A 539969-nucleotide genomic window follows, 5' to 3' on the forward strand; every position below is an offset into this window, starting at 1 on the left:
GCTTTGCTCAAATAGTACCAAATCCTTCACTGAACTGAAGAATAATGTTTTACAATGGTTGCATTCTAATGCAAGCTTTCCCTTTTCCCTGGTGTCCACTATATTAATGGTGAGTAGGGTGGCATGGGTGGGGATGCTACCTAAAGAATGTGAAGGGGACTGCATTGTCATTCATTTGAATTCCCCCTCACTTGCCAACCAGTTTTTGTTTAATTGTTGCAAGGTTGGCCCAGTCTATAGGGGTGTTTCTTCTTTGCATTAGCTTGCAGCCTTTTATCCTTGCCCTGGTCTTCTTTCTTCATTGGAGTGGCAGTGTGGCTTTAGAGAACATATCTCTTCCAGTGGTCAAGGATTTACACTGCTTTATCATAGAAGTGTTAGGGGGAGGGATCCTTCATCACTGGCTGAAATGGATTGACTTATAGGGCCGGAGAACCAGGGCCTTTTAGGTCCCCTGCCGAATTTCTGTCCCCCTGTCAAAGGATTAATGGCAGGCGACTATCTAAGCCAGAAGATCCAAGTTCTCTGGTGGAGAACCAACAAATCCCCCAAAGGCATCTAAATCAATTGGAAGTGGAAGGAATAAGTGGCCAAAATGTACCAGATGTACTCCCAATATGACACCCTTTCATTTCTGTGGGTCTGATTACTATTATAAGTTGGAACATAGCAGGTCTAGGGGCCAAGCTTACTAACCCAGCTTGGGGGGACTTTATACACCAATATAAAATCTGTATTTTCTAGGAAACCTGGGCCTTGGAGTCCAGGTATACATCTGGTTTTAAAAGCTTCTAGATCCCCGCTCATGGGGCAGCTTCTGGTAGGCCTTTGGGAGGCCTACTAATTTGGCTCAACAGTAATCCTAAGTACAGAGCAAGAGATATACATTTTGGCTTTGCTGATATTCAGGGACTAGTTCTTTCAAACAATAAAGAGATTCCACACCGGGTGATAAACATATATAACAGAAGTGTGGGAAAGTGCAGACAATCAGAAACTCTTTGTATGCTAGACAATTTGCTGGCAGCCTGTGTAAGGGCTTATTATGTTTTCATAGCAGGGGATTCTACACTACTTTCAAACCCTATTCAGTGGCCCAGGAACTTTGTAGGGAAGAGGACCAACAATGGGGGATTCTGCACCTGGCTATGCCTAACAGGTGCAGGTTGACTCAAGCTGTGTTACAGGTTGTTAACATCACGCTTTCGCACGGGCTGCGGGCATGCAACAGCTGTTCTCGTTCGGATGCCAATTAGCCCCAACATTTAGACGGGGGATGTATAGGAGTCGCATTGACTATCTGCTTTAAAATATCCGATTGTGGGCCACATGGTTGACATGGAGGTGATGGAGCATGAAGAGAGCGATCGCGACCCACTGCTACTCTCTTTCAGAAATCTGTTCCCTTGTTTAGATGGCTCTGGTTCTGGTGATCCTGGGCAACAACTTAAAGTGACCAACAACAAGCGTAACGCTCGGCGGGAAATGCTTAAAACCTCCTCCTCTACTATTGCCACTCTCTATAAACTGCTAGCCAACCATATGGAAAATATGCTTTCAATTTGCCCTGACTATGGGAAGATAGTAGAAGTATTTGAATCTTTACGATTCCCTCAAGGAGTTATATGTTAAAGAACTTGCAGACAAGACGACGTCCAAGCGAAGCAGTGGGTGGCATACCAAAACATGTAGGGAAGCTAAAAATGGGTTGCTAAAGGCACTAAAAAGTGGAGACAGATACTTAATAAGCCAAACCAGAGCAAGATACAGGTTGGAGCTAACTCAAGCTAGGAGGCAAGGGGCAGTGAAGCATTGGGAAAGGTTTTGGAAGCAGCTAGGTGCAATGATCAAAGACAGTTTTGCAAAATTGTTATATCATGATAGCAGGGTCCTCCAGTTCCCGATGGGGTCGTCAATTCAATCAGGTGAGCGGGTTTTACATTTCAGCTTACTTTACTCTGCCCTTGACAATTCTAGATCAGAAGTGTTTGTTAATGATTGTGGGGAGAGATCTACTACACTTGAGTTTACTTAAACTGAAACTTTGGCTGCTATTAATTCACTCAAGCAGGGCAAGGCCCTTGGCCTTACAAAGTAGTGGGTGACCTGTATAAGTCTAATCCGATATTTGGGCACCCTATATTAACATGGTTTGTAATGCAGCAGCAGCAGGTGCGCCAATTCCACCCACTTGGAAAGGGACTGAAATAGTTCCTCTTTTTAAAAAGGGCAACCCCAGTGATCCGGTAAATTATCGGCTGATTAGTCTGATTGATAATTTGCAAACGATTTTTTCTAAACAGATTTTAGACCGGCTGCTAGAATAGATTGAGGAAGGTGGGACCATATCAAGCCTTCAGGCAGGATGTAGACTTGCAGTAAGTGCCGTAGACCAGGTTTTTAGATTTTTAATAATTAAATGGAAGATTGTGGACATTGGTGGGGGGAACTATATGTTGCTTTTATTGACCTTCGAGTAGCTTTTGACCTAGTTCTGATGGGAAAGTTGTGGTGTACGCTGCAGAAGATGGGTTCCCCCCCCCTGAGCTTTTAAATGAAATTATTCGCTTACACAAAGACACTTTTGCACGAATTAGAAGCGGCAATAAAGTTGAATTGACAGATCCAGTCAAGGTTGAAGGGGGTGCAGCAGAGCTGCGTTTTAGCACCTACAATTTTTCTTTTATACATCAACAATTATATTGAGGACCTGAACGACTGTGTGAATGATTCCCCCAGTTTGACAGGTCAGGAAATACCGGGGTTGTTCTACGCAGATGATACCCTTATATCAGCAAAAACAAAGAACTTAGTTAATAATTTTTTCTTTAAAACAAAATTCAAAAGAAATGGAGCACACTGCCTACACTCCAGCAAAAAAGTCCAACCCCAATGCATCTTGGTAAATGCAGTCAAACTCGTAGTCCGTTCAGAAAGTAATGTCGTCTTTCACATCCGTAGGCACAGCAAGTGCTGTATATCACTGTACACATGTTTCTGGGTTTAGCCCATCATCAGCAGGGAGCAGCATGGTACAGGGGCTTGCTTGAAATGCCGCCAAATGTCTTCTCGGGTTTATGTACCACTCATGGCAGGTGCCTCCCAAGGCTCATCAGCCGTGGCTCAAGGGAGCTGTCTTAAAGACAAAATTACAAAGAAAAGGAGCACACTGCCTACACTCCAGCAACACAGTCCAACCCCAATGCATCATGGTAAATGCAGTCAAACTCGTAGTCCATTCAGAAAGTAATGTTGTCTTTCACCTCCGTAGGCACAGCAAGTGCTGTATATCACTGTACACATGTTTCTGGGTTTAGCCCATCATCAGCAGGGAGCAGCATGGTATAGGGGCTTGCTTGAAATGCCGCCAAATGTCTTCTCGGGTTTATGTACCACTCATGGCGCATATGTGCCTCCCAAGGCTAGTCAGCCGTGGCTCAAGGGAGCCGTCTTAAAGACAAAATTACAAAGAAAGGGAGCACACTGCCTACACTCCAGCAACAAAGTCCAACCCCAGTGCATCATGGTAAATGTAGTCGAACTCGTAGTCCGTTCAGAAAGTAATAAAGTCTTTCACCTCCGTATGCGCAGCAAGTGCTGTATATCCCTGTTCACATGTTTCTGGGATTAGCCCGTCATCAGCAGGGAGCAGCATGGTATAGGGGCCTGCTTGAAATGTCGCCAGATGTCTTCTCGGGTTTATGTACCACTCATGGCGCACAATTCCCTCTCCCTCCGGTGAACTACCCTTTAGACCTCCTTTTCTTTCTCACTTTCACACCTGCCTTTCCTTAGTCGCTTTGTGTAGTAGGCTATTGGCTTTTTTGACAAACTACAAACTAGAGGTTGAGCTTAGTCATCCTATGGTGTTCGGGGTAACAGAGGACTGACCCTGTTACAATATTAAAACCACCCTACAGAGCAGGATAAAAAATATCAACTAGGTGTGTTAGTGAGCGGTATGGCTGGCCACAGGACTCAAATGTCACATCAATGCATGTTTTCATGATGTAACACATCATTTCTACTGGCCAAGGTCCCATGCCTGAGACGTCCTTAACGGAACAGCTCTCCTGCTGTCTCATTCCTGGTGATATCATCTTTATCGTAAAGAAAACACCTATATCTTTTTGGGTCACAGAATGAAGGCTAGGGGAAAATGTTTATTTTGCAGTAAGTGGAGGTGAACCACACTGTGCATCCATGAAATTTAGCGGCTTGCCTGTAAAACCACAAAGATGTGCGAAATTCTAAGACAACAAGGAGCAGATCATATTCAGGAAGCATATATTTGAAAAATTAAGACTGTTATTTTATAACATCACCACGCGAGGCAATGTTTTGAAATAACCCTCTTACTATATATTTTAACTGATTACTTTTGAACTACACTGCTTAAAGCCTCCTCACAAAGGTCCCTGTGAAATGCATCCTAGATCGGGCAGCCTGTTTCATCAAAGGCCTGAAGAAGTTTGACCATATATAACCCCAACACTGAAGTGACTACTCTGGTTCCTACTCCTGCCCTATCATCTTCAAGATCCCCTGCCTCATGTTTTAAGCACCAAGAAACAGCACCACTGCATGTTTGCAACAAGTAAATCACCTCAGGTAGACAGTGTAACACGAGAAGCCAGGGCATCCTTAGTTTGGAAACAAAGAAATGCAAACAAAATCCACAAAGGAGGCACCGTAGATCTACCACAGGAACTGGAACATCAACAAATCGACATCAGAACTACATAAACAATTCTGCAACAATGCTCTGCCTTATTGTAAACAATCATAAATTATATTATAGGGTTTAGGCCTCTGTCATGTCTGCACTACATTGCTCTCTGGCTAGGTTTTGACTATAGCAGTCACACTACACACATATGTCTGAAAATGGGGTGCCACGTGCTGTCATAGAATATATTCAAAACCATTGCCAATACCAATAGGTCTGTTTTTTTAATTAGTCAAAGAGTTTGCTAATTTATAGTCAAATTTGAGTGTGCATGTGCTTGGTCTGTATAGATGGGCGCCTCACTCTATGCCCTTTTCCTAATAAAGATGCAAACCAATTGGATTTGCCGAAGTAGCTCCATAAAAAATGTTTTATATACTCAATTCTAGAGCAGGGGTCTCCAGTGAATAGCTCGTGAGCTACTAGTAGCTCTCAAGCTACCCATAAGTAGCTTTCCTGTATGTAGCCCAGCCTACAAAAACTGAAATGTTTATTCTTAAAACAAACATGTAAACTTGTCTGACGTGGTCGGTATTAAAATTCTAATAATATTCTTAGCTCTGGATGCTTTTCACCAACATAAGTAGCTTTTACTACAAAAGAGGTTGTAGACCCCTGTTCTAGAGACTCTGCTCTGTTTCCCACAACACTGACTAATTTAAAGTATCTCTATCACATTTTGAGGTAGAAAATTATGTAATTTGGGGGGAAGAAGAGGTGTTTCCTGTAAGAAAGAGTGACAATTCTCGATAGTGTGCATACAGCCCACTCCCCACCTTGTATACAAGATTCCTGCTCCCTGAAAACTTCCCTGCCAGTCCCGTTCCAGACAATGAGGTATCTTCAGTCTATGAGTGTGGTTGTACAGTGAACTCCACATCTTACAGAGAGGAAGAAATTCAGGCAAGGACTGGCCAAGAGTGGAGCAGAGTGGCATAGAGTGCATTGGCAATGAGTGATGTGGAGTGGCATAGAGTGGAGTGGAGTGGAGTAGAGTAGAATGGAGTGGCGCAGAGTGGGGTGGAATGGCATAAAGTTGTGTAGAGTGGCATGGAATTGCATAAAGTAGAGTGAAGTAGAGTAGAGTGGCATAGATTAGGGTGGAGTAGAGTGGTATAGAATGGAGTGAAGTGGCATCTCAGAGTACAGTAGAGTGGCATAGAGGAGGGATATTGGCGTGGAGTGGCATAGAGTTGTGTAAATTGGTGTGGAGTAGCATAAAGTGGCATGGAGTAGCATACAGTAGAGTACATTGGAGTGGCATAGAGTAAGGCAAAATAGAGTGGAGTGATGTAGAGTGGACTGGTGAGGGGTGCAGTGTCTTAGAGTAGCATGGTGTGGGGAGAGTGGCATGGAGTGGCTTAGAGTAGAGTGGTGCAGAGTGGCTTAGAGTGGAATTAAGTGGTGTAGTGTGGAATGGAGTGGTATAGAGTAGAATGCTGAAGAGTGAAGTGATGTAGAGTGGAGTTTCGTAAAGTGAAGCAAAGTGGTGTAGAGTTGAGTAGATTAGAATGGCATAGAGTGCCATGGAGTGACGTAGAGTGTAGTAGAGTGTATTGGCATAGAGTGGAGAGGAGCAGAGTGGCATCGAGTTGAGTAAAGTGACATAGACTAGTACAGTGCAGGTATAAGTAACTTAAACAAGGAACTAAACTTAAAATCAATGCAAAGGTATAAGGCATAAAGGAGATGAATGGCAAAGAATATAGACGTGCTGCAGCAAGCAGTATGACAGTATAAAAATGTTGTTAATGTGGCATTTATATATTAGAGAGTCTTAATCCAACTCACATAAAGGGTATTTTTATTTTAGTTGTAGGAGAAAAGCCAAAAGATGCAGGCGTGTATAAACAATATCCAAAAATGTATTTGAAAAGCGAGGCAATGGAGAATACAGCACAAGAACTGGAAACAGAAGGAGTGTGTTGAAATGTGTACCTTAAACTAAGCGCGATCAGTGGATGGACAGTCATTAGGTTGAATCAATCTGTGCTTAGGCCATGCTGCATAGAAAGAAAAGGAAGTGACACTCGGCACGTGCTGGCCAATTGGGAGGCAGCAAAGAAGAGTGACAATGAAGCCAATTAATGATAAGCAATGTGTGGGTTCCAAACCAGTATTGTAAACAATACCCCTCACAAGCAAAAGTGCATGCGCTGTTGCATGTGAGACCTAACATCACACACATATGCACACACACACACGCACACCCGGCCAGGAACTTCACTGCCAACACTGGTCATGTACAAAGTTAGCATTACAGCATAAAGACAAGATAGGAGTAATTTAGGTTTTGACGGGGTGGGAGTCCCAATGTAAATCAATGGGTATTATGCTCCAGCAAACCCTATGGTTTCCACATCCAATAAACCTGTGTGAGCTAGTGAAGCTTCTGCTAGGGCACAATCACTGGAAGGACCCTAATGGCTGCAGGTTTTACCTGCTTGGACTCACCATGTGGAACATGGTAGATTCAAGCTTGGAAAACCATTAAAATCGTCCCTGCATCCGCCCAGTTTGGGGCTTCATTCCTGCAAATACATGTCAATAAATATATTATCCATATTATATTATATATATCCTATATCAGTAGGAATAAAAAGGCAGGGGTAGGCGAGTAGCAGATGAGTAGTGTTTCCCATTCTCAGCTTGAAAGCTTGTGGTTGCTAAAGATCTCTTGAGCACACCTGTTAAATCTCTGCTGGTCTTACTGGGGCATATTCCAGTAAAGATCAGTAGCAGGGCAGATGGCCTTGTGAAGTGAGGAGGTTGTGTTGTGTTCGAGTCACGTTTCAGTGATGAGGAGAAGGTCTGGGTCGGAGATCAGGTTGTAGATGTTTAGATGCCTCTATTTCTTTTTCATTGATCTTGTATTGGTGAGTATGCAGATGAGACAATGGAAAGCAGCAGTTAGCGCAGGCGGTTAAAAGTGAAGGGCATTAGTGAGACTGGATGAGAGAGGAGTAGAGGAAAGAGATGACATTACAATATTTAGACACCGGTAGGTGGAACAGGGCTATGAGAGATTTAGGGGGTGTTATCCTTTTCATGTTGATACATCCCTTGGTCAGCACGTTTCCACTTCAATTAGGCTTAATTTTTTTGTTGCCCGCTTTTGCGGCCTGTGTGGTCTTGTATGTATGCATGCATTCATGTGGTATGTCTATAGTGTGAACCTACCAAGGTGTGAACCTAGAAAAAAGACAGGGGAGCATAGCTCATGACTATTTATGCAATGCTTTCAGTGCATGATGGCAGTTCATCACTAGGGGGGTTCTCTCTGTTTTACCCTTCATTCGATATACTGGTAGTTGGTTGGATAGGTTAATGTACTGGTTATTGTACAAATTCAGTAAGCTGGGATAGATGTGTTGTGCTAGCATATCTTTGTGCATTGATGGTTCCACCAGCAATTGTCATTACTATATTTAATATGTGTATAACAGCTACCTGTCCTTTGTTATCATGCACAGGGAATGACAGCGTATCATCCAACATGCATCTTTTCTGCATCCATCGCACATACCTGTACCTTTGCACTATGCAGTTGCTACATATGTTTTTATGTACAGTGTTTGCATAGCGTGGACCAAGACACAAGGGCATTAGAGTGTTTCACATAAAACTATGACATTATAGCAAAACGTGTCAGACACTGAAGGGAAATAAAATTAAAGATGCCACCAAAACAGCAGGCCCGGCTCCTCCGTATGGGCGGAGGAGCATCGGCCTTCACATGGCACCCCCCCACACACGCCAGCAGCAACCGCTACAAATCCTTTTACATGGAAGGGATAAACACTGTTTATTATCCTTTCCATGTAAAAGGGGTGGGGCATTGTGAGTGACGAGCTGAGCGGAGTGCACTGTGCACTCCCCTCAGAGTGCATGTTTGCGCTGTAGGCTCTCTCCAGCCCAGCAACATAGTTGCTGGGCTGGAGAGAGCCTGCACAAGCACCCAGTCTGCCTGGGAGCACCCTGGCTGGACGGTCCCCGCCTGTACTGGTGCTGCTCTAAGCAGCGTCAGGATTTGCGCAGGGCAGGCTAGGAGCTTGTGCCTGCAGCAGCAACGGGAGAGGAGTGGCGCAGGAGCAAAGCAGGTATGTGGTTTTTTAAAATTATTTTTAAATTAATTTTCTCCCGCACCCTCTGCCCCTCCTGCACTCCCCACCCAGCCACAACCATGCGAGCTGCTCCTGCAAAACAGGGCTCGTAGACTTCTTTGCCCTGCTGGAGGAGGGTCTCGCAGATCCCTGCTGGGCACTGCATAAGCACGCTTGTCTACCCACGGAGGGGGATTCCGAGTAAGGACACTTGAACTTGCTTACCACCCAGATGCATTTGCCTCTGCTGGAGGAGTGGATCTGTGACTGATACTGGGTTCTACAGAAGCTTTCCTCACTACCACCAGTGTAGGACACTGAAAAAGGGCACTTGGACTTCCTTCTCCAGAATGCATTTGCCCCTCGGAGGAGGCGCTCGTTGACTGCTGCTTGACACTACAAAAGCACATTCCAATATCTGAAGTGCAGAATGTGTGCGGGGTCCGCTAGGGTGAAGACCAGGCCAAGAGCAGGCCCGTCTGCACCCGTCAGAGCCTCAAGGAGGCTGTGCTGGCCCATCCCTCTAACCCCATGATTGTATGCCTAGACTAGCAAGGAAATTGATTGAGGCAGGGTAAGCAGAAATTGAGCACCAGCATCGATGGAAGAGCCGATAATGCCACTAATGCTAAGGCTAACTTTTTAAGCAATACAATGGGTGTCATTAATAAAGAAATCTGAGTTGTGGAGAACAGACTGGAGGTTACACAGCAATCTGTCACCAAGTTAAATGAGACTCTCAATGTGATGGGGGATAAAGGTACAGGAAGAAGGGCGGGAAGAAGGCCAGGGAAAATCCTTGTGTCTCTCTAGAACCACTGGCAATTACTGAGAGCCTACGTACAAGGTCACCCTCCTCCCACTGTCCAGAAAGAAAAAGAGGGATGTGCAAAAGAGCACCCACTCCATTCTTGAGCACACACTGAGAAAGAAAACCAGCAATAAAGGTGGGATCATCGGGTCTGGTAACCACATGCCCACCCTGTCATTTTGTAAAAGTACTTAACAACCAAGTACACGCTTCTATAACATTAGGGTCTAGTGAAAGACTGTCATTTTTTGATAAATAAGCTTAAGGAGCTGACAGCTATCGCTTCTGACTGTTAGTGGCTCTTAGAGAATTCAAGTGCCTCAGCCAGCCCTATCGATTGAATTCAACAACAGTGAAAAAAAAAAAGGTGGGCACAGTCTTCTGAGTGTTTCAATCCAGGAGGGGAATTGCCATCTGCAGAGGAGTGTTAGACCTGTCAGCTCTTGGCGGGGTTTACCTATCTCTTTGGCTTCTGACCTCCTGTTTTGATCCTGTGCTGAACTTCATTTTTGCTGGCCGTAGGACGCTTGGCACTTTACCACTGCTGTCCTGTGCTAAAGAGCAAACGCTATCCGTCTAAATTGTATTGGTAATTGGTTTATCCATGATTGGCATATTTGATTTATTAGTAAGTCCCTAGTACAATGTACAGTGTGTGGCCAGGGCCTGTAAATCAAACACTACTAGTGGGCCTGCAGTACTGATTGTGCTATCCACATGAGTAGCCCTGTAAACATGTCTCAGACCTGCCACTGCAGTGTCTGTGTGGGCAGTTTTAACTGCCAGTTTGACCAGGCAAGTGCACCCACTTGCCAGGCCCAAACCATCCCTTTTACTACATGTAAATCTCCCTTGAGTTAGGCTCAAGGCAGTCCCATGGGCAGGGTGCAGTGTATTTAAAAGGTGTGACATTTACTGGTGTGTTTTACATGTCCTGCTAAATTCGGTTTTCACTACTGCAAGGCCTACCTCTCCCATAGGTTAACAGGGGGATTTTCTTGAAATATCATTACAGTGTAATTTTTCATTGGGAGCAGACAGAAATTTGGAGTTTGGGGTCTCACAACTCACAGTTACAAGAACTCAAAATACACCTTTTGGTGAAGTTGTTTTTTAAATTGTGAGTTTTAAAATGCCACTTTTAGAAAGTGGGCATTTTCTTGCTTAACCATTCTGTGCCTCTGCCTGACCGTGGAATACATGTCTGGGTCAGGATGACAGTTGGGCTGTTTGAGAATTCACTCTAAATTGTCACACAAAGGGAGCTGAGGTATGTCCTGTATATCCTGATAGGTCTTCCTGGGCTAGAGTGGTGGCAGGACCGGACAGTTGCAGCTGAATGGGGCTGTACCTGTCCTTACACAAAGCAGTCTCCAACCCCCTGGAGAGTGTCTAGGGCCAGGGCAGGAAAGGCACCGTCTTGTGCGCTGCAAAGACTTTCCTTTGAAGCTTGCCTGTTTCAAAGGCAGAAATTAGTATAAGTATTGCGCCTCTGAGACCACAACTTCATAACACTTTTGGATAGAGGACATTCTGCCAGGGAGAAGAGTGGGATGCTATAGGAGGAACTACCACTCTGCTTGTTGCTTTGCTGTGCTGGCCTGCTGCCTCGTTAGTGAAAGGACTGGACCCTGCTTTCTATATCCTGCTTTCCAAGGTTCTCCAAGGGCTTGAACTGAGCTTGCCTCCTGTTAAGTCTCAGGGACATCAAAGACCTCATCTGCCAGTGCCTAGGCTCTTCTTCTGAGAGTCCTGACTTGCCAAGTGGTGCCAAATCTAATCCGTGGGCCCTTGAAAGTGGAAGCTGGTGACCTGAAGAAAAATCCACGCTCCGGTCTGTTGCAGCAGAAAAATTGATGCATCGTCTGTACCATGGCTGAAAAATCAACGCAGCGACTGTCTCACGGCTGCAGATTCGACACATCACCTGCTTCAGTGTGGATTAATCTGTGCCATGCATCTGGATTTTCCACTCATCACCACTGGACGTCATTTTCTTAATCAGCACTGCACCGCAGTAAGGATTTAATGCACCAAACCGGTGGGAAAAGAATCGAGGCATTGCCCATCTGGCGGGAAAAGAATCAACACATCTCTTGCTTTTCCGATGCGTCACCTCTTTGCTGCCCACATCGTCTTTGTTTTTGACGCATCCAAAGTGCTGTGTGTTATAAGGATACAACCACTGATTCTTCAGGATTAAGACTCTTTTAAACCTTAAAAAGTGAGATCTCTACTTGTGTATGTTGTATGTTTGTAATTTCAGTCTTGCTTAGCTCAGATAAATATTGGCTATCTTTCTAAACTGGTGTTGAGTGCTTTTGTGGTGTTTTCAGTGGGTTAGTGTGTGTGTGTGTGTGTGCAGTTACTATACACATTGCCTCTGAGATAAGCCTGACTGCTTGAGCCAAGCTACCAAGGGGGTGAACAGGGGTTATCATAGATGTGTAACTCCCTTGCCCTGACTAGAGTGAGTGTCCCTACTTGGACAGGGTGTAAACTGACTGCCACCTAGAGACCCCATTTCTAACAAGGAGTATAATTAATGTGGTAGTGGCCGAGGCGCCAGTCCCAGGGCCTGCAGAGGTGGGATGAAAGACTGTGATTAACTGTGGCATGATAAGAAAGACCCAGCCCCTTATTAGCAATTCGCCCAATCCCAATCTCCCTTCAAATCTACCCCATATGTACTGGTATTAGTGAATGTACCTCCCTTGGAGCATAACTACGGAGAAAACTGAGAAGATCTCAACAACAAAGCAAGACATTGGGTGGAGAAAAGAACAGAATCTATCAATATCCTTACCAACAAAGTAATTTAAGCATGAAGAGCCCAGTGGGTGGGCAGTGGCCCAAAAACATGCAGGGGTCACTGCATTAAAATAAATTGCAGGACTGAGGAAATGGTGAAGTGATTGCTACCCAGACTGAATGAAGATGGGTTTAGGCCATCACAGATGTCAGTTTCTCCCCTAGGCTTTTTCGACAATCCACTGGACCACCCACAAATGCTAAAGGATGAGGGATTTAGTACACCAATTGATGTTTAAGGTGAAAGCTTTTAACTTTGCAACAACAAACCGCTTCCTACTCCTTAATGCTTTAAATGGAGCACAATAACTGCAAGTGATACCCCTCAATAATGAGCCCATTCCTGAAACTTCATTGGGTCTTACTGAACAATCAATTAGTATAGAAACAATTAACAGTCTTGATTCCATCATAGGAGGGAACATTGGTTCACCAACCTACGGCCAGATCACCAACACGATTACGGAACATTGTTGCTTGGGAAGGGAAATAACATACAGTAAGGTCTGATCTACAAAGAAAATATCTATTTTAGATCTTTATTTAGCCTGCCACAGAGTACTCCTACGGTATAGCTATATTTTGATAGAGGACTCAAAAGAGTGGGAGACTTAGCGATGTTGAAACCCCTCCTACATGGGGTGAGACTGTGGTCTATCCCCGAGCTCTACCACTAAAGGCTGGGGGTGGCAGAGTTTTGAGCCACAGTAAAGCACATTTGCTCCCTTGGCTCAAGTATGCCAAGTTCCATCTTAACAAATTAGGCCTGAGTGGGTATTGGAGTAATCCCTCCACTACTGGAGCTAGCACTAAGGGTAGAGATAAAGCTGCATACTAGAACAAAAAATATTATAGAACATCACCGCAAAGCAAAACCTGGGGGATTGGTTGGGATGTTTTAGACATAAAACCTCCCAAAATAAAGTGTACCTTGATCAGATCCAACCACCTCATGCCCACACACTATACATAAAATTCAGGATGGGTATACTCTTAGTTGATAAATGGAAGTCTCACCAACCCATTTCAACAGCCTGTGAATTTTGAAAATATGCTAGTAAGGATGTACAACATGTTCTATTCTTCTGTTCAAAATATGCCAGGCCCAGGCAGCAATGGCTCAAACTGTTATGTAACTTGTTGGGGGTGAGACAGTACTGGGTGGCCTATTGCATCTTGAGATCTGATACAAGTCAGGTTGTGGTCTTTGGAATTAATCAATACCTATACACAGTATGGTTATTGTCGGAAAAAAGTGGGAGTGTTGTTTTAAAATGCACATGCACTTTTCCATGTGTTTGGTTCAGGTTTTCTTATATCATAGTGAATCAAGGGACATGATGGTCAATGTGGTTTGAAAACTGTGTAACTGTTTTTTTATCTAAATATAATTAAGGGTGGGGGAAGAGTTTTTTGTCTTGCTCGCCAACATTAACATGGCGAGTGAGAGAAATTACTAAGTTGGCGAGGTTTCTGAATGCGAGCGGTAGGTAGGCCATGCCCGCAGTGATGAGAAAGCTGCCGATCACGTTGAGGAAACTGCTGCTCGAGTAGAAAATCTACTCAAGTGGCAGAAAGAAGCTAGCACCCTCTGGCGCTTCGGATGATGATGTTCACACTGATTTTACAGCGCTGGATAAACTCCTGGCACTAAAAATCAGCGCAAAAAGCACAACGTACCCAAATTTCGTCACTCACAGAACTCCGCGTACCGTGGCGGGGTTTGTTCAGCACTTCGCGGAGTTTCGTGTAGCAGAACTCCGCGAACTCTACCCAGGCCTAAATATAATCACTGCTAAAGTTATGTTTTTAAAATTTCTTTTTAACACGTCCATTGTACTTTAGGCTGCAATTTTTTATACTTAGTACGGGGGCACTGTATTAGGTTTACCTTTGTAATCGACGAACATGTTTTAATCTATTTTACTTGATTTGTATTGTTTTGGATTTTACTTTCAATCTTCTTTTTTATGTTTTTATATAAGGTACTTTTAAGGTTCTTCTAACTGAAATAAAGTTGATTGAACTGAAAAAAAAAAATGGTATTTGTCACATGGTTGACAATGACCAATATGGATGGATTTTGTTGTCGGCCTCACTCACACAACTGATAACGGTTCATTCATGATTCCCAATACTGATATAAATATTATATTTTGGAACATAGTGTGATTGAAAAGCCAACTGCAAGATCCAGACTGGCTTAGATTCATAGATGAATATTCTATTGTTTGTTTGCAGGAAACTTGGGCAGTAGAGAACCTTCATATACCACCCCAGTGGTTGCTTCTTCCGCCAGCAGAGCCAGAGATGGCTGGTCCATTTTTGTCTCAACACTGTTTCCTGGGACTGTGGTTAATAAAAGGCTCAACTCATTTCACTGCTATGTATTAGCCTTCGAATGACAAAAGATTTCCCCTCATTTATTGTGAATCTTCGTAATAATCTATTCTGCTGCGAGTGAACTAAGGTAATGCAACCAGCACTAGTAAAGAGATAGAAAGCCTGGAAATGGAGAGAGCTTTGGAAAAGCTTATCGCATGGGAAGTGGATTTCACTGCTCATTTACTCCCGTTACCTGCAAAGGAAGTCGGTGGGTCTCTGGAATCTGAAGGTCCTGGTCAAACTTACTTTTCGCAACATACATATGTGTTTATGAAGAACAATTTTATATTTGCAAATTAAATCTGTGCTTATCCTGCTAAATATGAGTGCACTTTCACGTGGAGGGTTGCCCCCTGTAGTCTGCTATAGCTTTTATTTTGGTAACACAAATCATTTGCACCTTTCTATCAAACTTCATAAATCATGTAAAATGCATTAGTGACCATAACCCACTCAGTTTAGATCTCACTATTGATAAAGGGGGCATTATAGTTCTACCTTCAGATTACGTCAGAGACATCAAGGTTGTTAAATCAAATGGGCTGACTTTAAAATCGAACAAGGCCAACCTTGATGGTTTTCTAGCTAAGTTGATTGCTGAAAAGAATAGATAGTTGAGATTTGTCTAGACAGAGAGGCATCCGAATTCAGCATTATAAACAATTTATAGAATTCTCCAGCTGTATCAAGGATAAATTGATGAGAACGCAGTGGAGTGGTAAAGCACCACCAAAGGGATGGTTTGACAGTATTTGGACCAGGGAACATAGTCCTGATGGAGGCACTCAAGAGGCCCATCAGAGATAAAAACGAGGATCCAAAGAGTTACAACTTGATTTCATTGGTGGACTAACTTGTTAAGGTAACGGTTAGAATATTCTTGGCTAGGCTGGATACATGGGTTGAGCAACTTCATCTTCTCTCCAATATTCAATATGAGTTTCTCAAGGGAATTGGTATTGTCGAGCAATGTTTGAACCTTTAGTTATTCATTGGAAAATACACACAGGTGAGAAAGGGCACTTTGTACCTTGCCTCCATGGGCCTCTCAAGCAGGTTTGACTTTATAAATCATAGAAAGTTGTGACTCTTGATTTGGGACATGGGAATCTTGCCTTGCATCATCACTTTCCTTAGAAAAACATACACAGGTACAACGCTAAAGGTAAGATTTGCCATAGATGGGACCTGTGCATCTGAGTTCACATGTGTGTGGGTGGGGAGGATTAGGAAGGGATTTATCCTCACAACATTCTTATTTAGGGTCTACATAAACAACTTGGAAGGGGCGCTGGTTGATTGTCCATTGGCCTGTCCTACCCCTCCTTTGTGCTGATGATGCTGTTTTCACGGCTCATACCCCAGATGGCTTGCAATCATTGTTAAATACATTTGTGGTCTTCATGTCCGATTTGGACATCACGGTAAATAGGGGGAATGTTTTTATCATGATAAGTAGGCCAAGGCCAACCAAGTATAGACAATTCAAACAGTGGGGTAACAAACTCCCCTGCAGTTTGGGAGGGCCCTGAGTTCCAGTAGGCCCCCCTTAGCACAGTACTCTGGCCATTGGAGCTCCTACGTGAGTCCGGAGGGGGGTCCTCCATGAACTGTGCAGGCGGGCCCCCTCAAGTTTCGTTATCCCACTGAACTGAAGCGGAGAGGAGTAAGTATAACCGAGACCACCTCTTACACATATCTGGGAGTTTCACTTTATGTTTGAGGAGTATGGAAAGAACTACTTACGTTCAGAAAACACCAACTTGAGAAAGCCAAAGCATCCCTATTTTATTTTTCAGTAACATTGGGGATGAAGCATGTGAAGGAACTGTGTGTGCTTTACTGCTGGAAGTTAATCTCATTGCCAACTTATGGGACAGGAGTCTGGCGTTACACTAATATTAGGAACTTGGAGATAGTAGAAAATTAATGCCTGTGAAGAATGCTAGGAGGTCCATCATTGTGTGCTACTTGTGCCTGCCATAACGAATTAGGTCTAAGTGATCTGGCTGATTTAATCAGGATAAGACCACTTCTTTTATGGTACAGGCTATGGACACAGTACGAAACCTCATTCAACAAGCTATCACTGAAAGATTGCATGGCTTTGGATCAAGCGCTGCATATATTCTGGCTCAAGTACATCATACCACAATGCCAAAGGTTAAACAGGGAACAGTGTTCAATGATCCAGACTGTTTCTCTGATTTTAGTAAAACATAGTTTAAATCCATATTTTTAGAGATGTTTGAGGAAGAGAGCTTTAAAGATGAATCTTGTGAAGATAGTGTTATTTCACATTCTGACCTATTGGTCAGGGAATGTTTACAATGGCATTATGAAGCTTTGACCAATAACCCACAGAGATATGCCCTACCTACATTGAGGTGTAATATTGTTCACCGATAGGTCACGCTTGCAAAACAAAATGAATGGTCAGGAACACCAATACGCTGTCCATGCAATATGTTATCCAAACAAAGCACTTGCACGTTCCATTCTTCTGCAAGTTCTACGACAAGGAGAGAAGGATTTACATTAGGTCCCTTTTAAGAAAGTTGAATCTAAGGCAATTTAGAACATTAGTGCTGTCAATTCAGCCACTCTCTCGACCTTTATCTCGCAGGCCATGAAAGTTCGATTTGTAAACTGCTTTTATAAATATGTAATTAGAATGTTCTTAGCGAGGTCTTTATGATATTATTAACCTGTTATTGAATCGATTAGATCTGGATCGATCTATCTTCTTAACTAAATTGCAATTGTAAGTGTGCTACGATGGACCTCAAGAGCCAAACGATATGTTTATGTTTTCTAGATGTGTGCCTGAATGAAAAGCCGTGTAAAGTAAAAATGAATTTTTTTTAAAACCCATCAAAGTTGAGACAGAAAACATGGTTAGAGGAACCTTGAAAGAGGCAGCAGGGGTATGAGGAACAGCAAAGCAAGGTTAGACAATGAGGTGGATTGTAAACACATTCATAAGTTTTTTTTTCAAGGAGTGCAGGTTAATGATCAGTCCGAATTCTGTTTTTAGGGTGCTCCAGCTATATTGCCAACAATGAAAGACACGGTATTGAGGTTACTGAGAGTACAGGAGTTGGTGAGAAGGCATAGGAAATGCCCTTTAAACGAGCTTCAAGATGCCAAAATCAAGGTATTCGTGGGCATACGTGAGCCAGAAGACATATGTGCCGGGATGCAGGAAACAACCCGAAGAAAACAATACAACTATGAATTAAGGGACCGAATATCCAGATATATAGGGTTATTAAATTTTTAAAAATATATACCACAAAAATAACGAACATGAGAAATCAGGATAAAAAGGTTACACTTAGTTTCCAAAAGGCTTTAGGACTAGGGAATTTAGAATGAAAAGTATATAATAGTGGCCCCTGTAATATATGAATAAATAACAACTCTAAGAAATCCCTCCAGCTAATGTCCTATGTGGGTTGTTGCCCAGACAGGGGTAAATGTACTTTTACCCCATGGATCCATCAAGGATGGTTCTTTCAACTTGCATTCCTTTTAAGGTGTTGCTGGTTGCAAATGGCCTCGAAGAAGCCTCACAAGATCTCTATTAGTAGAATTTGGAAAATGAAGAGTTCTCAAAGAAAGATTATTTTCTAGCTGGACATGTTTATCGTATGCACTCAAAAAGAGCTCAATTTGGCCACATAACTCGGCGTTCCTCTTTAAACATTTCACAAAATAACGAAATTCAGTGCATTGTGTGTTGTAGCACTAATTCCGAAGAGGCCAACTTTGAAATTCTGTGTGTGAGTTGAACAAATATTTGAGACAATTAGGTTAGAGGTCTCTCTAAGACCTCTGTAGGTGAGCTGGCGAATATTTTCACACCCCAGAGTAGCGGTACCACCTCACCTACTAGGCTATGTCTCGGGAGGATTCCATGCACTTGACTTGGCTTACAGTGGACGTATTAGGTGCACAACTCCAGTAATGAGGCCGAATGGATCACAGTGTGCTGGATAATAGACCAGGAAACTAGCAGTCTGATCCTGCAAATTCCACATCCTTATTTTAAAAGTGCTACTCGTGGGAAGGGGTATGGCAACCCTGAGAAGTATTTTAGAAGTAATTCATAACGTGGCATTGTGGAAGAAAATCAGAAATGCTGGAGGTTGATTGTTAGACCATTGTGTTTTAAAAAGAGAACACCCAGAAAGTGTCGATTCCACACCAATGGCATTGTAGGTAAGGGGAGGGAAGTCTTATTAGTACTGGCTCCCTTCCCTGAGGTGATGAATATTTCATTATAGTGTCAGAACAAACAAGACCTACAAAGCCTTCTGGGAAGGTAGGCCTTAGTTGTGGCACGTGTCTTTAGATAAATGAGAAAGCCATTCCATTGGAGATGGCTCTCAGAATTAATGTATTTGGCAGATATCCATTTTAACAAAACTGCTCTGTCTTCCATACTTATTGGATTCGCTAACCATTCTCTAAGAGAACAAAGAGCCGACCCTTTTTAGGGGCGTCCGAGTTGGAAATGGGCACAGCTCAAAATAACCTAAGAAAAACCTTATAGGAACATAGAGAATAGCCGGAAAAAAACAATAGTAACTTGCGAACCGAGGTAGTCTACTTTAAAAGGGGTTACAAAAGGCAGCACTGGATTTAAGAGTTTTGTTATGATGTTAACAGGGAACTATTTGTTACACAGGTACCTAATTCATAGCATCATTTAAGCTAGCTCTGAACTCTTTTGATGACAGTCTCTAAGCATTATGCAGCCATCCACAGCAGACTGGCAATTCCTTCCACTTTCAGTCAGGAAAATTTGTGCACTTCGCTAGTTAGCAGGGTCTGTAGAAATAACTGACCATCGCCTTCAATGTGGTTCCTGGTTCAAAACCTCTTACTGGGCCCTTAAAGAAAACACATAGAATTCTGGTTGTTATTGTACAAATACCAGCATCCTTGCTGGTGTTACAATACCTCCTGTGCTAAGGATGTGACACCAGTGCCCTGAAAATGAAATTAGTCTACCCTTGTGGGGGTGGGGGGCTGAAGGTGCGTGGCCTATGTAATTAGGGGCCTGCCTTAACATGTAAACTAAATTTCTGTGATTACCATTGTATGCCACCCAACCAATATTTCGGTTCCTCTCTGAGCTTTCTGTTATTGCATCTTCATATATAACACAACAACTGACGTACCTAAAACCAGCCAAAACGTGGATGTTAGTGGTTTAAGTTAAATGAGTAACAACAATGATGTTCTTGTAAATAATTCATATTGAAAAGGTTTCAGTTCTGAAATAGAGACTGTGAATTAGACATTGCTGAAGCCAGTGGAAAGGGCAGTGGCCCTCAGTGTCTTAATCAATACCACTATATTCGCTCTCCGTTAGGCATCTACTCCCCTTTTCTACACCTCATACATTTCCTCCTCAGCGCTCTTTTCACAGTCTCCTGAATGCACTTCCTTGCAATCCTTCACATCACCACCCCGACACACAACACACCCACTCACCTGTTAGCATTGCATTTCCTTTTGCTTTGTCACTGTTTTGCCAACTGTATACCTTCTTCATACACAGTTGCACAGAATCACAATTGAAACTGAAATATGTGACCATTGCTCTGTGCGCTTTGCAGAAAGGCCAAGGATTGGTTGACCACATATTCCTAACGCTTGACCCACTGACAGGGAGCCTGAGAAATGGCCACTGTCCTGAGCCTCCGTTCCAGAGCTCTCCATCAATGCCCATTATAAATAAATGGAGGCAGCTCAGTTCAAAGTATGCACTGTACAAGAGTAATATGCTGCAAAAAAATAAAGAAACTCGACATCTTGTGAATAGCTAACTCTTTTGGGCATGCAGGATTAAGTAAAGAATGTCAAAAGTAAATCGGAAGTAAATCACTGATATGGTTTTCCTTAACGTTTTTTACTTTCATTGTTAGGAAATTGATGTGAATAAGAGCCTGATAGGGACCCGTTCTAGGTCTGTTTTTCTTTACTACTGTGCCAGAGACCCAAAGGATCCGGCCCACTTAAATCACTGTGGGCATAACTATGTTACTATGGGCCATATGTACAAACACATTTTCCCATAGAGACAGAATGGGTAAAACCCTTTGGTACATCTGGCCCAATATTTCTGATGGGTCTACCGGGTGTGCAGACTAAATACCTCAGTGTGTGATTTCAAATCCTTCCCACACATAACCAAAATAAAGACAACACCCCTTTGACCACCAATCCTACACGGTATAGCATGCAACCCATTTATGTAAGCACTGTAGCACCCCACTTAAGGATGGTAAGCACTATATACATTTTGCAAAACAATACATTTCTCCTAATGCCTACTTTGTTTGGCTTCTGCTGTAGATTGATAAGTCCTTACCAGGGGCTTCTGGGTGCAGCCCCCTCCCCCGCATCCTGTGAGGCTCTTGTGCAATTTTCAAATTAGCAGTGTTCATAAAACACAAGATTTGTGTTTCCATGAACACTGCCAGGGCACAGGTCAGTCCTCCTCGCCTCCTGTCCACTCTGGATGACAGGGGAGAGGGGTGCTGAGAAGGCTAAGGCATGATCCAGTTACAGTGTTGTTTCAAAATAAAATACTCTGTAGCTGGATGTCTAGATTGCGCATGTCTGGAGCGGAGCGGAGTTCAACCACAGATCCCTCACACAGGAGCAATCCATTTTATATAGCAGACATACTGTCTTAGACAGAAAAGTGTGTCTGCTAAAATATGGCTTTCACACATCTCAGTGCGTCCCTGAGGCCAGCGAGGAGCTACAAAGTGCAGCAGGGGCAGGATCCTCAGCACTGCCCCTCATTCCTATAAGGCTGCGCTTTCAGTCTTATCAAGAAGCTGGGGAGAGGGACTGAGGTTCGACTTTTCATTTTCAAACCTGACCTTGCTGCTCCGGCTGGCTTCTCACTGGGAATCATGACTTGCACCAGAATCCTGCTCTACTGCTGCCATGGGGTCTCTGAGTTGCCAGCTAATTGAACAAGGTGAGTAAAACAAAACTGTTATTTCTGCTTGTGTGTTTGTGAGAGATCGAGAGTAAATGGGATTGAGTGAACCTTTGTGTGAGTGTGTTTGAGAGTGTCATTGTGAGCGAAGGGGAGAATCTGAGTTCGAGTGAGTATGTGGGAGTGAATGAAGGAGCATGAGTGTGTTAGAATGAGTGATTGATTGGAGTTTGTGAGAGAGAGTGGAAGTGAGTCAGGAGTGTACCTATCTATGGTGCATTGTGTACAGTTGCACCATGCCCCTGAGTTAGTGGGTGTGTTTATGTTTGTTAGTAAATGAGATCCAGTGAGTAATAGGGAGTGGGAGGGAGTATGGAAGAGAATGAGCAAGCAAGAGTATGTAAATTAGAGTGAATGAGGGGAGAGAGACCAGGGCCCAGATTATCAAACCTTTCACATAACGCAGTTTAGTACGAAAGAGGAGGGAAGCACCATATCTACAAAGATATGGTACTATCCTGCTCTCTCCCTAGTCCTGGCCCACAATTAGTCTGCCAAGCACAAAGCACAATCATTTGCGCCATAGTGCAAAGGTATCTGCGTGAATCTACCACAGATTTTGACTAACTTTAAAACTTTTCCTATTCAATTGTGTGCTGTACACTGCAACATACATGCCAAGTATGAAAAGCTAGGAGAAATAAAAGCATTTCTCCTTATTAACGCTTGCTTTCAAGTATTGGATATTTTTTGGCACAAAGAGGTTTTGCAACAAAAGGCACGGGTGGTTGCGTTGGAACTTCCATGCACTACCCTCGGAACACCCCCTTGGATGAAGAGTAACACAAAGCAGCACTTTGCACTGCTTTGCGTTACTTTCAGGCAACTTTCCAGAACAAAACTTGAGTTGCTCTGGAAAATAAATTAAAAAACATTTTGTGCAAAGTGACACAAACCCAGCACAAAATGTTTGCTAATCTAGACCTAAATGTGAGAGAGAGTAACTATGTGTGCCAAATTTCGAAAAAATGGGTTGCACTTCTTGGCGGTATTACGCCCCCTCACTTTGAAAGATCACCAACCACCACCGAAGTAAACAAAACATGTTTTTTGTCACAATTTTTCCTTTGCATGTGCTTCAGCTCTGCCCTGCTCAATAGCCCAACCCTGCAGACATGCTACATGCACTTGCATAACATGACAGAACCAAGATGCAGAGCTTGCTAGCTTTCACTGCAGTTACTGGAAAGTAATTTTGTTACGTTTTGCATCTGCTGGAAATGTACTCTTCCCTGACGATATGGTGGATGTCACAAATTAGTATTCAGCGTTTTGCAAAAGGAAAACGCAGCTGAAAATTATTGCCCAACAATAATGTTACTGTAAAGAAGAGAACAGATTTCCTTATTGTGCCTGTAATAAAAATAATTTCTGTAACCAATATGAAGGGTTAAACTACGAAAATGTAATGTAATGTAAATACACGTTGAGAAACTACTGATGTATGTAACCGGTCGTAAACAGTATGATGCTCCAGATTACAATGTGGTGAGCAAGGAAACCATATACTTCTATTTGTGTATTTGCTAGAGCAGGCGTAACAAGATTATCTAACAGGATAGAGTTTCAAGGGTTGAAATATGCGTAAAACGGAGACATGCTTTCAAAATAATCCGCTCTTGCAGAAGCCACGAGCTCAGATAAGAGCGCGCGCTTTGTAGGCCTTCCAGGTCTTCAGGCTGTTGTTAGCTAGATTGTTTCATCTCTATGCCACTGGGACCCGGAAGCACGAGGGATGGGGCTGTCTTTCCACCGCTGGTGAACCCCGAAGCCACAGACACACAAAAATATGATTATTCAGTGATGGGATGTTCAAGTAACGAGATTTATCTTGTTACATGATTAGTCTGCTGGAAGATTAGAGAGTGGAATGCTAATGGATAAGGATAATAAATGCAGCATTACAGGTCACTTTCAGATCAAATGAGAGAGTAACAAGGGGGAGCATCTGTGGAGTGCATCTGCTTGAAACACGATGGTGTTCTGGAAAGAAATGAGGGAGAAGAAAAAAGGCTGCACTTTGAAAGAACAGCTGTAGGGAGTGGTGTGTTTTGCTTATGGAATAAATTGCTTAAGAAGATGACAACTCGTAATGCTAAATTATTTACCCTACCCTTTTAATGCATTGAATGTTACCACAGAAGTGCATCGCTGAAGTGTATTTGGTGTCCAACTTACATAGTCAGAGGCGTTTTAAAGCATAGGCAAAGTGGGCCCTGCCCCACGGCCCCAGCATTTCTGGGGGGCTCCCTGATAGAGCCAGTTGTGCTCTGCAGAGAGTCTTGCTCTGATGACCTTGAATAATTCTTCAACAAACTGTTTTAAGTACCGTTTTCCTTCCGTTTATTTTCAATTGGGGTAGTATGTGAATATCTACTACAGACATTGTGGAGAGAAATGTTGTGTTTATGTGTTTATGTTTCAAGCAACATCCACAGAAAAAGTTTCTTTTAGAGCAAAACAGGAACAGGACCTCATATAGGTGAAATGGGAGGGCATCACAGAGATTATTTGCAATAATATTAGCGAGCTGCTCCTTTTGTACAATATTGAAAACACAGGTCACTGTCCCTGAATATTAGATGCAAACACATTTAGAATTTAGACCGATGTGCCTCTGCACTGTCAGTGACCTGCCCAAAGAAGGCAGGAAAGTTTTGAAATTGGATCTTAATTTCAAATCTGTTCACAATAGGGGCCCAAAAATATGTTTGACCCAAGTCCCCCAAAATCCTTAAGATGTCCCTCTACATTGTAGTCAAAACCAATACAATCCATCCTTCTATTATTGTAATAGCCAATTATTTATGGTTAATTGCTTCCTCTTTAATTTGCTTCATCCAGTTTATGGTATGTCTTCCCTGCCATCAACTGGATGAATTTGGAAGACCGAAGTAGATATAATACTTGTATGTGATTGGCAAATACACAACACTTAATTAGTTGATAAAATACATAAGTGCAGGGGCCCAAAACTTTTCGTAGCACCCTGATGCCAGTGCTGAGGAATTCCAAGGCTGTCTAGTCTTTATTCCACTGCAAGCTTCTTTCTTCTATGCACTTCCTGTCTCTAGCTCCCAATTTCAGGTTCTTTTCTATCCCTGCTGTATTCCCAGCTTTCCCTTCCTCCTTCGCTATCTCTATTTCTCTCTTGATCTGAAGCCCTGAAAAGAGAGCACTGCTGACCACCACTGCTACTACTGGTACAAGATAAGCCACTGGGAACCCATAAAAACTGTACCTTTGCTGCATACTTTGCACATGTATGAGATGGCCGATGCTGGATCCTGGCTGTGCCATTGTGAAATGTCAGAACAGAGAATTGCAGATGCAATATTAGAATTGGGGAACAAGCTGAACCCTCATGTTGGAGGATGCCATAGTTTCCTGTGTAGCACTGCATAACTGAAATGGTTGATATATTTGCTAGATATGCTGCAATGACATTTCTCATAGTCTTGTGTGTGACACAGCAGGTCTTGAGGATTATGTGAGCTTGGAGGGCGAGCTAGTGTAGTTACTTCAAGGTTGAGGTGATGTGGTCAAAATTGTAAATGCCTTCGAAGAAATGAGCTGATGCATTTTAGTGCAGTTATTGTGATGTAAGGGAGCCTCTAGGGATGCTGGTTACACCCACTTAGAGAGGACCAGTCCGTGGACTTTTGTTTAGATACATGAAGAGAGGGTTTCACTTTCTTCAAATGGCAGAAGATTGTGGCCAGGCTGTGTTAGGTGAATGGGTAGGACTGCTGACAGTTTGGTAGGAGTTGAGAACTTTTCTGTGTTACAGAACAATCTTATTCGAGGAAGAATTGGTTAACTGAATTAAATATTCAGGCAACCCAAGATGCAGAGGTTTCTTAAGACTTATGGTGATGTCAGTGATGTATCAAAGAAGGCTAAGGCTGAATTGCTTTGGGCTTGTATACTAGCAGAATGAACGCAAGTAGGTAGGATAGGGTGAGCATTGGTTGAGTTGACATTTGCATTCTCCAGTCGCATGGGCTTGAAAACTTGTGACCGTGAAGCCCTTGAAGACAAATGTTCCATATTTGACAGTGTTCCTGGGGCAGGCACCAGTGAATATTACGTAGCTGATCTGGGAGGCAGGTGGAACCATTGTATTTTGTTATTCTCGAAATGTGTTAAAAAAAGGAGAGATAAATGATACAGTGTGAAAATGTATTTTGAGTTTAGTAGGGAAATCAGTAGATAGTCTGCAATTTTATTATTTCAAAGGAAAGTTTTGAAAAGTTCCACATATTTTCCATCTGAATAGTAAGCAAGTTTCTCTTTGCAATGTTTTCCCAGTCCTAGAAACATAATTACTCTGCAACTGAAGACATGCCAGCTAAAACCCTCCCTCAGAGTAGGATTCAAATTGTTGGTAAATTTGAGTCATGTTGCCATGCAGGTAAATGCATGCAGACGTTTCCTTCTCAGTTTTACAATTTTGTACACACCAAGCAATTGGTGAGGAGAAGAATAAGAATTTTATGTATACATTCTGAAGAACCATTTTCTTGACGTTGACCAGTGATATTTGCAACACAGAAAGAAATGCGGTGGGCAGTGCTACCCTGAACAAGAGCGCACGCTATCAATGTTCTCTGCACCTTTTCATACCTTGCATTGTCTTATTGATCTATGTGACTCACCTCACCAAATTTGGTTACTTGGCATGGCTTGAATTAAATCATCTTTGTGTCATAGTATTTTTATTCCAAGTGTTGTGTATTCATGCAGAATTATTTTTGAGGCATCTATTGTCCCTATTTTTGATCTGTCATCTTAGTTCACTCATGAACTTTTGTTCTGATATATATGACAGAATAATCATCCCTGTTTCTAGGCCAGTTAACAGACCATCAAACTTTCTGTAAATATAAAATATCATTAGAACTGTTAAACAATGCCAGGGTGCTATAATATATGCCAGGCACTTCCAAAATATATGTTAATGGTACTCAGGTATTTTAGAGTCCTACCAATAATGTCATCCTCAATGTACCAGTCTTTCAAAGGTGTTGCTCAAATACACCAGATATCTAGTTGGTATGTCAGCCTGTAACGGGAGATCATTTCTCTAATGCCCAAACAGGGCAGGGGCCCTTTAAGGACCAATGCCACTCACAACCTGCGTAACTTGCATTTCTGTCATGTTTTCTTTTGCTCGCAAATTTCCTCTCCACAATTTTTGCTTTTGGGTAACAATTTAATCAGCCCCAAGCTGCAGAACTGTAGTCCACCCTTTCCTCTACCAGAACTAAGTGGGGGTCAATGTGTACTGTGGATTTATTGTCCCTTCTTTGTAGAGAGGCTTCCAGGGTGACTGACATATTATGCACGGTCGTTTCTGGTTTATATCTTCATGAACATCAGTGTGCGTGCGTAAGGATGAGGCTAAAGGGCTTTGTAAATATTTATCATAATTTAAGAATAGCATTTGAAAGAGGGAGTGTTGTTACTGCCAAGAGAGGACAATTCCATGCCCCAATGCATCCGCTCTTCATTCTATTCAACAAGTCAGGTGGGAACTGAATCCCACCAGAGAAGGACCTCAAGCCATGAACAGGGACCGAGGATCCTGAAATCCCCGACTCCGTAGACTAAGAGGGCTTTTCAAGTCCTTTGGCATACACAATCCTCCGACGAGCAAAAAGCAGGACAAGTTGCGTTCCACAGTTCACACTAGCTCCCCCAGGGACTCGACACTCACCCCAAATGCAGGAAAATCCGACAGATATCGGGATGGCTGACCACCCAATGTGGCTCTTTGTAAGGGAGCACCGGCCGGCATTCAGCGGGTGGCAGGGAGAGAGAAGTCAGAGGGTCTCCGTCTTTTCTGTCTCTGCATGTTTACTGCGCTGCAGTAATTTCTTAATGTGAGGGATTTAGATAGTTTCCCTTTTGAAGTGTCATTTTTATTTGATATCCTTGTAACAGGATTATACATGAGGAAAAGCCGAGTGTCATTGTTCCTAATGCTGACATTTCTGCGCGGATATGCTCCAGTACAGTGGCGACGAATTGCTGCGTTGAACGGTCATTCTCAAGGTGAAAGCTAATGAAAAATAAGCCACGCAATCGTTCGCTCCAGTCATAACTGACCTATCAGGCCCTGTGAAATGTAAAAGCTGAAATGCTGCTGGAAATTTAATTTTAAAGCCTAATCCGTTACTTTGAGTCCCACGAAGCAGGCAAGAGATGCGATTTGAAAATAGACACGCTAAGTACTCCAGAGTCCAATGTAAACATTGCTTCACGAGCCGTGGACATAGTGCCCTGTACCGGGTATAGTGCACGTGGGAATTAATGTGACGTGGCGCCCACGCGCTTGAAGTGGCCTCTTATCAATTCTGCTCTGCGTACCTGCTGAAAGGGACGAAAGCTGCAAGGCGGCCGGACCCCTTTATTTACGAAAATGTGAACTGCGAAGCTACCGCATTGGATCCGCGCATAGCAGGTATATTTTCACAGCCACAGTACAATGTTTTTAGGATCCTTTGCACGAGCAAGTCGGCCGCATCCAATATTTTCTTACTAAATTACACTTTCATACATCTTTCATGACATATTTCTGGCACTTAATCTTTTGTTCCTATTCATAAAATGCGCCACAAATCCGAAGGTTCTATGATAAGCTTGTATTCTACCAAATAATACATATGTAAGTGAACAACAAGCAATGACCGGCTAAAAGATCAACCGATACAGTTAAAACATCAAATGTTATGAATGTGAGGGATAAGGTTATAGTTACGACACTCGCAGCGATGCTTGTTGTGGTCATGTCTCTGTTCCCATTTAAAGCATGTTCCTTGACAGCGTTAGTGGAATGCGTGCTCGTTGGGTGTATACAAAATCACAGGGCCTTCAAACGCAAAAGAGGTTTTTACAGTATGCAAATGCTCTTTTATGAATTGGAAAATTCTTTCAGACTCGTAAAAGGGCTTTTGTGACCCTTACCGAATCAGAAAGAGAAGGCGACGTGAAAAGTCGCCACCTCCTATTTACACGTTGGAAACATATATATCAATACCTCCTGACCTCTATCGGAGACGCAAATTATTGACCAATTACCTACCCCGAGCTACGGTGGTAACAGACCGGGGCGTAGTGAACCCTCCACTTAAGCAGCTTAAGTGGGGTGCTGCCTCTGGCCACACGGTCTGGTGAAAGGCACCATACTAACATACTAAAACTTAATACGTAACCAAGTGTTTTTAGGCCTTTTCTGCCAGCAGTTCTACAGACAAACTGCTCATAAATATTGTTAAGGAATACCATGACAGAGGAGTGTGGGAGATTGGCTGACAACATAAGTGCACAGCAAAGGAAACCGAGAATGAGACGTGATAATTATTAAACCAGATGTAATGAGTTTACTTTGAATAAAATACAGCCACTCCCTGCCCGTTCAGCTCACTCTTGAAGCTTTCCGCTTTCCCTCTTTGTGATGCTTTTCCATTTTCTCTTCCTCTGTGCATTTTACTCACAGTAAATGCCTGATGCTCAAAAATAAGTGCTGGTGCCCCCCACTGGAAACCACCATCTCTGATTAAGCACTGGAGGTATGATTGGCTGGCTGTTGGAATACTAGAAATGAAACAGAGGCCATTACTGTTTACTGTGAAAAATTGGAGGCGTTATGGAAAAGAAGTAAAAAAAAAAGCTGTATAAGGGGGTAGCAGAAAGGCATGTTGTAACCCCTAGATTTAGAGAGGAGTCTAAGGGATAACTACTGTGAAATAAAGAAATGCATATTCTTTTTCACTAATTTGTATGATCTTGCGGGATCATGAATAGTAGAAAGGGATAGATGAGTTCTGAATACACTCCATTAATAGGAATGCATATTGTGACCATTGGTTTTGAGGGGAATAGTTTAAGAGAGAAGTACTGTGATGAGTAGATGATTAATTCTTATTTTTAAAACAAGTTATGATCTTGTGGGATTATGAAAAGTAGAAAGGAGTAGGTGATTTTGAATACATTGTAGCATGCACACTTGCTACTGTAGGAAGGGGTCTTTCTAGAGATGGTGCTTGTCAGAGTGTACTATTTAGATCGATCAGCTTTGTAACAGTTGTGAGTAGAGTTTAGTCTCTTCCCACGCCCTATCATGCACACCCATTATTAGAACAATTGGTGTTAGGAGAGAGGACAGTCCCTGGACAGAGCATACTATGAACACCTGTTATCCAAGAGAGAGTCTCAGAGGAAAGGCCAGTCTCTCTCCAAACACCCATCTACGCACACCCGTCATCTGAGACAGAGCTGTGACAAAAGAGGCCAGTCCATGTACACAGCGTAATACACATACCGGTCTTCTGAGAGAGAAGTCCATGTACACAGTCTACTATGCACAGCCATCATCTGAGAGAGGTCTTACTGGAGAGGTTTGTTCTTTCTCCACACACCCTATTATGCACACCCGTCATCTGAGAAAGAGGTCTGGAAGGAGAGGCTTGTCCAATGTACACACTCTACTACATACACCTGTCATCTGAGAGAGATGACTTATTGGAGAGGCCGTCTCTCGACACACATTCTACTACACAAACCCATCATCTGAGAGAGAGGTCTGGAAGGAGAGGCTTGTCCAATGTACACACTCTACTACATACACCTGTCATCTGAGAGAGCTGACTTATTTGAGAGGCCGTCTCTCGCCACACATTCTACTACACAAACCCATCATCTGAGAGAGAGGTCTGGAAGGTGAGGGCAGTCCATGTACACCTTACTATGCACTCCTGTTATCTGAGAAAGAGGTCTGACAGAAGGGGCCAGTCCATGTACATGCCCTAATATGTACACCCATCAACAGAGAGAGGACTTAGTGGAGAGACATTCTCTCTCCACACATTCTACTACACAAACCAGTCATCTAAGAGAAAGCTCCGGAAGGTGATGGCATTCCATGTACACACCTTACTTCGCACTCCCGTTATCTGAGAAAGAGATGTGGAAAGAGAGGGCAGTCCATGCAGACACCCTACTACGCACACCTTTCATGTAAGAGAGAGGTCTGAGGTAAGAGACCAGTCTCTTCTCACACCCTACTATGCACCCCATCACCCAAGAGAGGGGTCTCAGTGGAGAGGCCAGTCCCCCCCATACACAGTCCTGCGTACACCGGTCATCTGAGACAGAGGTATGGGTGGAGAGGCCAGTCTCCCACCACCCCCTATTATACACACCTGTCATGTAAGAGTTAGGTCTCAGTGGAGAGGATTCTCTGTCAAACAAAGTACTATTTCCTTTCAATTTTGTTGCGATTCTGTGAAACTCTCGCAAGAGTGGCTCACAGGCTTCAGGGAGTTAAGCTTGCTGCATCAACCCATGCAATCTTGTGAGAGGCTTGTAAGACTTAAAGGAAAAATACTGAGCCTGCCACACGGTGTTTTACAATCCTACGATCATCACACAAGACTATATGGAAAATGACTGGGCCTGCCGCAAGCGTTTCTCAATCCCAATAGAGTCTTGTGAGATTATAGTGTGTGGGGAGGGGGTGAAGGGGAAAGGGGGGAGGGAGGCAGAGGGAAGTTATAAAAAATAAATAAATAAAAAGGCCAAGGCTCAACCAGTAGATACCATTTTTATTACATTGTTGAAGAAATGCTGTGATGTGATTGTGTGCAGAACAACAGATAGTTCTCATTGTTCTTGGTTATTTGGTGGACAAGAAAGCCTGTTGGAGTTGTGTTCAACAGAAGTGACTGAATTTGGAACTCAGAGACTGGTGTCTTCAGCTCCATATAAGAATCTGGCCTAAGTTCAGGTAATTAAAAATATATGTTATGAACTTTGGTGAGAAATGTTGTTCAGCATACTACTGTTGGTACACTTAATCTATACAAGGTTTAGTCATGGATGTCAAGTCACCAAAATGTTAGGGGTAGCTGAAAGTGACATCACACACCCTTTGACCTTACCTTTCACTCATACACACACGTTTACACATACACACATTCATACAATGTCTCTCGCATAAACACACTCTCACTGGCAAGCAAGCACACAACATGCATTTTAAAGCAATTTTTACTTACCTCAACTACTAGGGAAGGCTATTTTCTGGCTAATTGTACTCCATTCTTTATTACACTAATAGTGAATAAAGTAATATTATTCACTATTAGTGTAATAAAATAAATTACCAGACAAGGAGGTGAGTGGAGCACTACCCAAGCTGCCCCTGTGTTCCCGGCACTGATTTTGTCACCTCTGAGGCAAGCGGTTGCATTGGCAGTGCCAGGGGTCACAGAGGGCAAGCCAGGGGACGCGGTGACCCCTACATGGCGTCCATGGGTTTAGTGAGTCAAAAGTTGCTTGTGGAGGAGCATGTTTTTTAATATATGTGTTTTGAGAGGTTGAGTTTAGAATGTAGAGAGATATCACCAAGTATTGGACATTGTGTTAAAAATGAAATGTTCAATCTGTATGTAGTTGTAAGTAAAAGGGGTGGTGTTTCTAAACTCATAAAACAAAAAATCTGCAATCTGTTAATACATCTAGTGTTTTTTTATGAACCTTCTTGTACACATACTTTATTCCTATGAGATGTTTGATTGGAGATATTGCTATTTCTAGAGTAAACCACTGTGCTCACTTTTAGGAAAGGTGTAACTAGAGGAATGTGTTACTTTATAAACTGTTATGAAACCAAGTTATGGTTTAATTTTGAAAAATACACTGGTTGAGTGTGCTTAATTCTTCAAGAGAATGGAATATGAAGTTAGTGGTTATAACTATGTGATTGTTGGTGAAAAAGTTAAAATAAACTTTAGAGTATACAGTGATGTATCACTGTTATCAATTATTGATCAGTTTGTAACTTCACTTTTTGGTGTTTTTTTTAAAGAGGCAGATGGATAATAGAAGTTTTGAAAAAACAGACATATGTCAGAATATATGGAGGAGGACAACAAAACAATTGTTCACTGTGGAAGAAAGAGGGAACAGTAACTGTGTGGAAAGTCAGTAAAAAATTAATTGCACAACTGATGATTTTGTTACTGCCTATGTAACAATTGTACCCCTGGAGAAATATGTTCTGTGTAGCTCTACTTTGTTTTGATAACAAGATGATCTGCTTACTTAAATAACAAAGAAGTGCTTTGTTTAGAAAAGGAGGGTTGTTACCTGCTTGAGTAGGTGTTAATTCCTGAAATGGTGTAACACACTGGTTGTTTCTAATTTCCTACCTGAACACCTTTTTAAAAATATTATTTTATTTGAAGTGACTCTTTTGCTACCTAGCCTGCCAGAAAAAAAAGACTATTAAAACACATATTGTTTGGCAGGCTGGAGTGGCTGAAACAAAGGAAAGATGATCTACATACCTCCAAACCCATTAGGCATATGAAGCAAAAGGGGAGGAGGTGTTGGTGCCTGGCGATAAGAGGGAACAGAAAATGTAAAAGATTTATAAAGTTTGTTGTTTTGTTTTTTACAGTTGTTGTAGTGTATTGATGTCGTTATTTGTAATGCTGTTAAATAGGTTTTATTTTAATACAATGTTTAAAGTTACTACATATTTCTTTTATTAGCTTTTAAAGATTTCAATATTGCCACAGTTTTCCAATGTTGACTTAGTTACAGTTCCATCTTAAAGAACTGTGCTGGCCTGCTGCATATATCTGTATGTTTAAGGTACTATAGAGACACTAGTGCTTCTTCCCACTGCAGGATATAGATTTTTATACAAGTGATAGGTTTTGGAACAGAGGTGAATAAATGCTTATAGTGTACTATGCACTGCTGTCAGTTGCTGTAGAGGGCAGTTCTTTTGCACATCCTAGTATATATGCTTGTCACTCTGAAGAGAAGTCTCAACACAGAGATCTGTCTCTGTGTACACCTGATTATATATGCCTGTCCCCATAAGGGGACGTCTGAGAGATAAATCTTACTATTTAGAGTGGTTATGCTGTGGTCGGGTGTTTTTGAAGAGTCCAGTCCCTCATTATTCTCTATTTTACCATACTGTGGAAAGATGGGGGGTGGAGTGGTCACTTTTTTGTAAAGTGCGAGGAGATGGAAGTAAAAGTTGTAAGTTCTGTAATGAAGGAGATTGTACATGGTGTGATTTAAAAAATGTTTACGATCTCACGAGAGTCTCACAAGATAGCAGAAAAAAGGTATGGGGTGGTAGGAAAAATTGGTTATTGAGAAAGGTGTCAGTGCACATGCTTATGTGTTTCAATGCTCTACTATTAACACTGAAGGATGCAAACCTGTTGTCCATGAGAAATACACTAAATGTTCGAGCTGGCAAGACTTTCACAAGAGACAGAGAAATACACAGCTGAAGGCAGGTGTTTGCGTGCTCCCACACTTGCTGGAGGCTCGGGGGCGGGGTAAGTTCCTTAAGGGAGTCTAGGCCAATACCGTAGCGATGTTCCTGCCAGGCTGATCGGTGGGAACGTCTTAATATGAAGTTCGCACCGGTCAGCCCGGTGGGAACTTCGTAACACAGTGGGAGGGTAAGGTAGCCGGGTTGACAGCCGTCTCAATAATGAGCCCCTAAGTTCCCTACATACTATGGTATGTATATGTTATGCTCGGGAGAGCTCAGTGAAATCCATTCCCACACACTAATGAATATGGGTATCTCCCTGGGGAGAGGTGTTAGTGGGGAGGCTAGTACTTACCACACTTAGTAGGGAATAGTAAGGTGTTGCATGTGAGGTGAGTACCTTGTCCACCCTACTATGTATACTACTGAGCCAGGGAAGGTGTGAATTCTATTCTTTGAGATGTTTTTGTATGGTGTGTAGCTACCCAACCGTGGGGGGCGGGGGTCCCAGTTCTGATAGCAATCTGGAACACCTACGTGAACTTAGCATGAGCTAAATTTGGTGGATGTTCAACCTGTATCATGTGTAACAGCCATGATGATCTGCGTATCATCTGCGTATGACCTTAAGGCTAAACCATGTGCAGGCACTATCCCAGCCAGGGGGAGCACGTAAAGATTAAAAAGTGGGGGCTCAATCAGGAGCCCTGTGGAACCCCACAATTTACAGGGTGGATAGCTGAAAAAAGAGCATCTTTGCTCACCGGGAGACTCCCGTTTTCCAAAGCAGATTTCAGCCATTTGACATAATCCCTGGTGATTCCAACCTTCCTTCATCCTCTGGATGAGGGCAGTATGTGAGACGGTGTTAGAATAGAGAGGCAGTGTCTCTTTACACCCTATTCACTCTATTTACCTTAATGTAAGCTCTCAGTGGGGAGGTCAGTCTCTCCCCATAGTTTAGTAGTGGGAATTGTAAGAGATAAGTATTGTAATGGAGGAAAATGTAAATTCTTCTTGTAAAGTATTTTTATGATCTCGCAAAACTCACAGGATACTATTATGAAAAAAAAGGGCAGGGAAAATCTGGTGCATATAAATTATACCTATTACAACAGGATATGTTCAGTGAAAATGCAAATTCCAACACAAAAGTGTGCTCTCACGAGCGCAAACAAGTAAACTTTCCCGTTGAAGTAGACGTGGAGGACTGTGTGCCTGGTTCTTGCAAGAAGCTCGCAAGCTATGTATTTGAGCATCATGGCACTTGCGGGTGTATAGCGAGAGCCATCAAGAAGGAAAACAAAGGGGGAACATAGTACAAACACCATACAAAATGAAAGTATAGGGCAGCTATGAAAAGAGATTTTTCAAGTAACATTTTGAACAACTATTTTTTTTTGTGTTTTCTAACATTTTTTACTTTTTTAGTATTTGTTTTTTTTTAAAGGATAGAACAAAAACAAGAACCTGGGAGTAAAAAAAAAAAAAAAAACAATCTCCTTCTAAACAGAAAGGAGAAAAAATATAGAATTTAAAAAAAACTACAGCTTCTGTGGGCATTTATGATCCTGGACAAGCCTGTCCTGTGCAGCCCTGTTTGTCTCATAAGAATAAATAATCTGCTTGCATAAGCAGCAAAAAAAGGGCTTTGTTGAGATATCCAGGGTTGTCATCTGCTTTAGCTGTGCGTACCTGGACAGGCACAGTGTCACCAGGTTGAAAAGATGAGGATTCCCCTGATGAGATATCAAGTTCTGCAACACAGGCTAACTGAGCCTTAGCAGTGTTGAGAATGCATAGCTCTCAAATGTGGTCACATCCTAGTGGTACTCAGAGAATATTGCCTGTGTTGGCGGCCCCTACTGAACTCTTTTTTGCATATATCACAAATTACATATTTGGCAGATATTTTTTCCAACCTAGCCTCATCTGAAAAAATTGCCAGATGGGTGGCCGAGATGGCTAACTTGCAGGAACAGGAGTGGGGTTCTCATCTGAATCAAATTATGACATTCTGATAACCAAAATCAGCAAAGTCCGAGTGGTAGCCAAAACGTGTACTCATAGAAAACCCCAATAGGCAAATGATGCAATAAGGAAGAAACCTTCTTTGCTAAATAAAGACATCCATATGAATCAATCGAATCCTTCCTTGCGATGTCTTTCATCTCCCCGGTGCCTCGCAAGCACTTTCTCAATGTCTTGAATGCAACAATACATCAAATGTTTTTCTACTTTAAATAATACTTCTGATGTCTTTCTTACTTCAGAACTGCAACAATAAAGTGTTATGAACTTAATTCCAAATGTACGATCTAGCGAGCAGGTCATGAGAGCCAGACAGGAAGTACAGTTCCCTCGTAGTCAATGTAGGGGATTGTGTGTTCGACTAACGTGCTTGTCTCTTCAGAGCCTCAAGTTTGTAATCAAACTAATTAATACAATATACATACTGTACTGACTTTATTATTAAAGATTGGCATTCAATAACTGAACAGATGAAAAACACTCTGTACAACAGATTAGAACAAAATGTATAAATCTGCGATCTTGCAAGCTTCCCTACAGTGATCACACACCTTAAAAATAGATGTACATAGTGAAAACACAGTTTACAGTATAGGAAAAACTGGTCAGTGTCTTTTTAAAATATCATTTATGTAAAGATACATACAAAGGTTATGAAAACTATGCTGGGAATATTTCTGTATATGTGAGGTACATAATCTAAGAAGTTTAACTACTCCAACAATATTTTCGCTGAGAATGTTCGTGTATATGTATTTTTAAACATTTTTATTTAAAAAAAAAAAAACGAGAAATTCAGTGGAAAAAACCTAAAGGTTAAAGTAACATAATTAAGTATAATAAAAATGTGAGTTTTTGATAAAAAAAACTTAGAAGTTCACTGAAACAAAACAAAGGTTAAAGTAACCTTATAGGTGAATTTCTCAGTGAAATCACAGATCCAAGCTTCATTCTGCCACACCCAGAGATAAATGGGAAACCCTCATTCAGTATGGTGTTCATTCTGTATACAACTGTTCAGAGAAAGCCAAAATAGAAACTGCCAATTTCAAAACAAATTCCCTTCTATAGACAGCTTTTATCTGTACCAAACCCGTAACACAAACTGAATCAACATTAAGAAATTAACTTCATATCAGTGAAGAACTGAATACTGTAAACAATGTTTATGGAGAGAGTTCTCTTTTTACCACACTGCTTGCAAACAGTGGAACTCTCATGAGAAATACATCACAGAATATTGAAAAAAATCTACTTAGAACAGTGTACATTCTGTGCAACAGTTGTCAAAAACACTATTTGCTACAAATAACCATAATCTCAAAAGTGTTAAAGATCATACTACCTGCACCCTTCATATTGTGGTGAAAACTTTACAGATAGCCATTCTTTTGAAGCAAAACAATCATGTGTACATAATTTAGTACCTGGTGCACACACACACTTCCATGTTAAGTATAAATGAGTATGCGGACATGATTCTCTCTAATACCTAAAGGCTGCTTACAAACTTTAGTATCTACTGAGTAGAATCTTTCTCCTGTTAGAAACATTTTCTCCAGAACCAAAAGGTTGTGTTGGGCTTAATGAATATAAGTCAATTGTCACTCACGTACAAAGCTTTTCATGAATACAAACATTTATAAGGTGTTCAATACGTCTACATGGCTCTGGTGCATTAGGAGCACAATTACTTTTGGAAACACCCATTAGCTAAAACCTAAGCTGCACAAAACTACGCAGAATTAATATGGTAGTTACTTGCCACTATGTAAACTGTAAAACTAACTCACTCATTGCATGATGTCATCAGTGATGTCTTAAATGAGGTCATAGAACATGTCATAAGAGATCAAAAGCAGTGCACGGTGGGGGCACAAGTTATAATTAGTGTTGCTAACTATAACTGGTACATTTCTATGTTTTTTTTTTAGTTCAAAATATTAACATTGTTACTGAGAAGTTCACCTAACTATAACGTTACTTCAACGTTTTGTTTTTTCAGTGAAATATATATATATATATATATATATATATATATATATTCATTCACAGGGACGTAATAGTTAGACTCACATTACAAATGTACAAAACCATAGAAATTCAGTAGATATAGTTATTTCAAGTAAGTATAACTAATGCCCTAAGGTAACTATAACTCGTGCCCCCTCCATACACAGTTTTCTCAATAACGTTCCTGTCAATGTTGCAGTGATAATTTCAATGATGCCATAGAAGAGGTCACTACTGATGTAATATATGGGGTAGTTAGCAGTGCATGGAGAGGTCACAAGTTGTAGTTAGCTTAGGGCACGAGATATAGTTACTTGAAATAACTATCTATAAATGCTTACTTTCTATGGTTTTGTACATTTGAAATATGAGCCTAACTATAATGTCCCTGTAACCTTTTGTTTTTTAAGTGAAAATCTATGTTTTTTAAAAATTCTATTTCCTAACTATAACATTTCTACAAACTTTGTTTTTTTCAGTGAATTTCTAAGAATTTTTATTTTTTATAAACTTTTTTTAATTAGTTTTGTATCACAACATACAACCCAACGGGTCACGATTACACTCTGCGGACCTAAACTGCACTGGTCCACAGCATATAAAACAGGTATGCATTCGGGAACCATCATAGTAGTCAAAGACAAGGCACACAATATTCTTACAGTGAAGCGATGCCTACTGCACAATCTCCCTAGGTCCCCATCCACTTCCCCCATACTCTGTCATGCTTGGCTGGACAGCCCCTTGCTTCATAGACCAATTTCTCTTGCAGGGCTCACCAGTCTAACCCCGGCACCACTTTGCGATTGTCGGGGCAGTTTCTGCTTTCCAACTTGCTGCAATGTCTCTTTTAGCCACTAAACAGGCCATCCCCACAAGTGACCGTTCCGCTCTGTTGGACCCTACCCCCTCAAGAACTCCCAATATGATTGGTAACGGGGCGACTTCGACCTGTAAGACTCTAAAGATCTCTCTTACCACCGCCAGCCAGTAGGTTGCTATGTGGGGGCAAGTCCAAACCATATGGAAGAAGTCAGCACTAGGGCTTGCACAACAAGGACAGTTAGCCTGGGGCAGGAGGCCCGCTCTCTGCATCCTGTCAGGGGTGAGGTATGCTGTGTGGAGAAAGTAGGTCTGCACCACCAGGAGGCAGGAGGTCAAGGACAGTGTCAGTGGTGCCATCAAAGCTTCCCTCCAGCCCTCATCCTCTATCGGACCCACCCCCTCACTGTTCCCACTGCTCTTGGAGCTTGTCAAGCGCCTGTGCTGTATTAACAACTAATGTGCGATAAATACGAGACAACCCTCCTCTACCCAGGGTGCCCATCAGCGTCTTGGCCTCAACAGGGCTAAACTCAGGGAGAACAAGCCCTGCCTGAATGTGCGCTTGTAATGCATGTCTGAGTTGCAAATATTTATGAAACTGGGACCAAGTGAGCGAAAACTGCTGCTGAAGCTCCTGGAAGGATCGCATGTGGGAACCCACCCAGGCCTCACCCAGTAACGAAATATCTATGAGGTCCCATTTGTGGAACCCCTGAAGTGCCGAGACCTCTCCCAGCCACAGCGGAGACTGTTGAGTAAGGCGGTGGCACCACACATCACGCGTAGCCCCCCACCCTGTTAGCACCACCCTTGTCACCTCCGGGACTTTACGTGGCAGGGGGGGGGGCACCGTAAGGCATCCCAAACAGACCGGGAAAGCCCATCGTCAAGAGTTCCAACTAGTAAGCGGAATATGACCAACCCCCCCCAACCATTCATTAACAACCATAAGTTGCATCGCGAGGTGGTAAAGATAGAGGTTAAACATCCCCAGACGCCCTTCATATACATCACCCTGGCAGGTGCGAAAAGCCAGCCTAGATCGTGAGCTGTGCCATAGGAACTGTCGCGTGACCGCCACCCTCGACCTGAACCATCACCTGGGGATGTGGTAGGGGAAGTTCTGGAGCATATAAAGGAACTGGGGCAGCACCATCATTTTATACAGTGCTATCCGGCCCAGGATGCTGGAGGTCCTCCTTGACTCGAGTTAGTGGCACCACATTGAGAGACCATGCCAGCTCAGGTAGCAGCGCTATATGCACCCCCAGATACTGGAAACTATTACGACGGATAAGAATAGCACTTTGACAATCATAACAGTCCCTGGTGGGACTCAATGGAACCAAGAGAGATTTACTGGGGTTGATAATCAAAGCTGACGCCTCAGCAAACAGCCCCAGCAGCTGCATCACCCTAGGTTCACTGTTTGCCGGATTAGCCAAGAACAAGAGTATATCATCTGCGTATAACGCAATGCGGTCCTCCCTCCCGGTGGGCCAAGCCCAACCGTCAATTAGGGAGTCCTCCCTTATTAGCTTTGCGAGCATCTCTATCGCTAGTGCGAATAGAAGTGGGGAGAGGGGGCAGCCCTGGCGGGTACCACTGCGGATAGGAAACTGGTCCGACACTGCCCCATTCACGTGCACTCAGGCCGTGGGATTAGAGTAGAGGAGTCCCACCAGTGCCCGCAACCATGGATCAAAACAGGCACTCGCAAGCACCCCCTGAAGGTAGGACAAGTCCACTGTGTTGAACGCCTTTTCGAAATCCACGAGGAGCACCAATGGAGCGGTCAAAAGGGCTTGGTTGGCCAGTGCCACATGCAGTCACCTAATACAATGCCTGGTACTCCTAGCTGGCATAAAACCACACTGATCCTGGTGGATCAGTGCAGTCAACACTCTCCTAGCGGCCAAAACCGTGGACAGTATCTTGAACTCAGTATTCAGAAGCGAGAAGGGGCAGTACTCAGAGCAACACTCGAAGGAGGACTAGTCTTAGGAATCACCACTATGGTGGCCTGGTCTAGACCCGGGGGAAAACCCCCGGTCTTCTCAGCCTCCTCAAATATGGCAAGCAAATGGGGAGTGAGGATATCACGAAAGTTGGTGTAGAACTCCGCCGGGAAACCGTCGGGGCCCGGGGTCTTACCCGCCGCCAACTCCGATATAGCGGCCCCAATTTCCTCGAGTCCAAGGGGTTCATCGAGGTCCCATCTGTCTGCCACCGAGATCCTAGGAAAGGGCACCTCCTGCAGCAAAGGGGTCTCCCTCTCCACCTGGGGCCTAGGACGCTCCTCGTAGAGCCTCATGTAATAGGCGGCAAAACTCTGCGCTCTCTCGCATGGCGTCTGGGAAATGGCTCCCGAGCCGTCCACAACCTCTGGAACGACTCTGCCATCGGTCCAGTTGCAAGCCAGTGCAGAAGCTTGCCATTTTTGTCCCCTTACACTCAGGCCGCGGAGGCCCGCCACATATGCTTCGCTGTCTCGAGTGTGGCGTGCCTAATCTCTTCCCTAACCAAAGCGAGCTGCCTTGTGACAGCCATATGCGTGGCATCGGTGAGTTGGCCTCCAGACGCACTGCCTGGGCCTCAAGCGCCGACACTTTCTGGTTTCGCACACGCTCCCGCACACGGAGATGCTTGGCATGTCCCCTAAGAATGGCTCTGCAAGCAGCCCAGATTGTTCCCGGAGACGGCACCGATCCAAGATTGAAAGAAAAGTAGTCAGAGAGCCGGTTCCCAATGGCCTGGGCATACTCCCTATCCTGAAGATACCAGGCGTTGAGCCGCCACACCTGACTGCGTCGATATCATCCAGCTGAAGGAGTGGCGCATGGTCCGAGACACCATGGGAGAGCACCTCCACCCCAGTAACCCGGGGTACATCAAGGGCTGGCACAGGTCTATCCTGGCATGAGTGCGGTGCGCCGCCGACATAGAAGTGTCGCAATTGGGGGTGCCATACCCATCACACATCACAGAGCCCGAGACCCTCCACCCATCTAAGCAGCCCTGTGGACCTGGTAACTCGTCTCGAGGACAGAGTTATGGTGATATCCATCTCAGGGTTCATGACGGAGTTGAAGACCCCCCCCCAATATGGTTAGGCCTGGAGGAAGCCCTGCCACCACGTCCCTAAGGATCACGAGAAAACATTCTAGCACACCCGGAGGAGCATACACACTTAAGGATATTGATTGGGTGTCCCCCGAGAATTCCGGAGACCACCACATACCATCCCTGCGGATCCAACCAGGAGACAGCAACCACCATAGGTAAAGAACTGTGCAACAAGACGGCAACCCCCATAAAGCCCCTGGAGAAACCTGGGTGGTAGACCCTGTCGTATTCCCCCCCTTATGAGCATAGGGTACAGAGTACCAAGCAAGTGGGTCTCCTGGAATAAGACTATGGATGGAGCAAAGCGGTGGAGGGTACTAAAGGCCGCAGAGCGTTTAATTTTATCCAGGAGCCCATTTACGTTCCAGGAGAGGACCTGCTTGGCCAGCTCTGGCATGAGTGAAGAATCAGTAATAGTGTGTGCAGTGTCCCCATCTGACCTTCCCATCGTGACCAACTAGACCAACACAGGAGAGCATAACACAAACTCAACCGTAAAAAACTGCAGATGAACAATCCCATGAACCCTCCCAACTGTCCCCCCCCCATACTTCCACCCCAGAAGCATCTGTCACCCTTAACTGTGAAAACAGAATGTCAATAGTAGGTGTGGAGTGGTGGATCCCTCCATTGAGTCGGACTTCTGCAATGCGGCCCTCTGCTGCTCCACGCCCTGTGCCCAGACGGGAGCGTTCATCCGTGCCCTCCCAGCTGCGCAGGGTTCGCACAGGTCAGTCTCAAGAGAGCAAAGGAGATTGGCTAAGATGCTCCCCCTCTGCAGCCGGCGCCGGACTCTTCTCCTCTGGACCGTCTGGTGTACTCCCGCCCCCGGAATGAGTTGGGCTCAGCCACCATCTTCTGCCGACCTGCAGCGCAGAGCGCTCCTCTTTCTCCGGCGGGACCGGGTACACCTGCGCCCCCCCGGGCCACCCGATGCTCCTTGATAACCCAGTCCCACGCAGCCTCTGGTGTTTCAAAAAAGAAGGATTTCCCATCCAGAAGGACCTTGAGGAGCACGGGAAAGAGGAGCATGTAAGTCACTTGCATTGCCCGCAGCTTCTGCTTGACTCCCTCATACGAGCGGCGCCTGGCCTGCACCTCACAGGTATAGTCTGGGAATATTAGGATCTTGTGGTTATACCAGCGAATGTCCGGGTCTTGCCTCCCGAAGAATGACGTCCTGGTCTTTAAAGTTGAGGAACCTTGCACTCATCGGCCGCCGGGGGCCGTGGCCCCAAAGCCCTATGGGCGTGCTCTATAGCAAATCAGGGGGAGAGCTGCTGATTTGGGACCCACAATCTGATCCAGCGCTCCAGGAAATCGATCGTGTGGCTAGCCTCCGCTCCCTCCGGGAATCCCACAAAATGCAGGTTGTTATGCCTGGAATGGTTTTCAGCGTCTTCTGCCCTATGGTGGCGTTCACCTGTGCGAGCAACCTTGGCATTAAGTCCCGCTATTTCATCCTCCATCTGAGAGACCCGGTCCTCAACTTCTTTAATTTTACCCACTGCTGTCCGCAGATCCTGTTGCAACAGGCCCACATCCTCCCTTACTTCACCAACCTTGGTCTCAACTGTCAACTACGAAGATTGGATGGCCTGAAGGATCGTATTCACCCAATCTGCAGCGGACGTCTCCGGTCCCGGATCACCTGCCGCCCAACAGGCCGCATGCTTGGCGAATTGGTCAATGCGCTGCTGCGACGCTGACGGCTGCTTACTTGCTTTGTCCTTCCCCATGGTGGTTACTGGTCCGGGGCAACGCCGATGCCACCCGGGCCCCCTCCAACGATCCAGTCACCAAAAAGCAAGTAAGGACCCGCAACAGCCACCCTCCAGTCTCCCCAGGACCACTCTACGGCGGGCAAGCGAGGGGCCCGGTGGCAGGCAGCCCCATTCTCTGCAGAATCCTAGCCTACTCTTACCCCTTCCATGCTATAGCACTTCGACCGACTCCTGCCCATGTCCCACCACCAACCGGGTCTAACTGGCTGCCGACGGTCCTCCTTTTCAGGTGCCGTCTGTCTCGGTCCCTGTGCCCCTCTCGGGGCCTGTTGCCCCACCACAGGCTGCTCCGCTCCACGGAGGCCCGCAAACACCGGGCCCCGGTCTCTATACCTCAGGTTACCTCCGGGCCACTGACTACTGCACGCGGCCCAAACTCCGGGGGCACAGGGTTTAGGGGGTTCCAGTGCCCCCCAAGTCTGCCAGCACCCCTCTCTGGGTGATCCGGTCCCAGACAACCACAGCGTCACCGCCGGGTCCCACCAGCTGCTCTGCCTCCTGCCGCCAGGCAGGGCTCACCTTCACTGCCGGCAGGTGTGAGCCCCGCTGGGCCCCGGCCGCACCGCTGGTGGCTGCTCCCTCCATGCCCACGGCACTGGGTCGGCATCCCAGTTCTCAGGCGCCCCGCCAGAAGCATGACACACCACTCGCAGAGGCCGCCGCGGCCTCACCGGCGGCCCGCCCCGCTCGAGTGGGGCCCAGAGTAGGCTGCAGACGCCATCCTCATGCGGCGGAGCCCATCCCCAGCTCCGCCGCAAATTCAGGATGAGTCTGGGCCCCCACCCGCCGCACTAACTCCTTCACCTGCGGGGGCCCAAGCAAGGATGAAATGGGCACAGGATCAGCTGGGCTCTTCACGGCGGATGACGGAGGGGTCCGGAGCACTCCTAGAGTGCGACCACCATCTTGACCGAATTTCTAAGATTTTTTAAATGTCATTTTAATTAGGGGTTAGCCACAGACCCCAGAGGACACTTTTTAAAAACATTTCATGAAGATTCGGCAAACGGCGCCAACGATATAGCCAAGCAAAAAATGCTTTTTCTATTGAAACTAGGTCCTCTGAAACAGGGAATTCTGGGAAGTTCCAAGTTTAAGTGGGGAGCAGCACCTTTATATGGAGTACTCCTACAACACCACCACCAATTCTGAATCTGCTCATCTCAAACACTCTGCTAGATAAACAGACATTTGAGGTGTTTTCAGGTGAGAAGATTCAGATCGTCAGTGGTGGTGTAGGGTGCTCCAAATAAAGAAACTGCACTCCTTCTAAACTAATCAGAGTTCCCTACTTCCTCTTCCTTTTGAGCATAATTTATACAGCACTAAAAGCCTGAAAGGGTATTGTCTTGGCTTGACTTCCAGGATGGTTAGATTGTACCAATCCAAAGCTGTAATACTGTGCCTGGAGTGGTAATTTAATTGTTCAGCTCAGTGTGAATGGCATTTGCTAATCCAATGCTTAAAGGCTTTTCTGTAAGCAAGGCAAAGGGCTTTGTCACTCTCTAGCTCGGCGTAAATGGCCTTGTGCTAATCCAATGCTTAAAAACTGTGTTATAGATAGAGCTATTTCAAGTAACTATAACTTGTGCCCTAAGGTAACTATAACTTGTGCCCTTGCCATGCACTGCTACTTACAACAGATATTACATCACTCAAGACATCTTCTATGACATCATTGGTAATATCACTGTAGCATATCCAGTGAGATTATTGATGAGAAAATTGTGCATGGAGAGGGTGCGAGTTATAGCTACCTTAAGGCATGAGTTATAGTTACTTATAAGTAACTGTCTAAAACAGCTGAATTTCTATGGTTTTGTGCATGTAAATTCTGATCCGAACTACAATGCGCCCCTGTAAACTTTGGATTTTTTTAGTGAATTTATATATATATATATACTACCTGAGGAAGGCGGAAGCTGAAACGTTGTAGTAGAAATATATTTTTGTTCTTTAGTGAGATCATCTGTTTGAGTCACTTCTTTCTTGGATATTAAATTTTCTTGTGGCTCTTTCTATCCTTTGGGATCCAGATTTTTGCCCTGGCTGGCTGTTTTCTTGTGATCCTGCATCTTCCAGTATATATATATATATATATATATATATATATATATATATATATATATATATATATATATAGTACTCATCTATTCTAATGCTTAGCTGATACTCATCATAATGGTGGATCTACCTTTGGCACCTTTAATTGCTTGTATAGCTTCTCAAATTTACTGCGGACCATCTACTTCTTTGTATAGTGCTCTGTCACATCTGGTTTCTTACTCGCTATTGAAAACTGCCTAATAAAGGATTAAATAATGACAAAGCCAATTTGATCACCCAATTCAGTGCAGAAAATAGACAAAAAAATAATATTCTCAATCAACATTATTTTTTTTTTTAATACTGGACAATGACATTACGGAATGCTTGTATACAAAAATACTAATCACAGTCAAAAAGTTGACAGTAACTATTTTGAACCCAAGACATACCATATGCATTAAGCCTCACATAGATAAATCCATGACTGTTTTAGCTGTTGCATATTGTGCAAATTTGTATGCATAAAGCCAAGAAATGTTAGACAACAAAAAACAAGTATACACGTTTTATAACTTAACAATATGAACCACATATCTATAACTATATTTATATATATGTATATATATATATATATATATATATATATATATATATATGTAAACAGACATATCCTTGCTACCCAGTGGCGGTCGCTACCAGGTATTTATTTTTATGTCAGCATTCCCATAGGAGATGCATTTTTTGTGTTGCTAATAACTTTGGCAGCGTTTGATGAATCTCCACTAAACTTTCCAAAAAGGTGCTACATTTTGACTAGTGTGTCCATGGAAAGTTTTGGGGTGATCCGTCAAGAGGGGGATGACAAAAAAGGGGCCCCTAAATGCAAAACCCCTATGCATTTTCCATAAACCTCTTTAAGAAGTGCTTCCACAAATAATGATAAATGACATTTCACCAAATTTGGCAGGAAGCTAGATCTTTGTCCTCCAACTGTGCTTTTTATGATTTGGTGTAAATCCGTTCAGTAGTTTTTGAGAAATTAAGGTATAAAAATGTTTGTAGATCTGGGCTGTTTGGTTTGAGGGGCTCGTGAGATTAATTAAAAAAAAAAAGTAGAGCGCTCTGATTGGTCTATAGAGCTTTTTTGCCATTTAGGCCATCTCACACACCTGGGGGACTTTAACTCCTGAGGGAGCAAACGTTCTAATTGGCTGTCAGAAACATGAGAAAAATGTTGCTGGCAGCCATTACAGGACTCAAGGACTCAGCCCCCTGTCCTGAAGTGGTATAAAAAAAAACTTCCTGGGCCCTATGGAGGGCCCTATAGGGACACGTCCCACCCGAGGGCAACAAAAATAAGTCGTTTTTGGCGCAACCGTGCCTTTTTTTTTTTTTCAACTATATGGGGAGAGGGCATGAGCAAGGTTCCCTCCTCTCACCCATTTTGGGCCCCAGGGACCCAATCCCAGTGGCTCAAAGTATTTTTTTAAGAGGAGGGGGCCGTGCCACTCAAAAGGCCCTGGGGACCCCTTCCCCCAGCTCACATACTGTATCCCAAAGAACCTACTCCAGAGACACAGCAGTTTCTCTGCCTGCACCGGCATTGGCAAGCAAACTTGTGTTTGCTCCCCCACCTGGCAGAGCATTTTCGAAACTCTCGCAAAACAGGAGCCAACCCAAAGTCTGCTCCCAGCCACCACAATCTTTAAAATGCTCTTGCTGGCTGGGAGCAGACTTAACATTTGTATACCTACCCACATTGATGCGGGCAGGGAAACAGATTAACATATCGCTCCCACCCGCAGGGAGCAGCATAGATAGCTGCTCCCTGCAGGCAGGAGCAATGCCAGCTCCCACAGGATGGGGAGAGCCGAATGCCAGCTCCTGCAGGATGCTGGGAGCTGGCTGGGGCTTCAGGGGCTCCCTCTGTGGCCCTCAACATGTTGATTGCAGATGCCCCCAGGTGGGAACCGGAGCACCCACTATTTAAGATAGAGGCCTCTAGGGATAGAATCCCTGGGGCCCCTTCCCCTTAATTAACAGATTATGTCTCAGGGTATTGAGTCCCCAGAGCCACAAACAGCTTGGGAAGAGGGGATGCACAGCCCCCTCCTCCCCTTTGAAAAAAATATGGCCCTGGGATATGGGATCACCAGAGCCTAATGAGAATAGGGAGGAGGACCGCACAGCCACCCCTACCCTTTCAATGATGGACAGTGTGTTTTCTTTACAGTTGCACACTGAAAGCAATCTGAAATCCTTGATGGTGGTGAATGCATTGTTGATTTATTGGAGCGCAATCTCTTCTGCGGTGACTGTCCAAGACGAGCGGGTTCTTTTTGTCTCCTGGTCTGAGAGCAAAGTCCACTGTTTTCCCTTTTAATTGCTGATGAGTATGAAATGGCATCAAATTACCTACAAGCGCCGCCCTTTTGGCCTCACCCCTTCCACGTTAGTACTAAGCAACTGTGCTGCCTCTGGCTGGGTTAGCCACACAACCTAGGCAGACGCCAGGGCCTGTTGCCAACCCCCAGCTGTGCACAGCCAAGTGCAGTTGTGTAGCAGGGTTTAGCTTTAAGTATGGTAATAAAATATTACTTTACCTTAAAAAAAAAAAAAAAAAAAAAAAAAAAATGAAATTCACAGAAAAGTCCAAAGGTTAGAGTAACATTATAGATGGGTGTGAGAAAAATATGTTTAAAAAAAAAAATAATAAAAAAAAAATCTTAGAGATTCACTGAAAAAACAAAGGTTAAAGTATTGTTAAAGTTAGGTGAATATGTCAGTGACAGGATTAATGTTTCAAGTTATTGGCTATTGTACAGCATGAAACTCTTTATCATTGTTTTGCCCCATATGTCCTGTATTACTCTAGCAATCCCCTAGATATCTTTCATTTAAGTTTGGATGTTCTTCTGCATTGGGTTATATGTGTAGTACTCAAAATCTTACTTTTCCCATATCACATTATTGGCGATTTTTCCAAAACTGTACAACAAAAGATAAATACTATCATGATTTCTTAAGCATGTTCTTTCATTGTTCATTAAAAGTAAGAGTTGTAGAACCAATTTATTTTTATTGCATGGGCATTGTACTATGGGTACGCATACATATATTCACTGAAAAAAACAAAGTTTAAATTAATGTTATGTGAATATGTCAATGACAATATTAACATTTTGACCTAAAAAAACATAAATGCACCCCCACCATGCACTGCTTAAGAATGCAAATGTTACATCACTCATGACGATCCATGACATCATTCATAAAATCACTGTTTTTTTAGTCCAATCCAGAACCACACTTAAGATGAAGGAAATCTGGTAGATTGATAGACTTAAGACAATACAGTGGAACAAAACACTGAAAGAGTTTCATACTGTACAATAGCCAATAACCTGATTATCGTTAAACTAATCTCAATAAGACAGGAGCTCCTGAATAAAAACAACACACAGTGAATCACAATAATATTAGTGCGTGCTGGTAATTCAAATGAAGGTTATTTGATTTGTTGCTTCGTTGTTAACTCCACCCTCCTGTGTTGCAGCGGCCCCTCACCCATTGCAATAAAAAAAAGGCTCTTGCTCATTTTATTATTTTAGTTATTGATCCAACTGTGATTGGTAAATAAAAAGAAAATATGGCAGCATAATTTTGTAGGCAGGCACATGCAAGGTGGGGGCACCTATAATATGATGCGGGCGGCCACATCAAAGATTGTGGGGTCTTGTTTAGATTCATTAACATATCAGTCATTGTCCTTGGCAGGAAGTAACAAAGAAAATATTGATTTTAAAAATCTAGAGTGAGCAAGTTAAGAATGACACATACTGTGCACCAATTACAGCAAGAAAAAGAGGAAAGTACTCCCCCATCCCTCAATAAATTATGACAGCAACAGTGCAATCAAATTATAGGCGTAGAAATGATTCCCATATGTGCTACATTAATTTTGCTAAGATGGCCAAAGACATAAAAGGAATGTGCATTGATGTGGGATATATTCGCAAATATGGTGGGAGGAGGCTAGAACAAGCTTTCAGGTGGACCCAAGGCAAGCTCTTTAATAGAGCCAAATATGTCCTCACAAACACCTTCCGTAACAATACACTGACCACCTTGTTATAACTGCATGGTGAATTAGAGTCACAAAATTATGCCAGGCAGTACGGAAAAACCTTCCAAGAATGTTAGTGACAGTTAGTTCAAAATGAGAAGTGTAGCAAGGAAGAAATTATGGGTAGGGATTAAACAAGGCATTGCTCCTTATTAAAAAAAAAAAAAGAAGAAATATTGCCATATTTCATGAAAAACATGAAATATTGCCATCTTTTAACTAATACATGTTAATACTATGCGTAATACAAGTCACCCCAGAATATCATGGATGTACAGTAAAGGACCATTGGCTTACATACTGAATTACTTGATTGTGCCCAAGGGAACTGGGTATGTATATGTAGAATGTGGCTGGAGGCCACATTGCAGCTAAACAACCTAGAGAGGGGATTTGGATCCACCCACATGTTGGGATCCAGGCGTACACGTTTTGATTGGGCAGAAGTTGTGTACGTCCACAAAAAGGTGCGAGCCCTTCACACAGCTGTGATCATTTTGTTCATTTACCCAGATGCCTAAGCTTGAACTTTCAGGGATGGACTGGGCACACTGGAATGCTATTATGTGTCTTAGGTAACTTGTTTATCTTGTTTTTCTCTGGCAGCAGCACCGGTGGGATGAGGGCAGTCATTAATCTGAATGATGTTTTAGGTCTGGCTTGACAGTGCAATTGTCACCAGACATTTTAGCCTACACCACTATTATTCTACACTTCCTTGCGTCCATACAAATACATATCTATTTCCATGCTATTTCCTTATAATGCCTCACTACCATACAACATTCCTTTAGAGCCAGAACTATTGGCATTGCCAATGGCTTATTTAATTTAATATATTTTGTTAGGTTAACGCTGCTAAGAAATGTTAGCATAACGTGTTATTTGGATAACAAAGATAACCACAAAAAAAATGTCACTGGCACACAACCAAGAGAATGGGAAAACGATAAAAAGCAAATAGCTCCGTTATCTTCAGACCCCCGTGCAGGTTTTGGTGAACCAACAAAATGAGTCATGAACACTAAGTGGTCAGAGTGTACAACTTGTGACAGTGTCGTGTTGGCCCTTCCTCATTCATAAAGGACTGTGTTGATGAATAATGGATACAGTGGTCATGAAATAATAAGCGCCTCTTTTTTTATTTTATTTTGCAGTGCTGTTCAAAGCCCTTGAGATGCAGTGTCTGAAATAAACCCATTGCAAAACGAGTTAACGTAAAACCTGTTAACTGCTATCAAAGTGTGTTCAGCTGGCTATATGGAGGCAACAGTGATCTCATATTGAACAGCTACATTTAATAAATAAATATTTGCATGCCAGATGAAAATACAAATTTACAATCGAGAAAATACAAATAAAAACATTCATCATTGTTGCAAAGTTCACTGTAACGACGACACAAGGCATGAATAATTACTTAAAGTGACATTCAAAGTTCATCCTGTTTCAGTTCGAAACAAGTGCAAGAATCATAGAAAGTTCGCACCTGCGAACCAGAGAAGGCATCGAACCGAAGAAGCAAAATAGAAAACAAGTGAGTCCCAGACTCTGTTTCAAGAGATAGGCCCTTCTTCAGCATCATCATTACACAACCATAAAAACATAGTCACAGTAGGTTTACACCAGCGAAACATGCAGAAATACAATACAAACCACTCGGAAAAAAGACTGCACTGTCCCTGCTGTTTCCATGGTTAACAAAATCTCCGACAAAAACGGAGAAACAGTAGCGCATTCATGTGGCTGCCTTTGCAAATTGTGAACACCCAGCAGTAGTTGCACTGGATAGTCCAGCATGAATTAGTTCTTTACAATTTCAGCAGAATGGCTCTCTTTAAACAATATAAAATGTCTCAATTTTTTCTCTGTATACATGAATAGCTTTCAAAAATTAAGAATTCACCTGGCGGAACCAAATGAATTGCTATAAAACATTCCTTCATTTGCGGAATACTGCAGTTTTATTAAAAGAAAAAAAGAAGACAAAAACAAAAAACAAAAATCAAAATAAAATATCTTCATTTTTGATCAGCATTTCCACAACAAGTCTCTGGTAGCGAATGTCATTCAGGGATGCCATTGCATCCTGTTCTGGAGCTCGCATAAGTGTGGGCCCAAACACAATTCCGAGGTTTTCTGCATTCATGAGGTTATCCTTTTCATGAAGAATGACCCTAAGGAGACGAATAACAGGTACAGATTAACAGACTATAATACAGACTCAAGCATTTCATAAACTGCGCTCGGAAACATTACAATACATTATGGAAAGAAAAGATTCTACAATTGTGATCTGGAATAAGTAGATACCCACTCTTAGTAAGAAGCCTACAGACCATTCCAATTCGCACTAGAGCTAAATTCAGGAATTAGAGCCACAGGTGTACTGTTTAGCAATCGATTGGGCTTGACAGAAGTAGAATTTAGTAAAAATTGAGTTATGTCACTGATTAATGGAATGGAGAAAAATAATGTATTATATTAAAAGTGGTAGACTAAATTGAGAGTAAAGAGTAAGAAATGAGATTCATTGAGACCAGGGGCGTAGCTTGGCCAGTAAGATTAACTGGGTATGAGCTTCAGATTTTTTAAGAAATACGCCAGGCACAGCACATGAGGGGCTAAAGGGGCAGTGGAAAGGGAGACAAATATGGATTGGCAGAGGTAGCAAGTGAGAGAAAACACATTTTGTAAAATAATCAAAATTCTGAAGACTTTCAAAGCAGAGAGGGAGAGTGTGTGTGTGTTTTTTACCTGTGATGTAAAAATGTTGCGTTATGTAGATTTATATAGCGCCTGGCTACCCGAAGGACTCCCAGCGCTGAGAGCTTGGACACTTGTAGTCAGTATATGGAAAAGGAGAGGATTATGCTTTGAACAGCCAGATTTTCAGGGCCTTCCGGAAAGTTAATTTGTGGCTGTTCTGGTAAGGAGTTCCATAACTTTGCTCCCTGATAGGCCAGAGATCTTCCCCCCCCATCTGGCCTTTTTCACTCTAGGGGTCACCGCTAAAAATACTGTGGAGGACCTAAGCGACCTGCTCGGTAAGTAGAAGGAGGCCAGTGTCCTCAATAATGCCGGACCTCTATTGTGCAAAGCTCTATGAATATGGCAATGTGTCTTAAATTCTATCCGTTTGGCCACCAGCAGCCAGTGGAGGGAGGAAATTCCTGCTTTTACTGATTCACGTCTAGGTATATTTAGAGGCAGGCGGGCTGACGCATTTTGAATTACCTGCAACGTTTTGATCACATATCCAGGTGCTCCAATATACAGAGCATTTCCATAGTTCAGACGTGAACCAATCAAGGCCTGTATAATGATCCTTTTGGCTACTAAAGGTAGGATTGTAAAAACCTTCCTTAAAATTCCTGGTGAAATCGAAAAGACACCTCTCCACACCTGACTGAAAGGACCTGCACCCATATATGTTAGAAAATACATTTATTAGTGGGGGTTTAACACCACAAACACACCACCTCAAGCTACGCCCCTGATATAAACTCACATGTCAAGGTGCATGTGCTACCATTAAGTAAATTATTAGGGAGGGATAAAGCCCTCATTCTGGTAGCAGTTTTTTTTTTTTTGTGGGGAAATTCTCCAAGAAGTACATTTGAAAGACTTTTTACAGTAAAATAAGTTTAGCTCACTTTGATAACAAGTAAAATGGTAGGGGGTACGGAAGACAAAGCTAGAAGATGACATAACTGTATGATATTGGTTAGTGAGGAAATGGATGGAGATTAAAGGAACACACAAGAATGTCTGAAATGATAGTATCTGCGAACAATGGTTAGGAAAAAGCAGTGACACCCTGTGTAAATGCAGCTGCCACACTATGCTGCATGGGCGATTTGGAAACCAGCAGCACACGTTTTAAATCAATACATATGAATCTAGAACAGTAATTTGATAATCTGTTACATTGGTTTTGCTTACAGTTTTTAGAATATTTTCTCATTTTTAGGGTTGTTTAACCTTCTAATTGATATGTAAATATCATGAGAGGGACAGATTAGGATAAACTCCATGAGGAGGTGCCAAATACTCAACATCACTCTTGTGGGTCCACACATGCTACATTCATCCTCCTCCCTGATTTACCACCCCACATTTATCATTTCTTTGGTCACACTACACCATGTATTCTTTACAACACCTGGATCTCCTACACCACTACCGTTAGGTACCCTCTGTGTATGCGATCTTTATATTGCTTACCGTACCCAGTTTATATAAATGCACTCTGCGTTTAGTTCTTCAGTGTTTTTCATACAACTATTGTTTATTTATTGAACTAGTTTCACATCATTAATGGTACCTGGATCTTTTGTCACTTCTGTCTTCCAACGGACCTTGTTTATGTGTATTTTGTATTACCATTTGCTAATTGCACTGTTATTTGTACTTGTGATCCTAACTGGCGCCTGAACTATCTTGTTCACAATACCAAAAGTTGGTACACTGTACATCTATGCTCTTCTGGGCGAGTCTTGCAATCTTGATAAAAATGCTATTAAAATCATTTACAAAAAAAAGAGAGGGACAGATGAGGACAATTCAATGGTTTGGGGCCAAGTGTGTACAGATGGCAGTCATTCCTTGCCAATATATAATGGCAAGACAAGAGCTAATCCAGTCCTAAAATTAAAATCTGGATTAGAGTCAGAAAACCTACTGTTCCTTGCATGGATTATGGGGAAGCCAAAAGGGAATGAGAATTTTGTTTTGAGCTAATATGTAGCACTAGTCCCAGATGAGTGGATTCCATAAGTAGAACTAAAGAGTGGGAAGTATTTCCCAATTTCATTTTATGCAAGTGTAAACAATCTTTACTACTACTACCTACAATTAAATAGAGCCTGGCATCCTCAAATTAAACAGAGTATAGTTTCTGTTAAAGGCCCCAGTGTTTACAAATTATTGACCGTGAGTGAATCTGGATAAATGAATCGGTCTTTAAAGGTTTAAATTATGCAGTTGAATGTTGTTTAATTACTTTTTAAATTGTCTCTTTCTTGTTTCTCATTTTTTCAATCTAACATTCATGGCCCATTACATTCTGATGATCATTGCTTTTTTCCAGTTCCACTGGTGTTTTTACTATGCTAGTCGGTTAAACTCCCATATATGGGTGAATCAGTTTATCTATTTTATTTCACCCTACCTCCCACTAGAATTTAATTTCAGTGCCATTTGTGTGCCTACACATTGAGTACCACTGCATGTCTAGTATATGGCAAACCAAGGAACAACAAGTGTGATCTAGTTGTCTTTTTCCACAGTGGACATCAGAGTTCTCCTTCAGGCTTGATGGCTTCCAATGTGACACTTTGCTCAGAATCTCTAAATCACAAAGTTCACCTCATTCCACAAACAAGATTCTTTTTTGTATTTCTGAAGTTGTTTTCATCTTACCTGCTCATGCAATTCATTTATTTGTCTTGTCTATGTACCTCGTCTATGTGTGGATTCTAGATGCTGGTTCTCTGTCCACGAACACACTCTTGTTTCACTGTATTTAATCATGTCAGCCATGATAGTTTTGTTTTCTCATCTGGTCTTGTCCAGCGGTTTCTTATGATTTTGTGCTCCTCATTTTTAAACTGTATTTGTGTCTTTTGTTTTCCTTATCACCACTTTACTCCAGTAACAATTTGGTTATTTGCTGCAGCTTTGTAACAATGTGGTCATTTGCAGCAGCTTTGTAACAATGTGGTCATTTGCAGCAGCTTTGTAACAATGTGGTCATTTGCTTGTAGGTTTGTAACAATGTGGTCATTTGCTTGTAGGTTTGTAACAATGTGGTCATTTGCAACAGCTTTGAGATTTTGTGTTAAATTACTGAAGCTTTGTAACAAGCACCGTTGACAGTGGTCTAGTCAAGAATGTGGCCTACCTGCTTTATTCTTTCATTGCCACTGAGTTTAATCATCCAGATTGTCATGATTATTCCTTTTTGTGTTTGTGGACACTCTTTGGATGCTCTAGATGGGTTTTACTCTTATCTGCTCTGGATAGTGGTATACTTCTGGATTAATCAATCTGATTTATTGTTAAGAGATACTTTTGGTTGTCACTGACCTCTAATTTACTCAATTTATTTGTGTTTTCTCATTTCAAATATCGATTGAGTGTCAGTTTTCATTATTTGTTTTTATTTGAATTTCTTTTAGTTCTGTTGATTTTTGCTAAAAATCACATTCATTTGATTATTGCCCATGTAAAGATGTAAGTGCAGTTATTGTTTCTTTACCGCTTTAAGACTGAAACATACGTAGTTATGTGATATTTTATTATTGTCTCGATGTGATGTGAACAATGTGCTTTGGGTTGTAGTCCATACAGATATGAGGTATTTTTCTTCACTGCATTATTTCTACTGATGGTGGTCTTGCACACAAAAGGCTACAAAAGACTGAAACATTCACTTCTGATGATAAAAGTCCAGCATAAGTTTACTAATTGCTTGGTAGTGCCTGGATAGTCATGACACTTACATTCTTTGAAGACACTGTATGTTGTTAGTTACAGTATTTGGAATCTTGACCATTTATAAATTGCACTAAACCAAACTGTCCCTACTCCCGGACCTCTCTTCATTGACACCTCATTAATTCAATCACTTACATAAATAAAGTCAAACTGACAACAGGTAGTTCTTCTAGGGACCCTAGACTTGCACACAAGCAGTAATGTTACAAAAATTACCTTTGCATTGAATAGAGGTGCCGTCCTTTCCAGAAGGAAGAAGGTACTATTTTCTAATTCCTTCTCCAGATCTCACACTGTCTTGCTCATTGGATCAGAGTGTGGTATGCTACCACATCATCTAGTGCAGAGGGTGTGAATCATACTCTGAAGGTGCAAAGGCTGTCCAATAGTCATTTCTTTCTCAACTGCTGCTTCACCAGGACATTCGTTAATCATCTTGATCTGCCTTGGGAACAAACTGTGAAAGAGGGGTCCCTCTAAAGGTTTTATTGCTCTTGAACAGGCTTAGGATGAGGAGTATGTATTGAATCATAATCACCTCCTGGGCATAAGGGGCTTGATTTGGGGTGAATTACATAGGAACGACTACTTTTCTGAAGTAGCTTTTGTTTGGTGCTGTAAATTTTGGTATGCCAAATATTTCTGTTCTGTGGTAGGGTATCAAGGGCTTTTCTCCGCAGACAGCATTTTCAGCTCAATATCAGTGACGTTATTTTGGGATTACTTAGCATATTGGTCTTCGTGGGATTTACCTTCGGTGACCTTTTAAACATTTTGTGGTGTCAAAACTGTGAAATCCTTTGTGTGTGTGAATCCTGGGGCAAACCCGATAGGTTCTTCCCACTTTCTTTTTTTTTTATCATCTTTTGACCTGACTGCATATCTTTATTGGACATTATCTATTTTTTATATCTTTTGACCTGACTGCATATTTTTATTGGACATTATAGTCTAGTCCTGGGTATTTTGTCAGGGTTACAATACCATTGGAAACACATTTTATGGGTCCAGAACACAACTGGTAGTTCTGTTCATCTTTAGTGTCTGAAATCTGTTGTGCCTATGTTGAGTCAGCCTCTAAAATCTGAGGTTTCTTCAGCGTTGCCACAAGATATATCCTGCACCGCAACCCTACCATCAGATTGTCGTCGTTGAAATCTCAGCCACATGCGTGCTGGCATTAATCAACGTTTACAATAACATTCCGAAAGCGGAGGTGAAAATAGCCTCGACCTTATTAAAAATGTTGTCGAAGTTCTCAGGAATACGGAATACCAAGATTTGGTATTCCCATATTGGGGGGTGGGGGGTATTGAATACAGAGAAGATCACTGGGCACTAACACTTTACACACTCAATCCTTGGGGGCAATTGAATGAGCTTATATTTAGAACTAACCTTGCATTGTGCAACTAGATCTTCTGCCCATCTATCTCATTTGCAAACACATTCAGTGGTCAAGGAAAAAACTCTGTGATAGGCTACATAATGATCACAGACATGCCACAAGGGTTGGAAACTTTATCGCCCATACAACTGCATGCAGTGACCACTACCAACTGAGTATAGATTTGGACGTGGAATCAAGGGATTCCTTACCCCAAGTGCCACTTCCCAAATATTGCACAGTGGGTGACATGGACATTAATAGGCTTAACAGCTATACCTTGCGTTTGTGAAAGATTCCCAAAAAGTTCCTAAAAAGGCTGATCTGTGGTTGTAGGCGGGCTTTTGAAAATTGTTTAGACTGGGGTACTAATCCTGAGGATATCATTTAGAGTTTTCAAAAGATTGCTGGGGACATTAAGGAGGGACTGGTGATTACAGGCAGGGGCAGTGGCCATAACGGGATGATGGGATGGTTTGATGAATCTTGTACCAAGGCCCATAGCTTGCTGAAGCTAGCCCTACAGAAACGTCCACACTGTGTAAATGAAGTCAGGGTTGTCAGGAAAAACTATAAGTATGGTGTAATGCAGAGGAAATCAGTATTGAAAAAGAAATTATGGGACAAACTGCAAGAAGATAGCAATGGTAAGGATTCTGCAGCTTTCTAACGGGTAATTAATTTGCTCTATCTCCAGTCAGACACCGGACCATACCTTTGAATGGCTATTGGCGAGGGAGACTGGATGTCCCATTTCTCAACTATTTATTCTAATCCAACTGATAGGTTAAGCCGGACAGAAGATGAGACGCCCGACAGCGACTTTCTTTCTCCCGTTAACTTCTCAATCAAGCTTGCATTTACCATGGATGAGGTCATTACTGCCCTAAAAGCAAGTAAAGCCGGCAAGGCCCAAGGTCCAGATTTCATCCCTGTAGATCTGTTTTAAGCCAACACTGCCCTCTAGGGGCCACTGCTTACCCAAGTCCTGAATCCATGTTGTCAAGTTGGCTTATTGAGGTCTTGGGGGAATTAATGATTGTGCCAATTTTTAAAAAGGGGGCCAGACATAGCCCTACCTGTTACCGTCCTCTCTCTCTCTCCTAGACTCGGTACTGAAAGTGGCAGGTCCTGTTACCTTGAACAGATTGCAAGAATGGGCCCAGGAGACGAACGTGCTATCAGACTTTCAGTATGAGTTCTGGGAGGGAGTCGGGACCGTGGAGCAGGCCTGAACTTAAGCATGCTGAAATATTTCACCATCAAACAAGGGAGACTGTTCTTAGCCTTTGTTGATTTAACTGCTGCATTTGATTGCGTAATTCATAGTAAATTGTGGAATATTACGGGGAACATGGGGGTGGATCCACCAATTGTACATTTTTTTCAGGCAATCCTATTTTGAGTGCAACATGGTTTAATGGGCGAATGTACCCAACCATTTAGCATAGAGAGGGGAGTAAGGCAGGGTTGCGTTCGGACACCCTTCCTTTTCTCCTTATACATTAATAGTTTGGGTAATGTACTATCTGCTGACTGTAACAACCTGCCCCAGATAAGGTCCCATCCCATTCCTGCCTTACTGTATTCTGGTGACGCTGTTCTTATGGCACAAACTCCCTTCGCATTGCAACAGTTACTAAAGTGCTTTGTGTCCTAAATGGAGAAACTGGGCTTCTTAGTTAACAAAAGTAAAACATTTGTCATGAGGTGTGGAAAAGTGATACCACAAACACCCAGCCTCATGATAAAAGACACTAGAATTGACTACATCACATCATTCTCCTACCTGGGGATCATGTTAGATTAAAAAGGGACATGGCGGATGGCAACTAGAACTAGAGGGCTACGCTTTCAGAAAACTGTTACTGCCCTGCCCAATTTGCGTGCAAGGTTGGAAACAATCAATCAATCAATCAATCATAGTATTTATAAAGCGCGCTATGTACCCGTCAGGGTTTCGAGGCGCTGAGGGGGGGGGGGGAGCGCTGCTGGTTTAGCGGTCGAAGAGCCAGGTCTTGAGGAGCCTTCTGAATGCGAGGAGGTCCTGGGTCTGCCGAAGAGATGTGGGGAGAGAGTTCCAGGTCTTGGCGGCGAGGAAGGAGAAGGATCTGCCGCCGGATGTCTTGCGCTGGATTCGGGGTACGATGGCGAGGGCGAGGTTGGCGGATCGGAGTTGACGTGTTGGAGTGTAGAAGTTGAGTCTGGTGTTGAGGTAGGAGGGTCCGGTGTTGTGAAGTGCCTTGTGAGCGTGGGTCAGGAGTTTGAAGGTGATCCTCTTGTCTACCGGGAGCCAGTGGAGTTCCTTTAGGTGAGGGGAGATGTGACTTCGGCGGGGTATGTTGAGGATCAGTCGGGCGGAGGCATTTTGGATACGTTGGAGGCGTTTGATGTCTTTGGTTGGGATGCCTGTGTAGAGTGCGTTGCCGTAGTCAAGTCTGCTGCTGACGAGGGCCTGGGTCACCGTCTTTCTGGTTTCTGTTGGAATCCACTTGAAGATTCTGCGGAGCATTCGAAGGGTGTTGAAACAGGAGGAGGAGACGGCGCTGACCTGTTTGGACATGGTGAGGGCGGAGTCCAGGATGAAGCCGAGGTTTCTTGCGTGGCTGGCAGGGGTGGGTGGGGGTCCGAGGACGGAGGGCCACCATGAGTCGTTCCCCCCCTAGGGAGATACTAACAGTATACTAGAGCAAATGTACCTCAACAGCCCTGTAACCATGACTCCAAAAGCTTACAGAGAATGCCTTTTTGAAGTATCTTCTTTCGCTCCCAGAGAAGTCCATCACAGGTATGTAATTCCAAAATAGGGGTCCCGCTCATCTCAAACTCAGTGAAAATACAACCGATCCGACTATGGCACAAGATATGGACTTCCGAGTACACCATGCTGAACCAAGAGATTATAAGAGACTGTCTTAGGTCCTCCCATGCAGGAAGAGTACATAGGTAGTATATGTAAAAAAAATTATGAGTGATCTGGGGCATCAAGATTATTATTATAAACCAGACACTCTATGAGCTGTTATAAGAAAAACCCTGAAAAAAGAGTGTTTGTCATACTTAGAAGAACTAAGCCTATCTGCTGAAATGCTTAAGCCAAGTTTTGTTAAAAATCAGTTGATCCTAACCTCATTTGGCATGCAGCAATGAGCAGCATAGATTTGTTTTAACCAGGTTTAGGCTAGACCTCTTCCACCATTTGGTGTGCTTTCCAACCACAAATGATTGGCTGAGGCTTATCGCTAAATACCCATACGACAAGGTTACTGAGCAAGGTACTTTTCACACGGTTATATTCTGTACACTGTATTATTTACCAAGAAAGACATTTTTGCTGCCATTATTGAGATTTATGGACTCGTGCAAAGTCAACCTGCTTATTTGTTTTTACAGTCTCTACCAACCATACATATCTGTAATATGTCTACATTTTTATGGGCCATTTTTAGACACAGAAAATCAATACATTTTATCAGTGACTGAGAGGTAGATTTTATACTTTAGCTGTATGAGACCTGTAGTTTTCTTTTTAAATATTATTTTATTGTCTTTTATGTGTGCTTTTATGATTTAAAAAACAAAACACAAATAAAGCTAATTTATTTAATTTGATATCCTGTGACGGCAGATCTGAAAACTGCCCACCACTGAAACCCAGTTCTGACTCAAAGGTTTTTTTTTTATTTTGTTGCTGCAAGACGGGGACGTTGTGCTGTTGTGGCCCTGAACACCAAGAAGAAGACAACTTACAAATACCAATGGTGAGGCTGCAAGAAAAATCTAAAATGCCTCTGATCTATAAACATCATTGGGAACCCTGTAAGAGCACAGATAAGGAACACATTTGGGAGTTCTCAAATGCCTGCACCATCATCTGTTATGAGAGTTCAGAGCACTAGTGAAGATGAAAGCTTACAGTTCCATCCTGCCAAGCCATCTGATGATATTGCTGTTGTGCTCTTTTGCACTTTTTAAGAGTCATAACACTTTCAACAGCACATATGCTTCCAAGTCCAACAGCAAAAAAGACTCTTCTTCTGCGCAATGTCAATGAGAATCAAACCGGCTCTGCACCAACTGTTGACCCCACATCATCAGAAGGGAAAAAAAAACATGAGTTGCTTTTCTGGAATCAGCCACTAGATGCCATGGAGATGCAGATCTACAATAGGCTCACACTCCAATAGCCAAACTGTTAATCATTAAGCAGAATTTCTCTAACACACCCTCAACTGATTCCTAAGTACCAGAGACCAGAAATTGACTCATAAAAGGCCCCACAAAAGCAAATAACCACCTGTTCTGAAAACCTTTTACTAGATTAATGCATCTTCAGAGACTGGTGTGGAAACTTGTGAAGCCTGCAATGAAGCAAATCTAGTAAAAACCACAAAAAGACAAATTAAAGGCAACAGCAGATCCTTTTTACCCTCCAATGTGAGATATTTCGATGCTTTAAATGTCATGCAGAGCTGCTGAAGTAACCACTGCATACCATGTTTCTAACAGTGAGAGATGCCAGGAGTCTACTGGCACACCTATTGAAAGCAGTCATTAGCAGAATCCTCAAACCAAGGCGACAGTAAGAACAGAATGGCTCTGACTAGTCAATTGCCCTTATAAACAATGAGGTTAAAATCCTGGTCAGGTCCATAGCAAATTGTCTTACTATGCTGATCCACATACCTATTCACCTAGATCAAAGAGGATTTGTTTCCGCAGAGATCCACAAAACACAACATTCAGCGCTTGTTCAATGACTCAACTTTGGTGGCGAGGACTCACAATCCCCTGGCACTACTAGCCATAGATTTAGAAATGGCTCTCAGTAATGTGGATTGGGGTTTTATTTCTTATCCAATATTGGATGAATACCGGCCCATATTTTTTGACCCCAAGTGTGTCTGCTATATGGAGATCCCACAGCACAAGTGCAAGCAAACTGAGAATTATCTGACCCTTTTGCATCTTAACAAGGTACACATCATGGCTGCCCCTTATTGCCTGGCCAGAGCGACAGTACCGGTCTTTCTGTGTAGGGATGAGTGGATTGCCAGTTTCCAATAGTCCTCAGAATATAAGTATTGTATATTCATCTATACGGACAACCTGCTACTATATTTTCATTTTCATGACAAATCAGACCTAATGCTTGTACAGCGAGGTACAAATTTAGCACATATGGGGCCTCAAATTGGACTGATCAGAAACAGCTGTGTTTGCAGTCACAGAAGCACATGATGTTGAAGACTTGTTGAAGACTGGGTTCATCAGTTGTCCTTAGAGGTTGCAGCAGGAAAGTTCTGATAAATAGGGATGTTTGTCAAGAAGGAGAAAGCACACATATGGGAGGGCAATAGTATACCTTGGATACTTCATCTCCAAAAAGAGCTCCTAAATTAGGGCCCATTACCTTTGTCATGAATGGGAAGAGGGACACTTATTAAAAAAAAAAAAAAACAATAGTGGCATACCCCAAAATCCTATATAGCATTCAGAATTTTCTGAATAAGTCCTTTGCTGCTTGATATCTTCAAACAGCTGGCAACAATGAAGCAGACCATCCTAGGGAAAAACACAGGACTTGCGGAGTATTGAAAATCTACAATTGATGAAGGCTTTGCTATGCCATGTTTTACATTGTAATCCAGAGCGGCACATTTAATAAGAACAAATGATTCAATATTCAGCCCTAGTGATAACCTCGCATTCAGAAGTGAGATATAGGTGATGAGAGCTCAACGTCTTCATCTTCTCTATGAGGACACCCACCGATATCCCTTAAGCCACCAAAGGAACCTTGCAGGTTTAGAGAGAGCCTCACACCTAAGCATGCTGGAAAGGGAAATGAATGGGACATCCTCAAATATGGGTCGACAGGCAGATCCGCCAGTGGGGTGGGGCAAGGTTGGAATTTCAAAAGGCACTGTTTATCCACAAGTACATGAAATTCTTGAAATGAGTTAAAGAGGAGAGTGGCCTGTTACAGAATCAGTTCTCCTGACACCTTTAATTGAGACACACATGAAAACCATACAGCCAAAAATGTAGATTACCTTAATTCAACTCTCTAGTGAAAAAATGCATAACGTTAAAATGCCTTGCAAAAGGAGTCCCACAGCATACACATCCCAGAGTTTGTGTATACTGAGGATGAGTTGTGCTGGGCCCACCTTGGCCTTTTTCATAACTTTGGCAGAGGCTTAAATGCATAAAGGAGCCTGGAGAACTAAGCAAGGTAGAACGTGTCTCTGAAAGAGCTATGCAGTGGAAATTTCAGGGCGCAAAAGACACAAAACTTAGCGTTCTTAGCGGTGGTGAAAAGATCCACCCAAGGACTGCCACACAGGGAAAATCTACCTTGAACTACATTAGGGAGCAGTCTCCACTAATGATCAACTAGATGGCGTTTGTTGAGCTCCTCCGCCCTGATGTTGAGGGAGCCTGCAATGTGATAGTCCATCAGCAGAATCCACTGAAAGCGCAGCTGTCATCATAATTTCAGGATCTCCTGATACAACACAAATGAACCACTTAAGTAATATCTACGAAAGGGAGGGAGTAACCTTTCTCAACAACCACCAAGACCTACTACTCTGAGGTAACTGCATGGCAGATGGGTAAACAAAAACGAATCATGCCCCCCCTACTGGGCTGCCTAGGACCACTGAAGGGGTAAGCAGCAGTTGCGGCAGACCGCATAGATGAGGAGGACTGCTACCCTTACTGATGGCAACGGCCTCTACCACCATTTCGTCCACTAGAGGCAGGAAAAGGCTATGCAGGCTGCTGCAAAATGTATAAGGGTTGTAGGAAGTCACAGTGTAGTCACAGAATTTACAGTACTGCTGGTAAAATTGGCAGGCAGGAGACAATACGAATAAACAGCAAAAGTAGCACAGCTATCTTTGAAATGCTTCAAAGCAGAGCTTACTTTTTCACCCAGAGAGCCTTGGGCCATCAACTGGCATATCCATCAGGGACACTAGCACTTCTTCAGAAAACCCTGTGGCGCACATCTAGGCATGGTGACAGACCATGGCAGTGGCTCCCAATGCACAGTCAACATAGTCCACAGTGTTCAGACCAGCCTATAAAATGTATTTAGTCGAATCCTGTCCATTATGAACCGTCTGAGTGAATGAGTTACTAAACTCCTTTAACAGAGTAGGCAAGATCTTGTTTGCCACATCTCAAAGGGCATGTAAATACTGCTAAAAACGTCAAACAGCATTAAGGGCTCTCATAGCAAAACTGGACGAAGAGAAGAGCCTCTTTCCAGGGCATCAATGCACTTTGATTCCCTATCTGGCTGCCCAATGAGAAAAGTATGAGGGTTTTCTTTACTGGCAAAAGCCTGTACAACTCGGCTTTCTGCCACAGGACACTGCATCATAAAGGTCAGGTTCCCTGGAGCAGCCCTATGGCACTTAGAAACAGAATAGCTCACTGGCAACATAAGCAAGTCTTGGACCATGTCGCCATTAAAGCCTCTGTCAGGGCCTCATTTAAGAACAGCAATGATTCAAAGGCTGAAGGACTTTACCGGAAAGTTTCTGTGAGCAAATTTGCCTTATTCGCCACAGTAGGCAACTGCCATTTGAGCACCTCTGCATCTCTGTGAAACCTCATTGCAAAAGAGATGCTCTTCTCAAAAGGGGGCCCAACGAAGAGTCCAATTCAGCCTCAGAAAAAGAAACAAGGACACTACCATTTGTCCGGTTTAAATAGAGATCAGCATCAGTGTATAAATGGTCAGTTATTGTCTGCCTCCAACATCTCATCATAATCACCACGAGGAACATGCTGAAAGCCCTGTATGGTGTCAGAATATTTTCTATCAGTAGTCTACAGATATCTGCAATACTCGAGATGCATCAAAGCCATAATAGGAGAGAGAATTCCCAGACCAGGGGCTCCTCTGGAGCGGAGGCAGGCACTGAACTGACTGGAGCTGCCATAGCCCTAGGGAGACCAGAATCATCTGAAAAAGCGGCAGCATTGCCTCTTTGAAGGCTTGAGCCTGCTGCAGAGTCAAAGATGACCCAGGGAAACCAGGGCACATTGGCTCCAATTACACAATGGTTGAGAGTGTTGTCCTTGGAATGTTGACTGCACCACCTCTCTCTGAAGGTGGAGTGGCAGCGAGGGGTAAACTTCTGCTTAGAGATTTGTGCTTACAAAGAGTCTTGTCTTTCAACTTTGTCTTGGACTTACCATGGATGGTAACCTGGACTGTACCAAGACAGAATGGGAGCAAACTCAGACATGACTAAACTCAATTCCTGTATTTAGCAATATACAGCTTCACTTCAAGCTCCTTAGTAGCCAGTGGGTGAACGAGGGAGCACTTTGAGCCATGTTTGGCACATAAGCAAAAAAAGACAGATGTCATGCGGATCTTTGACAGATTTGTGCTTCTTGCAGGTGTGGCATGTTTTAAATTCTGTAGTCTTCCGAGGTGAGATTTTCCTTATCACACTGTCTTGTAGGAGGTTTGGAAATTGGTAAGCATTACTGAACAGTTCAGGAGTGGTTCTTCAGATCCTCATCGAAGGACACACAAAAAAAGGAACAGAGAATAGGGTGCATGGAGTGGCACTTACATATAGCTCTGCATTGTCCTTTCCGGGGGAGATGCAGAGCCACCTAACAGAGTGTAGTACACATTTTTCCAGATCGGCACCTGAAGGAATTCAAAATGTTTGGAAACTGTGGTTATAAATACTGAACAGAAAAACTGTTTTATAAAAAATTTTTTGCTAAAGACTAGTTGTGGAATAAGAATGTATCTAAAAGAACAGATCTAACTTCTTTCAGTAATGACACGGCCCAGGTTTGGATGTGGGCCAGGCACTGTCAAGTTCATCACAATTCTAATATGGTCACCTTCATCTTTACTTCATAATTGAGAGGCAGCAAAACTGTGATCAAAATCAGCACAGGAGCAGTGATACTTGTATCCGGAAGACTTGTTAGACCATGTTGCCTTGTAAGAATAAGTGAAGGAATTTGGGGACAGCAGTCTGCCACAACAGGATGAGTGGGTGGGTCACTGGCTGGCAGGGACTGATGGATGGGGTCTCTGACTGATGGAGTCTTTGGAATTTCATTTGAGTTGTCATGTGTCCCAGGGATTCCATAGGCCCTGAGGAAAATTATAATTTCTTTTGCTAATTCTTCCCTTGGTGTATGTGTAATCCTACAGCTGAGGACTTACTAAACTGATTCCTGAAGGCCAACTGTGAGCATGCGTGATAAGCAGGTTAATATCCCCGGTGTTCTCCGATTAATAGTGGTGTGGAAACAATCATGGGAGTGCAATCCAAGTAGCCTCCAACATACACTGTAGTTCGCTGTGCTTGCATGTAAGGCTGTGTGGTGAGCTCTTAGGGCTTATGGAAGCTACTACCACTGGCACATCCCTTTAGTGCCTGTGTTAGTTAGAACAGAGCATCCTCCTGCTATTTGCCTGGCCAGCAGGAGGTGCAGATGTCACAAAGGCTTTAGTGGAATTATGGCCCTTACCCTGCATCTAAATCAGTATGAAGCTTCATCCTGTTAAATCCTAAATCATGTACGTCAGGAGCAAACTGTTATCTGATCCATAAAATTTGTTGTCTTCATGGTTCAACGAGTTATTTTGCTGATAGAGTTTGTACTTTGGGGCAATCTATTCCTACATTTCACAACTGACAACATGTGAAAATATAATCCATTGTAACAAATACAGAAGCTTGCATAGTTAAAAAGATGTACTTAGTAGTTAACAAAGCATGTCACAAAGCTGTGTGGTAGATTTGTTTCAGTATTATCCTACAGGAATCTCAAGTGATTTTGAAAACTGGTCTCAACCACAACTTTTCATGTTAACAATGCAATCTTTTCTCTAACATCTACATTTTGAATAGCATATGCACGATAAACACTCAGTTACTGAGTTTTAAATGAGTTCTAAAAATTTTAGGACACTTTTCCCACTGCCGGTTTTGACCTAGTGCTATTTCTGGAGCTATGACTTTAACATAAAAAACAGACCTCAAGTTGATATACACAACTCAAAATGACACCATAATAGCCAATAACATAAGAAATGCAGTTATCAAATGCTTGTAAACCATTACAAATATTCGTGGTGGTAAGCAATTTTATTAAAGTTGTTTTCACTACCCTGTTTAAAAAAAAAATAGTACAGCACCTGTAAATGTTAAACAAAACTTGCCTTTTTAAATGGGCCATAAGGTATCGTAGAGATTCACAGTGTGCTGGTGGTAGTAACTTCAGTGCTTCATGCAAAGTTTCTAATTGTTCATCAGGATCCATGGTCTCTGAAACACAAGTTGTCATTTCATCATTAGCAGCATTTAGCTAAATACAACTCAGTAATCAACACAAGCATATAAGTACCCCGCCTTACACAAACTGGCATGTGGAATGCCCCTGTGCTATACAACAGGAGGCAAAAACTGCATAGGACACTTGCAGCTGATCAAAACAAGCATACTGGATGGTGGAACATGAAATAAGATGACAGTGTATATGAAGGAACAATCATTTATGAGGGAGGATGTAGGAAGCTGCCTGGTGTGTGGTGAGCACCTATGGTGTTATCACCTTTTACCAGGTATCCTTTATTAGTGAGGTGTAGTCAGTGTCTAGGAAGCCAGGGCTGTCTAGAGGTAGCTGTGGATGAGCAGCCAAGACTTATCTAGGAGACATGCAAAGCTTATGCAATACCGCTGTAGTCGCACAGCACTTACAAGAAAGAACCACAGAGTGTTACAAAAATAAAGGTACTTTATTATGGCAACCCAAATACCAAAATACTGTACAGGCAATACCCCAACTGGAGGTAAGTAAACACACTATTATGTACACATTAGGAGTCAGTGCTTGCATAAAAGCCAATAGAAAACAATCAAAACAATAGTAAGTACTGAAGGCCCTGGGGTGGACCAAATCATATACTAAGAAAGTGGAATGCGAACGTCGGGTCCACATCCAAAGAAGTGGAATCGGTAGAGGGGAGCTGGAGGAAATAAGGACACCACAAGATAAGTATCAGACTGCCACCCAGCAACCAGGAGAAAAGAGGTAAGTACCTGGTTCTCCCCAAAACCCACCAAAAGAACTTCAGAAGAGGATTTTGCAAGACCCAGACAAGACTGCAAGAAACCAATGGTGGATCCTGGTAGAAAAAGACCTGCAAAGGAAGGGGACCAAGTCCAGTTTATGTTTGAGTGACCGGTTGTGGCAGGAACCACTACCCACCTGTCTGTGGATGCAGGACCAGGTTGACAGTGAACAAAGACAGTCAGCAGTGCAGCACTGGAGTAGCTGAAGAGTTCCTGAAGTGATGTAGTTGATGCCCCACCCCGGAAGAAGGATTGCAGTCGGTCAGTGGTGTTCGAAAACCACCAACAAGCCTTGCAAAGGCAAATGTCGCTGAGGAAGAAATGCAGAGCTGCTGGGGACCAGCAAGGTCCAGGTGGACTCAACCCATAGAGGGCAGTCCCGGGTGACCCTCAGCAGGTAGGAGAGTCACAGGAAGAGGAGGCAGCCCCCACAGGCGACCCACAGGCAGCAAGCCCAGAAGTCGCGGTGAGGCCCACGCAGCACACGTAGAAAGGGGTCCCACGTCGCAGGAGAAGCACGCAGAGGACTTTGCTTCGCAGGGAGGAGTGCTGGGGGCTGGGGCTACACGGAGCCTCAAGATCCCTTGAACGAGATGCCAACAAGCCCTGGTAGCTGCAAGAGATGCGGTGCACAGGGATACTGTCCTGTGGGGAGAAGCAAGGGCTTACCGTCTCCCAACTTGGACAGCTGGTAGAGAGGAACAAGTGAACCACTCCAGACCACCACATGTGATGCAGGATCCACGCAGCTCTGCAGGACAGGAGTTCCACACAGCCGGTCATCGTTGCAGTTTGTGCCTGCGGATGCAGGGGAGTAATTCCTTCACGCCAAGGGAGATTCCTTCTTGTTTCTTGTGCAGACTGTAGACTCGTCGCCCTCAGAGGATTCATAGCACGGGAAATGTTGCAGTTGCTGGAAGAAGCCAGAGAAACAATGTTGCAGAGCAGAGTCGTCACTGTAGTTGCAGATTGTTGGTTCCTGTAGGGTCCAGTTGCAGTTCCAGTGGCCAGAAGGTGAAGTAAACGATGCATAGGAGTCCTGCTGGAATCTTGCACTTAGAATCTGAGGACCCACCCAAGAGGAGACCCTAAATAACCCGGGAAGGGGGACTGATCACATAGCAGGGTGACCACCTATCAGGAGGGGGCTGTGACGTCACCGGCCTGACCTGGCAACCTAGTTGTTCCCAGGGGCCTCTGCCCCCCTTGGATTCAAGATGGCAGAATTGAGTGGCCACCTGGAGGAGCGCTGGGCACCACCCCTGGGGTGGTGATGGACAGGGGAGTGGTTACTCCCCTTTCTATTGTCCATTTTCACACCAAAGCAGGGACCAGAGGTTCCTGGACTGGTGAAAACCGGTTTATGCAAGGAGGGTACCAAATGTGCCCTTCAAAGCATACCAGTGGCTTGGGGAGGCTACCCCTTCCAAGCCATGTAAAACCTATTTCCAAAGGGAAAGGGGTGTTTCCTCCCTTTCCCAAAGGAAATCCTTTGTTCTGCCTTCCTGGGCTTGAGCTTGTCAAGCAGCAGGATGGCAGAAACCTGTCTGTAGGATGACAGCAGCACGGTCTGTTGGGAAAACCCTGCAACTGGTAGGAGCAAAGCTGGGGTCCTCTAAGGAGCCCCCAGAGTGCATGGAATCATACAACCAATACTGGTAACAGTATTGGTTGTATGATTCTGACAAGTTTGATACCAAACATGCCCAGGAGTTACCATTATGTAGCTGGACACAGTGTCCAGTACACGGGTAAAATGGCTTCCTCGTACTTACGAGGTCCAGTGAAATGGTGCTGGAGTTCGTAGGTACCTGTGCTCTGGGCTAGGAGGGCCTACCATAGGGGTGACTTCCAGTGAACTGGTGCAGTGACCTGAAGTGAAAGGGTGCATGCACCTTTTCATTCAGGCTGCAATCGCAGGTCTGCAGACACATTTTACATGGGCTACCAGGGGTGGCATAATACATGCTGCAGCCCAAGGGAATCCCTGGTGCCCCAATGCCCTGGGTACCATATACTAGTGACTTAAATGGGGCACCAGTATGCCAAATGTGGGGTGTGTGAAGTCCCAAGCAACCACATTTAGAGGGAGAGAGTACAGTTACTGGGGTCCTGGTTAGCAGGTTCCCAGTGAACACAGTCAAAACACACTGGCAGGAGGCAAAAAGTGGGAGTAACCATGCCACAAAGAGGGTACTTTCGTACAGAAGAGCTAGCAAGTAAAGTTATTCGCTTAACACACATTTTGTTTCATCAGTTGAAGGAAAAGAGTGGTAACACTGAGTTATCTTATATTGCAGAATGTATACAGATTGCGATTGTCGAACGCATGATACATCAACAAGAAAGAAAATATACAAAACTAAAGATGAAATAATATATCATAAAAAAGAAAGAAAAAAGGTGATTCAATCCAAAGTATAGAAGGGAGGAGAGGAATTAGTCAATAGAGGTCAAAAGGATCTATGTATCCAATGACAAGGTATACTGCTAACCTACTATAGAGGGTTGAGTGCATGGATTTACTAAGATGTTTATATGGAAAATTTGATTAATTGTTCAATCTTGTACCAGAGCTTCCTGACATTGGTGCAGTAAAAAAAGCATGTGTTCTAGATCTCCTCCGTTGTGGTCACAGCTCCAACAGGACGAGGAGTCCACTAAGCATTGTTTAAGTAATTCTGTAGGTGTCCAATAGCATTTATGGAGAGCCCAGTATTTGCACTGGTATACCAGGGGTGATATCTTGTGTTTTGGGTATTGGGTCCATATAGAGCTCCAAACCTGCTCAAAGGGTGGACTGTCAGTGTGAGAAAAGAAATCCCTCATTTATCATTGAGGTCTTTAGATATTTTATCAGTTTCCTCCCGGTATTTTATAAATATTACTTGCTATGTGATTCTTCTTAAGAGATATTTCTTAAATAGGTAATGCAGGGCGTGTGATGTGAGATGTTCAATTTTCCTACATCCGTTTTAAGCCTAAGAAAGTTATACAAGTCAATATTCAGCAGAACGTACACTGGCTACCTCACTGCATAAGACATTAGGGAATTATCTTCTTAGTATAGGACTCTGATGATTCTTACGCCATGTTCAGTCCAGTTTTTCCAATAAATATTTTTCCTGTCCAGATGAATATTCCTGTTTAGCCAATGGGATTTAATATTTGAGCCATTTTGAAATATATGGTCTAGGACCTCGATACCTCTTATTGTGTCAAATATATTTAGCGAAAAGGGAACATTTAGATTTTATATAGTGAGTATGCTGATAAAAGACCACAGTTTTATTATACCTATTTCTATTTCCAACCATGGCAGGGTTGTAGGTAATTAAGAAGGGAACCACCAACTAGCTTGTCTCAGCAAAAAGGCCTTTTGGTAACTATAGAAGGTCGCAAATTTAGGCCTCATTTGGATTTATCTACATTTTAGTCGTTTGAATGGGATTCTGTCTTACTTATTTTTCCGAAGGTAGTCTGAGATTCATTTATCCATTACCTTGTGGAAGTTTGCGGAGAGGAAAAGTGGAACATGCTAGGGATAAAGTTAATCAGGGAGCATATCATTATTTTAACACACTTTGCTCTGCCCCACCATGTAATAAATTTAGATGATCATGACTCTAAAAGATTTTTGATTTTTGTAGTTCCGGATTTTTCAATGTGTAATTTTGGATCTGCAAGGCTTTGCTCAAATTCCATTCCCATGTATTTTAGCTGCTTCAATTGCAATCTGAGTCCAGGTGAACCAACAATTATTGGGTGACTTAAGTTATTTATTGGAAAAATGTCTGTTTTGTTGTGGTTGAAAGAGTAACCGGAGACTGCTGCGTATTTGTCAAATAGTTCCAGGATTTCTGGTATAGCTTGATCAGCTTCCTCTGTAAAAATTAGGATAACTTCTTCATATGCTGCCAGTTTTAGAGGGCCTGAGCCAAGAGGGATAGCCTTGACCATATCATTGATACATATGTTTTAAAGTAAGAGCTCAATAGCAAGTGGAAAAAGTAAACAAGGATAAAAGGATAGCCTTGCCTTGAGGTAAATTAAAGTTTTTTTAAGGGTCCCTATTAACTCCATTGTGTGCTGATGGATGAAAGAATAAGCCCATTACTATAATCTCAAATTCTGAGTCTAACGAGAATTTTCACTGCACGCAAGAAGGTACACAAGACCTTATCAAAGGTCTTCCCTGCATCTAGCACCATGGCCATCGTTGGGGTAAGTAACTTAGCCTTCTCTAAAACATGAGCAAATAGTGTAATACTGTCCAACACAAGACATCTTTTAATAAAACCCATTTGGGGTTTGTGAATGAGTTTGGGAAGAACCTTTTCTAAACGCATTTGCAAAATATTTGCATATGTTTTACAATGGATGTGCAGAAGTGATACTGGTCTATAATTTTTCAATAGATCCTTCCCTTCTTTTATGTATACCTGCATTAGTAGCTTCTGAGGCTGTGGCCTTTACCTCTCCAATTCGAAAAGTGGGTGAAACGTTCAGTCAGACAGAGGAGTAGTATTTCCTGGCAGATACTGTAAAATAATGCAGGAAAGCTGTCTGGGCCTGCAGCCTTCTCATTTAGAGAGATAGGAAGGCTGAGGTAATTTCCATGCTCCGAAACATTTGTTTAATTCAATAATCTCCTCCTTACTTGGTGTGTGTAGATTCATACAGGCCAGACAGTATTGTCACTCCTCGATATCTGATAGCTTTTGGAGTTGTAAAGGTCAGTGTAAAAAGACTGGAAGGTTCTTAGGGTATTTTTCCTGTCAAGGTGGACTTTACCCTGTTTGTGCCCAATAGCTGCAGTAGCAGACTTATTGTTCTTACATCTGAGGCAACTGATCAGTACTCTACCAACTTTATTATGTTTGTTAATGGATTTGGCTTTCAATACATTAACCCATTTATGGGCCCTTTTCCCGAGGGAGGAGTAATTTTTTAGTAGTTTAAGTTTGAGAATCAGTTATCTTTAATGCTTACCAATTCCGATTCTAGTTTCTTGATTTCCCGCTCTAGAGAGTTAAGTTTTTAAGTCAATATTTTGTTTTTATTGGACATTATACCTATCATAATTCCACATAGGGTGGCTTTCATCACATCCCAAAACATGATAATTGGGACTGAGTCAGAGTAGTTTTCCTCAAAGAAAATGATAAATTAAAGTCAGATTCGATTATTTTGCCTGGGGTGTCTTTACCAAATTCTTCATTCATTCACCAAATTTTTCCCTCGGATATAGGACAACTAAAATCCAGGTCAACCGATAAGCATGAATGGTCCAATATCACAATAAGTAAGGTTCTAGGACTCGAAGTTAAGGTGTTAAATTATCATTAGTTAAGAGGTAGAATATTCTTGACACTGAATTATGTGTGTAAGAATAGAAAGAGAACGCGCTACCCATGGGGTTATGTAGACACCAGGGGCCTCTGAGATTTGGAGTCAAGGGTGATGTTTAACTGTTCAGGTAATCTGTTGGAGCATATATATTAGCAATGTAAAAGTCAATACAATTTATATTTAGTTTGCTTATGGGCCATATGCCGTTAATATTGTGTATATTATCTGTGCAGAAAATCTCTACTTTTTTTGCGATTAGTGTTACAACACTATTCTTCTTAGTAGCTGGGGAGCATGAACCGTATCCAGTCCATGTATTATTCATACATTATGCATCATTCAAACCAATTCTTGCTTCCTGAAGGAGAATAATATCGCCTTTAAGTCCGTGGCAGTAGTCTAATATTTTTTCCTTTTAACCAGACATTTGAGGAACTCGGTATTAACGGATAACACTGTTATAGGATTAGTAGGCACACTGAATTAAATGTATGGATATGGATTTGTGAAACAATGCGGTCCGTTGACCTAATGTCCTCTTTAAGCATTGAACAGGAAAGTGAGAAGAGAGGGAAAAAATAGCAAAAGGAGCAACGGGAAATTCAAAGAAAATTAACTAATAAGAAAGCTCCAAAGTAATCAGCTATAATTTATAATTCAATCTGCGGATTATCTTCCCCAGTGGAAGGATTACAAGCCTTAAGCATTCTAACTTCCAACTGAGACATACCACATGGACTAGAAAACAAGGCTACCTTAATAAGTAGCATAAATATGTTTAAAGTGTAGGTGAACAGTAGAATACTGTATAAAGTGAGATCTAGGTAACAACTGAAGTAACTCAAAGAACGGAACAGTTCAGTACTTACATAAGGAAAATGTCACTTACCCAGTGTACATCTGTTCGTGGCATTAGTCGCTGCAGATTCACATGCTGTGCATAGTCCGCCGTCTGGTGTTGGGCTCGGAGTGTTACAAGTTGTTTTTCTTCAAAGAAGTCTTTTCGAGTCACGAGACCTAGGGACTCCTCCCACCTCGGTTCCATTGCGCATGGGCGTCGACTCCATTTTAGATTGTTTTCCCCGCAGAGGGTGAGGTAGGAGTTGTGTATGCTAGTAATAGTGCCCATGCAATGGAATGAATACGTATGTACCAAATGAAGGTTAAAGTAACATATATTTACAAATGTACAAATGTTGAAGATATACTTCCAAACGGCTACAGGCTCCCGGGAGGCGGGTGGGCGCATGTGAATCTGCAGCGACTAATGCCACGAACAGATGTACACTGGGTAAGTGACATTTTCCGTTCGGTGGCATGTGTAGCTGCAGATACACATGCTGTGCATAGACTAGTAAGCAGTTATCTCCCCAAAAGCGGTGGTTCAGCCTGTAGGAGTGGAAGTAGTTTGAAATAAAGTTCTTAGTACGGCTTGTCCTACTGTGGCTTGTTGTGCAGATAACACATCTACACAGTAGTGTTTAGTAAATGTATGAGGCGTAGACCATGTTGCTGCCTTACATATTTCGTTCATTGGAATATTTCCTAGAAAGGCCATAGTAGCACCTTTCTTTCTGGTTGAGTGTGCCTTTGGTGTAATAGGCAGCTCTCTCTTTGCTTTAAGATAGCAGGTTTGGATGCACCTAACTATCCATCTGGCAATACCTTGTTTTGAAATTGGATTTCCTGTATGAGGTTTTTGAAAGGCAATAAATAGTTGTTTTGTCTTTCTAATTACTTTTGTTCTGTCAATGTAGTACATTAGTGCTCTTTTGATGTCTAATGTATGTAGTGCTCTTTCAGCTATTGAATCTGGCTGTGGGAAGAACACTGGTAATTCTACTGTTTGATTTAAGTGGAATGGTGAGATAACCTTTGGTAAGAATTTTGGATTTGTTCTTAGAACTACTTTATTCTTGTGTATTTGAATAAATGGTTCTTGTATGGTAAACGCCTGTATTTCACTTACTCTTCTTAGAGATGTGATGGCAATGAGAAATGCAACTTTCCACGTTAAGTATTGCATTTCACAAGAAGGCATGGGTTCGAAAGGTGGACCCATGAGCCTTGTTAAGACAATGTTGAGGTTCCATGAAGGAACAGGTGGTGTTCTTGGTGGTATAATTCTCTTTAGGCCTTCCATAAACGCTTTAATGACAGGTATTCTAAACAGGGAAGTTGAATGAGTAATCTGCAGGTAAGCAGATATTGCGGCGAGATGTATTTTTATGGAAGAGAAAGCTAGTTTGGATTTTTGCAAATGTAGTAAATATCCTACTACATCTTTTGGAGACGCATGCAATGGATGAATTTGCTCATTATGGCAGTAATAAACAAATCTTTTCCATTTATTTGCATAGCAGTGTCTAGTGGAAGGTTTTCTAGCTTGTTTTATGACCTCCATACATTCTTGTGTGAGATCTAAGTGTCTAAATTCTAGGATTTCAGGAGCCAATTTGCTAGATTCAGCGATGCTGGGTTTGGATGCCTGATCTGTTGGTTGTGTTGTGTTAACAGATCTGGTCTGTTGGGTAGTTTGACATGAGGTACTACTGACAGGTCTAGCAGTGTTGTATACCAAGGTTGTCTTGCCCATGTTGGTGCTATTAGTACAAGTTTGAGTTTGTTTTGACTCAATCTGTTTACTAGATATGGAAGGAGAGGGAGAGGGGGAAAAGCGTACGCAAATATCCCTGACCAATTCATCCATAGAGCATTGCCTTGGGAGTACCTGTGTGGGTACCTGGATGCGAAGTTTTGGCATTTTGCGTTTTCTTTTGTTGCAAAGAGATCTATTTGAGGTGTTCCCCAAATTTGAAAGTAAGTGTTCAGTATTTGGGGGTGAATTTCCCATTCGTGGATTTGTTGGTGATCCCGAGAGAGATTGTCTGCTAGTTGGTTCTGGATCCCTGGAATAAATTGTGCTATTAGGCGAATATGGTTGTGAATTGCCCAATGCCATATTTTTTGTGTTAGGAGACACAACTGTGTCGAGTGTGTCCCCCCCTGTTTGTTTAAATAATACATTGTCGTCATGTTGTCTGTTTTGACAAGAATGTATTTGTGGGTTATCATGGGTTGGAATGCTTTCAACGCTAGAAATACTGCTAACAGTTCTAAGTGATTTATGTGAAACTTTCTTTGATGTATTTCCCATTGTCCTTGGATGCTGTGTTGATTGAGGTGTGCTCCCCACCCTGTCATGGAAGCATCCGTTGTTATAACGTATGTTGGCACTGGGTCTTGGAAAGGCCGCCCTTTGTTTAAATTTGTATTGTTCCACCATAGAAGCGAGATGTATGTTTGGCGGTCTACCAACACCAGATCTAGAAGTTGACCCTGTGCCTGTGACCACTGTGATGCTAGGCACTGTTGTAAGGGCCGCATGTGCAATCTTGCGTTTGGGACAATGGCTATGCATGAAGACATCATGCCTAGTAGTTTCAGTATTATTTTGACTTGTACTCTTTGTTTTGGATACAAGGTTTGTATTACATTGTGAAATGTTTGTACTCTTTGTGGACTTGGAGTAGCAATCCCTTTTGCTGTGTTGATTGTTGCTCCTAAGTATTGCTGTGTTTGACACGGCTGCAGGTGTGACTTTGCGTAGTTGATTGAGAAACCTAGGTTGTGTAGGGTTTCTATGACATATTTTGTGTGTTGTGAACACCGTTTTAGCGTATTGGTTTTGATTAACCAATCGTCTAGGTATGGGAACACATGTATTCGCTGCCTTCTGATATGTGCAGCTACTACTGCCAGGCATTTTGTAAAGACTCTTGGCGCAGTTGTTATTCCGAATGGCAACACTTTGAACTGGTAATGTATTCCTTTGAATACGAACCTTAGGTATTTCCTGTGCGAAGGATGTATCGGTATATGGAAATACGCATCTTTTAGATCTAATGTTGTCATGTAGTCTTGCTGTTTGAGCAGTGGGATTACGTCTTGTAATGTGACCATGTGAAAGTGGTCTGATTTGATGTAGGTGTTTAGTGTTCTGAGATCTAGTATTGGTCTTAGAGTTTTGTCTTTTTTTGGTATTAGAAAGTACAGTGAGTAAACTCCTGTGTTCTCTTGATGACGTGGTACCAGTTCTATTGTGTCCTTTTGCAGCAATGCCTGAACTTCTAGTCCTAGAAGGTCTATATGCTGTTTTGACATATTGTGTGTTTTCGGTGGGACGTTTGGAGGGAGTTGGAGAAATTCTATGCAATAACCATGTTGGATAATTGCTAAGACCCAAGTGTCTGTTGTTATTTCCTCCCAAGATTTGTAGAACTGGTTTAGTCTTCCCCCCACTGGTGTTGTGTGAAGGGGTTGTGTGACTTGTGAGTCACTGTTTATTTTGAGGGGTTTTGGGACCTTGAAATTTTCCCCGGTTTCTTGGGAATTGGCCCCCTCTGTATTGTCCCCGAAAACCTCCCCTTTGATATTGTCCCTGGTAGGTTGGTGGTCTTGTTTGTGAGGTGCTGGTTTCTGTGGGTTGACCTCGAAACCCTCCCCTAAAAGTTGTTTTACAAAATGTGCCAAATGTGCCTCTGCCCTGCGGGGAGTAGAGTGCGCCCATGGCTTTGGCTGTATCGGTGTCCTTTTTTAATTTTTCAATTGCAGTGTCGACCTCCGGCCCAAACAATTGCTGTTCATTAAACAGCATACTGAGCACAGCCTGTTGTATTTCGGGTTTGAACCCAGATGTGCGCAGCCATGCGTGCCTCCTTATGGTGACTGAAGTATTTATTGTCCTTGCAGCTGTATCCGCTGTATCCGCTGCATCCATGGAAGACCGTATCTGATTGTTCGAGATACTTTGTCCCTCTTCCACCACCTGTTGCGCTCGTTTCTGGAACTCTTTGGGGAGGTGTTCGATGAGATGTTGCATCTCATCCCAATGAGCCCTGTCGTATCTCGCCAGGAGTGCTTGCGAGTTGACGATGCGCCACTGATTTGCCGCATGTGCTGCAACCCTTTTTCCCGCTGCATCAAATTTGCGGCTCTCCTTGTCCGGAGGTGGTGCGTCGCCTGATGTATGCGAGTTGGCTCTTTTACGAGCTGCCCCCACAACTACTGAGTCTGGTGTCAGTTGTGATGTAAGAAAGACAGGGTCTGTGGGCGGAGCCTTGTATTTTTTCTCCACCCTTGGAGTTATGGCTCTGCTTTTAACTGGCTCTTGAAATATTTGTTTCGAGTGCCTTAGCATTCCTGGAAGCATGGGAAGGCTTTGATAATGGCTATGGGTGGAGGACAGGGTGTTAAAGAGGAAGTCATCCTCAATAGGCTCCGAATGTAGCAAGACATTATGGAATTCGGCTGCCCTAGCTACCACCTGTGCATATGATGTACTGTCCTCAGGTGGTGACTGTTTAGTTGGGTACGACTCTGGGCTATTGTCCGATACTGGAGCGTCGTAGAGGTCCCATGCATCCTGATCATCCTGGCTCATTGTGGTATGAGCTGGTGAGTGTGTTAATGGTGGAGTTTGTGCCGGTGATGCATGAGTTGATGGTGGTGGAGAGGGTGGTGGAGTTACCTTCTTTACCACCTTCGCTTGTGGTTGCTTGTCTCCTTGCCGGAAGTCAAGTTTCCTTTTCCTTTTGATTGGGGGAAGAGTGCCAATCTTCCCTGTATCCTTTTGAATAAAGATCCGCTTTTGCGTGTGATCTGGCTGAATTGTTTGTAATTCCTCCTCAAATCTGTGTTTTTTTAGTTGAGAGGACAGTCCCTGTTCCTCTGAGTAGGAACCAGTTTTCGGTTCGGTTGCCGGGCGTTTCGGCACCGAAACCGTATCCCTTGATTTTTTCGGCTCCGACAAGATCTTTTGTCTTTTTGGCGTCGTGCCCTCTCGGTGCCGACCAACTTCGGATCCGCTGTGTCGGTGCCAAATTTTTTCTGCGTCACCCTCTCGGTCCCGAGAGTGCTGCGTGCCTGTATCTCGACCGGAGTCGGATGACTTCGACAGCAGCTCGCCCTTTTTCGGTGCCGTTGGACGGTCACCTACTTTCCGGGTTAAGCCATGGCCTGTTGGCAGTGGCGTCCCCTGGGCTTTGTCAGTCTTTTCGTGTGATGTTTGTTTCGACGTCTTACTCACGGTTGGTTGTTCTTCGATGTCGAATTCTTCGGAATCCGACTCGTGGATGGAGAAAGATTCTTCTTACTCCTCCTCGAACCGTTGTTGTCCTGTCGGCGTGGACGCCATCTGCAACCTCCTGGCTCTTCGGTCTCTGAGCGTTTTCCTCGACCGAAACGCGCGACAGGCTTCGCACGTATCCTCCTTGTGCTCGGGGGACAGGCACAAGTTACAGACCAAATGTTGATCCGTATAAGGATACTTATTATGGCATTTAGGACAGAATCGGAACGGGGTCCGTTCCATCAGTCTCGATGTTGCACGCGGTCGGGCCGACCAGGCCCCGACGGATGATCGAAATTACCCCGAAGGGCTCCCGAAGCTCTTCAAGATTCGGTGTCGATTGGTTCTAACTACCCCGATACCGAACGAAACAATACCGACGAAGTTTCCGAGATTCTGACTAACTTTACGACCTGAAACACAGAGCGAAAAGGAACACGTCCGAACCCGACGGCGGAAAGAAAACAATCTAAGATGGAGTCGACGACCATGCGCAATGGAACCGAGGTGGGAGGAGTCCCTAGGTCTCGTGACTCGAAAAGACTTCTTCGAATAAAAACAACTTGTAACACTCTGAGCCCAACACCAGACGGCGGACTATGCACAGCATGTGTATCTGCAGCTACACATGCCACCGAACATATACTTTCCTCATCTGGATTTGCCACAATGTGTACAGGGATGGAGCTATTTAGCTGACAGTGTGATTATCAGTCCAGAGTCATTAACCATCCATATGGGAGAGCTGCAATGTCTTAATATAGTGATCCATAGATTCACTGAAAGTCATACTCTTACCATCGTGAAAAAACTTCATTTTTGAAGGGCCCACAAAGTTAAAGATATGTTATGTGATTTAAAGGTCGATCTCAATGACAGAATGCTTTTCTGTCTCATGATGGTGGCTTTAGCATAGGTTTGACATATTCGTTTTAGGCATCATTCAGTTTAATTGTTTTTTATTTTTGTCATACAGGTTTTGACTGCTTCAGAAAGTTAAACTGGAGTGGACAAAGGATCACTGATCCCAGCTATCATGGTTATGAGTTTCTCTAGAAGATTTGCTATGTGTTCGCTCCATATCAAAATCTTTGTCAAAGTTGGTCCCAAGGACACGCAGAATCCAAACTTGCAAGACGAAGTACAGCTATTATTGTTAGCTTCCGAGTTTTCTTGCAAGCCAATGATTCTAAGGTTTCCTTGCCTTTTTTGCCTTCTAATTATGTAATTTTACTATCTAGGATCACCACCTTCCAAGGTAGTATAGAAATTTTCTTTTCCTGAGCAGTTTGAAAGTCTTAACTTTTACTTATTCTAGATCCTGCTTCTTAAAGGCGATTAGCCAGGGCCTTGAAGGCGCTCCTGAGGCCTACCATACAATTTTGCAGTGAGTCAGTGTTCATTTTAGTACACTGCATGAAGTCATGTAGCAAATTTTAACACTGAAGGATTAATACCACATTAGTAGTGTGTCTTGCTTTTCTTTTATGGGTGAGTTGGGTAATGGCAGTTCCTGTTTAGTTTGGATGCCTCCTCTTTGGCATCGTTAATGTTCCTAGGATAACTCTCATTAGTATCAGCCATTCTGTGAGTAATGTTTCTGGAATTCAAAAACTCCATGAGTGCTGTTTGTGTGACAAAACAAACGATGCAAGAGAGAAATAACCAAGTGTGTAGTAAGTGATGCGTGAAAATTCAAAGTGACCATAATTAGCAAGGTTAGCTTTCCAGCTTCAGGTAGTGTGGTATTTTCTCACACTCTGTCTCTCGATCAGTAAGCTCTAGTGTTCAAGATCTCACATGGGCACAGACACCAGAACTACTATTCACTACCACACATTAAAGAGTCAGCAAGGGAACAATGGTCTGCATGGCGATCGACAAAATGTAGGTGTGAGAAACAATGTAGGTGTGAGAAACAATATCGGTGTTCATTAAGTAAAACTAGTGGTACGCTGTATCTTATATGCCGTATCCGGGATGTTCAACCCACATTCTTTTATCCTTTGTGCACAGGAGACGCCATTTTATTTATCCTCTTATTGCTATTGCAGGCTTACAATGCCAGTGACTAATAAGATAAGAGATAAAGGGGTATGGTGTCAAGTAAAACTAGTACCCATTTTATATAGGTTTCATCACATAAGATGTGCAGTGAGTTAGAATCCTACAAATAGTAACTCTGTAAAATGACCATAGCGGGTGAGCCTTTGAGCGTGTGCAGTACCTGGAAATCAGAATGGTGTGGAGGAGCTCGAGCATGGAATCGGAAGGGCATCAGCACCAATAACTTATCACTCGTATAAGCCTTTTGAGGCATGGGATGTAGCTTTGCTGATCAAGAGTAAAATCAGTCACGCTGATTAGAAAATGGTGGAGTTGTGCAACAGGGTTATAAGGAATACTCTGTCTAGACTCAGACAGTGCTCCAATTTACTGGGGTCCCTCTTTTGTGAGGAGGAACTCTGAAAACATGCTTTAAAGACTCAACAGCTGTGCCCCTCTGCCGGAGCTATGAAATCATTTGGCCATCTTAATGAGCACTAGCCATGCCCCATGTGACCGAAAATGTTTTAGGGAGGGACAGGTGAGGAAATTAAGTTACCCAAAACTCAGAATCTCCGTGGTAGGACAGCACAAGTGGGCATATTTAGCAAGTTCTCACGGCAAAGGGACTGCTCATGTTACCGATACCTTACAAGTTCAGATTGTAGAATAGTTAGAGCGAAAATATATGGTCAGCTCTCAGATAGCAGTATGCCTGCCATAAACATCTTGAACAATATAGATAATGAAATGTCTCCACATGGGTCCTGAACTAGTAACCATTGGAGAAAATGGGCTCTGGCGCCAAAGAGAGAGCTTTTCAAACGCAACATGTATAATCACTCAAATGCTTTAAAATAACCCCCAAATCCCTGCACCCCCCCATCCACCACCACACCAACATACATACTCTTTAGAAAAGAGCAGGAAGAGCTAGAGCTTGTCACAGTGTAAAACCCCAGTGACGATCTCACTGAAGCGACTATGCCTCCCCTTCCTACACTAATTCTCGCCATAAACATTGCATGCCAGCTACATCTTTCAGCCATATATCTGCACGGTTACTCAAGCCCCCCTAAAAAGATCCCATCTAGTTTATTCCCTTAACTTTTCATGTTAACCCACCATACCAAACCTCACACATGCACAGAAGATACATGGAGCATCTAACCGGTGCCTCTCTAGCTCAGCTCTCTCACTGCCTAGTGCACCCCTCCTCTCCTGCTCCATCCCCTCACTCATGGCTATACCTTTGCTTCCTGAGTAGCCTCCATCGGTGTCCTTATGCTCTATTGATTTAGTGTCCTTGTGCAGCACTTCACTGCTTTGTAACTTGTTTTGTGCTCTGTATGGCTCCTAAGTATTTTGGAAATGCAATCCTTTTCTCCGTGTATCAACCCACTGAACTAACGCACAGGGCCAGCCAGTGAACTACTGAGCACATATACCTCTTTATCAATTGTAATCTCTGCTCTTTTAACAGAGTAAGCAGAAAATAACTTCTGATCATTCTTCCCTTTTTACTGAAAACCAAAGAGGCAAATCATAATCAGAAAGCAAAAAACTTCTGCTAGAATACAGGATTGTGCCTTCTGTCGGGTCGCAATAATCCCTGGGGGGTTCCTGCCTGGAACAGCTACACAGGAGGACAAGACGCCTGGTCTTGGCACAGTGCGAGTTACCAAACAAGTCCAGGGAATGCGCAGCCAGTGAGTAGAGCATTACTATTCCTTTCTTTGTCTTTTTTTTTTTGTAAGTCAAAAAACATATGTTCATTTAGGCCATAGCCTTTAAAACACTAACACATAAAAAATTGCAGTATGCACAATTAAATACTGTACCATAAAATACAATAAAACATATCCTAACTAAATAAAACCCCAATGTACAAAACCCTGCTATTTAAAATAATTTTTTCCCTCAACCTGGTGAATAAATCACATTACTGTCTCTCAAAGATATACCAACAGAAATTTAAAAACCGACCCATCGCACGTCACATCTAAGAATCGCATGTCCACCAATAGGTCAATTGCTTGTCCCCTATTTCTAAAACCATTTTTTTTTAAAATAGGCTTTAGGTACTTCTCCAGATGGGGTAAAAACCACAAACAGTCGACCAGGATATGGGGAGAATTCATTTTCACATTAAGAACACATTGGCAGATTTTCTCTTCGTTTTGCAGAACCTCCTGATTCCAAGACATAAAAACTACGTTTATTCCACACCGAAACCTTAATAAACGTTGGCGCATCTGAATGTTTGGAATCTTTTCCAAATAGTGGAAAATGTCATCGATCCCCCTGGTATTTAGCAAATGTGAGACTTAACATTTATTACTCAGGTTCCTTTGTCTTATGGGACCACTGACTGGACAGACCCGAAGTGGGCACCGATGCAGCTTAGCAGGGTAGGTCTCGGAGCCAGGTCCACCCCAACGAAAACAATAACTTTATTTTCTACCGCTCAGTTTCCGGTCTATACTGCAGACTTTGCTGAGCCTTCTAGGCACAGGTAGCTTGACAGGACTTATGCTGGGCTCACTCACAGTGTGATTCATCATCCGAGCATGGCCTACTGTCTCTTGGAGGCCCAGCCCACGCTGCAAATCAGTATAGTATGTGTGCATCTGAGCCCTGAAGCTTCGGTGGTGTCAGTTAACAAATATATTAAACATACACAAAAAAACAGATGAGAATGTAAAGGGAAAACAGTCAGAGGAAGGCAATGGCAAACTGCCCCCCCCACTCTCCCTCGGCACCACAACTTTAGTAAAACCGCATAATTAGAACATATTCAGGTTCTAAAGGCAGGCAGTATGCTTACAAGAGCTTTGCACCATATCCTAGAAACAGAAGATTTTCTCCTCTGCTTTCACTTGACTTTACAATTATACCGCAGTTAGTGCTCAACAAAAGCAGTCTTTTAACAAGCCCAGAATAACTTTTAATAAAGCGTCTCTCAATTGTTTTAAATTCTGTCTCTCCCAATGATTCTGACTTCACGAGATTATAATATAGAAAAAAAGCATAAAACGAGCTTAAAAACGTCAAAAGCAATCTCAACTAAGGCCCTCTATCACCACTCAAAAGTACCACTATCAAAATAGGTCCCATACAAGCCACACACTAATTAATGCGTGCAATCAGAATTATGTTTAAGAAATTAGCATACTAGAATTTTTGTATGAAGAAACATCAAGCTTCTGCAAAACAAAGGCATTAGCATTCAACCCCAAAACACAATGATATGCACACACGCATATGGTTCATACTTACTTGCAGATTCTATAAATTTGGGGTAGGCATCATACGTAATGAGGGGAATTGGCAAATCCCTGAAGTACAGTTTAAGTGCACCTGTTATAATATTGATATCTTCATAAACATTCATTGAAATGTCAGCTTTTTCTCCGTCTAAAGTATAAAAAAAAGGTAATTAGCTCCTTAAAGAATACTTTTAAAATTACATATTCATAAGAACAACACATCTGCGTCTACATAGTGGCACCTGCCTCTAGGCTAGCAAAAGCAGATTGCAATTAAGGAAAGCTCAACCATCGAGGCATACAAATATTTGTAAATTAGTGTTATCACGTGTCCTGCATGCAGCCAGCTTTGTCAGCCACTTTATAATCTCCGACACACATAATCTATTAAATTTATCACTGATCTTTGACCAGGATACCATTATTTTTTAGGACCAGGAATTGAAAATAAAATGTGGCTTGGCTATTCGATGTAGCACAAAACGTGGCTCCTAACAGCAGATAAGGGCTTCACAGAGAACCTTTCCATTGCAGCAGAAGCACCTGAAACACAATGTTGTACAAAGGACAACACTAGTTGCGACATTCCGAAATATCATTTTCTTTTTTATTTATTTCTTTTGTCAAGGGGGTGGGCTGAGGCATTTAAAACATGATGTAATAAACCAGGATGTGGAAGGGAGAAGTTAACAACATACTTATAAAATCGTAAAACATAGCGCAATTTCCTACACTTTGAGACGCAGAAACATAATTAGATTTTTCCACAATCAGTGAGACCCAATATTTGCTGGATGAGGAATGCTAGTTTAGAACACTGGGCTTTGGAATGTAAAATCAGCAAGTTGATCACATCTCTACCATTAATCACAGTGAATGCGCGTCCCTGGGGTAGACTAGCAAGTAGTTTCAAATTATGACCCAGTATTTGTTATGATTTAGAATCGAAGTTAAATATTTTAAGTTAATAGCATTACAGAGCTGTCTATTTTGTAGACCAGTGCACTGGCTGTATAACAAAATGCTATGTGCATATTGCATATTTAGAGTTACACATCCAGAACGTTTAGTAAATCTATTCATGGCAGAAAAGGGCAGCAAAGGCAACTGTGTACATTTGTTTTGATGCAAACCTTTACCCACATCTCAGAGGAAAACAAGAAAGATTTGAAACACTAAAGCATTTCATTCCAATCGTTCTTCGATGAAAGCAAGATGACTTGTATTCAGTGCTAGAAAATATGAAAGTATTCAGGTTGGCCATAATGGGAGACAAGCTGTAAAAATATAGCTACCTGCCTTTTCCTGTGAATTTTTGTCAGTGTCCAATAAAACAAAGAAATTAGGTACTCTTTTGGCGACACAACTGCAGTGGAAAATTGCAGTTTCAACTATATGAACACAAAACAGTTACCTATTATTTCAAAAAAATCAGTCTGAGAGGTAGTTAACTGTCTACTTCAAGAAGGCATATTAGATCTTAAAAGCCTATTAGCCCATATGTCTCAACTACAAAGTTTAGCCTAATGCACTCATTAAACTCAGAGATATGGGATGGCACATTTGGTTCGAAGAACATCCTTGGCAGCCACAGGTGTCTACTTCAAAGTAAAGTGTGGGTACTAGTATCCAATTCATGCAAGTCAAAAGGACTGCAGCGATCACACTGGGCCTCCATGTAATGTGATCCGGCTAAACTCATCCTTTATGTCAAGTACAACATTTTCCCCTGGCGCTCTGAGCAAGAGAGTGAAGTTAAAAAAAACAAAAAAAAAACACTACATTCAGCCATAGCTTGGGCTAATTTATGTGAACACATCATTGTAACTGCTTCAGCCTAGACTTTATTGATCAATAAAAACTGCATGTGATCTGTGTGTATTTTGTAGGTCATGTCCGGGGTGGCCACCGTCATTGCATTTGCTTTCTAAATTCCTGTCTGGCTGGGTGCTGCTTTGAAGTTTTTGTTGCTGATACACATTTATAGCTTTTTGTCCTCAGTCGATAGCGTCCCTTGCCTGAGCACCTCCTATACTATCACAATTATTGCAGCAACCCCTGTGGATCCCCTCTTTCCCCAATTTCTGGTGATTAGACCCTCCATTCACAGTTACTCCCACTGCTAGTCACTGGTAGTCATTCCCTAATTCTGCGGCGTGTGGAGAAATTCCTGTGGATTCTTGCCCGTTTAGGCTTGTAAAGACCAAGAAGGGTTAGGGCTAGAACATTTAGCCTAGTCTGCCCTTCCTCAAGCCTTGCTTTAACAAAATCCCTACTACTCTCTCTCGTGATATCTATCCTATATGCATTCCTTCAAGATAATCCATGAGTAACACCCTCTCTTCTGGTTCCTTAATTTCATCCATACGGATGACTGTGCTATCACCATTTCTGGGTGGTCTCTAGAGACCCATATAAGTGTGGTATCTAGACTCCTGTGGCTATTTTTTTACTTGAATGTAGAATCATGGCATATACTACACATAATAAAAGAATGCCCATTCCTTGTGGTTACTGCCTGCGCACCTGGTGGGGAGGTGGACGCAGGTAGCACTTCCAAAAGCCCATACAGCATCCAATTTCTATGGGTTGTCTGCTCTTCAACTCATCGTTTGACACCAATAAGCGTATACCAAGGCCAGCTACTTATTTCCATGGGTTTCTCCTCTGCCACCCCGGGACGGACTTCTATGATTACACAGCAGAGCTGTTTGTGTAGCGCCCTGTCTTGTGTGTGGCTCCTCTGGCACCCTTGGGTGATTCCTTATACCAAATAGAATGGCTGGCTTGATACTGCCCATCTCCATGTGTTGCTCCTCTGTGGTCCAATCAAAGCATTTAATATGACTGGTAGTATAATGCCCAACCCTATGGACTGCTCCATGCCACGTCTGGGTGGGCTCTTCAGGCATATACTAAGACTGCTCATATAATAGTTGCTCCACAGTTGACACATCTGGGCATACACTATAGCTTTTTGAATCATGACCATTATTAAGGTTTGCTTCTCTCCCGTTCCTGGGTGGACTCCTCAAGCCATTTACAATGCTTGGATACATAATGCCCATTCCTACACTGTATTGTTCTGATGCTGTTGGCAAGATTGGACCCTAAAATGTAGAATCTTCCACCGTAGGACATTCCCTATCCTTATATTCAATATGACAAACTGTATTATACAGACCAATCCAAATCTGGTACATATCATGCATGCAAGAACGCAAATGTTTCTCATACTTTTCTCTTATGTTGATGTGCTGGGACAGCAACACATTTGCAGTTATATGGTTCAGCTATGTCCCACTTCTCAATGAGAGCAATCAAATCTGAGAAGTGTTCTAGAGATAGAATTAGAGCTTCAAACACTAACTTTCATTTTGTGGCCCACTAGTCTTGGTTACATTTCAGTGCAATAGTGACAGATCCATCAGGTGGAGTAGCCCAAGAACTGTTCAGTGAGCTCATTAAAATATACATTGTTAGGGTCAGCACAATCAGCCATCGTTTCATCGTCCGCTGTAGATTTATATTCATGGTTTAGGGGACTGCTATACCAAACTGGCAACATTTTCACCCAATTGCAAAAGTACAATATACTGATCAGCTATCACTTAGTGGACTTGACACTAAATGTAGACTTTGTGTGGGTATAATTGACTATCACTATAATGTGTGCATCAAGCAAACCCATGCACTTAGAAACCCTATTACAAATCTAAGTGAAGCAAGCAATAGTGCTTCATTATTTTGAGTATTGTAAGATTCACATAATTAAATGCTAGTATAATGGGGGCTGGGGTGAACACACTTGCTATAGAGGCATGCACCACAAGCAATCCACACATCTATTAGCTGTCTGCCTCCACTAATTAATTTTGTTTTTTTAAACCTATTTTATTGGCTTTTGCAAACTCAACCAACATTGTATGAACATCGGTATTAAAATCTTATATCATCTGTGTATTGATGTATGCATTTGCTGAACAATGCATTACTATTTGAACCCATCCCCTGTTCCCTCCCACCGTCGCACACCCTGGGCATCTCCGGTGGTTTATCATGGGCAATGGATGTAGCATTGTTGCCCATTGGGTCCCCTTCACGGAAATGCAGGAAAGAGAGAGTGAGGGGTACCTTTCCTTTAATGTTGTGTGAATAATCAGGAGTCCCCCTTGTCTTCATGGTGTATTGGGCAGGGACTTAGCTGGTGGGGTCCCAGGGTGCTTCAAGTCCTCCACCAGCGCCCCCCCATGCCCTGGTCATCTCCATAGGGCGCTGTCCTCGGCAGGCCTCACAGAGCAATGCCTTCCCTTCGTAGTCAGCTCATCATTCTATTTCCCGTCTCCAGGTAGTCAGTGTCGCCCACCTCGTGTTACAGTTACAAGTTATTTCTCTCTTAGCTATGAGCAGCCCCATGTCCTGGAACTTACTTGTGGTTTTTGTCTTAGTTGCGTGTGAGAAGCTGCTCAATAAACAATATACAGGGTCATAAGGGAATGTGTTTATCCATCACTCTCGCTAGGGTTTCTATAATGCCCGTCCAGAATGTGTTGAGGGCTTGGCAGGATCACATCATATGGAAGAATTCGGCTCCTACCTCTCCAAGGTGCGGGAACTTTGCATCCGTCATGTTGAAAAATCTATTAAGTCACCCTGGTTTTAGATGCTCTCTCTGAATTATGTAGAGGTTTATTAGTTTGAGTATGGCATTCCTAGAGATTTTAGGTACCCTTTCCATTAGTAATCTAGCTTTTATCGTCTATAAGAGTCTCTAAGTCCTCTTCCCACTTAGTTTAGTGATATGCCAGCGGGGTGTTGATATCCCCTTGTATTGCCTTTTTTAGGCAGGTGACCGCTGTATACGTCCAACTGCCCGTCGCTATATAAGCGCAACTTTTATGAAAACGGGGTTCTGACATTCCAAAACCCCAGTGTTTGCGCATGGCATTCGTTATTGCCCTGTGTAAATGGAAGTGCCTGGGGTGCAAGTAGAACTCAGCCTTGAATTCCTCAAAATGTAGAAGGATTCCTTCCCTGTAGAAGCACCCAATCGTGGTAATACCCCGCTCTTTCCATTACTCTAGGTCCCTCCAGTTCCCTCTGTGTGAGAGGACTTTTAATATGTCTATCAGCAGGTCAGGAGAGTACGGCATTCTTGTTCTCGTTTTTTGGAGGCATCTGTGCCAGCAATGCGCAATTACAGCAAATTCTGTAGATACCCTTCTGCTTGGCCCTTCAAAGTGGAGTAGCAACTTGAGTAAGGCGACTTTATCAGGAGTGCCCAGTCTCGCCTCTCCGATCGGTTGTTGCCGCTGAGCAATCCATTGCGTGAAATACTGCAGCTGAGCTACTATGTAGTAAGACTCAAAGTCTGGGACCGCCAAGCTCCTCCCTCCCCTGCCGATCTCTGTAATGTGGATAATGCCACACGTCGGCGGCCAGATCCCCATAAGAAAGCAGCAGTCATAGACTTAAGCTCCTGAAACAGTACTCATGGTATTTTGGTTGGTACAAGAGTAAAATAGTCGGGGCAAGGCAATCATTTTTAGTAATGCTACCCTGCCTATTACCAAGAAAGGGAGCATGCTCCAAAAATACATATTCTGATGTAGGGCCCCAATGGCTCACGTGATATTCACTTCCAGGAGATCAGCTGCAGTGCGATATATTCTAGCCCCTTTGCAGGTAACACAGGTATGCTCCCGTTGCAAGAACCCCATGTCTGGCGGGGGGTTCACTCCGGGGCAGGTAGGGAACAGGCTAAAAGTTTTCTAATTGAACCGTAATCTGGATATGGACCCAAACTGGTCAAATAGTGGCTTGGCGCTCATCAGATCCCTATGGGTGTCATGTAGGAATAAACGCAGGTCGTCTGTACAGAGTGCTGTGGTACACCCCTCACCGTCAGTTCCCAATAGTCTTGCCCTTTCCTGGCCCTGATCACCAAGGCTCTATCACTAGTACAAATAGTAGTGGTGATAGAGAGCAACCCTGTCTGGTGCCGCATTTGACCTTGTAGTCCTCTGAGATGTGTCTACCAGTTTTAACTCTAACCCTAGGGGCAGAGTAAAGTAGTTTAGTCTGATTCAGATGGAAGCCCGCAAGGACCTGATATAGATACCCCAATTCCAGGCTATTGAATGCTTTGTCGATAACTACCCCAAAAACTGCTGTTTGCGTGTCTGCCTCTGTGACAGACTCCATGATCATTAACAGTCGGCAGATGTTCAGTGCCATATTATGATCTGGCATAAATCCTGCCTGATCCTGGTGGATCAGTTTGAGCATATGCAGGAGCAGTCCGGCGGACAGTATTCTGCTGAGTATTTTATAATCTACATTCAGTACTGACAGTGGCTCATACGCACGCATGTCTTGGGGTGATCTCCCTGGTTTCAAAAGAGGGACTACAAGAACCTCTCTCATGTGGTATCTGGTAATATTCCGAAGGACTTAGCCTCCTTTTACAAGTCCACTAGTTTTGGCGCCAAGAGTTTGATGTATGTGGCATAGAATTCCACCAGGAAACTGTCTGTTCCTGGTGTTTTCCCAGTGCACAGTATTTGATTGATTCTCTTACTTCCTGCAACTTTATGTCACTCCCGAAGAGGTCTGCCTTTTCTGGGGTTATTGATGCAAGGGTCAATGGAGCATGGTAGTCTCCCCCTCGACAGCCATCATTCTGCTCTTATAGAGGGTCGAGTAATACTTGTAGAATTCCCAGTTAATGTCACCTTGCCTATGCACTATCATGCCTAGGTCAGTGTCCAACTCAACCATAGAGGCGCCTCATCTAGTGGAATTAGCCAACCACGACAGAAACCGTCCAGATTCATCATGCTCTGTATGGGCTTTGCTCATATAAGATCTACAATCAAAGCAGCGGAGTCGCTCAATGAGCTCCACCGCCTTCTCTTTCATTTCTAGGAGGGCCGTCTTGAGGTCAGGGGCCCGGTCTGTCTTGTTCAAGAAGCTGCAACTTGATTTCAGCAGTTGTAACATCATTTAGTAGGGTGCGTCTAATGCCCACCACCTCTGTGATGCGTTGCCCTCGCAGCACCACCTTCAATGTATCCCACTCCCTCCCCGTTGTGGTCACCATACTCTAATTTTCCTCAAAATTGAAATTAATACAGTGTTCGATCTGGTCCCTATATACCGGGTCTTCCAGTGCCTCTGGTTTCAATTTCCAGTTAGGGATTTGGGGAAGAGAGCCACCCCAGGACCAGATTATGGGTAAAAGAGTCCTAGAGAGGTAGTCTACATCGTGTATGTGGTTGTGTACATCCGGTGAACATAGAAAGGTATCCAATTGTACATGCAGGTCGTGTAGTGAGGAAAAGAAGGTATAGTACCTATCTCTAGGGTGGAGTGCCTGCCAAAAGTTGAGAGCGTTCCAGAGATAGGAGAGTCGCCCAACGGGGGATGAGAGCAGTTTACTTCAGGGGCTGCTTAACAGTTAAAGTCTCCCCCTATTACCACCTCACCCCACAATGTAGGGCATACAGTGGTTGTAGATCCGTCAGGAAACCCACTTGATCTGTTTGGAGCATAGACATTTATTAAAGTGATGTCTCTACCATTCAGGCAGCCCAGGCCTGCTACATAGCGATCATCAGGATCAATGAAATATATCTTGTGTGTTGAAATAGGAAGCCAGGGTGAATTGAGATCAAAATCCCTCTGGCAAATTCAGAGTAATACGTGTAATATACTTGTCCCCTCCACTGTCGGTGTAATGCAGCCCATTCTTTGGACACAATATGAGTTTCTTGCAGGAGTGCAATTTGCACTCTGCCTCCTAACAGGTAGGGAAAGACACTGTAGCGGGTGGACATTCCAAGATAATAGTTTGTATTTTGTGAATGCAACCATCGGGGTGTTGAGTATGTAATATTAAGTCGCCTCCTATGGGCGTGGAGAGAGAGAGGTCTACCCATACCACTTGTGAAGGATATGCAAGTCGTTCCCTGGTGCGTAAATACCCCTGTATAACCCAACATGTAACAAGTTAACTTCCCAACACCCGGATCCCAGGACAGGTAACAACACAGCCCCCTTCCAAACGATTAGTAAATTCAATGATTTAATGAGTAAGCCCATTGCTAAGCAAAAGGAGGAAGGTGCAGTCCTCAGCTCGTCCAGCTTCGTTGTCAGCTGGACCCCACCAATGCAACCCAAATCATTAAAGGAAATGAGCAGGAGCCAGTGTGACCCCTGGAATTCCAATCATCAATAGTGTAATGCCCAATCAAGTTTCTGTCATTCATATTAGATCGTCCTCTGATCGCAGGAGTTACTATGAGCAGTTCAGGATCAGCGTGTGTGCTTAGTCGAGAGCATATTGTTGTCTGACTTGGAGCTGCTTTTATTCGCTCTGGCTCATTCAGGCTCTGCTTAGGCTATGGGCTCATCCTGTCTGTTGCCACCCAGGCCTGCTGCACCCAGCTGGTCTCTGCCGCTGTTGCTGATCTTCTCCTTGCTCCCTTGTAACCCCTGTGCTGCCTTTACAGTTTCGGCTAGTGGGCATCCAGCCATCTATGTGCATTGGTCTGTGGCTGTTGTTTGAACCAAGTCCTCCTGAGGGGTGTGAAAAAATTGGGTCCCGGCTGGTGTCACTACTCTTAGGCATGCCAGGAAGAGCATAGCATACGATACTCCCATTTGGCGGAGTTGGCGTTTCGCAGCAAGGAAGGTGGCCCTCTGTTCTTGCACTTCCCTTGTAAAATCACCTTGAAAATATCCACTAGTACATTTCCTGTTTTATGGGCTTGCGCTAGTCTGGAGTCTCGGTCTTGATAATAAAACAATTTTGCCACTACTGGGGCCCCCCCCCCGAGTGGAGGGGGGGGGGGAAGGCTGAGCGGGAGGGCACTTTGAAGGTAAAAAGTGCCTCAGGCCAGAGCATCTCTGATCGACTTCTCTAGGTACGTAAGCATGTAATTTCTCTCTATTTTCTCAGGCAGCCCAATAATCTGTATGTTGCTCCATCTAACATTTTTCAGCATCTTCTGCTCATTGTTCAAGGATTTGGATTTTACTCTCCATGGTAGATAGTTTCACCTGAGCATACCGGAGTTCCGGGCAGTCTCAGATAATGTTTGCTCAATCACTGTGATGTGTTTTGGGAGATGGCAATGGTCATCTTTAAGTATTCCAAATTCAGCTCCTAATGTATCAATTTTGGTTCATAGGGCTTCCCTGGTTGTTGTTATCGCTTGAAGTATGTCCTGCACTGTGGGGCCTTTCATGTGGTTTGATCTCCCGGTCCCGGCTTTCAGCACCCGCAGATGAGCACCTGCTTTCTAATCGGGCAGGCATCTTCTCCGCTACTTGACCGCAGCCAATTATCGCCAAGTGCGGTCTTGGTCATTCTCCAGGCGTCTGCCCTATCACTGTCTTGGCTGTTGGCCTCCTCAAGTTCCACAAGCAACTTGCCGGCTCCTCCTCTTCATTTCAGGCCGTGAGGCGGTCTGTGGCTCACACATTCACCAACCACACCTTCCTGCTTGCGCTTCTTGCAGGCAGTTATGAGTAATTTCAGCCAGCATCTTGCTGGGGGGTCTCAGGGATGGCTGTATGGCACTCCTAAATCAGTATGCCCAGAATATTTTAGCAGATGTTGGCATGCCTCGGAAGAGCTACTGGTTACACTTCCAAGCTTCTAGTCATCTTGGCCACACACCCTGCCTCCAACAATTCATTATGATAGAAAACAATTTTTGACTATTTACTCCTGGGTGCTCAGTGGCCTTGACTATTTGATTTTTTTGGTCACGTGAAATAGAGCTATTTTCAGAATATAACCGCAATTCCAGATTTTAGTATTTTGCATAGCTAAACGCAATGGTAGCCAGCAGTACTGGTTACAATTCATCAAATATCAGTTGCATACTAAGTTGGCCTTGTATTTGCCACCATTGGAACTGATACTTTTGAGCCTTCAATCAAAAGGCTTTTGATGCCTGGACTCCAACAAATAGAAAGAAAGTGTATCCTATTTAAAAAAAAGCACAGCTGAAACTCACATTGCAATAACTCTAGACTAGCATAGTGAAGCATTAAACCCGGGTTGGAGATTTGGCGGATTGCTATTGGCACAATTAGGGTAGAGTGTCTCTTTACTTATCATAACTGTTCAGTGTGCAAATTATGAGTTGGTTGAGATCTTTGAATAGGTATGCATCTATTTTTAAATTAGTCACAACACATTCACTGAATGGAAACTCAAGATAAAGGGGTTCTTGATTACACTGTGCCTTAATCACCCATATTTCTTCAGTTTGTAGACCAAGATCTTAATCCAGTGGCGAAAAGCACCCAAACAGGTTACATGAATTGATCAGATCTTGTGCAGTTCTAACGTGACTCGTCATTTTTACGGATTACTCAGTCCTCATCATTGGAATGGTCCTAGTAGAGTTAATTTTAAAATGAAACTTAAATACCAGAATCAACAAGGTAAACTATGTTGTACATTCAAAACAATCACAAATGAAAAGCAAGTTTTGGAGAAAACATACCTCTATCAAAAGCCATTTTAACATCTTCAATAAGATCACTAAATCCCGAAACTCTGTAGAGACCTTCAGACTTGAGGCCTATTATAAAAATAATACATTTATCAGATTTCAAAACATAGTAGCATTTTCCTTTAATTTCATTGTTCCTTCAAGCACCCAGGACTGTTTATATTTTATAAATTCTTAAGAAACACAGGTCATTTTAAGGGGGCTACACTTTCTTCATACTGTTTTCAGTTATATGACTGTGCTCTGTGATAGTAATATAAAATGTAAGTACAAAGAACAAGTTACTTACCTTCGGTAACGCTTTTTCTGGTGGATGCACTAGCTACCTGTGGATTCCTCACCTAATGAATTCTCCCAATGCGCCAGCATTCAATGGAAATTTTCTTCCCAGCTCTGCACGTCGACGAGGACGGCACTATTGCCCGACTCCCACGAGACACCGCCTGACATCATCATAGCAATTAGAGGACCTCGCCGGCGTGCTGATGTCAGTTTTCACCATTTTTTACGTGCCTTTGAGGCGAACAGGTGATCATCTGACACCACATATTTTACATGACTACATCAATCAGATATAATACGCAATATTTAATAAAATAAAAACAGTAAAATATACAAATATAAATATCTATATATCACACATATATGTACATATATATACATATACATATACAATGAAATATACATTCACCCTAGGAAATCTTGGTATGACCAACCAGGTAATGGGGAGGCGGGCAGACCGTGAGGAATCCACAGGTAGCTAGTGTATCCACCAGAAAAGGCGTTACCGAAGGTAAGTAACTTGTTCTTCTGATGGATACAACTACATGTGGATTCCTCACCTAAAGAATAGAGTCCCAAAGCAGTACCGCACTCGTTGGCGGGTGCCTGAATGGTCACACCGAGAAATCCTGCAGCACGGACCGTGCAAAATGGCCATCCCTCCTAACCTTCGAGTCCAAGCAACAATGCTTTGCAAAAGTATGGAGGGAAGCCCAAGTTGCGGCCTTACAAATTTCATCCACAGGAACACCTCTAGCCAAGGACGAAGAGGCCGACTTAGCCCTGGTGGAATGGGCTCTAATTCCAGCAGGAGGAACCTTCTTTGCTAAGGAATAACATACTTTTTATTCAAAGAATGACCCACCTGGACAGTGTTCTTTTGTAGACAGCCTTGCCTTTCTTCTTCCCCACGTAGCCAATGAAGAGCTGATCGTCCACCCGGAACTCTCTCGTTCTCTCGATGTAGAAACTTAAAGCTCTCCTCTGGTCAAGCCGATGCAGTCTATCCTCCTCTTTTGATGGGTGGGGAGGAGGGTAGAAAGACAAGAGCGTTATAGATTGCCCCAAATGGAAGGGTGTAACAACCTTTGGTAGGAAAACCGCCCCGGTCCTCAGCACCACCTTGTCCGCATGAAAAGAAGTAAAAGGGGGTTTAGCGCTAAGCGCTTGAATTTCACTCACTTGCCTAGCCGACATGATGGCTATGAGGTTCAAACGGCGAACCCATCAGGAATGTAAGAACTAAATTCAAATCCCACTGAGGCATAATAAACGGAGTGGGAGGAAACCTATTGGTAAAACCCTTTAAGAACCTTATAACTTTAGGGGACTAAAATAAAAAGGGTTGATCGGGAAGGCACAGAAAGACCGACAGTGCCAACAGATAGCCTTTAACAGTTGCAACTGCACAACCCCTCTGCGCCGAGGACAACGCAAATAATAAAATGTCCGATAAATGGGCCCGTAAAGGAACAATTTGCTTCTCTCCACACCAAGCAATACATTTTGCCCATCTGCCAGCATAGATAGATTTGGTGGAGTGTCACCTGGCAGATAAAATAACGTCCACCATTTCTGGCGGGTGAGAAAAGGAACTCAGATTGCCCCGTTCAATCTCCAGGCATGAAGGTGCAGGTTCTGGAGGTGGGGGTGTAGAACCTGCCCCTGTGACTGTGAGAGGAGATCTGTCCTGCGAGGGAGACGAAGCAGAGGGCACAGTGAGAATTGGAGAAGGTCTGAGTACCACACCCTTCTTGGCCAATCCAGAGCTATTAAGATGACTTGGGCCCGGTCTTGGCGAATCTTCCTCAGAACTCGAGGAATCAAGGGTATGGGGGAAACGCATACAGCAACTGGCCGTACTAGGACATCTGAAACATGCCCCCAACGCTCCTTGCACCGGATACTGGAGGCTGCAGAATGACTGGCAGTGCGCGTTCCCCCGAGTGGCAAAGAGGTCTACCTGAGGAAATCCCCACATCCGGAAGATGTGAAGGACCAGGTCTGGATGGAGACGCCGCTCGTGATCGACCGAGAAGTGTCGGCTGAGACTGTCTGCACGTACGTTCGTTCATAACTCTGGCCAGATGGTTTGCTACTACGCAAATCTGATGATCCTGTGCCCAGGACCAGAGCCTCTCTGCAAAGAAGGTACGACCCCTACTCCTCCCTGCTTGTTGATGTACCACATCGAGGTAGTGTTGTCCGTCAGGACCTGAACCGACTGACCGCAAAGGGAAGGGAGGAAGGCCTTGAGAGCCAAACGTATCGCCCGCAATTCTAACAGATTGATATGAAACATCTGTTCCACAGGAGACCAATGACCTTTGACTTCCAGGTCCCCCAGATGAGCTCCCCACCCTAGAGTGGAGGCATCCGTTATAACCGTGACCACTGGTGGTGGTAGCGAAAACGACCTTTCTTGGGAAAGGTTGCCGTCTGCAGCCCACCATCGTAGTTCCGCTGCAGTGTCCCTGGAGATCTTTCTCGACGCCCCGCGATCCCCTCTGTGCTGAAACCACTGTCTGCGGAGGCACCACTGAAGAGCCCTCATGTGCCAGCAAGCATGAGTGACCAACATAATGCAAGAAGCAAAGAGACCGAGCAGACGAAGGACCTTGAGGACTGGAACAACCGCTCCACTTTGAAACATTGGAATCAACGCCTGAATGTCCTGAATCCGCTGAGGCGGAGGATAGGCCCGATTCAATGTTGTGTCCAGTACTGCCCCAATGAACAGGAGGCGTTGAGAGGGCTCCAGGTGAGATTTGGGCACGTTTACCGAAAACCCCAGATCGAACAACTAGGTTGTCATCTGCAGGTGATGCAGCATGAGCTCTGGAGACTTGGCTTTGATCAACCAATCGTCCAGGTAGGGGGATACAGATATTCCCTTCCTCCTGAGATTTGCTGCAACCACCGCCATCACCTTTGTGAAGACTCGAGGTGCTGAAGTAAGACCAAAAAGGAAGGACCGCATACTGGTTTTGTTGCGACCCTACCACAAACCGGAGATACTTCCTGTGCGACTTCAGAATAGGGATATGAAAGTAAGCATCCTGTAAGTCGACAGACACCATCCAATCTTCTTTGTTCAACGCCAGAAGCACCTGCGCTAGGGTCAGCATTTTGAATTTCTCCTGTTTGAGGAACCAATTCAAAACCCTCAGGTCCAGGACTGGCCTCAAACGACCATCCTTCTTGGGGATCAGGAAATATCTTGAATAACAACCCTGACCCCTTTCCTGCTCTGGAACCAACTCCACTGCACCTTTCGATAAAAGGACTAGAATTTCCTGCTGCAACAACAGGAGATGGTCTTCGGTGCAAAAGGATGGACGGGGAGGGATGGGAGGGAGAAACACCCGAAAAGGAAGGGCATAACCTTTCCCCACAATATTGAGGACCCAGGAGTCCGATGTGATCAACTCCCACATGCAGAGAAAATGAAACAGCCTTCCCCCTTAAGGAGAAGCATGGGATGCAATGGATGGAGGACTAAGGCTGCTTTACCTGTTGCACCCCACCGGAGGAAGAGGAAGAGGCAGGGTGCTGCTGGGTGGCTCCTCTCATTGTAACCCTACCCCATCCTCTATAGGACCTACAGGGAAGGCTAGACAGTTGTTGGCCTGCCGGTAGGAGTCTCCCCCGAAAGTAAGTTCCTCTTCCAAACCCCCTGAATATTCTAAAAGACCTGAACTGGGTGGTCATAGAAGCCTGCAGGCCTAGGGACTTGGCAGTAGCCCTGCTCTCCTTAAAGCGCTCTAAGGCAGAGTCAGCTTTGGGACCAAACAACTTGTCCCCATCAAATGGCAAGTCCAACAGGGTCATCTGTACATCTGTTGAAAATCCAGAAGACCTCAACCATGCATGTCTCCTGGTGACAACGGATGTGCCCATTGCTCTGGCCACCGAGTCTGACGTATCCAGCCCGACTGAATAACCTGAGTCGCTGCGGCTTGCGCATCAGACAGGAGACCCTGCATATCCTGAGGCAAATCAGGTAGCACAGCCTTGGCCGCGTCCATCAGGGCATGAATATACCTGCCCAAAACACAAGTGGCATTTGCAGACTTAAGGGTCATACTGCACGAAGAAAAACTTCTTGGCAGACTGCTCCATCCTTTTCGACTCCCTGTCCAATGGAGCCCCAGGGAAGGAACCAGGAGCCGAACGAGAGGAGCACGAGGCCTGAACCACCAGACTCTCCGGAGTCGGATGCCGAGAGAGGAATCTTGGGTCCCCAGGAGCCACTCTATATCTTCTCGCCACTGATCTGCTTACAGGAGTCGAAGATACAGGCTTCCTCCATACTTCCAGGATTGGTTCTGTAAGAGCCTCATTGAACGGAAGGAGTGGGTCCGCAGCAGCCAAAGCAGGATGCAAGACTTCCGTCAGAATGTTTGTCTTTACCTCAGCTGCCAGTAGCAGAAGGTCCAGAAAGTCTGCCGCCTTCCTTATCACCGTATGGAAGGAGGCAGCCTCCTCAGTAAACTCCCCAGGAGAGGCTAGATCCCACTCAGGGGAACTATTGAGACCACTCACAGAGTCCAAACCCTGAAAGTCCCCCAGGAGCTCAGCGATCTCTCCTTCCTCCAGGAGCTGCCTTCTATACTCTTGCTCCTCCAAAAGCCTCAGAGCCCTTCTTCTTGATCACAGCCTGGCCTCTATCCACGGCGTCGTCATAGAATTGGCCGACGTCGACGACCTCGGCTGATGCGGCCCAGGAGACGCACCCCGGTCTCCAGATTCATCCGACATCGGATCCATCGGCACCATGGATAACCAGGCTCTCTTCCCCGGCGTCGACTGGATTCGTGGCGAAGTCATCGGCGCCACCGGATCCACAGAAGCCACCGGCGTCGAAGGTCTCCTCGGCGACGCCAATGGCACCAGCGCCGGACCAGCACCTTCTGCTGGACAGAAGGGCAAGAACGGTGTCGACTTGTATGAAGCAGGAACACCCAATCCAAAAGCCAAGGGACCTGAGGGACCAGCAAGTGCACCGCCAGGGGCCATGGAGTTAAAGATATTAAACATAGCATTCAAGAATGCCACCGGATCCGCTCCTGGAGCCGGGAATGCTGGCTACTCCTGCGGCGTCGGCGCTGGATCAGGCACCTACGACTGCGCTGCAGGCAAAAAGCCAGGACTCTGGTGAGGCTCGACCACCTCAAATACCGACGGCGCTGGAGAAGCCTGAGGGCTCGCAGGCTGAGGAGTCACCGGACTGACATCCCACGTCGGACGACGCCGAATAGATGGTGACCTCGACCGGGATCGGTCTCACTCCGAACGGCGCCGGGAATCATGTTGATGCCAGGAATCATGTTGACGCCATCTCTTATGCGACCTCGAGGACTTATCAGAAGATGACCTCCGACGTCTATGCTTCTCTTTCTTTTTAGCCTTGGCCAAAAACAGCTTGGCCTCTCGCTCCTTGAGCGCCTTCGGGTTAATTTTTTGACACAAACCACACTCCTCCACATCGTGCTCGGAACTCAAACACCACAAGCAGTCATTATGTGGGTCCGACATACGACCCCCGCACTCTCTACAAGGCTTGAATCCTTATTTATGAGGTGGAGACATTTTAACAAAGTAACACCTTCGAGAAACAGTAGGTCCCCAAGAGCCAGGAGAAAAACCGTTATGCTTCGAAGGCACGGAAAAAAGGGAACTGACATCAGCACGCCGGCAAGGTCCTCTTATTTCCACGATAACGTCAGACGGAGTCGCGTGGGAGTCGGGCAATAGTGACGTCCTCGTTGACGTGCAGAGCTGGGAAGAAAATTTCTGTCGAATGCTGGCGCATTGTGAGAATTCATTAGGTGAGGAATCCACAGGTAGTTGTATCCATCAGAATAAAGAGCTATTTAAACAAGAAAAATAAAACAAATCACGTAAACAATGTTTTTGCATGCATCTGAATGCATACATACCAAATCAAGAACATGTTTTAATCATCAAAGACAAACTATCTACAGAATTATGGCTATTTTCTTTACATGCTCCCTCTCATAACTTTGTGGCCACATGGCCAGCCACGTGTAAGCAGAGGTAGCTGGCCATCCTTATTCTTCTTCTGGGAGTCTCCAGTATTTTCGCTGCTAGACCTCCCCACTTCAACGTTATGTGGGTCGCTGCCTGTATTGATTGCGGTATCTCCACCGTTGGGGGCCTCACCCAATACCGCGGCACCAAATGCGGTGGTGTGTGCAGCCACCAACTAAATTCCTTTGTCGGCATGTGATAGTAATCACTTTTACCCGCCACACGCTAGGCCGTTCTTGCCTCTCTCCTTGGGTGACAGCTACCCACTGCTGCTGTGCACGTTACTGTTGCTCTACTCCTTGAAGGGCCTATTCTTAGAATGTGGCCAATCGAGTCCCAGTACAGCAGGTTGCCAAGGGGGTTTTGGCTGCCCCTGTAGGGCCAAAATGGGTTTGTGGGGTCCTCTCAAACTGTGACTCTTGCCCTTGTCAGTCGCCGCCCAGGGTTGCATCCATGGGCGTTAATGCCATTAGATTATCACAGGAAAGGAATGGAGCTCACCTAGACTCGTCTACTCCATTCCCCAGGCTTACCATGCACCCACTTCAAATTTTAAATGTAGCTAATACTCCGCCACTGGCTGTATCTTGTTCACAGGTGGTTCTCATATGGCTTTGGATAGTGGGGTTGGGAACAGGATGAAGAGGGAAGGAGTGATGGCGGTAATGTTAAATCAGTACTGCTCACTTACTGAATATGCAGTCATCACAAACTCCTCTTTTTTTCCTGTATCAACAAGAAGACAAATCCCAACTATAAAAGTGGCTCTAGGAGCTTCTCCCACTGCTGTAGTCATCAAGGTCAGAGTCACCTCTGGCTGGCACATATGCCTTGTGGTTGCAATATGCTGGATTGCCACTTTCAACCACTTCTGCTCTGGTGACCCCATCAACATTTAAATTTACATTCAATGGCTAGTAAGACATGGCATTTGTTCCAGAAATCTCTTGCATGAAAATAGTCCTGCTAACTTCACAGATGCCGTATCTTCTTATCCCATTCAGGGACAGTACCTTACCCAAAAGGACCAGGGTAAATGTAGCAGGATCAGTGGACGGCATCAGGAGGACTGTATTCATAGGGATAAGCTGGACCACTGCAGCAGCCGCTCCCCACAGCACTATATATTCCTGTTTCCTCTTAGCTTCCTATCAGAAACTAGTAGCTGTGGCAATGAACAAGGTCAATGACACCATTCGAAAGTATTTTCCTTCTTAATCAAATTACCAGCAGAGCCTTCAATTCCGCACTAGACGGACATACCTTAAGAAGGAAAGAAGTGCTGACAGAATATGGCTCTAAAACAGTATATTCCTTACGGCTAGTACCAAATAGCATCTTTAGGAAGCAATCTTTAAAACCAATTTCCAAAAAATAATTGGGCAAAACTGAATTCTTCACTGTGGAAAAGGGAGTAAACTCCATGAGTTGGCAATGATAGTGTTGTATGCCTGAGAAACACTACTGGTAATTAAGGGTGCTTGGGCTAAAAGAAATGGATGTGCAAATCATTGGTTAAGTGTGTGTCAAGTGGCAAATGAGATGTTCTTTCTTTAAACATTTAAAAAACAACTTTATTTCCCTCTACCAATTTAATTACTGAATTGTGGACTTATATATGTGTTTAATTTAACATTTTGTTGTAGTGCAATGCATCCCAGACTCTACACTGAGTGTGTCAATGTGCTTTACAAGTAAAGCAACAATGGAGCGCATGAACCAGTGTAAGGAAATGCCTCCTTGGCATGGTTACCCCCTGACTTTTTGCCTTTGCTGATGCCAAGTTATGATTTGAAAGTGTGCTGAGGCCTGCTAACCAGGCCCCAGCACCAGTGTTCTATCCCTAACCTGTACTTTTGTTTCCACAATTGGCACACCCTGGCATCCAGGTAAGTCCCTCGTAACTGGTACCCCTGGTACCAAGGGCCCTGATGCCAGGGAAGGTCTCTAAGGGCTGCAGCATGTCTTATGCCACCATGGGGATCCCTCACTCAGCACAGACACACTGCTTGCCAGCTTGTGTGTGCTAGTGGGGATAAAATGACCAAGTCGACATGGCACTCCCCTCAGGGTGCCATGCCAACCCCACACTGCCTATAGGTATAGATAAGTCACCCCTCTAGCAGGCCTTACAGCCCTAAGGCAGGGTGCACTATACCATAAGTGAGGTCATAAGTGCATGAGCACTATGCCCCTACAGTGTCTAAGCAAAACCTTAGACATTGTAAGTGCAGGGTAGCCATAAGAGTATATGGTCTGGGAGTCTGTCATACACGAACTCCACAGCACCATAATGGCTACACTGAAAACTGTGAAGTTTGGTATCAAACTTCTCAGCACAATAAATGCACACTGATGCCAGTGTACATTTTATTGTAACATACACCCCAGAGGGCACCTTAGAGGTGCCCCCTGAAACCTTAACCGACTACCCGTGTAGGCTGACTAGTTTTAGCAGCCTGCCACACACCAGACATGGTGCTGGCCACATGGGGAGAGTGCCACTGTCACTCTGTGGCTAGTAACAAAGCCTGTACTGGGTGGAGGTGCCTCTCACCTCCCCCTGCAGGAACTGTAACACCTGGCGGTGAGCCTCAAAGGCTCACCCTCTTTGTTACAGCACCCCAGGGCACTCCAGCTAGTGGAGTTGCCCGCCCCCTCCGGCCACGGCCCCACTTTTGGCGGCAAGGCCGGAGGAGATACTGAGAAAAACAAGGAGTCACTGGCCAGTCAGGACAGCCCCTAAGGTGTCCTGAGCTGAGGTGACTCTGACTTTTAGAAATCCTCCATCTTGCAGATGGAGGATTCCCCCAATAGGGATAGGAATGTGCCCCCCTCCCCTCAGGGAGGAGGCACAAAGAGGGTGTAGCCACCCTCAGGGCTAGTAGCCATTGGCTACTAAACCCCCAGACCTAAACACACCCCTAAATTCAGTATTTAGGGGCTCCCCAGAACCTAGGAAACTAGATTCCTGCAACCTAAGAAGAAGAGGACTGCTGAACTGAAAAACCTGCAGAGAAGACGGAGACACCAACTGCTTTGGCCCCAGCTCGACCGGCCTGTTTCCCCACTTCTAAAGACACTGCTCCAGCGACGCGTTCCCTGGGTCCAGCAACCTCTGAAGCCTCAGAGGACTACCCTGCATCTAGAAGGACCAAGAACTCCAGAGGACAGCGGCTCTGTTCCCCAAAGACTGCAACTTTGCAACAAAGAAGCAACTTTTAAACCACACACGTTTCCCGCCGGAAGCGTGAGACTTTGCACTCTGCACCCGACGCCCCCGGCTCGACTTGTGGAGAACAAACACCACAGGGAGGACTCCCCGGCGACTACGAGACCGTGAGTAGCCAGAGTTGGCCACCCTGAGCCCCCACAGCGACGCCTGTCGAGGGAATCCCGAGGCTCCCCCTGACCGTGACTGCCTGCTTCTAAGACCCGACGCCTGGTAAAGACACTGCACCCGCAGCCCCAAGGACCTGAAGGATCCGACCTCCAGTGCAGGAGCGGCCCCCAGGTGGCCCTCTCCCTTGACCAGGTGGTGGCTACCCCGAGGACCCCCCCCCCCCCTTGCCTGCATCGCTGAAGAGACCCCTTGGTCTCCCATTGATTTCTATTGCGAACCCAACGCCTGTTGGCACACTGCACCCGGCCGCCCGTGCCGCTGAGGGTGTACTTTTTGTGATGACTTCTGTGTCCCCCCCCGGTGCCCTACAAAACCCCCCTGGTCTGCCCCCCGAAGACGCGGGTACTTACCTGCTGGCAGACTGGAACCGGGGCACCCCCTTCTCCATTGAAGCCTATGCGTTTTGGGCACCACTTTGACCTCTGCACCTGACCGGCCCTGAGCTGCTGGTGTGGTAACTTTGGGGTTGCTCTGAACCCCGTACGGTGGGCTACCTTGGACCCAAACGTGAACCCTGTAGGTGGTTTACTTACCTGCAAAAACTAACAAACACTTACCTCCCCCAGGAACTGTTGAAAATAGCACTGTGTCTAGTTTTAAAATAGCTATATGTCATTTATGTGAAAACTGTATATGCTATTTTGCTAATTCAAATTTCCTAAAGTTCCTACATGAAATACCTTTCATTTGAAGTATTACTTATAAATCTTGAACCTGTGGTTCTTAAAATAAACTAAGAAAATATATTTTTCTATACAAAAACCTATTGGCCTGGAATTGTCTCTGAGTGTGTGTTCCTCATTTATTGCCTGTGTGTGTACAACAAATGCTTAACACTACTCCTCTGATAAGCCTACTGCTCGACCACACTACCACAAAATAGAGCATTAGAATTATCTCTTTTTGCCACTATCTTACCTCTAAGGGGAACCCTTGGACTCTGTGCATACTATTCCTTACTTTGAAATAGTGCATACAGAGCCAACTTCCTAAACCAGCCTTACAAAGACACTGAAAAAACACTAAAACCATTAGATGATACCAAAAAAGCACAGTTGTCCAAAAGGGAGTGGAGTGGTAGAACAGATGGGTAAACCAGAATCGATAGATGGGAAGAATGTGGAAGAGTTGAACAGCACTTTATAGGAGCAGAAAAAGGATGAGAGGTTTGATAGTTATGAAGAGTGGACAGTAGGGAGTAGAACATAGAAGCAACAGACAAGACAGAATAGGTTAAAAATGAAAAGAAAGCAGATGGCGGGACAGGCAGGAGGACGGGTGACCATACAGAGAAGAGGGAAGTGAGAAATTGGGGAATAGCGCTATAGTAAGAAACGTGAGAAAGAAATTGTTCAGGAAAAAGGTGTGGAAGGAAGAGGATACATCAGGAGGAGGTTTGAGAACGTAGAAGATGGAAAATACATAGGGTAGCCCAATGGGGTTATTCTCCTTATCTCCAGGGATTCATTGCACCTTCTCTGTAATTTAGGTTTTTATTCAGTTGATGTTTACTTGCTACATTCAACTATGAAATAAGTGTTTCAATGTACAGAGCTCTAATGCCCCAAACCCATGCTAGCTCTACATAGCACCACAGAAAAACACAATAACCAAGTAAACTTAATCACCTTTAGTGTGCCTCACCTCTAGATTCAATCTCTCTTATACACATATCCACGACCATTGGTCGCTTGGTGTTGTGCGCTTTTACTAAGGTTGTGAGGTCACAACTATATACTTTCTTTACATGCTTCAGGTCAGGCTTACAGTCGTTAGGCACCATCTTGGAACACTGCTTGTGAACGTTTAAACCACAGTCTGGAAAGAAACAGAAAATTAATACATTAAAAGCTGGATCAAGACTGGGGCATACTTGCTTTCAGTCATGACAATATTTTCAACAACAAAAATATGGTGCAACAGATACAAAGAAGCCTAACAATGATGCCACCCGTTCTGCTTTAGCAATAAGTAAAGATGAGTAACATCAACAGAGAAGTGCCACTCTTTTGTTGCGGACTGTAAAATAAATCTTTCCAATTTTATGCAAACAATAAGCTACAAGCAAACCAGTGATATGAGCAAAAATTACACGTATATTACCTATTGGCAGTTGCCACTAGGTAGCTATAGTTAGGACCATGTTTTCATAGAAAAGCGCTTTTTGACTTGCCTGCATCCTTGGCACTGTTCACAAAATTTTCCAAAAGAAATGCCCTGCTGATTCTTGTTGGGCACGGGATGTTTTAGGGTGATCCATCAAGTGGGGGCCAAGAAAAACCAGGGGGGGCGATTGGGGGGAATCAAAAAGGTTGAGTTTCCCATGTTAACTCCCATAGGACCTTTAGACACGACAACAGCCTGAACCACTGGACGGAATTACACCAAATTTGGCAGAAAGCTAGCTTTCTGTACGCAGATTATGCTTTCCCTTATTTGGTGTAAATCTGTTCAGTCGTTTTTGAGAAATGTAAGGAAATCCAAATATATATATATATATATATATATATATATATATATATATATATATATATATATATATATATAGATAGATATATATATATATAGATATATATCTGGCTCCGAAGACTTCATGAAAAATGATGAGCTCATGCAGGGAAATGCACAGCTCTGATTGGAAGCCAACACTTCAAGCAGGAACTGTTAGCAGCCATCTTGGGACTCAGATTTAGCCAAGTGCCTCAAAAAAAAACAAAAAAATGAAAAATGTGGGAAAAAAAGAAATGGGCCAGGGTAGAGACACCCTGATCCCTTAGCTCTGGTGCTGGGGTTCAGAGGGACCCAACCAGGGCAAAAAAAGCATTTCTTTAAAAAAATGTGTTTGCTGCAAAGTCACAGCAATTTATTTTTTTTTAAATACAAAGCGTGGGCGTCTGTGCTTGTTTTTATTTTGAAATCCCCAGGTGGGCCAGGTACTGAGGGCAAAGTTAACAAAACATAAGGAGATGACACACAGCCCCCTCTCGTAGGCTTTCCACTGCCCCAGGGATTGCCACCTTTCTGGTGCTTATTTTGCATTAAAAGCGGGGGCGCGTGGTTCCCCCACAGCACCGGTGACCGCCTCCTCCTTGAGGCTTGATTGTATATTGTTGCGAATGCATGCCCCCCGCAGTCCAGGGACCGCCACCTCCCCAGGGCAAACATGAAAAAAAAGAAAGGGGGTCCGTTTCAGACCCCCGCAGCCCCGGGGACCGCCACCTCCCTGGAGCTAAATTCACATTTGGATGGGGGCCGTGCAGCCTCCCTCAAGGAGCCACAGATAGCCCTGGGGACTGTCATTCCCCCCCCCCCCCCCCAGGACACAGCTGTTTGCTTTTGCTTGGCGGGAGCTGATTGGGGAGCCGGCTAGGACTGCAGGGTCCTTGAGGCTCCCCCCACGGTCTTGTCACTCTCTCTCATCTGATAACGAGATGGGAAGGAGAGAGGGAGAGGGATAGAGAGGGAGAGGGATAGAGAGAGAGAGAGAGAGAGAGAGAGAGAGAGAGAGAGAGAAAGAGAGAGAGAGAGAGAGAGAGAGAGAGTTTGTTATTGCATGGTCTCTTCATGCAATTACTTTAAACAGTTAAACTAACAAGATGCTTGGTACGAGGGTCATAAGTAATTTTATATGCATCCCAGAACAGTGTCTCTTCTGGCCTACTGGTAAAGCTCTTGGGCAGCTACACAGTAGGTTAAAGGTTCAAGCCCAGGTGTTACATGGTAATGTCTCTGTTTATTTACTAGTGTTTTGAGTTTTGAACGTTCCGTGTGATGGGACATTTATGTCCTTTTGCATTCAAATTCTTTGGGTTGAATGTCAGTGTCTGGATTCTGCAAATAATGGAGTCTCCTGTGGCATATTGGTTAAAGTCTGAGACACCTATACCAAAGTCTGAAGGTTCCAGCCTAAGTGTGTCTCTGATCAGTCACTGCTTTAATGTCTTTTCAACTTCAAATATTTAAGGTTCATACTGAAAGGTAATCTCACTCTTTTCATTGACAAACACATTTTTCTTTTCAATTTGTACAGAAATATCACATTCTAAGTATATCATTCTTAAAAGCCTAAAAAAACTCTTCCTCTTTTTCAACCTCCTTCTCCCACACACACACCCATTCAGACCTTATGCATCCATCCACTCACAGAGCCACTCAGACCCTCAAGCACCCACTCACAGCTGCACTCAGACCCTCATTCACCCACTCACAGACCCACTGACCCACTCACAGACACTGAGGAACCCATTCACGGACCCATTCTGACTCACTGAAACACTACCAACACAGACTCACAGACCCACACTTACGCACCCATTCTCACACCCAGAGAGACAGGCCACAGCTAACTCCCATCGCACATGGACAAAGGCTGTGAATATCTATGATTTTTTAAAGTCTATTTCCTAACTATAACGTCCCTGAAACCTTTGCTTTTTTTCAGTGAATGTCTATGTTTATTTTAGATGTAAAGTAACTGTCATTACTATATGTTAATCCAACCACCACCCAGTCCCTGCGGCCAACCTCTTAACCACCCAACTCCGCAATGCGTACAGCCTTTGGCAGGAGTTGGCTGCAGGGCCTGTCTCTCTGGGTGTGAAAACAGGTGTAAGAGGGTGTCTCCGGGTGCTAAAGTGGGTGTAAGAGTGTCTGGATGTGAGAGTGGGTGTGACAGGGTCTATGTGGTTGTGAGAGTGTCTAGGTGACGAGAGTAGATATAAAAGGTTGTCTCTGGGTGTGACAGTGGGTGTGTCTCTGAACGAGTGTGTGTATCTGTGTGGTCTGTGAGTGCATGTGTAAGCATTTGAGTGGGTCTGTAAGTGGGTGTGTGAATATATGAGTGGGTCTCTGAGTGGGTGCATGAGTGTCTAAGTGGGTCTATGCGTGAGTCTGAGTGGGTCTGTGAGTACGTGCATTGGTCTGTGAGTATGTGCATGAGTCTCTGAGTGGGTCTGGGTGCATGAGTGTGTGTGGGTGTTTGTGAGTGTGGGTGTTTGTGAGTGTGGGTGTTCGTGAGTGGGTGGGTGGGAGGGAGGGTGGGTGTGCGAGTGTCTCTGTGAGTGGGTGTGTGAATGTCTGTGTGAGTATGTCTGTAGCTGTGTGAGGGACTCCGCCACAAAGGAACCTCACCTGCCCTTTTGTCCAAAAGAGTCTACAGCTTTGTATGAAATATCTACCCAAGTGGATTTTTTTCCGCCTCCTTCGGTAAATGTCCTGTATGTATTCCACGATACAGTTGTGTAATGGGGCACAAGGTAACGTCACCAGTGACCTTGTGTGCATTTTTGCAACATGATTTTTCTTGTTGCTTGTTTCGCTAGAATTCTGTGATAACATGATTTCTCCTATAGTAAGGCCAACAAGACTACAAAGAGGAAAATCTCCAACAAACCAGGGTCCTTCCTCTTATCTATATGAAGTAAGTGCTTCTTTGTTTTGTGGAGATGTCCTCATATTCCGACGCATCAAGAACACGCCATCAAAATTGGCGGTAAAGGCACTGGGGTGCCCTTTGGGAATCTGTCCATCATCCTGGCAAAAGATGTGTTAAGGGGGGGGCTTGGGGCAGGAGGGACCTGCGTACTTCTAAGGTAGATGGTCCGAGGGCCAAGTGTGCGCAGCTTCCAGGTGATTTGCACATTTGCATACTCTTAGCAATTAAAAGGGGGAACCATGTTATGTAGGGGATGGAGGGCCCCCCTCCCTGGGCTGTTCTCAGTCCCCAGGACCCCATCCCCCTGGGCCCGGCCATCTGACAGCTCTCGCCCACTGGAAGCATAGGTTTTGCTTGGACTTGACGGAAGATGCCAAAGCTCCCACCAAGTCAGAGCAAACAGCTGTGTCCCAAGCAATAGGCACCCCGGGACATAACAGGAGCCGGCCCTGGGGGGTGGTGTACCCCTTTGCCATTATTGGCTTCATGACGGGGGCAGTGCGGCCCCCCTCCAATATTTTAACTTAGCCCCGGGGAGGTGGTGGTCCCCAGGAGTCCACATCAGATCCCCTACATCATTTCATTTCAGCCCCAGAGAGATGGTGGTCACTGGGTGCAGGGTGAAGGGTGGAGGTGGGAGGTTGTGCGGACCCCTGCATATAATCAAAACAGCCCCAGGGAGATGGTGGTCCCCGGGGCACTCAGGAGAACCACCCCTATTATAATTAAGGCATTTTGCCCCAGGGAGGTGGTGGCTGTGCAGCCCCCAACATATTATTGAATTTAAGCCCCAAGGAGGTGGTGGTCCCCGGGCATAAATAAGCCCAGGAAGGGGCCCCCATCAGCCCCCCTCCTTTATTTTTTATATGTCCCCGGGAGCTGGCCGTCCCGGGGTATTTACTAAAACATGCAGAGGTGACCGTGCTTGTTTTTCTAAAAAGTTTGCCACAAATTTGCGATATCGTTGTGAATTTGTTGCGATTTTTTTTTTAAGTACTTTTTTGCCCTGGCGGAGTGACCTTACCCTGCCACTATTTTTTTTTTTTTTAACCTTTTTCTGGGACTCAGCTGAAGCAGTAAGTGCCAGCTGTAATTGGTGCACCCAATGTGATGAAAGGGGCAGCAGTATCTTTGCCATGCTTCTGATTGGTGTGCTAATATGGAAGTAATTTAAGGGTTACCAGGGGTCACAGATGAGACCTCTGCCTTGCGCCCCTGAAACTACAGGCACATCACTTGTGACCCCTTACCTCAGAAGTAGCAAAATCAATGTTAAGAATACAGGGGCAGCTGCGTCTTATGGTAGTCTGTGCTCCACCCGCCTGGTCTCCTGTCCACTTTTATAAGGCTAATAGAAACAATACTCTGTTATTCACAATGATTCTAATAAAAATGGATCACCAAGAGCTGGAAAGAGACTTCTGCTGGAAGCTGAGGCAAGTTACAAAAATGGGTTTAAATGTATGTGATGTGGAGGATGTGGGGCTAATTCTTAGGATAAGGCAATAAAACAGTGGGGTATGAGATGGCAGGCCACCGTGACAAAACACTGGCCCTGACATACTAGAGGTAATTTTTGACATAAGTGCACCCATGGTATATAGATGGAATAATTGCAACATTCTGATGCTGCTATATTGCATGTAGTTTTTGTGGTAATGGGGTCCTATTACAAAAATGCTAGCCCTGGGCCAATAGAGGTACTTTTTGACATATTGGGCTCCCATAGCCCATTCTGAAATCAATGGGGCAAAATCCTGGGAAGATTCAGATTTACTTGGCTTGGCACACCATGAAAGGACTTGAACATTTATTAAGTTCCCTTGTAAAGTCTTTTTAGATGAAAATGTTCGTTTTTAAATGCACTATCTGGCCTCATTTAAAAAAACAAATTCTCGTGGGAGAAACGACCGAAACCATCCTACAGGATGTCTGGTTCGCTGCAATTCAGGACAATTATTACACCTCATCACTGTCAAAGATCATGTTAGCATCCTAATATAAGTGGTGTCTAACATGGATATTTGCCTGTGTTGCATTATATTTACCATGCACTTACTATGGGACTTCAGGGAACCAACTTCCTCGGAATATTCTGTGTTAAAGGTCAAATGGTGTCAATTTGTGTGATGTAATTAAGGTCAAAAAGTGCATGATGGCACTTCAGCTACCCAGGTCATTTGGGTGAATAGACATCCATGCTTGCCGGGAGGCATCGAAGCTGGTGAGAAGGGCATTGCTCCCACTGATGTGAGACCAGGGCTTGGACAATCATTCTCAGTATCTTTCAGAGAGGCAGAGCTTTACTATCCAGAGTCTTTTTTGGTTGATCTTGAAAAGAGAGGTAGGTGTCAATACGGCAAAACTAAACGATTTGAGGTGAAGTGAGATATGAATCCGTCCAGTTTCATGTCAAACAGCCACGTCTGGATCTGAGCTTACCTGTTGCTATTCGACAGGAAGACGACATTGGTTTTGATAGGGTTCAGTTGAGATAGGCAACTGAGATGTCATTCGCCTACCTAAATCTATGTTTACATACTAACCAGAAAGCCTAAAAACTACAGCAAATAACAATGTACGGCTTGTAACACAAACACATTTTAATTCAAGAATCAGTGCTTTGCACATACAGGTAAAGCACGCACATGCCGGACATATGGTGTCAACTTCATGACTCCAACATGCAATGAATACAAGACGCCCAGACCTTTCGTCATGAGAAAATCAATAATACTGAACATGGGACTGACATATCACTTAAGGCATTTTCAGGGTGTACACAATATGAGAGCCAAACAACCTAAGATTAGAATGTTGCACATTTCAAATATACTGGTCAGCAGAGCATTGTCAAATATAGTGACAGCCCTTGTGAACTTCAGCCGGACAGAAGGTACGCATTAACTAAACGTATCCTTTATCATACTTGCACAGTCCCACAAATTCACCTCCAAATGATGCAACAGAAGAACACTGTGCTCATAGCCACGGACCAGCTTCCTGTTCCTAAAGGAGAGTAAATTAGAATCCAACACCAAAGAGAGATACTAACTGACTAGGCACACCTAGCAAAGGCACTGCACCTAGCCTTTCATTGCATACTGAGGCACCACCAACAGGGTCTGAGTTTTAGAATACAGAGTTCTGCCAGGCTAGTCGATCAACAGCTTTTATTCAACAAATGTGGACCAACTGATTCTACGTGTCTTGTGTGATGAAGGACCAAGTTCTACAAGTTCGCCCACAATGCAGTCCATGCCAGTGGCGGCTGGTGACCTTTAAAGGAGATGAGGCATAATCCTAGGCTTGAATTCCAATGAGCTTCTTCTTAAAGGGTTCTTGGTGCTGCCCCAGATTTACGTGACTTTCTAAATCTGGGGTAGCGTCAAAATCCATGGGTTTTGCGTGGGAACACCCACCACAATGCCCAGGGATCGACTCCTTGATGCAGAGTTATGCAACACAGCACTTTGTGCGGCCTTGTCTTACTCCATATTTATGAGACCATGCAAGTCTTACTCAGTCCCACTCATTCTTGAATTACTCACACACAGTAATTCTCAGTTACATTCACTGTTATTCTCCCTCACTCACATTACACATACTCGTCCTTACTGTCACACATTCTCACTGACTGCGACTCACTTCTTCACTGGCTCTCTCTCACTTCAAACACACGCACATAGTCACAGACATGCTCAAAGTGTGGGAATTTCACTAGCTCTGAACAGTATCTTGGATATCTGGCACAGGAACCTTCATGCGCCTGTGTCAGCCATCAAACAATGACACTAGCTGCCTCAGTTTGTTGCTGGACCCAAAGCGGGTCTGCTAAAGCAGGGAGTGGAATGGGTGGCAGGGGGTGTGGAGGGGGGCAGTAGGGGAGGGTGACGAGGCCCTGATGCAGAAGTTTAACTGCATACTTACTCCTTAGTCCACTAGTGCAATTGTTGTCCGCAGCTGCTAAGGAGCACTCTGTCATACTCAGCTCCATGTTTTTTTTTTTCAAAGTGAAATCAAATGCAGTACTAAGAACGTGTTACTGACAGGAGAGAAGCCCCCTGCACCCCTTCTACAGTCTGCCCCTCCGTGATGATCAACAAATTGTTACCACCCACTCCCTCCTTGTCCTCATCGCCCTGCCCCACCCCCAGCCATTGACGTGAATGGAGCTTTGCCACCTCCTCCCAGGGCCACTGTTTATGCACCCTAAAAGCAACGGGATCACTTGCTCTCTAATTCAGTAACTCCCTCTCCGATGATGTCACTGCTGTAGCTTTTGCCACCAAGTCAAAGGAAACCTTGCCAGGCTGGCACTTGCACAGTAGGACATCTGCAAAGTTCACTAGAGTTCACCCAGGAGATTCAGCACACTGTCTCGGAGCAGTAATTTCCTTTCAGCTGCCCTGTTTTTTTTTCCCCTGTTCTTGCCTGTCCCCAGAGGGTGGCAGGGCAACGCCCCTTGTGCCCAGGGACACCAGTCGACCCTGGTCCATGCACTTTGTGGCCCAGGTTATATCTTCTGCTTTCTCCTTTTGCTGTCTAGGGACATTGTTACTCTCTCAGTTTCCAGTCAATCCGAATGTCATTATAGCCATTTTCCATTCTCTGGGGTCTTATCCATAATTAGAAAGGACAGGATCAGGTGCTGTGCCGGGCAAAGCGTGAGTGCCATCTATCTACCTAAGACTGAATGTAATGAAAATGTCTGTTTGGAAAACCTAGTATAGTGTAGGCAGGGAAGCACAATATCCACACTTTGGCTATTTACCTATGTCATCTAGCACACCGCTCCAGTAGCGAGTCAGTTTGGGGCAGTGCCAGAGGAGATGTATCAATATTCCAGATCCTTCACTACCTTTACAGAACCTGTCAGATTTCTGAGGGAACCATTCACGTAAGCTAGCATGATTGTAAGACCACTGTGTTGCTATTTTCATCATGGTTTCCCTGCCTAGAGAAGAGTGTGCTGTGGTACATGTCCAATGGAACACATCATACCACTCTCGATCAGCAAGAATTGGCCCAGTTCCCTCTGACACCTAGTTTGATCTGAGGACTTAGTTCGAGGAGTGGGTGCAGACAGGAGAGCATAGATTTCAGAGAGTAGATGTTTGTCATTATTTTTCAAGGATTCATATCTTGAATGTCGTGTGTGGCCTACTTGTTGCAGCCTTTCTCGATCTACTGGATACAGAATGTTTGATCTGCAGGTAGCATAGACATGCCGTCTCGGAGAGGCTGTATTCTTTCTTTAATTGATTGAAGGAGATCAACCCCCTCTTAGTGGCACACGTCCCCTATGTGCCTAAAACCTGCCGTTTGCCATGGTTTGAACTGGGCAACAGTAAAGGCCGCAGGGAACTGTGGTTTTGAAATTACTGGTGTGAGTGGGGATGGAAATGTTGTTCGACCAAGTTTCTCAACAACACTACTCCTTACCAGCTAGTGCAGGTCAGGGTAAAAGCCCCAGCACCTGAGGCCCCTGTGCAGCCAGGGAACCTTACATATATGGATTCAGGCAATTAGGTGGTCTATGAAATATCAGTGCTTTGCAGTCATTCCTTTAGACCATTCTACCATATACCCGAGTTGGACCACTTAGTAATAATGTAAGAGGTTAAGAATGTGCAGTCCCCATTCCCGATTGTGTCTATGCAGTATGGCTTTTAGACAAGTGAAATTTGGATCATCCAAAATTTGCAGTACTTTATGCTGTCTATTTAATTGTAATCTGAGCTATTTTAAATGGGATTCTGATTTGATTGAATGATTGATTAAATATAGCTATCTTGACACTTGCATCTCATTTTCATACCAGACTGTATGTTTACAAAATACTGTACAAACTCTAATTGTCAAAGACTTAAGTGCATAATTTTGAGTTCAGGGTAAATACGGATTCTTGCATAAACATGATTTTGCGCAGAGATTGATGTTCTGAGTGTAGTGGAATAACCTTGATCCTGCATTTTTCTCCTGTAAAAGTTCTTAGGAAAAATGACACAGTAAAAAAAGGCAAAACATAGGATGTTGGTGCCAAAATAGCTTCTTCATGTTGTGCATCATTCTGAGGTAGGTAGCTCATACTCCAAGTTATCAGCATTTACAAGCTGTGGTAATTACCCCACACTATCCCCCCTCCTAGAAATAGGTACCAGAAGACAAATTATACTTTTGAATCTATTATACTTTGATGGCCTGTTGCCTAAAAACACTACTAAGCTAAAAGGTAGCACGAAGAAAAAAAAAAGAGTTTAGGGATAAAAAGGACATGAAAGTGAGTTTTAACCATGCCTCATAAGTGCAAGTCTAACCTGAAAGACTGGAGGGGATTCTCAGGGACATTATGCATCATACCCACATTATTGCCCACACCTGTGGCAAGAACAGTCTCCACCCCCACAATAAACGACCTGTGTTGAAGTCCGTGGCTCATAAAGAGAGAACACATCATTCAGGAATGTTGTTGTTATGCAGTCAAGGGCAAAAAGACCACCAGTACACCCCATCAAAATAAGAGGGAATGCTTAAAGAACAATGGCTGCATTTCACCAGGAGAGGGAAAATATAGCAATGTTTCTCTTGTTTTGCTCAAATAGCAAATAAAACATTTCAGATATATCTAACAGATACATTTACCATTTGATGCTTTTCTCCCCAAAATATATTCTATGGCAAGGTCCCACATTACTTCTTTATGCCAAGTGCCTCTATGCTTTCTCTTTCACCCTGTTTACTGGAACAGACTGACCTTTATTTTGGTAGAAGACCTTTGATCACATAAACAAACATATTAAAAAACCCTGTCAAGAGTTCTGCATTTACTGAATTGATCTACAAAGTTTAACGATTTCCTTACTTTTCGTTTATATTGTTAATACCAAGATGGGGAAAGGAGCAAATGAAACAACATACTTCTTTAAAGACTAGACAACCACGCCCTAGATACTAATTACCGCACTAGACCACCATCACACCCCACAACCTACAGGACCTTAACCTTCTTGGAACACCCCCTTCTGAGATGGAGAACGATACCCTACCCTAATGCCTACAGTCAGCCCATCAGACTGATTGATCCTCTCTCCGATAGTGACATTCACTCCCTCCTCCTCTTATATAACACTACAGACTCCGGTAGCAGAGCCAACTCAGACCAAATCCAAACTATTATTACAAACCCATATATAGAGCCAAGGCCCAACCACAGAGCCGCAACCAAGTCTAACCTTAAGCAAGGCTCATTACTCAGTCATCCTTTGTGGACACCAAACCTCACCTGAATTGCGTGCTACTGAATTGCAGATCGGCAGTAAAACATGCAGCGGATATCGCCGACCTCATCCTTGCACATGAGCTGGATATACTAATCCTGACCAAACATGGCTAAATGACCATCACACAACTACCCTTGACTTACTAGTTCCACTGAACCATGACATCATAAGATTACATAGACCCAGCAAACCTGGGGGTGGTATTGCTTGCATACACCGAAACAATCTCTCAGTGAAACTTTCTCATAACAGTGCCCTATCCTCATGCGAATACTTATGCATCAATATTCTGAATAACAGCCCACTGTGCTAACTGCACACGATCTACCACCCACCTGGAGACAACATCACATTCATAAAACTAACTATGGAAATCATCTCAACTAATGCAGGACAGCACCCACATTCATAAAACAAACTGTGGAAATAATCTCAACTAATGCAGGACAACACAGCACCCAGATCTTCCGTGGAGATTTCAACCTTCACTGGAATGACCCTAGTGACCCAGCAGTCAACAGCCTAAAATCCTTCCTAGCTGACATCGACTTGACCCAATTCTATGACAGTCTGACCCACAACTTGGGGGCGACCTTGGACTTTATCGATGCCAAGAAAAGTAACACCGTCTAACTAGAATCAATCATCTCATGTGATAGGACATTTCAGCACTGCATCACTTTCTTCATCTCTGAATCAGTGAGGTAAAAAATGGCTCAGCTAAAAAAAAAAAACTAAAAAAAACTGTGGAAAAGGAGCATGCAAAGTACAAACCTGAATGATCTGATATCCCTCAGCAATAACATTTTGCCACCTCCCTTGGTTATGGCGGATGTCCATGACTGCACAGACCACTACAATAATTCCATATTGAACATTCTAGACTTAATAGCACCCTTACAACTAAAAAGAATGTTTACCAAAGTATCCAAACCATGGTTCAATGGCAGCTTAAATGAAGAAAGACGGAAGCTCAGACTTGCTGAATGATCGTGGAGATTCTCACCGACCGTTGAACATCTTAAACACCTTTGATCTTTGAGGAGCATTTACAACAAACATATCAATCTTGGAAGCAAACTTCTTTAGAAACCAATTAGATAAAGCTAGAAATCGTCCCCAAAAAAAACACTGGTCAAGCTACAGTCCAATTGGCAACCAACCCTTCCCCTCCAGGTACCAATTCAGAGATAAACTGTGAGGATTTTGCCTCCTTATTCATGGAAAAGATAAGAAAGATTGAAAGTGACCTGCGGACAGCTAGGGAGCACCATCCATCTACACCTCATATTATTAGCATCTCCCTGCCCTGGATTGTTGAGCCTCCACGTCTCTCAGCTCACATCCCCAAAAACAATGCTTCATGGATTATATTCAAAACCTTTTGTTCAACACAACATTTTCAAAATCCTTACAGTACTTAAACCTTCAAACCACTTTAGCAACACCCTACCAGTGAATGTCTTCAGTGAGATCAAAATGTCCCTAATCCTTCTGTGGACCAAGATAGATAATGCCTCACTACTTCAAGGAGCGATAACTGACTGCCTTAAAGCTGTCAAGTTACCCTTACTTTAAAAAAAACACCGCGGATCATGAAGACCTTAACAATTTCTGCCCAGTCTCTAATATTATGACTCTGGCGAAGCTCCTTGAGAAATGTGTCCATGTACAACTATGCAACCATATTGAACAATTCAGCCTCTTACATCAGTTCCAATCTGGGTTCCGTCAGGACCACAGTACTGAATTGGCGCTCACACATATAGTTGATGATGCCCTGAAAATGTTGGAACAGAATGCCACCTGCCTTCTTATCCTCCTCGACCTCTCGTTGGCCTTTGATACGGTCAAAGCAGCCTCCTAGACCTACTTGAAGATAGGATGGGGCTATCGGGTCCATACTTAACTGGTTCACATCTTTTCTCCACAACAGATCTCACAGAACCAAGGTCTATATGTCCCTATCCAACCCTACACGGGTCACATTAGGGGTTCCACATGGGTCCTAGCTCTCACCCACTCTCTTTAACTAATTCATGGAACCTTTAACTGAACTGTTGAATTCATCGAACATCCACTATCACATGTACACAGATGACACCCAGCTGTCCCTGAAAATCTCTTCTCCCGAAGATATTATTAGGTCTTTCAACACAACCTTACAAAGCACCCAATACTGGCTGACCTGTAACCACCTCGAACTAAATGCTGTCAAAACAGAATTCCTCTTAATTGCCCCACCCAAACACTCACCAGGCATAGCAGAATGGATAGAACAACTAACAACTCTTAACTGCTTACCACGCATTATAGATTCATCCAGATCTCTGGGAATAACGCTCAACAAGAATCTGAACATGCAGGACCACATAAGCTCTGCTACCAATGGAGCGAACTTCCATGTGAACATCTTAAGAAAAATTAGACCTTTCCTACCCCATGATGATTTCAAGTCAGCTGTTCAAACCCTAGTGATTGCCAGCTTGTGCTATGGAAGTGCAACACTCTACCCAGATCTAAGCTGGCACCACTAAGGGCCTCTCATCTCTGCTGCCAGGCTCATCACAGGATCCAAAAGAAAGAATCACATGACTCTGGACCTGAAAGCTATTAAATGGCTCCCATATGAGGCAAGGATTCACTTAAAAAATGCATGCACGACCCATAAAGCCCTACACTTCAACAACCTGAGATATCTCGCACACAAACTGGACTATTAGTTGGCTGTAGAGCATCTAGAGGCACTAGCACACTACTGCTGAAACCACCAAAATTCCATAAAAATAAAACATATAACTAAACATTCTCAGGTATTGCACCAAGAATCTCGAACGCCCCCTGAATTCAGACTAAACCCCTCAACTGCCATTATACTGATGAACAGGTTTCTAACTTAGAACTCACAAGCTCTACACTCGAACACAATTGTCCCTTAGTCTGAATGCTTGCCTATCTTTCGCATTCTATGTTCTTATTTCTGTATTGTTGGCTTTTGTCTGTCTTGGACCCTGTGACGGTCTTGCATGTGACTTCCGTCCAAATGTATTTCATTCTTGATGTTATTGTTTATTCTATCTCTTTGAACTTTGCAAAGCGCTCCGATACCTGCAAGAGTCATGTTTATGAAATATAAAACTATATAAACAACTAAATACTGTACTCCTACTTAACATTTTTGGTTACAAATGATAAATCAGTCGAATTGTCATACAATCTATGCTCTGCTACACTTCTAAGCCTCCTGCGACTACCAACTCAACAGTATGATCATCTTAAATACATAAATATCTGTATTATTGATGTTAGGATCTTAACTAAATACCGTTTTTAAGTTTTTGAAGGTGCTACCCTACCATAGTACCAGATTACACATTAGTAGATTGTCAACCTGCCTATTTCAAACACTGTTAAGCATTCATGTGAAATATTTATTTTTAATAGTACTGTTGATAAAGTTAACAAATTGTTTTCTAATTCTGAATCGAAAACCAGCATTGAAACACCTAACACTATGCCCTCCTACTAACAAACCGTGTCTGCAAGAGTTAAATGGACTACTAGTCCGCCACTCGATAGTAATCTCTATATACTCGCTGAACGTTTAATGCTTTTGTACAACATTTATAAAGGAACCCCCTTGAGAACAGATGGCCTTAGCGTTGAAAAAGTGAGCATAGATGACTGTAAGCCCTGACCTTTAAATAAATGAGTCAAAAACCGAGCGCATCTCACTTCTTACCTTTTATAGCTAGGATGCATTTTGTTTCAGCTTCTAAAATGTTCCTGACTGCTTTCAAGTATAATTATTTTTCTGAGTACTCACTGCAATTGTTACAGCTGCCATTCAAGCTTCCACTGAAGCAGAGCTCGATGTACTGGAACAAGATGAGGTTTGTCTACCCACGAGTTACTGAGTCACTGATTATGAGTAATCTGTCAGGGGGTGAATTTAATGTTCTTGAATAATGTCTTTAAAGAAGGATGAACATGCGAAAGTACCACAGTTCCGGACTTCTTTTGATTAGGAATTATTTAGGAGCAGATAACAAGCCTGACAGGTTTTCGCAAAATAAAACGATAGATATTACCTTTTAAACTTATCGAATCCCAACTTCACAAGTCCTATGATTATAGCTTTCAATATTACCGGTTAAACCCGTACAATCTATGAAGTTTATACTTTAACCAGCACACACAGAAAGGAAGACAATGAAGTCCTGTGCGAAGAGACAATGCATTCCACAGTATCATATACTGAATTATTCATGAACGCCATATGGAACTAGGGAACCCGGTTCAAATGCCTGAACATCCTGAGATTCTGGGCAAAATCACTTAATTCCCCCCCCCCCCCGGCATAAAAAAATATAAAGAAAAGAAGCAATTTAATCGTAAAAAGCTCTAATACCCTAGGGCCAAATTTGTGTTATAAAGTAAATGTGCGTGAGTGTGTGTATGAGTGCGTGCGAGTGTGATCATTTAGTGATTTTACATATCTCCCAAGTAGAATCAATTCATACAGACGCCGATCATATTCAGCTTGGATGTTACATTCCAATTTCGTCTTTTAAGTATACCGTTTTGGGACACTCAAGAAAGAACCTTGCATCGAAATGTTTACCACTTTTCAGCATGCTTTTGGCGTCCATGCAAAGTCGCATAAAATAAAAGTGGGGACAAAGAAGTACTAAAAGGGCACCCGCTTTTAGATACAAGGGGCAACACCTTTGAGTACTGACCTGGAGTGTTTTTGCTGTAAACTGGAGACTTTTCTCTCTCTTCAAAAATGTGACTGAATTAACTGCATATTTCAATTACATCAACAATCACGTACGGACGCTAAAACTACCCCATAATTACATAAAATGTGCGTAACTATCTGATGTCCTTTAACATCAAAGTCCTCGAGAGAGATTAAAAAAAAAAGTTTAAATAAAAAAAACTCTCTACAAGTCACTTGAGAACAAGACAGCAATTGTGATCACTGCGCAAAGATGCGCATGATTTCCTGTTAGTCCACAGTTTCCAAACATTTTAATGGACTACACAAGGATTGTATGCCGTGATACTACAAATCCCCAAAGGTCTCCTTGTCAGATGGTACGTACCCCATGATTACGACTTTAGGTGGTAAGAAACATGTTTTTACACATTAAACAAGCGTTGCATTGTTTCAATAAAGCTAAAGAGAGAATTTGAAGCTTGCATTAACGGCATACAGGAGATATTAGTTCATTACTACTATAATTCTTGAAACCAACTCACTTGGAAGAGTCATGTTTGGGGAAATGCACATACCAAAGACACATCAGTGGGGGCTGTTCTGGGAGGAAATTCTCGAAGGTCAGGAGAATGCCGTATATAAATTAGAGGCAACAGGGGTCCCTGGGATCCATTAGGCTCGCAGGGAGAACTGTCGCCAGCAGGGTAACAAAAGCCAGGCCAATGCTTTGTCTATCGCCCTTGTCTGGCTGGGGTTGGAGCTACAACCGACTAGGGGTCGCTCGTCTGGTGCTCCTCTGCCGCTGAGAGCGGCTTGAAGCATGAAACACTTCTCAAAATGTTGTCTTCCTCTGGACTAGAAGGAGTGGGTGGAATGTGAACCTTTTAAAGCTTGTGTAGCTTCTGCTAAGGTTGGCAGTCTTGACTGCTCTTCCACTTCCTTCCTCCTTTATGGGGATATTTATTCAGCAGCAGGCCGTGTCCCTGCCTTTAAAACTAAACCAATAAAGAAGAAAATAATAAGAAAATGGTGCATGGCTACTGCTTATATCACCAATTACCATTTGTGGCCTTTTGGTATCTTTTTATTCATTTGATAACATCTCTGTCCGACACATGTCATCATTAGGGTAACAGGGCATTCTGTCATTACTTGCGTGCATGGGCACAAAGCAACCAGGCGACCCTGTGGATAAGCTGGGCATCTCCACCCATCACACCTCAAGGTACTGCGGCCTCATAACACAATGACAGCACCTCTGTGGACATCATGTATGTCATGAAAACGCTCCGCACATAGGCTCAAAATAAAGAAAATACCCGTCCAACCATACACAGTGTAGTATGCTATCCATGTGGGTATGCGCTTATGTGCCCCCACATAAGACAATACAAATGCTACAATACAATACCAGAACAGACTGGCACACTTAAGTGGCAAAGTCTGACAGCTGCATCACCTGACGCCCCTGCCACCCAGCTCTATCTGGTCAAAGTTAGAGGCGTGTAGGGTTACTAGTGGGAAGGGCTCAATGTACTGCAACTTCAAATGCTGATAATGGCAGTGTGTGGCCGACATCGTTGCAAAGTTGTGGGCCAACGGACGGGACCAAGTGCCCAGTAATCTGCAAGGTTAGCCTGAAACACTGCAACCAGCTTTATAGTGGTAGTGGGCAGTTTGATTTTTCATGGTTGGCAAAGCCTGGCATACTTTCATTTTCTAATGCTGATAAAGACAACCTACGGGTCACATCTTCGCAATGCGAAGGGTCAGGAGGATAGGACCAAATTCCTAGGATTCAGGAAGGCTTGCCTTAGAAACGAGAGAAGCCTTAATGTGGTAGGGGATAGTTAGATTTGTTCTGGCTGGCATGGTGTGACGTACTTTCATCTTCTTATGCCAATGAAAGCAGACCGCTGGCTATATTTTCACACTGCAAAGCACCAGCAGGACATGGCCAAGTGCAGAGGCATTAGCGAAGCTAGCCTGAGACATAGCAATCACCTTTAACATAGTAAGGAGTAGCTTAATTTTTCCCAACAACATGCCACTATGGCCCAAGACCAGAGTTCATAGATGAACAAGGCAGAAAAATGCCTCTGCTCTTCCAGGTTAGACCTAAGCTGCAGTATTCAGTAGAGTAGACTCAATCAACACACACACTGCTGGCTGGCGCTGGCATTCGGAGGGATTGATCTAGGAGTTGTCCAGGACAGAAAATGACACCTATTGGATGCTACTATTTTAGTCAAAAGGCCTCTGGCTAGAGGCGACAGCAAAGTGAGGGGAGTTAGAAGGAAGAGTGGCAAGGGGCCAGACAAAGGAGCTTGGGAGGGAAGTTAACTTATGGAGCCATATATAAAAGGCTTTTTCGTGAGGCTCGTAGGTCAGAGAAGAGCTGGACTAAGACTGAAGAAATTGAGAAGCACCAAATCTATGCCATGCTATTGTCCAGTTAAACAAATGGAAATGAGGTAAGCCTCCTTCCACCACATTACCGCTTTTTTTTATTTATTTTTTTAAAGCTAATAGGTCCTTCACTGATAATAAAGAAAGTAGACATTGTTCTGGGAGGAAATTTTAGGTCAGGAGGATGCCTCAAATAAACTAAACATACCAAGGGTCGATGAGCACCAAAAAAAGAATTGGGCCTGTAGGCCAGGGAAAGGCCAGCAAGGTACCATAAGGCAGACCAATTCACTCTTGTGCTGTAAGGCCAGCAACCTACCAACTGCTTGGTCTCTCAACTTTGCATGTGCAGGGTTCCAATACGGCTGGAGTCTGGGCCATGGCCTGACTGGGGTTCACCTGACTGTTGCATGTCGTCCTTTAAGAGCTTGAACCCCTGACCAAACTTTTTGACTCCTTCGGTCTAGCGTAGTATTTTTTTTTTTTAGAATCTGGGCCTTTAAACATTTTTGTAGTTTCTCACATTGCCAACCTTGATTGCTCTTCCACTTCCTCTATGAGGTACATTTATTCAGCAGAAGGCAGTGTGGCTGCCTTTAAAAAACAAATACATCAATTAAAAAAAATGTTGCATAACTACTGCTTATGTCACCAATCCTCATTCTTGCCCTTTTGGTACATTTTTACTCATTGGACAGCATCTGTGCCATATGGATTACTGGGCCTTCTCTGATTATTCCGGAGTTTTGGTGTACGGGCAAACAGAATCCAGCTGCCCTTGTCACTAAGCTAGATAGTCCTGATTCTAATTCTAATTTGCGCATCTATCTCTCACATACACTCTTCAAACCGCCAACCATTGTGTCCTATTTCACAATAACCGCACATCAGTGGTCACCACACATGAAACAAAAAAACACTTCCTAAATAGGCTCAAAACAAAAACAAAACCCTCCTGACCATACACCTTACACGGTTGTAGCTTTTTATCCGTTTGGTAAGTGCTTAAGTGCCCCACACAGACGTAGAAAAGCACTGTACAAATGCTACAGTTCAATAAATGTTTTATATTCTCCGCACAGGTAGAAAACATGCCTTCTCTGCATACTGGAGCTGGGTGGAATTTGTTAGATCAGCAATAGTTCCAGTTTAAAAAAAAAAATCAAAGTGGGTAAATGTTTGTTTGAACACCATTTTGAAAAAAAACAGAAAAGATTCTGCTTTTATAAAATAATTTGAAACTCCACTCAAGGCAAGGGTATCTAGTGTTCCTGAGATGTCCAACATTACATTCCAGCAAGAAACCACAAACACGCACCTTTATCTAACATACTGTCAAACAACTAAAATACGGAGGCAAGTTAATGGTTGTCTGGAGACCCAAACTCTGTAATACCTTAAACCAGCACTTAAGATCAGACTCCAGCCAGCTTCAGTACAGAAACCTCTTGAAGACTGAAGTTTTCAGTCTGTCATTTATATAACAATGTGCACCAATGAAAGTAGGGGTACCTAACATTTTTCTAAGTACCCTCCTCTCGCTATGCTTTTCTTTGGACTCTACGCTACAGCATTTTCTAGTAGCCACAAGGCAACAAATATTTGTTATCTCATAAAACTCCTAAATAAACAACCACATTGATTGTGGAATTCTCTGATATATTTCCTACACAAAATGATTAGTAGGAACAATACATCTAAAAGTAAATCTCTTGAATTGAGGCTTATGTGTATGCTGTATGTGCCAGACAAAAGATCACACTCCTCAGCCTTCCTAGGAATGCCCAGGCATGGTAAATTACAGTGCATTAGCCACTCATCATTAGTGTAATGTGTCCAGGTTTAAGCAAGTTCAGTAGGTCTCTCCTTCCAAAGCTCATCCCAAAATTGCGCTATAAAGGGAACATGTCATATTTTTTTTCTTCCACTGCCGTCCATAAACATGAATTCCGGGGTACCATTTAATTCTGAATTTCACCACTGCTAGAACTTACGCTTGAAAACTGAGCTAATTTAACCAATGGAGGACAACCACATAATATGTCGAGCAGGCACGTGTTCGGTGGGTGAAAAATATCACAAGCTATTTTTATCATGTTTATAACAAGACCTTGCAACATCTCTCAAAAGCAGTTGTAAGTCATCTTCATGAGCTACTTGTGCACATAAATATGCTTTTTAGGAGGCATGCCCACTTGAAAGACTCTGCCATTGTGGGAAGCTACGTTTTTGCCAGCTGGTGTGAACTCTGCTCCCATATGGTACTGTTCTTGACAAGATAATACTGTTCTAGCTGACAAACCCCTTTGCTGCCACGTCTCCTGTTTTTGCGGTGTCTCGCTCTTCTTCGATGAGATGCAGACACTGTAGCCCCACTGCATACCCTCAAAACCACCCCATGAAATCCATGCATGGTTTTCTGCTGAATTGACAGCTCTTAAAAGAAATCAACACCATTCCCACCCCTCAAACCGCAATTAAGAAAGCCTGCTCTGAATATTGATCTTACTGGCAGTAACCAAATCCAGTGCTTTGTTAACAAACCACAAGAACCGTTTAAAACTGTCCTGCACATTTCTGCAATTCCTCCTCCTGAATACTCTTTCCAATGCTTTCCATAACCTCTTTTGCACAGTTTAAAAACATTAACCCAGATCTGTTTATATTGCTTCTACAACAAATACTGTGCTCTTTAACCCATTCTCTGCCAGGCCTTTCCCCCAAACTGTGCCACGCCTTTTTTGGGGGGCTATTTGAGGTAGTTAGCGCTACGGCCCCCATAACTTTTTGTCCACATAAGCTAGCCAGGCCAAATTTGCTTAATTTTTTTTCAACATCCTGGGGATTATAAAAAGATACCCATAACGTGTGGGTTCCCCTGGAGGAGACCAAGATATTAGCCCAAACACAGCCAAAATGCATTTTTGGAAAAAAGTGCTGCAGAAGAAAGCATCTGCTTTTTTTCCCCTGCAAATGCTTCAACAAAGGGTTTGTGGTGCTAAAATCACCATCTTCCCATCTTTCAGGAACAAGCAGACTTGAGTCAGAAAACCACATTTTTTTCAACACAGTTTTGCGTTTTTACTGGGGCATAACCCATGTGTACTATTTTTGTGCTTTCAGCCTCCTTTCAGTTAGTGACAGAAATGGGTGTGAAACCAATGGTGGATCCCGGACAGCTAAAATTAGACAACATTCTGAATTCAGCAAGGGGTCATTTGTGTAGGTCCTTCAAGGTTTTCCTATAGAAAGTAACAGTTGAAAAAAAAATATTGAAAATGATTAGAAAAAATAGCCATTTCTGTCCACCTTTTCTTCTGCAACTTTTTCCAGCTATGGAAGATTTTTTAAAGCAATATACAGTTACGTCTGCTGGACCCTTCTGGTTGCAGGGATTTACATAACTTGTAGGTTCATCGAGAACCCAAGGTACCCAGAGCCAATAAAAGAGCTGCATCTTGCATTGGGTTTTCATTGTATACCAGGGTATACAGCAATTCATCTGGTAAAATATAAAGAGTGAAAAATAGGTATCAAGGAAACCTATGTATTTCCGAAACGAGCACAAGATACAGCGTTCAGAAGCAGTGGTTATTTGTACATCTTAGATTTCCAGAGTCCCCATACTAGCATGTGAATTACAGGGCATTCCTCAAAATGACTTCTTTCTTACACACTGTCTTACATTTAGAAGGCCAAAATGTAGAGTAAGAAAATTGGCAATAACACTTTTCCTTCTAATCTATTTTCCTCCAAGTCTCCCATTAAAAATGGTACCTCACTTGGGTGAGTAGGCCTAGTGTCTGTGACAGGAAACACCCCAAAATGCAATGTGGATACATCACATTTTCCTACTGAAAACTGACGCGTTTTTTGCAAAGTACCTAGCTGTGAATTTTGGGCTGTAGGTCAGCCAACATTTAGGGAAACCTACCAAACCGGTACATTTTTGAAAACTAGACACCTAGGGGAATCCAGGTAAGGGTAACTTGTGGGGCTCTTACCAGGGTCTGTCACCCAGAATCCTTTGCAAACCTCTAAATTTGGCTAAAAAACACTTTTTTCGACATTTTGGTGATGAAAAGCTCTGGAATCTGAGGGAAGCCACAAACTTCCTTCCACCCAGCATTCCCCCAAGTCGCCCGATAAAAATTATACCTCACTTGTGTGGGTAGGCCTAGTGCCTGCCACAGGGAAGGGCCCATAACACAACGTGGACACATCAAAATTATCTATTACAAACCTACCTGTTTTTGCAAGAGGGGCACCTGCGTTTTTGGTCCTAGGCTCGGCAGCCTTCTAGGGAAACCTACCAAACCCAGACATTTCTGAAAACTAGAAACCCGGGGGAGTCTAGAGAGGTGTGACTTGCGTGGATCTCCCAGCGTTTTCTTAACCCAGAATCCCTTGCAAACCTTAAATTTAGCTTAAAAAACAAAATTCAACACAATTCTGTGTGGGATCACCACACCGGCACAAATTTCCTACCACCCAGCGTTTCCCTCGGTCTCCTGATAAAAAAGATCCCTCACATGTGTAGGTGGGCCAAGTGCCTGTGACAGGGAAGGGCCAAAAACCTGTGGAAATTGAGGGGGATCCAAAGCAGGTCCAAAAGGGCAGCTTTATTTCAAACGTTTTTAGGCTGACTCTGCTTCGGGCACCCACACAAGTGGGGCAGAAGTTTTATCGGTACAGATGCGACAATGCTGGGTGGTAGGAAGTTTGTGGTTTCCTGCAGATTCCAGAAGGTTCCATCACAGATATTTAAGGAAAATGCATGACTTCAGGCAAAGTTGGAGGTTTGCAGGGCATTGTGGGTAAGAACATGGTATGGGGTGTATTGGAAGCACCCAGATGTTTAGTTTTCAGATGTGTCTGGGTCTGGTAGACTTTTCCAGGTGGCAGCATACCAAACTCCAAAAAATGCAGACGCTCACCATTACAAGTGGGACGATATTGGGAGTTAGCCAAGCTCTCTTGGCCCATATGTAAATTCAAAACCCAAAAAAGCCAAATGTACTCTTGCTTGCCATTGGGACGAGAAAGACTTTATCCCCATTTAATTGGGGTGGGGGCATGGTCATACCCTCACCCTCTTTAAAAAAAATAAAAAAAATAAAAAAAAAATGGTGTCTACTTGCTTGAGGTGTGCAGTTACTGCTGTGGAACACAGCAGTTTACTGTATCGTCTTTTAATGTCTTGTGAGGTAAAAAGGTTACAAAAACAACCAGGTTCAACACCTGTTCCTGAAGTTGTTCTGTAGACCTGGTATTCTGACTTGGCTCTCGCATCACGATAATCTAGCATGCCAGCAAAAGCACAGGCCTGTCCCAGACTATAGGACCTGCCCTGTACACACAAAGTATAGTGGAGAGATCATTACTTTCCCAGTCCTCTGTATAAGAAAAAGTGATGGTGGAAGAATACAGTGTTTTTTAGATTGATACTGTGATCAGACCTTTTCATATGTGTTACTGCGAGTGGGGTGTACAGGCCGCTGTTTTGTGTACACCCAGAACCATGACCTGGAACACTTTATACATGTGCACTGTCTGTTTAAGGATGTGTGCAGTAGTGAGGCTCTGAGCTTGAGTGAGCCTCAATATAGACAACAAGATAACAAGATCAATTTTGGATCTGGTTTGGCACAGCAGAAGATATAGTAGGAGGACAGCTTTCCCAGACTGTATATTCCTTGCATTCCTGTGGTTGAAGGGTGAAGAGTCAGACACTGAAGTGAAAGGGATGGAGACTGGGCTTCCCTTAGAAATTCCATTAGGACTTTTGTTAACAGGATATTGATTAGTTCTTCTTGAGCACTACCATATAGTAATGGTGAGGGGTGGGACTGCAGTTTCTGTTGTGCAAAGGGAGACAGGTTTGACCTTTTGTCTATCCCTGTTTATTGCTTTGGAGAGGCTGATAAGAGCCAGGCGTAGAAACTGTAACTTTATTGTGCGTGGGCTGTGGGTGTTCGAGTTTGAAACTTGCTGTGAGAAGCACCACTCTACACCCATGATGTGCCTGGAGTGCAGCCCAAGAAGGACAGTTGGAAGCAGTAACATCCCAAACTTATTCTGCAGTTGTAGGCAATGGATCCAGATCTCCTCTCTAGAAAAAATGGATAAAAATGGGACACATGACCACCCCACTTTGATTCAGTTCCAAGTCCTTCAAAAGCAAGAAAGGGACTGCTCTGCAGAGTATTCAAAGGGCAGCAATGTGAGCAGGACTTGTGTCTGCCTGGCAGTCTTCCAAAGGTAAGGGGATATCACCAAGTGTACATCTTCTGCTGACAGAGATGTGGCTCTGCTTAGCATCTAGCAGCAGTTCAGCTTGCCGTTGGAGGAAAGGAGTTAGCCTAGCCCTGCAGGAGGAGCAACTGTCCAGGAGGCAAAGCCCAGTCGGTCCTGGAGGAAACTGACAACTTGAGAGTTAAGCTGGGAGCAAATTGTGCTGCAGAGGGCACCCTTGGGCTCTCATGCAAGGTTCTTTAGAGGAACAACTGAGTTTTATGAATGTGTACGCCTGACTGGGAATACAACTGTTTGTGCCAGCCTAATCAGATGTGCAACTGCTTGCGTCAAACAGATCAGGGCTGAAACAGTTGTGGTGACTGCACTGGCCCAGGTGGGGACTATACCCACCGTTTGGGTGACCTTGACAAACGTGAACTTAGTGTGCATCTGACTTGTGGTGTAATTGACACCGCGCCTGAGCCATGATGGTGCCCTAAATGATGGGGGGAGAAGGCATCAAGGGTCACCAGGCTAAGATTAGCATGAGGGAATCAGAACCTGTAGAACCACACTTCCTCCCTGAGAGTCAAGTGTGGAAAGAGGCCCAGTTTAAAGAGGTGTAGTAGTAAGTTCCCGAGGACACCGCTGGCAAACAAACTTAACCACCATAGTTGGGGCCTATTTGCCCCCGTCCCTTGTGGACCCCAGAATAGGGTCTGACACTGCACAAACATTAGTGGCATACTTTAAATATCTCTGTTACTGCCGCCACTCATAAAAGCTGTTAATAGAACAGAAATCATTTCCATCTCAGTTATATGTATCGGTGCATCAACGGACATTATTGGCCAACATGTGCAATGTTTTTAGAATCATTGAAGAATGGAGCAACAAGAATGGCCTAAAACTGAATAGCTCAAAAAATGAACATCATGGTCCTTGGACTGAAAAAGTCAGTCAACATCCATCTCTCGCTATCATTTCTGAACTTTTTGATCTTCATGTCCAGCAGCCACTTTTTGAAGTATAGATGAGAATTCTCTACTTCATTTGTCCTTTATTCTGCCCTCTTCTATACAGCTCACTATTTATTTAAATACGTTCCTGTGTACCAGGTTGCATTATCAGTGCAATTCGAGAACCCATAATGAAGGCCGTAAAGTAACTGTAAACCTCCTAAAAGAACACAGCCATCTCACCTTTCCTACGAATCTTCACTTGACTTCCAGAAGAGCCAGAACCAATATTTGCCTTATAAATGATTGTCATGCAACTACTTTCGGGCTAGGATCACACCCCACACCAAAACCAAAGATCTCCAGACCTGCACCTTCTACCAATTACCACCACCACCAGATCTGTGTCCAGTGGAAACTGCTCCATTGCGCTGTTGGCACCCCAACTCTATAACCAGTTGATAAAGAGCCTACCACAGCTTGCTTAACCTCTGGAAAGTCGTGAAAACCTATTTTCATTCTGTATTCTAGATTACAAGGAACATATCAAATGGCAAAATATATTTTACATTTTGTAACCGAATAAATAAATACATAAATAAATATTGTAGTTTTCTCCCAAACGTTATTTACTCAGTGTATACAAAGACAGTTTGCCGCAAAATCCGACACACAGGGTTTTAATTCGATTTGTTTTAAAAAAGCAGCAAACGATCTATGTTTCACCATTGGAATATAAAAGCATGTGTTCTAGTCTGGCAGTTTCCTCTGAATTTTATTTTGAAAACCCTTATAAGATCATACAAAACTATTTATAATGTTATTTTATCTTGTTTATAATAAACGTCCGAGAATAGGTCCTTAAACAAATTTTGTATTTCATTAAAAACATCCGGCCTGGATTACTCGTTTCAATAACTTTGCCAAGACTCATTCTTTAAAGCAGAAACTAATATTAATGTTCATAAAATGGCTTATTCCTCCAGATCGTATCCACTCTCAGCAAGGCTCTAAGGGGGGTGGGTCACAAAACATTTCTGTGCACGGAAGTTCTACTTAAGTACACAAAAAACGTGCTCTGTAGGAATAAACTCCTCGCCCTAATTCACATTATTGAGATCTGCACATATTTACACCGAAAGATGGAACTTGCTATTTAGGAAAGCCTATACGCATGGTATGGAAGTTATTAGAGTTAGGGGTGGGGAAACCGGGTGTTCCAGATAGAGTGACTTTGTGTTAGTCTCTGGGAGGTAGTAAACGCCCACAGAGTCAAACCTGTGAATAACCACAAAAGATCTCAATGGTTTTTCACCCGAATTTCTGCATCTAACTTTGGTAACAAAACACTGAAGTAAAGCATATAGTAGTAGTGTAAAAACACTTAAGCACCTTATTTAATGAGGTTCCTAAAGCAAATTATTTTACAGCTTTCCAGAAGTAGAAAAAAATGGACAAAAAGTTATGTGCTAATGCAAATGCTTGCAAAACTTAAGTGAATATTCTGTAAAGGTATACATAGGACAGCATAGTAGAAGTATGCATGCAACTCTACATTTTGTTTTAATTCCTTGTGTACTCCTGGATATTTTTTACTACATCTCGGAAAAGCTGGAAACCTAAACGAAGCATGGGGGAAACCAATGACCCACAGATTTCAGACTTTTACATTCTTCTTTGTGACACGTCCCCACTGAGCCTACTGTATTTGAGACGTAATTTGGCAGGGTTCTCAAAATTTTAGTCTGTGAAAGAGGACAGATTCGAGACTGAGCAGCGTCACGGGACTTATTTGAAATGTAAAAATCAAAAGTTTGGCTCCCGATTCCTTTTATGATTTTTTGAATTGATGAGGCCTCCTCAATAAAATGACAAATAAGACATTTTGCTGCAAGGCAGCCAATACATGCTTCAGTGTCACACGAACAGTCTCACCAAAGGCATATCTTCACCACTCCTTTTACTGAGGCACAATCACAGTATCCATATGAGAAACAACAAATCCCTTACATAAATTGTTGAAAAAAGAATACCTTTTTAGAGACCTTGCTTCTATACTGCAAACAAATCATGCCTTGCGTTTCCATAGTCTTTTTCGGAAGAAGGATGACTGAGTTTCCCATCAGTGCCGAAAGCTTTATTCCACCATCCTTTAATAAAGATCACAGTCCTGGCGCCCGAGACTGCACTCAGTAGCTAAAGGTCAGAAGCTGTGTGACTCGCGGGACAGATATTTCACACTTCAGCACCTTCTGTACATTTGAGAATGGAATCCAGCCATTTCAAAACATATATTGTACAATAAACTGGGAAATGACTTTTTCTGAACCAGTTGGGCAAACTGATTAGTTTTTCATGTGGTGTAATCAAAAATGCATTATAGGAAAACGAGTTGACTGAACATCACGTAATAGGTTCTATGAACAATAAAGCTCTGAATTTGGGAATTACGTGCTGTCACAGCAACCTTTTTCTCGCGCTACCCCCTCTGTAATTAATTTGAAATTACCATTTAATATGTTTAAGATACAGCCGGGGTAATCGTCAGAAGAGACAGTGGTTTCGATTCATAGAACGTTCTTTAGTTGTATATGTAATTTACAATGGTAAAAGTTGTAAACTGTGGACATAATTAAACTGTCTTTAATTTTTCATTGTAAAGCAAATTATTTTTATTTGGAAAAACATTTGGTTACTCTCTCACAGCTGGACAACTTCTGGTGATATGTGAAAAGCTAACTTTCATTTATATTTCAGTCTGACGTTGTATGATGGCTAATGCTGGGTAAGGTATGGAGGATGGGCAACCACCTGATTGACATAACAATGAAGCATCCTTGCAAGCAGTGGTGGTTCGTCGATCTGGACAGGCAGAGTACTTGGTGTGGCACTAATTTACACCTTTGAATGGTGAAGATTGTAAACATGTGGAAGGGGTAATCAGTCGACAATGTGGTGATGTCCATAAGAAGAGTAAACCGGAACAATCCAAGCACAACCATAATGATAATACACCACTGATCACTCCATTATGACAGCAACTGTCGGAGCTAGGTCCTTCCAAAGCAATGGCAGTACAAGCTAGGAGCAAGAATTACTGACATTTGGTTCTCTTCATTGTGATTACTCTGGAAGGTAGCTATACTGTAGTGGAGAAAGCAGTAAGAAATGGCATCTTCTATATTGGCATGTACTGAGTACTTTGGTTTTCCTCGCCCCTCTTAAAGTTCCTCAACGGAGCTGATAAATGGTTTAAAACCAGATGAGATGTTTTGTTATGGGTTACTGGTTAACTATCAGTAATACTATGTTTACGAACAATAGACAATTGTTTTAAGATAAATAACATAGAAAATATAAGAAAAATGTAAGTGGTAAATTAAAGGATAGACCTTAGAATTGACTTTGGGTTTGGTGGATAATTATATGTTGGCTACGTAGCACGTTTCAGTCTCTGTAAATTACGAAGAAAAAACTCATTAAGAGGAACACCACCTTTACAAAAAAAAAAGATCTGGATTGTCATATGTTGTATTGCTACGCTATACTGTCTAACTGAAAATCTTCAAACTGTGCAGTCACAGATGACTTGGCAGGAAGCACTCTCCATCTTTGGGTTACAGTCAATAGCGGGGAGCCATTTCAACATTTCGCAATGAGCAAAAAAGTAAATTGTGCATTTGGATACATAGCCAGTGGCGGCCCGTCCTTTAGGGCGGAGGGGTCACGCCCCTCTACCTTTTGCCCCTCATCAAGAGGGTCTGTCAGGATGACACTCTTCATTTTCAGCTCAGACAGCCGGGAGTAAGCCATGCGCGATTTGCGCAGACTCCTGGCTGCCTGAGCTGAACTTTGCTGGGCCGAGGAGGTCACTGCTCCTTTGGGGGTGAGCTCCTCAGCTCAGCAAAGGTGCCTCTAGGCCCTCCCTTGGGTGATGAGGAAAGCGTCACTCATTGACACTCGCCCTGGCGCTTCAGGTTTAATCCCTGAAGCGCCCAGGGCGAGTGTCAATCAGTGACACTTCATCACAGAGTGGGGTGGGGTCAACAGTCTCACTGACCCCATCCCACTCTGTGACGAGGCTGGGACTGCTGCCTTCCCTCATTGGCTGACCTTAGGAAGGCAGCAGTCCCAACCCTCCTGGGACCTGGAGGCTGAAGGTAAGTGTGTGTGATGTTTTAAATTGAATGTTTGGTGCGCGCGTGCATGTTTGAGTGTTATGAGTGTTGTTAATGGATGTGCATGCATGCGTGTGTGAAAGAGTGAGTGTGTATGATGTTTTAAAATGAATGTTTGGTGCGTGCGTGCATGTTTCAATGGTATGAGTGTTAATGGATGTGCGTGCGTGTCTGTGTGTAAAGGAATGAGTGTGTGTGTGTGTGTGTGCTTCCCGCCCCCCCTTCCCTCCTAAAGCCACTGTACATAGCATTCAAAGAGACAAGCTCATCCTGCATTACAAAGCAAAGGTGTGAACATTAAATATGCCCAAGATCATTACCAAGAAAATGTTAAATAATTACTCTATGATGTCCCTACAACACCCGATGATGCAGTGCAGTATAGATTCGCACAATTGGGAATAATACTGGCGAGACTTCGCATAGCTATACATTGGGCTAGTCAGAACCCCATCCTCTGCCCCCCCAACTGTGTTTAAATGGCTCGCGGAATTGTTGGAGTTGGCAACAGCAGAAGAGTGTAGTCTTCCGCACTGACAACAGTGCAGAGCATGAACTCGAGTAAGGGGGAAGCATGCTGGACAGATTGGGTAATCAGGGAGGCGACTCAGGCACTGATGCGTCAGCCGCAGATAATGCTGCCCCCCGTGTTGTCAGGGAATGAGATTGGGCTGGAGGAACAGGCACCTACCCCATCCTCCCCCTTGCCCAGACTCTACTGCTCCCTCCACTTCAAGTGAATCCCCCTAGGCATTGTGGGTGGTTTCCCCCTGCACAATAACCCATCTAAGACACCGAAGTGAGTGTGTATGCTGGATGTTGCTCTGAACCTCTTGTTCCCTGACCTCCACCTGAGACCCCTCCCCTCACCCATTTTGTTTTAACTGATTTTTATATGTTGATACATGATACCATGCCACTGTACTGTTTTTGTTGTGTATTGTTTTAATGTGCATAAGTGTGTGTTGTGTATAATTGTAATGAAAACTGAATAAAAAGATTTTAAAAAGGAGTGACAGAGTATCAGGTGCAAGAAAGAGCCATGTCTTGAAGCTATTTTTTTTAAAGTTGGCCTCATTGTCTGTAAATAGAAGCACAATTGGAAGTTTATTCCAGCCTTTGGCTCCTAGGACCCTGAAAGATTTTCCACCCTGTGATTTACGTGTGAAATTAGAGAGTTTTAGGAAGTTATCATTAGAGGATCTTAACATCCTCTGAGCCCTATGGTGGGAAAATTGGTCAGTGAGGTATTTAGGGCCAGTAGAATAGAGTAAATTTATAAAACCAGGACAAAGATCTTAAATAGGACTCTTTTGTGGATTGGTAACCAATGCAATCTTCTAAGCGCTTCTGATGCAGAACTCTGTTTAGGGAGTTTGAGCACCAATCTGGCCATCGCATGCTGTACCATATGAAGTTTATGAAGCAGCGGCTTTGAACAACCAGCATAAAGGTGGTTGCAGTAGTCAAGTCAGGAAGTAATCAAAGCAAAGGCAAATATTTTCCACACAGTTAGAGTGAGGTATTCAAATATTTTTATGAGACTGAATCAGAGAGCACAACACACACATCAAAGTAAACCACGTCATATTAAAACACACACACACAGTAGCACATCAAACACACCATCACCCCCAGCTCTTACCACTATACCCGATCTGGGCAGAGACTCTCGCCACTGAGGAGTTCTGCCACCAGCAAATAGACACACATAACATTTTATATAGGTAAAGGTACTTCCTCAGTTCCTGGTCTTTGAAATGGTGTTGGTTGGAAGGCAACATCGCCAACCACAGAACACATTAATAGGCCAGAGGACCTAGACACCTCTCAATAGTGTGAACCCTCCACTGGAGACCCTGCAGTCTCAGACGAAAGACTCTCTGCTATTTGTGCCACATAGAAACATTTAGTAACAAAACACTTCCATAGGCAATCATTAAATATACTCAGTGTTGTTGGTGTCTTGTTTTAACCCTAATCCATCTAGGTTACTAGCTGGCCTGATTACAACTATAGAAGCTAATGCTGCAAAAGTGGTCAAGATAAGGATTTTCTGTCTGAGACATTGTAGGTTCATCTTCAACTTTCTTCACTGGAGCCCACGCGGTTTCAAAGGTTCGGGACAGCAGAAATGCAAAGCTTCCTTCATGTGTACCAAGGAGGCTCCCACATGTTTATAATTTAAAGAGTCTCTTGCTTCAAGCATATAACCAAGAATTGTGCAAACTTTAAAGGTTAGAGTTAACCCTTGCCCTTGGTGGTGCCCCAGCTGGGTTATACCAAGGGAACTCTTATGGTTCATCTCAAATGAATTCAGACCAAGCTACAACCACCGGGCATGGAATGCTGCTGCTCACTTTCTAATGAATCAATATCATTGGTTGGTCTTGGTAGCTTTAAACTCTCTGATAATCTATCTCTCAGACAACAGAATTTAAGTTTGTGTTTTCAGTCCATTCAGCCTTTAATGCAAACGGATGGTTGCTCTATGCTACCTGGTTTCAGTACTTTGCCTCATCTATACAAACGTATTTCTTTTTTTGTGTACCACGAAAAAGCCAACATGTATTTAAGTGCTTATAAAAGACCCACGTGGCAAATCAGCCATTATAATACGACATTTTATATTCATCTGGAAGGGTAACAGTTGTTCCACAGATCTTATTTCACCCACCAGCTCACCCCATAAACTATTTACTGGAATAGGAAAATAGCTACCTCCTCCTCTGCCGTTTTTTAGTCACTGGCGGGGATAGAAATTTGCAATCTTGTCATTAAGATACAGTGGAGAATTCTCAAATAAAGTTTTCTATGTCAGAATCAGGGTTTTGAATGTTACTTAAACTTAAACTGGAAGCCAATATTAACTTCATGAATGCTGGAAAAAATTGTTCACTTCATGGAATATTCAAAACAGCTATAGTGTTGGAGCTGTAGGTGACCTGCAATTAATGTTTGTTTCTTATATGCACATGCATAACACAAAGTAGACTCCTAAAGTCTTGAACTTGTCACTATGGTCTAATTTGTGCAGATCCTGTATTGGAGAAAAGGCATCTGTTTTAGTTGTTCCTTAAAAAAAAATCTGTGCCAATCAGCAGAATTCAGTGTGGTCCTCACTAAAGTTGAGCTAAGGCATTCGTCCACTGTTCAATTTTTAGGAATATTTAATCAATAGATTTTTAAACTGTTTCTTGACCGTTTATGAGATGGAAAATTTAAGGGATATTGTTATCACAGTTGAAGAATATTATTTTTCCATAAACTAATAAATGATGTAATGGTTGTACTTGACTGATAAAAATGGTAAAAGGGGAGACCACTCATCATCAACTGCTACAACCCTAGAAGTATGCAGATTCAGAAATGGAAAAAAATAGGCCTATTGCTCCGACACCCAGCCATCTTTCTTTGCCTAGTAGTGATAGAGACAAGTCTATTGAAGATTGCATTTCAGGCAAGCGACATAAAAATGCAGATTCATCTTTATTCTGGGTTTTCAAGTAGAAAGAGTTGGTGTCTATTGAAGCCACTTTAGTTTCCCTACATTGGTTAATGTTTGCATTGCCATTTTTTCATTATCCTGTGAAAGTTACAATAACCCTGCAGTTAAATTATTGCCGCCTTTTCTGGGGTCTCCATTAGGAAGTGGACAGTTGATACTGACCTATATCTTTTAGGGTCCTTTAGGTCACACAGGACTCTGATGTGCTCTGAAAGGTTGGTTGAAAGAGTGTGAAAAGAGGAAAATGCTTTCATATTTCCGTAAACGTATCTGGGGAGTTTGGGTTCTTCTAACATTGGGTAATATGTGATGTTGTGCTCCCTAAAGCCAGACAGGTTTTCACCTAGATGCGAGCTTACTTTTCTTGTATTTCTTGAATCATACAAAAGACCCCAATCACACAAACGCCAATATGAACAATAAGAGGCTGGGTTTATTGTAATAATTGAATTTACTCATGGTATGAGTAAATCAATATATGAAACAATAGGCAAAATGTTGATAGCCTGTCGTGCTACTATTAAGAGTTCAGCATTTTAAAGCCACTTAAAAAATTGTAGCTACTATTCGGATAACTAGACCTTGAATGAATACATCTACCACCATCAATACAGATTAGGGGCTTGATTTAGAGTTTTGCTGAGGGAGTTACTCCATTACAAATGTGACGGATAACCTGTCCACCGTGCTGCGATCCAATTATGGCTTCTGAAGATCGTAATATGGTGTATGGGATATCCAACATGTTTGTGACAGAGTAACCCTTCCACCAAACTCTAAATCAGGCCCAAGGACTCCGTTTTTTAAGGCTTCCTATATTTTATTCACTCAACTACAATTCTGGTAACATTCATTATCCTATGTCGTTCTCTTCAAACATATTGCTGTCAATATATTTCTGGTCAATATATTTCTGCTACAATTTAAACTCACTTTGACTTTTTAAATTTAGCAGTAGCTATTCAAGCTATCAATGTATATCAATGTACATATTCTGGATATCCACAGCACACAAAGATTTATCTTTATCTATATACAAACATGATGTGTTTCCGTCACAGGAACTAAACCACAGCAGTGTTAGGAGAAAAATGAGGATTTAGGTCTTTCAACACTGCTTTATTTTGAACAGCTCAGTAGTTCATTTGTCAATAAATAAATAACAATTAAGGCCAGGGCCCAAAATTCTGAACTGCACTTATATAGGACTGACAGTGCACACTTCCATGCTGCTTCACGTTGCAAGGGAAGGGAAGCGCTGGGGTGAATACAACAAATCTAATAGCTTAACGAATTATGTTGCTCCTCTACCCTTTCTGACATTTTGTTATTCCCTGAATCTTCAACTTTATTTAAAGCTTCAGTATTTAATGAATTTGCTGATACTTAAATGTGAAGAATCAAAATTCAATAAACTTTGCAAGACCCAGTATTACCCAATACTCACAGGGTTTGCAAATAAAACAAGATGATTTACTATTTGCAAACGTTCCTTAAAACTTCTATTGGCTTTGTTAATACATTTCATAACAGTTGGAATGGAAACAGTGCCAAGGAAAATCTTCACTCTGTTTGTACCATGTCTATTATTGTGAGAAATTCTTTCATAAAAAGGTGGAACATGTCCTTCTCCATTAAAGAACAAAGTGCATTTTTCAGAAAACAGCTCCAAAATGTGACCACCCTAAATCAGAAACTCCATATTTAACAAAGTCTTTGAAAACGTAACCAGGTTAAATTTAAAGGAATCGATGTTTTAACTAAAATTGTAATGTATTAATGGAGACCAGCACAACTAGATGAGTTGTCGTTGAGAGTATACCTAAGATCTAATAACTGCCAACAGTGGGTTTCAATGCATTTCTAGGAAGGCGAGGTTTGCAAACGTGCAGAAACCAGTTATCCCTTTTCTATATATGTAGAATAGTAAGTCTTGTAGTTCAATATAAAGAACGAAAAAAGCAGAACAAATATCTGAATAAAAGGAAAATAAGACGACTTTGGAAAATACTCACGCCTTATGTGCAGCAACATGAGAACCCAGTATATTGTCACAAATATAACAAAGTTATTTTGTATTAAACCTTTTTTCTCTGTCACAACACTACACTGACACTACAAATAAGGAATGGAGGCTGGAATCTGATATAGGTTAACTTCAGATGCGTTGCACATCAGAAGTAGGTCAACTTCTCATTTCTTTGTTTTTATTGCAGCGTCGCCATCTTGTAATGCAATCAAATATGACTTGATCAACTCAGGACTGTACCCCTTTTCTGCCTGCGTTCAGGTGTGGTGGGACTGCCATGCCCATCACGGTCAGCCATTTTGCTGGGTCACTTGATTTCACCAGTACAGTGCTGGCTGTGCAGCCAACAGGTGCACTACTACACGCACACTATACCATGGTCTGCCACTGCACAATCAACCAAATAGTCTTGTCACTTGTGCCGCTGTCATGAGTGCTGGGCACTGGCTGGAGGAAGCTGTGGCTGTGGTGCAAACCACCGGCAAGTTGCTAGAGGCTGGGGACTGGCAGGCTAATGGAGGCCATGGTCAGGAATGGCAGGCTGGCAGTGGCACTAACAAGCCAGATAGACCTCCCTGGACATTATTAATAGGGCAGGCATGAGAGAGACACTGCAACACTAGCGCCAGGCCTGAGCTGGGTATTATCCATCAAACCCCGACCAGGTCAACTCCAATCAGCCAATGAGAGGCGCCTGTTCAGATGTGTATGGACCAGCATCGTAGCAGACTGGACGAGCCTCTCAGTAACTCTCCTGACTTTGGACTGTGGAGTTACAGTAGTACTGCCAATTGATGAGAGGTGGATGGGGACTCAAGGCAATATCACAGGTGTATTGTGGCATATACCAGCTTGGGCTTCCAGGCTATGCAGAATAAGTACAAGCAACACCAGCACAAATTAAGCACTAGCAGGTAATTTTCAGCATGCTTGTTTCATCATGTTCTATGCGATGTCTGTGGTAAAAAAATGTGTTTCCTGAACTGTTTAGAAAACATTTTTTCTAATAACTATGACGTTCAAACAATCATGTAAACTTAAATAAGGTAATTTGGAAAACACATGCAATCAGAATGGTTTACAGGTACCTGCACATTTCACTCCCTGGGCAATCAAGCCCCACATGAAATTAGCACAGTACTCGCACCAGTGGGGACCTCTGAATGTGTGCACCTGTAAAAAAAAAAAACATAATTTTAAACATTAACACAAAGCACACAAGTCAATTAATGGTCCTGTTTTCAATAAATAACATATGTCATTTGAAATGTTAAAACATGTTCAAGAATATAAGCAGGTAAAATGGCAGTTTCTAAAATACTTAATGCCGGGCACAAAAATGTGTTTTTATTTTTCACCACATGAAGCAGAGTCTTAGCTCGAATAACTATTTAAGAATTGCTATTGTATGTTTGCAGTAAGCATGTGCACAAATCAGTCAACTTTTCCAGTGTACTAAACACTTAAAATTTATTTCACAGAAGTCCCTCAAAAAAAGGAAAAATATTGTACACAACTTAATCCCCCCTCGACAACACTGCTGTATTATCAGCGACAGCATCATTTCAGCTATATGTGAGGTTATTTTCAAATGACATCTTGACTGTGAGGAAATGACATTCCTCACAAGTTAGGGTTGATATCAGCGTAGAGCACCAAGATTACTACTAATTACGTGAAAATATTTCAAATTCAGGGAAATTGTTGGTTGTCTATTTTCAGGTGTCTTCGTGCATTATGAGCCGAGTGTGCTGGAAAATCCATTCTGATGAAAGTTCTTCCATTTCCAATCATTGCACAGGACACCGTGAGTAACAAGAATCAGAGGTCTTTAAACAATGACGCCATGGCTTCCAGGAAAAACAGGTGGCATATGTGAATCATGGGAACAACAGACCAGACAGAGAGTGTACATTTTTCATCCTTCTCGTCTTGTTTGTTATTTTACTTCAGTTATTTTTAAGCATTGCACAATTTACAGGAAGAGCTGCTCTGTCACTGCATACCAAAATATACCGTATAATTTATCTTAAAATGTGAAATGTAGTGCACTTCTCTCTCTCGATACATAGCTATGAACAGGCATACCTCCCACAGGCAAAATACAATACAGCATTAAAAGGGGTGCTTGATCTGTCCTGCTTTTGACATCATTACATTCCTTCCCTAAAAACAGGACGTGTTTACATTACTTCGCCAGAAGCTGAATCAACAGACTTCTTGTACGACCCCTGCCTTTTATAAAGCAGTGAAGAGCAGGATATGTTACATAACACCTATGCAGGGACCCCTTTCCAAAACTGAAGTGTTATCAAAGTACTCTTACCAGGGTCGTTCTAGGCCCCAGAATGATTAGGAGAAAGACTAACAAATTGATTAAGGCTGGATCATAAAGAAATACTTATGGATGAAATCAAAGGGGGTGGGGTCGGGGGGGTTGAAAGGAATGCAAAAAAGGAAGCAGTATGGGCTCCAAAGAGCTTGTGGCCCTATGTGCAGAGGTCATGCGGACTGCTATAAGATTGTCTGGTCTTGCATAGGCAGTCTGTTGTGAGATAAGGTAAAAGGGGTGGTGGACAGGTGCTGGGGGACGCATCTAAGTGTGTATAAGATGGGAGGGATGTTTTGGCAAGAAACCTCAGTCCCTTATGTTCACTGCGGGGACTCCTCTCGGCATTCTCAGTGTCCCTCGTTTGATTTTCTCACCCCTCTGGAATGGTCGCAAGATGGCTGAAAAGAAATCCCATGGGACAAGGTCTTGATAATTAAGCCAGGTGAGATGGAGAGGGGGTAACTACAAAAAAAAAAACCAAACCACAGGAGCTCTCATCCTTTAAAAGTACTTTGCCCATCATACAAAAAGCGTACCTTGCATCGGGTGCCAAAACAACGAAAAAGTACAAGAGGGGCCTGTTGCTTATGCTAAATGACACATAGGGGAACTGCTAAATAACTGCACCAAACAGCAGTGTCAACCCCAAAATAGTATTAGTAAACACGAGATACAGAATTTATGACCAAGAAGGCAAACATAAAAGGAAGAAGCTCTCCCCTTACCTGCCACTCTGAATAGGGCACTCGCTTCTGGGTCCAAAAATAAACCTACAAACGCCCCCAAAGTAGCTTCAGATATTATCAGAAGACGCTTTGAATTTTTAGTTTCCTTCAGTTTGCCATCTTTCTCTTTCTAACCCTCTAAGCTCTTTACAATCAGTTAAGTGTTCCCGGTATTATCATTATTATTCCTTTTCATGTGTCAATTATATCTGTGCTGTGTGAATAGCAATTACCTAAAGCTCTGAAGAAAACTGTAGTGAAATGTTAAAAGTAAAAGACAGCAACAAACTTGCCACATCGAATAAATAGAAGAACAACAAATACTGGTACTCATGAAAACCTAAATAATTATTAGAGGATCTAAAGATCATCAAATGACAGAATAAAAATAAACGGAGGTGTGCAGCAGATGCATGGGGTGCCAGCAATAGACGGAAAACCAAGTTGTGTTTCCTTTGACTCGACCCTTTTGGAACTGATACGAGAAGATTGAGGGTGATGAATAATGTGCAACACGGTTGCCAAGAATGGGGGACTTAACGGTGCTAGATGTATTCAAGGGTCTTTCAAGACCACTCTCAGGAATTACTTTTCACAACAACCCTATATCTAACACAGGACTTACCGAGTGGTGTTAAGACTGATTGAGGAACCATTGAAAACGTTGTGGCCTTGTCCCTAGCTGTTACAAATCAGTACAAAAAGAAGGGCAACTAAATGTCTGCCCTACTGATATCAAGAAAGCATTTGAAAGCAATGATATAGGCTTACTCTGGGCAAAATTAACTAAATTGTGAATCCTTAGTAAATTATTAAAACCAATTATTACCCTATATTTCAACAACTGGATAGACGTCAATGTAACAATTTGACATTTTCATTGCCTAACAAATATTTATCAACCATTGCCTTAAGCAAAGATGCATTTTAGCACCCCTTATATTCAATCTATGGCAGACAACAAAGAAGTGTTAAGTAATCATATAGTCTGATCCCCTAAATTGAATGGGCCCTGTGGCTTTAAATCAACAATACTGCACATTTAGACTACACCAGTGTCTGCCTACAATGTACACTGAACAAACTGAGTACATACTGCAAACGAACAAATCTGAGGTCAACAATGACAAAACCAAAGAACTGGAATTCTCTAGTCGCTGGAGTATTGGGCATACCTGAAAATTAGATGTAAGACATATCCAGAGTACTCAATCCTACAAGTATTGGGGATAGAGCTTAATGCAAATGGAACACCCCATCTGACAAATTATTCCAACAATACAACTAGGCATACTACTGGCTGTTCAGTGTTACAGGATGCTAGCATGAAATCACCATAGGAGTAGAACCTTCTAAAACAAATCGTGGTGAGAGGAAACCCATCTACTGTAAATCATTAAAAAAATAAACTAGGAATTGAGTATAACAGCAGATTGATAGTGCATAAAGTGTTATTAGAGGTGGTTCTAAATTGTTGCAGAAGTGACTAAGGAATAACATGTATTAAGGCCTCAAAAGAAGGAGAGAGGTGAAGTAGTACTTAAGATTTCACAGAAGTAGCTATGGGAAAGACCTATGCTAGTATCACCACAAAAGATTAGGAAGGACCATGAATAAAACAGATTATATGAATATGAGATTTTGCCCGGAGCAGGGTATAGCACTACATTAATCATCATTGGTAAAGTCTATAGGCATGGACTTGGCAAGCTGGTGCAATGATCAAATATATTTATATATTTTATTTCAAGCATATGCCGCAAAAATAAAGGAAAATACGATGCTGCCTGCACATATGGGCAATATGCTTTGTATACAAATTTGAAATGTAAAACTTGAACTGACCAATGGATGGAGAGGGTGACCCAAAGCCACTCAATGTATGCATGTATTTAATTATTTATCATTCTTTGTTGATTACATGAGGCTGGTGAGATACCAGATGTTAAAGAAAGGGGGGGTTCATGGAGATAGCTAGCAGAGGAAATGGATAAAGATTAACAGCAATGAGTAAAGCGAATAACCAACATGTGGGGGTACACACATCAATACTGTGGTCATAGAATTTAATTAGACTAGTGAAATGGGCACAAGACTACAAGTAAGCACAGCGTATGGGTGCAAAAAGCGTTGCTACTGAGATAATCAGTGGCAGTGTTAAGGTAAAGGCAGTGAATTAATAATTGTACCTTTGATACTAAGAAACCCTGGACCCAAAACAGGATACACAGAGGAAGTAACAGATAATCTGTACAGTGGAAGGACAGTGGGAGCTCAAGAAAAAGGGACAGATTGTAAAAGTGCTAATGAACTTATCTTAGCTGTCTTCCTTGAAGTAACTCACCCACGCTTCCCAAATGTTCCTTTATATAAGAGACTACCACTTTTTTTTTTTTTTTAATCACAACAAGGCCATTTCATCTGCATTTCTCTAATCCGTATCTTTATAAGAATCCACTGCACCCAATGAAAGAACATGGAAAGTTCACAGCTACCTCAGTTTCTGGCACACAATGTTTTTTGTTTGTATAAAACAATATTTGGAGTAAAGAGAACAAGTTAGCACTGTGGGTCGTCTTTAGTGGGTACCACTTGCTTTGTTCGTGAAAGATGAGGTGAGCCTGTGGTTTTGAAGCAGTTAAATGAGACAATCTAGTTTCTTCAATCTCAAAACTTCCTCGGAGTTTGATAAATGAGGTTAAGAAACTATGGTTACTTCCAAGTATTCGAGAGCAATGACTGATCTTCTCACAGCAGATGTGACTATGGGATGGCGTCAGTTTTAGATTTCCCTTTGCACAACTACCAAAGGGCTCCAAAATGTACCCAAAATAATAATAGAACGGAACACACTCCCCTTTAATGGGTGCGGGCTAAGTGTGTGTGTTTAAGAAAGATTTGGCAGCCGTTCAAAATAAACACCTCAGCCCCTCTCTGCTGACGGCTGTCAACTTTCAGTCTCAGAAGTTTGCAAACTTTGCGGAGTGTCACATTTGCTGATCCCGCAAAATCTGTAGGATACGCCCATATATTGGTGAAAAGCTGGGAATTAGATTGAACTCAAATGAAAATTCACTTTAAAAGTGCGGATGCCGCTGAGAGGAGACAGAGCTAGTATAGGACCTGACGAAAAATGTTACACAATAGAAACTCCGTGGGGAGAGCCTACATGTTACAGTGTGTAGGGGATGATTAAACGGCCCATTCCATGTGCATCCCGCACCAAGCAGAAATAATCACCAGTTCAATGACATTCACAAGAATACAAACTTTTCATCCATACCTATTTATCGGCAAAGAACACAATCGGACATACAATCTGTTTAATCTGCTAATCAATCTCTTAATACGGAACATTTCCTGTATTAATTACATTTCATTGGTGGCTACAATTTTAACAATTTCTATATTATGCCATGCTGTTCATTAAAACAAAAACACATAATACGTTATGTTTCCTTACCTTAAAATTATGGACCTTTTCATATTTGGGAATGTGCTCGTTTTCCTTCAGCGTCGCTCTTCTTACCAGGGACGTCAGCTGTGAATAAGCAAAGAGTTTCAGAGGTTGCCAGAATGTCACCGACGACTTTTGAGATTCAAGTTTCATTCGCAATGAAGACACCAACACATTCTTTCGATGAGCGCCTTGTTTTCGACTGGGAGCTGGAGACTTAGCCGCTTTATTAACTGTCCAGGACTCTATGGACGGCATTTTGAATTTCCAACGGAACAGTCACCCCCCCCCGCTAGTATCTGTTCTACACCTAAACCCCCCAAGAGAGCGAAATAAATAACGTTTGATGCCTTCCTAAGAGTCCAAACTGCTCAAGGTAGAGAAGAAAATACAGACCAAAGAAACCACTGGAAAGCACTTCATAAATAACCTCTGACGTTTCAATTAACGGACGATTCCTGCTTCCTCAGATTTCCAACACGCTCCATTACGTGCGTTCGGTTAAAAACCTAGGCAAATCTCAGACACGAAACAAAGTCTGAACATCCACCTCATGAAGAAACAAAAAGCAGCCAATTGTTAATTTTCCAAGAGAGACGCCTCCATTCAATATTGTGATGCTAATTTAGCCAGCAAGGATGCTCACACACTGCATATAATCTGGGTCTAAGTACATCTGCTCTCCCCGGCGCGAGGAAGCCGAGGGGGAGGGACTAAGGCAGTCACACTGCGTTACAGCAGCGACAACAGGGAGGAGGCCCAATCACGGGACGAGAAAATCCACTTCAGCAGCTCCTCGCTGTTACTGAGCTCTCTCCTTTCAGTCCACCCCCGGTCCTCCTACACGCAAGACTTTCTTGCAGTATCTGGGAAAAAACGGGGATGCTAATGAGCAATGAGTGCGTCAGGCATCTTTACAAAATGCTTTTGCCTGCCATGAAATACCCACACAGCTCGCAACAGATTTTCCTGTTTATGCATTGTAATGTAAACCGACAAAGTAGTTTGAGCGGGGTGGATAAGAAAACATCCCTGCTCACGAAGCGCAGCAAAATGGGATTTGACTGGCGGACTATCGTAAATGCCGACAAAGCAGAGGGCGCAAAACTATTACCGAAGAGCATCACCCGTGAAATAACAATATGCAAGTGTTAACGACTCTTTCGCCATCCAACTTCATTTCCAATGCAGTCGAACGCAGCCTGTCTACAAACACAACTACTGGCTTGTGCACATTTAGATGACCTTTGCAAAAATGATCTAGAGACATTAGTGCAGACTATGCGTATCTTAATGGACTGAGAAAATAGAAAACGAACTCAAACAATCATTTGTGTAGCGAATTAAAGCCATGTTCTTTAAAAAATGTTTTCATAACTATCAGTTTTATTAGCAATTTATGTGTATATCTTAAAATCATAGCACACCCGATGCTCTGCTATCGCCACTTCCACTTATTTCCTCATTTTTATGCGTTTAGCACAGAAACATTTTACATTGCTACAATGGCAGTACGCAGATCGGTGGGACAGCATATTTAGAGACACAAAAGTTAAAGTTAGGAATATTTGTAACCGTTATAGGGCTATGATTAGCAAAAAAACAACCAAGTATATAAGACAAAACAATTGATTAGGTAGCGAAATATCATGGCTATATACTAATACACAGAAGATCACAGAGGCCAGTCACTTCAATGCTATTTTGAAATCTTGCAGAGAGGGAAGGGGATTGTCTGGTATCAGGGAGTTTCAATGTAGAGTGGCCTGGAATGTAGAAGGACCAGAAATTAGAGGCAGGGCAATGAGGCTTGGGTGTAACTGGAAGGTCATCACTGGCGGAATTTACATTCTCTGTTGGTGTTTAAGGGAGAAAAAAATGTCAGAGTGATAGTTCTGTCCTCTACAATTTATTGCTTTGAATATTAGTATCAACAGGTTGCACGTGACCCTGTTCTTGGTGATGAGCCACCTGGCTTAGTGGTGGTATAAGATGCAGATATGCCTCAGTAGATTGTACAGAGTCCTGACAGAAAAGTTTAGGACCTTGTCTAATGGCGTAAATGAGTATTTCGGGAGGCCTAGCAGAAGACAACTGAAGTAATACAATCTACTGAATACTAATGCATTTTAAGTGTTTTGGCTACGTTGAATTGCACTTGTGAGATTATGTCAAGTTCAGTAACTGAAAGCACTAGATGTGTTGCTATAAATGCTTTCATTTTCACCAATGAGCTGGAGAGGCCACCAATGTTGTGGCTGAAAGAGTCTGGGATAAACTGGATAAAGCTCCTAAGAAATATGAATGCTGATGGGCAGAGGACACACAGGACTTTAGTTTAAAGCAGTTCAGCATGAGTGATCACGGTGTCACCCATTTCGGTTAACAGTAAGGCAGTCAGAGACATGTAACTGGAGGAAAGGTGTAAGAGTGGGAAAGTGGAACAAATGTCGTATTTTAAGTGTAATGGTGTTATCAGAAGCTATTAACCAAGGGGGGTGGTGTATGGTGAGAAAAATAGAGGATCAAAGACAGAACTCTGCGAGGGACACACTGGACATGTGTTGATGTCTTTATCACAAGTGACTGAAGAGGTATAAAGTGAACCCCTCTGCCAGTCCTGTTAAGTCCAGAGCTCCTACCTAAGATCGGAGAGCAGGATGACCAACAGTGTTGAGAAGAGCTACTACATCAAAGAGCATGATGTTGGAAGAAATTCGATTGTGATGAGCAGCAATTTAAGTTGTGTGAGAGCAGTTTATCTGGAGGTTAAAGAGGCATGAACGGCAGTGGGTAAGTAAATTCTTTGAGAAAAGATGGAGTATGAAAGTACTGGAGACTAATCTTTCCAGTGTCTGGAAGAAAAAGCAGAGTTTTGATGGTGGGCGGTGGGTAACAGGTGGAGGATGATCTGCAAAATGAAAAGGTCCTATGGGGCACATAATTAGTGGAACGAGTTTGGATGGAGATGTGCAAATATATGAACCAAGATCTGGGTGCTTTGTTTGATGTGGCAGTTTAACCGGACACGGCTGATTTAAGGAACATGATCATCGTGTGCAGATCAGGGGTGTGAAAGGATTACACGGTAGCAGATAATGGGCCACAAAGGGAGTGAATCAAAATGGAGCATCTACAAAAACATACCAATAGTGCACAGAGATAAACACTTGTTCATATGTAGGGTCAGCAATACAAAACAGATCACTTTCAATTTACTTTCTCACTTATGTTCATGTATTGCAAAGACTTGTATTTATTTACTTTTTACAAAAGGCCAATACATTCCCAATAGTAAAATCGTACCAAAGTGCTGTACAATGAAAATGCAGAACAGATAATCTAAAATCCCAGAGCAATACGAAATACACTTTTAAAATCAAGTGATAAAATTATATACAGACCCCAAGGAGCCCTGCACATCACAGATTGTCATAAACGCAGTAGCTAAACAATGAAAACATACCTGGCTCCATTGGCCACCACTTCATTGTGAAGCATAGGCTTTTTACAAGTTAAATATTTTTTTCTAAATATCCTACCTTAATACGATACACGCACACTTGACAACAGCATGCTACATACAATTTCAACGCAGTATGACTGAACAGAGCCTCCGGCAATGTACCACATTTTTCTTTACCCCTTGAGCTCTCACTGCACAAGATACTTCCTCGGGCAGACTACTATCTTTTACTGCTGATGCCCTCCTGCCTGCGTTAAGCTACTGCATCAAGGCAGGCAAACATGTCGCCAGCATGAGCGCTCAACATTTTATTCACGCAATCCACTGGGAAAGACCCGCTCTTGGTAGGCTTCGGATTAATTGCCATTTTGATAAATGTCGCCTCTGTTATTGCTGATAACGAGCATAAATTAATTTCCAATTACACGATTTTTGGTAGACTGCACTAGCTAACAGCAGACTGGTGTGCTCGAATTTTGGGAGTATGTTTGCAAGACAGTCACTAAACCCTGCATTCTTTTCATTTAGGATTGATCTAGCCCGCAATGTTTGGATCTAGTAGGGCGCCGCAGCCTCATTAGAATAACCGGGAGCCGTAGAAAGGAATGCAAGAGAGAAGCAAAGCGGTGGGCGAGAATTAGTGAGCAATATATAGGGCACGCATGCCGTTGAGAGGAAACAGGGAAAATACTTCATGGCGTCCAGTGAACGAGAAACCAAAGGGAAGAGGTGTCCGATGATGGCCCTCCACATCACGGATGACTGCCACTGTTTACAATTACAAGTGCAATCATGCATTCTGTAGGTAAGACTGACATCTCACGTCACTAGAAGTCCCACTTTTGAACAAGTAATAACTTTGCTATCCACATGAAATCTAGGGGAATCCCCGTTCATAACAAACGCCCTGAACATGCCATATTTGGTGCAGATCATAAAAACAGTACAAACGTTATATAGGGGTAGGAAAACGTATGGATTTTCAATTTAACATTGGTTTCACAATAGAAACTTCCGTCGCGCAAAATTTCAAAACAGCTAGATGAAACCATCAAATTTCAAAAGCTCTAAGCCCTTACAATATTTGGCGTTTTTCTTTTATTTGGAGAATTCTTATAGTCATGTCAATGATGCAAGCAAAAAAAGTGACTATAACGAATAATCCATAGCACAAAAAATATGAATACAGTGGATTCTCCTCCATCCGCCCACTACCCTCACAGAAAAGAAGCAGCTCAGCATGAAGGTACACACATGGCGATCCCTTCCAGGCCTGTAATAGGCTGAAGAGACGAATAAAGAAAAAAAATAGTTTTGTACTCTCAGTCCCCTTCCAGGCAGGCTCCATAGGCACACCACCCCATCAGGCTCCAGTGGGTACCAAAATGGAACTCTTCCCTGGCCTTGCAAAGGGTCTGGAGACGAGTAGTTAGTTGTTCAGGCCCCAATAAAGAAAATACACTGCCTTGTTCAAGGGCAAGGACATTACTTCAACACCTTCCCACCCTTATCTAAGAAATGGAGAGGAAAGTAATAAGTTACTTACCTTCGGTAACGCCTTACCTGGTAGAGAGACTAGCTAGCCACAGATTTCTTGCCTTAGAATTACCCCCAGGAGTCAGAATGGATCTGGAAAAACTTGGAGCAGTACCCGTGAATGCCAGTAGGTGGCATAATTCGGCTCCGCATGCGGTCTTTGGCTGCGCCGGAAATGATGTGTGCGATACCTATATAGTAGCCACCTCAGCACGCTGACGTCAGTTACTTTCACGACTTTCCATGCCAGGAACGAGGAGCCACAATAAGCAATGACCACTGGTGAGAAAAAACCTAAGGCCCTTGCAGGGCTATTCCCATACCGCAATTGTTTCGCAGCATGGGGAGGATGGGAGGGTCGGTAAAGAATCTGCTGCTAGACAGAGTATCTACCAGATAAAGCAATACCAAAGGTAAGTAACTTGTTGATGTGATAGAGACTTCTAGCCGCTGATTCCTTACCTTAGAATAGATACCCAAGCAACACCTCCCAGGAGATAAGACTGCGAAAACAATTAGACCACAAAGTTCTGCAGGACCAAATGGGCAAAGCGCCCGTCATGATGGACCTAACTATCCAGGCAGTGGCGCTTGGTGAATGTTTGCAGTGAAGCCCACGTTGCTGCCTGGCATCTGTCCAGGACACTGCACGCTAACAAATGGTTGCAGCTGTGACTCTGGTGGAGTGAGCTCACAAGCGCATGGGTATGGATGGGGAGGGGTGGGGAGGTGTGGTTTTGGTGGTGGGGGCTTATCCTCCTGTCAATTTTATGGCCACTAAGAAGGCAGTTTTTAAAGTCTAGAGCATAAGGGGACAACTGTGGGGAGGCTCGAATGGTGGACACATGAGAAAAGTGGGAACTAAATGGAAGTCCTACAGAGGCATTAAGAAGGGCAGGGGGTAAACGTATGTTGCAGGTCTTTAAGGAATCTAGCCACTGTGAGTGACTTAAAGAGAGTGCGTGCGGGACTCAGAAAGGGGATCAATGTTATAAGAGGCATACCATAACACAAACTTGTCACATTGGCTGGCATATACAGACTCAGTGGAGGGATGCCTGGCTACAACGATAACGTTCCACACATTGGGAAGAAGGTCAAAAGCTGTCAACTGTCACAGCTCAATCTCCACGCATAAAGGTGGAGAGTGCACAGGTTTGGGTGGAGAACTGTCCCCTGTTGCTGTGACTGGAGATACTTCCATAGATGCAGCCTGACTGGAGGACCGATGGTCATGCTTAACAGCTTGGGATACCAGACTCTTCATGCCTGATCTGAAGACACAAAGATGACTTGGGCATAGTCGTTCCTGATTTTATTGACAACTCTGGGCAGGAGTGGTATTGGCGGAAAGGTGTACAGGATGCCGGGTTACCTCTCGAGATGGAAATAGTCTCTGAGAGAGAGCTGCCTTGGAAACTCCAGTGTTCAAACCAGTGCCCTTAGCTCATTAGGCTTGCAGCAGCACTGTCATTTGCCACAAAGGTATAAGAACAGCCCTGGGTTGTTTTCAGCCCAAGTAACTGAGACTGATCCAGAGGCATTTATCTCACAGATGACAACCTCAACATACATCTGGCAGGGTAGATTGGATCATGTTAGGATTCACAGTCCAGGGCTACAAATTCAATTTCAGAAAAACAAAAATTGCTTTTTTGAGTGTTCAATTTCTGAGATACGAACTATCAGATGAAGGAAAGAGCCTGGCCCGCAATTTCTAAAAAAAAAAATGCGCTCAACTTTAACCTCCAAATACCATTAAGAAATTGCAGTCATTGCTGGGTTTCTTTAACTTTAGCAGAACATGCATAGCTGATTATGCACAGCGCATACAACCTTTATGATTTAATTCATCCAGATTTCTCAAGCAAGCAAACACTCAGTAATAGAACACTCAAGCATTCTCAGAGAACTTCAGCAAGACATGCTTGAAGCAAAACATTTATACAGGAGACAACAAAAGTAACTTGGTCATCAGAAGAAATGCTGGTGTCACTGGCTTTACCTATGTCACATTCAATGAAGGTGACCCAGTACCCATAGCTTACAAATCACATTTGTATTCCAATGCAGAACAACGTTTTGCACCAACAGAGAAAACACTGACTGCTGTACAGATGGCTGTCATCAAGGAGAGGCCTCTTGCCCAAGGGAAACGCATTATTGTTGTTACTCCAGTGCCAGCTCTCGACGTGGCCACCAAAGTCAGCGTTCCAAATGCAAAAGCATTACCATCCACGTTGGATTCAATGGGCAATCTACCCGACTGCCACTGATATCGATTACATATTTGACCCAAAACTTCAGACCAAGGAATTCCTCCAATATGAACAGGAGTACCCTGCACCCACTAATATATTACCATCAGACCAATACCGAACTATCATCTATACTGATGGTTCAGCACAACGAACTGTAGGTAGTAAACATCAATACTCAGCCGCCTGCATAGTTGTAAGCAGAGATGTGAGGGATGGTACATTCCACACTCAAAATACCTACACACAGCACTGCGCAGTAGGCAGAGTTTAAGGCTCTTGTCCTGGCACTGGGACGTACGGATCCTGACCAACCAACCCGGATTGTATGCAATTTGTATTTTTTGTCCTGTCCTCTAATGACTACCTGAATCACTGGAGCTAGAATGGCTTCAGAGATTCCAAAGGGAATACCATCAAACACAGAAACCTGTGGGGGAGGGTAGCTGACCTAAGGGACAGACTACCAAAAGCTCATGTAGTACATACATTGGGCCATCAATATACATTGTAGGAAACATGTTGGCTAATGAAGCTGCAAAATCTGCAGTTGCTACGGCTTCGGTTGCTGCAATAACTTGTTCTCAGATTAGATTGGATAATGAGACGCCGGCTGCTGTTGAAGCTTCAGCAGATGGCAAGCTTTTACCAAAAGCATTCCCTGCTAAATATTCCTATCATCTCAGTGCCCAGAATATTGCATTTGCAACCATTCCAAGGGTGAGAGATCATGTGATCCCCAACCAAGAACAGACAACAGATCACATAAATGCAGGGCATGAGGGTGTCGCTTCTGCTCACGCAGGTGTGACGGCTACAATATCACTATTACAAAAATACCTTTGGTGGCCAGGTCTTTACAAGCAGACCAAGCAATATGTCCTTTGTTATGACATTTGCCAGCTAATCAAAGGGTCCACCATTAAACGTCCACTGCAGATATCCCTCCTAATCTCAAACAAACCACTGCAATGTGTGTACCTGGACCATTATGGTCCTTTACAACTTGTGTATACAAATACATCTTAGTCGCTGTTGATTCCTGTGGGTACGGCAACAATGGTGGGCTGACGCTCACACTGTTATTAAAGACTTGCCGGTCATTATCAGCACAAATGGATCTGCAACATTCCATTCGGACCAGGGCCCTGCCTTTGCCTCTAGGGCATTCAGGGACACCATGGGAACGATGGGTGTCCAGCTCCATTATTCCTCTGCCTATCATCCAGAGGGAAACAGCGTGGTGGAGAGGTAGAATCGAGACCTAAAGCAGTCCTTAGCAGAGAAAGTTATAGGATCAGGCCCTAGTTGGCTTCATCATCTATACGGGGTCCAGAGAGCGTTGAATTTTCTACCCAGAAGGTCCTTGGGATGGTGCACCCCCTATGAGGTCCTCTTTGGGATACCTATGTATGTACCGGATATTGATGGTTCTGGTGCAGGGGTCGCAGACACCCCGTTTGTCATAAATGAATGAGTCAGTGTTTTACAGGAGCTACAGCAATTTCGTAATGAGAATTCATCCGCATGTGCCTCAACCTTGGGAATAAGAGATTTGCCAACATATCAACAGGCTGGATTCCTAAAGAGCACCGGTTCCTGTCCTGGGAATACACGGTACCAGAACTGTTTGATACCACTGCTGTCTGGTTCCAGAGAGAACAGATTTGTTTTCATTGACAACATCAAATTGCACCATGTGGCAGATCCTGCACAATAGACCCAGAGGTCCTTCGGGTAAGTACCTAGTCCCCTCTCACTTCCCTGAGCTAGAATACTACACTGTATTTGAAAGTGAAGATGTGCATATGAACACAGCAAACTACTGGGAAATGTTTTGCTATCACCATTATGGACATTCCTTTCTGCACCGAACCAGTGCTCCAAGATAAGTTTACAATTACACACAGTGGGACATTGTTCAACACCACCTGTGTGGAGTCCCAAAACATATGTAGATAAGTTTACATATTTTACAGGGCATGACACCAGCAATGCTGGGTCATACTATTTTAAATTACCGCCTTCCAAAATGAGAAAATTATTGCTAACCGACAAAATTGATCTACTCAGATTCCTTTGTTTGCCAGGTTGTTGTTAAAGGCTACGCACAATGGAAAAACACTGTAGAATTGAAAATGTAAGGTGAACAAAAGATTGGCAATTACAGAGTACGGAAGCTTTGTTTAGAGCATGTCATAATCCTTTACAAATGATATGTTTAAATGACATCGTCCAACAAACATCCTGTTTGGGGTTAGCAAAAAAAAAAGAATTAAACAGGCCCAATATCCCAGCACCAGCTAGATTTCACAATTGGCAACCATTTTCAAATCTCACTGTAGAACACTTAACTGCTTGGGTTCAGAATGATACCTTGTAGGAAGTTGGCTCTGTATATACTATCTCAAAGTAAGAGATAGTGTGCAGAGTCCAAGGGTTCCCCTTAGAGGTAAGATAGTGGCAAAATTAGATAATTCTAATGCTCGTCAGGTTTTGTATAGGAAACAATGGAGGGACCCAGGGGTCACTCTAGCGGTGCAGGCAGGGCGCAGTGGGGCTTCTTGGGCCAGCCACCACATGGGCTAGGTAGAGGGTCGCCTGGGGGTCACTCCTGCACTGAGGTTTGGTTCCTTCTGGTCCTGGGGGATGTGGGTGCAGTGCTTGTTACAGGCAGTCGCGGTCAGGGGGTGCCTCTGGATTCTCTCTGCAGGCGTTGCTTTGGGGGTCCAGGGGGTCGTCTTGGGCTACTCACGGGGTCGCAGTCGCCTGGGAGTCCTCCCTGTGGTGTTGGTTCTCTGGATCTCGAGCCGGGGGCTTCGGGTGCAGAGGGTGAAGTCTCACGCTTCCCGCGGGAAGAGTGAGGTCTTTGAAAGTTTCAGAAAAGTTGCAAGATTGTTGCTGTTTGTTGAGCAGAGCTGCTGCTCACGGGAGTTTCTTGGTCCTGGGGTTCAGGGCAGTCCTCTGAGGCTTCAGAGGTCGCTGGTCCCTGTTGGATGCGTTGCTGTTGTAGTTTTTCGAGTCAGGAGACAGGCCGGTAGGGCTGGGGGCAAAGCAGGTGTCTTCCATCGTCTCTGCAGGCTTGTAGGTCAGCAGTCCTTCTTCTTAGTTCAGGTTGCAGGAATCTGTTTTCCTGGGTTCTTGGGTGCTCCTAAATACTAAATTTAGGGGTGTCTTTAGGTCTGGGAGGGAAGTAGCCAATGGCTACTGTCTCGGAGGGTGGCTACACCCTCTTTGTTCTCCTCCCTGAGGGGAGGGAAGCACATCCCTAATCCTATTGGGGGAATCCTCCAAACCTAAGATGGTGGATAGGATTTCTAAAGGCAGGGGTCATCTCAGCTCAGGGCACCTTAGGGGCTGTCCTGACTGGTGGGTGACGACTCCTTGTTTTTCTAATTATCTGCTCCAGCCTTGCCACCAAAAGGGGGGGCAGTTGCCGGAGGGGAGGGCATCTCCACTAACTGGGATGCCCTGTGGTACTGTAACAAAGGGGGTAAGCCTTTGAGGCTCACCGCCAGCTGCTACTATTCCTGCAGGGGGAGGTGAGAAGCACCTCCACCCAGTACAGGCTTTGTTCCTGGCCACAGAGTGACAAAGGCACTCTCCCCATGTGGCCAGCAACATGTCTGGTGTGTGGCAGGCTGGCAAAAACTAGTCAGCCCACTCTGGAAGTCGGGTATGTTTTCAGGGGGCATCTCTAAGATGCCCTCTGGGTGCATTTTACAATCAATTCCACACTGGCATCAGTGTGCATTTATTGTGCTGAGAAGTTTGATAGCAAACTTCCCAGATTTCAGTATAGCCATTATGGAACTGTGGAGTTCGTGTTTGACAAACTCCCAGACCATATACTCTTATGGCTACCCTGCACTTACAATGTCCAAGGTTTTGCTTATACACTGTAGGGACATAGTGCTCATGCACATATGTCCTCACCTGTGGTATAGTGCACCCTGCCTTAGGGCTGCTAGAGGGGTGACTTATCTATGCCACAGGCAGTGTGAGGTTGGCATGGCACTCTGAGGGGAATGCCATGTCGACGTAGTCATTTTCTCCCCACCAGCACACACAAGCTGTGAGGCAGTGTGTGCATGTGCTGAGTGAGGGGTCCCCAGGGTGGCATAAGACATGCTGCAGCCCTTAGAGACCTTTGGTACCAGGGGTACCATTTACAAGGGACTTATCTGAGTTCCAGGGCTGTGTTAATTGTGGAAGCAAAGGTAAAGTTTAGGGAAAGAACACTGGTGCTGGGGCCTGGTTAGCAGGGCCCCAGCACACTTTCAATCATAACTGGCATCAGCAAAAGGCAAAAAGTCAGGGGGTAACCATGCCAAGGAGGCATTTCCTTACATACCTTTAATGCCTCGCTTGGTTTTTGCGTCCAGTGGACACAAATGAGTGCCAGGCACATTTTGTTAATTCCTCTTGAGGTTTCAGAGCAAGCTGGCCAGATCCTTGCTTTATCTAGGCTCAACACTCAGGTACCGCTACTACATATAGTGTGGGTAAACTGTGCCAACAATGGCTGCGTTCCTCTACTTTAAAATCAGTTATAGAACACCCTAGCCTTCTGTCGAGGAAGTCAATCTACATTATTTCCTTTTCGGACCTAAGAAGCCACGCTCAAAGCGTTTCCTATATGCCATATATAACAAGATCTGGAAACTATCCCAGATAGAAGCTGCTGTATGTTTAAGGCAGACTGATAAAGAAAACATGGAAAAGGCTTTAGCTGTTGTCGATAACGGCATGAACACTCTGTCCAGTAGAACTTATACTCTAAATAATATTGTGCTTTCTGCAATTGACATCCTTCAGAATGACATCCTTTTTTACAACATTAACAAAGCCAGCTGCTTTGTATAATGCAGTTCAGTTGGACACTGCAAGTTCTCAAAAGTGGCAGTGTACCGTGGAAACAGGTTAACGTTACTCACTTGTTTGCCACTTTTAATTTGACCAGTCAACAACAGATAATGGGCAAGAAAGAAGCAAGTTATATCATGCTTAACATAGAGAAAGTAAAAAAGTTGTCTTACACTGTAGCAGAAATTCCATTACAAGTATGGGTAAAACATGGAGTAATAAATCTGCCCATTTCCATCTTTCAATTCTCAGTTTGTAGTAGACCGGTTTGAGCGGCTAGGCGACAGCTACATACACAAGGTATGGAAGTTGACTTTTGATTCCAGGTGTCTAAATGGCGAAACATGTATTTCTTAGAGGAAGCAAATGTGAGACTACTGTTAGTCATTCTATGATTTGTAAGCAGGTGTCCTTGCACGGCTTGTGCAATGCGCAGGTTGGAAATTTGGCATGCTATCTGAAGGGTACTCCCGCCCTTCCTTTGATTCATCCAGTATTGCAGATACTTTCTAATGGATGTTATGTAGTTCTGAATGATCAAAGCTGCTGCGGAATGAAGCCAGGATTCGCTTATTCGATTTCAGTTACTCAAGTGGTAACTTGTTGCAGGCATGTTTTATTCCTCCCCACACAAGAGATAAAAGTGGCAGACCTGTGGCCCCACATTGTTACTTCTAATGTAAACTTTGACAAGCTCACCAGACTAAAGGCGCTATTGTTCCAAAAACATTTGGCCCTGACATTAGCCAGAGAGATATACGATCTCCAGGTAGCAAGACCATCAGCTGAGATACAATCCCTATTAAATACCAACTTCCCAAAGCATTTTGGAGAATGGGTCAGCAGAATATTCAATGCATTGAATACTGCAGGGATTGCACACTTTTTTAGGTCTGTCAGTTATGGATTTGTTAACACTTTACAGACCATGTTTGGAGTAATACCTGCTGCCATACGCTCACTGTTTATGAGTGTCCTTGGCAGATCCCTATAACTTTGGCATTTATTGGAGGAATTTTGCTGCTGCTATTTTTTATTCACAGTAGATGTTCTGTCTCAGCAAAGTAGAGTGATGGAGCTACAGCAAGCCCAGCTGCGTAGTGAACGCATGGTGCAGTATTTCGGAGCTTCCTTGCTTGGAAAGCTGGAGCTAGACTGGTCTTTGACATTCAGACCACTCTTGATGTGTGTCCAGCCAGTCTCCCATTGCATCTGGTGCCTCTTTGAATGTGCACCTAGTGTGCCTTGCCGTGCAGCCTGCACTTCCTGTGGGCATTGATCTGTTAATGTTCTCAATGAGGGTTCCTTCAAGGACATGCCCCTTGAGACTGCAGTTGATTTGCGAGGCATCCTATGTCCTACTGCTTGTGGATTTTCTGGCTCCAATGACATCTGGCACACAAAACAGTGCTACTTACACAGTTCATTCTGCGTCGGAAGCTTCTGCACACTTCTGCTCTGTGGGTCCTTCTGCCAATACTTTGATCAACATGTCATGTGCTGAAGTGGAATCCTACTTGGGCTCAGTCTCCCTTGATAACATTGGAGATTTCTTGCAGAAACATGACTATTGCTAAAATATGACCACTGGGTTTTTCTCAAAAGTAAAATGACACCAAATTACCTTTTAATTTGGCCTGTATGTTGGCCTGCTTGGCTTGTCAACTTGGACATTTATCTTTTTTAGGTATGTTTTTAGCTATGATTTTAGAGGTTTCTGTTTTACACTTTTATTAGAACATTTTTAGACATTAGGGCTTGGACTTAACACCCTTGTTCCAGCAATAGGGGAGAATGTTGTGAGTCCATTTAAGTTAGTTGCTTGGGCACAGTGAGAGCTTAGCCTCAGCTTGTGGCCTGTGCCCTTTTACCCAGTTATTATGCTCTGTTGTTTTTATTCATTTTATTTTCCTAAACTTTTAATGGTATTGTTTTAATTTCAAAAACAGCTATTTTGCGAAAGCATCATTATCAGTGCTATGGATGACATAATTTGCATCATGTTCTTTTCCTTGGAATCACAAAAACAAAATATTATTGTGTATTGTCGGCCCCAAGCCTGTGTAAACAGTCAGCGCTAAGGTACATAACCGCGTCAGGCTTCTGTGCATGAACATAAACATGCCCTTTCTAAAAACATCTTGTAGGACAAAGGCATTAGATGGGGGTTCCAGCCAGAATATCCATCTATGCTGTATGCCGGTTTTTCGGCTGACCTCAGCCTTTGTGTCTCCACAGATCCTGATCAGGAGACTGGCGGCCTAACCTTGTACCAAGGTAACGGGGTTAGGGTGTGCGCTTCTCATGGACACTGTATGGACAGATTTGGCTTACATCCCCATACTCTCGCTTAGGGGACAGAGATTAGGCTTTTTGGTAAGAATTTTATATTCATGTTATGACAAATCTGTTGGGGTTGTTTATATTCATATCTCGGATTTTCACAATCCTGATTTTGCTACTTGTTATCATGCTATTCATTGCAGCTCATGCATTTTATCGTAGATTGCAGTCTTTTCAAGAAATGTATTTCAAACTGTCCTGCATCTCTTTTCTTGCCTATGTGCGTCTAAGAGATTTGTCGGTGGAGAGAAAAGGCTAAGACTTGTTTCCACCATGATTTCCCTGATGGGTTTTCAGAGTCTGTGCAAGGCTGCCACAAATCACGTTTACCGGTTGGCTTTTGGTGAGGTACTGCTAGTGAGGGTTGAGCAGACAGCTGCCATCTTGTGTAGGAGTGACTAGCGCCCCAAAACCAGTAGTCTTGTTACTATGTAAGATTTCTTATGACCTGACATTGCGTGCTTTCGGAAGTGGCAAACAGATCCAACCATGGCTCTCCTCACTGCTGAAAGAGACCTCGCATGACCCCCTGGTAGAGACACCAATCGTGAATTGCTAGACATATGCTTTTGGGCTTGTCCGCTCTGGCGTTCAGAGAGCCCATCAGGTATTGAACCACCAGGGAAATGCCCTCATGCTCCAGCCATGTCCAGAGACGCAAGACCGCTTGACAAACCGCCAATGACCCCACCAGGCCCTGTTTGTTGCAATACCACATGGTGGTGGCATTGCCTGTGAGAACTTGCAACAGTCTTCCCTTGATTGAAGGAAAAAAGGTTTTAATGCCAAGAGAATTGCTCTGACTGATGTGGAGCTGGACTCTGCTGAAGAACAGAGGTCTCTGATCTCCACCTTTCCCAGATGGCCGACCCAGCCCAGGAGTGATGCATCTGTTACTACACTGAACTCCAGTTAGGGAAGGGAGAGGGGTCTACCACTGACTCAACTGCAGTTCATTAGCTGCCAATGCAGATCCTTTGCATTTCCTGCCAAGATCTGAACCATGCTAGAGAGATTTTCCTGATGCTGTGCCCACTGGGACTTCAGGTCCCTTTGCCGAGCCCACATATGCCATCTTGAAACTACTGCCTGGGGGCAAGCCCACCTTCAACAGCCAATCGTCAAGGTAGGAGAAGACTGGAATGCCAGACCTCCGCAGATGAGCTGCAACCACGACCATCACTTGCATGAACGCCCGGGGGCGCTGGTAGGATCAAAGTAGAGAAAGGCAAACTGAAACTGCTTGTGAGCCACTGTGAACCACAGGTTACGTATGTGGGTGGGCAGGACGGGAAGATGGAAATACGCATCCTGCAATTCCAACACTACCATCCATTCTCCAGGTTTGAGGGCAGACAGAACTTGGGCAAGCGTGAGCATTTTAAATTTTTCTTTCCTCAAGAAGAGGTTGAGAAGGTGCATATCTAAGAGAGGACAAAGTCCTTCGGCACCAGAAAATAGTGGGAGTAACAACTACAACCTACATCTGATGCAGGCACCTTCCCTATGGCTTCCTTGGCCAAGAGAGCCTGCACTTCTTGACAGAGCAAGGAGAGATGGTCCTTCTTCATCTGATTGTATGTGGGTGGCATGGATGGTGGACTAGTCACAAAGGGAAGGGAGTAGGGCCTCTGAAGGATCTAGAGAACCATGCAGTATGATATCACGTACCAACAATGGAGCAATATCCTGCCTCTCACTGGATAATCATGGTGGTGGGAGTGCAAACTAAAGAGGCCTGGAGGCAGCGACTGCCGGGGAAGTGGTGGACTGACTTGATCACTGACTGCCTGTCCCACGCTTTCTGTGGGACCCTCACTTCGCCCACAAAAAAGCAGGGAAGCATGTGGGCCGAGATGGCCTGGAGGGTAAAAGCAAGGTGGAGACCCCTTGCATGGCCACGAAAGGGCAGGTTAATGGGGGTTGGTGAGGGGTCGTGAGGGGTCTTAGACAAGCTTAAGGTCTTGGCCATAGCTCTGCTGTTCTTCACAGCGTGGTGGATGAACTGGTTTCCCCAGTACCAGTTTTGTCTGAGCAAGTTTAAACTGACTGGAGTGGCACCACATGAACCAACTCAACATGGGTGAATCAGTAATTCTCCGGAGGGTACAAGGCACAGGATTGGCTATTAACTCATTTGCTCATTGACTATACACATCTGGGATCTGAGGACGGTTTTGATCCTTTTCCGTTAACAGCCACTCATTTAAACATTGAGAAAAGTATTAGATCATACTTCTAAAACTACTTTCTACTCAGCTTTTTCTTCAGTTGCCGCTTAGGTCTTCATTGTTTATGACATCATTAATTGGCAAATATTTACAGTCCATATACATAAAGTGATATTAGAGAATATGAAAATGCAATATTCAAACTTGCCTCAGTAATTTCTTCCATAACTTGGACTACCTAGAGTAAAATGAGAAACAATTGTACAGTGCTTTTTATACTTACATAATTGCTACTGATGGTACAAGGTTTGACCCATTAAGGAAGAAAGCTGTTCTATACAATTGCCTTGGCACAGAGGGACAATGGATTTTTTATCATTTGCCTGCCATAGCACCACTTTTTTGGGATGCATTTACTGATGCAGTTCACAGGTTGGAGTCACACTTCAAGGACAACTTAAGCATATTAGTAAAAAGGTTTAGGTTCTTCAACCGATGAGAGCAACAATATGAATCATTTGAACAGTTTTTAGCAGAGTTGAGGATACTTGCTTCCACTTGTGAGTTTGATTGAATGTTGGAAGATTATTTACAAGATCAACTAGTAGTCAACTGCTATGACAGCAGAACTCAAGAAAAATGTTTGGTTGCAAAATCCCACTCTGGGGGAAACTTTGGACATTGCAAGAAGCATAGATAGATCAGTCATGTATTCTAAAGAATTGAGAGAATTCAAACATGTGAGTGAGACAGAGACCATTAATGCCATGGTGTCCAGACAGAAAAATCAAGTACATTTTTCAAACAGTGAAAAAACACTCTGGGAAAGGGAGTTTGAGTGTATCAGGAATGTTTTATAGGTGTGGCTCCAAAATTAATCTAGCAAATTCCTATACCTGTCCTGCTGTGGAAAAGACTTGTCAGAAGTGCATGAAGGTTGCCCATTTTGCAAGAACACAAAAGAATCCCTGAAAGGTGGTACTGGTAAATTATCAGAATTTGGACAGTACTGAAAGGAATGATAATTAAGAGTGATGGAGGGAACACGCTGGTTCCTTCCATCAAAATGGTTGAAACTGTAGGTATAACAGTTAATGCAGGAGGATCCAGTTTGTGTAGTGAAAATTGGTGATTTGGTGGTGGATATCACTGTGGATTCTGGTTCTCCCATTATCATCATAACAGATAAATACTTCAAGAAGGAATTGAACACAGTTACAATATTGCCTCCAGATATAAGAGCAGCAGCACTGGTGGATTTGAAATTGACATGATGGGTTATTTCTGGAGGAACGTGCAATATAAGGACAGACTAATTTGCACACAAATATATGTGGCAAAAGTGTTACATTGGAAGCATACACTATCAGTGCATAAATGAACACATTGACCTTTAACATCTCTATTCTTAAGAAAACAATGACATTTTAAAAAAAGTTTAAAAGAAACTAAAGATTAATACCCTGACACACTAAAAAGGCAGGAATTTGTCAAGTTGAGATACGTTCTCACTCATCTTTTACCTCTAACATAATCACTTAACCTGAAGTACTATCTATAACTCACTTCCAAAAAATATACATTTTCGAAAATAGGCCAAGTAGATCACAGGTTCAAAATGAGTCAGTCCTAGTTCTATTACTGGCATGAGATTGATAAAGTGAGGGCAGCTCATCTGAGAAATATTAACAGCTACCACAAATACCAATAATTAATTCAGTATTCTAGCAGTTTCAAACTTGGAAGCTGCAGATTACATATAGATTATTCTAAAAGATCCTTAACCATTCTTTTAAGTTGGCTAACAATACACAGTTGCATTCTTGCAATTAATTCCACTTTCTAAGTCTGTCTTGAAAGCAGCATTGCCAAAACACTGACTGTTGCTATTCTTTAAAATACACGTAGGATGGACTTTGGCTTCACCCAAAGGATTACCTCCCTAGCCCCACATGCTATATTGCCTGTTTAACATATCATTCAGCTTCCTGTGGACTGTATGCATTGCAATACATGAATACCTATTTTACATGTCAAAAGTGCTCAAAATCATCACACATTAAATTTATTTTCTCTAAGATATACTGTATACAGAAAGCATGATGATAATCTTTATTTGTGTGATTAATTAAAACCATTGCCTATGATGACCACTGTGTAGCAAGGTCTGAGGTTAGACTATAAAGTGCTTTCCTTTGTATCATTGACAAAAAAATAGGCATGCAATCAACACCTAATAAGGTGAGCCTCTGGCCGGAGTTTGTTGAGAAACGTTGGTACATGCCCGGCCAGCCGTTAGAAGCCCAGAGATTACCCTGGTTAATTATCCCCTCAGCCTTACAGCGCCGTGTGGCAGAGGAAGCCCTCCTGCATGCAGTTAGTTCTTTTAAATTCCAATTGCACATATTACAATTATTAAACAGCTCTAAGAATAAGCCCATTATGCAAAATGTCCCACTAAAATCTGCTTATGTCAGTCTCTTAGCTGCAGATAAAGTTATAGATGTCTACAGGGAGTGCAGAATTATTAGGCAAGTTGTATTTTTGAGGATTAATTTTATTATTGAACAACAACCATGTTCTCAATGAACCCAAAAAACTCATTAATAACAAAGCTGAATATTTTTGGAAGTAGTTTTTAGTTTGTTTTTAGTTTTAGCTATGTTAGGGGGATATCTGTGTGTGCAGGTGACTATTACTGTGCATAATTATTAGGCAACTTAACAAAAAAATATATATACCCATTTCAATTATTTATTACCACCAGTGAAACCAATATAACATCTCAACATTCACAAATATACATTTCTGACATTCAAAAACAAAACAAAAACAAATCAGTGACCAATATAGCCACCTTTCTTTGCAAGGACACTCAAAAGCCTGCCATCCATGGATTCTGTCAGTGTTTTGATCTGTTCACCATCAACATTGCGTGCAGCAGCAACCACAGCCTCCCAGACACTGTTCAGAGAGGTGTACTGTTTTCCCTCCTTGTAAATCTCACATTTGATGATGGACCACAGGTTCTCAATGGGGTTCAGATCAGGTGAACAAGGAGGCCATGTCATTAGATTTCCTTCTTGTATACCCTTTCTTGCCAGCCACGCTGTGGAGTACTTGGACGCGTGTGATGGAGCATTGTCCTGCATGAAAATCATGTTTTTCTTGAAGGATGCAGACTTCTTCCTGTACCACTGCTTGAAGAAGGTGTCTTCCAGGAACTGGCAGTAGGACTGGGAGTTGAGCTTGACTCCATCTTCAACCCGAAAAGGCCCCACAAGCTCATCTTTGATGATACCAGCCCAAACCAGTACTCCACCTCCACCTTGCTGGCGTCTGAGTCGGACTGGAGCTCTCTGCCCTTTACCAATCCAGCCACGGGCCCATCCATCTGGCCCATCAAGACTCACTCTCATTTCATCAGTCCATAAAACCTTAGAAAAATCAGTCTTGAGATATTTCTTGGCCCAGTCTTGACTTTTCAGCTTGTGTGTCTTGTTCAGTGGTGGTCGTCTTTCAGCCTTTCTTACCTTGGCCATGTCTCTGAGTATTGCACACCTTGTGCTTTTGGGCACTCCAGTGATGTTGCAGCTCTGAAATATGGCCAAACTGGTGGCAAGTGGCATCGTGGCAGCTGCACGCTTGACTTTTCTCAGTTCATGGGCAGTTATTTTGCGCCTTGGTTTTTCCACACGCTTCTTGCGACCCTGTTGACTATTTTGAATGAAACGCTTGATTGTTCGATGATCACGCTTCAGAAGCTTTGCAATTTTAAGAGTGCTGCATCCCTCTGCAAGATCTCTCACTGTTTTTGACTTTTCTGAGCCTGTCAAGTCCTTCTTTTGACCCATTTTGCCAAAGGAAAGGAAGTTGCCTAATAATTATGCACACCTGATATAGGGTGTTGATGTCATTAGACCACACCCCTTCTCATTACAGAGATGCACATCACCTAATATGCTTAATTGGTAGTAGGCTTTCGAGCCTATACAGCTTGGAGTAAGACAACATGCATAAAGAGGATGATGTGGTCAAAATACTCATTTGCCTAATAATTCTGCACTCCCTGTATAAGGACCTCGGAAGGCAGAGTGGTAATGTGGTTCTCAAAAATTGTTCAACATGTCAGAGGGCATGCGATCCGCAACTGACCAATGAAGCTACTTAGCACAAGTTTATAGGCTACTTTGCTACAGGCCAGCGTGGTGTTATTTGTTCTAGAGTTATCCCTGTTAAATATCCCCTCTATTTTGCAGCGCCAAGCGGCAGAGGGAGCCTTCCTACAGAGTTGTCAGTGTGTCTAGATTCCCGTTACACCCAGTTTGCCAATCAAGCGGGGGCTAGCCTCTTATGTGGTCTGATTGGCAGCAGATGATGTGCTCAATGACTGTGCTCTCTGTTCAAAGATAGTTCAAATTCGTACAAGTCGGCAGGCCAGTTGAATGTCATCGCCCACGAAACATGCTTTCACTGCCTGCCTGCATGTTCTTATCACTTTAGCATTAAAGAGTGGTTTTAGCAGCAGTTTCTGTTCTTGTCAGAGCTCTCCGCATATACATATTAAGTGCATTGCATCCTCTTGCCTCCCTGCACAGTCGACAGCTAGTGATCCCCTGAGTTCGCTTGAGGAGGCAGAACGGGGAGGATACCAAGCCGATTTCGGAGATATTTTTCCTTAAGTTTTTTTGTGAATGCTACACCTAAGTATGATTGTGGTGCGCTGCTGTGGTAGCTCTGCAGGGTAAAACATCCATGGGTTCTTCTTATAAGTTCTGCTCTCTCTTCCAGTAAAGAGAGTCTTTTGACAGTTTTGGTTACAAAGCTATTGTATGTTCTGTGGTGTCCAAGAGGCCATTGAATCCCAAGTGTTCTATTGATTCTTGAAAGTATGTTTTTGCTGCCCCTGTATCTTTTGTCAGCAGTTCTTTCCTAAGGCGAGCATTAAGAGTCCCTGGCTCAGCGCTCTTGATCTTATACCAGTTTTTTTTACAAAGGCGCCCCTGCGCGCTATTTGCTGTGACTGTACACCGAATTCTAATATTGTTTGAGCTGGCGAGGTGTAATTTGGTAGGCTACAAATCATCCTCAGGACCTTTGCTATTATCCCCTTCAGGGTGCTGTCATCCCTACCCCGCATACATTCGTTCCCATAGGTGATTGGCGGGATAGGGTTTGGCTGCATTACCTGAATGACCGGGTGAGGTTTGGTCCAGTAATTTTGTTCAGAAGGTTTTTTTTTTTTTTTTTAGAACTACTACCATGAACAATCCTCCTTTTTTTAAAGATTCTTTATGGGATATGAACATGCCGTTGTTGTCTACAATGATTCCCAGATATTTGTACTCATTGACTATTTCCATCCTTTGGCCTGCAAGGTGCTTGCAGTGCTTCCGGTTTGGCCTGCTTTGATTCATTTGAATGACTTGTTTTATCCAGGTTTATCTTCAGCCCGTTTTTTCCAGAATAGTCATGGGTTGTTTCCAACAGATACTGAAGACCAACCGGAGTTTGGCTAATGAGCACAAGGTCATTTGCGTATAATAAGTTTGAGACTAATGCCGCCCAACCTGGGTGCATGGGAGTTACATTTGTCTAGTTCAGTTGATAAATCTGCCATGAACAGAATCGGCGCTAGTACGAGATCTTAGGTCAGTCCCTTGGTGGTTGGGATCTTTTTTGTCAGGTAATCCTCTGCCCTAAATTTCACTTATACCCAGGTGTTTGTATGTAGCAGGATCAACTGCTTCAAGAGTCTGGACGGGATATTTGTTTTTGCCAGTTTGTCCCACAGTATCTCCCTGTCTATATGATCGAACACTGAGGCGTAGTTGATGAAGCAGAGGTATAGCAGGAGGTTGGCTGCCTTAGCGACGTCAATCAGTAGGAAGAGGGTCAGTATGTTTGTAGTGGTTCCCATGTTCTTGCTGAATCCGGTTTGATTGAGGAAAATTATTACATTTTATGTTACCCAGACCTTTAGCTCCTCTAAGATTATCCCAGCATAGTATTTGACATTGTTATCCATTAAGGCGACCAACCTGTAGTTTTTTGGCTCACTCATCTCCTTTCTTGAAAAATGGAGAGATGATTGACCACCTCCAGGATGCTGCAATTATTCCTGTTTTGAGGAGTTTCTCAAATACCGGTTTAAGTGCTTCAGCCCAGTAATCTGGGTCTAGTTTGAATAATACTGGAGAAATCCCGTTGGGTCCCGGTGCTCCATCCCTCCTGCACCATACTATCCAGCTCTTGATTTGATCTGCAGAGATTGTAATTTTCTTGGGTCAGTTTGGGACTGGAATGGCTCCTTCGTCTAAGCGACGTAGTTCCAATCTTCTGTACTTGTAGACAGAGGAGGATGCTTTAAAATGGGGCACAATATAATTGACCCAGGACTCTTCTGTCACATAAGAGCTTACTCCATGTACTGCAGGGTTAAGTACATTGTTTACTGTTTTCCACAACCTTGTGCTGTTATTGCTGTTTATATCGTGAAGCAGCTTGACCCAGAGCGTCTCTTCAGCTTCCCTCTTTACTTGCCATGTCATTTGTTTCTTGCTTGCTTTTACTTCCCTCAGCCTCTTTAGATTGTTGTTGTTTGGGCCACATAGGCGAAGCCTCCAAAGTGCTTTATTTATTGCTTTTTAAAGCTTCTGAATTTGTTTGTTTTGTATAATAAGAGGACAAGGGGTGGATGTAGTGTTTTCTGCTGCAGCGTTCTCGTTGTATTTTCTACCTCTTGAGGGCATTAGAGGTCTTCTAAACGATGAATTGTTTTCCCGCAATGATCTTATGAAGGTTTGTCAGCTGATTGGTACTTTTGACCCACCCGTTTGTTGTTCCTGCCAGAGTTGTTTTGCTGCGACCAGCAGTCGATCTGGGTGTCGGGTCTTGCACTTCACTCTTTTGTTATTTACCTAATAGTTGGAGCTAGGGTCTGCCACCGGGCAGTTTAAGATGATTCCTTGTATTCTTATTGTAGTTTCTTGTGGAATGTGGCCACTAAGGTCGTTTGTCCCAAATCCAAAATCTACGATTTTGCAGACCAGGGGAAGTTACAAAGGTGTAATCTATTGTACTGCTGACTGATGTGTATGGATAGGAAACAGCTGGGAGACAATCCCCTGGGAAGCGACCGTTTTGGGCACAAAGATTTAGATATTCAAGGTTTCTCTGCAGATTTTGCGCTAGCTTTGTTGATTTACCCCATTTTACATTTTCCTGGTGTGGGATGTTCCATATGAAGAATTTTTCATCCAGGAAAGGATGACCCTCCGTTGGGCCCAGCAGGTGCATATTCAAGTCTCCTGATAAGATGTCATGGTATACTCGAATGCCTAAGTAACGGATGGTGTGAGGTTCCCAGTGCAGTGGGTGGGTGCCTACTGTCAGGTGTTGTGGAGTATAGTTCACGCGGAATGGGAAGGCACACTTTTTGGGGCAGCTGACTACCAAAACCGAGGCCATTTGAAACTACGATATAATCTCGTGGGGCTGTTTACCCTGTTAACATTTTTCCTAAAACATTCAGATGTGTTCCAGCTGATAAACTCTTCACAATTCGAGCTTCTAGAAGGTTGGGTAAGCTAAGCAAAGATAATCAGGTAGGTGCGTGTTTGGCCCAACTAGTTTGCCCAGGCCTACTAACCAATAGTGGACGAGCAAATAAACAGTCTACAGAAAGTCGAGGTAGCTACTGTAAAAAGCAAAGCGGCATCTTTTCAGCCAATATTTCAGAATGAAAGATGCAGCTAGACATTTGAAAACATGCACCAGACCGCAGAAGACCCATTATGTCACCGTGAAGATGGTATCTTGACATTTGTCAAACCCAAGGACCAAGAAAAAACACCATGTAACTTTGCATGATAGAGAAGAAAATAGAAGAGATTATTTCAGTAGTTGCTCAAAGGTAGTAAACTGCATTATGAGAGTCTAAGAGGCAGTAAAACGTGTAAGTGTTACCTTGGGAAAGCTCAATTGCACGATTAATTCAAAGAGTACTAAAGACTTCAAGCATCTAAATGCATTGCGCACTTTTATTTTTTTTATAAGCTTTATGCCAGGGAGAATCCACCTAAAGTGAAAGAAACCGGGAAAGAACATACAAGGGCAGCGCTACTATCATAACCTCGCTATGGCAGGACCTCCATGGAATGCAATCTCCAGAGTAAGATGGCGCACAGACATCATATTCAACCGTGTGTTCGAGTCCCACGTCACACTTGAAACCGAGGCTAACTGCCACGAAAGTAACTAGAATGCGTGGGAAGGCTACAAGCCGTGTCACATATTACACAACTGCCAACATGCCTCGAGTGAGCTACTAGATTCCGAAAGGTTTGAAACCGAGTTGTCGGAGCCCCCTGGGTGTATCTCTTATTTACTTCTGTGGGCGATGTTAACGTCTCGGCTCAACAACTAATCCAAAGCAATAATTCTCCCTGAATAATACTCTTCTAATGGCCAAAAGGAAAAGATTATTGGAGCAATCCTCCAAGCAGGACACAGAAGTGACCTTATGTTCGCTCACTGTAATGCCTGAGAGGTCCAGCTGTGGATTTCAGTCCCATAAACCCACTAAGCAGAGATACACTTTAAATTAACATTTCTCATGAATAGCTTTCCATATTCCAATCTTACAGCTCCAGTAGGCATACTTAGGATTAAAGTAAATAGCACTAGCGTTGCAACAGCCTCAAATCCGGGCAGTGCCTCTTAGAAGATTAACCCGCTGCCTTACACTTGTCACAGCCGCTCACTAGAACCTTGGACACGATCTCTCCTTTGTCACATCTTAGTCTCAGCAGGTCTGCACTGGTGCTCCAAGGTACACTGATGATTTAAAACCCTAAATAACATAGCAAGCAGTACGAAAGCCACTGGGGAAAACAGTTTTGGCACGGAGAAAGCAAGCTAGGGGGTATTCAAGAATACTATAAAGCTGCCTTAGAAAGACGTTTCTCTCATTATCAGCAGGATAACTGGTCCTCATCGTTGTGGGCCCAGTCACTCCATGGCCCAACACGTGTTGACCCATTCCATTAGCAACTCTCCTGCATGTTACTTCAATGTTGTATGACTCACACAGAGAAATTACTGGACACCATAAACGATCTCTGTGTATTTGTAAAGCACAGATTCAGCTAGGGTAGCCTCATGGAATACAAAATACGGTTTACCCAATTCAATAGTATTCGTTTTTTTTATTGATCTCAGAAGTATGAAAAGAAGATGTGACCCACTGGGATTCACACCAATGGCCATGAAGGGAAAAACAGTATAAAACAATATAAAACAGTGGAGGCAAAAGTCTACTGAGCCATCACACTCAACATCAGATAGCTCCTCCTGTTCAGCAACAACTCACCCTAAACTTTCACTGCTGATAATTCACTTCTAAAATAGTTAGAAACAAACTCCACATCCTTGATAAACCTCCTCTCATTGGGCCTTCTTCCATACAGCAGCACATATTTATTTAATTACTTCAATCCCTGCAGAATTGATGCTCATTGAAAATTACAGACCCATCCTGTGTTTTCTTACCCTTCTTTCTGTGTAGGTGTGGAGTGGACAGTGCTGCACAGGGAGGAACATAGACCCTCAATCTGTTGACCACAAAAGCTGGGGCATGAGTCACAGTTCCACCTTATTTGCTTGGTCACATGGGTGATGGATGGCTTGAGCATTTCTGAGGGCCAGTGCTGTCGAAAAGATAGATCTTTAAGGACATAAACATTCCTTCCAAAAACATCTAAGAGGCTAAACTAGCCAACTGGCAAAAACACGAACAAGAGGACACCCCTGTAAGTCTATCACAGTATTAATGTCAATCAGTATGGTAGCGTGGAAGCTTGTTGAATGATGCCAGCAACAAAAGGACATGGTCATACAAGTTCATTACCTTGCATGAATGGTAAAAGCTTGGGTATGAACACAAACTAATGATGTGTCCAAGATGTTGGCTTCAAATGACCAACAGCATACAGTGCAGGACCATGCCTGGACAGTTTGAGTTAAGTCCACCTTGCTGATACTGGATTGCTGCAATCCAAAACAGTACAGATGTACATTGGGAAAGGAGCAACACAAGAGTCATGTGGTGCTCACTGCGATATTTGACTTTCAGAAGACTGCCTTTGAGGAACCTGAACATTTGTTGATGAATTTCTGATTCTTCCTCAGGACCACCTTAGAACAAAGCACTCTTCAACAGAGCGGCACAGGATTCACCTCTAGGTGCCGGAACACTGTGTGAGGGTTATGTTGGAGATAGTGGAACATGTTTGGACTGCTTCAAAACAACTGATGACCCACTGCCAGGACACTACAGGAACACTCTGGGGCAGGTGGTTTATTGTCAAGATGGGCCGGCCTCTGAGTAAGGATATCAGTGGGGTCAGCAGGTCTAATGTCGATGACCTGGCAGTTGCATTGGAGTGCCAAGCATGCTTGTTGATCTTACTGGTGTCTTACTGATGGTCTGACTCTAGTCTTGTCTTCTCCCTCTGTAGCTGGTGATGGTGATGCACTTTTGGGCAGAACTCTCAGGATGCTATTGTCACTAGTTAAGTCACCCTTGCATGACATAAATGTGTGCATTTGTTTCTAGGTAAAGGAAGGACAAGTTCTTTACAAGATACCCAGGTTGGCGAAGTCTTGGGTAAGATGTAACCACTGTAACTCTTCTTAAGTTTGGAAATGATAATTTGAACTCTAACTTCCTGGCTGATGATAGCTCATTCATGGATGTGTGGCAGTTCTTCTATGGTGCATCGGTTTTTATTGAATGTGAAGACAGCTATTACTTCGGGATGGCTATTGGAAGGCTAACAGTTCACTTGAAAGTGGCGTCAGGCAAGTGTGGGCGGAGGGCTACAGTCTCTCAAAATGTTCAGCATACACAACACATCAATGATTCTTCAGGTCTTTGATGCCATGGAATGTAAAGCAACCAGCAAAGAGTGTAATCTTGGGTTGGAGACATACATGGAGGTGGAAAGGCTTAACCTTTGTTTCCATATCAGGCCTCTGCCAAATGTTCTGTACTATCACTCCAGACTAAAACTACTTTGCAAGCAGCATTTCTTCAACTATGGTCGAGAGTGGGATTCTATTGTCATCTGCCTTGCAGATGTAGTGGCAACTAGCAAAAGGGTGCAATGGGTCCAGGCGTAGGAGGGTAAGCAGTGATACCAGTACACAGGTTGGCTGTGTGGTTCTGTGATGCACCATTAACCAGCGTTGTGAGAGTCCTTCAATGAGAAAGTGCTCATGTAGGATCAAGCCTGATCCGTGTTTCTTCTTTTTCCTGTGAAAAAGGATGCCTATGGTGTTCCAAATGTAGCAATCACCATCCTATGCCCTCTGGTACCAGGCCATAGCATGATTCTTTGTGTGTGTAATAGTGGATCTGTAGTTCGTCAGTCTGAACTGACATTCTCCTTCTCTTTTTTGCTAGTGGTCTGGCATAGTAGCTTCTTGCATTCATACCAACTGGCTGCTCGTGTAGCGTTGGAGATAAGGGAGGGCACTATGGGAGCAGGCATGGACCTCCTCATATTGGGGCTCTCATGTCTCTGTGCAATGTGGAAGTAGGAGACACCTGAGTTGTAGTGCACTAAGCTAGTGGGCATGGCTACTCGTCGCTGGAGCATGCCCTATGCATAAAGACTATTAGGAACCAGTGCATGCTAGACTTGGCAGTGTCTATGAGGGTCTGTTGTGTGAGCTAGGGCACTGAAGAAAAGCACCTGGCTGGTAAGAGCAAATCCTTTTTTTTGGCTTATGTGCATTCTATCCCTAGATTCACAACTGTGGGACCTTTCTGGTTGAAGCAGTTATACAGGAGGGTTCTAGGTAAGAAGGCTTTCTTTGGCTGGCTCTGCCCTCCATTTTTGCTGTAGAAAGCCTCAGATGCACTGCTAATGATATATTTTGTCTTTCATTGGGCAGTTTGGGAGGCTGCTCCCAATTCTCACCAGTATTTCTGTGCTTTAGCTGCGGGAGGTGGATCAGAGCAAGCTAGCAATTTCACTGTTGGTCATGTTGTGTATGATCTATAGAACCACAGCCTCTTGCTGGGCAGGAAAACTTAATTCTTTGCTTGGGATGGCCATCTGTAGTCAGGGCCATCCACTGCCGGTCAGCAGAGCTAAAGCCACCAGCAAGGTACTCATTTCCTTTTCCTCCCCTGTGGAGGAGCCAGATCCTTTTCGGGTCCTTACTTCAATGGAATGACCAGATTCTGTCTGACAGTAGCATCAAAGCTTCCTCTTGAAGGAGAATCACAATCTATGTGCAACAGATAATATTTTTTGGGAGGCCAAGTCTGTGTGATCTGTATTGTGAATTGGTGCAGTGCTGAGCATTTTTCTTCCACTCCTCGGGGCCCTGTGGTGGACATCTTTGCTGTTAGCCCAAGAGCTGGGGCAGAGGCTCTAGCACTTCACCCTCCTTTGACCAAGCATAAAGATGTCCTTTGGCAGCATGGCAGGGAAAGACACCTTTTGTCAGAGCCACTCTAGAGGTGCCTCAGGTAGGTGTTGTTATGGCGGGCCAACAAGTAGCTAAGGGCAAGACTGCAGCAGGAGGTGGTTTCATGTCAGCCCTGCTGCAGGAAGAATAGTGAAGAATGGCACAAAGGTCAGTGCAGGAAGAGCTGGGGCAAGGGATTCTTCTGCCTGGCTGCTCGGGTTGGACCGTTTACTGGCAGCAGGTAGACTCAATCCACGAGACCTTGGCATGACTTGGGTTACTGAGTAGCTTCATTTCCAGTAGGGTGTGTCTTACGGAAGAGCATAGCCAATGGCACCTCACCCTCCTTTTTCTACTGAAGATGTTAAGATATGCTGAGGTTGAAATAAGGTCCGAATATGTTGAGGATTTGTCTGCTTACCAGGACCGTGGGCTGATAAGATGTGCTATACCTCAATCTCTTTTACTCACCAACAAAGGAGGCGGACACAGCTTCATGGGCATTAGGCAGGCACAACTTAAGTAAAGCCCCATGGGGTTTAGTGAAACACTGTTGCAGCAAGAGACGAGCCTTCTCATGCCCAAGGGCCCAACTGTAAACAGGATTCAGATTTCCTCATTGCCACTGCTGCAAAGGCACAGCGAGGGCCTCCCTTCGTAAGGAAGGACAAAAGAGACATGTAGCCTGCTGGTTCCCTGGAGTAAGGGCAAAAGCGACTAAGCTCCTCTTTATTAGACCGGCCACTTAAACTGTGACACCAAAGGTGAATGTGCCTGGGCAAGAGTATGGGATGACCCTCAATGAGAGAGGGCTGTCCACATGGACTAACATTTGTTCCCACATTCATTAAATCACAAGCTCCCTTTCATCACCTGCCCTGCTTCTCCCTGCCTCACATCTTTTTAAACCATTCGCTTTCATATGCATTCTACAAAGCAACACATTTGAGTACACCAAACTTTCTAAGTAAGACCCCCCCCACCACAACTTGTTTTCACCTGTTGGGCATAAATCTATGTTGTTTAATCTCAGCAAATGAAAGAGAAATACAGTTTCAGAAGAATATCTTCATTATAAACTAAGGAAAAGTCAGATTTGGCATCAAAATGGATACTTTATTTTGTGGAACATAGTTAAGTGAAAAACACCGTTTATTTCCAATGACATCTCCCTTTAAGGAGATAAAAGTAGATTTCCCTGAGTAATGTTTGCATCATCTTGCAAGCTAACTCTTTCCGAGCCCTCATGTTAACTTTTGATCCTAGCCTAAATTCTATCTCTATCCAAGCTTTAAACTGGCCCTAACATTATTTCTACTATAGCCCTAACACTTTCCCTACTTTTTACTTTGCCCCGACCACAACACTACCTTTACTCTAATTGTGACTTACACTGCAACCTAACCGTAGGCCTAATCTCAACCATGAGACAAAAGCCCCCATTCTCCAGGAAACAGCTGCAGATATAGTTTAGGCAGGCTCATTGCCATTGTTGTGCTGGCATAGCGCATATCCTAAATTTATCCAGAATCTTGGTCTAACCTTTAACTGAATCTCTGCCTAGCCTCTAAACCTGATCATAACCCCAACTCTATTTTTTATTACATTTATTTCTTTTGTTTTCAACTAATATTTTTCCACTTCTTAACCACTTCTCGATCACTCGTATGTTCATCAATAGAGTTGCATATCTACTACTACCTTGCAAATTACAGGAACTGAAAAACATAATCAGGCACCTCAACTGATGGAGAAGAAAATTGGCCAAACTCGCGAATAGAATGATGAAAAGGATGCTGCACATGGTACAGAGAATTTGGTTGGAGAAAAATAAATGGGGAACTGTAAGTCCTTTGACCTAGCCACATAAGGAAAAAATACATTGAATCCTTAACGTGTATGGTAAACTTCATATGGTAAGTTAGAACTGAGCTGAGAAACACAAAAAATGTGTTGAAATAACTTGCATGGGAAAAACCCATGCTCAACCTGAAAGAAACGTCTACATCAGTACCTCCTACGCTACTAGTAAACAATACATAAACATAGGAAGAATAGTACAGAGAAAAAAAGACGAAATAGGTGAGGTTAATGGAAAGTACATAATCCAAAAACTCTATGTTGAAAAATAACAAAAGCATATCGTATGACAATGTGGAGGACACATTTGAAATAATATGCACAACAGACCTAAAAAACAAGCAGAAATACACAGCAGCCTACCCCCAAATCAGTAGGGAGCCATCTGTCACAAAAAAGAGATCATACCGTGCAAGGAGAAGTTAACTCAGTTCAAGGACTGTAAAGAAAAAGTTGAGACCACCCGTATCGAAATGAAAATGTTTAAAGGAAAAGTCTTCCTTTACTACATATGATACCAATATTTAAGGGCTTAAGGCAGAACCAAAACAAATGGAAAAGATTGTCAGAGAAAACAATAACCATTTCAAAGAAGTACCAGACACAACGAATATGACCATCTCAGTAAAGGAGATGGTTTCATACAAAGGGAAAATAATGTAGTCCTCCGACATTAACTTATAAAATTGATGGGAAAATACAGAGGCACTAAGATACCGATAACCCATTCATTTTGGCAGAACGCCTTCCTAAATTAAAAAATATACACTGAAGAACAATAAAATGTATTGAAAAATTACAAGTTAACGATAAAAAATGTTTTCAAGCTATGGTATTTATCCGGATATTTACCCTGCTGCTGCAGAAAAAAAGATGGGTAATGCAAAAAACACGTCCACCCATTAAAACAAGCTGGGTGAGAGTTTCAGCAACAATATCTTTCAGAACCTCAATGTAACTTTGAGGTCCAAAAACCACAATTCTCATGCAGAAAAGGTAAAGCCTAGTTCAAAGATATGGCTGTGTACTGGCCTACATATATCCTATTACTTCTTCTCCATGCCATTATTGCTTCTGTAGGCATAAAACAATGATACAAGTATTAGAGAAGTGTTTTGTGCTGAAAGCATTGCATGGTGAACACCACACACAAGAGGAGCTCTCTTAGCAAGGGGCTCTTTGGGGAAACTTTTTCCCCAAAATTGTCACAACTCTAGCTCTAGCACGAGGGACATTTCATGGGTATGTGTTTGAAGGTGGACCAACAGAAATAAGATCGGGTCAATGGGGAAAAAAAGAAAATGTTACACGGTCTTGAAAATGTATCCTATAAAGAGGTTCCTCTTTCACAAAGCGGGAACACTATGCTTCAGAGAAAAAGATAGCGTTAAAGAAAGATGTCAGTAAGTTTCCATCATGAATAGGGAAGAGTTTAACAATGACACATAAAAGGTCTGCATTGATGTACTGCCGCTTCTCTTCACTCCTAGGCTTCATGACTGAGATCGAGCACGGACTGTTGGAGGATTGGATACGGCAAGAGGGAGAGAACATGACTAACTTCCGTGCATTGAAAGAGCTTAGTGCTTGCCATAGAGCATAGCCTCATATGAGTAGGTCTGGTGGTATGTACATGCCGTTTTTCCTGCTTAACTGATATACTTTATTAATAAAAATAAAAAAACAATGGAAAAAAAGGCATGTTTCAAGAATTTTAAATATCACAGTACAGGCCTTCAAGAAACAGATCTCCAGATTTCCAAGAAACTTTCTCGACATTGGTTGGTACTGTCTGTTATTTCAATGCAGAGTATTAACATAGCAGGCACTGTCTACTAATTAGGAAAATGCTGGTATGTATATAAACAAACTTTTTGGTCATCTGTAGTTGATAGTGTCCTGTCTCAGAAATTGACACACTAATTGTTCCAAACTCGAACAACCCTCAATATTATCACACATTATTCCTGGAGTTAGATAAAATAACCTCTGCATTTATGATCTGCATTGTTTGAAATGGAGTGCTTTTATAGAACATAAATCAAACATAATTATAATCAAATTCATAAAAACCCAGAAGCAATGACACTGATCTAATTTCTACATTTAATTGACTGTGATAGACCATTATACCCATCAATACCAGGATACACTTTTCATGCACAATTGCACAAGCATCCACCTAGTTAGAATATTGTTATCTTTGCTCAGATGCAGAGAAAGATGATCCACACTTTAACCACATCAAAGGTGCCAAATTATTCTTAGATCATGGTATCTATAACCACTTCTATCAAAGTACGGCATGAAATCTCCTCAGTGGTTTGCAATAAATCCAAAAGCTTTATGTGCTGTTTTCTAACACAACAGCCATATTCAAATAAAAAATGGTGTAAAGCAGCATTTCCGCTGAGGCATGAAGAAAGAGAGACTGGTCTAAACAAGCACTGGCAAAGCCAATCAGTCTCTGCAATGCAAGAGCTACTGGCTTTGTCAATGTGTTTCAGCACTGTATGGCCATTGTAGGGCCATATGGTAAGTGTCCCCCAGGCAGATGGAGCACCCAAGTGCCTGCAGCTTTTGCGCTGATACTCCTTTGTGTAACCAGGGACATACATGAACAAGGCACCCCAAATTAAATTTACCACTTGATAGACAGCAAAACACAATATGAAATGTGTCAATTGCCTTTAACGAGTGCTGCCAAAATTATTCAGTAAAATCGCAATACTTATTGGGGCGTGGTCAAGATGGCGGCCATGACGGACGCTTGAAATCGCGCTCTGCTCCTGGCCCCCACAACTATCCTGACTGGCGCTTCCGCAGCACCAGCCGCGCACCGAGAAACGGTGGCGGAGGCAGTCTAGAGGTGCTGGAAGCGAGTGGGGCCACGTGTGGTGCTCGAGGCGGTGACTGAGCCCGCGGACCGTGCAAGGCCTTCCCCGGGAGCTGAGGCCTGCAAGTTGGACTGCGCGAACTTGGGCGTGGCGTGGCGATGAGCCGCGCCGCTCTACCAGCGGACCGTGCGGAGCGGCGCTGCAGGAGGATCGGCCCTGCGGAGTGAGGCTGCGACTGGCTGGGCGGTAGGTGGACCGCTGAACGCTTCCCTGCACGCGTGGCGAGGAAAGGAGGCTGCGCGTGATAGGAAGGGCACCCTGTGGGGCGCAAGGATCGCCATAAGCTTCACGAAGACGCTCCGCTTGTGGACCCAATCGCCCCCCCCCATTGTCCACCCACCTACCACTCGTCCCCTGGGCTTCGCCCTGTGGTACCTACTGTGAGCCTGCCAACGGAGGTATATCCTTGGGCTAATCTGAGCCCAGGAGGAGCGGCGACAGTGGCACACAAGGGAGTTGGGGACCATGGATGGAGAACATGCGCTGCAGGGGGGGGGGTTCGGAGGCAGCGGAGACGGGCACTGGGGTGGCACAGCTGCAGGAAGGCCTAGAACTGTCGCATTAAATGGGGCAGACTCCCCTCTGGCTATGAATAAGGAGAATTGAACATTGCACGGAGGCGAATCACAGGGTACTGCACAATGATGCTGATGCATTGAACAAGCCTGTGCCTGCTTGTTGCTTGCCTTTAGTGGTGACAATACATGGAACCGGTGTAGACTTAAAGCAGTTGGCACTCCGGTCCAAAGGGTGTTAAACGGTGTTGGAAGGAGGAACATACTGGGTGCAGATAGCCCACACTACAGGTCCAACACCTGTACAGGCAGAATGATGGGGAAATCCAAGACACCCAAGCCACAGGAACGATCTAGTCACACTACTCTTTCTGAGGCACCATCTGAGGTACTGAGTCTACGCTCTCTGGAGAGCACTCTGCAGTCACACTCGGGTCAATTTGAGAAGATCTTGCAGGCTATCATGGACACCAAATTGTCTCTCGAAAATAGAATAGACACGGTCTCTCAAGATCTTAACCTGCTCAGAGTGGACCACCGCAGTCTGGTGGAGAGGGTTCGAGTGACGGAAGCCACCCTAGGCGCTCTGAATCCTGTGGTATCAGACCATCAGAAGCAAATGCAGCAATTGGATGTGGAAGTGAAAGCCTTACAGAGACATGTGGAAGATGCTGAAAGTAGGTCTCAACGGAACAATGCTCGGCTCTTGGGAATTCCGGAGAGAGTGGGGGGGCACAGCACGGAACTGTTTCTAGAGCAATGGCTCATTAAAGAGGTGTTGAATGGTGTGGCGCCGAAGTTCTTCTCTGTGGAAAGGGCACACAGAATCCCGGATAAGCTGCCGGCTCCGAGACTACCACCCTGCCCGCTAATAGCACGTTTCCTCAATTTCAGAGATCCGGATGCAATTCTACAGCACTTCTGTAACAAAGGTCCGATACATCACGAAGGGGCCTCCATAACGGCCTACCCAGACTTCACGGCAGAGGTGCAACGCCAGCGCTACTCTTATGTTAAAATTAAACAGCGCCTTCGTGAACACAATCTCAAATATGCCCTGATGTTCCCCGCCAGGCTCCGGGTGATAGCTGAGGATCGCACGCACGTCTTTGCCACACCAGCCGACGCCTGGACGTGGATGCATGCCAAGGGTATAGCCCAATCAACGAAGGAAGAAGGAGGAAATGGAGAATGGCTATCCTCGCCGGTCTGCAGAAGACCCAAGAGGAGATCAAAGGCGCAACCCATGAAGACACAGGCAGCTGCTGAGAGAGCGAAGGTGCTGAGGGACATGACACTGCACACCCATAATTCCTTCGCCGTGCTACGCTCCGCCGTCTGGGGGCCGACGGATTCGGACTCTGGCAGATCCGATTCGACCATTACGGACATGCTGAAGGGACCGGATATTACACCCAGGACTGCAGATGAGTTATGATGCTTGAACAGTAACTACCACAACTGGCGGAGTTTGGCAATGGGATTTTGAAAGTCCTTGTGATGTCAGAAAATGAGCCTAGGATCATATTGACAAGAGACTCGAGGATACGAAAAACACTAGGCCGACCTTTTGGATGGAGTCTCTAACAACGTGATGGTTCTGCCCACAGGTACTGGCGGAGGCCTCTTTGTTGACCCACAGAAGGGAGAGGATCCTTATCGTGATGTGGCTGGGGCTATCGGAAGCGCCCTCACCAACATATTCTAATCTACAGTGGGGGCCTTGGAGACAGGCCTCCAGTGATAGCCACCACGTTCCCCCAGATGGTATCCAAATGGACACAGTATTTTTGCACTCAATGTATGTTTTATTTTTTATTATTGTTGGTGGTGCCTAGAGAAGTACATGCACGCCACTGTTGTTGTTGGGGATGGTGGGTGCTGATGGGGGGGGGTCGGGGATTTTGTTTAACATGTTTAAACGGGTCTCGGTGCAGGTTTCCACAATTACTTTATAAACACCTTTTCCAGGGTTACAGATCCATACCCCCGCTAGGAGTCAATCACGAGGAGAAGTGAACACACAAAAGGCTTACCAGGTTGTAGGCCCACACACACCACATACTATGCAGGAATATAGAATCATAACATGGAATGTGTGTGGAATGGCTGCGCTGGGTAAGAGGCATCGTATATACACTTATCTCAAGCGCCAGGGGGTACACTTTGCCATATTGCAGGAAACACACTTACTGAGTAGTGATCTGCAGGCTATACAGAAATGCTGGCAAGGACAGGTTTATGGCACATCTTTTTTGGCATATGCGAGAGGAGTACTTATGTGGATAGCGCCAGGAGTACCATACGTACTGCATACAAATAAGGTAGACGAAGGGGGCAGATACATAGTGTTGGAAGGGCAGCTTGATGGTAGACCATTAACTATAGTAGGGGTTTACGCCCCCAGTAGCACGCTCAGTGAAATCCTCCAAATACTGACACCTGCCTCATTAGCGGACCCTGGTGTCCCTGCCAACTGTGGTGGGGACTTTAACTGTGTTCCAGATGTACTGATGGACCGTTCGATATTACCCTTACAGCGAGCACGAAGCAGGCGCAACTCTAATCTGTTGGAGACTTGGGCAGATGACTTGGGAGTATATGATATGTGGCGCATGAATCACCCGACACATAGAGAGTACTCCTTCTACTCCGTGATACTCAAAATACACACTAGAATAGACCTGCTATGGGGAACCCCAAACGTGCTCCTTAATTAAAGAGTCGGAGTATCTAGAACGGACCTTGTCTTATCACTCCCCATTGCTGCTGACTGTGAAATGGGGCCGAAAGCGTTCCACAATACCCACCTGGCTTTTACAGAGAGGCGCTGCTAGACCATCCTTTCAGAGAGGAATTAAATACCTGTGTTAAGCAGTATTGGGATTTAAATAGTGGCTCCACTGATTCGAGGGCTACGGAATGGAATGCACATAAAGTTGTGGTGAGGGGACATTGTCTTTCGGACACTCGCTGCACGTTGAGTTTGTCACTCTGGAAAAGGATATGCGGGAGTTGGAAATAGCAGCCACACAAAATAGGGCATCGCCCGAATCCCTTCGCGATAAGCGAGTGTTATATGAGGAGGCGGATCAACGTCTCCGACGTCATGATTATAATTATCATCTTATGCGATTGCAAACGAAGAGTGACCGCTCGGGGAGACTGTTGGCATGGCTACTGTGAGAGGATCAGCAACACACCACGATTGGGACTATACATCTGAATGACGGAACTCTGGTCACCTCGCAGGAGGCAATTAACAATGCCTTCAAGAACTATTATATGACATTATACCGTGGGCAAGCGAGCTGCGATGCTAGGCAATTGGAGGCCTTCCTGGGTGAGGCCCCTTTTCCACAGTTATCGACAACAAAAATGGCAACGTTGGATGAACCCCTCCAAATAGAGGAAATAGGAGTAGCCATAACACAAATAGCCCACAATAAGACACCGGGGGTAGACGGTTTGCCAATAGAGTACTTTGCCACTTATGCACAACACCTGTCGCAGCAACTGTTGTCGGTGTTTGAGGAGGCGTGGGTCAGTGGGAAACTCCCAAGGTCACAGAGAGAGGCGCTGGTGGTGGTGCTCCCCAAACCCGGTCGTGATCCCACGGACGTGAGATCCTACAGGCCGTTATCTCTTCTTAACTTAGATTGCAAAATTTTGGGCAAGGTGTTGGCAAACAGACTTGACCCCGTAATACACACTCTGATACACGAAGATCAAAATGGTTTTATACCACAGCGCAATACGTTCTTGAATACCCGCAGACTATTGGGCATCATTGGAGATACTCCCACAGATGCATATGGTAATGTAGCAATGTCTTTGGATATAGAGAAGGCGTTTGACACACTAGGCTGGGACTTTTTGTTTGCCACCCTACACCGCATGGGGTTTGGCCATGGTTTTGTACGATGGGTGCAGACACTATATGCTGGCCCTACGGCTAGGGTTAAAGTGGGAGGAGTAATATCAGACAGCTATCCCATTGGTAGGGGACCAGACAGGGGTGCCCTCTATCACCTTTGTTGTTTGCCATTGCAATGGAGCTGCTTGCGGCTCGGTTGCGCGCACTGGCCGAGCAGTGGGGGATTTACTGGATGGGGATGCACCATATAATCTCCTTATATGCGGATGATGCGTTGATACCTGGAGAGGGGTGGGACCACATTGCCCGCGGTGATGTCTCTGCTAGACGAGTATGGAGAGATTTTGGGACTGAGATTTTGGGACTGAGAGTTAATTGGTCTAAGTCCAGCTTATTCCCTCTGGTTGACCTGCCTACAGAGGTAAGGGAGGAGCTTTCTGTGGGAAGGTTGAAGTGGTGTTTTGACACATTTAAATATTTGGGAGTGCAGATTTACCATAGACCTGACGACCTGAGAGATGGCAATTTGGGCATTGCACTATGCTCTATGAAGGGCTCGCTCCGGTTCTGGTGTTTGCTTCCCCTCTTCCCCATGGGAAGGGTGGCAATAGCAAATATGCTGGTGCTCCCGCGACTCCTTTATTACTTTGCTGCATTGCCCATAGTTCTGCCTAGAAGCTTCTTCCGCAAGCTGAACAGACTACTGCTAGGACTTATATGGGGAAACGGTAGATCCCGAGTGGCGCTTACTAATCTTCAGCGGCCGTTGCGCGAAGGGGGGTTGGGTGCCCCAAATTTTGAACATTACTATGCTGCAGCACAGCTACAATGGATGTTACACTGGATACGTAGACCTGAATCCTCAGAGGCAGCATGGATACACACACTGCTACAGAGCATCCCCGTGTACACCTGGCTAACAGACCGCACAGTGAAACATCTCCCACATTACACTTTCTGCTCTCTGATGATGGCCTATCAAAAATGATTACAAATTTGTATAAAGCTCTAATGGATATAGAAGGTAACAGACTTGAGGTAGCGAGACAGAGATGGAATATAGTTCTCCCCGCGCATTTGACCCCCAAGACATGGCTGGTGACCCTCCAGCAAGTGCAGCGAGTATCACGAAACCCTAGGTTTCGATATACCCAGTTTAATTTCGTGCACCAAACGTAACTGTCCCCATTCCGTATTCACTGCATGTACCCTACAGCTAGTCCGGCATTCCCCTGGTGTGGGTCACACACAGCTCACTTCTATCACATGGTGTGGGATTGTGGGCCCCTTCAGAAAGTTTGTCACAAGGTAGTGGCAGTAGTCACTGACATCACAAAGCATGTGTTCTGACTGGAACCGAGATCTTGTTTACTGGGGATTAGAACCAGAATTAAACAGGACACATATATTCATAGGTTTGCCGACCTGGCATTTATTATGTACAAACGATTGATTGCTATGAATTGGAAGGCACCAAGAGCACTGGAAATGCATAAATGGCGAGTGATGACATTGCGGTGGGCATGTGCGGAATTGCGAGTGTTACGAGTTTTGCGAGATGGAGGGCAGGCACACACAGGTTATGACGTTTGGGATACGCTTGTTGCACAGTTGGAAATCAAAAATGATGAATGCCCGCCATGAACAGGGAGGTATAGAAGTAATGTCCGTTGTAAAATGTTAACAAAGCTGTTTTTATCTAACTACTTGAGCCTCAGTTTGTAACCAGCAGTGAATCAGATCAAATAGATGGTACTGCCTGACTGCGGAGAGAACAGTATCCCACTGGACAAAAACAAAAAAAAATAGGGGGAATGATACCAGATGCACCTTGAGTATGCAGGGACAAAACAAAATATTGGGATGTACTGTATAACTACCTTTTGAATACATCGCTTGTTACTCCTTGATAGATATATCTGTGTTACACAATAGAAAACAAATGCTTTACTGGCCCTTGGATAATGGAATGCATGGACCCAGTTCTCAGTTCTTGATCTTTGACTTTTGAATTATGTAATTTGAATTTGTAACTGAATATATGTGTTTGAAATAATAAAACAGATATATAAAAAAAAAATCGTAATACTTATTTTGTTAGCCTCTGAAGAACAAATAGTACCATCTGCCTTAGTGTAATTCATATTTCTGACTTGCTTGTTACACAAACGTTCGTGCTGCAGGCATTCAACCCACTGAGCTAATCGACTCTCTAGTAGTATCTCGGCCAACAATCCTCAAAATGCAGAGATCTCTGCAATGGAGACCATGGAGGGTATTGCTGATGTACTGTGCTCTGTACTGTAAACCACAAAACGCTTACTATTCGGATGCACTCCAGCACCTATGGGTGCAGTTGTTGGCATGTGGTGCTTCACTGTGCCCATCCAGAGAACTGAAACAAGCCCTTCCCGCAGCCTGTTTTATTAGTAACCAGTAAGCCCGTTATGATGTGTGCCACTTTTTTGTAGCTATCTCAGAAGCGGGGAGAGGGGTGAGAATGAGGGAATGAAGGGCAGCTGAAACTAATCCATCACGTGACCTTGCAAAGGAAATGGAGACCATGAAGGGGATTGCTTACTTCCTTGCTCTCTCCCTGCGAATACTCTTCTTCATGATTACAGTGACAAACACACTGCTTAGCTGAAAAGCAAAGTGCATGAAAGGTTGCAAATATTCAGCATGCGCGCAGAGAATCCAATTCATAAATTGCCACGTTACATTAAGAAATATCATTTAGTTTGGTTATTCTTTACGTTTGACCAGCTCTCTGACTTTGGAGACGGTGTAAATCAATTATTTTTGGAAAGTTCAGTTTCTGCACACTTGTCGACGGGACTCCAAGTCAACAGCATGCTATAATTTTGAATAGTCTAATTAGGACGCTGCTGTTCTTTTAAAAGGGGATGGCTTCAAGACGACTCAAAATGCCTCACATGTTTTCGTGTTAAACCCAGAACGGACAGTGGTGCAATATTAGTGGTCGTCGTGCACTTGAAAGGTGGACTACCCGGCATAGACAAAGACACGGATATTCTAGCCACCACTTCATGTCTGATGTTGCCCTAGAATGTTACCGCATTTCGAGATGCGTGTTTTATTTGGATAAAAGAAAATGTGTGTGGTGTATAGTCACACTTTCGGAAGCAAGTTAAGTCTTATACAGAAAGTCATGGGTTTTGATTTCCAGCTCTAAGGATTTCAGTCTATTCCTAGGTAAATAAAAAGGCCTGCTACCTAATTTTATTGATAAGGGAATTACTCCAATTTTCATTTCTGTATCCTTTCCCTCGTGTTAGTTATATTACCATTTCACAAGTGCATCGACAGAGATGTTTATGTCTCACATTCTGTGCATGCGTTGCTACTCCATCCATCTTTACCTTGGCCTACTGGTGTAGCATACATTTCTGTTGGTAAAGTAACCTTGCAGCCTTTGTGGATTGAGCAAGTTTCACTGAGCTCTGCAGGTTTTGCTAAAGCTGAGTTTACCGCCATTAATCAAGAGGCTACATTCATTAAATTCTCACAAGTTCACGTTTTCTTAATTCTCTGGAGCAGAGGAGTAACAGCAGCAGCTTGCCCTACCCGGAAGGTTCCAACAAGGTCCATGTAGGATGAACTCTGATGCACGGCCAGGTGCTTGCTTCCCCATTTCAAATTTGTTGCACTCGGCACGAGCACACCCAGAAGCCCAGCTTGGTCCTTCTCACTCGGTCCCTCCCTTCCATAGCTCAATTACAACGCTGAAATGGCTGCACCGCTATTGGTTTGTTCCCCTAAGATGTACATGTGCTGTTGATTTAAACAAATGGAGAAAGGGGTGCAATTTTTCTTACACGGCACGTGGGCTATGACTCTGCTGGAAACGCATATCAAGTCACAAGACTTCACACTCAACATAAGTATTCTGCATAAACAGAAACATCAAAAATAAACAGGATGGTGAGGGGCTTGAAAATAACAAGAGGAAAGTGGGGAGCAAATGCATCCTGGGTCTGGCGTCTAAGAGTTGGGGCAGGGCACTGTCATACATTTCTTTTTAGCAGATCCTTGCAAAGAAAATCATGTAGTTTTTCTGGAGTTATCATAAGATTCACGCTGCACCAATTACGGGACTGAAAATACAATGCTCACATGGTCAAGAGATCATACTTTTCAAAATATTATATATAATGAGGAACAGTCGGGTTCGCCTACTATGCTATGACCTTCCAATATGATACAAAATGAGATACAATACATGAGCTGCTTTTCACCCAAAAATAACAGTAACTAATCATGTCGCGAGGGCCATCACAAACATGTTCTAAATCAAAAATATCATAGTTCTTTTATCTTGGCAGGGAGTTTAATCATTCTTGACTATAACTTTTGTGCTTGTTTCGTTTTTAACCATTATTAAACAAGCTGGCTGTATTGCAACGCTCGCTCTCAACATGTAATGGCTCTGTAGTCAAGAAACTGCAGACTGGTTTCACAAGAAAGTTGTGTGCACACACTATGTACTACGGGGCTGGCAGTGTTGATGGTACATGCACAGACATGCCCAGACTCTGCTTTCTACCCCCTCCTGCAGCCGGAGTAAACCTACTGTTGGTATTTGACCTGCTAAAGCTCTCCGAACATCGACTCCGCTGATTTCACTCTAGTTTGAGCAAAAAGCTCTACAGATCAAGCGGGGATTTTTCCTCCTTCTACGGGTTATTAGGTTACAACATTTTACTGGAAAACCAGAACCACTGCAGCAGGGGCTCAAGCAGGGGTGAGTGTCTGCAAAATACCAACTGTGCGCTGACAGCTCAGTAACAAGAAACGAGATAAGAGCATGATTTACTGGCTTGTTTACAGCAACAGAGCTCAGACGGAGTGAATACACTAGTGCTGCTGAGGAGGGCTCTTAAGGAAAGAAAAAAAAAAAGGTCCTAAAAAGGTCATAAAATGAAAGCAGCGGATGGGTAGTGTAACAGTCCCTGCTTTCGGGGAGTGGTAAGCCCAGGAAGAGGCATGACAAATGCATGCCATGGACAAATCGAGAGAAAGAATAGGAGAGTGACAATGGAGCCAGCAAATGGAAAGCCTATGGGCGGGCTGAAGTCCACAAAGTATATACAACAAGTCTCTTCGATATAGCGCATGCGCTGTCTAGCCACGACCTAAAAGAATCAAATATTTTAGCAATAGGAATGTATGTGCTAATACAAAACAAATTCTAACGTTTTTACGAACATTATTGAAAAATATAAACACTTTCCTCCTCCTCAAGTTACTATTCATGGAAAAATAAGTGAGGTTAATGATTAACACAAGTGAAAACCATCTATATTTGTTTACCGCATGACTGAAAGTAAAGCCACTAAAACAGATATTAGAAACCTTGTGTAATCCCTTCCTTTCTTAATGAGGAAAAACATGGGAGATGTAGATAGTGGACCATTAAATATACCAATGCGGTAATGTATCTGTGAAGAAAAAAAATACAGAAATCTAGCGATAAACATTATTATACTATCTTGAAACTGCTTGAAGCAGCAGAACTAAAAACACATCTGCAATTAAAAAACAATTGCAAATTACAATCATGGATCACTGCACACAAAACTGCACACAACAAAAAAATGTGGTTTAGTACTGGAAGCAAGCGTCATCACACATACTTTTAAAATCTCTGCCATGAATAGAAAAAACGGCATTGGCGAAACATAGTTTTAGTCTACAATGCTCAGTTTCACTTCAAAGAAAAAGTCAATTTAACATCTTAACCACTTTATCAAAACAATATGTTAAGCCATAAAGGTCAAAAGATCTTCTGCATGCTGCCAATGGTCCTGACAAGAATAATAATGATTTACATGCACAAAACAGGCGCATTAGGTTAGATTATTTTTTTTCGCGTTCCAGTGAAGGTTAGTTTTCAGCTAAATACACTAACCCTGCACGTAGACATTTGTTAAGGTAGAGCAATATCTAAACTATTCAGAAGTTATGAAGTTATAGAACAGCAACCAGTTTATTTTTGGTAGTTTGCAACAGGCCAAATGTAACCATAAAATACTTTATTATTTTAAATTTACTACATAAACACAGAACTTCATAGTAGCATATTCTATCAGTAAAAACTACCTTCAAAACGCTAAATAAAGTTACATTCTGTTAATGGAAAAGGAGTCATTGCTTTACAAAAGCCATCTCCTAATTTCATGCACAATGTTGATTTTCAAATGTGGGATTATGATATTCCTACCCCACCAACTCATGGTCAAAAAATGAATGGTGACAAGTTTAAGTAAGTATTGTGAAAGCCAATAAGTCTCACTCTCAGACCTATTGGCTTTTTAAATAGCTTTAGCCATGGTGCACTGCATCCCTTTTGCAGCGCAGCATGGCTAGTAAATAGGGAAAAAAGGCCTACACAATCAGCTGTTCCGTTTTGTAGGTGCAGACAAAGCATGCATACAACTACAAAATTGTGCAAGCTTTCTTTTTTTTTTACTTTGTTTGCTGAATTGGATTGGTAAACAAAAAAAGTAATGTGAGCGGGTGTGGGGAAGGAATGCAGCGGGAAGGATCATGGACAGGCAGGAAAGCAAGAGGAGGGTATGGAGACAGACACAGAGGCACAGGCGTAGCTTCAGGGGGTTGTCTGGGGTATTACACCCCCCTAATATTTGTATTTTCTGATTAACAAGCTGGTAAAGGTGCTGCCTGTTGGGAGAGGTGTATGTCTGATTTCACTTGGGGTTATTGCATGAACACACTGACAAAAACACACTCTCATCTCTGTTTTGAGAGTCCTCAAAATGCTGTTTTTTTGTTTTTTTGTTTACAAAATTTTGTGTTTCTCTCACTAAGTATTTCTACTAATACACATTCCTCTCCCTTACCACTGCCCATTAAGTCCCTTTCAGGTTCCTCACTTGTCGTATAATGTATTTTAACATTATGTGTCAGCGAGATTGTTGGGAAATCTGAAGCTCGCTCCCCCAATCTTATTGACCGGGCTATGCTCCTACACAGAGGGCAATTGGAAGTAACAAGAGTGTACAAATATGAAGGCAAACAGAGACAGCAATGTGGAGGAGAGTAAATGTGAACAAACAAGAGTGAGCGCAACATGGAGTTAAAGTGCACAGAAGAACAGCTCGACTGTCAAAGCTGTTTGACAGTGAAAGCATGACTTAGAGCAGCTAGAAGGACAATGTTGTGGGACATGACATTTTCAGAATGTTATAAAAAGAAACATGCTGGGAGAAGTGGGGAAACACAAAGGAGGGGGGGGGGGGAGTTCATTCTCATGGAGTGCTTTAAAAAAATAGAAAACAAAGTTCCAGTAAAGCAGATATATGTGGAAAGATAAAAATAGCAAATGAGAGAGATAGTAAACAGGTGAAGCTCCACAGGAGGGTAAAGACTTGATAGAGCTACTAAAACAAATAAAGTCAGTGAATAGAAAGTAAGAAAATAAAAGTAACAAAGCCAAAAAAAAAAAAACAAAAAAAAAAAAATTGAAAGCAATGGATGGAGTTGCTTTCAAGGTCAGCTATTGACATGTTCCCATTAAGCCTTTTGCAATCACACAGCTGCACTGTCCGACAGGCTGACGCCTAAACAGGCATGTTAGTATTTAAAAAAAAGTATTTTTAAACTGCACAGACCTAAAAAAATAAACATACAAATCATAAAAAGCTCATTCGGCATTAGAAGACAAGCTGTAATGGACAATACTGAAGTATACAAAGTAATGAAGAATACAGCGTGTATAATATGTTCTACTTTGAATCGACCTTCCAAATAACAAACTAAAAGAGGGCAGTATTTTCACTAGATCTTACCCTTTTCTCTAGGACCCCTTCCTCTCCTGGAACGTCTTTGCCGTCGTGTGCGTCTTTCAACACAGGCGTGTGTTTTTTGTGTGCTGGCTCGCGGTTTAAAGTTGTATAGCCTATATGTTCATAAATCGGATTTATCGTCATCTTGGCAATATATTCAGCAGCTTTGGTCTCAATATAGAGAGTAATCAATCCGTCAGTCACTAGATCATGAATAGATTCAAACCGCTTCTCCCCAACAAAGTGCTTGCCATCGTAGTACAGTCTGAAGTTTCTGGTCTGATTTCCAAATCTACATCAAGGAAAAGGGTGAACAAATGTTAAAGGAAAGGTACAATGTAGTGTACATCATCAAAAGCATGAATTACCCAATTCTGCAAAAAAAAAAAATATTTTTTGAGCATGTGCTAGAAGAGGAATACAGATGCCAACTCTAAAGAAGAAAAAAGCAGACTAATAAAGAGAGCTAGCCATCTAGCACCAGCCTCGTAGAAGCAATTTGGTTTATCCCTTTTAGTCACTTCAAAACCTCTGCGGCCACACATGAATAGCAACTAGACGCTCTTATTTTTATTTCTGCACTAGGTCCATTTACAGTTATGTGGCACTGATATGAAAGATCGCACAACAGATTTCAACATAAGTTAATCAATAGAAAGATTTGGTGGTTTTAGAACTCTGCACTAAAATTAATCCTACAGTACAGTAGAGTTAAGTTTCAGTGATACCAGAACGCAGGCAAAGTTTCCTTACTTATGGCTAGTGGCTAAATACCTTTTAGCTCTCTACAATTATTTATCTGTGCTAGGCTTGCTGAACCCTTAGCTTTTTTGCAAAATTGTGCAAAATTTAGAAACTGAGTCATCCAAATCAAATTCTGTCTTGAGCTGGGTTTAACATAATTTGGCTTAGCTGTTTCTTCAAAATAGGAGGCTTATGAACTTCAACTAAAATTTTAACTCTCAAATAAATGTAACACAAACCAGTCTATAATACTGTTATGACTGAACAAAATCGGGTGAGCCAGCAAAAAGTAACCAAAATCAATTAAGAAGTGAAAAAAGCCACTTTAAGAGAACAGGTCTGAGTGTGTCAAACTGATAAATAACCACAATCCCACCTCACTAATCTACACAACATGTTCTTCCATTTCCACTTAAAAATCCCACGAACCCCACAAACGAAATCAAAATTCAACATAACCAGCCTCAAATAGTCTCCACCTCCTCTCAAATCTGACTCCTTCTTATTCCCGCCCTTGACCCTGATCATATTTTGAAACCAATGTCATATTAGCCCAGCAGCACCACTAGTTGGATTCACCAAATCAGTAACGATATAGTTCTCACTATACATTGGAACATATTCCCTCCCTCTTGTAAACCAGGAAAATTTTAACTAGGCATTTTCCTGCCACGCCATACTCCCCATCAGCAAACAAATGAAAATGCCATGGCAGCCAACCCCACAATACCTCACCAAAACACTTAGAAACCGGATCCGCACTCCAAAAGATAATGGTTGCATACATGCCAACAATTAAGAGGAAAGTGGGAGATTTTAAAGAAGTAATTGGCAGACTGTATTTCTCCCATCGACTTCTATTGAGAACAGAATAAGGTCTATTGGCATGTACAGACCTGCCAACTCACATGGTGCCATGTGTGACACTATTTCAGCTCCTTTCGCATGGTCACCTGGTGAAGAGCCGAAGTCACACGGTGGCAGGCAAAGTGAGCGTGAAACCACTCCAGCTCTTTTTTGCAGCTGTAAGCAGCCAATGTCCATTAAGATGTATGAAAACACCATAGTACTGCCTCAGCGACCCTGTTCTTTTTTCTGGGGGGGGGAGGGGGGGGGCTGGTAGAGGGTTTAATCCCCTTTAGATAGCTCTCGGCACGAGGCCCTGTCCCCTCCTCATATAGTGAAATTAATTTCCAAGCTGGCAGGTCTGCATTTATGGGATTTGCAATTGCGCTGCTGCAGGATGAAATATCAGAAATGCAAATATAAGTTTTTTCTTTACCTGTCAGTAACACAGGGAAAGGGCTGTGGCAGGCATAGAGAGCGTGCAAAAGAAATGTGCAATGCCCTGCAGGAGTAGGTCACTGGCAGTGCCCGGGACCAGTCCCTGTCAGCTGAAACCGGCAGAGAAATTGATTTTTTGCAAAAAGGAAATGGGAAGCAGGAGACTAACCTTTAAATCAATAGTATCCTGTCTGAATCGGGAGAGATGGCATGTGTGTGGCCGTTACCCGTAAAAAGAAGGTGAATGCCATCAGACCTGCACAAACTCATCTTCCTGAGAAATTTTCGCAGGTTTAAGCTAATAACTTGTGCCACACAAAAAACTTGAATCTTGCCTATTTATCTTTCTCTGCACCTTATCTGTTGACCATGGTTTCCTCGCTCCCTACCAAACTCGCTTCGGCAGCAACTCCCTCCAAATAAAATGAGTACTGGACTACAGGGTCTTCAAAATGAAACAAATCAGCTTGTATGGGAAAATATATGACAAAAAAACAAGGTAATTCTCACCAAAGTTTGTAAACAAACAATGAGAGCAGCCTCGGCCAGACAACAGATGAACTAAAGTGGGTAGTAACTGACCCCACGTATATCCTGCTCTTGCCCCATCATTGTATTGAAGTACTCTGGCCCTTCAAATCTAGCATCCCTCTTAAATGGCTTGGTGTCCTCTTGCTTGAAAGCGATCCACTCCCTTCTCTGACGTTCAGACGGTTCTGGAACTCACTCTCACAACATGAATAAGAACAAATAATTGGAAAAAGAGTCTTTAAATTAAATAGACTCTCCTGTGTAAGAAATCTTTGCAGCAGCCAGACTTTTAATACCCAATGTTTCTAATGTGTGCCCTAGAAAACAGACTGTATCCACTTCTGACACAGCATCTATGTGCATCAAAATGATACGGGGGAAATTCAGCATAAAAAATCTCCAGAAACTTCAAAACCCCAACAAGTAACAGTTCTCATCATGAAACTCACCTCTAACCTGAAAAGACTACTGCCAAGTGGGTAAATGGAATAGAACATGACCCTGAACCGTCTTAGAAGCAATAGAACTACTCAGACTCATCAGGTCAGTTTTAGATTGTCGTAGCCATATAGACAGTCTACACTCTTCTTACGCTTCCTGGGCTTCCTGTCTCAACAACCCATTCCTACGACCTGTACTGAGCAACTTAGATATCCTTAAGGCCTCCCACAAACAGCAAAGCATACACACCCACAGAAAGAGTTGCACGAAAGCTAAGTAACCTCTCCACAAAGCACCCAACATGCCTTCATTAGTTTAGCTGTAACTGGACTTCTACTGCTCGTCATCATTTCTTTTTCTCTTGTCCAACCCCCTGTTCCCCATGCCAATGGCTCATATCTGAAGAACACTTTTCCATGAAAAGCAATGGCCCCCAGCTTGCCAGTAGTTGCTACAGCTGTCAGATTGCTCTCTATTCATCTTGAACCGAAGTCCCTCTCCTCTGAACGCCGCTAACCCATAAACCACACCAGGCCTACTTGTAACTTCTGATTTGAAGCTGCTGATACTTTGCAGCTAGTTCAAGAACACTTGTTAACCTCATTCCCACAACCCTGGCAGCGTTTTTGTCTTGGATACTTCTGCTCCCAGGGCCAGTGTATTCACTCCCTGCTACTGTGAATGAGACAAAATATCCACTGTGTTACTATCGATACCCAGTACGTCTTGCGGACAGCATAACATGAACATCCACAAAAGGTTTAGCAGTCTTTTTTCCCCTTAGCTTTTTGACCTTATACTAATGCAAACAGTGTTTCGTTATCAACAATAAATGTTGTTTTCCTATCATCCACATTCTTACCTCACAATGCCACTTCCATAACTAAGTGGGAAAAAAATAACAAAATATGTAATGCCTTTTCCTTGTTTTAGCCTTTCCATCCCAATAAGTCCAAAACGTCCTGCACCAGACATTCAAAAACATCTGAACCTGACATCTCATCCTTCAGAAACATCAGAATTCCATTTAAATGCTTATGAAATGGCACTCAGACCTTTCAATCAGTCCTCAGCCCAATGGTAAACCTCACTGTGTGATATATCAACAAAGCCCCAACAAAACCTAAACTTCTTCGGGAAGTTTTTCATGCCGTCACCACCCTTCAATCGAAATTCAAATGCCGAGTGGCACCTAAACTTTCCTCAGTGACAAGATTTTTTGCAATTTTGCCTCATCCAACAATGCTAACAACTTATCAACTTATATCTTCAGCTTCCATACCCAAATCCACCTAAAGAAAGGCAAAACAGAAGTAAGAAGATATCAGTCTTCCTGGGGATCAATAGAACTCCCAAAATTATTCAATAAAGCCTGAAAGCGTACCAGTGCCTATCAACAGAAACCCAAACCACTCTCTCCAGCCGAAAAGGAAATCCACTAAATACTGAGTAACCAGTATCACGAGAGCACCATTGCATTAAGGTACATAACATCTCACTGATAGCACACGAAGTTGCACAACCCATGGGCAATACTTTAGCAACACAAAGTAGCTTCTCATATTTATACAATGGGCCTAAAGCTCACCCTACTCGAACCTTCTCTTATTTATTTTCTTGTACAACTTGCTGCAGATTTTAGTCTTTATGCCCACCTCCACTCCTATAGCCTTGACATCCTAAGCTAAAACCCTCTGTAAATCCCCATTGAAAAATGTGTTTTCCTTCCCTCAGTGGACACGATCTAAGGGGACTGATTATCATGAAATTTCCTTTATAGTAATTAGTGCTAGCAAGCCATTAAAATCATAGACTCCTGAAAAGAGGAACTCCAGTCTTGGGCCTGCTTAATGAAGTGGGAAAAAGTTAAAGCGTGAGTGAGAGGAGAAAGGAGGGTCAGTACTGGTTTGTGGTGGGAAGTCTGCCCCCTAGACACTACAGTACTATTCTCCAAAACATTGTATGGATAACTCAAATAATCCTGAACTCCAGCCTTTTCTTGAGAAGGAGCCATGGATCTGCAAGAAGAACTCTAAGTAACGTGGTAGATAGCCAGAGCAAATGAATACTGTAGAAGCTGTAAACAGGTTTTTCAAAATATCTGAATGCTACTCTGGGGATTACAGTTATGAATGTGAGAGACCCTAAAAGCCAAATAAGTACATTTCCATACTGTTTTGTAGCGGAATAAAGGGATCGTTCTCGCTAGATGAAAATGTGATGGTTTCAGTGCTCATTCGCATTCAGTTTTAAGCATTTAAAACTCTCTTCACAGAAACTGTGCTTAAGCCACAGAGGGAACACCCGCCAAACCAATCAGCATGGAGTTGGGGCGTTAATGCCCCCTGCATGGTAAAGGGGCATGTACTACTGCCGCATGTGTATCTGAACTCCTGACTTTTCATTTTTGGCCAAGGATCAATCTAATCCAGTGCGTTAGCAGAGACATACTCCAATCCCCGACTAGGAGTGGTTCTGGACTTGTCCTTTGACAGAAGGAGCACACCAAGCATGCCCTCATTTGAGACAAGAGGACTACTGTCCTTGTCATGGGGCTTAGTTTACAAAGTGATGGTAGCAGGTAGCATGTTTAAGGATTACCAGTGTGACCAGATCTTTTATATTGTTCTCAGGAGTAGAGGCCTACTGGCCCACTTGTGCCATATGTTAGTCCATTTCCTTGCACTAACATTTTGAGTGTGTGCTTAGTGTGTGCAGCCTGGGTGGTATATGCATGGTGCGAGAGTGAGCCATAGTAATGGAGGTCAATGGGATTCATTTAGGAAGCCCGTAGCCTGGCCTGGCCTTGCAATGATGGAGGGTGTATTGTTTCTGTTTCTCTATTTGGAGGGAGGAGACCTAGACACTGAAGTGAGGGAAGTGGAGACCGTGCTTCTTTTGATATTCTATGAGGTCTTTTGGTTAGCAAGGAGCCACTGATAAAACACAGCCACTTGATGGACGGTAGGGGTGAGGGATGGGACAGCACACTATTGTAAATGCCGAGGATGCCTTTAGGTGAGGTCAAACCATTTGCCTTTCCCAAATTACTCCTTCAGTTTGTCTGATGATATCCAGGTTCAGAAACCCTACACCTCTTTGGGCCTCTTTTGTGGCTGCTTAGGGCTGTAGATGACCTAGCTGTGAGGAGCATCACTGTACTCAAAGGCTGTGTCTGGAAAACAGCCTGGATAGCACACTTGAAAGAAAAAACATCACAAACCGGTTCTACAGTTTGAGACAGTGGATTCACATCTCAGTCTGCTTGTTGTCTATAAAAGTGGGATAACAGCTACCCCAATTTGTTCCAATTCCAAGTCCTCTATAACCAACGACAGGCGTGCTTCACTGAGTACTTGTTGGGATGCTGTGCAGCCAAGGCCGGTGTCAAAGTGACAGCCAGTCTCCCAGATTTGAAGAAACGTCATCTGAAGTCTGGATCTCTTGTTTGAAAAGTTGAGTATTTGTCCTAAAGTTCCTAGAGGATAGCTTGTTTGCTGAGAGGAGGAGCCTGGCTACCCTGCAGGAGGAGAGGTTGTCCAGGAAGAGACGAGGTCCAATGCATCCCTGGCTTTGTGGGTGTCCAGAAGAAGCAGACTGCTAGATAGAGACCATGGAGGACGTGGATGTCAGTGGACCTCCCACGATTCTCTGAACAGTTCCAGAAGGGAGTCTATACCCGTGATTGAGCTGGCCCTGGTGCAGGCCACAACTGGCGACGTGCAGAAAACTGAAGGACTACATTTGTAAACGGTCCAGGCAGGACTGCAACACCTCAGGTCTGCTGATCTCTGGGCAATTGCAAAAACGTTGACGTTGAGAGGATGTTCTGCTGAATGGTGGCCCTATGACATGGTTGAAGGAACTCCACAAACATCTGTCTGTATGCTGCTGTTCTCGCAAATGTGCAAGCGCACCTTCTGAACACCGGGCGCCCTCAAAGGAAGCCCGAGAGTACTGGTTCGTCCCATGAAAGACTAAGAGACTTGGAAATGAGCAGACCTAAGTACTGGTGCTACCTGAACTTCACCTGTGCTATAGTCCTGCTACTCCTGTTTATCTAGAGAGGAGAAAGGGGCAAATCGAGAACGGTGCTGCAACTGACAATGAAGTACCCGGAGACACCAACTTGCTTTGATTACGGTAGTGTGTGCTTTAGAGTGCAACTGCGTGATTAAAGTACTTTCTTTCTTCTAAAAAAACAATGAGTTGGACATTCAGTTTATTGGGTTTGCTGACTGATCGTTGAGCTGCGAGCATCCCCACGCTACCTTCCTGCGAAACCTTGGCCTGTCCGCCCTCACTACCCTGACAATGAAGTACAGAAAGGGTCTTGCTTGGCCACATCTGAAGTCACAGTAGGACAGGGCCCATGACTTAAGAGGCAAACGACCTCAACCCTTATGACTGGGGCCCAGTAGCACCTGCTTGCTCTACGGCACCCCAAAGGGTGTTAGACATGACAAATGGACTTGTAGAAACATTGTTCAGAATTTCTGTATCATAGTCGTGTAAATCCAAGGAGTTGTGCTAGGTGTCCGTTGAAATCGTTGAAGATGGCTTAGATTTGCAAGAAAAAAAAACAAAGCTCTGGAGAACTGACCAGCATTAACTATAACAAAACACAACTGAAAAGAAACCATTTACATTCAACATTAAATGCTCATTACTTTATAACAGAGCGAAACACCGAAAACGGAGAGAGCAGGGTGAATAGCGTATGGGATTATTATTTTTGGGGAATCTTTGTACTGTATTTTGAATATACATCAAAGTACTATCACAACAGAGAACATAACTGCGAAGCTTGCAAATCGGGTGCGTATGGCAGTAGGGATTCATGAACATTCAAGAGGTAGGTACACAGTGGTCATACGGATCACCATCGTTCCCCGGGATCGCCCGGAACAGATGAGTATTTTTGAACGATTCACCCGTTTTTGGAACGATGCTTTGACTTCTAACTCAAAACAGGAACTTGAATGACAAAGAACTTTGTTTAAAAGTTAGACGCCCTGTGTAGGTGCAGGGCCGTACAGAAGAGATGATTAGAGAGGATAATAGTATTATGCGTTTCATAAACCCGCCGTTACTAGTACAATGCAGACACTGCAGTCCACCACGAATCAGCTCTGTGGAGTTCCTTCTGCCTCACGACCTTTTCCCGCCTCAAATGATGCTCTCATTTAAAGGCTGACAATAAGAAATGAGACAATCTGACTTGATCTTCTAGTATGTCAGGACGTGTCGCCTTAGCAAAACGGTGCGCAGCTCATAATGCAATGCCTTGACCGTACTCGTGGTTGGACCAGAAGTCAATTATTGAACTCGCCTGACATCTACATTGCTCAGGTGCACGATGTATCACGTCGCGCAAGAGTGCTGACCTTTAGAAAGACACTCGCGGCAAAGGGCACAATGAATCATTGACCTCCACAGCGAATGTGCCAGCGAAGCACCTGCAAGTCCACGTGCTCCAGGACACTGCTGGTTGCCCTCTGGCTACTATCTCGACAAATACACAATAAGGGACACAGAGCATCTTAACATCAAAAAACCAGAGGCAAGCTGCACTACAATGAAGACAAATAAAAAATATATAACTGGACAGTCAAAAAACGCAAGTTCGGACTAATTCAGGTAGATGGGACAACGCAGCAATGGGCAAGAGTGGCGTTGGGACATAAGGGTCTGCAAAAGCAAGCTTTGCCAAAACCAATAGGCTTGGCAACCATCAGATTGATGAAACATGGAAAAAAATATAAAAGATGAAAAATAAAGGAATGCCTGTAGGAAGCGGTCTCTCTATATAGCATACCAAAATGAGGTGCACTGTGCAAAGAGTCCAGGTATCCCCAGTCAGTGGACAGGGCTTGCTTTAACAATCCCAAGGTGCCGTATTTGTGGCAATGTGGTCGAGAAGCCCTAGGCTTATCAGAGGGGAGTGTTGGGCATTTGTTGCACTCACAAAGTCAATAAATGAGACACACACTCAAATAAGGAAATCTGACACCATTTTAGAAAAGTAACACAGATTTTTTAAAATACTATTTTAGACACCAAAAAGTACAAGGTACTTTTTGAGCTAGAAATGTTTAAAAGCTTAGAAAATACAGCTGTCAAATCAGAGACATGAGCCTAAAGCACTGTAATGTTATCCTATAGGAAGAACCATACACTGCCTAGGGCCACTTGCAAACGACTCTCAGGACTGTTCTTCTGGACTTAAGGTAAGTAGAGGCCAAGGTCCTAGAAAGCACCAACTGGTGGGGTTAACAAGCCCTGGTGTGTCTGGGTGCTGAGGTGCTTTCAGCGATGTAGCCTCAGACGCTACACATGAAAATCAATAGGGAAAACTACCTGTGAGAAAGAGTGTGTAAGAGGGATCTGGGGGAACCAGTCTGGCAGAACTCCCGGGGGGTGGGAGGGCTCACCTCGTGGGGATTCAGAACCACAGAGACACCGCCGATTTTCAGGAGCCCAAGCTAGGGAGCTTGGGTGCAGTGGTGTTTTGTCCGGGAGGGTCGATAAGTTAGGGGCTCTCACACATTTTGGTGTACTTGCAGGAGAGAGCAAAGAAACACAGCAAGACAATTTCTGGCGTGAAGGCCTCTCAAAGTCCCTCGACGTGCAGGTAAGTTTTGGCAGCTGTGGTGTTCCGGCTGAACACAAACAAGCTTTGGTGCTTGCAACAGGCAGTGGTATTCTGGGTATTGGTGTAGAGAGGCTCCACAGGATAAGTCAACAGAGCTGCACTCATAGACACTCTGGATCCTCTTACTGGTGAGTTGCTTCCTCGCTGGACCCCATGGTCAGCTAAACAGATAACTGGACAGTGGTAGTTGGTGCCTGCTGGCGCAGGGAAGTGGCTCTTCCACTCCAAGGGAGATGCTGGCTGGTTGGCAAAGTGCTGGCAGGCCCCCAAGGCTTTTGGAGGATGCACAGCTGCAGGATGAGTCGGGTCTTTGCAATTGTCAGGACAGGAGCAGGTAGGCAGGGTGTGGCACCAAGTCCACAGCTAGTACACAGTTCTTGTGCTGGTCCGCTCTTCTTTGTCCTTCATGCAGTTAGACAAAACTAAGTTTCTGGTGTTAGGGGGCCAGCTAAATACTGAATTTAGGGGCTTTTAGGGTAGTGTAGAGTAGTAGCCAATGGGCTACTTGCCCGTATATGACCACTTCCTGTGGGGAGTGGGCATAACCCTGTCCCAGTGTTACTAGTGCCACAAAAAAAGTTTGTGGAACCCTTCCTTTGTGGACACATCAGGCGGCCTACCTTAAAGGTATGATTAGTCTGGAAATGCAACACGCCTACTGCATAACTAATATCCTGCCTGTCCTGGTGCCAAATGGGTCTCAGGGCATGAGATGGCGTTGCCCAGGTCTGGGGGAAGCCAGGGTCACATATCAAATGGAGGCAGATGCTTTGAAGCCTCCAGCCCAGATATGCTGATTTACTAGCCATCCTGCTGGAGGGGGTGATAACTTCCTCTGGAGCAGGCATTGTTTCTGGCCTCAATGCGTGGGCTCTCACCTCCAGAAGGTCAGAAACTTGTCTGTGGTGGCAGGCTGGTTGATACCAGTCAGCCAGCACAGTAGAGGGTTAGTAGGTTTTCATGGGGAACCTCTAGGGAGCCCTCAGAGTGCATGTCATAATAAATCCAATACTGGTATCAGTATAGATTTATTAAGATGAGGTTTTTGATACCAAACACCATAGTTTTCAGTGAAGCCATTAAATAGCTGGGTAACTCGTAATGACCAGTGCCCAATACATATTTTAAGATGGCTTCCCTGTTCACTTGTGATATCTAGTAATAGAATTATACATTACCAGGGCATATCTGCTCAGGCAGCTATGCTGGCACATGTATTAGACTGCACCTTGACTCAGTGCTCATAATGCCTGCTCTAGGGGTGATTTACATATAAGACATGCAATGTATTTGGGTATTTGGGCGTGCAATGTCGTTTTTTCACAATGGTTTGCACCATTTCATGCATTCTTCGATGGCAGTCTGCATGTGTTTTAGTGTTAGTCCCTTAGAGGGATACAATACATGCTGCAGGCCATAGGGACCCTCTTCAGTAACCATGCCCTCAGTACTAGGGGTACTAATGACCAGCGATCTACAGGGGGGCTAAAGTCCATGCCAGTGGGTTATAACTATTTCGTTTTTAGGGGAAAGAAGACTGGCAGTGGAGCCTGGTTAGCAGGCGTCAGTGCACTGTCAGAGTCAAAAACCAACATCCGGTAATTCAAATAGGGGCAAAAGGGGGTGAGACAACCTGCAAAAAGTCAGGTTTCCTACAGTTACCCACAGTTCAGGCATGATACCCCCCCTGCACTAAAGTTCACTCTCTCAGCTGTGTACATGTGATAAGGCAAGATGCTGTCACTAACGGCACACACTAGTCAATGGATGAAGCGGGCTAATTCATTGCCCCATGAAGTATGCTGTGGTGGGCGGAGGTAATCATCCTTGAATAGAACGGAACAAGAAGACTAACAAAACACGTCTGTGATGCATTCATAGGTGCATGTATTGATTTAGTGTTTCTTTTGAAAAACATAATGCCAGTGAAACAGCTAAAGCTGCATCTCAGCCAGACCGAAAAAGGTGATTTTTTAGAACCCAGCATTGGTGACTAATGATCTGGTAAACACTTGTGGCTGTGTTAACAAAACAATGTTGTTAGTGTGGTTTTCTCATTTCCTCTGATGTCACAACACGTTTTCATACAATGACAACCTTCTTGGAATTTCTACCACAAGAGCAACGTACGCAGCATTTTTGTTTATTAAACAAAAAGAACGGAAGTTATTTTAAAAATATACTGTACAGATAGTGGAGACAGAAAACGGACTATAGGGAACAGCAGCAACGGGAGAGGGGTGGGAATGCGAGCTCATCACTGAAGGGAGGTTGGGCTTGCTTAGAAAGGTTTTGTACTATGACTTATGAAAAATCGAACTAAAACCACACAGGCCATCTCCCTCTATGCTTATGACACGAAGTGCTAGGCAAGAGATGTTACAGCTGACCTGGCGACAGTACGTCGACTCCTGAGTGAATTTACATAAGCCTTTGGGTTGAGGGGTTAATGAATCGATCTAAGTCATGTCTGTTTCCTTTGGACCACAAATTACCTCGAAACAGCAGAGACCTGAAACAAGGAGAATTAAATAGGGACCTGAACGATTTCGGATATTTGGGGGTTGGGGTGGAGGTTGAAAGGCATAAAACGAGGAGGGTGACTTACACCAAGGCAATCTAGGCTCTGCACTAAAATCACTAAGGTCACTAGTAGCATTCTGGAGGTCCTTATTACGGGTATAGAATATAGCAATAGCTAAGATGCTCATTTTACCATGCCTGATGTATTAATTTGTTTACCTACCTCTTAATACTTTAAATAAAATCAGATTGCCGGACGTACTGCTGGAGGACTTCATTTGGAGCTCTGGGCACGTGGGATGGCACTAAAGAAGATGGATCTACCGTCAGGACAGGGTGGACTTGGAGTTTCCGATTTTTTAGCTCTATTATTTAGATTCTCAATTACAGTGGGTGTCAGTGGCTGGCAGGACTCCACTTGTCAGAGACTGGGATCATGTCCTCAAAACTTCAGGACGACCTGTTAAATAAAATTGCTTTTCCTGTAACAGGCACACAAAGATTTCCCCACAAGGGAAAGGTTGCCTTGAGCTGCATGAGGAGAAGCTTAGGCCTTACAGGAAAGGTGATTCCCTATGCAACGACTATGCCCTTAATGGGTATTCCAACGCAGGCTGGGACCCTGCCCAAAAGTAGAGATCCTGTTAAGAAGTAGGGATTTCAAGGGTGGAAGACAAGTTCAAGGAGGGAAAAACTGACTATGTTCCGAACAGTAGTGGAGGAATGTGGGCTACACAGAGGGAAATTCATGATACACAGAAGTATAAGGGAAGCCACTAAATGCCACTGTAGATTAGCCCAGAAGCAAGCTGCCTATGCACGCAGTGATGCAAATCAGCCACACAATGGGAAATAGGTGCAGACAAGGGCATCGTCACCATCACTTAAAGATACGAGGGAAGATTCATTTGTCAAGGCATTCAATTATAAGGAATAAGAAAGGGTCTTCATGTATCTGCATAAGGTGTCCAGCAAAGGCAGGATTCAGTTTACATAACACAATATGCTGCATACGGCATACCTCAACCCTCTAAAGAATAGCAAGATTCACCCTGGGGCTTTCTTGCAATAACCTGCGCTCTTACAACTTGCAAGGTGGATTCAGCACATACTGTAGGACTGCCCTGGCATTATGACTTTCTGCTGGGAGGTGACAGCAGTCCTTGAACAAGACATATTTAACACGGATAAGGACGGTTTGAGATCTCCAGATGTGACCCTGCTCTTAGGCAAGAGAGTCACTATAAGGCTCGGAAAGCATCAAGATGCCCCATCCCTCCCCCCATCTAACTGACAAGATGGTTCAACGTCGTGAAGTACTGGGGAGAAGCAGGGACAGCTGCACAATGCAGAGAAGAAAAGACAGGCCTGAGGACATAAACAATCAGTCAATAGGGACCATATGAACTTAGACCTAAATAACAATGATGATGATGAAGTTGACAACAGGCCACCCCGAGTTGTCATGTCTGTATGACTTATGAACAAATGGTTCTCAGTATACACTGAACTACTAATTAGATGCTGTGGTAATAGTTTTGAGGTGCGCACACATCCCTGTACGATGGGAATGTCACAAGCTGCAGGAACAAGGGACTGATTTTACCCCTCACCTCTCAAGTGAAGGAACTGGTAACCCATTGGAGGTGGTCCCGGCGCGGTATGACTACGACAACGCATGTGTGACTGACATAAACCCCAAAGAAGTTGTGTACGACAGGAACGCTCGTCCTCCAGTGAGTAAAGGAATGTGAACTTTTGCAACCAATGAAACTATTCCTAAAATGTTTCAATCAAAAAACCAATAAGAAAGTAATGAACCTTAAAAATACACGGTACTTATGTAGCACGGTATCGTTTAATATGCTTAGAGGAGAGTTTGACAAAGAATTCCACAGCATAGCAAATCTGCGATACACAGACTGGGAAACTGAAAGTATAGAAGCGTACTCAGCTCTAGCACAAACTGCCTAACAGTGAATACACTCATAAAATAACAACCGATTCTCGCTCGTTGTACAATTTTAATTTGCTTTTCCGGTGGCTTACATGTAAATGGGTTTATCTTTGGACTTCTGCATGCCTATGGTGAGGTCGCTTGTTAGCTCCAGTTCTCGTCTCGATGAGGTATCCCGCTTTTGAGATTGTTGTGGGCACGGGGTTGTTTTTCCACTTAAGTGTAACCACGATTTTGTGTACTATGGTCTATCAGTACATGCGCCGCCGGGCGCTACATGGTAAATTCACCACAAGCCAGAATACTAGGCAAGGAAACACTCTCTAGGCCTGCATTCCTCAGCAATAACTGCCAATTGAGCATCTTTAAGTAGAAAAGATGCTGTGGGCCCATAAATCCGCGTATGGCCCGGCATCCTTTCTTCCCTACATACAGGCCTCTTCGCCACTGATTACTAGGCTTTGCAGAAGCGTAAGTTCATCGCACTCTAAAGTCTGCCCAGGCAGGAGACGATCTCTATTTCACTAGCTGAAGTTTGGTTCCAGCAAAAGGGTAGAGAACAAACCTGTCCCTAACATTTACACGGCCTACAAGATGCGGGCTGCGCTTTCATACTTAAGTCTAAGTGGCAATCTGATTTGTAAAAAGTCTGTTTTCTCCCATAAATGATTATCCTCATACTTCAGTGTGTAGTGGAACTCACTCAAGGACTGATCGACCGGTTTCAGGCACAGATACTACATCAGGATAGGTGAGTCTGGGAAAAAAAAAAAAAAAAAACACACAACAATGAATGGTTCGCTTAACGTCCCTGGAAGAATTCCTACATCTTGTTAAAGTAGCGAACTGGCATTATTTCCCATATCAGATATGGAGGCAAGATCCTATCACGGGCACCTCTATATAAAAAAAAGTTGGTAAATGAACTCTCAAAGGACCTAGTAGTCGCAAATAAGCATTCACCTGCTGTATGACCCCAGACAGGAGGCTTCCTTCCCAACCTGTGCCCTTTAGGGAAGCCGCTGTCACCAAGCACAGCACAGCTGTTGGGTCCGGCTGCGACTCTGACAGAACAATAATGGCTTACAACTTGTAACTAAAGAATCCCTGCAAAAAAACAGTACACCTCCCACTTTTTATGAGCTCTCTTTGTTACCAATGAAAATTCATGTACAACCTGAAAAGAAACGTGGTTTCACAATTTGGAATCTGTATTTTCAGAATTCAACATTCGATGGGGACCGAGAGGTAGCCGCATGCTTAGGAAAATCACACGAGAAATTATCTGTGCTGTAACATAAGGTGCACCACAGCAAAAGTTATTGCAGGAAGTAAGCATTTCGGAACGAAAAAATCAAGTTACCATGACTACGGTCGCGGCTCAGGAGGCCTGTAAAGGGCACAGTACACGCTCAACTTCAATTGTTCATTTTCACAGTTGTTCATGTTAATGTCATGGTAGAAGGGCTCCTGTTTACCTTTAAACTGTCGCCTATGACTGCCATATGGACGCCAGTATATTTCTCGAATGTACCTTCTATTTATATTTGTCGCAATGGATACAAACAACATATGTTGAAACCAAGAAGGAGTTTGTCAAAAACATGTGGACTGTATTGTCTGTGTGTTACATGCTCTTTTTCATAAAAATTACCAAAACAACTATGGACTTGAACTGAGACGTTTCACGCCCAAATAGTCCTTGATTTTCATGCTGTTCCTTTGCTCATCTGTGCATGGCCTTTGCGAGCTACTGATGAGCTCAGCAGTTCTCCACAACACAGCATAGCTCACACGGATCTCCAGTGTCATAGCAAGGGTGTCATGGGGCGTGGAACAGGTAAGGGAAATGAGCAAAATGTATCCTTAATTTGTGTGCTGAGTACTCAGAAGGTTTCAGGGCCCTGGCTCTACTGCACTTCTGCATTAATGACAAAAACAGAGAGTCAACCAAAGTAATACCAACAGCTACGGACGTACCTGGTCTACGCAAAAGATTGTAAGACTGGAACGACAAAGAACACTAAAATTCAGAGACAGTGCGAACCGTACCCCATGCACCACAGATTTGTTAAGTCTAGTTTCTTCTATGGAGTCTGATCGTGTGATTGCAGTTAAGAGCCACTTGCATTTTCAGGGAGCTTGATGACAGCAACGCACAGAAAACTCAAATTTTGGTACGCCAATAATTGGGGGCTCCTGCTTGGAGCAAGGCCTAGTGCTAAATGCCATGAGAAGCATCACATTCCCCAAAGGCTGTATCTGGAGAGTAGCCTAGAAATTAAATCTGAAACTGAATCAACCCAAACTGGTTCTAAAGCATGAGATCCACATCTGCTGTCTGGAAAAGGTGTATGAAGTGAAATCCAAACCACCTTATTTTGTTCCATCTCCAATTTGTTCTTGGCCAAGGAAGAAGTGTTCCCTAAAGTACTCAAAGAGCTGTTGTGCAACCAGAACTGGTGTCTGCCTGACAGCCAGTCACCCAGAGGGGATGGAATATACCGTTTAAATCAACACGTTTTGCTAGAGGAGCCAAGGGTTTGTGTAAAAGACTGCCAGACTGCTCAGAGAGGAAATGAGTGTCTGATGAAGAACGAGTAGATACACTCAAAGAGGAGAACCCAGGGTGCTCCTGGCATGAGGATCCCCAAAGGAACATGATACAAAAGGACGATCCAGGAGTTAAGCATGCTGGAAAGGGGTTTTCCCCGTCTCTGCACACTTCAGGAGTGAACTGTATCAGGCTGTAGCAGAGCGTACAGCCCCAAAGTTAATGCAGGCTCCAAACAGTGTTAATGCTCCTGCAAACAAGGAGCCTGCAGAGTCACCATCGCAGAAGAGATTGACCTGGTCAGGCTGCAACTGCCTCCAGTCATCACCACTAGAAACCCAGCCACGAGGCCTCTACTTCCAGCAATGAGTGCTGGGCTGCAGAGGCCGTGGAATGCTGTGCTGCCAAAAAGGGGTGCGCGCTGCCTCCCCACTCCCAGACCTGTGAACCTTGTCTAAAAGGAGGTCACGCCTTCCCCTGTGGAAGAAGAGCCAAACCATGCCCTCCCCCGCCTGGATCACCGCAAACAGAAGCAGGGATGCCATGGGGCACAGCCTGCACAGAGGGACAAGACACTAGGCATGTGGGCGAGCCCAACACTTACATCTGAAACTGTTTTGTAGAGAAACAGTAAGACAATAAACTGAGTTGCTCCTTGAAACAGTGAGAATTTTTTTTTTTTTTTAAGTCATCTGCCTAATCTCAAGGGGCACGGACGGTGGAAGCAAGAAACTCGTCCCTAGCTGGGGTGGAGACCATGACCAGGAAGGAAGAGGTGTGGTGTCAACTTTAAATAATGCACCAATTAAATTGTGTAGTATATAGTTCTGCTGTGAGATTAATTTATTTCCCCCAAAAAGACAATCCCTGGGCTGAATATCATATTAGTGTATCTGTTCTTTGATTGGGTTCTGAGCCGTGTCCCCCACACTACCACTTTGAGAAACCTGCGAATGCTCACCCTAGCTAAAGAGAGAGTAAAGAACAGAAAGGGATTCACTGAGCCCAGTTTGCAGACCCGAGTAGGACAGACTCCATAAAACCCGTGATAACTAAACTGAGCCACCACTTTTGGGGTCCAGAAGCCCCTGTCAGGTCTGTAACCCCCCCACCACTTCCTCCCCAGAACAAAGTCTGACAGACAGCGAGAGAGATCAATACAGGGAGAATCCTTGACACCGGGGACAGTAAAACACAGGAATGTAAGAGAAACATTTGGTGACTAGACAGATGGCATGAAAGAGAGAAATACCTTAGTGCACAATAATAAAGAGATAAGAGATAAAGACTGAGAGATATTGCAGTAGTAGAGAGTCAGAGGCCGGGTGACAAGAGAGGAAAGCAACAGACAGGCACAAGAGACAGGGGGTGGGAGGGCCTGAGGGTGACATACAGTCAGCAGCGGCTCCTCCGCAATGGTGGAGGAGCGTCGCCCTGCTGGTTCAGAGCCAGCAGCTGGAAAATAAAACTATATTTTACTATCATTTCATTTATCAGCTGCTGGCTGAGCCAGTCTGTGTATGGAGGGAAGGGGCTGCGGGTCATGGGAGGAACGGGGTAGTGGAGTGCACTTAACTGCGCATGTCTGTTTGGCCGACCGTTCTAGGCTGGTTGACATGCACAGTTAGGTTTCTCCAACCCGTCTGTATTTGACAGCTGGGTTGGAGAAATAGCACAGACTCCCTGTGCCTGGGTGAGCAGCAAACAAGCCCGCTCAGGCCAATCCTTGTGCTGCTCTCACGCTTGGTAATAGCATGAGAGCAGCATGGGGATTGCACAGGTAGGCTTTGATGCTGTCCCAGGGCCTGCTGGGACCAGTAAGCAGAAGAGCACAAGGCAGCTGATAGCACCAGGTGAATGTTTTGATTAACCCGCTTGTGCGCCCCCCCCCATTCTCCTGGCACTCCCTCCACCACTTTTAATTTATGTCGGACACCGCAGCATACAGTTTGAAATCTGATTTTAGTGTTATGTTAGTAAGAAAGCGAATTATTCATAGCTCACGTTTTTCCAAGCAGCCATGCTAATTCAAAATGAAAAGTATGTTCCCCATAAAATTAATTGCAAAGTCAAGAATGCAAACATTTCCTGAGCCAAACCAGTGATTATTGCTGGCTGGCGTGTTAGAGGCAACTGGTAACCAATAAACTATAGCACTTACTTTCTGCAGGCAGTCATGAAAATTTTTCACTAACTAAAGCTCTGAAACAAGAGAAGAGAGGGGTTCTCTGAGTTATCTACTTTCGTGTTATTTTCTGTAGTGTGAATCTTCTAGAGGGAGTGAGGAGAGAAATACGTTCAAATGAAATGCTTTTTCCCCCAAAGCGGTCTCTAGGCCTAACCTAAAAATGAGATATGAATCCCTTTAATAACTTACCTTTTTTCATAAAAAATGCTCTGGTAGCAGCCATCTCTGTACATACAAATGTACAAGTCACGCATCGCTTTCACTCTGGCAGAAATATACACTATTGTAGAAATTGCCCAAATCCACATTTACAGCATAATCCTCCTTTCAATCTTCATCTCTACACTCATATTCGGGAAAGAATGTATGCATTTACCCTTCAATTCAGTTCCTTCTGTGTCTTCTCGAGGAGGGACTGTAAGTCCCCACTTTTACCGCGGACTCTGCCTGGCCTGAATGATATAACCATCCAAAAATGTAAATACTCATTAAACCCCGTGTTCAGTCAGTGGGAATCCTAAAACACACAAATGTGCGACTCAGAAAATATTTTCTAGTTTCGCCATCTTTGCGCCCGAGTACAGAAAAGGTGTTGGTTACTGTAAGTTTCCCGAGGACCTCATTGGCTTCTTGAGGACCTCATGGCTTCTTCTAGGTCAAAGTGGGCGTGCTGAAGAAACGGCAACAGATGTTCAGCTGTGTAACGTTTTGAGCAGCTGCAAAAAGAAATCTTCGAGGACACTAAAAGTGGACAGGACTAGAAACCTTGCCTTCTCCTTCAAAACGTAAGCACAGAGCAATATGTAGTTAGGAAGGGATAAAGCAGAAACAATGAACATCCACGCCCTCTGACAAATGATCAGACATAATGTCAACTCATGAGGGGCATGGAACTGAAAGTTCTGGCACTAGTTCTATAGAGAGGATGAGCATTCTAGTACACAAAAACATGGCATTAACATGTCAAGGTCAAGTGTGACTTCGGTACCAAGCAACGCACCAGAGATACAGTCATTACTAGGAATGGAAAGAAAAATGTTTTGAAGGAAAGTAGTACCTCCTGACATTTGTGGTCGCAATCCAATGACACAGTGGTGCGTAAGGCGGCACAACACTTACACAATACTAGACACCTGAGAATGCAAAGCGGGAAGAATGAGCCGTCTTTTGAGGTTATATTTTGCGTACAAACATCCTAAAGTGAACGTCAGGATTCCCGCTCCACGCTACTACCTTGTTCTCCTCTGCCACTATCGCCCAGGTTCTTGGCAGCGCTGGGGATGAGTTGCTGGTGCCAGTGTTTCTTTCTTTCTTTACCCATCTGAGCTGCCACCATTACCTGCTGCAGAGTAGGTGAACTGAGGAACTTTCCGCTTCTGGGTGTGTCTGCATCCTCCCAAGGATGTGTGTGGTGCGTGTGTGTTTGCAGAGCATTCTAGAAATATGCATGTTTGCGGTGCATGCGCATGGCCTAGAAGGTAAGCATTTACCAGTTTGCTCATTTTGCCGTCCTGCGGAGGCATGGACTGGAGAACAATCGCAAACTGCTCAGTGTAAAACACTTTCATCCTATTATTTTTGATAAAAATGTTTATCTGAAATAAAGGGTCACAAGTTTTTTTTTTTTGGTATTGTTTCTTTGAGCTTTAAGACGTGGAAATTTTCGGTTTGCCTCTCTAAGATGGTCAACATTTTTTTGTGCCATCTGTTGATGTATTTTTTATCCCTGATTATGCGGTTGCAAGAGGTAAAAATTAAGGATCTGATGCATCACAACTTCATGTGGGTTCTTGTCTGATTGTAGCGCCCTCTAAATCCTCAACGTGTTTTCTTGTGTGTTTTATGATTGACATTTGCAAACAAACCCACCGTTTAAGGGATGTTTTTCCCCTCCACTGGGGAACCTTACTACTGGGGTTGTGCTTCTTCTGCTTCTATATAGTTCCTGTGTTAAGTGCTAATGCTAGAAGGTGGTGGAGACAAACTGCAGATCCTAGATCTGTGAAAATAAAAGGATGACCAGATCAAAAGCTTCCCCAAAATCAGAACTTGAAAATGAACCCCTTCTTAGAGCTTCAAGATGGCACAAAATAGGGCGAAGGGTAAGGACTATGTACTGGCATACTATCTACCATGCTGGCATTATGTGGGAAGACAAGACAAATACACAATAGGTAACATAAATAGCGTGGATAGGGCAGAGTCGCCCTTTCCCCCCAACGTTCTTGTCATGGGTCCTGGGGTGTTAGGATAATATGCAACACGGGAGGAGTGGGGGCACAAACCCTGTATTCACACATTCATCAAGGGTGATGTGTTGCGCCTGTAGCACCTACTTGGGCCCCATCAGCTCTCCAACGGCCCAGGGTCGAGCCCATCCTGGTTTGTAGGGACCAGGATGAGACCGCATGATGCAGCATGACATCAATGGCACCAGGATATAAAAAAGTATATTTATTTGTTTGTATTAGGGGTTTAAGTGTTACTAACCATCCAAATAATGGCCTCAGAGTTCTCCAAGAGTAATGTATTCTAATCAATCACTCCATTGTAAACGGACAATGTAATACAAGAGTCTCACTAATGCATTCACGAGATGTCCAAGCTGGGGCAAGAAGGTGTTTGCACCTCAGGAATCACGAGCAGGCTGATTTGAAACTGATTTACCTGACAATGTAAAGGTTTCTGATTTTTATAAAACACACAATCACTGAATACAGAACTCTCCATCATCTTCTTGATTTCAGAATTTTATGCGTATAAAATCACTACCAAAACAATCAATATGAAAGTCCTCTACACAAGAAAAAAAAACTGACTTACAATAAAAATGTATTTTAAAACTGCAGCATAAAATCTACAGATCAAAACTGACAAACACATTAATACCCCTGATACCATGTTTCAAAGAGTAATGCATACGTCCCTCTTTTTATAAATATTTCTTTTTAGGCATACAGAGAGATGGCTTGCAAAACTAAGATACTTATTTGTCTGAGAAGTGGACCTCAGAGAAACTAACTATTCCTTAATCCTTCAATAATGATCTGTACTAGTTGCAATGTTTACCACTGCTTATCTACTAGAGCCTGTTGAAAATTATTAAAGGTGCAAAAATATTTGCTTATGACAAAAATCAATTGCAGTATTAAATCATCATGTGCAAAGGATGCTCCAAGAAGGTTAGCAACAGTGTACTTAGGGCTAAACAAAAGTGCAGAATGAGAGAGAAACAAGCAAGCAGGCACTGTTACATTTCAATTTTATTTCAACAAGTTGGTATCTGCTTGCATTTAACCACCCATGACCATGTCCTTCAAGTCTCAAGAGAGCATAACGTTTCAACCTAAAACTAAAATGTTTCTGGCATTCATCAGCTCTAACATTTATACTACAGTGTTGCTCCCGGTCTAGGTAAAGAAACAGTAGATAATCCTGACATAATGAGCAAGGGCACGGCTGCTCAACAAACAAAAAATTCTGTATGTAATTATGGCTGGACACCAGAATCAACCCACCCACTTGAACACCGAGCCTGCAGCTGCATACAAGGGTTCTCAAATACAGAAGAGGTGAGTGTCAACTTTGTACCTACCTAATAAGGATTGTTATGACATTAGATATCAAGCTGGAATGTACTAACCAATGCTGTTTCTACCTCAACACCTCAAAGTCTGCTATTCTTACAGGAATGCTTTCTCAATTTGAACTGAGAAACTCTTGTTCCGTGCACACTGGTGGGCACACTATTGCTGCAGTATACAGATACATGATTCTGAACACAAAAAAACTAACATACTCTCTGACGACCTGTGAAATAGACCCAATAAACATCTCTTTCACGAGTTTCTGTCTCAAAATGTGAATCCATTGCGTTGGACATTATTCACTCAGAAAGTAAGCTTTGAAAACCTGATGCTGATATCTTTGTTTAAGTAAGTAGTAACTGGTCACTTTTTAGACCACTAAAGTTCATTTTTATACAGCACTTTTGCATTACTATTTTATTTTAGTTCTAGTATTTATTCATGACATAGCTCGAATTGGATTTGACCTGCAGGTAGGAACTGTGTGGCCAGTCTTCAGACTCATTTTCAGCCACTGGCTGGTGCATCTTTGTTATTTTGTAGATGTATGATAATCACTTTTTCCCTTATGGTCTTTGTTCGTGGCATAATTCCACTGACAAGAGAAAACAATGCTAACCCTTTCTTCTCAAAGGACATTTTCACTTTTTAGGCTTACTACATTGTTTTTTATGAGATCAATAAACATGGAGTAGATTAATGTGATGCCTATTGTCAGACTTTTAAACATATTTTAGAGATTTATCACTATCTTCAAGTATATTTTCCAGTTTACAGAACACTATACGTAGGAAGCACGCTCATGCCATTTTACTTGTTCATTCCACACTGAAAGGTATAAGCAGACAATGCATCTATGGCTAATCCTTACAGAGTAGGATTCCATTAGTATTGCTCTTCAAAAGCCTAAGTGGTTTCAATGCTGTCGATGAAATTTCATCTTCGTAGCACAGTCTCTGGATAACAAGTGCACCTTTATTTAGTTTCTTTTGAATAAAACCACAAGTCATTATGGGCATTGAAGGGCATGTACAAAATGAAAAAGGTAGACTGCGAACAGTTAGGCAATTGTAGTACCCTGGAATGAGAATTGCCAGGCTACACCCAATATGTGCAAAAATAGTTGATGTACCTACATTGATAGAGAAATGATGGACAATATTTACCAGCATTTTACTTAATTTCACACCATATTTTCATAAGATGTGGTATTGATTACGAAGTCATTTGGTCAGATATTAAAAGACTACCCTTGAACTCAAGCAATGTTTCCATTGTTGAATTATGGTTGCAGAAGGCTGGAAAAACATAACTTGGTAACATCCGCCACACCAAGTTTCTTTATAAATCCAAATGCTACTGAATAGTCAGAAAAAGTTAAAAAGCTCTGGCTTTTTAAAGTTTTTATTTTAAGCTGGATTGGAGGTGAAAGGCTGTGGAAATTAGATGTAGAAGAAATTTGTAAGCGCACTGGACTACAAACTACTGGATTACAACACTTTTGGTAATGACTGGAATATTAGGAGCTTAGTATAAAGCAACTAGTTTGGCAAGTTTGATAAGAACTTTAAAATATTACAGAAGTGCCTATTTTGCCCCTCGAAGAACCTTACAAAAGGTGAAATGTTGGGTCTACAAAACACTAAGGGGGTTATTACAACTTTGGAGGAGGTCTTAATCCGTACCAAAAGTGACGGGTATACCGCCAACCGTATTACGAGTTCCATAGGATATAATGGACTCGTAATATGGCTGGTGGTATATCCGTCACTTTACCGGACGGATATACCTCCTCCAAAGTTGTAATAACCCCCTAAGTCTGCTAGGCAGGTATTTTCCACCTCCCACTCTACAAATATCAGGTTGTGGTAATTCTTGTGAAAAAGAGTTTCTGTGAAGCATGCAAATACAAAAGAATGGTTGCCCAGATTGAAAAGCTGTACAGCAATTTTGTAGTTATTAGCAGGTGAGATTCTACTGAAATGTTCATGCATTTTCTCTAGATTTACAGACTCCACCAATTAAGGACACTTTTCAATTGCTATCTATGAGTTTCACAGGAAACAAAAAGCCCACATGTTTTAAGTGGGTGTTCAGAACCCTTGGCAGCGTGGAGATGAAGGCAACTGTCATTATTTATAAGCTTTTATCACGTACACTTGTAGTTTTTAGGTCTGAAATGTATGCATGTATAGAACTCTTGTTAACCAGACAAGTAGGTTGCAAATTTTAATCAGGCTTCAAAGTTTGCTCCAGTGAAGAATATATGAGTAGACATTGTGAGGTTCCATTAGGTCAAATGCTCCTCTAAATCCTCAAAATGTGTGTTCTGGATCAGACAGGATTACTGAATGGAACGGCCTGGGATTTCCCAAAGCTTAAATATGAATAACTGAAAATTCTTTAAAAACTCAAAGGGTCACAAAAAAATTCCTTGGTCAAACAGAAACAACATTTTTAAGGGTCTGATTTCTGCTGCTAAAAATCAAACGAAGAGAACACTCTCAGGTAGTTAGTGCCCAGAGGCAGAACTTCTATAGACATTTTCTGCATGTGTACTTTAAAAATGACAACATTAAGAAATAATTGATAATTGCATTTTAGTTTAAGTACTGTTGGGACTTTGGTTGCAGATCATGGATATTGTTTAGCGTTTTTCAGTACAGTGTTGGAACAAATAAATACATGTGGGCTTGCATTTCTTAGGATGTTTCGTGTTAAGGATAATTCTGGCTTTAGAAATTGGTAAGTATAGCCCTCCACTACTATCCAGGTAATAGGATGCAGATTGGAGTTTACTGTCAGGAAGTCTTACAAATGGACATGCCACCAGTTATAATTTGTTAATTTACACTGAATATGGAGCCCGTTTCCACACACAATTACAATTTAAAATCACTTATTGAATGGGCTCTGGTGCATAAAGAAGAACCTTGCTTTTAAATACAAATCTGCCTAAGATTTACTTTGGCTCTAAATAGTCTACACAAACCTACGTCAAATCTTAAAATCTTGTTAAAACTAGTTAGAGTAGTAACTTTGGAAATACTGAAGATCCAGGATGAAAATTTGGAATTCTGAATGCTAGAAGCAAACACAATGGTATTTTTGCTAATGCACATATAATTTGTAGAGAATAATACGCAATACATCATTTAAATTACTAAGCCATAAGCATGTTTGCTATAACGTACTGTACTACCAACCTTAAGGCCAAAGTGTAGGTTCCTGGTTGACGCTGGCTTTCACGAATGATATAACTTCCTTCTGCTACACTTAATAATTGGTCTGTTTCCTCTCTTGAAATCATTCCATAAAATCTAGACAAAAACGTTAACAGAGTTAAACTGGTAATCTTTAGGAAGCAGTACACCTCAAATTTATTTGCTAGTGTTTTCCATTATCAACGTCTGTAACATTTTTGAGCAGTGCATAAGAATTCAATTATTTGTAAACACATACGTATAAACACACTCTCATTAAAAATATCATTCTAAGAAAACGGGATTTTAAAGTTACCAATACATAAAAACTCTTATACACATTTAACTAGCCTCTTTGACTATGCCTTGTTATTATTCAACACATTAAGAAAAAGTGATCTAAGAGAAGGGAGGGTTTGTATGTAGTACGATAACACCAGAGCAAGAACAGTCAAACCCACTTGAATTTCCTCAATGTTATTTATTGTAATTATTTACATGGGGGAACATGCAGATCGTGAAAAAGATGTTTCATTGTGTGACAGACCGAAGATGAAATGCTTCAGAGGTAGTATGATGGACTATTACAGGAACAGAGGAGCCAGATTAAGTAGGGAGCGAAGAGGAAAGTAAAGCCACAACACATTCATTATAGGTTGGGTCAGTGAAAGCTTAAAATATAGTGATCAAGTTGCAAAACACAAAGTGCAGTGGCATCGAAACAAAAGAGGGAGAATAATTTCTCTGTAGAGCAAGGGGCTGATTATTGAGCCGTCATACTAGTTTCTGAACAGGACTTTCTTATATTTCATTATAGGTTGGGCCAGTGAAAGCTTAAAATATAGTTATAGTGATCAACTTGCAAAACACAAAGTACGGTGACACAGAAACAGAGGCAAACAATTCTCTGTAGAGTAAGGGAGCTGGTTATTTAGCCATCACATTCGTTTCTGAACAGGACTTTCTTGATAGTTTAAATTAAGAGGTCAAGACAGGAGGCTTCCTAAACTTAGGAAAAACTGTCCTTCAGAAGACCTATGTCAGCTTGGGGACATGTTACCAATTTTAATATTTTTGATACATCAGATAATGGTTCAAAAAAGATTCATGAATACAGCGCTCTCTGAGGGTGATACCAGGAGCTCCTGACTAGTAGGTAGCCTTGACTTGTTTTCCAAAAAGGCTGAAAAGCATAAAGTGCAAATCTGAAACAAGCAGCTTCTTGAAAATGTGAAGAGAAGGTAGGTAGCAGTTGTTGTCAAGGGGACCAATCTCATGGAACAAAAAGGTTTTTATTTATTTAGTTCCAATACTAAGGAGTCTATATCTTGTATACTTTCTCCAAGGTTTAATCCTTAAATTACCCGTTACAATTTTGATATGCAATTTACCATAGGAACCATAATAGTCCAAAATAAGAAATGTTGATGGAGGTGGCAACAAACGCTTGCACAGGAACCAGCAACAGAGATAGCTTTTATCAATATAGTCTTGTACGGCAAGGATGAAACCAATAGAGAGCTCACCAAGGTCCGCAAACATTTTTACTGCTATTCCTTTTTCATCAATAACAAGCAAACCCTCAGCTTTGTTAACATTTAGCTTCGAGACATGATCATGCACCAATTGATCAAACATTTTCAATTGATAGTGAAGATATAACTGAACTATAAGCAGGGTCACTGGAATTAGGCAATTGTGTGGCTACGACGATTTTCACGTAACTGCAGATTTATCGCATTTGCCACATAATCCATTATGTCCCGCATAATCTGCAGAGTTTAACAAAAAAAAATGTTTCTAGCTCAAACGGTTCTAAAGTTACGAAAAATGCAGCAACATATGTTGCCAGGCAGTAAAAGGCCCTTGGCGAAGCTGGAGTGGTCACCCTTTTGTTGCTTGTTGCTATATTTGGGTATTAAAAAGGTACTGATGATGTGCAAACAATGTCTACTGTTACCAAGTTTAAAAAATGAAGTAATACTATTACAAAATGTGCTGCATAATTTACTTTTTCTTTCTGCATAATTTACTACACCCTGCTGCATAATTTGCCAATCTCCCGCTGCATAATTTAAGGGTCTCTGGTTATAAGGCTGGAATTACTCAGATTAAACATGATTTCACTGTCATCGTCAAATATGAGGGCTGGAAAAAAAGAGACAAAAAATCTGATGAGTAAGGAGGTTATCTGCACCTTAAATGAGATGCCTAAAAATGTAAGGCCTCCCTTATTCCTTCTCACAGGTGTGGTTTTAGGATGCCATGGCCAAATATGTTTTATAGCACAAACAAAATCAGTCAAAGTTAGATCCGAGACATCAATGAAAGTCGCTGATAGATGTATCCAAACTAAAACATTTAATGACACTTTCTGTGTCTCAGCCAATTCTAAAGTTGTTTGAAAAATTATGAAGTTGAGAGCTACCCTCTGATAATTACTACCGTAACTGTGCTGTCACTGATTTCAACACAAGTTTATTAAAGATAAGGTACGAAGTGGTTGAGTAATTCAGAGTATTCTTTTCCTTCTTTTTTAGATTTGTAGACATTGCATTTATCTGGAAATAAAATGGAAACAAGTGAAATACTGGAGAGTTTTTGAATGATTGGGCTATAATATAGGCTATACGTTTGAGGTATCCTCCTTGGAAGCAACGTTTGGTGTGACCAAACCTCTTCGAGATGGTAGATGTGATAAAGTTACCTTCTTCAATGAACAATCAATAGCTGACTGAATTGATGGTGGTAGATTATGGAGAATGGTTATTTGATTCAACATGGACGTTTGGATATGGTTGGCAGTGTCAGAACGCATCTATTGAGCAAGTCTACCTTTAAAACTACCAGACTGAGTTATTACTAGAAATATTGACGTTGTCATGAACAAAGCTTTGGCAACCGGTGAGATACATAGTTCTCAAAACATTCTATGCATTTTTCGAAATATTAGATAAATGAGGCACAAATCTACTGGAATCGACAGTTTATACACTTACATTTGGTACCTGTACATTCTGAAGGCCATTAGGTGGTATTTAGAACAGCAGACCCTCTCACATCAACAGATGTTTTTTTCCTTTAAGAAGTTCAGGGATTAACAGACTATTGAAAGGATTGAGACATTTAAAAGATTGTCTGATCAGTCGATGATGATTTAAGAAAAATATTTGTTCAGATCATAATACAAGTAGTTCAAGTCTCCCATACCACGTAGACTGAAAATTAGGTAGGGAATATCTTGCCCACTGCTTTTCTTCTGCTCAGAGAAAGACACAGATGAGCATGCATTGATTATTCTTAGATGAGCATGCATTGATTATTCTTAGATGAGCATGCATGCATTGATTATTCTTAGATGAGCATGCATGCATTGATTATTCTTAGATGCGCATGCATGCATTGATTATTCTTAGATGCGCATGCATTGATTATTCTTAGATGCGCATGCATTGATTATTCTTAGATGAGCATGCATTGATTATTCTTAGATGCGCATGCATTGATTATTCTTAGATGCGCATGCATTGATTATTCTTAGATGCGCATGCATTGATTATTCTTAGATGCGCATGCATTGATTATTCTTAGATGAGCATGCATTGATTATTCTTAGATGAGCATGCATTGATTATTCTTAGATGAGCATGCATTGATTATTCTTAGATGTGCATGCATTGATTATTCTTTTTTAGATGGTGTGGCTCCAGCTGAGCAGCAGGGTTGCTGAAACAGTAAGGGCCTGTGATATCACGGTAACATGACTGGAGCATATACGGGAGTTAAGTGACAAGAAGAAAATTGCTGATAGTCTAGTCAGGTAAGAGTGGAAATGGGGTCTTGCAACCAATTAAAACCTCCTCTAGTTTGTCAAGCGATTTATTCCAGACAACCTAATATCGCATGAGCTGTACGTTTTGGTAATTTAAAAAAAGGTTGTTTCAAGAGTCAGTTCTATAGAACTGCATGCACGAAGGTCTTCCTCTGTGGTTGCCCACGTACCAGGTAGTTTCTCTCACAGTCCACCGCACCCCATTCACCAAAGTCGCCCCCAGATCTCTTATTTCCAACCCCACTTACATTGCTCTTTGCCCCTCCTAACTGTTAGATAGTCCTACTTCGTGGTCTCCCTTCCAACCCATTCCCACTGCATTGTGCTCCAGGCAGCAAACCACTCTGCGCCCCCCTGCTGTGGACCCTATCCTCCATGCCCTTTTTCCAGTTCGATTTTTGCTTGATGTGCCCCCTCCACTGACCCAATTGTTCCCCTGTTACCAACTTGGGCTGTGCTCTTCCCGCCCTAATGAACCTGATGTGCACACCCATCTTTAACCCCTCAGCATTCTGGTCTGCTATACCTCCGTGACTCCCCTGAACATTTGCCTAACATGCATGGTATCCGCTCCAGAAAGCTTACCATGCACTGATGGGCAGTTCTTGGTAGCCCTTGTCTGAGCTTTGAGACGGGTAAGAAGGCCCTCCTTTAGGCGAACTAGTTAGATTCTACAGATAGCAGCCAGAAGGCTTCTAACACAAGCGCGACAATAGCAGGGTGCCAGGGCAGCTGAACACTGCAGGATTCCGTGTTGCTTTACTAACCTTAAGGGGACAGAAAGCTCAGAACTCCAACACCCAGAAAAAAGCAAAATGGGGTCCATTCAGGCCCCATCACGACAATCTTTTCAGACTGCTGGACTCAAACCTCAGTTCAGCTGTGACAGAGTTTCCTGTCCTGAAAATAAGGCATTGCTGGACACAGCTTCACTGCCCAGAGAATGCCATGCAGGGCCCAGTGGCTCGTTGACTAAACATAAGGAGAACACTGGGGTAAGGCTGCTCTGGCAGAAAACTGTATCCCTGAGAGAACAGAGAGGAAGAAACGGTAGAGAGGTTGTAACTCTGTTGGAAGTTTTCATTCTTCTTTCTAGATTAACTTTCCATACAAAGGGACATTCACAATAATCTATGTGTGACCCCCACACAGAAAAAATCCTAATCCTGCATCCCATCAATTTTTCTGGAGTTCCCCTCCCATTCCCACCCTGAATCTGCATTTCATTATATTCGGCCCTTGCCAATAGTAAATGGGCGAGAACATGGATGGTCACTATGTTCTGCTAATAAAGAAAGTTTGCCAGTATGGCGGCGCGTATGTCGAAGTTCACAGAGAACTGCTAACAAAGTTTGCCAGTATGGTGGAATGTCGTTGTGACCAAAGCTCTAACCGTGGTAGACTTCAGGAACATCCTGAAATCTACCATGGGAGAAGATTTATTCACAAGGGAATTACGCCATACTGTTGAATTGTCTTTGTTAGCAAAACACATTTGCAAAGGCAAAATCCCAGCATTTCTGATTCTATGAATCACAAATGGGATTTTGTCCTTGTACACGATGTTTCCGCACACAAAAGCCACACGTGGGTTTGCAAAATGTTTGCAATTCAAAATCATAGTACTCAACAGTAATATAGACAAACACAGCAAAGCATGTGATTTAAACTATTATCTTTTATTTAAATAGAAAGAAAATAATATCCTGGCAGATGCTTTTGATGAAATACAAGCCCTAAAGAGTGGTCTTATTTAAATTCTAATCTTATTGCATTTCATCTGTCTCACATTATACTGCTGGCTTAGTCAGCTGAGATGTACTGCCAGCGTGAATGAACAGACAGCTGGTATGAGGGTATACTCCAGAAAAAGACAGTTTCTTACAGCATCATTTCCATAGTAAATGCCAGTATTGCTAGCTAAGTATGCTCTTTAAAATGCATGAGAACATTCCAGTTCTTAGGCTCCTTCCTCCTTGGCGAAGATAGTCCATAAAATCAGGGTTTTTTTTTTTGTTTTGTTTTTTACCGAAAAGCTTATGACCCAAGTAAGTACTTACTCTCTGCCGTAATACTTTGGTCTGTTTTCAACCTATTAAAAAGAGAATAAAGTAATTAAACACGAGGCATTAATACAGGAATCCACTTTGTTTAAAAAGAAAAAAAGAACAGAACAAAAGGTAAAGAGCACAATTGGAGAACGAGTGGTAAATAAATGTGAAATAAAATTTAATTGACAATGTTTTTTCTCACCCTACAGCTTAGCCGTACCATGATTGTATATTGAAGTTGACAATTTACACTTACAAAATATTACATCCACTACATCAAAAGGTAAGCATACATTTAGTGTTAAATCAGACATCTGTGTACCATGCAATGTAGTGATTTGGTCGATAAAGTGTAACCGTTTTTTGTCATGTTGTAGAAATATTTGGAGATTTAACACCTAAAAACAATTACGTCTTTAAGTCGAACTTTCACAAGAAAAAAAAGCTACACTGAAATGGAATGATTAAATTACAGAAAACGTAATACGGATGTACAAATAAAAAGAGTAGTTTAGGGGGTGACTGTCCGGTTTTAGGCGATAAATATTCGACACAGAGAACATAACCTTCTAGTACTCTATTTCTTCAAGCCATTCCTAGTGTTATAACAGCAGAACTTCCTAAAGTAAATTAGCTGAACAACAATTTAAAGATTATACATATTCGCGTTTAAAAGGCCCGTGATTATTCTGGATTGCAAACCCCCATCCCTATTTATCTCATTTCAAATGAAACTGTATAGACTTATTTTTCCAGAAGGTAGTGGCCCAAGGTTAATCTTGAAAATAACATTAATTAAAAATCACAAATTAAAATGCATTAAGCTGCAAAAGACCCAGAATGAGAATGAATAAAGACGATTAAAAATAAGGAGATCTCATGTTCGCAAATATGATTAGTATTAAAATTTCATCCCCTGAAGGCACTCTGCTAACAGCACTCAAGGTTAAGCAACTGTTTTATTACTCCCAGACCAAGATAAAATGTCTGTCTTGTAATGAAAAACATCGCTAAACCATTGTTTTTTTAAATCAATTCGGTGGAAATGCAGCAGGAAAGGCCACGCAGAAAAACATCATTGTTGCTATTATTTATAAAGCATTTGACAACGAGAGAAGCAAAAGACATTTGAGAATGAAAAACATTTTCAAGGCCAACACACACAGAGAAAATATCCTGTCGTTTTATAAGAATCCTTTGCACCTGTAAAAAAAAAAAAAAGAAAAAGAAAAAAAGGTCAAATCCCATCAAACAGGCCCTGTATACCTTGTCTCACAGATTCCGGTCTTTTTCTCCAGAACAGGACGAAAACTTCCATATCTTCCTTGACGAGGAAAACAAATCACAGAAATTTCAACTCAAAGCCTCCTGGGGTTAAATTGACGAAACTTAAAACAGAAAGGTCATCTTCTTCCGCCCCTCCGAAACACTATAAAGCCAAAGACTCCATTCACTGAAGATTAATCTTTCACCAGAAAAGAAAATGAACTCCGAGTTGCTAATGCGCAATACTAGACCTTCTAAAAAAAGAATGCAACTTCCCTTCAGTCCCCGGTTCTTTTCCTGCCAAATCGTTTAACTCTGCTCAAATTGAATCTGACCCTCTCCTTGCTACAATTAAAACAGTATAAAAAATATTATCAAGTTGGAAGCTTCTTTTTGAGCTCCAAGACATCCACTGCTTTATGGACCTTATGGCGGCAGCACTGTCTCTGCATTGGGTGGCAGGAATCCAATGAGTTTTGGAATGTGAGAAGAAGCCTGGCTACAGAGAGCCAGAAGGTTCCTCAGCCATAGGGAAAATGGAAGCTGTGGGATGGTGTGGTCACTGAAGTAGTTGTGGATATCCCCCAGGGGAATAGTCTGCAAGGGTTTGCTACTGTTGGCCCTACCTAGACCCGACTCCCCATCCGAAGAGGAAAGCCACGCGTCTATGGAAGAATGAACAGAGCAGATGAGGTGGAACAGCTGGGCTCATCAGTGGATACCCAGAAACGGAGACACTATGTGCGGCTGCTGCAACACCCAGGTGAGGACACGTTCTGCATGAACCTGAGGAACAACAGCGCCCATGAATGCCCATTACTAGCTGCTGCCTGAGCAGTGACGGAACTGGTGGAGTAAGTCCTGTGGTCCTGGTGGAGGCTGGACCAGAAGAACAGTTGATCTCAGAAGTGGCCGTGAAATGGATGGAGTGCCTTTGAAAGTGAGGGATTTGGCAGGAAGACATCTTTGTGTGTGGGCCTAGTTTTTGCTCTGAAAGTGTTGACTGTGATAGTTCCACCTGGTGCTGTCGTTTTTCCTGCAACTGTAGAGAAGCAGCTGACTGGGCAACCATGGTCTGATCCAGAACTCAAGAACTCTATACATCATTGATCCACTTCGTGCCAGAGTGGCTTTTGAAACTAGTCTTTGCATTGCGCAGGGCCACATTCCCTTGGTGTGAGGAGTTTCACCTTTGTGGGAGGTGATGTTTCAGGAGAGATGCAAACTAAATGATTGCAACACTTGGGTACATGCCTCAGGTGATGGGGGCCCGGAGAAAGCAAAGCTTTACCGTTTTACAACTGGGAAGCAGTTGTTTTTTGCTTGAATTGCTAAACTTGCTTGAGCTGCAGAAACTGTATTGAAAGAGGGAAGGAGGCGAAATATGGATGCCAAAAGGAGTGCCTTGGAGACAATGGAAGACTTGCTCTTTGGCCTAGCTGATTCTGAGATAGAGTTTGACCAGACTCTCTCTCAGGATCTCTCTCGCTCCAAACTACAGCTGGATCACGGGAATAACATCCCTAACTTAAAAAAAGACAAGCAAAGCTTGGTATTGTGAGTTTATGTTGCACAACATCTACATCAATTTATGTCAGACACGAGGTGAGTGGTGACAACATTCATTGTTTTACTGGATTATAATCACTAGAGAAGAAACGCAATGACTCAGAAAATAGATTCAAGAGAGGCATCAGGGTCAGAAATCTGAGAAGCAGATGATGACATTTGTGACTTTGTGGAGACTTAAGGAGTATCTCCTTAAGGACCCGGTATATAGGCAAAAACGTATAAGTCAAAAGTAGGAGTTCCTGGATATACATTAAGAAGATGTACCATCATTATCCACAAATTTGGAACACTGATGCACATTAATGGATTTAGATGCACTCCCCAACAGGGAGCGCAGAATGGTAACTGAGAAATAAATCTTTGGGAATCTAATGGAGCAGGATCAAGCTAATAACGAACACAATAGCGGGAAGAATAAGATAGAGTCATTCACCTATGAGACAATTAACTATCCTACAATCTAAGAATAAAGCATGCACTCAAGAGTCTCCAACAGAAACACTATAACAAATGAAATAGGGCTGACATGCTACTGGTCTTATGGCTGACAGTTCAGCACAACAGGGCATGCATATTAAAAATCAAAGCTAATGAGGGTCAATGTGTCAACGATGAGAGAAAAAGATCAGTAACTGTTGTACACTTCTATCAAAATCTTCACATTAAAGGATTAGAAGGTGGGAAGGGTAGTGCTGGGTTCCTTGGCTCTTGCCTCCACAGCCCCCTCCCCCACTTCACATGCTTGACAGATCCAGAGAATGGACTTTAACCATCTTATTGATATTACAGGTAAGGTACGAGAACTGTGAGGGAGCTAAGATTGGGAAAAACCTTAGCAATCTTTTGGCAGACCCCTTTGCTGAAGTCCCTAATATTTTCACAAGAGAATCAGGAATCTTGCCCACCATTACAGAAGTGGATGCCTCATTGATATAGGCAATGAGTAAGGGCTTCAAGAGCTGTAAGTTACAGAGGCAGACTGCTCTTCTTAAGGAGTATGCTAATATTTTTTACTCATGTATTGGCTGCTTAACGTGAGAAATACCTGTCAAGTCAGATCAATGTGGATCAATCTGATCAATCCAGGTTTGGAAAGAGATCCCAGTTATTATAGTATTATTGGATGTTGAGAAAGCATTTGTAGGAAATTACCATCTTTTGAATGATGTCCCTCCAATTTGTGCCCTACCTGTTTGCCTGTATTAAAAGTATGTGTGCTTTACTGCTGCTAAACAGGAATAAAGTGCCTGTGCTATCTCTTTAGACATGTTGAAATTGTCTTAACCAGACTGGCACAATCAAGTTTCCTATAAGGTCAAAGTACATGGTGCAGAAAATACACCCCTGGCATGGAAAGTTAAATGCCACCTGTAGACTGCAGCACCTATTGTGCTTTTCACTAGAATGGTAGTGAAAACATCTTTTGGCCTATCATGTAGAGCCTGGCAGGAGCAGCTTGAACATGCCACGGAGACCTGTCTAAATCGCAGTTTTGACGGGTAGGAAAAACACATTTCAAATAATAAATAAATCTCCCCTAAGCATGTCTTGCTGGTCTCAGGGTAGATGGCATAATATTGAAGAGTGGAAAATATGTCATTAGAAATAGTATATTCCCCAATGATGAGGCCAAAAACTACAAATACTGGTCAGGCTGAAACTGGCACATAGAAAAGTTCAAAGTATAGATTATACCTTTTAACCTGTAACTTTTAACCAACAAACTCCATTCAAAGACTTCTTTTTATATTTAAAATAAATCCAATGTAATGGTGAAGTTAGATGTTTATTAAATATAGTACGAACATAACTTTTAGAAAGTTACCTTTACTGTGCGAAAAGCTGCTGGAAGCTAATTTGCATTAGCTCCTCAGCCCCTGCCCAGCCTGTACTTGGCCTGAATGAGTTGTCAAAGAGGTGAGAAAACTGCACCCAGTGCACAGAGAGTGGCATGTGAGTGTTGAGGTGTTTTTCTTCTCCTGGCAGAAAGTCCAGTTGGGGTGGACCCATGAACTTAATTATCTTCAAAGCAGACTGCCCTGTCATAATTAAATGTCAGGTGACCCCATGTAAGGCTCCAACCTTTGTCTCACTAGTCAGTTTGGCACCAAACCCACAGAGAGCTACTCCAAGAACTGGTTTTCAGTGACAGAGGAGGGGCCTGCTTAGTACCTTGGCCACAGGTCTGGGTGATAACAAAATCTCTGCACAAGGGAGAAATCCAACATTTTGGATTTTGTGAATATTCTTTTCACTCAAGGAGCGGATGTGCCAACGTGACAGTACTTGTACTGTCAGGAGAACAGCTGAAGTGCACAGAGCAATCTACGTGCATGCACAACAATACCTTAGGAGTTCTCACTTAACTCAGTCAAGCTCGGTTTCAAATCATGGCAGCTACTAGCTTGGAAGTTCTTGCTCAATATCCTACACTGGACTTGAAGAATGATTTCTGAAAGGTCTTTCAGAATGGTAGTTTTTGTCTCCATTAGGGCTATTTCTTGACTGCGCCATTTGTCTCTGCATTTTGAATTCTGGTGTTCACAACAGTCTTTCACTGGGACCAATCCATTTGGTGTATATGACCCAGGCTGCATCACAGTCATCATCAAATCGCACCTAGGTCCTGGTCCACTGCTTCTGTTCACTATCATTTGCCCTGTTGCTATTTAAAACCTTAAAAATACATGTCTCTTATTACCATTATAGGATTTGTGTCATTTTGATGTAATTTTGTTTATTAGATGTTACTTTAGTTTTCTAATTAACTTTGCGATTTTTTATAGTTTGTCATTTTGGCTTTATTACTGTTATGGTAACGCATAGATATTTTTTACATTATCCTAAGTTAAGCCTGTCTGTTCTGTACCATAACTAGCAGGGGGGCTGGGTTCCGGTTATTTAGTGACCTTGAAGGTTCACCCTGACAGGAAGTGTTATTGTTTCTGGAGGTGGGCAGTCACCCACCCCAAGTGATAATCCACTCTCTTAAAGTTTTCAACAGAGTAAGTTGTAGCTTTGTTAGATTAGTGATGGGTACAATGTGATTGTCATTTTATTTTTGTAGTTGGGCCTTTGAAAACTACTAGGACTCAGTGGCAAGGATTTTGGTGAATGACAGCAGGTCTGTGCTCTGGTCCCCTGGCAAAGGCATGACCCCTATTCCAACTTCTATTCATGTTATCAGTAGAACTCTGATGGCTGTGAAAAGACCAACTCCTAAGATTTCAAGAATCTCGTTTTAGCTCACAGCACAAAATTACCTTATCACTTGTAGGAGAAGTGGAGAATTATGTGTCTGTCAAGGGCGAGGGATTAAATCATTAAATCAGTGTATGTTGAATTTTAAACTATTGGAGGCTGCTGCATGTTCCGATATGACACTGGGCATCGCCACACCCATAATCCAAAGGAGCAGCAATCAGGGTTATTGCTAAATTTGAACAATTTGTGACTATAAGACCTCATTTTGGGGGCGACCAGGGTAAACAGGAGATACTGGATCCCAACTATGTTGTTTGAGGTCATTTATCACTGGTGTTCCAGGGCCGTCCCACTAAGGCTCTGCAATCTGAGCCAAGTACAATCCTTTGCATATTAGACTAAGGTGAGCAGTTACAGGCTTCTCAGGGAGACACACTAAGAGAAAAAAGGGGATACCACCTGCCCTGAAAACTATAGGCTGATAGCCTTATTGGACTTAGATGGCAAGCATATGCAAGGGTTTTGCTTCAAGAGTTAGAAGAATGGATCTCAGCAAATAACATCATCCCATCATATCAAACAGGTTTTAGACCTAGCTCCTCTACATTAGACAATGTCCTGGCATTCTCATATCTTGGCCAACAAGCACTAAAACCAACATCTCCTCCACTCTTTGCATGTATCATTAATTATAGTGCAGCTTTCAATGGGGTGGTGCGGCACATCCTTTGGAAGAAATTAGCGCCCTGGGGGATTCCAAGGAAATTGCCAGCTTCAATAATAGCCCTATACTCTGACACTTGGGTGAGAATAAAAATCACAAAAACACGTGTGACCAGGAAGATCTTTACCAACAAAGGCCTAAAACAGGGCTGTGTTATCACCCCCACCTTCTTTAATTTATATACAGTTGATCTGGGCGCTGAGTTGCTATGAGGAAATACGTTCCTGCTGAGGCTGGGGCAATTGTTGCTCCCTATAATACAATACGTGGACGATATGGTCTTGCTCCCCCAAACCTGGACTGGGCTCAAAAGTGGTCTTGACATACTGCATGACTACAATGAAAGAAATTCCTTAAAAGCAAATGCAGAAAAAAACAAAAGTCCTGGTCTTCAGCCGTCAGACAAACAAATCTGCATAAAATATGGAAACTTGGACCTTTAAGCATAGAGATGGAAGATAAATATCACTACTTGGGGGTTTGGCTATCAAATACAGGGAGAACAACTCACCAGGCAGCGGCACTGACTTCCAAAGCAGTGAAAATCTCCTATGCATTAGCAAAACTCCATCAACAGCTTAAGGCACCTACATTTGAGCCATTAAGCAGGATAATAAGAGCAAAATTGCTACCCGCAATTACCTACGGCCATTTGGCGTTTCCAGACAAATTGACAGCCACACTAGAGAATGCCCAGATCAGAGCCTACAAAAGGATCCTCAAGATCCCCAGGCCAACAAGGCATACAGGGATACATCTGGAATTAGACATAGTAAGTATGGACTTAATGTGCAAAATGGATATGATAAAGATTTATCAAAGTGTCTGCAGGGCAGAGGCACGCAGCCTCAGGGAAGCCTTGAAAGTAATCTTCAAAAATGAAACAAGTAGTTGGGCCATCTATTTGACACAGGCTGAGGAACAGTTCAACCTGGCCCCTTCCTATTCTACAGACCCTGCCATCACGAAAGCGGTAATGAAGAAAAAACTGAAAGAGCTTGGCATGCAGGCCTCTATAGACAAAGATATCTCAACAGTCAGGGACATCCGTGGAGCCGATGGCTTGCTCGAATCTTATGTAATCACCAAAGGTCAGCCCTATCTAAAAGCACCTTTAGGAGAGCGAGCGTTCCAGAACATTCTGCAGATGCGCCTTTTCACTTTACCTGCCTGGGAACATCGACGGTAGTGGAATATCGCACAAATCCACGCTGTGTAAATACCATACCGAATCGATAACACATCTTGTATGCTGCTGCCCATGCTTGGCGTCTGAAAGGCGCCTACTACTAAAACCCCTGTTCCTGAAACATGGGGAGAGAACATGTAACAAAGCTTTAAGACTTATTTTTTCTGCAAAGGTCCCCATGGAACTAGCCTGTTTTTTTATTTTTTTTATTTACAAGCTGTGCCTAGCCTTCAAGTAAGGAGCCAAACTAGCATGGCTACCCGCGGAGGGAGGGGGCCTACAAAGAAACGGCTCTGACGAAAGCTCCTGCCATCTAAGCTATCCCTCCCTTCCACTTAACGGCCCTGGATGACGAGCTAAGAGAGGTAACCTATGCATAGCATCTCCCCGACTGGTATGCATTTTGTTAAGTTGATCTCGGGGAACATTGGATACGGTACTGGGTTAACAGGTGAATAATTAGCTGGTGCCCGCAGAAGGAGGTATAATGGGTACTCATTTTGTGTAAACAGCTGGTGTTTTGGGGACCCCAGGGTGGGACTCCCTTCTGGGTTTTTATTGTATCTTACTGTACTTAGAAGGTGCTATGATAAGGCACCCTCATAGGCGTGACTATGCAGCTTTCTGAGCTTTGGCATTTTAAGGGTGCTTTTTGCCGCTAGCTTTTATTTTTCCTTTTCACTTTTTTTTAATATGTTGTAACGATTTTAATTGATCATGCACTAAAGATTCATACTATCATACTATCACTAAGAGAAGCGGAGCAAGAGCTCAGACCTCAAGAGTAAACCCACAGATATAAGAACTCAGTGTTTAGCCGAGTGCTTCTCTTCATGTAACGGAAAGCAATTTTAATCAGAACTAAATATTACAGAATACAATTCGATTAGCAATACAAAGTGGTATCCCCAGTTACAATCTGTAGTTTGCGCTCCGTTCCCACTCTTTAGTAGTCGCTTGCACCTAGGCAACCCTATTAACTATAGTCTCCTGCGTTCCACAGTTTAGGCATGGATTAGGAACAGATGCATATTACTTTATGCTGGCCCCAGAAGTTCAGATGTGACATCAGTTCACTTATTTTTGCCGCATCATTTATGCTGCAGAAAAGTCCTAATTCCCCACTCTGGGGTCTTGAGTGCAAGTTACTGCCCCTATTCTGATCACAGACAGAGGGCCGCTATATCTGCTTGTTTGTTCTGCACCGGCTGTGAGAAGGTCAGGCGCAGCCCAAGTCTTCAGCATATGTGAGGCTTACTTTCAGAAAAGGCTCTGCCAGGCAAATGCAGCGTCGATGGTCCTTTCGAAGCAGGCACAGCGCCTTCAGGAGCTGCGGTCATTTGCTGGCTGAATGCAGATGGGCTCTATAGAGAGGCAGCTGAGGCCCCCACCAGGCTGAACGGTCAGCAAGGATGTGTTTTTGGGAGTTGTAGCCTCCCCAGGCAAATAGTCTCCATCTCAGTGGCGACGCAACTTCTTCCTACATTAGTGGCAGCAGCACCAGTTCGTGGAACACAGCAGCTACAAGGCAGACATAACCGTTGGTGGATTTATGTGGCATTTTGGGTGCAGTTCTCTGCTGGAAGCACTGAAAAAGTCAGTGATTATCTCACAGCACAGGGTACATCTGTTTTTTCTCTCTCACTTGTACATTTTCTTTAGGTGTTGCTTATGCTGTGAACACACTGGGCTTCTCCTCTTTGACAGTTCCTACTTCTGCAGGTCCAGGAAGACGACTTCCCTTTTTCAGTAGGCAGACAGACGTCTAGGTAATAAGCCTAGACCAACAGGTCGATCGCGAGCTGTCAGTAGGTGACAAGCTGCCACTGAGGAGCTTGTACAGGCTTGAGAATTTACAGCTGCCAAACTGGTAAGGCAGCTATTTAAAAGACTGCGCCTGTTTCTGTGAGGGCTGGAAAGCTGAGAGTACAGGATGATGCAGCCTGTCCTCTTCTGAAAAATTCCTTTTTCGTTGCCTCCTTTCTTTCTCGCCTCTCATTCTTTCCCTTTCTTTTTTCCTTGTTTTCATGTATTTTTCAATTTTCTCGATTTCTTTTACTGCCCTGTCTTGCTTTTCTGATTCCTATCTTTTTACACTCTACTTATGTCTTTCCCTCCTTCTCAGTTGTGCATTATTTTCAGTTTCTTTTTCTCTTTTAAGGTAGAGCGTAGCAGCGCTGCTTTTCCGACTGTTGGCATCTTTGTGGGCTTTTTACCATGCCACGCCAATCACTATCACTCATTCATGGGCTTGCCTTTCAAAAATCCTTTATCATCATTGGTAAATGCTTTACGTTTGTCATTCTTTGGAGCAGTTTTGTTAACACCTTGGCCATCAACCCTGTTACATGGATAACTGCATGACTGCCGATATGTTTGACTGAGAGCAAACTGTTTTTGCGTTTTGTGTTATGCTCATTGCGGCTGTGGTGCCTTGAATCGGCTCGCTTATGTCAACTGTTTTACATTTATGTTCAATTTAAGTGGCAAGAAAAGTCCAGTTAGGAATTTACAATGCTAATAGCTTTAACTCGCCTAAACGCGAGACCCCATTGCATTGCAAATGTTTGTTTCTTCTTGTCTTCATTTTACTCTTGCTGTTTTCTCAACTTCTTTCTTATTTCTAACTCTACCGTTGTTCTTTCCCTTACTCCCCCTTGTTTCTTTATTACTTTTTCTTCCTTCTCTTTCATTCTCTTTATTTCTATCTTTCTCTCTGATTCTCTCTTTTGTCTAATTCTTTTTCACCTTTTTCTATTTTGTCTCAATGATTCTCTTTTGTTCTTTCATTCTTTCACTTTTTTCATCTTTCTCCTTCCTTCATGTATTTTCCTTTCCTTCCCTTTTTCTTGTTTTCTCTCCCTCTTTACCTTCTTTCATTTGTCCCATCGCGCGTTCTATTTTTTCCTTTCATTACTTATCTTGTTTTGTTCTTTTTCTTTCTCTTGCTTTCTTTTGCTCATTCTTTCGCACTCTTTCTTCTTCTGCCTTTGCCATTCTTTCCTTCTCTCATTTCATTCCTCTCACTAATTTTTCTTCCTCTCACTTTCTTCTCTTCCTTCACATCCGTTTTCTTATTTTCTTCATTCTCTCTTTTCTTTCCCTGTCTTTCTCTGATTCTTTCTTATTTTCCTTTTTCTCTCCTCTTTTTTTCTCTCTCATTCAGACCTTTTTTCCCTTCTCCGTCTTTCTCTTTTTCTGTTTTCTCTCTCACGCCCTCTATCTCTTTATGTCTCTCTCTCTTCCTCCCTTTTGCAGACTTAATACAAAGGGACAAAACTAAATCGTAAAGGCCCCAAATGTAAATCTTATGCACTACAGCTCCTGTGCTCTTTGCTCCCTGTTGCCAGGCTGGGGTACCCTAGAGGCAGTGCTTAAGTTGTTTGGCCTCTGTGTCCATTTATGGGATCCATATATGAGGCAGTAGCTCACAACGACTTTCAATGATCAGAAGTAGCTCTCACTATAGGAAAGGTTGGAGACGCCTGGAGTAGACCGCTCCTCAAGTGCAGACGTATGGGAGATTGGCTATCAAGCACACACTAGTCACAAAGAAGTCCTTCAAATAATCTTCAGCATAACTTCTTCCTTGATCGTGATCAACTTGCAACTTGAACAAAGTGGAGTAGTATGGATCACACTTTATACACATTTTCAGGCGCTCCTGTTTCATGTGTCAGGGACAACTTGGATTGGTTCCTTTTCAAATGTCTTTTCCAGACTGTATTCGAGGCACAGTTTTGGTCTAAAGTTACGCTTCTTACAGCAGGTAGCATATACAAAACATGGGCACAATGAAGAGAGAACTCTCTGCAACTTGCTGTCATCTGCCTTCTTGGCTTCCTTCCTAACCTCAAACAAAACAGACTGCAATCCTGCTCCTCACCCCAACCATCAACCAAATGGCAGTGATCAAGGAGAACTAATCAGAAGCCTCCTATTAATAAAGTCTTCATGGATTTTTTAAAGGTAACACTGTCTCTATTTGCCTCCCTTCAGTGTCTGTATTTCCACCTCTCAGGAATGCAGACAACACACTTGCACTGTCCAGGGAAGCTGTCCTCATGCTCCGTAGTGTGCCATGCCAAATTAGGTGCATCCAAAATAGGTGACACTAGCTTCAGTACACACACACATTAGAGTAGATTCTAAAGGTACAAGTTATTTACCTTCGGTAACAATATATTGGGTAGAGACATATTCTATTTGCAGATTCCTTACCTTAGAATTTCCCCCATGTGTCAGACTGGATCCGGAGATTTTTCTTTGAGCCATACCCTTGCACATCGTTAGGTGGCGTACGTGAACTCCGCGGGCATCATTGGCATCGTAGTGACTGTGATGACATCGGGAGTAGTACATAGACGCCACCTCAGCGCAGTGACATCCGTTTCTTTTCACGACTTTCCACTCCAAAGGGCAGAGCAGTGAAGAATACGGAAATTGGTGTACCAGAGCTAAGCGCTGATTGGGGAAGTCCTTTCCCTAGAAATCAGTTCGCAAGTGGGGAGGATGGGCAGGTCGGTAAGGAATCTTCAACTAGAATATGTCTCTAACAGATATATTGTTACTGAAGGTAAGTAACTTGTACATCAGCTAGAGACTTTTAGTTGCAGACTCCTTACCTTAGAATAGATACCCAAGCAATGCCATCCTCAGAGGTGAGCTGCGAACCAAGATCATACTAGAAAGTCCTGCAGGACCAAACAACCACAGTAGCCGTCCCTACGGACCTGACTGTCCAGGCAGTAATGTTTAGTAAACGTGTGCAGGGATGCCCATGTTTCTGCCTGGCAGATATCTAGGACAGAAACTCTGGGTGCTAATACTGTGGAAGCAGCAGTTGCTCTGGTGGAATGAGCGCGCAAGCCCTCAGGCGGATGCTTCTTAGCCAAAGTGTAAACACAACAAGTGATAGACGGAATGCTGAACATTGTCAAACATTCACCCCCAGTACAGTGATCTGGGCCTAAATCCATCGTTTTTTTGCTGCCCATGCCATTCAAGTTTGGACCCAGCCATATGCAAATCAGTCTTGACCCTGTTCCCCATGGGAACAGTCCAGCCCGAACTGCTAGGCCAGGTCTTCCCTGGACTGGAAAGAAGCATCCTGGGACCGGTTTCGGGGTGGGGTGGCATGGTGAGCAAAAGAACGATGGATTAAACCCAGATCTGTGACTGGGGGTGAGTGTTTGCATTGTCAGCACTCCGTCCATCATCCTTTTGTGTTGCTCTTAGCCAAAGTGTAGCACATCTTGATGCAAAGAAGGACCCATTGCAAGATGGTACATTTTTGCACCGCCTTCCCTTTCTTTGCACCCACATATCCAACAAAGAGTTGATTGTCCACCACAAAATCTTTAGTACGATTGAGATAGAATCCCAACGCTCTTTTTGGATCCAGGCAGTGGAGTCTCTCCTCCTCTTGAGAAGGATGTGGCGGTGCGTAAAAAGTAGGCAAAGTGATGGACTGGCCTACGTGAAAAGTTGTAACGACTTTGGGAAGGAAGCCTTAGTGCGTAACACCACTTTATCAGGGTGCACAGACAAAAATGAGGGCTTAGAAGATAGCACCTGAAGCTTACTCACTCTGCGAGCAGAAGTGCTGGCAACAAGAAAAACAGTTTTGAAAGTAAGGAGCCGTGGGGGACAATTGTGCATCGGCTCAAAAGGAGCACACATTAAGTAAGTAAGGACAAGACTGAGGTCCCACTGAGGCATGTTAAAAGGAGTGGGAGGAAACAAATGGGTGAGGACCTTAAGGAATCTACTAACAATAGGAGATTTAAAGAGTGAAGGCTGATCAGGCAACCTAAGAAAGGCTGAGATAGCCGATAAATAGCCCTTAAGGGTGCCCAAAGCAGAGCCCTGCTGGGCCTAAGAAAGAATGAACAAAAGAACCCAAGAAAGAGGAGCACAGAAGGGATCAACAAATCTGATGGTACACCATGCCACAAATTTATGCCAATGACAGAAGTATACCATTTTGGTGGAGGGATGCCTGGCTGCCAAGATTACATCACAGACTTAGGGTGGAAGGCCAAAAGCCATCAACTAGAGCCACTCAATCTCCAAGCATGAAGGCAGAGATTGTACAGGTTCAGGTGGAGAACCGCCCCCTGTTGCTGCAACAGAAGAGCCTCCCGATGGGGCAGTCTGAGTAGAGGATCGGTGGCCATGCTCAGTAGCTCTGGATACCATACTCTCCATGGCCAGTCCGGAGCCACGAAGATTACTTTGACCCGGTCGTTCTTGATCTTCTTGAGAACTCTGGACAGAAGTGATATAGGCGAAAGGAGGCCGGAGGTCCACTGGAGACGAAAAGTGTTGCCGAGCAAGTTCCGCCTTGGAAACTCCAACATGTAAAACAGCTGACATTGCACGTTCTCTGCGGAGGCGAACAGATCTAACCAAGGCTCTCCCCACTGCTAAAAGAGGCCTTACACCACCTTCAGATGGAGACGTCATTCATGATTGGCTATGCATCGTCGGCTGAGTTTGTCTGCTCTGGCGTTAAGAGAGCATGCCAGATGTTGAACCACAAAGGTGATGTCCTGATATGCCAGCCATGTCCAGAGGCGCAGCGCCTCCTGACAAAGGGTCAAGGACCCCACTCCACCCTCTATGTTGCAGTACTACATGGCGGTAGTGTTGTCCGTGAACACTTGCACCACTTTCCCTGTGAGAGAGGGAAGAAATGCTTTCAACGCAAGCCTGATCTCCCGAAGCTCCAGAAGATTGATATGGAGTCCAGGCTCGGCCAGAGACCAGAGGCTTCTGATTTCTGCCTCTCCAATGTGGCCGCCCCATCTCAGAAGTGATGCGTTCGTCACTATGGGTAGATATGGTTGGGGAAGGGAGAGGGATCTGCCGTTGACCCAATGGCGATTCGAAAGCCACCACTGTAGGTCTTTCACAGTCCCCTCTGAGATCTGGACCATGTTAGAGATATTTCCCTGATACTGTGCCCACTGGAACTTCAAGTCCCACTGCAGAGCCCGGCATGTTTCTCTAGCAGGATGCAGGAGGCCCAGCAGCCTCAGAGTCAGTATCACCGAAAACCAAGACAGAGGCTGAAAGATCTGAATCATAGCCTGAATATCCTGGACTCGCTTTTTGGGAGGATAGGCCTGAAACTGCACTGTGTCCTGAGAGGGGGTAAGGTGTGACTTTGGCAGGTTTATAGTGAACCCCAGCATGTGCAGGAGGTTCACCATAGTCTGAAGGTGGGAGAAGACTTTCTGGGGCGAGTCTGCCTTCAACAGCCAGTCGTCGAGGTACGGGAAGACTGAAAACCCCAACCTGCGCAGATGAGCTGCAATCATCACCATCACATTTGTGAACACACGAGGGATGCTGGTAAGGCCGAAAGAGAGCATGGTAAATTGAAAGTGCTCGTGATCTACCACGAATTGTAGGCAACCTCTGTGGACAGGCAGGATTGGATTATGGAACTAAGCGTCCTCCAAGTCCAACGCTCCTGGGTCCAAGGCAGACAGGACCTCAGCCAGGGTGAGCATTTTGAATTTCTCCTTCTTGAGGAAGAGATTGCAGGCCCACAGGTCTAGGATAGGACATAAGCCATTGTCTTTTTTGGGCACCAGAAAGTAGCGGGAATAAAACCACAGCCTACTTCTGGTGCAGGGACCCTCTCTATGGCTCCCTTGGCTAAAAGAATCACGATTTCCTGGCAGAGAAGGGCCAAATGATCATCCGGTATACGGCTGAATGATGGAGGCATGGCTGGTTGAGCAGACTCAAAGGAGAGGGAGTAGCCCCTGCGAATGATCTGCAAAACCCACCTGTCAGTAGTGATGGATTCCCAGTGGGGCAGGTGATGGCGAATCCTGCCACCAATTGGACTAGAGTGAGGGGACGGACTAGGAGGGTTTGGAGGCTGTAGCAGGGGTGGACTAGGCAGACCTCTGGTTCCCTGTCCCAAGACCACGTGGGATTCCTCGTCTATGCAGCGGCTGAGAAGCATGGGTGGCACGGTGGATGGGAAAGGGACGCAACAGGGAGCCCCTTTCGTAGCCACGAAAGGCAAACTGTTGGGGACAAGAGGCAGTGGAATGGCCGAGGGACCGAGCCATAGCCTGGGAGTCCTTGAACCTCTCTAGCGCCGAGTCCCTCTCGTCTCCAAAGAGACGGGAGCCATCAAAGGGCATGTCCATAAGGGTCTGTTGGACATCCCCTTAGAAACCAGGTGTTCGTAACCACGCGTGGCGCCACAGGCCACCGCCGTCGCAACTTATCTACTCAGAGAGTCTTTTGGGTCGTGTCCAGCCCACATCCAATAGTGAACTTTGCTGCGTCTCTCCCATTGGTGACAGCTTGGGAGATGATAGCACGGGCCTCCTCTGGTGTCTGTGGGAAGACCTGCCCAAAAGGCATGTGGTGTTCATGGACCGCAGCGCTAGACTGGAGGAAGAAAATGTCTTCTTCCCAAGTTTTCCAGCCTTTTTGATTCTCTATCCGGAGGTGCGGAAGGGAATGTGCCATAGGATGAGGATGCCTGGATAACAAGGCTCTCAGGCGTGGGGTGTGGAACCCGAAGGCCCTCCAACCAAAACCCCTCCAACCGAAACCCCTGGGCACGAAGGCGCCGTAGCGGGGTCGGACTGCCCAAAAATGAGGTGCATGGCCTCAAAGAATTCCTTTAATTGGGCAAGGGTCGTACCGGCTCCAGTAATCTTGGGGAGGCGCGGAGCAGACCCAAAAGGAGGCTCTGAGGACTGAGGCCTAGAGCGTCAATGCTCCTCCCTCGTCGCATCAGCCGAGCAACGGGGTGAAGTCGAAGGATGACGAGATTTCTTAGAGTTCTTCTTCTTACCTTTACCTGAAGACTTCAAGGAGGACAAGTGGTAGTGGCTCCGTGAGCAGTCTCGAGACCTTCCTCTCGAGCGAGACTGGGACCGATGCGGAGTCTAGCTCCGGGCCGCCATAAGCTTGAGGGACTGTTCCCTCAAGGCCTTTGAGAGCATAGCCCGGCACTTGGAGCACAACTCTTAGTCACCGACATCATGAGGTGACAGTCCTCACAAGGTTTGAAGCTGGTCTTTGGGGACATCGCAACGCACCAAAACTTCACCAAAAATCCGACAAAAAGGTCAAAGCAGTCTGAAAATGACTAGGGTAGCTCTCTCCGGATCAGCACGTAGCACGGAAAGAAAAGAACTGACGTCACTGCACTGACGCAGTGTCTATGTACTACTAACAACGTCATCACAGTGACTACGGTTCCAACGCCGCCCACGGAGTTGACCGACGTCACCTAACGACGCACAAGGGTATTGCTCGAATAAATATTTCCAGATCCAGTCTGACGCCTGGGGGAAATTCCAAGGTAAGGAATCTGCAACTAGAAGTTTCTATCGGATAAATAAAATCTATTTAGTGTTTTGTATGGTTTGCAACCAAAACAAATTTGTTCCACTATGTAGAACTAGGTTTCTGAGTGTGGCCAAACTAAGCCCATACCCCATCTTAAGTTTTTCTTCCAATTCCTCTCTCCCCACACACCACAAAATGTCCACAAATGAAATACTTTATAATAACATATTGCTATTGGAGACAACTGGAGGAAGCTTTCCTCTCAAATATAACTGTTCAAGGTTCTTCCTTCCACACTCAGTTAGCCTATTCATTTTATAAGTCTACCATTGTTCTGTATGTTACCAGCTCTGTCCCATGCGTCAACAATGGGTCAAAAGGTAACTATTCTATTTATTATTTATTTAGGGGATGGTGTTTTATTCCAAATTGCGATTTGTAACCTTTTGCTAACCTTGTGCTGACAGTGTAATCTTTACTGTGTATTTCCCTATAAAAAAGGACTCATTTTGGAGAAAAGCCAGGCTTGGTTTACCATGCCTGTCTGAGAATTTTTCACTCATACTTGGGGAGAGCTCACCCTTTACTCTCAATTTAATTTGAGAGGCTTTAAGTCTACCTGAGCTGCATCAATATTATTCACCAACACCATTAAATGATTAACTATATTTTTGCCTTCCGTAATAATGTTTACATTTCTTAATAAACCTTCATTGGTTATTATTTGTTGCTGCTTCAAGAAGGCTTATTTCTGGGCTTATGCTAATTGTTTCACTAGCAATTATGTTCCAATAACAGCACATTACCTCATATACTCCTGAGGAGGATAACACCAACCTGATCCTCCATAGGTGAATTATCTTCATCTAATCTGACCATCAAAGATAGCATTATCGTGGATATGCACACACACACACACACACACACACACACACACACACACACACACACACACACACACACACGCAAACAGGACGTCAGTGCGAGGTTCTAGGTTTCACATAACAGCAGAACTTTTACATGAAAGGAGTCAGAAGACTCCACTCTTAACGACAAGAAAAAGTATCATCGGACTATAAACCGCAAACATAGTATCCTGCTGCAGAAACCTTAGGTGATACATCAGTTATAGGAGTCCATTGTCTCTATGAGGGCATGCTGTGTGTGTACCCCTTCAGGCCACAGAACAAGTCCTGGACCTTGCACTGTCATGAAAAAGCCTAGGTCTCTATGCACATACTACATTAATGCAATGCCTTGTTCAAAATAAAAGTAGGTCTAACAGTTTCACATGCAGTTGGGTACCTAGGGCAGAGGTGCATGCAGGTTCACCATGAAGGTGAAATTTCCATTCCAATATTCACTGACTGAAGTATCTTGCAGAGGACCACTACAACAACCTACAAATTGATGAACCACACACAAAGGAACTATCAGAGGTCATGGGAACTTATCCTAGGCAGACAGAAATGGGACATGTTAAAATATGACATCCCACACATTCACAAGTGTGTTTGACATAGAGAACAATGCTACAAAGTGGTGTTTAGTTACATATAACCCCAACAATGGTCAACTGTATATATATATATATATATATATATATATATATATATATATATATATATCTATATATCTATATATAGATATATATATACATATATATATATATCTATATATAGATATATAGATATATATATATATATATATACGCAACAGTGTCAGGATCCTGATACGAGATGTTGGGGGAAGGAGGCTCCACTAAATACATCTTTGAAGGTGCTTAAGAGTGAAGGGCCTTTGGTACAGGCTCAGACACACTAAGGAGATCCTGGGATATTCTGTCATAGAATGAGCAGAGGTGGTGGGTTTGGTATTTTGACAAAGTTGGACTGAGGCTACATCTAAGGCAGACAGGATCATGCTTAGGCGATAGTTGGTACCAGCCATCCAGCTATTAGCCACTCCATGGAGGCAAAGCCGCCCCCTTCACTTGGACAAGGGCAACATGAGCTGTGACGTATCTTTGCCTTGGAGAATCTTTTGTATGACATATCAGAGGCCAATAGGGCACTCAGGTGCATGTGGGGAACACTGATGGGCCATCTTAAATAACTGGGGACTGTCTCAATGAGACCAAAAAGAGACCAGGTGCTTACCTGCATTGCTAATATGAACAATAACACATAGCAATCTCATACTCCCAACTTTACCTAGGGCAAAACGAGGTCATGGAATTTAATGGGCTAGTTTTGGTGTTTTTTTCATCATGTCAGATGGGTATGGATGAGAAGCAAATGGTTCAGAGGGGTTAATATTTTCTTCTAAAATGTAATAGTGACGTGACTTGTACATAGAATTGATTAATCAAAGAGATACTTCTTTTAATATTGCAGTTCGATGGGTATTACTGCTATCTAATTTCAATAAACTGTTTTCAAGTTAAAAATGTGGAAATAGTGGCTGCAATGTCTGATAATTTAACCTCACATATTTCTGGTGACCTAACTAGGTTACTTCAGAGACCACTGCTCACTTTGAAGAAAAAGCAATAACCATCCGAACTATATCACAAGTTAGATATATGTGGAAATGCCTTTTTTCCTGTTGCTAATAACTTTGGGGCCGTTTGATAAATCTCCATGAAACTTCCTAAAAAAGTGCTACTTTTTGACAGGTTTGCCGATGAAAAGTTTCAAGGTGATCCGTCAAGAGGGGTCAAAGAAAAAAAAAAAAAAAGGGGAGGTGGGTGGGAATCCCACAACACATTTTCCCTAATAATATTTATATAGGAATTTTAGTCACAGCTACAGCACAGACCGCTGAACTGATTTTCACCAAATTTGGCAGCAAGATAGATCTTGGTCCACAACCATTGCTTTTTGCGTTTTGATGTAAATCCTTTCAGTAATTTTGAAGGAATTAAGATATAAAGGGCAGGGAACAGATAACCTATCCCCCTAGGCCTGCTGGTAATCTCCAAGAAGGGCCTGCCTGGGGCCAAAAATGTATATATATATTTTTTAATGTTGCTACTAATTCGCAAAAGATACGTGAATCTGCGGCAAAATCTTAAAGGTAAAAAAGCATGGGCTACTGCGCTTGTTTTATTAAACCCCCTGGGTGGACCAGGGCTTGGGGGGAATTCCACGTTCTTTTTGGGGGGAGAAGGGTACGTGGTCCCCTTCCCTGAGTTTCTGAGAGGCCCCTGGAACCCATACCCTGGGGCTGAGGCAAAAAGTAAAGGAGGGGAGCATGGAGCACTCCTCCCAGAGCTTAATTAGAGCCTGGGGATTACATTCCCTGTGACCTACATGGGAAGGAGGCCACGCGATCCTCCTCCCCGAGCCTTAAAAAGGCCCTGGGGACACCATCCCCCAAGGGCTGAAGTTAAACTAAAAAGGAGAGAGGCCACACGGACCCACCTCCCTGACCCTTTAATGCCCTCTGGGTCCCCATCCCAGGGGCCAGCTCACTCACAGTGTCCCAAGTAGCCTACCCCGTAGTTACCCTGTCCGCACTAGCATAGGCAGTGAAGCATATATTTGCTGCAGTCTGGCAGGAGTATTTTTAAATCTCCCACCAAACGGAAGCAAATACTAAGTTTGCTCCCAGCCAACGGAAGATTTAACAATGCTCCAGTCATCTGGGAGCGGACGTGAGCTCTATTTCCCTACCCGCAGTGGTGCAGGCAGGGAAACAAAACCCATATTACTCCTGCTCAGAAAGAGCACGCAAAAAGCAGCTGCTTCCTCCAGACACAAGCAATGTCGGCTACTGCAACATGCAGGGGAGCCGAATGGGGCCAAGGGAGCCTTGGAGCCCGTCCCATTGCCCCAATGTGTTTGTTGGTTGATCCTCTCGGTGGGCATCCAACTTTAATTGATGTGGGCCCGGGGGATGGTATCTCCCGGGCCTAAGTAGGCTCCCCTTTTACTTACATTTCTGACAAAATAGGCTCAGAGAGTGGGGCAGCGCAGCACCCTTCAATTTAAAATGACTCAGACTTTAGGGAATGTGGTACCCAGGGCATTATAAGGCTCGAAGGAGGGGTGCTGTGTGCCCCCTTCCCCTTTTTTTATTATATTTGGCCCCAGAGGATGTGTTCCCCATGGCCTGTGAGGGCTCAGGGAGGGGCCATACCACCCTCTCCTGTTTAATTGTATTTAGCCCAGGGGAAGAGATGCCTAGGGCTGCAAGGCCCCACTCCCTTTTATCTTGGCTTTAGCCCCAAGAGATGGGGTTCCAGCAGTCTGATAAGGCTTGAAGAGGAGTACCTACTCCCCGAAGAATTGAGCCCGAGGGGGGTGAGGTCCCCGGGGCCTATTAAGACTCAGGGAGGGGGGGCTGCAGCCCCCTCCCCTTAATATATATGTTTTGGCCCCGGGGTATGGGGTCCCCTGGGTCCAAATGCCAACCCTATGCCATGTCATGCACGGCCATGTGCAGCGTGGAGTTGGCTGCCTGCAGGGGGTTTAGCCGCATTCAGGCCCTGTGGCTAACCCCTGTCATGCCCAGTTGAAGGCCATGCGCATTGTGAGGTTAGTTGCCTTTGGGGTGTGAGCTGCAGTACCTGAGTGCAGGCCAGGGATCAGCACAGTTGCATTACCACTGTGACCAGCACCGTACCATTGACACCATAGACATTCTTAGTACTTGAGCTCTGGGTAAGTGGTTTCATACTTTTGAAATTGTCATGCTTTGACTCATGGTTTTAGTTTGGTATTGCCATTGATTTCTATTATTTATGGTTTTAGTCTGGTATTGCCATTTCTTTCTGTTATTGAATACTGTTCATGTTTTAGAATAATGTTGTGTCAGTATTTGCCAAAGACTGGTATCGACCGCAACGGAACATTACAACCAGCGAGATCCAACGCCTTGCAAGATCTTGTAGAACTTGCAGCGACCAGTTTGGGTGTGGTTTTATTTAAACTATACTCACCATCAACCGCCCTCTTTGTCTAGTGCTTCTTGCCCAACTAGGATGTCTCCAGCAACTCCTGCACCCATTCGAAAGGCCGCCAGCCACTCTCTTCTCACAGGACTCTGGAACTCAGGAATCCAGCTCAAGAACCGAGTACAATTGTCAGGTACACGCGCACTAATCTAAAAGCAGCTTTATGGGCATAACTGGTGGGCGATCTTGCTTGTGCTAACCTTTTTTTTAAAAAGTACCTAATGGAATTTACCTGAGGCAAGGTTTAAGACCACAGAACTAGTGCATACAAACTTACCTGCAGTAAGGATTAAGAGACATTGTAGAGCATGAACACTGTAAAACGCGCATTGTGCATTTTTAATGAACAGCAAAAGCAACAAGCCAGGATTTTCTGTTGGTAATTCACACTTGCGTGAATCCTGCCTACTCAAGAGGTTGTGTGGCATAACACAACCATGAAGGACACTCTGAAGGTTACTAGGTCAAACCCCAAGGGCAGACGATGGCTGTATAACCGAGTATTGAGCATCAAGGTGCTGACATAAATCCACAATTATACCATAGCATCCCATCACCTCTAAAGCTGCTTCGCAAATAAATGTTATCGTAATTACTTCAAATGGGGATAACGGTAGTGGGTGAGCACACACAGTATCAAAAGTAGGATACTAATATTTTTGCCTTTCTTTCAAGGTTGACGGCTGCCGCCATAGAACAACCACACAACAAATCGCCAGGTCAGGCCCCCTTCCCAGGTTCTGAACTCTCTACTTGCAGTTCAGTACAGTCTCAGGTAGGGAAGTTGGAGTGCAGAAGTTGGGCCAGGACAGTCTTTGCGAAGCCATGTCATGGGCCTTATCAGGTAAGAGCCATCGTCACTCATTTGGACAGGTTGGCTGCGGCCACGCTCTTAGTCAACCCCGCTGTGCACTGTGGGGGGGGGGGGGGGTTGGCTTTAAGTATGGTAATAAAATATTAATTCACCCTAAATGTTTACTGAAAAAACAAAGATTAAAGTAACATTACAATTAGGTGAAATGTTCAGTAACAGCATAATATTTTAAACTCTAAATACCACAGAAGTTCATCAGTTATAGTTATCTCAATTAACTATAACACGTATCCCAAGGTAACTATAACTCATGCCCATGCCATGCACTGCTAACTACCCCACATATTACATCACTAATGATATCTTCTATAACATCACTTCAACATGCACAGTTAAATTATAGATGAGAAAGTTGTGCATGGCGGGGGAATGAGTTATTTAGCTCGTTACTTTAGCCTTTGGATATTTCATTGATAATATGCTGAAAGTAGTTGTGTCCAAACTACTTGGCAACAGGATTATTCAATGCCTCGGTCAAGTTTCACAATCTCATTTCCTCAAGCTCTTCCTCCTGCACCATCCCAGGATCTCAAGAATTGAGCGTTGTGTAGAGTTTAAGTATAAAGGTCAGTCTACCACATGCACATAGGGCCTATAATGATTGAAAATGCTGGACAAGGCATTTTGGTACCCTACCACATTTGTTCCTTCTTCTCTCTCTTTAATACCTTAGATTACACATCAGATCTCACTCCATTAGCAAGTATAAATGAATTCAGGAATTAATCAACTACTTATCTTTCCCTTGTGTTACTGTGACAGGTCACATCTCAAGTTTCATAAAATGTAGAGGGAGTAATGGGCAAGCGTAGTTATGAAAGTAGGGAAACCTGTGAGAGCTTAAAGACTTGAAGGGGATGAATGCATGTGAATAGTGACAAATTGGGGATCATATGCACAGACACTAGGAGACAGGCCAGTAAAGAGATTGGAAGATGGCAAAAAGAGTGAAAAGTGTAATGTGGTGGCTGATCCTGGTGGAAGTGTACTGAAGTTGATGAGAGACAGGTAGAAAGAAGAAACGTCAAATGAAACTATATTGTAGTGGCACAGGTTTTACTATTATAAGATCTTTAAACTTGCAGATACCGACCTCACGAGTGCAGGTGATCCGTCGAGGATGAGGTGCTTCCTGTTGCAACTGATACACTGATAAACAATAGGAAAAAAATCAACTGAGTTTACAGGATAGTTGTAACAGTACTGTGGCACAATTCTGCATCTTTTTCAATTTACGTTCTCAAAATGAATAAAAAAGAGTAGCTCTAGACATAGATCCATGTCAATGTCACCGCATTGTCTATTTTCAATATACAGACATACAATCATCATTAAATGACAGTCAAACGCTGTCCTAACTTTTTTTTTAAATTATTTCTCACTACTGCCCTTCATATAAAGAGAACAACTGTCTTGGCTGATCCCCTGATTGTAAGCCGGACGACTGCAAATGTTTCTCTTTCATAGGAAACGAAGTACACAAAGGACCTCCCTTTTGCAGAGCCAAACTCCGTAGTATACAAACATCATTTTCTTATGATTCATTCTTACCAAATGAACTATAAGACGAAGTTTACTAAAGTGAAAGGAAATTGTGGATGTGTGGAACTGTATGTACCATGTATGAGGAACAGAACTTTGAGAACTTTTATTATGAAACGACTGTGAAGTATTCTCTTTATATTTCATAAATAGTGCTCTGGCAGATTCATGAAAAATAACAATATTCACACAAAAGCAACCTGTATACACCGACTAGTTAAAAAAAAAAAACATAACTTATTATTTCTATCACATTATGGCACTATGCTGTGGGTTTAGAAACCGTGCTTGCTTAAATACATCCAAATCTGGGGACAATTCCAAAGCAAATAGTCGGCAGATGTGCTGTGGTGATCCTACAAAATGGCCAGCATCACATACCATCCTTTGAGATTTGATTGAAATGCCCACGGATACCATTGATGCACCTTTGTACGCTTTTTCAGAGGAGACATATCTGGCAAAATGATGGCTAAGGGTGGTGGCTAAGGAATCCCAAATTTACTATCTGGTCATTTCCTGTGTGCACTACAAAGCACTGCAACATATAGTCCAGAAATAGACGCTCCAGACACGTGTACAACTTAGTAATTTTAAATAACAGCTGCAAACACTTACGGAACTCTGAAAATGTTACTTTATTTTAGGCATGACGTAAGAGGCATGCTCTAATGTTGTAAAGGGGTCTTTGGAAAGGGCTCTACAGTTTTAGCTGAGGCAGTATAGATGACCAAATACAGAAAAATACTCAAAATGAAATAAGAGGTAACATTTTAAAGGAATATGCCTACGCTTTGCTTCTGTAGGACAATAAACAACCAGAAGCTGAAAACAGGGCGTTTAAATTCATTGTAAAGTACAATAACTAGTTAAAACATGCTAATGAGCATTTCCCCAATCTCCTATACCAGAGGAAGACTTCGAGAAGGGGAAAACGGAAATGGAAACAGTTGTTTTTTGGCTCGCAGATGTAATTAAGAACACATGAAGCAACAAATACTTTGCTAGATCAAGGAGGCAAGTAGACGGGCCAAACACATTAAAATTGGTCCAGACATCCCTGATATATAAATGTGATCTCAGAAAATCTCAAATGGGCAACTTCATTGAACATAACCGAGAGAATCTGTAAAGTACCCAGGGACAAGACCAAACATCAAGTTTAAAGCACAGGAGCCCAAAATAACGAGTCTCAGCCATTTTCAAATCTACAGGAATCCACACCACACAATCACAGATCAATGTGAGACTTGTTGCAATATTAGATCCTTGTCCAAATGCTGGATATACTGCTCTCCACTCCAAGCAATCCGGATTTACACACTTTTGGGCAGACTGAACTGCGTCAAAGGACTTGACTTTCAGCTACAAAGGTGTTATCGTGAATGCCTCTGCCACTCCCTGTCCATCCAGTAAAAGTGCCAGAAATGTGCAACTAGAAACCACATAGTGACGTCAACAATTGCAGGGTGAATGGAGGGAGATGGCGAAGTTATGCTGTCTAAGCATACGATTCCACAGTGGTATTCTATATCTACACAAGGCATAGCAGAATACTGCAAAGTGAAAAGCAAACTGAAAGATCCCTTTTCCCTTTTTTGACTCTGGAGTATACATGCAAGCAGCTGATGTACTTAGCCATGGCAGTCAATTTGCTTTCCTGTTCTCTCAAATTGTAATAAGGCAAAGCATTACGACTACACCACGAATGGGAATTAGACTCATCACTAACAATGAAAGCAATTATAATATGAAAAACCCTCACACAATATCCTTTGTGTATACTATAAGAAGACAAATGTGCTGAAAAACACTATCTGAATATTACATTTGATAAAAAATAATATCAGGAACCCTAATTAAGATCTAGTTTATTAATTTCTTGGGAAAAACGTGCGTCACAACCAATTGCTATTTCATGAAACAGTGTGCAATAAGAGTAATTTCATCGGAGTGCTGGGCACTGTACCAAGCAGAACTCAATTGCAAAAAAACTAGATAAAGCCCAATTAATCATTCTCAACTACATAACAGAGAGAGTATTCGGATTATAAAATAGCAAAAAGACCAAGGCACACAGAGATAAGAGAGTCCAATGATGTGAAAGGAGAAGAAAATCTCCGGTAGTACGAATCCAGAAGCAAAAAGAAAGACGTTGATTCCCAGTTGGTGTTGGATAGTGTCTTTATTCCTAGACCAGTTTTGTCGTAGGTAAGTATCGTCTTGCAGAAAACAGCCAACACGTGTTTCGTCACACAAGTGACTTTATCAAGGCTGCAAGATAATAATGAATGCAGGCTGGTATGTACAGTTATATGAAAAAAGTTGAACAGACACTAAGACAATAAAGATGAGATAAAAATTATTCCGTGGTTTGTTTCTGATGAGTGCTTAGTCATGCACACGCAAGTGAGTGTGGAAAAAAGGCATGGCAGGCATCGGTGCACTCGTGCAGTCTATATACATAGTGTACTAAAAGAAGGGAGAAGGAAAAAGACCTGTGAGTAAAAGAACCGAAGAGTGTTTAAGCAATTAATAGTGATAGTGATAATACAAGTGTATAAACAGTAGTAATACCGTGAAAAGCCGTATAATGTGAGAAAGTGTAATTTGGCGACAGTAGGGAGAGAAGGTGCACATAAATGAGATTAAAAAAAGGGTCTCTAAAAATAGTACGGGGAAGAGAACCATAGACATGGGTGAACGAGGAAGCGTAAAAAAGCGGAGTAAACGCCAAAAGCATACCTGGGCCTGTAAGGCCTGGGAAGAGGTAGCAGCAAAATGATGTAAAGGAAGGTAGGTAGTAGGCACTGCGTCTAGTTCCTCCAATTGCTTGGTAGTCCAGTGATAGGAAATAAAGAAATAAGGGTAAAGGCCCTGATAAGCCTTCAAAGGTGACCCTGAGAGAAAAAAAAAAAAAAAATATTGAGTGGAAAAGTTACGTGAAAAAAGCACAGAATAGAATATCCAGAAGGTAGGTAAGTCAAACCAAATGCAGAGCGCGGAAGTGAGGCAGTTGTTAAGAAACAAAAGCCCAGGAAAGACTATGAGGTCACTAGGTAATCGTATGCAAGGAGAATGCCCTGTGTGGATGGAATGTGGAAAATACGCAAGACACACATAACAAAGTATGCCAAAGTCAGTGCAAGGAATCGATAAGCAGTAAGCTAAAATGACGGATGGGTTAGGAAACCTGTTCGTCTTCGTTGTAGAAAAACCACAAAAGTGATTCTAAGGTAGAACATACAGTAAATGTTGGGACACTAATGTCCTGGAAAAAGCATATAATGCTAGGTAAGGTAAACATGGTGGGCTAACTGGCGGGAGCGCGCTGTTTAAATAGACGTTGTATCGAAGGTGCGAAAAAACGTCAGAACAGGAGTGTCCAATGTAAAAAATTACATGGAATTTTGGGCGTAGTGGCACACATGTCCTGTATAGGTAGAACACTAGATGGTGGAGGGTGTGATAAGAAGTAGTATCAAAGCGGAGGGACAAAATGTCCCGTATGTAAGAAACGGCAAGAGAAAGCCGGTATGCGCGGTGGGCTAATGGCAAGTGCCATGTTCCCATGGTGATGGGTCAAACAGAACGAATCAACTAAGCTACCATACTGCAGTTAAGCATGAAAATACCGTAGAGGGGAGGGACGTAGAAGCGTCGTAGATAGTTGTTAAAAGCTCGAACGAGCTCGGTAAATACCTGTAGGTAAGGTGGGGAGCGCCTCGTCCGTCCGGTGCAACGCGTCTGGGGAAATGAGGCCCCGTGCGTTGTATAAGAGTGCTTCACAGTTAGTAGAAATGGACGAAGGACTCAGCAGACGAGTGAAATAGGCAAAAAAGGGGAAAAGCCGATCTAAACGGCGGTGGCCATTTTGAAGAGGTGAAATTTAGGTAAAGTATAGAGATAAAGACTGGGGAGAAACACGGGGTGCAGAGAGGAATACACGTGCAAATATGACAGACTAGGATCATACTAAAGAAAATTGAGCTACATCAAGTGAAACAAAAACAAGACATGGTGAAGCATGCTAGTGAACAATGCGAGGTATGAGGTGCAGGTGCGAAAGTGTTAATGGGATACGCTAAAACAGCAAAACAAGGGGCACATGGCGCAAGACCCAGCAGTAGTAAACCAAGAGCGGAAAGGCTTTCTTATTGGCGTATACATATCGGAAAAACAAAAATTAGTGGTGTCTGAAAAAACGTGATACATACATACCATGGAGAAATTAGTTGTGACGGTTTACAGTCAAATACACTGTGAGAAGGGGTTACATTAAGGATAGACAGTAAAAGAGGGTCTCAGGCATAAATTTATCAAATTGGAAAGATTAAGAAAACAAGAACTAGCTCGCTGGTGGGACATCACCACTCTGAAACGATACCTGGAACTTAAAAAAATCCCCAGGGGATTACGGGTCATAATATTTCCCTCTTTTGAAGACCTCGACCCGGACCTACTTGGGGAATGGGAACATCTCATTTCCTCCTCCTCATTTGGCATGATTAACATCCTCATTAAACATGCAGATAGGAAACGTAACAAACTACTTCTAGATATCGCTTCTCTAGAGGAAGAAATTAAAAACCTTAACCTCACAGAAGCAACTGACAAAAACTATGCCATTTTGAAAGACATACTCAATGGATATCAACTTTATGTAAAGGATAAAAAAATGAGGAAGCTCATCAGGGACGTAAATGATTACAGTAGTGGTAGAATATATACTTTTGCACGCAAATTCGATCAGGTAAATAGAGATACCAACAACAAGCCCAGTAAGAATGCCACTCCGGCGGGATCTATTTCTGATAGTCTATCTGATGTCTCCAATCTCTCTAGTGATGGTACAGATACACCCCCTAACAGGCCATCTGCACTTACGAATGCCGCTCACCAATCAAACTCTTTTTTAGAGGAACTTGGTCGGTACAGGAAGGGGATACAACAGAACTTCAACAGATCAGGCCCAAACAGAAACGCACCCGCAGGGGAAGGAACAAACACAACAGCAAACCCAAGGGAGGGCGTCACAACCCGTTCTACCTCAAGAACTCAGAGGTCTTGAAGCACAATACAGATCAGGTTCAACCAACTATACCAGACGACTCTGTGCAGGTCATTAACTTATCGAATTTGTGTTTGTCAACTCATGAAATAAATGTTCTCAAAAAAGGCTTGGGTTTCTGTCCTACTTCTATTCCGAACTATCCCAACATACATATTGACCTTTTTAAATTCATACGGAACCTTAAACTTAAGAAGTTTTTTCACAACAGAACACCAGTCACCAAAGACCCGCCTAACCCTACCCTCTCATGCAACAGGTCCATAAAAGATCTGCAAGACATCCAGACAGTACTGTCGCTGGACAACCCCTTTTTGTCTCCCCTTTGTCTGGACGAGTTATTAGTCCAGCTTGACATTCCATCCAACTTGGAACAAGACAGTGGGCTTAAACCCAAGTCCACCTTTGTCCCAGTATTATCTCCTGATAACTACATTGACGTTTTTCATAAAGCGGTTAGCACCGAACTCTTCCAGCTTGAGGACAAATCTAATACACAATGGCATAGACACAACAACAATCTGACCCGTAATGAATATCTGGCATTGCAGGGACTTTCCAAACACACAGACATAGTCATCAAAGAAGCTGACAAGGGTGGCAACGTGGTAGTCATGAATAGATCTGATTACCTTCTGGAAATCAAGAGACAACTAGATGATACCCATGCGTACATCGCCATCCAATCTAATCCTCTTCCTAACATCTCCACTCTAATAAAAAGTAAATTATCCTATTGGAAAAACATGTGTCTCCTGTCAGACCTAGAATATAGATATCTTTATGTCACAGCACCTCGAGCACCTTGTATTTACATTCTTCCCAAGGTACACAAAGAGGGCAATTTTCCACCAGGCAGGCCTATCATTTCTGGGATTGGCTCTCCAACAGAACATATTTCCGAATACATTGATTCCTTTCTCCAACATATGGTTCGGAATCTCCCGTCATACATACAGGACACTAGGGATTTACTGTGTCAACTTGAAGACATTGAATGGACGGATGACTGTATGTTCGTTAGCTTAGATGTGAGCTCTCTCTACACCTCGATCCCACTCGAAAAAGGTCTGGAAATGCTTTCTCTGACTCTCAGCTCACGTGATGCCACCCTCTATGAACACACACGTATGCTCCTTGACTTAACGCGCTTGGTACTTGAAAACAATGTGTTCTTACACAATGGCAATTGGTATCGCCAATGCCAGGGAGTAGCGATGGGTGCCAAATTCTCCCCATCATACGCCAATCTGTACATGGGCCAATTTGAAAAAATTCACTTATGGTCAAAATGCCCGACACACATCACCGAACATATTCTCTACTGGGGAAGATACATCGACGACATTCTAACAATTTGGACTGGTAGCACCTCTGAACTGGGCACACTCATATATCACCTCAATACCAATAATTTTAACCTGACCTTTACACACAAAATGGACTGTACCCAAATCGAGTTCTTAGACCTTCTCCTGTACACTACCAAGAACAAAATCACCTCCAAATTGTACAGAAAACCAACTGCTTGTAACTCCATCTTACATGCACAAAGCGCTCACCCCATGTCACAAATCAGAGCAATCCCCTATGGGGAAATGATCAGGGTTCGACGCAATTGCACCGATTCTGACGTCTTTAATCAAGAACTCAACAATTTGTCTAACCGTTTTAAAGCACGTGGGTACTCCAATGAGCTTATCTCTACAGCTAGCAAACGTATATCCTCAGTAGAGCAACATTCGCTTCTCATTAGGGGCTCCAAGAAACCATCCAAAACATCTAACAAACGACCTGTTTCTTTTATCACTCACTACAGTCCTGCTAGCAAAACTATACGACGTATCCTCAGAAAACACTGGCACCTATTACTACTTGACTCTTGTTTAAAGAACTATGTTAACAGCTCACCAACTATGACACACAGCAGGGGACGCACACTTAGAAACATCTTGTGTCCCAGTTTTCTCATACCTCATACTCAGACACATTCCTCATCGTGGATCCCAGCTAGACCTAACGGTTTTTTCAAATGTGGTTGCTGTATTTCGTGCCAATTGGCTCTCAATAAAACTACCTGTTTCACTTACAATACCAAAACTGTCCACAATATCAAGAGTTTTATTAATTGTAACACCAGATTTACTGTCTACTGTATAATTTGTGTATGTGGCCGGGTCTATATTGACAGCACAATACGTCCACTCAAAGAACGTATTCAGGAACACATAAGAGCCATTAGAAACTGCAACACCACGTACCCACTGGCTGTTCATTTCAACACCTCACATGGCGAGAGGGAACTCCTGAATATTAGGTTCCACGGTATTGCTCATGTTACTGGCTCACCAAGATGGGGCGACCGTACCAGGGACCTCCGTAAGTGTGAGGCAAAATGGATTTTGAAACTTCGTGCGGTAGAACATGGACTTAACACGGACCATGAACTGCACTTCTTCCTCACTTAACCCATAAACATACATCAGTGTTTTTTGTACCTATCATTTGTTTCTATCAGAACTGTATTTTTACTTCTAATATGTGACTACTTATGTACCCAATTTTTACTATATGGACATACACTGATCTTTAAGGTTCACTTTTTCAGAGCATAGGATGTATTTCCACCTGTCTATCCTTAATGTAACCCCTTCTCACAGTGTATTTGACTGTAAACTGTCACAACTAATTTCTCCATGGTATGTATGTATCACGTTTTTTCAGACACCACTAATTTTTGTTTTTCCGATATGTATACGCCAATAAGAAAGCCTTTCCGATCTTGGTTTACTACTGCTGGGTCTTGCGCCATGTGCCCCTTGTTTTGCTGTTTTAGCGTATCCCATTAACACTTTCGCACCTGCACCTCATACCTCGCATTGTTCACTAGCATGCTTCACCATGTCTTGTTTTTGTTTCACTTGATGTAGCTCAATTTTCTTTAGTATGATCCTAGTCTGTCATATTTGCACGTGTATTCCTCTCTGCACCCCGTGTTTCTCCCCAGTCTTTATCTCTATACTTTACCTAAATTTCACCTCTTCAAAATGGCCACCGCCGTTTAGATCGGCTTTTCCCCTTTTTTGCCTATTTCACTCGTCTGCTGAGTCCTTCGTCCATTTCTACTAACTGTGAAGCACTCTTATACAACGCACAGGGCCTCATTTCCCCAGACGCGTTGCACCGGACGGACGAGGCGCTCCCCACCTTACCTACAGGTATTTACCGAGCTCGTTCGAGCTTTTAACAACTATCTACGACGCTTCTACGTCCCTCCCCTCTACGGTATTTTCATGCTTAACTGCAGTATGGTAGCTTAGTTGATTCGTTCTGTTTGACCCATCACCATGGGAACATGGCACTTGCCATTAGCCCACCGCGCATACCGGCTTTCTCTTGCCGTTTCTTACATACGGGACATTTTGTCCCTCCGCTTTGATACTACTTCTTATCACACCCTCCACCATCTAGTGTTCTACCTATACAGGACATGTGTGCCACTACGCCCAAAATTCCATGTAATTTTTTACATTGGACACTCCTGTTCTGACGTTTTTTCGCACCTTCGATACAACGTCTATTTAAACAGCGCGCTCCCGCCAGTTAGCCCACCATGTTTACCTTACCTAGCATTATATGCTTTTTCCAGGACATTAGTGTCCCAACATTTACTGTATGTTCTACCTTAGAATCACTTTTGTGGTTTTTCTACAACGAAGACAAACGGGTTTCCTAACCCATCCGTCATTTTAGCTTACTGCTTATCGATTCCTTGCACTGACTTTGGCATACTTTGTTATGTGTGTCTTGCGTATTTTCCACATTCCATCCACACAGGGTATTCTCCTTGCATACGATTACCTAGTGACCTCAGTCTTTGCTGGGCTTTTGTTTCTCAACAACTGCCTCACTTACGCGCTCTGCATTTGGTTTGACTTACCTACCTTCTGGATATTCTATTCTGTGCTTTTTCACGTAACTTTTCCACTCAATATTTGGTTTTTTTTTTTTTTTTCTCTCAGGGTCACCTTTGAAGGCTTATCAGGGCCTTTACCCTTATTTCTTTATTTCCTATCACTGGACTACCAAGCAATTGAAGGAACTAGACGCAGTGCCTACTACCTACCTTCCTTTACATCATTTTGCTGCTACCTCTTCCCAGGCCTTACAGGCCCAGGTATGCTTTTGGCGTTTACTCCGCTTTTTTACGCTTCCTCGTTCACCCATGTCTATGGTTCTCTTCCCCGTACTATTTTTAGAGACCCTTTTTTTTATCTCATTTATGTGCACCTTCTCTCCCTACTGTCGCCAAATTACACTTTCTCACATTATACGGCTTTTCACGGTATTACTACTGTTTATACACTTGTATTATCACTATCACTATTAATTGCTTAAACACTCTTCGGTTCTTTTACTCACAGGTCTTTTTCCTTCTCCCTTCTCCCTTCTTTTAGTACACTATGTATATAGACTGCACGAGTGCACCGATGCCTGCCATGCCTTTTTTCCACACTCACTTGCGTGTGCATGACTAAGCACTCATCAGAAACAAACCACGGAATCATTTTTATCTCATCTTTATTGTCTTAGTGTCTGTTCAACTTTTTTCATATAACTGTACATACCAGCCTGCATTCATTATTATCTTGCAGCCTTGATAAAGTCACTTGTGTGACGAAACACGTGTTGGCTGTTTTCTGCAAGACGATACTTACCTACGACAAAACTGGTCTAGGAATAAAGACACTATCCAACACCAACTGGGAATCAACGTCTTTCTTTTTGCTTCTGGATTCGTACTACCGGAGATTTTCTTCTCCTTTCACATCATTGGACTCTCTTATCTCTGTGTGCCTTGGTCTTTTTGCTATTTTGTTGTCATTGTGTACCTCGGTACACAACATTTTGTGCCCAATAGGGTAGTGGGCACGTGACCAACTGGCACCAGGCTCTCACCTCATTGACTTTGTTGCTTAAATACAAGTTGTTACGCTACGGAGGTGCGGCATTTTCACCACTACTACCCTTGTATACTATAGTATTCGGATTATGATGAACTAGCCTTCGATCTCTATTCTATGAGCAAATGCTATATTTATTGTAGTGCCTCATTTCTCTTTTTTTGGAGAGTAAGTGTAATATGAAGTTATAAAATACGGATGGGACAAGGCTTGAAGGGTGACATCTACCCGTTCTCAGAATTGTACCTTTCTTAATACAAACACATTTTCTACAATCATCCCCGTATTGTCTCACGGCTTGTATTTTCATCTCACGGACAGAGAAATCACAGGGATATAGTCAAAAAGCATCAGGAAAGAGTGGTAACAGGAGCCACTAAAGCAAGAAAAGTGTAAATTATCAACAGAACCTTGCTACTTGCATTGATTTGGGGCCTGTACTAATTCACTTGAATGGCAGCCCAGAAAAAGTAACGCGTGGGACCTCCATTAGCCATTCACATGGCAGAACTGTTCAAGAAGTCATCTAGGCCAATGTCTCCTAACCTTTAGAGTGGACGGGATGATCTGTACTGAAAGTAATTTATCTGGCTGAATGCTGTCGACATATGAACGCTCTGAATTGTGAAAGTGTACAAAGGGTGGCTGAGGAAAGTGACCTTTGCCACGGGACACAGTACGATTAACTAAAGAGGAGTGCAAGAGGCACAGAGATCTTGGCATTAGCAGCTATGAATTGTATGCAGTGGAGGAGAGAGAAATAGCTGTTGCCCTTTCTTTATGATTACATCCAACGTGCCATCTTGTGGCCATTATCTTATAACAATGGAAGTGTAACCAACGGGGTCCCACAGGGCTCCTTCCTTTTAAAAAGCCAAGCAAGACGGTAACTCTAAAGCTCCTTGATATCAAAGCTTCCAACAATACCGAGGACTATTTCTGAACCCGAATTTTTCTCTCTAAATAACAGTTTATCCTTAAGGTAATCCACCAAGATTTTTTTTTTCGTCAAGTCCAATTACTGCACTGCAAAAGTAAAGGACGAACTTTCTTGGATGCAGCAATTAAGCTCTGGAATTCTCTTCTGCTGCCTAGTAGTAATAAACTTTATTGTATAGATAAAAATAATTCATAATAAAAAAGGAAATTGCTCTGTGAGTCAATAATAAAATATATACATAAAAGCCAGTTATAGATAATTTCCACTCATCAAAAAGGAAGCTTTTGCTTGCTGACTGATATGCCTATTCATAATGGATTTAAAAAAAAACACAAAAGTGTAGCTTCACCACTTTTCCTGCATCCGGTTTCAATAAATTCTGGACAGAGTTAATTTACTTCCCAAGAGAAGTAGAGGTGAATATATACATATTAAATATTCAATTGATTTCATATACCCAGCACAGGCTGCACATTTCAGGGCGGTTCAGTATGTACATCACACTTTATCGGATCACGCCCACTTGGGGCGGAGCTACAGGGCCGAACCCGTGTGGCCCCGGTGCTTCAGTGCCGCTTCCAGCATTCAGAGAGGTCATCAGGGAGGCAATACGGGAGTACTTTGCTATTAATATGGGGTCGCTCCAATCTGCTGGAGTGATTAGAGAGGTCTTCAGGGTGACCTTAAGGGTAGAAATGCATGGCAAGGGCATATCCGGTTTTGTGTGGGAGACACAGTCACACTCCTGGGACAACAGATCGCAGACACAGACAGGCAAGCCTCACACACTGATGCGATCTGGGAAGTGCGACACAAGTTACGGGATGAATTAGAGAAGCAGGACTACCCCAAATACACGGAAACACAGCATGAGCAGGGTGAAACACCTGGCCGGCTGCTCGCATGGATGGTTAACAGAGAGAGAGGGGCGGGAACGCTTAGAGATGCGACTGGGGGACTTTGATGGCTCAGAATGCTATATTGGGCCAGTTCACGGAGTTCTACTCAGTATTATAAGCACCACAGAGCGATGAGGCGGGAATAGATGCAATATTTGATGAGGCGCAACTACGCCAAGTAAATGAGGACAGACTGGCCCTACTGAACACACCAGTAGATGAAACAGACATCAGATGGGCTATTAAACATATGAACACAGAGAAGGGAATGGGGAATAACGGGTTGAAAGATTAATTTTACCAAACATGTGGATCTAGTGTGCTCACCACTGGTAACCATGTATCAGAAGGTGTTTGAGTCTGGGGTGCTACCAGCGTTACTGAGGGTGGCACACATACCTAAACCATGGAGGGATCCTACTGATTGCGAATCACTTTGACCACAGTCGATGGTTACTGTTGATGCAAAGATACTGGCCCAGCGATTGTCGAAGGCAGCAAAGGGGATCATCCACACACCAGGCAGGGAGGAGTTGTAGGTGACACACACCACATCCACTAATATAGGAAAGGCTTTCCTGATCATTGAACAAGTCATGAAAGGGGAGGAGCCCCACACCCTGGCCAGTTTAGATGAACATAAGGTATTTGATTAAGCTGATTGGACGTTTATGGACAGGTCACGGAGACGGTGTGCTCTGGGGGAAGAACTACTTGAGATGGGTGTACCTTCTGTCTGCTGACAGCAGGGCTAGAGTGAAAGAGGGCCATAGACTAACAGCTGGCTGATTGACACGGGAACCCGACAGGGATGCCCTCTATTCCCACTCACATTCACATTGGTTACAGAACCTCTGGCACAGATTATACAAAATAGACATACAGGTGCTGGTATGTTGCTAGGAAGCAGACGGGAGGTCATCTCATATGCTGATGACATCCTACTGACCCCGAGGATCCCAGTTGATACGTGGAGCACGATTATTGATACAACAGCTGAGGTGGGAGCACACTCCGGGTTCCGGTTGAATGCAGACAAATTGGTGCTTTACCCCGTATCATCAACGTGGGTTGTGGATGAGGATATAGGCACCATAAGAGTACAGACCATGCCTGTTAAATATCTATGGGTACACCCAAGCTCAGATGTGACTGAAACCTACAATTCTAAAGTAGGCACCCTGCTGGGGAGCCTGGAGCGCAGCGTGCGCATGTGGCTTCAATTGCCAATATCCCTGATGGGGTGCACAGCTATTTGAAAAATGATCACATTGCCTAGAGTTCTGTAATTGCAAATTAGACGAATTGCTCAGGCTGCCGTATTGGGGACAGGGAAGGGAATGGATACGCTTGGAGGTCCTGAAACTGCATTGGGATAGTGGAGGGTTACAAGTACCGAATTTCAGGGCTTACTACTGGGCTGCTCATTTACAATATACAGTATCATGGCTTCAAGTGGGAGCACTGACCCAGTGGTTGAAACACTGGTGTGCCTGGCCCGCCCTCGGGAATGGTTGGCACTGCCTCTTGTCCCCCGGAAGGAAAGAGCTACCTCACCCCTGCAAGTTTGGACCCTGCTGGAAATATGGGAGAGGGTATCTAAAAGAGATGGAGATATGTATATACATGCAGCATTTGATCCTGTGGCATACAGGGCTCAGCCCCATGATACCCATATTCTTAAGATGCCGAAAAGGGGGAGATGTCCCACATAATATAGGCAACCTGTATGCGGATGACCAGATGGTTATGCAGACTTCTGTGCTAGATGAGAGGGTGGATGGCGACTGCTTCATGGCATTCTATAGTCTAGCGGCACCCCAGTTTTGGGCCGTAAGGCCTGGGAAGGTTTCCCACAGGAGCCAGAAACTCACGTGCTGAATCAAACACTACCCTATATGGGGGACGTCATTAAACTTCTCACAGATATGCATTATTATCACGGTGCAGAACTGCCTGCCTGGAGGCACTGAAGTTACAGTGGGAAGGTGATCTAGAGGGTGAGTTGAGGGAACAAGAATGATTATCCATATTGAGTAAGGGCAGGAAAGTCTCACCTAATGCGCATCTGAATTTGATTCATTAAAAATGTGTTCATAGAAACTATGTCACACCGCAGTGGTTGCACAGATTAGACCCCTCCAAACCAGAACAATGTCCCAAGTGCAAGACAGCAGTGGGGACCTATATACATTTGTGGTGGACACGCCCAGGGTTGAACACTTTTTGGGATGAGGAGGTGAGGGTTCTGGGGGTCTTGACCGAGCTGCCGATCCAACCAGCGATCTTGCTGGGCCTGGTGACTCGAGGAAAACACACTAACCATGCATAAAAGGTGGTGGAGCTGGGTTTCGTGGTGGCCAAGAAATGTATAGCTATGCAATGGATGACAATAATAGGTTGTCAATATGGTTGTGGGAATTCCCAAGATGGATGCGGGCAGGTTTTGGAATTAAAGGTGGTCTACATTGTCTAAATGCTATTCGTGACAAAAGACAAATGTAATTGCTATAGCATGCTCCCAGTTGGGGGCTGCGGGTGAGGCAGGGGGAAAAGGGGTAATGGAAGATCATATGAAGCTATAAAGTTGAGTTGTTGAAGAAACCAATAAAAGAAATATAAAAAAAAATATTCAATTGATTCATCATAAATATTACAGAAACGATATAAACTAGATTTAGGGTGTTAACCCCCACTAAGATCCTTCCATCTAATGGACTGATATTTAAAAATCTACAGTGTAAAATTTCATTTTTTGCCGTGGACAATAAGTTAGTCTTAATGTAATACTGTTGTGTCCTTGTTGGCAATCTTGGATGTAACCATGAAACTTATATTCCAGGCAGCTCTTAAATCCCATTCATAGGCATGTTTTTCAAGTTTTGTTTTTAAAAATAATCTACTGACAGGCAATGATAGATTAGCTATAACCTCCAACGATGGCAACTGGTGTTTTCCAATTATCATGTTAATGGTACTTCTAATAGAATGGATAGAGATTTTTTTTTTTAATGAAAACACTTCCTTAAAGATTAAAAATAGAATATCTTAATGACAGTGAGCACAATCACAGAACTAGAATATTAACTGGTGTTTGGTGTAAAAACAGTAAAATGGAAGCTCTAACTCATGTTGCAGTCTACACTGAGGAGTGAAAGATCTTAACTTTAACAACAGTGATTGCATAAATAACATATCAGGTGTTGGTATTTTATTTGCAGGTACAGCTGTGGATTCATAAAGTAAACCATCAACAAGTTAGAAAGTATGCACATCAAGTGTGGGGCTAATTGCTCTACTCCCAAATTTATTAGAAAGCCTTGTAATAGAAAACTTAATTTTCCTGCTTTTGTATTCAAGATTACAAAAATGCAAGTTCTAACTTAACCTGCTCTCAATAGTTAAGCCCAAATAAGGATAGATGGTGACATGTTCTATGGCTGTACGGTCAAATTGTCATAACAAAACAGGATTTTTTCAACTAAAGCACATGACAGTTGTTTTTGCAAAGCTTATTGCATGGCTAGTTTATTGATTACATTGCTCTAGTCTATGACGTAGGTGCTGAAACGTAATCTGTATCATTGACAGAACTACTAAATCATTAGCCTAAGCCAGATTATTTAGTTTTACGTCCCAGTTTTGGGGCTAATCCAACCACAAGATCAAAGAAATCGAGGAGGTCTATTATGTAAAGGAAAATAAGAGAGGGCTAGTATAAAGCCCTGTTTCACTCCTTGGCTCTAGAGATCTTCAGGAGTAAACCTCTACCATTCAATAATTTTATATGAAATAAAGTATTCATGTAAAAATCAATCAAAATATGCAACAGAATATCGTCATCCCCCTAGAACTGAAGTTGGAGCCATTGGTGATTTCAGTGTACCTTACAGAAAGCCTATAAAGCAGACAAAAAGTTTGCTCCTGCTTGATTGAAGGGTACAGCGAGTCAGATTATTTAGAACCATAATAGATTCAATGGTGAAGCACCAAGGTCAAAGATCAGCCTGCGTTTACCACAGTAGGCCTCTTGCATACGCCTATTCCCATCATTTTCTCAGTATGAATTTTGCAAATAACTTTGTGAAATTCCAGTAGTGCAAGTACACGGTGATGTTTTGGATCTGATCGCAAGTAATGTTTGTAAAGTAGTTGCAGTATTTAGCCTTTCCATGAGTCAAAAATGGCCTCAGAGTTGTACTTTTGTGAAAAAAGATGCTTCAAATTCTATGTCACAATGTGGGGTTATTGCTAGATATGGCAACTGGGATGCCATTATGGCAGGGAGCCCAGGACGAACAACTGGCTTTTATTAATGGCGACACATCATCCCTATATATTAATAATGTTTGATTGTTAACTCAAGAAACAAGCTGGAAATTACTAGTTTAAGGAGCGGAATATAATATTCATATAAAAGGCTCTCAGACATCAGATGTAATACTGTAAGCATAATAATACAACAACAATTCATGCCAGAACCTATTAAAAGCCAGAAACGTCTTGTAGCTCTGTTTCTTAGGCTACCTAGTAGTTAAAACTAGAGAAATTCATGCATATGTTTGTTAATGTTGCTTGCTATTTTTTGCACTCACATTTTAACAAGGGTGTCATGGGGTAAGGGTGTAGGCTACTTAATGATACTACACAATGACTTCCTATACATTGGTTTTGCATCTGTTAACGACAGATGAAATCTAGACTGTTTATGGCAAGCCTTTCGAGGTTCTTTAATGTGTTTGTATTAGAAAAATAAACATTTAAAAAGGAATTACAATAAAATTCCATTATATTTGACAAACATCCAATTCGTAAGCTGAAGAATCCTAAAATCATAAGATTTTAGAGAACCAGACGTTTGATTAGATAATGGCTTATTCTACTCTATTATTTACAATAGTGCGATTTCCACTGGGAGTCAGATTTATTAATGCATGCTGAATAAAACAATGAAACCAAACTATGGGAAAAGGATAGAGTATTGTGGTCGCTCTCATTTTGAAAAATAATTTTAATCCTGGAGCAGCTGTGGAAATCAGATAACTGTAAAAACGTATAATCAAGAGCTGACCAGTGAGACAGGAAAGATGGGTATCTTGGACTGGTCTGTGAGCAAGACAATTACAGTTTAAACAATTTGTTTTGGTTGAAAATATATCATCATATGACTGATGTCTGGTAATAAACAATGGCTGTGGTATACTATATTGATGTCACATTGATTCTGGAGAACATATGCTAAGAAAGCTTTTAATGAATACATTTTAATTAAGAGCCCAAGTAAATATTCTTAAAATGTTACAATATTTACCAACCAGAAATTCAGTTTCAGATAAAACTGATGTTAGGCTTGTGCCATTTTTCAAAGAGATGGAGGAAAATTAACATTAAGAATTTGAACTTCATCTCAAGGCAATAAGCCATATAAGGATCAAATGTAACGCCAGGTACGAATTTGCAATTGATGCCTAATTTAGAACCAAACATGTCTAATACAGAATTAACTGGGGTAAGGAGCTTGCCACTAGGTCTGCCACTTGATGCCTTTGAGGCTAAGGTTTCATATGTGGCAAGTGTTAAATGTGAAATTAGACAATTTCCATGTTTTCTAAAACCCCATGACGGAAAAAGGAATTTGAAAATGTTTTAAATTTTCATCCCCTTATTTTGTCTTTCAATACCAGCACTGCTTCAGGAACAGATTTTGAGAAAAGGGTTAGAGGGGAGAGCTTTAAATGTTGTAAGATTAGGAACTTTGAGCAGAGCTTGAATGAAACATTGAGGTTGGTGTGGATTCAAAAACATACAGGGGGTGATTCTGACCCCGGCGGTACAAGACCGCCGGGGCCAGGGTCGGCGGGAGCACCGCCGACAGGCCGGCGGTGCCCCGCAGGGCATTCTGACCGCGGCGGTTCGGCCGCGGTCAGAAGAGGCAAACCGGTGGTCTCCCGCCGGTTTACCGCTGCCCTTAGAATCCCCCATGGCGGCGCAGCTTGCTGCGCCGCCATGGGGGATTCTGACACCCCCTACCGCCATCCTGTTCCTGGCGGTTTGCCCGCCAGGAACAGGATGGCGGTAGGGGGTGCCGCGGGGCCCCCGTAAGAGGGCCCCGCAAAGTATTTCAGCGTCTGCTAAGCAGACACTGAAATACGCGACGGGTGCAACTGCACCCGTCGCACCCCTGCAACTCCGCCGGCTCAATTCTGAGCCGGCGTCCTCGTTGCAGGGGCATTTCCTCTGGGCCGGCGGGCGCTCTTTTGGAGAGCGCCTGCCGGCCCAGAGGAAATGTCTAAATGGCCGCCGCGGTCATTCAGCGGCGGTACCTTGGCAGACGGCCTCCGCCGTCCGCCAGGGTCATAATCAGGCCCACAGTGTAGAATCATTGCTAACGCACAAATGATTTTTGGATTGAATGTCCATGGACAGATTAACTGCTAATTGAGCTGCTCCATATGAGAATGTAGCCTCTGGAACTTTAAAGTTGATAGTTAGTCCTCTGCCCTTTGTCAAGATGTTTTGTTCCTGAAAGGTACCTAATGATATTTATTTATTAGGGCTTAAGATCAAAGGCTAGTTATTTTAGTAACCTTTTTTATTAGTATTTCCATAGCTAGGTGAACTGAACGTTTCTCCTATACTCTGTCACCACAAGACACAGACAACCAGAAAGCAGATTGTACAATTAGTTGGTGTCCAACTTGTTAGGAAGTTAATCCTTAAACTATCAACTGAGTTTCTATCTTTGAACTTAGGATATGAGGACAACAGTAAAAAAAATATTACATCTATTTAGGACATCATGTGGTCCTTCAGAAAAGTACCAGGGAATAAAAGCAATCTGAGTGCTGACAAAACCTCCAGTCACACTTGCATTCAAAGTAAGGTTTCAAGGTTCAAGGAACTATGGTTATGGAAGAGTAGATCAAGTAGGTAGAAAGATCGGAAATGGTACCAGGGTGGTGGAGAATTTTTTGCTGGGCCTTATTGGTGGTTGACTGACATTTGGTTAACATAATTTTGTAACACAATCTAGAGACTTGTCAAGCTGGAGGGTGTTTTGCCAAAAGGTTATCTATGCCCACCTGTGTTTTCAAAATCAAATTATCTGATTGAACAAACTCTGGCCGGGACTGGTTTTGGAACAGTTGCCACTGAAACTAGCACAGTTCCAATTTTCTATTATTGAGGTGTTGATCTTGGAAAAATGGTTGTAGTTGTTGCTAGCAAAGTCACTGTCGTTAGGCAGAGTCTTCGGTGATGTATTTGATGTCATCAGATGCTGAGCAGGCGACAGACTAAGAATTATTCTACCCTTTCTGAATGAAGCGGGACGTTTTGAAAGATAGGTCCAAAATTGCCTAGATTTCTGCATTTATCTAATTTTCTAAGTGTTTGCAACATTTATTTACTCATATAAGGCAACACATTACCACCCAAATTGTGATCAACTTAACATGTTGTCTGGGCAAAAAATGCCAAGCCTTGTTGTAGGACTACCAGGACTATCCTAATCAATACTGAGATTTAAAAAGTAGTTTGATGAATGATTATCAGATTTGATGTGGGATTGAAATGTAATGGGTAATCAGTAACACTGGAATACAAAACTGTCATTATAGGAACCGTTATTTTCACTGGTTTGTACATTTATAGATAAATCCTTAGTTAAGGTGAGTTGTGGAACTGTAGAACCAGCCCTTGTTAAACGGTTCTTTGAGCTGATTAAAATATAACCAATTTTATTTGGCAGGAGTCACAATTGATTAACCAAATTATCTACATGAAAAAGATCACCACTGAGTGTAACTTCTCAAGATTCTCATTTAGTAGTGTTACTTGACCTAAGACTGTGTTAATAGTTCCTGCACTTGATTCAACGTCCTTCAAGAAAACACTTGGTGTGAGGTAGCAAGATGCCACTCATTCTCATTAAAATAGCAGAAATAGTGTCCATGGCAGTCGAATTACGATACGCTGGTGGGGCATCATCATGAGTGTACCAGTCTGATAAATCCAACCCCTTCTCTTCTTCCTCTATTTAAGTGATCACTTTAAAACAGAATGAAGTTGAGTAGCAACACTGGAAGTACTTGGATAAGAAGTGCATTAAGTTCCTCTAAGCGAGCTAAAGTTGTTGCATGTTCAAAAGAATCATTTGCATCATAATTGAGGACAAAATTGAGAAGTTTGTTGAAAAGAATTAAGGAGATTTCATTGGATTCATCATCTTCAAAATCATCACAACCATAAATGGACTCTGACTCATGCAGCTGGGAATCCTGTCTTGGCAGGGCGGGGGTCTGGGTGGTGGTGGGGGGAAGGGATTGTGTGTTGGTTATTTACTGAGTTAATCATTGTAGTTTAGTATGACACATTAAGCTAACGGGTAACACTACTGACAGAAGTAGATACTCTGGCAAACCTTCTGAAAGACCAGTTGGCTATGTTCAAGAAGCAAGATTTGTTTGTTGTTTGGACAAAGTATGGTTGTTAAGAGTTGATTTGCAAAAGAGGACCAGATTTAATTTTTTCACCCCTTAGTTACATCCTCCATCAATGTAGTCACTAATTCCTTATTGGACGCAATTCTTCTTCTTCTTAGCATGATTAATCATGATATAAAGAGTCTTTTTCCTGGTGGGAGCTTTCAAACTAGCTAGAGGTCATGAAAGTTAAGTTAACTGGCTCAAAGTGCCTTGTGGACTGCAGTTCTTAACTGATATTCATGATGTTTTGAAAGCAGCTAACGATGATAAAGAAGCTTATTGCACCACTTGTGACACCACCATTCGCTGGTAGAGGCAAAAAACAATCTGGTGAAATTCTCACTTATCTCCTCCCTTTAAAATTATTGTTGGCACCATGCCATCGCCTCCTCCAAGCCACCACCCAGCAAAATAGAGCTTTAAATGTTCCTTTAACTTATTGGTTTCAGCTTCTACCTCTTGTTATGTGTATGTTTCAGTGAAGGAATTATGCTCCTCCTCCTGGATGTCTCCAGTTTGAAAGAAGAAGGTTATAACTTGCTCAGGACCATGGTGACCGAAGAGTTTGCCCGCTCTCGAAGCCATGTCCCCATGGGGGAAGGCACAGTGACAAGGAGTGTTGCCTTCTTACCTCAAAGGAACTGTTAGCCTGAAGAGTCATGTAAACCAACATCCATGTTCTCCCACTCAACTCTTCTGTAAAATGCAGTGGTCAAATATCTACTTTTGTGACTTTTCTTGTGGCTTCTTTTTGTTGTCTTCGGACTTCTTCAGCGTAAGAGCTATCCAGCTAAGACTGCAGTTTGCTCCTAAGGCATGATGTGCTATGAAATAGGGGCATTTTTCACTGCTATTGTTCCTCAAGCTGCAAAAAGGAATCCCCTTCCTGAAAAAGGTAATGGATAATAGTCTATTCATATTTTATAAACTTATTTGTGCCTTTCAGGAAGGACCTTGTGCATTCACGTAAACATTCACGAAGCCTTCAGGACAGGCTCATGACCTTTCTTTTCCTGAGTAAGTTCAGAGGGGGGACCCCTCTATGTACTTTGCTGGGGGACCCTCTTAAGTTTCATTAGGCCACTGGTGGAATAGATAGAGTACACTGAGGGCAAATGTCAAACACTTTACAGTAACAATCACAACACTCTATGGATACATTTTTCCTTTTAACAGTTCCATGTCAACCAATAACACAGACCCATTGCCTTAGACTCCGATCGCAAACTATTTCTTTAAGTGTGCTGGCCCAAAAGGACTCTGCTGAAACAGCACCACAGGCCTCCTTTAAAACAGAAACACTGAGTCACTTTTATTAAAAAAAAAGTGATCAATTTCATTACGTTAACTAGGCTTGGAATGTAGTGGTAGGTAAACGGTGTAGAACATTTGTGCCTCACATATTTTACATGTGTTTGGACAGTGTTTGGACATGCACTATGCATTATAATTTAAATGTTATAAACTGCACCACTTATTTGAAATTAAAGAATTGCAATCCAACGAGGAGTTATGCAACAACACATTCAAAAATATTCTGTCAACTCAAGATTGAGTTAAACGATTGCTGGTGGTTTGCGTTTTTGTACAAAAAGGGAAATAGTCGTCATACAAAACAGAACAGTCTTTTCATAAAAAACAATAAGTGGAAATGCTGAAGGAATAGTTACTTGTAATTTATCTCTCAGACATTTAAATGTAGTACATCTTAAATATTTCAAATCACGTTGTTTTGTTTTTGACAGAATTCGAAGTCTGATAAAATTGCTAATTTGTTTAAAAAAATACTTACAGTACGATTTCCACACCGGCGGTCTGTATTCATCATTATCTGAAAGATGAAAGCAAATATTAAGGTAAACCTTCACAGCCATGCATAAACTCTTGGCCATCTCTGGGTCCCACTACCTGCCCTTTAATGATTATTTTATCACTGCTGCCTTACTTAATTGTTTTTTTTTTTTTTATAGAATCTGTTTTTATTAGCATTTTTACAGCATACAGCCAGCTGATCCTGAGTTTAAAATACATATGTCAACACTTTAATAAATGAGATTATTGCTACAGTCAATCTTGCAACATATACATCTCTATTATCCATGTCATTAAGCCACACATATTTCCAATTTCTGACATATATTTCTGCAGTCATTACTTTAGTTTCAATTAGCATATCCTCCCGTTCTCCTAAGTTTCCTTATCTATGTCACTCAACATTTGACTATCTCTCTCTTCAAAATTCTTTACAAATATACCCCAGGTTTGTATTTCGTCCTTTGCCTTATCGTCTGTTCTTACTCATTTAAGGTGTACCTTCTCCGCCAAAGCCATTCCAGTACGTCCCTCCACCACTGTTCCACTCTTGGCCCTCAATGGATCAGACAAGTGATAGCTGCTCTTCTTTTGGCTAAAGGAAGTGTCAACTGGGTAAACTTGTATTCCATTTTCTTTGTTTTTGTAAATGTATTATCTCCCAGAAGTCCAGCCTTGGGTTCACATTGCATGTGGATACCACATGCTTCCTCCAGGTATGTTATCACTGCTTTCCAGTATATCTTAACCTGGGGGCACTACCATGCTAAATGTAGACAGGTCATCGCACTCTCTGGGCATCTGTGGCACCCCTTCGATTTCAAGGGGTCCATTTTATGGAGTATTAATGGCGTGACATATGTGCGATGTAAATAATTAAAGTGGGCCAATTTAAATCTCGCATTACATAACACTGTATGAACCAGTGAACACATTCCATTCAAGCGGGAGTCATCAATCTGTTTCCCGCAGCTCTTCTTCCCATCCAATTTTTGACCCAAGCTGTAGTTTTGGCTTACCTGCGAGAAGAGCCTTATACAGATACGTGATCAAGTGAAGTGTCCCTCCCAACCGCAGTAGCGCCCGTAGTAGGAGTGATGTCGCCGGAGTATTCAGGCATTCCAGCAAGATCCCTTTTATTATATTTGCTATACTTGTGTGTAGTAGGAACTGGCCCTCCCCCATGGTGAACTTGTCTTGCTCTGCTTCAAAAGTGATGAAAGTATCTTCGGGATAAAGGTCTCCTAAAGTTTCGCATCCCCCTTCCGGCCATGTTGTAGTGTCAACAGCATCCGCTAGGACACGGAAAGCGGGTAAATCTCAGAAGGGCAGTTCTCTAGCAAATGGCACTCTCCTTAACATCACTTTCACTGTGCGTTCCCACAGGGTTGCCGTAAGCGTAATGAGATATGGCACCCCCTCAGTGTGCCTGCTGCCAGAATGTAACAACTGTGGTAATGTATTTATCCTACTGCCATCTGCTAGAAGTGACCTCTCCCAGTTCTCGTCCTCTGTATACCAGTGTGCAGCATGTTGGAGTTGCGATACTAGGTAGTACATCTCCAAATTCGGTAAGGACAGACCACCATCACGCGTAGGCAGATGTAGGTATTCCCTCGCCACCCTGCATCTACTGCCCCTCCAAATAAGTGTGGTAAGCAATGAATGCAAGTGCCGGAATGTTGCCCTAGGGAGAGTATCAAATGAATTTTGAAGTGTGTTTAAGCAGCGGGGCAGAAAGACCATTTTTGCCACCACAATTCGACCTATCATTGAGAGTGGGAGTGTGTTCCAGAATTGTATTGAGGCCTTAAGTTTCTCTATCACTCTGTGTTATGTTGTAGTCGTTCGTCATGTACCTGCTATCATCACTCATAGGTACCTGAATCTATCCGTCTCCCAACGCAGCTGGAGGGATGGCAACATTCCCTGCTCCATACCCGCCAACCCACCCAGTGGAAACACCAAGGACTTACCCGCATTGATTCGAAGGCCAGTAATGTCCCCAAAAGAATCTAGGTATTGCAACAGTAAGGGTACTTAAGGTAAAATAGCATGTCATCTACATACAGTGACACCAAATGTGTTGTGCTGCCTACCCTGATCCCCCATCTCATTAACCCCTTTGCTGCCAGGCCTTTTCCCCCCTCAGATGCCAGGCCTTTTTTTGGCTATTTGGGGCAGTATGCGCTTAGGCCCTCATAACTTTTGTCCACATAAGCTACCCACGCCAAATTCCTGCCCTTTTTTCCCTGCATCCTACGGATTTGAGAAGTACCCAGAGTTTCTGGGTTCCCCTGAAGGAGACCAAGAAATTAGCCACAATACAGCACAAATTTCTTTTTTTCCCAAAACTAGCATGTGAATTACAGGGCATTTCTCAAATAGATGTCTTTTTTACACACTGTCTTACATTTGGAAGGCAAAAAAGTAGGACAACACAAGGGGCAATAACACTTGTTCTGCTATTATGTGTTCCCCCAAGTCTCCCGATAAAAATGGTACCTCACTTGCGTGGTTAGGCCTAATGCCCACGACAGGAAACGCAACATGGACACATCACATTTTCCCAAAGAAAACCAACGGGATTTTTGAAAAGTGACTAGCTGTGCATTTTGGCCTCTAGCACAGCCTGCACCTAGGAAAACTTACCAAACCTGTGCATTTTTGAAAACTAGACAACTAGGGTAATCCAAAATGGGGTGACTTGTGGGGTTCTCACCAGGTTTTGTTACCCAGAATCCTTTGCAAACCTCAAAATTTGGCCAAAAAAAAACCTTTTTCCTCACATTTCGGTGACTGAAAGTTCTGGAATCTGAGAGGAGCCACAAATCTCCTTCCACCCAGGGTTCCCCCAAGCCTTCTGAAAAAAATGGTACCTCACTTGTATGGTTAGACCTAGTGCCCGCGAAAGGAAATGCTCCGAAACACTATGTGGACACATCAAAATGATCAAATACTAAATTACCTGTTTTTGCGGGGGCGGGCACCTGCGTTTTTGGTCCTGGGCTCAGCAGCCATATGGGGAAACCTACTAAACCCAAACATTTTTGATAACTAGACACCTGAGGGAATCCAGGGAGGTGTGTCTTGCGTGGATCTCCCAATGTTTTCTTACCCAGAATACTCAGCAAACCTCAAATTTAGCTAAAAAAAAAAAAAAAATCACATTTCTCCCACATTTCTGTGTGGGATCACCGCACCGGGACAAATTTCCTACCACCCAACGTTCCCCTCAGTCTCCCAGTAAAAAAGATACCTCACTTGTGTAGGTGGACCAAGTGCCTGTGACAGGGAAGTTTCAAAAACACGTCAAAATTGATGGGGAGCCAAAGCGGGTCCAAAAGGGCAGTTTGGAAAGAAAACATTTTTAGGCTGACAAGTGCGGCAGAATTTTTATCGGTATAGATGAGACAATGCTGGGTGGTAGGAATTTTGTGGATTCCAGAAGGTTCCATCACAAAAATGTGGGAAAAATGTGTGATTTTCATCAAAGTTGGAGGTTTGCAGGGCATTGTGGATAAGAAAGTGGTGCGGGGTGCATGTGAAGAACACCACCCTGGAATCACCCAGATGTTTAGTTTTCAGATGGGTCTAGGTATTGTGGATTTTTCTACATGGCAGCGTCCCAAAGTCCAAAAAGTGCAGCCCTCACCATTCCAAGTGGGCCGATTTTGAGAGCTAGCCAAGCTCTCATGGCCCAAATGTAAAACCAAAACCCAAAATAATCAACTGTCTTCTTGCTTGCCGTGGGATAAGATGTTTTAGTGTGCTGGGGAGAGCTGAAAGACTGCCCCCTGCAGCTGGGGTGGGGGCATAACCAGGCCCATACTGGTTGGTAGCCATCACCCCACAATTTTTTTTTTTTATTCCCTGGCATTTAGTAGACATTTTTTTGCCAGTTTTTGCGCATCTCGTGCAAACAGGATATCCCTATGCCCTGCTGTTTAAGCACTGAGAGCACTCTATACCGCTTCTGGTAGGATCACATTTCCCGGACGTTCCAGGTGAGGAGATTCCACTTAGTCAGGCTATGCATAATCAGTGCAGTATATTTTTGTGTGGTTCAGATGAGCACGTTTTATCATATCAGTGAGGCAGCAATCCCAAAAAATTAACTCAAGAAAAATTCCAACAAAACATTGCCCCCCTCCATTTCCCTGGACAAGAAAGTACTAACCAGTTTCACATTCTCGGCCACATGTCTAGATGTGCCAGGATGTGCACCATCTTCCCCAATAATCTACCAGTGAAGGCTCCGCACCTCCGAACCCACTAATGACAGTATTTCTATCATTTCATTCTGCACTTCTACATTCCAAAGCACCCTGCCAGGGATAATGTTATTAACAAGGGCAAATCAAGTGTGTTCACCACAATTAGCTCTCTGGTATCTTGTCAGGAAATTGTCAGCCCTTAACATTTCAGCCAATTAATATACCCCCCCTCCACTAGGAACATTCGGTGATTGCTAATTCAGTAAGTTCTTTTCCATCTGCCATTCTCCTCCTCTCCGATGTTATTTGTCACCCTCGTCGGCTTGTGTCTCCAGTCCAACAAGTTGCTCATTGCTTAATAAGATAGCAGTTTACAAATACCACGCCCCATGTCGAGATCAATGTTTTGTGGAAAAACCCTGCCTGAGTATGCAGCGACATACAGTCCTCATGTCATTATTCCTGATAGCCGGGAGTGTCTCCAGTCACATCTGCTGTCCTAGAGGCTGGGGCAACTTGGTCCGAGGCTGTAGGTGTAGTCTCTAGCTCTCTGCCAGAGGCCTACCCCTTGGACTCTAGTGCCTCATGCCGGTCTTCTGGTGTGGTAACCATCATGCCATCCTCTCGAATCACCACTCAGCCAGAGCCCTGTCAGTGGACTGCCCCCTCTGCACCAGCCGGCCCTTCCTGGACCTGTGAGTTCCCCCACTCCTGTCAGTCTGTTCCTGGTGTGCCTGCAGAAGTCCCCGCTCCGGCGCAGTCATATCAAGCCACGTCCAGACCTCATCTGGTTGTTCAAAGAAGTGTGTCTTCCCTATACATATTATTTTCATTTTTTGCTGGCTATAGGAACATGTAGCGTACATTCAAAGTCCGAAGACGTTTCTTTACCTCTACGGAAGTTTTGCGGCATTCTTGGAAGTGACATGTATAGTACTGGTAAATTGCAATATTGTGCCTTTCATATGGTGGAGTAGGATTGTCTCTAGCCGCTCTGAGGATGGTATCTCTTTCTCTGTAATTGAGGAGTCTGGCTATCAAGGCCAGCAGGGGGCTTGGCAGCCAGTGCCCTATGCGCCCTTTCTATCAAAAATTGTATTGAGAGCCTCGCTGGTTTCAGCTCCGCTCGCACCCAGGCTCATTGAACTGTTCAGCTGATTATCCTTCCACTCCCTCAGGAAATCCCAGGAGGCAGACGCTGTTCCACCTGGAGTGGCCTTCCTCATCATCTGCTCTATTTTCTAGCTCTGCCGTCACTTTAGTCATTTGCGTCATCTGTTGCTTCAGTTGCCTTACTTCAGTTTGCAAGGATGTTTTATTTGTTTCCGTTTGTGACACTTGGTCAGTTACCTTCCGCAGGTCTGCCCTGAGTAGATTGCCTTCTATGGAGACGCCAGGTAACTGTCCCTCCAGTGCCACATGTGATCCCTGTGTAGCCTCTATTAGTGCTGCCCTCGAGGGTTCCTCCTGCTCTTCCAGGGATAGTTCTGAAGAGTCCCCCATCTGCCTGAAGAGTCGCTGCGTGGACTGTTGCGGTGTTGTATATTGGTTAATGGTGTGCCCTGAGGATGCCTGCATGCCCGATCTTTTCCCATTCCTCTCTTTGTTCCTGTCACTGATCCAGGCTACCGCTTTCTCCGATGTGGCAGTTGCAACCAGTATGTCCCCCCCCCCAGTGGGGCTGCAGCGTCTCCGTGCCGTGCAGCCGGGTCTCACACGCACCTGGGCCCTCCAGTTGACCCAGTGTCCCACCAAGATTATATGCTCCATGCAACTTCATTGGTCAGCAAAGTGACCCCTCCCGCTCCCATGCAGTGCTCGGCAGTCTATGGCTGGTGTAAAATACCACCGCACTCGCCTACCTGCTCGATAGGCATTCGTCTCCACTGGGCCAGCGTTCACTTCTTCCAGCAGGGCACTGTGCAATGTCAAAGGGGTCTCCAAGCCTGGCCAGCGGCCTCCAGACCCCTTGTCCGCGCAAAGGTTCATGAACGGGGTGCTACCACCCCTACTGTCCCCCCGGTCCTCAAGTGGACCTCAATGTTTGCTCCTCAGGAATGCAGGTAGCCCCTCCAGGGAGCAATTTACAGGCCCAGTCTTCTCCACTGATTTCAGGCCTCTCACAGTCCCCTTGCTGCTCCCGCTCTCTTGCCTGGGCGGGACCTCCACTGCCTCAATCCCCGGTCGCAGTTTCCCCTCACCTTCAACTCCAGGCCTCAGTGGGACGGCCCTCTCCGCTCTCCATCGGTTCCCACACAGAGCTGCACTGTGGCAGTCCATCCACGACCACCCAGAGGGTTCCGGCAAGCCTCTGCCACCCTCAACGGCCTTGAGCAAGATCCAGTTGACCCCTCTGTTAGGATCTGCACCCTTCTCCGTCTCTGGCCCTGCTGGTCCCGCCGCCTCTACTGACCACAGGCCTCTTACTTCCCTCTCGTCGCTCCTGCGTTTTTATCAGGGTGGGTCCTTCACCATCTCATGGCAGTTGGTCTTCCTGTCCTTGCACTACCCCCCCACCCCTCGCTGGCCCTCCAACTCTGTCAGCATACTACCGGAGAGGAGGCCCTCTCCACGCCACAGCAGGCCCCAAGCTGGGCTGCCCGTGACTGGCTGGTCTGTGACTGCCCTGGAGGACCCCTGATTGTCACCCTCACTGGCCCCAGGTGAAGTGGCCTCTTCACCGGTCGGCTCCACCGATGACCGGTTCCGCGGCCCTCAGTGCCTCCAATCTGCAGGCCCGACCACCGCAGGCAGCCAGGTCTCCACCAGGGGCTGAACATTATGTCGGGGCAAGGATCAGCCCCCGCCACGTAATCGGGGAATGGGGATTTACGAGTGCAGTCCAACCAGTCAGAGTGCAGTTACATACAGAATAATACTGGATACGGAGGTCAGCCCATGGAGCTCCCTAGAAGCGCGTCCTGTCGGACATTTTTCTGCCCACGCCCCCATGTAACTTTAATTTAATTTATATTTACTCAGCTTTATGAATAGTATACTCTAATGGTACACTCTTCAAAATATTGCTACTACACCTAAAGACAAAAGGGAATGTTCTTACTTCGAATGAGATTTAAATCCATTCTCCAACAGCACAATCACAGGATGTAGATCTGCCTTACTTTTGCTCCTAAGACAGCAAAACTAAGGAGTGCTGAGTTTTATACATGCAACTGTAAGTGCTGGATGTGGGCTTCTCCAGTTAAAATATGTCAGGACAGGGAGTCCTCTTTGTACGTCTCTTTATGTCACCTCGTGCTTCCCTTCGCTGTCAGGCATTAATGCTGCTGCCCTACTTAGGAACATAACCTGGCCACAAAAATCTATAAATAACATATGAGTTCATAAGAGACAGGTCATCCTATCACCACTATGCAAGAAAAATAAGGGATCTGGAAGCCAGCTCCATGCATGGATCATCCAAATACCCAGAAACAAACAAATAGGAGTACTAGTAGTCCCTATTGCCACACCAGAAGTCATACCTCAGAGTAGACAGTAGCACTCCTGTGAAACGCAACCGAACACATACAAGGCTCACTCTTGCGAAGGCACGGGGGAGACCGCAGCACTTGATTCCAATCTACTAAGCACTCACAAGGCACATCATTGCGGTTACAACAGCAGCACTGCCCTCAAATAAGAGAATATATAGATTCAAGAAAATCTATTTCACATTAGAGTGGAGCATTACCTTCGGCCAAAATGAGCAAAAACAAGACTGGCAGGAGAAATCACACTGTACAAAAACTTAGGGGACACGTCCCCTCGAAGTTCACACTACTCCATTAATCAAAACTAAGAGTCAACCAGGCTTTCCCAGCAGAACAACACTCATGCCTATTGGCAGATCAGGGCTCCCCTGATGGTGTAGCACTAATAGGTTTTGTCCATAAGCAGGATTCGTTCCCTGTGCCACACTTAAAATATGTAGCCTACCAGATTATTATCGTCCTTTACTGGCTATCACGTAATAGCAGGGCCACTGGAATTATGCAATTGCGGCTGTGTGTTTTTCGCATAGTTATAGATTTGCCACATAAGCCACCATCTGCTGGAAAATCTGCAGATTTTAACAAAAAAATAGTTACTAGCTCAAACTGTTTCCTAAAAAAAGCGACACGTGTTGCAGCGCAGTGAAAGGCCCTTTGCAAAGGTTCACTGGTCACCTTTCTGTTGCTTATTGGTACTTATGTGGTGTAATCAATGCCCAGACAATGATAAGTTTAAAAAAGGACAAAACATTTAAGGACAGTATCATTCAATGTGCCGCATTAGGCCACATTATTTGACATTCCTTGCAGCATAATTTACTCAACCTGGCCACATAATTTGGCCCTCCCCTGCCGCATAATTCCAGTGGCCCTGCACTATAGGTACTAATTGTAATAAAGTAAATGCTCACTTTTGCTGCTAAAAGTATTTGAAAATGCCTATTTTATCATCATCTTTCAATATTTAACCTTGTCCGCCATCACACTTCGCATCAAGAGAGCAACCTTTCTTCAAATTGTCATGCATCACGTTGATTTGTTACTTAATGTCTCAGTCAACTGATGTGCCTATACCTCAATTTGTTGTCACCCAACTCCATACACGAAGGCCATGTCCATTCTCAATTTCTGGGAACTACTTTCTCATTGCACATTGCCCTCTAGTTTTTCTCGTTTAACAACGAGCCAACCATGCCTTAGTTTCTCCACAAACGTCTTTAGGTTTAACTTGACAGTGCAGATGCCTTTCTGATCTATTACAAACAATTCTTTAAAATATGCACTGTTTGGGCTCTAGTTCGGCCCACACATGCATTTCATTTTCTCTTTATGCTATGGGCTATTTGGTGTACCATTATGCCTTCTAGGAAGTAGTTCCATTGGAATGCAAGAGGGACTATTTCACATTTGACAAGTATACTCAATCATCACATCCCTGGTGGTCCAGTGGGAAGCATATCTGCTCTGCGGCTGCTCCGTCCTCTCATACCTGATGGTCTGATCTCTGTTTTTCTGTTCTTTATTTCACCTTCCTTTTTCCTATCACTGCTTTTTTCACTTTCTCCATTTTCTCCTCCTTTGCGCCTTTTTCCTTTCCATGCCCTTGCTCATCCTCTGTGGCTCCGCCAACCGTCAGCGCTGTTTTTCGATGTCCTGCTTCCTGCTTCCCAGCTGTCCAATCCTCTCCAAACAATACTTAACAGCGGCCGCTGCGTGGTAAAGAAGCAACTTACTGACCTTGTCAGTAAGTTGCTTCCCCCACCGCACAGCTCCACCTGGTAGCTGTTGCTCCCTCACCCCCACTGGTTTAAGTTCAAGGCCACCCTCCACCCGCAGGCACCTGCCTGCGCCTCATCCCTGGTGGTCCAGTGGGGAACATCTCTGCTCTGCTGCTGACTATCCTTTTTCTGATTTCTGCTTTTCTCTCTGATTTCTGCGTTTTTATTTCACCTTTCTTTTTCCTATCATTGCTTTTTTCACTTTCCCATATTCTCCTCCTTTGCGCCTTTTTCCTTTTTGTGCCCTTGCCACTGCTCGTCCCCTGCTGCCCTGCCCACTCCAGCACTGTTGCCCCGCTTCCCAGCCCTCCCCAAACACTACTTAATGGCGGCTGCTGGCGGGCCAAAGACAATCCCATCTGCGCCCATCCAGGCCTGGACTGCGGCCAGCGGCAAGAACTCTGGTTCCCAGACCATCCACCACTACGACGCCAGCACCTTCAACCCCGGATGTTTCATTGCTTGCCACCTCGCATTGCCAAAGGACACCCAGAGCCCTTTCACCGGCTGCAACTGCACCTTCGCCTGCTGCCATACTCTAGACCACCCAACCGCACGACCAACATGAACCAAACCTGACCGTTTCAACTGCATCCTGCTCAACACACAACATAAGCCATAAGCACGCCTTGGAGGTCTGGGACCTGTTCATATCAATTTCCCCCGACATCGCATTCCTGACCGAAACCTGGATGAACCTCAACTCAGCCCCAGACATTGCCACCTCTATCCTGGATGACTACAAAATCATCCACAAGGACCGGATCACCCGACCGGGAGGAGGCATCACAATTGTACACAAAAGCACCCTCCGCTTCATGACCAGCGCAGACGACCACTTAGCCAGCATGAAACACCTCCACTTCCAGGTCCAAACCAAACCAAACTCCACCTTCCTCTGCACTCTCATCGCACCCCCACACTCTCGCCTCAATGGACTACATCCTCCTCAGTGACTTCAATTTCCACCTGCACAACCCCAACAACCACAAAACCGCATCCTTACTAGAGAACCTCACCACCATCTGACTCAAGCAATTGGTAACCTCTACAACCCACTCAGCAGGACACACACTCAACCCAATCTTCACAGGAAGCAACATCTCAGCCACACCTCCGAACTAAAATGGACCGACAACAACTGCGTCCAATTCTTCACCAAACCCACTGTTCACCACCAAGCCCACCGCTACATATGCGGAAGCTGGAACAAGGCCACTGAAGACCAGCTCACCGACACCCTCAGCAAATTATGCCCCCCCCACCAGCTGCCACGGATGTCAACACCTCAGCACGAACCCTCCAACTATGAATCTCCAACTGCGCCAACACACAGGCCCCCCTCAAGAAGCCATCAGGCAAGCAACCCTCCAAGAAACCCAGCTGGTTCTCCCCCACCCTCCAAGAGTCCAGGCACACCTGCAGACAGCTTGAGAAAAAAATGGAGAAGCAGCAAGACCTTGGGAGATCACACAGCCCTCAAGACCGCTGTCACCACACACCACCACCTCATCAGAACAACAAAGAGAACAGCCATTCAGGAACACATCAACACCAACGCTCACAACAACAAAGAACTCTTCATTGTGGTCAAGGAAGTCGCCAAACCACGCACAGACACATCAGACATTGCCCCTCCAAAGATTTCTGCTACAACCTCTCCACCTTCTTCCACCAGAAGATTAAGGAGATCTACGACAAAGTAGCACCCAGTCCACCTGTAACCACTGAACCCGCTAGCGCCAGACCCCACCAGACCCTGCTCAATTGGACCACCCTCACCACTGAAGACACCCTCACAATTATGAGGAGCATCCACTTCATAGACCCCTCGGACTCCGGGACACCTTCAACAGAGCCAGCACCTTCATCATACCCGAATTCTGCTACACCATCAACTGCTCCATTGAGACCACCACCTTCCCTGAAGATTGGAAACACACAGACATCAAACCCCTACTGAAGAAACCCTCTGCCGACCTGACGGACCTCAGGAACTACAGACTCATCTCTCTGCTCCCCTTCCCAGCCAAAGTCATTGAGAAGGTAATCAACATCCAAATCTCAAAGCACATCAAAACTAACAACATCCTGGAGCTCTCCCAATCTGACTTCAGGAGCAACCATAGCACAAAGACCGCCCACCTCGATGCCACAGGCATCTGAACCCTCCTTGACTGATGCGTACTGGCAGCCCTCATCCTCCTAGGCCTCTGGTCCGCCTTCCACACCATCTCCCACCACACCCTCTGCGCAAGACTCCATGACGTCGGCATCCGTGACACAGCTCTACAATGGACCCTCTCCTTCCACAACTGCAGAACACAAAGTCAGACTACCGCTGTTCCACTCAGAACCCTCAGAGATCAGCTGGAGAGTGCTTCAGGGCTCCTCCCTGAGCCCCACCCTCTTCAATATCTACATGGCCTCATTTGCAGCAATCGTCAGAAGCCAATGGACTTAACATCATCTCCTGAGCCGATGACACCCAGCTGATTCTCTCCCTCAGCCGCAATCCTGCAGCCGCGAAGAGCAACTTCCACAACGGGATGAAGGCAGTTGCCACCTAGATGAAGGAAAGCTACCTCAAGCTCAACTCAGACAAGGCCTAAGTCCTCATCCTGGGCTCCGCCCCTCTGCCTGGGATGAGTCCTGGTGGCCCACAGCGCTCAGAAGTTCCCCCCTCCCCCCACAACAACGGACCACGCACAAAAACTCTGAATCATCCTGGACACCCTGCTCTCCATGAACCATAAAATCAAATCCATCTCATCCTCCTCCTTCCACACACTCCACCTTCTTCGTAAGATCTTCAAGCAATTTCCCACCGCCTCTCTTGCTACACACCCACCAGACATATCCGCTCCGCCCAAATGGTCCTGGGCGCCATCCCACGGATCCGCAAGACCTCGGCTGGGGGAAGATCCTTTTCTTATCTCATTGCAAAGACCTGGAACTCCCTGCCCCTGCATCTCAGACAATCACCATCTCTGCCTCAATTCAGGAAGGACCTCAAGACCTGGCTCTTTGATTGAACCGCAGATGCTCCTGGCACCCCCGCCCCCAACCTCCAGACCGCCTTCAGACCCTTACAGGTGAACAGTTGCGCTATATAAGAAATCTGATTGATTGATCACATTGTATTTACTCACCTATATGCATTCCATATAGAAAGCAATCATTTTTTGGAATAGGCAAAGTCAATAGATTTGGCTTGAATGCAAAGGGCATGTGTGCATGCTTGCGAGAGTATGCTTTAGCGCATTAAAGCCAGACTTCTTGGCTTTGCGAGTACTGCTTTAAGTGGGACACTTATCAGGAGTTCCGTTCAAAGCAAGTAGTGTTTCTGGGCAGCTATAGTAATAGTAGGCCTTTCAACATAACATGATTATACAATAAGCTAAATGTCATGCAATAAATAAGAAACCAAATATTAGGACAGGTAGCACTGCTGTGCTTTTGTTTTATGAATTTGTTTAAATGAGTACATCTGATGCAGGCTGTTAAGTTAAAACGGCAGAGATGGTGGAACGGGAAACATTATTTTAAAATGTTATTTTCCTTCCTTTCATGCACATCAATTTGCTGAAATGTCAGAAGCAGCGGAAGTGACATTATGCACCACTTGACCTGAAACGGCAAAACAGAGTTGACCAATTGCCCCACGTTTGAAGAAAAGGTGGAACCTAAATGAAGTAAAGAGGGGCTCTCAGAGCCCGGTTTACTTTGTTTTCCTGCTACTCCCGTTATGATTACTCAAACTACGAGGAGCAAGGACAGTGCCAGGTAAACACATGCCAACATTTTAAAGGGAGAAAGTGGAAGATTAAAAAAAAAAAAAAAGTCGGGAGAATGTATTTCCCCCATTGACTTCTATTGAAGTAGAAGTCAATGGGGGAGGAAGAGGGCCAAAATGAAGCCCTCTTTGGGTTAAAAAAAATCGTGAGCCTCCCACCCGACTCTGGTGTATTGGCAAGTATGCGTGGTGCACCAAATTGCAAGCTAGGTGTATCAACTGCCACTAGGGACTACTCATAGTGAACGTCAGTTCACTCTTTCTCTGTAGTAGGAATTTGATTGGAGAAAAGTCCTGCAGGCTCATGCTTCAGTCAATGTGTTAAGTTCCCATGTTCCCAAACAGCACTGAGCAGTCCAGCCACAAGGTCAAGCTAAAGTAGCAACATCTGGAAACTCCCACGCGTTTAGTAAAAATAGACTTTTTTTTTTTTTTTTTTTTTTAAGTAGTCTTCAAATCGAAGGCACAATTAATCTTTCGTTCCAGGAGCATAATGAATGTACTCTCTTCTGAAGACATTCCTTCTACATCAGATGGTACAGCAGCTGTTGCCACTCAATTGGAATACTCTCTGTATACATATGCACAGTAGGTATATAGAAGCGGATCATAAAGTGTGAAAAAGCACAGAGACCCAACCATAAATATTAGCATGAAGGTATTTTTTTTTTAAATTACAAATGTGGTCATTACTCATGAACATACTCTCTGAAACACAAGCATCAAGTTTTGCACAAGGTAATGGCACAAAGTTTTAATTATAATCTTCATTACTCTAAGTACAAAAGATGTTTGCTGAAGGGTATCACTTGCACTAGGAAAAGCCCACCTCGTAACCTAACTGAGGAAAGAAGAAGCACCCGATGCCTTGAAACACTATCATAGGATCTTAGGGCTAGTAAATGAAATGCTACCAGTGGGCCTGTAGCACTCTGTGCCACACACTTAAGTAGCACGTTAAAATTTGTCCCAGGTCTGCCACTGCAGTCTGAGTGCAGTCATAAACTGGTACCAGTGGTGCTGGTACCAAAGGTGGCCCCGATGGTGCACCTCCCCAGAACTCAGGTTCCATGTTGACTACAGGGGACTTAACTCGGTCACCAAGGCTGATGCACACCCCATCTCCAGAACTGATGAGCTCAATGACAGTTAAGGGTCTGTCAAGTTCCTTAGCACTTCTGACTTGACTTCAGGGTCCTGGCATTAAACTGGCCTTAATGCAGTTTTAAACTGCCATTTCGACTTGGCATTTAATCCCCCCATCAGAGGACAACATTGGGGATTCCTTATCACTTTTAATAAGATGTAAATTCTAATTGGGCGCAGGTAGTTATGTTATGTTTGGTGTCTTTGGAATTGGGGTGAAAAGCTCTATTTAACGGTAGTCAGGTTTTTGACTGCAATTTTAAAAATGTTACTTCTAGAAAGTTTACATTTTTCTTCCCTTATCCCTTTTAAGCTTGCAACCTGGCCTATGTCAAGACCATTTGCAAATGACTTTGTAAACTCCCCCCCAGACAATCACAAAATAGAGGGATTCAGTGTGCCTGAATGGGCCATCTGCTGGCAGGATAGGGGGCAGAGCTGATCATGGCCCCACTTTCACTGAATAGTATGTGCTCTGTTTTCACACAAAGGGTCTAACTACCTGCACATAGTCACTGTAGCCAGGATAGGAGAGGCAGGAAATTCCATGGACTTCAAAGCCACTGCCCAGAAGCTTCTCCCACCTTCCAGAAGGAGACCACCAGAGTAGGGACTGCCACTATGCTGTACTGCTGCGTTTTAGGGATGTGGCCCTGCTGTCTTCTACATGGGTTAAAGGACTGGACCTTCACCTGTCCAAGGACCTTCAGACTGACTCACAAGGGCTAGTTTGCTGGCCTCCTGTTCAGATCCACAGGGACACAAAAGGCTTGCTTCATCTTGAACCTGCACCAAGTCTGAAGTGGTCCTGACACTCAGAATGGTGTCCCTCCAGTCTTAGACCCTTGGAAGTCCTGCTAAAGGTATCCAGATATCAAATATCTAAAATTGGGGCCTTACAAATATCTAAAATTAGGGCCTTAGAAAGTTTTTGAATAAAATGTGCTCTGAGAACCAGGAGAAGACAAGGACTAACCTGCTCGCCTATGCACCCGAGGCGGATCGCCGATCAGACTGACTTTGCGGCTTCTCCTGCTACCTTCTTCTCTGCTGCAGAAAATCAGTTTCAGTAGTCCTTTGCCACAGGTTATCTGGTCTTATGGAACTGTCTTCTGCTACAGCTGTCTGCCCCTTCCTGCTGGAGATTTCCGACTTTCATTTCGGAGACTAAGTTCGAACACAGAAATTTTCACCACGGCTTCGACTCAAGGCTATCCTTCGACAACGCACTCTCCTCGGACACCTCCTGCAGCCAATCCTCACTGAACTTTACCTTCTCAGACATCTTTTTCCTCAGAATTTCGTCTAAGTCCAAAGGTAAGCACAGACCAGGCCTAATCCAGTGTGTCCGAACTGCGCTCCATCACAATCAGCTATAATTTTAAACTTGGGCCCTACCTCATGCTACTAGATATCAGCGGTTGCTGTGTTGATCTTTGCTAGCTAGTTTTTACTAAAAATTCATAACTCTAGTTCTACTGATTGGATTTTTGTTTTGCTGTCAAATATTTTATTAAAAGTTACTCTATTTTTCTAACTTGGGTTGGGATTTTTCTTGTGTTGTATTTTAAACAACTACTGTGTGCGTGCTGCATACATACTTGACATATTGCCTCCAAGTTGCTTTTTGTGTCAAGCTACCAAGGGTTAAGCAGGGGTTAATTTAGAGCCCTACTGTGGTTCACCCAGCAAAGGGATTGTGGCTGTTGCTTGACCAAGGCTCACGCCCAAGTCAACCAACAACCAGATTTCTCACACTCTTAATTCCTTAACACAGGCCTTCATCGGCCACCCCTTCACCACAGATTCTTTCACCAGCACCATCCTTGTGCTTGACATCAAACCATCCTTCCACTCCTTTAATATTATACCATTCAAAATGTTGTCTCAATGACCAGCAATCTCACATTCCACCCATTCATTCAATGGTACTGCCTTCATCAGGATGACATATGAATCAGGCAGTCAGCAATTTTGTTCTTAACCCCAGGTACATAGTATATCGTAATTGTAATCTACAGCCGCAAAGACATTTGTACACTCAAACAAACCACTAGAACTAAGAACTTTGATTTGTGATATGTGGTCACATAGCAGTAATGCAGGGGATCCCTAAATGAACTGAAAGAAGCACTCTAAACCCCACAATCAGGCCAAAGACTCTTTCTCTGTTACAGAGTATTTTTCTTCTGTGGGGGTCAAGGATCAAGAAGCAAAGGCAATCACCCCGGCTTTGCCACTAACCACTAATTGAGAAAAGACAACCCTCTTGCAACTCACACCTGTAGTAACAATACTTTTACAGGTAGGGTCAAAACTTTTCAAAGGGGAAGCCCCACAAATATCACTCTTATCATTGTAAACTATCTCCTGACGCTCCATAGACCACACAAACTTAGTTTTAGTCTTAAGCAATTGTCTGAGGGCAATTTGTTTTCTCCAAAACATCTCACAAATTTTGCATATAAATCAGCCATTCCCTAGAAGGCCCACACTTCGTCTTGGTTCTTCTCTGAAGGTGCTCTTTGATTGCCTTCCATTAGTTTTTTTTTTGCTTTATTCCATGCCTGCAGATTTCATGCGCTGAATACCTAGCACTTTGTCTTACAAATTTCACTTACAGTTTCCAGTTGTTATTTGTCTTTAAGTTTCTGAAGTCTACATACAAACATACTTGATAATTCGCACATCCTGCCAATACCAAAGGGACATCGCTCTACTATGACTCAAGACTTGAAAATCTTTTAAAACAATGTGATGAATAAATCATATTAGCCTGCTTATTTTCCACGAAAATACCGTGGGGAACTCTTCCAACAATTTATTTCTCATGCTTCCACCGTCTGCCACCACAAGCACTGGTTCTGAGCAAACATCATGTCCAGACATCCCAGGGCTATCCACCCAATCGCAGAAGGACCTTTAGCCGCTGCAAACAGATCACCTTCTGCCTTCCTATCCTTAAATAAACAGGAGGAAACGTCTACATCCTAAAAGTTCAGTGACCTCCACGGTAAAACTCTCCAGATGTATGCCCGAGGCACTAACACCGTTCCCACTTTGTTCAGAAATGTTTCTTCTCAATCTTTTTTTGATTGGCAGTAGTGTAGGGGGAGCCCGAATCCACAATATACATTTTAATGCCACTGAAAGACGTCTCCCACACAGGTTTCTTCCATCCTCACTTAGTCATCAACACTCAAAACCTCGCCTCCTGAACCCAATACACATTACGTACCGTTCCTCTCCACAGAACCATTTGTGCTGTTCTATTCCTGAACAACACATACAGTATCGTTCTTCCTCTTGCACGCCCTGACGACGTCACCTATAACAACACACGTTTTGTTGCGGGCAGGCTACCTATCACTGTACTGTCACATCGGTAGCACCAATTCATCAAGTCTTCGAATTTGTTCCGTCTGCCATCCTCCGTCCCTCGATTCTTGAAAGAGTTGTAGTTGTTGATGCCCTTTTGACTTGGTTGCAGCCCTTATAGCGTACCTTCCCTATCATCTCCTTTGCCTCATTGGTACTCATGACAGGTTTGGTGCACATTCCCCCACAGCTTTTGCACAACAGCTATTACAGTACAGCCTCTCGAGTGTTAGGATGATGACTGCCCATGACAATGTGGGCTATAATCAGTTCATCGTGAAGAATGCCAAAGTGACAAATCAATGCCAATTGTCTTAAAGGCAGAGACATAATCCTCAATGCATTCATTTTTCCCTTGCGTCCTTCTATAGAATTGTATTTATTAAAATTGCCACACATACAGTTGAAGAAAAATATGTATCCAGGTTTTCCAACAACATGTGTAAAACCATCCTCTTGCTTCGTCGATATTTCCGTGGGAGTAGTGCAGGTGAGTCAGCGATTGTATCACGTGGGTGATGAGTGGCCTCAACTGAATTTAGAAAAGCTCCGATCGTCCCATTAAAAGGTTTTCTTTTTACGTTTGTTTCTGGTTTAATTAAAAGATGCAATTTTTTTGTGTTTGTTTGACAAATACTCGTTTCTGTATTTTGGTGTATTGCTTTGCTGTTCAAATGATCGAAAATGCTTAGTCCACGGTCCCCGGCTTCCAGTAATGATTCAGTAAGGGGTCCCTGGGTTCCAGTAATGATTAAATGGGGTCTACGTAAGTGAAAAGATTAAGAACCATTGACAGAGACTGCTGGAAAGTAAAACATGATGGTAAAGAAAAAAAGGCCGATGCTGCCATCCTGTGGACGTTCGAAGTATTGATGTTTCGTATATAATAAACCCGTTTGAGCTACATCACTGTGAGTGGCTGCAGATGGGTAGAGCGCTCGAATTCGATGCTTTGTTGTTTCAGTAGAACTGACATAACGCGAGGATGGTTAGTGGCTTTTTAACATCCTATTAAATATCGAATTGACTGAAGCGCAGGAGTAATTCAAATGAAACCTCGTATGAATGGCCTCTAATTTGACCATTAAGTGTCTATATAATTAAAATGTATATATACTTCGATCAACCTGAGCTCCTGCCGATCAACGATTCTTCCGGGAGTTACCATGCAGTAGTATCATGTTCACGGACATAGGGGCGAGGAGCTACTGAAGCAGCAGTACAAGCAGGCCCGGATCTGGGAGGGCCATAAAGATGAACAGGGTTATCCAGTCTCTCAGGTGTCCGTGAGCTGGGGCCGGGAATGTTGGATGCTCTTGTACGGATGCGAGCTGCATACCATACCTACTGCCAGGTTCTGTCTACTGTTTTAATGGTGTATTTCTGGAGATTTAAACCTATGGGCTTGATCTCCTCTGCTTTCTGCATCTCACCGCTTTTTCTCGGTCCCGAACTCCTCTCTCCCGACTTCACCCTTTCTCTCCACTTCACTCTGCTCACCTTACCCTTTAATTCCCCATCTCACTCTCTTCACTTCATCCTACTTTCTCTCCACCTCACACACCTGTTTCCCTGCTATGCCCTTCCTTCTCCACTTCACCCTCATATTTCTCTCCTCACACTTCTCTCTTTCTGCCTTATTCTAACTCTACTCTTCCCTGACCTTGCCATCATCTGTGTGCGTCGTCTCTCACTCCACTTCACCCTTCTACTTCCAATTGACTCCTCGCTCTACCTCATCCATCTTCCTCACCCTCTTCTATGTTCCTTGCCCTCCTCTCACGCTTCCTCAGCCTTTCCAAAACGCCCTCCTCTCCCCCTCAACATGCTCCCTTTTTCATACTCCCTTCTGTATCAGCCTCCACCCTTTATACCTCCTGGCTCTCTGCTTCTCTTTTTCCTCTCCCTCTCACCCTTCCCCCTATCCACCTCACCCTGAACCTTCCACCCCACCCTCTTCCGTCAGTCTCACCTTCACTGCTGATGCCTATGGGGTAATGATTTAGTACATGTAAAGGAACGAGGGATGTACATGCGCTTGTGCACGGGGGTGTATCACGGGTGTGAGTAATCAAGCCTGGCACCTTTGCATCCCTTTATCCGTTCTTTACTGGCAGCTCTCTAAATTCTAAACAGTGGCAGGATTAGGCCTGCATTATGAAGTGCATTCTCATAAGCGGACATGAGATCTGCCAAGACCCTGGGTTATGGGTGGTGTAAGTAAGCAAGGTAACAATTGGAAGAGCAATGAGAGGTGGCAACCTGGGCAACAAAACCAAACATCAAATGTGGGCAAGTTCATACCCCTGTCTGACTACCGTGCCAAGAGGACATCTTCTGAGGTTGATGACTGGACCTGCAATTTGATGGCTAGCTTCTCAAGCACTAGTCTATTGTCAGTCCTTTGAGCAGAATGTATCTTAGTGGTAACAAAGAGAAAACCGAGAACTTGTGAGTGCCTCAAAATGTAACTGTCCCTCTCAAATGGTAACTGGCATGTTCATCTTCTTTCCCATTCTCCCTTTTCCCACAGTGTCTCCCGTTCTCATCATCCCCTCTTTACCAATCACCCTTCCTGTCAATCAATCTCTCCTCCCTCCTGTTCTTCCACATCCTCCAGTCGATTGACACTCCGTCTTTGGCCTCTCTCCCACCACTTATCATTTGCTTATGACCCTCTTATGTGACCACCTTCCTTTATCATCCTCCCCATCATCTCTAGCCTTCACCAGAGTCATCCATTCTGCAGTCCTATCCGTTTGCTCACCTCTTATCATCCCGACTCAGTATATGTTTACCCATCCCCCTACTTGCATCACTTATTTTGATCATTAGTACCCTGTTCCATACATCTTAATTCCTCAGACCCCATTTTCATCATCCTTCCTCCACTTCTCACAACATCTTCTTCATGTTATCTACTTTATGAAACTCGTCATCCCGTACTCCTCATTAATCAACCCTCTGTCATACTCCTTCTCTTCTGTTAATCACTTGTTTATAATTGTTTCATTCACCTATTTCCTAAACGTTTTGTCTTATGCTTCTTTTTTTCTCACTCACATTTTTCTATTTTTACACTCTCCTCTGGTCAACATCCACCTCTCAGCTCTGTTCCCCATCAACTTTTCCTGTTGTCAAGATTCTAGAATCTTTGATCATGTTTGTTAACCGTTGGAGTTACAGTTCTGAAGATGGGTGTGGATTTTTCAGGACGTCAGAGTTAATCTTCAGCTAATATCATTAGTGAGTCTTGCACTTTACCTTGCGAAATGCCTCAAAACGGCACATTTATTTGAAGATTAAATAAGTCTGTTTATTCAAATCAGGGACACCCAGCAAATCAGAATTTTTATACTGATGGTAGGACCACAATTTTTCTTTCTCACAGCACTTGCTGTCTGTAAGGAAGATGATTATAATTTGTGGTGGGCGACTGCTCACCTCAATCAACATTAATATTTATTGTCAAGGGGAACCCTCAAAGTCCCTAAATTAATCTAAGCTGAATCCCCTGGTAGCAATGGCACAGTGCAGACAAGCTTAACTTAGGCAACTATCTGAAATATGTATGCAATATCAAAAGAGAAAAAAGTAATATCTCCAAGTAATAAAAATCCCAAACTGAATTAGAATAATAGAGTAAAACTGAATAAACAAAATAACAATAACATTATAACATCCAATAAGGAGAAACAGAGATATGAGTTTTTAAAGCTTTAAAGCACAAAGTGCCAAGGGTAGTCAATGATCACAGTAGACTGGGTCACCACACCAAGTGAACTGGTCCTGATGAAAGTCTGGAAGTCCGAAACGTAAAAAAAAAAGATGGAGTTTTGTCACTTTTCTTTTTTTTTTTTTTTTTTAAAAATCCTCTTTGTGCACGTCAGCAATGCAATGGAACCACAGTTTGGATAAATGAAGTGGGCTTGTCCCATGGATACTCTGAAGCTTTTGAGATTTCTTACTGAAGTACTTTAAAGTCCCAACTCAGATTAGGAGACTCTCAGGATGTCAGCTATAGACCAACTGCAAACTTCAGTCCAAGTCCAGTTGCTACTGGTCAGCTAGGCACTACAGGGAAAAGACATCTTTCAGCTTGCTGTGTCCCTCTAGTCACACAGCACATCAGCCAACTGTCCCTTGGAGCTCACTTCTTTTCCTGGGTACAATGCGGAGCAGCTCTAGTCCTTCAGGCCTCCTCTAAAGTCACAGAAAGCAGGTCTAGTTCTCTTCTCATCTTCCAAATCCCAAACAGTGTTTTGAGGAGGGTACCTTGAGATGCCACTTTATGGCTGGCACCAACTAGTGGGTAGGGGTGGCTCATGGGTGTGGTAAAAATTGCCAGGTACTGGTCTACCTACTTTTCTTAGTTCTCAATAGTTCCTGTTTGCCTTGGTACAAACATGGCCAAAATGGTGTCAGGTCAATTTCAAGATGGCCACAGTCTTTATGCACATTAAACTTGGGCTCTGACAGCTCAGGGCGTGTAGGGGGTGTTCAATGGAAATGAATACTGGCTTCCCTTATCAAACAATAAAATTCAATTTGAAGCAGGCCGTACACCCACAACAAAAATGAGACATGACTGGTAAGAGAAAAATGGAGTCCTTCAGCAAACAGACAAAGAATACACAAGAACTGTGATCTAAGAGTTTTTGATCCCTTTCAAGGCTGCAACATATTTACATGTACCTCAGACAGGTCTTTGAGGCAGGATTTTCCCACTGTTGTGCGAACAGAAGGGGCAGCAGCTGTCATCCTGAATATCCAGCTAAGCTTCGAGAAGTTATAAGTGTCGACTGAGGTTGATCGGTCTATCAAAGTGGTCTATTGTGGTTTTCCTAGAAGGAATTTGTCATCTCAATGAAATACCGGCTGGGCAGCTTCTAGAAAGCTACTGCAAACTAATGTCAAGGAACTACACAGCAGGATAAACCTATCTTTCTAAAAGCTACTTTTCATTAATACTTACTAAAAATCAAACTTCACAATTAAATTGTATTTTTTTTAAACTGTTAAAATTGTGATTTTTAAAATGTCCTTGATGGTCCCAGCCCCAAGATACCCAACCCCAATGATCCTACTGGGGCTCATAGGCAAGTGGTGGGAGGGGTTAACAGATACACTAGATGGCTGGTAGCTGTGGGCCTCCTCCTGGCTAAACCGATTATTTCCCTCCACTGAAGAGCGGAAGTGACGCCCATGCTGGACAAAAGGTCACACAGAATGGATTACTTTGTCAACACTGAATGTTATGTCTATTAAGCCAGGGGCTGACCCGAAAAGCATGGTAAAATTGGGGGGAGGGGTGCCTGGTCTGCATATTCCACGTCTGGAACATAGTTTATACTCTTGGTATGTTTCAAGTTAAATGCCTTGAATTGGGTGGAGGGTTTGAGGCGACTGCTGTGAAATACACTGCGTATAGTGTGTTCAGTTAAATACCTTTGTAAAACCAATAAAAAGGTGCATTAAAAAATTGTATGCTTGATTCATGATCAGTCAATCAGTTTTTCAATGCCACCATCTAAGTTCCACAAGACATGGACAAATACCAATAAAAAATACTGTTTCCACATTCGGACAACACAGCCTACAGCTAGTTTATTTCATATTAGATAATTCCATAATTTTAGTAAACGCTTCAATGCCAGTGTGCAGGAAATCTGAATTTCACAAAACCAAATATAACCGTCGGGCTAAAAGGCTCTCTCAAGATTTCTTTGGATCCTGGGCAAGAATATCTTGGCACTACAGTACACAATGTCCTGGAAACACCCAAGGAAGTGCAAAGAACATTTGATTCAGGAAATTAAATTAGGAAGTTCCACTACTCAACAAGCAGAGGTCACTGATGCAGTCTGTTAACATTACGATTTCAGTGCATGCCATGTGACACGACCTCACCAAGGGCTCCTAACGCCACAGTTTCACAAATAGTGTTTGTCGGTATTCCTTCTGCGCTACAAGTGGGTTCTCTCGCTCAGGAGCCCTGACAATATAAAGAAGCATATGTTTCTAATTTTTTATTTCAGCTGTCTGCAACAAGCAAATCAAAGCCGCAGCCCGGTTTAGGTTTAACTTCCTTAATGCCATCTGCAGACGTCATGCCAAATCTTTCTACAATGGAGTGTGAGTGGCTGGGATGTGTTAGGGGAGGTGGGCTCAGAAGGAGAGGCAAGCAACAGGCACGATGAGTTGAGTTTTGCTGCAATACCACGGTCGAAGAATAGAGTTTTGCAGCTGTACCGTGGTCTGGGAATGGAGGTTTGCAGGTGTACCGTGGGCTAGGAATAGAGGTTTGCAGCTGTACTATGGTCTAGGAATGGAGTTTTGCTGCTGTACTATGGTCTAGGAATAGAGGTTTGCAGCTGTACTATGGTCTAGGGGTAGAGTTTTGCTGCTGTACTATGGTCTAGGAATAGAGTTTTCCAGCTGTACCGTGGTTTAGGAACAGAGTTTTCCAGCTGTACCGTGGGCTAGGAAAGGAGTTTTGCTGCTGTACCGTGGGCTAGGAAAGGAGTTTTGCTGCTGTACCGTGGGCTAGGAATGGAGTTTTGCAGCTGTACTATGGGCTAGGAATGGAGTTTTCCAGCTGTACCGTGGTCTAGGGATAGAGTTTTGCAGCTGTATTATGGGCTAGGAATAGAGTTTTCCAGCTGTACCGTGGTCTAGGAATAGAGTTTTCCAGCTGTACTGTGGGCTAGGAATGGAGTTTTGCTGCTGTACCGTGGGCTAGGAATAGAGTTTTGCAGCTGTACTGTGGGCTAGGAATAGAGTTTTGCAGCTGTACCGTGGGCTAGGAATAGAGTTTTGCAGCTGTACCGTGGGCTAGGAATGGAGGTTTGCAGCTCCACCGTGGGCTAGGAATGGAGGTTTGCAGCTGTACCGTGGGCTAGGAATGGAGGTTTGCAGCTCCACCGTGGGCTAGGAATGGAGGTTTGCAGCTGTACCGTGGGCTAGGAATGGAGGTTTGCAGCTGCACCGTGGGCTAGGAATGGAGGTTTGCAGCTGTACCGGGGGCTAGGAATGGAGGTTTGCAGCTGCACCGTGGGCTAGGAATGGAGGTTTGCAGCTGTACCGGGGGCTAGGAATAGAGTTTTGCAGCTGCACCGTGGGCTAGGAATGGAGGTTTGCAGCTGTACCGGGGGCTAGGAATAGAGTTTTGCAGCTGCACCGTGGGCTAGGAATGGAGGTTTGCAGCTGCACCGTGGGCTAGGAATGGAGGTTTGCAGCTGCACCGGGGGCTAGGAATGGAGGTTTGCAGCTGCACCGGGGGCTAGGAATGGAGGTTTGCAGCTGTACCGGGGGCTAGGAATGGAGGTTTGCAGCTGCACCGGGGGCTAGGAATGGAGGTTTGCAGCTGTACCGGGGGCTAGGAATGGAGGTTTGCAACTGCACCGGGGGCTAGGAATGGAGGTTTGCAGCTGTACCGGGGGCTAGGAATGGAGGTTTGCAGCTGTACCGGGGGCTAGGAATGGAGGTTTGCAGCTGTACCGTGGTCTGGGAACAGAGTTTTGCAGCTGTACCGTGGTCTGGGAACAGAGTTTTGCAGCTGTACCGTGGTCTGGGAACAGAGTTTTGCAGCTGTACCGTGGGCTAGGAATGGAGGTTTGCAGCTGCACCGTGGGCTAGGAATGGAGGTTTGCAGCTGTACCGTGGGCTAGGAATGGAGGTTTGCAGCTGTACCGTGGGCTAGGAATGGAGGTTTGCAGCTGTACCGTGGGCTAGGAATAAGGTTTTGATGGCACTGCTTCTATAAAGGCATTGTAGGACCCAACATTTGCTTTAACGGCATATGTGCATATCACTGCAATTACTCATCAGTTTCCAAGTGCATGAGAAGACTTCCTGAACGCCGGACTGGAACAATCTACTGCCTGGGATTCTGTAAGCCTGCAGAGAAATGCAACGAGGGGGTTAATGAAATGGAGGGTGCGACAAAGAAACTTTCCTGGAGATTGCTTTTTAAAACATGTTGTTTAAAAATACCAACAGGAAAGATATTCCAAATCTTTCAACCAAGGAAAACATGAACTGGACAACATGAAAACAACCCGCTGTTTGTCTTGATAAATAATCCGCGCAGACTGCAAGCGGAATTGACAGATCGTGACGTGTATGCTAGTTGTCATCTGTTTAATCCCTCAGTTTCACCTACAAACTAGTGTATTGTAGAAGTCTTTTTTACTTCAATCTCCCCACATAGAGAACACCGTTTACAATCATTTAATAAAGTAAAGCTTAGGACTGGATACTTGAAATTTGCCGTACATGGTGTGGCCCATCAATGAAAAATTATTCATTTATTTAATTGCATTTCTACATGCATGATTATGTCGCATAGGACAAATATGATATGGTATACCTATATGTTCTGTTACTACTGCTTCCACTAAGCGCCAAGGCCTGAATGGGCTAGAAGACCGAATTATGCCATGACCCAGCATAAGTAATTTGTCTGAGAACAGACCAAGGATTGAACAGGTACTGACATCCCATTCCTGCCAAACACTGGACGGATTGAAGGTCACTTTACCTCTGCTCATGGAATGGGCGACTCCTCCAGAAAGTCAATCTACACATAATATAGGAGGGTCCCAGTCAGGAGGCAAAAGCTACAAAGACCATGGTAGAAAAGGCTTCCTTCCATGGTAAAATAGGTATTTCTTAGTTTAAGATGAAGAGTTTAAGAGGATCTGGAAAGCAGGACACCAAAACTACCCTGTGGCTTAGTAGAGAAAAGGTCCAGAAGTAGTAACCCAGGTAAAAAAATCAAATAGGGAATAGCGGCTGCAAAATAGGAGCAGAAATCAGGGACAAAAAGCATCTAGGTGGGTGAGGAACGTGTCAAACGGGGCTTCTGAAGTATTTATATTTCTTTTTCAGACCGAAGCCTCTTCATATATGCATTAGGCAGTAAGTGATATCACACGCAAGTGGCTGGACACTATTTTGGACAGGGAAGGTCTGGAAACACTAACTGGAATGAGAGCCAACTTGTGTAGGACTGAATATAAGACTAGGTGTTGTCCTTGTAAGTCACATACAAGAAGAGGAAATTAATATCTGGCATCCTGTATACCATTTTCCTAGTGTCTCTGATCCTACATACTACTATGGTAACTCTTCTGACTCAGTCCGGTGTCCGGGACTGTATGTAGAGCATCCCACCACAAGTGGGAAACACTTATAGCCTGCCACAGCCACCCTGGCACTACTAACGGTCCTGGATGAGGCAGGCAGGGAATCCTTCTTTAGTGCTAGGAGCACTCCAAGAGAGACGGAGCACATTACAGATGTACTGCTTCCCAGTCTGCTGGTGCACAACCAGATGACTATGCGGGCATTGTGGAACAAAACCTACCTAGTGAGTCATAATTACTTTGGCAACACATGCAATTTATAATGATTAAGAGAATGCATTGCGTGCATCACCCTTGCACCCTACATCCCTCTGACCAGTATTCATTTGTCAGTGTATCCATCCCTCTCTTCCTTCCTTAGTTCGACCAGCATTGCTTTTCAGCATATGAGTTGCTTGTTCGGGCACATGGCTATCCATATTTTTGCACATGAAAGCCTGGGGGGAAATTGGAAACTGTCTGTTGGCTTGTGTACCTGGGATCCAGTGTGTCTGCAGGCCTCTTTCTGTGGATGCTTACAGATAGGTGAGTCTGCATACATTGGCACCACTATGATTCATGTGTACGTAGGTATGATCAATGTTTATATCAAGGCTCGCCAGTCCTTATTCCCCTCATGCCTCATGCCTCCTTCCACCACTCCACATTCCTTGCTTCTTCATTCTACTCGTGCACATTCCAGTTTTCTCCATTTGAAATATTTTGCTTTCTTATTTTCTTCCTCCCTTCTCCTATCACTGCCTTACTCTCAGTCCAGCTCCAAGTATGAAAAAAGACCCCACCCCCATGTGCTAAAATGGCCACAAAGACCTGAACCACCTGCTGCTCCGCTGGGCCTAAAAACAATCATGACATTGTCAAAGTTAAACAACCAACCCAGGCAAAAAAAGCCTTGAAAATTAATGGCTAAGAAAGGCGTTCATTCAGTCATGTAAATTTTGTTCCTCACAAACGCTGTTGAAGTCAAAAGTTATGGGACGTTTGGTGATGTGCGGGCCAATTTGCAAGCAGTAGTAAGTATGGCACAACCACAACAGTGTGACAGGCTCGTGAGCAGAGGGACGCGTCTGACCACCAGGGACGAAACATAACCAGAGATTAGGGGGCCATATATCCAGCAGACGGAGAGGAAGTGGAGGGCAGTGGAAGAAATTAATCTGCATCAAGGGTGTTGAATTTTATAAAATATCTACCTGTCAATGGTTCTGAAATCTACTTGTCCTATAAAAATATGCACTTTTTCCCCCTAGTTGCCATGCCGAAAGGTAACAAATTATGATTCAACTCTCAATACATAACAGCTCTGATAATAGGATCTCTGGTTATGCCACAGCTCGAGTTATATCAGGGTGTGGATTCAATCTTCTGATTTTGTCACCTTTTGGAAATCTTTATACGTCCGATTATGAGTAGACGGAGGAAATAAGACACATAAAATAGACTCCAACACTCCCATAGTCATTCACTGAAAGAAAGTTACACGCTACCCAGTGTTGTAAGAATAAATTAAAACTTACAAATCCATGCACCCAAAAAACAAGCTAAAGAAACAGCTTCTTCACATTCTCCACCATCGAATAAAAAGTGATACAGGACTCCCACCGACTTCAGTAATATTGACAACAATTATGAGAGAGACAGCTTTGGCACTTACCAAGGAGGATCTGATTAACAGTCTCCTCGTGTTAAAGAAAAAAAGCTGAGAGGGGAAAATTAAAGCGCATATGTTTCAAAACATGATAGACATAAAAACAGTGCTTGGCACCAAAATAAATTCAGACAGGTTATGGACTTTGTAGGCACCAGAACATTACAAGGTGGAGCCAAGATTGATAAACTTGAAAGAATGCTGAAAGCACAAACAGCTATTCTGCAGGTACAAAGAGAAATCACAATCCTCAAATGTTAATTCGGATTGAATCAGAGAATAAAGCTCTTCAGTCAGCTGGGATATTAGATGCCAAGAGAGCACTTCTTTCTGATCCTAGTCTAGATCTACATCTATGAACTGATTGATCCCTATGGATCATATTTCCAAACACATATGGATCGGATTGAAATCTCCACTAGAAAAATTTCTAAGGGCTTAAATCAGAATGCCTCAGAAGTTCTATGAAATGTACCGCCTGCAGTCAAAAACTGACCTCGCTCTTAACAAAACATACAAAGATCACTACAAAGATTACGGACAGGACTTGGCTTTCATGCAAGGACAAACTTCTTGATAATGTTATGACTCTGATGACAACCATTGGAAACAAAAAAACAAGGATTCTGATTCACCAACTGATCTTATAGCACTGTCCTATTGGCCTCAAAGAGCTATATGGCTCATTTGTGCCACTAACTACTGCAGTAATTTAACAAGAATGGTGCAAATATCTTCTGATTAAAACTGACAAACTTGCTTAGTTGGCTTCACTTGATGCCTGCAGAATAACTTGAAGAAGAAATATCAAAATATGTCACAGCTTTTATTCAACACTGCATCTACAGTGTCTGGGATTAGGGTTTTGCAAAGGCCAGTAGCTAAAGAGGTCGATCAGCAGCTCCTTCTTCAATATCTGACTCCAAAGCCAAAATAGAAGCAATTCCCAACAGTTCTCAATAAAAAGACCCATGTTCCACCCTTCAAGGAGATGATTTACCAGTACGGCATAGGACAAGCCAGAGGAATCCCAGACAACTGTTAGTTCCCAATTCTTTCCCCTCTTCCAATAGGGGGAAGAATAGCTAATTTCCTAATAAACTGGTAAGTTACTTCATCAGAATCTTGGATTCTTCCAACTTTACATGATTATTATATACGAAAGTCTAGGAAGCTCTAGTACAGCATTTTCTTCATCTCTCATCCATTTCTCCCAGTCGGGGATCCTTCTGGACCTCAAAGACATCCAAAAACTCTTAAACACAAACATTCTCATTTATCCATGCTAGTATATATATATATATATATATATATATATATATATATATACACATACACACACACACACACACATACAGATGTGGCTTAGCATGATGAAATTATATCAATTCACTTTTGTAGCCTTCAGGACTGTTTTAGGCAACATGGTGCTTAACAAATCTTATACTTCTCTTTGGAACTTTTCTCATACCTTAGGGGGTACACATGATGACTTACTTCAACAAAATGCTTTTCAAGCATCCAAAGAGAACCATTCAGAGTGAATAGAATGATAATGTTGAAAAACAAATACATAATACAACAAAGTTAAAAACCTTTAAAAAAAACCTAAGACAGTACATCTGTATTTAATAGTGCGCAAAAACGTGCAACTCCTACTTCAACATCAAAAAAGTGCAAGTGCAATCACTTCATGTCTGGGCCACACACAATATTTTTTTAAAAACTGCTTTTAAACATTTTTACAAGCAATTCCATAAAGGAGACAATCAATAAGGACAAGACATATGGAGCATTTGGTATTTACAGAGCAAACAAGTACCGTTTCCCTGTACTTTTATTTACAATTCTGGTCTTTGAAAATTGAGTTGCAACCTAGTCTAAGCTTAAGAATTTCTATAAGTAGCGGGGCATTGGGTAAATTATGTATGTAGGGCAAAAGAGCCATATAATGCAATGTCTAAAGAGAAATCATGTTTGAGGGTATATTCGACAAAACATTTTCATCCATACTTTGGGACACTTTGAGGGTGGCATCTTTCAAATTATATATGGAAACTCTATTCAGATCCCTACAACTCAAAGCTGACTATGTATGGTTTTGATTTTATTAATTAGTTTGACCAGAACCCTGGCCCGTTTCCTTTCACTAGTGAGGATTTCTCCCAACATAATTTAGATTTAGTTTTGTATTAGACTCACTTAAAGATAATGTATTTAGAAATCTTAAAAGACTGGAACTTGCCACACGATACCAAGATGCAAGATTTAAATTGCAGCATATGCTTTGAATCATGTTTTGTTTTGGTAAATACCAAATGTTACCAGAATCCAAAGTAACACTTCTGATCCATATAGGGCTATTGGAAGGGGTCATTATAATTATGTAAGCTTTCAAAAGAGAAGCCAATGAAACACATCAAATGTGAATAACATTTCACAAGGGACCTAGCTTGCAATAAAACTCTAACCTTTACAGTTTTCATATGGTCATTCCATTTCAGATTATTGGTAAAATGTAACCCTAGATATTTATAACAGTTTACTATTTCAATCCTGCTAATATACAGTTGGGAATTTGTTACCATTTTACCAAAGATCATAATCTTTGTTTTTTTCTACGTTTATTTTTATAAAGCTTTCCTTACAACATGCCGCCCTAGCGTCAAGCTTCCTCCGGAGGCCTACAGTTGTATAATCTAAAATTATCAGGTCGTCAGAGGAGGCATGGAATATGCATCAAATTCATTTTACGTAAACAATTGATTGTTTTAGGGGACAGCGCAAATCTGCCACATATAAGCTAAAAAGTGCTGGTGGCAGCACAAAACTTGGTGTAGGCTATTCAGTATTTTAATTTTCTTAGAAAGGTGACTTTTGTTTCTCCATCTTTAAAGAATTTGGTTAAGCATGGGGAGGTGGGTGAGAAGTATTTTAGTGATCATAACCCCTTCCCTGGCCATTTCAGCTTCCCAGAGATTTTACATAAACAAGGAAGGGGAGGGCCAGTTTCGGTAAGGACAAAGGATCAGGGTAGGAGACTTGGCTGGAGGCAGGTAGATATTCAGCAAGTAGCAGAAAGGGCGGTGGGTGATAACCTAAATCTGTTCACAGGTACGCTTCTGGCAGAAACCCCGAGTCCAGTGGAAGTTATGGTCGCTATGCTTAGAGTGAACAATGCCTTAAAAGATTGTCTAACTGCAGCAGCTCAGTCCTCTAGTAAGTATAAGGGTGTTTGGTTTAGTAAGCACTGTTATGAGGCAAAGAAATTTCTGAGGAAGGCCCTTAATGAGCACTCTAGAGATAAGGCCCATGTTAAAATAGCTAGGGCTCAGTATAAATCTGTTCTAAGGGCAAGGAAGTTAAAGCTAAAAGGAGCTAGCCTGGGAGGGACTGGAATGTGCAGTAGAGTCTAAAAACCATAGCATTTTTTGGAAGGTTGTTAATAGGTCCCATTGAAGCAGAAACATCTGAGGGCCTGGGATGCAATATTGCCTCTGAGGCTTGGGTTAGCAATTTTTGTAGCATTTTTCAGGGGAGTTCTCTAGGAAGGAAGGGGGAGAGAAAATATGTAGGCCACCCTAATTTAGCTATTAGGTTCACACTCAAGGAGTTTAAGGATGCTCTGAATGACAGTGCTAGTAATAAAGCCCCTGTCCCAGACTCTATCCCAATGGATCTTTACAAATCTTGCCCTCCGCTATGGGAGCAAATCTTGTTAAATGTCCTTAATGCCACAGAGAGTGTGGATATCCCGGATACCTGGAGATCGGTGTGTATTATTCCTATCTAACAAAAGGGGCGATTGTAACGACCCAAAGTCGTATCGTCCAATTTCTCTTCTTGATTCTTCGGCCAAAATTTTGGGCCGGATTATTTTGAGGCGTATTGAAGCTTGGATGGCTGCAAATGCAATTCTGAGCCAGGTACAATATGGTTTTAGGGAAGAGCTTGGTACCCAGGAACAGTGCCTAAATTTGCTGATGGTGATTGGGAAATATACTCAAGCTAGGAAAGGCAACTTATATTTAGCATTCATGGATCTCAGCTATGCTTTTGATAAGGTCAATCGGTCTACGCTGTGGGAGAAGCTTACCTGGCTGGGAATGGACCCCTCAATTGTGGAGCTGCTTCGGTACCTCCATTTAAGAACGTATGCCAATGTGAGGGTTGGGGTAAATGGGGAATGTTCGGATGCTTTTGAGCTTGGCAGGGGGGCGCGCCAGGGATGTGTCTTGGCTCCTACTCTTTTTCTTCTTTATACAAATGGGTTGTTCGACGTTTTGGTGGAACACTGTAAGGATGCCCCTAAAATTAATGGAAGGAACGTCCCGGTTTTGATTTATGCGGATGATGCAGTACTTATGGCCCGCACTATGAATGGCCTTCGAGAGGCGGTCAGAGCTTGTGAAACTTTTATGGCAGCCCTCGATTTAGAGATAAATTGCAATAAATCACACTTTATGGTGTATGGGAAACACTCAGTAGCATAGGGGGGCTGAAGATCAATGAGCAAGCGATTACTAAGGTTCAGGAATTCCCCTATTTAGGGATTCATTTTGATGACAAGGGTTCCTGGAATTCTTGTATTGCCAGAAGAGGGGCGCTTTTTAAAGCAACAGTAGGTGCCACTTTGAGTTTGCTGCCTGGGTGGGTAATAAACCTGTTAAGGCCCTGCTTGAAATTTATAGGCAAAAGTGTCTCCCAGTTTTGCTGTATGGGGCGTCTCTGCGGGGGCACACAGAAAACAGGGCCCCTGCTATAGAGGAAAATCGCTTCTGCAGGAGGTTGTTAGGAGTTGGTCAAAATGTTTCCAGTTTCTGCTTGCATGCTGAATTGACCCTAGATTTTGTAGAAGATACCATTAAGATTGCTCCCCTTATGTTATGGATCTCTATCTGGTCGAATGAGTTTGCCGCTTTTAACAGAGAGATCTTGCGGGATTGTATGGCAAGTGAGTGTGTGAAGGATAGTCCTTGGCTGATGTATATTAGAAAAGTATCTTCCACTTTGGGGCAGCCGGTCATGTATGAGGCTCGAAAGAGTCTCACAAAATCGGATCAACGCTGGGTTAAGGAGAATTTCTCCAAAATTCTGGGGGCTAAGCAGGAGGCAGAGGAATTAAGGAAGAAATCAGTTAGGGATTTTATAATCCTAAAGATGGGGGGTGGGTCCTGAGGCCTATCTCTTGGAGATAAAGAAGTGTGAGGGAAAGGAGTCTCATCTCACGATTCCGTTTTGGGGTTATTAGAAGCAATTTGTGTTTCCCGCTAGGTCAGTTTGATGAAAAAGCTATAAAACCATGCCCCTGTGATGGAGTGTCTTTACAGATGCTAATTCACTTTACTCTGATTTGTGGTTTTTATGCCCCCTTTCGGCATCGGTATTTATTTCCCATACTGAAGGATAGATGTTTTGTGCAATACCGCCCAGCCTTCCTGTGGCTGCGTATGTCTTCTAATGCGTTGGTATGGCGGGGGTGGGGTCTTTTCTAACGGGAGCTATAACTTGGCGGAATAATATAGAGGCTTTTTAAACCTGAGTCTTAATCTGAATTCTTATTGCAAAATTATATATTTTTAGCAAAATTCTGAAATGTAATTATTTGTATATGTTTAGAATGGCTAATAGGACTTTGAAACCGGTTTAATGAATTTTTTTAATACTTTAAGTATTTAATGGATATGGTAGGTGAAGGAATGTTTATTTTGGATAATGATTTTTGAGAGTGTACTGTATTTTGTTGTCTGTTTTATTTGTATGGTTGATAATTTTCATACTGAATAAAGAGAAAGTCAAGGGACGTTAATGACCCAATTCCACCAGTGCCCAGTTGGAAGTGTGCGAAACCTGTATTAAGGATAAGAGGCCATAGGGGTATGTTCCATACTTTCATTTCTCGTACAGGTGACCCCTTTCAACCATATTAAAGACTTTGCGGACGTAAAAACAGAACAACACTACCTCAGATTCAGTTTGAGAGATTTCATAACAACAGCCCATAATGCAAAGCAATGGTTGATGGCTTAATAGCCCTCCAGGAACATGCCATGCTCAATGGAAGGAAACTATTCTCTAGAACACATTCTTCTAAATGATTCAATAGAATGTTTTAAAAAACTTCCTCAGAAACAATCAGCAAGCATATTCATTTATAGTTGGTAGGAAGGCTTCCATCACCTATTTTTAAGAGGGGTTTTAACACAAGGCCTCTCAAGGACTCCAGTGATAAACTGGTTTTAGCATTCCTTTGAAACAGATAAATGTATAGTCTTGCCCACCAGTCACTGTTAAACTCAATAAGCATCGCTGGGATATTACTTTGCCCTGCAGCATTGGTTAATTTTATAACTGCAATTGGGGATGGAATGTCTATCTGTGAAGACCAATTGATTTGCTTATCATTAAAATGAGGCAGGAGTGCAACATGTATTGTGGGTGAACCATATAAACTATCTAGATAAGTGGTCAAGGTATCCTCCACAATCATACAGGGTAATGCACCTAAGTGACAGGTGGTAACATTAATCACTTGATTACGAAATTTCTTTTGGTTGCCAGGCTGAATTACCTCGGTGATTTCATCCCAGTGATTAATTTATTGTTTATTACTATTCATTTCCCTTTAACGTGTTGTCTATAATACTTTTTAACCTATTAAGTACACCGTTAGTAATACTGGGTGAGCTTTGTCTACATCTTTTTCGTGCTTTCCGTCAATTACATTTCAAAGTTTGGCAAGACTGCAAATATATCCTAGATTCCCACTTACAATCTGATCTATGCTGTATTACAATTATTTGTGTAACGTTTGAAACATTATCCACCTCAAGAGTGTACCATGTTTTTTTCCTTGTACTGCCTGGGCTCCATATCTGGGAAGCCTGAATCTTGAATAGATGAGTTGTTTAAGGTGTACATGGTCCAACCATGTGGTGAGACTGCTAGAGAAATTTACTTCAAGAAGGAGAACTTTCTCTGGCGCTAATACTTCTGTAAAACAGATGTGATTCAATCGCCCACTGATCACTTCCCTTATAAACCCATACATATAGATCTTTGGTATTTTTAAAGTGCTATTCTAAACAAAAAATATAATCAATTGAGCGACATCAATGACCTCAACCTAAAGCTTAGAGCTCAATCTCAGTCTTTAACAAATCTGGTGTTCTCTATCTAGAAAAATTAGTCCTAGTCCCTGCTTCTCAGATAGAATGTTTTTGCCTTCTAATGAACCCCAAATCCTGCATTTTACAACTTTCTCTTCCAAAGATCACTTTAATCAAACATAAACTGCAAGCTCTTTTGATTACACCTTTCACAGGAACACTGAAAGAGTTCAATTCAAGCCATATTTACAGGTCCTCTAAATTATTGAGTGTTACAAAGACTGAAATAAGACATCTTAGAAAAGGACATGCTCCTTTAGATCAAGAAATAAAGAACAAGTTAGTTAGCTTTAGTAACGCTCTTTCTGGTAGAGACTACCTAGCTGCAGATTCCTCACCTTCTGAACATTCCCCAGGTGTCAGACTGGGCCCCCAAACCTTTCAGCAGTATCTCTGCAAGCCGAGCCTGTATAGGCACCACCCTGAGAGCTGATGTAAATTGCTTTGGAAAGCGTCTGCACCTCTGGACATCCCAAAAGTAATCCGGCGTGACAAGTGTGCAGATTCCTAGACTTGGGGTTTATTAATGGGAGAGTCCAATCATGGAACTGGGAGAATGGAAGGCTAGGAGTGGAATCTGTGGGTAGATTCCTCACCTTTTAAATAGATACCAAAGCAGTACCTATTGGAGGTGGGTCTGTGAATGGACTCAAACCAGTAAGTCCTGTGGGGCCAGCGGGAAAAATGGCTCTCTCGGAAAACTTGACTGTCGAGACAATAGTGCTTTGTGAATGGGGACTCCCACGTAGCTGCCTGACATATGCCTAAAAAAAGTGACTCCATGTGCTAATGCAGTGGTAGCAGCTTTGGCCCTGGTAGAATGCGCATGCAGTCCCTCAAGAGGCTGCTTTTTGACCAGTGCATAGCAGAGCTTACTGAAAAGCATTAACCAGCAGGAGATGATTCTTTTCTGTACTGCCTGGCTTTTTTGCACACCTGCGAACCCCACACTGAGCTGATCGTTTGACCCAATGTTCCTCTGTAAGATCTATGTAAAAGCTCAGTGCTCTCCAATCCATGGTCAGCGTCACAACTTTTAACAGAAAGGATGTCTGATTCAGCAGAATCAGCTTGTCTGGAAAAAAGGTGGTATACAACAGGCTGGCACAGAGCCTGAAGCTCACTCACATGCTGTGTTGCTGTTATGGTGACAAGGAACACTACCTTAAGGATTAGAAGCCATAAGGAACTATGAATCAGCTCAAATAGGGTGCACGTCAGAAAGATGAGGACAAGTTACAGTCCTACTGTGGCTGATGAAGGTAGAGAGAGGAAATAAATGTTGTGATTTGATTTTTGAAAAGGCTACAACCCCATCAAATAAAGAAGGATGCTCAGGCAACAGTCAGAAAGCCGAAAAATAACTATTAACCATGCCCAAAGCAAGGCATGACTGGGCAAGAGACAAATGAACAAAAGAATGTCAGATAGCTTGGCTGGGACGGGGCCAATCCGACGGGTGGGCACCAAACTACAAATTTATCTAAACAACAGGTGAATGCAGTTTTCAATGAGGCACTCCCGGCTGCCCAGATATCATCAACTACCTCTGGAGTACGGTCAAGGCTGCTTAATCTCTAAGCATGAGGGTGGAGATTGTGAAGGCTTGGATTCAGAACCATGCTTGGTTACTGCGACAGCAGATCCTCATGGAGAGCCAGCCTGATCGGAACACAGATGATCAAGTCCAGGATTTCTGGGTACCTTACTCTCCAATGCAAATCCATAGCTACTAAGATGACTTAGGCCCAGTTGGTCCTCATCATCAGAACTCTAGAAGGAGTGGCATTGTGGGAAAGGCATGAAGGGGTCCCAAGTTCCACTTGAGGCAGAATGCATCTCCGAGTGAGAGAGACCCTAGAAACTCCAACACACGGTAACACTGACATTGCATTTTCAACACCACCAAGAATGCAGAGAGTCAAGGTTCTTCCCATTCACGGAAATGACATTCCAGCACTTTCTACTGTAACTGCCATTCGTAATCCACTAGATGTTGACAGCTTGTCCACCATGGCATTCAGTGAGCCTACCAGGAGGTTCACACATCACAAGATTCCTTGGTGATCCAGCCATTTCCAGAGGCGTAGTACCTCCTGACACAGGGTCCACACTGCCATGTTTGTTGCGATACCACATGACAGTACTGTTGTTCCTACTGAAACCGTAACAGCCTTGCCTTGATGGACGGAAGAAAGGCTTTCAACACCAAACAGGTCCTTAGCTCCAGATGGTTAACAAGAAGCCAGGACTCAGCCAGATACCAGAGGTTTCTGATCCCCACCTCTCCCAGATGGCCACCTCAACCCAAAAGCAATCCATTGGTCACTACTGTCAGTTTTGGGTGAGGATGGGAGCGGGGACTGCCAGTGACTCAATTGCCATTCAGTAGCCACCATCAGTGCAAATATTTTGCAGTCTGTAACAAAAACTGAAAGTGGCTGAAGAGGTCCTCTTGATGTTAGGCCCACTGAGACTTCAGAACACACTACAGATCCGCATAGGCCACCTGGTGTGCCCCACTAGCAGAATGCAAGAGGTCATCAGTCCCAACAGCCTCAGAGTTGACCTCACTGAAATCCAGGATAGAGGCCGTAAGATTGGGAACATGGTCTGAATGTCCTGGACAGTTTTTCCCAGGAGAAAAGTATGAAACCGAACTGTGTTCAGAAATTCTCTGATGAAGGGGAGCATCCAAGGAGGAGTCAGGCAAGACTTTTACACATTGATAGTGAACCTTAAAGAAGACTGAAGGTTTGCAGAAGTCTGGAGGTGGTAGATGGCTGTCTGGGGCAAGCCTGCCTTCAACAGCTATTCGGCAAGGTAGGGGAAGACTGGCACTTCTAACCTCTGAAGGTGTGCTGCCACCTGCACCATCACTTTCGTGAACACCAGAAGTGCAAGGGTGAGACCAAAGAGGAGCACAGGGAACTGAAAAAGTATACTTCTGGCATGGGCACCTTCTTGATAGCCCCTTAGGCCAAAAGGGCTTGCACTTCATGCAGCAAAATATACAAACGGTCCTCATCACTCATTGATGGGACAGTGGAAGGTATAGCAGGGCAGAAAGGAAGCATAGGGCATAGCCCTTCTGGACAACTCATCTGTTCTATGTAATGTGTTATGAACTCAGTAAGATTCTGCCTGCTACCGGTTTACCATGCTACTGTTAGGCCATGGTGAAGAGGTTTGGCAGGTGGCAGCAGCAGGGAGAAGAGTGGACTAGGTGGCACGATGACCTTGGCCAGGGGCACCATGGCCTCAACCACAAACTGCTGGATTCGCTGTGGGGGATGGGCAGGAGAGGTGGGGTGGAGAGGCCCAGAAAGAATGCTGTAGCCCTGCTCTCTTTAAATCGTTTAAGTGCAGAATCAGCATTGCCCACAAATAGGCGAGTCCTGTTGAAGGGCATGTCCAGCAGTGAGGACTGGATACCAGAGAATCCAGTCAATCCCTGGCACACATTGCAGCGAACTGTAAATTTGGTGCCAATGTTTCACCTGATGGAATCAGTCGTGTCCAAGCCACAAAGAATCGTGAACATGACCACATCACAACCATCTTGAATCACCTGAGCAAAAACAAGCCGTAAATTGTCAGGCACACCAGGGAGAACTTGTGCAACCATGTCCCAAAGGGCATAGGAATAGCATCTCAACAAGGCACTGGCATGGACAGATCAGAGGGTCAGAGTTGTAACAGAAAAGAGTTGCTTCCAAAATCTGTCCATCCATTTAGATTTTGTATCTATGAGGAGTGGTAGGGAAAGTGTTTGAGCTAGACAGACTTGTGGAGGCTTCCACCACTAAATTTTCAAGGAAAGGATGAGAAAGCAAGGTGAGAGCATCTGGCGATTAACCGGGGGGCCAGAACAAGGTTTGACTCAGGCCTTCAATAAGGTATTAGTCAGTGCCTCATTAAATGGAAGAGGAGCTCGGAAGTGCCTGCCCTGGCTGCAGGACCTCTGTTAAGGGATTGGGCTTTATCTCCATGGTGGGGGAGCTGGAGATCAAGCACTTTAGCCATCCTACTCATGAACATGGCACAGGAGGTGGATTCTTCAGTGGTTGGTACAGGGGGTGAGAAGAGGCTTGTTTCCGGGTAAGTACTGAGACCGCTAGTGTCCTGCATGTCTTCATATCCATTATCATCCTGGTAGGGTTGTGCGAACTTATCACCTGGGTCATAGTCATTGTCAGAGTTCTGAAAAGGGAATGCAAAGTAGGCTGCCATCCCGGAGCTGGCAATAAAGGTGGGGGGGAAGTGTTGCCTCTGGCAGCACAGCGCAACTTCAGGAGAGGTCGGACTGGCATCGACTCTGCATTAAAGAGGACTATCTGGGCCTTATCCCCTGGCATCAATGGAGTCGATTACCCTAGGGCTGGCAGTGGCTACAAAGGCAGGGTCAGGGGTGGAGCCAGAGGCGGGATAAGCTCAGAGGGTCCAATTGGTGCCAAGGGTGAACCCACTGGCAGAATCGCAGATTGAGGGCATCTTAACTCCTTGGGGCCAGGAGGCACACCAGAGTGAGTCAAAAGGAAATCGAATAGCCGGAGCATAGCTGCGCTGGACTCTTCGATCTGCTGACGATCCTGGTAACTCCGGTTGTGCTGGTAGCAGCTGCAAGATCGGCTTTGAATATGGTAGTCTTTGGGCGCGAGGTCCTAAAGTATGACCCTACCCTTGCACGCATTCAGCTGAATAACGATGGCATGTGAGGGTATAGTCCCATTTAGAATTCTCATGCTTTTTCTTAGACTTACTGGATGATTTAGATTGAGAAGAAGAAAGGCCTCCAGAGTTACTGCCGCAGCTTCAAAAACAAGACCTGGACCAAACTTTTATGGATGGCGATTTGGAGCTGTTCAGTCGAGGAGGCTTATGTTTTGCAGCATAACAATTTGCCTCACAATCTTTTGGGTTCATCGATGGGCAGTTGCTGCAGGTCTTGGGGACATAGCCTTACCCTGGACACCACCGATATTCCAGATGGAGATCTGTCAGACATCTGCTTCCGACAGTCTCTATAGAATTTAAAATTTGCCATATTTGGGGGCAACATCTCTTGCACACTGTAAAATCTTGGTAAAGATAATCGTCTCTGAGAGACACACCTAAGTTCTGGACACCCGCCTGGAAGAGTGGAAGGAAAGGAAATCGCTTTGGTGCGCAGAGGTGGTGCCTAGATAGGCCCTGCACAGCATTTCTGGAGTGGAACAGCATCAGTGCAGGTATGCCTGTTGCCATCTACCGGCACACTGAGGTATTGCTGAAAAAGTTTCCAGATCCAGTCTGATGCTGGGAAATATTCAAAAGGTGAGGAATCTGTGGCTGTTTGTATCGGAAAGAAGAAATCTACTTGTGGCTCCAACACAAAAGAGTGTGCACTGGCAGGACTATTTTCTATTTGTACCCAGATCTATTCTTCGAATCAAATAAAAGTTCTTTAGATTGCTGCAGACGATTTTCAAAAGGAGATTTATGATCACAGATGAATCCATAGCAACTATTCAGAAATGCTTGCAGGGTCATTTGCTTTACTATCTTTCAATCAAAACAAAACACCCTGCTGCATTCTTCTTTGCCAGGACAATAAAGCAGCAGTCTGATATACCTACAGTTTGGGAGAATTGAACACAAAACTTCAGGAAGACCTAGCACATAACTTTTGAATGTTCTACCTTCTTCAAGCCTCTCAATCAGAGCAGAATACCAGACACAAACCTGCAGTGGCACTCACACATTTTAGGATTCTAGTAACTTCTAAAACTTCTAAAACTTCTCCAGCAAGGCTGTCAGGTTCTAAATGCTTTCTAGGGTCCTTTCGAAATAAAACTCTTCTCCACCCGGCTAAAGTCCCAGTTATAGCTCTTTTACAGATGGAAGCCAGATCCAGCTGCATTAGCAACAGACAGTTTTCTTTAGGATTAATCAACAGGCTTTCGTAAAGCTTCACTACGTTTGTCATGATTTTGAGGTATTCCACACATTTGCCACCAAGACACAATGGTAATTCTGATAACTCCCTTCTAAAAAATAACAAATCTGATTCCCAGATTGACTAGAGCTCTCAGATTTCCTCCTTCTTCTACTTCTCCCAAATCTTATTACAAATCTTCCACGGGTGATGCTCAATCTCTACTGGGCAGGCTCTCGGAACTCATGGCATGAAAGTTTGGCATGGAAGTTTTCTGAGAAACCTGGAATACTCAATGCCATTCATCTAACTCCATCTCATTTATAAAAAAATCCTGGGTCATCGATACTACCAAAGCTAAGAAATCAGTGTGATCCAAAGACACCTCATTCTGGTATGCTAACACGGTGTTGCAAATATTCTAGAACTGGCCAGATGAAAGCACCTTCTGCCAAGTTAACCATGTTACTTGTCAAATATAATTTTATAGAGTTTCAGATGTCAAAGTCCTTGCATTTTACACCTTCCAGTGTTGTTTTCTCCATTTTATGAAGAACTAAAACCAACCGTACTATAGTTGACTGCCATTCCTCTTCAGCCCAAATTGTGTATAGTAAGATGTCTAAAGGAATATGAACCAAGAACAGGCTCTCTGAGGAAACCCTCTAAGTAACTCTTCATTTATTTATGAAATTCGCATCCCCTACTCTCTCCAGTTGGGTAGAGTGGATCATGTAACAGGTAGGTATTGATGCCCTTCTGTTTGGCATGCAGTTTTCCAGAGGTGCAAAGGCTTCTCAGCCGTAAGGGTGGAGCTCAATTAGAGGGCATTCGTAAAGTAGCAGATTGGTTTGCTGACTATGCTTTTGGGATGCCATAGCAATTGATCAACTAACCCTAAATGTTGTAATGTTGAAAGAAGCATAAGTGCAACCAGTCTTAACAATCAGGGTTTTCCAAGCTGTTGGTAAAGGGAAGTTCTGATTTTATTGAAGGCATGAAGGAGAGTATTCTACCACTTGTCTGTATGTTTTTATAAAATTAATTACCTTTCCAATTCTTCATCATCGTGCTTTTATTAATTTCATCAGTGTTGCCAGCGATCTGAAATCCTGTATCAAGTCTCTGATTTAATGATTATCCTCATGATCATGATATTATGCTGTTTTCCTTACCTTCCTAGATATTCTACATTTGAAGACATTTACATCAGGAAAAGCGGCTTAGTTGGGTCTCTTTATGACTTTTGTGTACCCATTGTTACAGACGGGTTATTCTTTTATGTAGTTGGTTTCCCCAGTGATGCTAGGTAATGCAATTTTGCAGTATCTATTGAAATTGACTGCTATCAATAAAACCACCAAGATCTGAATCATAATACCAACTTCTATGTCTTTAATAAAATCAGCACTTTTCTTTGTCAACTGCTAGTAAAATCCACATTATGTTGCCAAATGATTAATTCCATCAATTTGGTTTCTCAACCTAGCCATACCATGAAGAAGTCATCAATAGATGACCAGATAGAAGGGATTAATGTCTAATCAATGGTATGTGCTTCAACATTGCCTACAAATAGGTTTGCTGTGTTCAGAGTGTGGTATGTGCCTAAAACATTTACATTGGCCTCCTTCTGGAGATCTAAGTTGTTTTTGAGTAAGAAATAGTTGTGCTTCAGTGCAACATTGGCACATCTCACAATAGCAAGAGTGGGACCGGTCTTCAGATTTTTCTAATCACACTAAAGCCACCTGTTGGGAAATGTTTGTGAAGGAGTGACTCTACATCTAATGTCACCATCAATCATTGTGCCCTTCACTTTGTTAATAAAGTCCATACTGTCTCAGAACTATGAGAGGATCTGTGGTACAAATGCTTTAATAAGACAAAAAAAACAGCAAACTGACAAACAGGCTGTAACACAGAAATACATCCTGAAATAATGTGTCAACTATAAGGCTTGGTAGGATTTTTGTGAACCTGGTGTTGGTCCAATTTAGGAATTCAATTTCCTGGTTTCTTATGAACTCATGCTCTGTAAGAATAAAGTAGCTATTTTTAAAACTCTGGTAGAGGAATGCCAGATAGTTTAGAAAGGATGACCACAGGTCTCCAATGTGATTGGAGATGATATAGAGAAGTGGTGTACTGCTTATGAGGTGACCTTCCCTGTGTATCTAGTACACTAGAAAAACAGATGAACAAAGGCATTGTGTGGGCTAAGTTACCTACCTAGGGGAAGGATGTAGCACCACTCTAGATACCAAAGACAGGCAAAATGATACCCAAATAAAAACAGTGCTACTAAATAGATTTGACCTTACCAGAAGACGTTTCAGGGCACCCAGAAGTAATCATAACAGTTTTGGGTAGTGCTTTTGATACATCAGTGAAGAGAGAGGAGGACTTGGTGAACACCAGTAGATGATTACAAGTGGCTTTATGATCTGGTTATAAGATAGCACATTTTGTCAAACTGTTTTACAAAACTGGATCCCACAGGGATTTAGATAGGAGCTGACCTGTAGGTCAACACCAGAGTGTCCAAGAAGAAACGCATTGTACCACAAGAAAATAACGATTTCCCTGTACAAAACTGGATCCCAGGAGATTTAGAGAGAAGCTAACCTGTAGGTCAACACCAGAGTGTCCAAGAAGAAACACACAGGACCACAAGAAAATAAAGATTTTCCTGGAGGTCTACAAAGGACTAACATGGGAGGTGAAATTTCCAATCAACAGCTGGGCAGAAGGAGGGTGAATACAATGGAAAGTCATCCCTGGACTCTGCCTTGAAATGTATGTGCTTTGACTGTTGCAGGGTGCGAGAGAAGGGACTCAGTATGTTTCAAGAGCGCCCCACCAATTGGCAGTACACATATTACTAGTTAAGGGCTGGGAGTGTACGTCAGCCCAGTAAAGGACAGTTTGAAAGAGGTTATCCTAGTTTCTGTAGCTGAGGTGGAAGCTGAATCCAGAGCTAACATGCCTGAGGCTCTGAAGAACAAAGGAGCCAGCATGACTTCTGTCTGGTTTCAGTTTGTTGTCTCCAAGGCAAATCCTCCCTGATGGGTGCCACTTCAACATCAGAGCAGATAGTAAGGTTAGCTACAATCCTGTGGAGATTGTGTTGCTGGCATCAGGCGAGGGGCACTGTTCCTTAGAAATTAACATTTAGCCCAGGCGCCATACCTGTAGATGGTACATAAAACAGCCTTGCTCCCCTTATTGCATGGATTTGGCACATTTCCGATTTTTCTCTTTGGATCAATTTCACTCATTCTGTATGCTTTCCAGAAATATAACTCTGTGTATACCTGCTTCTGAGATTCTTTGCGCCCCAAATTGTGAATCTCCACAAACTAGCATTCGTCATATTTTAAGCTTATATTTGACTTTAATTTGTTTACAATCATAGTATTTACATGTGACAAATATCCCAATTTAATTCAACACACAATTTAAAAAGAGGAATTATAATCAAATTCACTTTGACCATGTATTTAGGTGTATTTATTTATCATATAAGCAATGCTTATTTTACAAACTCAAAAGGATGAAAGACAATGTCAGCCCTTGCAGGATTCAAGCTAATATGCTGCAAATCAGACTTTGATATTTGTAGCGAATGCTCACCCCTCAAAGTTATTTCAGTGGCTCACCAATAAATTACTTAGGTTTGAACTATGCTCATGTGCACAGTCTCACAGCTATTTTAGACCAGAATGAATGTGTGAATTTTCTTTACTGTTTTTATACTGTGGAGTGAGTGTGCAGGGATTTCCTACAAAGAAATGTGGACTTCTTTTGCTGCCCATGTTTGGTAGGGTTTTAATTGTTGTAAGTCAAATCGGCATTGCCTGCAATTCCTGAGGTTTCTATCCCAGGCAACAGAGCTCCACTAAGTGGTACTAAGTGGACTCAAGCTGACTATGCAGGATGTCTGTTTGGGTCATACAATGTAATATGAGAATGAGTAAACTCAGTAATTTTCCGATGTCTGAATAAAGTAGTTCGGAGATTGTTTTATAAAATTAAATAATATTACATTTATAGTTAATACAATATATACACATAAGAAAGGAAAACTGAAAATTAGAAAACTTTTTCAATATTTGACTGTGAATTAAACAAAAGATTTAAATATTTGACAATGTGTTTGGTGTACACGGTTCTACATTTTTGTGTATTGTTTTGGGGTTCAAATCATATAAATTGCTTAGGTCGGGGTCCTCAGCTTCCAATAATTACTTAGTGGGGATCACCAGATTCCAGTAATTATTCAGTGGGGGTCTACAGAAATCAAAAGGGCAAGAACCACTGATTTAGTTGTGTGACACCACAACAGCCTGGTTTAAATGGATATGCCTCCGGTACATTGACAAGTAGATGAATGAAGTTCTTGTCAAATCCTGGTGGTATCCATTATATGTAAGAGAATGGGTTGGTGGGGGGCAGGGGGTTCATTGTTTTTTCTGAAGTGACAGAAATGTAGTTTATCTGTGAAAACTGACACCAAAGGAATGTATTCATATTTTTCCAGACCAATTTAGTTGACCAACTTATATGTCCTTTTCTTTGCCGTGCAAAAGACAGAGGTTCTGCCCCCCTCATTTTTCTAGCCTGGGAAAAAAACTAAATCACACCTTTTTTCTTTTTTCAATCCCTTGTCAAGGGTAATTATTTGGTGGGTATCCAGCTGTGGGTCACTGGAAAGCTCTGAATGCTCTAACGACCAAGAGTTCAGACTGGAACCTGTATCTGACCTCCCTGAAGAGAGAAAAAATCTTACCAGATCTCACCAATTTCTAGCAGGCCTAGTATTCTGTTTTGAAATGTTCAGTAGGGCTTTATTTTTAAATCAGGAATTTATTAGACCAGTCGTTTCCACTTCTATTTGCTCTCTATCACACCACATTCAGATGATCTCATGGAGCTTGCTGGATCCCAACCATAGCAGTGAAGGTCTTCCCTCTTGGGTGACTTCAAACTTCCAGATAGCAAAAGCACAAAACATACAAGAGACACTCTCTTCAACCTCATTTTCACACTCAATAAGATACAGCATTCCACACAAAAATACACTTCAAAAGACAATATCCTCAAGATTATCTTCTCAGCATCATCAATAATCCAATGCAAACCACCTTTACACCTGGACTGGACCAACCACTTTGTCACTCCTATCTCCCTGCTCAGCAAATCAAGGTCAGCAGAAAATAGATCCTTCAAAGACTTCTCCATAGACAACAAAACTCTAGAACTCATCTTTCACAATACCACCACCAGGTATGATGCCAATACACTTGCAAACAACTTACAGACTTTTTTGAAAAACTACGAACATCCATGCCCTAATTAAAACAGGCAAATCATTAGGCACCTTGGTACTCTAAGGACTTTGCAAATAATAAATGATCTATCCACAGACAGAAAAAAATAATGTTAGAATAACAGAACTCTATATGTCCTTATGTTACTGAAGTCCCAACACCCAATATGCAGACAGTTCATCACATCAGTCAAAGTACAATACTAACGCTATTAATGAAGCCACCAACAGAAGAGCAATTTTCAAGACAATCAAGCGCTGCATTAACTCACAGCCAGAGCCACTTATTCTTCGCTCCACAGAATCGTTAAGTGCCATGAACATCATCTTCAGTAAAAATAATACAGAGGATCTCACAGCACAGACAACTACTCTGCTTCATCTCTTACACCCACCCCCTTCCCATAGAATCCTGTAATGGTCAGCTTGAAAGAACTTGCTCGCACAGATAGTAACAACACACTCAACTCCCTCAATGCCACTTCTGATGAGGATTACATCATTCCCTGGTCCCTCATCAAAGCTCTCTCTGGAGACTCTTTCTCGCCCTTACTCATCATTGTCAATACTTCCCTCGCTCAAGGGATCTTCCCAAAAGCTCTCAAGACAGGCCAGATTCTCCCTCTCATAAGGAACCTTAGACTAGACTTTGACAACCTCTCCAACTACTACTAGCCCATCACTCACCTACCGTTCACTTGCAAGGTCATTGAAAAAGCAGTATATGTTCATCTCCAAGATCAATGATAACCACCTCCTTCACAACTACCAGTCTGGCTTCAGATCACACTGCAGCACGGAGGCTGTTATATTACACATCGTAGACAAAGCCCTACTGACCACAGATGAAAATTAACCTTGACTCTATATTGCTGGACCTCCTTACTGCCTTTGGCACAGTTAACAATTCCACCCTCATATGCACACTGGAGTCTTGCATGGGATTTACCTGCTATGTTCTACACTGGTTCTCCTCCTACCTTTCCAAGTGACACCAGTTTGTCCTCTGGGTACCTCTAGATCTCAAACAATACTTATAAAGTGGAGTCCCCAGGATTCCATACTGTTATCTGTCATCTTCAACCTCTACAAGGAGCCGCTTGGTGCTTTGCACATATTCTAAAAATATACCAATCAATATACCAGTCTCCTCGGCTTCAGACGTTCAATGCCTCAAACAATGCCTGCATATCAGCCAGACCAGAATGTCAGGCTTATATCAAGCACAACCCAACCAAGACAGAATTCCTGTTATTTGTCAAGAGCAAAATGTTAGAAACAGAAGAAACATGACTGAATGTCATGACGCTTGATGGCTTTGAACCCCAACTTTCAATGAATGCCAAGCCCTGGACACCAACCTCACACTCAAGGAACACACTGTCAAAAGCTCGCTCTTCTACAGAAAGTGAAACTATTTCTTCAGAAAACGATTTCAGAACTGCTGTTAAACCCCTAGTATTCTTGCTTCTGGATAGATGTATCGCCCTGCCAAACAAACTTAAAGACACCACACCGGCACCCTTTAAGAGCACTCTACACAGCACATCTTTTCCATGATTCAAAGAAATATGATCACATCACCCACATCCTGATGGGGCTGCATTGGCTCCTCTAGCTTGCCCACCCCATAATTCAAAACCAGCTGCATCATTTACAACTTCATCACAACCAGCACCCCTACTTATCTTTCAGATAAGCTCGCCATCTTTGGAAGTTCTTGGCACAGCCGTAGCCAGGACACCATCAGATAGCAGACTAAGAAGTATAAAAAGAAAAAAAAAAAAGACAGCAGGCCTTTTCCACCTATGTGCCTAGAAACTGGAACAACATTCCTGCGTCTATCAGGATCACCCTAAAGCTGCTTCAATTTAGGAAACAGTTGAGACTCGGGTCTATAAAGCACACTATATCACTACGCATTAACCCTCACTATTCCAGCTACCTTTCCTATCATTCATTGACATTATGTTTGTTTTTTACACTGAACAGCACTCCACTGCTTACTGGCTAGGCTCGCACTATAGAACTACCACATATATACATACAGTGCTCAACAATCAAACAACAGACACAATAACATATTGTCCAGTGCAGTAGTCATCTCTAGAAAAAAGAAAGTACTTTAATCCCACAACAAACCTAAATACTACACAGTACATTTGGAATTCAATTTTCAGTTGAAATATAAGTTCTCAGTAAAGTCCTACACCCAACCTCTCCTCCATAGAAGATATCTCATGACTAAAATTCCCATTATACTAAGAGCATGGGCATCAATTAGGCACAGTGGCTCATTATTTCATGCACTACTATTGATCAATTGTGCAAATGAGTTCAAAGTATTTTACTCTCAAAGTATTTTACTCTCAGGCAAAAAAAACTCAAATCCATGCGGCCTTCAGGCTCTCTTTTTTGATAGTGATGCAGCTCCTCTTCCCAATGTGGACAGTGGTAGCACCAGTCTTTTTAGATCATGGTGGAATGCTGGGCAACAAAGCGGTACCTGGCTTTGCAAAAGTCTTGGTGCAGGACACGTGGGCACAACTCAGAGATGATATACCACGTCACAGCACGGTTTGGGTCCTGATGTCATTCCCTGTGGCAATCAGCTTTCCCTAGATGCACCTCGCATCAGGAATATTCTGGGCTTCTGCTCCTTAACAGTCTGTCCTACTTTTCTCTCTCAGCAGGGAAACAGGCTGTTCGGCACTTTATAGAAATCGTCTGATACTACAGAAAAAAAATGCAGACTTCAAATGATGTCCCCTCACCTCTTGGAGTCTGGTTGTCAGACGGACACCAGCCTTGGTTACACAGGAGCTTTTGAATAATCTGGAGAACTCCCTTCCTGGTGAGGGGGAACTTGGGAGAAAACTAAAGTGTGGCGATTTGGTCACTTCCAGGATAGGGATGTGGATCCACAGACTGACGCTTCAGAACCGGTTTGTCATGGTTCTACTTCAAATGTAACTTTCTGGCTATTCTGCAGACACAGCCGTTATACAAAGTGATGACTCTCACAGCAGGTAGCAATGGGGCTGGCTCCAAGTAGGAGTAGCCAAACCATGGGCAAAGTGAAGTATGATATTTCTACACTTAGCTGCATTTAGCATTAAGGAAACTGAAAAAAGAGAAAGACAAAAAGGCAGGCTCTACCTAGAAAGTTCCTCACTTTGATCAACAGAAACTGCATTCCGGTTCTTCCACCAAATAGAAGAGCTCAGGAAGAACTTATCAGCATGCTTTTACTATCAAGTAATACACTTCCACCATCATCATCCGTCTTGTGCCATGCTAAACCAGGGACATCCAAAATGGATCACACTGGTCCCAGTACTCAGAACCATACCACACCCACACCCACACCCACACACACACAGTCATGCTACCACACAGTCATAGGTACTCGACATGGCTGGTTGAGCAAGTTATGTCATAGAAATGTCACGTCTTGGGAAAAAACATATCTTTTACATTGCCTGTTCTTAATTCCGTCTTAAATCCTTGCAAAATATGTCATTTTTTAAGTACATCTGTAAATGGCAACTATACATGAAGAATCCACCCACCTACAACAATATCATTAAAGCCATTCTCATGCATCAAAAATGACCTCAGTGCAGTCAGGCTTCGTTTCTAGCTAATGAAATATACCATTGTAGGGTTTCTTGTATGTAGCTCGTCCTGAAGGGATGTTTCAAACAACAGATCAGGAGTTGAGGTTATCATTGGTCACCTCATAGACATGAAGTGATATGGCTGACAATACATTTGGCATATTAAATATAGATGCAGATGAGTTGCTATATACACTGATACTGCAGGTAAACAAATATGCATTGGTCTTTGCTGGTGACCCCCCTACTCCGTGAAGTGGCATCTGTGCTATTTGTGCCTCTGTCCCAAGTATGTCGAGAAAGGTGCAAGCGAATACACTTTGAGCAGACTGCTGCAAACCGAGAAGCATAGATCTGCTGAACAGAATCTGCAGAATAAAGATGCACATATGCCAGGTAAATGATATGTCAATTTCCCAAGAAGGCATGACCACAAAGGGTTCAAGAACTCCAGCTACACACACCACAAACAATACTTCACCATTAAAACACATATACGACCAAACATACATATGAAAACAGCATATTATTTACACCCTCACTACTGATTAACCAATTCAAAGCACCAGAAATCACAATCTAACAGTATGCGACAGAATCTCCAAGACCAGCACGTGAACATACCTGAACCCGGCGCTGCAAGTCCATACTAACAGCAGAACATAGCGCAAAAACTACATCATGAGGGAGCGAAGAGCAAAGATTCTTCAGATGAATGTAAGAGGTCAGACAGTAGGCAAGGAGACTGCATATTGGATAGAAAAGTAAAAAAATATCAGGCACTTCCTAAATACGTCAAGGATGGTAAATGGGACACAAGTGGGTAAGGAGCCTGCGAGCGGACAAAGTTGCCAGGTAAGAGTGCAATCAGCTTTTATTTATTGGGAAATATCTTGCACGATGTTGGGGCAACAAGCATACCCTCAGTGAAAAAGAAAAGTTTTTTTTTTTTTTAAAGACACCTATGCTGGAAATAAAGGTGTCAAAAGAACAAGGTGCATACCCTTCTCGTGAACTCCTTTACAGGATTTGCACTAAATTGTTATTAAGCTGTTCATCCTAAGAAGAGAGCCTTTACAATACAGCAGTGAGGATGGAGTTCCTAATGTTTTCTACAATGAAACACTGAAAACCTTTCAGTCATTCAGTAATAGCCCTTGTACTTCTAGCATGCTATTCAATCCTTTACAAAAATGCAGTTTCACGTGTAACCACGTGTAGCATCACTAGAACAAAGACAGGTTCTCATATTGCCCAATACTAGGTCACTGTAGTTTTTCAAGCCTTTGTGGGTCTTGATTGACAGCAGATCTATTGCCACTCCTCAACAGATAAAGAGCTTTAATAAGCACTAATGAGGGAGACTTTAGGACTGCCCACATGCTTATTTCACGATCTATAGCATTTCATTGGGAAGACGTTGTTCGCCTCTGATGAAAAATAGCCATGTGTTGCACTTTTTATGTTTTGTTGGAAAGCTTATACTCTATACAATATGACAGAGTTGGTTATAGTGACAAGCCAACAACGCCATATGTCCGATGCTATAGGTCGATCTGTTTGTCATGAAAAGTTACAACAAGGTGCATTTACAGTGAAAAGCATGTGTTAAAGCCATCAACTTTTACTGGATTAATAACACTCTGTGATTGTTGTAACACTGTGATAAAGCGTGTAGGCAGGTATTTTATTACATGGAATCTCACATATTACAGTAGTTGCCAAGACTTCTGGTGTTGGTTACACTTTCTGACAACCCCTGGGGTGAGAAGATTTGCACTATGACAGTCCTTCTTAGGTCCTCTTGCAATGAGTTGTATATTGTTTTGCCAACTTAATTTAGTACAAAATTGTAATTTTATGACTGAATGTGCATTACTGTTTGGAGAGAAACAGTGATAAAGGAAGGAGGGGAGCTTGAGACAGTGATTGTGTATTGCTGTAAAATGTTTTAAAGGGTTAGGTAAATCTTGTCTGATGGTGACGGACAAAGATGCAATGCTTTTTCTGTTTGTTATTATGCATTACATTTTGCAACCTCAGCTTTTCCAGTGCGGTGAACATCCTATTAATTGCAGTCTGAGTTATGCCCCCTTTGGGAAGGAGTAAATCCATTTGATGGTCCCTTTTCACAGCCAGCTACAGCTGTATTATTAATAAGGGTACGAAGGGTTATTTCTATACCTTGGGCAGTGAGGAGGAATTCGCCTCCTCTCAAACAGATGGCGTGCAATTCTTTTGAATATGGCTGTCCACTTTTGCCTTTCGGTTTGCAGGTGTGTTTTTTGCCTCAAGACGGGTGCATTGAGAAACGTAATTGTTTGTAAAAGTATGGGTTTCTGGATCTTCCTGATTAACAAAAATGAGAAGGGTGTATATTTCAGGTGGTAAGGAAATGTGTAGGTGCTGAAAGTGAAACTGCCATTACAAAAATTCCCACCGCACCAAAATAGCAAAGCATGACAATGTACAACCGTTGATAACATTTAAAACTCCTCTTCATAACATACATGGCCGCTCCCATTTAAAGCCATCCACCACGCCCTCATCTTTGCATGCATCACATCATAAAGCATGATCTTTAACAAGCTTCAGGACGCAACTCTACTCCAAAGTACAATCTTCTATATCACCTAATACATTACATCCCTCAGCATCTGCCTCGGCGAAACACATCACGGATGCTACACATAGCCTGTAACCACTGCCGCACCGGCAAACCAAAATCCAGCACGAGGAGAGACCAGAAGTGTCAGATGCACAACACAAGTTACAACACAAAACTGTCATTGACTGATTAACTACCTTGATATTATTATAATATTTCACTACAGAGCTGACCACCACAAGTTCACATCCCCTTCAAGACTCTCAAATGGAAAAGACATCGACAAGATCACAGTTTGCTATGCAAACTTACACAGAAGCACCTCCATACGGCACTCAAACAATTACTCCAGAAAACATAAGACAAGCACTAACTGTAAGCTAACCCCATTATTTAAACATCCAAATGTACAACACGGTAATAACATCGTACTAATCGGACAGACTCAAATAAAAACAATGCCTCCAGTCTTATGGATGAGACAACGACTATCATTGGTAACAAACAGCGCTGAAGAGCTCAAACCACAGAGACACAACAACATAAAAAAGAATCAGTTTAACCACTCACGTCAGATGACTGATAGACAGAAGGTGGTCACAAACCACCATCCTGCCCTGAGATTTCTCTGACGGAACAAACTCCAGCAAGCACTCTCTGAAACTAACACACCAAATTCAATGACTACAAACATCTACACACACACCGATAGCCAGATTTCACATTCCAGCTGTGGAGGTAGGTGGTTTGGTCAGCCCCCTCCACCCCCAACCTCCCTCTTCAGCACCCTAAATACACCTAGAGTTACACACACTCTCTGAATTTGACATACTAGGTTTAATGACAAAACAACCACAACTATTGTCAACCATCACGTACACAGGTCGGGTGGGGGTGATAAGGATGACCATCTTACCTTTAAAACACCCTCTTAGAAAGAATCCTACATTCAAACACAGCGTTTCATGCAACCGTACTGTCGGCAGCCACAACGCCAGCGCTTACCAAAGGGTAGCGCAGGAGCCACCAGTAGCTCACTAGCTGCCAGCAGGTAGCGCCTGCCATGCAGTGCAGCCTAATACAACATTCAGAGAACCTGAAACTTAGCAACACAGTCTCTTGAATGGTACAGGAGTCAGCACTGCCAAGCTGTAGACCCCAGAAGTGGTAAACCAATACCAAAGTCCCACGGTCAAACACTGAACACTTACAAGGTGTTTGACAGTTTGAGGCCTGCAACATAATCAACCGCTATGCAACAAAACCACTGCAAACGAGGGCCAAGATCTCTGAGGCACACTGCGTGTGTGAGCTCCGGGAAGAAGAGCAGAGACACTCAAGGGGGTGGGGGGCTGCAAGAGTTGAAGCCGAAGGGTGTCAATTAAAAAAGAAAAAAATTGGCCTAGTCGGATATTTTAATTGCTGTAACGGTTATTATATGAGTTAGTAGCTCAAGGAGACCTCTATTCATCAAAAGTACCTATCATTATAGAAGAGGCCCGAGACCCCTGGTTTATGCATATGCCTAGCACAAAGTTACTGGCCATGACTGTAGAGGGCAGTTTCAAATGACACGTCAGCATAAATAAACCAAATAATTAGAGAATACTGTCATATGCAAAAGACAGCACATCATATAGTATACCCAGTCTGATCTACTCCTTGTGTTACTTGCAGGGCAATAGAATTATTCGGTCTCATGAATTACATGGCCTAGATTATTTCTGCTGAATCAAGTAATGTCCCAGGGCAATGTTTGTTATCTGGGAGCCACAAACTGTAGATTCAGTGGCCTTCCCAAATGAGTGAGCAAATGGTGGTTGGCAGTTGGTGAAAACTCAAACTCAATATGCCAGTAAGTCAAATTAATTCCACATAACCATATAAACTCAAGACCCACATCATTTAAAGAGTGGTTACTGGACTTCGGAATCTTGGCATAAAGCAGCCAAAGCAAATACATACATACTCAGTGCATTTATTTATTAACAAATATGGCACTTAAGCCTGTTACAAAAAGACCAGTTTCACATCAGCCAATTAATCACTTTTACTGATAACAATGAATATGGGCTTTCCAGTTTTGGTGACAGACTATGAAATTGTTGCCTAACAATGTTTTCACTCTTGATCACGGCCCACTCAAATCACAGCTGTACACGAGCCTGCGAAAGGGGAAACAATGGTTAAGGCTGCTCCAACTGTTTAAATGCCCGCTGGAGGTACAATGGGCTAGAGCATACTTCATGGGCTGGCTGGCAAATAATGCAAACCCAACTCCTTTAGGTTCTGCCTGCATAACATTGCTTGAAGGCGAACACCTAACTCCAAATTCTGGAGCACATAACAGGAGGGTGGGAAGTTGCTGCCTCTGCTCTACTGGTGTTAGAAGGTAATGAGGAGTACACCAATGCATCTACTATGATTTCATAACTCTCATAGGTATGCAGACTTTATGATGCTGCACCGTCACCTCCAGTCTCCTCCTCCATTTGTTCCTCACCACAAGAACCCACAACTAGGCATGAGCAGGCAGAGACGAGATACAGGGAGGCGCAGACGAACACAAAAGGAAAAATAACAACAGGGAGCATGCACCATAGTATCAACAGGGTCAGACGGGGACAAAAAAAAAAAAGGCCCGTCACTAAAATAAACGTGACCCCTTTAGCGAAGCAGACAGCTAAAAAAGTGGCCCACGTTTGCAAACCAGGTCAGTTTTGAACTTGTAAAAACACTCGGTAGGGATATCTCACAAGGTATGGGAAACTGCATGCATGTGTGTTTGCTGCAGGCAAGACTTTTGGAATTATAATGGATAGCAACTTCAACAACCGGTCCACCTGTCCATTTAACAGGCCCATAAACTGCTAAAAATCAGGCCCACACACTGATCTGGCAGACCAGCGCATCGGGCACTGCCTGATTGCCATATAAGCCAGTCTGACCCCGAGTATCAAGAAAAAGAAAAGCACAGAGGGTATGAGCCTGACTTCACCAAAATGCCAGGGGTAGTGGAAGTGATCTCACATGCCCTTTCACCTCCTTTCACTCCCATACACATACTTCCACATACATACAAATTCACACTTACACACACTTCCTCTCACATAAACACGCTCTCACCCGCAAGCACGCATACAACATACAATTAAATGCATTTTTTATTTACCTCAGACGCCAGGGAAGGACATATTCAAGCTGATTGTACTCCATTTTTATTACACTAATAGTGGATAATATATTATTATTCACTGTCAGTGTAATACAAAATTGACAGAAAACAAGAACAGTGGAGCCCCCATGTTCCGGGCAATGAATTTGCCACCTCTAAGGCCACTGGTCGCAAAGGCAGTGCCAGAGATAGCAAAGGGCAGGCCAGGGGTCGGACCTGCGACCCCTAAATGACGTTCATGACAGAGGGTAGAAAAGGAGAGAGGGATGCACCCCATCCCGTAAAACATAAAAACAGAGAAAAGCAGAAGAGGGGAGGTCGAGGAAGGATCCCCTCAACATTAAAAAGAAATCGGCAACAAATCTGGAGGCAGGCTGAGAAGCAGGAAACAAATTTACTTCTGGGTCCACCCAATGAACCCTCCCGTTCCTAGAAAACAGAAAAATATTAAGGGCGACTAGTGGCACAAACATACACATGTTCATGTTGTGAGTGTGTGTTTGGGGGCTAGGGAATCTACAAACTGGTAACGAAACCCACACAGACAGTCACTGGTGTGACGCACAAGTCAGCAGCTCTATCCTGGTGCAAAGTCCTAGAACCATCTCAGAAACACTTCACTGATTATAACCCACCCTTGAATACAGCAAAAGTAGTATATTCAAAGAAATGTGCCATAGTACTAGGCATAAGCTCTACACTGGAGGAGAGTTAAAAGGTAACATTTGGTTCTACATACTGTAACCTAACATCTACAATCGTAGACCCTGCATCAACCACCCACAATCACATAAAGGCACCACTTCAATTATCAGTGTTGAGATAAATGCTCACAGTTCAAATCTGGGGCTCTCCCCCTGGTTTCTTTGTTGCCCCAGTGGATCTTTTTTACTGGATATGCTGAACAGGCTCCTGAGACGTGTGTCTTGCATTTAAAATGAACATTATTCGGGGTTTCGGGACGACCCCTGCAATCTGGAGCAGGCCATGCAGCTGCGAATTAACAGGTAAGAAAATATTCATAAATGCTACATTGTAAGTTAGCCATAATAGAGAAGCTGACTGGTTACAAGTATATTCGAAAGGAAGGGAGAACGAAAAACAGGTTGAAAATGTCACCAAGGACGTGAGTGCGACTGATCTCTTTTGTGTGAGAGAAAAATAAAGTCACATCGAGAGGCAGAGCAGCCGGAGGCCTGAAATGGGAATTTTCTTATGGGCTGTGTTTGGGGGATCCTTTGTTGTGGTTGTGCCAGCTGTACTATGGCTCAGGAAGATACTCGAGTCTCATCCTAGGTGCTGGAGGCTAAACAAAGTGGGATGCTGTGACCCAAAGTACAGCCAGACTCCATTGTAAGTGTTTCTGGAGTTTGCGGTGTTACCCATATCCCCTAGATTTTGCGGAGGCATGAAAATCTTACCAAGGGATAGATTTCCTCTAGGCTGGGATATTACCCCCGTGTGATATGGGTGTGGAGGTAGTGCAGAGGGATAGGAGAACAGTGGTGTGGGACAGGTAGTGTCAATGACATAATAGTTACTGGAGGTCACAACACTAGGCCTGGAGGGCTTAAGTAGGTTTCAGGGAAGACAAAAGATGAAGGCTGTGAGATATCGGTAAAGGGGCCTTTGCTAAAATCTAGGTGATGTCCCCAGTGCCCTGCGCCCAATACTGCACACAGAAATGCGTGTTATTGGAAAAAAAATCTGACCTGTGCCTCTGCTACTATTTAGAAGTGGATATATGAAGTAGCCATGAGCGTGGATTATATCACTCAAGCAAAACAGAAGGGTATAGCCACTGATTAGTGTTTCAAGCCTCGTACTGACCTACCTAAAGCTCCTGAAGAGTCCACAGTCCGGTAACTCTGGAAACGAACAAGAATTGACTAAGGGTAAGTGAATTTAAGTAATACAATGACAGAAACACTACCCTATCCCGTGCCACCACCAGGTTTCTTGTAAAGACTACACAGTGCACTCCTACAGGCACTCTGCATTGACTAACGAGGGGACCGTGATGCAGACCATGCACTGGGGATTGAGGGAGAGCCTCGCGTCCATTTGATATCAGAGTGCTTTCAACATGGTCCTTGTTGGACGTTCATTATTCAAAGAAAAAAAATACAATAAACTGCTAATTTTCCCACTATTTGACTGCATGCCTTCTGGGGAAAGTGACAGCGCACTCTTTGGCATTCACAGTTGCTAGGAAGTAAATTGCTTAGGTTATGACACAAGGAGTACAGAACTAAACAGTTAATGACCTGGACAGTTTCCTACTCTGCACGATTCGGTGACTCATTACCTCGTCTTCAACATTACAGTATATATTTCAAATTAGGTAGCCTGCATTTCATACTTCTCTTGCTCTTAGAGAAGTTAGAGCTCAGAAAAAAACACAACAAAACTGTAACCACAGTTAACAAAACCACACGGAGTGCCGACAGCTCTGCTGAGATACTGATGGCTTCTCCTTCCCACAGAAATGGCTTCCTGAGCTCGCGCTCCCGCCACCTGAACATTCTGGTGGCTGCTCCGCGCTTCTCCACTGTGCTGACCAACCTGTAGGGATTGAGTCAAGTAAGTGGCCGGGGTACCAAGGAGGCAGAGCCCACGCCACTTTGGGAGGAAGCGTGCAATTTGCAGCATTCACGGACATTCACTGTCACTGTGAAGTGCCAAGAAACAGAGCCTAGCTACAACTTTTGGCAGTAGCAGGACCGAGCGAAGGGGCTCGATTGAAGGGATAAGGAAAGTTTTCTTAGTTGCCTGGAAAGTACCAAGGGAAAAAAAGAGGCCAAGTACACTCCAAGTAGTATGAAAGCATTATGTACCATGCCGGGTTGACCAGTGTAGAGCTAGTAAACCAGGACTATGTAAGGGCCCTGTTGAGGGTCTATTTGATGGACATCAGGAATCAGGCTGAATAGGAAGTCCTACTATGAACTGCTACCGAATGTAGTTCTTTTGATACAGCAAAATCTCCATAATTCAGCCCGGTGATTTTTTTACTCTGTTTACAACATCGGTATTAACTCACTGCATTTGCCAATGTATTACACCTATCCTGAATGTTTATGCAAAACAATTAAATGCAGCACGTATGGCTGTAATTTTGTTTAAGTTTTGTTCATGGATTTATTTATAGCTGATATTATTCCAAGGACTCGGTGAAAGGATTCTAAGATCCGGAATTAGTATACTGGGTCTGAAACCTCACCAAGTGCTGGGCCATTACCAGGGGTGTAGGAGACAATAAAGTTATGGGGGGACAGGGACAGCCTTGGGGGACTTTCAATCAACCCTATACAAATCGCTTGTTGTTTACGAACTGCAGGCTCCGATAAATATACACAATCATATATATATATATATATATATATATATATATATATATATATATATATATATATATATGTATTGGAAGTAAAATAGAGAGAAAGGAAGGCATGTTTTCACAGTCTGAAAGTATCTTTTATTGTTATTTACATTCACAAAGTAATTAGCTCAAATGTGAAAATAACATGTTGATTAACCTTGCATCTTCATGCACCAAGCAAATAAAGGTAGGAGGGTAAACAGGAAGAACATACTCTTTGCGCCCCACACCCATCATGCCCTTCGCCTCATGCCAATTGAACCGCACTGGAGAGATCAAAAGTGATTAGTTACAACAGTTGTAAACTGTGCTCGGAAACCATAGTTCTAATAACACTTCTGCTCCTTTGTGTGATCTTGGGAAGCTCAGCTCCACATCAATCATAACTAGGAGCATTTCAACTGAAGAAGCTCTTGGAGTTACAGGCTATATAAACATGGATTCTCTAATCTCTGTATAAACTGCAGTCACTAATTTCTTTAGAAACGGCTGTTTGTGATGCACCAAGTCACTGCGTGTAAAGAAAAGACATTCACTGATTATAAAGAAAAGACATCAGAAAATTACTATGATAGGGTTATTACAGTCGAATTCTGACATTACATTGTCTTCTGCCAGAGCTAGCAGCCAAGGTAAAAGGCAGATCAGGTCACAGAGCATAATTAATGCAGCTGTTTAAAGCAAAACAATTGAATGTTGCTTTTCTTTCTTCTGCTGTACTTTAATAGCTTGGAATGACAGAAGCTATGCACTAGGGTTTTAAGTGGTTTGTGGGAAAGTTGGTGGTGTGACCATGTATTATATGGGGTAAAATACCCCCTGTGTACATAAGGATATTGCAAGTCACCTTAAAGTTCATACCTTATAAACAAGCATTGGCATAGCCAATAGGTCTCGCCTATGCAAGTTATATTGCATTTGCCAATGTGTTTTAGCCATGCTGTACACTAGTGAGACTACTATTCAGCATGGCTTAAAGTTAATGGCATAAAGGAGAATGATGTGTCGTAGTATCATGGAGTAAGTAGAGTGTCCTAGAATGGAGCAGTAAACTAACTTTAAAGGAACAGGGGTCCCTTGAATAAAATGCAACACCAATCCCATAAACAATGATATTAAAGTAGTATGCAAATGGAATGTTTTATGCATTTATTCAATCAAAATATAAAAGATCAAATGTAGTGGGAAAACATCAACAGGGGAAATCCAGAAAGACTGGTATTCGGGCATTACACAAGTTATCTGGATGACCCAATATCACCAATTACAAGAAAAATGTAAAAAGTAACCTATATAGTACAGTGGTTTGGAGGAGGCTGGCCTGGTTTGTAGTGGGTACCAATGGTACTTACACCTTATACCATGTCCATTTATCCCTAATTAGTGACATGTAGGCAGTGTCTAGACGCCAGGCTCTCTAGGGGTAGCTGTAGCCAAGGCTTATCTAGGAGACATGCAAAGCTCATGCAATACCACTGTAGTCACACAGTACTCGCACACATGAAAGAAAATACTAAGTGTTACAAAAATAAAGGTACTTTATTTTAGTGACACAAATGCCAAAAATACCATATAGACTATACTCCCTTAGAAGGTAAGTAATACACCAATTATATACACTAGTATGCAGCAATAGCAATAAAAACAGTTAGAAAACAGTGCAATTAGTGAAAATCACAATGGTTAGAAATGGGCCTAGGGGAAACACAAACCATATACTAAGAAAGTGAAATGCGAATGTCAGTTTCCCACCTAGGCAAGTGTGGTGTGTACAGGGGCGCTGGGAGTATTAGAAAACACCAAAGGTAAGTAATAGAACCCACCTCAGAGCCCAGGAAAGCAGAAGTAAATCACAGTAACTTTCCTAGAACACACAAGAACATGAGAAAGAAGATAATGCAAGAACCAGAAGATACTTCAAGACACAAAGGGTGGATTCCTGGACCTAAAGACCTGTGGAAGAATGGGACTAAGTCCAAGAAGCACAGAAGAGTCCAGGGAGGACAGGAGCCCCTGCTAACCCGAATCAAGGTGAAAAAGAAGAACCACTGGTAAAGAACAACAGTCAGTACTGCACCCAAGAAGATGGATGCGGGTTCGTGGTTGGTGCAGATGATATCCCACACCGGATAGATGATTGCAGTCTGGTTTGCATCGCTGGATTCCACCAACAAGCCTTGGCACAGGCAAAGCTCATGGTTAGCGGAAAATGGCCACCCAGGAGGAGGAGTCAGAGGGGGCTCTCAGCAACTCAGAGAGCCCACGGAATACCAGGCAGCGCACATAGGAGTCCCCAGCATGGGGACAAAGGAGTTGCAAAAGGAGGTCCACGCAGCACAAAAACAAAGGATCCCATGCCGCCAGAGAACCACTCAGGAAGCGGTGCATCTCAGGAAGGAGTGCTGGGGGCCAAAGCTACATGGTACACAAAGAATTTCATAGAAGGATGCCAACAAGCCTTGGCAACTGAAAAACACGTGGTGCACAGGAGTACTGTCTTGCGTGGGAAGGCAGGCTCTTACCTCCACCAAAGTTGGACAGTAGGATGTCAGGACCATCAGGACCACTTCAGTCCACCACCCGTGATGCAGGATCCATGCAACTCGTCAGGAGAGGGGACCCATGAAGATGGTCATCGTTGCAGAGAGGTGCCTGCTGAAGCAGGGGAGTGACTCCTTCACTCCAAGGGAGATTTGTTCATTCTTCTGGTGCAGACTGAAGACAGGCTGTCCTCTGAGGATGCACAACCGGGAAACAGTTGCATTTGATGGCAAGAGCTGGAGATACAATGTTGCAGAAGTCGTCTTTGCTTCGTTGTTGCAGTTTGTGGAGTTCCTGGAGGGTCCAGATGCAGTTTCTTAGGTGAGAAAGTGAAGTAAAGGATGCAGAGTCTTGCAATCTGAATCTGAAGAACCTCTCAAAGGAGAGACCCTAAATAGCCCTGAAAGGGGGATTGGTCAGCTAAACAGGTAAGCACCCATCAGGGGACGGCTCTGACACCCACCTGCTGGCACTGGCCACTCAGATGCTCCCAGAGTTTGCTGCCAACTTGGAATCCAAGATGGCAAAACCCAGGGACCCTCTGGAGGAGCTCTGAACAGCACACCTGGGGTGATGGTCCAGTTTCGTGCCAGAGCAGGGACTGGGGGTACCTGAACCAGTGTAGACTGGATTATGTAAGGAGGACACCAAATGTGCCCTTCAAAGCATTTCCAGTGGCCTGGGGAAGGAAGCTAAGCCTTCCAAACCTATTTCCAAAGGGAGAGGGTGTAACACCCCTCTATCAAAGGAAATCCTTTATTCTGCCTTCCTGGGCTTGAGCTTCTCAACCAACAGGAGGGCAGAAACCTGTCTGAGAGGTGGCAGCAGCTGGAGCTGCCTGGAAAACCTCAGAAGGCTGGAATGGCAATACTGGGGGTCCTCTAAGGAGCCCCCAGAGTGCATGGAATCATACAACCAATGCTTGCAAAAGCCTTGGGGTATGATTCCAACATGTTTGATACCAAACATATCTATGTTCGGAGTTACCATTATGCAGCTGGGAATAGGTAGTGACCTATTTCCAGTACACGTGTAAAATGGCATCCCCACACTCATGAAGTCTGGGAAAATGGTCCTGGAGGTCGTGGGGGCACCTCTGCTAGTGCCGGGGTGGCCTCACACACAGGTACTCTGCACCCTGCCCTCAGGGCTGGAGGGCCTGCTATAGGGGTTACTTATAAGTGACCTGGTGCGGTGTAACTGGCAGTGAAAGGGTGCATGCACCTTTTCACGCAGGCTGCAATGGCAGTTCTGTAGAAGCCATTGCATGGGCTCCCTATGGGTGGCAAAAAAAATGCTGCAGCCCCTAGGGATCTCCTGGAACCCCAATGCCCTCGGTACCTAAGTACCATATACTAGAGACTTATAAGGGGGCACCAGTGTGCCAATCTTGGGTGAAATACTGGGTTACCAGTATGCAACAACCATAATTTAAGGGAGAGAGCATAACTACGGGGGTCCTGATTAGCAGGATCCCAGTAGACACACTCAAACACACTGGCAAACAGGCCAAATATGGGGGTAACCAAGCTAGAAAGAGGCTACTTTCATACAAGGTTAGCATCCACAATAGTGATTTACACGCTGTTATACACCCACTTTTACATGAATGACTCAAATAGTGAATCAAGAAGTCATTAGCTCATAGTACCTATGCTTATGCCAACTTATGTACAATATCACAAATTCAAGTCAAGGTACTTTGGCCGACGATATTTCGATCCCCTAGACAGGTATCAGGATCATCCTAAGCCTTCATTAAGCTTGAGTTAAAAGGGTTACATAGTGCTTGTAACCAAAACGGCGAAGATAAATCTGACTCACGTCTCATATGAGTGACAAGGCAATCAATGGAGATCTGAATCTCTAATCAAGCGCCAATGCCATAAAGTAGTAGTAGAGTGGAGTAGTGTCACAGTGTAATAGAGTGGAGTGGCAGAGTGTCGTAGAGTGGAAAGGCATAAATAATAGTGAACTGGAGTAGAGTGAAGTAAAGTAACATGAACTAGCATAGAGAAAGTTGGGTAGAGTGTTGTTGAGCATAGTACATTGTTGAATAGTGGAGTGGCATAGAGGGCTGTGCAGTGGCGTTGAGTAGAGTATCGTAGATTGAGGTGGCATAGAGTGGTGTGGAGTGGCATAGAGTGGAGTAAAGTGGAATGGAGTGGTGTACAGGGAGTTGTGTAGGGAGTTACAGAGTGAAGAAAGTGTTAGAGTTTAATGGAATAGAGTGTCAGAGTCTAGTATTATGGAGTGTAATGTCAGAGTGGAGTTGGGTGGTCTAGAGTGAAATGGCATAGAGTAGTGGTGCAAAGTAGATTGGCGTAGAGTGTGGTGGTATAGAGTGCGTTGGTTTTGAGTAAAGTGGTGTAGAGTGCATTGACGAAGACAGCACTGGTTTAGCGTACAGTGCAGTAGCGTAGAGTGGTGAAGAGTAGAGGGGAGCAGAGTGGAGTGGCACTGCATAGATTGCAGTTGTTCAGAGTGCTGTGTCAGATTGATGCGGTGCATGGTAGAGTGGAGTGGTGCAAGGTAGAGTGGAGTGGTGCAAGGTAGAGTAGACTGGTGTAGAGTGCAATGGCGGGGTGCAGTGATGCAGAGTAGATTGGCATAGTGTAGTGGCATATAGTACTTTGGTGTAGAGTGCAGTAGAGTGGCATATAGTTGAGTGGTGCAGAGTAGAGTGCAGTGGTGCAGAGTAGAGAGGAGTATAGTTCAGTGGCAGAGAGCAGTGTTGCAGAGTAGAGTGTCATAAAGGGCAGTGGTGTAGAGTAGAGTGGCATAGAGTGCATTGGTGTAGAGTGCAGTCATGTAGAGTGATACAGAGTAGAGAAGAGTGGCTTAGAGTACAGTGGTGCTGAGTAGAATAGAGTGGCATAGAGTAGATTGCTGCAGAGTACAGTATAGTGGTGAAGAGTAGATTGTTGCAGAGTGGAGCATAGTGATGTAGAGTGCAATAGCATAGAGCGGTGCAGAGCAGATTGGAGTGGCGCAAGGTACATTGGAGTGGTGCAGGGTAGATTAGACTGGCATAGCATAGAGTGGAGTTGCGTAGATTATAGTCGCATAGAGGAGATGATTTCAAAGTAGAGTGAAGGGCCTACAGTGGAGTAGTGTAGAGTATAGTAGATTACAGTGCAGTGGTGCAGAAAAGAGTGCAGTGGGACAGAGTACAGTGTCATTGAATGCATGCAGAGGTGCAGAGTAGAGTGGCGTGGAGTTCAGTGGCAGAGTGCAATGTTGCAGATTAGAGGGTCGCAGAGTACAGTGGTGTATTGTAAAGTGGCATAGAGTGCAGTCGCCAAGAGTGCTGTGGCGCAGAGTACAGTGGCATTGAAAGCAGTGGAATAGAGTGCTGCGGTGCAGAGTAGATTGGCATAGAGTGCAGTGGCATAGAGTGCATTGGATTTGAGTAAAGTGGTGAAGAGTGTAGGGGTGTATTGTGCAATGGTTAGAGTAGAATAGCATAGATTGCAGTGGCGTAGTGTAGAGTGCTGCAGAGTAGAGTGGTGTAGAGTAGAGTGGTACAGCATAGATTGCAGTGGCGTAGAGTAGCACAGAGTGGAGAAAAGTGGTGTAGGGTGCAGTGGCATAGGGTAGATTGTTTCAGAGTACAGTGAAGAAAAGATAGAGAAAAGATAATATACTTCAATATGCTGAAGTATGTAACGATAACAACATAAATAATAACGCTAGACATAACGGCCCAAAATGAAATATGGCTTCTCCCTGTTAGCCACTCTATAATCAAGCCCTTCATTACCTAGATAACAAAACATTAAATATAAATGTTAGAAAAATATACCCTTCTAATAGCTAAATTGTTGTGTGAAAAGGTAAAATCTGGGCCCAATCTTGACTTCACTGTTTCACCAACTGGTGTGATCCAAGGCAAATACAAACATTGTGTTTCACAGAGTCTCCTTTCTAGCCTGCAGGTGTCAGGCTGAGTGGGACTCCATTATCTCTTTAGATCTTGCTCAATGTCTTGCAGCTCCTCTTGAAGGCATCCTGCAGTGCTCCTCTTCAAGGCAGCAGGTGATGCAGACAGTAATCATCCAAAACTCTTTTCTCCTCCTCGTGCCCTTTGTTCTTATGAGCACCCTTAATGCCCACAGGTGTGAACAGGACAAACAAAAGAGCAGAGGGCGCAGGGGGCCTCCTGACTCACCTTCATTCTGTTACCATCAGATTGGAGGATGGTCGGTACAGGGCTGTTATAAGTAGCGCTTTTGTGCGCTAATGGCCCTCTGAATAATAGATGTGAGAGGGGAAATTGTGTCCCCTTGTCCCCCCCACCTTCGTCCCCCACCCTCCAAAATCTGGGGGGGATACATCCCCCGCGTCCCCCACACTTCCTACGCCCATGGCCATTACGGGTTAAGTTAGCGGTCGTCAGAAGTAATAAATACTACAGTGAGAAGTGGCGCTATTCAGCTTTGGTGAAGAAGCAGTTGAAAGAACAAGCATTTGCAATGCAATGGGTCTCGCGTTTGCTCGAGTTACAGCTATTAGCGTTGTAAATTCCTAACTGGGCTTTTCTTAACACATAAATTGAAAATGTATTGTAAAACAGTTGACATAAGCGAGCCAGTTCAAAGCGCCACGGCCGCCATGAGGCACGGCCGCCATGAGCCTGAGCACGAAGGAGAGACATAAAAAGAAAAATAACTTTGGTTGCAGTCAAACATATCAGCAAACGTGCTATTATCCATGTAACAGGGTCGATGGCCAAAGCGGTAACAAAATTGCCCCAAGGAGGGACAAACCTAAAGCATTTACTAATGATAAAGGATTTTTGAAAGGCAAGCCCACAAACGAGTGAAAGTGATGGGGGTCAGGTGGGTGTGGTTAAAAGCCCACATAGATTCCAACATGTCGGAAAGGCAGAGATTGTGAGCTGCTATGCTTGACCTAAAAATGACGACTATGAGAAAATCAGGACTAGGAATGCAAAAGTGTCCCCTTGATTTCTGCAAATAAGGAGAAAGATCTGAAAAAATGACTTACTTGAAGTAACATAAGTGGGAGTCAGTGTGAGGCATGGAAAAGAGTCCAATCAACCTAAGAATACTGAACAGGAAAATATCAAATAAATGAAAGGCAAATACAATAAAATGGACCATAAATATCCGACTAATGTGGTTATTCAGAATAAGCAAGTGGGGAAAGTGACAAATATGCAGCAGTGCCCAAGTTCCTGTCCATACAACAGGATGTAGAGTACCGGGCCAAACTCTTTTAGAGAAAACTGCTTGTAAAAGTAGAATATTAGATAATTAATTGAATCTATAACCTAGTGTGACACCGATATGGAGATAAAAACACGTAGTGATTAGATTAGGAAAAAGTCATATGGGTGGATGTTATAAAATAACAGGCACCTCGAAGTCCATTAAAAAAACAAGGAAGAAATAGATCAAAACAGTAAAATGTGGAAACAGAAAATGAATTAGGATCCCCGACAGAGAATCTACTTAATTAAGTAACAGCGTTGTGTCACTATGTTTGATATTATTATGAAAGAGGAATCTTGGTGACAAATTGACAAGTTCTCCAGTAACCAAAGGCAAGAGAGAAGTAGGTGGCCTTACACAAAAACAGTTCTCACTTCAATTACGTCTGCATCATTCTCACTGGATGAAACAACGATAACCGAATGAGATAATTGTTTAGTTCCAACTATGAATTACACGAAGCCTACACTGTCATTAAATGATGTTCGTCCTTTCATTGACCCAATGTTAGCCTCAAAAATTTTGGGGACAAATCTGAATATCATTGACACAACATCAAGTCATTTAGAAAACTTTACGGTGAATTCTGACCGTAAAGTAGATCCTGCAAGTTCTGGTAAAACGTCAGGCAGTTTGAATATGTGTGGGACAGCTCAACCTCAAACAGTGTCTCCTTCCTTTCGAAGATGATCTATGAGCAGTCCTAAATGAAGTTCTGAAAACACTAATAAGACTCAGGGGTCGATTACGACTTCGGCGGACAGAAAAGGCCATCCGCTGAAGTCCCAACGGCCAAGTGTTACAACTGTCGTCCCATCTCTAGGAGGTGCTGTAAACAGACCATCTGTAGCCTGGAATCATCATTAACACTCACCCAGAGTCACTTTCTGACTCCTGTTTGCCTCCCTTTTCAATATGGCATGCTATAAAAGAGCTACTTTGCGCCCCACGGTCTTCAGGTCCCATAATGCACTTCCTGGTAGTCAGTAAGACCTGTAATCTTCTGTCCATTGCTTCTTATAGGAAAAGTCCAGTTGTTCCTGTATGCTGGATTCTCTCCTCCAGGACTTGAGAGACTGAAACTGCACACGCCTGTGACCTATCTTGTGCAGCCCAGCCATGTGACTACGCCCTGGGCTTCCTGCTGCCTGGAACTGCTTATAAGCTGCCATTCCCTAAAGCTCCTCGTCACGCATCGGACTTTGATTCCTTTGTGTTCCAGACCCCTTATTAGATTGTGTTCCAGCCCTGTTCCTGTTCTGCTTCTGCCTGAACCTGATCTTTATTTTCCCAGTCCTGTTCCAGCCAGAGTCTGGTCTCTGTTTCATAGCCTTGTTCCTGTTTGTTTCAGCCAGAGCCTGCTTTCTGTTTCCCAGTCCTGTTCCTGCTTGTTCCAGCTCCCTGTATTCCAGTCCTGTTCCTGCTTGTTCCAGCCAGAGCCTGCTCCCTGTTCCTGCCTTTGTCCCCTAGTGTGTTCCTTCTGTTTCTGTTTCCTCTTAGGTTATTGTATCAGGTAAGTGTACTATCAGTCATCACCTGTGTATAAGTGTTTTCCTTTGTACTGGGGTTAGCTACAGGTTTCCAGGAGGCAATTGAAGCCCCCATCCTTTGTCTAGTGTTGTATGTAGTCTTTTGTGCCTAACAGTGACAGTGTGCTATTGCTGTTTTCCAGGAATTGCCACTGTGTTTCCAGCTGGACCCACAAGGGCTAGTCTTGTGTATATGTAAGTACAATCCTTGTTTGTGCCCTAAGGGTCCAGAGACAGAATCACTTCTGCTGCCTCCTTTTTATGGGGCTTGCGGGGTGACTATCTGTAAGAGCAATCTGCCCAGAGGCATTGATGTTCAATGTTGCTGTGGGAAGTTCTGAGCCCTGCCCTGTGTGCAACCTCAGTGATAACCCCAGCGTGTTTGTCCATTACTGATCTGTACCCTGTTTGTTCACTACGGTTGCTCTGCCTTCACTTTCCTGTTTTCTGTGCCTTACCATAGCTGTCCTTTCCCCGTGTATGCCTTTAGCTGCTCTTCTGCTTCGCTACACTACTTCCTTGGGAGATATTCTGTGACCTCAAGGGGTATCCCAACCAGAGTCCTCACAAGACCCGCCCGAAAACTTGACACCAGGTTGCCGCCAGTATGGCTGCCTTCCCACGGGCCCCATTAAGAGTTTCCCGCTAGGTCAGCGGGTAACGGCCTACAACATTGATACCAGCTCATAATAGAGCGGGCGGCAATGCTGTAGTGCGTAGGGTGCACCAGCACCCATCACAATGTTCACTGTCGGCAACGCATACAGTGAACATCGCAACGGGGTTGGCCAGGGGGACCCCTGCACTGTGCATGCCAAGTGCAATGGCAGTGCAGGGGCCCACCACACCCCATCTCCGGCAGCAGTTACATGGTGGTGTAACCACCATGTAACCGCTGGTGGGGAAGGGGGTCTTAATCCCCAGGGCGGTGCTGCTTGCAGCGCTACCCTGGCAGATTAGGACCACCAGCACCGCCAGTCCCTCCTATGGAGGAAAACTGGCAGTCCGACCATGGCGCTACCACCACGGTCGTAATGTGGCTGTCTGACTGCCACACTGGCAGCGGTCTGACCGCCAGCACGACCCTGGCGGTCTCAAGACCGCCAGGGGCGTAATGAGGCCCTCAGTCTCTAATAGCTGGTAAGGCACAAAGTACAGAAATTATGTACTATAAACAGATGTGGACGTAAACTGACAGGAATTGAATTAGGTGATTTATAATCCCCATTAGTTGTGAAGAAGGTGTAGGGGAACGAGATCAGAAAACTAAACTTGGGGTCAGGGTTTGAAGTAACTGGTTTAAATACAACTGCATCTGAAATGCATTTACAAGAAGGAAAAATAAATGTAAGAAGTTAAGAAATAATGAGGTGATACAAAGCACCTAATACAAAGGAACACAAAGAAAGGACAACAAAAAAAATCAAATTCAGAGGGGTGACTGTTCAAGATAAACTAATGATAAAAATGGGAACAGTAAAAAATGAATCCCTGTGCTTCCAAATTTAATCTACCTAAACCTACCAAAGTAAAATCTATCTTATTATTTAGGGATATCTTCAGGAATGGAGGAGAGTATACTGTTCTGAATAGAATGTGTGAAATGCTACATTTTGTGTTATCAGTGCACGTAGCGCTGGCTAGTGATATTGACTTAGTATCAGTCACTCGAAAATTGTGGATGATATAGTCTTAAATAAAACAATTGTCTTTCTATTTGGAAAAAACGCAGCATTCATCAATTCAGTGAACAACAGCTAAAATGTTTACACAATATGTATGACAAAGAAGGCACTCCTTCTCTTACAGGTTTGTTTTTTTAGGAGTACAGTTGATTTTATTAGGAATTAGAGGTTTTACAAAAACCTAAAAAGTTTATGAATATCAATAAAAATGTTATAGAAGTGACTATAAAACTTCAAAAATAAAAGCATATATCCAGCATTGCAAATTCTTTCACTCAGCTGGTTTTCAGCTATAACATACTAAAATAATACACAGTGTAACAGATTTCATTTTTGTTTCTCCCTTTAGAGACTACCTCCCACTTATTAAATTAAATGTACCATAAACCACAAAAGTGTGTGGTTCTGCGTGAAAAGAAGAAAGAGGAGAGGGAAGCTGTCAATAGGGAAAGGGCTAATCAACAGGATTGGGGATCTGACTGATCAGAAGGCCGCTACAAACTTACGATATCAGGGCAGGACTAGCCTGTCATTACACAATCTGATTCCCCTTTCAACATGGTGGCCACTACCAACGGACAGTCTAGCTTTCTTCCGTTTCTCACTTCACTCGTTTGTCCTGCATCAGATACCTATCAGATATGCTTTATAAACCCTCACCCTGGCAGCCTCATTACCTCCAGGCTAGCAGAGGAGGGTAGGTCATGGGCACTTTACCGGGTTGAACCACGTGAGTACTTGGACAATTGGCTTATGTGGGAGTGACTTTTTACAGTTCTTCTCCTGGACAATTGTGTGGTCCTCTGCCCTATCCTAAGGGGCAGAAGTCTATCTCAAATAGGGTAAGATGTCTATCACCTGTATTTGGGACTAAAATAAAGTGACGCACCACGTTCCTTGCGTGGATTTGGCACTGTGTCCTGTGTTTTCATATGTGGTCACGTGCTTGTTAATGTATTCCTTTTTAAAGGTGCACATATCACTGTGGGGCAAAAGTTCGCCCACAGCATGTTTTGACATTGACCTATATGCAATGAGGGAGATATCACCCCAGTTCCCTCATTGATGATACCCTTATTAGCGGTCTTTTCTTTCACAGGTCGGATTTTTGGTGTCCTGTACCAAAGAAGGTATAGCTGACAACACACATTTTGATTGGGTATCATAATTTACACACATCTTGATTCTTAATCAGGTGTAGGTTAGGTGTCACATTTCTGGTCCTGATGAATTGCCCAAGATCCGGTTGGACCACATAAGGCAAGAAACATGTTGACCCTGAACCACGTTTCCTGAGCTATCAAGGTTCATTAGTTACCAGGACAGCCACTGTCTGTTTTTACCTGTGTCAAGGAGACCACCATATTAAACCTCATTAGGTACTTGTGAGACATTTCTAACGACTCTCTTCAAGACACTACACTCACTGCACCCTCACTAAAACACATCATCACAGCATCCTACTCTAAACATCTCCGGCAAAGAGCCCTCTTGAGAGGCCCATTAGACATTGCAATGCAACCCAGTTTCTGTATCAGAGCATTTAGCTGACAGAAAAAAGAAATTATCAAGTCTTCTCAGTTACCATTTGTTGCACAACTAATGGCCAAGTGCAGATCAACAACAGAATCAAAATGTATTCAGCCTTATAAAACAATCCAGCTAAGCTAATTTCTAAGCAGGATACTGCTTCGGTGTGGATTTACTATCATGAGGGTCCATCAGCTTTTCCACTGCACTTTTCAGCAAAGACGTAGGTAGAATCCAGCCCTATGCAACTTTTCCACATATACAAACCAGATTTACATTAGCATTAAATGCAGTTAAGTAAAAAGTGCAAAATTATTAACAGTTATTATAAATACACGAGTACCAACTGCTTCAATGTCCAAACTGAGTCATGAAACAAATGTAAGCCTGTTATATAATAATATATGTTAATAATGTTACTTTGGTCCGGTAAGCAGAGTACAAAGATCTTTTCTTTATAGAGGTAAATTCCATCACTTTTGTTTTGCTGTGATTTAAGGTTGCTAAGCTCTGAATATCTCAACGGAGCAGCAAATGCCTTCTGCAACTCAAGTGGAGTTTGGGCAAACAACACTCTATCTAATGGGAAGGTCAAAAACAGTGAAGTACAGAACTAATTTTTTCGGGAAAAGTTTTTACTGGTGTAAAGATTTCAGGAACGTCAAGTGGGTAAAAGCTAAATACTAAGAATACCAATATGCATATACACATCAAGTGAACATTTGAATATATTCAGCCTCTGAAGTAGCCAGTGTTAGAAAGCCTGACTGTAACCGAGGTATCTTTATAAGGCAGCCTGACCACTGCTAACAAATATTGATCTTTTCCCCCAAGCAAACAATTTTACCCATAAAACTGTGAACTTTTAGTCAAACGATGTTTGATAATCGAAGAAGGGACAAATTAATCACCTAGTTTCAAAGCTCGATCAGAAAGACATGAAAAAAAAAAAAAAACATGTAACTGAAGAAAGAGACAGGGACAACAGACCACGTCCGACATTTTCATCAGGTGCTATTTTCACCAAAAGTCCAGGTGAGACCAAACTTTAGCAAAAATGTTTGCTGCAACATGCAAATATGGTGTCATTCTACAATTCTACAGGTCTAAATCCGTACATTGTACAGTATTTCCATTACTTAGAAACTAGTAGGTCAGTTGACATGCACCTAAATGAGGAGTATGGCATTTGTCAGTATAACACAGGGAAACCCATCAAGACCAGGCACCCTATATATTCTAGTTGTATAAGTCATCTAACTGATCAGCTTCTACTAGTAAGATTGCATTATAACGATATGTGGCATGCTCAGAGCTAATATACTCAGTGGCATGTAGGGAACCAATACAGGTCTCTCAACAAAAGGCAAAAATGTGATTATTGGGGACAGTCAAAGATTCGTCAAAGCAATTAATTCTTAAAAATACACAAAGTATATTTAATGTTACTCGCTTCATGTACATTATCTGCACCCAATCTGACATTCAAAGTTCAGCAAAAATTATTCATTTATCCAAGTGAATGCCTTATGGCAGTGGTTCCCAACCTTTTGGTTTCTGTGTACCCCCACTTTAACATTAATGGAACCCAGGGACCCCCACTGAATCATCATGGGACTCCGGGGACCCCCGTCTGAGTCATTACTGGAAGCTTGGGACCTAATTTGTCAATATTTTTTTAATTTTCTAGGCTCTCGCGGACCCCCCCTGAGAAGGCTTTGCGGACCCCCAGGGGTCCCCGGACCACAGGCTGGGAACCACTGCCTTATGGTATAACCAGAAGCAATCTGCATAACGTTGGGGAAGAGGTTATGAATTATTACCAATTAAGACCGAAACCACATGGTATCCTATTTTGACATGCCGAATGGCCCTGCAAAACAGAACTGGTGTAAAACTGCAACATGTGGTAATAGTATTTGCCCCAGTTGTGTTTATCAGGAGATTTCTCCTGACAACTTAGAATGAAGGGCTTGGATATACAGACAACCAATAAAAAGTGGGCCTTATGAATAAAGCATCATATAAATATGTACAAAATGCAACATACCATATACGGCAGGATCCAGCATTGAGACTCTCTTCAATCAAGATAGACGTTGAAAAAGTAATCTGTTAGTCTTCGTAGAAAGAGATCAGTAGTATTTGAAATCTAAAACATCAATTAGACTTACATGAGAGTGTCTAGGTAATGCTGATATTTCCCTCATGTGAAGATTCTTCCTGATCACTGTAGGAGGTTTTTCATAATGAAAATTAGACTAGATACCAATACTATGTCTGCTGGCTCAGATTTGACCTCAAGGTTAAGTGGCAATCAGTGGAGATTTATGTGTGGTTTGAATGTAAAATTCTATATTGCACATATTTTATTGGATTGTTTAATGTTACGATATTCGATTTTAACACCCCTGTTTCTAAAATATAGATACATCTCTCACCAACCAGCAATGATTTACAAATGAACATGTATGGCTCATATTTGGTATTTGGGTGGAGCCGATATTAATTAGCTGTTTAAAATTGTTTTAGGATTTTACATTTCTATTTTAAGTGGTGTATATACAATTTATTTTTGCAGGCTACTTATCTATATACATATTTTTAACCTGAACGGAAATGCAGTTTTGCCTTTTCATAGGATGTAAATACAGACATTATTAACCAACTCAACAGTACTTATTTATTCAAACTCGGTATATTGAAGGCCTTAACAGATCCCACTATTTTCAAACAGACCGCAATTGAAAGCTCTCGAGGAGTTAGTTACCTTACCAGCTAAGCAAAACAGACCTGAGATCAGTTTTATGCGAGTATGTTCCATTTTTTATAGCGACAAACCTGAGCCACAGGTAGTAACTGGTCTGCCAATGAGTTGTATAGTCTTGGTTTGTGTCTCTATTCTAGTGATGAATATGTTTTTATGTACGTAATATAAATAGGAAGAGGCACTGGTTCCTTTTCACTGTAGGGGGTGTTCTCATTGTATAGTTGTTAGCTACAACCATCGCAACATAACATAACGTGATCAGATGCGTTCTAGAAAGAAAACGTAGATCTTCAGCAGAAAGTGAACAGGCAGGAGGGAAAATTGCCAGTTGAACTCATGCAACACCTGGCCAGAAACTTTCATTGTCTTACTAATGGTGATCAACACTCCTTAAGAGAAAACAAGTTGACCCAGGTCCTTACTAAAGGCCCCAAAATACTTGTACATGTGTTGAATAGCTGTAGGCCCCTGAAAGTGGAATAACCAGTAGTAGGTCTCGTTGCCACAATTTGGTTACTTCTAGGAAATCAATGAAGAGTTTAATTAAGTTAGGAACGCCTCCTGCACATATCAATCAATCAATCAATCAATCAATCAATCACTGCATTTGTAAAGCGCGCTACATACCCGCGAGGGTCTCAAGGCGCTGGGGAGGGAGGGGGTGCTACTGGTTGAAGAGCCAGGTCTTGAGGAGTCTTCTGAAGGCCAGCAGGTCCAGGGTCTGTCGTAGGATGGTGGGGAGAGTGTTCCAGGTCTTGGCGGCGAGGTAGGAGAAGGATCTGCCGCCAGCGGTGGTTTTTCGGATGCGGGTGACTGTGGCGAGGGCGAGGTTTGCTGAGCGGAGGCTTTGGGTGGGGGTGTGGAAGCTGAGTCGGTTGTTGAGGTAGGTGGGTCCGGTGTTGTGCAGTGCTTTGTGTGCGTGGCTCCCCGTTTTGTTGACAGGGAGCCAGTGCAGGCCTCTCAGGTGGAGTGTGATGTGGCTGGGGCGGGGGACATTGAGGATGAGTCGGGCCGATGCGTTCTGGATGCGCTGGAGTCGTCTCAGGAGCTTGTTTGTAGTTCCTGAGTAGAGGGCGTTCCCGAGGACCTTACCTTGAGCTGGCAAGGTGACTAGGTAAGTAAAGTTCTAACTGTTGACATCTTGTATTGCTTGCAGGTCACAAGTTCAAATCACAGCAGAGCTGCGCCAGTCGTTCATGCTTCTGAGGTTGATAAATTGAGAACCCTTAAAATTGGAGATACTGTCACTGATTGTTTACAATGCTTATAACCTGCAAAAAATGTATTAAGTGCTACATAAAAAACAATGTAGTAGTATGTGCAAACGTTCTGGGCTAGAACATTTGAATGCATAGGTTCAAAAGTAAGAAAGATATGGAGGACAGTAAATGAAGAGGGCTACTGGTGTGGCAGAAAAAAAGAGGGGAACAGTAAGGGCGTATTCGGTCACGTAGGCACGGATAGTTTGCCAGGTAATATATATATTTAAAAAAGAAAACAGTGTAATGTAGTGGGACTGATTGGCATTGATGTGCCAATTGATACGAGCACAAGTGTCGTCAGAAGACAAAATGTTAAGTTCTTTCGCGACAACAGAGAGCAGACATGCCAGGGATGGAGTGGCCAGCATGTTAAAATGAACGAGTACGAGCGCTGAAGTACACGCGTTACTGAAATTGTTTCAGATGGTGTGCCCGCGACTGTAGAAGGGCAGAGGGTTAACTTACGACAGTGAAACCGGCATGTTAGTTTCACGTGTAGGAAAAGAACAGCTGGTGATTAATAGGATCGATGTAACTACTGTCTGGTTTCCTTGTAAGGAACGCGCATGCAATGCGACTGAAACACATGCAAATGTCTTGTACAAACACTTGATTAAATAGGTGGTCATAATAAAATCACTAACGACGGGTACTCGGGTGCTCCTGCAGCCAAATCTTCATTATGAGCCGCAGCAGGGCTAAATTTAGCAGGAGTACACGCCCATGGCTCTGCCTGAGGAAACAATGGGAAGGAGCTCTTCTCAGACAGTTATACTGTCTCAGGCGGCAGACACAATCCCTGTATCACAGTCTGTCACTTTCGCAGAATCAGTCACAAAGGAATATAGCCACTTCGGATACGATAAATATAAATTGTACGTGTGTGTGACTTACCAAACAGTGTCAGTGCCATGGTAAGGCTTTAGGTTCAGCGTGTGAAGACCAGTTGCCAATGCGCAAAAAGCGGTCTCCGCAGGAAACGCTGCACCACCACAAAGTTAGGGGCAAGTCAGCACACAAAGGCGTGCTCGTGACTGTAAGCACAGCACGCTCAGCTGTGCCACGGGACGCACGTTCTCATGGTGGGGGCGTCACGGGCAGAGTCGGGATACGGTAATCGCCGGGAGCGGTGCGGTCACGGTGGCAGGGGTCAGGCAATCACTCTCGGGCTGACGCTTGCACATGCGCTCACACACCATCCTCCGGAGCCTGGGCAGCCATCTTGCCGTAGCACATGACCCGCCTCACATCCTGCAGCGGCGCTGCTACTGCTTCGTTACCATGACAACAGCGTAGGGCTCCACTCCCATCCTCTACCTAAAGACAGCGGGGACAGGGGTGCACGCTGCTGCTCACATTTCTGAGAAGTACAGTGGTATCATAGGTTACGATTGACACAACATTTCATTCATGAGAACGTTTTAGTAAACAATGTGAACGTTTGAGTGTACAGGATGGCGTGTGGCAATGGAAAGTCATATGCATCAAGTGCTATTTATTGGGTGTGAGTTTCCCACTTTGAAACACAGTGAGTGTTCAGTGGTACTGAATGGTGTTCAATACCAGCCTGTATTGTGTGCAGCATCTTGAAGGTATGCGCACTAGAACCCTCGTGGTTCTGGGCTATCAACAGGAAGTACTTAATGGTTGTGAGATGTTAAGGTGTGGTTAATAGAAAGTATGATGTAATGCCCAGTACATTAGTGTATGCTGAGGAATAAAGTAATGTTTGATAGCAGATCAATATGGCGTAATTCATATGCATGTTCCAGGGTTGGGGAAGACAGTACAACTGGCGACGAGTATGGGATGCATGCCCAAGAAGGCAAGACTGCTCTCCCTGAGAGTTTGCAATGATCAAGCAAACTGCTTGTGTGTCCCATCTGTGCCCATAATAGATATAGCGTGGTCTGCCACTGGCACATGTGGAATCAAAGGTCTGCTCCAGCCCCTACACAGCCACAGAAGAGATAGAAGGCCCTGCAAAAGAGCACATTCAAAACACCCGCCAAAAATAGTGAGGAGGTGGTCGTTAGAGGGACTGCACTAAGCATCAAATACAGAAGTTATTTACACAAAGCAAGAAATAACAATTGCATCAGCAACATACGAGAGACAAGAAAAAATGTATTCACAATCGAGGGAGATTGAAGCACATAGCGGCGCACATTGCTCCTGCACCTTCTGCTTGAAGAAGTTGTCAAAAGCTGCCTGAACAGTACGTGGTCTCAATGGTGACAGAAAAGGAGAGCAAAATATAATGCACCCGTGTTCCTGAAGGCACCACCACCTTTCAATGCTTCTAAGAAGCAAAACATTGGCACCAGGTGAGCTTCGTGGATTGAAACCTTTAATGACTTCATAGATGTACTAGAGGAAGAAGATGGCAAGAAGATCATCAAATATTTGAAAAACCTTGCGGGTGACGGAGTGAAAGAAGTTAAAGAAAATCGCACAGACTGATGCAAGATCATACCAAAAAGTAAAAGAAGCATTAGAGGCCATGTTCAGTACAATACCAAATATCGACTAATAAAGGTATGTCTTCGGCGAAGCACAACAACACATTGGTGAAACAACGGATGAGTTTGTTGAAACACTCAGTGCACTCATTAAACATTACAAATTCTGAAACTTTACTGACAAAGACGCTGTGCACCTCAGAATCATTGATGGCTGCCCTTCAGATTTATGTGAAATGCGCATGCTAAGAGAGACACAGTCAGGAGTAAATGCTGATAGTTGTGAGAGCAGAATAATGAGCAGATCAACAAGCTACTGACATGAAAGCAGGAACAGCACACCATGAATTGGCATTGACTGTGAAAAGCAAGCACAAGTATAAACAAGACACAGGCAGGTCGACGTCTTCAAACAAAACAAAACTACGCTTCTGATGTGGATTTTCATTTCCCCATGAAGGTAAATGTGCCGCCATGAGAAGTCTGAAAAGGTCGTCGAAAAGAGACCCACTTGATAACTGTATGCTGAGCCAAAGAAAACTCAAGTGTGCATGACGACGGAAAGCGAAAATGGCCACATGAACATTCCAGAAACATTCGCACCACGCCCTTAAAACTGAAAAGCAACATCAGCTATGACAAATAGAAACCAGGCCAAATCAATAGTCATTGAGCTCATCGTACAAAGGTTCTTCAACGTCACTATCAAGTGGCAGCCAAGACGATGAATGTGCATGATATCCACCAAAAGACAGCGTGCACATGTGGGGTTAGCTACCCGTAAAGAGGATCATAATTTAAAGAGAGTTTGCCATATGGAGCGACAAAAGTAATTTGGACACTGTCCCAAACACTAGTTGAAGGTGAGCGATCATCCAATAACCTTCATTATAGACAGTGGTGCGTCGTTTAACATCATGCCAGTAGAAACATTTAACAGCCTATCCCCTGTGCCTCGCCTCACTCAAACAGTCACAAAAGTATATAATTGGGCTGCTACTGAGCCATTGCAAAGCCAAGGCGCGTTCTTAGCGACAATGCAATACAAAAAGACATCGGTGCGATCCACCATTCACATTCTACAAGGGACATCATCGAGTGCCTGTTTAATAAGTTTTGCCACTGCTGCTGACATGAGACTGATATCCCTCAACTAAAACCTGTATTCAATTATAGATAAGAAGACAATTCCCATAGTTGTTTCTTGGCCTGAAGAAAATAGAAGTACCACTTCATATCAATGAAGACTTTCATCCTCTTGTTCAGCGACAACACAGAGTTGCTTTCCATCTACAAGAAGCTGTAGGAAAAGAGTTGGAAGTCCTCCTACAATATGACATCATTGAATGCTTCACAGGCCCCATACCATAGGTTTCATTCATAGAAGTAGTACCAAAAAAGAACAGTAGCAGAATGGAGCGCATTTGCGTTGATATGCTCTAGTCAAACAAATCCATTGAGAGGGAGGCGCATCCTTGTCCACGCATAGAAGAGATGATCATGCAATGGAATGGAGCCAAAGTGTTTTCCCGCCTCAACCTCAATAAAGGGTACCATCAATTGAGTTAGAGGAGAACTCCAGGTACATTACTAAGTTTTCAACTCATTTTGGTTTGTTCAGATATAAGCGACTGAGATTTGGAGTATCTTTGCTGCTGAAATATTCCAGGGTGTTATTGGCCAAGGGATTCAGCCTGTCACGCATGCTTTCAATTACATGGATGACATACTGTTTTTTGGGCAAACACAAAAAGAACACAATAAATGACTAACCCAAGTGTGCCAGCTACTCATTGGTGGAGGTCTCACTCTGAATGCCGCAAAGTGTGAGCTTCACAAGACCAAACTGAAATTGTTAGGCAAATATTCTCTGTTGGGGGGTTGTCTCCAGATCCAAACAAGGTGCAAGCACTATCATGCACTTGCCCTGTTCTCACCCCCCCAAGATGTCACCATGCTGAAATCTGGTTTAAGCATGGCCAGGTATTGCTCAAGATACATCTGCAATTTTACTACAGTGAGTGCCCCATTGAGACTTGAGAAAGAAAAATGTACCATTCAAGTAATCTCAAGCATGCAACCAGAATTTCAAAGACATTAAATATGTTATTGAGAATGCAAGGGAAATTGCTTAGTTTGACCCCAAGTTACATAGTGAAATAACAGTTGATTTGAGCCTGGTAGGGCTAGAGGCAATCTTTGCTCAATACAATGGCCACCTTTAAAAAAAATATATATATATATTTATCATTTTTAATCTTAACATAGAACAAACACATTGCAGTGCAACACAATCCGCTAGAACAAGATCACGTGTGATCAACAGTCCATCATTGCAAGACATATACGATGGTGGTGATATAAGCTTTGGTTGGGCAGTGGGCCATACAATGCCCAAAAGAGACAAAGCATAGATAATAACATGGATAAAGTGGGTATCAGCATGAGCTTGCACCAGTCGAAGTCTGCAAGGTTAGTGAGGAAGCAGCAATTATGTTTAAATAGTCCCTCAGTGGTTGCCAGATATCCCTAGGTCTACACAAAACTGGTTGGAGCGAGGTGTACAGCTCACTATTAGTGTCACAGTATGTGAGACTGGCCAACCAGGAGGCAGCACTAGGCTCATTCTTAGATCCCCAACAGAGCGGTATCTCCCTCCTTGCCAACAGGAGCGCATCGCAGTGAGGTGCCTAATGGACTTTGGCAATTCACCAGTATATCCAAGCTGGGCTGTAAGTGGGTCAGGACTGAGAGGCCACCCCACAATGACCGATAATCGATCAAGCACCTCACACCAAAAGCGACTAATACTGGGGCAAGGACAATGACATATGTAAGAAATCTGCAGTCGGTGCTCAGCATTTGGGACAGGCCGATGAGTGAGCTGGGTCGATATGGCCTTATCACTGGGGGGGAGGGGGAGGTAGGCTCTTCTAATGAATTTAAAGTGGATACGTTTGTGGTGCTGGTTGGGTGAAACAAATCGACTTTGTGCACAGCATGCCTTCCAGACCTTATGGGGCAGTGGGCGTCCCAGATCCCTCTCCGAGGTTTCCCTGAGCGCAGCATCTGGAAGGACCTTAATATACATTAAATATAGCTTAGAGACCAGTCTAGCCCCCGAGTCCGCAGAAGCCACCAAGGAGAGTGGAGTAAACTCAGCCGGCGCTAGCAGATATGTGGGATAATGTGCGCACAGAGCACTCTGCAGTCGGCATTGTATGAAATGCTGCAATTGTGTGGCATCAGTGAAGCAGGAATCTGTAGTGCGGGAAAATATGTGTTAGTCCAGGAAGATGTCTCCAAAAGTATGAAGTTGAAAGGTCTGCAGCGTGCACTGAACCAGCGCCTCCTGTGTGATGGGTATGAAAGGATTATTGATCTTTTTCAGTGCAGGGGAATACAGTGAATCACAGTGAAGTAGGCGAACAAGTTTGTGCCAAGCCCAGTTGGTTGTAGCAAGGGTCTTGATATCTCTACAATGCAATAGAACACACCATTCTGGGATGGAGTATGAAAGATGGGCACCAGAGTGAAACCAATTATATGTATACTGACATTGTGCCATCAAATAATAAAGTTGGAATTGGGGAACCCTGAGGACCCCACGTTCATATGCAAGAATCAGGCCCTCCCAATGAATGCAATGGTGTCTGTTTGCCCACATCAACTGAGTAACCAATGAGTACTATCCGGCCTGCCATGGAGAGCGGCAGCTTCACCTACCTGTGCACTTGGGCAGTGAATCTCTCAATTACAGGCCCATAGTTTAGCCGTATCACCTGCTCCTTATCTCTATGGATGTGGATACCTAAGTACTTTGCAGAGTTAGAACACCAGCACAGGGGGAACTCCTCCACAGGTGGGCGAGTGAAGCTCCAACTTGTTCCAGTTTACATGTAAGTCAGAAAATTTCCCAAAACGATTTACTTCATCCAGTATTGGAGTAAGATTAATGTCTGGATGGCGAATGAAAAGTAATATATCGTCGGCATATAGTGACACAAGGAGAGGCCCGCTAGTAAATTGCAGCCCTCTGAGTATGTGTCCTCACCTCAAATGTCTCACCAGGGGATCTATCGCCAGAATGAAAAGCAGTGGGGACAATGGTCATCCCTTCTGTGTACCACGCGTGATAGGGAAAAAGTGGGAAAGGACACCATTGAGCCGTATGGCCTCAGTGGGTTGCGAGTTTAGCAAGGAAATCAACTTGGTATAACGGCGGGGGAACCCAAGCTTGCCAAGTACAGCATGTAAAAGGGGCCATTCAAGGGAATTGAAAGCCTTTTCGGCATCCAACAGAGCAATCGCTGCCGGAACCTCTGGTGATATTCTATTTAGCACCGAAAAAACAGTGCGAAGATTGATGCAGGTGAAGCGGTGTGGCACAAAACCAGACTGAGTGGGGGAAATTATCTCATCCAGTAAGAGAGAGAGGCGGGTGGCGACCATCTTGGCCAGAATTGTCTTGTCAAAGTTTAATAGAGAAAGAGGTTGATATGATCTGCAATGTAAGGGATCCTTACCGGGTTTGGGTAAAAGTGTAATTACCGTCTGTTGCATGGTTTCAGGGAGAACCCTGGATTCCATTGCCTTAGCATAGACTGATATGAGGTGCACACTAAGTATACCTTTGTATTTATTATAAAACACCCCAGTAAACCCATCCAGCCCCGGAGCACGCATCCCCACAAGTGAGTCAATAGTCTGTACCACCTTCTCAACAGAAAAGGACTCACTGAGGAATTGTTGCTGAACAGAAGTCAACCAGACCACACCGATTTCATCAAGATACTCCTGCAATGCCAGTGCTGTCGGCGTGGGCTGCGCTGTATACAGATTGGAATAGTATGTGTAGAGTTCTGCCATGCTGCCTTCCGGCCTTTTTATTTCTAATATATGAGACGCTGGGTATGATGGCCTGGCCAGCAACCTCCCCGATGTGATAGGCGTGCTGGTGATGGAGGTAGTGGATGTAGTGCATGCAGGTGTGAGTGGAGAAGCAACTGGGAGGGAGGTGGACGACGAGGAGGAGGGGGCCACAGTAGTGGCAGTGGATGTTGGTATGTCTGCATCTGGATGGTGTTTGTGTGAGTGTCTGTGGGATGATGCTTGTGTTTGCCTGAGCCACTCCTGTGTATTGTCCTGGGTGCATGTGGGTCTGTCTGTGTGCTTGGGATAGGTTGGGGTTGAGGGGAATGGGACTGGGTAGAGGAAGTTGGTGGGGGGAGGCTAGAAATAGGGACAATGGCTGCCATCAGAGAGGAGGCCAGAGCCTGGATTGATCTCTGTTGGGCCGCCATGCCAGAGTGAATGCCCTCCAGGAAGGCATTTTTTTGTTGCAAATGGGCTGCCAGCCCCAGGATGGCATTCACAATGGTTGACTGCCCAACAGAGATGGATTGCAGGAGGTCAATAGCCTCCTCACTCAGGGCAGCAGGGCTAACTGGGGCAGGGCCTGAGGTGCCTGGGGCGAAGGAGATGCCCACCCTCCTGGGTGAGCGGGCACGGGAAACACGCTGAGGGGCTGCTGGGAGGGTGGTGCTGGTACGGGGGTTGCGGCAGTACCTGTAGTTAGGGTGGCCACAGAGGTGTCCGTCACCACCAGGGAACTTCCATCGGAGGAAGTATCACTGTCCGAACTGTCCCCTCCTATCTACGCTGTGGTGCTCCCCTCGCCCTCCGTCCCACTTGTGACCTCACCGTTGGTGGATTCGGCCTCCCGAGCCATGTGGGATGTAGTTCCCTCCAACACCAGTGCCTCTGCTTCTCCGCCAGATGATGCTAATGCACAGAAGGACAGGGTGACAAAACAAAAAGGGGGGGAAGAGACAAAGGATACACTTGGTCAATGGTGGCACCAACACCACCGCCAACTCACACACCGCCAACTCACACACAGGGAACAGCCCTACGCATTAGGCAATGCACTAACAGTCACAATGCTGGTCACCAGAGCATGGGGAGGGACACCTAACACCAATAGCAGCATACCTGAGACACACAGAACCCTGCCCAGTAGTGGATGCCTACTAGCTTGGTTGGAGGTGGTTCACATCATACCCTGCCCAGCATGGGACCTACCCTGCAATGTCCGAGCTGGTCTAGTGGGACCCAAAGGCCCACATCCCCTACCCGGATGCCACCCCACCTCGCGCAAGTAGTATATTGGGAAACTGTACTCACCCCCTTGTGGCTGCTGTGATGCCCTCAAGCGCCTATCCAGCTCCGGATTGGCCACCGCCAGTATGCGGGCCATCAGGGGGGTCAGGATTCGACGGGCACCCCTTCCTCGTTGGGAGGACATCCCCAGGTGGGCCTCCGCCATCTTCCTTGCCCAGCGTCTCAGGTCCTCTCACCGTTTGCGACAGTGGGTGCTCCGCCTGCCATAGACCCCCAGGGTCCTCACGTCCTTTGCGACGGCACGCCATATACCCTTGTTCTGATGAGTGCTGACCTGCAGAAAGATACCCATAGAAAAAGGTATCAGTCAGACCATCCGGCATGTTACACTCATGTCCCACCATAGCCCTCACATCCCCTTACGCACAGACATTGCCCACCATACATGCAGCACGCTGCCCAGGACCCTTCCACCAACCCCTCCCTTACCCGAGGCCCTCACACACAGCTCTCCATGCATTCATGCCCCATGCATCGTGCTCACAGTGTACTCACCTGTTGGTCTGGAGGTCCATACAGCATTCAGTACTGGGGTAGGACCCCATTCACCAGTCTCTCCAACTCCACAGTGGTGAAGGCAGGGGCCCTTTCCCCAGTGACTCAAGCCATGGTCGGTTCCAGACACAGGTCACAGCAGCACTTGCAGTGTAGATCCTCTCCTGTTGAAGGTCAGGTAGCAAGTGAGTGAACAGATAGAAAATGACGGTCATGTCTGCGGTGGTGCGTACCGTCACCGCCGGCGTACATCACCATTGGCCACTGCTCCCATAGGGCCCAATGTTAACCAATGAGGAGTTGCACAGCAGTACTCAACCGCCTCCCGCAACGGCACACAACGTCAGCAGAATTACCTCACTTCCACATGTCCCTCCATTCAGGACAGGCGGACGCCATTGCGGGGGGGGCAGGCCATGGCACCTAACTGCATCACAGTACACATATGCACCATTTGGGCATATGCAACAATATACTGTTACAGTCACAACATTCAATGCAGTGTAATCTTTGGAAATGTGGAATACTGACCAGCTGCTCACCGTTTTGCCCCCTAGATTACAACCGCTGCGGGTGAATAAGAGATGGACACATCTGCCCGTATACACACCCCTGGTGGACTTGGCAACTATGGAGGCCAGGCACATTATCCTCACCTATAGACTTGACAGGGCCACAATCACAGAGCTGTGTGCCCAATTGGAGCCTGACCTGGTATCTGCTATCCGTCAGCCCACCGGGATCCCCCCTCTTGTGCAAATCCTATCTGTGCTCCATTTCTTGGCAACTGGCTCCTTCCAAGTGACAGTGGGTTTGGCAGCAGGAATGTCACAGCCAATGTTCTCAATAGTGCTGACCAGAGTGTTGTCTGCCCTGATAAAACACATGCGCAGCATACCGTATTCCCACAGGTGGAGGATTTGGCCACGGTGAAGGCTGACTTCTATGCAATGGGACATATCCCCAACATTATTGGGGCTATTGATGGTACACATATTGCATTTGTCCCCTCCCAGAGAAATGAACAGGTATTCAGGAATAGAAAGAGCTTTCACTCGATGAATGTGCAGATAGTGTGCCAGGCGGAAAAGTACATCTCTTCAATGCACAGTATCCTGGGTCTGTGCATGATGCCTTTTTCCTGAGGAATAGCAGCACCCCATATGTGATGGCTCAACTCCAGAGGCACAGGGTGTGCCTTATAGGTGAGCCGTGGTTCCCACCCAGTGGATGTTGGTGTATGGGTATGGTGTGGGCCCTAAGGGTAATTGTGTGTCTAACAGTTGTCCCTCGATATTTGCAGGTGACTCTTGTTACCCCAACCTCTCATGGCTACTGACCCCTGTGAGGGATCCCACGACAAGGGCAGAGGAACGTTACAATGAGGCACCTGGGAGGACAAGAAGGATTATCGAGAGGACCTTTGGCCTCCTGAATGCTAGGTTTCGTTGGCTCCATCTAACTGGTGGGTCCCTGTACTGCTCACCCAAGAAAGTCTGCCAGATCATCGTGGCATGCTGCATGTTGCATAACCTTGCCTTGAGACGCCAGGTGCCTTTTCTGCAGGAGAATAAGGCTGGAGATGGCTGTGTGGCAGTAGTGGACTCTGTGGACAGTGAAGAGAAGGAGGCAGAGGATGAGGATGAGGACAACAGAACTACAGAACTGCAATAATACGACAATACTTCCAGTGACACACAGGTAAGACACTGTAACTTCACTTTACATTGACAGTTTTGTGTTTGACATTGTCACTGGCCCGCTGATTTTCCCACTTCTATGGCCACTCACTGTACCCTTTAGCATCTCTATTTTTAGATATTTCTGCCCCACTATCGCTCCTGGTGGGTTGACTGAAGCCAACTACAGGTCGTTCCTATGTATACATTACTGTACAGTTGAATTGCAATGTTTAAACCTTGTTAAACAAATGCACAGTTCAATCACTTGAGAGACCCCATACTTACATTTTTTCCAAGTGTTTTTATTTAAGTGCTAATAAGTGTAGGGGGTATTGCAATGGGCTGGGGTGATGGTGGAGGAAAGTCCAGGTCAGAGTCCAGTTTATTTGTATCGCAAGTGCATTGTCCAAGAGGGCATGGGAAGGTGAGCAATGGCAGTTCAAGGTGGACAGGGTGACAGAGTGGGACACAAGGGTGACATTCAGTAGAGTCTTATTTCCTGGCGGGGGTCTTGGCAATAGTCTCTGGCTTCTGCCTGGCTCACAGGGACCGTTTGCGGGGTGGTTCTCCTTCTGCAGGGGGAGGGGTGCTGGTGGCCCGTTGGTCCTGTGACGGGGCCTCCTGTCCACTAGCAGCAGCGGAGGTGGAGGGCTGTTCATCGGTGTGGCTAGAGTCAGGGGCCCGTTGGTGTGTCACTGCCTCCCTCATGGTGTTGGCCATGTCTGCCATGTCTGTCAATGGTGACCAGGATGGTGTGGATGTCCTTCAGGTCCTCCCTGTTCCCCAGGTACTGTCCCTCCTGCATCCGCTGGGTCTCCTGCAACTTGACCAGTATCTCCTGGGAATGGTGGTATGCTGATTAGGATCCCTGCTAGTGCCCCCTGAAGAGTCGGTTCCCTGGGCCTGTCCTCCCCCTATTGCACAGCAGTCCTCCCAGCTTCCCTGTTGTCCTGTGCCTCTGTCCCCTGAACCGTGTGCCCTCTGCCACTGACCCCAGGTCCCTGACCGTCTTGTGTTTGTGGGGTGGCCTGGGGTCCCTGTAGTGGTGGACACACTGCTTACTGACGTGTCCTGGGGACAGAGGTATGGGCCCACTGGGTGGGTGCTGTGGTGGTGTTTCCTGAGGGGAGAGGCTCTGTGGTGGTATGGGACTGTGCCTGGGTAACCGACTGTCCGGAGATCCTTGATGGGCCAGGTTGGTCATCCAGATCCAGGTATCCAGAGCTACTGGCATCCATGTGGGCCTCTTCTGTTGGGGGACTGGATGTTGCTGGCACCTCCTCTCCAGTGGCGTTGTTTGGGAGACCTGTGGGAATGTAAATGCAGTGTCATTGTTTCTGCGTGTGACATCTTGTGCATGGGTGTGTTGCCCTCTATGGTTGTTATTGCCCTGGCAGCCTTGCCTTGTGTGAGTAGTCATTTGGTGGGCTAGGTGATTGTCTCTAGTGTGCATGCTTTAGTGATGGGTGTCCATGAAGGTCTGTGATGGGGGTCCGTGCAGTGGTGTTACATGCAGGGCTTGGTAGTGGGATGGGTGGGTTGTGATGGTGGGGTGTATGTGAGCTGGTGGAGTGATGGGGGTGAGGGTACGGGTGGGGGGTATGTGATGGCATGCAGGTGGGGGGGTAGTAGTAATAAAGATTTGACTTACCAGAGTCCAGTCCTCCTGCTACTCCTGCCAGGCCCTCAGGATGCATGATTGCCAAGACTTGCTCCTCCCATGTTGTTAGTTGTGGGGGAGGAGGTAGGGGTCCACCGCCAGTCCTCTGTACTGCTATTTGGTGTCTTGCTACCACGGAACTCACTTTCCCCCGTAGGTCGTTCCACCTCTTCCTGATGTCATCCCTTGTTCTGGGGTGCTGTCCCACGGCGTTAACCCTGTCCACGATTCTCCGCCATAGCTCCATCTTCCTAGCAAAGGATGTCTGCTGCACCTGTGATCCGAATAGCTGTGGCTCTACCCTGATGATTTCCTCCACAATGACCCTTAACTCCTCCTCTGAGAACCTGGGGTGTCTTTGTGGTGCATGGGTGTAGTGTGAGTTGTGTTGGTGAGGGTATGTAGTGTGATGTGTTGGGGTGTGTGCTGTAAGGTGCATGGATGGTGTATGGGTGATGGTGTAATGTGGCTCTGGTTCTGTGGGTGCTCTTGGTCTATCTCTCTCAGTTGGCAATTTTGTGTAGTCGTAAAGGGTTGTGGGTATTGTGGATGTGTCTTTTATAGTGGTGTGGGTGTGGTGTGTGTATGTGTGTCAGGTATGTGTAGTTTGAATTGTCCAATGTGGTGTTGTTTTGTATGTTTGTGTGTATTTTGAATGCAGCAGTATATACCGCCAATGGTTTACCGCGGTTGAATGTCCGCCGCGGTGATTCGTGGGTCAAAATGCTGTGGGCATAGTTCTGTTGGCGTAACGGTGTGGGTTTTGGTACCGCCAGTTTCTCACTGACCTTTGGGCTGGCGGATTTGTGTGTGTGCCTGTATAGTGGCGGATTGCTATGTGTGTGTCATAATATGGGTGGCGATAAGCTGCTGCGCCGGCGGAATGTTGGCGGCAGTCAGCATGGCGGTAAGCGGGACTTTACCACCAATGTCATAAGGAGGGCCAGAGTGTGGTTTCCTCGGCTAGATGTGAGGGTCAATAAAGATTGGAAGGCATGCCACATTTGTAAATGTCTGTCCCCCAAAGTGACACAACAGCCAGTAACATTTCTGATCTTCTTGCCCATGCCTGTGAGAGAGTTGTGGTTTACTTTTTTGGGCCATCAGGAAATGGAACCACCTCATGGTAGTCATTGACAAATATTCATGTTTCCCTTAAGTGGGAAACCTGTCCTCGACAACCCATGACAAAGTCATAGAAAGGCTTGATGACATCTTTGAAATGTGGGACATCCCTGAAATTCTCAAATCTGATACTGGCCCGCCCTTTAACACAAAGAGTTCAAAGAGTTCCTTGTGTAACCCAACACCAAAATAGTACGCCACTCTGGCCTCAAGCTAATTGGGTAGTCGAACAATTTATACGCACCCTCAAGATAGTCATTCAACGAGCGACCGTAGAGGGAATCGACTTGAACCAATCCATGTGTCAGGCCCTCCGGGTCTATCGATCAACTCCTGACTCCACAACTGGTGATATAGTCCGGCCACCTTGCTATTTGGTAGAGCTATCAGAAGAAAACTACCTCAATGGACCCCAGATTGTTCAGTGAATACTGACAAGATTCATGACACCAATGCAACTCAGAAAAGGAAAATGAAGACATACACAGATCAGTGTTGCCAAGCACAGGAGATAGTTTTTGACAAAGGATACTGGGTATTGGTTAAGCAGAAACACAGAAGGAAAATGGACACTCCTTTTTGCTGCTGATTCTTTACAGGTTGTGGCGTGCAAAGGACATATGCTGATGGTGAAGCAACCCAATCAGCCAGTCTGGCTCAAGAGCATGAGTCTAGCTTCAAAGGCAACTTCTGACTTACAACTGGCAGCTACACAGACAAGGATGAAACCAAGTCAGGCAAAAGAAGTGGTCGCAGGTTTACATTAGACACCAGCATTTTAATATTGGGGAACAGAGGGCTGGGGGTGAGTTTTGTGCAAAACAGGGGTTAGGTGCTTATCGTGGAAATACGGTTTGGGGGAGAGGTTGTAGGTCTACATAAAGCACATTCACTTTACCTACAGGGAGTATGGGCCATGAAAGGGCAACAACCAATTGAGGCGGCCTCAGTATTAGAATAAATGTCCATTTTGTATTTTAATAGAGCTTGTTTTTAACTTTGCAAATACATTTTAAAAAAAAGGGTCGAGGGCGCCGTTGCCAGATCAGGGTGAAATTTAATAATCTCAAATCACCCAAGCCGGCAGGCAAGTGAGAGCGCAACACCTATTAATTGAAGAAATGTGATTTTGATGATGTCTACCACTTTTATTTAACAAAGGGGGAGATGTAGCATCTTGATGGTATGCGCACTAGAAACCCTGAGGTTGTGGGCGGAGTGTGTAATGGATGATAGGTGTTAAGGTGTGGTTAACAGAAAGTATCATGTAATGCAAAGTACGTAAGTGTATACAGAGGAATAAAGTAACATTTGATTGCAGCCTCTGATTAGCATAAATTATATGCATATTACATGGATGGGGAAGAAGCTACACCGTGATTGTTGGACAGTGAGTGTTATGACCAGCTTATGTATTTCATTATCTATATTTAACGTGTTCATTTATTGGTAAGCACATTTCTCAGTTATAAACACAATTCATTTAGTATTGTTTACACATGATGGAGGGCGTTTTTAATTCACAAAATATTGGGTGCAGAATTCGACGTGTAGAAATAACATGTAGGACTGAAAACAAAAAAAATCATTTTTTTCTGTGCTTTCTTAGCTGTCAAAAAAAACAAAAGGCAACAATGTCTGTAGACTTTAGTTGAAGAATACACCATTGAGCACATATTTTACTTGATTGTCTAGGTCAGCAATTAATTCTGAATAACTGTTTAGTTTCTCGAAAAATGTATCAATAGTCTGATGTAGAAAAGTATATTCTTTTACCCTTCACACATTCATAAGTTCATTGAATGAATAAAATATTTAGTTTGAAATCACAAAACCTGTTTCTTTATGAATAAGTTGGATCGAAAATGGCGTATGGAAAATGAAATGTGATTTGCAAATATGAATTGCACTAACCATACATTTTTCTCTTCTATTCTTTACAAGCAGCAGTCAGTAGATAGTCTAGTTGCAATCTTAGAACATGATAAAAGAAATGTTTAATTGCTGCTTTGTTTAGATAGATTAGTTGATGGAAGCTGTCCTGTTCTCATGAAGGCATCAAAACCTGATTGGTTGAACCAGTGGCTGAGATGAAGAAAGAAGTTACAAGTTACAATATCAAGTTGTTATAAAATGTGAGTTCCTTGAATAGGGAGGAGACTCTCTCTCTCTCTCTCATTCTCTCTCTCTCTCTTTCTCTCTCTCTTTCTCTCTCTCTCTCTCTCTCAGACCATCAGACACTCTGGCTCTGACAGACACGTTCAGAATTTCATACTTCTGGATAAATCTCAGAGACACTTTCTCAGACTCACTTGAGCTCATCTAAACTTGATACTTAGATTAATTCTGAGACCCTTGCTAGAAACATATTTTGCTTTAAAACTCTACTGAACACTTTCACATCTCTGATTTACGAACTCTATATACATGCTTCTAACTGTCTGATGATTATTTTCTTTCACAAAATCCTTTAAATTAGACTATGGAAACTAAGGGGGTCATTCCAATGTTGGCGGGCGGCGGAGGCCGCCCGCCAGAATTCCCCCATCCGAAATACGGCACCGCGGTCAAAAGACCGCGGCGGGTATTACAAGTTTTCCCCTGGGCTGGCGGGCGGTTGCTGAAAAACCGCCCGCCAGCCCAGGGGAAAACGACCTTCCCACGAGGATGCCGGCTCGTAATCGAGCCGGCGGAGTGGGAAGGTGCGACGGGTGCAGTGGCACCCGTCGCGTATTTCAGTGTCTGCAAGGCAGACACTGAAATACTTTGCGGGGCCCTCTTACGGGGGCCCCTGCCGTGCCCATGCCATTGGCATGGGCACGGCAGGGGCCCCCAGGGGCCCCGCGACCCCCCCTACCGCCATCCTGTTCATGGCGGCTTTCCCGCCATGAACAGGATGGCGGTAGGGGGGGTCGGAATCCTCATGGCTGCGGAGCGCGCTCCGCAGCCATGGAGGATTCACACGAGCAGCGGAAAGTCGGCGGGAGACCGCTGACTTTCCGCTTCTGACCGCGGCTGAACCGCCGCGGTCAGAATGCTCGTTGGAGCACCGCCAGCCTGTTGGCGGTGCTCCCGTGGTCGGTGGCCCTGGCGGCCACCGGCCGCCAGGGTCAGAATGACCCTCTAAGTGTACGAAACGCGCTTTTTGCATTGTTCTGTTTCTCATTGATACTAATGATTATAAAATGTGCTTTTGTCAATAAAGATGAGATACTTAATTTTAATATACTAGACCTTCTTCCAAATCTCATAATTGACTCCTATAAATCAATCAATCAATCATATTTATACAGCGCGCTACTCACCTGTGAGGGTCTCAAGGCGCTGGGGGGGGGTCACTGCTGCTCGAAGAGCCAGGTCTTGAGCTGCCTCCGGAAGGCGAGGTGGTCCTGGGTGGTCCTGAGGTGGGCGGGGAGGGAATTCCACGTCTTGGCTGCCAGGTAGGAGAAGGATTTTCCACCTGCAGTGGTTCGGCAGATGCGAGGGACGGCGGCGAGAGCGAGGCTGGTGGATCGAAGTTGACGGGTGGGCGTGTAGAAGGTGAGGCGACAATTGAGGTATTCGGGGCCCTTGTTGTGGAGGGCTTTGTGTGCGTGGGTGGGGAGCCTGAAGGTGATCCTTTTATTGACGGGTAGCCAGTGTAGATGTCTCAGGTGGGCGGAGATGTGGCTGTGGCGGGGTACGTCGATGATGAGGCGTGCAGAGGTGGAATGTGAGGAAGCAAGAGGACAAGACGGCGTTGACTTGCTTGGTTATGGTGAGAAGGGGTTCCAGGATGAATCCGAGGTTGCGTGCGTGGTCTGAGGGGGTAGGTGCGGTGCCCAGGGCCGTGGGCCACCAGGAGTCGTCCCAGGCGGAAGGGGAGTTTCCGAGGATGAGGACTTCCGTCTTGTCTGAGTTCAGCTTCAGGCGGCTGAGTTTCATCCATTCTGCGACGTCTTTCATTCCATCCTGCAGGTTGGTTTTGGCGGTGGCTGGGTCTTTGGTGAGGGAGAGTATCAGCTGGGTGTCGTCGGCGTAGGAGATGATGTTGATGTTGTGTTTGCGTGCGATGTCGGTGAGGGGGCTCATGTAGACATTGAAGAGAGTAGGGCTGAGCGAGGAGCCTTGAGGGACGCCACAGATGATCTCGGTGGGATCCGAGCGGAAAGGCAGGAGGTAGACTCTTTGGGAGCGGTCAGAGAGAAAAGAGGCAATCCAGTCCAGGGCCTGTCCTTGGATACCGGTGGAGCGGAGGCAGGTTATTAGGGTGCGGTGGCAGACGGTGTCGAAGGCAGCCGAGAGGTCAAGGAGGATGAGGGCGACTGTTTCTCCGTTGTCCAGCAGGGTTCGGATGTCGTCGGTGACTGCGATGAGGGCCGTTTCCGTGCTGTGGTTGGCCTGAAATCCGGATTGGGAGGGGTCGAGCAGGTTGTTGTCTTCCAGGAAGTTAGTCAGTTGTTTGTTGATGGCCTTCTCGATGACTTTGGCCGGGAAGGGGAGGAGCGAGATGGGGCGGAAGTTCTTCAGGTCGTTGGGGTCCGCCGTGGGTTTCTTCAGGAGAGGGTTGACTTCCGCGTGTTTCCAGCTCTCGGGGAAGGTGGCAGAGGCAAATGAGCTGTTGATGATGGTCTGGAGATAGGGGGCGATGCTGGCGTCGGCTTTGTTGAAGATGTAATGTGGGCAAGGGTCCAAGGGGGCACCGGAGTGGATGGTGTTCATGGTAGTTTTGGTCTCTTCGGTGCTGATGGGTGTCCAGGTGTTGAGGGTGACGGCTGGGGCTGTGGGTTCTGTGGTGGTCGGCGGGATCTGTGGTCCGAAGCTGTCGTGTAGGTCGTTGATCTTTTGATGGAAGAAGGTAGCAAGGGAGTTGCAGAGTTCTTGTGAGGGCGTGATGGAGTTGGAGCTGGCGTTGGGATTGGAGAGCCCTTTGACGATGTTGAAGAGTTCTTTGCTGTTGTGGGTGTTCTTGTCCAGTCTCTCTTTGAAGGATGCTCTTTTGGTGGCGCGGATCAGCTGGTGGTGTTCGCGGGTGGTGGTTTTGAGGGCTGACATGTTTTCTACTGTGTGATCTTTGCGCCAGGTTTTCTCGAGGGTACGGCAGGTTTTCTTGGATTCTTTGAGGGCGTCTGTGAACCATTGAGGTTTCCTGGTGTTGGTCTGTCTTGGGAGGCTTCTGAGGGGGGCGAGGTTGTCAGTGCAGTTGGTGATCCACTGTGTGAGACTGAGGGCTGCGTTGTTGGCGTCGGAGGTGGTGGAAGGTTGGTTGTGGTTGAGAGTGGAGAGTAGCTGTTCTGTGGAGATTTTGTTCCAAGGTCTGCGAGAGATAGGTTGTGTGCGAAGGTGGAGAGTCTTGCGTCTGAAGGTGAAGTGGACACATCTGTGGTAGGTCCAGTGTATTTTGGAGGAGTGGCTGAAGGATACGTGGTTGCTGGCGGAGAAGATGGGGTCGAGCGTATGTCCAGCGATGTGGGTGGGGGTGTTCACCAGTTGCTTGAGGCCGAGGTTGGCGAGGTTGTCGAGCAGAGTGGTGTTGTTGGTGTCGTTGTTCTGCTCTAGGTGGAAGTTCAGGTCTCCGAGGAGGATGTAGTCTGGCGAGGCTAGGGCGTGCGGGGAGATGAAGTCTGTGATGGATTCGCTGAAAAGGGCGCGTGGTCCAGGGGGCCTGTAGACGAGAGTTCCTCTGAGGGTGGTCGTGGAGTCGGTGTGGATCTGGAAGTGCATGTGTTCGGCGGTGAGGGGAGGTGAGTGTCTTCGGTGGAGATAGTGACGTTGATGGAGCTCTTGTATATGATGGCGATTCCTCCTCCGACTTGGTTGGTGCGGTCTTTCCTGGCGATCTTGTAGCCGTCGGGGATAGCTAGGGCGATGTCGGGGGCCGATGAGGCGTTCACCCAGGTCTCAGTGATGAAGGCGACGTCCGGTGCGGTGGAGTCCAGGAGGTCCCATAGTTCAATGGCGTGTTTGTGGACGGAGCGTGCGTTGATGAGGATGCACTTGGGGTGGTTGTTGGCGCTTGGGCTGGTGGACGGGGTGCAGTCGCGGTGGAAGGTATGCTTGCAGGTTTGACATGCGAAGGGTCCATGAGTGCATTTTGGGCTGGCTTGGTAGCAGGTTGTGGTACGTCCCGGGTTGAGTGCGTGGAGGGAGGCGGCGTCTTAGCAGTGCTGCGGGTTTTGGGAGCGCTGGGGGCCAGGGGTTCTGGCGCTGGGCGCAGTCCAGGCGCGGACGGGCGCAGACGGGCTTGCCTTTGGTGCGCCAGCGGCGCGGCCGCACAGCGGCCGCCATAAGAGGCAGGTGGGGGGGAGGAGGGGTCAGCTGGGGGCGGGAGGTGGGAGGGAGGGCAACGAATGGGAGCGGGGGTGGGGCCGCACGGGTGGCAGCGGCGGGAAAGCAGAGGGCGGGGGCGGGAGCCCGAAAAAGAAGAGTAGTTGGGGAAAAAGGGGGAAATTCACAGAAGATAGAAGAAAAAACGGGCAGCTAGGACAAAGAGAAAGAGTAGAGGAAATACGAAGGAGTTTGGACACAGAGAGCAGAGCAGAGCAGAGGAAAAACGAAGGAGTTTGGACACAGAGAGCAGAGCAGAGGAAAAACTAAGGAGTTTGGACACAGAGCAGAGCAGAGCAGAGCAGAGGAAAAACAAAGGAGTTTGGACACAGAGAGCAGAGCAGAGGAAAAACGAAGGAGTTTGGACACAGAGAGCAGAGCAGAGGAAAAAGGAAGGAGTTTGGACACAGAGAGCAGAGCAGAGCAGAGGAAAAACGAAGGAGTTTGGACACAGAGAGCAGAGCAGAAGAAAAACGAAGGAGTTTGGACATAGAGAGCAGAGCAGAGCAGAGGAAAAACGAAGGAGTTTGGACACAGAGAGCAGAGCAGAGCAGAGCAGAGGAAAAACGAAGGAGTTTGGACACAGAGAGCAGAGCACAGAAAACAGAAGAGAAAAACGAAGGGCTGGACAGGGGGGAGCGCAATGGAGCACTTACGGTCTGCTGGAGGTGGCAGGGGCCTGGGCAGGTAGAGCTGCAGCGGCGGGGGAAGCGACCTACCCTATAAAGAAATGTCATTGACAAATTGAGAATTGTTAGTTTTGATTTGCAGCTGCTCCCTGCTCACACACCTCCAAGACCCATTGCCCAGGGTCAAGTAGTAAGCAGATATTTTAAAATTATTTACGTCTTCTCAACTTTTTGTAGATGCGACATACTCCAAAATCCATAAAAGTAACTTATTGCAAATATGCAATCCCAGACCATGGTGCTCATTCCGACTTCAGCGGTAACGGAACTGCCACGCCAGCAGCGGTGCAGACCACCAAATAACGAGTGTGGCAGTTTGGCCTGTGCCAAACCGCCATTTCCCCGTTGCTACCGCCAGGGCAGTTGGATCCGCAGGCCGGAAACTAGCATCTCCGACCCAGTGGGCCACCCAATACCGCTGGTGGTATTTCAAGTCCCCGATCCGCAAGGGATTCCGTGGAAGGAGCACTGCCGTAAAATCCCTGGAGGAAAGGCTACCTGCAACAGGAATTTCCATTCTTGTTGCCGGTAGATGACTCTCCCCTCCCCATACTGAACCCCGCCTCCCAAATACACACACGTTCACCCTGACACACACATACACTCACAACACCCTTACACTCACGGACACACACACGCATCACCACAATTACACACTGACTGTGATGCTATTAATTGTGTTTGACCAATGACTTTGTGTTTCACCACTGCGCATATTAGTTGCTCAATGTTCACTAGTAGCACATTATGGGGGTCATTACGACAGTAACCACCGCGGCCCTCATCACGACATTCCCGCTGGGCCGGCGGGCGCAAACCAAGTTTGCGCCCGCCGGCCCAGCGGGAATGAGGCTGCACCCTGACGGGTACATAGCGCGCTTTATAAATACTATGATTGATTGATTGATAGGAGCCGGCTCCTAATGGAGCCGGCGTTGTTGCGGCTGTGCGACGGGTGCAGTTGCACCCGTCGTGCTTTTCACTGTCTGCTATGCAGACAGTGAAAAGCGGGCCGGGGCCCTGTTAGGGGGCCCTTGCACTGCCCATGCCAGTGGCATGGGCAGTGCAGGGGCCCCCAGGGGCCCCAGGACACCCCTTACCGCCAGCCTCTTCCTGGTGGTGCAAACTGCCAGAAACAGGCTGGCGGTAGGGGTGTCATAATCCCCAGGGCGCTGCCCTGGCGGATTATCACCGCCGGGGCTAAAACGGCGGGTAACCGCCGGCCCCAGCGGTGCGACCGCGGCGCTAACGCCGCAGTCGTAATAGGCCAGGAAACACCACCAGCTTGTTGGCGGTGCTTCCGTCATTTTAGCCCTGGCGGTTTCGGACCGCCAGGGTCAAAATTACCCCCTATATGTTTTATTCAGTTTAGCTGCCTTTTGGCTTTAACATGGAGTTAGCCATTACATTCTGTATTCAGTTTAGCTGCCTATTGATTTTGACATGGCGTCAGTCATTACATTCTGTATTTAGTTTAGCCGCCTATTAGCTTTGACATGGCATTAGCAATTACATTTTATATTCAGTTTAACTGCCTATTGGCTTTGACATGACATTAGACATTACATTTTGATATTCAGCTTAGCTGCCTATTGGCTTTGACATGACATTACATTTGATATTTAGGTTAGCTGCCTATTGGCTTTAACGTGGAGTTAGACATTGCAGTTGAGACATTACAAATGAGCTGTGTTTTTCCAAGCTGTGTTTTTCCACAAGATGGACCAAGCTGTTTTCTTCACACCAGACCTTAGCTGATAAGAGCACCTAGATTTTGTGTTTACCTTGCAATCCAGTCTGAGAACAAGGAGCTCAGGAGAATTGGCCGCTCTCCAAGGTTCTTTGGCTCTCACACTGAGTTTGCTTTTAAGGATGACTCTGGGCTACAGTGAGTTAGATTTGAATCTGCTTGACTTCAGACGGGAACTAGACGTCAGTTGCCCGTCTCCTGTTTGGGTGGAGAATCTCTTTCTCGCAGTTGACCGGAGTCATCAACTTGCAGACCCCAGAAAGATGAAGCTGAATATAGGCCCTACTTGCCCATAAGGTGATGAATTTTGACTTTTATGCTTTGCTTTGCAGTTATGTTATACTATAATCACCCATATTTGCTGTGCACATTGCAACTGAGAAGTACTTTGATATATTTTGCTTTCATTGATGCGACTACTTTTAAACGTGTGCTTCCAATCTACTAATTTTGTCTCTCAGGAACTTGTGGGTGGGGAATTAACAACAATAAATGTCTTCTTTAAACTCAGAAGTGCATTCCAGAGAGGTTCTGTAAGCTCGGATATGAGATGAGGAGGAAAGCAGAACACTGACACACACACATGCACACCAAAACACTCCCCTCCAATCCCCCCAATGCATTACACACATACACACACTCACACACACCCATTCACACTCCCCACCCCCTCCCCTTGGGGAGGACAGTTACCTCGTCCGACGAGGTACTCCTCCCTGAGGGGATGGGACCCGGGCCCACACCGCCATCAGGACACCGCCAGGCCGTATTACAGGTCGTAAAACGGTGGGTGGAGTCCTTTTGGCAGGGCAACCACCAGCACGAATACTGGAGAATTTCCGCCCAAATTGAGGCAGAAGTCCTTCAGTACTCTGAGTATGGCGGTAGGAGGACCGCCAGGACTGGCGGTCCTCTGGCATCCGCGACTTTGGCGGTCTCACCAGAAGACCGCCAAAGTCGGAACGAGTACCCCAGTGTGTCAGCACCACAGTGATGTTGCCTCCCAGACCTCCGTATAACTGCCATTCTACTTCAAACACAGACATTCTTTCTCTGAATGTTCTAAACACAATTCACTCTAAAGATGAAGCATGCTTATCTGGGGAAAGATGTGATCTTATCAATCACCTTCTATCTTTACAACCTCATCGTATGTGATAAATAAAGCACTACTCTAACCCTCTCCAGCGCTGAGTATTACTAGTTTCATATATGAGTTACAACAGATTTTTAGCCCTTTTTGTTACATTTTCCCCAGTGTAAGCCAGTGAGCATCCCTGTGTAAACGTGTTCACATGACTAAACCCCACAGGGCAAGTTTGAACTGGTTCTCTGAGAGAATCCAGTGAGCTAGCATGAGCTAGAGGAAGAAAGGTGACAGGGCAGCCATTTATGCCAGAAGTCCCTGAAGAGGCTTTCACAAAGGAGAGTGTGATTCAGGACAGAGGTAACATAGATGTAATATAATAATGAATCACTCAATTCTTTTTACACACATTGCTACTCTTTCCTTTCTTTATTATTTTGTTCCTTCTTGCTTTTATCCCATTGTCCCTAGACATTTCCAGTTTTCAAGGCTTACTGGGAGTTCTGTACCTTTTAAAAGGTATCTGTCACCTTCTTGCTTTAGAACCATGTGTCACCCAGTATTCCATTTGTGACCCTAAGAGTCAGTCTTGAGTGAATGATGTTTTCTCAGTTTTAATAACTGTCCATCAAAACTTTCAGATCATCCTTCGATATTACATTTTTTCAGAGTCCTCACACCCCCCCAGACCTTATTGAAATTACATCTGTATTCTTTCCAATTTCACCAAGACTTCATCTGGGCCCATAGACGTACAGAATACTCTTTAGGAGGCAATAACACACGGTCTATATTTTATTGGGTTTAATTGCAGGGCCATTCCATTGTATTCCACCCATTTTTAGGGTCATGACCATTCAAAATTGCTAAAGAAGCTTTCCTTTCTCAACCAATATCAAGGAGTGCTTAACGTTTTACTGCCTTTAGCCAGTCAATAGGCATTGGCAGATTCAGATTTGTACATTTCCTGTAGACCTGATGCTAGCTTAGAAAACTATATAAAATAGCAACATATTTTTCTCTTTAGATAGACTGACATACTTGCCTTTTATCCGAAAAATGTCAAGTGGGGTACTCGTGACATTATATTTTTCCAATATAAGTTTCATTACCATTTCTAGAAAGTCAGCAAAGAAGAACATAGAGAAAAGTATGAACTTCTCTTGTGGCATGGAAGCCACTTTTGGGTAGGTGGCTGGATTGCATAGTTGAAAGTTTACCTATTTCTCTGGTGTTCAACAAATCATTTTAAGGGTTACGAAATTATTCTTAAGTGATGCAAGCTTGACAGTTCTGGGTAATAATTTAAGAGATAAATGCCAGTAATCTTGCATCTCCTGAGTCATCAAGCATCCTTCCAAGATCTTCTCTACTGACAGCATGCTTTTTACTTTAATGTCTCTTAATGTACCATATACCATAGCCATCTCCCCTGGAGTTAGGAGAGTAAAAGTCCTTTCCAATTCCAAGCTATTTTCCCAGCATTTCCATTTTGTGAGCAGTGATCCACCCAGCCACTGTACACATTTAAATCTTAAAAGCGTATTTCTTTTATTTATTAAGATGTCCTCCCAGAAGGACTTCACTACATCCAACGTGTCAGCCCATGAAATGTACCCTGCGGACCTTATGAAGGAGCTGAGTACACTTTTCATGATCTCTGGAGTACCTGGTGAGTCCCAAATTGGTTAAAAACTGCCACAGTGTGGGTTTCCACCAAATATCTAATTTATAACATGTCCTCACCCCTCTGTATAAACTTTTGGTAGAGCATATTTCTACAAAAGTCCTTGGTCACCATACACCGACATAGAAGCAGGGGCAGGTGCATCTACATCCATATCAGTTGCAGTTCCCCATGAGGCACTGGAAGTTTCTAACTGAATAGCACAACAGTACGTATGCAGATCAGGTACGGTCATTCCCTCTCCCTAATGGTGTACGCATTTTTTTTAAGACAGTTGAACACTTTTTGACCCCCACACAAAGCTACCAATTATTCCCTGAACAGTCTGAATTTTTAGTTGTTGAAATCAAGTGGCATTCATTCAAACCGAAAACTGAATTTAGGGAGCACTGACATCTTGCGCAGGTTTACTCCACCTATTATAACGCGCGGTAAATGGTCCCTTCGAGAAAGGAGAACCCTCGTTTGTCTGAGCACTTTTCTCATATTTATAGAGGTCTGACCAGTGCTTTAAATGGTCCGGTACTGACCGGTACTGAGTCCCGGCACTTTTTTTATTTTGAGAGGGGGAGTACCGGCACACCGCAAGAAAAACGTAATACTTTTAAGTGGAGAGTACCGGCACTACCCAGAAACAAGCAGGTACTCTGGCACAGAGTACCTGCACTTTAACTTTTCCATTTCAAGCACTGGGTCCGAGTATTCAGATCCTGCGCTGTCTGACTGCAAAGATACCTACCTTTATGCACTACTTTGGAGAAAGAGAATTCTCAGTTCCAAGTCATCATTTTAGTTGCATGTATATTTATCCTATATCCTGATATTTGACCAAAGACCTCCACAGGCTCCCTTACCCGCGAAGCAGCCTGGGCTGGGGTCGACATATATATTGCCAAAACTATTCTAGTTTAAAGTATTTAAAGTGGGGTATATCCTCATTCTGCCTTGATCTTTGCACTGGCTTTGATTTATACATCGGAGAGTGCAGGAGATAAGGGAAAACCAATCCTTCTGCCTCTTACGATATGGAAGTGTGCTGTAAGTTGCATATTTTGGTATTCGGGGACACATATTGAGTTTTTACCCAGGAGAATAACTTGTCTCCGATGTTTAGTTTGAGCCGGTGGCTGCCGGTAGGGGCCACCACCACTTATTTTAGGGGACTGGTATTTATTTTTCCAAATCAGATATTTACCAAGCACAAGAGAGGGAAAAACACATATTGAAAAGACCGGGGAAAAGAACAACGGTATTGCTGTCAAAAAGGGAGAAAGCAGGAAACTACAAGTGTGTGATAAAGGGACAAGGAGTGCCTGGTAGAGGATTAAATACTACCAGCCTTTGTGTAGGCACCCCAACATTTGATTCACTGGCCACAGGTTTCTGAACGGAGCTGAACACCGGCACTCTTTTTCATACAAACTAAGCACTGTCTGTCTCTAAACCTACAGTGTTTTTACAGAAAATCGCAGTTACCCAGCGTGTACCAGTTCTTTTCTAACTTTTTTGAAAATGTGTCTACAGTTATTCAATCCCTCTGGCATCTGCACTTCATCCTGCATACTGAAGCAACCTGAATGTGAAGTGGTACCAATGCATTCTAGGGACTGTTTTCTGACTCCAGGTAGACCCACTGTCACTAGAGCAACGAAGAATATTGGTGCAGCATCACTCCACCTCAAATAAGACATACCTCTGGCCCCTGGTGAACGTTGAAGTAATATTGATGGGGTTGCTCCATTTTTAGTAAACTTGTATGAGAGCTACCTTGTCCAGAGGTGCTCTCCTTCACCCTGTCAGATGAGGTGAAGTACAAGCTGGAACTGTTTTTAAAACAATAATGGTACTCGGCCCTTTAAGCCATGTTCTGGCCATAGCAACCATTTCATGACACTCGTTGCTCACTGTCAGATGTTGCAGTGTATGGTAGTGTTGCATCCGTGGCGAGACCAGTGCAGAGAACCTACTAGAGACCATGAGCATTCCTGAGAGGATGTGTGCTCCACTAACAGCCAGGCAGATTAAAGGTGGATGCTATACTAGGGGCATGACTGAGCATAACTGTGCCATCTCTGCACTCACGGTCTTCCGAAGGGGTACTCTGCAAGATGCCTGGAATGTCAAACAAAAAGGGCAGAAGCAGGATTGTGGATTTCAGGTCTTATTAAAGGATTTCAAACTTCGGACTCTATATGCGCCAAACGTACACCATAATTTTCAGGAAAGAGAGTAGACCCGCCTTATGCACTGCCATTCTTAATATGGTAGTTTCTTATTCGAAGTTCCAAATTCAAGATGAAGTACAGCTTTTTTTTCATTGATGTCAGTTCTTCTTCGGATCATATAGAAGGAAGCATTCCAAGCGAAGGATGCGTTGAAACCCAATTGTTTCCTTGACACTTGACATCTTTCACATGTATAATTTTTATCGAAAAAGGGCAACTGTGTTTTTCCCCAGCACACATACCCCGTGAGTAGATGAGTTAAGGTGGTGCCCAACCTTTCCTAGGTTCAGATGCCTCAAAACCCACTGCACCAGTCAACACAAAATCATTTGAGAACAGACACTCGATTACTCCCATTAAAAATACATTGCATTAATAGAAGTCTCACCTGAGTCCAGCGTAAAAAGCATATCTCCTTATTGAAAAAAGTCTATCACTTGAGTAACAAAAGGTTTTCATCAATAACTACTATTCCTAGTGTTAAATTAATTCTGTAGGAGAGAAGTTTGATGAACAGCACAAAATCCAAATCACGAGGAATCCAGCACCGCTATTCTAGATTGAGATGTATCTTTATTGTATACCTCCCAAATTTTGTACTCGGTTTCTTCATTGTATATCTGACATTTTTCCACATGTAGTATCCTGTGCAGCATTACCCTGTGGCTACTGGGAAAAGTCACCCTTTCCTTTGGAAATCAAGAAGGTAACACAACAGACTTCCTCAGTGTCTAGACCTTGAAATCAGAAATCGAATGTGCAGACATTCTAAGTTTTGGATTAGTGATTAAGAACTTCAATGCGCATGCACTTTTCTAATGTGACTTATTTAATGTGTGTCACCAGTCTGGATGCTTACGTATATCTCTGTCTAGTGGGTAGCATTGAGAAAGTGCTTCACTGATTGTTAATTGCTTCTCACATCTAGGAATTCTGTGTATTTTCCTAACTTCTTAGGTAGGGATATTGTGGAAGAAGGACTCTGAATTTAGAAACTGAGTTTTACATTTCTCTAAAATGAAATTATTTGGGATGAAAAGGGGGATACTCCTGATACTCTGGAAAAGAAGAACTCTTGAGTTATTTAGTTGCATTGAGGCAGAGGAGATGTAAACTGAATGAAGCGTTTTATACTTTTGCATTGTTTGGCCTCAGATAGACAGGAAATATTTAGAAGTCTGCAGAGAGCAATATCAAATGTTTGTGAGGGATAATGGAATACTTTTAATGAAATGTCACACTTAGAAAATGGGTGTAATGCTTGGATTAATCTTAGTCACCAATATTTACTCTTGACTATGTTCTAGTTGCCAGCTATGCCAATTCAGACAGAGACCAGACATCTGAAATCAATCTTGGTCTTTTTCCAATAGGAACAGCCCAGCGTTTATTGCCAGGCCCCATCCTGGTGGGAACACAAGCAACCCAGACCAGTTTAAGTCTTTATTGGCCTTGTCAGTGAGGTGGGACTTGAGTCAAATAGCTCAACTAGCAAGGACCCACATCCAGCCATACCCACTGCATATTTGGGGGTTACTCTTGGAAATAAAAAGAGCTGTGAAATGCTTTAATCGATCTAAGTTACTACTAATTACTCAGGCTGCATTTTAATCCATCTTTTATAGACTCCTATGCCACTCTAACGGAAACTAGCCACATGAAAATCAGTCTTGGTCCTGCTCATCAGTAAAGTGCAGCTTGAGTCAATGATGCGACAATGAATAAGTTAACAACTCTTTGAAAACTAGCTGGGACTTACAGTTTTGGAGGATTATTGGTAAGATGATGAGAGACTAATTGATGATCAACAATATTTCAAGTAAAATCCAAGAACCTTTATGGATAATGTGCCACCTGATGCTAGATAATGTAATCACATCAGCCAAGAAGATAGCACAATCCATTGCTTGGGTCAAGGAAGTTATTATAATAATAATGAAATTTAATAATAATAATTTAACTCCTAAAGCGATGTAGTTACTTCAAAGAAGCGTCTCAGCACTACCTTGTCAGGACCTCTCAATGAGGGTAAGGAAGACTAAACAGAAAATACCATCCTATCTGAAAAGCCATGTCTTCAGATATTTCCGGAACAAAGTTTCTGACTCCAATTGCCTAAGACTGAGAAGAAGAGAGTTCCATAACTTGGGAGACAAAAAACTGAAGGAACTGCCCCCAAAGCAAACCTTCTCAACTCTGGGTAGTTGAGCCAACAGCATCCCAGTAGCTAAGACACCTCTCAGAAGACTAAGGCCTGTTAAACGGGTGCAAATAACTGGCCCCTGTCTTCCTAAAGAAGCAAGAAGCCTTAAAGGAAAGACACTTCTTAAATGGGAACCAATGCATTTACCTGCCAAGGCCGTAATTTGACTCTGAAAGGTAAGAGACCATGGAAATGGGCCATATGTGCCCTTCCCTGACCCCAGGAAAACCCCTACCCACCCCTACCCACATCAGGAGGTCACCTAAGGATGTGGGACCCATCCAAGGTAAGTCCGGTTGAGTGATTTTTTTTTTTTCCCCAACACCGCTCAGGGGCCCTGACTTTCATACCTGGGCATGGCCATTGGGGTGGCGGGCATGGCTCCTGTCTTTACTTAGACAGGAGCCATGTCCATGGGGCTTGTGCACCAGAAAATGGGGCTACACTGCCTAGAGGCAATTTGTTTGCCTTTAAACAGTGTAGCGCCATAATTTGGCGCACAAGCCCCAGTTCCCCCTATGCCTCCTTTCCAGGGCCTTAGGGCCGGCTAGCGCCATTCCATAAATATGGCACCCGGCCGGTGTCTAGGAATGATGGTAGCCGGTTCTATACTTTTTGACGCAAACCTGCGTTAGTGCAGGTTTGTGTCAAAAACTATAAATATGGGCCTTGGTCTTTAATTTTAAGCAGTTTAGGTCCATGCATTGGGCTACCTCTGACAAATAAGATCTCAAAGTAACCACTGCAGTAGCAAAGTTCTGTGACAAGGTGACAATCAGCTGCATATTATCGGTGTACAATATGATTTTAAACCTGTCCCACTTGATGATATCAGCCAAGGGGCGCAAATAAAGATTGAAAAGGGTGGGGCTCAGTAAGGAGCTCTGGGGCACCCCTTGCTGCAGTGACAGGACCTGATAGCAAAACAGTTTTAGTATGACTTCAAAAGAGCGGCCCTGCAGAAAATACACAGGCCAGTGCTGTGCCTTATGTCTGATTCCACAGTTTCCACAATCTCTCAAGAAGGAGGCTGTAGGATACTCTCAGGTCTAATAGCAGTAGTGCTGCAGTGTCACCCAAATCTAGAATCTGACGCAAGCAGAAGAGCTGACTCAGTACTATAACAGGAATGAAAGCCCCAATGAGTTCTATGGAACAGATTCTTAGCTTCAATGAATACTGAGAGATGTAGATTCAAATATTTTTCTGCCACTTTCAAGAGACAAGGGAGCGGCGAGATTAGCCTATTAGTCTCAATTTTAGTGGGGTCAAGCGAAGGCTTTCTCAACAATGGTACCACAGAAAAATACTTCCCGTTTGCTAGAGCTTGAGCTGTAACAAATGAGTTATTGATAAGCTGTCTAAACATCGGGAGAAGCTCATCCATTCCATGCTCCAAAATAGCAGGAGTGGCTGGGTCAGATGGAGAGCCAGATTTAACAGATAGAAAAAGAGACTGTAACTCACCAAGATCCAGAGGTTTAAATTGTAATAATCCATCATGATCCATAGATGGCTTGAACCATGTTACAGAACAAGAAGCATTTCTGATGGCCTCTGGAAAGGATGAATAAATGAATGCTACTTCATCAAAAATAATTGGCAAGGGCATTACATCTGTCCTCCAAAGGAGAAATAAGTGAGGAAACCCTGTCCAACGAGGCTAGAGACTTGACGATAGAGAAAATGTCTCTGGAAGAGTTTTGAGCCAGCTCAATTTTATTGGTGTAAAACTCCTAATGAACCTGCCTGATGCGCCTATGATGAGTCTTTATAGATGAGCGATAGATGTCCTTACTGGCTTCTGCTAAATCTTAATGCCAAAGGAGCTTACAACGCTTACAGTTCTTTTTGAATGTTGCTATTTCCTCATTGAACCATTCAGCAGTGGGCTTAGTTCTTCATACTATCCTGCCAGCTACAGGAGCAATTAAGTCCAGAGCCTCAGGTATCCAGTCTTCTACTTGAGAATTGGCTAACGTAACACAGTTTCCCAGTTTAGGTCGATTCATAGCCAGAGCACTGGTAAAACTAGCCCTAGTTACCTTAGCCCATTTTCTAGATGTAACTCTTAATCCAGGCACAGAGTAAAACAGAGATTTGCCATAGGGACCTGAAAATGAATCATCAAATGATCTGACCATGGATGCGGCAAAGAAGGATCGACAACTAGCCCACTACAGTTAGAGAAAATAGGATCCAGTGTATGTCCACACCTGTGAGTTGGCAAAGAGACTAGTTGTGATAACTGAAGACCTTCCAAATCAGCGCCTAACACTGCCATCATTGGACAGGACAAATCCTCAAAATGAAGGTTGAGGTCACCTACAATATGAAATTAGAATAGTGCATGATCAAAGGTGGCAAAGAGTCAACCCAGGATTCAGTGAAGCTAGAGGCTGACAGCGATGGGTGATAGATTAGCGTCCAAGAGAGAGAGAAATTACTGCAGCATGCCGAAGTAGAGCACCACCTCATTGCATGCTACAGATAATTCAGTAAAAGTACACATGAAGGACTGTTTAAAAATAATGGCAATACCCCCACCCCGTTGGCCTTTCCTGTCTGACCTGACTATCACATACCTGGAAGGGATAGCTAATAAGATATCTGACTCTGAGCTTTCTGTTAAGAAAACTGCACATGGCACCTGATCAGAGATAAAATCAAACAATTTGTGCTTGTGTTTCACCAAGGAGTGACAACTGGCCATTGGGGTAGCCAGGGAGGACTCACTCACCTTGCTGCTGGAGGGTGAATACACCCCGTGGCACAAAGCCACAAGAATCACATTTCAAAACTGAGCAGGTCAAGTCCAGTGCCTTACAGCAAGTCTGAAGAATCAACCTAGCCAAGTTCCTAAACTCCTCAGAGGAATATTGCCTCTGGTCGAGAACTTCACAAACAGGAGTCCTGGAGCCATCAAGGCACGGACAGACACAGACGAGCTTGCCTTAGGCGCGTCTTTGATGAGCGGGCTGTGCACCCGCTATGCGCGTCTGCTGCAATCAGTATTTAACATCGACAATGGTCAATATGAACTCACCTCAAGTGGGTCCCACCCCGGCTTCGGAAGGATCACTATAAGGGCCTCACGGAGTGATCCCATAAGAACACCTCTGTGATTTGCCTCTCGATATACCTCCAGCAGTAGAGGTGGCAGAGCGGCCCCATATATGGAATAATACTCCACGGGAAACCCGGTGGTGCCCAGGGTTTTACCAAGCCCCATTTGGCAGTTCGCCAGCTTGATCTCCTCCATCTGGGGCAGCTGCTCCAGTTCCAACAGCTGTAGCGGATTCAGGCAAGGAAGTGTTGCCGTCCGCAGGTAATCTTTCACCAATTTCAGTTTGACCTCCCAGGGAAAGGAGTACAACTGTTCATAGTACTGAGTGAATACCTCATGAATGTCTGCCTGAGTGTTTACCATGTGACCTGTATTGTCACTTACGGCACCTATCAAAGTCCTGAGGATCTCTGTACGAAGCAACCATGCCAGTGTTCGCTCAGGTTTATTGCCATCTGCATGCTGGCGTGCTAGAGAAGATTTGTACTCAAAATCACAAAGGAACATCACCTCTTCCTGGTACTTGCGGCGTAAAGTCACGAGGTGGGGCAGGCATAAGGGGTCATGACTGCATCAAGCTCCATGGTCCATAGGCGCGCCTACAAGGATATCACACTGCGGGTAAGAGTTGATTTAGCTCCCCATGTCGTGGTGATACAGTTTCCCTGCATAGTCACCTTCATTGCACCCCACTCCAATCCTCAGGAGCCTGCTGACCCTGCATTTTCCTCAAAGTATTGGGAGATGTGTGCAATTATGGTGTCCCTTTATGCAGCATCCCACAGAGCATCCATCCGGAGCCGTCAAATCGAGACAGGAGCAGTCGATCCTCCCCATTGAAACATGAGCTGCAGTGGATTATAATCCAAGAGGGTCCTACCCAGGTACTCTGAGCTAAGTATGAGAAGCCAAGAGTCCCCATTGCAAAATAAATAACCTAATCTAAAGTGGACCTGATGTCATGGTGCCTAGTAACAATACTCCACCTCCGCAGGGTGCCCCAAGAGCCAGACATTGTATAAGTTGGACAAACTGGACCACTGTTGGAAATGTTTTGTTGCTTGTTTACCTGGTGGTGGGGGTATCGAGCGGTCGTGGTTAGTGTCATGAATGCAATTAAGGTCTCCCCCTAAAAGTCCTGGGGCCTGTGGGCCTGTGGATCTAGCAACATAGTTGGGGAGAGAGAGTCCAGAAACTCACCTTGTGAGGTGTTGGGAGCAGAAAGGGACACCACAGAGAAGGGACACCTATCTAAGGTACTCTCCAGAGCCACATAATGGCCCTCCTTGTCAGTAATGACTCTAGTCTTTACAAATGATACCTCCGGAGCAACCCAAATAAGTACCCCCTGGGCGTAGGCTGATTATCCAGTCCCATATACCCATTCCACTGCCTAATCAATTTATCCAGTTCCGCTGCAGTCAAATGTGTCTCTTGGAGGCAGGCTAAGTTAACATGCCTGCAATAGAGTTAGGCATATATTCTATGGTGCCTGTCAGGGATCGCCATGCCCTGAATGTTCCAGGTTATAGCAGTAAAGGTAGCAGCCATACTCAAAAGTGTAAAATCTCAAAACCCAGCAGAGCCCCCTCCACCTCCCAGTACCCACATGCTCTCCATCAGTTCAGCCCCTCAACCAACCAGCCAAAAGGAAAAGAACAGTCAGACGATGCATAGGAACAATCCATAAACTCAGGCCTGAGCGCATCCAGCTTCATGCCACAACCACCCCAACAGTTCAGTTGGCATGTAAAAAATGCCTTTAACTTAATCAGGTCTGTGCGATGCACTCCTGTGGGGGAGGGCAGGAGTGGCACAGCTCCTGAGCAATCCGAGCAGCTCTTTGGCATTACCCCAGATCAGAGGAACTTGCCCTCCAGGGGTTCCAGTGTCCAAGGGCTTACTTCCACGTTGAGTGGCCACCGCTCTAAGTCCAGATCTGTCTCGTTCCTCCACCGCAATACAACCAGTGTGTGTTACAGATCACCTGCAGATCATGGAGTAACATTTGGGCCACAGTGAATAGGTGCTGTGGATGACCCCAAGCCTCTTGTATCTGAGCCTGACTCCGATAGGTTGTCAACCTGCAGCAGAGCAAATGGGTATAAGCTACGTTGCAAGATCTCTCTCACTTCCTTAGCTTGCTCGTCAGCCACCTGGTCCTGAGAAGGTAGATCTGTTCCCGCACCAGCGGGGGCAGAGCATCAACCAGTCCCCAGGGTCCCCAAGAGCACTGGGGGCCACATCTCTGGCGTGGAGCCAAGTCCAGATGTCCTGAGGGGTGGTTAAAGATATGGGTCGTCGCACTGTTCACCACTCACAGTTTCACTGGAAACAGAAGGGCATACTTGAGATTCTGTTCCCAAAGATGTTGCTTGACCTTGAGGAAGGAGTCTCTGAGCCTCTGTACCTCCACAGTGAAATCAGGATAAGCAGTTATTAAGGTACCCTTGTATCTCCAGGATCCTTTCACATGAAACTATTGGAGCACCAGATCACCGTACCAAAAGGTAAGTAGCCGAACAATAATTGGACGTGGAGGAGCTCCAGGTGAGGGTGGCTTACCGGGTATTTATAGGGCCCTCCCTACTGAGAAGAACTTAGGACCCTACGAGCTAGCACCGTGTCTATCAGCAGGGTCTCAACAAAGAATTCCATGTTGGGGCCCTCGGATCATTCCGGGAAACACAGCAGGCAGATATTATTGCACCTCGAGTGCCCCCATGCGGTGCAGGGAGCGCACCTCTGCATTCATCACTCACATTAGACCCTGGAGTTCCTACACTGTGGGCACCAGGGTGGACAGACAGGACTTTGTCTCACTCACACGATCCGTCAGCTTACGGTGGTCGGCCCTGAGCAGGTTCACCTCAATGGAGACAGTATTGATTCTTGCCTCCAAGGATGCCTTGATGTCCAGGATCGCCTGCAGCACCTTTTCTAATGAGGCAGAGTCCTCATGCAGGGTGGCCTCCAGGTCACTCAGGGTTTCCGTGGTACAGTACATTGCAGTGGAGAACAGTGTTGTGGGTGAGTGCTGCAGCAGGGACTCGGTCTTCTTGGGTTTCACCATCATGCCGTCGCATAGGGCAACTTCTGATTTGGAGAGAGATTGGGTTCGCAATGGGAAAGACTCACCAGGAGTCAGCAAGACACATAGGCCCTCATTCCGAGCCTGGCGGGCGGCGGAGGCCGCCCGCCAGGCTTCCCCCCTCCGAAATACCGCTCCGCGGTCGTAAGACCGCGGAGGGTATTCCGAGTTTTCCCCTGGGCTGGCGGGCGGTCTTCACAAGACCGCCCGCCAGCCCAGGGGAAAACTCCCTTCCCACGATGACGCCGGCTCGTAATAGAGCCGGCGGAGTGGGAAGGTGCGACGGGTGCAGTTGCACCCGTCGCGTATTTCAGTGTCTGCTTTGCAGACACTGAAATACTTTTAGGGGCCCTCTTACGGGGGCCCCTGCCGTGCCCATGCCATAGGCATGGGCACGGCAGGGGCCCCCAGGGGCCCCGCGACTCCCCCTCCCGCCATCCGGTTCCCGGCGGGAGAACCGCCAGGAACTGGATGGCGGGAGGGGGAGTCGGAATCCCCATGCCGGCGCAGCATGCTGCGCCGGCTTGGAGGATTCCTTTGGGGCAGCGGGAAACCGGCGGGAGACCGCCGGTTTCCCTTCTCTGACCGCGGCTGAGCCGCCGCGGTCAGAATGCCCCGCGGGGCACCGCCGGCCTGTCGGCGGTGCCACCGCGTCCCACGGCCCTGGCGGACTTGTTCCGCCAGGGTCGTAATGACCCCCATAGGCTGTTCCCCTCCACATCCAGGATAATTGCCAGCTGCACACCCTAACGTTAGGAAGAGGTGCTTGCCACCCCATGGTCAGCGTCCGGTGGGTTGCAGCGCCAGTGCCACTATACCCAGTGCCGCAGAGGTTGCCTCCAGTTGATCAGTTTGGGGGCAGCCATCAATCCACTGGCCTGCGGGCTCAATGTGACAGCGGAAAACTGCAGCAGGCGGACGTGCGTCCAAACCCAGGGAGCACCAGCGCTGCAACCCAGCCCACCGCGAGGCCACCTCTATCCCCTAGTCAGTTCCAGACAAGCCCCAGTCCAAACCAGGTGACTGCAAGGCAGTGGGTGCCACAGGAAACTCTCCTGATATCCCTCAGGATATCAGCTGTCAGAGGACACACCACCTCTACTCGTGCCCTTTTGCCCAGCATGTGGGGAGCTGCGTCAACTCACACTGTCCACAGGTGGCCTGAAGTGTCACTTATAGCAGCGTGGATGGTGCAAGGTCCCACGCCACATGCGACCCCCAGGTGAAAGACAGCACGTCCAGTCCAATGGGCCAGCCAGGTGCAGACCCTCTTTTGAAGCCACAGGCCCCAGTAGCAAACTGTTTAAACAAAAAAATCACATCATGCGGACAGCTCCCCAGTAGTCAGCTGTGAATTCACCTGGCAAGTCCCAATGTGCTGCGAACCACTGCAGCTCAAAAAAATAGGCCACTCCTTATTACACTGCTCCCTTGGGGCTGGCGCCATCAGACCCCAAGGCGGCCACCGTGATGCCAGGGAATTCCAGCCGCTGGCAGTGACGGAGCTTGGTGCACACTCGCCCTGGCTCCGGGCTGTGCCACAAGTCGTAAAGGACAGCCATATCTCCGGGGCTGTCTCTGTAGCACCACACCACCACATGGACCAGCCTGCACTGGAGCCCCCCCCCCTCAAGTATCTCAGTGACAGCTGCTGGGCCACAGCTCCCTCCGGACCCCAGGGCACCTCTCAGGTAGGCAGCAGGAGGCAAAAGGAAGCGGTGGCCCAGGTCTTGCAAGTGGGCAGGGACCCATTGGTACAGGCTGCACACCAGGCACAACACAGTTGCAGCTTCCTCAATATGGGAGTGCCTCCTTGTCAATGCGGTGCCGGGCAATGAGTGCCTGTCCTCCAGAGTGCCCGGGCAGCCCTCCTTGTGTGTTGAAGGCTGGGTGGGCAGGATTAGTGCAGGATTTTGGATGGGCCGGCCACAGAGCTCACAACAATACCTTTGATGTGGCTGCGTCTTGGTCAAGCCCTCTTCTACTCTTTGTTTTCATGATGGATTTTTCTGGTTTTGTCTATTGTTTTGATTATTTATTATGGTTGCATTGTTGTTAAGGATTAATTAAATATACAACAAAAATACTACTACTACTACTATTACTGCTAGTGGAGTGGAGATTGGAATAAAGTGGGGTAAACTGAAATGGAGTGGGGTAGACTGAAGTTGGGTAGTCTTGAAAAGAGTGGGAGAGATTGTGGTGGATTTGGGGAGACTGGAGTGGAGTTCGGTAGATTGAAGTGGAGTGAGATAGTTTGGGGTGAAGTGGGCTGGATTGGGGTGGATTGGTGTGGGGCAGAATGGGGTAGATTGGAGAGGAGTGGGTTAGTTTGGATTGAAGTAAATAGGATTGTGGTAGATTGGGGTAGATTTGTGTGGATTGGGGTGAAGTGGTGTAGATTTGTGTGGAGTGCAGTAGAATGGGGTAGACTGGAGATGGATAGATTGGAGTGGAGTGTGTGGGTCTGAGTGGGTTAGACTGAGTGCAGTGGGGTGGATTGGAGTGGAGTGAAGTGGGTGAGATTGGATTGGAGTGGGGAAGATTGTGGTAGAGTGGAGTGGAGTAGGGTAGATTCAACCGTAGTTGAGTGGGTTGGGGTACGTTGAAGTGGAGTAGGGTAGAATGCAGTAGATTGGAGTGGTGTGGGGTATAGTAGATTAGGGTAGGTGGGAGTGGTGTAGCTTGGGGTAAATTGGAGTGGAGTGGAGTGGATTGGGGTAGCTTGGAGTGGAGTGGAATAGACTGGAGTGGAGTGAGGTAGGTTGGAGTGGAGTGGGGTAGATCGGAGTGGAGTATATTGGAGTGGAGTGGATTGTGGTAGATTGAGTGAATTGGTGTGGAGTGGGGTAGATTAAGGTAGATTGGAATGGAGTGGTGTAGATTGGAGTGGGGTGAGGTAGATTGGGGTAGAGTGGAGTGGGATATATTAGAGTGGAGTGGTGTGGGTTACTTTGCAGTGGAGTGGAATGACTGGAGTGGAGTGTGGTAGATTGAGTGGAGTGAAGTAGATATGAGTGGAGTAGATTGGTGTAGATTGTAGAGTGGGGTAGATTAGAGTGGAGTGGATCTGGGTAAACTGAAGTTGAGTGGAGTAGATTGGGGTACATTGGATAGAACAGGGTGTAGAGTGGAGGAGCATAGATTGGAGGGGCATAAAGTGGAAAGGCATAGGGTCCAGTGGTTTAGAGTAGAGTGGTGTGTTGTGGAGTGGAGTGGCAAATAATACGGTGACATACAGTGAAGTGTGTGGTGTAGGGTGCTGTAGAGTATCTTAGAGTGGAGGGGAGTAGAGTAGAGAGGCATGCCACAGAGAGGAGTCTCATAGAATGGAGTGGTGTGGCAAAGAGTGGAAGGGCATAGAATGGAGTAAAGTGTTGTAGATTGGAGTGGTGTGAAGTGGAGTGGCGTAGTGTGGAGTATGCATGGTGTGGTAGTGCACAGCCATTACAGACAACAAATTTTCAATTGAAATGACCATCACAGTTGCACAGCCATACAGTTTTTACTGCGCACAAACGATAATGTGTGGTAATGTCATCACCTAGTGTATTGATGTGTTTTGATCATATTCAAATATTTGTTTCCACCACACTTCAGAATTGCTCAAAATGTGCATCATTTGTACTTTCCTAATGCTGATACATTCTAAAATATCAGCACATTTCATTTTTGTTGTGTGCTAGAGAAAGTAAGATCCCACAGCTTTGCCTCTCAAATGGACACCCAGCAGGATTGTCACATAATTCTTCTCACTTTGAAGTCAAAGAAAAAAGTAAACTCCAAGCTCCCTTGGAAGACAGAGCCTGACATTTGACCTCTGTCATTCAATGCAAATCAAATGTGCTATTATAAGAATAAGATTTAAATGCCCGTGTACAGAAAGCGAGTGCTGGGAAGGACACTGTAAACAAGATATGCTCCGCAGGAGGGACAAACTCAAGCTGGAATGCCTAATGCAAATAAAGCCAGCACATAGAAAGCAAGCAACTGTGAGCTGCAAACCACAAAGCCAATAAAAAGCAATGGGTGAATAGCTTTCAGAATGCCCACAAGAAGTCATTAGCAAACCTAAAAACAAAGCACAACTGAACATGCGCTACACAGGTGTGCACTTGTGTGATGATATATGCACACACAAAAAAAAATGACACTGGCACCATTCTTTTTATTTACCAATCCAAAACAGATTAATAAATTAAAACAATTAAATAGAAGAATTGCATTAGCGATTTTAAAGGTGATGGGGCCAGAAGCAATTTGCTGCCTCATCCTTAACAAAAACAAAGAAACAAAAAAAAAATATGACAAAAACGTCTATAGGAGGCCATGGGGTTGGGGATGGAGGGCAACAGAGGAGCAGGTGGAGGTAGCAATGAGGAGTGGCCGGTGGAGAAAATGAGCTTACAAGGAAGGGCAACAAGGGAGATACCAACAAGCAGTATGAGGGGCAGATATTTGACATGAGGGAGAGAGCAAAACAAAAAAAAAGTGGTTTCCCAAAAGTAAGTTGCAGAAGGATACAAGTCAGCTAAGGCAAAAAAAGATAAAGAGGGTATGCTTCCAGGGGAGGTAAAAAACAAGATGGATCAAGATGAACGAGGAAAGACATCAAATAAGAAACCTGTAATTGAGACAACCAATAATAAGCAATGGGTGGGCTGTAAGCCCACTGTAAATTCTTGGTAAGCACACCTTGCGCCGTCTGGTAGGTGAGACTTAATGTGTCTGTTGCAAATGGCGAACAAATGTTAATTCAGAGAGCCATCAGGCTCTCTGAAAGGCGTATAATCAGTTGCTTGCCAGATAATGAGTCACTGGCACTTCCTAGGCTCCCAGTGCCCTTTCAAGGGGTTACTAGGCAAACTTATATGACTTTATAAAATTTCCACAGGAGGATCCAGAATGTTCCTCATAATAATCTATGCCCTAGGTGTGAGATATTGGGTTGTTGGTAGAGGAGGGTGTGGGCCCCTTTCAACCAACAGCCTAAATTCCTGTCAAATTGAACTACAAAAGTCACTAAATTAACCTCTGCTTAACCCTCTGGTGGCTTGGCACAACGCAGTTGTTGCATAGCTATTTTAGCCATATTTTGGACACGTTATTTTAGCAAAACTAGGCCTGCCATTGTGGACTTTAGCCCAGTTACATTTTATTCAGCATCGCTTTATTTTTCAAGCAATAGCCACATTTGCGGTGTTGTTTTATTTTCTCTATCTAGTTGTTCTTTCGCCTAGAAAAGCATTACGTTCCTAGTAGGCACTAAGGGGGTTATTACAACTTTGGAGGAGGTGTTAATCCATCCCAAAAGAGACAGTAAAGTGACGGATATACCACCAGCCGTATTACGAGTTCCATAGGATATAATGGACTCGTAATACTGCTGGTGGTATATCCGTCACATTACCGTCACTTTTGGGACGGATTAACACCTCCTCCAAAGTTGTAATAACCCCCTTTGTGCTTTCCTCAAGGCTGCAATCAGATAGGCTTGCCGGAAAAAGTGGAATACTGAGGGGGTCATTCTGACCCTGGCGGCCGGTGGCCGCCAGGGCCACCGACCACGGGAGCACCGCCAACAGGCTGGCGGTGCTCCCACGAGCATTCTGACCGCGGCGGTTCAGCTGCGGTCAGAAGCGGAAAGTCGGCGGTCTCCCGCCGACTTCCCGCTGCTCGGGGGAATCCTCCATGGCTGCGGAGCGCGCTCCGCAGCCATGGGGATTCTGACACCCCCTACCGCCATCCTGTTCCTGGCGGCTCTCCCGCCAGGAACAGGATGGCGGTAGGGGGTGCCGCGGGGCCCCTGGGGGCCCCTGCAGTGCCCATGCCAATGGCATGGGCACTGCAGGGGCCCCCGTAAGAGGGCCCCACTGTGTATTTCAGTGTCTGCAATGCAGACACTGAAATACGCGACGAGTGCAAACTGCACCCGTCGCACCCCTGCAACTACGCCGGCTCAATTCTGAGCCGGCGTCCTCGTTGCAGGGGCATTTCCTCTGGGCCGGCGGGCGCTCTTTTGGAGAGCGCCCGCCGGCCCAGAGGAAATGTCTGAATGGCCGCCGCGGTCTTATGACCGCGGTGCGGTCATTTGGCGGCTCCCTCAAGGCGGGCGGCGCCCGCCGGGCTCAGAATGAGCCCCTGTGTCTCCAATATTCACAGAAAGATACACACTCATACATAGGGACCATTTCCTAGAATGTCAACTGTTTTATTATAAAAACACTCCTTTGTCCTATACACTTTAGATGGAGATTCCAGCCAGATGACTATGCTGATTTTCTTTGCTACAGCTGTTTGCTTAGACTACTGAATCCCAGGCCTATATGGGGACGATGTCTCTCTAGACTACAGGCTTCCTTGCTCAGGTATGGGAGATGATGTCTTCCCTGGGGGGACACCTGAAGGGTGGATTAGGCTTATTATACTGTGCTCTAACACAGTTTAGGTAGGAAAGATATATATCACTCCTAGTGTCAGTAGGGTGGGACTGTTTTTGTGTTTCACTCTTCTTGTCACAATCTTGCTTTCATTGTGTTTTACCATCCTAGTTATTGCAAAGCATGCCATTTTATCTAAGAGGCAGTTACTTCAATAAACCCTTATTGTACTACATTCTGCCTCTGTTTGTCCTTGCCTGTGTGAGACTAACTTAACTGAGAAAAAGGTATGAGATCTAATCGACCACGATTCCCCTAAGGAGTCTTTCTTGTTAAGCGCCCGGTTGTCACAATCATCCCTACTATTGGGTAGAGATGAGGCGCTGCTAGTTAGCCAGAAAACCAGGATTAGGCCGAACAGGCATCACATGGTGTGGAATTGTACTTTGTAGCTTGAGAACCTATGTGACATAGCGCCGTCAACGTTTGGTCTGGCACTGACTAAGTATCTCAGTCTCATTAAAGGCAAAAGACACCTCATTACTATATATGGAGACATCCGGGGATTGAGGATTTCCTCCTCAGCTAAGTAGGTAGTACCTATCTAACGCTGTAGGTTGTTCAAGCTTGATCCTTAAAAGGATCAATCTCCAGTTGGTGTACTTATCTCTGAACAAACACCTTTTACCATTAACATAGTGAACCCGCAACAGGTAGCAATTGCAGTAAATATGCAACCACCCCTTACAGCACACTTATTGGCAAATGGCCTAACTGCCCAGGGCGATCAAGTCACATTTGTTGTTGACGCTCATCTAGCCTACAGAACAGAAACATTTTATTCTTGGGTCACTTTTCAAGCAGTAGATGGGAACACAAATGCATTTCATCACTATACACCTGCAAACATACCTGCACAATACATAGCTTATGCATATTTAGAAATACCTTTATCTTATCAAGGCCATAATAATTGGCTTGAAGGCGCCCTACCACATACAATATTACACATTAGGTTAGGTTCTCTGAGCAATGATGGCCCGACCTGGCCTTTATTGGTCACATATACTCTGCACACTGATGCAGCAACCTTAGCGGTAGCTGAGGTTCACCACTTATATATAGAGCCCACTGGAAAATACAGACTGCTAGTACAGTTTGTAATGCAAACATTAAATACTAACCCAGCATGTGCTGCCCCAGCGCAACCACATGCAGTTTGGTCCTGGCATTAACCCTGCAACTGTACATTCTATCATGGGTAGAGCACCCATCAAGCGGGAGGAAAATGTGTTTTGGTGAGCTCAAAAAATAAATGCGCTCGAAGCAGTCCTTCCCCATACGGGTTCTCAGGATAACCATAGAATACTCACTGAGTGCTTTCCATTTGGGATGGTTCCCACTGTAGACAACTGCAATACATGGGGGACGGTATTTGCCATGCTCTCTACTACCGCATACGGTACACATGCCAATCTTCCGGATGTGTTAAAACAAATTCAAGATGAATACAGGACTGCTCCGGCCCTGGATTAGGGGATGCAATTAATGGGCAATTTTGCCACTGTGTCTTCAATCATATTAAGTAACCTTAAAGGGGAAGCAGTTTCACTAGCAGTGCACATGTGGCTCCGGGACGTTCCTGTACAGGATCAAGAACGTGAGCTGCCAAAGATTATCACTGAGGCCTACTCCACCACTGGTCAAGATAATCTGGGGGCCAGACCCATTAAACCACAATTACAAGGTAGTTAGCAGAACAGGATGCAGCAAGCCCAAAGAGAACGCTATAATTGGAGTACTACCTTTGCCCTGAAGAAGCCCATTTGTATAGGGCGAAACGCGTTGGCTGCTCCTTTTCATGAAATTCGTGTTGTAACAAGCTTCCTTTACCAATTAAAACCTTCGGGATGAAACCAATAGAAGCTTTGCACCATTATTTGCTGAATAGCATTGGACTTTCTTACACTCATCATGTGCCATTGAGTGGTTTGGAGTGGTGCACCCCCTAATTGTTGTTGCACAATTACAAGGTAGATCTAATAAAGATTATACTAGGCAAGCACCTGGAGGTTCTAAAAACCGCTGGGATAAAAAACAACAAACACCTAAAAAAAAGGGGGAGAATCCCCGCGTTCGGAGATATAATCTTAGAAATAGAAATAATATAAAAACACCTGACAGATATCAATATATTGATACACGCTAATCTCATTCCTTTCAGGACTCACTGGAAAAAATGCAGTGAGAGAGGTGGGTGGTCAAAACAGTGAACAGAGTATGTGAAACCGAGAAAGGGCTCACAATGCTCGTCCGAAGTTTCAGTTAAGAAAGAAGAGAAACTTCCCCCCAAAAAACTCCAGTTCAAAAAGAAAAAGGTGGCAGCAGTTGTAATACGACATGCTACTCAGGAAGAGGGCTTTACTGAAGAACAGGAACTGGGCCCTGGCACTGCTAGACATTGCAGCAGAAGTCACAATAGTTCGCCAGGATCTTCAAGAGCATCTGGAGGTGAAAACAACTGATGACTTTATACAAGTTGAGACTGAGGACATGCATGTCTCCACACCGACAGGGTGTGGAAAGTAACTATACAGTTGGAGGGAGGCATTGAATGCACAATCAACGCTATCATCACTATTTATGATATATTACTGGTCGAAAAAGATTGGCAACTAGAATTTATCTGTGAGCTCCCATATGGAGAAGAGATTATTGAAAAATCATTCTCGCCCCTTGTTCCCAGAAACCTCGTAGAGATACACGCCATTGATTGGGCAGTGGCGCAGGCACCTGCATTATCCTCAACCACGTAGGGTGGGATAAAGATTCCCCCATCATGTAATACCAATTAAGTCCCAAAGTCAACCCCAATACCCAATAAAACATAAAGCTAAAGCACCCGTGAGGGAAATCCTCAAACAATTAGAGTACCAGGGCGAAACTGAACCCTGTGTTTTCATCAATGAACAATCCATTGTTCCCTGTCGGTAAACCCAACCAGTCTTACAGAATAGGCTTAGACTATAGACATTAAAACAGTCACACACACACATTTGCTAGACAAAATGCACACAGCACAGCACAGCACTTATGAACAATAAAGTGTGCAAAAAATACAAAACAACCCTGGATATTTCCAATGGGTTCTTCTGCCAAAACATAGCACCTGAAGTAGGGACTTAACAAGTTTTAGCACTTTAGGCTCTCAGAAAAATTCTGCCGACTCACACAAGGGTACAAGAAGAGTCCAGGACTGTCCTCAGCTCATATAACATCCATTTTACACAACGTTGACCCTGAGGCATTGTCATATGTGGATGATATCTATCTTATGGACGACGACCTCATGAAACATATAAGACGGGTAGCCTGCATTGTTGTAGGATTTGCAGAATTTGACTACAAATTTAATTGAAAAAAAAACGAAAATAGCCTTCCTTAGTGTCCTATTTTTGGGATACGAATTGTAGGATGAAGGCAAAAGCCTTGTGCCCCAATTTATGTGCACATTTACAACCTCCAAACGCAATAAAAAAGCACCAGCCTTTATTAAGTTTTTTAAATGTTGGCAGAACATACATTTCAGACTATGCAAAATGCATTAAACCATTATATGACTTAATATGTCCTGACTTTACCAGTAAATACTGGACAGTCGAGCACACATGCATTCTCAGAGCATTGCAAAAAGAAATGCTTGAAACAAAACACTTACATACAAGGGACAACAAAAAACACCTGGCCATTAGAGTAATTGCTGGTGACTTTGGTTCCACCTACATTCAATGAGAGTGAGACCGTCCCGATTGTAAACAAATCACATTTGTACTCTACAGCTGAACAACGTTTTTCTCTCACTGAGAAAATTCTCACTGCTGTTCAGGTGTCTGTCATTAAAGAGAGACCTCAGGCCCAGGGGAAATGTACCATTGTCATATCCCCCATCCCAGCCCTTTAGGCTGTTACCAAAGCTAGTGTTCCTAACGCTGATGTAGACTATATTTTTTACTAAAAATTACAAACCCAAGAGTTTTTGCAATATGAACTTCAATATCCAGTTCCAGCAAACACATTACCTATTGAATACTATCTGACAATTTTGTATACTGATGGTTAGCCCAACCAGCTATAGACACCAAACATCAATATGCCACCGCTTGCGTAGTCATGAGTGGATACATGAAAGATGGCAAGTTCCATCCACAACATACTTACACGCAGACCCTGTCAACTGCACTGCATAACTTGCAGAGCTCTAGGCTCTGGTGATGGCACTGAGGCATACGTCTGTGATTCGTACTATTGTGTCCAGTCCTTCAATGAATATCTGCATTACTGGCACCAGAATGGGTTTAGGGATTCAAAAGGAAACACCATTAAACACATACTTCTGTGGGGGGAAAGTAGCGGATCTGAAAGAAACACTACCCAATGTCAATGTGGTACATACACTAGGACATCAGCATGTTGGAATACACTTTGCAAGCAACACCTTGGCTGATGAAGCAGCCAAATCAGCAGTAGCTATGGCTTCTGTTGCTGCAGTAACTCATTCTAGAATGAAATTGGATGATGGAGCATAGGCAGCTGTGAAAGCTTTGGCTAGCGGCACGCCATTACCAAAAGCATATCCTGCTAAATAATCCTACCGCACATCATGCCTCAATACAGCCCTAGCAGTTATACCAGGGGTGGATAATTGTGTGATTCCCAATAAAGTCCAAAGTCCAGAATTGATCAAAGCAGCGCTGAGGGAGTCGCTTCTGCCCATGCTGGTGTGGTGGCTACAATATTATTGTTACAAGCACATTACTGGTGGCCAGGTCTCTACAAACAGACCAAGCTGTATGTCCTTTGTTGTGATACCTGCCAACAAATAAAAGGATCCACCATTAAACAACCACTGCAGACACCCCTCCTAATATCCAACAAACCATTACAATGTGTGTACTTGGACCATTGTGGTCCCCTGACACCTGATAGTGCATACAAACATATTTTGGTCATTGTTGACTCATGCTCCAGATTACTATGGGTATGGCCCATCAGCTGATGCTCAAACTGTTATTAAAGATTTGCAAGTCTTTATCGGCACATATGCTGTTGTGGCTTTCACTTGGACCAGGGCCCTGCTTTTGCCTCAAGGGCTTTCAGGGACGCCATGGCTTTGTTAGGGGTCCAACTTCATTACTCGTCTTCATTTCTTCCTGAGGGAAATATTGTCATGGAGCGATGAAACCGAGATTTAAAGCAATCCTCACCAGCAAGAGTATTAGGCACGGGTCATAGTTGGCTTACACACCTGTATGGAGTCCAGAGAGCAGTTAACAATCTGCCCAAAAGAACCCTGGTGGGGCGTATTTCATACGAATGCCTGTTCGGAATACAAATGTATGTTTCAGACCTTGATAGTCCTGACGTGGAGGTAGCAGATACACCTTTTGACGTAAATGAACGTGTCACTGACTTGCAGGACTTACAACAGTTCCATGACGACAATGCGTCTACCAGTGCCTCCGCCTTGGGAAGAAGGGATGTGCCAATAACATCTACCAGCTGGATTCCAAAAGTTAGGGATCTAGTGCGTGAAAAGATTGCAGTGAATAACCAGTATCAGAACTGTCATTCTACCACTGCTGCCTGGTTCTAAAGAAAAACTCTTTGTCTCCATCAGCAATGTCAAGCTTCAGGATATGGTCGACCTTAAACAGCTGACCTAGGGGTCTCCTGGGCAGTACCCAAATCCCTATCACTACAGACCAGCATGTTCCTCTACAGGTTTTCAGCAGCAAAGCTGACACCGCTCTGAGCTTGGGGAGGGTGGAAAATGAGTTTTCACTGGTTCCACTAACTTCTACTACTACTACACATAACACCAATAATATTGATCTATCTTGTTCAAATTCTACACAAACGGATGACATAGTCTAGTATGAAATACCGAGGGAATCTTCTGCAAGTTCTCTTCCAAACACGGCTCCAGTTTTTGCACGAACTGCTTCTGGATATTTTGACGACATCAATGACACTTTCACTGAGTCATCTGCCTCTACTGTAACAGAACTGACCCAAAAAATGACCTGAGCTCTGATTTGCATCAAATTTTAATGCCTGGGTCAGGGCAGGTGTTAAAATGAGGCAAACCAACCACTACTTAAGGAAAACACACATAAGCAACATCACAGACCAACAGGATAACATGGAGGTTCCTTCTGATGCAGCTTGCAAGACAACGCCGACCACAGGACCAATGGCAACAACCACCACCACCCCAACACGGCCCACAAAGGCAACCCAGAAGGCAGGAGAGACTTTTCAGAAACAGGACAACCCTCCTTCGCCTCAGGGAACAGGGTATCATACGGAGCTATCGACTCAACTGCCAAGCCATACTGCAGCTGCTGTGCCATATTGAGCCACAACTAACAGCTAGCCTGAAGACACCACACAACATACCACCTGTGACCAAGCTGCTAGCTGTCTTGCATATGTTGGCAAATGGCTCCTGCCGGACAACTGGTGCCCTGGTCGCTAGGGTATCACAGCCCTCATTCTCAGCTTTCCTGCCCAAGGTGCTAGATGCCATAATCTCCCTGACACCCCCCACATCAGCTTCCCCAATACCCATCAGAAGCAGCAGCAGATAAAACAGGGGTTTTATCAAATCCATGGCTTCCTGCATGTGCTTGGAGCAATTGACTGCACCCAGGTCCGGATCGTCCCACCTGCAGCAACAGAGCACCTATTCAGGAACAGAAAGCAGACACATTCTATCAGTGTGGAGGCCATAGTTGACCACCAGGGACTGTTCACTAACATCTTGGCCAAGTACAAGTATCCTGGGAGTGTCCATGACTCCTTCATATTCTGGCACAGCAGGATCAATGAGCACTTCGAGGATGAACAATATGGCAATGGCCTACTTGTTGGTAAGTCTCCAAACCAAGCAATATACACACAGCACAACAACCCTGTAGGACACACAAGACATACACCACTACATTGACACATGGGCAGGGTGGCACTGAGGTGTGACACTGGTAGTTTGTTGTAGACCCTGACACAATGGGATACACACCCTTGGACAACTGACGTCTGCCACAGACATTAGCTGCCACTCAGGAGCACCAAGGGACCAATGTTAAAGCCCACAGTGACAATGTCATGGCCTGCACTGTAAGTACAGCTTGGAAGATGAACTATTTCCAATTACTTGAGGCCACATAGTCAATTAGCCACCCTCCAAAGCAGTATGTAGCATGGAAGGGGTGTGCAAATTGTGTTGCAGCAGGTCTAACACCATGAGATACATAGCATGATGATGCTGACTCAGTTGTAGGTGACACAGAAATACTGAGGCAGTGCCAACATCAAACACCACTCCAGGGGTGCCGTTTGCAGGTTGCAATAAGGAAGTGGACTGTGCTATAAAAACATATTAATGTGCCACCAATGCATACTGCACACTGCTGCACACACTGAAAGAGCCAATTGTTCATCAAAACAGCATATGTATAGGGAGGTGGCCCTTCCTTCACAGAAACATCCACCTCCACAAGGCAGTTAGCCAGGTTCCCTGGTGCAAGGTCAGTAGTGTAGGTGCATGGCTGCGCATAAGCAACTGGCAGAGGGAACAGCAAAGGGTTGCTTACAAACAAGTCACACATGGGACAATCATGCATTATCAATATTTAACAGGTCGATGCTGCCAATTTTGGAGATGTGTTGTGCATTGTCTCCTACCCAATTCAATGGGCCTCAGTGTCGCATTTCATCTGCAGTGACACATGTCTGAATGGTTGGGATGTCCAGGCAATGTAATGCAACCATGTTACCACCACATCTGAACCCATTGTGTGTGTGGATGTATCATGTCCCCTCCAGTGAAAGCACACGGATACATATGGGACACTACACAATGCATGGTACATACATACTGACCAACAGTTAGGAAACCAAATCATATATTCCAGGTCCTTGAGCCAAACACAAGTTGTCATGTCCAAGAGGACCTTACAGAAGGCCAGGAACTCACCATACCACAAACACATATGAGTCACAAACAACACAATATATCAACTGCCATGCTACATGACAAGCATGCTGCAAGCATTAACAAAATACTCAATCCTATTATCTTTTGCAGCAGATCAAAGTTATGGGATCCAGCCATGGATCATGACCCCATTCCCCAACCCAAGCATAGCAGCAGAGTGTGCCTATAATGAGGCACATCGGAGGACACGCACCATTGTGGAAAGGACTTTTGGCATTCTGAAGTCCAGATTCAGGTGCCTGGACATCACAGGAGGCAGCCTCCTATATGCCTCACACATTGTTTGTAAAACTCTACTGACCTGTGCTATCCTGCACAACATTTTTGTGAGGATGAACATCCCATTATATGAGCCGGACCAAGAACTGCCTGAGGAGGAGAAGGAGGATGGTGGCAGGGAAAATGAGGGGAACAGCAGAACACAGCTGCTGGAATGCGCCGTAGACAGCAAATCGTACACAACTTTTTCACTTTATAGTCACTCTACACATATTGTTGATATTTGTAAATAAACACCTTACTTGATCACACAATCCTGCTCTGGTGTCTTCATTCTCCATCACATCTACCTTAGGAATGTGAGTATTACCTCAGGGAGCATGTCACAAAAAGAAATCTGAAAACGTCTGTTGCAGTATCACATTGGATGCATATGATTGTACTGCAACCATCACACACATCACAAATAGACTCATCACTTGAATGTCACAACTGAAGGACACAATCAATGGACCACAATACATGAGTCACAGCCACGATGCCAACTTGTACAACTATAGCTCATGACACACAACTATAACATCTCCAATAATGAGGTAAGGAAGGGCCCCATACATGAGGCAGTGGTTGTAAAATATCAGAAGGACAGGAATGTTGGAATGGACCAATGACATTACTAAGTGTGAGACTTGCAATGTCTGCAAGGAGCTTGTGTGATAAGGGGGGCATGAATGGTGGCAATGGATAGCATGATTGCCCAAGGCATGACAAGCAATGTTCGAAATACTTGCCCTGCGGACTCCATCCCTGGACATCAGTCCTGCCACTGCTATGGGGCCCAATCGTGACACAGGGTACACATGCCCACACACTTGGACTGGACACTTCTGTGGAATGCACAACAGAAATAATGAGAACACATGCAGTTAGGGCAACAGGTCCACCACAACAACACAAGAAACATAGCTAATTGTAATGAATTAAAACTGACGTGTTCAAAACATGATATGGGTGGAATTTAGGCACAGTGTGTCAAACACAGTACGTACCAAATATGTACACATGTCAGACATACAGTATGTGTAGTCCACACAAGTCACCATAAACTCATTACCAACATTTAGAGACAGTTGAGGGTAACATATCCTACATAGCACTCATCAACCATCATCAACAATGCCTGAGTTGTGTATGTCGTCTTAAATGTAATGCCCTGTAAGTCAAACAACTACATACATCACATGAGTCAACACAGTTCATAAACACATACCATGACTGTTGTAGATCACTGACTGCCATCAAATGTAGATACAAAGTTGTCACACATGGATACATATGCATGATGTCAAAGGTTTTGCATGCCGTTCATTCAGAAATACACACATCAGTGTAACAGACCATACACACCCAAATCACAAAGTTGCATGGCCTACCACATGTGGCCATACACAATATTATACACACTGCAGCCCATCCCATCCCATTTGCATGTTGATACAAGGTGCATCCATTGTCAATGGAACAAAATCACGCAATCACGAACAGAGTCAAAAAAATTTATGCAAATGCATCGAAAACATCCTTAAACGCAAAGTTTCGAACCATGGGCCTTTTGTGTGAATTCCACCCTCGTACTACACTCATGCGGATATCCTGTGAAATCGAAGCATACAGGTAATGCATCGTATATTGAAGCACACGTAGGTAATGCATCATACATTGAAGCACACATAGGTAATGCGTCGGAAATAGTCAATCAAGCATCTTTTGCATCAAAAAAATATACGCATGGCGTGAAACGTGACGCAAGGAGTCAGGAAGTGATGTAATAGGAAATCCTGTTTATAGGCATGGTACAGTGGGGGTACTTTCACTTTCACTTTACAGTCTGTGCATCTTTCAACTGTGTGCCTGTGTCTTGGCGTTGGTGGTCTGTTTTAGATGATTTTTGTATCTTGTGGTGTCTCTCTTGTTGTGTCTGTTGTGAACTGTGACTGTTACTTGTACCAGTGTCTGTGATTTTGTGTAGTTTTCTGCATTCCTCTTTGTACTTGTACTGTGGGGTGTCTGTCCGGGTATTTGATCAGGTGGGTTAGTTGGGGTTAATAAGTTTGGGCTATAAGTTTCCTTTTTTGTCAAATTTTATTTTCCTATTTACTGTTATACATTGTGCGTGAGGGATATGTCAGGAAGGGCGAGGCTGACACGGATGGAGGCTTAGGCCCTCATTAGGACCCTGGCGGTAAAAACCACGTACCACCGCTGCGACAGCCGCCAAAAGACCATTGCCGTGGCTACCAGCCATCCGCCATATTATGACCGCAGCCGGAATTCCGCCATAAGGATGGTGGAATTCCAGCTGCAGTCATGGCAGCGGATGGCAGTAAGGTGGCGCTGCTGCCAGCAGCAGTGCTACCGTCTCCTGCCGGAGGACCCCTGAAGTCAGGTAAGTTGGGTGCTCCGACAGGGGAGAGGGGCGGTGGGTGTTGTGTGTGTGGGTGTGGGGGGGTGTGTGTATGTTTGTGTGAGCATGAATGCGGTGGTGCGTTGCGTGTGGTATGTGTGTGCATGTGTGGACGTGTGAGTGCGTGTACTGTGTGTTGTGTGAATGCATATGTGCTTGTATGTATGTCAGTGTGTTTGGATGTGTGTGTGAATGAATGTATGCATGAGTGGGTGCATGTGGGTATGGGTGTGTGTATTAGTGTGTGTGATGGTGCGTGAAGGTGCATGTATGTTGGGGGATGGGTCTGAAGAGGGAGGCGGGGTGGGGGGGGAATCTGAGGAGAGGGGCTGGGAAGACCCCTATCAGTGACAGGGAAGGGTTTCCCTGTCACTGATAGTGCCTACCTCCATGGTTTTAGTGGCAGTAGGGAGGCCATGAAAACTATGGCGGTAGGTGGGGTCATAACCCTGCGGGTGGGTGAGTGACGTCTGCCTGGCTGGAGACTGAAGTCTCCAGCCCGGTAGCTGTTACCGCCATGGCGGACGGAGTGGTACATTGGCGGTTTGGCTTAAGCCAAACAGCCAATGTCATATTGTGGGGAAAAGTACTGCCAGCCTGTTGGCAGTACTATTCTCCATAATACCTCCGTACGCCAGGGTCGTAATGAGTACCTTAGTGTGGCTGGTGGGCCAATTCTTGTCAATGATGCTTGAGATAGGGGGCAGAGTGATACAGGGGTATCATGCAGAGGTGAAGTGGCTGTGGTGGGGCAGGTTGCTCCACCACCTGAAGTGGGTGTTCCGTTGAAGCTATAATGAGCACCAGCTGAAGCAGTGCTGGGCTGATCTGGTGGCCAGAGAGCAGGATCTGCTAGACCATCTGGGTGTGGTGATCGGTGGCCCTGTTGGTGAGTATCCCATTGACATACGTTTATGGTAGAACGCAGATGTGTTGGTGTGCTGCATGCAATGCTTGTGGACAGGTTGAATGCAACCAGAATGAAGTGTAACTGTCTCAGTACCTAGATGGATTTCACATGTCTATACATTTTAACAATGCAGGTCAGAGGTTTGTTGAGTCATATACGACTACCACTTAGTCACACATTTCAGGGTCCATGGCAACACCTGTGCCCCTGCATTGTGTCAATGATGATAAGGCAAAACACCGGCAGCATACCATATTTCACTGGATCCTGACAGCAAAGTGGGCACTCCATGTATAGTGCTACATAGTTACTCTGTGAGCCTAGAAGCACAAGCCACAATACCTAAGTCACTTGTATTGCAGTGCACCAGGGTAGTAACATGGGTTAGTCACCCAAATCCAAATCATGTCATGGTTAATGGATTGCTCATATATGGTTGTTGTAGGGGATAGCACTACATGAGTCTTAGGCCCAGTGCATGTGTACAGATGTGTGGCTCTCAATCACCAGAGTGCCAGTGTCAATGTGAGTTTGCAGTGGTATCACTAACTTGCTCATCTAAAATGATACACACTGTGATATGTTGTCCACTCGTAGTGACAGTGATATGACACTGAGCATGTTTTTCCATCCATGTCTCACAGGTGGACCTGCCCCCTACACCACTGGAGAAGTGGCAAGATTTCAGGACCCAGATGTATCCAGTAAGTGTGATCAAATCTGTCCTGTGTAGTGATTGCGGCGGTTGTGTGAGTGAGTCTTGTGTATTGCACTCAGTGCTAGATATCATGAGCTGGCACATGATAAGTTTTCAAAGTAGGCTGGATGGTGACATTGTGTCCCATGCGAAGGTTACCCATTCACGAGCAGAGAGTCATATCTTGGGAGTCTTGTGCTGCCCCATGGGCAGCAGCGTGTGGACAAGGTGATAAGTAGCCACATGTAGGCCCATAGGTGACTTGGAAGTGCACCACTGTCAGTATATTGGCACTGGGTTATACCGTCATTCTCACAACACAGTGATGCACCAGTTTTCCACACAAATTGGTGCATCCCTGTATTGTAATGTACATGTAGGACTGGGTGGGTAACTGTCCCCTAGCATGGTGCCCCATACGTTGTACTCCATTTACATGACGCTTATGTGGAATGTAATAGGCGTGCATGCAGGTAAAGGCCAGGCGTGTGCTGGCATCAATGTGGGTGTTTAGGGAATTGTGTTGGCAGGTCAGGTATTGAATGGTGTCCACACGTGGACATATGAATGTAGATGTGAATGACCTATGGATACCTGCTTCCTTGGAGGCACCCCTACTCACATGTGGTCCACTCCCGAACTCCATGTATAAGTGGACACGCCTTAGTGGTTGACCTTGACAGTTGTGATGATGGATTGTATGCCATCCCCTCTGAGGCACAAGGGTAGGGGAACAACATATTTGTAGTTAGATGTGACTGTTACAGTGTAGATAACAGTAATCTCAATCAGGCTTGCATGTGTCCCAATCAACACTGACCCCTTATGATTAACAACTGCGTACCATACTCCCAATGACATCTACTAGTTACTGGTGTTGTGTGATTTAAAGTTGACTCAGATGATGAAGATTAGTGGCCCTTGGCCATGTGAAGTTGTTGCTGCCTTTGCATTGTGAGATATTGCACTTATTCAATGCACAGATACGTTTTTTAGGTTCCAACTGGTGTTGTGCAGTCGCTTTGGTGTCAATGGCATGATGTGTAGGCAGCGTTCGGTTACATTTGTCAGGGACATTGTATTATCTTGAATGTGATTTGGAGTGCTTGTGCAAATCGAGGTAGAGTGTTAGAGTATTATCAGTACATACATCAAACAATGCTGACACTGATGGTTGCTTGTCTTAATTTAACAGCTGCCAACATGGACAGTGAGGAACTCAGGGCGTTCCAGAAGAGGGCAGTGCACTATGGCCACATATTGGCAATGGAGTCTGGGTACCACTGGATGGCACAACACTATCAGAAGGAGCGAGCCACTGTGAAATGATGGGCATTCAGCCAGGAGGGACCCACAGTGCCTACACAGAGTGGACCGAGCACTACAGCAAAACAGGGGGCCACGGCCACCACTGTCACTTCTGCCCCACATGCAACACTCTCTACATCAGCACCACAGCCCACCACGCCTGCTGCCATGGACATGTCGGACATTAAGGACTGACAGAGGGACATGAAACTGGTCCTCAAGAAGCTGGACAGCCTCAAGAAGGATGTGGACCGCAACTCCAAGAGACTGAAGGCCATCAAGAGGACACTCAAGAGGGCCAACCTATGAAATGATTCCTTCTGTTCACCCCAGTTCAGTCCCCTCCCTCCTCATTCGTTATCATATTTTGTAGTGGGTTTTAGGGGATTAGTGCTAGGTTAGATTAGGTTAGTTGTGTAGATAGGATGAGTAGGTTTGGGGGGTGGGTTTTCAAATTATGACGTCAGTTTGTGGGTGGGTGGGTGTTTGGTAATGTTGGGGCATGTATGTGTTAAAAAAATTACAAATATACAAAAAAATATATATATATGTTTAGGATTCGGTAGTATATGTTTAGGTTAGTATATGTTGTCCTGCATGTGTCTCGTGATATAAGGGAGGCGGGGGGGCAATATTTAGAATGCGTTGTAAAATGTGATAAGTAAGTTTAGCATAGAGTAGTTAGGGCCAATTGTGGGTAATGTATATGTAGGATAGATTATGTTAGGATAGGCGTTTTTCATAGTTTATAGTTCAGTTTTATACCTATATAATAAAAGTTTGGGTACTCCCTTACTGCATGTGTCATATGCTTGGGTCGCAGGGTCGTCCCATGAGTGTATAGTGAGAATTGTATGTTGGCCTAGGGATTACGCCCTGCATCCAGATCCCTCTCTTGACATGTTCATTCCCACTTACAACTGAGCTGTCACATTGGCAGCTACAACACATCTACTTATCAATACATCTGCCATCCAATGTACCCACCACTCAAGGTGACTATATTTCCCATGTATTGGACAGGTAGGTGTGGTTTTAAGCTGTCATTGTTTGGATTCTGTGTTGAAATGCTGGGCACTGTGGGACATCTGACTACAGCCTGCAGTTCATGTCAACACTGCTAAACTGAGCAGTTCCAATTTCAGATGAGGTTAAGTATATCTGTTTCACAACATTGTGTTTCACTGGTACTCCCAGCTGACGTTATTGCCCGAGCACTCCTTCACAGCCATTCCTGCTGTATGTAGTGGGTGATCAACATATTTCAAATACACAGTGACTTGCTCGTACGGGATGTGTCCAGCATTGACATTAATCACGTAGGTACCTTGTGCGTAGATATGTGCCCCCAATAGTTCTGCACTCTTGTACTGACACTCTGTGACTATAGACGTTTTACATGCATCACAATTCTACAGCATGGTAGATGTGTCACATTGCACAGAGACAATGTGGTTGTGTAGGTGCTGTTTATCTACAAGTGCTGTAGTGCAATAATTACATTGTCCAGGTCTGTGACCCCATTAGTGAAAACCATTCTATTGTGGCACAACACAAGTTCAGGGTTGAGGGACATGTTATTGGACATGCTTGGATAAAGTGTCGTTCAGTGAAGGAGAACATGAATTGCCAATTGAGTAGTGAGAGACAATTGCAGTCCATAGTGGAAAGGTTAACAGCGTGTCGGTGAAGAGTGCATGTCACCAAATGCAGCAACACTGGCATGATGTCAAGCACAGGACAAAGATAAATTACTGCCCATTTGGCATGGGCTGGTGCTACCAGGAACCCCTACGGGTGAAGATGATCTGTTCCACATCTTCATCCTCTGATGTGTGTGTTGTCTCCTCTGCCCTTGATGGTGGTGGTGGTGGGGTAGAGGGGGCCCCACACACTTTAGTGGTTGGAGAAGTGGATACCAAATTCCCGGCAGATGCCATCTGTGGAACTACATATGGCATCACTGCAGCAAGGAGCAGCTGCTGATTTTTTAGTATGGCAGCAACATCCCTGTGGTAGGCAGCCATGTCTGCCCTGAGAGAGACCAGTTCCCGGTGCATGAAGTCCTGCTTGTTGTCATGCATACTGCAGCAAGATTGGGACGGCAGGTGTTGTGTCAACTCCCTCATGACAGTGGTTAGGTCCCTCAGACACTGCTGGACTCCATGCAGTGGGGACTGTGTGCCTTGTTTTGCTGCTGTATATTCAGTGGCCGCTATGATGCACGTGCACATACCATCAAGGCTGGCTGCCATACTTTGCATCCCCAACCGCACCTCCTTGGCGAGCTCCTGCTCGACTCCCACTACTGTCCTCTCGAAGGTGGTCCCTGTGTCCTTGGAGTCCTCAGCTGTGTTGGAGCTGGCAGGTCGTACTATTGGGGTGGTGGGTGGGGCCTCTGGGATGGCTGCTACATGAATGCTCCTCCTTGCAACTGGAGGTGGTGTCTGGAGGATTCCCAGGACATCTTGGAGGGTCCCCTGGCTGATGGTTGTCAGCTGGTCATCCAGGTCATCAGGGTAGTCCAGGAGATCCGCAGGAGAGCCATAGTGCTTTGCAATGAGATAATGTACAATTAGTGTGTCTGTGTTGTGGCAGTTGATATGTTACGTCAATGACTTCCTATTCGTGGCTCATTGTCATCTTGGTTCCCATACATTGTTCCTGTACTTAATGTTTGCAGTCTCACAGCCCTATGCCCCACCTACATGTCACATGTAGGGAAGGGCAGTTTGCGCAATTGTCTGCGTCACATCTTCTAGGTGTGAGTTATGTCCTATTTGTGGCTTGGCACTTTCTTGTCCTCATCAACCCTCCTTAGGCTTCCATTTGCATGGTGAGGCCTTGCAATGGGTGTTGCTGTGCTGATGCCGCAGCACCACACATGACAACATGCCCCTGTCCCAGTCTTTCATGTTTCATTTACACCTATGTGGTGCTCAGACCTAGCACTACCCCATGCATGGCATTGCCAAGACACAATGCTCTTGTTACCATTGCTAGTTCCTCATGTTGATGTTTGTGTATGTTTGTTGCACTGATGGACCTGGCAGAGTTCCATTTCCTCTTTTGACTGTGCCAGTGTGTTCGCCTTCCTACACACTTATGTCCCCCCCCCTCAATGCAGTCCTCCTTGCACTATGATACCTGAGATTCTGCATGGTGGCATTGCAGCTAATGTGACACAGGCACAGGGGTAAACCCAGGGATGGGCAGCAAGGGTATGAGATTACTGCTGTGTACTTCATTATGTATGTGACAGTTCCTGATGGGTATTGAGTCTATGAATATGACCAGTTGACAGGAGTTGCACTTGGATCGGGCCTGATGCTACTTTGATGGGGATTGATCACGTAGTCATACTGAACCCTCATTTCGAGTGTGTTTGTCCTATGGGCTCCTAACTGCCATTTCCTAAATGACCAGCACCAACAGAACAGGTAGAAGTGGCAACTGTTGTCAATGGGGAATGCCCCTTGGGCCAATGGCGTGGCACTGGGCAGTTTCCTGCAGATTACATATTGGCAATACCAGCTGTCCTGTGACAGCAGACTAGTTTTACATTCAACTCTACCCTCCTGATCTGTTTCAGCATTTCCACCAGCCTTGGCATGGCAGTGAACCCCAATGCAGAGGTTGTTGGTGTTGTGTTGTGGTGTGCCCCTGGGTGCCCCTGCACAGCTCATGGACCTGGCATGGGCAGTGCAGGGGGTCGAATGCCCTGGCTCATTGCCCTTTCCACTGCCTGATTTGCAGGGCTGACATGCATTGTGTGTAAACTATGTGCCTCCCCCTTCTTGCACTTGCCATTTTGGCATATTTTCCCCCATGCAACTTACCCTGCTTATGTGTTGTTTCCTGATAGTCTGCACTGTCCTGTCCTGCGATACCAGTGACCAGTTCTTCAGGGATGACCGCTGCAACCATCTCCTCCATCTCGTCCAGGTCCTCTTGTGGTACTGGACTCCCACCTCCGGTCTGCAGTGCTGTCTTCCTGTTCCTTGCCATTTTTTCCTTTGTCCTTCACTTGCAGTCATGCCAGCGTTTCTTGCACTCAGTGATAGTTCTCCTGACCTCTGCCACACTGTTAATCTTGTCCACTATCTGCTGCCAAAATGCCTCTCTCCTACCAATTGGCAACTTTGAAGTGAATAAAAGTTGATGTTGGTGCTCCGTCACCTCTCTCACCAGTATTTCATGCTCCTCGGGCGCTGAAACAACACTTCCTCTTTTTCTTCTCTCTCCCCTGGGGCTTGTCAATGTCCTCCTCGCTGGTACCTGGTTGCCCGGGTCTCCCTGGGGTCTCTCCTGGCTTTCTGGGTCCATGTTGCCTCTCCTTTGCACTGTTTACCGTTTTAGCATCTCTTTTTGACGCTATGGCGGGTAAAAATGGCACATTTCCGTTTTGCGATGTGTTTACATGTCGTAAAACGGATTAGAGCCATTTTTCCCCCGTTAACGTCATTTTGCCTTATGACAAGGCGCAATGGTTAGCGTCAGGAAAAATGACTCTAACCTAGTTTTAGCGCCACAGAGTGTCATAGTATAAATATGACGCCCAGGTGGTGCTAGTTAAACAATGGTGCTAGTCAGCGCTAAACTTTTCGACGCAAAACTGCATTAGCGCACTTTTGCATCAAAAAGTATAAATATGGGCCTCAGTCCCTTTTTAGCACAAATTTTCAGAGACACTTTGGTGAAGTCGTGGGATGAATATTTAACACGTCCAGCACTACTGGAATCACACATTTATTTAAGGTTGTTGGTTCTGGTTTTGTTCACTCCTTCTCTTCTATATTTGGCTTACTACCCTCAGCCATATACTCAATATTTGTGAGTATTTTCGGGGGATTTCTGATTACTTTGGCTATAATAGGTGGCATCTTGCTGTTGCTACTTTTTCTTTGCAATGGCTGTCCCATCACAACAGGGAGGACTGAAAGTGCTTCCACGAGTGCAACTGTGTCCTGAACGCATGATGCAGTATTTTGGAGCACCACTCTTGGAACAACTGGAGTGCGGCTGGTCTTTGTCATTCAGACTTGCTTTAGATTGTGTGCAGCCCGTGTTTCAATGCCTTTGGTGCCTTTTCGAATGTGCACTGAAAGTCTGTCTTTCTATGCAACGTTTGCTTTCATCGGACGCTAATCTGCTGATGTTCTCGATGAGGACTCATTATCAGACATGTGCGTTGAGGGTGCATTTTCTATGGGAAGCCATCTATGAGTTTCCCTTTGCGGACAATGTGACTCTTAACTCAACATTGGGCACAACACGGAATGCTGGTGCCTCAGCTGGAGCTCAGGCTTTGGAACAAGAGTGCTCTATGGTTTTCTTGGCAACAATTTGCATATCTTACCACCTACCAAAGTGTAACATTTCCTGGCTTCAATTGTCCCAGACATAATTGGTGATTTAAAAAATGACACTGACTTTTGAATTCGTTTTTTTTTGGCGCCACTGCTGAAATTTTTAATTTTCCTTCTTTTCATTCATGCTCAAGTGTCTTTTAACTTGTCATTATTTATGTTTATATGATTTTATAAATACATATTATTAGGTTCTTTATTTTATTTTAAGCTTTAAACCACCTTTGAACTGGCAGGCGGAGGGTGTTGTATAGCTATTTTAGCCATATTTTAGACACATTATTTTATCAAAAGTAGGCCTGCCGTTGTGCACATTAGCCCAGTTACATTTTATTCAGCATCGCTTTAATTTTATAGCAATGGCCACATTTGCGGTGTTGTTTTATTTTCTCCATCTAATTGTTCTTTCGCCTAGGAAAGTATCCTAGTAGGCACTTTGGGGGTTATTACAACTTTGGAGGAGGTGTTAATCCGTCCCAAATGTGACTGATATACCCCCAGCCGTATTACGAGTTCCATAGGATATAATGGACTCGTAATACGGCTGGTGGTATATCCGTCACTTTACCGTCACTTTTGGGACGGATTAACACCTCCTCCAAAATTGTAATAACCCCCTTTGTGCTTTCCCCAAGGCTGCATTCAGATAGGGTTGCCGGCAAAAGTGGCACGCTGTGTCCCCAATATTCACAGAAAGATACTCACACATACGTGAGGACCATTTCTTAGAATGTCAACTGTTTTATTATAAAAACACTCCTTTGTCCCATACACGCTAGAGGGAGATTCCAGCCAGATGACCACGACTGCATGCTGGTTGCTGATTGTCTTCCCTACAGCTGCTTGCTTAGACTACCAAATCCCTGGCTTATATGGGGACGGTGTCTCTCTAGGCTAGAGGCTTCCTTGCTCAAGTATGGGGATGATGTCTTCCCGGGGGTAAACCTGAAGGGCGGATTAGGTTTATTATGCTGTGCTCTAAGATAGTTTACGTAGGAAATGTATATATCACTCCTAGAGACAGTATGGTGGGACTGTTTTTGTGTTTCAATACATGCCATTTTATCTAAGATGCAGTTACTTCGATAAACCCTTATTGAACTACATTTTGCCTCTGTTTGTCCTTCCATGTGTGGGAATAATGTAACTGAAAGAAAGGGATGAGATCTGATCGACCACGATTCCCCTGAGTAGTCTTACTTGTCATGTCTCCAGTTGCCACAATTATCCCTGCTCTTGGGTAGAGCTGAGGCACTGCTAGTTAGCTGGAAAACCAGGATTAGGCCTGCAGGCTTCACAGAGTGTGGAATTGTACTAAGTAATCTATACGATTCTGCAGCCAAATCCAATAGCCTCATTAGGATAATGAGAGTCTACGCCAGTGGTTCCCAACCTGTGGTCCGGGGACCCTTAGGGGTCCGCGAAGCCTTCTCCGGGGTTCTGCGACTGCTTAGAAAATTAAACAATGTTAACAAATTAGGTCCCCAGCTTTCAGTAATGACTCAGTGGGGGGTCCCCAGATTCCAATGATGATTCAGTGGGGGTCCCTGGAATCAACTAATGATAAAGTTGGGATCCACAGAAGTCAAAAGGTTGGGAACCGCTGATCTACGCAATACAGTCAGGCTTAACTTAGAGGCCGTGTGGAAAGTATTTATGCAGCACACAAACGGTAATAAAGTGAAGAGACGGCACAAGAAAACTCCCACACCAATTTAGAAAAATAGAGTACATTTTAATAAACGATTTCACACCAAAATGACAACTATCCAATCAGTAGAACAGGATTTGTGAATTTCTGACATTTAAAGTAGAAAATAGCACCCAACCATGGACATCTAGTTGGGCAAAGTCGAAAATTATGGCCGACTGTGATGGAGTGTGGTTTGGATACACAAGAGGGATTACCTTTGGACTTAGATGAACGTTCAAGAACGTTCAAGAAAAAGCTGTCTGAGGAAGTAAAGTTCAGTGGGGCAAGGCAGCTGGTGGTGTCCGAGAAGGAGGCGGCACCATTAGGGAGCCACTAGTGAACATTCCTTCATTTGGACTCTTTTTGTGGAAATCAAAAAATCCCCAATGGGACAAAGCTGTAGGCTGTAGCCAATGAGGGCTTTACAAGGCCAGAAACCTCTTTTGCGAGCAGCTGCTGAACAAGTTGCTGGTGTTGAGAAGAACATAGCAGGAGCTGATGTGAAGTCTGGCCAACAAGCGAGTCACCTTGGACGGATCAACAAGCAGGTAGGGCCTGTTCTCCTCTGAGATCTCAGAGCACTTTTTGGTTGAAAATGTTCTACATCCCAAGTTTTGGATTAGGAATAACTGGGCACCATTAGCACCACTTCCAAGGGTCCAGGACAGAACTGAAGAGTAGGTCTGGGAATTCCACGTTTATACCTGGTGCCTCCTTTAAAGTGGGAGAAACTTCTGAAAGCTTCTCCACACAGAAGTCCCAAGAATTTCCTTCCTCCCTGCCCTGGCACCAGACTGTCTGTAGGCACAAAAGGCTAGTTTGAATTTCTTTATATGAGCGCAGGACAGGCACCAAATGGTTAGGACAAAAAATTCCAACTTTTCAAAAGTGACATTTCCAGAATTGTGACTTAAAATTCGACTACCATGCAAGAGGATTTTAAATGACATTTCCTCAGACACCAAACATAACTTTCCTACTTGGTCCCAATCAAACGTTAGTGCTTATTAAACACAATAGGGTAACCCAATCTTATCCTATAGGGGAGGTAGGACTCACAGTAGTGAAATAGAGTTTTTCACTACTAGGACATGTAAGACTTAAAAGTACATGCCCAACGTTTTAATTACAATGCACCCTGCCCAATGGGCTGTTGAGGACCTACTTTAGGGGTGGTTAATATGTATTAAAAATTAGTTTTAGACCTGGCAAAGGTGTTGTTTTGCCAAGTTGAATTGGCAGTTTAAAACTATATACAGGCTGCAATAGGAGATCTGGGACATGTTTTAAGGGACTACATAAGTGGCGGCACAATCAGTGCTGCAGACCCACTGGTATCATTTAATTTACCTGCCAGGGTACATGGTTTACCACTTTACTAAGGATTTACAAGTAAATGAAATCTGTAAGTCAGATGTAAGCCCATTTGACCATGTTTTGAGGGCTGAGCACAAGCACTTTAGCGCTGGTTACCAGTGGTAAAGTGCACAGAGTCCTAAGGCCAACAAAAATAAACTCTGAAAAATAGGAGAAGTGAAGGCAAAAGGTTTGGGGGAAGACCCTGCAGAGAGGGCCAAGTCCAACACTGGGTGAAGAAAGTTAACTGAATGACTCAGCTCAATAAAGTCTATGGCAAGAAATGTAAAAAATGGTTCTACTCTTAACTCTGTGTGTCATCCCATTGACAGGTAAAAGATAGCAGTCCAAATTTAAAACCGGCATGTTAGAGGAGACCCAAGATGGCATCCACAGGGGTGTGTGAATTCTGGTGAAAGTTGGAGGCCTGGCATGCCACTTGTCCTGATGATCTTGAAGCAAGCTGTAATCAAAGGCAGTGCACTGGCAAAAGGTGCATTTCTCTGTGAAGCTAAAGATACGCATATCTTCTCAATATCACCTTATTTAAATCTGCAAGTAGACTAATAAACCCACCGAATCAATACAAGATCAGATAACACCGGTTAGTCAGTTCCATTGCAGCCTTAAGGATGTACCACCAGATTAATGATACACCACCAAATACAGCATACTGTTTTGCCACTTGTGCATTGTGATACAAAGCTTGTTTAGCAAAGTCTGAAACACCCATCCAGTGATCCTCCCTTAGTGGACCTGCAAGAAATAAACTAGCCTCCTCATTTACATCATTGGCTGGCGTTTCATCCACCTTGCAGAGGCGTAACACAATATAATGTGGACACCCTGCAGAATGTTATGAGGGACCTTGAGTCTTCCATATCTCACAGATATTCTTTGGCTGTAAGGGGCCCCTATGAAGAGGTGGTGGGTGCACAAAAGGTTCCCCCTTGCACAGCAGGTTCTGTTGGGGCCTGTAATACTTCCCTTCTTCCCTGTATTTCAGGCAGTCTCAAATGTCCTGCCACAAGCAGAGAGACATAAATGAGGCATACATGTCCATATTTTCATTTTAGAGTACTAGGTCAGTCAGACATTGCTTAGCTGAGGGAAGTGGACCTATTCTCATGGCATTCTTTTTTTAACTTTTGGCAAGCACTAATGAGAAGCTTTGTTTATTTTTGATGGAAAACTTGCAAGCCCATCCCAGTAGCGCGTCAAGGGCATAAGCTCTGGTGTTAATACCGCCATTTTACCCAGTAGTGGTTATATTGCTTCTTAAACGTTCTATATATCAGGGCAGCTCAATGCAAGAGGCATGAATTCTTCCACCTTGGTGCTGTGTTTACGGCATTCCAGATCTGCCAGGACAGAGACTATATAGCAACACTGGGGTACAGTACACTTGATATAAATATTTAGCATGCACTATCCAGGGCCTGGCGCTCAAAGATATATTCCTATTTTGACCTTAACAAAACTGATATTGCACTTTCATTATGTCGAGGCTCAGGTCATTTTTACATTTGCTCTGGGAGGAGATGGGTATAATCTTCTTTGTTAAAGTGATTTTCTTACAGAGCGTTGTCATTTGTTTTCCTACTCCCTGCGTTACAATCATTTTTAGGTCTCACCTAACAGCATGCATGCACAGTTGCTGTGAGGGGAATTGTATGCAGTAAACGGCATGGAGCCCACACCTTACTTACCATTTGCTGGCTTCATTTTCATTAGTTTTAGCTGCCTCCTAATTGCCCACCATATGCCTCACGTAACCACCTTTTATTTCTCTGGAGCATGGACCAAGTACTAATTGATTTAATTTGATTATCGTCCTTCCACTGCTCACATTGTGACTCACTGTACTTTTTTTCCATTTTTCTGTCCATCATTTCCACATCCATGCTACACTACTGGGTTGCTTTTAACTTCCATCCTACAGGTTTGTTTGTTGTTGCCTTAATTTGTTTTGTTTTGGGATTCAACACTTCCTTTTACCGCACCAAACAAAATCCATGAACTATTTAAGCAGTTTATGTCTTTATTTGACAGTTTGACACTTTCTTTTATAGCACCAAATAAATGGTACAGAACATAAAACATAAACATTTTGGACACTTCTATGCCTTTTCAAGTACAAAGTATGGGGCATTTTAAAGTGACTCAATTTTGGGCAACTCCTCAGTTTCATATATATTCCACCTCTTCTCTGTGCATAAACAGTATGTATCTGCTTAAAGCACTTCAGTTTTGCACAGGGCAACTGCTCCTTTTCTCCTTAAATCTGTGCTGTAGCCCTCATTCTCATATATATTCTATCAAAAGTTCTTTCAGGCATCCTATATTCAAATACACTCAGGCGCAAGAGATGTAGACTAACAGCCACAGCTACACTTCCATCCAGTTCAATCTACCCCACACAACTTCAAATCTACCCTACACCACTCCACTACAATCTACCCAACTCCACTAGAGCCTACCCCACTCCACTCCACACCAATCTACCCCAATCCACTCCAATCTACCGCGCTCCTCTCCAGTCTACCCCATTCCACGCCCATCTACCCCAGTATACCTCAATCCATTCCACGGCACTCCAATTTACCACACTCCACTCTACCCTACCCCAATCTATCCCACTCCACTCAAATCTATCACTATCTACCCCACTCCACTTTCATCTACCCCACGACACACCAATCTACCCCACTCCACTCCACCCCAATATACCTCACTCCAATACACTCCAATCTACCCCTATTTACCACACTTCACTTCAAACTACTCCACTCCAGTCTACCCCACTCCACCCATATAATCCCACTACAATCCAATCTACCCCCACCACTCCAATCTACCCCATGCCACTCCAGTCTACCCCACTCCACCCCTATATATCTCACTTCAATCTACCCTACTCCAATCTACCACACTCTACTTCACTCTGTCTAGCCCAACCCACCCCACTCCTCCCCAAACAACCCCACGCTACCCTAGTCCACCCAATCCACTCCATTCCACTGAAATCCACCCAGTCTACCCCACTCCACTCCAATCCACCCCAATGTACCCCACTCCAATCTACCCCACTCAAGTGTAATATACCCCTATTTACCCCATTACACTCCAGTCTAACCAAGTCTACTCCAATGTACCCCAATCCCCCAAGTCTTCTCCAATCTACCATACTCCACTCCAATCCAATCCAATCCACTATCCCACTCCACTAACTACAATCTTCCCCAATCTACTTAACTCCAACCTAACCCATTCACCCCAGTCTATCCCATTCCACCACACTCCACCCCCAATCTACCCTACTCTACCCCTCCAATCTACCTCAATCCAACCTCCTCTCCACTCAAATCTCCCCACTCTACCCCAATCTACCCCATTCAACTTCAATCTACCCCTTTCCCCTCCACACCAGACTGGCCTGCTCATATCTACCCCACTCTATTTCAAACTACCCCTCCAATCTACCACACTCCACTGTAATCTACCCCAATCTATCCCAGTCCACTCCAGTCCACCCCAATCTACCTCACTCCACTCCAATCTACCCCACTCAACTTCACTCCAGTCTTCCACACTCTAATGTACCCACCCACTCCAATGCTCTTCACTCCACTCCAATCTACTCCAATGAACCCCACTTCACCCCAACCTACCCCAGTCCACTCCAATCGCCACTTCACTCCAATGTATCCCACTCCACTTCAATCTACCCCACTCTACTCCAATCTACCCTCTCCACTAAAATCTACCCCACTCTACTCCAATCTACCCTCTCCACTCCAATCTACCCCAACCTACACTAGCCAGTTCTACCCCCCCCTGCACCACAATCTACCCCACTTTACCACAATCTACTCCACTCCACCACACCCTACCCCACTACACTCCACTCCAATCTACTGCACTCCACTCCACTCAAATCTACCTCACTTCACTCCAGTCTACCCTACTCCACTCCATCTCAACCATAAGCCAACTCACTTCACTCTACGTCAATCTACCACATTCCACCACACTCCACCACAATCTTCCCCAGTGCAATCAACCCCACTCAACACACTCCACTCCAATCTACCCCTCTATCCCTATCCACCCCATTCAACTCCAATCTACCTCGTTCTACCCCATCTACCCACCCCACTCTACCCCAGGCTATCCCACTCCACTCTACCTCAGTCTACCCCACTCCAATTCACTCCAATCTACCCAAATCTACCCTACTTTAACCCACTGCACCCCACCTCACCCAACCCCTCCTTCACTCCACCATACTCCATGCACCCTCACCCCACAAGATCAATACAATATCAGATAATACCATTTGGTAAATTGCATTACAGCCTCAAAGCTGTACGACCAGGTTATATCTCCTCAGATTAGTGGTACAGCATCAAATACAGCTTTCTGTTTTGCCACTTGTGCATTGTAATACAAGGCTTCTTTTAGCAAATTAAAGTACACCCAACCTATGATCCTCCTTCTGCACCTGCAAGAAATAAATTACCCCCCTCATTTACATCATCAGCTGGTGTCTCATCCACCTTGCAGAGGTGTAACACAATATGATGGGGCCACCCTGCAGAATGTGACAAGGGCCCATGAGTCTTCAATTTCTCCCATATTTTTGTGACTGACTGGGGCTCCCATGTACAGTTGGGGGCTACATGGGAGGTTGTCCCCCACACCACAGGGGCTGTAGGGGCCTGTGTTATGCCCCTTCTACCCTGTGGTGTTTCAGTGAGTCTTACATGTCCTGCCAGAATCAGGGAGGGATAAATGAGACATATATGCCCCTGCTGTCATTCCAGAGTACTAGGTCAGCCAGACATTGCTTAGCCGAGAGTAGTGGACCTATCTCCATGACATTCTTATTCTTCTTTTTTGCAATCAACAATGAGAAAGCTGCAAATTATTCATTTTTTATGGGAATCTCACAAGTCCATCCCAGTGGTGCGTCAAGGGCATATGCTCCGGTATTAACACCACCATCTTGCCCAGTAGCGCATATATTTATTCCTAAATGTTCTATATACCATTGCAGTTCAATGAAAGATGCATGAATTCTACCTCCTTGGTGCTGCATCTAAGACATCCCTGATCTGCCAAGTCCGAATCTATATAGTGACACTGAGGTATAGTACACTTGGGGCCAGATGTATCAAAGCTTTTTGCATTCGCAAACAGTGCGAATGCCCGTTTGCGAATGCAAAAAAGCCATTTCAGAAAGTATCAAAGGCATTCTGAAAGCAATTTTAAGGAATCGCTAAAATAGCGATTCCTTAAAATTGTGACCCTGTTTAGAGAGTCGCAAGTTGCGACTCTCTAAAGAAGAAATCGCAAATAAGGATTCCTTATATGCGATTTCTAAAGCACATGTAAGAAGCTATTTCTTAATGCGAATTGGGCATTAAGGAATTGCTATTTACCACCAAGTTGAACTTGGTGGTAACCATGTGCAAATTTAAAAAATGCATTTAAAATGCATTTTTAAAATGTAAATGTAAAGCACACATGCCCTTTTGGCATGTGTGCACCTTACATGTCCCCAAAAACCTTTTGTGGTGCAGCAGAGGGGGCCTTAGGCCCCCAGCACCCTGGGGTTATGCATTTCCAAAATTGTGATTTCCAGTTAAGAAATCGCAATTTTGGTAATGCAAAAAATTCGCAAATATGGGCCTACAGGCCCATAGGTGCGAATGGGGCCGGTATCGCAATTTGCGATTCGGTAATAGCATTTGCGATTTTGAAGAAATCGCTATTACCGAATCGCAAATGTGATACATTGCATTTTGCGAATCAGAAATAGCGATTTCTTAAAAATGGCATTCTTGATACATCTGGCCCCTGATCCCCAATGTACTCCACTCCACTCCAAAGTACCCCACAACACTCAAATCTACACCACCCCACTCCTCTCCAATCTACCCCACTCCACTCCAATCTACCCCACCTCCCTCCAATCTACTGCAATCAACTCCACTCCAATTCACCCCAGTCTGCCCCACTCCATTTCAGTCCAAAGTACCACACTCCAGTCTACCCTAATCAACCCTACTCCACTTTAATCTACCCCAATCCCGCCACTCCACCCTTATCTACCCCACTCAACTCCAATCTACTCTAGTCTACTCCATTCCAATCAACCCCATCTACACTACTCCACTCAAATCTATCCAACTCTTCCCCTATCTACCCCACTCCAATGTACTCCACTTAAGTCTACTCCACGCCACTCTAACTACCCTACTCCAATCTACCCCACACTACTCTAGTTTACACCACTCCACTCTAATCTATCCTATTCCACTCCAATCTCCCCCACTCCACTCCAATCCCACTCAATACAGATCTACCCCAATCTACTCCACTCCACACCAATGGAACCCAATCCACTCCACTCCAATTTGCCCCACTCCACTCTACCCACTCCAATCTGCCCCACTCTACTCCATCTGCCCCACTTCACTCTGCCACATTCTAGTCTAATGTATCCCACTCCAAACTACCCCAATCTACACTAATTTATCCTACTCCCCTCCACTCTACCCCAATCTAATCCAATCTATTCCACTCCAATCTACACCACTTCACTCTACTCCAATCTAACTCACTCCACTTCAATCTCCCCCAATGAACTCCACTCCAATCTACCTAACTCCACCCCAAACTTCACCACTCCACCCAAATGCACCCAAATCCTCCTCAGTCCACCGCTCTACATTCCACCCCACTGGAATCTATTCCACTCTAATCTACCCTACCCTACTCCATTCCAATCTGCCACACTCCACTCCATACTACCCCCTTCATTCCAATCTACCCCACTCCATTTTACTACAATCTACCCCAATCGACCCCACTCTAATCTACCCCTGCACTACACCCCATTCTATCCACTCCCCTACACAAAAATCTACTCCACTCATATCTACTCCACCCCACTCCACCCTAATTTACCCTACTTCCCTTCACTCCACCCGACTCCACTCTAATAAACCCCACTTAACTCCAGTCAAGCCCACTACACCCAAATGTACCCCAATACTCCTCAATCCATCCCTCTCCACCCACCCATCCCAATCTAGTCAGTCCAATCTACCCCACTTCATTGTAGCAAACTCCACTCCAAATAATCCCAATCTTCCCCAATCCACAACATTTGACTCTGCTCCAATCTTTCACAATCTACCTCACTCCAATCCACCCCTCTCCAATCTACTCCAGTCTGCCCCACTATAGTCCAGTCTACTGCACTACACTTCAGTCTAGCCCAGTTTACCCACCACTCCACCACACTCTGCCCCAATATACACCATTATGCTCCCTCCAATCTACCCCACTCCACCTCAATCCACTTCAATACAATGAAATCAACTGCACTTTATCCCAATGTACCCCACGCAACTCTAATCTACTCAACTCCACCACAGTTTACCCCAATCCATCCCACTGTACCCCAAACTACCCCACTACAATCTACCCTAATCTTTCCTACTCCACTCAAAGATGCCCCAATCTACCCACTCAATTCCACTTCAGCGAATCCCACTCCACTCCAATCTATCACAATCTGTTTCACTCCAATCTTCTTCAGGTTTCCCCATACCACTCCACTCCAATTTACCACTGTCTACTCCAATCACCACTCTGCTCCACTCCAATCTACCCCAATCTACCTCACTCCAATCTACTCCACTTCACTGCACCACAATCTACCCTACTTCATTTCAATCTATCTCTCTCCATCCCAATCTTCTCATTCTAATCTACCCCACTCCACCCTGTCTCCCTCCACTCCAACCTACCCCATTCCACCCCAATCTAACCCAATCTACCCTACTGAACGCCAATCTATCCCATTCAATCCCACTCCAATGTACTCCACTCTAATTCACTACAATATACCTCAATCTACCCCTCACCAACCTACCCGACTCTACCCGAGTATACCCCACTCCAATATCCCAATCTACCTCACCCCAATCTACCCCACTCCACTATACCCATCTACTCCGGCCCAATCTACCCCTCTTCACCCCACTCCTCACCACCCACCCCTCCCCAATCCATGCCATGCATCCCAACCCAACTCCAACCCACTTCACTCCATGCCCCTAAATTTTAGCCATGCTGAGCAGCAGCCAAAGTAGTGTACAACATGGCTAAAACACATCACAGAAGACAATAGCTCTCGCATAGGCAAGACCTATTGGTTTGCCAATGCTTGTTAAAGGAACATGGGTGCAGATGGATGCCAGAATGGTTGTCCCCAGTATCTTAAACTACAGAAAAATGTGAAGGCCGGATGTTTCCCCTAATTCTTTGAATTCTGATAAAATAAAATAAAAATTAAAAAATGCCTTCGTTGATAAAGCGAGCAAAGCCTGTTGAGACCCAGTTTCTCTAGTTGGGATATGGCTTTAGGTTCAGAAGTCACTGTTGGCTCATGGATATTGTTCAAGAGACTCTATGGTGAATATATGGCTTTAATACCAAAATTCTGCACAGTGTTATACCAAGACCACCACAAACCTGCAACCGGGATTATTTGGCCACTCCAAATATCTGCGTGTTTAAAGGTAGGAATCCATTTTTAGGTCTGGTGTTAGTCAAGACCTTTTGTTTTTTTGAAAATAAATATATATTATACATATTAAAAGGGGCTTTCACGTGGCTTTTTTTCATCCACTGGTCTGTTGGTGTGTCATTCACGTTTTGCTTATGCCAGCTACATCATACAGAATGGGGCAGAGGGCCAGTTCACTTTAGCCACTGGATATCTTCACATTGAGTGAGTGTTTTTTGCTCTTTCACAAGGAGCACATCCCCACACAAGCTAGTTCCTTTTTGTGCCAATGTCTTTGTTTTTAATGATAATGGTAACATCAAAGTAACAGATGACAGTCTGATATTACAGCAGGACGCTTTATATCAGTTGCAATCACAGGCCACACGCCATGCTTTATCAGTTCCTGATACTTGCCAATGTTGCTTACAATACCTTTTATTGTGTTATTTATCCGACTCCTGGTATTTCACGCCATTACAGATTGCGTCCATTTTAAACAGTTCTGTATTAAGTTATTGGAAGCTCAGTATTGTACATGTGACTTAATAGCAGACAATTCTTCAGAACATTTTATTTTGAGGTCACTTCCTTGCTCAAGAATAAAAAACCCTTTATCATGTTTAATTTGCAGCACTTGTAACACTTTTTTATGTCCTTCTTTCTTCTTTCTTCACTTTTTCCTTTCTTAATTCTTTGTTTCTTTTTTCCTTCTTTCTTGCTTTCTTTCATTCTTTCATTCATTCTTTCTTTAATTTTTTTCTTTCTTTCCTTTTTCTTTCATTCCTCCTTTCCTTTTACTTTCAGTCCCCCTTTCCTTTTACTCTTTCAGACTGCCTTCCTTCCTTCTTGCTTGCTTTCCTTTTTTCCTTCATTATTTAACTGCTCCCCTTTTTCATTCATTATTCCATTACTTTTTACGTGATTTCCCTTTTTCTTTATTATTTCCCTTTTTTCTTGCTTTCCTTTTCCTTTCGTTCTTTCATTACTTCTTTCGTGCTTTCTTTCTTGCCTTCTTTCTTGCTTCCCTTCCTTCTTTTCTTCTTTCATTCATACCTTCCTATTTTCTTGTTTTCTGTTTTTCCATCCTTAATTTCTTTCTTTCCTTCCTTCTTTGTCTTTCAATCCTTTGTTTTTTCTTTCCTGCCTTCTTTCTTTTCTTCGTTTTTGCCTTCTTTCCTTTGTTCTTGTCTTGCTGTTTTCCATCTTTCTTTCTTGCCATCTTTCATGCCTACTTATTTCTTGCCTTCTTTCTTACCTTCTCTGTTTCCTTGTGGCTTCTATATTTCCTTATTTGTTTGCTTCTTTCTTGCCTTCCTTCTTTCCTTTCTTCTTTCTTGCCATCTTCCATGGCTTCCTTATTCTGTGCCTTCTTTCTTTCTTAAATTCTTTCTTTCCTTCTTGGCTTCTTTCCTTTCCGTGCTCTCCTTCTTTCTTACCCTACTCATTTCCTTCCTATTTCTTTTCTTCTTTGCTGCTTTCTTTAATTCTTTCCTTCTTCCTTTCCCAAAGGCAAAAGGATGGCAGGCGATGGCACAAAGATTGGCTTTTTTAGGTCTTTGTTAGCCATGGACTTTTGATTTCACTAAAATTAGGTTAATGACATAGTTACTTTTAGTGGTTTTCAGCCACGTCATCCATTTGTCTGAGTTTGTGCTATTCACATTTTTCTCCAACCCACTCGAGCATGCGTCAAGGGACAACGCGTCACCCCACTCCATCCATTGGCTGACTTCACTGTCAGTTACGGCATGTTGCCCTTTCACAAGGAGGGCATCCACACACAAAGTAGTTCCCTTCAGTAACAAAGAGAGCTATGGTAATGTGTGCTTTTATGAGATCAAAATACATTTTTGACATTAGTCAATGTTTTGTTTTAGATTGACAAATGCACAGTAGCTTCACAAACAAAGTTTTGAAAAATCCATAACAAAATAAGGCCAGGATTGGCAAAAGGCTGGCAAATGACCCCAGACCTATTGACTTTGGCAATGCTTGTTTTTCTTTCCTTCGTTACATGACGAAGTTCACCATGCTGTTATACCAGAGTCTAGTATGCTGCATCTGTGCAACATAATAACATGATTCCGTATCTGGCACTGACATTCCCCCTTCTAGTAACGTATTGGTACTCCAATTTATTCAATTTTGCCCACCCACACAAGCGTTAGTAATGAAGATTTATTCCAATTTAACAGTTTTGACGACAGCGGCATTGGAGTATTACTGATTAGATACAGGGCTCTACAGCACCGCCAATGTGATGAATGCACGACAGCCCGCCACAGAGGGAGGAAGCCGGTCAACCAGTGTACTTGAGCCTGTATTTTAGTCAGCACTAATGTTTATATTCACATTTGTTCGTACACGCATGCAACCAATGTTCTACACCCAAGGCCAAATTTCAGCTCTCACCCATGGTAAGCATATCTTTACCATTAACATTGTGCCTGAGAGAAAATAAAGACCACATCTGCTATAGTACGTTCAATACGTAGGTACCAATGCCATTCTTCGTTGCAAAGGTGCAACTATGCTTGACTCTTGCTGGACATGTCGTTTCCTTTCACATATAATCACAATCTGTATGGTCTAGTCTTTATGTACTCTAGGTTGTCCTGTCTTTCAGCTGCTCATGGCAGGTGATCGTCTGGGGAAAACTGTGGGGTTCTGGTTATCTCTTGTCACAGATTTATATCTTCTTGTAAATCTTTATCGGTCCTCGCTAACTTCATTCAAACTGCTACAGTCACACACCATTCCCATACATTTCGTAATCAACTAGCTCCACTTGGAGTTTTAAGAGTGAGCCAATGTATTGCCAATGTTCGAGTAGCTAGTAATAGTATCAAGTCTACAAACATGTTCTTTATGCTGTTTTTCATATAGCATTATCCAGTGCTCAGTAGGCCTGTCTGAGGGAAATTCTGAATTATCAGGTGCATTTGGCAATTGTATGCATTCACCATTTGTTCCAAACAAGTCTGGATTTTTTACACAGCCACGTGAGGTGATAATGAGTTAACCTCTACATGAGTACACCTAAGGCACTGCAATCTTTTTGCATGGTGCAATTCACAAGGCATCGCAGGTGTAACATATGTTCTGTGTACATAGTCAAATTGTAGCAATCTGAACACTCCATTGCTGGATACTTGTCTTATGAGTTGTGCGAGCCTACAATCGCTTGTCTTGAAAATGTTTTCCGCAGTCTGTTTCCCACTTTTGTCTAGCAGCCAACGGTACAGTAACTGTATCAGCTCGCAAGGCCTGGTATATGCTTTTAATAACTCCTGTCCCTTGGTCCGTCTGCTGTATTAAGTCTAGTAGACTGGATCATACAAGCTCTTCCCTAATTGTCCTCCAAACATCCCATGCTCTTCTCTGGACCACCCATCAGTGCAAAATCTGTCCGCTGTGTAGCTGAAAAGGCTCTGTTGTCTGCTACCACGTATGTAGCACCCCATGCTCATGTGCTACATTTGCACTTCCTCACTCCTATGTTGTTGTGTCACTTTTTGGTCTAGTTCAACACAGTCCCATAGGTATTTCACTCTGCCACTCCAAAATCCTTGTGGATCATTATCCAGGGGCGGCTCCTCCATTAGGGTGGAGGAGCGTCGCCCCCAGCCAGCAGCAGCAGCTGCAAAACCTTTAAAAAAAAATGATAATAAACAATGTTTATTATCATTTTCTTTGAAAGGGGCGGGCCATGAGGTTGAGGTGCATTATCCATAGTCCAGTCAGCAGATCTCAGAATGTTCTCCAGATAGGAACTTGCCCTAAAGGCTTTAGAAGACATGGTACCCCCGGAAGAGTAAGCCCCAAAAACAGAGGTGTCAATGCCTGCCAAAGACATTACCCATCTGACCCAGCAAGCAAGGGTAGGAAAGGAAACTGGATTGTGAGGTTTCATGAAGGAAATGAGCAGTTGGCAGTGGGAGGACATTCCGAAATGAACCTTCTGTTGTTGGTATACTTTGATACATTGTCCAACACAAAGGCCCTCATTATGACGTCAGCGGGTGACAGAGGCCGCCGTCAAAGTCCCACGTCGGGATGACCGCATATGCAGCCATCCTTCTGCAGTACCTATTATGAGTTTCCTGCTGTGCCAGCTGATGGAAACAGTTTTTCCGCCCGCCGGCCCAGTGGGAAACACACCACAACATAGAAACCATAATAGAGCCGGCTGAAATGTTGAGGTGTGTCGGGTGCAACAGCACCAGTCGCGCTTTTAACTTCCCGTAATTCGGGCAGTGAAAACTGCAACTGGGCTGTCCATGGGGGCCCCCAGCACCCTCTTTCCACCAGTCTTTGCGTGGACATCCGACCGCCATGCAAAGGCTCGCCGAAATTCGGGTCGTAATCCAGAGAGCAGTGCTGCTTGCAGCGCTGCCATGGCGGATTGAGACCGTGGGCACTGCCAGGCTGTCGGCTGGCAGCAACCTGGCAGTGCCAGCAGTCGGACCGTGGCTGCTCCGCCATGGTCATAATATGGCGGTTGGACTGTCCCTGTCGTCGGGCCGAGCGCCACCGCGAGTCTGGTGGTTCTGGTGGTCCATGGACCGTCAGACTCATAATGAGGCCCAAAGTTTGGGCTGATCAGGATAATAAGGGTAAAACACTGTGTTTAAATTTGTTTTTGTAAGTTTGTTAACTGTGAAAATAACTCCTGTGGGAGTAAATTGGTGTGAAGAAATATCTAACGTCTTAATATCAGACAGACGTTTGATAGAAATCAGGCATAACAACATAGTAGGATTTGCGGCTAACATTTTTAATGAAAGAGCAGTATTATCAGCCCAGGAAATAAACAATTTCAAAACAACATTCACATCCCACATTTTGCTGTATGTTGGAAGTGGAGAATTAAAACATTTTACTCCCTTTAAAAGACAATAGATGAGCAGATGTTCTCCCACCGGTTTACCATTGATATAGGGATGGTTCATAGAAATAGCATATCTGTACAGATTTAAGGTTTGATAGGATTTACCTCCACTAGCTTCAGCTGCCAGGAAGTTAACAATGTAAATTACATCAGCTGAAAAGGATTGATAGATTTTCTCAAACACCAGCTTGTCCATAAAGCTCAAGCCGATTTATAGGCTTTGGTAGTGTCTGGAGCCCAAGCTCTGCTGATGTACTCTGAAGCATCTGGCGAAATGAAAGAGAGAGATTGGGTGATCCTGCTAATTTCCGAGCAGAGAGATTGAGGAAGTTGTCTAGTACTAGTTTGTGAGGATGGCCTATCTATTCCAGAAGGAGGTTAGAAAAATATGAAAGTAGGACTGGAAAGACGATCGCTAACTCCAGAAGAAGAGGAAACAGTACTTGTGATTGCCGGGACGGGATCACTAGTACTAGGTTGCTTGTTGATGTCTGGCCTGTGCTAGAACTCTGTTGATCATCAGGAAAGGTGTAGTTGATTAAATGGGACCAGTATTGTAATAAAGAATTTGTAGCTAAAGGTAGGGGATCTGGATGCCAACTGATGAATAGAGGCAGTTGAGAATTGAGTTTGATGGCAAAAAGATCGATGTTAAAAAGACCCCATTTGTCCATTAGTAAGTGGAACACTGAAAGATGAAGTTTCCAATCGCTGGAGTGTCGAAGATAGTGGGAGTGCCAATCTGCTATAGAATTGAGGTTTCCAGATAAGTATTCTGCTTGAAATGAGATCTTGTTGAGAAGACAGAATTCCCCAAAACATTTGGCTGGTTCTGCTAGAGGTTTGGATCTGGTACCGCCCAGATATTTGATATAACGGACCACAGAAACGTTGCCCATATGGAGGAGGATAGAATATTGTACTCTTGTTTTTGCTAGGCTTTTGATTGCAAATGAGGCTGCAAGCATCTCTAAGCAGTTTCTGTGCAGTTTGGACTCCTTGTGAGATAATGTACCCCCAGTTGAGATTGGTCCACATCGGTCGCCCCAGCCTCTCTGACTTTCATTGGATTCTAATACAAGGTAGGGGGCTGATGCAAAGATAGTTCTGCCGTTCCAGGCATCTAAATGGTCTATCCACCATTGAAGGTCTAAATAAGACTCTGGATTAATACTGATGGAATCGGAGTAAGCAAGACCTTTGCGTAGATGACAAATTTTTAGACATTGAAGGGCCCAATAATGGAGTGGACCGGGAAAGATGACGTGAATGGAAGAAGGCAGAAGACCTACACTCCTCGCCAGAGACTTGAGGGAGATGAGAAGCTGCAAAGAGTCTGAAAAATTTAGCATTCAATTGCTTTTACCTTTGTCTGAGAGCGATGATGGTTGGTGCTTGAAAAATTCACAAGAAAACCTAGAAACTCTCTGTGATGGGACAGGACAAGAATTAATTTCTCTGTATTTATAAGGGAGCCCAACTCTGAAAGAAGAGTACAAGTGAGAGGCAATTGAGATTGCAGAGTATGAATGTTTTGACTCATTAACAGAGTGTTGTCTAGGTAGATGATATGTCTGATGCCTTGAGACCTGAGATGCGCTACAACTAGTTTTATTATTTTTGTTAAGCACCATGGTGCCAAAGAGAGACTAGAAGGAAGAGATAAAGAAATTATAAGTTTGCCCTGCCACTGAAATTGAAGACATTTTCTGTGACTCTTATGAGTGAGAATTGTAAGATATGCGTCTTGTAGATCCAGCCTTACCATCCAGCCATGTTGACACACTGGCCTGCATTTAAGAAAAGTGGTGCTACATCCAATGCAGTACCAATTTTCTTTTGCCCCTTAGGGCACCTCTACTTCCACCATGTGTGCACCGTATTTAATATATGGTGTACGATCGCGCAGGGTAGGGCAATAGCGTAAACATTTTTTTACGCTACTGATGTACTGAGCATGATTAGCGCCAAACATTTGGTGCTAATCTTGCAGAGGACATAGGGGCACATTGAAAAAATGGTATGCCCCTTTTTAACCTCTGCTCTGCGCAGGCGTTGAAAATAGTAGCTAAAAATTGCAATTTTTGTGGTCCCCCTAACAGGGGAATGCCCCCCTTACATACATCATGCCTGGCGCAGAGATAATGTGGCGCAAGGGGTTACAAAGTGGTGCAATGCATGCACTACGCCACTTTGTAAATATGGCACCGTGAATTTGGCCTCTTTGGGCCACATTAGCTTCATAAAAAAATTACGCTAATGTGGCGCAAGGAAGCGCTAGGCCCTCTGAAATTTGGGCCAATGAACCTCTGAGGTGTAGAATTGTTTCCATTTTGAAGTGGCGGTAAACCACAAACTGGTTGAAGAGGCTGAGGTAGATAACCGGTCTTATCTTTTTGTTTTTCTTTTGGACTAGAAAGAGGGAACTGAAAAATCCTGAAGGATCTGAGGAGGAAAGTTGAATTGCTCGTTTTTATGAAAGAGACTGAATTTCTAGTGAAATTAGGTTGGATTTCTCAGATGAAACCTTTGCAGAAGGAGGGAAAACAATTTGGAAAGGCTTCGCTAAAGCTCTATAAGACATGCTTGTATTGTATTTAAAACCCAGGGATCTGCGATTATGGCTTGCCACTTTGTGAGGAAATATTGAAGATACCCACCTAAAGTAGAAGGGTCAAAAGAAGAACTCACTTTGTAGATTGTTGGTTCTGAAATTCTTTTTGCTCGCGACTGCTATACCATCTACTTCTCTGGGGGTAGTCTTGGGACCCCTGGTTATGATAGGTATGGCAAGTAAAGAGGCTCCTGCCTCTATCAGTCCTTGCAAAAACCTGCTGGGACTGTTGAGCTTTGTCGATAGACGAAAAAGTAGTTACATATATCCTGAGATCTTTGATAAAAGAGTCTCCAAATAAAAGTAATTCTGCCTTCATACCAGGATCTACTGTAGCAAGATTTTCTAGCTTAGGGTATAACTTTATGAGGAGCACTTTCCTTCATTCATGTGTTACAGCGGAGTTAGCTTTTCCTACCAAGCAAAAGGCTCTTTGAATCCATAATGACAGATCTTCTGAATCAATATTGGAGTTTTCCAGTCTAGCTGCCTCCGCCATGTCAAAAATAAGCATCTTATCTTGATAAGTAGACCATACCTTGTCAACTCCATTACGAGGATCTTTGCCAAATTTTGACAAGAACGTAAGCAAAGAAGGGTCAATAGTTGGAGTGGAGGTGATGTTGGAAGACAAAGAAGGCCTAAGCCAGTCAAATTTTAATTTGGCCTAAGTTTGTTTGTCAAGGGCAAACACAGTCTGGAAGAACGATAATCCCCTATGTATTCAGTGGGGGACTATTCAGTGGAATTCGGATGGCGTATGAGGCTCGGATCAAACATCGGACTCCCCTCTGCATTCAGGACAGTTTTTGCCAGAAAGGAATCAGAACTGGAAGAGAACAATTTGGCCTTTTTAAAAGGAGGAGGGGAAGAGGATAATTGATTCCAAAACTATTGGTATCATCGTCTGGATCCCTCATATCATCATCAGTATCCAGAATACGAGAAATGATAAGTTTTAGTGGCTTATCCTGAATTTGTTTTTGTTTTAGCCTTGCACTTAGTATGAGATTTAGTATTCTCCTCCTTGGAAGGAGGCCTTAGAGGAGTGGCATCCTCAGCAGACTGTGAGGAAACCTCACTATTCAAAATTGCAGCTTTAGGATTGGGAGCCGTTAGCAGTATCTTTCTTGAAGGTGAAGGTAGTATTTTTCTTTTTCTGCTTTCCCCTGCAGAATGGGCCAATAACGTCATAGACATCATATTTACCACAGAGTTTTCAATGCTCTAAGACATTTTATCCAGGGAGGCTGTCATAGCCTGTTGAACTTAGGAATGAATACATTCATTTAAATCATGTTTACATACTACAATGTCATTTACTAGTGGGGAACTGTCTAATTCAATTGTAAAACAATGTTACTTAATAGTGTTATGTAGAAAATGTGTTAAATATCACTGGAGGAAGTGTGGAGGCCCAGTTTCCTCCCACAGGGCATGTGCACGCCGAGCAAGGAGCCGAGAGGGATGAGAGGAGGCAGGAGCAAAAGCTGCACCCCTTTGGTGCCAGAAAAACCTAGTCGGCAGTATGAGTGTATGAGTTAGGATACCCCTCTGCTTAGCCTTCTTGTACATTTCTAACATATTGAGTGCTTAAATATTGGCAAATTCTCATACAATTGTCCTGTGAGGCCATCACTACTTAGTGATCTCCTTCCAAACAGAATTTAAGATTGCTTCCCTAATTTCGGTTGTGATTGATGTGGTGCATAGGAAGTCTGTCTCACACATCTGCAGCCATGCCATGCTTGTTCTGTTGCGATACTGCCCTAGCTTTTGGTCTGGGGCCACAGATTGTGCAGTGTAAGGATTGGCACAATAATTCCAGAAGGTTGCCAGGATTTTCTAGTCTGCCCACACCTTGTCACCATCGGTGGTGTCCATTTGAATAATGTTTTGTGCAGTCCAATGGGGCCTGTTTAGTATTTCCAGTGTTTTCCTGGGACGATCACCCTCATCATAATGTTACGCTGAAGCATATTTGCCTATATGCCTGATCATGGCAGTTTAATCATATTTTTCTACTAGCTCATGCCATTTATGACTTATGCCCTTAATACCATTGCAATTGTACACTACTTTCCCTTTTAATATTTATGCTTCCAGCTTGCACATTGTATCACACAGGCCGTAAGTACCCCAGCCTGACTGGATTCACTTATTCCAATGATGTATGCCTTTAAGGCCTCCATCACCGGCATGAATTGAACACTGAGGTTATAGTAATATTGAAGTATTCCTTAATAGCATGTATGATATCCAATCCAAGCAAAATCTAGACCTTCCAGTGTCATCTTCTAGCACCTAACTCACGGACCCTACATTTTAGCCATATAGGTGCATGATCAGCTAGTGTCCATGGAAGTTTGGAAGCTACTAGAACCCAAGTACTCACAGATCTTGAAAGGAGCCACAGTCATGCTGAGATGAGGTGTCATGCACTGAGGAGTAATTTGTGTAAGCCAGAATATCTCCAGCAAACCATGCTGATGCACTAGTCTGTTGAGTAACCTACTGGTTGAAATATAAATATGTGCTTAGCGACTTGAATTTTCACCTCGACAGCAATTCCACTGCTCTGATCGACAACCTAGCCAACCTCGGTCTCAAACAACTGGTCACGATGCCCACCCACTCCGCCGGCCACACACTTGACCCCGTCTTCTCCACCAGCAGCCACGTCACCTTCAGCCATACCACTGAACTCCACTGGATCGACCACCGCTGCGTCCACTTCACCTTCCTGAAACCCGCTACTCACCACCGCCCAAAACAGATCCCCGGCCGCAGCTGGAACAAGATCTCGGAAGACCAACTGATCTCCATCCTCGCCCGGGCCCTGCCACCTAGCACCACCAACCCCAACACAGCCGCCCTCAACCTCAGACACTGGTTAGACGACCTGGCCAACACCCTCGACCCGCTCAGGAAATCCTCCAATAACCGCACCATCACCAAGGCCATCTGGTTCACCGCCGACCTTCAGACCTCCAAGCGGAAATGCCGGAAAATCGAGAAGAAGTGGCTCCACAAACCAACAGAGAGCAACCACGCAGCCCTCAAGACAGCCATCCGCAAGCACCACCAGCTCATCAGGACCACCGAAAGATCCTTTTACAAAGATCGCATCGACAACAATGCCCACAACAGCAAAGAGCTCTTCAGCACCATCAAAGAACTCACCAACCCCAGGTCATGCTCCATCGCCTCCCCTCCATTGCAAGACCTCTGCGACTCCCTCAGCACCTTCTTCCAACGCAAGATCATGGAAATCCATGACAGCTTCAACTCCTCGCCTCCCACAACCACCACGACCACCACTAACCCTAACGCACCCAGCCACACCAACCTCCTGCTCTCCTGGACCCACATCAACAACGAGGACACCGCAAAAACCATGAGCACCATCCACTCCGGATCTCCCTCCGACCCCTGCCCCCACCACGTCTTCAACAAAGTGAGCCCCATCATCGTCCCCCCACTCCGCATGATCATCAACAGCTCCTTCGAGACCGCCACCTTCCCGAAGAGCTGGAAGCACGCCGAAGTCAAAACTCTGCTAAAAAAAACAAAGCTGACCCTGAAGACCTCAAGAATTACCGACCCATCTCCCTCCTTCCCTTCCCGGCGAAGGACATCGAGAAGATCATCAACGGCCAACTGACCCACTTCCTGGAGGACAACAACACACTGGACATCTCCCAATCCGGATTCCGTAGGAATCACAGCACCGAGACCGCCCTCATTGCCGCAACCGACAACATCAGGACCATGCTCGACAAAGGCGAAACTGCAGCCCTCATCCTCCTGGACCTCTCGGCTGCCTTTGACACCGTCTGCCACCACACCCTATGCACTCGCCTTTACGATGCCGGGTTCCACCACAAGGCCCTGGACTGGATCACATCCCTCCTCTCCGGCAGAACTCAGAGTATCTGCCTCTCTCCCTTCCTGTCGGAAGCCACCAGGACGATCTGCGGCGTTCCCCAAGTGTCTTCCCTCAGCCCAACTCTTTTTAACATCTACATGGCACCGCTTGCAAACATTGTCCGATCCCACAACCTCAACATCGTCTCCTATGCCGATGACACCCAACTGATCATCTCACTCACCAAGGACCCCGCCACCGACAAAACCAACCTCCACGACGGATTACATGCCATCGCCAACTGGATGGAGAAGAGCCGCCTCAAATTTTATTCGGACAAGACAGAGATCCTCCTCCTCAGCTCCAACCGTTCTGCATGGGAGACTCCTGGTGGCCAGCCACCCTAGGAACTGCACCTACACCCACCACCCACGCACACAATCTAGGCTTCACCCTAGACTCATCGCTCACCATGACCCATCAAGTCAACGCCGTTTCATCTTCCTGCTTCAACATCCTCCGCATGCTTCGCAAGAGCTTCAGATGGATCCCCATTGAAACAAGAAGGACTGTCACCCACGCCCTTGTCAGCAGCAGACTGAACTACGGCAAAGCACTCTATGCAGGAACCACAGCCAAGCTCCAGAAGAAACTACAACGTATACAGAACGCCTCTGCACGCCTCATCCTCAACATTCCACGCCACAACCACATCTCAGCCCACCTAAGAGACCTACACTGGCTTCCAGTCACCAAGAGGATCATCTTCAAACTCCTCATCCATGCCCACAAAGCTCTTCACAACACAGGCCCTGCCTACCTCAATGAGCGGCTCACCTTCCACACTCCCACCCGCCAGGTCCGCTCTGCGAAGCTTGCCCTCGCCGCCGTCCCTCGCATCCATCGAACTACAGCCGGCAGCAGATCCTTTTCCCACCTTGCCGCCAAGACCTGGAACACCCTCCCGGCCCACCTACGATAGACCCAGGACCTCCTGACCTTCAGGAAACATCTCAAGACCTGGTTATTCGAGCAGTAGCAGTTCCTTCCCCCACCCCTTTCAAAGTCTTCAGACCCATGCGGGTGAGTAGCAAGCTTTACACATGTTTGATTGATTTATTGATTGATTGCTCATGAGTTTTGGAAAATCTTCCTGTTAAAATCGCTGCCCCAGCACACCATGCCAGTCTCTATGGTGACTAATACGGAAAGCCATGTAACATACATTTCAGAGTCATCTATGTTTGGTTCATACAAACTTATAAATGTAACATGTGCATGCCCCAATCTACCCTCTACAACAATGTATTGCCCCTCGTTGTCCCCAGCAGTAGCTGTGTGTTGTTATGGTGCATCAATATTAATAAGTCTAGTTATACACCAGCATGCGTGTTGTATGACAAACACTATCAGGTCTTCTTCCACCCTCTGGTAAATTTCTCCTCCCTCTCTGGTGTCAAATGTGTTTCCTTTAGGAAAGCCACTAGTATATTGTGTCTTTTAAGGTAGACAAGGACAATCCTGGTATTATGCTTGTCAGTTAGACCTCTGATATTCCATGACGTTAAATCTGGCGCAAGTTTTCATTCCATTCCTAAAGCAGTGTAGAAATGCTTATCAGTGAGGATAAGAACATGCCCTGTGGCTCACAGATTGCGTGCATGTGGTGCATTCTGTTGAAGCAAGTGCCCCTGAATGTGCAATAAACTACCCTGTAACTACTCCCTCAGTTCACTTGGCTAAACTACCATGCCTTTAAACTGAACAACTTTCCTCAAGAAGTCAGCTAAAAATAATCTCCTTTAAATGTCACATTACCCGAAAATCCCCAGAAAACTAGAATAGAGTTACTTTGAGAACCTTACACAGCTACCTGCCTGACCAAGTCGAAGTACAGTTTATGCACCACCATTTCCACAATGTACTCTTCACTTAGATATCAATAGTCTGTATTTATTTGAGCTCACTGGTTGGTGTCCTACGCCTGGGCAAGCTGTTCTCCTAGTCTTGCTGCTCCTCTTTTAGTCACACATTTTTCTCTAGCGAACTGGAGAGCTTGTTCGAGCTCCACGAATATCTGTGATGTGCCTTCCATCACGATTCTCAGTCTGGCTGGATACACCATCACACATTGAATATGGAAGTCTCTCAAAATCTTAACTGATCCAAAGGATTGACAAACTGCTTGACTAGCATGTGTAAAATTTGGTTATATTGACAACTTCATTCACTAGTGCTCTAGATCTTTCTTCGCTCTAGCCTTGTGCTGCATGATGTCTCTATCTTTGTTGTTCAAAAGTCTGGCATTGGTGGGCCAAGGGAGTATCCCAGGGTCTGTCTAAGACCCAGGGGTCTCTGCGCCTGCTTTACTACCATTATCTGTGATAAGCTGCGCCTACGAAAGCGGTCGATCAGGAGGGTCTTCACAAATGTTTCAGATTTCACCATAAGGGTGGTTTCATCCATCACCCCTATGATTCTTATATTACTCCTCATATATATGGCGTCTAGGCCTTCAATTGTTGTAGCTCCTAGGACTTTTCAACATGCACTCATTTCTTGTCATGTGACAATGATGCATCCTCACAGGTCCGATACTCTCTTCTGTGCAATGTCAATTCTAGCAGCTTTTTTATCCAGCCTTTCTTTTAGATGGTAGATTCTAATGGAGGGTGTATCAATTTTGTTGTCAATTTCCACCAGCCTGCTGTTCATGTCCAGCAATAAGTTTTTCATTTTGTCATCAGAGCTACTCTAGTGTGTTATAATCTGGCTAACTGGGTGGTCCTCAGCTTGTGATCTACAAGTTTTCTTAGAGTCAAAGGGAAGTTTATGCTACATTGTGCAAGTATTCCTCGTGCTCTAACTATGCAGCAGATTCTGTTTTCCACAGGGTCCTATGGTTTGTTGCAGTTGCTAATGTGCAAGTACCAGTGGTACTTTACTATGGGACCACTACACTGGCATCATGCATTACGCTGGGCGAGGTTTAGCCAGTGTTACCCCTAAATCATAGAGTTCTCTCGCACTCTGTTGTGTAATTCATGCTCAGTGGAAAACTTGACTGTCTCTCCAGCTGGGGCAGTACCTGTATTGTGATGTCCTTCCAATTTAACACCTTTTAATTGGGTGCTTGTATTAACAAGATAAAAGGGTTCAGCCGCCCTCTTTTGTTCTGGATTATGGTGACCTACTAGACTGCATTAGGGTAGTGCACTGCACGCTTACTTCCTTGGTGCTTGCCTCTGTTTGTCTGTGCCTCATCAGTCCACACCACCTGGGAGTGGTTCAACGATTGCCCTCCCTCCACCCTGATTTGACTGCAGTGACACCGGCAGAATATAAGTCTCATCAGAAGATCCTGTCAGTGCAGGACCTCCGAGGACCCGCTCTATTGCTGCCGACTTCACTGAATAGTCAAGCGTGGCTTGCAGCCATCATGGGTTTATCTCTTTGGGTCTGATGTACCTAGCAATTTTGTCATCATAAAGGTCAAATTTGAGCCTTTGCAACTGCAAAATATTTTTTTTATGTACAAAGCCCAAACTTCAATTCAGTAACATGTTATGGAATCGCACTTTGGGTTTTAGAATAAATACAGAATCTGTATTTGGAAGGGGTGTGTAAAGGGCGTCCCTTCCACATACAGAATCAATAGCATATGTATTAATGTTTTTAGACCAAAACCCAGTCACAAAACATTAATTTTGTTTACCACCAAATCAAAAACACTGGTAAGCATTCGCAAATGGGAAGGGGTCAAGGGGTCATACCCCTTTGTGAATATCAACAAAAACATTTTGTACGAGCAGGCAGTGGTCCTTGGGGGCCACTGTCTGCTCGTAAAAATGTTTTATAAAAATATCTATTTTCTTCCTTAAAAGCATGCAGTTTACCCTTTTAGGAAAACAGGATGCATTTAAAAAAAAAGAGTGTTTTATTTAAAAGCAATCACAGATATGGTGGTCTGGTGACCCCATCAGGCCACCAGGCCTGTGACTTTAACCAATCGTGGAGGGTCTCAATTTTCAACCTACCTCGTACAAATGAATAAGGTAGTTTAAATTGCGACCCACAACAAATCAGTCTTTTATCAACCAACCTACAAATGTATAGGTTGGTTCACAAAATATCAATGCCTTCGGAAGACGTCTGTGTACAAATTGCACCCATTTCTACTGCATCCATTGTAATAGACTCAAAATAAGAAATCACAAATTGCAAATCGTTATTTGATGCAATGTACCATTTCTTAAAAGGAATCAGTACATTAGTCCCTTTGTGCAGCAGGACAAAAGCACCTCAACCCCTCTATCTCTCCATCACGGTCGGGAATAGAGTTTTTGGCAGTAAGGCAGCTGCAAGAAGCACTGTGCTCAGAAAGCCATTTTGTGTAAGTGCCATCCAGGCCCAATCCTCTGCTTAATAATGATGAAGATCATGAATACTAACCACAATAAAATAGAGTTACTAGTGCACTGGTTGAACAAAATTTCATTGGGTTGTCACTTAAATGTAGGTCAGCCTTAAGAGGGGCGACAATGGATGCAAAAATGTGGCCCATGTGAAATACATCTGACAGTTTTTAAGTTAAGTGACTCCCCGCCTCAGACCCAGTGGAATGAAATAGGTAAACCAGGATAAGGAGTATGAATGTGTGCTTCTGTGTGAATTTTGCCAATGAGATTACCTTATTCCCGTATCAAAGCATTGCATTTGAGATTTAACAATTAATTATTTTTTAATAATACATATAAGTGAGGGGTATATGAGAGCATTCTGCAGGGACTTTGACTCCAGGCCACTTGTGCTCCAGGTCCTCAAATAGCTGCTACAATGGAAGACGAGTGCCCCAACGAGACTGAATTTGAACCTCGTTTATATAAAACTGATATGGGGAGGGGACCAAAACCAACAACTTCTAACATGAGCACAGCACAGCTACTGATAGGGATGAAATCTGAGTCTTCAACCAAAGAGAAGGTAGGTGAAGCACACCCTTTCGCGGTCCCTAAAGTGACCACCACAATAGGTGGTACAATTCCTCAAGAAGAGCTTTTGTCCAAAAGGTGAAAGTCTAGACAAAGTACTCATGACTGATTCATGAGCTGTAATGGACACCTTAGCTTTGTAGGGCCTTTGCATTGTATAACCACAAGTGATCATTTCAAAAGGAGATTACTTTCGTCTCTATGTCTTTGGCTGTTGCTGGCCTGACATTGAGTTAACAATGTGAATATCAACAAACTGGGATGACCTAGTTAGATCAACTACCAATATTTCTTCATGCATTTAGCATCTTCACCCAGCAAAGAGCCCCCCAAAACCTGCTAATTCTCTGCCACCTACATGCAGTCCTAAGTAGATCATGTTTGATCTGTTCTCCTTGGGGTACATCGAGATTGAAGACATTGCCACCACCACAGACATCTTCTCTCACCCCTCCTTAGAGCTGAGTGATGACTGTATACCTTGCCCTTCCCTAACAGGTTACTAGCCTCTGGAGTGGCAGTGTTGTATTTGTTTTGTACTTTATAACTAAAGCTAGAGTGTGTATTTTTATATACCAGGTCATGATGACCCAAACGTTATTGTATGGAAGTTTTTACTGTTGAGTATGGTACAAATATACATATAGGCTATGAAACTACAATGCCTGTACTCACAAAGTTATAACATTTCTTTGGAAACACATTTTGGGCTGTGATGGGGTATGAGGAAACACAGGTATTCACCCTTTGCAATGATTGAAGGATAGGAGGAAGACATTTGGATCATACTTGTTATGCAGACCTAATTGTTCATAGGTCCCAACTCAGTAAACCTCCTAGTGCCCTCAGAGGTTATACAGCATCTCTTATTTCCCCAAATGTGCCACAATGCAGCAAGACAACTTGCTGTGTTGCATGACTGAGAGAGAGCAGGAATGTGCTGTATCTACTAAGATATGATGCATTCTTGCTCCCTTCCTGTGCTGATGCACTAAAAGCTGCCTAGCACAAAAAGTCATTACAGTTTTTGTGTAGGAAGGACACCTTTCTGCACAAAAACAATCCTTAGAGGCATTTTCCTCTTTCTATGTGTGCTGAAGCTCTGATAAATCTGGGATTTTGTCAGATTCCGTGGGAGATGCCCTTGCTACACCCATGGAACGCCTTCCTAATGCAGAGTAACGCAAGGCAGTGATTTGTGCTTTCTTGCATTAATGTGGATTTATTAAGTCACCCAGAGGCATGCAAGGTGGCTTTGCGTGGTAATAAATCTCACTGAAACCCTTGCATTGCCTGCGTCGCCTTCTTGGGTTCAAGGGCAACACAAGGGCTTTGTAAAGCTGGCCCTTAATGCTTAATATTCACAGACTGGACATTCATGTATACCTAGAGCAACTTTAAATTGTTTACTGGTAATAACTGGTGTACCCTAGGTATGGATTTGTTACAGCAAGTACCAGTGGAAAATATGTAAATAGTGTGAAAAAGAAAGAAACATGATTGGTTCCTTTATATTGCTCAATAATGTTGACCCCAGCAGTCCTCATGTAATAAAGCTACAATTATGGGGGCATCCATAGCACAGGCTGTGGTTCCTTGTAACATGTTTTAAAAAAATATATATTTCTTTATTAACAGTTTCAAGAAAAAATGCAGCCTGGAACTTGTAGAACAGTTATCATATCAACTTATGTCAGGAAGATATAAAGGAGGTTGTGATTCACCACTTATCTGGTGTTTGTAACCTTCAACTCATCCGACACCAGGCCAGAAACTCAACGGCACCCCACTTCCTGTTCCCTCCCCTTTAGCATCCAAACATTCCATCATGTTGATCCTATTCATTTTCTGCTGTGCGCAAACGTTTGGATTAACCCCTTCGCTGCCAGGCCTTTTCCCCCTCCTGTGCCGAGCCTTTTTTTGGCTATTTGGAGCAGTTCGCGCTTAGGCCCTAATAACTTTTTGTTCACATAAGCTACCCACGCCAAATTTGCGTCCATTTTTTCCAACATCCTAGGGATTCTAGAGGTACCCAGACTTTGTGGGTTCTCCAGAAGGAGGCCAAGAAATTAGCCAAAATACATTGAAAATTTCGTTTTTTTCAAAAAAATGGGAAAAAGGGGCTCCAGAAGAAGGCTTGTGTTTTTTCCCTGAAAAGGGCATCAACAAAGGGTTTGCGGTGCTAAAATCACCAGCTTCCCAGCTTTCAGGAACAGGCAGACTTGAATCAGAAAACCCAATTTTTCAACACAATTTTGGCATTTTACTGGGACATACCCCATTCTTACGATTTTTTGTGCTTTCAGCCTCCTTCCAGTCAGTGACAGAAATGGGCATGAAACCAATGCTGGATCCCAGAAACCGCAACATTTCTGAAAAGTAGACAAAATTCTGAATTCAGCAAGGGGTAATTTGTGTACATCCTACAAGGGTTTCCTACAGAAAATAACAACTGAAAAAGAAAAATATTGAAATTGAGGTGAAAAAAACATCAATTTTTCTCTACGTTTTACTCTGTAACTTTTTCCTGCAATGTCAGATTTTCGAAAGCAATATACCGTTACGTCTGCTGGACTCTTCTGGTTGCGGGGATATATAGGGCTTGTAGGTTCATCAAGAACTCTAGGTACCCAGAGCCAATAAATGACCTGTACCCTGCAGTGGGTTTTCATTCTATGCCGGGTATACAGCAATTCATTTGCTGAAATATAAAGAGTAAAAAATAGCTATCAAGAAAACCTTTGTATTTCCAAAATGGGCACAAGATAAGGTGATGAGAAGCAGTGGTTATTTGCACATCTCTGAATTCCGGGGTGCCCATACTAGCATGTGAATTACAGGGCATTTCTCAAATAGAGGTCTTTTTTACACAATGTCTTGCATTTGGAAGGGAAAAATGTAGAGAAAGACAAGGGGCAATAACACTTGTTTTGCTATTCTATGTTCCCCCAAGTCTCCTGATAAAAATGATACCTCACTTGTGTGGGTAGGCCTAGCGCCCGCGACAGGATATGCCCCAAAACACAACGTGGACACATCACAGAAAACAGAGCTGTTTTTAGCAAAGTGCCTACCTGTAGATTTTGGCCTCTAGCTCAGCCGGCACCTAGGGAAACCTACCAAACCTGTGCATTTCTGAAAACTAGAGACCTAGGGGAATCCAAGATGGGGTGACTTGTGTGGCTCGGACCAGGTTCTGTTACCCAGAATCCTTTGCAAACCTCAAAATTTGGCTAAAAAAACACATGTTCCTCACATTTCTGTGGCAGAAAGTTCTGGAATCTGAGAGGAGCCACAAATTTCCTTCCACCCAGCGTTCCCCCACGTCTCCCGATAAAAATGATACCTCACTTGTGTGGGTAGGCCTAGCGCCCGCGACAGGAAACGCCCCAAAGCGCAACGTGGACACATCCAAATTTTTGAAGGAAAACAGAGGTGTTTTTTGCAAAGTGCCTACCTGTAGATTTTGGCCTGTAGCTCAGCCGCAACCTAGGGAAACCTACCAAACCTGTGCATTTCTGAAAACTAGAGACCTAGGGGAATCCAAGATGGGGTGACTTGTGTGGCTCGGACCAGGTTCTGTTACCCAGAATCCTTTGCAAACCTCAAAATTTGGCTAAAAAAACACATGTTCCTCACATTTCTGTGGCAGAAAGTTCTGGAATCTGAGAGGAGCCACAAATTTCCTTCCACCCAGCGTTCCCCCACGTCTTCCGATAAAAATGATTCCTCACTTGTGTGCGTAGGCCTAGCGCCCGCGACAGGAAACGCCCCAAAGCGCAACATGGACACATCCAAATTTTTGAAAGAAAACAGAGGTGTTTTTTGCAAAGTGCCTACCTGTAGAATTTGGCCTGTAGCTCAGCTGCCACCTAGGGAAACCTACCAAACCTGTGCATTTCTGAAAACTAGAGGCCTAGGGGAATCCAAGATGGAGTGACTTGTGTGCTCGGACCAGGTTCTGTTACCCAGAATCCTTTGCAAACCTCAAAATTTGGCTAAAAAAACACATGTTCCTCACATTTCTGTGGCAGAAAGTTCTGGAATCTGAGAGGAGCCACAAATTTCCTTCCACCCAGCGTTCCCCCACGTCTCCCGATAAAAATGATACCTCACTTGTGTGGGTAGGCCTAGCGCCCGCGACAGGAAACGCCCCAAAGCGCAACGTGGACACATCCAAATTTTTGAAAGAAAACAGAGGTGTTTTTTGCAAAGTGCCTACCTGTAGATTTTGGCCTGTAGCTCAGCTGCCACCTAGGGAAACCTACCAAACCTGTGCATTTCTGAAAACTAGAGGCCTAGGGGAATCCAAGATGGGGTGACTTGTGTGGCTCGGACCAGGTTCTGTTACCCAGAATCTTTTGCAAACCTCAAAATTTGGCAAAAAAAACACATGTTTCTCACATTTCTGTGGCAGAAAGTTCTGGAATCTGAGAGGAGCCACAAATTTCCTTCCACCCAGCGTTCCCCCATGTCTCCCGATAAAAATGATACCTCACTTGTGTGGGTAGGCCTAGCGCCCGCGACAGGAAACGCCCCAAAGCGCAACGTGGACACATCCAAATTTTTGAAGGAAAACAGAGGTGTTTTTTGCCAAGTGCCTACCTGTAGATTTTGGCCTGTAGCTCAGCCGCCACCTAGGGAAACCTACCAAACCTGTGCATTTCTGAAAACTAGAGATCTAGGGGAATCCAAGATGGGGTGACTTGTGTGGCTCGGACCAGGTTCTGTTACCCAGAATCCTTTGCAAACCTCAAAATTTGGCTAAAAAAACACATGTTCCTCACATTTCTGTGGCAGAAAGTTCTGGAATCTGAGAGGAGCCACAAATTTCCTTCCACCCAGCGTTCCCCCACGTCTCCCGATAAAAATGATACCTCACTTGTGTGGGTAGGCCTAGCGCCCGCGACAGGAAACGCCCCAAAGCGCAACGTGGACACATCCAAATTTTTGAAGGAAAACAGAGGTGTTTTTTGCAAAGTGCCTACCTGTAGATTTTGGCCTGTAGCTCAGCCGCAACCTAGGGAAACCTACCAAACCTGTGCATTTCTGAAAACTAGAGACCTAGGGGAATCCAAGATGGGGTGACTTGTGTGGCTCGGACCAGGTTCTGTTACCCAGAATCCTTTGCAAACCTCAAAATTTGGCTAAAAAAACACATGTTCCTCACATTTCTGTGGCAGAAAGTTCTGGAATCTGAGAGGAGCCACAAATTTCCTTCCACCCAGCGTTCCCCCACGTCTTCCGATAAAAATGATTCCTCACTTGTGTGCGTAGGCCTAGCGCCCGCGACAGGAAACGCCCCAAAGCGCAACATGGACACATCCAAATTTTTGAAAGAAAACAGAGGTGTTTTTTGCAAAGTGCCTACCTGTAGATTTTGGCCTGTAGCTCAGCTGCCACCTAGGGAAACCTACCAAACCTGTGCATTTCTGAAAACTAGAGGCCTAGGGGAATCCAAGATGGGGTGACTTGTGTGGCTCGGACCAGGTTCTGTTACCCAGAATCTTTTGCAAACCTCAAAATTTGGCTAAAAAAACACATGTTCCTCACATTTCTGTGGCAGAAAGTTCTGGAATCTGAGAGGAGCCACAAATTTCCTTCCACCCAGCGTTCCCCCATGTCTCCCGATAAAAATGATACCTCACTTGTGTGGGTAGGCCTAGCGCCCGCGACAGGAAACGCCCCAAAGCGCAACGTGGACACATCCAAATTTTTGAAGGAAAACAGAGGTGTTTTTTGCCAAGTGCCTACCTGTAGATTTTGGCCTGTAGCTCAGCCGCCACCTAGGGAAACCTACCAAACCTGTGCATTTCTGAAAACTAGAGATCTAGGGCAATCCAAGATGGGGTGACTTGTGTGGCTCGGACCAGGTTCTGTTACCCAGAATCCTTTGCAAACCTCAAAATGTGGCTAAAAAAACACATGTTCCTCACATTTCTGTGGCAGAAAGTTCTGGAATCTGAGAGGAGCCACAAATTTCCTTCCACCCAGCGTTCCCCCACGTCTCCCGATAAAAATGATTCCTCACTTGTGTGGGTAGGCCTAGCGCCCGCGACAGGAAACGCCCCAAAGCGCAACGTGGACACATCCAAATTTTTGAAGGAAAACAGAGGTGTTTTTTGCAAAGTGCCTACCTGTAGATTTTGGCCTGTAGCTCAGCCGCCACCTAGGGAAACCTACCAAACCTGTGCATTTCTGAAAACTAGAGACCTAGGGGAATCCAAGATGGGGTCACTTGTGTGGCTCGGACCAGGTTCTGTTACCCAGAATCCTTTGCACACCTCAAAATTTGGCTAAAAAAACACATGTTCCTCATATTTCTGTGGCAGAAAGTTCTGGAATCTGAGAGGAGCCACAAATTTACTTCCACCCAGCGTTCCCCCACGTCTCCCGATAAAAATGATACCTCACTTGTGTGGGTAGGCCTAGCGCCCACGACAGGAGACGCCCCAAAGCGCAACGTGGACTCATCACATTTTTTCATTGAAAACAGTGCCTACCTGTAGATTTTGGCCTCTAGCTCAGCCGGCACCTAGGGAAACCTACCAAACCTGTGCATTTTTTAAAACTAGAGACCTAGGGTAATCCAAGATGGGGTGACTTGCGGGGCTCTGACCAGGTTCTGTTACCCAGAATCCTTTGCAAACCTCAAATTTTGGCTAAAAAAAACGCATTTTCCACACATTTCTGTGACAGAAAGTTCTGTAATCTGAGTGGAGCCTTAAATTTCCTTCCACCCAGCATTCCCCCAAGTCTCCCGATAAAAATGATACCTCACTTGTGTGGGTGGGCCAGGTGCCTGCAACAGAATAAGGCCCAGAACTTGTAGAGATAGAGGAGATAGCACAGCGAGTTTATAAGGATATATTCTTTTATACATCTTTAGACTGACTCTGCTTTGGGGACCCACATAAGTGAGGTGTCATTTTACTTGGGAGACTGAGGGGAACACTGGGGAGTAGGAATTTTGTGCTGGAGTGGTGATCCTACGAGGAAAAGTCAGGAAAATATGCTTTTTTAAGCAAATTTTGAGGTTTACAGAGGAGTCTGGGTAAGAAAATGTTGGGGGATCCACGCAAGCCACACCTCCCTGGACTCCTTGGGGTGTCTAGTTTTAAAAAAATTCTGGGTTTGGTAGGTTTCCCTAGATGGAGGCCGCACACAGGACCAAAAACATAGGTGCCCTCTCCCCCCCAAACACAGGTAGTTTTGTAATATATTGTCTTGATGTGCCCACATACGTCCGTGATGTGCCAAACACTAACATTTTGAAAAGAAACACACTTAGGTTACGTGAAAAAGACCCCTCACCCACCAACCAAGTTGGTGGCATGCTTCATCATCGGGGTCCCACCTGAGGCACCTAGCGTGTCACAGGTGTGCTGCGACGCCTGATTACAGCGGAGCAGGTTTTGTCATTTTTACCACACATACTGGTTGGAGAGCTTCCACAAAAATGAAATGCACTGTTAGTAACTGAAAGGCAAAAAACTGAACCAATGACTCACAGCTCGTCAGCTGTAAAGTTGCGACAAGGCACCAACCGCTTTACAGTCCATTCACACAACTTTCATACATGACACACACAAGGCCATTCACACCGCCAGCCACGGGCCCAGCACATTACAACTCTCACATCGACAGACAGCGCCACTCAAGGGCCCATCACTTACATACGCCCACATGCCTGATACAACAATCAAACCAGCTGATGGGAGTGTGTGGACTGGTGTTTGGCTGGCAGTGTGTTGCAGTAGCCAACAGCAAGTCAATATGTACACTCTCAGCCAAGCCCCACTCCACACACAATGGCATCATTTATTTATTTTTTTAAACAGAGGAACCCCTAACTAAGTAGAAAGAATTACAAAACTACGAACACAAAAGCTCTAACTAAGAACATGACAGAAATGCTAACCATGAAACTAAACACATGAAAATACAAAACAGACATGAGTTTACACTCATGGTTGTTCCCAGAAATTCTTCTGGGTGTGGTAATTCTTAAAACAACCACCGACACACAGCCCAGGCTTTGAAGGACAATCTGGGCAGTACATTCGAGTCTCCCTCCGGATACCTCTTCGAAAACACACTCTACATTTCTTAGCTGGAAAGTCTTTTTTGGGTGTGGGAGGAATGTGCTCAGCACAGTGGCGATCTTTCAATCTAGCCACATCCTCCACCACTGCTTCTCTAGGAACTCTGGCCTGTTCCACCACAATAAGGCTCTCTATCACTGACTCCTGAAATGTCACAAATGTCATCTTTGACTCTGGAGACCTATCCCTAAACACAATAAAAGCATTGAAGGTTGCTAAGTGGAAGAGGTGAAGTGCTAACTTCTTATACCAAACGTAAGACTTACGAATAGCAGTATAAGGTTCCAACCTCTGGTCAACTCTATCTACACCTCCCATGTGCTTATTATAATCTAAAATGCACACAGGTTTGCGCACTTCAGCAACCTGGCCCCAAAAAGTCACAGGGGAAGTACTCTCATCATGGATGGTACTTAGCATGTAGACATCCCTCTTGTCTGAAAATTTCAAAGCTAGCAGCTCCTCGTTCCGCAAGGCACAGCACTGTCCCCTCTCAAGTTTTTTACAGACAAGCTCCCTTGGATAGCCTTTCCGGTTAGAACGGATTGTGCCACAAGCAACTGTGTCCACTCTAAACAATTCCTTGAACAACTTCACACCAGTGTAGAAGTTATCTACATACAAATGGTGACCTTTGTTGAACAGTCGTCTACCAAGATCCCACACAATTTTCTCAGTAACTCCAAAAGTGGGAGGACAACCAGGGGGGTCAATATTGGAATCCCTACCAGTGTACACACGGAAACTATACACATATCCTGTCCTACTTTCAGACAGCATATACAATTTAATTCCATATCGTGCCCTTTTGCTAGGAATGTACTGCCTAAAAACCAAACGACCCTTGAAGAGGACCAAAGACTCGTCCACACTTAACTCTTTGCCTGGAACATAGACCTCCGAAAACCGATCTACAAAATGATCAAGGACAGGCCAAATCTTAAAAAGACGGTCAGAATCTGGGTGATCTCGTGGCAAGGCTAATGCATTGTCAACAAAATGCAGCATCCTAAGAAGAAGCAAATACTGATTACGACTCATGGTCGCAGGAAATATAGCTGTTGCCATCAAGGGACTAGTAGACCAATAAGAAGCCAGTGACGGCTTCCTTATCAACCCCATCAAAAAAGTCAAACCCAAAAACTTTTTTATCTCCTCCAAATTTGTGGGAATCCACTGGGCAGCTCTAGAGTGTGGCCTAAGTCTAGCAGCGTTGTCCCTCAAATGCTGCTCCGCATACAAATTAGTCTGCTCAACAATCTCTTCCAAAAACATATCATCCATGAATAACTCAAAGAAATTGATAGGCAAAAAGTTCTCTGTATTGGCGTTACACCCCGGGAGACCAGTAAAGGCAGGCAACTCTGGCTGCTCCATGTTTGGGGCAACCCAGACATCAGGTCTTATAACGGGAAACCTTTCAGCCCTAGGTTGCTGCACTATTGGAACATCAATGACCTCCTCTAAAACAGGCCCTTCATCTGCACTGAGTGTGGCTTCATCATCAGAAGATTCCCCTCCAACAGAAACATCACTGCCAGAATCTCTGACTTCCTCCTCTGCCTCAGATGCAGAGTCCGTCTCATAGTCATGATCAGACTGTGACTCAAAAAGCATACCAATCACCTGCTGAGCGGTCATCCTGCGGCTAGCCATGATCTCTCCTGCTAAAATTAACTGGACAAATTCACCACCAACAACCAGCACTGTGTAAGACAAGTAACAAAGTGTAGCTTTGTTAGTAAGAGTTATAAACTCAAAAACTATACCGCTCACTTGCCTGAAAAAGCTTGATTCACCAGCAACTACACAGCAATCACCAATGATATCCCACTAAAAATAAAGAAAGAAAGGCAAATTAGAAATAAGACAAAACAAATATCATTGTGCACAAACCTAAGGACAATTTCACACACAATCCTGCATTTAGTACACCCCCTACAAACATGTCATTCATGCATGGCAACAATACTCCTTTGGAGTAAATTGTTTTTACTTACCTAAAACATGCAACTGTACAAACTGCAGGTCAACCACCGCCAAAACCGTAAGGAGCCACAGCAAATAAAGAAAAAGCTTTGAACTAGAACAAAAAGGAGGAAAACATGTTTTATCACAAATGCAAAGACTTCTTCAGTTGACAAACACCCCACCATCAAACATTTAGAAATTGGTGCCTAAGTGGATTCTGCCATGGGGGCAGATGGGCCTACTAAAGAAATAGGCCTGTCTGCCCCAAGGAAGCCAGAAAATACCTTTCGTAGTGTGTCCCCATGGAGAGCGACCCTTGCCAAAGGGGACAGCCCTCAAACAAAAAAAAAACAAAAAAACACACACAACACTATCCCTGGTGCCTAAGTGGCTTCTGCCCCCCTTGGGGGCAGGTGTACCTAAGAAAATAGGCCCATCTGCCCCCAGGGGGTTCAGAAATGGCCAACAGGTCAATGCCCCCATTGGGGGGGTGCCCCGTGACCAAGGGGACGCCCCCCCACAAAAATAAACAAATAAAAAAAATCCCTGGCGTTCTAGTGGTTTCTGCCCCATCAGCCTAAAAATAATAGGCTGATCTGTCTCCAAGGGGTGCAGAAATGGCCTGGGTACATGTGCCCCCAAAGTGGGGGGCGACCCTTGCCCAAGGCCTCCCCCATCCACTAACACACACACACACACTATCCCTGGTGTCTAAGTGGCTTCTGCCCCCCTTGGGGGCAGGTGGGCCTAAAAAAATAGGCCCGTCTGCCCCCAGGGGGTGCAGAAATGGCCAACAGGTCAATGCCCCCCTTGGGGGGGCGCCCCGTGACCAAGGGGACGCCCCCCCACAAAAATAAACAAATAAAAAAAATCCCTGGCGTTCTAGTGGTTTCTGCCCCCCTTGGGGGCAGATCAGCCTAAAAATAATAGGTTGATCCGTCACCAAGGGGTGCAGAAATGGCCTGGGTACATGTGCCCCCAAAGTGGGGGGCGACTCTTGCCCAAGGCCCCCCCCATCCACTAACACACACACACACACACTATCCCTTGTGTCTAAGTGGCTTCTGCCCCCCTTGGGGGCAGGTGGGCCTAAAAAAATAGGCCCATCTGCCCCCAGGGGGTGCAGAAATGGCCAACAGGTCAATGCCCCCCTTGGGGGGGCGCCCTGTGACCAAGGGGACGCCCCCCCACAAAAATAAACAAATAAAAAAAATCCCTGGCGTTCTAGTGGTTTCTGCCCCCCTTGGGGGCAGATCAGCCTAAAAATAATAGGCTGATCTGTCTCCAAGGGGTGCAGAAATGGCCTGGGTACAAGTGCCCCCAAAGTGGGGGGCGACCCTTGCCCAAGGCCCCCCCCATCCACTAACACACACACACACACTATCCCTTGGGCCTAAAAATAATAGGCTGATCTGCCCTCAAGGGGGGCAGAAATGGCCCTAAAAGACATGCCCCCCAAAGGGGAGCGACCCTTGCCCAAGGGGGCGCCCCCCCATCCACTACACACACAATCCCTGGTGCCTAAGGGGCTTCTACCCCCCTTGGGGGCAGATGGACCTAAAAAAATAGGCTGATCTGCCCCCAAGGGGGGCAGAAAAGGCCAACAGTTCTCTGCCCCCTTGGGGGGGGCGCCCCTTGCCCAAGGGGGCACCCCCCCACATAAATACACATAAAAATAAAAAACCCTGGTGATCTAGTGTTTTCTGCCCCCCTTGGGGGCAGATCTGGCTAAAAAGTAGGCCAATCTGCCCCCAAGGGGGGCAGAAATGACCGTAAATGATTGCCCCCTAAAGGGGAGCGACCCTTGCTCAAGGGGCCACTTCCCGCGTGCCAGACAGAGTACATAAATACAGAAAAATAAAATCCCTGGTGTCTAGTGGGCATTCCTGCTGCCCGATCGCAATGCGATCGGGCAGCAGGAATGCTCAAAGAGACACCGGGGGAAAGGAAAAGCCTTTCCTTTCCCCCGGTGCCTCTTTAGCCCAAACCCCCCACCCACCGGGAAGAGGAACTCACCTCTTCTCTCAACGCCGCACAGGAAGCAAATGGCTTCCTGTGCGGCAATATCCCCATAATGAAGTCAGCGCGCGATCGCGCGCTGATGTCATTATGGGGGGGTGGGGGGGTCGGGGGCGGAAGGGGAAGGGCTTCCCCTTCCATCCCTGACTTTGGGGGGTGGGGGGAAGCACACAGAGGGAGCGAGAGCGCTCCCTCTGGGCTGTGTGCCGAGGACGTAGTGGTTACGTCCTCGGCACAGCAGCACTGTGCCGAAGGACGTAACCACTACGTCCTCGGCACAGAAGGGGTTAAAGGTCAAAGGCCTTCATATCCCCACATTGCTCCCCATCCTCCCCATGCACCGGGGTACCACTATGGGGGTTGGAATCTGATTACTCAAGCAGGGTCTGTGTCAATGCAGCCCAGGCCATCAGAACATCGTGTGCTTGCCCATCTTGCCTCATCTTTCTCAAATGAGCTTCTTCTACACCTGCCTACTGTACCGTATCTGTCTCCCAGGCTTTTCGCGTTGAAGGATGCAAACCCATCTAAAGTATGACAATACCCCTCTATGCCACTGTGAGGCCTATGACAGCATAGTGTCTAATTAGCCTTTTTTGGGGTTCTGTGGGAGGAGCCCCAATAAACATTTATCAACAATGTGGGGAATATTCCAGTCCATCACTCTTTTTAGCTAGGCTAAAACCTGGACCCAAAAGGAGACCAGGCAAGAGCATCGCTATACCATGTATAAAAAATCTGCCTCCCCCATCCGCATCCCTGTCCTCTGGATGGGTAACTAGAAAGTAGCCTTTCTGGGGATAAGTACGTCAGATGGACTATGTTATATTGTATCTGCTTGAACTTAGCACTTACTGCCATTTTACAAACCCCCTCATTCATTTTAGCCCAGTCCTTCGGGGTAAGAGTCTTTCTTTGTAACATGGTTATCAGTGAAGAAATTAAGGTTCAGTATGGTTTAATAAGAAACAGTACTTAAAATTCTCTTCATATGTCTGTAAAATCATAAAGTGTTTCCTAGGTTAGATGCAAAAGTGACAAAAGGTAAGTTCCTTTCCCTTTGAAGTGTTAAACCAACAGGGGGTTTCAGGTGGACCATTGGGACTGGCAATGAAAATGAGCACGTTCCTGAGATTAATCCCTTTAAGAAGAGATGGACTTTAATGTTTGAGTGCTCTCAAAAGTAGAGATTTGATGCTGGGCAAGAGGAAAGAAATGTATTTGGTTGAATGCAATTTTTAGGTTTGACATGAAAAGGTACTTGCACCATTCATTGCGAACGTATTGCATTAGCCTCCAACAGTCATCTTTCTTTTGCTCATGATTCGTCAACCATTCACTCAAGGCATTGTCAATAACATTTGTACTGACACACAGAAGTATTTTAATTCTCACCTTCTTTCTATTGGCTGTTAGGAGATATCCTATTTTACATTTAAAAAGTACACTCTTTCGTCATAGATTTAATTGCTGGTCATCTTTGCATTATACAGATATAGCAACGTTCTTTTTCATTTGTTTTGCATTGTAATCATCAGTTCTGTTACTAATTTTGATCTTCAGTGTGAACTTCAAACCTGTTGGCCCCTGTTGGTCCCTCTTAGTGATGGCTTCAGAAGCAGTAAGGCTAGTGGAGACTGGTAAATCCAATTAACACACCCTTGAGGTTAGTGAATCACAGATGGTGGGAGAGGGTGTTAAATTAAGACACAGTTGTATAAAGGTGACATTTAAAATGTCGCCTAGATATTGTCGAGGTAATAATGTTGTACCCTTCATTGTTACTTATGACAATTTAAAAAATGTTGAATTTCAAAAGTCGTTTTTATTACTTTAAGTTTTTTACCTGTACTCTAATAAGCCCTTAATGAGCCATAACACTTCCTGTCCCAGAACACTGAAAACCCCAAACTATCCCTCAAAGGTATCCTTCCCTGAAACTGAAAAAAAACCTTACTGTTCATTAATGCTACCTTTCCCTGAACCCTAAAAGCCCCTAGTTACCACTTAATGCTATCAATCCCTGAAACCTACCTACCCCTTAGAGCAACCCGTTTCCAAACCCTTAAAACTACTTACTACCCCTTTATGAACCCTTCCCTGAACTCTAAAAAGTCTTAATACCCCTTAACACTACCCTTTAATGAAACTTAGAAACCTCTTACTACCATCATCGCTACCCTTCCCCAGAGATTGTGACCCTTGACACCAATTCAACATGACAGTGTGGTGGTTTCTTTAAGATCAGATCATCTCTGCTTGGATTCGGGAGAAATACCTGTGCTTCAGGCAATCGCTTCCCTTTCTTGAAAGTGTTGTGCAGGTGTGAGGTTTTCTGATGTAAAGCTTATTTTGATGTTAGTGTCTAAGTCTGCCCATTGCACTGTTAGGACGTTGGTAGTCTGTGGGATTTGAAAAACAAAACGCCCATTGATACCCCAGTTCCTTTAGCTGTAGTAGCACAATAACGAGCAGAGAGTCAGTATAACCTCCAAGTGATGATGAACAGAAAGAAAGAGAGAGAAACTCTATATTATAGCTGTTTACCTGATTCAGGATGTTGTCACACAGTAATTCTTTCCCGATGTATATTGCATGGGTATTATGAAAAAAAGAAAGGCATTCCCTTTCTATGGGACAAGAATCTCTTCTCACCGCTTTTGGGGCTATAACCAGATTTGAGGAAGACTTTATGATTGGTCACAGGCAACCCTAACCGTAGAATTTCTCTATGAAACATATGGATTCTAAATCACTTGTGGACTGGTAGAAGACACCCCTTTACTCTAGATTCACAACAAGAGCGCAACACTAAACTGTAAGAAAAAACTGAATAGAAAAAAAGACTGCCAAGAAAAAATGACAAAGGATACTTTTAGGAGAAAATGAGGAACAGAGCACCTCCTCTGCAGAAGCAACCTCTGACACTTGGAAACACCATAGGGACTTCACAGCATTCCAAAGGAGCACCCCCACATTGTCCCAAGCTGAACAAACCATGGTTACTTAAGTTCATCCCAACAAGGTAGAACGCTGTTGTTTTAAAAAGAATGGGCTGCCGCAGCAAATCCTGCTCCAGGAAAATCCAAATAGTTGTCATTGATTTGGATTATGAACAAGTGAGAACGAGTTACATTGGTCCTAGCAAAAAGAGAAGCTTACCTATTGAGTAAATTGGTATGCAAGGGGTGTTCTCAGACATCTGGAATGTTTGTCAAGAATACCAGGTATGTCAAAGGTAGAACCCTGCCAGAAAACAGAAGGCCCCTCCTTTTCCTGTTTCAGAAAATAAATGATTTACACAATGGCAGGGTCCAGACACAGTGTTCCAGATGATCAATGCAGCATCACACCGAGTGGCTGTGTCACATGTATGAAAGAGAGAGCAGATACAGCATGTAAATTAACTTACTTACGCCTGGTGGTGTTTATTGAAAGGCTTGCTAAAGGTGAAAACTATCCAGCCCCAGTGCCTTTTCATGAAGCAGGGAGTTGGAAAGTCTGCTGCCATAGGTCATTTTTGTTGATGGTATTTGTCGGGCGGATTGGGAGGATTTTCCTCAGACTGGTGTTGGCGAAGGTCTGGACTTTGTGGTGGTCACTGTTCTCCTCAAAGTTTCTGCTCCATACAGAAGGACCCATTTTACATTGATGTTAAAAAGCCTGACCTTGGTTTGCAGCGTTAAGTCCTTGGAGCTTCAGATCTTCTTTAGCAGAATGAAGACAGCTCTTGCTTTGCCAATTCTTTCCTTGACGTCGGCATCTATGCCTCCCTGCTTATGACATTGCCCAGGTAAATGAAGGCCTCAACCTCTTCCAGTGCATCACGTGCAAGAGGGGCTGGTGTTGTGCTGGCCATTTACCCTTCAGGGTGTTGTTTTTTCCACTGTGGATTGTGAGGCCAAGTTGTGCTGATGTGGCTGCCACATTGTCTGTCTTCTCTTACATCTGCAGAGGGGTATGGGAAAGTAGAGCCAGGTTGTCTGCAAAGTCTAGGTCATTGAGCTGCATCCAAGTTATCCATTGGATCCTATTTCTTCTCTTTGCTGTGGATGTCTTCATAATCCAGTCTATGGCCAGCAGGAAGAGAAAGGCTGAGAGCATACAACCCTGGTGTAATCCGGTACGCCCTTCGAAGGCTACCGTGCAGTGTATAATTTGGGTCAGCGGTTGCTGGTGGGGGGCACAAGCACTTATTGTGGGGCAATTATTTCCAGTATCAGGTATACACCAAGTGCAAGAGAGAGAAAAACACCCAGATCAGAAAGACGGAAGAGGAGAAAGACTGCAAAATCAAGGGAAAGACTACAAAACCCTAACAAAGAAATAAAGAATGAACCAGCCTTGGGTTAGGGAGCACCAACCTTTAATCGCACAAGCCACCTGCTTTTGAGCAGAGCTCTGGGCACTGGTACTTTTTCACAAATTAACCACTGCTTCTGTGGGCTGTCCTCCATGGACTATCTTGCAGATCATGACCTCATAAGAATTTCTAATGATTCTGATGAGTTTATCTGGCACACTATAGTGGTGGAGGAGTTTTCAAATGATCTCTCTGTCCATGGCGTTGAGTATCTTCTCATAGTCGATGAAGTTGACATAGAGGGGGGAGTTCCATTCCATCGAAAGCTCAATGAAGAGGCTCAGTTTTGCAATCTGGTCTGTGCAGGATATATCTCTGCAGAAGCCAGCTTGCTGAGCATCAACTTGTTCCTTCATTCTGTCCTGATGACTCTGTTCAACACATTTCCAGGAGTTCATAGAAGAGTTATCCCTCTTGCTGGGATTGCACAGTTACTCAGGTCCTTTTCTTGGGGATTTTGATGAGGTATCCCTCCTTCCAGTCCGATGGCACTTTTTCCTTTTCCCAGATCCTTCCAAACATAGAGTAGAGAATGTCTACTGATGTTTGAGTGTCTGCCTTCAGTGCTTCTGCAGGAATGTTGTCAGGGCCGGCTGCCTTCCCATTTCTCAGATGTTTGATGGCTTGCTGCATTTCTTCCTTGGTTGGTCTGCTGCAGTTGATTGGCAAGTCCTTGTCAGCTGGCTGTATGTCTGGTGGAGACTGTGGTACGGGCTGATTCAGCAGCTTTTTAAAGTGCGCCACCCATCTTCGCTGTTGGCCTTCGTTGACAATGATTATCTTCCCAGCTTCGCCGTTAACAGGTCTGTCTGTCTTGCTGTATCTGCTGGACAGTTTCCTTGTTATGTCTTAGAGTTCTTTCAAGTTTCCATGGGTTGCTGCTTCCTGGGCTTCTGTGGCAAGACCATAAATGAATCTTCACTTCTTGCTTGTTTGCTCATAAGCTTCTTTTTTCTTCCTTGTTGGTTTTGGTGTATTCGCCTTGAGCTTTTGCTTTTTTGGCTCTTGTTCAGCTGGAGTTGACTGCAGCTTATTTTTCCTTTCTCACTTGGATTTTGCAGAGAGTCTCGCCACCAAGACTCTCTGCAAATTTAAAATTAGTGAAGAAATTTTAGCACTGGAGTACTATTTGGTATGCCATATTTTCCTCCTGACTGCAGATTGTAGACCTCTGAGAGTAGGATTCACACACTTAGAGGGACAAACCAAAGGGCGGGTTTACCCACAAGAGAAGTTTTGATTGATACCCACCAACAGAACATAGTGACCATTTTAAAGGAAAGACCTACTTTATTATCATGAGTACCTTGGGTGTTACAAGATTGTCATCATATCCTTACTAAACCAGGTGCCATTGTTAGATAAATACCCTATTGTATACCAAAAGTCTATGAAAAAAGAGGGGGATGAAGAAAGTTGGAAAATGTTAATCAGTGATAAAATCAACACCTCAATGTGTGCATGAAGTTCCTCTATTCTCATAGTCCCTAAAGAGGATTTTGTATTGATTTTAGAAAAGTGAACAAAGTGGCATATCCTGTGCCAAGGGTAGACAAGGTGATTGGAAGGTTAGGGAAAATCTCGTTTCTACAAAAGGGATATTGACAAATCCCTTTGGCCTTGAAGGCCATCCATGTTCGGATTTGTTTCTGTATACAATGCTTTCTTTCGGTAATACAACTACTTTCAATAGATACTTTGCTATGCAGCTGCCTACCTGGATTACATCATTGCCTTTCGTAGTACTTGAACTGTCCGTATAACCCGTTTATAGGCTGTTGTTAAAATACTTTGCAAAGTTGGTATCCATGTAATCCCAAAAATGCATCCTAGCGGAAGAGGAGATGTATTGTTGGAGGTAATCTGTGCCACAAGTAAATAAGGTTGGGGCTGTCAAGGATATTATGTTGCCTGAAACAAAGAGGGCCATAAGATCTTTTTTGGATTGACTGGATATTGTAAAAGATATATTCCATACTTTGCCAACATAGTGACCCCTTTAATGTATTGCTGAAAGCGTATCCAATACATTTTCCGCTCCAACCCAAGCTCATACTGAGGTCTTTGAAACAGTAAAATCCATTCAGTGTCATGACCCAATCCTGAAATGCCCACATTTTTCATCCCGGGTCTTTTTTCAAACTGACACCTCACTGGCTAAGGAGCTGACCTTTCACTGCCTGGAGATAACAGCACAGACCACCCCGTGATCTTAGTTAGTTTTTGTTAATTCTTTCCAGCAAACTGTATCAGTCTACTGTTGTGAAGGAAAGCCTAGCAATCAATCGGGACCTATAATCTTTGCACTCCATTTCCAGAGAGGTGCGGGGGATTCCTGCTGCTTATTGACCATGCTTCTCTGTTGTGGTAGGTTCAACCAAGAACTTTAATGCACACATTCCCAGAGAGGTCTTGCCTTGCAACCATTCACTAGTTATATCTTAACAAAGCCAGAAAACTAAAGACCAATGTGAATTTGATTTTTCTCCCGATCTCCATCCCTGTTTTGGCTGAGCAGTAAATGTTATGTAGAAAGATATGTGACAGAGCCCATGGGTGGAATCTGCCCTATGTGTCAGAATGCACTAACCTTGCACTCTGGATCCACTGGGTGGGATGCACTCTTCCATTCCTCACTGCACCACTACAGACCAAAACACTGTATAAAATGTGAGACAAATAGTAGTGTTGGGGAGAAGGAATGACATTAGAGAGGAGACAGAGAGCAGATATAATTCCTCTGCCTCATCATGCTTTGTGTTGACATCTGCAAATTGTAATTAGTCTGTAAAGGGAAAAAAGATACTTAATAATCGCTCATGAAAGTTCAGCACATAGCTCTCATAGTGACAGTGATATGCTTTGAAACTTTCTCAATGTAACTAAATACCTTTGTTCTTGATATGAAGGAGACATCCTGAAATGTAGCAAGACATAAGTGATCACAGAAACACTTTTTGACCTCGCTCCCTACTGGGAAGCTAACTACCTCCAAATTCATATCTTTGTGCCTTCTGATATTGATTAGCTTAGTTCCGATTTGTCTTTGCACAACTGAAAAAATAATTAACATTCATTAACAAGCTGTGCTGCTTAATCATATACATACCATGGTCAGTAATGTTCAAGTCTAGAATTCCTCTGTTACTTCACAAAGAAGAAGTTGAAAATGAATACAAACAAATAAGTCTAGTCTCAAAAACTATTTGCTTGTTTTCAGCTTAACTTGATTTTCAGAATACTACTGTGAATGCAGAATGTATTTTAACAAACTCCCAAGGACGACTGTTCCTTTAACACGAATCCATGATGCAGCAACATAGTAGTTTGATTGGCTATCAAGGGTGTTGTGGAACATAAGGAAAGCTATAGTAAGCAATTCAAGTTACCCCCCCCCCCACCATCTCCTGCTCTCTTTAAAGTTCAGGAGCCTCCTGGAAACACAGTTAATTGTAAGAGAGTTTCTCCTAATACAGTCTCCACAAATGTGATGTCATCCCCCAGGCAGTGATAACACTTGATGCATACCACTAGCCATCCACCTCAAAATGTTCTCAGTGTGAGCAAGTTTGGAGTATAAGACCCTTGCGCTCATCTCAGCCAGAAGCAAAGCCTGCCTCCTGGCATATATGCCTTGCCTGTCCAAAAAGAACTGTATGCTACATCTGAGCCAGATTAATGTATGACCTATGGTGACAGACAACTTTTCCGGAGAGCAAATCAATGATGGTCCATTCTGGTGCTGGACAGAACTGGCTTCAGAGCTCGCCCACAGTGAAGACACAAAATACATGCCTTTCTTAGCATTGAGTATGTGGTGCAGAGAAGTGGGAGAAAGAGACAGACTACAGAGGTGTGGAGAATAACCATTCTGGTGCTGGACAGAACTGGCTTCAGAGCTTGCCCACAGTGAAGCGCAAAATGCATGCCTTTCTTAGCATTGAGTATGTGGTGCAGAGAAGTGGGAGAAAGAGACAGGCTACAGAGGCGTGGAAAGCAGAGCATAAGGAGGATGCGATCAGTGAAGGAGGAGAAGCGGACAGCGGACTAAGAGGAGGGCAGGACCTGTGGAGGAGCAGGGAGGAGACTTCAGCAGGAGAAGAACTATACCTAAGGAGGAGTGGCGAAGAGACCATAGCAGAATTAGGGTTTGAAGGAAAAAATTGGTGAAATCCTGCAAAGATGCTCCATTAGAGGTTTATAACCATATGTACATACTCAGAGGCACTCACCAAGCAGAGCCAGTCCCTGAGTCCACATGCGTCGTCGTCCCATGGTTGGACTATGGATTCAGGCAAGTAATCAGAAACTGGTGGGAAAAGATTGTGGTGCATTCATTTGGGTACTAATGTTGCATAACGTAGCTTATTGAAGAAAAGAGGAACACATCTTGCACAGAGGGTTGAAAAATGAAGGTGTATTGGCTTTTTCGAGAAAGGTGGTAAACCCTCGAAGACATTGTTTATACTCTAAGCACTGTGATGATGAAAAAACAAATGTGGTATTTTAAACGGGATGCCGCTGAGTGCCATCCTCTTCCTGCCAACATTTTTTTTCTGTTCTTTCATTTGCTTTGAGGAATGAGACAGTCCTGGGAGGGAGCAGAGGCTAGATATCTAAATAAAGGTTACCAATCACTACTCTAGTGATCCTTTATTTAGTGACCTTGTGTAACAGTTGCCAAACTTCCTCAGGGTCTGCATGATAAGATTATGGGCCCACCTCCAGGCAGCTCCAAGTCAGATTGCTATTATAGGACTGAACATTAGAGTGTCCAGGCGAGGTGAAGTGTTTGGGAAGGAGACCCCGGTGAAGGAGACCTGAAAGAAAACAATTAAACACACAAACAATAATTGTATACTTGTATGTTAGGTTTACACTTTCACAGATTCAGGCATGATCGATCTCATGATCATTCCTTAACAGAAATAATGATTCTTTTTTTGAGCATGTTGTTCAAGTAAATCTAAATGTGTGTCTTGAAGCTTTGTTCCTTAAGAAATGCGCTTAAAACATCAGGAGTCCTTATATGCGTAGCATAAATAAAAGTCAGGCCCCCCGATATTCTGCCTTTAAGAGCGATTCACACAATGAGTAATTATTGAGCTTGTGATAATAACTCTGATCTTCCAATGCATTATAATGCTCACACTATATTTCTCTACTTTTGTAACATTCATTAAAACAAAAAGAAAAGCGTGACGCTTCAGGGAAGCCCTTACCGTGTAGAGCGCGACCAGCTCTGAAATCACCACGAGGTTTTAGTGAAACAATTATGCCCGACAGTGAACCACTGTCTTAAATGTTCGTAAACGCACTGAAGCAGCTGGGGTGGGAAAAGCTGCAGTGGAGCGTGATAACAGCCCGAGGCCACCTGGCCAATCGCTGTCTCTGCTGACCAAGCAGAAAAACTCACCAACTGGAAGGAATCAGCTGAAGAAATTCCCTGGGCTGCCTGGCCAAATTCAGGAGCTGCTGTGAAGAGATCCATCTCTTCCAGGAACTGGCAAAGGACTTTTTTTTGGGGGGGGGGGGATGAATGAATCTTTTATTACATGATTAATTAAAATCGTTACAACATCTTAAAATAAATGAAAAGGAAAAATAAAAGTAAACAGCAAAAACACTCTTCAGATTCCAAAGCTCATCGGCATACTACCGCCTAGCGCCTATAAGGGTGCCTGATCATAGCACCTTCTACCTAAGTACAGTAAAATACAATAAAAATCCAGAAAGGAGTCCCACACTGGGGTCCCCAAAACACCAGCTGTTACACAAAATAAGTATCCATTATGCCGCCTTCTGCTGGCACCAACTAATTATTCAACTGTTAACCCAGTACCATATCCGACGTTCCCCGGGACCAACTCAACAAGATGCATACCAGCCAGGGAGCTGCTATGCATAGATTACCTCTCTCAGATGGTCATCCAGGGCTGTTAAGTGAAAGAGAGGGATAGCTTAGATGGCAGGAGCCATTTCGTCAGAGCCATTTCTTTATAGGCCCCCCACCCTCCCTGATTACCCATGCTAGTTAGGCTCTTTGCTTGACGTAAGGCTAGACACAGCTTGTAAAAAATGTTTCAGAAACAGTCTAGTTCAATGGGGACCACTATAGTGAAAATAAGTCTTAAAGCTTTGTTACATCTTCTCACCCCATGTTTCATGAACAGGGGTTTTAGTAGTAGGAGCATTTCAGACGCCAAGCATGGGCAGCAGCATACAAGTGTGTTATTGATTCAGTATGCTATTTACACAGCATGCATTCGTGCATGTGCCCATGTGCGATATTCCACTTCCGTCGATATTCCCAGGCAGGTAAAATTAAAAGGCGCATCTGCAGAATGTTCTGGAATGCTCACTCTCCTAAAGGTGCTTTTAGATAGGGCCTGCCTTTGGTGTTTATATAAGATTCAAGCAAGCCATCGGCTCTACGGATGTCCCTGATTGTTGAGATATCTTTGTCTCTAGAAGCTTGTACGACAAGCTCTTTCAGTTTTTTCTTCAGTACCGCTTTCGTGATGGCAGGGTCTCTGGAATAGGACGGGCTAGGTTTAACTGTTCCTCAGCCTGTGTCAAATAGATGTCCCAACTACTTGTTTTATTTTTGAAAATTACCTTCAAGACCCCCCTGAGGCTGCATGCCTCTGCCCGGCAGACACTTTGATAAAGCTTTATCATATCCATTTTGCACGTTAAGTCCACACTTATTATGTCTAATTCCAGATGTATCCCTGAATGCCTTGTTGGTCTGGGGATCTTGAGGATCCTTTTGTAGGCTCTCATTTAGGCATTCTCTAGTGTGGCTGTCAATTTGCCTGGAAATTCCAAATGGCCGTAGGGAATTGCGGGTAGCAATTTTGCTCTTATCACCCTCCTTAATGGCTCAAATGTAGGCGCCTGAAGCCGTTGACGGAGTTTTGCTAATGCATAGGAGATTTTCACTGCTTTGGAAGTCAGTGCCGCTGCCTGGTGTGTTGTTCTCCCCGTATTTGAGAGCCAAACCCCTAAGTAGTGATATTTATCTTTCATCTCTATGCTTAAAGGTCCAAGTTTCCATAATCCATGCAGATTTTTTGTCTGACGGCTGAAGACCAGGACTTTAGTTTTTTCTGCATTTGCTTTTAAGGCATTTCTTTCATTATAGTCATGCAGTATGTCAAGACCCCTTTCTAGCCCAATCTGGGTTTGGGCAAGCAAAACCATATCGTCCACGTATTGTATTATGGGGAGCACCAATTGCCCCAGCCTCGGAGGAAACATATTTCCTCTGAGCAACTCGGCACCCAAGGTAAAGAGGGTGGGGGTGATAACACAGCCCTGTTTTAGGCCTTTGTTGGTAAAAATCTTCCTGGTCACATGTGTTTTTGTGATTTTTATTCTCACCCAAGTGTCAGAGTATAGGGCCAATACTGAAGCTAGCAATTTCCTTGGAATCCCCCAGGACGCTCATTTCTTCCAAAGGATGTGCTGCACCACCCCATCAAAAGCCACGCTATAATCAATAAAACATGCAAAGAGCGGAGGAGATGTTGATTTTAGTGCTTGTTGCCCAAGATATGAGAATGCCAGAACATTGTCTAACGTAGCGGAGCTAGATCTAAAGCCTGCTTGATATGGTGGGATGATGCCATTTGCTGAGATCCATTCTTCTAACTCTTGTAGCAAAACCCTTTAATATGCTTTGCCGTCTACGACCAATAAGGCTATCAGCCTATAGTTTTCAGGGCTGTTAGTACCCCCTTTCTAATAAATGGGTTGAAGTACTGAGCACTTCCAAGCCTCCGGAACCACCGAAAAGTGTAAGCAATCATTAAATAGAGTGGTCAGGGGTACGTCCCAGTAAGCTTGATCTTCTCTAAAGACACTCCGTGGTCGGCCATGGAGACCACGAGCCCCATCCCGCCTCATTTTGCCAAGGATCATTTGCACAGTCTTAATGGTAATTGTTAGAAATGGGTTTTTTGGTTGGCAGTCAGGTTACCCCTTGTCCAAGCAAAAGCCCTCACTCTAGTCAGGGTAAGTCACACACAATCCAAGATTATCCTGTGCCCACCCTCTGGTAGCTTGGCACGAGCAGTCAGGCTTAACTTAGAAGGCAATGTGTAAAGTATTTGTGCAATAAATCATACAATACCACCATATAGCACCACAAAAATACACCACACAGTGTTTAGAAAAATATATAATATTTATCAGGATAATTGTAGGTCAAAACGAATACAGTTGCAATGTGAATTTGTAGAGATTTCACTGGAAAGTGATATAAAGGCCCTCATCCTGACCTTGGCGGGCGGCGGAGGCCGCCCGCCAAAGTCCCGCCGTCAGGTTACCGTTCCGCGGTCGAAAGACCGCAGCGGTAATTCTGACATTCCCGCTGGGCTGGCGGGCGGCCGCCTTCAGGCCGCCCGCCAACCCAGCGGGAAAGAGGCTTCCACGATGAAGCCGGCTCGGAATCGAGCCGGCGGAGTGGAAGCTGTGCGACGGGTGCAGTTGCACCCGTCGCGTATTTCACTGTCTGCGCAGTGCCCATGCCAGTGGCATGGGCACTGCAGGGGCCCCCAGGGGCCCCGCGACCCCCCCTACCGCCATCCGGTTCCCGGCGGGCGGACCGCCGGGAACTGGATGGCGGTAGGGGGTGTCGGAATCCCCTCGGCGGCGCAGCAAGCTGCGCCGCCTTGGAGGATTCCAAGGGGCAGCGGAAAACCGACGGGAGACCGCCGGTTTTCCTGCACTGACCGCGGCCAAAGCGCCGCGGTCAGAATGCCCTGCGGGGCACCGCCGGTCTGTCGGCGGTGCTCCCGCCGACCCTGGCCCCGGCGGTCTAAGACCGCCGGGGTTAGAATCACCCCCAAAATGTCTTAAGTCTTTAAAAAGCAAACAAAGTCTCTTTCAAGCACAAAGTACCTGGTTTGGAGTGGAAAATCTCCTCAGAGGGCCACAGAAGAAGAGGTACGTGGAAAAAGGGTGTGTGTGTCGATTTCTCCCCAGCACACACGGACTTGCGTCGTTATTTTTTACGTGGTGAAGTCGTGCGTCGTTTTCCGGCGCGCGGACAGTCTCTTTCTGTGGATCGCGGGGATTACCAGATGTCCCGGGTCTGTGCGTGGATTTTCCTGCTTGTTTTCCGGCTGCACGTCGTTCTGCGGGGCTGCGCGTCGAAATTACGATCTCACGGCAGGCGTTGCATCGATTTCTTCTCTAGAGGTCGGGCGGCGTTGTCCTTGCGAAGCCGTACGTCGAAGTTCCGGTCGTCCCGAAGGCGTCGCATCGATCAGCGTCGGTGTGCGGCGTTTTTCTCGCCGCGGAACAAGCTGTGCGTCTAAATGTTCGGCGCACGGAGCGTCCAAGTGAAAAAGAGAAGTCTTTTTGGTCCTGAGACTTCAGGGAACAGGAGGCAAGCTCTATCCAAGCCCTTGGAGAGCACTTTCACAGCCAGACAAGAGTTCAGCAAGGCAGCAAGCCAACAGCAAGGCAGCAGTCCTTCGTAAAAAGCAGACAGGTGAGTCCTTTGAGCAGCCAGGCAGTTCTTCTTGGCAGGATGTAGTTTCTGGTTCAGGTTTCTTCTCCAGCAAGTGTCTGATGAGGTAGGGCAGAGGCCCTGTTTTATACCCAAATGTGCCTTTGAAGTGGGGGAGACTTCAAAGAGTGGCTAAGAAGTGCACCAGGTCCCCTTTCAGTTCAATCCTGTCTGCCAGGGTCCCAGTAGGGGGTGTGGCAGTCCTTTATGTGAGAGCAGGCCCTCCATCCTCCCAGCCCAGGAAGACCCATTCAAAATGCAGATGTATGCAAGTGAGGCTGAGTACCCTGGGTTTGGGGTGTGTCTGAGTGAATGCACAAGGAGCTGTCAACTAAGCCCAGCCAGACGTGGATTGTAAGGCACAGAAAGATTTAAGTGCAAAGAAATGCTCACTTTCTAAAAGTGGCATTTCTAGAATAGTAATATTAAATCCAACTTCACCAGTCAGCAGGATTTTATATTACCATTCTGGCCATACTAAATATGACCTTCCTACTCCTTTCAGATCAGCAGCTACCACTTCAATACTGTATGAGGGCAGCCCCAATGTTAGCCTATGAAGGGAGCAGGCCTCACAGTAGTGCAAAAACGAATTTAGGAGTTTTACACTACCAGGACATGTAAACTACACAGGTACTGTCGTAGTTTGGACTCTTGCTCTGAGCAAGACTGCTGGTCTCAGGATGACAGTACTTTCGTTTGTAGGTGTCTAAGGGGGTCATTCTGACTCACTCGGGCGGCGGAAGCCGCCCGCCTGGCGGAAACCGCCAGAAGACCGTACCGCGGTCAAATGACCGCGGCGGTCATTCTGACTTTCCCGCTGGGCCGGCGGGTGACCGCCAGAAGGCCGCCCGCCGGCCCAGCGGGAAAGCCCCTTCAACAATGAAGCCGGCTCCGAATGGAGCCGGCGGAGTTGAAGGGGTGCGATGGGTGCAGTGGCACCCGTCGCGATTTTCAGTGTCTGCTTTGCAGACACTGAAAATCTTTATGGGGCCCTGTTAGGGGGCCCCTGCAGTGCCCATGGCAATGGCATGGGCACTGCAGGGGCCCCACGACACCCGTTCCCGCCATCCTGTTTCTGGCGGTGAAAACCACCAGAAACAGGATGGCGGGAAGGGGGTCGGGATCCCCATGGCGGCGCTGCTTGCAGCGCAGCCGTGGAGGATTCCCTGGGGCAGGAGAAAACCGGCGGGAAACCGCCGGTTTCCCTTTTCTGACCGCGGCGGTAATGGCCCCTGAAGCACCGCCAGCCTGTTGGCGGTGCTTCCGCGGCACTCTGCCCTGGCGGTTTTCAACCGCCAGGGTCAGAATGACCGCCTAAGTCTCTTCCTACAACTATTTGTAACTGTTGTCCAAACCTTACCGGCTTACTAGCAGTACCTCACCAGAAACACAATAGTAAAAGGTGATTTGTAGCAGTCGCTTACGCATGGACTCAAAGTACAATATCTCAGGGTTGTCGTGGTTAAACGGAAATTACCCTTTTCTCACAGATTTATTATGTCTCATACAAACAAAGGCAATAACACAGATGCAGTAAAGTTATAATAGTTTTTATTCAACATAACTGCAATTTGTGATAAGTTGCATGAACTGCAATGATTAGGATAATGAATATACCAAGCAACAGTATTGTAAAGAGGAGAGTCATTGTTATAAAGACCCCCACCATTATGCAATATATGAAAGAAATATATGTATATGTAAAAGATGGAATAAGCCCTAATACCCTAAGGAGAGTAGGTCTAACCTCCTACCTAAAAAAGGAAGAGCTGGGTTAGTTAAACCTAATCTGCCAAAGCCGTGTCCATGAGAGGAGCCCCCAACCCTCGTTACCTTGGAATGAGGTCTCTATCTCAGACTCCGCAGGGACACGAAGACTGGGTCAGTGTCAAGATGACTGCAGCATCGGTATCAGCGATGGTGGCGATGCCCTCTGGTCGGAATCCCTCTGATTATCTGTCTAAAAGTGTGTTGTATTTATACAGATCTACAAGGTCCCCTGACATAAGTGTTATTCATAACAATAGATAACAGGCATGCTTGGGACGGCAATTAATATCAACAATCCCTCGAAAGTATAGAGAGGGAAAATCCCTAAGTGTGAATGCCTACTGTATGTTTGTCTTTCGTGCTTGATCTTGACGCCTTGGCGCAGTGACACTGATAATAGAACCCATAACAAGTGGCCTAACTATAAACAAGGCCGCCATTTTAAAGGAAATAAATAATTAAATGGACTAAGCCAGAGCAAGCTAAGTAGGTTAAAAGTCACTGGGTGATGGGGGCACGAGTTTACAAGCCTACGGCTAAGCTAACTCCTGTTAACCCGTTAAAACAAACTAGGATTCACTACACCCTCCCCATTGCCGTAACAGGTATGATGAAGGTAAAGAAACCCAATCGCTAAAAAGCTGCTACTGAACTAAAAAGCCAAAAAACTTAATGATAAAATAAATGCTGTGTTATAAAATTAGTTTAAAAAACATTTCAAAGACTTTAATATCAACCATGACAAGTATAGCAAACTTTTAGTATAATTGCTACTTTATTAGAATCGGGAACTGGCAAGCGAATTCATCAAATTATGTGCTATATGCAGGATCTTGAAGAATGTCATCGAAGTCACCATTCAAGGATCTCAAAAATGAGTCAACATCGTCTGAAGTGAAATCGAGAGCTGGACGGACAAACGGATCCACAGAGCAGAAGTGAGCCATAGTCATCGGTGTATCGACACTCGCTGCAGTGTCCTCATCCATGTTAGATCGTATAACAGAAGGCTCATAGGTGGCCTCGCGGAACAACCTCAGTCTCAAGGGGCATGACCGTGTATGAACCCTCATCGGGGACATCAGCAGTTCGTGGTCCACAGGAGATGTCGGTGCAACAGCAAGACAGACCATAGGCAGATGTTCAAAGGGACACCATATGCAGCGGAACACCGGTTGTACGCACCACAGTAGAGGCCGGAATGACAATGACCACTCAAATTCCAGTTCCACCAGCAAAGGTGTACCGAAAATCCGAACCATGCGTTCACGGCACAGCGGCGTTGACGGGAGCAGCTCCATTGCTCTGTGTCGCTGGAAAAAAACAACCACCGCGAATCAGAAAAAATAGCAGTAGTAGTCCGCCAATTAAAGCCAAAATAATTGGAAAGCCACCAAACACACTGGAAAAAAGAGAATGGATGGCTGATGGGATGACTCCGAAGACAGTCTGGAAGATGGACACGAAACCAGACCTGACAGCCTTAAAGAAATGAACAATCCCAGTTGTGCTTGAAGCATTTAATATTCTGGACACCAACTCTCCAAAGTGTTTGGGGAAATCGGTATTTAAAAGGGATTGTATCTCGGCTGATGATCTCGCAACCTGGAGAGCATACGTCTCTTTTGTGGATGTCAAGGCGACCTGTTTTTGAAACAATAGCGCCTTCAGTCTACTCAACTTGTCATAGTTCACATTAATAGTATCAATGTGGTGCCACATTTCAGATACTTGTATCTCTCGTGTGGGGGGAAACAAAACATGGCCACAACACGTAACGACCTTCGTGACTGAGATTGCGTAGGCAATTCCAGGTCGCAAGCCGCAACAGCTGTCATCGCTCGGAAGAACATAACTCCCATTAGAAAGAACATGAAACACTGAACGAATCAAGGGGACGGGAGTACCCTTCAGAAAACAGGCCAAATTCGCGACCCCCGCATTGCAAAGACCGTGAAGAGACACCTGTTTGCATATCATGGAATGACGAACAGTAGTCTCATATTCACTTCCGCTAAGAAAGACCTCTTGTTCGCCGTTCAGACATCGATACTCAAAGGGCAACTCCCACTCTTCCTTAATAAAGCTATCTCCTAGCCGTTCATATCGTCCCACTGCAAGATGTTTCAGGCAGCTTGAGAAACGAAACGTTGAAAAGGGTAAATTAATAATGCCGTGTAAGAGCCAGATAGTTGAAGGACTCTCTGCTACCGTGAAGGGCAACTTATTTAATTTTTCTACTTGAAGCAAGGTGAAACGAGCCTCTCTTTTAGCCATTGTCACTTGTTCCCTGGAAAAATTAAAAGCAGCGAATAGTTCACTCCCATTAAGGTATTTCCATGGAATGTGGCCACTTTTCAGCGTCTGCAATGCCCAACTCAGCTGCATGATGGAACGCAGCTGTGTTTGCCCATGATATAACCGAGACAAATCAGTCTGAATGATATCAATAGCAGATGACACTATATTCGACAGGGAATAAATCCTGTTGGATAGCGTGTTCATGCCATTGTCGACAACAGCCAATGTGTTTTCCAAATTCTCTTTATCAAGTTGCCGTAAACGTGCAGCAGCCTCAATTTGAGAAAGTTTCCAAATTTCATTATCCATGGCATATAAAAAACGTTTCGAGCGTTGTTTTCTAGGACCTAATAGGAAATCTTGTAGGTCTATACTGTCAGAAAGAGTATTCAGGTGTTGTTTCATCGCTGTTAAGGTGTTCGTTTGTACCCATTGTTGGCACAGCTTGCCCACACTGTATGTTGTAATTATACCAGCATGCTGACCTGACAAAAAGCGAGGGTCTGGTCTCTGAATGGAAAAACCCCCTGAAGAGTTAAAAAAACGCCTTTGACACTCATCAGTATCGGTGGGCCATACCAACCATCCCCCGGGACTGGAAAGTGAAGAATTATAGTCACCAGCCTTAACCAATGCATCTATCCTTTCCTCAGAAACATTTAGAAAGTGTTGCCAATCTTTAAATTTTGTCGGTGTAGGGATACTGGGCGTGTTTAGATCCTTTATTTTAGCTAATCCCAGACATGATGTCTGCTCAACAGTGTCATTTAAAAAAATCATTTGCACAGGAATTAAGCAAGCTCGAAACAAAGCCTCCCTACCCTGTATCTGCCAATCTTGCGTCCCCCATACACTCTTCAAATCGATAGTGTTCTTCCAATATTTATAACCATCAATCGAAAGTCGGGAAACAAAGGGATCTGAATAAATCAGTTTTGTATCTGTTAACAACAGTTTTCTAATGTGTGTCGTGGGTATTTTAAAATAATAAGATTCAGCTTTCGTTGTATCATGCCCAGAAAAGTATGTGAATTTGTCACTGTAATACTTTGGACTCCCCACCCGTGGTGTTGAACAATGTTCCCATTGTGTGTAGTTAAAAAGAGGCCTATATCTAGTTGCACGGTGCAGGTAGTGATGTCCCCAATTATTATAGCAGAACATTTCACCATAATTAATTGTAAAATCATATACATCATCACTTCCAAAAGCGGAGTAGTCCTTCATTTCAGTTAGCATGGAATCCACTGTTTGGACATACCAATCATCAGAGACAACATTAGGTGTAATAACATCAGACATAGAAATTTTGAACACGTATGGTATTTGAATTATCTCTGTAGGCCCGTATATATCGAACGGAACTTTGTCCCAAACAATCCCATCAGAAATTGGAATAGCTGTAATATTGACAGGGGACAAATCACGTCGGACCTTATGTGATGAATGATGTGGTGTTAAAATTACATCAACAGGCTCCACTGAGGAGCGATCAGCAATATAGTGACCATTAATTAGTAAAAAGAAAACAGTCACAAAACCAATCCATAAAAACAATGCAATAAATGTCAAACAGAACCAGAGATAGTTCCATGGATATATCAAGTAGTTCTTTTTAAGCCATTGATAGAACTTGCTACCTCTGGAAAGTTTGTCAGTCTCAGTTGAGGATGAATCTGAAGAAAAATCATCAATGTCCACAAAATAGCCAGAGGAAGTCTCCGCAAACACAGGACTCATCGAATTCCCATCCACTGTTCGTGGAGATTCATGATAGATGACGTTACCAGTCGTGGAAGTGTTCGTGTAAAATACAGCCAAATCCTGTAGCGGTGTGTTCTCCGAAGTTGTTACAGGAACCAACAAAAGTTCATTTTCCGCCCTCCCCATGGTCGAGGAAGTGTCTGGAACAGCAGCTGACATAGTTGCATAGTCAGTAGTAGCGATGGTCATCCTACTATGTAGAGGGATGTCCTGTTGGGTAGTGAGAGGGAATCGGAAACCACCCAAGGGACCTCCTGGTCTACTGTGAAGAATCGGCCACATGGTGTAATTTGATGTCATCAATGGAGATGAATCTGTTTGATTTGGAACCAGACAATGGCGGAAGGATGACAGTCCTGGTGCCTTTTATCCCCAAGACCGGTACAGGTGCTCTGTATGCTGGACCAAACTCTTTTTTCACAGCGATCTTCTCACGAACCAGATCCCCAACGTTACGAATCCAGCCAGTCGAAGTTTTCGCCAAATTCCTTATTCCCAAGGTGGCAGCGCTTGCAGATGATTTATCATCACAGAATTGTTGAAGCTCCTGTAAAACAGCGAGACGTTCTTTTATGTCAAATGGTGTTTCTGCTGCCACCATATCAGGGGCATCAAGATCGGGAACATACATAGTTGTCCCAAAGAGAACCTCATATGGAGACTTTCCCCCCAAGGACCGTCTTGGCAGATTATTCAGTGCTCTCTGGACCCCATATAGGTGATGTAACCAACTGCGGCCTGAACCTAATACTCAAGCTGTTAAGGACTGCTTTAGATCACGATTCTGCCTCTCCACGACCGAATTTCCCTCGGGATGGTATGGTGAGGAGTAATGGAGTTCAACACCCATCGTCCTCATGGTGTCCCTGAAAGCCTTAGAGGCAAATGCAGGGCCCTGGTCCGAATGGAATGCTGCAACCACATATGTACCGATAAAGATCAGCAAATCTTTTATAACAGTCCGGGCGTCAGCCGACCGCTGTGGCCATACCCACAGGAATCTAGAACAGGAATCTACAGCCACTAAAATGTATTTGTATGCACCATCAGGTTGCAAAGGACCACAATGGTCCAGGTACACACAATGGAGTGGTTTGTCTGACACTAAGAGAGATGTCTGCGGAGGGCGTCTGATATTCGAGCCCTTAATCTGCTGACAAATGTCACAGCAAAGGACATATTGTTTAGTCCGTCTGCATAGACCAGGCCACCAGTACCGTTGTTGTAGAATGGGGATAGTGGCCTGTATACCAGCATGTGCAGAAGCGACACCCTCATGTGCAGCTGTAATCAGTTCCAATCTTTGGTCTTCATTTGGGATCACTCGATCACCAACATCAGGAATTGTTGCAAAAGCAACATTCTGTGCACTGATATGATAGGTATAGTTCGTAGGGTATCCTTTCGGAAGGGTCTTGCCTGCAGCCGAGGCTTTAACGGCAATCAGTATTTCATTATCCAACCTCGTCCTAGAACGAGTCACTGCAGCCACAGAAGCCGTAGCTACTGATGCTTTGGCTGCTTCGTCAGCCAATGTATTACCGGCAACATGTATTCCTACACGTTGGTGCCCTAATGTATGTAATACATGGACACATGGCAGCTTATCTTTAAGATCAGCCACCCTTCCCCACAACATTTTGTGTTTAATGGTGTTCCCTTTAGAGTCTCTAAACTCGTTCAGTTTCCAATGAGTGAGGTATTCATTGTATGACTGGACGCAGTAATACGAATCACAGACAATCAAAGTCTGTGTTCCTGGCTCTGTATTTTCGAGCGCTAGAAGAAGAGCCTTAAGCTCGGCCAACTGGGCTGTGCAGTCCACTAAGGTCTGTGTGTAGGTATTATGAGGATGGAAAACTCTGTCTTCCATTACCCCGCACACGGCTGCGCAAGCTGCTGTGTATTGATGTTTAGTACCCACAGCCGGTTGTGCCGGTCCGTCAGTATAAATGATTGTATCATAACTGTCTATTGGCAATAAGTGTAAGGGAGCGGGGTACTCCTGTTCCTACTGGAGAAACTCCTGTGTCTGAAGTCTTGGGTCAAACACATAATCAACATCAGTGGCGGTCAGAGACGTTGCCCACTGAATCCAGCGTGGATGCAATGTCTTAGCGTTAGGAACGCTCGCTTTAGTGACAGCCTCTAAGGCCGGAACCGGGGAGACAACAACAATGCGTTTCCCCTGGGCAAGCGGTCTCTCCTTTATGACGGCAATCTGAACTGCCGTCAGAATTTTTTCAGTATGAGCAAAACGTTTCTCTGCATTGGAGTACAAATGTGATTTGTATGCTATTGGCACCGTGCCACCCTCATTAAAGGTGACATAGGTAAATCCGAGGGCACCAGCTATTATTCTGATGATCAAATTCGTTTTATTGTCCCGTGTGTACAAGTGTCTAGCTTCCAGCATGTCTCGTTGTATGTCCCTTAGGATGCGTGTGTGTTCAATTGTCCATCGCCTGCTAGAATAATTGGGCTGAATTAAGTCATATAATGGCTTTACGCGTTCAGCATAATCTGGAATATATGTTCAGACAAAATTAAAGAAACCCAGTAATGACTGCAATTTCTTAAGCGTGTTCGGAGGCTGTAGCTGAGCACACTTCTCTAGGAAGTGCGGGGCCAGGCTCTTCCCCTCGTTTGATAGCTCATATCCCAGGAACAATACACTAAGAAAGGCAATCTTGCTTTTCATAAAATTAAATTTATATCCGTAGGCAGCAAATCCCAGAATTATCCGATCGACCCTTGCAAGATGAATGTCAAGGGTGTCATCAGTGAGATAGATATCATCCACATATGATAATGCCTCGGAATCAAGCTCGTGCAAGATTTATGTGACACGGGCCGAAAACAGTCCTGGGCTGTTCTTATAACCTTGGGGTAAACGACAAAAGCGTTCTGAGAACCAAAGGAAAATGCACTTAGGTCTCTACTTTCATGTGCTAAATTCTGGCAGAAAAAAACATTAGATATATCCAATGTAGTTTTTTATTTTTTTACGCACTATATTATTAATTAGCGCTGTGCTGTGTGAATTTTGTATAGCATAAGTGCGTGCATGACTATTCAAGTGCCTATAATCAACCACTATTCTATATGAATGATCAGGTTTCGCAACGGGAAATAGCGGATTATTCATTGCCGATGTACAGGGCTCAATTACTCCCTGGTATTCAAGTTGTGACAGTATCTCCATCACTGGAGCTTTTGCTTCATGTTTAACAGGGTATTGTGGCTGCGGGTGTGGTGTAGACCGAACGGGAATAACATGACAAGGAGAGTCCTTGTCCCATCCTACATGATTACGGTATAATGCAGGTGCCTGCGCTAAAGCCCATTCAGCAGCATAGGCTTGTTTGTCTGCCTCCGGAACAAGATCGGAGAAAGAAGGCAAAATGACATCTTCCCCATGTGGGAGCTTGCGGACATGTTCAGGTGGCCAGTCTCTCTCGGCCAACAGGATATCACTAGTAAGTTCATCCCAAAATATTACACTAATAATGCGTTCCACGTCTCCCTCTATCTGAATTGTTAAATCAAAAACCCGATCAGGTGGGAGTACGCGGCCATCCGCCGTTTCAACTGCGATGTAATCGCTAGTTGCTGTCGCATCCAGATGATCTTTCAGACTCTGGCGACATATCGTGACCTCTGCCGCGCTGTCCAACAGAGTCACTGCCCACCTCTTGTTCCTCAACAGTGTTCTCAATACTACCGGCATTTTTAATGGTCAGTGCAGCCACTTTCTTCTTTTTAAATTGTGGCTTTTGTTGAGGAGTCTTTTCTTCTTTTTTAACAGTAGACTGTGGTGAGTCTTTCTTTTCTTTCACGTATTCCGGACGTCGATCTTGACGGCCCCCTCTCTCGCTACGTCTATCCGGTGCGTCCTGAAAGGAACGAGAAGGACGTGAATCAGTATATCTGTCTGGAGTTCTAATGTTATCCCTATTTCTGAGATTATACCTCCTTTCGGAGTACTCCGGATGAGGAGAATCAGCTCTTTTGTTTCTCCTATCCTTGAAATCCTTTTGTTTTGCCCAGCGCTTCTTAGAGCCCTCTTGTGCCTGCTTCGGACCTTCCTTATGGGTGGTATTTGGTATTTCCAATTTTTTAGGTTTGGCTCCCAAACCATCCCGTCCTATACTAGTATAGGTATTGGATATTATTCTCGGCAGCTGTCTCTCTTGTTCCATATTTGGAGTTTCCCGGAGACGCTGGCGTATTGCCAGTGCCACCCCTTCCCCTTTAATATTACTTAGTATTATCGAAGAGACGGCATCAAAGTTACGCATCAATTTCATCCCCAGATCCAGGGCCGGTGCGGCCCCATGTTAATTTTGTATTTGTTTTAACACTTCCGGTAAATTGGCAAGTGTAGGGGTACCATGTGTGGTAGTATAAACGGCAGCGAAGACTGTACCCCATGTGGCACATTCATCCACCGAGGGAACCATCCCAAACGGCAAGCACATAGTGAGCAATTTATGTTTGTCCTGCGGCCCCGTATGGGGGAACACAGCTTCCAGCTGATTTGTTTTCTGGGCAATCCAGAGCGGTATTTTTTCCCTTTCCGTGGGCACTTTACCCATAATGGTATGCACTGTTTGTGGATTAATCCCGGTAGCTAATTGATATCCACCAGCTATTGGTGGTGCTGGACGTTCTGGGGTAGTATTCAATGTTCGCATCACGAACTGAACCAATCGTCTATAAAATGCCACTAATTCATTATATAATATTCGCAAATCTGCGATCGGCATACTCTGGATGCCTGGGTGAGGTGTATATGTGGCAAACATAGGCCATGTAGGTCCCTCATTACTTAAAGGACCTAGCCTCACCCGTCTTAGTACATGTGGTAGGGCGCCTTCAAACCAGTTCTGGTGTTCTTGATATGTGAGCGATATTTCATGATACTGGTATGCTTCGTATCTTACGGGCATGTCCGCAATGTCATATGTTTGAAATGTGTGCGTCCGTTGGTCAGCCTCAGGAAAGGCAACCCAACAGTAAAATGTTTCTGTTTGGTAGGCTTCACTCGCTTCTACAATCAGAGTAACATCCCCGCCCTCTTCCGTAAGGCCATGCGCTATTAAATGTTGTGTAAGTGCATTTCTAGCATTTGCAGGAATGTCTATGGTATTGGCCATATTTGTTTTAGAGAAACGGAACACCAAAATAGGGGTCGTTTTTCCTTTTGTGAGTTCGAGCTCGAACAACCTACAGCCTAAGCAGGTGTTACCTGTTTGGCTGAGGAGGATTCTCCCAAAGACCACGGACGTCTCCGTATAATGGCACTGAGGGTACCTGTTGTCTGTGAGACAGTGATAGTCAGGGTATCCGTAAATTAGTGCCTAAACACCATCGTTGGTGGCGCCATGTCGTAGTTTGGACTCTTGCTCTGAGCAAGACTGCTGGTCTCAGGATGACAGTACTTTCGTTTGTAGGTGACTAAGGGCCTCATTATGACCCTGGCGGGCGGCGGAGGCCGCCCGCCAGGATCCCGCCCTCCAAATTACCGCGCCGCGGTCAAAAGACCGCGGCGGGTATTACGAGTTTTCCCCTGGGCTGGCGGGCGGTTCAAGTTAAACCGCCCGCCAGCCCAGGGGAAAACGACCTTCCCACGAGGATGCCGGCTCGTAATCGAGCCGGCGGAGTGGGAAGGTGCGACGGGTGCTACTGCACCCGTCGCGTATTTCACTGTCTGCAAGGCAGACAGTGAAATACATTTTGGGGCCCTCTTACGGGGGCCCCTGCCGTGCCCATGCCACTGGCATGGGCACGGCAGGGGCCCCCAGGGGCCCCGCGACCCCCCCTACCGCCATCCTGTTCATGGCGGCTTTCCCGCCATGAACTGGATGGCGGTAGGGGGGGTCAGAATCCTCATGGCTGCGGAGCGCGCTCCGCAGCCATGGAGGATTCCAATGAGCAGCGGAAAGTCAGCGGGAGACCGCTGACTTTCCGCTTCTGACCGCGGCTGAACCGCCGCGGTCAGAATGCTCATTGGAGCACCGCCAGCCTGTCGGCGGTGCTCCCGTGGTCGGTGGCCCTGGCGGCCACCGGCCGCCAGGGTCAGAATGACCCTCTAAGTCTCTTCCTACAACTATTTGTAACTGTTGTCCAAACCTTATCGGCTTACTAGCAGTACCTCACCAGAAACACAATAGTAAAAGGTGATTTGTAGCAGTCGCTTACGCATGGACTCAAAGTACAATATCTCAGGGTTGTCGTGGTTAAACGGAAATTACCCTTTTCTCACAGATTTATTATGTCTCATACAAACAAAGGCAATAACACAGATGCAGTAAAGTTATAATAGTTTTTATTCAACATAACTGCAATTTGTGATAAGTTGCATGAACGGCAATGATTAGGATAATGAATATACCAAGCAACAGTATTGTAAAGAGGAGAGTCATTGTTATAAAGACCCCCACCATTATGCAATATATGAAAGAAATATATGTATATGTAAAAGATGGAATAAGCCCTAATACCCTAAGGAGAGTAGGTCTAACCTCCTACCTAAAAAAGGAAGAGCTGGGTTCGTTAAACCTAATCTGCCAAAGCCGTGTCCATGAGAGGAGCCCCCAACCCTCGTTACCTTGGAATGAGGTCTCTATCTCAGACTCCGCAGGGACACGAAGACTGGGTCAGTGTCAAGATGACTGCAGCATCGGTATCAGCGATGGTGGCGATGCCCTCTGGTCAGAATCCCTCTGATTATCTGTCTAAAAGTATTTATACAGATCTACAAGGTCCCCTGACATAAGTGTTATTCATAACAATAGATAACAGGCATGCTTGGGACGGCAATTAATATCAACAATCCCTCGAAAGTATAGAGAGGGAAAATCCCTAAGTGTGAATGCCTACTGTATGTTTGTCTTTCGTGCTTGATCTTGACGCCTTGGCGCAGTGACACTGATAATAGAACCCATAACAAGTGGCCTAACTATAAACAAGGCCGCCATTTTAAAGGAAATAAATAATTAAATGGACTAAGCCAGAGCAAGCTAAGTAGGTTAAAAGTCACTGGGTGACGGGGGCACGAGTTTACAAGCCTACGGCTAAGCTAACTCCTGTTAACCCGTTAAAACAAACTAGGATTCACTACAGTACATGTCCTGCCTTTCACCCACACAGCACCCTGCTCTAGGGGTTACCTAGGGCACACATTAGAGGTGACTTATATGTGGAGAAAGGGGAGGTTTAGGCTTGGCAAGTACTTTTAAATGCCAAGTCGAGGTGACAGTGAAACTGCACACCCAGGCCTTGCAATGGCAGGCCTGAGACAAGAAAAAGGGGCTACTTAAGTGGGTGGCACAACCAGTGCTGCAGGCCCACTAGTAGCATTTAATCTACCGGCCCTATGCACATAGGGTGCACATTACTAGGGACTTATAAGTAAATTAATAGTCCAATCAGGTATGATTCAAGGTTACCATGTTTTAAGGGAGAGAGCATATGCACTTTAGCACTGGTTAGCAGTGGTAAAGGGCCGTATTTATACTTTTTTTAGCGCTGTATTTGCGCCGCTTTTTGACGCAAAACGGCGCAAACCTACAAAATACAATGGTATTTTGCAAGTTTGCGCCGTTTTTGCGTCAAAAAACGACGCAAAAGCGGCGCAAAAAAAGTATAAATACGGGCCAAAGTGCGCAGAGTCTAAAAGCCAGCAAAAACAGTGTCCAAAAAGTGGAGGGAGGCAGGCAAAATGTTAGGGGTGACCACCCTAAGGCTGTCAAGTCTAACAGTAATACAATCAGAATTATCATCTAGCCCATCCAATTCATTGAGACCAGCATTGAGAACTTGATCCCCTGCATATTTTGAGTCCACATAGAGATTTCATACACGCCTTTCCCAATCGCTGGCAGAGATCACGTTAGTACTTGTTTCAGAATCATAGAGCAATGTGTTGATGTAATCCCAAAATTGTCTGCTTTTATTAAACGGCAGCAATGTAACCAGGCGTTCTTCCCTCTCTTTAGCCTTCATTATCCAGAGTGCTCTTTTATAGTCTTTCCGTGCCAACTTCCTTAGTGCATCTGAGGCCGGAATTCTGATTCCACCTTTCTGCCTGCCGATATCTCTTTTTATGCTGTAACCACTCCTTATTATCCACCCTATTCTTTCTGCCCCCAGTTTGGCCAGGCAGCGCTCTATTGCAAAGATGAGCTTGGAGTTTTTTGGGCACCAGCCCCCATTGATCAGTTATTTGACCAAACCCCTGATGGAAATTTATTGGGCCATTAGCCTGCTTCCGTGCTCATATTTTATTTTGCAGACGGCAGACCATTTAATGCGTTTTATTAAGGGGCCTTCAGTGAGCTGATGGCCACTCGCTTTATACAGGTCATGTCTCATGGCCCCTAGATCAACTTTTGTTACCACTGGGTTATGGTCACTTTCAGTTCTATGAACCACCTTGTGGCTTAAGCACCTGCTCAGGAGTGCTGGGCTTAGAAAGATATTATCTATTGTGGATATATTTCTGAAAGTAGGGATTTTTTAGGTCATGTTCATTGAGGAAAGATTCTATGGCCAATCTTAATGGATCTCGGCAAGGCCCCCCTTCCTGGCCAAGCTGGCGAATATTAAAATTGCCTGCCAACACATATTTATGGCCTGGGTGTTTGTAGACAAACTCCTTCAGAATGACGAGTATAGATTTTAGCCATCATCTGTTTCTTTACTTGACGGGGTTTAATATATATGTTTATCACTGTTACCAGGGTGTTTTTTTTTTAACATAAGGCTAAGCCAGGTATTGTTAACAATAGCATGTTGCTTGTAGATTTCTCCCACATTGCTAATTTAACGGCCAGATTTAACTTAACGTATGTAGCAAGTACGCCGATACATCTTCCAAACAAGTGTTTTTTTGTAGGCAGGTGACTGAAATGTTATAAATCCCTCTATGGTCAGAGGTTCTGCCGTCCATGTTTCTTGGAAACACATAATATCTGCCTCAGTTACAAAACTCTTAGCGCTAGCATTGCTTATTAGTGAGGCCGGGCCGGCCACGTTCCAGATAATTATTTTATTTGTGTTAAGTTCAGATTTTGTGGGAGGCCATTCAGGGCTAAAAACACTTCTTCATTTTAGTAGCCAGAGCTGCAGGGAGTCAATCCCATACTTGCCCCCGCACGATATCATGACTGTCATTTAGCCCATCAGAGTGAAACATACCTGTATTCCTAAGCCCATCCTGCTTGGGGTCACCAGTTTTCCTTATCAGATGTATGGTTATTTTTTCCCCTAAGGATAGTGGTTTCATGACTGGAGTTCCTCTCACGGCACTGGGATTTTCCCTCACCAGATGTGATGCTTGGTATCCAGCAGCTAAGACTCATGGGTACCGTTCTCTGACTTCCTTGCTAATTTTTATACCCCAATTTTCCAGGAGGCCTTCAGATTCAAAGAATCTATTGATGTTACTTTGTGCAGACCATATGGTCAATGTGGATTCGTTCTGACTAATCCATGTGAGAGTGATGAAATTCATCACTAGTAGATCTTCCGACATTACCTTTTCAAATGCCGATATATGATGTAATAATCGTAGGATATTTGATCTGTTGAGAATATCCTATGGCCCCTGGGAAGCATATAATGGGGTGAAGAATATGGTCAGCTGATCCGTGATTTCCTGATGAGTTGCGGGCTTTAGGTTTAATACCCTAGTTTATTCATGATCTGGCACAGGGCTATATTCTATTCGAGGTTGACATCTGTTCTCACTGCTCTGAGCCCCTACCTGGCCTTATCTTGATCTTCTTGTGGATTGAGGCCCCCTCGCAGCTGTCCCCTTTGCCCCCATGAGGTTCAGAAGTGGTGTCTGCAAAGAGCAGGTGCTGGTGGATTGCATTGTCACTATTACTTTGTTTATTCAAGCCTAGGCCCCTGTTGGCGACAAATGGCATATTATTTGACTTTCTATCTAGATTACCTTCAGTGATGCTGCTCCTACCCATCATGCCCAGTGAATAAGGCTGGGCCTCTGTGCTGTTTCCGTGCTTCCCTTAAAGTCTTGTTCCATCGTAGGCACCACCCCTCCAACTTGTGACAGCCCTTTTATTAACCTTGGAATGGCAATTCTGTCAGGCCTAACATCTACTGTGGGAGGTACTTGACTAAATTCTATGTTGGAGTCCTCCGTCCCAGGGTTGATAGGCAGAGGCCTATGATCTTCTTTGTGAGCCGAGGCAACCTTATTGTCGTTGATCTGAAGTTTAGGCTCTACGTTGGATGAGAGATCTTCCCTCGCTGGGCGAGTGCTCATTTTGGAGGTAGCTGCTGATCTCTGCTAAAAATAAGATAAAGCTTCAATGTATCTGGGGAGTTACTGGTTTCAGTGAGTGTTCTCCCAGTGTGATTCCATCTAATGTTTTGTTTTACAGCTTTGCGTGTTTTTTTCAGTCTCTTCTTCTGTCTTCTTGACAACGATGACAGTTGAGCATGCCCAATGCTCGGCTTGCGCAACTGGTTTGAAACTGTCTTCGCAGTTTGCGCTTCTAGACTGCTTTTTCCCACAATGATTATAAGGGATAGTGGCAGCACCGTCATTTGGGACTATCTCTGGAGTTGGCTCTTCTAAATTGTTGTTTTCCAGTGTCAGAGGGGGAAAGTGGGAACACCATGAGAAGAGGGGCTTTTGCGCTGATCTGCAGCTGTGTCCAGATTTAGCAGATCTAGGGCCATATGTACGAACACATTTTCCCATTGACACAGAATGGGAAAAACCCTTTGCTACATCTGGCCCCTAGTCTGTTTTTTGCCACTATAATTATGGGGGATAGCAGGGGCGCCATGGAAGGTTGCTCATTTATTATACCATGCTCCTTGCTAACCGACCCCTCTGGCTTGGATGCGGGGGTATTCCTTTGCAGATGTCCTGCTTCGTGCCTCCACGTGACATGCAACAAATTATTATTTCTGTTGCTCCTGCAGGTTTGCAGCATCGAATTAAACTAGTTAGCAGCTCTGGCAATATTGAAAGTCTTTCTAAAATTTCTTCTGTATGGCTCCCATCCTCTCCCTTCCTTGTTGGTTCACCCTGGTCCCACCCCTCTAACTTACCCATTAGCACGTTCAATTTATTGTCTAACAAGAGAACATTCTGAGCCATCATGTGGATTAACTATAGTTGAATCTCCATTTTATGGGATTGCCATGTAAGCGCCTGGACTGCCACCAGCAAGGAGTCATTGATGATATTTGTGATGCTATCAGTGCTGCCCTCGACCTCCATATCCACAATGGGTGCATGGTTTCCTTTTATTTTCTCCCCAGGATCTCTTCCAAGATCCTCCTCACTGACTTGTTCTTCGGGGCTTGGGGCTTGCAGGCACCACCCTTCCTGAGTCAAAGGACTTTCTGAAACCTCCGGGACCCATTTGGTCCCCGTTCGGGGGAAGGATGCGGACCAACAAGTGTCTATCGGGTCTTGAGCCAGTCGACCCACCGATTGGGATGGTGCTGTCTGGTGAGTCTCAGCAAATGATTGCCGTAGACTATCCTTTATATGCACAGCCAACCCACTACAAGGCTGTTCAGGCGTCAAAGTTAGACTCTTTGCTTTAACTTGGTATGTTTGAGAGGTGTTGATATTATTGTCAAAAATAGATCGAGGGGTACCATCCTGCTGATTCTTGTTATGCATGACCGTGTTACCTCCTATTGTGGTATCTGCCAGCTCTATCAGCTCCCCAGTGAGTGAGGCATCAAGACTGCTACCTGTGCCTGCAGCACGGCTGGGCTCCTTTTGTGCTTGTTCTTATTGCGATGACTTACTTGCTGGATCGGGTGGCCGATTGTGCAAGGCAATATCGGTCCATAGGCCTTGGATACCCTTATGAGAGGTGGATTCAACTGTTTCCCCCACAATGCCTTGATCGTTCCTAATTCTTGTGAAATAGTTATGAATGTATGGTTGGTGAAAATCTCGAGCCGTTTGCTTCAGGCTCAGTTTTTAGTCTTTCTGGTGCTCCTGGGACTTAGCATTTTTAACCCAGGTCGGACCGCTATCATGCTCCTCACAGCTGTCCAAGTCTGTGGGAGCTGTGAATTCTATAGGAATCACCAATTCTAGAGGCTCCTTCTCCTGTTACATCAAGCCCCATGGGCATGCCAGACCAATCTGGCTAGGGGGGCTGCTATGACAGACCTTTTTAGTTTCTTTTTTTAGGCATAATAGGTTTACTGCTCAGGCCCAAAACCTTAGGGTGTTCTGTTGCCTTAGACGATCTTCTCTGCCACCTTGGTTTGCTATGTTCCTTGGATGTAAAATAAAGTCTATGTGTCAGCTTCCAATTATCACTAAAGATCCTGTGGACCCTCTGCTCTTTCAGGCCCTTGGACTTGGCCTCCTTTGACTGCTTCATCTGCGGCCTTTGCTCCCTTTGTAATGTTTGTGGCTCAAATTTTACCCTCTGAAGTCCTGGAGGGATAAGGCAAGACCACGATCTAATTGGTGCTACTGAGGAGCCTGTTGCAGGTGCTTGAAAAGGAGAAGGTGTAAATATTTGGGGCTGCACCACCTTCTATCCTGACGACTGGGCCTGGTCTAATGTTGTCTTAGAGCCTCAGGTGCTGGTTGCTAATAGTATGCTGATACTGGTTGCTTTGAGTCTTGTTTGAGTGCTAGTTGCAGTGTGCAGTTCAGTGTCCAACAGTTGCCAAGGTGATGTTCAGACGCCACGAGCAGGAGAGTACTGAGCACCGCCACACCCCCTGCCAATTGCTGTCGCTCCACCTTGCTTTATCACTGCTTCCTTGGGCTGCTTCCTTAGTACGGTGGGGGGGCACGAGCAACTGGCAGAGTACTGAGCAGCTCCCTTAGGGCGTGGCTGCTTAAATAAACAGGCCACACCCAAGACAGCTGCTAACAACTGCACCTGGGAGAAAGATGAAAAGAGACCAGTGAACATAATTACAAGTCTTTAACCAGGAAACGCCTTGCAATTAAGTATTGGTACATTTGTTTTCACCAAATAAGCATTGGCACAACTACCATATTTAGAGCAACATGACCATATTGCAGAACACAGTAACCACCAACATGCAGAATAATAAATGTGTCTATTTCCACAACATGGATTAACCTTTTGTCGGGTGCATGGAGCAATCCCCGATACCGGCATGATTGGGTATGCCTGCCACAGCCATCTTGACACCTTGAGAGGGAATGAAGCCTCTACAAGGAAAACTACTTCTGACCAACCTGCAGGGGGATTTTCTATGTGTGGCTGTAAACACCTATCTGAGAAGTCTAAAATAAGGCACAGCAAACCAGCTTCAACTATGGACAGTATCTTTCCAATCATTTTACCATTATAAGAATATTTTACTCTATGAGAATCTTTAAAACACTTTGACTCATACAATCCCACACTTCAAAAGTATTCAGATCATATGACCTTGAACAATTCTTTAAGAAGGTTGACATTATAGGTTCTTAATTCCGAAAGACCAAATCAGAATAACTACAGGGTGAATGAACCATTCTACAGTTTGATCCATACCCTTTTAGCTCCCTTTCCCGTGGCAAATAATTTCTTGAGACTACTGTTGCTCTCAACTCCTTCCTAAATCAGGTATTGTGGGTTTTGCCCTTTTCTAAAACCCAGTCACTCCATTTATTCATTTTTTAGCAGTCATTCAGTTCAACCTTCTTGCTAATCATTCAGTGCCTAGAGGGTTATAATTTGTATTAATGTCGCATAACTTTGGATCTAGTTGATTTATCTCTGATTACTGGTCCAGCTCACACCTCCAAGTGTTACACTGATGTAAAGGTATGATTGTATCACATTTGGACCAGAATTCAGGAACCTTGGCCTCTCTCATGACCTAAAATTAGAGCGGTCCCAGAATGGTTTAATAAAATATGAGAAAATTCTACCATTGAGAATACCTCAAAAGAAGGCTTTTCATGAAATCTGGTGTGTAGCTTCAGCCACCCTTCTGCTCAAATCTAGTCTTGCTCACTATCTGTCTCAGACAGTTTTCAGAATATTCCTTGGTAACATCACAGACACCGTACATCTCTGACAGGCCCTAAAATGAGCCCTGAATGAAAGCACACAAAGTGTTCATACAGACGGGCCCCAGTCAGAATGTAAACACCAGAGCACACTAGTCAGGAATCTTGCTGGACAGCATACATATTTGAAAACAAAATGTAGGCAAAGATTAGCTGCAGCCTAATTCCACTGTAGCCCAGCAGTTCTGAGACAAAAACTGTATACCTTCTAGGCACTGCACGGGAACATTTTGCACAATTGGACTGTGGGCATATAAGTAGTGGTGGTTGGAACTCGCAGAGTTTAACTCTGTGGAATTCTGTTGAGTTACATAAAAACTCCATGAGATTTCGCAGAGTCCCACCAGTGGGTGAAAAATATACACCTTGCACTTCTTGTGATGCAATTTAGTGGCAGTAGTGCTCATAGCTCTGAAAAATCAGCACAAATGGCACCATGCATTGCCTAAGAGCTTGCAGCCATTCGAGTAGATGTCACTGCTGCTCAAGTAGAAAATCTACTTGATAACCAGTAATTATACTCATGAAGCAGCCCACTGGCCGTGACTACCCATGTTAGAACATTTGCACTAGGGGATGCCAAATCTCACTCACACTAACCAGCTCACATTTTCTGGAGCCTTGCGAGAAAAAAAATTCAGTCACTGAGCAATTGGTGAAATGAGTTGGAACTCCACACACAAGAGTAGCGCGGAGTCACCAAATTTCACTAAGTAAGAGGGCAGAATGAAACATTCCACCCACACGACATGCTTTAGGAAGCATGCAGCCTTCTGATTTACAATAGAAAGAGTTCACAGTCCTTTGACACACTACAACATTTTCAAATACCCACAGTGTCTGTTCTGTCCACTATGTGCTTTTCGCCAAACAGAGATTCCTTACACATATCTATCACTTGCACGGTGCTGTGCTCTTTTCATTTAATAAGAATTAAGACATTTTATAGTCCAATGAATGCAAATGTTTTAGAGATGACATTTCAAAACACAGTAGTAGCAACCTCTTTCTGCCCAAAAGACTTAATTTCTGCTGGCAGTCAGTGTCTTGACTCAGAAATATGAAAAAGATGGTTGTGTGCATCATACACTCTGCCTTAGTAATTTTTGTAACTTTGTAGCTGTGGGGTTTTGATACTTTGCAGAAAATCTACAAATATACACAGTACCTTTTGTTGCCACACTGATTTGGTAATTGTTAAAGGATTTTACTGTTATTATAGCATAAATGGAAACAAAAACAAACAAGTAGGCAAAAGAGTTAGGCGTGTTGCATGACCCACACTAGGCCTCTATTTTACATTTCAGCTTTACCTTGACATCTTTTCTAGATGGTGTCTTATTAGATATTTTTCTACTAACATGAGAATGTGCTGCACATGCATTTATTTCAAGAAGGCATTGTCATGTTGTGGTCTGCACATTCAGTCCAGGTACATACAATCAGGAAGCAATGCCTTTCTTTTATTTTTCTGTGGTTGTTAAGACACAACCTGTTTGTGCTAGAGGAACCACAGTAGCAGTTCGGTCACAGTTTGATAAGAAGAGTATTTTATTATATAAACAGCGTTCATGCTACTCTTGTTGAGAGGAGCACTTCATGCCAGATGATCGTGGAACTGCTGTGAGTGAGATACAGTCCCACTGACTCCAACTTCCATTCTACAATGAAGATAACTCATACATTCAAATCGACTTCCTGGTAGCTAAAAATCAGGTATGAAGGTTAGAATAGACCCAATTGATCTGGCAGAGGGTTCTCCGCTATGCTCTATTTTTCCTAGTATTAAATACAGATAAGAGTTAGGCAACACTAGTAACAATTAACATTATTGAATTGTTTATCTTGTTTACCATCTTAATATTGCTGATTAGAGTAACATGCATTATCTTTCTGATAATCGCAGCTCACGCTTTCTTTGCAAGAATATGATAATTTCATTACATTTTGAAAATGCATCTTTGTAGCTTTCTTGTGTTTACCTTGGGCATGCAAGAGTGACTGAACAAAAGGCGTAGGGGAAACAGGAGGTTGTGCATCAAAGGATGACGCTAGTCTGGTTAGAGGCATAAAAATGCCTCTAACCAGACTAGCATAATGTTTTGACGTACAACCACCATGGACATGACTCCTGTCTTAGTAAAGCCAGGAGTCATGCCCACCACCCCAATGGCCATGCCCAGGGCACTTTAAAAAAAATATTAAAATACTAACTGTACTTGCCTTACTTACCTGGGATCGTGTTCCCCCATCCTCTGGTGACCCTCTGGTGTGGGTGGGGTTGTCCCTCGGGCTAGAGAAGGGCACCTGTGGGCCCATTCCCATGGTCTCTGATCATGGGAATAGGCCCACAGGTCCCCTAACGCCTGCCCTGCCCCAGGCGCTAAATAATGGCGCTAAGCAAGCTTAGCACCATTATTTAAGGCCCCATTCCCCCTGTGCATGATTTTAGCAAATGGGGATAAATATGGCGCTAAGGCCATATCATCATTTTTGCACGGGCATATCATTGACGCAAGGTAGGTTCCCCCAAGCAAAAAATGACACCAACTTCAAAACTTTGGCGCTAGATGGGTCTAGCACCAAAGTATAAATACGGAGTTAGGTTTGTACCGAAGTTGCGTAAAAAAAACAAATGACGCAAATTTGGTGCAAACAGAGTATAAATCTGGGCCTAAGTCTCTATAATATGAAATTCTTGTTGTCATATACACAGTCCTACTAACCTCGTAGGAACCGTATAACAGGTGTGTGTTCAAAAACGGATCCCAGGATGCAGAATATTCAGCTTTTTCTCCAGCCCACCTACAAAATATCCATGAGTGGAAGCGTTTTTGTGGCTTGGAAATAGCTCAATAGCAATCAATACGGTATGGGCGGCAGTGGTCTTGTCACTAGGCCCAGGGGCAAAACTTAAATTATGCTGTTGTCATTCGCATAATTTTGGGAATTTGGCAATTAACTTTTTAATGCGAAAATCGCACAATTATGTCATTATGCCAGGTCACGTAATTACACTGCAGTTTACAACAAAATTATAGCCCAAGAACAATGGAAACAATCAGAATGTTCACAGCAATTGTGTTTTTTCAGCTGCAAGCAAAAATGTGCCCTTACGTCAACAACAGATGCAAGGACACAGTTCACACTAACATATAGCTTGTTGGACAAATAGACATTCCAGAGAGCGCACCAAACAGCAGTTACTTCACTCCAAAGACCTGCTACCAAAAGCAAATAACCAACCACATGTACCAAGCGTCCTGCCCTTGGCGAAGGACACCACCCCAAGCATCTTAGTGCACTTGCCTTGCAAGGTTTGGGATGCTGAAATGTTAATGTTTTGCCAGCTTTTCGGGGTACTGCTGCTGTGGATATTTTATGAAAGCAAAACTTTGAATTTAATTGTGTGGGGCTTTGTGATACTCGGGAGGTGCGGGCATCTATAGGCTAGACCACATGGTCTCAACTGACGTATCTCCACGATCCTCTGACATCAGAACAAGTGTCCGTGTTTCACTGCAAATACTTTTCAAATTTTTCATATTAATTTTATACATGTCACACTTTGTGTATGTTGTCATCTAAAGCTGAGATGTACGCACAGTGGGCCTGGAGTACTCTCTGCGCCAGAGACTTATTACCTGCACTTTGACGTCAACAGAAAACACAGGGGCATATTTATACTCTGTTTGCGCCGGAATGGCGTCGTTTTTTTTTACGCAATTCCGACGCAAAACTAAATCCATATTTATACTTTGGCGTTAGACGCGTCTAGCGCCAAAGTCCATGGAGTTTGCGTCATTTTTTAGCGTGGACACCTACTTTGTGTTAATGATATGCAAGGTAGGCGTTCCCGTCTAAAAAATTTACTCGGAGGCATGTGCGCCGTATTTACACTCCCGGGCAAAATTCACGCCTGGGAGTGCGCGGGTCAAAAAAAATGACATCCAGCCGTTTTTACGCTGTATTTTAGCGCCTGGACAAGGCAGGCGTTAAGGGATCTGTGGGCTCGGAAGGAGCCCAGAGGTGCCCTCCCATGCCCCCAGGGACACCCCCTGCCACCCTTGCCCACTCCAGGAGGACACCCAAGGCTGGAGGGACCCATCCCAGGGACATTAAGGTAAGTTCAGGTATTTTTTTTTACATTTTTTGTGGCATATGGGGGCCTGATTTGTGCCCCCCTACATGCCACTATGCCCAATGACCATGCCCAGGGGACAGAAGTCCCCTGGGCATGGCCATTGGGCAAGGGGGCATGACTCCTGTCTTTGCTAAGACAGGAGTCATTTCAATTGGGGTTGGGAGTCGAAAAAAATGGCGCAAATCGGGTTGAGGCGAAAAATTTGCCTCTGCCTGACTTGCCCCATTTTTTGGCGCCCAAGCTCCATATCCCCCTACGCCGGCGCTGCCTAGTGTACGTCATTTTTTTTCACGCACACCAGGCAGCGCCGGCGGCTAACGCCGGCTAACGTCATTGAATAAATACGGCGCCCACATGGTGCTTCAGAATGGCGTTAGCCGGCGCTAATTTTTTTGACGCAAAACTACGTTAGCATAGTTTTGCGTCAATAAGTATAAATATGGCCCACAGTATTTTTAGAACCTATGTATTACATAAACCAGAGCTTTAAGTGGAATGCAAAAATGTGGGGGTCTCTACAGAGTCTTGGCAAGTTAAGGGCATAGCTTAGACACATTAACTAAATTTCTCTGATCCCTAAATTATGCCGCCCAACGGTTATTTTGGTACAAATTAAGTAAACGTCTTTCCCAAGAATTGTTCAGTAATCTATCGGTGTTGTTTGCCTGTAAAGTTAAGGACATAAATATAGGGACCCATTTCAATGTCCGTTTGTAATTACTAACAGGAAGTAATGGCAAAGCACTCGAAGGGACTACAATTGGCAGCATACCTTGGGCCCCAGGAGGCAGCCCCAGGCAACCATCTTCACCTCTTCAGCACTATAAAGCGCTTCATTGTGGTCGCCGTGCTGAAAGTATAGCGGCAGGTCATTCGAAGTGACTACCATTACCAGCATCCCTTGGGCCCCAGGAGCGGCCCCAGGCAAGCATATTCGTCTGTCCAGCGCTATAAAGCTCTTCATCAGGTCCTACCGCGCAAGAAGCACACGGGCCTCGTCCGAGCAAACGTCGGGCCATGGGGTGGCCTCTCTGTGTCTGCCAGAGTCCAGAGGAAGCCAGGCTGGGAACCCCCCTCTGTTGGTTCTGTGATCTCACCCACAGGCGGGGTTGGCCTCTGTGTTTTGCCAGCCCTTCTATCTCTTCACCTTCAAATAGGAGGCTTTGTTACCCCTATCGTTGAGGGGTTCTGCAGGAGCACCTACATCTTTTCCCGTCAGCGAGCTGTCGTCTATTGGAAGGAGGTTTGATTTTGCTCTCTCCCTTCCTACCTGGCGTCCCTTTAAGGGGGTAGAGGTAGGCAAGTGGTCCCTTAAGTCTATAACCGTCGCAATTCGTGTCATTGGAGAAGCCCCGCATCTTTTAGTTACAGAAGGTGGCTCGGATTTCCTGTTAGCCGCAGTAGGTATATTTTATTTCCCCTCTCTGTTTTTGTTGCCCAGAACCCTTGTTACTGACCTTTTGTGTTCTATGTTAAGAAATTATTTGGCCCAGCTTGATTAGACTTGGGTGATTCAAATCTTAAAAGGTCTAAATTGACTTGAGTTATTATAGGCAAACAGATGGCTGTGGTCCTGTGTCTAACCCCTCTCCCCGTTAAAGCCACTTCCATCGACCCTATGAGCAAGCGGTGAGTGTTGTTAATACAGAGATTGCTTTAACGGAGAGGAGACTTTCTTTAAAATTGGGATGTAGCTCTCAGTCTAAACTTCTGAACCGCCCATCTACTCAACTTCGATAACTAACATAGCTGTTTTAGATAATCCATCCAGTCAAGTGCCTACTCCTGCTCATAACATTAATTCACCTAGCACCACGCTTGTGAGGAGCTGTGCTTCCACCCCTGTACCAGTCATGAAAACTAAACGGGGTGCCCGTCTAAGCAACCGAGTAGCAATAATGCTGCACCATAGAAGGCCTCTTTGCAGGTTATGGACTTAACAGTTCGTAAGCCCCAGACCCCTATATTATCATCAGGAACAGAAATTGAATTGGGGCCTGAAGCAAGTCAATTTGGCGAACGTAATAAAGAGCCATCTTGAGAGGTTTACAATAGTGCTAAGGTCGGAAATTACTCCCCTTTTACACCGGTTAGACGCCATTGCAGCCAAATTGGCGACATTTACAGACTTGCACACACCTGCCTATTCCAACAATCGGTAGCTCTCTGCCACAGAAAGCGAGGTCTGTGTTGCCGCCAGCACATCACTCGGCCCTTACTCCCCAAACTTTTTCACACATGAATGTAGCAACCCTGGGAGATGCACAATTAGTGGAGCAATTTTGGCCAGCCCAACATTCCTGTCCCACACAAGGAGCCCTACCACGAACTGTTAGTCCAGATGAAGGTCCTATCTCGGTACGTCTGAGCAAGAAAGAGTCACTACCCGATGTAACACCTGCAAAGACGGTTGATAATCTTCCAACAGCTGCGTGTGTATGTAACTGTCTTGATTGGGGTGCAACCTTTATGCAAAGGGCAAAATTAATCCCAGGATGAACTATTCAATAAAACCTTGGACTGATTAGTGTGGCATAAAGGTCTGCTAATCTATCACGCCAGAGAAATTTTGTTAGTGCGAAGGCATGCGAGGATTGGGTCAGGCCCTGCCTGGGTCATGGGTGACTGCGTAATTGTGAATTTTAGGTTTCCTTGCCTAGCTCGTAATCTATTGTTTGGTGTTAATTGTCAAAACGTTTTAAGGAGTACAATCACTCTGGTCCCTTTAGGGCACTTTTATGAACCTTCTGCCTTCCAAATCCAGAGGCATGCCTGCCCAACTACTCTTTTTTGCCGTTCTCATGACCTCCAGCGCTTGCTTTTGCCATGCTTGCCCAAGGCCCACCAACCTATAATACCAGTTAGCGAGCCTACTCGACAATTAAAAGCCCCTGTAGTAAGCCCAAATGTTCCTTTTCCTATTTCTACCGGAAATTAGATACAATGCCCTTTTAGTCTTGTACTGACTCCCTGTAGTGGCAAATTTAGATTTTCCTAGCCTTGGTGTCTGAAAGGCTAGATTTGATTAAAGACACAGAGGCGAGTATTATGCAGTCTTTTCTTGCTTTAATTTCAACAGCAGCCAAGAAGAAAAACTACATTTCCCAATAAAGTGAAAACTACAAAGTGACATCACAATGGGAGTATGCAATAGGATGTCGAATACAGCTATTAATAGCTTGACTGCGAACAACAAGTCCTCTTTTCTTGATGCGAGAGCTAAAGAGGAGAAGTGACCAACAAAATCACATAAAAAATAGATATCAGCACAAACATGTCAATAAAGCAGTCCTGAAGCTGGCAAGTGTAGACAGGAGCCGAGGAAGGGGAGCCTTTGAAAAAAGAATCCTGTCTTGATGGAAGAACATCATGTTGATTAGGAAGAGCCAACGCCGGAAGAGGGAGTTGGAACTGAAATAAAGGAATAGGAAAGGGTTAATCAAGTGGCAGGATAATACTCGCCTCCGTGTCTTTAATAAAATCTAGCCTTTCAGACGCCTGGGCTAGGAAAATCTCAATTATATTACAAGACCGAAGGCTCATATTATGCATATTCAAAGCATAGCAATAACAGAGCCTGAAACATGAGAAATTGGTTTACAGTAAAAAGTTCTAAATGTGCTTTCATTAGACCAGTCTGCAGACTTGAGAATATACTGTAAAGAGGATCCGGCCCAGAAAGCGCGAGAGGCCATGGCCCCTCTGGCAGAATGGGCTCCAAAGGAATCCACATTGATCCCAGCTAGAGACATGATCCATTTGACCCAACGAGCTAGGGTAGGTGAGGAGACAGGTTTCTGGGGTTTCTGTAAAGAAATAAGTAATTGGAAGGCAGAGGATGATCTCAAATCTGCAGTACAAGCCATATAGTTCTTTAGACAATTTCCATCACACAATTCGGGTTGAGAGGGAAAAAATGGGTAATGAACAGATGCCAAGTTAGTTTTAGTACGTCTTCGAACCTGAAAAGAAACACCAAGAGGAGAGAAGAAAAAGGAGGTAACATCCAAAGCTTTTACATCTGATACTCATTTGAGGGAAATCAGATATAAAAGCATAGTTAATTTTGCTGAAAGCTGCTTAAGAGAGAGGAAATCCTTATCCAGCCAGGCTGTAAAAAATCTCAACACTAAATTAACATCCCACATTACATTATATTGAGGAGATCGAAGAAAAACACATCTTACTCCCTTTAAAAGTTGACAGATGAGAGGATGTTCAACAATCGGTCTGCCATTGACTCTATGATGGTTAGAAGAGATGGCAGATCTGTAAGTGTTGATAGTGCGATAGGCCTTACCCTGGGAGGCTAAGGAAGCAAGGAAGTTAACAACCAACACTACATCAGCTGAAAAGGGATATGAATTCCTGTACATACACCAGCTGCACCAAATAGCCCATGCAGATTTGTAAGCCTTGGAGGTACCAGGGGCCCTAGACTGTTGGATGAGTTTGCGAGCATCCTCCGAAATTCCTGGGGTTCTCCAGGACGACCTGAAATCCTCCAAGCAATGAGAAACAAGGAGTTGTCGAGAACCAAGTGGTGTTGTCGACCTTGGGGATCTAAGAGGAGGTTGGGGGAAATGAGGAAGCCAAACCGGACGGTCGATTGTTAGTTCCAATAAAGTTGGATACCAAGGCTGAGCTTGCCAAAATGGGGTTATGAGAACTAGTGTGGGTTGCTGTCTGCACGCTTGTGCAAGGACTCGAGGAATCAGAAGGAAGGGACGAAAAGCGTAAAGAAGAGATGATGGCCAAATCTGAAGGAAAGCATCAGTGGCAAAAGCCTGCGGATCCGGCCTCCAACTGAAAAAAGAAGGAAGGTGGGAATTGAGGCGAGAAGCAAAAAGATCTATGGACATGTCGCCAAAGATGGAAATAAGATGATTGAACACTGAAGGGTGCAACTGCCAATCGCTGGAATCGTGAAGATGTCTGGACTACCAGTCTGCAACTGTATTCAGTTTGCCGGGTAGGTAAACTGCTCTGACTGAGATTTATCGAGGAAGACAATATTCCCAGAGATGCTTTGCCAGGGTAGACAAAATGTTGGACCTGGTCCCTCCTAGATGGTTGATATATCTGACGGCGGTTAAGTTGTCCATCCTGAGAAGAATGGTGTAACTCACTTTGTGCAAGAAGGACTCCTTCAGAGACCATGCGCCTCCAGTCGAGAACTGACCACACCTTGCGCCCCAACAAGTCCATCTTGCATCTGCTTCTAATACTAGATCTGGGGCTGCAGAGAAGATAGTTCTTCTGTTCCAGGCATCTAGGTCAGTCAGCCACCATAGAAGCTCCTCTTTGGACTCTGAGTCTAGAACAAGTGGATCAGAATAGGCAAGGCCCCTGTGAAGATAGCATATCTACAGACGTTGGAGGGCGCGATAGTGCAGAGGACCTGGGAAATTAGCTTGAATAGAGGAAGCGAGAAGTCCCACTAGATGAGCTAGAGTTCTGAGGGAGATGTGAGAAAGGGACCGAGATTGACAAATTTCTTTCTTGATTAAGGAGACTTTGTGCTGGGGAAGTTGAAGAATTGAAAGAGTAGTGTCTATGAGAAAGCCGAGAAATTCCAATTTTTGAGTTGGAACGATGGCTGATTTCTGAAAGTTGATGAGGAATCCCAACTTGAGTAGAAGATCTTGACAAAAATGTTGATGAACAAGGAGAAGGTCTTTGTGTTGTGCCATCAGGAGAAAATCGTCTAGGTAAAGATCAGACGGACACCGTGAGAGCGGAGAAAGGCAGCTACAGGTTTGAGAATCTTGATGAAACACCAAGGGGCCGAAGAGAGCCCGAAAGGAAGAACCTTGAATTGGTAGAAAGGTTTTGCCACTGAAATTTAAGAAATTTTCTGTGTGAGGGATGAATAGGTAACGTGAGGTAAGCATCTTGAAGGTCTAATCTGACCAACCAGTCGTTTCGTAGTAAAATATCCCTGAGGTGGAGGATAGTCTCCACCTTGAAATGTCGATAGACCACAAAGTCGAAACTTCTGGTTTTTCTTTTGGACCAGGAAAATGGTACTGAGAAAACCCGAAGAGTCAAACAGAACTGGTTCTATGGCTTGTTTGGCGAGGAGGAACTGGACTTCGTTGTGGAGAAGTTGGTTTTGCTCTTGAGAAAAAAACAAGGGAAAGAGTAAAAAAGGGACTGACTTGGGGTTGATAAAACTCCAAGAGGTAACCTTGAATGGACTGAATTATCCAGAGATCTGACGTGAGAAACAACCATGAATCTAGAAACAAAGCCAGTCTGCCTCCTACTGGAGGAAGGCCAGAATTGGAAACACTTACCGGAAATCTGCTCTCCTTTGTTTACATAACCCCTGTTTCGATAACCTCTTGAACGGCGAGGGTAGAAGCTTGGCTTGTATCCTGTGTAGGTATCAAGCTGGTTCTGCTGGTTTTAGGAGTCTCAATTGGTATATTGACCTCTGAGGGAGCGGCCGGCAAAGCGACTCCTGCCTTTGCCGGCCCTGGCAAAAACCCATGCCAAAAATATATTTTTAATACAAAGATGAGCTTTGTCCAGGGTGGCGAAGGTGGAGACGTACTTGCCCAGTTCCTTTATGAAGGAGTATCCAAATAACAAACCTTTAGCCGAAGGGACCCCATTTTTAGAGGCCAAAGATGCCAGTTTAGGATCGATCTTTAGAAGGAGACTCTTCCTCCTTTCAATAGACAATTGGGTGTTCGCATTCCCAAGCATACAAATAGAGCGTTGCGCCCAGTTAGAAAGAACCACAGGGTCTATTGGAGATTTGTCTGTTTTGGCCTCCTCAGCCAAATCAAAAATCCTGGTGAGAGGACCCACCAAATCCAAAAGCTTATCTTGGCAACCCGGCCAGGCTCTATCCACACCTTTCTTAGGGTCTTTCCCAAAGTCAATCACAGGGGTAGCAGTGACATTGTCGGGTAAAGAGGGACGGGGACACTCAGATTTGAGTTTATTCCTGGTAACCTTGTCCAGAGAGTGGCGTAAGTAAAAAAGGACATAGTCTGCCACATGGTCAGCAGGATACCATTCCTTAGAGTTTGGATGAACCATGAAGGAAGGGTCGAACAAGGGTTCACCAGAGTGGTCTACCAAGATCTGAGACACAGAGTAAGCGGCACCACGGTTCTACGCCTTTTCTCCGGAGGCCCATAAAAATATGGATCCGAAGATCTGTCCGTATCGTCTGTATGACTAGGAGAGTCATCATCATCATCAGGCCCGTATTTATACTTTTTTAGCGCCGCATTTGCGCCGCTTTTTGACGCAAAAGCGACGCAAACTTACAAAATCCAATTGTATTTTGTAAGTTTGCGCCGCTTTTGCGTTAAAAAGCGGTGCAAATGCGGCGCTAAAAAAGTATAAATACGGGCCTCAGTGTCTCAAAAGTGGGTAATTTGGAGAGGGGAGGAAGGTCCTCTCGGGTGGGAGGACCAAGAGAAACAGAAATGCCTTTCGAAGGCCCAGGAAGGGTGGCCACACGTTTCTTGCCTTTTGTAGAAGGCATATCAGTAGCAGCAATAATCTTGAAAAAGGAGGATTCAAAATTTTTGGATATGTCTAACATGGAAACGGAAACTGCCTGTTGAACAGAATCCTTAATAAAGGACTTTAAAGTTTCCTTAAAAAATTGGGAATCTTCTTCTTCAGACACACTGAAGGAAGAAAAATATATACAGGCACAAAAAAGCAACGCTATAAGCTGAAAAACTCGAGTAGTTAATTTATTCTGGTAAATAAAGGGTTAAACAATCAGCCTGTTAAAGCAGGGAGTGGCCACAGAGGTGGGCGTGAGGTAATACTCAAGGAAAAGCCTACGCGAGCAAAGGAGGCGGTACCCAAAAAGAAAAACCCCTCCCAGGGGAGCTGCCCTCAGGGAAGGGGTTTCCTGCCTCAGCAATACGGCCAAAACAAAGCGCGTTGAGCGCATTGGAGGAATAGCAGCAATAACTATGTGAACGCGAGCAGAGTGATGCGCCGGCTGGCACACGCGAGGTAAAGATGAAGTGCCGGCTGCACGCATCTAGAATGGTGAAAAAACGTCCATTGGAAGACGCGCAGGAGAGTTGAATAGAAAGAAGCGGCGCGCGAGCGGGAGCGCGAAGAAAGCTGGAATACAGTTTAAGCGGGATCCAAAACACGTATAAGCAATAAACAAATGCAATAAATGAACATATAAATAATTTGTTTAAAAAAAAAATAGTAGTACTTATCTTGACTGCGAGCAGCAAGAAAAGATGACTTGTTGTTCACAGTCAAGATATTAATAACTGTATTCGACGTCCTATTGGATACTCCCATTGTGATGTCACTTTGTAGTTTTCACTTTATTGGGAAATGTAGTTTTTCTTCTTGGCTGCTGTTGAAATTAAGGCAAGAAAAGACAGCATAATATGAGCCTCCGGTCTTGTAATAAAATCAAACGTCCGCTCAGGGAAGTAGCCGGAATGTCCCGCCTGTTAAGGATGACTTTCCAGGTCCCAATCAAGAGCGACCTTTTTCTATATTAAGTTGGAATGTTGCAGGTCTGAAGGGGCAATCTGATTGGCCTATTACCCCTACATCTTACGATGGTTATGCATGTTATTTCAGTCTAGCTGTTCCCTCAGTTCAAGGTAGACCCATGGGAGGTCTATCGATTTGGGTCAGTCTGAGCCTTCTTGTAGAATTCAAGGTTATTGACTCTGGGTCTCCAGCTGTTTTAGTCTTGAAAATATGTGACAATTTATCATATTTTTCTTTTTATTTAATTAATTTTTACAACAACTATTTTACCAATGTTGTTTGTACTCATTTTACTTAGCTGTTTAATGTTCTTTCTAAATTACAAATTGTACAAGGCAACACAAAAACGGAAGCTTTACTATTTGCTGTGTGGTGATTTAAAAGCTAAGCTGACAGGCTGTAACTGGGAACCAGGAGTGCCAACGGTGGGCTGTGGAGAAACTAGTGATGATAGCGAGGCAGAGCTGTCCAGATACTTAGCAACACATGATCTAGTCGATTTACTCAACATTTTTATGGAGGAGGGTGTATCTTTACCATCCTTTAGAGGAATCGGCCACCCCTCAACCTTCGATTATATATTTGTGACCAATAACGTTTTATCCTGGTTCTCCGAAGGGGCGGTTGTCCAGACTGAGTGGGGAGATCATAATGCCCTCCATGCCATAGGCCAATTGCCCCATAGCAGGCATAAATGTTTTTCTAATGCAGTCCCCATTATCCAACACTTCACAGATGGCCTAAGGCTTATATGGCACCTTATATATCCAGCCAGCACCTTTGCCACACTATTAAAGTCTCAACATGGATTGTTTCTCAACTGTTTATCATAAGTTAGCGGAGGTACTATGCTTGCTTATTAAGATAATCTAACTCAGTGTATAAATTAGTCCCTGCTTAAACCCATTCAACCTGATAAGGGAGAACCCTGTTGGTTTGATGAGTTTTGCTCTGCGGCCAATCATAGATTGAGGGAGGCTTTGGTCTCTACCCCAAGAGATAAGGCTGTGGTCTGGGCTCCCCATCTGGATTACAAATCCATAGTTAAATCCAAGAAAGACTCTGCATAAGAGGGATTGGGAACTATTGGAACAAGCTGCAGCTGGGAATAATAGAAAGTTCTTCTGGAACTTGGTAAAGAAAGTCAGATCCAAGAACACCCATGAAAGGTCCTTTACTACAGTGTAACATCTTAGGAGCTGTCTGGGTCTCACGCTTTACCAAACCAAGGTGAGTGTAGACTTGGTTAATATTCCTCAGAACAGATTGGAGCACTTGCCTTGTCTTTTTGTATCTTTGCTGGAAGTAGAGTCAGCAATACGGAAGTGCTCGGGCGGGAAAGCGCCTGGCCGAGCTGGGGTCCCAATTGACTTCATAAAATGTAGCATACATTTATGGGGACTACTGATCACCAACGTCTTTAATGGGTCCCTCAATCTAAACACCCCCCACTCAATATTCACAAAGGGAGAATGTTACCAACCTATATCACCCATAAACAGCGAAGTTAATATCATAGGGAGAGTGGTTTATAATCATTGTTACCTGGGCCCAAGAGGATGACATCCTTTCCCCTTTTCAATTTGGGTTCCATTCAGGCTTGGGTACGGTGGAGCAATGCTTGAATTTAAGTCTAATAAAGAACAAATATACTCATGTCAAGCTTTGCCCACTGTATCTGGCCTTAATGGACCCGTCTACAGCTTTTGACTCAGTGAATAGGACTAAGCTGTGGCTGATGTTGCTGGGTCTAGGGGCGGATTTACCTTTAGTGAATTTCCTGCACACAGTGCATGTAAATTTAGTAGCATAAGAATGCTTCAGCATCAACGGGAAATGTCATCCGAATTTGCTTTAAAGCGAGAGGTGTGTCAAGGATACATTCTAGTTCTCCTACTTTTTATTATCTATATTAACAGCCTAGGTTCTCATTTGACTTTATATCCTTTGGAAATGGCATACAAGTGCCTGCATTGCTTTATGCAGATGACGCGGTCCTCTTAGCCTGTACCCCCAACGCCTTGTGGCTGCTGGTGGACTGCTTCATCTCCTTTAATGTCCAGCCTTTTTCTAGCGACTAAGTATGGAAAATCACACATGATGGCACGTGGGGCCGGTAAGACCAGTCTACCCAAACTTACTATCAAAAGTCAATCAATTGCTAGTGTTGGAGATTTCAGTTACCTAGGAGTAATTTTTAGCTCCTCAGGGACATAGAATTCCCAATTGAACAGCTCACGCCTTAAACTTAGTAGGTCTGCTGGAGTAATTTGTAGTGTAATGAGGCCCAGAGGAAAAGGCACCATCTCCCCTCTCTTGAAAGTGTATCACAGTGCGTCACCGCCACCACATATGGGACAGGGGTTTGGGGTCTTGGAAATACCTCTCTTCTCCAAGCTGAGGAAAACCCCATCTGTCAGGAGGATTTTGTATCTCCTTCCGTCTCCCTCTAGCTTTATTATCCATTTTGTGCTAAATCAAGACCGTATTGCAGATAAGGTTCATTTAGCCCCCCTATTGCCATGGGTTAGTGTGTGAGCAAATCGGGATGCGTCATTAATGCAGGGATATAATCTTGGATTGCCTCAGCTTGGATAAGGGGTCTTCAATCTCATGGCTGAGCTATATTTCCAAAACTTCCCATGCCTTATGTTTATCCTCTTTGTTTACGAATCAGAGAAATGTGCACAAAGAGAACAAAAGAAGAGTCAAGTCCCTTTTTTTAGATTATAGGGAGGAATGAAGGTTGAGAATGGGATTATCTAAATGTTCAGTGTTGACCTATTATAGGTCCTTGGCATCAATGGAGCCTGCTATCTATTTACCGTTAGATCTTACCCCACTAGGAGAGATCAATTCTTTTTCATTTCAGAGCAGGAACTATCTGGCGGCTTTTATGTTTTAATAGTAATTCTGGTCTGTTGGGGGACTCGGCTCTGCCCTTGAGATAACATTAGAGAACAATCACTGCTGCATTTCACTTTCTTTTGTAGTTTCTTTAACTTTTCCCTTAGATACTTTCTTAAGCCATTACTAAAGAGCATGGCGCGTCGCAGTAGAGAAGCTTTGTTACGTCTACAATAATTTAACTACCCCCGATTTTTGTTTTTAGGTTAGCACTTTTCTTAAATCTGCAGTAAGAACCAGAAATTCCTTGGGCATGTAATTATGATCATTACATTTTCTAATTAATTATTGGTTTTGTAAACGTTTAGTATTTTTAGAAAACTTCGTTAATATTCGTTTTATTACATAATTTTAAAATTGTAATTTTAGGCTAATAGACGCCGAAGGCAACAAGGCATATGAATTACTTTACCTCAGATATTTCATGGCAGATGTTGCCACCTCCTTGAAAGTGCACTGGTTGTATTTTTTTTTTAATCATGAAATTTGTTTTTTACACTCTCGTATGACCTAACAGGATCGAATAAAGATCTTTTTGAAACTTTGAAACTACTAACGGGTCTTTGACCCGGAAGCAACCAGCCCACTTAGACCCCTCCCATAAATCAATGCTCATCTCTAGAAAAACATATTTAGTTCCACCTGTGAAAAGACAATATTGACTAAGCTAAAGAAGCTTAAAGCCGCTGTTTGAGGCACTTGAAGTATCTGTCTTTGCATGGAGTTAAAAATATTTTTATTGGCCACTAGATGGCACGAGATGCAAGGAAATTGTATTGTATACATTTGTTGGACTTGATACTCAAAACTACCTAACATAAGATGGAAGTTAGAGCTAAAATCATTAGGTAAGAGAACAAAGTGCCTCACATTTTATCGATAGCGGGGCACTAGGCATATTTTTCTTGAATATATTTCGTATTGTTGTTGTAGGCAAGATTTAACTGAGAAATACTCTTTGTGCTTCACTTCCACTTCTCTCTCTCTCTCTCTCTCTCTCTCTCTCTCTCTCTCTCTCTCTCTCTCTCTCTCTCTCTATATGTATATATATATATATACTCTCTCCTTGTTTAGCTGTGTTCCAAGTTCAGTATTCTGTCGTGGAGGCAAGCAGTTGCGGCTTGCGGGTGTTAAAGGGTGCGGGGCAGTGCGCAGGTGGGGGGGGGGGCACAGAAGGGTGGGGAAATATTAATAAAATTAAAAAAATAAAATAATAAACTTACCTGAACACCTTGCTCTGCCGCCAGTCCTCCGTCTCCTCAGAATGCTGCAGGCACAGGATCCCAGCCTGTCCTGCGGCCAATTCTGACTCTGCTCAAAGCAGCGTCAGAATTATCTGGGAGCACCCAGCCAGGGCACTCCCAGGCAGACTGGGAGCCTATGCAGGCTCTCTCCAGCCCAGCAACTGTGTTGCTGGGCTGGAGAGAGCCTACTGTGCATGTGTGTTTGGCTGGCCCAAGACGGCTGGCCAAACATACATGCACAGTGAGGGGAGTGCACAGTGCACTCCCCTCACTGCTCATCACCCCTGTGGCCCCACCCCTTTAACAAACAAAACGATAATAAGCACAGTTTTTTTATCATTTCATTTGTTAAAGGTTTTGCAGCTTCTGCTGCAGGCGGGGGTGGGGGGGCTCCTATTCACAGTGCTTAATTTGTAAATTAGGAGGTGCCGGTGCTCAAAAACACGAGGCTGCTGTAATTAAATCTGCCAGCACTGAAAACTGAGGCAGCGTAATCCTGACGCCATCTCAGGCCTCTTCAGTCCATTTATGGCCACCCCTGCCCCTTCAGCTCATCCTGCAACTTTCTACTTTCTCCCTTTAGGACGCTTTTTAGTTTTTCCTTCTTCCGTCTTTCCCATACGTGTCTTTTGCTCGCAGCAAACGCTTGAGGCATACGAATAAGCCCCGGCCCTCACAAATAAGTGCTGGTGCTCAGCACCAGAAACAACAAGCACAAATTAAGCACTGCCTCTTCAATAAGCTAGCCATCCAGTCTACTCCAAAGTATGGTGGTTTCAAAACCATTGTCTTATGCTCATGACCCCATTCATGGGGGCCTCCATCCCCCGCATCCGCCGCACCATCGCCGGAGGAAGATCCTTCTCTCACCTAGCCGCCAAGACCTGGAACTCCCTACTGCTCCACCTTCGCCAGACCCAAGACCTCTTGACATTCAGGAAACGCCTCAAGACATGGCTCTACGACCAGTAGCTCCCCCCCCCCAGCGCCTTGAAACCCTAACGGGTGATTAGTGCGCTCTATAAATCCTTGATTGATTTAAGCAAGAGTCATAACATTCTGTGTAAAGAACATAGACCCTTAAATTATCATTTTTTTCAAACCCCCCCCCCCCCAGACAGAGGTACGTTCCTATCAACATGAAAATGTGGGCAGGTCTCCCCCCATTAAAGATATTCAACCATGACCCATTGGTCTTCCAAGACTTTGCATCACTCGCCACACTGTCTTTCCTTGGTAAAATTATTTAAAAAACGATCTCTCTCTACAACTCTTTTCACAAGTATGCAAAAATGAGCTTCTGAAAGTTTTCAGTGACAATACTGACCAAAATGTAGCTTTAAAACAGTAACTTCAAGTACTGGATGACATTCTGCAAACTATGGATAAGGGTAAGTTATGTCTCTTAGTTGTTTTTAACCTGTCAACACCATTTTACACAATAAACCATTAAACACCTCTCACTAGCCTATCCATCAGAATCGGTCTTTGAAGGCCAAGTGCTGAAATGGTTCTCAACTTCCTGTCCTGCCAAAGCCAGGTTATAAGAATGGACTCATTTCAATGATATATTGCTAAAATCTCCATATCAGTTCAATCTTTTTACATGGAACCACTTGGCACAATGATCCAGGAAAAGGGAATCAACATACATCAGTGTGCTGACAATGCACATTTTTTCCTGAGAATCTCCAACCCATCGGACATAACATACCTGAAGGGTTTTCCTGAACAAACTAACAAACCACTTGAGCTCCTTTTCTCTAATTCTAACCCCACCAAAAACATTCATGTCCTTTTCTCTATATAGACCCAACCACGTGGACACATAAGTTTGCAACTCTTTTTTCTTGATATATTTCCTCAATCTATGTCTCTAGGACTCATCATAGAGCAAACACAACTATGTTCCAATCTGCATCCAAACTCCTTCCTGATCATGAAATTAAAAACGTCTTATTTATTCCTCTTACTTCAGAGCATCAGTGCAAGCCCTAAATATGACTCTGTCAGTGTTCCATCTCCTAACCTCCCCAAATTCAACCAAGTGCACCTTAAGGTCATTCTCCTTGTAGTTACACCTCTTGTTAAATGTGTCACAAATCAAAGCATTTTAGTCATATTCTGAGGGATCTCTCCTACCTCTCACTCAAAGTCAGAATAAACTTCAAAGTGGCCTTCCTCACACACAAGGTGCTTTTGCTTGGTATTTTCAACCTTTCTGAGAAAAGCACTCTATACCACAAGAGGAGAACTATAGAAAGCCAGCCTCCTACTGGAAATCCATATGATCAGACAAATCAATGGTTCTCAGCCGAGTCCTCAGGTCAAGCTGCTAGAATCAGAAATAATCTTCCAGAAGAGCTGACTCAATTTGAGTATGTTAGCCCACAGAAAGAGTGTGAGCACTCATCTATTCAAACTAAATGTCAGTAGCTGAGTCAAGAACAGACTGTAATACCGATTTTCTTCTTAAGGAAGGTGCTTTAGTAGATAAAATAATATACTGATAAATTAATGTTACCAAAACATCTAGAACTTGAAATAAGGTTAAGTAGTGGCTGTTAAGATCTCCTGCAAATAATTTTACCCCCCCCCCTCCCCCCCCCCGTTGCATCATTGACTAAAATCTTTACTTTCATCACTCTCATCCGCCTGGCCCAAAACGCATTGCACACTAGAGTCACTACTTCCAGTGATGAATAGATAGGTCAAGAGGACCTGAATTATTAAAAAAAAAAACGAAAGGTGTCAACATACAAACTGCCAGTTGGGGTTGTTCTTTTTCGGATTGCTGTACGTTATTGCGTGCAGGTTGATTATGGGCATGGAAAGCAGATGTAGTGTTTTGCCAAAAAAGGAAGAAGAGGCAAAGATGCCTGATTCTACTGTTGGCAATCCTTATATAAGACCTTATTGGTGACTTATCCAGTTTACAAGGACACCCTTCTGCTTTAGTCATAGTAGACTATTGTACATAATCACAACTCTTATTCTCCTAATAAACGTCCCATCTGCTCCCATCCTGGTCAAAGTATTCCTTAAAGAAATGTTCACATTGCATGGTCTTTGGAAGGCATACATATGAATTGAGCTCCTCAGTTTGCCTCCCAGTTCTGGGAAGAACTAAGGTTGGGAACCCTTTACCATCCTTCCACAAACTATCGTCCCCACACAACCTGTTAGATAGAACGAGTGAATCAATAACTTAAACAATACTTAACACTGTCTCCTTGTTACACAACAACACTCGTGAGCTCAATGGTTACCCTATCCAGAATTTTCATAAAATAACTCCCTGCACACTGGCCTGAGATGCTCCCCTCCTTTTTGTTTATATGGTATAAATAGAAGAATGTTGCTATCGTTGGCACTGCAGACTCCGTTCCTTGGCTCTTGGTATTGTTACAGCACATCTGCATAGGTCAGTAATCTCCAGAAGGCTAACCCAGACTACGCAGGGTCTTGCTACTTCCTCATTTACACTTGTGGAACAAGTGTGGTCATGCTGTCAGTTTTGGACCATCCATGGGTCCCATCTCAGAGCTACACCATGTTTTTGACCCCTTTGATTTTGTGGCTGTAGTAGGGACAGCTTCCATGAGATTAGAATCCCTATCTTGCTGATGTATACATTTGGTCATACATATATCTAAAGTAAGACCTGCTACTACTGGTGGGGCAAAGGCAAGGCCCTGCACCCTAAAGTCCCACTGCATGGTAACTTTTTACAGAATTGCAATTTCGTTTAGCAATTTGGTATGTGGAAGAGGTGTGCTTAGGGTCCCTTCCAAATAACGAATCGCAGTGGTATGTATTAATGTTTTACATCTGAATTCGGGTTGCAAAACATTCATATTTTATCACCTCCTCGAAGAAGAGGGTAACCCATTTGGAAATGGGAATGGGTTCATAAAGTGTTTGGTGATATGTTGTTTTGGTGCCTTGATAATGTTTGTTATCGTATACTGAGGTATTATTTAATCAACATATATCGTTTAGTTCAGTCAAAGTAGTAAGGCTTCTTGAAAATGCTAGTTATCTTCTGGTTTTTGGCACCTTTCACGACCCGTCTGGTTTCTGTTCCTAAGATATATCTGCATTCTGAAGTCCTGCCCTGATAAAACTTGTTGTTTATTGAATTACATAGGAAAACATCACTACAACGATAAAGGTTTGGTATTTCTTTGTTTTCGCTTGCCTTGTTTATTATATACATGTCAAATTGAGCTCTATCTCAATGCAGCATGAGTGGCTGTTTGGACCTGCCTTTAGAGCACCAAGTGAAGTATGATCCTTTTTTTTTTTTTTTTCAATTGGAAGTCTGGTGACAACAGGGTGCTTTTGCTGTACAAAATGTTATGACGTGTCAGATGTTGTTAATGTATATTTAATATGTTGACAGAATGTCTATTTGTATGTTTTGCGAATGAACAAGTTGTAAATACTTGTCAAACCATAAAATGATGGGGAAAAAAGGACTGCAAGTGACTCGCAGAGACTGGAATCATGGAAGCATCTTCACACTATGCCATAGAAAATCACAACTTGGGTGACCTTTCCCTTTTCTAACACATACAATGTAACCTACTCCTACCCTCACCTTCATTTTGAACCCCTCCACCCTTCTCTCACTGTCCACATCATCTTGCCTAACTTCGCCTGGAACTAACGCCCTACATTACATTTACAATCCAACGTTGTCCGTTTCTACTCTTCCAACGTTGTGCTTCACCCTAATAATCTGACTCATTTTCATTCCCCCTTTCCCATAACCAGATTCTGTGCCCCAGCCTCTATGCATCACTCCTCCCTGCTTTACTTCACCTCGTCTCCACCCCCACACGCTCCTCCCTGCTCCCTCTACAGCGCCCTTCAGATTCTATGACCCCTTCTATTCTGGCTCATTCTCCCCATCTCTCAGTTTCAAAAACTGCTCCCCTGCTCCTTACCTTCGGCACAGCTGTGCACACCTGCGACCCTCTCGACTTATACCCACTCTATCTTTCTGCCCCCGCCTCCTCCCACCTTCTCCACACTTTACCTCTTTCGCTTCTCTGTACCCAGCCTTCCCTGCTCTCTGAGCACTTCACCCATCCCCTACCTTTCTTTCCATGCCCATATTACCCTCAAACACACACAAGCCAGGACCTGCTCCCTAACCTTACCACTACCAGGAGTCTCCTGCACCCTTCACCTCCCATGAGCCCTAGTGCCCTAACACCCTTTCACTCTCTTCTTCCTCTTTCTCCTTTTCCCCACTTTTACTATTGTAAAATAAACTAATATGGCAGTTTTACCAATCGTTGTTAAAATATTATACTGCCTACATAAAGGTAGTTTATTTTCATGGTCACCTGCAAAACAAAAGGCCATATATCTGGCCCTAGGCTCTTTATATGGAGCAGTGGTTCCCAACCTGTGGGCCAGGGACCCCTGGGGGTCCGCAGAGCCTCCTCAGGGGGTCCGCGACTGCTTAGAAAATTAAATATTATTAACAGATTAGGTCCCCAGCTTTCAGTAATGACTCTGTGGGGGTCCCTGGATTCCAATAAGGATTCACTGGGGGTCCCTGGGTTCCAGTAATGATAAAGTAGGGGTCCACAGAAGTCAAAAGGTTTGGAACCACTGATATAGAGGAAATTTTTATTTTCAATCAGGTACACCGCCTGCACGGTTGCCAGTTGAGACAATAGCACCTGTTGACTTTTTCCAGGTCCGAGTCGTGGTTTTCAGGGAACACGACAGCGGAGGTAAATAGGGGGAAGGGTTGTAGAATTGTCTCTGTCTGAATTCATTGAGGTTCGTTGCTGCAGTAGTGGCAGTGGTCTGCTGCTGCTTTGCACTTAGCATACTTTTCACTTCTCTAAAATACAAGTTGCAGCTTTTCACTTTTGTGTGCTAACACTCTTTCCAAGACCGACCTTCTGTACTAATCGGCGTTTTTACATGATAACTGAATAAAGTTGTAATTGTGCATTCAGAAGAGCCCTCTATCTCTGTGGTCAGCCAGTGATTTGTAGCCAGTGTACCAGTAGGTAGATCTGTAAAGGAGCAGTTTCAAAATCATACTTATCTCGAAATGTTGCAGCGACTCTGCCACTGAGACTGCAGAGTTTAGTGCGTATAAATGGCACCGCTCATGGTGACATTGCCCCTGATGACTGACTGTTTGACAGTCTCAAAAGGTTCAAGCATTTTATAATAATGCAGCTAGTTGATTTCCACTAGCAACCTGTCAGTGGCATGGCTGTGGGAATTATGTTGTCTGTTTTTTGTATGACAATTAATGTAAAACGTTCAAACAAGCCTTAAAGCAAGCAGAGTGGCTTTCCGGGAAGTAGTAGCCTTTCAGCCGTCATCTTTTTAAAGCACTACGGACTGTTTTCAGGCTTTAAAAGAATGGTTAAAATGAATGCAGATCCTCAAAATCAATAACTGATATTTCTTGAGTGTGTTTGCTTTTTGAGCAAGGCCTGCACATTGAGGTCCATGCCCTGAGTAAAACACTGCAGTCAGACGTAGTCTGACACGGCATGTACAATGTTACCAACATTGTCAGTGGCTACACATGCTGTCTATTACCAAAAGGGAGATGGGGTGAATTCCAGGCCACTTCCTCCCTGTGCAAAGACATAGACAAAACAAAAGGCACTTGTTATGCGATGTCCAGGTAAACATTACACGTAGAACTCCATAACGTGTTAAAAATGCGTTTATTTTCTTAAGCAGAGTAAAAATATTATGAGCCCACCAGCCAACATCCCCACGTACTCAACTCCAATCTCTGACAAAAAGTATTGTTGGAGAAAGAACACCTAGGACTTGAGATGCTGGAATGCTGGTGATGGAATGCTGTGACATTCCAACTCTCAGACACATACCGACATTCCTCTTAGAAACAACATCTCCCCTTGTACACCAAACATGAACAACTGAACATTTATGAAATGGTCTAAATAAATGAAAAACTATCTATAAAAAACATTACTTTTTATAAAATAATGCATGACTAGAAAACATTCTCACTAAAATTGCACACAGTAGAATACGTCATGCAAGTACAACTAGTAACAAATACAAGAGCTACTGTACTATAACAGTGAGAGAGCGTAGCTTATATAATCAATATTAACACGAAATGTTTATGAACTAATGTACAATAATCCTGCATAGAAACTGTATTAATATGTTTTGCTAAAGCGTGCACTTGAAATGTGCCCACGGGGAGTGGCCACCAATGTATACGGGGACTAATGAAAATGACTAATGTTGATGAATTATTATATTAAAAGACGGTTTTATACTAATTATTAATGGTTAAGTTGGTAAAGTTTGCTAATAAATCTTCTAGGCCTTAGTTAGCATGAGTCTAGGCCTAGCTGCCTTACTCTCATATTAAATGTTGTTTTCTAAACGTGCAGTGTGCTGACTTGCTAAAGGACATGAACTCTTGTTTTTTCTTCAAACTAGAAGCTGAATGTAACTATAGTAGATCCGTTCTCATGTAGTTCGTCTTGCTTGTAGAAATATTTTAGCTGAATGCAACAGTGTAGATTAATGTTAGGTACAAGGTCGCCTAAACCGGTACAGACAATGGAGCCACTGACCGAAGATGCGCAAAGAATTACAAAAGGATGAAATCATACCGGACTTTCTACCTCTAAAGACGTCAATCATAAGGACCAATAAAATGCATGAGAACTGTTATGGGGTGACAAATTCGATGAGCTAATGTGAAGTTAATTGGTTAAAGATAGTGGGGTGCAACCCTTTGTCCAATCAAATTTTAGGGGAATGTACAACGAAAAGGGGATAAAAACCCTTGACACCAAGAAGTAAATCAGAATGGAGAATAGGAGACTAGGAGAGACTAGGGGAGATGCTGATGCGAATTGCTATGATCCAGACATTTTGTCACTTTGACTAGTGACTTGATAATTTTAGTTAGAACCATCCTTGTCCTTAGATTGCCCATTTACACTTTACCTCCTTATGAGGGAAGTGCCCCTTTTACCTGAGAGCTGAGTTCCTGACTGATGGAGAATCAATTGATGTCCTGACGACGAAGACCGAACCTGAGTGCTGACCCAAACTTGGAGGGTAACTATATGACAATGAAATTGTAATTGTCTGTTTGCTTTTCCTTTCTAGGTACCAACTGCTTTTTCTTTTGACAGAGACCCTAGCTAGATGTTTTCCAAATTGGTGTTACTAAATTGTTTTGCATGAAGCCCAACATGCCAATTCTAATTCAAGGTTAGTTAAGGGGTCCACTAAACTGACGCAAATAGACAAATGACTGAATCTATGCTTTGTTGAATAACGTGCTAGTAATATTCTGCTAAGGATAGCCTATGTTCACGCCTTATGTTCTGATGTTTGTGATTCTTGCTTTAATGAAATCTTATCAGAGTTGCCATATTGTGACTATGTTAATGTGTTTCTAGGTTTCGAGACTAATAAACTTACTAGTAGAATTGTAATCAATAGGGAATAAATATCACAAAATTCATACTAAACTGGTGTGGTTATTCATGACTGAAAGGTCATGGTGGTGTCTTGAGTTTAATTAAATGTCATTAACTAAGGTGAAATGCATTGTTGTAATAAATATTGATGATATTATTGACGTATTGATTGACATGTTGATTAGCTATCTCGTCCTAAGGTGTCTTCAATCAGGGTCAAAAGATTCATTGGCCTAAAACGAGTCCCAATGTGTATAAATTAGTCATAAACGGACGCGTTAACAGATCTGGTAGCAGAGCGACGGTTTGGCCCTTTGGGGCCCTCAGACGGAGAATCATTGTTTAATTTTGATTTTCGAGATGATGCAAATTGGAGGTATGATGTGTTTCTAAATTCCCCATGACTTTCCTGGAATCTCGGAGCCTGCCTAAGTGAGTTGGGAATGTTCTCGGAGTTTTAGCATGTGTGGTATAGAATTTGCGCTTGCTCAGCTTATGCATATTGCAGGTGATTTGTGAAGTTTGTGTGTTTAGGCCAGGAAATGATGTTTTAGTATGAGTGGGCGCACTCCGCAGTATGAGAGTAGGGAAGTCGGCGTACTTCATGTGAGTGTGGCGCTTTGTGCTAAAAAATTAGCCATGTGGTTGGTATTGGTGATGTACGGACCCGTCGTGGTCTAGGACTCCGGAGTATATTGACAAGTGTAGGAGACACTTGGGTTTATGTTGTAATTTGTGCGGTTTATTAGGTCAATCGGGCGTGGTTGACAAGTCAAGTTTGAATCAAAGTGTGTGAGTGAAACCTTCAATAGAGATTTGGCAAGTTCTAAAGTGCACTAGAACAAACCATTGACAAGTCAAGAGTCGAATTTGCGGGTCGTATTCTGCTTGCGTATGCGGGAGCTGAGAAGGAGAGAGTAGCGGCCGAGGCTTCAAGTGAAAACTCTGTAAAGTTCTGAAGCGATTATGTACCCTTCTTGTAGTAAATCGGCAAATTTGAGTTATTATTGTTGTTAAAAGGTGCTCGCAATATATTGCATTAGTTTGGTGGGAATCCAGAGTGAGGAGGACAAGCCGCAAGACTTTGTCAGCTGCAGTGTGTGTGTGAGTGTGACGTCAGTGGTGCCGCGCTGAGATAGGTCAGTTGCCGAGAGGGGTTGCGCACGGATTGGCAGCCGTCTGTGAGAGGCAATTGGTTGAGAAAGGTGGGTGAAGAGTGTTCTGGGAATTAAAGTCACTTCCTGATTAGATTAAACAAAATAAAAGACGCAAAAATTAAGTTTTTCAAGGCGCTAAAGAGTGCGCTGAAGGGAGATACATATATTAGGGCAAGTGAAGGGGAGTCTACACCGCCTGAGGGTACTCCAGCTTATATTGTAATGGAGGAGAAGGGAGTCGCGCCATGTCTTTGGATGAAGCAGTGGCGCAAATTAACAGAGAAAGAGGGATGTTTAGCGTTTCCAGAGCATGGAACGTTCAATACAAGAATCTTAGAGAACTTGAGGTGGATGTTAAGTGTGCAAAAGCCGCCTTCGAGACCAGCTCAGTATGAGGCATTAGCAGTTTGGGATTTAATGACCATACGACAAAGACAGCAAAGACTTGAAAGGAGAATGAAAAGGGCAGAAAAGACTTTAGCTGAGGCTAGATGGGACAATGAAAGCAGGATGTGGAGAAGGGGAATAGTTGACGGGCTTAAACTGTTTCTGGCAATAACGCAGGAAGATGAGACACAGGGAAAGAAAGCCACCTGTAAGACAGACAAGGGCTCTAGCAAGCCAAAGGAGACTCAGAGATCTTGGGTAGATGAAGATGATTCAGACGAAGAAGAGTTTCTTAATCAGTTGTTACATGATCGCCCGCCACCATATGCTATAAGTGACACTGCTGCGAGCACTACTGCGGGTCCTGAGAATCCGGCCACAGAGTAAGGAAATTGCAAATGCAGTGCAGAGAAGTGAAACAGTTTTGATACAAAATGGTGTCAGTGTACCCACTGCACCAGACGCGCAGATATAGTTGCAACCTCCGCCGATACAGAGGCTTTATCCAGACGTCCCAGTACTAGAGACAAGTACGAGTCTGATGGTGCCGCCTGATCCGATATTCACAAGATCAAAGCTAGTGCAGATTGAGCCAACTTCGCAATTGCTGCCCCAGCCGCAGCAACAGCTGATTCCGGGTTACAATCCAGTGGCAGGACCGCAGTCAGTACCTGCAGCATCCACAGTGAGTCAAGCTTTGGGAGTTAGTGCTCCACGGGGTTTGGGACCAGGTCAGACACCAGCTGCCATAGCATTACCAATTACTGTTGGTCCACCAGTACCGCTATATGCGCAAGGTAAGCCTGGCACATGGGATCAGGGAGTGAGGACCCAAGAGGTAATAAGAGGAGGGTGCACTGGAACTCCCCAACCAATGACACCAAGAGAACAAGCAGCAGAAGGACTCAGATCTTTGTTAGACCTTAGTCCGATTGGGGCTCCTCTAGAGGCAATGAGACAAACAGGGCTAAGCGTACTCGCCCCACCTACACTGAGTACAGATACGACACAGTCACCATTGATGCAGTCAGGAAACATTTTGTTGCAAGGTTTTTCCATGGAACAGTTAAATGAGTGGTTAGAAAAGATCAATGCTTCACAAACTACTGCAGTGACCGGAGAGAGGTCAGAGAAGGATGAATACTTAAACTTTGTAAGACTGGGTATGGAAGCTGCTGAACTAGTGGAAGGAACAATGGGGGTGAACCGATTAGAGTCATACACAGAAGCAGAATTGAGGTATCTGTGCCCCAAAATGACTAAAGAAGTGGGCAAAGTGCACCAGAGGTTGGCAAACCTGGCTGACAAATATGACATAGATATTGAGAATTCTAAACATTCGAAAAGAAGCTACAGATTAGACTTCGATTCTAAAGATTTTGATCACATGAGGTCTACCTGAATGAAAGCGCATCTTAAGGAAATACTGCAAAGTGTGCAAATCTGGGAAGCCTTAGAGAAATGGGAAGGCAGATGGGCAAAGAAAAGAGATAAAGAAAAGGGTGATAGTCCGGAACAAAAGCAGGCTAAAGTTGCACCGGACACGGGGACAGTAAAGATGCTTCCAATGAGAGAAACAGCCAGAGGGGTTTTAGTCCATGTACCATGGTCCAGAGGTGACATCCTATCATTCACAAATGATTATCCCAGGTTGAGGGAGAAGCCGGTAGAGTGGTATCAGCAGACAGACAGATTTGTGAAGCTTGCGAAATGTCTCTGGGAGGACTTGAATACCCTGTTTGAGATTATTGTTCCACCTGACTTATGGCTTGAGTGCAAGAGAGGTGTGGATTGGCCGATACAGGAACCAGCAAGGGATAAGGTGACTGGAGCGCCGTCTGAGGAGGTGATGAAGTACTATCATAAAGTGATTGAGTTTTTGAAGCAGAAAGTGTCACCGAAAGTGACTGATTGGCAGGAAATCGATCGAACCTCACAAGAGGCCAAAGAGTCGATTCATGCTTACTATGAGAGATTGTTGAAAGCATTCAATCACTACAGTGGCACTGAGACCATAGAACCGAAAGACATGAATCATCTTGTGTTCAGGTTTGTTGACGGGCTGAGACCAGAGATTAGCCAGATGATTAAGAATCATTTGATCTGTTGGCAAGCGAAGCCGATTGATGAGGTGTTGCAGTATGCAAAATACTGCAGTGACGAGATTGAGTTGAAGCAATGAAATTTGAAGGAGAAAGTGATGATGATGCAGATTAAGGCAGCGCAGGCAGGGATGCAGGGAAATGGAATTCAGCAGATGATACAGCAGCAACCGCAGGGGAATGGCATGTTTCAGGCACAGCCTAGAGGCCGAGGCCGAGGTTTTGTGAACCGTGGTCCAGACCTGAACACTGCTGTGGTTCAAAATGATGTGCAAGGAATGAAAAAGGTATCACTATGTCACGCATGCGGGGGCGTGGGGCATTGGAAGCGGGAATGCCCAATGGTGGTGCAGGATGGTGTTGTTCAACAAAGCAATGATGTCAGTACTTTTCAAAATGTGAGGGGTCCAAAGATGAGGGGCCAAAATCAAAACTTCCAGAATAACATGGTTCAGATGCAGGGGTTACAGCCCGTGCAGCAAATGCAATTGCTGCGTGTCCAACCAGCACAAATGCAGAAGGTACCCATAGTACCTAGACAGCAAATGCAAATGCCATTGGCTCCAATGGGACAGCAACAGGTGATACTTCCTCAACAGGTCACAGGCCAAATGATGAGTCAAAATAACACAGTACAACAGTTCCCATTGCGTGGTGAGGATGGAATAAACGATGAATGGTCGGATGATTGTTCAGACAGTGAGGAGTGCAGGCTTGCAGCGTCCCTAGAAGTAGACCAGAGGGGACCCTATGTAGAGGGAAAGGTGATGGGTCACAAGGTTTCATTCCTGGTTGACACGGGAGCTACACGCTCTACAGTCAGAAGTGCAGAGGTTCCGAAATTGCCACTTTCAGAGCATACCATAAGGGTGGTAGGAGTAGCAAATCAGTATTTGACAAATCCGATTACAAACCCGGTCCAAGTTGAGATTGGAAACTTTCAGGTATTACATAAGTTTGTAGTCTGTGATTCGAGTCCAGTATCCCTACTGGGAAGAGACTTATTGTTCAAAACGAGGTGTTCAATTACCTGTTCCAATGAGGGAATTGAGGTGCAGACAAACAGTGATGATGAAGGGGACGATGGTCAGTTTCTAGAGTTAGAAACGGAGACTGCAAATGAGGAATACCCTTTGATAACTCTATTCCCGATGCTTACAGTGACTGACTTACCAGCTGAGTTGCAGGGAACAGTGACAGGGAAGGTGTGGGACCTGACAGGAAAAGAAGTGGGACTGATAAAAGGAGTAGAACCGGTTAAAGTACAGGTAAATCCGAATGCAGTGTTTCCCCAAATACCGCAGTACCACATTGCACAAGATGTCCTCATTCAGGTATCACAGATAATCGCAGACTTTGTGAAGCAAGGGGTTCTGAAGGAGGTATTGAGCAGCCCGTGTAACTCACCAATAATGGGTCTGAAAAAGCCTTGTGGGAAGGTTCGAATTGTGCAAGATTTGAGGAAAATAAACGAGATTGTGGTAAAATGCTGCCCAATAGTGCCAAATCCAGCAGTGATCATGTTTCAGGTTCCTTGTGATGCAGAGTGTTTCACAGTTGTGGACCTGTCTCAAGCATTCTTTTCAGTGCCTCTTCATGAGGACAGCCAATTTCCTTTCAGTTTCAAGTTCCTGGATAAGGTGTACAGTTCGTGCAGAATTCCTCAAGGGTTTTCTGAGTCACCTTCCATCTTCAATCAGATATTGAAGAAGGACTTGGAGTCGTTGGAACTGCCTTTCAGTTCGACTCTAGTGCAGTACATTGATAATTTGTTGATTGCGTCCAGAACAAAAGATGACTGTAGGTATGACACAATAGCCTTACTGAACCATTTGGGAAAGAACAGACATAAAGTGTCCCCAAAGAAGCTGCAATACTGTCAGAAAGAGGTGAAGTACTTAGGTCACTTGAATGAGAAGGGCTCCAGGAGAATATCAAAAGAAAGGGTGACAGCCATACTGCAGATGAATCCCCCGACAACCAAAAGAGATGTCAGGATGTTTTTGGGAATGGTGGGCTACTGTCGTCAGTGGATTCCCAACTTCTCGATTATCTCTAAATCATTAGTGAAACTGACAGGCAAGGAGGTTCAGGATGACCCGGGTACCATAATCTTGTCCGAGAAAGAGATGGAGCCATTCATGGAACTGAGAGAATGTATGTGCAGGGCACCAGCTTTAGGAATGCCTGACTACACAAAGCCTTTCCTACTGTTTTGTCATGAACGTGATGCCTGTTCTTTGTCTGTCTTAACACAGGTCCATGGAGGTGCAAACCGCCCAGTAGCATATTTTTCAGCTACTTTGGACCCAGTCGCAGCAGCCTTACCGGGTTGTTTGCGCGCAGTTGCAGCAGTTGGTCAGAGCCTCACACAGTGTGAAGGCATAGTGATGGGACATTCCTTAACAGTAATGGTTCCACATTCCGTTGAAATTCTGTTATCACGAACCAAGACTCAGCGTATGACAAATGCTAGGCTGACAAAATACGAAACAATCATTCTGGGGTCTCCGAATATTTCTCTCAAGAGATGTACTGTATTGAACCCGGCAACTTTACTTCCTGTTGAAAATGCTGAGATTAATAATGCTGAGGAAGTAGACATGATTGTCTTGAGGTAACAGAACTATGCACCAAACCAAGACCTGACATCAAAGACACCCAATTAGAAGAAAATGACTACATCATGTTTGTTGATGGTTCATGCTTGAGAGACTCATTGGGAGTACTGAGAGCTGGGTATGCCGTGTGTACAATCACCGGTATTCTAGAAGCTTCCTGGCTCGAAAGAGTGTACTCTGCACAAGTGGCTGAATTAATTGCCCTTACTAAGGCATGCCACGCAGCTGAAAACCTGAAAGTCACCATCTATACTGACAGCAGATACGGATACAGATACAGAGGGGTTTTATGACCTCTTCTGGTTCACCAGTGAAAAATGGCGAAAAGATTAAGGATTTGTTGCATGCGATTCAGTTACCTCTTGAAATTGCCGTGGTGAAATGCAATGCTCACGTTAAGTCACAAGACTTTGTGTCAATGGGAAATGGCTATGCAGATCAAGTCGCAAGGTTTTGCGCATTGAACTGTATATTGTTCAAGGATCAGTGGGAATTGTTACCGGAAACTGAAAATGAAACCTGTCTAAACTTTGCATTAAGAGTGGTTGATACATTAGATGAGTTAAGATCACTGCAGGGTCGTGCTAGCAGAGAGAAAAAACGTTCCTTGCAGAAGATGCAATGTATACAAAGGTCTGACGACTTGTGGGTTTCAGAGGAGGGGAAAATGGTTTTGCCAAACAGTCTTTTGTCACAGTTTGCGAGGTTTTACCATGGTCAAGCACATCTTGGGAGAGACGCAATGATCAGGTTGTTTAAAATCGACTGGTTCAATCTGAAATTCAGACAAGCCGCAGAGGTTATCTGTCCCAGGTGCATCATCAGTCAACAGATGAATGCAGGGAAAGGGACCGTGGTGACTTTGAGCCACATAGGGAGAGCTGGAGGTCCGTTTAGCAAGATGCAAATGGATTTTATTGAGATGCCTGTGTGTGGAGGCTTAAGGTATGTGTTGGTGATTGTGTGTGTTTTCAGTCATTGGATTGAAGCATACCCTACACGTAGAAGTGACAGCCTCACAGTAGCAAAACTGTTGCTTAGGTAGTCAATACCACATTTTGGATTCCCGATCTCTTTAGAATCAGATAGGGGCAGACACTTCGACAATGAGGTGATTAAGCTCTTGTGTGCTGCATTGGACATTGAGCAGAAGCTGCATTGTAGCTATCGCCCTGAAGCATCAGGACTAGTGGAACAGATGAATGGTACCTTGAAGTCGAGAATGGCAAAAATGTGCGCAGCTACCAATTTGAAGTGGCCAGATGCATTGCTCTTAGTGCTGATGTCAATGAGAAATACACCTGACAAGAAAACAGGACTCTCTCCCCATGAGATACTGATGGGTCAAGCTATGAGATTACCCGCAGTGCCTGCAAATGCTCTTGAGAATATCACGGATGATATGGTGTTGGACTACTACAAGGGTCTGGCTGATGTGGTCCGCTCTTTTTCTCACCAGGTGGAGGCTACCACATTGCCACCGATCAGTGATCCAGGTCACACCCTGAAGGCTGGTGACTGGGTGGTTGTCAAGAAGCACGTGAGGAAGTCGTGTTTGGAGCCACGTTGGAAGGGGCCATATCAAGTAATACTGACAACAACCACTGCTGAGAAATGTGCAAGCGTTCCAAACTGGATACATGCCAGTCACACAAAGAAGGTGACGTGTCCAACTGATGAGGAACTTGAAGTGTCCAAAACAACTGCAGAAAAGGAAGCCTTAGGGCCGGAGAGTATTCAAAGGGGAACTGAGACTGAAGGAGAGCCTACTGAGGACAGCTTAGTCCCTCAAACAGTAAACGAGTTCGAGAGAGGTGACAGTGGACCTATCTCAGCGAAGGCAGCAGGAGAACCGAGGCAAAGAGAGGTTCGCCCAGAAGTAGACGGGTACGGGTTTGAAGTTGAGCTCATAACAGACCCTGAAGACGAGGGGGAAGAAGCAGAGGGAGGCCAAGGTGCATCAACTCCCCCCGAGCCACTTTCAGGTCCATCAAGAGAAAACACCATAGCACAAGAGGAGGGCGCTGTTCAACGTTCTGAAAGACCAAGCAGGAAGAAAACACATAAAGGAGATAATTGGCCGGAGCCACAAGCTGCAATAGAGAAAGTGGTCCCAGGTGACACAATAGAGAAAGACGTTGAAACAACCAGAAAAGATGATCTCAGTGAAGGAGAGTTGCAAAGTGAACGCAGACTAAAAAGAAAAAGAGTCGCAAACAGAAGGTACGCAGGTCCTGTATGGGCATACGCAACATCAGCTGAATGGCAACAAGAATTTTTGGCATTCTGTTTTGATCGGGTGGTACCAGGTGTCAAAGCCCAGCTCACCTGAGTTCTTGTTCAGTTCTGATGGAGGTTGAAGACAATCCGACCCCACCCTGAAACTGCTTGTTCCAGCACACTAGTTTTTAACACAGTGCACTAAGAACAGAAGCTCAAGGGTAGGGGGAAGTGGATAAAATAAAAAAGAGAGACAACACCGTTCTTGCGTTTCCACTGTTGAAGTGCTGCACAAATCTGCGGCCCTTTCTGACTTCTGTAGAAACTGGTGCCTAATGAAACATAAACAAAGAACAGATAAGTGCAACCTATTCCTAAATGGGTTCCTGACTATCCCTTTATTTATTAGAAATTCTCTTCTAAAAGTACCTCTTGGATCCTGGTCTCGAGTTTCCAGGTTTGAAATGTGTTACTGCTCTGGGATGTGCTTTCTATTACTGTAAAGCTTCTAAAACATTAAACAAATACCGTTATCAGAATTACCAATATCAAACATTCATCTTAATATAACTAAAGCCTAAATTCCCAATAGCAGACTCACTTTTCCCATATCTCCAGAATCTTTTGGAAAACAAATACTGTACTTTTACATCAAAATACAGCATGTAATTTGTGCAAGTCCTTGATTTACTGTTTGCCTTGCTGTTAATGGTTTCCACTGTTCGATTCTTAAAAGTTCCATAAAAAAAAAAACAATGTTTGTTTCACAAAGCTCCGCAAGGTATTCTTGCAACAAAGAGCCTGAATCACAATGTTCGTGGAAGGTATCTTGCTTCAAACCGTCCACACACGAATCCAGAAATTGTTGTCAAAGTTCCTTCAGGTAATAAAAAGTTTTGCACTTACTTGTTGCTGGCAAGAGATACTGATCAGTCTAACCTTGTCTTCTTTCTCTTTTGCAGGTTGTTTGTAGGAGAGAGGCTGAGGCAAGGAGGAACCGGAAACCAGAAGAAGGAAGAGCCAGCAGCTGCGCCCATTGAAGCCAATGAAAGTCGGTAGAGAGCAGGAGTGCCAGCGCCGAGGGATCTGCTCTCAGGTAAGCGGGAGGTAGACGAGCACAAGCACTGGGTGAGGCTCGAGGGCTGCCTTTTATAGACAGGGCTGGGTGTGGTTCGAAGAGCTGGGTGTGGTTTGAAGGGCTGGGTGTGGTCCTCACATGCTGCACATGTTCTTGAAAGGTGAGCAGAGCTGGGTGTGGTTTGAAGGGCTGGGTGTGGTCCTCACATGCTGCACATGTTCTTGAAAGGTGTGCAGAGTTTCAGTTATTATGCAAATGAGTTGAATTAACACATGGCCTAGGGAGGAGTGTTTTAAAGAAGCCTTGGTAAAAGCAAGGCCCAATGTGTAAACAAAACAGCACATTAAACAACATACACAGAAGCCTAAGGGGGGGGGGGAGGTGAGATAACAAGAAAGGGTTTGAATAGTAAGTTTAAAAGGGAGCTATTACAGAACCCACTAGTGCAGTGAGAGGGGACATGCTCTTTGCTGTGCACAAACCCTAACAGTTGCCCCCCTCAAAGGCCCTCCTACAGGACGGGGTTTTCCTGGGTTTTTTAAATAAAACCGTCTAATCAGCTGTGGGGCATGTACATATGATGCTGGTTCCCATGAATTCTCAGATTCATCATATCCTTTCCATTCTACTAAATAAAACAGACGTCCACTAATTCTTTTTGAGTCTTTTATGCTTTTCACTTCATATTCTAGATTTCCCTTAATTGGTATGGGTGGAGGTGGTGGTTCAGGTCGGGTTTTTGGGTTGTACGGCTTAAGCAAGGACACATGGAATGTAGTATGTACTGGATATTCTTTTGGTAAATCTAATTTTACTGTTACCGGGTTTACTATGGCAGTTATACTAAAGGGTCCAATGAAACGTGGTTGCAGCTTTCGGGATCCCTCTATGTTTAGGTTCTTTGTGGAGAGCCATACCTTGTCACCAATTTTATACATTGGGGCCTCAGATCTGTGTTTGTCTGCTTGTCTTTTCATGCTTTCCTTGTACTTTAATAAATGTTTCCTGGCTTTGTCTTGTATGTCACCTAACCTCGTTAGTCTATCCGTTACTGTAGGCAACAGGGACTCTTCTAACAAAATGGGTATAGCTCTTGGATGATACCCCTGCAAGAAATAGAATGGTGAGCAAAGTAAAGCTGAATGCTCAGTATTATTATAAACAAACTCCGCTACAGGGAGAGCTTCCAACCATTCACTAGAATAATCAGCCAATAAACAACGTAGCGTTTGAAGTAAGGTTTGGTTCAGTCGTTCAGTCTGTCCATCTGTCTCTGGGTGGAAAGCAGTGGATAATGCCACATCTATTTTCAGTTTTTCACATACTTTTTTCCAAAATCTAGAGTTGAACTGGCTCCCTCGATCTGACACCACTTTGCTTGGCAAACCATGTAAACGCACAATTTCCCTTATAAAAATATCGGCAAATTCTGCCGCCGTGGGTAATTTCCGTAATGGTACAAAATGTGCCATTTTAGATAAAAAACCCACTATAACCAACACTGTTGTGAAGGATTTTACAGGTGGTAAGCCTACAATAAAGTCTACGCTCACAGTGTGCCAAGGTTGCTTGGGTGTTGGCATTGGTATTAACAAGCCGTCAGGGGCCTTATGAGAAGATTTATGTCTTGCACAAATTGGACAGGTAGTGACAAATTGCTTAATGTCCTTTCTTATAGTGTCCCACCAAAAGTGTTTTTGCACATTTTCCAGGGTTTTTACCCAACCAGGATGACCTGCCAACGGTGAGGCGTGATGCCAAATTATCACCTGTGTTTGTAATTCAGAGGTGGGCACTAACAGCATGTTGTCGTGATACAATAAACCTCGTTGTATTGTGTTATGGGAATCCTTTAACCAATCCTGAGGTGCTATTTGCATGTGTGCATTATATAGATCTGTGATGAAATCCTTCTGTTGTACTGGTGCCAAAAACTTTTGGGGAGGAATAATGGGTTCTCCTATTTTATCTTGTTTCATGTCTGAGGTATGTCCGTATCTAGATAACACATCAGATTGAATTTGTTGTGCACCTGGTCTATAGGTTATAACAAAGTCAAATGTGCTAAAAAAATTTAACCAGCGCATCTGACGTGGTGTTAGTGCTTTAAGTGATCCAAAAAACTGTAGGTTCTTATGGTCAGAAAAGATTGTAACTGGGTACTTGGCTCCCATTAAATGATGCCTCCATTCTGAAAAGGCTACTTTGATAGCTAGTAGTTCCCTTTCAGCCACAGTGTAATTTTGTTCAGCTGGTAATAACTTTTTGGAATAGAAGGCTATAGGATGTAACTGTCCATCTACTATATCTCGTTGAGAGAGAACTCCTCCTAAAGCTACTTGTGAAGCATCCGCTTCAACAAAAAAGGGCAAGTCAGGATCAGGATGTTTCAGAATTGGGGCTGAAGTGAACTTTTGTTTTAGGAGTTGAAAGGCGTGTGCCGCCTCATCAGTCCAAAGAAATCGTTGCCCTTTCCGCAACAAGGTAGTTATTGGGGCCGCAATGTCTGCAAAATGTGCAATAAACCTCCTATAAAAATTGTCGAAACCCAGAAATTTCTGAATATCTTTTACAGAGGATGGTTCTGGCCAATCAGCAATAGCACTGATTTTCTTTACATCCATAGTTATTCCTTGAGGTGACAGGCAGTATCCTAAAAAGTCCACCTTGCTGACATTAAAAGTACACTTTTCTAACTTAGCAAAAAGATGATTTTCTTTTAACTTTGATAATACTGCACGAACATGTTGGGTATGTTCTTCTGAGTTCTTAGAGTAAATGAGGATGTCGTCTATGTATACTATGACACAAACGTCCAGGAATTCGTGTAGGACCTCATTTATAAAGAACTGAAAGGCCGCAGGGGCATTACATAACCCAAAGGGCATTACTGTGTACTCAAATAAACCAAACTTTGTCTTGAAAGCTGTCTTCCACTCATCCCCCTCTTTTACTCGGACCAGGTGGTAAGCTCCCCGCAGATCTAGTTTAGTGTATACAGTAGAATGTCTTAATTGATCCAACAACACAGGTATTAGAGGAAGAGGATATTTATTCTTTATTGTAGCCTTATTTAGTCCTCTATAATCGATACACGCGCGCAGGGATTTATCCGGCTTCGGGATAAAAAAGAGTGGAGATGATACCGGAGATGTGGAATGACGGATGAACCCAGACTGTAGTAGGTCATCTAGGTAGGTTCTTAAGTATTTGGTTTCTTCGTCAGTCAAAGCATATACTCTGTTATTAGGTAAAGGGGCCCCTGGGATAAGATCTATACGGCAGTCATAAGACCGATGTGGGGGCAGCACACTAGCCTTTACTGGATCAAAGACGTCTTTAAAGTCAGAATATTCAGGAGGGAGACTTGGTTCATCTTGTGTAACACTAGCACAGTGTAATACTGTGCTCTGTTCTGTACCTGCTTCTTGATAGCAATTGGTTCTACAGAAAGAGGAATCCAAAGTAACAGTTCTATTCACCCAGTCAATTTTTAGGTTATGAGTTGTTAACCAGGGTACCCCGAGAATCAAACCAAAATTAGGAGTATCTATCAGATCAAAGCTAATCACCTCTGTGTGCCCGTTCTGACAGACCATAACAAGTGGACTTGTTTGTTTTGTGATTAATCCAGAGGTCAATTCTGACCCATCCACTGCACATACTGCTTCTGGACAAGGCTTTAGGCACATAGGAAGTCCTAAGTTTTCAGCTAACTTATTATCCACAAAATTTCCTGTCGCGCCTGAGTCCAGTAGGACAGGGAGAGAATGCCTCACTTGGGTAGTAACAATTAAAACGACCTGAATTATGAAATGTCTAGGTATGTGCGGTACCATGAAGGCTGAAGCATTAGAGGTTTAATTAAGATGTTTTCTCGAACAAGTAACCTCTCCCCTTGTCGAGCTTAATCGTTTCCCGATTCAGTTGAGGAGGTGGAGGAAACAGCACCCTTTTGTGGGGTTTTAGGCTTTACTGGACATTCTCTGGCAAAGTGACCTGCCCTGCCACAATATAAACATAATTGAAGTTTTCTCCTTCTTTCTTTTTCCTCTGATGTGAGTGGACCTCTGAGTGTCCCTATTTGCATAGGCTCAGGTTCAGGGAGTTTATTATCTGTGTCTTTCTTCTCGTGTTTAATAAAAGTTAACCGTGATTCCAGTTTGTATTTATCTCCCTTTCTTTCTCCTAGTCTATGTTCTAATTTCACAACTAAATCTACAAAGTCCGAATAGTCTTCTGGCAAATCAACGATATGAGCCAGCGCGTCTTTTAACTCGTCTCTCAAACCTTTATAAAAAAGGGAGACACGCTTTCCTTCTGGCCACTGTGTCTCGGTGAGTAAACGATTAAAACTAGTGAGATAGGTCAATAAATCCTTGTTACCTTGTTTAAGATTTAAAAGCTCATTATCACTTGCCTGCATGAAAGTGTGTTTTGCAAAAAGGCTGGTCATGGTACGTTTAAATTGATTCCAATTATGGAGGATGGGATCATCTCTATCCACGAAAGGAATTGACCAATTGGCTGCTGTGCCACCCAAATAAGACAAGACGAATGCCACTTTCGTAGCATCAGTAGGGAACTGTTGTGGCTTACAAACGAAGTGTAATTGACATTGATGGATAAAAACATGGAATTTGTTACTATCTCCATGAAAACTTTCAGGTGCTGCTAAGGGCACAGCATTAGGAACATTAACAGTAACCTCAACTGGGGGAGGCAAAGTTGTATGTTTTGATGGCGCCCCTGTCTCTGAGGTGGTTTTAAACAAAGGCGTAAAAGCTGTGTTCCACTGAGATCCCCTAAATTTATACCTGCTTAAATCCTGTTTTAAAGAGGTATTCTCCATCTTTAATCTCTCTATTTCCTCTTGCATATGTTGTAAGATGCCAGACACTGATTCATTATGAGCCAAGTCCTCATTTAGGGCCTGCGCCATATCCGTGACGTCAATGCCCTCTATTTCTTCCCCGGTATTCATCGTCCACCAGAACTGAAATTTTTTAAGGCTTGTGCTTCTGTCAAAGCCCAGCTCACCTGAGTTCTTGTTCAGTTCTGATGGAGGTTGAAGACAATCCGACCCCACCCTGAAACTGCTTGTTCCAGCACACTAGTTTTTAACACAGTGCACTAAGAACAGAAGCTCAAGGGTAGGGGGGAAGTGGATAAAATAAAAAAGAGAGACAACACCGTTCTTGCGTTTCCACTGTTGAAGTGCTGCACAAATCTGCGGCCCTTTCTGACTTCTGTAGAAACTGGTGCCTAATGAAACATAAACAAAGAACAGATAAGTGCAACCTATTCCTAAATGGGTTCCTGACTATCCCTTTATTTATTAGAAATTCTCTTCTAAAAGTACCTCTTGGATCCTGGTCTCGAGTTTCCAGGTTTGGAATGTGTTACTGCTCTGGGATGTGCTTTCTATTACTGTAAAGCTTCTAAAACATTAAACAAATACCGTTATCAGAATTACCAATATCAAACATTCATCTTAATATAACTAAAGCCTAAATTCCCAATAGCAGACTCACTTTTCCCATATCTCCAGAATCTTTTGGAAAACAAATACTGTACTTTTACATCAAAATACAGCATGTAATTTGTGCAAGTCCTTGATTTACTGTTTGCCTTGCTGTTAATGGTTTCCACTGTTCGATTCTTAAAAGTTCCATAAAAAAAAAAACAATGTTTGTTTCACAAAGCTCCGCAAGGTATTCTTGCAACAAAGAGCCTGAATCACAATGTTCGTGGAAGGTATCTTGCTTCAAACCGTCCACACACGAATCCAGAAATTGTTGTCAAAGTTCCTTCAGGTAATAAAAAGTTTTGCACTTACTTGTTGCTGGCAAGAGATACTGATCAGTCTAACCTTGCCTTCTTTCTCTTTTGCAGGTTGTTTGTAGGAGAGAGGCTGAGGCAAGGAGGAACCGGAAACCAGAAGAAGGAAGAGCCAGCAGCTGCGCCCATTGAAGCCAATGAAAGTCTGTAGAGAGCAGGAGTGCCAGCGCCGAGGGATCTGTTCTCAGGTAAGCGGGAGGTAGACGAGCACAAGCACTGGGTGAGGCTCGAGGGCTGCCTTTTATAGACAGGGCTGGGTGTGGTTCGAAGAGCTGGGTGTGGTTTGAAGGGCTGGGTGTGGTTTGAAGGGCTGGGTGTGGTCCTCACATGCTGCACATGTTCTTGAAAGGTGAGCAGAGCTGGGTGTGGTTTGAAGGGCTGGGTGTGGTCCTCACATGCTGCACATGTTCTTTAAAGGTGTGCAGAGTTTCAGTTATTATGCAAATGAGTTGAATTAACACATGGCCTAGGGAGGAGTGTTTTAAAGAAGCCTTGGTAAAAGCAAGGCCCAATGTGTAAACAAAACAGCACATTAAACAACATACACAGAAGCCTAAGGGGGGGGGAAGGTGAGATAACAAGAAAGGGTTTGAATAGTAAGTTTAAAAGGGAGCTATTACAGAACCCACTAGTGCAGTGAGAGGGGACATGCTCTTTGCTGTGCACAAACCCTAACAGTTGCCCCCCTCAAAGGCCCTCCTACAGGACGGGGTTTTCCTGGGTTTTTTAAATAAAACCGTCTAATCAGCTGTGGGGCATGTACATATGATGCTGGTTCCCATGAATTCTCAGATTCATCATATCCTTTCCATTCTACTAAATAAAACAGACGTCCACTAATTCTTTTTGAGTCTTTTATGCTTTTCACTTCATATTCTAGATTTCCCTTAATTGGTATGGGTGGAGGTGGTGGTTCAGGTCGGGTTTTTGGGTTGTACGGCTTAAGCAAGGACACATGGAATGTAGTATGTACTGGATATTCTTTTGGTAAATCTAATTTTACTGTTACCGGGTTTACTATGGCAGTTATACTAAAGGGTCCAATGAAACGTGGTTGCAGCTTTCGGGATCCCTCTATGTTTAGGTTCTTTGTGGAGAGCCATACCTTGTCACCAATTTTATACATTGGGGCCTCAGATCTGTGTTTGTCTGCTTGTCTTTTCATGCTTTCCTTGTACTTTAATAAATGTTTCCTGGCTTTGTCTTGTATGTCACCTAACCTCGTTAGTCTATCCGTTACTGTAGGCAACAGGGACTCTTCTAACAAAATGGGTATAGCTCTTGGATGATACCCCTGCAAGAAATAGAATGTTGAGCAAAGTAGAGCTGAATGCTCAGTATTATTATAAACAAACTCCGCTACAGGGAGAGCTTCCAACCATTCACTAGAATAATCAGCCAATAAACAACGTAGCGTTTGAAGTAAGGTTTGGTTCAGTCGTTCAGTCTGTCCATCTGTCTCTGGGTGGAAAGCAGTGGATAATGCCACATCTATTTTCAGTTTTTCACATACTTTTTTCCAAAATCTAGAGTTGAACTGGCTCCCTCGATCTGACACCACTTTGCTTGGCAAACCATGTAAACGCACAATTTCCCTTATGAAAATATCGGCAAATTCTGCCGCCGTGGGTAATTTCCGTAATGGTACAAAATGTGCCATTTTAGATAAAAAATCCACTATAACCAACACTGTTGTGAAGGATTTTACAGGTGGTAAGCCTACAATAAAGTCTACGCTCACAGTGTGCCAAGGTTGCTTGGGTGTTGGCATTGGTATTAACAAGCCGTCAGGGGCCTTATGAGAAGATTTATGTCTTGCACAAATTGGACAGGTAGTGACAAATTGCTTAATGTCCTTTCTTATAGTGTCCCACCAAAAGTGTTTTTGCACATTTTCCAGGGTTTTTACCCAACCAGGATGACCTGCCAACGGTGAGGCGTGATGCCAAATTATCACCTGTGTTTGTAATTCAGAGGTGGGCACTAACAGCATGTTGTCGTGATACAATAAACCTCGTTGTATTGTGTTATGGGAATCCTTTAACCAATCCTGAGGTGCTATTTGCATGTGTGCATTATATAGATCTGTGATGAAATCCTTCTGTTGTACTGGTGCCAAAAACTTTTGGGGAGGAATAATGGGTTCTCCTATTTTATCTTGTTTCATGTCTGAGGTATGTCCGTATCTAGATAACACATCAGATTGAATTTGTTGTGCACCTGGTCTATAGGTTATAACAAAGTCAAATGTGCTAAAAAAAATTAACCAGCGCATCTGACGTGGTGTTAGTGCTTTAAGTGATCCAAAAAACTGTAGGTTCTTATGGTCAGAAAAGATTGTAACTGGGTACTTGGCTCCCATTAAATGATGCCTCCATTCTGAAAAGGCTACTTTGATAGCTAGTAGTTCCCTTTCAGCCACAGTGTAATTTTGTTCAGCTGGTAATAACTTTTTGGAATAGAAGGCTATAGGATGTAACTGTCCATCTACTATATCTCGTTGAGAGAGAACTCCTCCTAAAGCTACTTGTGAAGCATCCGCTTCAACAAAAAAGGGCAAGTCAGGATCAGGATGTTTCAGAATTGGGGCTGAAGTGAACTTTTGTTTTAGGAGTTGAAAGGCGTGTGCCGCCTCATCAGTCCAAAGAAATCGTTGCCCTTTCCGCAACAAGGTAGTTATTGGGGCCGCAATGTCTGCAAAATGTGCAATAAACCTCCTATAAAAATTGGCGAAACCCAGAAATTTCTGAATATCTTTTACAGAGGATGGTTCTGGCCAATCAGCAATAGCACTGATTTTCTTTACATCCATAGTTATTCCTTGAGGTGACAGGCAGTATCCTAAAAAGTCCACCTTGCTGACATTAAAAGTACACTTTTCTAACTTAGCAAAAAGATGATTTTCTTTTAACTTTGATAATACTGCACGAACATGTTGGGTATGTTCTTCTGAGTTCTTAGAGTAAATGAGGATGTCGTCTATGTATACTATGACACAAACGTCCAGGAATTCGTGTAGGACCTCATTTATAAAGAACTGAAAGGCCGCAGGGGCATTACATAACCCAAAGGGCATTACTGTGTACTCAAATAAACCAAACTTTGTCTTGAAAGCTGTCTTCCACTCATCCCCCTCTTTTACTCGGACCAGGTGGTAAGCTCCCCGCAGATCTAGTTTAGTGTATACAGTAGAATGTCTTAATTGATCCAACAACACAGGTATTAGAGGAAGAGGATATTTATTCTTTATTGTAGCCTTATTTAGTCCTCTATAATCGATACACGCGCGCAGGGATTTATCCGGCTTCGGGATAAAAAAGAGTGGAGATGATACCGGAGATGTGGAATGACGGATGAACCCAGACTGTAGTAGGTCATCTAGGTAGGTTCTTAAGTATTTGGTTTCTTCGTCAGTCAAAGCATATACTCTGTTATTAGGTAAAGGGGCCCCTGGGATAAGATCTATACGGCAGTCATAAGACCGATGTGGGGGCAGCACACTAGCCTTTACTGGATCAAAGACGTCTTTAAAGTCAGAATATTCAGGAGGGAGACTTGGTTCATCTTGTGTAACACTAGCACAGTGTAATACTGTGCTCTGTTCTGTATCTGCTTCTTGATAGCAATTGGTTCTACAGAAAGAGGAATCCAAAGTAACAGTTCTATTCACCCAGTCAATTTTTGGGTTATGAGTTGTTAACCAGGGTACCCCGAGAATCAAACCAAAATTAGGAGTATCTATCAGATCAAAGCTAATCACCTCTGTGTGCCCGTTCTGACAGACCATAACAAGTGGACTTGTTTGTTTTGTGATTAATCCAGAGGTCAATTCTGACCCATCCACTGCACATACTGCTTCTGGACAAGGCTTTAGGCACATAGGAAGTCCTAAGTTTTCAGCTAATTTATTATCCACAAAATTTCCTGTCGCGCCTGAGTCCAGTAGGACAGGGAGAGAATGCCTCACTTGGGTAGTAACAATTAAAACGACCTGAATTATGAAATGTCTAGGTATGTGCGGTACCATGAAGGCTGCAGCATTAGAGGTTTGATTAAGATGTTTTCTCGAACAAGTAACCTCTCCCCTTGTCGAGCTTAATCGTTTCCCGATTCAGTTGAGGAGGTGGAGGAAACAGCACCCTTTTGTGGAGTTTTAGGCTTTACTGGACATTCTCTGGCAAAGTGACCTGCCCTGCCACAATATAAACATAATTGAAGTTTTCTCCTTCTTTCTTTTTCCTCTGATGTGAGTGGACCTCTGAGTGTCCCTATTTGCATAGGCTCAGGTTCAGGGAGTTTATTATCTGTGTCTTTCTTCTCGTGTTTAATAAAAGTTAACCGTGATTCCAGTTTGTATTTATCTCCCTTTCTTTCTCCTAGTCTATGTTCTAATTTCACAACTAAATCTACAAAGTCCGAATAGTCTTCTGGCAAATCAACGATATGAGCCAGCGCGTCTTTTAACTCGTCTCTCAAACCTTTATAAAAAAGGGAGACACGCTTTCCTTCTGGCCACTGTGTCTCGGTGAGTAAACGATTAAAACTAGTGAGATAGGTCAATAAATCCTTGTTACCTTGTTTAAGATTTAAAAGCTCATTATCACTTGCCTGCATGAAAGTGTGTTTTGCAAAAAGGCTGGTCATGGTACGTTTAAATTGATTCCAATTATGGAGGATGGGATCATCTCTATCCACGAAAGGAATTGACCAATTGGCTGCTGTGCCACCCAAATAAGACAAGACGAATGCCACTTTCGTATCATCAGTAGGGAACTGTTGTGGCTTACAAACGAAGTGTAATTGACATTGATGGATAAAAACATGGAATTTGTTACTATCTCCATGAAAACGTTCAGGTGCTGCTAAGGGCACAGCATTAGGAACATTAACAGTAACCTCAACTGGGGGAGGCAAAGTTGTATGTTTTGATGGCGCCCCTGTCTCTGAGGTGGTTTTAAACAAAGGCGTAAAAGCTGTGTTCCACTGAGATCCCCTAAATTTATACCTGCTTAAATCCTGTTTTAAAGAGGTATTCTCCATCTTTAATCTCTCTATTTCCTCTTGCATATGTTGTAAGATGCCAGACACTGATTCATTATGAGCCAAGTCCTCATTTAGGGCCTGCGCCATATCCGTGACGTCAATGCCCTCTATTTCTTCCCCGGTATTCATCGTCCACCAGAACTGAAATTTTTTAAGGCTTGTGCTTCTGTCAAAGCCCAGCTCACCTGAGTTCTTGTTCAGTTCTGATGGAGGTTGAAGACAATCCGACCCCACCCTGAAACTGCTTGTTCCAGCACACTAGTTTTTAACACAGTGCACTAAGAACAGAAGCTCAAGGGTAGGGGGGAAGTGGATAAAATAAAAAAGAGAGACAACACCGTTCTTGCGTTTCCACTGTTGAAGTGCTGCACAAATCTGCGGCCCTTTCTGACTTCTGTAGAAACTGGTGCCTAATGAAACATAAACAAAGAACAGATAAGTGCAACCTATTCCTAAATGGGTTCCTGACTATCCCTTTATTTATTAGAAATTCTCTTCTAAAAGTACCTCTTGGATCCTGGTCTCGAGTTTCCAGGTTTGGAATGTGTTACTGCTCTGGGATGTGCTTTCTATTACTGTAAAGCTTCTAAAACATTAAACAAATACCGTTATCAGAATTACCAATATCAAACATTCATCTTAATATAACTAAAGCCTAAATTCCCAATAGCAGACTCACTTTTCCCATATCTCCAGAATCTTTTGGAAAACAAATACTGTACTTTTACATCAAAATACAGCATGTAATTTGTGCAAGTCCTTGATTTACTGTTTGCCTTGCTGTTAATGGTTTCCACTGTTCGATTCTTAAAAGTTCCATAAAAAAAAAAAACAATGTTTGTTTCACAAAGCTCCGCAAGGTATTCTTGCAACAAAGAGCCTGAATCACAATGTTCGTGGAAGGTATCTTGCTTCAAACCGTCCACACACGAATCCAGAAATTGTTGTCAAAGTTCCTTCAGGTAATAAAAAGTTTTGCACTTACTTGTTGCTGGCAAGAGATACTGATCAGTCTAACCTTGCCTTCTTTCTCTTTTGCAGGTTGTTTGTAGGAGAGAGGCTGAGGCAAGGAGGAACCGGAAACCAGAAGAAGGAAGAGCCAGCAGCTGCGCCCATTGAAGCCAATGAAAGTCTGTAGAGAGCAGGAGTGCCAGCGCCGAGGGATCTGTTCTCAGGTAAGCGGGAGGTAGACGAGCACAAGCACTGGGTGAGGCTCGAGGGCTGCCTTTTATAGACAGGGCTGGGTGTGGTTCGAAGAGCTGGGTGTGGTTTGAAGGGCTGGGTGTGGTCCTCACATGCTGCACATGTTCTTGAAAGGTGAGCAGAGCTGGGTGTGGTTTGAAGGGCTGGGTGTGGTCCTCACATGCTGCACATGTTCTTGAAAGGTGTGCAGAGTTTCAGTTATTATGCAAATGAGTTGAATTAACACATGGCCTAGGGAGGAGTGTTTTAAAGAAGCCTTGGTAAAAGCAAGGCCCAATGTGTAAACAAAACAGCACATTAAACAACATACACAGAAGCCTAAGGGGGGGGGAAGGTGAGATAACAAGAAAGGGTTTGAATAGTAAGTTTAAAAGGGAGCTATTACAGAACCCACTAGTGCAGTGAGAGGGGACATGCTCTTTGCTGTGCACAAACCCTAACACCAGGTCAATACTACGGCACCTGAATTCAACCTTAGAAAGAGACTGTGTTAAAATTGAAATTGAAATTGAAAGCTGAAAAGCTGAGAAAAGAGACTGATAAATTACCAGATGTGACACTGAAAACCTGAATTGAAAAAACGATTATGACAAACTGCTAAACCTGATTGGACAAAAGGGGTTCTGGAGTGAATGAAACGCTGTAAATACTTGCTGAAAGAAAGAGACTTTGCATTAAGAGAAAAAAAAAAAAGAAGAGAGCTTTTATATCGTCCTCAAGTTGATTGTTTGCTTTGTATTTTTCTGCTATCTGATTCTTTACAGATCATGGGTTACACTAAGAGTAGAAAGGGTAGGATGTGTGGTTGGTTGAGTGTCATTCTAGGTATTGTGTGTGCAATAATAATTATAGGTGTGATTGTGGGAATGCCATGGATAGATAAGAAAGTGACTAACAATGCTTCAAAACCTGAGACTGCTACACTAACACCGTCAGAGAAGTTTGAGCAGGATGCAAAATACTTACATGCAGGAACTAATTCAAAGGGGGAACTATTTACTAATGTCTTCTATCGCTTGCTGAATGAGTATGTTGATACTGTGGACGCGAGAAACTGTTATGTGTGCACAAAGATTCCTTCATCAGTACAAGAAGGGGCTACTTATCATAGCCTGCCTCTAACCTACGGGATAAGCTGTAGTTTGCTATTAACAAGATTCTATAATCAAGAACGTGCAATATTTTTACTCTAACTTAGATGTAGTGTTTTCTTTTGTGCCTGTGATCGAGTTTCTGAACAAGTTAGCTAAAGAGCATAGCATAAAATTAGTTAGGGGTTTCTTTGAGCCGACACTGATATTTGGGACAGATTATGCGCACTGCAACAATCTAACCTGCTTACTAACTTACTTAGAAAAGAGCTTCTTAGATCACACTGATGATAGACGCAAAGCATTGAAAGAAAGGCTAGAAAAGGGGTTAGAAAAACGCACAATTGCAAATGATTATGCTTACACCGCAATAAGGACACAAGGCAAATTAGCTATAGATGCATTTCATGTAGGTAGGCTTTGTGTATATATAGGCCAAAATCTGAGCATGACACTTTATTTGTGGGAGCGAGTGAGTGCAGACATGTGTTTTTGTTTCAGAGTAAATGGACATTCATGTTAAATGGACAGGATCCAGCGATCCCTGGGATCTACTATATTTGTGGGCTTTATGCTTATTACCATCTCCCTAAGGGATGGTATGGGACATGTTATTTGGGAATAGTTTTCCCAAAGATCTACCAGATTGATGATTTGAAACAAATTCCTAAAATGTCTGAATTGCAACATACTAGACAAAAGAGAAAGACAGCGGCTGCTGTCGTTGGTGACATATTTGGAGCCATAATTCCTTCAGTAGGGGTTATCTTAAACTCCATAAAGATTAGAAAGTTGTCTACTATTGTGGAACTTGCTGCGGAAAGAGCTATGACTCTTCAAAACCGGCTTGCTTTAGACATTCTTTTAGCGAAGAGCGGCGGAGTCTGTAAGATGCTTAATGAGCGCCATTGTTGTGCGTTCATTCCTGATAATAGCAAAAAGATTAGAGGTATGCTTACTAACCTAACTAGAGACAGTGCAGATTTGAAGGACTTGAAGGAACCTGGAGTGTGGGAGAATGTTGGGAAAGGGATTACCAGAGTAGGAAATTGGTTTAGTAATATTTGGAATGGGGTTCTTGCAAAAATATTAGGGGGTCTATTGATTGTTCTAATTTGTTTATTAGGCTTATGGTTATCATGCAAAGTTAATGAAAGAATAAAGAGAAATATGACAAAACGAAGCAATAGAAATGAAGAAAATGAAAGGGAGAAAATGTTTAATGACATTTGGGAAAGTTCACACAAAGGGTAGGATGTTGAAATGAGAGTAATGAGGAAAGTGAGAGGTTGAAATGGCAAAGGTTTGTGTGATGACAAAGGTCATCAGAGGAGGGACTGAGAGAGCGTAGCTTATATAATCAATATTAACACAAAATGTTTATGAACTAATGTACAATAATGCTGCATAGAAACTGTACTAATATGTTTTGCTAAAGCGTGCACTTGAAATGTGCCCACTGGGAGGGGCCACCAATGTATACGGGGACTAATGAAAATGACTAATGTTGATTAATTATTATACTAAAAGATGGTTTTATACTAATTATTAATGGTTAAGTTGGTAAAGTTTGCTAATAAATCTTCTAGGCCTTAGTTAGCATGAGTCGAGGCCTAGCTGCCTGACTCTCATATTAAATGTGTTTTTCTAAACGTGCTGACTTGCTAAAGGACATGAACTCTTGTTTTTTCTTCAAACTAGAAGCTGAATGTAACTATAGTAGATCCGTTCTCATGTAGTTCGTCTTGCTTGTAGAAATATTTTAGCTGAATGCAACAGTGTAGATTAATGTTAGGTACAAGGTCGCCTAAACTGGTACAGACAATGGAGCCACTGACCGAAGGTGCGCAAAGAATTACAAAAGGATTAAATCATACCGGACATTCTACCTCTAAAGACGTCATTCATAAGGACCAATAAAATGCACGAGAGCTGTTATGGGGTGACAAATTCGATGAGCTAATGTGAAGTTAATTGGTTAAAGATAGTGGGGTACAACCCTTTGTCCAATAACATTTTAGGGGAATGTACAACGAAAAGGGGATAAAAACCCTTGACACCAGGAAGTAAATCAGAATGGAGAATAGGAGACTAGGAGAGACTAGGGGAGATGCTGATGCGAATTGCTATGATCCACACATTTTGTCACTTTGACTAGTGACTTGATAATTTTAGTTAGAACCATCCTTGTCCTTAGATTGCCCATTTACACTTTACCTCCTTATAAGGGAAGGGCCCCTTTTACCTGAGAGCTGAGTTCCTGACTGATGGCGAATCAACTGATGTCCTGAAGACGAAGACCGAACCTGAGTGCTGACCGATACTTGGAGGGTAACTATATGACAATGAAATTGTAATTGTCTGTTTGCTTTTCTTTTCTAGGTACCAACTGCTTTTTCTTTTGACAGAGACCCTAGCTAGATGTTTTCCAAATTGGTGTTACTAAATTGTTTTGCATGAAGCCCAACATGCCAATGCTAATTCGAGGTTAGTTAAGGGGTCCTCTAAACTGACGCAAATAGACAAATGACTGAATCTTTGCTTTGTTGAATAACGTGCTAGTAATATTCTGCTAAGGATAGCCTATGTTCACGCCTTGTTATCTTCTGATGTTTGTGATTCTTGCTTTGATGAAATCTTATCAGAGTTGCCATATTGTGACTATGTTAATGTGTTTCTTGGTTTTGAGACTAATAAAGTTACTAGTAGAATTGTAATCAATAGGGAATAAATATCACAAAATTCATACTAAACTGGCGTGGTTATTCATGACTGAAAGGTCATGGTGGTGTCTTGAGTTTAATTAAATGTCATTAACTAAGGTGAAATGCATTGTTGTAATAAATATTAATGATATTATTCACGTATTGATTGACATGTTGATTAGCTATCTCGTCCTAAGGTGTCTTCAATCAGGGTCAAAAGATTAATTGGCCTAAAACGAGTCCCAAAGTGTATAAATTAGTCATAAAGGGACGCGTTAACAACAGGATCCTTCTGTATAATATTCTTGCAGATAACTAGGTTTCTATATCATACGTCTACTTTTAGTAATGACATTTTGTTGGCTATCAATTTCATAATTATCAACGTGTTGACCATCGATTACATCATTACCCAGATTAACATTTACATCTTGAACATCCAACATTGAATTGAAAGCATTACTATTACCAGTCAGTTTATCCCCTATCAATGGTAATAGCAACAATTAATCTCACTTTGTCAATTTTTTTTAACACTACATTTTTTGGAACTCATCAAAAACCACAAGATTCCTTTCAGCCACCATCTTCCATTAGCTAATTTAACGGAAGTACGCGCTACTTTCATCACATGAAAAGGACCATCAAATGGAAAATGACTTTCTTGTTTTCATATTCTTGAGCATAAACCAATCTCCTACAAGCACCTTTTTATTTTTCAATGAATGCTTCTTCTTAAAATACCTTTCATTTTATCCTGAGCCTTATCAATCCCTGCTTTTATTATCTCTAAATCATATACATTCTCATTTTTATCTCCTAAACCAGTGGTTCCCAACCTGTGGTCCGGGGACACCTGGGGGTCCGCGAAGCCTTCTCAGGGGGTCCGCGAGAGCCTAGAAAATTAAAAAATATTAACAAATATTGTCAAATTAGGTCCCCAGCTTCCAGTAATGACTCAGGCGGGGATCCCCGGATTCCCATGATGATTCAGTGGGGGTCCCTGGTTTCCATTAATGTTAAAGTGGGGGTCCACAGAAATCAAAAGGTTGGGAACCACTGTCCTAAACCTTGTATTGAAGACTGTTGGTCAATTAACCAATCTGGAACTAACCCTCTATTACATTTTATTCCTCTTAATAGAATGACAAACCCCTGTAGTGCTATGAGGAGCATTGTCATATGGCCATATTTTACTTCTCACAAAATCATGTACATTTTTACCTACCCATACGAGCCATTTCAATACCCTCTTTGAGGACTCTGTAAGCCCTTTCTACTGCTCCATTGGATTGCGGACTGTAAAAAGCCACCCTATAATGAGCAATTCCTTTGTTTTTAAAAACATTTCCATTCAATCAGATACTATCTGCAAACCATTATCTGTGACAAATTCTCAAGGATAGCCTTCCAGAGAAAACCCTTTTTCCAAAAACGTAATGGCTACATTGGTGCTAATTTCTTGAACATTAGAAAAATAATCTATTGTCACAATTAGATACTTGGATTTCTCTGGGAAAGTAACTATATGCCCTGCAAAGTCTAAAGCCACTTTATACCATGTAAAGGTGTAGGGCAGGCAACAAAGATGTTTCTTTAAGTTTCCAATGTTTATTAGACAATAAACATTCCTCACATCTATTTACGAAATTCTCAACATTCTTGTTCATATGTGGCCAACAAAAAGACTTCCGCAAGATTTTGTTTTGTGGCTGTTGACCCTAAGTGACCTTAGTGGGCAAGACCTATAATCTTGTTCCTACAGGACCCACAAACGTACCAGCTCTTAATAAAATTCCTGACTCTACTGACAATTGAGAACAAACATGACAGAATCACAGGACCTCATTTATGAGGCCCTGGCGGCACACTGCACCACTAGAGCATCATTTGTTTTACGCTCTGGTGAAGCAGTGTGCCTTGCGTGGCATTTCATGGCCTTGTGAATATGGACCCCTATCACAAATAACACTGCGTGAAAGGGGCACTTAATGGGTATCACTTGGGGTGTTCCCACGCAACACCCATGGAACTCGAAGCAATCTGACGCATTCCCAGATTTACAAGTCTGGGAATTAGCCAGATTCCTACGCTACCTCAGGAGTGGAGTAAGAATGACGTAACAGAGAGAAGTATCTTTATTTCTCCCTGTTTTTCCTATTTCTATGTGTGCTGCATTTTGAAGCACACATAGAAAAACACATCTTTTGATTGTTTTTGTGCAGGAAGGTGATCCTGGACATGGAACACGCTCAGGCAGACTGCATCACTGAAGCAGTTCAGCTCAGGCAGACCGCATCTATGAAGCAGTTCAGGAAGGACCGCAAGTCCTGGCTGTTCCACTGAGCAGCACGCTCACAAACAGCGCCTTGAGACCCGATGGGTGATTAGGCATGCTTTAAAAATCACTGATTGACCCAACCTTGGAGCTGATATGATTGCCTACCAAAAAAATACTTCAAAAGGAAGAAACTTCAAATCAGCAGACTCAAGGGGTTCAAAAGGAAAAGACTACAAACAACTAAAACACAATAGAAATTGTCAAAGAGGATCTGGAGAATGGCAGATAGCATGAGAGATGCACATTTTTGTAAACATTTTGGAAAGTAAACCATCATCCTCTTTCAGTGTATCATCAGAATCATGAAAGGCCTTGTTTGCAAACCACTGCAACTTAGGAATAGAGATGGAAACATTCTTATTAAATACATCTAATACAATTTGCAGCATAGCAGAAATAGAACAAGACACCAAAGAAGGATTGCGTGGAGACCATCCAGAATCAAACGTGGTACAATGTCTGGAATAAGACTTAAGGGAAAAGGTCTTCGAGAATCTTGAACCACTCCAATCAAATGTGGAGGTAGCACCTTCAAGAGTTTTAACCTTTCATACTCCAGACCAAGAGGGTGAGATGAACAGGCAGAATAACCCAAGAAGGTTGATGCACCATCTCTGGGCCAAAAAGGGAGTACTAAAACTATCTGAGCTGTTTCTTGCAGAATCATTAGCAATAATGTCTGAATCAGTGGTAAAAAAGGAAAGGCAAACAGCAGTTTCTTTGATCACTTCAGGCACATAGCATCAACCCCCAAGTTCCCATCCCCAGAACCCTGCACTGAAGCTTGTATAGAGAGCATTCATTTTGGAGAATGAAAGGAGACTCAACCTTCCAGCAGAGTTTGTGAAAAGTTGAATTGGTCACTGTCATGTTCTGGAAGGGACAAACCACCCTGCTCAATTGAGCCACCTCCACATTGTCCAGACCTTGGATGTAGACTGTAGATATTGAGAGAAGATGTCTGTCTGCCCAAAGTTTTAGGGAATATGCTGTGCTATCTACTTCAAGGAGTGTGTGCTTCCCTGATGACTGACATATGTTGTTTCAGAGAGTTTTAATGTGTTATTTTCCTCATGTATGTCAGGCCAATTTATAATTTATACTTGTCCAATTCCATTATTGTGAGCAGTTCCAGCCACAATATTGGGAAACCTAATGTACCTATCACAACTCAGGAATAAATGTAGGAAGATATTGATGTTATCACTAATGTCACAGAATATGTCATGAGTGATGGAATATGTGAGGGTATATGCAGTGCATGGTAAGGGTGTGAGCTATAGTTAACTCAGTTAATTAACTAATTACATTAAAATATAAAAATAATTAGTTAATTTGAGTATTTTATAGTTTAAAATGTTACATTAAAACTGAAAATTTCATCTAAATATTTCACTTCAACTTTAGTTTTTTTCAGTGAAATACATTTTCAACCTTCATTTCTCCAAAAACTACACAACAGATTTACACCAAATCCCAAAATGCACACTTCTGCTGTAATTTAGTTAAGTTGTTTGCGCTACAGCAGTGTTAAAGAATCCATATAGAAATTACATGGGGAATTTGCG

General features: G+C 44.0%; 1 protein-coding gene across 1 annotated transcript; it reads right to left on the reverse strand.

Moving 5' to 3' along the window:
• Nucleotides 1-51253: 51253 nt before the first annotated feature.
• Nucleotides 51254-351580, reverse strand: CHN1 (chimerin 1). The gene is made up of 13 exons (XM_069225390.1): nucleotides 351243-351580; nucleotides 273966-274004; nucleotides 251365-251420; nucleotides 227159-227190; nucleotides 221270-221383; nucleotides 195603-195891; nucleotides 149505-149582; nucleotides 144073-144157; nucleotides 107866-108039; nucleotides 96474-96551; nucleotides 85961-86098; nucleotides 68241-68346; nucleotides 51254-52307 (listed from the first exon to the last, which is right to left on the reverse strand). The coding sequence occupies exons 1-13, from the start codon at nucleotides 351259-351261 to the stop codon at nucleotides 52136-52138; spliced, it is 1380 nt and encodes a 459-aa protein (XP_069081491.1). The 5' UTR covers nucleotides 351262-351580; the 3' UTR covers nucleotides 51254-52135.
• Nucleotides 351581-539969: the final 188389 nt, after the last annotated feature.

This window comes from Pleurodeles waltl, chromosome 3_1, assembly GCF_031143425.1.
Source record: "Pleurodeles waltl isolate 20211129_DDA chromosome 3_1, aPleWal1.hap1.20221129, whole genome shotgun sequence".
NCBI lineage: Eukaryota > Metazoa > Chordata > Amphibia > Caudata > Salamandridae > Pleurodeles > Pleurodeles waltl.

Bases quoted from the DNA above. Each gene is read 5' to 3' on its own strand.
- CHN1 (XM_069225390.1), bottom strand. The intron at 108,040-144,072 runs GTACCTGTAAAC...GTTTCTTTCCAG, and splicing joins CCAGGGAGTGAAATGTGCAG to ACTGTGGTTTAAACGTTCAC. The intron at 96,552-107,865 runs GTGAGGCACACT...TTTTTATAATAG, and splicing joins AAGAGAGATTGAATCTAGAG to GCCTCAAGTCTGAAGGTCTC.